The sequence below is a fragment of the Cydia splendana genome, chromosome 12 (genome assembly GCF_910591565.1).
Source record: "Cydia splendana chromosome 12, ilCydSple1.2, whole genome shotgun sequence".
NCBI lineage: Eukaryota > Metazoa > Arthropoda > Insecta > Lepidoptera > Tortricidae > Cydia > Cydia splendana.
Window position 1 is genome coordinate 15,603,211 of NC_085971.1, and position 576,716 is coordinate 16,179,926.

At 37.6% G+C, this 576,716-nt stretch overlaps 3 protein-coding genes, 2 long non-coding RNA genes and 1 other non-coding gene across 7 annotated transcripts; 5 read left to right on the top strand and 1 right to left on the bottom strand.

Moving 5' to 3' along the window:
* Positions 1-24,273: 24,273 nt before the first annotated feature.
* On the bottom strand, positions 24,274-32,513 carry LOC134795745 (uncharacterized). Its single transcript, XR_010144845.1, has 2 exons — positions 32,302-32,513; positions 24,274-24,388 (listed from the first exon to the last, which is right to left on the bottom strand). It is a non-coding gene; the product is annotated as an uncharacterized LOC134795745 (long non-coding RNA).
* Positions 26,729-75,195, top strand: LOC134795692 (odorant receptor 4-like). 2 transcript variants are annotated; one of them, XM_063767625.1, is made up of 7 exons: positions 26,729-27,373; positions 29,362-29,548; positions 30,946-31,042; positions 31,992-32,096; positions 32,649-32,737; positions 68,820-68,886; positions 75,060-75,195. In XM_063767625.1, exons 1-7 carry the CDS (start codon positions 26,767-26,769, stop codon positions 75,123-75,125), a joined length of 1,218 nt encoding a protein of 405 aa, XP_063623695.1. In that variant the 5' UTR covers positions 26,729-26,766; the 3' UTR covers positions 75,126-75,195. The 2 variants fall into 2 exon arrangements, with proteins under 2 accessions (XP_063623695.1, XP_063623696.1); XM_063767626.1 differs by lacking the exon at positions 31,992-32,096.
* Positions 43,204-52,742, top strand: LOC134795873 (odorant receptor 67c-like). Its single transcript, XM_063767804.1, has 4 exons — positions 43,204-43,886; positions 46,012-46,202; positions 51,927-52,031; positions 52,650-52,742. The coding sequence occupies exons 1-4, from the start codon at positions 43,295-43,297 to the stop codon at positions 52,740-52,742; spliced, it is 981 nt and encodes a 326-aa protein (XP_063623874.1). The 5' UTR covers positions 43,204-43,294.
* A 10,213-nt stretch (positions 75,196-85,408) lies between the features above and the next one.
* LOC134795822 (zinc finger BED domain-containing protein 4-like) lies at positions 85,409-87,875 on the top strand. The gene has a single exon (XM_063767755.1). The coding sequence runs from the start codon at positions 86,030-86,032 to the stop codon at positions 87,674-87,676; it is 1,647 nt and encodes a 548-aa protein (XP_063623825.1). The 5' UTR covers positions 85,409-86,029; the 3' UTR covers positions 87,677-87,875.
* A 50,568-nt stretch (positions 87,876-138,443) lies between these two features.
* Positions 138,444-431,047, top strand: LOC134795740 (uncharacterized). The gene is made up of 3 exons (XR_010144840.1): positions 138,444-138,454; positions 275,131-275,440; positions 430,786-431,047. It is a non-coding gene; the product is annotated as an uncharacterized LOC134795740 (long non-coding RNA).
* Positions 431,048-505,772: 74,725 nt separating this feature from the next.
* Positions 505,773-505,845, top strand: Trnav-cac (transfer RNA valine (anticodon CAC)). Its single transcript has one exon. It is a non-coding gene; the product is annotated as a tRNA-Val (tRNA).
* The last annotated feature ends 70,871 nt before the right edge of the window (positions 505,846-576,716 follow it).

Below are 576,716 nucleotides of genomic sequence, written 5' to 3' on the forward strand. Positions count from 1 at the left end.
TTAATGGACAGATAAACTCGCGCCGGGAAGCGGCCCGTTATTGCTTATTGCCTGCGCCTCGCCTGCGACCATACATACGTGCACAGTTGGGGAGAAAAGTAGGATTCATAAAATAACTTAAGCGTAAAGCGTTACCCAGAACACAGAACAGAGAACTTTATTCTTAGAATACATTACTCTATGTAATGTATTCTGTAGAGTAAACTAACGTTTCTGCGCGTGTACCTTTTTACATTATGAAATTACCGCATCAAATTAATAAATTTCACGATATACATATGTAGTTAACTCTTGTACTTTTTATAAAATCAAATATGATTATTAGGTACATATGTGGTACACAAAACTGATATGCATCGGCCAATAACGTGGGTACGGTGCAGAGTTCTGGTTGGCCTTTTCTCATAAATAACCATTTTATGGATAGATCTTATTTAAAAATTAATATATACCTATCGTAACCTAAATAACCTACACATAGGTAGTGAAAGTAAAATATAAAATAATCAAAGCACACAGCCTCACACCCACTACCGTACTGTTCTCCGATTGTCATCTCTGACAATAGGTAAATAGTTATTGTCCGATTGTCAACCAAAAACGGTAGACGTAGCATTGACAATGTCACAGTCACAGCCCACCAAACAACTTACTTATCTGCCTACACTGTTATCATTTACTACATTATGCTTAGTGAAGGCTCTTTCTTAATTACTGATAGGTGCTTTACTCGCTGGTTGGAATTTATGTACGAATGTTAATTTATATTTATTCTACTGTAAAAGCGGGCGGAGCGGCGGAAAGCGCCGAAATTCTAAAACATAACAAATATAAGAGCCTCGGTAGAGAGTACCATTTTGTACCATTTGGTGTTGAAACTCTAGGTCCATGGGGTCCCAGCGCGCATAAGTTGTTCGCAGAAATCGCGAAGCGTCTGGTTGACGTAACTGGTGGCCGAAGAGCTGGCGGCTACCTCGCACAACGTATCAGCATTGCGATACAGCGAGGAAATGCCGCCAGCATCCTTGGTACAATGCCTCAAGGGCCTATTTTAGATTTAAGCTAGTTATTAATTTCGTTTAGTAGTACCACTGTATATATATTGTATGTAAATAAATGTTTTATCTATTGATATTTATAGTTTGGCAAGCCATTTCCATCAGTAGAAAAAGGTGGCATATACAATTTTAGGCGCAAAAGGGTTGTCCTCCCATAAAAAGTTGAATTTCGCGCATTTTTCTACTGACATAGTGGGTTTGCCAGAGTATACAATGGCCATTTGGTGGTTTCGAACTCTCAGAATCGATCTTCACTAAACTAATATGTAGAAATTAAAGATTGGAAAGTTAAAAAATATTTTAAACAGCTATTAAATTATGCAAATTTTATTTTTTAACATAACTTATTGTCTTATTTATAGCTTGATTTTAAATATATATTTGATTTTTAACTTTCTTTGTTCGTATGACTGAGTGACATAAGTAAAATAATTCATAATTGCCCAGGAAATAATATTGCGCTATCTATAACTCCCGCTAAACATGCGTGAAATACCACACATCATATCATGAGCAAGCATGAAGAAAAAATCTATTCCACCGCTCAAAGACAAAAACACAAAGGTGGCCTAAAATTGTATCGAGTTAGAAAGAGTAGGTAATCATCTCTGGAAATTAAGTTACCTTATTTATATATGTGCCTACTTGGTTCCGTGTCTTCCCAATTTAAAATTATATAACTATGCCTGAATTTGACAATATTTTATTTACTCTTCCTAATTCGGAAAAGGACCTAAGGCCGTCAATGTTGTGTATAGGAATCCATAGCTGCACCGGTCCTGGACAAAAACTCGTCCCGTCGCTATAACTCCCTACTGTAGTTTCACCGCCATTGCTACGCAAAACTAGCAGTGTATTCCTATTAGTGGCACGAGTGCGAGTCAAGTTCTCGTAATGTGACCTCGAGATCCGTTATAGTAAAACCTGGACATTTAGGGCCATATCTTGGTAGCGCAACTAAGCGCACACCAACTAAGAATACCCTCCATAGAGCTGTATACATTTTGTTGGCGCCCAGCGACTGGTTGCTCCACCGTGGTGTCCCGGTGAGATATGGCCCTTCAATCAATCATTTATTTACAAAAATACAGTAACAAAAAGTGTTAGAACTATTCAGGTACAATGTGTATTTTGCAAGTATAATGTCTTATTAGTCGAAATTACAAGATTTTGTCCCATTTTACTGACAACAGTGTTATTTGAGTTTTGAATGGCTTTTTGGACTGTAAGTATATAGGTACCTCGTGACTTAAAAGGATTCCAGTCACACACATATTGATTAGAGATGCACCGGATATTCGGTTACCATCCGGTATCCGGCCTATCCGGCCCTTAAATTACTATCCGGCCGGATACCGGATAGTGACCTACTATCCGGCCGGATACCGGATAGTGACCTACTATCCGGCCGGATACCGGATAATAACATTGCTTGATTTTGGAGTAAACAAATTGGATTTAAGAAACAGACACGGTCATAGTCGGACTTGTTTATTATTTTTAAACAATTTAAACATTCCACTGACTTGCACGCGCACTCTTTTCGAACCTAGAAATGAGTCCGCGCGAACGTTCACTAGCAAACAGGTCAAACCTGCAGAATGCGCACCTGAAAAACCGAAATGTAGGTATAGTTCCGCTGGCCGAATATTCGGCGGCCAGTTACCGGATATTCGGCCGATGGTCCTGCCGAATATCCGGTATCCGGTATCCGGCCAAACAACTATCCGTTGCATCTCTAATATTGATACCTCAGGACTCTGTTACGTCATCAATTTCTCGTTGTCGGCCGTTGATCCGAGCGACTAAATTCGTCATAGGCACTCGCTAAGCTATCAGAATAACGAGCCTGCATTTTCTAATCTGGATTTACGTCCCAAATGGAAATGGGCTATCGGAGAGACTTGTAGCAGCCCATAACTTTCCTTAACGGTGTTTATAAGTGGAATTTTAAATTTAAATAGGTTTATTTAAAACAGATTTTATCTGCAATTACCAACACTTCCTGGCGGTTCAAGATTTGCGTTAGGGTTAGATTAGAATTTCTAAGTCTATATATTTTTATTCTTTAATAGTTATAGGTAGTTTTACATAAATTAAGCTGTATTTATTTTTATATGACAGGTTTTTATAGTAGTGGCAATGTTAATAGAGTTAGACCAAGAAAAGTGACCCACGTAGTGCAAGTGTTATTTACACGTCATAATTTCATAGAAGTTTGACGTTTAAAATAACACTTGCACTGCGTGCGCTATCAAAATCGCTGCAGACTTTTCTTGGTCTAACTTCTGCTAGTATTACTGGTTATCTAGATGGTGTATTACAACAATCTATCTATTATTGTCACCGCCTAAGTATAGAGATTTGACAGGATTATTTGGAAAAATTGTTTTTTTTCGAATATTCCTAAACTATCCTTAATTGGTTTAAATATGTAAAAAACATGTAACACGTAAAAAAGTTGCAGAGCCGTATTTGCACAATTAATCTAAGGCTTTTTACGTACCAAGTTTTATTAAAATCAGTTTCTTACCTACTTATGCCATAAAAACCTAAACGACAGGCAAACAGATTTTCTTTCGCAATAGAGAATTAAGGCAACTGTCAAAGTTGTTTACAGATGGCGCCAGAATCGGCTTCTGCTGTTTCTGTGGGTTTTGGCTTAAAGTGACATCCAGGCAATTTAATTCCAAAAACAGCAAGGTATATAGTAGGACAACAAGGTTGGTAGGATCGACAGGAAAAACTCATGCTGGGCCATCTGTAAACAACTTCAACCAGCAAACCCCATTATAATGTTATAGCATGAAGTATGGATATACAAATCAAGTTTGTTTAATAGTGTAGGATATGACACAGTCGCGTGTCGAATAGAGCTTTGCAATACCATAACTAGCGCCCGCGCAAGGCACGCGGAAACAATAAATACAAACACATCGACATATTCGCGGACGTTTATTAAAATTCAAGCAGTCACAGCAGGCTTCGCAGCAGGCTCTAAAATTCATTAACTTCAAACAAGTGGTACCTGTATTTTATGAATGTAGAGTTTATTTGACAGTTCTAATAGTAAACGTCAGGAATTGTCAATAGATCACGGCTCGTGACTGCTTATTTTCTCGAGATCGTATCAGGGTATATTGCTGTTGTAATAACTACTTTATTGTGTTACGCGGAAAGTCCAGGTTTCAACGCAAGAGTTCATCTTAGCGGTAATAAAGCAGTCGATCTTCTTAGTTGTGGGTGCATCGCTTTTTATCTATACTTTATAATTTGATTCTAAATTGGAATCCCTACCTACGACGTTATTTTCACTGCTGCACACAGTTATGCACCTATGGGTCTAATGTTTAATTTAAACAAGTAGTCAGGTAGTGCCTACGCCAATTCTTGGAATTAGTTGCCCCAGGCTGTCTGTCCATTTGAAAGATGGGTACACTATGTGAAACGACATTCAGACATTTATAACGATATAAATTTTAATTCTCATGATATTACAGCACCAAATAGCTCCGAGGTCCCGATGGTCCATGCTCAAATGTACAGCGAAAATAAATTACCAATTAAATATTGTAAAACCGTTATGTACACGGACTACTACTAAAAGTAATGTGTCGCTAAAGTCCAGTCTTCATCTTATGCCAATGGGGTAAAGTGAAAATATGTTCACATGTTAATGATCGTCTACAGACCGTTAGAGCAAGCTGTCCAGTGATGGCCACTAATTTTATTAACGTCGTGTTATCTGCGAAGATATCTTTTCTTTCGGCCATCTTTCAATGTTATTTACTGTTATCACTTCATACGCTGCCGCTGCGCGGGAGCATAAATTGCATCGCTTGCCGATCACAGACGAGTATTCGCCTACATTTGCCACAAAAACCACCAGTAAATTTGTTTTAAAGTGTTTTTAATCTACACGTACAATAATAATAAGTATATTAAAAAAATAAAATCATACTTAGAAGAAAAGTCCTTCTACAGTGTTAAATATATACCTAAAATGTCTCTACTACTACTCATATTAATGTTTTCGTTTTTAAATATGTCCGCCACTCATTCCAATATTATGAATTGTTTTTTGTTATTTTTAAAGAAAAATCATCAGATGGTCAGATTTTTATTTTATGTATTATATATTTTTTTCCAATGCAGTGTGTCTATGAATCTAATTTATTTTTCTTTTGTCAATCAAATTATTTTTATGAAATACTTTTATGGAATGTTTATGAAATAATGGAATAATTTTGATCATATTGTATTTACTATGACATTAGATTAAAATTAGTTTTATGTAAACCTAAGGTTTTTGCTGCGCCTTCTCAGGGTCCACGTACTGTATGTAGTTACACCTATGTACTTGGTTGCAAATAAATAAATTAAAATTGAAATTAACCTACGTAGTGCGTACAATGCCTCTTGCACAATGCACTGCTTAAGGGGGCCCACTGATTAACAGTCCGCCGGACGCTATCGGCCTGTCAGTTGTTCGGAACTGTCAAAATTTTGTTCTAACTGACAGGCCGATACCGTCCGGCGGACTGTTAATCAGTGGGCCCCTTTATACAGGCGTATCCTAATTTTAATTAAAGGTTATGAATTAGATCTGGATTCGATATGGATCCTGTTACTCTGGCCAGCCTGAGTTGATGGCGCGCCTGCTCTTAAGCGCTGAGAACGCAGCCCGCTGACCTTTCAGCTTTAGTATTTACGGCATGGCAGTAATCGCTTTGAAATATTGATATGAGACACTAACTTCATGCTAATGAGCTCGCAACACTGTGTGAAGTGAAGGTAGCCGGGAGGTGTGGCATCTAACGGATTGCAACCTATTCATAAAACGATTTCCAATCATCGATAGCTCTTGGGAATCGTTTCATTTATGCGAAATCCTTCAGTAGCTAGTAAGTAAGAAAACTCATAATTATTAAATAATCGTATCGTAAACCAACAACTAAGTACGTTCCACAAGTTTAATACTTAATTAAGTAGGTATGATTACCAATATTCTGTTTGGTTTTGTCTGGGTTATTTCTTCTAAGTATTTATAAAAGTACTTTGCCAAAGTACTGCGACTCTCAAATAATAGTCACATTTGGACGAAGATATTCGGGTTAATTTTGAACGATAGTTGGGATCTTTTGCACTACTTATATTTATATATAGAAAACATTTATTACGTCGCGTCACTTGTAAGTGTGGAACGTCCTTTATAGTTACTTCCCAGCAAAGTCCCTTAGAGGAAGCTAAATATGTTTCTTGCGGCTCTCTCCAAGTCAGAACGGATTTCTCAATTACCTTTATAAGGCAATTATAGATGAGATGCCGTGAATAAATAGTAGTCATGTATTTACAAAGTATGAGCTACGTACACGGATCAGAATAAAACGGAAAAGTAATTCAGTTCTCGGAAGACAAAATTCCAAATTTAATCCAAATCCAAAAGCTCTCAACTATGGTCCTAAACTAACTCGAAATTTTTAGTGTTCCGTACAAAACTTTGTTCACGGAACACTTAGGTATTTATTAAGGTGTAAATATTAGTTGAATGTCACAGTTTTGAGGCCATACGTATATTTTCATAAAAGGAAGAAAAAAGACAGGCATAACTAAAAATAAACTTGCTATTGATAAATTATGTGTTGAACTAATGGATTACAGTTGTAGTACTACGTAGTAGTTGGGTAGTTTTACGGTAGTTAAAAATCAGTTCTGTTTATATTGTTATGGGTTTCAAGTTCCAATAAGGGAAGGTAGAGCATGCAAATCTTTTTATTTTATAATAATTTTATAAGAATAACGCTTACTTTTCCATACTTTATTGCAACAAAGCTTGTCCTGTCTACAAATGTTTCCGCAGACCTCACACTGCCCCCTGATTTATGTAAAATGTTACTGATACCGCCACTTAACATTCCCCAGTTTATCACATTCCCTACTATAATTAACCAAATTACTCCTCAAGTCCTCACATAAATATAGGTACAAAGTATATAATTGCTTGCACCCGTTTGCTAATTGAACAAAAAGAGCTTGTGTTTGTGAAGGAATGCTTGCCGTTGACGTAGAAGGAAGCGAGACGATTATATCGAGATTGCGCTATTATCTAATTCTAATATAATAGTCACTCGGCCAAGATAATGTTTTGTGTACTTATTTGACAAATATAATTTAATAAATTGTTCATCAAACTAGCGCATCGAGGGTTCTGAAGAAAGATGGAACTATTTTGTGGAGTATCTATCTAGCATCTTTGAGATTGTATGTATAGTTATTTGAAAAATGGAGTCCCGCCGAGTTTCCTGCCTCTGTATCGTTTCGGGGCTGTGGTGGTAGTTTCTGACATTCATAAGTGCGTTAATATGCCTAAATTTGTTGTTTCGCTTGCAGTTGTAGGTATCTGCTTAATAAAAAGTTAGTTTAGGTATAGTTTGCTCTATAAACACAATCAGTCCGATATTTCAAATATATTACCGTTTTAGAAAATCTGTTAATAAAAATAACGCCAATTACATACTTAGATCAAGTTTCTAGCTTGAGAATCTTCTTTGTTTTGTATTCCCTTCCTTGCACAGGCTTTTCGTTACAATGTTGCATTCACGGTGAATATTTTAAATGCCTAGGTACCTCCGATTCAAAAGACAGCCTTCGGTCACATAGCCACAGCCGGCAGACAGATAGAGAGTCAGAATTGTCCGACAGACAATTTATATGTTTATCGTTTATCTGAGGTGGTTGGTTAGAAGTTAGCTAAGGACAGGTTGAAGGCTTGGCTGAGTAAAACTGGTTTGTATATCATCAGGTAATCATCAAAACTCACTAATTGCAAATAATAAAATATACAAAAATCAACCTTGTTTTGTTACTACTACGGTTATCAAGGGCTCTGAACTTGTGATAGTAATTAGTGAGTTTTTGTTGTCACCTGACGATATAGAAACTCATCATCACCGTAAAACTTCTTTCAATAACAAAGACGGTGCCATATCGGCGCCTTGGTGTACGGAATCACAAAAAGATGGGACTATTTTGTCTCCGAGATCAACTTTCTTGCAGCTAGGTATTCCACGTGTACCCAGCGGTATGCGCAAGATTCTTGGCTAAGAGCGGTGGCGTCAAGCCTCCGTCAAGGGCCAATTACTGGCCTCGGTATGTAGGCGGCAGAATTACACAGATAGCCCGATTATGCGAGAGTTGGTTAACTCAACAGTTGTTGCGTGAAGGAATTCCTAGCATTGTTGTAGGTGTCTTGTTATTTTACCCAAAACCAGGGTCTTCTAAAAGGCGACTCTTTGCGTTAGATTTTAATACATAGTTAGCAAAAAGTCACGTTTTAGATAGGTCTAGGAAACGGCAGAATAACATGGCTGGATCCATATAGCGGTTGGCTTTGTAGCGGAACCAACACAACAGACAAGATTTTTCGAAGTGTAAACTTCTTTAGCGGCGCTGTGCACTTTTTGTGATGGGGAAAAAATGTTTTCACTTCAGCAGCTCGAACACGAGTACTTTGCTTCTTAAAAACAGTGAGCAAAATGCGATTTTGCTCACTGAGTGAGACAAAATGACATTCAAGTGACCTTTATAGTCAAATGTCATTTCAACATGCGGGGTATAATACAAGTTCGAAATACTTGGGTTCTATTATCTATGTCCCTTTCACACTGTTAGCAAAAAGAAAAGACAAAAAAAAGTTAAAACGACATTCAACGGTATATTGAGGGTTTATAATTTGTATAATTGTTAATTGTTAATGCCACGCCATGCCACAGCAGCGTTTCGGGGAAGTTTTCGCTATGCCGCGTCGAAAGTCTGGAACAATATACCTCCGCCTTTGAGAAACCTGCAAAGTATTCATAGCTTTAAGTCAAAGATTAAACTGTATTTACTTAATCACCAACGTAGCCAAGAAGCCTACAGACTTGATACCAGCTGCCTGTAGTTTGTAATTTTACTTATGCTTACCTCAAGTGTTTTGTTCCTTTGGCCTGACAAGGGTTCATCATTCCTTTACGCCATACTTAGTAGAGTGCTGTTATGTTAGTATTTCGTACATTTTCGTAAATTCGTCATCCTACAATGCTGTTTTGCTAATAAGCTAATCTTACAAGATTTTTTAACGTAGATTTCATGAACGCTCGATATTGGTTTGGTCTGACATTGTGACATTGCTTTTTAGTTAGTGTAGCCACCGTTGGCGCTAATAGTATATACAGCTGTAATGCTCAGCCAAGATATGGTCGGACCGGATCGATACAGCGATTTAGAGCACGATGCTTGTTTTTGTATTAATTAATCTTAATTGTAAATAGTCGTTATGTTGTATCTTCTTGCTGTGTAACTTTTTTTCTTATTTAACTAACTGTTTACTGTATGTTATTTCTGTCTTTTTTCTTCTTGTCTGTTACCTTCCGTGATTCTTCTCACTTGATGGTCTCATCGGAAGATCAGCGCTGGAAGCCACCAGCAACATGCTGAGATGGGGCCATTTCGTGGCACTTTAATCTTATTTTGTGTTTTCTTTTATACTATGTACTGTTCCGATTGTTTGTGCTTACGAATAAATCTATTCTATTCTATTCTATTCTATAATAGACCCCCGAAAACTTCAGACGCATCGTTCCAAACCACGTACGAGTATGAATTCTTAATAATTAATTAATAAAAATAAAGTTTAAGATTTGATAAAAACTGATAAAATACTATATTTTAGGTATTTTATTGTACTAAAATAATAATAAAATAAGTTAATAATAATAAGAACCAAAACGGAGCACATGTTCTGCGATTTCGGTGGTCTATCCAGTTTTTCCCATATTGCCTTAGATGGTGTATCCCTACCAGTCTGCTCTGACTTCCGGTACCTTGGGTCATTGATCCAAAGTGACGGAAACATCGACCGAGACGTGAAAAATAGAATAAATGTGGGATGGATGAAATGGCGACAGGTCTCTGGAACAACTTGCGATCCACGAATGCCCCTTAAACTTAAGGGGAAAATATTACAGAACGATCGTGAGACCTGTTGTAATGTATGGATCAGAATGCTGGGCGTCGAAAGTAGCGGATGAAAGAAGAGTGCACGCAGCGGAAATGAGAATGCTGAGATGGATGTGTGGAGTGACGAGAAAGGATCGTATTAAGAATGAGTATATAAGAGGAAGTTTGAAAGTAGCTCCAGTAACGGAGAAAATGAGGAGTACTAGGTTAGCGTGGTATGGGCATGTAATGAGGAGGGATGAATGCCATATAGGCAAAAGAATGTTAGGGATGAATGTTGATGGACGGAGAGCGTATGGTAGACCCAAAAAACGATGGATGGATTGTGTGAAAGAGGATATGAGAAAGAAAGGAGTGAGTGCTGAGGAGACGAAAGACAGAGGAGAATGGAAGAGAAAAACATGTTGTGCCGACCCCACATAACGTGGGATAAGGGCAGGGGAAAGAAGAATAATAAAATAAGTTGTATTAAAATAATGAACTCAAAAAATACACAGATTATCACGCAAAATTAACTATTTTACTTTTAAGAATTTCTACCATAGTTGACAAATAGTACGTATCCGCAATTCGAACCGTATCTTACAAAGTTTTTTTTTTACAAAAAAAAAGTTGTCGATTGAAGTGTCAGAGTTGATGTACGTTATTTCCATATTATTAACTGAAATTCATTATTACGTTTTGTTTTTGTGTTCGATTGCGGTAATTAAACTTAATTGTTTGTATATCTTAAGAAAACATGACTGCAGGTATTAAGTGATGAGGAAGGATTACATTTTTCAAGTTGTCTAATAGGTATGTTCTCACTGCTCAGGTGAAAAATTTTGTGTAAATACTACACGAGATCAAAGTTATTTACATCTCGTGCGCTTTTGAGTCCCTTACTACGCTCAAGATTCTAAATTATAGAATCTTTCGCTTGCACGGGACTCAAAATAAGCACTCGAAGAAATATCAAACATTGATCTCTCTTGTTGTACAAATAACTATAAACTCGCGAGAGCGTAAGACGTAAGACGCATCGTAAGACGGACACGTGACCTGATCGAAAAACTGTTACAATGTCATTGAGTTTTCACTTCTGCCGGCACTTCCGGAGTGCAACCCGTTGTTTTTTTTTAACAACAAGAAACTTAACAACGCTAGTCAGACATTTAAATTTAAAGAAGGTACGACATGTATGCATATTAACACCCTAAGTGAAAAAATAACGCGTTAGGAAACAGGGAGGAACTGCAAGGGACAGGCGAGAATACTGTACGTTAATCTGCTATTCTGACTCAATACTATGTAATCTTGCAATCATCATGTTTTACACTATTATAACGACATCTCATTCCCATTTGTTAAGTAACACACGCCCACGTTCCCTCTCATCTTTCCCATCGAAGTTAAAATGGTGGCAATACCCACATCATTACACAAACTTATTGCCTTTCATTTTCAAGTAACTTAAGCTGATGATCGCAGACTATCACATCGGCTCAAGGTTCGGTTGTGTAACCAAAGGGCTCCAAATCACTCGAAAAGGTCACGCCCACTCGTAACCTTTCTATTTGCTCTGCGACTCGACTAGGAACTGCAAATATACATGATCACATTAAGAAATGTTAACGCCGCATTTTCAACTTTAAACTCAAGGGCTAAGCAGGGTCCAAAATCGGAAGTGATAAGTCGGACAGTAATTAAGACAGACGAACAAACATACGCACCAACGCCTGTTTGTGAAGTCCACTTTTATTTTGTTTGCACTAGAAAGCACTCCGTCGACTATTGTTTAGTTGAAAGGGAAATGCAAATAGTTTTAAGTCGTTTTCCTAACGATTTCCGTTAGGAGCTTGAAACCTGATGTTGTTGGAGTTTCGTACTTGTCCAAATATGTTAGACCGAATCTTTTGTGTATTTCGTGGGTCTACTTGATATTTTGTGGTTCAGTTTGGTTTCGAGCTTGTGGTCTAAGAGCTAGCCACGGCAACAGGTATGCAATTTATAGAGCAACGAGATCCCCCTAGTTAGTATGTAGTATGGCACTATCATTATTAATTAATCCGGGCGCCTGGCAGCTGTTTAGCGGTGGGTGTGGGAGTGGATGGGCAACAAAGTGGTTGTAAAATCAATTGAAGGTGTGCAATTTATAGAGCTCTGTGTTTGGTGTGATATAATAGCTAAAAATGTATTTACTTCAAAAATAACAATGCCAGGCGTTTTATTTGGGGGAAAAGTAGTGCCAGGTGATGAAAATACACAATCACTTGTGCGCCTGCAGGAAGATCACGAGCAAATTGCACCTGACTCACAATTGCTTTACGCATAGTGTCGTATATGTTTTCTACTTTTCCTAACACTTACCTAGGCGTAATTGAACTGAGGAGTACTGTTATTTATTATGTGACAGAGTACAAAAAGTCGCATCAAAAAGTTTCACACAGACAGCCTAAACCGTTGATGGTAGATCCTTGAGATTTGAAACATATATTCTTCAAATGTCGTACAGCTTCACTAAGAAAAGATTTTTTGACATTCAAGTCCTAAGGGTGTGGAAATGCGCCTCATTTTTTTACAACTTTTTAGCCGAGGAACTCGTGGGTAGACGTTAGTAAAATATAGCAAGAGGAGAGCGACATCCACAATATCGTATACGGACTGATAAGTACAAGTAGCTAGCTAATTTATCAGACATGTTAACGACTCGCCCTTATAAGGTCCACCAGGCTTCGCCCATGTTGGCCGCGTCCAACGGTACTGCCCGGGTGGCCGCACCGGCCGCCAAGTGCTAAATGCCCGAGCTTATCCCGCAGAGAACTAATCACAGCGCGAAATGCGTGGAATCTGTTACCGGGTTGACCAAGAACAAGAAAACCTTCACGCTATAATCACATCTAAGTTTCTGGCATTAAGTGGCGTTATCGTCTGAGAAGCAGAATACATGTTAGTCATTTAGGATCTGAGGCAAAGGGTTTCCGCTTAAAAAACTCATCGATTCCCGAACGCACTTTGTACGTTCAGCGATTTGACGTGCGCGGCGGTAACGCGGGAAACGGGCTTAATGGGTGTATATCTTGTTTTTCTGGGGAAATTATCGCATGCTGCGGACCTACATGTGATAAATTGTGGTGACAATTAGCTGGTTAATTGCTGGGATTAAGGTCTTTGTCAAGGAAACAGGTCGTAAACATCGGCCACTACATTGTTGGTAATGGCCATGGAACGGTGACAGTGTGTTTCTCTAGATTGAGTTTTTTCAATTACATTATGCATTGTAACAGTTTTTCGATCAGGTCACGTGTCCGTCTTACGTCTTACGAATCTTACGGTCACGTGACCTGTCGTGAGTTTAACATTTTTCCCCATCACAAAAAGTGCCCAGCGCCGCTAAAGAAGTTTTCATTAAAAAAAAAATATTGATACGAGTAAATACCTCGTGCCGCTCAATGTACACTACCATGTAAGTACACTCTGTTTCAATGAAATTTCAACCTTCATCAAAACAAATAAAGTGGCATTTCTTTAGTCTCGAAAAAAAATCTAATAAATGAAATTTAACCCAATTAAAAATGCAATTAATTAAGACTTCCTAAGCTATAATTTTGTACGGTGGGCGGCAAGAGGGTAGGGTTGCAAAGAGGAGTGAAGTATATCGAAAATAAAATATAGAGTCAGAAAATGACTGAGACACACACACATATTGAAGAAATTGACATGGTATAATAAAGAATAAACCTGAATCTCACAGCCGTATTCGAACAATAAGATAGGTCAAATACTAGATATAAAAACGATATGGATTGGATATGTCAGTGTCAAACAAGTGTCAAAATTGATTCATTTGTGTTACGAAAATTAACTATGTAAATTGTATTGTATTGTATTTATTGTACCTAATTCGTACACATATAAGTCTATAGCAAACGCTTAACACACTTTCATGCATCTAACTTAAATAGAAATGGCTTAACTGTGGTAACACAATGGAATGAATTAACTTTAGACTAATTAACGGTGCTTAACTATTAGTGTAGTAAATAAAGGTAGTGGACCCCGCAGTAATTCCTCAGCCAGAAAAAACTTTACAGTATGATAAAGTATCAATAAATAAAAAGTATTGTATAAATATCCAAAGAATAATAATAATAGTATTTAAGTAAATACCTAAAGTCTTAAATCGTTAATATCTTTTTACGGAAAAATGCTCCGTTCAAACTTTCGTCTCCACCGGAAATATTCATGTAACGTATTGCAACAATATATGACATAACAATAAAAAAAATCCCAGCAGAAATACCAATAACTTATTTGGTAAAAAAATTTCGGACGGAGGAATTACTCGGTTAAATAAATAAACAGCTTTGTATGTTTACGTATAAATACCTAACTTAGGAGTGTTTTTAGGGTTCCGTACCTCAAAACGAAAAAAAAGAACCCTTATAGGATCACTCGTGGGTCTGTCTGTCTGTTTGTCACAGCCTATTTTCTCGGAAACTACTGGACCAATTAAGTTGAAATTTGGTACACATATGTAAATTAGTAACCCAAAGATGGACATATTTTTTGTATAATTTAAAAATACATAGGTTCGAAGTTATTTAAGAAAATACAAATAGCCAAAAAAATACCATTCCCCCTGTATCTCCGAAACTACTGGGTCTAAAATTTTCAAAAAAATACACAAAATAGTTCTTTACCTATAGATGACAGGAAAACCTATTAGAAATGTGCAGTCAAGCGTGAGTCGGAATTATGTACGGAACCCTAGAAACGCGAGTCAGACTCGCACTTGGCCGGTTTTTTTTTGGATATTTATAATGTTAGTTTCGGCTCATACTATACAATAACCAAGCAAAATTTCATCGACTGAGGAATTAATGCATGGGTCTCCATACAACAACTTGCTTCGTTTACTACCCTATATGTACAAATCATCATATATATAAAATTGAAAAACCAGAACGGGATAAAAAACGAGGGAAGAAGCGAGATGGCGCTTTACAAATTTCTAAAAAAGTTTTTGACACGTTTCTCAAATACGACGCACGTATGATAATAAAAAACTGTTCCAATCTATTATTTAAATATGGGAATAGAACTAGAGCATAAAAACTATTGCTTTCGATGCGTATTTAATTTACAATAAGCAAAAGAAATTTTCATAACAATCTTTATTTTACGACGATCGACCATTTCTCGGCAACTCTCCGTTGATTTCGTTTCGGTTGTGTTGCAGACTAGACCAAATTATTCGTAAGTTAAAGTAACCTAAATTATGTTTGTCATGTTGGTATGGGGCTGTCCATAAATTACGTCATCGATTTTTGACGATTTTTGACCCCCCCCCCCCCTATAATCATCCAAAAATCATGCTTCAAATTACCCCATTTCCTCCTACTTCATGCTACCGTCATCCGATGTCCAGACCCCCCCCCCCCTAATTTGAAATGACGTAATTTATGAATAGCCCCTATACAGTTATTTCGACGTTTTTTTACTTTTTTTACACGAAGTAAAATAAAAAGTGCTGTCAACCTCAACCTCAGCATACTCAGTCTATAGCCCATACGAGTGACTTATGCCTGCTTATGCCATATATGACTTATCAATCAAATTCATATTATCATATTATTAATAATTTGTACTTTGTTGTTTTAAATTTCTTTTTGAGTTAGGTACATTATTCAGATGACTATCACGGCTTCGGCAAACATTGCCATTCGTCCGGGGAACGGGCTGCCGAGATGGGCCAAAAATACAAAGTTGATAGTAAGTTATAATGTAGGTAGATAAAGTGCATGCTCAGATATTTTTGAGCGACCTGATGAAAATAAGCAAATGTACAGTCAGCAGTCAGCCAAATATCGTAATATAACTTTGTTGCCATAGAAATAAGGAGCTGTTCTGATATAGTGGCGAAATACTGAGAGACCAAAGCGGCTAAGCTTCATGTGGCTCGGACACTTCTTTAGAGAGAATAGGAGAGGATCGTGCCGTGAAGAGAGCGTACTTGGGACAACAAAATGGGAGACGCCCGAGTGAGGCAGAAAGGGAAATGGGGACTACCTACGTTTGTATGAAAAGGCGATTTATGGGCGGTGGTCGTCCATATTCGTCTTAAGGCGGAAATTAATCTATTGAACGTTTTTGCAACTACGCTTATAAAAATAAATAATAATTTTATGTTGAAACAAGTTTTAAATACAATACAACCTACATAGTTGAAAAAATACAATATTGCCTTTTATCAAATCACATAATTTTTGAGAAATTTGCGAAATCATTTATCCAAATAACGGCTACAAATAAGAAATCCCTATCACAGTTATACGAGTAATTGTTATAAACCCTGGCAGGGTTGAATACATAATAATGTCGGTAATTAACTAAACATAAGACAAACTCTTTATTTCATTTACGAGAGCGGAGCTGCGGGCCCGTCTAGTTTAATATAACTTTCCAAGATGACAATCGTTGATAGAAAACGCCAATCGAAACTTAAATAACGTATGGAAATTGTCACGTTTAGTAAGTAGGTTAGGTGCAACAGGGTTTGTAGTTTCGTAGCATCTGTCATCCTCTGTTTAGCGTTTGTCGACGTACGATTGATTGTCTTGGCTATTAGGCAGCCAGATCAGCTATCCCTAGAGTTGCAGCGCGTTCGTCGCCGCCGGCTATCTGTTTTTAATCGCAGCAGTAAGGAAAATATCTAGTGACTAATTATACAGCACACGCCGTGATGGATGCGGAACATTAGCCAGCCACTGGTACGCTCGCAAGCACTTAGAGCCAGGGACAGAATATTTAATTGCACAAACGGGTCAACCGCGATATAATTTCATTGTTTTTACCTTTAATTCCGACGTTAACTAAACTAATTTCGGGTAGTTTAGTGGTGTTTTATTAATATCTCTGTTGACATTTGTTGGGACGTCAGTCTTTCCGTGACCACAGCTGGTGCAACTCAGCTGAAACGTCGGAATTAAAGGTAAAAACAATGAAATTATATCGCGGTAGACCCGTTTGTGCAATTAAATATGTGTACAAAACGCGAGAGTTTAAAGTGTTAGAATATATACGAAGCTCTCGGTACGTTTTGACTTCGAAAAACGGTCTATAAAACTGACACGTATCTGATACTGTCACTAAAAGTTAGAGTTAGACCAAGAAAAATCTGCAGCGATTTTGATAGCCCACGCAATGCAAGTGTTATTTTAAACGTCAAACTTCTGTGAAATTATGATAAATAAAATAGCCTTTATTTACAGAACAAAGAATAGAGAATAGTTGCACATTATCTCTCAATAATCTCCCATCTTTTGTATTCTTTGTCTGCTTGCCCTTCGGCAAAGGCCTTCACAGAGGAGGCCTTTGTGAAATTTTATGACGTAAGTATAAATAACAATTGCACAGCGTGGGCTATCAAAATCGCTGTAGACTTTTCTTGGTCTAACTTTATCCCTCCACCATAAATGTATACCCCGCCCGCAGCTTGGAATATTATATTACCCAATACATTTCGCGCTAATTAAATAAAGCTGTGATTGGTTAATAAAACTTTTGATTGGCTAAAATAAAATTCTATACCTATGTCAAACGTTCTGCGCGGCATTGTAATATTTGTCGTAATATATTCCGTTGCTGTCTCGTTCGCGCTGTTCGTCGTTATCTCCTAATTTGTTTCAAGTATTAAAAGCCACAGTAAAATGAAAAGTGCCTTCCCCATTACCATAGCAGACATATAAACGGTGGTGGTAACGTGGAGAGGATGTCCCGGCGTGTCGTCACGGAATATGCCGTGCTTTGTACTACCATTAAGTTTCGAGGATGGCGCACTCTATAAATTATGTGCAATCAAAACTAGAATACTTTAGAATTAACATTTGGATTTAGATAAGTCTAAGTAATGTTTTTAGAATTGTCATTTTAGACGCCACATTTAATCATTCAAGAAACATTGTAAAAATCAAATTGACTTAATAGACCCCCGACACTTTTACCTAACATAAGTTGAAAACCTTTTCGACAGACAAGACTTTAGATTGAAAAAGCCGCACTTAAAATGGAGTGTAAAAACGGTTTCGGAGCTACGATGGAGCTACTACCAACTGACACACAAATACACATGTTAAACATAACGCTTCTCTTTTATGCAGAAACAGGCAGAAAGAAAGTTGGATAAAAGACGTGTCTGGCGTTCGTTGGCTCGTTGGTATACAGCCGCGTCTCCAGCAAGCGCACGCGCCCGCGAGGCAGCCGCGCGAGCCAAATGCTCGGTCTGTGTGTACGTGCCTTGGGGCCGTTCGGGCGCACGTTGGCTCGGCCGAGCGTGCCTCGGGGCGGGGTCGAGCCGTCCGCTGTCGGTAAATGCGACATGCTCAAAGGTGCCTCGGTGTGCGCTGCTCGTTCGGTGTGGACTGGTGGTGGTTTTGGCTCGCGAGCGCGAATATAGTTTAATCCTTCTTTGCATGGTGATGGAAATTTCCACCATAACATTGTCTTACGAATTAAAGGCACTTTTGGAGGTGATTGATATTTATTTTTGAGACTGTCAACTTTCAACACTAATCCATTTTCCGATTTTTTACTTAAATTTACGCAGTATTTTAATTTATAAAAATCACATTTGTTTTAGTTAAGACTAAATATCGGAAAATTTGGAAAAAAACCCAGAAGTTGATGATTTTTAGTATGTGAATTTTGGCCTTTTTTTTTTCGGAGTTTGTAATTGTTTCATATTTATAAACTTTATCATAGGTATATCACAAATAGTGCACCATTCTGATGGTAGTAAGATTTTTCATATATCTCTTACTGACAATTATATATTTACATAAATATGATTTAGCCTATGCAAAGTCTAACACTGATTTCGCAGTAAAAATCGATGTTATCTTTTTTTTTTTACTATTTTTCCCAGAATCAGCAAACAATTACGTGACACAATTACGTGCCATATCGGGCAAAAAGAAAAAATCATGCAAAGAAGGGTAAAATAATTTTGAACTCTCAAGAGTAGACGATCCGTTTGATTCAACTATAAGGTGGTGATCCCAAAGATCCAAAACATTTAAATAAATTTACGAGGGAAGACTGTTGGAGGGAAATGTCTAAAGAAATGCATTTTTGAAATACTCTGTTTCGATACTCGAAATAAGAATTGCCAACTGGTATAAGAGTCTCCGTTTGCTAAAAATCTTAAAGTTATTAAAATTCGTTCTCTCACAGTTATTGCTTCTCTATAAATTGTGTCGCACTTTTTAACTTTCTCAGCCAACAATGAGCACAAATTTTCAAATTCTCCAGTCCGCGCCGGCGCCGCCACGCGCGCCACTCCATTCTGCGCGCTCGCATCGGCGTCGCTCCAGCAGCGCGGCCGCCACGTGTCTCGCGCTCGGACGCGATTTCGTCGTCCGCGCCCCGCCCACTGCGCGCGCACGTACTCACGCGCGCACCGACATTCTGCGCGCCCGCATCGGCGCCGCTCCAGCGAGTCGAAAAAATATCCTTTTGTTGTTTAGTTAATACAAATTAGCATATTTCAAAATATCATTAGAAGAACTAGAAGCCAAATTAACTGCTCTACAAGAGCAGAATAACGCTCTACAGGAACTCGTAGCCAAGCAAACCTCCACTGATAGTAACCTAAGTTTTGTAAATAAACTGGCCGTCCGCCTACCTCCCTTCTGGACCGACAAGCCCATCGTGTGGTTTACTCAGGCCGAGGCACAGTTCGCCCTGGCTGGAGTAACCCACACGATGGGCTTGTCGGTCCAGAAGGGAGGTAGGCGGGTTTACACCTAAATTAAGACGAAACGGGAGCTGAGCTAAAAGTAAATTTTGAGATTTCAAGCTGAATATACCCGTCGCTCTGACGGGGCGTGAGAGACTGTATTTGTGTGTGTAATGCACGCACACAGATGCGTACGCTTGCACCCGCGCGCGCCTCATTGCCGACAATTTGCAATGTTATTTTTCGTGCGTTACTGCCACGAGGCGTTCACTTATTACTTACTGTGTTGCGATTGAATTTTTTGACCCGGCTTACGTTTACGGAACTCGATAATCTTTCTACTACTGTGACTTGGCTTTGTTTACTTGACTTTGCTGATCAGCTTATTGTTTTGGACTCCGTGAGTTGTGGTTACCTATTGGACCGCACGCAATTCATCTACCTTTATTCAAGTAATTAAGCGTAATTAGCCGAAACCTTTATAAGAGTGTAATTCATAAGAAGTACATAAGATATAATTTATGTACTGGTTTGCTGTTAGCTTTTAATTGTATCACTTTACATATATGTTACTCAAATAACTAACACGGTTACACTGTTGTAAGAACATTATTTTTCAGGTAGGCGTTATTATACCTACTATAGGCCTTATTACCTCCTAGTACCTTAGTAGTAGTAGTACTACTACGGAAATTGATTCAAAGACTCAAGACTGACTTAAGTGGCAGTAGGGTGTAGGGTTTTTTCTAGGCTTAATGAGTTCGCTGAAGCTTATTTTTTATACTTAGCGCACAGAACCACTAGTTTAACAGTATCAGCTCTAACCACATGTCACCATTTTGTCCTTTACGTAACAAACTCAGGGGCCCAGAATATCCGATGTACCTATCAAATCAAGGTTCTGTACCAAATAAGGCCCGGTTATTATAGTTCGTTATTTTTTAGCATTAGAAAGAAGGTAAACAATCATGACGTGTCTTTTTATTAATAATTATTGAAAAACGCTTTCAAAAATTAGTTTATATTACTTATGAAAGCAAAAGAATATAAAAAAGTATATGATTAATACATACATACATACATACATACAATCACGCCTATTTCCCGGAGGGGTAGGCAGAGACCACGGATTTCCACTTGCTACGATCCTGACATACCACTTTCGCTTCCTTCACATTCATAACATTCCTCATACACGCTCGCCGGTTTAGGGTGCTCTTGCTCATTAATATGATTAATATGATTTATAATTCTAACATATTTGCTATGACTTATTTTTCAATGGTAATTTTAATAAGACATGTCAAAATCTGTTACCTTAATGCAAAAAAAACGAACTTTAAGCGTGCTAACTTTCAAAATTTCATTTTTTATAAGATAGTATAAGTAGATGGGCAAAAATTTTGCGTCCATGTCCACCAGTGAGTAAGTGATTGAGATACCTAAACATTTAACTTTATAATGTAAAATGATATAATTTACTAACCTACTCGTTTAATTTCAGGTAGGTTGAATAAGGAACCAAGTAACCATGGGGAGGAGCAGTAATTTACTAACATTTTCTTTTTGGGTCTTCAGAGTGTATCGTTTCCTTTTTTTTGCACATATTACACTTAAATATATATTCTCTGTGTAAACCCTTACGTCTTTCAATGACAAAGGCAAGATCAGCAAATGTACAATTTGTATGATCGTGCCTGATATTTGAGATCACAGAAAATAAATATTTTAAATCCACTATTCTGCGACCTTCTAAAATTTTGTTTTATCATGATTCATGATCAAAAAGCTCGGATTCAATAGTCATATCAAACGTCGATTATGCAGTTGATGATGAGCTTGCATTTTCTACCATTGGTGCTGCAAATGCATCAACCGGTGGCGATAAACTTTGCCCTCTTGTAAAACAAATTACTATTGTGATTGTGTCCAGCAAAAGGCCAAAATTCGGTTTACTTTCCTGTTTAAAATATTACTAATTTATTCATATTTCAGATTAGGTACTTAAGTAACTGTCTGAATGTTACAATGCCAGCTGGCAAATTCTATCACATTTGTTTGTTTGGTAGTCATGGTAACATTCACTTACATTGATATCCTTATTAAGATCTGTATCTTATTATCCAGACCTTAAAATATTGCCACCGTTGCCCTTTAAAAAAATACTGTTTAAATAATTGGCTACTCAAACAATGCTTCTATAGTATAAATAATGACTACACAAAAATGGGTAGTATTGTATATAATGCACGAAATAAGGCCCGATTCTTAAGCGGGTTTAAATTTTGAGGCCATGTCCGCTAATACTATAGACAAAATATCAAGTTTAATAAACACAAAAAAAAAACATTGATGGGCCTTATTTTATAATTTAGGCCTTACTTTGTAATTTAAAGTAGAGTTAGGCCAAGAAAAATCTATAGCGATTTTGATAGAACACGCAGTGCAAGTATTATTTCAAACGTCGCTTCTATGAAATTATGACATATAAATAACACTTGCACTGCGTGTGCTATCAAAATTGCTGTAGACTTTTCTTGGTCTGACTCTAAAATATTCTTTATTACACCACAAACATAAAAACAAATTTTAAAAAAACCGGCGAAGTGCAAGTCGGACTCGCACACGGGGTTCCGTACCATTATTTATAAAAACGGTCACCCATCCAAGTACTGACCCCGCCCGACGTTGCTTAACTTCGGTCAAAAATCACGTTTGTTGTATGGGAGGCCCCACTAAAATTTTTATTTTATCCTGTTTTTAGTATTTGTTGTTATAGCGGCAACAGAAATAAATCATCTGTGAAAATTTCAACTGTCTAACTATCACGGATCGTGAGATACAGCCTGGTGACAGACGGACGGACGGACAGCGGAATCTTAGTAATAGGGTCCCGTGTTTTACCCTTTGGGTACGGAACCCTAAAACCGATTTACAATGTAGATAAAGGTAGCAACAGGCGGTCTTATCGCTGTTAGTTCTTATTCTTCGTTTGTTTAGCATTAGAGTGAAGGTGACGTGTCTTTTTTAAGCATGCAATCGTATAATTATTTAGCTTTTTTTGTAATAGATATGTACTTAGTGGTTAATATTAGTATTTACTTTTTTTTTTTTCAATAATGCTTAAAAACGAAGTATAGACATGACAACCAAATATTAACGCCATTGTAGGGCAGGATATACAGAACATGAATCATTAGTGCTGTCACGCTCCGTAATTGTTGAGCCATTTAGGGTTCTAGCTAAATTGGACATTCCATAGAGCACGAGTAAGTATGGAACAAAACAACCAATTCAGCTAGGACCCTAAATTGCTCGACAATTACGAAGCGTGCCTGTAGGTACCTAAAAATTTCGTTAACCCATTTTAACCATGCAATAAAATATTTTTGATTTTGATTTCTAATTTGAAATATTAGAATCAAAAAGTTCATAATAGATTGTATATCATAACTACAAAAATGTGTTCCCTACTCTCAACCCAAAACCCCTTGTATCTTAGGATCTAGATATTTTCACACAAGACGGTTTATCGATAACTTCTTACATCACTAGATTATCGACATTAAATGTCGACTATTGCCCATCACTTTTCTGGCTGTGTACGTATTTAGAAACTTGACTCCGCCCCTAAAATTAGTGCGATAGGGACAACTGCAGCTGAGGCGAAAAATCCTGCGTAAAAATGACAAAAATCGAGGTTTCGTAGTCCTCTTTTTCCTCCTCCAAAACTTAACCAATCGTAACCAAATTTGGAAATCTAAATGATTATGAAATTATCTGTGTCGGACCGTTTTGCTTTTTTGGCTAATTGATATCAGTTTTGAATACCACGCCTCTCATTGCGGCATAGTCTATTAGGCCATTTTGGCCGTTTTTGAAGGGCTCTAGCGCCTTAAAAAACAAAAATATCAAAAAAAGCAAAACGGTCCGACACAGATATTGACAATATTAATCTGTGTTGAAAAAATCATTGCTCTAGCTTCAAAAACCACGGAGGAAAACGAGGACTACGTTTGTATGGAGGAATGACCACTCCTGTTGGCTCTTAAATTTGACAGCATTTACCACTACTCCATAGTCCTGCAGTCGTCGGAAGAGGATGCGAAGATGCTCTGGGGGGGGGGGGGGTGATGTGGCGCCACTGTGCCAGCGCCGCACCTTTTTCTTCTCTGTGCTCTCGACTCGACTACTGACGTAAACGCACGACGCCATTACATATTTGTGCGAAAGATAAAAAGCTGTATCTTCCGAGAAATACACGATTGATTCTGCATCGGAGTTTTCATAAAAGGTCACGCAGCACCCTGGGCTAGGACTTCCCACACATGTAAAAGTATGTACGGTTTTTTCAAGTTACAATTCTTGAAATAATGTATTTCCGCTTTAATTGCGACGCTCATAAAGTTTTTTTATCCACCAGCGTCTTGTTGGTCTTTTCTTAAAACGTGAGTTTTTCCTCTTTTTTAAACAGTAAGCTACTAGAAAAATTGCTTCTTCTTCCTCGCGTTATCCCGGCATTTTGCCACGGCTCATGGGAGCCTGGGGTCCGCTTTGACAACTAATCCCATGATTTGACGTAGGCACTAGTTTTTACGAAAGCGACTGCCATCTGACCTTCTAACCCAGTGGGGAAACTAGGCCTTGTTGGAATTAGTCCGGTTTCCTCACGATGTTTTCCTTCACCGAAAAGCAACTGGTAAATATCAAATGATATTTCGTACATAAGTTCCGAAAAATTCATTGGTACGAGCCGGGGTTTGAACCCGCGACCTCCGTATTGAAAGTCGCACGCTCTTACCGCTAGGCCACCAGCGCTTCTACTAGAAAAATTGCAGCAGCAGAAAATACACAACTATCTATCGTGAATGTCGATGATCGAATGATCGTGGACGGTCCGGGCGGCAGGAGCGGCGGCTGAGTTAGCGGTGCTTCGGAAGCGCGATAAGTACTCGGCCCTGCTAACAAAATATCTTTTTGTCCCTTTGGCAGTGGAGACGTCCGGGTGTTGGTGTGCCGAGGCCAAAATTTTTTTGAGTGAATTGGGGCAACGTTTGAGGGAGGGAGGTCATGACCCTCGTTCCGGGTCATTCCTGATGCAGAGGCTGTCTATCGCGGTCCAGCGTGGCAACGCGGCGAGCGTGATGGGCACCTTTGCGTCTGGAAGGGCGCGGGACGGGTTGTTTGATTGAGTTCTCGGTTGTGGCTTTATTTAGCTTAGTTTTAATTTAGTTTAATTTAGAGTTAATTTATTAATTGATCGAGTGTGTTTAGGTATAAGTTTTAATTTGTAATAGGTTTAGTTGTATATTTTGTTAAATAATAAGTAAATATGTAATTTTGTTATATTATCCAAGTTGGTAGTGGTTTTGAGTAAACAGTGTGAGCAGTGGTCCCAATTAGGATCTAATAAAATGTTGATTTCATTAGAGCTTGGTGCTGTGTCATCGTGAATTGCCTCGGACTTCTGATGGCTCGGTCTGCCTCGCGAGGCTCGCCTCAGTGTCTCCGGGCTAAGCTCGAGGCTGCCTCGCGAGCGCGTGCGCTTGGTGGAGACCCGGCTTACGACATGCTTAGATTGCGGGTCACTTCTGGATGAGATTACTTCAGAATTAGGATAAGTGACGGACTAGAAGAGAGGCCTATGCTCAGCGGAGGGCGATAAAGTTCTAATATGATGATGATGAACAGGCAGAGCCTAAGTCAGTGGTCCCTTTCGTGTTCCAATTTGTTACCTACACATATGTGTAGGTACTGAGAAAATATATTTTATTATTATTTCTGAAAACCTCAGAAACTTGTGTCTACGGTATTACCAACTAGCGGGTCAACATTCGGATCCTCAGGGGTTTCTGGTTATTGTACTACAATCCCCGCATTCCCGGCCGGGCTAGTGCTTAGGCAATTTGTTTATTTGCAACCTGACTCATTAATCAAAGCTTTCCAGTTGTTATTCGCATCTGCCTATTCCGGGAACTAATCAAATGATTAAACCATAATCAGTAACTTGTTAGAAAGGTGGAATCTTGCAATTTATTGACTATATTTGTTTTTTTTTTAAGTTTGCGCTCTTTGTTTTTAGTAAATGGTTTTGAGATGGATAAGTTTTGAGTCAATTATTTTATTACAACTTAAATATTTAGGTGAAAAAAACTTATTTTTTATAGCTTCCAAAGATCAAAGTCATGGGGTCCTAAATGGGTCCAGATAATGCCATTAGTATGTATAAAGGTGGATTATTTTTTTTGTTGTTTATCTGCCCCGTTAGCCAGTCGACAATAGTAGCATAATTTGTTAGAAGAAATGTTCTACGTTCTCACTGTCATAAAAAAATATTGCCGTGTTTGCGGTGTTTGGTTAGGTATTGCAAACGCCATAAAACAAGGGTTTTTAAGAGTGACCCAGGTGACCGTAACCATGGCAAACAGTGTAAAGAAAATGTTGATTCACCCATAAGTATTGCCATTGTACGTAAAATCTGTGTCAAAATCGGCAGGAGGTCGTTATTAGTCTTCTTTCGGTATTTACATAGCCTCTGCTTTGAAATAAATTATTAGTAGATTAAAAAAAAACAATAATTAACTTAAACATTACTTAAGGCCGTAACACACTATCGCACCGCACCAAGGTACGACGTACCGACGACGTACGACGCACCCATAAGTAAGAGCGAGAAAGCGATATCTGTTTCTCGCGACGCACCCATAAGTAAGAGCGAGAAAGCGATATCGCTTTCTCGCTCTTACTTATCGGTGCGTCGCACAATGACCTTGGTGCGGTGCGATAGTGTGTTACCACTATTAAACTAAACGTGGACCAATCCACGCGTCATGCGTGTAATTATGCTATGACTCAATAATATGTTGTTCGCAGATATTAACATATTTAATTATCATGTACAACACGGATCTCATTACTATTAATTTAATACATAATATTAATTATGTTTGTACACCACAAATAAAATAATCGAAAACCATCAGTCGTGATATGAAGTTCAGAATGTCTTTACTCTTCGATGAATCATTGAAATCAATTGAATTTCTTTATAAATATGTTGGGATATATTTGGATCGTACAATTCTGAATAACGCAGAGCATATAATAAAATTCAGATCGCTGTATATAATAAGTTTCCTTTGGCTGAACACGGATGCTATCGGTGCAATATTATGGGTCATACAGGGCGCTCTACACGGGAAAAGTCTAACCGAATTGACTTATGAAGCACCCTGTACAACTTTATGCTTGCTTGGAAACATTAAATCCCTCTCTCTGGTTCTTAATGATGATAAAGTAAAGCTATTATTCAAACAAATTCGGAACATGGAGAATAATATTGATATTGGCGATGAAGTAGTTAAGAAGAAAATCGTTGCTGAAGGGATAACGTATTTAAGGGCTGTTATAAAGTCTTTGAATGTAATCAACACTCTTACACTGATATTGTTTGGTGTGTGCCCTTTACTGTTCATTGGATTAGAATATAAGAAATCGGGACAGATTGAGCTGGTTCTACCGTTCCTGGTTGTTTATCCGTTTAATCCTTATGACATCAAATACTGGCCTTTTGTATACGTGCATCAAATGTACTCTGGTATGTCTACTTTTTTATCTTTTAAAGTATTATTAATTTAAATTTTTCGGCTACAGCGAGCTTCGTACGTCGGGCTACGCCCGACTCGTTTAGTATGAGGGGCCGAAGGCACCCGGCTTTGGAACGCGTACAGCGAGCTTCGTACGTCGGGCTACGCCCGACTCTTTTAGTATGAGGGCGCCGAAGGCGCCCGCTTTGGAACGCCTACAGCGAGCTTCGTACGTTGGGCTACGCCCGACTCGTTTAGTATGAGGGGCCGAAGGCACCCGGCTTTGGAACGCGTACAACGAGCTTCGTACGTCGGGCTACGCCCGATTCTTTTTGTATGAGGGCGCCAAAGGCGCCCGTCTTTGGAACGCGTACAGCGAGCTTCGTACGTCGGGCTACGCCCGATTCTTTTAGTATGAGGGCGCCGAAGGCGTCCGGCTTTGGAACGCGTACAGCGAGCTTCGTACGTCGGGCTACGCCCGACTCTTTTAGTATGAGGGCGCCTAAGGCGCCCGGCTTTGGAACGCGTACAGCGAGTACAGCGTGCCTCGTACGTCTCTTGTACGGCTGTTTCATACATTTTGGCTGATCTGGACTTCAATACCTATTCACGTTATAAAATATTGCAGGTCATTAAAACAACACCATGTATATAGCGGCCAAACAAATTTCTTTTGCAAATATCTTCTTGTATCGCCGTAGTCGGGTAATACGCGGATATAATCCAGAGCGCTTGTAGATTGGTAGGTCGAATTACCTACCCGATAAATTAATGTTTTATCGGGTGCATGCAAGCAAAGCCGGGTGCAAAAGCTAACAATATGTATATATTTGGAATTTGCTAATTTAGCTCTTTCAAATGATATACAACACGTACTTAATCATTACATATTTTTATTGTTTTGGTTCGTGACTTTATGACCTCTAGAGGGCGCCGTGTTAATTTTTTTGTGACGTCATGTAACCTATAACCAGCGGACGATTAAGACGATTCGAATGACATATCGTTTGTCAAATTATAATGTGTACTTTAGAAGTTATGAGGGAACAAATGAACATACATACATACCCACATACATACCGGTCAAAATCATAACCCTCCTTTTGCGTTGCTGTAGTCGGGTAAAAATCATAACCCTCCTTTTGCGTTGCCGTAGTCGGGTAAAAATTGTACCTATGAAAACATGTATAGGATGTAACTAGCAATGCACCAAGGAGAAGTTTCCAAAGTTGCGAAATTTTCCATACGGAATGTTCTCAGAACTTAAATTTTACGAACCGGGTCGATCAACTATTTCTTGTTGTTATTCTGTCCCATCAGCCAGGAGACAATAGTAGCATAGTTTCTTAGAAGAGCTGCTGTACCATGTTCTACAAACGTGTTTAGTAGATGTCACATTATGGAAAGGCCTCATAACTACAAAAAAATTCAAGTTTGGTTCATTTAAATACGAAATAACTAGTATTTTAAGAGTGACCCAGGAGACAGTAACCATAGCAACTAAAGTGACAAGAAAAAGTTGATTCACCCAACCATAAAAAATATTCAGGAAGTCGGTGGACACCACCGTTATGAATTATTTTAACTGACTGTCTTATGTACGAGTTTATTAAAATAATACTATTAGTACATTTTTTGATGATTCTCATAGGGAATGTTCTCATTGGAAATTTAATTTAAATTCTCGTGTAAGTTTCCGGAAATTTCCGAGAATGTTACTGAATTTTTGAGAATGTTCTGCAACTTGTACATTGCTAGATGAGGTAACTTGTCACAAATTTTATATTTTTTACATGTTAACTTCATTGGGGCTACAGAAACCTTGATGTTCGTGAAAAACCGTTTTATGAGATGAAACTGTTCTAAGGATGGAGCCAAAAGATGAATAGTGCAACTTTCCAGGAACTACTATCTACTACCTCCTACCAATACTTTGGAGACGTATTTCGTGTCATAATATTATTATTTATTTACTTATTTATTTAATCTTATTTTCCAGCATACATAGTGGTGACTTGGGTTGCTGGAACCGACTGCCTCTTCTATACATGCTGCACTAGCATCTGCACGCAGTTTCGTTTGCTGCAAAACGACATGGAATCCATTATTCCTGACCGTAATTTTGTCGAAGATGTGTTTCGGGAAAAGTTTAAGAATTTAGTTGTTCGTCATGAGGGCATCATGCAGTTTGTATTCTCATATTATATTTAAATATTCGTATGATTTAAAAATCTTAACTTCTAGAAGTCAGACCGAGATAAAAGTCTGCAACGATTTTGATAGCACACGCAGGGCAAGTGGTATTTTAAACGTCAAACTTCTATGAAATTATGACGTATAAATAACAATTGCACTGCGTGGGCTATCGAAATCGTTGCAGATTTACCTCGGTCTAACTTTATTTCTTTATTTTTCTCTAATGCTTATAGACTATAACTTTATTTCTTTATTTTTCACTTCTATAATGAAACCAAGCGATATTATGGACGTGGCACCGATAATGCAACGTAAACCACAAATCCTGTAAAATAAATATTTAATATCAGTTTTTACGCACTAGCAACATTTTATGTAGGTACCATAAACAAGAGTCATAGAGCTGCTAGAGTTAGACCAAGAAAAGTCTGCAGCGATTTTGATGGCCCACACAGTGCAAGTGTTATTTTAAACGTCAAACTTCTATGAAATTATGACGTATAAATAACAATTGCACTGCGTGGGCTATCGAAATCGCTGCAGACTTTTCTTGGTCTGACTCTAGAGTTTCGCATTTGGGGTCATCCATTAAATACATCACACGTTTAGGGGGAGGGAGGGGGTCAAGAAAATGTGACATGTTGTGACAAGGGGGAGGGGGGAGTCATAAACTTTGTGCCGTCACTTTAACTTCATCATTAACCGAAAATTTATTTAATTTTTTTTATTCGCTATAGGTACAGTTAAATAACAAGTTTTTGAAACGATAATCGTTTTTATTCGTTTAATTATATTTCTTAATCAGTTTTGGGTTATAAAATTACTAATATTTCTTTTGTCAAAAATATTTTGATAAAATATTAAATAAATATTTGCCGATTTCGTTGAAGAAATGTGACGTCACACCAGGGGGGAGGGGTTTGCCAAATGTGACCAAGTGTGACAAGGAGGGGGGGAGGGGTAAAAAAACCTAGAAATTCGTGTGACGTAATTAATGGATGACCCCTTTAATTAATTTCTTGCTGTTTCAAAGAAAATGGCGCCATAGGTACCGTAAGGGTACCGTCCATGACTGGACAAAAAAAGATATACCTAGCCGGTCAAAGAAGTTTGTCAGTAGAAAAAGGCGCGAAATTCAATTTTTCTATTTTGCCGTTCTTTTCTACTGACGGAAATTGCTTTACAATTCAATGTTGAAACCAAAATCTTTCGTTTAACAGGTCGAAAACATAAAAGTTCGTCTTTTCATAGAACATTTAAATTTCAACGCACGAAGAGGTAGAAATTTTACAGTGATCAGTGAAATATCAAAAATACTCCAGATTTTCTCTTTAATGTCTCAAGATTGGTGCCATTATTAACTTTTGTTTGTTCTGAATGGTTTCAGGTCAGTCATTCAATTGGAAAGCATCTATACGAAATCGACGCTTTTCAATTTCGTGACAAGTTCATTCTTGATTTGCCTGACGGGATTTAACGTCACGGTATGTGTCGAAAATCATCCACAGTATCGATGGAGCCATATTAAGGATGACTCACGCTAGACCGGGCCGGGGCCGGGCCGGAGCTTCCGGCGCTTCGTTTTCTATGGAAAGCACCACGTGATCACCGATCAGCCGTCATAAATGACATGTCGGACGCCACGGCCCGGGTTCGCCGGTTCGGCCCGGTCTAGCTAGAGTGAGTCATCCTTAACCCAAAGATTGATTGGTTGATATCCATAACAAATCTGTAGTGCTAATATGGTCGGCTCTTTATCATTTGTCACCATGGCTGTCACGTTCTAACAAATACGTAAGTGCGACAGTGACGCACGGCATGACAGGTGATAAAAATGCGACCGTGATACCGCTACTGGACGGATATGTTCGTCGTTCTTGTCTACGTGACAGCGTGATAAAACGGTATCCGTCACTTTCTATCCCGCGGTGGTAGAAAGTGACAGTTATTTTATAACGTGGATAAACGTGGATAAAACGATCCATAATACGCCGGCAGATCATATACATAATACTTTACCTACATGGTGACCCGTTTTAAATTACCTATAATAATAGATCACTCATTGTACTTAAAACAAATAGTTTACAATGATGTATAATCGAGTTCATGAATACATAGGTTTACATTTCTTCACCTTAATCCATTGCCGTCTACCTACTACTACTACTACTACTACTGGACGGCTAGAGGTCTACACTAACCTCTAGCCGTCCAGAGACCTATAAAACGGTCTCCCATTACATTCTAATTTGAATCTTTATTTTGACAAATCAAAAATGTACCTATTTATTCTGGTAAGTTTAGACGTAAAATTTATTAAAACAAAATTATATAGGTATATTTATATGAACTTGACTGCACATACATTAATTATAACAATTTTATGCCATTAAATGTATAATCAAGTGGTAAAACGATTTTTGTTTCTAGGCTCTAGGCAACATAGGGTTCATGTTGCCCTTCCTCTCATTTTTGATGATGAGTCTGATGCAGATTTACCTGCTCTGTTTTTACGGAGACATGATTATGACATCGGTAATATATTTTTTTTACATTTTCTATATTTTATAACGTATTTTTAAGAACTTAATTAAGAAAAAACATAAAGGACCAGCAAAGTTTTTTAAACTCCTCCTTCCTCGCGTTATCCCGGCATTTTGCCACGGCTCATGGGAGCCTGGGGTCCGCTTGACAACTAATCCCAAGAATTGACGTAGGCACTAGTTTTTACGAAAGCGACTGCCATCTGACCTTCCAACCCAGAGGGGAAACTAGGCCTTAATTAGGATTAGTCCGGTTTCCTCACGATGTTTTCCTTCACCGAAAAGCAACTGGTAAATATCAAATGATATTTCGTACATAAATTCCGAAAAACTCATTGGTACGAGCCAGGATTTGAACCCGCGACCTCCGGATTGAAAGTCACACGCTCTTACTGCTAGGCCACCAGCGCTTCAGCAAAGTTTTTTAAACTGATAGGTAAATGATAAATCATATCTAACCCGAAATATTCTGTATAGTAGGTACTTCAATAAGTTTTTCTTACAAATGATAAATGATAACATTAAATGTTGTTTTATCCGACAGAGCATGGAAGTAAGCAACGCCGTGTATAATTCCAAATGGTATACAGTGAACGCAAAAGCAGCAAAGCACCTGTACGTGGTTCAAATGAGGTAACCTTTGCAATAACATAAAAAAAGTTTGTATCATGTCTATTTGTTTCTTTCCTCCAATTAAACAAGACAGTTACTAATGAAGCAGTAATTTAATTTGACTAGTTTTTAAACCCTTTAACGCGCAAGACTGATAAAAAAAAATCTGAATTCAAGCTTCATCGCCAATTTAAATAGGATTATATCCTATTTAAATTCTGTACATGAAAAAAAATACAACAAAAAGATGATTAGATTTATATCGACCGGGACAAGATGTATGTAACTGCGTCGAAATATCGGGAGCTCGAAAACAATACAAAAGGTAATCACGGTTCATATCCCAGTCGATATAATTCTACTGAAACTAACCGTGAATAATTCAAAACTGTTACAAAAAGATGATGTTACAGGGTGGTCTTTTTTGAGACCGTTGCCCTATAAAGGCATTTTTACCTACAAAGGCATTTGACGACCGGTCTGGTCTAGTGGATAGTGACCCTGTCTGCTAAGCCGATGGTCCTGGGTTCGAATCCCAGTAAGGGCATTTATTTGTGTGATGAACACTAATATTTGTTCCTGAGTCATGGTTGTTTTCTATGTATATAAGTATGTATTTATCTATACAAGTATGTATATCGTCGCCTAGTACCCATAGTACAAGCTTTGCTTAGTTTGGGGCTAGGTTTGATCTGTGTAAGATGTCCCCTAATATTTATTTATTTATAAAGGGTAGGTAGGTACCTTATATTAGGCTATTTAAATACGGATAATTAGGTAAATGAATATTAAATGTGATTAAAGTTTTTGAAGTGAAAACTTCTTTAGCGGCGCTGTGCACTTTTTGTGATGGGGAAAAAATGTTGAACTCGCGACAGGTAAGATTCGTGAGTTTCCCCATGCCATCTAGTGAGTTTCCCCCTACTGGTATTAATATAACTCGAGTACTAACAGTGATGTGCTTAGGGGTTTCAAGTAATGCGACGAAATAACGCTAGATGGCGTTAACCTCAATTATACATAGTGCTGCAGACATTTTGCACTAGATGGCGCTGTTATTAATATTTTGACGTAAGACGTAAGAAGCTTCGTAAGACGGACACGTGACCTGGGGCTGATTGCATAACAAACTACAACTAATATTACAAGCGGAACTCCTTTTCTAATTTCACTTATTAAATAAGGAGTTCCGCTTGTAATATTAGTTGTAGTTTGTTATGCAATCGGCCCCTGATCGAAAAACTGTTACAATATCATTGAGTTTTCACTTCTGCCGGCACTCCCGCAGTGCAACCCGTTGTTTTTTTTAAGTTATGAAGTTGTCCCATATTTTTTCCATCATTTCTTGAACTTAGCTTGACACGCTACTGCCTGTGTATATGTAGGTAGGTGTTATTTAAAAACAGGTTAGTAATTTTTTATTGAGGTGTGCAATATAGAGTATTTGTATTGTATTAGGTTGTTTGGAAAAGATCGATAGTCTACCAGAGATAACTTTATATGCTTTATTTAATTTTGGTGAGCAATAAAGAATACAAGTGAGTGTTAACACATAATTTTATTTTCATATGTATTATTCTCAGGGGATTTCTATAGGCATTCAAAAAATGAAATGAAAAATTAACAATGAAAATATTTTGTAACTTTATTCTTTTTAATTGCGCTGCTTTTAAATGTTTCAAAGTTTTTAGCAGGGCTTCCTTCTCAAATTAAAATTTTCGTGTTGGTTAATTATTAATTATATAAATAATAATGGTATATTTCCAGGGCAAGGAAACCCTGCAAGTTGACGGCGTACAGTTATGCCGACGTCAACCTGAAGTCGTTCACAAAGGTAAGCTATTTCTGACCTGGCCCCGTAGACAAAATGCCAATCGCTAACGCTACGTAGCGAACGAAACGCAACTGTCACTGTCACACTAATATGGAAGAGTGAAGAGAGACACAAAGCGATTCGATGGCGAAGCGCAAGCGATCGTCACCTTGGCTAGGCCGCCTGCTCGGGCTGCCAGCATGAGTTGCGTTCTCGCGCGCGACTCCATACATCTAGCGCGACTTCAAGTATGGACGCAACTCATGCTAGCCGGTCTGATATCACAACATTCTCAATTCTCATTACGTACTAATGTTTGTTATTAGGGTTCCGTATCTCAAAAGGAAAAAACGGAACCCTTATATATAGAATCACTCGTGCGTCTGTCTGTCTGTCCGTCTGTCACAGCCCATTTTCTCCAAAAGTACTGGACCAATTAAGTTGAAACTTGGTACACATAGGTACATTTGTGACCCAAAGACGGACATCTTACGTAAACATATGAATTTTAAACACGGAGGCCACTTTTGGGGGGTAAATGAGAAAGAGCTCATTTTGAGAATTTCAAATATATTTTTTTTATAATTTTATAATAAATGGTTTAGAAGTTATTTAAGAAAATAGCCAAAAATGACCATTCCTAGAAACTACTGAGTCTAAAATTTTGAAAAAAAAAAATATATATATATAATAGTTCTTTACCTATAGATGACAGGAAAACCTATTAGCAATGTGCAGTCAAGCATGAGTCGGCTAATTACTTAGTTTTTGATCTGACCCCTACGGGTTTTATAAAGGCAATTCACTCGCGTTTCACATATAAAAAATACATTGTTAAAAATTGGGTAATGTGTGGAATCCTTGGAACAGGAGTCCGACTCGCACTTGGTCGGTTTTTTATGAATAATAAATCTCCACGTATAAACTAACTAAGTTTAGCTAGGAAACCTATCAATGTGTAAAATCTTTATTGTAACACTGTCCAACTTTTTTATAAAATGTTACCCTGAAATCGAACAGCTATCTTTTTTTTACAGATATTGAGCACGGCTTGGTCATACTTCGCTCTTTTGAAAACTATGGAGAGCCTGACACGAGTGGCACGACCCAGCTCTACCGACTGACACTTGTAGACATAGTGATTTACACGTAGAACAACTCGCAGTGTTTGAAAGATTAGTAATAATAATAAATGATGTGTCACAAAAACTAACTTTTCAATTTTCATTGAATATCCTTTTGCCCTGAATAGCTGATGGAAATAATTAGGTAGCACCTGCTTAAAGTTTAATTTAGGTAAGTTTTAGTATTAAATATTGTCCGTGGGTTTCCTATGGGTAAAGCCCACAGCCGGGCTGGGGAATCTACGTGACAATTTGTACCCTCACGTTGTAGTTCTAAAGCACAAATTTTCATTGGACTTGTTTACGTTGAGACTTTAGACTCACGCGGTTCCAAACGTCATTTTCGTCATTTTGATCTATTAATTGAATTCGTTGCTCCTTTAACTAGCAATTATCTTAAAGCAATTAGTTAAAATCTATAGAAGCCTTTAGTTATATTTAGCGCGCGAATAATGCTCGAAACTTTCGCAAAGTGTCATTTCGTCGCCTTGATTTTTACGACGACTACAAATAAAAAAGCCTGAAATAAAAAGAAAAATATTAACAATTATGAACGAGGAGCGATTATGAAACAAAAAATTAAATATTATCAATTATTGACGCTGTAACGAAACACGTTGTACATAATAAATAAAAAAATAATTAATAGTTACGCATATTTGTTTTACAGTTTTACGTACATAATTATTTACCAAGTGTATGAACTAGGCATTTAAAATATTAAAACTATTAATTATGTAGGTATGTACATTTAGAAATGTTTTTACGACAAATATCTAAGTAGAAATGACCGACCGGTAGGCAAAGAGTATATAGTAACTTATATTCCGGTAGACACTGACATTTTATTTGATAATTACCTAATACATGACGTACGCACATTATTGCCATATAAGCTGCTTGTAGCGACACTATTTTAAGGCAGAATCTTGTCAGGCTTTAAGATACTGCGCTTTTAAGGAAATAGTTATAACGGGTACCTTAAGTCTGTTGTATACCATATTCCTTTATGATAAAAGAGAAACATTGTGCGTCTCGATTCAAATCAACATCTATACATATAATAAAGCTGAAGACGGTCGAAAGTCTGTACATGGAAGATATTTGAAAAAAAGTTGGCTGGGGATACTTAGAATCGATAACAGAACACGTTCCAAAAGTTTTTAGAATTTTTGTCTGTTTGTCTGTTTATCTGTTTATCTGTTTGTCTGTTTATTTGAACGCGCATCACGTGAAAACGGCTGAACGGATTTTGATGAAAACTTTACTAATCTGTCGAGAAAATCCCCGGCCAGGTTATAGGCTATAAAAATTCAACCCCTAAAAGGGGGGGTAGCCACAACACTCGATTGACTTAAGTTTGCCCCTGAATCTTATGGCGCTACTTAGGAAGGAGGGGCAAACTTTTTCACATATGTGCTACCACTATTGAGTACCCTGGTAAACTAACAGATGTTGTGACATGAATAAGCCACCGAGCAAAGATTTTGCCAAATTAACTCTAGAGGGGGTACGGATATCAACAAAAATAATTGAATAATTATGTTGATTTAATAAATTAATAATACAACAAAATTAAACGACAGTAAATTAATTGCCCCTCATTGCACAGTGCCATCTTTTGGGGAACTGAGTAAACATTAAGTAATCAAGAAAACTAAAAATGAGTTTACATAGTTACGTAGTGGTAAAATGAACACACATATCAACATGCATAATTATTTAAAATTATAAATTTTCTCCATCATGAATTATATCTAATCGTAATTATATCGCACCCATATCAAATCCATATTCATACGTAGGTATCGCCGCCTTTAAGCAATGAATAATGGCAACGAAGGTGGGTACCTACTTTGAAAAAAAAAACATTGACCTCTGTCATTTGCAGTGCCGGATTAACCCTTTTAAGCAAATTAAGCACTTGCTTAAGGCACCACGTCTAGGGGGCACCAAAACCGTAGGCAAAAAAAAACGCGCAGGCTGCATCAGCATTGCAGTCGTCGTGGAGTAGGTATTACCTACATGAAACTTTTATACGTGTACAAGTACCCATCTAATAACGAAGGGTCGTAGGGATCAAGTAAGAGAGTGAGGGTACGTAAGATCTCCAACGTAGGCTTATTTGACCTTACGCGGAGGCCCTAAAGTCATGGAAAAAAATCTTGCTTTCGGGCTTGCGGCCAGCCGATTTTTTCGACATAGGTTACCGATTTTATAGCGAATTTTGCTTTCTTGCACGCCACATTTGTCGGCCAAGCCGAGTTGCTCCTTAGCCGCGATCCTGAGACCTATCTGTCAAAGTGTTATAAGGGGCCCCGTGAAAGCCGAAAACTAAAAGCATCCTATCAAGTAGCGCTTTCGAGCGAAGTCAAAGAGCGAGCAGTAGAAGAGTCGTGATTACATGCATAGATTCGATTTCAAGCCACTCTTTTGCAGTTCGGCGTAAGGTCTTATGCGAGGTTTTCTGCCTTATGGCAAAGTTGATCTTCTGCCTTAATTACACTTGGGCGTGGATCCAAATCCAAGCTTTCCTCTTTCGCAGCTGGGCCTTCTGCCTTGCTCACACTTCACATTCACTTGGTCAATTCCAAGCTCTGCTTTCTTGCATCTTTTCTGTATGAAAACAACCTCGCTGAGACCCTTAAATATCGAGCCCTATGCGAAGCTAGGCTGATAGAAAACTGTCCCATCCGCATCCCTTCTCTATATGAAATCCTGGATTCGCGCCTGGTTGGGACTAAAAGTAAAATTGTACAAATGTCTATCAAATTGCGTTTTTTATATCGAAAATGTGGCGACTGCAGCAGCATTACTCTGTTGCAACGTTACTGCTGCAGCACTGTCAATTTTCGTGATAAAATTATGTGACTGATTTCTATACTAAAAGTAAAAATGTACAACTGTCTATCAAATTGCGTTTTTATATCGAAAAATTTTCGCGCTCGCTTCGCTCGCGTTTTCAATAACTTTCTAAGATAGGGCGACTGCAGCAGCATTACTCTGTTGCAACGTTACTGCTGCAGCACTGTCAATTTTCGTGATAAAATGATGTGACTGATTTCCATACTAAAAGTAGAAATGTACAACTGTCTATCAAATTGCGTTTTTTATATCGAAAAATTTTCGCGCTCGCTTCGCTCGCGTACGATAACATTATACCATATGATAAAGGTGACATTTGGGTGGCGACTGCAGCAGCATTTCGCTGTTGTAACGTTACTGCTGCAGCACTGTCAATTTTCGTGATAAAATGACGTGACTGATTTCCATACTAAAAGTAAAAATGTACAACTGTCTATCAAATTGCGTTTTTACATCGAACAATTTTCGCGCTCGCTTCGCTCGCGTTTCCAATAACTTTCTAAGTCAAATTGCGTTTTTTATATCGAAAAATGTTATGTACAACTGTCTATCAAATTGCGTTTTTTATATCGAACAATTTTCGCGCTCGCTTCGCTCGCGTTTACGATAACATTATAAGATATGATAAAGGTGACATTTGGGTGGCGACTGCAGCAGCATTACTCTGTTGCAACGTTACTGCTGCAGCACTGTCAATTTTCGTGATAAAATTATGTGACTGATTTCTATACTAAAAGTAAAAATGTACAACTGTCTATCAAATTGCGTTTTTATATCGAAAAATTTTCGCGCTCGCTTCGCTCGCGTTTTCAATAACTTTCTAAGATAGGGCGACTGCAGCAGCATTACTCTGTTGCAACGTTACTGCTGCAGCACTGTCAATTTTCGTGATAATATGATGTGACTGATTTCCATACTAAAAGTAGAAATGTACAACTGTCTATCAAATTGCGTTTTTTATATCGAAAAATTTTCGCGCTCGCTTCGCTCGCGTACGATAACATTATACGATATGATAAAGGTGACATTTGGGTGGCGACTGCAGCAGCATTACTCTGTTGCAACGTTACTGCTGCAGCACTGTCAATTTTCGTGATAAAATGATGTGACTGATTTCCATACTAAAAGTAGAAATGTACAACTGTCTATCAAATTGCGTTTTTTATATCGAAAAATTTTCGCGCTCGCTTCGCTCGCGTACGATAACATTATACGATATGATAAAGGTGACATTTGGGTGGCGACTGCAGCAGCATTTCGCTGTTGTAACGTTACTGCTGCAGCACTGTCAATTTTCGTGATAAAATGACGTGACTGATTTCCATACTAAAAGTAAAAATGTACAACTGTCTATCAAATTGCGTTTTTACATCGAACAATTTTCGCGCTCGCTTCGCTCGCGTTTCCAATAACTTTCTAAGTCAAATTGCGTTTTTTATATCGAAAAATGTTATGTACAACTGTCTATCAAATTGCGTTTTTTATATCGAACAATTTTCGCGCTCGCTTCGCTCGCGTTTACGATAACATTATAAGATATGATAAAGGTGACATTTGGGTGGCGACTGCAGCAGCATTACGCTGTTGTAACGTTACTGCTGCAGCACTGTCAATTTTCGTGATAAAATTATGTGACTGATTTCTATACTAAAAGTAAAAATGTACAACTGTCTATCATGTATCAAATTGCGTTTTTATATCGAAAAATTTTCGCGCTCGCTTCGCTCGCGTTTTCAATAACTTTCTAAGATAGGGCGACTGCAGCAGCATTACTCTGTTGCAACGTTACTGCTGCAGCACTGTCAATTTTCATGATAAAATTATGTAACTGATTTCTATACTAAAAGTAAAAATGTACAACTGTCTATCAAATTGCGTTTTTATATCGAAAAATTTTCGCGCTCGCTTCGCTCGCGTTTTCAATATCTTTCTAGGTCAAATTGCGTATTTTATATCGAAAAATTTTCGCGCTCACTTCGATTGCGTTTTCAATAACTTTCTAAGATGTGGCGACTGCAGCAGCATTACTCTGTTGCAACGTTACTGCTGCAGCACTATCAATTTTCGTGATAAAATGATGTGACTGATTTCCATTCTCAGCTGTAATGCGGCAATGAACGTCACTCAACTTACCAAAAAAATTCAATGTAATCTCTATGACCCTAGGGAGAGGGGGCACCATGGTCTAGAAATGCTTCATCAGGCATCAAAATATCTTAATCCGGCACTGGTCGTTTGCGGAGTCAAACGATTTGGGACTCGCATTCTATACGCATTACCATGCCTTCCCGAAAAAAATCAAATCATTCGCGAAAGTCTGGCAACGCATTGAGGTTACAAGGGGCACGGGGTCTTCCACGGGTGTCTGAAGAAGACCACGGTGAGTGGCGCTCTAGCCAGGCAGGCCGCTTCGCTTTCGCTCGCGCGCATATACCTTACTGAATCGTCCGATATACATCTACTACTCTGTCGTTTAAATCACGTGTAAAATTTGAATAAGGGCGAAAAAAACTATTGATTTTGGAGTGTAGTTTTATTTAGTGGTACCTAATTGTAAAATATTATATCTGGACTATAGTCCTCTAGCATATCCATCTGTCAACTTTACTTCAAGTTCCGCCTCCAGGGGAAATTAGCCGCTTAAGGTGACAGTCCATTTCCAACCGCAGCTGCACTACTGTCAATTTTACTATGGAAATTGTCAGTAACAGCGACGCGTTCAGTACCAAAAGTGCAGCTGCGGTCGGAAATGGAATGTTACCCTTACTGACACAGACCGAATTCCACGCGGGCGGAGCCGCGGGCACAGCTAGTTATCTATAATTGTCATAATAATACTATCGTAATGCTCATCAGCGGCAGAAAAGCCTAAACAAACAATTCTCTATACCTGCCTAGATATAACTCAACCTCTCTATTCCTGGCTATTATTTGTGATCAGAGGACAATTTAAATTGGGTAATTCGTAAGTAACAGTAGTCATATGCAGGAAAACAAACGGAACGTCCAACGGGATGGCGGACGGCGTGACGTGGAAATATGCGAGATGCCCGATAACGCGGCCAGCCACAGTCGGTGTTGCCAGTAAATTAAACATGTGAACACCAGAAGTGGAGTCCAGACGGGATGACGAAATCGACCGATTTGATCAGAAAAGAAATTGGCGTCAATCTCCAATTTAATCACCAATTTTAGTTTTATGGTGACATTTGAGCGCTCTAAATCGGTATAATATTACCTAATCGGCCATCGAAATCAGCGAGCCAAATTTACGTTTGCGTCCGCATCGGACAATTTGTGACATTCCACGGGTAAAGGTACCTTATGGCGGTTGGTGCTTACGCTGTTATAGATGCAACCGACTGATAAACATGTTAAACATGACGCTTCTCTTTTAGGCGTCGGGGTTCACAAAAGGAATACGAACAGGCAGAAAGAAAGTTGGATAAAAGACGCGCCTGGCATTCGTTGGCTCTTTGGTGTACAACATGCAGAAGATTGCGAGTCACTACTGGATGAGATTACTTCAGAATTAGGATAAGTGACGGACTAGACGAAAGGCCTGTGCTCAGCGTGGGGGATAAAGTTCTAATATGATGATGAAGAACAGGCAGAGCCTAAGTCAGTGGTCACTTTCGTGTTGCATTTGGTTAATTGTCTTTGCCTACACGAACCAAAAACTGAGACAATATCTTTTATTATTATTTCTAAAAAGCTCAGAAACTTGTGTCTACGGTATTACCAAGTATTACCAGCTAGCGGGTCAACATTCGGATCCTCAGGGGTTTCTTGTTATTGTACTACAATCCCCGCATTCCCGGCCGGGCTAGTGCTTAGGCAATTTGTTTATTTGCGGCCTGACTCGTTAATCAAAGCTTTCCAGCTGTTATTCGCATAATATGCTTATTCCGGGAACTAATCAAATGATTAAACCATAATCAGTAAGTTGTTAGAAAGGTGGAATCTTTGTTTTTTGTTTATTTGTTTTTTAAAGATTGCGCTCTTTGTTTTTAGTAAAACGTTTTGAGATGGATAAGTTTTGAGTCAATTATTTTATTACAACTTAAATATGAAGGTGAAAAAAACTTATTTTTTATAGCTTCCAAAGATCGAAAAGTCAAGGGGTCCTAAATGGGTCCAGATAATGCAATTAGTATGTATAAAGGTGGATTATTTTTTTTGTTGTTTATCTGCCCCGTTATAGTAGCATAATTTGTTAGAAGAAATGTTCTACGTTCTCACTGTCATAAAAAAATATTGCCGTGTTTGCGTTGTTTGGTTAGGTATTGCAAACATCATAAAACAAGGGTTTTTAAGAGTGACTCAGGTGACCGTAACGTAAGAACTATTATATAATCTGTGCCGTAACCATGGCAAACAGTGTCAAGAAAAAGTTGATTCACCCATAAGTATTGTCATTGTACGTAAAATCTGAGTCAAAATCGGCAGGAGGTCGTTATTAGTCTTCTTTCGGTATTTACATAGCCTCTGCTTTGAAATAAATTATTAGTAGATTATAAAAAAACAATAATTAACTTAAACATTACTTAAACTAAACGTGGACCAATATTACTATACATTACAATTTTAATATATTTAATATTGTCATGCGTGTAATTATGCTATGTCTCAATAATAGGTTGTTTGTAGATATTAACATATTTAATTGACATGTACAACACGGATCTCATTACTATTAATGCATAATATTAATTATGTTTGTACACCACAAATAAAATAATCGAAAACCTCATCAGTCGTGATTTGAAGTTCAGAATGTCTTTACTCTTCGACGAGTCTTTGAAATCAATTGAATTTCTTTTTAAATATGTTGGTATATATTTGGATCGTACAATTCCGAATACCGCAGAGCATATAATAAAATTCAGATCGCTGTATATAATAAGTTTCCTTTGGCTGAATACGGATGTTATTGGTGAAATATTATGGATCATACAGGGCGCTCTATATGGAAAAAGTCTAACCGAATTGACTTATATAGTACCCTGTACAACTTATTGCTTGCTTGCAAACATGAAATCCCTCTCCCTGCTTCTTAATGATGATAAAGTAAAGCAATTATTCAAACAACTTCGGAACATGGAGAATAATATTGATATTGGCGATGATTTAGTTGAGAAAATCGTTGCTGAAGAAAAAACGTATTTAAAGGCTGTTATAAAGGCTTTGAATGTAATCAACGCTCTTACACTGATATTGTTTGATGTGTGCCCTTTACTGTTAATTGGATTAGAATATAAGAAATCGGGACAGCTTGAGCTGGTTCTGCCGTTCCTGATTGTTTATCCGTTTAATCCTTATGACATAAAATACTGGCCTTTTGTATACGTGCATCAAATTTTGTCTGGTAAGTATGTTAATTTTTTATCTTTTTAAGTATTATGGCTGATCATTTATATACAAACAAGATATATACAGTGGTATTACTAAAAGAAATTAATAACTAGCTTAAATCTAAAATAGGCCCTTGTAGTAGTAGTGAAGAAGAAGAAGAGTAGGTATTATTAATTTAAATAGCTTTTCTAAAGCATTTGATTGCGTTCCATGCTCCACGCAGTCAAATGCTTTAGAAAGGTCACAAAATATCAGTGGCAATTAAAATATACAAATTGAAATAAATAAACTAATTCAAAATTAATACAATTACAGCAAAAATAATTAAAATCACAGAATATACAGTAACATTTTACAATGTCAACTTCTAACCTAGTTATGCGAATTATTAAAAAAATCATTTAGTTTATAGAAACATTTATCAATTAGCCAATTAGTCTGTTCGAGGTACGGAAAACGGTGAAAAATATAGATAATACTCCTAAAAATACGTGTGATACCTCATTAGATTCGTAATGATGTCTAGAAAAATGTATTCGAAGCGTGTATTAGCACACAAAAAATTACAAAAGTTATTAACAAAAAAAGGGAGAAAAAAGTAGATTTGTCTTATTTCCCAAATATCTCAAAAAGTATTAATATTTAAGAAACCAAAATTAATATTATAAAAGAGGAGGATATTTCCAATCAAACATTCCATACTTGCAGAACTGTATTTCCATTATTTATACTTCTTTTTCAACGCTGAACACAGCCCCCCGCGCTTCATTTTCGAGGAACGCGTACGTAACATTAAATATGATTTTAAAGACAATAAATATTGATTGAAAATTTAAAAAAAAGAATGGTGTATTTAAAACATGTTAACAAATGTACTACTTGTATAAATTTATCTTAAAGTTATTTTTTTTAGTGAGTTATGCAATTGTTAATAAACAAAATTTTCTCGAAATTCCTTCTTTATTGAAAACGAAAATAAAATGTATAAATAACTATTGTAAAATTTTGTCGCTTTCTAGAGCCCTTCTCATATACATGCTTAATAAGATCACATTATAAAAATTTTAATAAAGTTAATAGTTTGCTTATAATAAGTTTTAGAATAACATAGAAAATTGACGTAGAACGAAAAATCAAGGTAAAATTGTAAAATATAAAACAATATTTATTATAACCATACTATTAATTTTTTCAGAATTTTTATAACGTGATCTTATTAAGCATGTATATGAAAAGGGCTCTAGAAAGCGACAAAATTTTACAATAGTTATTTATACATTTTTTATTCGTTTTAAATGAAGAAGGAATTTCGAGACAATTTTGTTCATTAACAATTGCCTAACTTGTTGAAAAAATAACTTTAAGATAAATTTATACAAGTATTACATTTGTTGACATATTTTAAATACACCATATGTGTTCAGCGTTGAAAAAGAAGTATAAATAGTGGAAATACAGTTCTGCAAGTATGGAATGTTTGATTGAAAATATCCTCCTCTTTTATAATATTAATTTTGGTTTCTTAAATATTAATACTTTTTGAGATATTTGGGAAATAAGACATATCTACTTTTTTCTCCCTTTTTTTGTTAATAACTTTTGTAATTTTCAAACACGCTTCGAATACATTTTTCTAGACATCATTACGAATCTAATGAGGTATCACACGTATTTTTAGGAGTATTATCTATATTTTTTACCGTTTTCCGTACCTCGAACAGACTAAATATCGGAGTTTCCGTTGAAATAGATTATCTGGTAGCAGTCTTAAATCTAGAGGAATATTATTATAAACTTTTCCTGACATCATGTAAATTTATATTTTCCTGACATCATGTAAATTTATTGTTATTATACTGGGCTGACTTAAATGGGTGATTTATCCTATTAATACATATTTCATCTTATTATTACTTCATCATCATCATCATCATATCAGCCAGAGGACGTCCACTGCTGGACATAGGCCTCCCCCAAAGAGTGCCACAATGACCAGTCTTGCGTCACCCGCATCCAGCGGACTCCCGCGACCTTTACCAGGTCGTCAGTCCACCTTGTGGGGGGTCTACCCACGTTGCGCCTTCCTTTCCCTTTGCCTTTTTGTTTCTTATTATGATTTATTTCATCTTATTTTCCAGCATACATGGTGGTGACTATGGTAGCTGGAACCGACTGCCTCTTCTATACATGCTGCACTAGCATTTGCACGCAGTTTCGTTTGCTGCAAAACGACATGGAATCCATTATTCCTGAACGTAATTTTGATGAAAATGTGTTTTGGGAAAAGTTTAAGAATTTAGCTGTTCGTCATGAGGGCATCATGCAGTTTGTATTCTCATATTATATTTAAATATTCGTATTATTTAAAAATCTTAACTTCTAGAAGTCAGACCGAGATAAAAGTCTGCAATGATTTTGATCTCACACGCAGGGCAAGTGGTATTTTAAACGTCAAACTTCTATGAAATTATGACGTATAAGTAACACTTGCACTGCGTGTGCTATCAAAATCGTTACAGATTTACCTCTTTACCGCAGATGTATTTCTTTATTTTTGTCTAATGCTTATAGTAAACACTTCTATAATGAAACCAAGCGATATAATGGACGTGGCACCGATAATGAGACGTAAACCACAAATCCTGTAAAATAAATATTTAAAATCAGTTTTATGCACTAGCAATATTTTAGGTACTTACCATAAACAAGAGTCAATAGAGCTGCAAGAGTTTCGCATTTCATTAATTTCTAGCTGATTCAAAGAAAATGGCGCCATAGGTGTCAATTACTGGTCAAAAAACATAGTTTTAATTTGTTTGTAAGTTGAAACCAATTGCAGTAGGTACAAGTGTAATGCATAATTATTTTCCTTCGTATTTTCACTGAATCGTACGAATGTGTCTTCCTATTTCAGTCAATCTCGGTACAAAAAGTACTGAGGCTGACTGAAGTAGGTAGCATAACAAATACGAACGTTTTCGAGAAAATACGATGGAAAACAATAAATACACTACACCTGTATATTTCGTTAAACAGGTTCGTCTTTTCTTCTTAGAACATTTAACTTAACGCACGAAGCGGTAGAAATTTTACAGGGAATAGTGAAATATCAAAAATACTCCAAATTTTCTCTTTAATGTTTCAATTTTGGTGCCATTATTAACTAGCATTTGTTTTTTCTCAATGGTTACAGGTCAGTAATTCAATTGGAAAGCATCTATGCGAAATCGATGTTATTCAATTTCGTGACAAGTTCATTCTTGATTTGCCTGACGGGATTTAACGTCACGGTATGTGTCAGGCCAATTAATATCAAGCAAGTATTTGCACCATGGGTTGATGTTGTTTTGACAACAAACCATAAAAGCGGAGCGTGAATCTCGCGACTTAAACACGTACTGTAACTAGATCATAGATCATATATCATAGAGCATAGAGCATAGAGCATAGATCATAGATCATAGATCATAGATCATAGATCATAGATCATAGATCATAGATCATAGATCATAGATCATAGATCATAGATCATAGATCATAGATCATAGATCATAGATCATAGATCATAGATCATAGATCATAGATCATAGATCATAGATCATAGATCATAGATCATAGATCATAGATCATAAATCATTTATTTGCGTGAAAAGGGTACAGTTAGAGATGTTCACGTTTGTTGTTGTCCTCCTTATTCAGCAGTCCACAAACAGCATGCAAACAATACAGTTTTATAAGCAAGAATATTAAAATATGCCTACTTATTAAACACTTATAACTAGTTATAACTAATAAAGAAAACCATGCCTATATACAAGAATTAGACTAGACAAAAAAATCAAAATCGCTCTCCTTCTTGATGCGACTGGCAAATCATAATTATTATTTTTAAGCAACCGGGTTTTTAAACCTAATTAGACCCCGCTGAATCCGAATTTTCCGGTTGCTCGATCGAAATCTTGACCGGAAGTGAGATATTTGACATTAAAGGTCCCTTTTTTTAGTTTTTCGTAAATAACTCATAAACATAAAATTTCCTACAAGAAACATGTAGAAAACTTTTCGCTAGGATCAATATTTAAAAAGACAAAGTAGCGGGTAAGTTAATACTAGGGCTTCCAAATACCGGACTTCTTTCAATACCGGTATTAATACCGAAACTGTCTTTATCAATACCGGGATCCCGGGATCCCGGTATTGACTATAAATGGCTTTAAAAAATTGAGTTTTTTTTTAAAGGCTCACTTTTACACCAGATATGTATGTCCTTAGCTTAGGATATTAAACAATAATCGCCATCTGCAATAATTATGTGAACCCTCCAGGTTGGCAATCATTTTATCCGCCTTGTTGACTTCACAAGTCACATTTTTAGTTCAACCTAATAATCAGCCAATAAATTTTCTTTGGCACCAATAATTCGTATGCCATTACAATTAATTTCTTTCTACTTTTTGATAAAATTTTAAGAACTAATTATATTAAGGGGCTACCCGACATTTTTGACAAGTTTTGAATCGAATCTCCTATTTTTTCAAAAAAAAAAAACACTTTTTTCGTATCTAGTTTGCAGTGAAGAATCTTACAATTACATGTACGAAATCTAAATATTTGGGTTCGTATTTGACGTCTCGAGAAACGTGTCCAGGGTTTTCATTTTAAACTAATTAACACAAAAGTTATGGCCAGAAAACCAGTTTTTAGCCTAAAATTGTTCAACTTTGATGCCAAATATCTCGAAGGCGATGAACTTTGAAGTAAATATAGGATACTAAACTGCAAAACGTAATTCAAGACCAAAAAGTAAGACAATGTTGCCACTGCAATAATTTGTTTGTAAAATAGTAAATTCCTCTTGATAAATAATCACGCTAAGATAATTTATTTATTAGTAATTTTACTCCTGCGATTTAAAAAAGTACTTTTATATACTTATTTTTGCATAAATACAAGACGCGCTAGTAAAAAGTGGCAACATTTTCTTACTTTTTTTGGTCTTGAATTACGTTTTGCAGTATATATTGCTTCAAGCTGTTGTTGTTAATATAATAAGCTACAAAAAACATTAGAAAACTAAGGGATTCAGATCGAAGGTCATTCGCGTGGGGTAGCCCCTTAATATATCCTGAACATCAGAATTCATCACCAAATATTTATCTAACGCATATGCACAGATCTTGTTTCAATTAAATGATCTTCTTTAATTAAATTGGCAAGTTATCTTCTTGATACAGCCGAATTTGACCATTTTAATAGATTTTAAACGTTATAATAGGCACATTTTCCTTGTTTTTGAAAATACCGGGATCCCGGTATTTCATTAAAAAATACCGGTATTGAAAAATCTGTTTAAACAGACGGGATCCCGGTATTTCGGGATCCCGGGATCCCGGTATTGGAAGCCCTAGTTAATACTAATCAATTTTAAAGTCCCTTTTTAGTTTTTTGTAAATAACTCGTAAACGGTGTCCCATAGAAAAATAGGTTTTTAAGAATATATTATCTACATAAATTTTTCTTCCAAAAAACATCATGAACACTTTTCTCTAGGATCAATATTTAAAGCGATATTAAAGGAAGAAAGTTAATTACAATCAGTTCAGAGATCACTTTTTTTTAGTTTTTCGTAAATAACTCGTAAACGGTGGCCCGTTGCAAAACAATATTATACATAAATATTAAACATAAAATTGGCCACAAAAAAGGTCCTGTACACTTTTTCGCTACGATCAATATTTAAAGAGGTATTAAAGGGGGTATGTTAATTATAATCAAATTCCAGGTCCCTATTTTTAGGTTTTCGTAAATAACTCGTAAAATAAGGCTCACAGCAAAATAAGTTCTTAATGTTCTTGTAAATAAATAATCGGCATATAATTTTCTACGAAAAACAAATTGAACGCTTTTCTCTAGGATCAATATTTGAAACGATATTAAAGGAAGAAAGTTCATTACAATCAATTCACATGTCACTTATTTTTTGTTATTAGGGTTCCGTACCTCAAAAGGAAAAAACGGAACCCTTATAGGAACACTCGTGCGTCTGTCTGTCTGTCCGTCTGTCACAGTCCGTTTTCTCCAAAATTACTGGACCAATTAAGTTGAAATTTGGTACACATATGTAAATTCGTGACCCAAAGACGGACATCTTACGTAAACAAATGAATTTTAAACTATATCGTGTTTATATGAATATTAAATGAAAAAGCTCATTTTGTAAATCTGAAATATATTTTTTTGGAAATATAAAAATAAATATTTTAGAAGTCATTTAAGAAAATAGCCATATTTCACTAAATATTGATCGTAGCGAAAAAGTGTACAGAACCTTTTTTGTGGATAATTTTATGTTCAATATTTTTGTATAATATTGTTTTGAAACGGGCCACCGTTTACGAGTTATTTATGAAAAACTAAAAACAAGTGACCTGTGAACTGATTGTAACTAACTTCTTCCTTTAATATCGCTTTAAATATTGATCCTAGAGAAAAGTGTTCAAGATGTTTTTTGGAGGAAATTTTATGTAGATAATTTATTCTTAAAAACCTATTTTGCTATGGGACACCGTGTACGAATTATTTACAAAAAACTAAAAAGGGATTTTAAAATTGATTATAATTAACTTACCCGCTGCTTTGTCTTTTTAAATATTGATCCTAGCGAAAAGTGTTCTATATGTATCTTGTAGAAAATTTTATGTTTATTGTTTATGTATAAGATTTTTTTTTGCTGTGAGTCATACTTTTCAAATTATTAACCAATAAATAAAAACAAGGAAACTTAGAATTTATTATAATTAACTTTCCCTCTTTATTATCTTTTTAAATATTGATCCCTGCGAAAAGTGTGCTGATTCATATTTGTTCAAAATTTTGTGTAGATTATTATCGTTTAACAACATTGTTTGATATTGGCCACCGTTTATGAGTTATTTACGAAAAACTAAAAAAAGGGACCTTGGAAGTGATTATAATTAAATTTCCCGCTTTAGTATCTCTTTGAATATTGATCCTAGCGATAAATTGTACTAAATCTTTCTTGTAGGCAATATTATGCAGATTACGGGTTGGGCATATTAAGTGTCCTAGTTTTGTACTGCCATTTTACTTAAATATAGCGCAACTTTTTTTAACTATATTATTTTTTATTAATCGAGTATTTATGGGTCTTTATGATTTCTAGATGTCAGCTTGATATCTATTGTTTTTATATTGTTATCAACATGGACGCGAAATGCCAGCTCGTTGTAAATTTATGCAAGCAAAAATTCCGACCGTGCGAGATATTTAAGAAGCTAAAACATTTAGAATATTAATGTAAGGTTCACATCTCGGACCATTAAGCGATTTAAAAAATCAGGAACTTCAAGAATCAGGCCCAAACCTGGTCGAAGACCATCTGTTTGTGTCAGAAATATAATTAAAAGTGTTCGTGAGCGTATTCGGCGAAATCCATCTCAAAGTGCTAGTAAACTCGTTAAATATATGAAAATATCCCGACGATCAATGAGGCGTATATTACGACATGATCTTGGATTGAAGGCCTTCAATAAATAAAAAAATCGTGGATTAACAGAAGCCCAGTAAAAAGCTAGAGTGAAAAAATGCAGGGACTTGCTAGCTTGGCATGAGGGCGATGAAATTATTTTTTCCGACGAAAAGATGTTTCAATTGCAAGATAGCCACAATCAACAAAATGATCGCGTTTACGGTGCTTCATTGAGGGATATTCCAGTAGACAAATTAGCCGTACAGCGGTTACAAAGTGCGTCGGCTGTCATGGTACACAATGAAATAACATAATTCAAATTTTATTTTCATAATTAACATAATATAGGATCATTATTGAAATAAATAGGAATTATTAATATTACGTAGGTAGGTATTGATGTTAAATTATATTATAAAATTCATAAAATGGTTTGATTGTCAATATAGTTGTTCATTAATTTCATTACATTCATCATAATCATCATTTAAAAATTCTCAAAAATAACTCAATGGTAGTACCTAAATAACTCAATGGTAGTACCTAAAGTGATTTTTTTTCTAGGCTCTAGGGGACATAGTGTTCATGTTGTCCTTCCTCTCATTTTTGCTGATGAGTCTGATGCAGATTTACCTGCTCTGTTTTTACGGGGACAAGATCATGACATCGGTAATATTTTTTTTTATTATTTTCAATATTTTATAACGTATTTTTAAGTAGGTACTTAATTAAAAAAAACACATAAAGGATCAGCAAAGTTTTATAAACCCTTATAGTCCTTAAACGTCACACACCACGCCAAGATTATCTGCCCAAATGAGCAAATAAAAAAACATGAAAGTTACACACAACCGTATGCCGGCTGTACGCACTCGTCGAGAAACCCTGAGACAGGCCGCAGGCCGAGAACGAGTGTGTACATACTCCTCCCTTCTCATCTCGCTCTTACTCGTCTCGTCTCACCTTTCTCCGATTGGGTCTGGTTTTTGCCGAGACTTTAGACGAGAGGCTCGCGAGTCGCGAAGAATGTGTATAACCGGCATTACAATATAACACTCATGCGCCTTCTATTTCACAGTGTCAACTGTGGAAACGACTATCTACGATGACATTAGGCGCTCTTACTGTCAAAATAATTAACAACAGAAGCCTATTTTATAGAGATGCATTTAAAAAATCTCTTTTCTTCTGATAAATCATATATAACCCGAAATATTCTGTATATTTAGGTAGTAAGTTTTTCTTACAAATGATAACATTGTAAAAACTTGTTGTTTTATCCGACAGAGCATGGAAGTAAGCAACGCCGTGTATAATTCCAAATGGTACACAGTGAACGCAAAAGCAGCAAAGCACCTGTACGTGGTTCAAATGAGGTAACCTTTGCAAAAACTAAAAAAAATGTTTATGTATCATGTCTATTTGTTTCCTCCAATAAAACAAGACAGTTAATGAAGCAATAATTTAATTTGACTAGTTTTTAAATACTTAAACGCGCAAGACTGAAAAATAATCTCAATTCAAGCTTCATCGCCAATTATAAGTAGTCCAATAAATTCTGTGTAAGAAAAAAAATACAAAAAGATTATGTTACAGGGTGGTCTTTTTGAGACCGTTGCCCTATAAGGGTACCTAATATTTGGCTATTTAAATACGGATAATTAGGTAAATGAATATTACATGTGATTAAAGTTTTTTTTAAGTTATGAAGATGTCCCATATTGTTTTCCATCATTTCTTGAACATAGATTGACACGCTACTATCTGTCCAAATAAGGCTTGTATATGTAGATTTTAGTGAAGAAGATACGAAATATAGGCCCCCTAAATATGTCGGTAGGTGTTATTTAAAAACAGGTTAGTATCATTTTTTATTGAGGAGTGCTATAAAGAGTATTTGTATTGTATTAGGTTGTCTGGAAGAGATCGCTTGTCTACCAGAGATTAATTTACTTATATCCTTTTTCTTTTTTGCCTCCTGCATAAGATAGAGATAGACAAACAAGATATATACTGGTATTACTAAAAGAAATTAATAACTAGCTTTATATAATTTCGATAATCCGTGCCACCAGCATGTGTATCCGTGGGACGGGTGTGTAATGTTTAATATAATTATAAAAAAACTATCATACATTTGTTATAACGCCATTTGATATATTATTGTATGTTATAATGTAATTTTTATTATACGTTTCCTTTATTATATAGTGATTTCATCTAAACTGTCATTGATATAATGCCTAATGTAATATAATTTTCAAATAATATATAGACATGTTTTATAATGACATTTGTTATATTATATTTTTGAATAACATAATACTTCATACAATTTTATCAATTATAAATACATATATCGTATAACATTTTTTGTCATATTTCGCTTACTGATAACGTAAAGTTTTACATACTTTTTATAACTAGTACGCAGGCCTACTGCTTTTGCTAGCTATTTTATTCTAGGGAGGTCGCAGTTCTAACCTAACCTAACCTATTTTTTCACGGATTTCGTTCTGCGGGGGCCGCAGTTCAAACCTAACCTAAACCACTTTTTTGATAGAATATTTTATTCTACGGACGGTCAAAGTTCTAACCTAACCTAACCCTCCTTTTGTTAGGTAGTTATTCGTTTGTGCGGAGTCGCAGTTCCAACCTAACCTTACCCATTTATGTCATGCAACTATTATGCTACATAAATAATTATGTGATGTCACTTGTTATAACAAATAATATGCTTTAGAGTATGTAATAATTATGGCAATGTATATTAGACGAAGTGTATATATGACCTATAAACCTTATGACAATTATACAAATTATGTATTATATGTATACATAATGTATTATTATATATTATACATTATGTATACCGTTAATTAGGTATTACGGTAGTATGCCATTTATTACGTTATACAAAATAACGATATATCAAACTATAATATATGAAAAGTAATTATAACAAATGTAATGCACCCCCGTGGGCCGTGGGACACGGCACAAATTCAAACCCATCTAACATTTCTTCGGTCTCAATGACGGTGCAGCCCTACCTAACTAGCGATTGCAAATCCGTGAACATTTTTCAAATCCGGATTTTCGGATTTTGGTTTGACCGAAATCCGAAGTTCGGATTCAATCCGGATTTTAAGAAAGGAATATGTGGCATAAAGGCAAAGTGAAACAAATAATCAAATTAAGTTGTTTTTATCACCAAACAGTGATATAGTAGGCCTATAATGGTAACCATTGTGACTGCTTGTACTATTAACAAAGCGTTTTGTTTCTATAAGATTAAAGACATTTTAAGTACTATAATTTAGCTCTTAGAACGCTTATAGGATCATACAAAAGAATCTTTAAAGTGCTGCACTGTAATATACATGCAAAAAGCGATTATGGTACTATTTAATACTATAGACGACTTTACTGATACTTTTATGTACCTATTTTGCACTAATAATGCGTCAAAGTAACTTTTATAGTACTAGTATTGTAGCAGTATCGTAAACACTATCAGAGGATCAATCTGCACTATAAAAGGACTTTGCACGACCATTACGTAACGTTTTAGCTTTTTAAAAGCTCTCTTAACATCGCTATAAGGCTAGAAGAGTTCTCTAAAAGTCATGAAAGTTTTTCTATAGTGCTATATAGTACCATAAAAGTTACCTAGTACGCTGCTAAATAACTTAAATCGTAACTTAAAAAATGGCTGCTGTTTTCTGCCATAATAGCACATTAGCGGCACGGCTGGAGCCTATGTGTACTATAGCAGCCACAGTTGGAACAAGTTCTTATTTTATTAATTTTAATTTAATTAAAACATGAAAATTATGAGAGCGCATTGTCAAATTTGAAATCAGCATAATGATTCTATCGATACAATTATTTTCGCATGTACAATGTACCGGCATAGTAACGGTCCACAAATGCTTTTGAGTACATCCTTTTTATTACCTAAATACAAATGTCACTTTAATAAACAATGGCGAATGAACTTATTTAATATTTTAGGCACCCACGACGCAAGTATGATAAAAAAGATCACTGGAATCGTTTACGGTGCAAAATAGCACTATAAACATGTTTCATTGGTTACTTTTATAATTCCAAATTGCGACATAAACGTTACAGACAGCACTATTTTAGTACTAAAGAGCGTTTCTCGTCACTTTTACATTTCAACCATAGAGCTGATTTATCACCGTGAGAGCCTTTATGTAATGTTTATAGAATAAATCAGTGATAAAACTAGGGCCTATCTGGGGTTTTGTAAACGTTTACAACACCATTATAGTGCTAATCATGAACACTAATTAGCACGCTCCAAAACGTTCTCAGGACTTTTATAGTACCAAATTTTGTTACTTGGGCTGCTACGCCAATAAAAAAAGCGGACGCGGGGCAAGCATACAGGTGCGAGCGAGTGCGCGACGCGCAATGCCCGGCTGGCAATAGCTCTCCCGCGTTACCGCTTCATGTGCAGCGCTTTTTATTTCGCATTAGCATTAATTTTGAGCAAATTAGTACTAGTGGGAAAAAATCCGAAAAACCGGTTTTTTCTTTTCAAAATCCGAATTTTAAAACGGATTTTCAAACGCTCCGAAATCCGGATTTTTGAACTTCGAATAATCCGGATTGCAATCACTATACCTAACCCGTCTACTTCCACTCTGCACTAGCGCCATCTTTTTGTTGTTGCTCATTCTGTTTTTTTATAATTTTACATTTTTGATGAATATTAAAAATGACTGACTTATACAGGGTGATTCAGGAGACGTGAGCAGGACTAACACTGCGCATTACGTAAATTTATAAGCAACTGTTTCGTATCAGTATTAGTGAGGTTAACGTTAATTTTCTAGTCGTGTTGAAAAAAGAAAGTTATTAATTTATTTACGACATGCATGGACACCCTACAATTCGAATACTAAACTACCGATATTTTGTGTCAAATTGAAAGTCATCAGTCATCACTATCATCACGGTCTGGTTACTTTTGAAAACTCGTATCTCACTCAAGTTTGACAGTTTATTTTCTTCGTAATCAAAATGCTGTCATTACGGTGAAAGAGGTTTTATGTTTATTAATTAGGTCTTGTAGGGTGACCATGATTATAGAGAATTAAATTTGCCCTCACCAAAAAGTTAAAAAATAGGAAAAAGTGTGGTTGTTTCACCTAAATACGACGGTGATCGACCAATTATCAGGTACTGAGTGTGCAGGATTAGTCCTGCTTACGTCTCATGAATCACCCTGTAAAATATTGGTGAGCAATTAAGAATACAAGTGAGTGAGTGTTAACACATAATTTTATTTTCATATGTATTATTCGGTTCAGGCGGAGTATATCACTCTTAGGACGTCACATTCTGAGGACGTCACATTCTGAGTTCGTCACTTTCTGAGTACGTCAATTTATGAGAACGCCACTTTCTGAGGACGTCACTTTCTGAGTTCGTCACTTTCTGAGTACGTCACTTTCTGAGAACGCCACTTTCTGAGTACGTCACTTTCTGAGGACGTCACTTTCTGAGTTCGTCACTTTCTGAGTACGTCACTTTCTGAGAACGCCACTTTCTGAGTACGTCACTTCCTGAGGACGTCATTTTCTGAGAAAGCCACTTTCTGAGGACGTCACTTTTTGAGTACGTCACGTTTTTTAGCATAGGTACGATTTAACAGTATAATATACCTGCACGAAAAATGTATACTGCCAGCAACCAGATAAGCTGTTCGACATACGGTCGCTTTTATATCCTACATACCAATACCAATCTCTGTTTGCCTTACGCCTGACTGGTAGAGAATTCCATTTGGCAAAACGTCCTATGTTTCGTGCAATAAAGTGAAAATAAAGAAATAAATAATAAAAAAACAATCTAATTATGTTTAAATCAGATTATTTCATTCAGAATACTTAGAAACTACAAGCACCAAAACATGTTAGCCACAGATTGGAGTTAGGCCGGCAACAGCTTCGATTCAATACACATAAATGTTTCGCACAGTAGGAACCATGATTTTATCATTCGCCGCTGTGATTAGCTGGTGAAGGTATCACGGCAAGCTCGCTGACACCAGTAGAAGGACATTCCCACATATTTACATTTAAACGGACTGCCGATCCTTTCGTGACAACATATTCTTCGGCATACCGCGTCTTCTGTCATGTCTCCATAAACTCAAACGTCTTTTTTTCTGACGATAGTGTAAATTTTGGATATCTGCGTATAAAATCAGCTCTTGCAGTTTTGTTTCAGACAATATTTCTTCTCGTGTCACCTGTGGAGAATAGGCGTCAAAGGATTTTTTCTTCATAGCGTTGCCGAGAATTTCAGAATATGTTCAGCCATCAATCACTTCTGCGTATGGAGTAATCCATACTCTAGTTCTCATGTTCTGCATATATTTAATGTAATTTATTTGTTTCTTTTTTCCTATATAGGTTACACGATGAATTATTAAATTAATATTACATTGTACTTTTAGCCTGACAATAAAAATCTATCATGTCACCGATTTGACATCGCTGATTTTTTTTCTATTTCAAATGCGAAACTACAAAAAGGTTATATAGTTTGATCAAAGGACTGTCTCATTTCAAACATAGACAGAGATAAACATACTATCCTTGTCTTACACTAGTACTAGCACCCAAAAGAAAAGGATGAGTGTAGTTTTTATTGTTCTTATTTAACCCCTGGAGCGCCCCAGAATTACCGTAGTATGGAACTCCTATACTAGTTACCAGCACACGTGTCTGTTTAGGGCGCTCCACGGGTTAATGACAAATTGGTTTGACCAACTATACTTACAGTCCGTTAACACTCAGAATGAACTTCGTTTTTCGGGTAAAATCGGACGTAATGGCGTAATAGAAAATGACAGCGTCGTACTGATTTAGTTGCAATCCAACACTCAAACTAAACAGGGTGGTCTAAACGACGATGTCCAAAATTTTTTTTAGATTCCTCAATAGGGAATATTAGGCAAAGCTCTGAGTAGGTGGCACAACTAGCACATACAGTAAACAAACATCAATGACACATCATGCGTCACTACGACAATCACATGACCTACCGTGAAACACGACAATCGAAAGTTCAGTTTCTGCCTCTCTATCACTCTTGCATATTTGAGCGATAAAGAGGCAGATAACTAAATTTCGATATTCGCGTTTACCGGTAGGCCCTTGTTAACAAACCGCCTTGATGCATCAATGTCATATTTTATTGTCTGTGAAAACTTGTCAAAAAACAGTTTAAGGCACAGAGTATGTATAAGTTAGTCTATGAATTTACTAGAGTACTGCACTCTGGCGGCAGAACATTGCAGTAATATCCCCTATTCTGCTCCCCTATCCGTGGGCTATTAGCTGGCTATTAGAATATACCCTATGTATGTTAGCCGATTTTTCGTAGTTTTCGAGTTATGATTTTTTTAACTTTTAACGTTTGTTAAGAAATTCCGGGGTGAACCGATTAATTTATTTAAAGAAACTATTGAACTTTTTTGAATGTTTCTTTTTGTAACATAATCCTTTACAAACGACGCAGTTGCTAAAAAAAATCAGCATCCTCACTTGGCTGCGAGTTGGAAAAAAAAGACATAAAAAAAAACATAACCACAACCGAATACAGAACCTCCTCCTTCTATGAAATTGAAGTCGGTTAAAAAGTCAAAGTTTTACGTTCAAGCAGGTCAAGTTTAGATTTTACACCTAATAAAAAAAAAGCGAGTTCAAGGACTTTTGGTTATTTTAGAAACTGCTAGTCCCTAAGTTTTTTTAAAGGTAAAAAAAAGTGACAATAGTCATAATTTGACAGAGTCGCCGGTCAAAGGAATCGAGGTGGAAAGTTCCCAAATAAGTAATCTGATAGACCAAGTAGTGAAGAAACTAAAAAGAAATTTTGGACATCGAGGTTTGTACCACCCTGTATAGAGTAGTTAATACCACCATAACCGTAAAACGGGGTGAAAAGACACGATTTTCAACTTCAAGACAAAGACGCCAATAATCCAAATGATAAAAGTAAAAATTTTGATATCATTTTTGAGTCTTGCATTGCTTCAATTTTGCATTCGTAAAATAAATTTTTACCTACCCAATTCAGAGAAAATCAAAGAAAACTACCAGTTTTCTCCATATCCTTAAAACGGGGTCGATAGACACAAGAAAGGGGTGAATAGAAATATTAAGTTTTAGTTGTCATAGGCATCGAATTTGGTCATTATTATGTTGATACTCTATTGGCAAATGGTATATATATCTGTTAAACAGCTATTTGACACAAAATTATTTTTTCGTGTCTTTTAACCCCCAGGGTTTGTTGTATCTAATCACCCCCTATGGCGTAACTATTCACCCCATATGCGTATCCACTGACCCCGTTATCACGTAAAATTGCTTGTTATTCGTTTTTTTGCAAAAAAAATGCTTAATTATAGAGAAAATTTGTGATATTATTATTATTTAGGTACTACAAATACTGTATTACCAGGTTAGCTAACTTTTACTTAGTTAATGTCAAAACATTTACCGCTAGAACAAAGTTCAGAACTTCAGACAGGCTTCATTTCTTACCTCGGCGAGACCTTACTTTAGAGTCAAAAAAATCTAACTTTTAGGCAGTTTGATTAAGTTCTTTTAGTATCAATGTAGAGAATAAATAGTCTACTATATACGCATTCCAGAAAAATCTAATATTAGAGATGCACGTTTTTAAATATAACAACTTGAAAGAAAAAGTTCAAAATTTCTCTATTCACCCCGCGATTTCTGTTGACCCCGTTTTACAGTACTGTATATTTACTTACAAATTAAATTTAAAATTATTGTTTTAATTTATTTTTTATAATAAAGTCAATTTTAATTAAAACTAGAAATAAAATAAAAATCACTAACTATAAATACAGGGTGTTTGGTACATCGTTTGGCAAATTAAAACGGCAGATAGGTTGAGTCATTTGTTATCTACTCATGCCTAGAAAAAAATTGTCCATGGTTTTTTTTACTACTGCGCAAGTAAAAATTTGTAATATACGAAAATAGTGCTGAAAAAAAAAACGTGCGCAAAATTAAAAATTTTTAGGCCTGGGAAGATAGCAAATGACTTAGCCTATCTGCCGTTTTAATTGGCACGTATTTAACCGGTCAACTAATTAATCGAATTTGGGTAGTTTAAAAAAATAGAAATGGGTACTAAAATTAATAGTTTGGCAACAAAAACGGAGCCTTTAAATAAATCAATATGAGTTGTATTTTAATGCCGTTACAGCTTTTGATTATGTTTAGGCAGGTACCAAGTATTTATTTGGCAACTGAATTATTATATTGCAGACCATTTATGAATCACATTTTAAAAAGAAAACGGCTATCTAATCTATTAATTCAAAAATGAAGTTCTTTTAAAATATTTTGTTTGGTCATTACACGGTCAACCTAACACGCTCCTCCTCGCTTTGCTCGTCGTCGCACCTATCTGTTGACTCTAGCAGAACACAGTGGTCACTATTGAAATTAGTAATTAAAAATTTAAAGATCTAATGGTATAATGGCCATTAGGCGTTTCATGATAAGAGATTTCAACTATACTGACCATTGGGTGGATTTCATCACCAAAAATTTCACCATACAAAAAATATTTTTTTTAAATGTTTAATTTAACACGATTCTAGCTGGGTAAAGTAATAGGGGGCTGTATATTGAGGATATTTATGGTATTTATACAATCATTTGTGGCTTATATTTGAAGTTATCGCTTTCGGAAAATAAAAACGCAAGATGGTGATGACAATCATGGTATGGTAATGACTCTTTTATAGACGGTAATGACACTGCATGTACGGTAATGACGATTTGGGAACTAATTTATATATGTATTAAAAAAACAAAAACTTTTTTTAATTGTAAGGCTTTAGAACTTTAATAAACATTACAAATAACATGTTTTTGAACATAAGACTAGCTACATAAATTATTTTTAGAAAATTATAAAAAATACATTTTATTCATATAAATAAATATATAACAAGTATTAATTTTAAATAATTTATATTCCGAAATAGGCAATTTATGTATTCATTTATTTTTTTGGGTTTTTTTAATGTTAAATCATATTAACAATATTGTACTCTTATTCTCAGTTTAAACCCGCATCTTCTTTTATCTACTGCATAACTTGGTATTTATATCATATTATAAAATTACTGGCTTACCAGTGAGCTTAATTTTTATGATATATTACCTTTTTTTTGATAATTTGATTCAGTGCATAAGTTTGTATTTTTGTTGTTTTATAAATTAACTTTAAAAATAGCTATAATGATTTAAATCCATATATATATTGTTTAATAGCTAAACATTAATATATAATCAGTGTTTTATAAGTTGCAAGACCCCTACTTGTAATGCATGTCATAAGTTACAAAATGTTAGGTATTGGGTCCGGTGACTACCCAATGGTATAATTATTAATTGCTGTAATTATATACATCAGTTAATATAATATTATCAAAAAACATAAGGCCATTACGATAGTGAGCCAGTACCGTAGCCTATGGTCGCTTAAAACTTAATATATGTTGCTTGTTTAAATACTCTGTTGTGACAAACTACGTTTTACAAATTTGTTCGTAATATTTCTCACGATTCAATGATGTGACTTTATAGTGAAATCATTTTTGGCATTCTATATTAAAGTGAAAAATAGGGCAAGGACCTTTAGCGGTATTTCGTTGTTCATACACGGAGATAAGCTCACATTGACATTACCATGACGGTGTTGACGAATATTCGTGACAAAATTTTAAATATTTTTAAATGTACTTTCTCGCTGAAGGAATTATTGCATATTTTTTCATGTGTTAAACAACAACATGGAAAAGATATAAGTAAAAGAAAAATCGCAATCGTACGATAGGTATGCTATAATTTTCACTGCAAACAATAAGGTTCAGATTTTTCCGGTAGACGGTGATGATTTTAGACACATAAAACATTTTATATAAAAAAAACTATTAAGTTATTGGAGATGGTAATTGAAGGAACATGAAGATAATAGTTCTTAAAAACATATAAAAAAGTTGCAACTCGCATAACCTACTAGTTTTTTTTATAAAGACCGAACCATAAGTTTTCGCAGGATTTTGAAATCCACCCCATTACGTATTGGTAAATTAATTTGAGGTGTTTTGTGTAAAAAGTGATCAATATTCATTAAATTTAACTGCTTTCTTGTTAAAGTACTACTTCGCTGAAACGACATGCTCAGTTATGACTATAGTTGATTACTTAGGTGTGAACAACTAGATGACAACTAAATTTTATGATCGCTTTACAATATTAGTTGCCAATTTATTATTTTAGTCGCCAACCTATCACTTTAAGTTCCCTATATTTTTTTTGGGTGGCTTGATTTTGCTGCCAGTTTTTTTAATAATATGATTTGAGGCTAATATATTTTTTTTGGCGCTAAAATATTAATGCACAGCCAAATAAATAATAAATAATAAATATTATAGGGACATTCTTACACAAATTGACTAAGCCCCACGGTAAGCTCAAGAAGGCTTGTGTTGTGGGTACTCAGACAACGATATGTATAATATATAAATACTTAAATACATAGAGAAAACAACCATGACTCAGGAACAAATATCTGTATCATCATACAAATAAATGCCCTTACCAGGATTCGAACCCGGGACCCGGGACCATCGGCTTCATAGGCAGGGTCACTACCCACTAGGCCAGACCGGTCGTCAAAATTATATTATTATATGCCCAATGAAAGTTCCTGTTTAATATTTTAGTTGCCCGGTTAATAATAAGCCGTTTTAATTTAGCAAACGATGTACCAAACACCCTGTATACAATATAATATACTTACCTACAAAAAAATATGTGTCTGTTATTACTAGGGCTCGCGGTCGAGTCCGTGTTTCGTTTACACGTTTCGAATACCCGTTTCCGAATAACACGTACACGGTTTTCTGGCCCGTTCCGCACGTGTAATTAAGAAACGTGTAATTAAGATCCGTCTCCACGGATAAACGGGTATTCGAAGAAACGGATCTTATTTACCCGTGGCTCCGGACACGTCCTTGACGAGTAGCGAAGGAACGAACCGGCGCGGCGTACTTAAGTGTCAGATTAGTAGACAAAAGATTCATGACGAGTTTCCGTCATATTTAACCTTATTCCGTGGTTCATAGAGTCGAAATTCAATAAACGGTTTACAGAACCCTTTTTGAGATAGTTTTTGCTTGCAATGTGGCAAATACGAGTAGAAAATTAGAAATACAATAGGTATACCTATGCTAGTTATCAAAATAGTATTTTATATAAGACTTCAAATACTAATACTTTATGGTTTATTAATATAACTTGATAGCAATAAATTTAAAGTGCTTAAAAAAATAAAAGCAATAAAGAGTATAAAGACTTTACGTTAATATCTGGCCATGCATGATCTGGTAGGTGGTGGTAGGTAAGTATACAATATTCTTACCAATTGCATATTTTTAAACAGTTCTTATATTTTTAATAATTTGTATTCTGTATATTGTATGTGTGAGTTTTTACGAATATATTCTGTCAATAAGAAATGTATATTTTTAATCTAATTATTTTTTAAGTTACGTAAGCCAGACATCTTAGTATCATTATAGTAAACCACGTAAAAATTAATAAATACAGTGTAAACTCTATATAACGACACTGAAGGGACTGCGGATTTTTCGACGTTAAGTATAGAGTATAGAGAGTGGTTGTTAAATGGAGTGAAATAAAAAGGTCATCTTACTATTCTAAATATTCTAATGTATCTGTTTATAATATACTTAGGACACATTTTGCACAAGAAGAACATTCATTTCATACAAATAACAACGCCTATTAATTTATAACGTGTAATATCTTGTCAAAAGTCTAGTGCCCGAGGTAAACATGTGCAAGTTGATCATACAAAAACAAAAGACAAATTTTCTTAGAATCTCCGGTACGTCAGTCGAAGTAAACACGTGCTAGATAATAAAACAACAAAACAGCAAACAAAAAAACGTACACAGCTGCAGTTTATATCAATTTCGGCAACTTAGAAAGTATTTCTTAATGATGTATTATGCCGTATTGTTGTCGTTAAATAGAGTGAGCGTGACGCTATATAGAGTGTATTACTGTATAGAAAACAAGGTAAACCAACCAAAGTCAAGGAATTTCGACATTTTAAGGAGTTTGTCGTTAAATCGAGTGACGTTATAAAGAGTTTACACTGTAATCATGTGTGTCTGCCAATAAGTAATGTATTTACAACTTTTAATATAATTTAGTATGAATTTATGAAACGTAAGACTTTTCTTAAATTCATTATCTTATTATCATATAAAATGAACTTTAAGACTGTACTAATAAATATTATTTACAATTTTAGCAACAAAACAACAAAACCATTTTAAATTAAAGTAACTTGGAAAGACTGTATTTTACGAATTGGCCGACTAAGTGGCGAACTGGAGTCATACCTACTTACCTAAACACAATATCTTAAAAGTCATATTTATTTCGTGTTCATTTGCTTCGATACATTTGCTTCTTTAATTTTAGCCGCTGCATTTGTTACAATTTCATATATGTGTAGACAGGTTCTCCTTATTACACCGACATAAAGCTTATAATTAGCTATGGCAGTTCTGACGCTACTTGTTTTCGGCGATATCAGACAAAAGGGTATTGGAAAACAACACGTTCTAAAGTTCTAATGAATGGAACACCACCGGCCGACATTTATTACCTGAGCACTAGTGTGAAAGTCAACATGAATGATTACCAATTTTGAGATCTATCTTAATGTATTTAGCAATATAATTGCAAGGTAACCAAGGTAGCATAGGTTTTTAAGGTTCTCGCGTGAAATCCTGCGTTTCAAATGCCGCTGTACTTTTTTTGCTTCGTTGGTAGGTTAGTTAACAGTTAGGTAATTGATAAAAATAACAAATAACCACAAAGTAGTAGTAGGTAGTATTTGTCTGCATACCTATTCTTCGCGAAACTATATAACTTACACCATTATCAAAACCATTATATATAAAATGTTTCTTTGATTGAAATGTAATATGTAATGAAATTAACTTAAAAGCAATAATAGTAAAAAAAAATTGGCCAAGTGCGAGTCCGACTCGCACACGAAGGGTTCTGTACCATTATCTATAAAAACGGTCACCCATCCAAGTACTTAAGTCCCAGAGCCCCACTTAAGTCTTTATTTTATTCTGTTTTTAGTATTTGTTGTTATAGCGGCAACGGAAAAACATCATCTGTGAAAATTTCAGCTGTCTAGCTATCACAGATCACGAGATACAGCCTGGTGACAGACGGACGGACGGACGGACGGACGGACGGACGGATAGCGGAGTCTTAGTAATAGGGTCCCGTTTTACCCTTTGGGTACGGAACCCTAATTAAGGTGCTAAACTAGGGACGAGTAAGTTCAAAATTAAAAATAGTAGACTATATAGAATAGGGACACCTACTTCCATTCATATACAGAGTCATTTTTGGACCGTTAGCCATATTGTGCGAGGTGATTAGGTAGGTCATACTGAACAACTTTTTCTATGGGACCAACCTCGAAATCCCAAAAAAAATTTGGCCTTCCCATAGAAAACGTCGACATCCACTCGACCAAAATGTATGAAACGGCCAAAAAAAATTTTGTGATTTCGGAGTTGGCCCCATACAAAAAGTTGTTCAGTATGGCCTACCTAATCACCTCGCATAATATGGCATACGGTCCAAAAATTACCCTGTAGTTGGTTAAATATGTTATATTAACACATGTGTTAAAACTGTTATAAATAATTAAAAAAAAATTCGTACGCTAAACGAGTTCATCTGAAGTCAACATTCAATACTAGACCTTGCATACCCAGAGCTAGAGCATTGATTAGCTCAAACTGTTTCGGATCCGTTCGGGCCGGTCTTAACCCTTTACCGCATATGGGTCCAAATTTGGAACGTAATGAAATTATCCTCGTAGACTGGTATTAGCGTCATCTGTTTTACTGAACTTGTAAGAGGTAGAAACTATGAATACTACTGAACGTTTTCTGTACTCGATACAGCTTCTAACTAGTGTGTGGTCCATATGACGTTATCATCTCCACCGACGTCCGGCAATTTTACTTGCAAGTGTGACTGACTACTTTTGTAATTAGCTTTTCGTTGTTATATTTAGTGCAATAAATAAATTTCCAGCGTTGAGTATTAGAAAAATATATGCCGCGAGATTTTACGGTAAAACATGTAAGCATTTATATTTAAATTACTATGTATGATGTTGTGAAAGTTTGTTCCTGAAATGGAACACTATGCGTTACAAGCTAGAAGGATTGGACTAATATGGAACATTATGCATTAGTGATTTTTTTATCAGTTTGCCAAATATGGAACCTTATGCACCCAGGCAAGCTACTTCTTTATTTTGTTTCTATTAAGTTGGGTATGTTAGCCGCATTGTTAAAAATCTGTAGATAACCGGTGACAGCTGGTAGCTACAGATAACCAATAACGATCAAATTATTTTACTACGTCAATGACAAACAAGCATACGTTCCGCCACCACACCACCGCTACCATAGCCTAAACCTTACCAAAAATAAGTATAAAAATAATAAATAGTTTTTGAAAATGTAAGTGATTTTTTTTAAACTTACATTTTCATACATATATTGCATACAGTTCCAAATTTGACCAGTTTAATAATCGGGCTCCGGTTAGCCACTAATACATAAAGTACCAAATTTGGAACAAATTGTTATTTACTATTATTTTTAATTGGGTCGAATATAGATTTTTTTCACAATTTTTTTTATGTTACATTAACAGTGTTTTATTACATATATTTAATTCGGGGAGAATAAAAAAACCATGCGGTAAAGGGTTAAGTACCCGTGTAAACGGAGATACGTATCTGAGAAACGTTTCTTGGGAACGGTTCTTGGATACGTATCCGGATCCCGGCGGTTCCGTGTAAACCGTGTTCTTAGCACCGCCGGTCTTAAGAACACGGGTATTCGTTTCGGCGTGTAACACGGATACCGGGAGCCCTAGTTATTACCACTCTATATAATTTCAGCCAGAAGTAGTAAATGACATTGTAAATGACGGTGTTATGACGGTGTGACGTTCTGCTTTCAAATTCTGATTCTATTTTATGTAGATTATGACAAAAAGTCAAATCGCAATATAGTCATCAACCAAATATTAACCTATATAGGAAGAAAACAAACAAATAAGTAAATTACATTATTATATGCAGAACATGAGAACTATGAAATTCGACAACGCTATGAAGAAAAAATCCTTTGACGCCTATTCTCCACAGGTGACACGAGAAGAAATATTGTCTGAAACAAAACTGCAAGAGCTGATTTTATACGCAGATATCCAAATTTTACACTATCATCATAAAAAAAGACGTTTGAGTTTATGGAGACATGACAGAAGACGCGGTATGCTGAAGAATATGTTGTCACGAAAGGAGCGGCAGTCCGTTTAAATGTAAATATGTGGGAATGTCCTTCTACTGGTGTCAGCGAGCTTGCCGTGATACCTTCACCAGCTAATCACAGCGGCGAATGATAAAATCATGGTTCCTACTGTGAGAAACATTTATGTGTATTGAATCAAAGCTGTTGCCGGCCTAACCTCCAATCTGTGGCTAAATGTTTTGGTGCTTGTAGTTTCTAAGTATTCTGAATTAAATAATCTGATTTAAACATAATTAGATTGTTTTTTTATTATTTATTTCTTTATTTTCACTTTATTGCACGAAACATAGGACGTTTTGCCAAATGGAATTCTCTACCAGTCAGGCGTAAGGCAAACAGAGATTGGTATTGGTATGTAGGATATAAAAGCGACCGTATGTCGAACAGCTTATCTGGTTGCTGGCAGTATACATTTTTCGTGCAGGTATATTATACTGTTAAATCGTACCTATGCTAAAAAACGTGACGTACTCAGAAAGTGACGTCCTCAAAAAGTGGCTTTCTCAGAAAGTGACGTCCTCAGAAAGTGACGAACTCAGAAAGTGACGTCCTCAGAAAGTGACGTACTCAGAAAGTGGCGTTCTCAGAAAGTGACATACTCAGAAAGTGACGTCCTCAGAAAGTGGCGTTCTCATTAAGTGACGTACTCAGAAAGTGACGAACTCAGAATGTGACGTCCTCAGAATGTGACGTCCTAAGAAAGTGACATACTCCGCCTGAACCTATTATTCTCAGGGGACTTCTATAGGCATTCAAAATGATTTTTTTTGTAATATTTTCTTATTAATTGCGCTGCTTTTAAATGTTGTTTCAAGGTTTTTAGCAGGGCTTCCTTTTGAAATTAATTTTTTCGTGTTGGTTAATTATTAATTATATAAATAATAATGGTATATTTCCAGGGCACGGAAACCCTCCAAGTTGACGGCGTACAGTTATGCCGACGTCAACCTGAAGTCCTTCACAAAGGTAAGCTATTTCTGACCTGCTCAGGCTGCCAGCATGAGTTGCGATCGCGCGCGCGACTCCATACATCTAGCGCGAGTTCAAGCACAGAATAAATAATAGTACTATATACCGTACAGAAAGGAAACTTCCTACAAAACCGAAGTTTGACAGCGGTTCAGGGTCGAATCATGCTGAGCCTTTCTAAAATATGGCACTATCCCTTTCGGCTATTTAGGGTTGTCAAAATTCAAACCATTATCTTATCTGTGGTCGTGCACGCAAAGATAAGATAAAGATAAAAAACAGTTTATTCAAGTAGGCATATTACAATGCGCTTATGAACGTCAAATAAAGCTATACCGGCTCCAACACTACACCTCTGCCTCGAGAAGATTTAAATCCCCCCTCAATTGGAGGAGGGTATCCCAATATGGGCCCGGCATCAAACTCGGCGGGACACATCTTTTCAAAACATTATTACATCTTATAATTAACATGCATTACGAGTAGGTAAATAAGAAAAATACAATTTAAATTATTATAGAATTCATGCAATTATACACAGTAGGTATATTACTTTATAGAAATTTGATTAAAAAAAAAACATATATATACATGGCATGTCATACAAATACATTACGTAGCTCTTTCAGAAAACATATCAAATTCTTACAAAAGGAAAAGAAAATAAAGTCAATAAAAGAAATGCGAATACATATTATATGAATCTGACTGATTGTTTTGTTATGAGATGCCTTCATAAAATTTGATGAAGAAAGCTCTTACCTGAGATGTGTCACCTATACATAATACTCTACACATAATACAATGCTTTTAATTGCTACTTGTTCTTATTGCAGTTTCTGGTTTGGACCATGCATGTTTGTCTGTCAAGTAGTCCTCGACTCTGTAATTTTATTTTATTTTATTTTATTCGGGATGCTTACTGCCTAATATACATAGGTTAATAGACTTATCTACTATATGCAAATTACAAGCTTCCACATATATAATGCTAAATAACATAAATATAAAGGTCTCAAATTAGCATAATATTACACTATATAGGAATATTCCTGATAAACTATGAACGCAAACTTAAGTCAGGTAACGTTAACTATCTATTGAAAATAATATTTTTAACATTATTAATCTTGCTGTGAAACAACTCTACATCGGGCATATCATTAAGTTCATTAAATAACCTAATTGTACGAGGGAAGAAACATTTTTTACGAATGTTATTGCGAGAAAGAGGGATGCGAAGCAAGGGTCTTCTGCGCAGTTGCGAGACAGGTATATAAAATTGTACTTTGCTCACAAGATCCGGGGAATCGACTATACCTTGGGCAATTTTCATTAATAAACTTACGTCATTTGCCAATCGTCTCTTAAATAAAGGGACAAGATGGAATTTTTTGCATGACATAGAATAGTTGTCCATAGATAGCTTAAATTTAAAGGAGAGGAATCTAACAAACTTCTTCTGAATTTTTTCAATATTTTCTGCATACACCTTATAGAACGGGTTCCATATTTGAGAAGCATATTCGAGTTGAGATCTTACATAGGCACAGTATATGGTTTTAATTGTTTTCATTTTTTTAAAGTCACCAGCAGAACGAATCAGAAAGCCAAGAGCTTTATAAGCTTTGTCAGTAATACTTTCTACATGCTCATTAAAAGTAAGTTTATCATCATAAATGACACCTAGATCCCGGCAGGACTTTTTAGTTATAAGGTTTTGTGATTTAATTTTGTACACCCTTTTATAAACATTTCTTTTCCTAGTAACACTCATACTAAAGCATTTTGAAACATTTAAATCTAAATTGTTGTTTTTACAATACAAATCCAGTCTATCTAAATCGTCTTGCAATAATTTTGCCTCAAATTCACTATTAACTATTTTGAAGATTTTCATATCGTCCGCATAAAGCAGAAACAAACTATTGATAAAAATTGAACCAATATCGTTGATAAAGATCACAAATAAAAGTGGCCCTAACAATGATCCCTGGGGAACTCCGGAGGGTACCCTTATCCAGGACGACTTGAAGCCATTAAGAACAACAGCCTGAGTTCTATTTAATACGTAGGCCGAGAACCACCTGAAAAGATCACCACGGATACCCAGAGTCTGTAATTTGAATAATAATATGTTATGATCTATTCGATCAAAACATTTGCTATAATCGGTATATATCACATCAATTTGGTTACCTTTCCCCATATTGTATGAAACAAAATCGTTAAAAGACACTAAATTCGTGACGGTAGATTTTCCACCGACAAAGCCGTGTTGCTGAGGAATGATTTTAGACTTGATATTGATATAAACTTGATTATAAACAATACGCTCGAAAACTTTATCCAAGATACATAATTTGGAAACGGGTCTAAAGTTTTCTATATTATTTTTTGGGCCTGATTTGTGAATTGGTGTAACATATGCCGATTTCCATATAACTGGAATTGCGCCGTCAGAAAGGGAACGACCGAAGATGATTGATACTGGGGTTGAAAGTTCACACGCACAGTTAATAAGGAATGTATAAGAATAAGAATAAGAATAATAATGATTTATTGCAGTACTGTGTACATTAAATTTTGTGGATGGTAATCATGATACAATTAGTTTCAACAGTTACCCATTTCGGGTATGCAATACTTAAATAACTTATGAACTAAACTTAAATAACATTGCAAAGATAATTACATACCAATTAATGCTCAAAATGTAGCTGGGATTGTGTCAGGTCCTGCCGATTTGTTAGGGTCAAGTGACTTTAGTAATTTATAAACTTGGTTGCTATCTACTTCAATAGAAGAAATGTCACAGGGAGTGGGTAAACAACTATCTGGGACATTACCTGGCATGCCGGAACAGCTCAGGGTTTCAGAAATGTAGAGGCAAAGAACGAGTTAAATAGCTCACTTATTCCCGCCCCGTCACTACTTGATTGATCCTGGTAGGTCATCGTGGCAGGTAGCGCGCCATGTCTTCTTTTGTCTTTCATGAACGTCCAAAATAATTTAGGGTTTTTCGTTATAGCCTCCTCCACGTAATTTATATAATTTTTATAGAAAAGTTTTTCTGTTTTAACCAACCTTAGACGAAGCAATTTAAATGTTAACTCATCACGCTTATTATTATAATTTTTATATTTTTTATGAAATTTAGATTTTTCCTTTACGAGTTTAATTAACGCTGGAGTGTACCATGGCGGATAATTAGTATTTTTGCTTTTTCTGGTAGGAATGAATTGACTTCTCAACTTGTAAAGAGTAGAATAGAAAAAGTCAACCTAATAAGCCTTCAACATCAATGACTTTTTTAAGTAATTCTTAAGAGCTGGAAAGGGTAATCTTAAAGCATCCTTAGGTAACTTGTTATAAAAATGAATGCATTGCCCAACGAATGACTTTTGTACTTTACGAACACGAAACTTTCTGATAGCAAGCTTATTTTTATTTCTAGTATTATAGTTATGAACATCAGAATTCTTAGTGAAGGAGTCTAGATTCTTAACAACATAAATAATACTATCATATATGTATTGGGAAGCTACAGTTAAAATATTAATTTCTTTGAAAAGTTGTCTTAATGATTCACGCTCTCTTAAATTATATATAGAACGAATGGCTCTCTTTTGTAAGACAAATATAGTCTGTATGTCAGCTGCATTGCCCCAAACCAGAATACCATATGACATTACACTATGAAAATAACTATAACAAACAAGGCGAGCTGTTTCAACATTAGTCAATTGTCTAATTCTCCTCACGGCGTAAGCGGCTGAACTTAATTTGTTTGCTAGTGTTCCTATATGAGGACTCCATTGTAGATTTTTGTCCAATGTTAAACAGTGCTTTATCTATCATCTTTAAGCATTCATTATTCAAAAGTATCTTAGTATCGACTGGTTTAACATTCGGCAAAGAAAATCTAATACATTTAGTTTTCTTAGCATTAAGAAGCAAATTGTTCATAGTAAACCAGTTAAGTACATCAACGAGTGTGCTGTTAATTACACTGTAATCGGTAGATTTCCGATCAACCTTAAAAAGTAATGATGTCATCAGCAAAAAGAACAATTTCACAAAGAGTTTCTACTACACATGGCAAATCATTTATATAAACCAAAAACAGGAATGGACCCAAAATAGAACCTTGTGGCACTCCTAATTGGACTACAGTTCCGCTAGACCGGGTTTTGTTTACAACAACTGTTTGTGTTCTATTGCTAAGGTAAGAAGACATAAAGTTTAGGGCATTTTCTGACAGACCATAGTGTTCTAATTTCAAAATGAGCGTTCCATGATGGTCAAATGCTTTAGAAAGATCACAAAATATGCCAACTGCATCACACAAAGGAACGTTAAGTTGTGTCAACCCTAATAATTGCTCGGAGTAATGCTGAGCCGAGCGAAACCGAGTTTGGCCGAAGTCTGAAGTTTCGCACCCCTGCTTCAAGTATGGACTCGCAGAACGCAACTCATGCTAGCCGGTCTGATATTACAACATTCTCAATTCTCGTTACATACTAATGTTTATAATTTATGAATAAAACATCTCCATTTGTTACTGAGTGATTCTCAAGAAAGTGGCATCGACAGGTTAAAGTTAATGAAAAACATTTTTTTGTATTTTTTTTACTTTTAAGAATGAAAAATATGTTTTACCACTTCAAGTACCCCAAATTTTCAAAAGGGAACGGAAAATGAAGAAGTTATTTTCATGACATACAATAACCTATACATTGAACACAGGTTAAAGTTAAGCAGGTTACAGTGAAATATACATTCATTTTTATTTTTTCCCTTGATCGGATAATAATACGAATGTCTCACTTTTAGCATAGATGAATAAACCTTCATACAATATTAAAATGATATTATTACATTCAGGTCCCATACCAAATTCGTAAAATAATCAAGACAAGTTAAAGTTAACATTCCGTTACAAAACCCCAGATTTCTGCCTTTAACCACTTGTTTCTATGAAACTACGACACTTGGGTCATAATGGCACCCTACGGTGGTTAGCTTGATACTTACCTAATATTTTGCCATAGTTATGATCTAAATATTTTTTTCTGTGTATGAGTCAGATGCAATACCGCGCATGTACAGGTTGGTACAGGTTAACAGTGAAAATATCCTTGGACAAACTTCGTGCGTGAATATTGTTGTAAAAAAAATATATATAAGGCCTGTGCAAAGTACATTTTAAAAGGTATTGTTTATGTTATTAGATAGCATGATATTTTATTTACATACATCTGCGAAGAAATTCAAAGGTGTATGTGAAGCCCCCAATCCGCATTGGGCTAGCGTGGGGACTATAGCCCAAGCCCTATCGCGCATGAGAGGAGGCCTGTGCCCAGCAGTGGGACTTATAAAGGCTGAATTACTATTCCTGGACATTTGGAAGGCGTGCGTGGAGCCAAAGCCAACACGCATAGGCCCCTTGTAAAAAGACAATTTACTCTAAAAGGTGATGTGACACCACCCGACGATTATCCCTGTATGCACTATAGTAATGCACCCAAGGATAAGCCCCGGCTAGTGTAGGACACGGACAAAACATCATCTAGAATGAGCATAGTCGCGCTACCCCCGCTGCCACGCATACGGTAAATTTACTCCATGTTCGAGTCGAAAGTGTCTTTGTGTGACGTCCGTGAACTCGTTCGTCGTTTGAACGGACCAATCACGGCACGGGATCTCGCTAACCTCGTTCCGCGCACCCCCGCATTTTTGGCAGCATCGGTTGCATGAAATAATTGCTCTAAACTACGTCTAGAGTGCTTATAAAATCTAAAGAACTAAAACTGGAAGAGCGATGCTTTTGGACAAGACAGGTTACAGTGAAAAGTGCTACTCTTTATTTTTTATAAATATAAGTATTAAAATTAAATAAAAATAATAACTTGGCCTCGATAAACATTGTTTTAGTTTATTTTTTGTTTCATATGAAAAAGAGCAAATAAACAAACATTCAATTCAAAAACTCGATGACAGGTTAAGATGCCACTATTTTGAGAATCACTCTACTAAGTTTAGCTAGGAAAGGAAACCTATCAATTTGCAAAATCTTTATTGCAACACTCCATCCATCCATCCATCTTTTTTAAGTGTATCCCTGATAAAATGTTACCCTGAAATCGAACAGTTATCTTTTTTTACAGATATTGAGCACGGCTTGGTCATACTTCGCTCTCTTGAAAACTATGGAGAGCCCGACGCGAGCGTAGTTCTTCACTTCTTCTAGAAGTGAATTCTAAAGCACAGATTTTCATTGGACTTGTTTGCGTTTAGACTCACTCGGCTCACATTAATAGCCAAACGCCACCGATAAGTCAATTTCGGCATTTGGTCTATCAATTGAATTCGTTGCTCCTATTTAGCTAGCAATTATCTTAAAGCAATTAGCAAAAATTATAGAAGCCTTTAGTTAGATTTAGCGCGCGAATAATGCTCGAAACTTTCGCAGTGTCTAGCCTCTAGCCGATTCGCACGTTTTAGGCACCTACATTTCGTCGCCTTGATTTTTACGACGACTACAAATGAAAAAAGCCTGAAATAAAAAGAAAAATATTAACAATGATGAACGGCAGGAGCCATTATAAAACAAAAAATTAAATATTATCAATTATTGACGCTGTAACGAAACACGTTGTACATAATTAATAAAAAAATAATTAATAGTTACGCATGTTTGTTTTACAATTTTACGTACATAATTATTTGCCAAGTGCATAAACTAATTACTAGGCATTTAAAACATTAAAACTATTAATTAAGTTGGTATGTACATTAAGAAATGTTTTTAGGACAAATATCTAAGTAGAAATGACCGACCGGTAGGCAAAGAGTATATAGTAACTTATATTCCGGTAGACACTGACATTTTATTTGATAATTACCTTCGAGCAACACCGGCTTCCGACACATCGGAAGGGAGGGGCCCAAGCGATATCTCACCGTACAAATCTTTCTGCCATTTTTCGCGGGGGGAAAGGTGCACACAGTCGCACTTCTCACACACTTACATACAAAATTCAATCTGTAATGACCACACAAATACATAGAAAATGACACACGTCAAAGACAAATCTTGCAAACCTCGATCTCTTTTTGTGTACGGACGAGTGACAAGTGTCACAACACGCACACTAACACATTTTCGTTGAAGTATGTTATTGTATTCTGAGAGATGAGAAGTCGGATTTGTCGCTCGACCGATCCGCGATTTGTACTGAGCGAGCAAAATCGATAAATCCAACAATTACATGAGACTAAAATATAATAATTGTGTTTGAATGTAATTAAACGTATGATATGTAAACAAAAATATTACATGTGAAATGTAACACTTTCTTTTTGTAAATTTGATGTCCCCGACCTCTTTTTATAACAAAAAACCGAGCAAACAGGCATTTTTGTGCAGCAGTGTTCACGCGCGCGTCTAGACTCGGTCTAGTGAAAAATCCAAGTGCAACTAGTTTTATTACCCGCGCTAGATTAGATTGACGCGCTAATCTTGTACCTCGGCAGAGGGGAAATAGTGCGAATGCCGCCTCCCTTCCGTGTTGCTCGAAGATAATTACCTAATACATGACGTACGCACATTATTGCCATATAAGCTGCTTGTAGCGACACTATTTTAAGGCGACGGTAGCGGTGGGTAAAATATCAGATTCTGTCAATTTACCCCATTTCACACACAAGCGCACTTCACGCACACTACCTCACTTTACTGGGACAGGTCAGTGACCCATCATGTTTTTTTAAGATTGGACTTTTAGTTTAGTATTGACCACTAGCCTCCTTTGAAGGTAAAAGCATTCCATTTAAAGATGAAAGAGAAACAATGCATTTAATCTTGCTTTCCTTGTCTGTTCATGTCACACGTGACGTACCTATTTAATTCATTTGATTGTTGACTGTTTTACTACCTAATATTGCTTTGTCGAGATACGCGTTTTGTACAATTAAAGCGAATAAAACAAGATGTCATTAAGTCAGATGTAAAATGTTATTTACTACTCTATACGGTTTTTCATAAGGTGCAAAATCCATTCAATAGGAATTTAAATAAATAAAGTTTCAGCAGGGTGGCAATTCCATTTTGGCGGATAAAGCGAAACAGAATAGTTCTATCGAACCTGCTTACAAATTTTCACGAGAATCAGTTGAGAAATGTGATCTGCAAAGGAGAACATACAAAAGCATTTTTGCCCGAGCTGAAACGGAGACCTTTGCTAACGCTCGGCCAATGATGGTTTAGGTACACCTATAAAAAATGGTTGTCCCTGCTGTAATTTTAATATCTTAATGTTTCAACCGGTATAGTTTTACCTTCAAAAATAATCGGTATCGCTAAACAATAGCGGTACCTTACTACTTATACGTTCACGAAATCGGTATCTGCATAACTTGATTGTTAGTAAACTAACCTGGAAAATAATCTCAAAATCACCGAAACATTTATGTACAGTCACCTGCAATAATATGTTACGTCATTAACGCCAACTTTGCCTCCAGGGAAACTTTGCCCAAAACGACAATTTTAAACAAATTCGTTGTTTTTAGTAGAAAATTGGTTATATTTCTGACAAAGTATATGCCAAACTTGTGCATAACTTGACTTGGGAATTTTGAGCGTGTTGTCTAATATAGGGTATATTTCGGCGGGCAAAAAATTGATAAATAATGAATGCAAGTAGAAAAAATTGAGAACCCTTTGACAAATATTTCCGGGTTTCAGTTATAACTAGTGTCCGACCGAAACATGTTTTTTTGCCGAAACCGAAACCGAAACTTTTGTAGACTTGTTAAAATCGTTGAAAAAATGTCATAAAACCGCTTTTACACACATATTATGGGGCTGTCAACACCCAATGTCCTTGAAATTGATGTTACTTAAGCAGTTTTTTAAGAAAATTACTAGAGTTAGACCAAGATAATTCTGCAACGCTTTTGATAACACATGCAGTGCAAGTGTTAATTTAAACGTCAAAACTTCCATGAAATTATGACGTATAAATAACATATGCACTAGCAACTAGTAGCACTGCGTATGCTATCAAAATCATTGCAAAATTTTCTTGGTCTAACTCTATTCATTCACCAGTCAAGCTAACATGTAGATACAGGGTCAACCAAAAAACCAACCAAAAACGCGAGCGCAGCGAGCGCGAAATTTTTTGTTAACAATATCGCAAGGCCGGGTACCGATCTTCACCTGAGGGGCTACCGCGAAAACCGAAATTTGCAAATTGCGGGGATCTTTCTCTTTTACTCCAATGAAGGCGTAATTAGAGTGACAGAGAAAAATGCCCGCAATTTGCAAACTTCGATTTTCGCGGTTATAGCCCTGGGCCTAAAAGTCCGAAGTGCCCCAGTGAGGCGAACTTTCATGCAAAGTCAAAGCCGTGCTTCAGGCTTCAGGATAAGTAGTTAAGCACAGACTCCAACCAATGTCCATTGTATTAAAAAGCGAGACCGCAGGCCGAGCATGGCGCAGCGAGACCAAAGGCTAAGCTGAAGTAGAGGACATGTGGAACACAAACCAATGGTAAATTGAGGTAAAAAGTGAGGCTAAGGTCGAGCATTCGTATGAAAAACTGTACTGGGGACACTTTTAAGGGTTTTTTCTTCGTTTTAATCAATAGTCAGCTGTTCAGCTTCGCAAAATATTAACTATTGAGAAAATCAACTTTGCGGCACTAGTTGAGCGTAGCCTTTAGCCTCGCTTAAAATTTGCCATTAGAGGTAGATAGAAAAATGAGTGAATAAGAGCGAAAAAGACATCGTTCGACTCGTGCCGAGCTGATACTCGGCCAACGGCTACGTGCGACAGTGCTATCTCATTCACTCCGATACAATTAGACAGTGTGCGCGTTATACATATTGACAGCCTCTTAAGACTGCGTCGACCGTCCAGTGGCGCTCTCATTAGTGGAATTGTGTTTTATAATAAACCAATTAATTTCTGTACCTATACATGAATCAGTATATGTAGGTATGTATTAATATTGTTGTCCTACTTATTCCCGAAATTTTGGTCTTTGTCCGAAGTACCATTTCGTAAGTTTCGGCCCGGCCGAAAGGTTCGGCCGTTTTTTGGCCGAAACCGAAACTACAGCAGCAACATGATTTTTTGGCCGAAACTGGCCGAAACCGAAACCGAAACCGAACCTTCGGTCGGACACTAGTTATAACACATGAAGCATAGATTATGTCTATTGAGATTTAAACTAAAAAGGCCTAAATACACAAAAGTTAAAGCGGTGGGCAAAGTAATCCGGTAATTTGGCATCCATACCAACTTTGCCCACCACCAAAAACGGATTAGGGTTGTCACTTTCATCTAATTTACCCAACTTCGCAAGTAAAAGAAGGTTATGTTTGTACACTAAAATAAGTTTATAAATATATACTGTATTTAATTTGTCTTATTATCCTTTATTTAGATGTTTTATCCCGTTAACGAATGAAAACACAACAAAAATCATATTTTTGGCCATTACCAAAAACGGATTAGGGTTGTCACTTTCATCTAATTTACCCAACTTCGCAAGTAAAAGAAGGTTATGTTTGTACACTAAAATAAGTTTATAAATATATACTGTATTTAATTTGTCTTATTATCCTTTATTTAGATGTTTTATACCGTTATGTATTATCCCGAATGAAAACACAACAAAAATCATATTTTTGGCCATTAAACTATTGTAACAGATTTTCTCAAAAGTGACAACCCTAGCCTTTGTAAAATGCTTAGGCGAGCCTTATTTGGAAATGGGCAAAAACGGGTAGGCAAAATTGCCCAGCAAATTTATTTAAAAGTTTTTACACTTATCGCTAAGTTATTAACAGGGAATGGTAGGATTGCCCAAAACCTTTAAGTGATCCTTAGACATCATCATCATACGAGCTGTATTTGAATACCAAATTGACGTGGGCAATGTTGGCGAAAACCCCGGATATTTTATTATTTGCCCGCCCTCTAAAACGCAAAAAAATGGGTAAAAACACGATAAAAAAATGGTTTCTTCACATAAACTGATGCGTTTGATCACAATGGACGTGCTGAGCAAAAAAAAGTCATATGATGTGATTTTTTTTGAGAAATTCGTGTTTAAAAAAAAAAGCGGGCAAAGTTGGTGGTAATGAGTAATGACGGTACCTACTCTTCGAAGGCCGCAAAAATATGTGACATGCTCTTATGGTTCTACAAATAAGATCATGTCAGATATTTTTGCGGCCTTCGTTGTGTAACATAAATTGCAGGTGACTGTACATTTGGAATAATTATTTTATTTAGTTACAACGAAAGTTTCAAGTTTAGTACGAAAATACTTCAGATATGCAATATGCACAAAATGTAGACCTAATCGAAATAAAACATTGCTTTTTATAGTAAATTTATAAAACATTCGATACATAGGTATACATAACAATAACCAGGCCACAACGCTATTGGCCTGTAAGCTTCATCTCGGTCTCCAAAGCCGCAAAAACTTGCTAGTACTTAGTGCTGGTCTAGCCGTTATTTTTTCTTGAAGATTTTCAGAGAACAGCACGTACACGCATTATACATATAGACGGAACGAACGTCATAATCATAATAATTTATTCGTCGCAATCCATGGTATTACAGATCTAGGTACAAGACTTTCAGGTATTACTTATACGAATTACATAACTCTTCCTGTTAATAGGCAATATTTTAATATAAAAGTTCTATAATATAATACAAGATTACAGTTGTCATCAAAATTCATTGACATACAGAAGTCAAATACGTTTTTAAAATGACGCAAAATGATACCAGCATAATAAAAATTGATCCCAATCAGTAAAGATGAGTCTTTAAACTTTTTTCATTTTAAGCGAGTTTTGAAGGAACATAATACTTAAATTCGACTGTAATCGTATTGTTTTAATATAGTTTACTGCGGTTTTCAACAATAATGACCCGTAAATAACAGCAAATGAAATTTAAATGAGACGCGAGCTGATATTTATGTACCCTATTTTTTGAAATACATTTTATCTACTGGTATGCTTTCTCGTGTGCGTATATGATTTAATGTCAATATAATTGTCAAAAGCAAGAAAATCAAGCTGTCATTTTCATTTGAAGAAGTACACGTGTGCTCCGGTGTAGCCCCAACGGGCATCTGACTTGAAGAAGAATTTTGAGTGATGTCGTCAATGTATGGAAATTGTTCGAAAGTTTACATTTGAGATTGAATTTCTGTGTTGTCTTTGTGAGTAAAAATATAAATCGATAATAAATTGGTAGCTGAATTATCTAGCTTCCAAAATCATACAATAATTCAATTACTGTCAAAGACAAAATTGTTTTGCTTCTGTCTCAAACGGAACTCCATATTTTGATTTTTTGATACTTTTAGTGTCGATTTGTAGAGAATAACAGCAAATTAAAAATATAATGGTATGAAGAGTCGGTACACGGTTTCTACGTGAATAAATTTACGTGTAATTTAATGCAATTATCAAACATTTATTAAACAAATTATGGTTACAAAGTGAGGTCTAAATCGAAAACGTCATATACCGGCCCCTTAAGGCAGAATCTTGTCAGGCTTTAAGATACTGCGCTTTTAAGGAAATAGTTATAACGGGTACCTTAAGTCTGTTGTATACCATATTCCTTTATGATAAAAGAGACACATTGTGCGGCTCGATTCAAATCAACACTATCTATAATTGTCATAATAACACTATCGTAATGCTCATCAGCGGCAGAACCGCCTTAAACAAACAATTCTCTATACCTGCCTAGGTATAACTCAACCTTTCTATCCCTGGCTATTATTTGCGATCAGAGGTCAACTTAAATTGGGTAATTCGTAAGTAACAGTAGTCATATGCAGGAAAACAAACGGAACGTCCAACGGGACGGCGGACGGCGTGACGTGGAAATATGCGAGATGCCTGATAACGCGGCCAGCCACAGTCGGTGTTGCCAGTAAATTAAACCTGTGAACGCCAGAAACCCCACATCCTCCTAGAATGCGAAGGTGTAGCTAGTGAGTTAGTTCCGGATTCGCCTGATTCTTGTTTCGCTGGATTCCTGTTTCGCCGGATTTACTTTAGTACGTCACAATCCAAATATACGAGAATCCGACGAAACAATAATCCGGCGAATTGGGAAAGATACCACCAAGTTGTTAGCAGTGGTAACAATAACAACTAAGATTTTCTCACCTGTCCCCCCATTACATTATTGAAAATTAAAATATGTTACTGGTAACTATTACTGAGAAAATTAATTAACAAAAGTTACCACCAACACGCTATTGTGCCGGAGGTTCCAGTAGCTCCGACTCTGGCGGTGCCAGCTGCACAGGTCGACTGGTACAGGACCTGGCGTACCAAAGGGCCTGCCCCCAGCCTGCCCCTGCCTGCCTGCCTGGGCCTGCTCCTGGAATATTCCGGGTACGGGATTAGTTCCACCGGCTCGAATAAACGACCAGATATAGTTTTAGTTCTGAAGCTCTTAAGGGGAAAGAAGGCTTGAAGATTCAGAGGATCGAAAACGACCCATACAATACGAATAATATGGGTGAAGTAAGTTTACAAAATACATACATGAATTAAGATACTCGCCATATTTATATTGCGTGCCTGTCATTACGGCAGCCAGATAGGCGAATATTTCAATGAATACATTACTGCATTATTCGCTAACTGGGTAATAAAGTCTTATCGTCCATCTGTGCAACTGCTGACAGTCTTCCGAGCTCATGTTTGGGCCCTTGCAAGGCAGTTTCTTGTTGCCTTACAGCGTTTTCACATTGTCCGATCCGCCTACAAAGAAGCTAAAAGGAAAAAATGCCTTTTTATATTTCTTTCTTTTATTATTGTAAGTTATTCAAAATAAAGCGTTATTTGATGCCATATGGCACTCTCTAGCAGCTGCCCTTCTTCAAGATTCATCCGATATTACAACTTGTAAGGACACCCCACTTTGTCCTATTTATAAAATTTAAATTTCCATGAAAGTATGACGTTTATCCTGGGATTTTAAACGGCCTTCGAGTTAGACCAAGAAAAGTCTGCAACGATTTTGATAGCACACTCAGTGCAAGTGTTATTTTAAACGTCAAACTTCTATGAATTTATGACGTATAATTAACACTTATACTGCGCATGTTATCAAAATCGTTGCAGACTTTCTTGGTCTAACTCTAGCCTAGTCGGTAAAGACCCTGCCCACGAAGCAGGAGGACTTTGTGTATTTATAACAAATAGTTATTTGTTATAAATATACAAATATGATATGTGTGTTTGAGTTATGGATTTATGGATATTTATACATAAATATATATTATATACCTAAATATATTGTCGTACCCACAACACAAGCTTAATTGAGCTTAGGTACTGTGGGGCTAGGTCGACCGTGGTCGATTGTCCGTAATATTTATTTATTTATTTTCACACTTGTCACGTCACAGTTGGTGCAGAGTTAACTTAGACGAATTCCAGTGCGACATTAGTGGAGAAAAGCTCCCAGGTGTATTGCCAATTAAAGCAATGGCCGACGTAACATAATAATATTCGCAGGCCCGTAATGTGAAACGGAAATGTGGACATGGGGATATTGAGGACATTACCGTCGAGTTTCCGTGGCCATGGCCAGGAAGTCACGTGAGTAATGAGCGTCGATGTGTTACCTAGATTACCTGGACGTGCCTACATTACACTGTAGGCACTTATATATAGGTAGGACGTTGGAAAATTGTCTGCATTACCGAGTTGACAAAAATTTGAAGGTAATTGCATAACTGGGTAAGTATTCCAGATAGGATTAGACAGAAGGAATAATGATTCTTTATACTTAGTGCATTTTTTACATTTCCCAATTACACGCTATAAACCTAGTTCTAAATAAAACATCGACGACGACCCAACCCACCCAAGTTATCCAATAATTTTAGCTACTTTCATATTTCAAATAAAATAATATTCAAACTGTAATTTACAATAAAGAAAGAAAGTTTCCATATAAAACATCTGAAAGAGGCAGAGGTCAACAACGCTCCATTATTATTTATTCGTATTCTTTCACGTATCGAAATCGAAGATGTTTGCTGTACAATTTCATAGGAACATTTTCGAATGTCTGGTTTTGGGATTTTATAGAGTTTAATGTTATTTGCAATGAAGATTAGCGTATACGGGTAGAAATGTAAGCTTTTTTCGGCACCGGGTTGTTTAATGCGTTTACAATTACCTATATACCTATACTTAATTATTGCAGGTGTTTTTGCTTTCTGATTAAAATTATTTATATTGTAAGTATAATTTCAAAAGTAAATTATGAGTTATGAGATTTAGAGTCTTTGCTATTCCATTCGACAATAAAAGCAAGCTTTATGCGACAGTGGTAACCTGCAACCTCAAGTTATTTACGAGTCACTCAATGAAATATTAAACTTGTACAAACGCAGAAACTGCATAGAATTTGCTAATGGTTCCTAAGATTTATTGTTTTCAATTTGCATTATTTATTTGAGTACCATCGTCAGAGTCACTGATTATTTGTGAGCCTTAATGCAACGTAATACGGTTTACGAATGATCAGGTTTGTTGATGGCACAACGGTAAAGGTTGCAGTGATGTGACCCGATGGTCTTGCGTTTAATCAGTGACTTCTAAATGGCTTTTCAATACTGTATTATGATTTATTTGCTGATTTGCGATGATAAGCTGTTTAAGTATAGATATGCAGTCGGAAAAGAAAACAAACAACTTTATATTAAAATTTTAAAGTTTCACTAATATTTATCACTGTAGTAACAGTAAACAATATACTTTGGAAGCGTTGCAGTAAGGTAAGTGTTGCTAAGTAAGGTCCGACCGAGATCTCGGTCTCGGTCTCGGTCTCGGCAGTCTCGGCCGAAATTCGGGCCGAGATCTCGGTCTCGGTTCTCGGCCAAATAAGGCCGAGATTCTCGGCCACGGCCGAGACTGTGAAACCGTTCCGATTTGCGAATTTAAACTTTCGCGCGCGGGTGGCGAGCTTGTCGTACGATCTCATTGGCTGCCTGGTGGGTTTCTGCGACACTTCGTGTCAGTTCACTTGATTTCTATTGGTGTTTAATTTAACATCTAAACCAATTAAGTAGGTGAATTGGCGCCATTGGCGGTATTGCAGGATTATCAAGTAACCACTGTTGTGTTTGTTTATGTTTTGGTGTACTACTAAAAGAATAACATTAAATGAGATACATAAAGGCACATTAGGCACAGTGCTTAAAAAATTAAGAGTTATTTGCTAACATTGTTGTGTGTTGTGTTGTGTACGAGTGAACTTTAAACCGTAGGTAAGTACGTAAACTAAACATTATTTTGTGTTTTAGGTTATTACGATAGATTTTGCGACGACTTTTAAAGCTTTTTATTTAACGATAGGTGGGTTGGGTACTAATATTAGTAATATTAAATGAATGAAAGTAAATGACTTATTTGAACTTTATGCCTACTAGTTAAAAATCATATTCAAATGGCAGTAGCGATATTAGTAATAGTAGTAATGGTGGAGACTATTTGGAAATTAATTTAAATATGAAAACTAAATACTGTTTTCGTGGGTTCGTGTTCGTTCAACAAAGTTCGTGTTGCTTTGGATCTAGAAATTGTTGTTATTTTATTTGATATGAATTGTTAAAAAGGCAAGAACATCAGAAAATTACTTAGTTGACTTACTTTTTACTTCGTTGATTTGATTTGATTTCCTTTTGTTTAATGTTTGATATTTAAAATGAAAATTTTATTTTTCAAAAGATACCTACTACCTTGTTACAGGTACATTTTGCATTTGCAATGCCTAAAGTAATAAACCCTATTTGGGAGTATTTTGAAAAAAAAAAATTCACAACCATCTAAGGCAGAATGCAAGCTCTGCAGGAAAACAGTGTCTCTGGGAAGTTTGCAACCTAAGCTTCAAACTATTAAAGGGTTAAAACTACATTTATCGAAATATCATTTGACAGAAAACGAACATTTTTTAATACAAATAGATGACCTGAAAAACCAAGCAGCTGAAAAGCAAAATAATTTAAAATCAGCGGGCCCTGTACTTCTTGAAACAGACAAGAAGACTCAACCTACGATGCAGCAATTGCTGGCGAATCCGCCAAAAGCCCAATGGCCCCATGACCATGACATAACAAAACGCATAGATAAGGCTATCATGGATTATATATTAGTTGACATGCAGCCTTATAACACTGTGTCAGGAAAAGGATTTAAGCGCTTAAATTTTGCGGACCCTGCAGGACCAAAAAAATATAAATTGAAATCTGAAAAATTTTTTCGCACCCAACTAATGCCGGAAACTTTTGAAAAAGTTAAAACTAAAGTAGTCAATTTGCTATGTGAGGCCGAGTGGATAAGTTTTACTACAGACATTTGGTCAAATCCTACTAAAACTTGTTCACTTCTGAGTTTTACGGCCCATTTTGTGCACAATGAACAACGACCAAAAGTAATCTTGGGTGCATCAGTTTTAGAAAATGACCACACGGGCGACTATATCTCCGAGAAACTGAAAGAAGTAGTCGAAGATTATAATATAGGCTCTAAAATCCACCTTGCTCTTCGCGATAATGCTGGGAACATGGCCCGTGCTACAAGGGTTGCGGAGTACGATTCGTTGGGCTGTGTGTCTCATACACTACAACTGGTGATTCATGACGCAATTTTATCGGTGCCAAACATAATAACAATACTAAAAAAGTGTCGTAAAGTAGTCGGACACTTTCATAGAAGTGAGCAGGCACGGAGGTATTTAAATACTTTCCAAAAAACTTTAAATTTACCAGAACACACCCTATTCCAAGACGTGGAAACACGTTGGAACAGCACGTACTTAATGTTGTCACGGTTGATTGAGCAAAAAAATGCGATTAATCTATACCGTGTCGAAAGGGGCTCAATCAATGAAATTAATAACGAAGAATGGACGACGATGCAAGATGCTGTCAGTGTATTGGAATGTTTTTATGAGGCCACATTAGACATGTCGTCAGATGCATCATGTGTCTCCTTGGTGATACCTTTAGTAGCCATGTTAAGTGGAAAACTTGCGTCAACTAGCGGGCAAAGTCAGTTTGTAGCGTCGGCAGATACTGCAATGTCAGCAGATATAGAAAACAATGAAAGTGATGCTCTTCAAAATTGTGCTGCTGCTGAGATGAAAAGCAAGTTGTTGTGCTCACTCAATCATCGCTTTTCATTCATACGAACATCGAGCCCCTTAATTTGTGCAACATTGTTGGATCCCCGATTCAAAACAAAATATTTGACCGAAAACGAGGTAAACGGAGCCAAGACTAAAATTTTTGAAGTTTTACAATTAGGTACACCGGCAGGACTTGGAGAGCGTCAGGGTGGAGCGTCAACTTCAGTTAGATCCGTCAATGAGACAAGTTTGTGGGCAGCTCACGACTCCATCGAGTCTGATGACGACCCAATGACGGACAACTCACTTGAATCGTCACTTGACAATTATCTGAGAGAGCCAAGGCTGCATAGGAATGCAAATATCTACGAATACTGGCATTCATCGCCTTACCAACTCCTGCGCCCTGCAGCAAAAAAATTTTTGTCGGCTCCACCAACAAGTGTGGCTAGCGAACAGCTTTTTAGCAGGGCTGGTCAATTGTACGACGAGCGGCGTCACAATTTAACTGGCCACAACGCTGAAAAGTTATTGTTTTTGTGCTATAATATAGAACTATTTAATTTTGATTATTAATGTCTTTTCGTCGTCTTTTATCAGACCCACTTGCACCAACCAGAGTTAAAAAAATAAATGGTAAACCTCGCATTTACTTTTCAGTTTCGTACATGGCGTGATGAATCCTAAGTTAGCTGTTTAATTTTTTAACCCTGGTTAGCGCAAGTGGGCCCGAGAAGAGTTTTGTATGTTTTTAGTCAGTATTTATGAAAATACAGTTTTTTTTTGCAAAATACGTATTTTTTCTTTCTTTTCTCAAATTCTCGGTCTCGGTCTCGGTCTCGGCCGAGACAAAAAAAGTGTTCTCGGTCGGACCTTATTGCTAAGTATGAAGTGTTTCTGGTTTTTTAGTAGTAAATAGGTAGGTAGCAAAATCTGTATTATACAGAAATACATAGTAAAAAAAATTTAAATTAAAGAAAAGCTAAGTAGGTATTTAGGGTCGTAGCTAAATTGGTTGTTCAATACTTAGGCTCTAGAATTTCCAATTTAGCAAGAACCTCGTCGTGTGCCCTCAAATTATTGCATTGAGGGTTCGAAGAAAAAGAAGAGACTTAACTTTCATGGAACCCTCGTTGCGTGAATTCGATTTGCGCTTAACCCTTAGCACAAAAGCTGGCTTTCAACTTGTAAGACATAAATGCATTCATACGCTAATACCAAGATAAACACCCATAACACAAGCGTTTACCACTGACCTCCGACACCCGGGGCCAAAGCTTTTAAATCGCCATACAGTAGACGACGGGTTAAATGCACATTATATCGTAATTACGTGAAATTGCGAGTTAAGGGATAGCCGAGACACCTGTCTTTAAGTGCTACATTCGATGTTACGCTGTGTGATGTAAAGATATTATTGCGTACGTTTAACCATAGGTAGCACAAAATACCTACCTATAAACTGACAAGAAATTGTAGAAATTAAAAAGTGGCAACATCGTAGTGTCGTCCCGTTTTCTTAGATTGATTTGAAAGGAACTACACTACGATGTTGCCACTTTTTAATTTTTACAATTTCTTGTCGGTCTATACCTACAGGTACAGCCGGTACAGGTTTAAAGTTTAATCACCAGCCATACTCTGCGTAGTGAAATTATAGGTCATACTGAACAACTTTTATTACCTATAATATTTAATTGTGAAAAAAATTTGGCTGTCCCATAGAAATCAGCGGCATCACATCAGCCGGAGCCCGGAATCTATGAAACAGCCAAATTTTTTTGGGATTTCGGTATTGGTCCCGTAATAAAACTTGTTCAGTATGACTTATAAATTCACTACGCAGAGGTCGCAGAGTATGGTTGTTGATTGAAATTTCACCCAGTTAAGGTCGATCAACCTTTAATTTTATTGTTATTCCGTCCCGTGAGCCAAGCGACAATAGTAGCATAGTTTGTTATAATAAACTATCGTTCTACTTACCTATATGCTAAGTAGAAGAACTAGAAGTCCCATTATGGAAAGGAATTATAACTGACATAAAATGTATGTGTTGGTTAATTAAAATACCGTTTTAAAAGTGACCCAGGTGACCGTAACCATGGTAACAAACGAAACATGGTGATAAGAAAAAGTTTATTCACCCACTTAGGTAAGTACATAGTTACAAACTTAACCCTATGCTGCATGAGACGCGGATCCGTGCGTGGGAATTTATAATTCTATTGTTTTAAATGTGAAGGCCACTTTTTCAATGAACAAATTTGACAGGCGGCATAGGAGGGGTTAAGTTGCAGTAGGCGAGATAGAATGCTAATAGAACCTAAACCCGTTGGGGCAGAAACATGGCAGGAAGGTTCTTGAATGGCGGTTAAACCAACCCTGAAACGCGATTAGCAATATCCCGACTCGTCATTAAAAAGTCGCATAACGCTTCAGCGAATAAAAATAGAATTCATAAATATTTCTAGCTCGATTTCACGAGCCGGGCCGTCATTAGGCGATCCTTTTACGGAATAATCGTTATTCGGTTACAAATCCTTGGTCATTAGCTCAGTAATCCGTTGGTTAACTGCAGAAACGATAATTTATAACACAGCTACGCATAATGTTGCACAGAATACCCGCTGGGCCGGATTTGGGACGTTAACCTCTTGTCTATTCTCTTCTCACTACACCTTACTTGCCAGTATGAGTTGCGTTCTCGCGCGAGACTCGATACGTCTAGCTCGACTTCATGTATGGACTTGCGCGCAACGCAACTCATGCTAAACTGTATGTTCGCGTTAAACTCAAAAACTGAATGGATTTTTATGCGGTTTTCACATATCAAGAGAGTGATTCTTGAGAAAGGTTTTGGTGTATAATTTGTTAAAGTTTTGTGTAACCCATGCGAAGTCAGCGCTGGTGATAAGAATTCTGTCCGAATTTGCATATTTTTGCATGTTTTTAGAAAACAGAAGGTTAAGTCTGAAGATGTTGAGATCGTTGGATAATGCATTATCAAGCAATTAATAGGTAATATGTGGGAGCTGAATGGTGCGTGCGGCAAAGCCCGACAGTTATAAGCCAACTTCGCACCGACTTGAACAGATCAAAGTGTAGGAGTTTCATTATAAATGTCATATTTTCATAGAAATGAAAAAAAAATGAATCGTGACATTGCCACACTTTGTGATTTCAAATGGCACGTAGAGCTAGCTTTGTTCAACTCTATGTTATAGCTCAATTCTTCGACGTCTTGACGACCGGTCTGGCCGGTCTGGCGGTGGGTAGTGACCCTGCCTGTGAAGCCAATGATTCTGGGTTCGAATCCCGGTAAGGGCATTTATTTGTGTGATGAGCACAGATATGAATTTGTTCCTGAGTCATGGTTATTTTCTATGTATTTAAGTATTTGTATATATTATATTTATCGTTGTCTGAGTACCCACGACACAAGCTTTCTGGAGCTTATCGTGGGACTTAGTCAATTTGTGTAAGAATGTCCTTAAAATATTTATTTATTTCATTTATTTAAATACGGCCCTGAATACCTAGCTCATTTCAATAATTACTAAGCGTGGTTTCTACCTCATTATCCCTGCAACTTGCAAATTGTATGGCATTCTACTTGATCTGTACCCACTCGTTCGGTATTGATTAAATTTTATGTAAAATCGCTAAACATAAACATGTTGGTAAGTGCTATGAATTGTGTTGTGTCGGTTGTTTTATATTGATTTGTATTGTTGTTAGAAGGTTGTTCAAGGAGAATTAACAATAAGTGAGACATTGGCTAACCAGACCAAGTAAAGGAATAGAATTGGCTAAGCTGTGGAACACGTAGAAAAGTAGTCTATCGGTATTCTTCACGATGGACATTTTGGGGAATGTGTTATGATTACATGAGCGGATCCCCCCATCTCCGTTCTGCCACCGTGATTAAGTGCGCACCTTTACATTGCTAAGGTCCGACCACACCGCTGCTTAAAAAACGGTGACCTTTACAGAATCGCAGTGACGCATCGTAAGTGTAATACCGTTTTTATCGCATGCTCCACACATCGCTGCTTAAAACCCACTGACGGTGTGGAATCGCAGTGACCCGTCGTAAATGTCACGATTTTAATGCAAGTCCTCTTAAGGTGACAGTCCATTTCCAACAACATCAGCACTACCATTCATTTAACTATGGAAATTGACGATAACACCGACGCGTTCGTACTAGTACTTGTATTGCAGCTGCGGTCAGAAATGGAATGTTACCCTTAGTGAATTAGTAAAGTTTACGGCACGTCACTGCGATTCTGCTCCGTCACCGTTTTTTAAGCAGCGGTGTGTGGAGCATAGCATGCGATAAAAATGTTACACGGTCGGTCGTGGTCGGACCTTTATGTACTTTGCCACTGCTGCTTTGTTGTGTGACTTGTGTGTAGCGTGATTCGCACTAAACGCTTTGCTTCCAGCGTTATGCGGACGGCTAAGGTAAGGAGTGGAACTCACTTCCTGCAAATCTATTTTTTTAATATATTCATAAACCATAAATTGTATGTGTACTTATTGATGTTAGCCAATAGTGAGAATCAATACAATTTTACTCAGTGGGTGTAGCTACATATTTACTTACATATCTATTCCTAGCCCACTATAGTCCAAGTTGTACATTATTTTCAAATAAGTAGATATTTAGTGAATAGATATCGTTTCGGTAGGTAAGCATGCTCTATCCTAGACCGCATCGGCACTTAGGTACTATAGTGAGATTGTAGTCAAATGCTTAATTTTATCCGATAAAATAAAACAAAAATAACTTTATCTGCTGGGTCAAGTACGATTTAACTGAGGATTGAAATGTGGACTCATTATTTACTTCAAAATGTTATAGCATTAGAACCACAAGCTTCTGCGAAGCTCTTTCTAATGCTAAAAAATACGAAGTGTACGTTGTGTATCATTACGCGCCGGATGCGTGCGCGGCGCGGCGCGGGCGCATGCGTAATTGCGCCGCCGCGTGCGCAGCCCCGCTCGCGTCGCTCGCCGAGCACTTGCCTCGGGACCAGTGTAGCTGGGACCTCGGGATCTGTACCAGTACCATATCTTTTTCTCTCTCATCTGATCTGTACCAGTACCGGTCATTTTTTAGCTTCCGGGGTCCGCAACCTTTTTAATTTTGGTTGGGAACTCTGCGTATAAAACGTTAGGTTATATTATATAACGTTTTATATACTCGACTATCTGCGTATAAAACGTTAGCGTATATTATATAACGCAAAGCAAAAATTTACCGGTACTGATACAGATCAGACGAGAGAGAAAAAGATATGGTTGTCATCTTCAGCCATACATTGAGTCAACGAGCTTCACGACACACGACGCATGGGGGACGCCCTAGTGGATGTTCATAAACGTTTACTAAAGTTGACAAGCCGATAACAATCGTTTGTCCCTTTCCATCATACCAATACGTCGAAAAGGGACAAACGATTATTATCGGCTTGTCAACTTTTATGAATAAGGGGGTTATACTCTTTGGCGTGGGACATATTGCTTATTTGACGGTTAGCAGCTGCCAAATAGTATGAAGATGTCATCCACGAAAGTTCATATTTTCAGTACATCGTGAGCTGGCGTCGCTTGTATTACCACCTCTCTCTCTCTTCCTTCCTTGCCGTATCCGGCAATGGCGACTCCATCAACAATTCTTATCCGGATTATGAAATGCCCTAATGTGGCTCGCAAAACCAAACTTTGTCTTGAAGATGCGGTCACACGATGCGCAATGGAGTTGTCCAGTCGAGTTGTCCCCACCACCACCACCACCTACTTTACACACAGCTGACGGAAATTTCCCAAAATTGCGAATCTTTCTACAAAATTAGAAATTGCTTAGGTATATGTTGTAATACTTTCTTTATTTCCTGTCAGATTTTCCATAAGTCGTGGAGACCTCTCCAAGCTTTTTAAAAACTTTCTGCAAATAACACGTTTGTAATCATTAATATTTCGGAAACTAAATTATAGCACTATTTAGGGATGACTCACGCTAGACGGGGCCGCGCCCGGGCCGAGGCGTCCGACATGTCATTTTCTACGACGGCTGATCGGTGATCACGTGGCGCTTTCCATACAAAAAGAAGCGCCGCGCCGGAAACTCCGGCCCGGCCCTGGCCCGGTCTAACGTGAGTCATCCTTTACTCAGACATTATATTTCTAGATGTTAAACAGTATGCATCAATTTATTAACATTTTTATAACATAATAAAAACACTAAAAACTTATAAATAAAAAAAATGATTGAAAAGTAGTCGCTCGGTAGGGTGCCCAGAAGGCTGGCCGCATTGCCCCGCTGGATGGCAATGCTGATCCGTTGGGCAGAATATTGGCCAGCCCTCTGGTCACCGGAAGCCTCTATGCTATGAGGCGCTTTGACATCTCATAGAGGCGACGCGGGCTAGGTCCCCACGGTCCCAAGGTCTCCACACCAAAATGTTAAACCACTTTTCCTACTCAAAGTCACAGTTGTGATAGTCCACCCGAGTCAAACACTCGCCTAAACTCGAACGGCAACAGGAACAGCTCGCAACTTATTTGGTGTGAAATGAGAACAATTTAACCCGCTGAAGATTTATGAGCGAAGATAATGACTCTAGGTAGCGGGAAAATTGTTTTACGATGTGTTTGAGCTGATCCGATTTGGTTTTTTTACTTGATTGCGGGTAATTTTGATTGAAAGGGTTTGCCGTTTTGATTTTATTTGTGGCATGAAATTGATAGGATCCCTTTGTTACTCGTAAAATTAAAAGATATAATATATTTTGTACGTTTTTCTAAGTAGTAACGATTATGGATCGAGTCTTTACGGTTCGGTAGGTTTTTTTTACCTATTATGGGTTATTATAATTAATAACTTTTAATAATGAGATGACTAGAAACTTTGTAGGGGGCATAACATACCCTGAGAATGACGTGCCCTGTCTGCGAGGTGTATAATTAATATATTTGACCGAGCGTTAGCGAAGGCCTCCGTATCAGCTTGAGCTTAAACGCTTTCGTATATCCGGATGTTCTCTACAGGTCGCAACTCTCAACCGATTCTCGTGAAATTTTGTGAGCAGGTATGATGGTCATGTATAATGTTTTTGGTGATTCAGTTTTGGGAAATTTTCAGAGTGGCTGAGCAATACATTTATTCAGTTTTAAGTTATGCTCCCGAGGTCTACAGCTTCCAGAGTCACTAGTTATAACCCCGAAATCGTGAATTTTTAATTCAGTTTTTATTACAAATGTATTATCCGATTATTTCGATAAAATGTCTGGATTTTGATGTTGGTTTTATTAAAAGATGTTCCATAAATATGACCTCTATCTTATCCTCGCGTACCTACGGCTAAACATGGAATCCTACATACCCGGATTAAAGCAAAAGTTGTTTACGAGTTCAAACCTCCAAGTTACTGGACTGCTGGCAATGCATTCTTTCAAACGTAATAACTGATAATGATATCTATAAAATGACAGCTCTAATGACACTAAACTAGGGTTTCAATTTTTTAACGACCGATGGAAGAATGTGGCTCGGTGTAATGGGCAAAGTAGCTTATTTACTAAATATAGATTACTGGGAGATAATAAGTTAAGACATAAACCAATGGTTACGTGCAACCTCGAGATGCGATTGCTTGCTCCAAAGACAAATAGTAGTAAGGATTGTAGATCTGTGTACAAAATCATGTTGTTCATTATTGTTGTAGATAACGAACCTTTGCGAGGCCTCAGTACCACATATTTTGACCTTAGTACGCATCCAATTTGTTTTTTTTTATGTGACGCCCAAGGATGGACAGCAAACGAGCAGACGAGCGGCAACACGTCGAACGTGGTTCGCGGTAGGTCTTCTGGTGGGAAGCGGGCATAAGCAACATCGAAGGAGCCACTTCTGCGTTGCTGACCCTAGAATATCCTGATTACCCGCTTGAAGAAATGTCGTAGGGCAAAGGAAATACCTCAGGAGGTAACTCATTCCACATTCAGGACTTTCTGGGAAGAAACGAGCTAGATGCCCTCTTATTATTGCAGACCCAAACAAATAAAAACAAATAATAGGTATACATTTTATTTTGACGAAACCTGAGGTGGATGAGCTGTCTGTATGATGACGAAGCCTGCGCTGTGGATCTGAAGGTACATATGCTGTTATTATTGTGTTGTTTTTTTTGGGGTCAATAAATTATTGTCGAACAAATAAAATAGTTACCTAAACGTCTTTGTATAAGCTTCTACGGAGATGACATTCCTTACTATTTACTTGTCAGCAGACACAGACAGTTCGACGAATCATTCTATGTAATTGCATGCACTGCGTAGTCTATTTTGTTGCTATCCGTAGATAATTTCGAGCGAAGCATTGTGCTAGCCCGCGGCGTTGACGGAGTCTTTTAGACTTCACCTGCTTATATGCAAAAAGATTGTATTTATCCGAGATGAAAATCGTAGGGTAGCTTCAAAAAATACCTACCATATTTTTCTTCCTAGATGATATTTACTATAACTGAGCACATAAAAATTCACTTATTTGTGGTATATAACTTGTGTTTTAAATACGAGTATAGGAAAAATAATAACGGCGATAAAAACTTCTGTTACACAGATCGAAAGAAAAAAAACTACTTTCAAAGTTATGTTGAGTGTACTTACGTCAAAATGCCCCTTAAGACATTAAAAATTTCCACTTTCGATAAGTATTCGGGTAATTAATATTTATTATTTTGTCTACCTACAGAAGTGACTTTTTTATATATGACTGTGTTTGACATGTTTATGATGAAAAACAATCAATACGCGCGTATGGTTGTGAAAATATCCAGCATTAATTCCTTTCCATATCTCAGCAGTTTAAAATTCACGTTGCCTCTATCACCCTTGTGGATTCCAGGTGGGATAGGCAGAGGGAAGTTCTTCGGCGGGATCTCCACGTTATAGTAGCGATATGTACCCTTAAAACAAAAAAATGCAAACTGTACAGGCCAGATCACACCGGCTGCGTGTGCGTAGACGTGCCCGTGCGCGTGCGCTAAAATGTTGGAGCCGCGCACGCACACGTCACACAAGCGGTGTGTCGTCTCTCATAAGGAACTATATATTACAAAGCACACGTTCAACATTAAATTCTTATCTTAAACATTAAATTGTTTCGCTGAGTCACAGTCAATAATGTGTCAACCCATATTAATTTTTCAATAAGATGCAAACCAAAAAATTTACGCTTAAAGTTGACATTTTATTGCAAATTGGATGTGGGATGACTCATTTTTGCTAAACACTATCCAATTATATATCTGTGTTACTAGTATTTGTAATATATGTTGCCTAATTTAAATTTTAAATAAAGAAATATTAATCAATCGATACTCACGGGGCTAGTCGGGCATCCAGTCAAATTGGAATGAGTCTTCACAAATTCGTACATCCAGGGTTTGTTCAGAGCTTCACAGGTAATGATGCTGTAATCGATTGAGTCGCCACTAGGCAGCAAATAGGAGAACTTTAGCTGAAATCAAGATATTTTTTAGGCTTTGCATCCATTACTAGTTCCATTACTAGTAAGTACGTCCCGAATTGAGAACTCGCGGTTTGCCAAAAACTATACAGAGTTGATTAACGTTCGACGCGATTCAATAAATAAGTTTTTGTCAATAATTTTATTCTTGGTAGGTCCAAACTTTTATCGCTGACTGTAATTTTCTTTCTCAGTATGGACCCTTGAAATTAACGGACAAGTGCGAGTTGGACTCGCCCACCGAGGGTTCCGTACTTTTTAGTCTTTGTTGTTATAGCGGCAACAGAAATACATCATCTATGAAAATTTCAACTGTTTAGCTATCACGGTTCATGAGATACAGGTTGGTGACAGACAGATGGATAGTGGATTCTTAATAGTAATAGGGTCCCGTTTTTACCCTTTGGGTACGAAACCCTAAAAACACCGTAGTTCGGCACCCGTGTTTCCGGGAAACAGTTCTCTCTTAAAGCCGTAACACACCATCGCACCGCACCAAGGTCATTGTGCGACGCACCCATAAGTAAGAGCGAGAAAGCGATATCTCTTTCTCGCTCTTACTTATCGGTGCGTCGCACAATGACCTTGGTGCGGTGCGATGGTGTGTAAGCTGCTTTATACTAACCGATACATTATTACCAAAAGTCGTGTGAAAAGTCATAGTGAGGTTAGTGAGGTAAGGATCGTTGCGCCGACGACGCGCCGTGAACACGCGCACGCCGCTTATGTACGCCGGGTTCGAATATTTCACCACGGCTCCCTCTTGCATTATTCGAAGTTTCTGTTTAAAAATATTAGAAATTAACCATAGTTCTTGCACCATTCACTAACCCGGGACAGGCCTCCGTCACACGCTCAAGGCCACGCGCTATATGCCTACCGCTCGGCGTATCGTCGACGATACAACCTTCGCTTTTCTGTGTCTACATGTAAATTTCTAACTGCTGCCATAACTATTATTTCGGTATCAGATGGGTTAAATCAGCCCCCTTTTTTCGCACCGGAAGTGGCCTTCTTTTTCGTACTTTCGGCAAGTTCCGCCGTGGCAGACTATCGAATTCGGACTTAGCATCACTTTTATGGGAAACCATTGTGCATTTCATCGTGGTATCAAGTCGGTTAGAAAATTTGCGGCCGGCTCTTCTACTAAAACAGACAAACGCGGCGGGGGACTTTGTTTTATAACGAAAAGTAATTAATTTAATACAAGAGAAACTTCAAAATACGTACCCCATCAACCCCTACAAATTGCAGAAAAATAATTGCAAAACAGATGCAAATAAAAATTTTCATGAAATAAACCTTCAAAAGAATGTATAACATGTTGTTACAGGTTATTTTGATCCTGTTAGGCTTCCAGTTGGCCATCAGATGAGAAAATTGAGATCATCGTTTATCGTTTTTGATGATCACGAATAATCATCATTATCGGAAGAGCCTCGGAAAAAAGATAATCCCATATACCTACCCAATTATTATGAGGTTAACCTAACGATACCTAAGTTCATAATGATGACATTTGTATTTGAAAAAAAATATATGCATATAGCCCCCTCCACACTCATGCGCGAATCGCGGCGCGAAGCCGCGAACGCAAGTGTGGCGTCGATTTTCGCAGACAGCGAAATTGATTTATGATCAATAATACAATACTGCGTAAAATTAACAAGACACGAAAAAACATGATAGTATTTTATGCAACCGTTGTTTAAGAGAGGTAAAAAAAGGCGAGTGGCGTGAGTATTTTTTGACTCCGTTAAACAACGTTGCATACAATACTTTTTCTACGACCAACTTTGAAATAAAATTGTAAACATAACAAATATTTTTCATTTTATTTATCATTCAAGAAGTAGCAAATAATGGAGGGGAGAGCGGGAAAATGAATGAATGAAATTAAAAAAAACATGTCTATGGTTCACTTATTTGTCAGAGATGACATTTAAAATAATGTTGGCAACAATGTATTTCATACAATGTTTTTTAAGTGGTCATTACACGAAGTATCGAAAAGTGCCAAAAAGATACTGTGTGTATGCACAAATGCGTTTTTGGGGAATAGACTAAAGACTTGTCTTGACACTCTTGACATCTATAAGGTAGGGTTTTAAAGATGTGTGCACGACCCTTTATATAACAAATAAAAGTACGGGAGTTAGAAAAAAGGCCATTACAGCCAGATGCAAGTCTAAATAACACACCGGCGAGGATAAAATTAAACTTGCGCCATTTTAACTATTATAAGTTTACTATTCCTGACACATATTATTTAAAAGCAATGCTTATAATTTCTGATCCCGAAGGCTATAAAGCCTACAATTGTGAGTAAAGAGGCTTACATTATAATATCAAGCGCGTAATTAGGTATGTATGGCAGCCTGGTATTATATTGTAAGACTGGTAACAAATTGATAGCTCATGCAAAAGATACACGGGAGACACTGGGACTGTCTTTGTTCTTTATTGCAAGTATTGCAACTAATAGGCAATTGCAAATAATGAGGAGATATTGGAATAAAGATAAAGATACAATAGAATACTTGATCCCCAAAATTTATAACGAGTACCCTCTTTTACTTGAAACACCTAAATTAAACAGGTAGATTGAAGTCGAAATTTAAACAGATTTTATTACACAAATATGAAAACTTAACCTAGCTACCTACTTTCTTTTGTTAACAAAGCGTTTGTGCCGCTATAATATTATAAGAATTCTTCCTGTTATGTTCGAGTTATGAAATGTCACTATTAGTACTATGTTAGATTATCGCAAGATTGATTTAGGATACATACATATAGGTAAATTTATATGTTCTTAATGATAACTCAACCTGTTACTTAATAATTAGTGTACATATTTAGCTTAAGATAAGTTTAGAGCGCACCGCCAACAAACTGTCTAACAACAAAAGGTACTATATATTGTATTTTTTCTGTTAAATTTTAATTGAAAAAAAAAACAAGATAGTTTATTTTTCAAGTAGTCATATTACATTGCGCTTATGAACGTCAAATAAAGCTACGCCGGCTTTAACGCTACACCTCTGACCCGAGAAGATTTTTATTAAATCCCTTCTAAATTGTAGGAGGGTATCCCAATATGGCACCGGCAAGAAACTCGGCGGAACACATCTCATGGTAAAGTCTGTGCGGAAGGAGAAGAGTCGTGAAATGTATGGAATCCAATACATTCTACGTCTCTTCTCTTTCCGCAAATACTCTATAGATTTTGCTAAGGTAGGTACCTATTATTACAGTCAAACCAAGCTTAGACATTGCATAGACTTTGCAATAACAAAATGTGGAGGTACATATATCATCATAAACGTCAAATTTCTATGAAACTATGATCAGGGCCGTCTTAAACTATGCTGGGGCCCTGGGGCACATAAAATTTGGGGCCCTTTTGGAAAGTAAAGAAAGCGAATTAAACTAACGTTTTTCTACTATGCCCTTCTATTTATTATGGGTAATCAAATATACTGTTACTGTCTGTCCTCCGGGGCCCCCTGACGATGGGGGCCCTAGGCAGGGCCCCGTGTGTGGTTATGGTAAAGACGGTACTGACTATGATGTTTATAAAAAAATATTATGTTAAGCGCATTTTTTATATTTTTAAAGAAACCACTAAAATGTCGAACGGACATCGTCAATGCTATTGGTAGAACAACAACAACATTTTAATATCAAGCGCGTAATTACGTAAGGTGGCAACCCCATATTAAATTGTAAGGCTGGCAACAAATTGATAAGGCTCATGCATAAAGATGCGCGCGCCGTTTCTTTGTACAGGCGCGCTGCGTGCGCCCGCGGTGGTAAACGTTCGGAAACCATCTTGATGCGCGCGCTGTCACGCATTAGGGTTCCGTAGAAAAATAAAGGTCCGATTACCTATACTTTCACGATTTTTACTCATTATTCACAACGACGGGTAAAATTAAGTTTTAAATTTTACCGCCGACGTTTCGAGGATGGCGTTGTCCCCGTGGTCTCGGAAAAGGACTGGCAACTTTAGTTGACAATGTTGACATCAACATCTTCTAGGCGCGTATGTTTTACGAACGGGTAGTAGCACTAAACTTAATTTTACGCGATTAAGTGCCGTCGTTGTGAATAATAAAAATAAAGGTATCAAACAAAACTTGTTATGGAATTAAGGTTTAGAACACAATCATATTTTATACTTTGGCAAGCCATTTTCCGTTTATAGAAAAAGGCGACAAATTATTCAAAATTTTTAAGTGGGTTTGCCAGAGTAAGTATAACTCCAAAAAGGTTATTATAGGCGTTAGCGGACAAAATTTTTGCAAGTACATACATAGTTAAAATTTGCACCTACATAAATCTGCTATTGCTCTGATTTGAGATATATGTATAATGTCATATTTACCTTCCATATATTATGCAACTTGGGTGTATACATTCAAAAGTCAGGAATTTGTCCAAGAAAATTAATCTATCATTATTCGACCTTACGATCAAATTCTACATTAAAATACTATATTATAGTTAATCTTGACGCCCGTATCTTAAAGGGACCCACTGATTAACAGTCCGCCGGACGGCATCGGCCTGTCAGTTGTTCGGAACTGTCAAAATTTTGTTCTAACTGACAGGCCGATACCGTCCGGCGGACTGCTAATCAGTGGACCCCTTAACGGACCGAATCCACTTCAAATATAAATCCATCTCACGCTTGTCCAGTTTTTTTAGGGTGTCATTATCAAATAATTACAGCGGAAACAGAATGTATGTAAAAGATAAGATTTCTCGTAATGTCTCGCTTTCTGTAACACGACCGTCCAAAAGTTAATTTAGCGAATTAACTAAGCAACATTTGAATGAAATGATAACGTATCTTGACGTTTTTATAAAGACATCGCGAGATTCTGAACGATAAGTGCAGGTGCTGGATCTACGAACGCACTTTTAATGCTTCACTTGTCAGTTTACTTGAAACTGAACTTTATCTTGATCGTTATAAGTGAGGGTTTTGATTGGCAGATGTTTTTATACATGCTGATTATTTCCGATGGGCATTATCAACCGCCGTGCGCGTTTGCAGGACTACCGAAGCCCGACGCGGGCGGAATAACAAAATTCTGTATACTTTATTGTAATCTATCCATCTTGTCTAATGTTAAAAGAAGTGGAATGCATCGGTAATACAGTCTATGATAATAACGTAAAGTATTATTTAATTTAAAGAACTAAGGTAGTAACTAACGCATTCATCTTGCAAATTTATTTATTGTAAATTGGATAGACGAATGCGTTATCCGCATATGGAAGTATTAATATTTTAGAATAAACTAGCGACCCGGCCCGGCTTCGCACGGGTTTTCAAATTATATGTATACTTAAACCTTCCTCAAAAATCTAAAAAAATAATTTAAGTACCTTTTGTCCGAACCTAATTTTAAATAATTGTTTTTTAATGTATGTGCGCAGGTAGGTGCATATTATATGTTTATTGTACATTAAAAAAAAGATATACAAACACACATTAGGGGAACAATTAGCTACAAAAAAGGAAAAATTATTTTAACTTAGATTTAAAGAAAAACACTAACCTACTGAAAGCCGAACTTTGGCGCAACGTTTAGATATAATAGGCCAAGAAAGGTACGCTCGGCTAGTATGGCGGAATGGAAATAATTAGTAATAGCTGAAATTTTCGGTGTATGGGACAGATAATAAATCTAGTGATTACGTCGACACATAATCCAAATAAATATATTACATTTAGGTATTTAAAAAAAAAATTAAAAATATAAAAAATCACAGAAAGTTTGTAAAAAATATTAATAACATTTTTTAAATTTATACTCATAGAGAAATATTTGCTTTATGACATTAAGCATGAATCACACAAAAAATAATTCTGTATCCTACATTTAAAGTAAGTAACCTACGGTTATTATTAAATTCAGTATATTTCCGTCCTCAAAAATGGTAATAGGCTATTTTTTCTCTCATTATTTCCAAATTACAATAAGTACAAGCGTTGCAATTTAATCGTACACTAAATAATACCGTATGGTAGGTTTTATGGGGTTGTGCATTAATTGCCTGGTTAAAAATGGTAATAGATCAATATCATATGGGATTTTTATTATGAGTTCTCTTTCGTCGAATACTGTTAAAATCGGCTTGAAATATGATTCGTAACACAAAAAACCATCAAAAACGTTATCGTTGCTTTAAAGTTGCCGCGCACGAGCCAGCGAGCTAACGCGATTGGTCGTTGCATGGAGCGGGGTGACGGAACGATGAAACTTCCATCGCCCCGAGCGCGAATATTTAAAAAAGTATTTAGTATATTTACTATTTACTCGGTCAAAACATATGTACCAGTGAACGTAAAAAATATGGGAGACTAGATTCGAACTAATTATCAGCTTTAATCTGGGCAAGAGTGCTGTAAATAAGAAAGTTAATTTTACGTAATTGCAGGCTTTCCGTCTTTGCGTGCGCGTTAAATTTAATACAATAATAGGCCAATTATATAGGGCTATTATACTGACACACACCCAATTTGATAGCAGAAAAAGACGCGAAATTAAAATTTTCTTAGGGAAATCAAATCTTCGCGCCTATAAGTTTAAACCATTTAGAATTTCAATAGCGGTCATTTAAGTACCACCCCTCACCACTAAAATGTAATTATCAAAAACGACAGTTGCTAATGTTCCCCAAAGTAAGCATTTCTAGTTATTGCTGCAATACAGTGGTACCGGGCACCTTGCGACGCAAGGCCGAGCAGGAAAAACAAACCTTAAAATATTTGCACTAATTAATTGAGTTAGGATTTTGTTAGTACTCTTTAATTGAATAGCAAAAAATATAAGTTATGTATTAGAAATACCGTTTTTATTCGATTTTTAATTAAGTAATTATTGTTAAACTTATTTTTACCGTGTGGTGTCGGTTAAAATTTCACTAGTAACATCATTTGGCGACTAGGGCAATAAAAGTCGACACCATAACCAACAAATTAACAAACAACAATAACCAACAAATTAACAAACAACAAAAATTTGCAGTAATATTCCAAAACTCGACTGAACGCAAGCGCACCGAACCGTGTCGCTCCCCTGACGCGACTCAGTGTCATAAAACGTAAGGCCGTGGTATTAACGACAGCGGATAGCTGAGCGGCGAGCGGTGACTGCAGGCGGCAATAAGGTGTTCAGTTAATGTTTTTATAATTTGAAATGACTTCGTTTCCATGTAGAAATAACCAAACAGCCTTTAGAAGCATTTAATATTTTATTTGTGGCCGTATAAATTATGTTTTATTGGTAAATTAACTACAATTATTCATATTTGTGGATAAAACACTATATGTACATACTATAATTAATACTAAATTAACATTAAATAAATATATTATTTATGACATAAAAATACATTGCGCGTATTTTAGGGTGTTTCATTTTTCCGAATTTTCGATTTTCATCTGACTTTGCTCGACTTCTTGTTCTAAATGATAAAAAAATATTATACGTTAAAAAAAAAAAAATCGGTCAACATTTAGAGGTTGCACAACATCAACAAAGATTTTTCAAATAACCAACGACTCTACATCGGAGGGTAGGAAATGGTTTAAGCGGCTACCATCAAAGCGGAGAGTAGTGTGATACTGAACCTTCTACATATAAATAAATTTTTAAATTAGTAGTAAACTTGGATTTTGGTTACTCGATAAATGTTCTAATTAAGATTTTTCAGTTTTTCCACCTGTTTCCAAAGGAAAAGTGCTTTTATCGTGTTTTAGACGCAAAATTCAGTTTTCTCATTCGATTTTAGTATCAGTTAATTATATTTTGTCATTTTAGAACATAGTTCATTTTCACGCAATGTATGGGGTTCTCACTCTACCTTTTCAACTTGTGCAACCTCTAAACGTTATTCGATTTTTTTGAAAATTGAAACAGATAGTTTTTAGTGTGGGGAGACTCCATTGGTGAGCAAAGTCAGGAAAAATATTACAACTTTTTTTTCTCCATACAAAAGTGAATCACCCTAGCGTATTTAACTACTTAGCACTGTTTAATTACGATACTTGCAAGCAAGTAGTAAAGTATATGGCTCCATCCTATCCTGTACCACGATATAGAAGCGATAACATTTCTGCGACAGTTTTGTATAGATAATAGATTTGTCGCTAGAAAATTACGATATCGAGATAAAAGTCAGGTCTCTGAGCGCTATTGAAACGTTACATGCTTTTTACTTATACATGTTTTAAATTTGCCGCGCTTTTTCTAGTCAAGCTGAATGTGTTTCGCTATAGAATAGTAATCGAATTGGTTCAGATTTAACGTTTAATGCATATAAATAACATAATTTTGGACTAAGTACATTATACATACCTACATGACATCAGGTTATGGTTTGGCGCACCGTGACCCTGAACGGCGCGGTAATGTGTTACGGCTGTTAAGTGAAGTCCAGACGGGATGATCAAATCGACCGATTTGATCAGAAATGAAATTGGGGTCAATCTCCAAATTAAGCAACAATTAAACAACTGTACCCATATTTGGAACCTCAGAATAATATACCCGGCCGGATACCGGATAGTAACTTTGCTTGATTTCAGAGTAAACAAATTGGATTTAAGAAACAGTCACGGTCATATTGTACATTACTCGTTTATTATTTCAAAACAATTTAAACATCCACTCACTTGCACGCGTAGGTACCTACTCATTTCGAACATAGAAATGAGTCCGCGCCAACGTTCACCACGAAACAGGTTAAAACCTGCACAATGCGCACCTAAAAACCGAAATGTAGGTATTGTTAAATTTAGTTTGTAGTTAATTAGTTTTTTGGTGTAAGTGTATGAACCAAGGTCTGAAATAAATGATTTTTTATTTTTTTTATTGTTCCGCCGGCCGAAGATTCGGCGGTCGGATACCGAATATTTGGCCGACGGTCAGGCCGAATATCCGGTATCCGACCAAACAACTATCCATTGCATTTCTAATTGAGAGTGGCAACACTATCGTAGGTCGTATTGCCCTTTTCTAGCATATACGTCCCTCGCTCCTACACTCCCACCACACAGGCAGGTTGCTTTGTCAGTTATACAAGGCAAATTTTCAAGTCATTGGCTTGCTGTTTTTCCATCTGGAAGGTCGTGAAGCTAAACTGCTGGTGAGTTTTTGAATTTGTACCTCAGTTTAGCTGACTAAGACTATATTGAAATAGTTATTTATTTTACAAGGGGGCAAAGTTGTTGTTTAACCGCTCGTGCTAATATTGATACTTGAGCAAGTAAAACATTCGAAACATGGAATCTTGAGCGTTGCGAGGGTTTCAAAGCACGAGGGTTAAACAAAATTTGCCCCAAGTGAAACACAAAATGTTTCACCACACCAACCCAAAGCAAATATTAAATGTAAAAATATCATACAAAATCAAATACAAATGAATTTTATTAAATATTTATGATTTAAAAGTCAATTCTACCAGCAAACATAAGAAAACAACTCAAAATTTGCATTTGATTCCTTTGCCTCACTTGTGAATAAAATGAAACTTTGCTCTCAGTTTTTGAAGTGCAAAGTAAGCCTTTCCGAGCTGGTGTGAAATAAATAATTAAATTTTTCACGCCACTGTTCGGAAATGTGGCAATAGCTAGTAGTAATAGTAGTGGTAAGTGGATGTGGTAATAGTAGTAGCTGTAGCACCTGAACCACCACTACTACAATGTTTCATTATTATCATCATCTGTCATTGGTGACAGTTCGCTACAGCAATGAGTATAATTTAAAACATAAAAATCAATAAAAGGTCTTTTTTGGCGCAACTTTTTCCTTCAAAAATAAATTTAGGTTATTTATAGGACCAATTTCTTGTTTAAAAAAAAAACGAAATGTCAAACTATTCATTCATTCAGTCAGTTCATTCGATTCACGCTTAAGGCGTTTTTTACTTTTGTAGCTGTTTGTGGTTTTTTTTAGCAAAAACGCTTCTAAGTTTAGAGTCGGTTTGAAGCAAACAACATAAAAACGCCTCTTAAATGTGATAAAAAAGAAAAAAGGCGGGATCGGAAAATTCTCACTGAATTGGATAGTACTATAAAATATAAGAAACACGTATCTACGCTCGCTATAAAAATGAGTTCTTCTAGTGAAGAAAATGATATTCTTACGCTGACGCCTACCGAAATTCAAGAGACAGCACAGGCAGTGGCTAGTAATTTGCTACCAGAGAAATCGCGTACTTAGTACTTATAGTTATCCAAATGTTTCCTTATTTCCTGGCAGTAGTCGTGAAAAGCACTATGTAATGCCTCGGCCGGAAACGCTAAAGATGGAGTCGTATTATTCGAGGGCCTCCACCAACGTGTCGGCCCTCAAACTCACTCGTCCATCTTTTAGCGGTTTTCCGTCCTCTCCTACAATGTACTATAGTTGTCCATTAAATTATCTAGCAAATAAAAACGATCCGGAATAGTGATGTGAAAGTGCAAGAGGATATTAGAAAGAGAGATGCCTAAGAGTAGCATACCATAATGAATACATGTGTCTTAGCTGTATATTGTATTGTTATAAATAATGTTAAAAATGCTTTATGTTGTTAATGTGTTCCAAATTGTGCCGCTTTGGCATTAGCTGTAAGGTGCAATTTGTTATTTGAAATAAATAAATAAATACAATAAATGTTAATTTTACAAAATGTACCTGTCAAGTTGTATACTTTACTAAATATCTCTCTCCTCACAGGTGTTACAATAAAGGGTGTACGTACTACATAATTAATTAAACACTCATAATATAATTATATTACATACACATAATAAGTATATCATAGGATATGTATAATCACATTGGTTTGGCGTCTTCCCACCACCAGGCGATAACAAACATGTTTCAATATTATTCTTATGTTCCGAATATCGGTACAGCTGTTTAATGACAGCATTTACACAAAATTAAAACGCTAATTAAATAACTTATCATATTCGGAACTACAGATGCAACGGATAGTTGTTTGGCCGCATACAGGATACCGGATGTACGGCCTGACCATAGGCCGAATATTCGGTATTCAGCCGCCGAATATTCGGCCGGCGGAAATATTCAGGTTTTTCAGGTGCGCATTGTGGAAGTTTTGGCCTGTTTCGTAATGAACTTTCGCGCGGTATATAGGTCTATCACTAGGTACGAAATTAGTGCGCGAGCTAGTGAATGGAACGTTTAAATTATTTTAAAATAATAATCGAGTACGATTATATTCCGATATCAAGCATAGTTATTTAGTACCCTTATTTTAGTATCCGGTATCCGTCCGGATATTAAAATAAGGGCGAGATAGGATACCGGATAGTAACCGAATATCCGGTGCATCTCTATTCGGAACCTAAAGTTTTAATCCTGCATGGTGCAAATATGTATAATTTTGAGACAATGACTTGAAAATTTGTCTTGTATAACTGACAAAGCAACCTGCCTGTGTAGTGTGGGGGAGAGAGGGAGGTATATGCTAGAAAAAGACAATACGACCTAGGGGCTGTCCATACAGGATGTCATCTATTTTTGACGATTTTTGTCGCCCCCCCCCCCCCCCCCCCTAAAATCATCAAAAAATCATGCTTCAAATGACACCGTTTCCTCCTGCGTCATGCTACCATCATCCGATGTCCAGACCCCCCCCCCCCCAATTTGAAATGACTTAAATTTATGAATAGGCCCCTACGACAGTGTTGCCGCTCTCAATATTATTTATTCTTAGGTTCCGAATATGGTAAGTTATTTAATTAGCGTTTTATTTTTGTGTAAAACGCTGTCATTTTAAAGCCGTACTTTTCGCCTTATTGCAAAGGAGTAAGGTGCAAAAGTGTAAACATATATTTCACGTCGACGCTTATTATACTATGTTATACTTATTATGGAACTTACTGTTATACTTATTATGGAACGTAAACTATGAATTGAAAGAGCACGAAATAGTCAATATAATACGTTTGTTGAAAAAAAAAGTTTACAGACGCTTAGGCGCGAAGGGTTATTGTCTCATAGAAAATTTGAATTTCGCGCCTTTTTCTACTGACAAAGTTGTTGGATAGACGTTAATATCAAATTAAAGAGTGGGCCTACACACTTCGCTGTGACAGAATGTGAAATAATAAGTATTCCTTTTATAATGCCACTCCACACCATGCCATTCTGAAATTAAATAAGAACGATAGATAGTCATGCGCAATTTTTATTTTTGTAGTGGGTCATAATTGACGTATATAATTACGAATATAATTTGAACATCAACCAATAATATTGGAAATGATATCAGTTATTTTTAATCAGCTATCATTCACGCGCGCGTTCATTTTGCTCAGACTTCGCCGCACAAATATTTGGTGCGAGCGAGACGCCCGCGCACGTTCGAATTGGCCTGTCACTTGTAGCAAGTTGTAGGTAAGTACATACTTACCTACATACTATCCACGCGTCCTTGGCACGAACTCCCGCCACCGCCCGCATTGAAACTGTCCCCGCGCGCCGCAAGGAAATGTAATCCTTAGCATTAGCGCAAAGAGTTCAAATTTGGGAGTTTCATTTAGAGAAATGCACATATTTATTACATTGACCATATTTTTGTGTGATTATGTATTGAATATCACTTTGAACGTTATCAGAACAAAGTCTGCAAGAAATTATATCTATAACCATTTTTTCTAGCATGTTTAAGGCGTAAATATATATACAAGTGATACAAATAATATTGATGTCGGATTCTCGGATAAATAGCTTAATGAGGTAGTTTTATGGTAATTCAATCAAAGACCTAATTATTACTTTTTTTTTATATCAAGTTACGACGTATATCCGTGAGGCCCCGCCATTTATTGAATTAGTTATTTTCCGTGTTAATATTTTGACTGATTCCATTGTCGACTCATTATAAATATTATTTTCGTCACGTTTACGAACTAAAAATACTATTACTAGTTTTAACAAACAAGAACGGCTCTTTTTTTTAACTATTTTTTTTTACCTACTTCCGGACAGAAAGTTTGTTGGATTCGAAAATAAAGTATCTTAAAATGATCTAAAGAACAGGAATAAAAAAAAAATTGCCTATTACTAATTAATGTTTAACGTAACCGTATCTTTACTGGAGTATAATACGACTGCCACCGTAAAATCGTTCGCAAAATTTAACGCGTTTGCGTTAAGTGTCATTTTGTATGGGGAGTTTCCAAAACGTCCCGCTTGGCGCGCTTAAAATCCCATGCAAAAATAGACATAACGCAAATTACTATAACACTGTATGAGGAAACCCAAGACGAAGAGCTTAGTTGGACTGCGTTATGGAATAACGAACTACTTAGTTCGTTATAACGAACTACTTAGTTCGTCATTCCATAACGCAGTCCAGTTAAATAAAGAACCAAACTAGTATGTGTGACAATTGCATCCTGCCGTCAGGAACCATACATAATCAATTAAGTAATGAGCTGTTAGATAACGCGCATCAGTATGCGCTTGCGTCGGACGCACGCATAATAAGTTACGGGAATTATATAAATACACATTACCTATAACACGGCGCATTATAACTATATAAGTTAACTGACGGGGAATACCAAGCAGTCAACGAAGTTGCGTTGCATTTTTAATAATTCATTTTATACTTGTAACTAGGATTAAAAGGATTGGAGGAGTAAAGGGGACCTCTTCTTTTTTCAAAAAATCTTTGCTCTTTGCTCTTTAGTGGGTTAAATTTCTAACCTAATTTTGCCCTAATTTTGCGAACGTATGATTCTTCAAAAGTTGGAAACTTCAAGTCAACCATTCCCATTTCCATTTCTGGACCGATACCACCTTCAAATATTTTATTTATTTATTTATTTAAACTTTATTGCACAGTAATAAATATACAGTGACAAAAGGCAGACTTACAGCCATATTCGAACTTTAAGATTCGTCAAATAAATATATGGAAACGATATAGATTGGATATGTCAGTGTCAAAAGTGACGTTTTTGTTTTAGAAATCTCACCTTTGACACTTGTTTGACACTGACATATCCGATCCATATCGTTTCCATGTTATTTGACGTATCTTAAAGTTCGAATATGGCTGTTAATGCTACACATTCGAGAAAAGAGCGTACTCTCATCTTCCCCGCTCGCTCACCCGCCATCCAGAGGGCCTACCGCCAAAACCGAATTTCGCAAATTGCGGGGATCTTTCTCTTTTACCCCAATGAAGGCGTAATAAGAGTGACAGAGAAAAATGCCCGCAATTTGCGAACTTCGATTTTCGCGGTTATAGCCCTGACGATCACTGGCAACTTGCGACCCCTTCTGATATTGCAGGTGTCCATGCGCCACGGTAATTGCTTAGGTAATACCTCTGCTCGTTTGCCTCCTATATCATAAAAAAACCGGTCAAGTGCGAGTCGGACTCGCGTTCCAAGGGTTCCTTACATTACCCAATTTTTAACATGTATTTTTTTATGTGGTACGTGAATGAAACGTCTTTAAAGTCCCCGCAGGGGACGGATCAAAAACTGCAGTTTAATAGAGTAATTAAATCCGACTCATCTGCCGCCGCTTGAATGCACATTTCTAATAGGTTTTCCTGTCATCTATCTAAGGTAAATAACTATTATGTGTATTATTAAAAACAATAGATCCGGTAGTTTCGGGGATAAAGGGGGAGGGGGGAATGTTGGGACAGATAGACAGATGCACGAGTGATCCTATAAGAGTTCCGTTTTTCCCTTTTGAGGTACGGAACCCTAAAAATACGATAAGGTAGCAGTGACTTTAGTACAATAACAGGTAGCCGCCGATGACTGGTACTTTTCTATGTCAATTATTATTTTCTATGGCAGTTATTCCCATATTAAGTGGGCATTAGGTAACTGTTAAATGTCAGATATAACTGGCTCGATGTAGCAGTTAAATCGTAAATACGAATATTAGACCTTTGACCAGTAAGTAAATACCTATAAATATTACTCTTTATTTGTTTTTAATGAGACGTTATACATTTGCTAAAATAAGGCTAGGTTCACACGGTGTAAATTTTTCCCGTATACCGTATACGGGATTTTATCGAATACCGTAGTGACAGCAAAATTTGTATGGCAACTTTAAAAATCGTTCGCCGCCGCGATTACGACGCCATTCCGTCACCCATTTTATCAAGGTAATTGGCAGATACAGCAGCGGCAACAACGACGCTGCAACAATTACTGCTGCAGTTGACATCCGAACGTCATCTTTAAGGATGAATCACGCAAGACCGGGCCGGGACCGGGCCGGAGCTTCCGGTGCTTCGTTTTCTATGATAAGCACCACGTGATCAGGTCATGGGCAATGGCGCGTCGGACGCCTCGGCTCGGGCACGGCCCGGTCTAGGGTAAGTCATCCTTTATAAGACTTGACGTTTGACTTCTGGCATCATTCTCTTAGGTACTCATTAAGCAAAATCCTATAGGTATATTACTAATTTCTCACATCACCTTTGACTCTAATAAATAGCTACAATAGCAATTACATCGCAAAATATCGGTATACCGATAGTAACAGAAAATATGGGGGCTATTAAGCTAGCTATTACCGATTCGCCGTGGTACCTAACTGTTAATTCCTGGGGTAATAAATAAGCGGGAAATTATCACCTGGACGCGCGAACGGTAGTACGTTCGAAGTCTATAGGCAAACCTAGCGCACTTATATAAGCGTACTAGGTATAGTATGATTTTTCTCAAATGAGTTTTACGCCTAAGGCTGTAATCTGTTAAATAAAAGTCATTGTTTCTTTTGTGGGAGCGGTGGGCTCCCGTGTAGAGCGCGTGCCATAGCAACAATGTCGTTTAAAAAACGGCTGTATCGTAGTGGTTTTAAGGTTCAAGTCTATATAAATAATATGAAGCGCTCGCCTACTGTGAGGTGGTCGATCGTTCTACATCATTACCAAAACATAACATGAGAAAATTCTTACTATATACTGCTCCACCAAATAATTATCAATATGGATATTTGAAAACTTTTTTACCGTATTCTTAATACGCAATAAATAATACAGGTCAGTATCATAATATTTCCATATACGCCTCATTAAAACTGCTTAACGATCCCTGAAGAGTGTTATACTCTTAATGATAGTATGAGTGTTTAATCTATAACATGTACAAAATTTTAAGATATGCAGTTTGCATGCGAACCCATTAATCTCTCAACAGTGCAGCTTACAGCTGCAATTAAACTACAGAATCATCCGTTTTCTGCGTTACAGAAGGCAGACAGATTTACAAGGAGACAAGGATAATGGCAGCCAACCATAGCATTTCTTGCAACAAACGGGGAGTTTATAGAGTCTGTTCGGAAACAGAAGAGTCGTGGAATGTATTGGGCCCCATACATTCCACAGTCTTCTCTTTCCGCACAAACTCTAGACGACGTAAACTTTTTTGAAGAGTTTACTACCTTACTTTTATATCTTCAAATAAATACCCCTTCTTGCATTAGGTATCATCATTTACATCAATTTAAAGGTAACATTCCATTTCCGACCGCAGCTGCACTATTGCTCCGACACTACTGCAGTGGCCTTAACGCGTCGGTGTTATTGTCAATTTCCATAGTAAAATGAATGACAATACCGACTGCACGTAATATGGTGAATTTAACGTATTATGGATCTCTATTGAACGCAAGAGCTTCATGCAGGTACTAAATCTAGATTCGGATAATTAAGGATCCGGATTGCAAACCCTACAAGTGCGTATACCTACTAATGGATTGTCATTGTGTTCCAATTCAGCAAACCGGTTGTATAATATTAAATATATTAAGAACGGGTCACTCACGTATATTAAGTCAAAAAACGCTCGACATGTTCTGCCCGATGTGTCTGCGCCGGTCCGTCACCGTCAACGCAAGCTCCTGATGAAACATGTCGAGCGTTTTTCGACTTAAAAAACGTGAGTTACCCGTTCTTAATATATTTAATATGTCTGTGTCTCACGGAAGTTTTGCGGTTGTAAAATATTTTGGCGAATTTGATACGCATTTACAATGCTACAGTTAGCAAGATGGTTTATCATTTAAGTGTATTTATTAATATGTTCCTATGAACACAATGTGCCACACGATGCTGCAGCGAGAATATAATTGTAGGTGAACTGTTTTCTCGTGAAAACTAGAAATAGGCGTTCGCAGAACCGCCGTGCGTGTGAAACCGTGTGAATTATCGCCCTTGTACAGAAAGTTATCATTACGAAAACATTTATAAGTAATAGGTACCGTAAAACCACCTCACTAAGTATACTCTTCATGCCTGAATTAAATGATTATTTATAGTATAGCCCAGTTCCTACAATTTCACAAAGAGGTACATGTTGTCCCCATAGAAATGTGTTATGTTAAGGTACGCAGAACATTTCGCAATTTGGTCGTTTTCCGGCGGCACATCGAAGGGCTTACCGTGAAAATCGAAAATCGCGTTACATAGAAAATACAGCGGGTAGGTACCTACAAGTTTTTTATTTAAAGCTCTTTCTCGAAGTGCCGGAACTTTGGAAGCTGCTAGAGTCAGACCAAGCTAAGTTGGCAGCGATTTTGATAGCACAGACCGTGCAAGTGTTAAGTAAACGTCATAATTTATTGTTTAAAATAAAACTTGCACAGCCCGCACCATCAAAATCGCTGCCAATAACTTAGCCTGTTCTGGCTCTATATCTATACTAGAAACATTGTAAGCAACATCGAGAACGAAACGCCAATCAACATAAACCTTTCCTTCCAACGCCATACTCGGCATCGCATTTTAACAATTCACAGGTAAGTTGTAGAAAGTAGCCAAAAAGTTGGAATGTTTATAAATAAATAATAAATATTATAGGACATTTTTAGACAAATTGACTAAGCCCCACGGTAAGGTCATCATGAAGTACTCTAATAACGATATCTTCTTCTTTCTCCTGGCTATGTTCCCATATCACTTGGGGTCAGCCCTCCTCGTACGTGTTCGCCACAACAATCTATTTTGTGTTGTCCCTGCGTCTACATTATTAGCTTTAAGATCTTTTTCGATTGTGCTCTTCCAGGTGGCGGCAGGTCGGCCTCAACGATACATATAATATATAAATACTTAAATACATAGAAAACAACCATGACTCTGGAATAAATATCTGTCATCACACAAATAAATGCCCTTAACGGCATTCGAACTTGGGACCATCGGCTTCATACGCCGGGTCACTACCCACTTGGCCAGACCGGATCCTCAGATACTACTGGAAAATTTAGTAAATATATCCCCAGGTAGAAATGTGACGTCTCCGAAAAAAAAATCTTAATGGATAACTTCTCAATTTGGAAACTTTGGAAATCGTCGGCCCTTCAGAGGGACTAGCCAAGATGCCAATCGTTTGCGCTGTAGCTTGCTTCCATATTAGTGCAACAGAAAGATAGCGTTTCGTTCGGGCGCAAACGATTGGCATATTGGCAAGGCACCCATGAATTTGTTATATCTACTAGAAACATTGTAAGCAACATCGAAAACGAAACGCCAATCAACATAAACCTTTCCTTCCAAACGCCATACTCGGCATCGCATAAAGCCCACACACACTCAACGACAACCTATCTACAATCAAATTTTAACATCGCTCTTTACAGGTATTACGAGTAAACTAAGAGCTAGGCCCGCAAAATAGTATACGATCATAGTCCGGTTTGACGGGCGCAATTTGGTTGAACATCCAAAAAGTGCGAAACAAGTGACACTTGCTAAGTCGATGAATATAAAATTATGACTGTCTTAACAGTAGCGTTAAATGTATTTTTTAAATACCTATACATATATTACAATGGCTTTTACAATGAAATGAACTGAATTATTATTCAATGTATGTGTCGCTTAACTTCAAACGCTGGGGCCGTGGGGGCCAAGCGCGCGCCGTATATACAGGGCCTTAGCGGAGCGCCTTATAGATGCCGCAGGGGACCAGAGGGCTGGCCTGTATTTTGCTCAACGCGTTAGTATTGCCATACAACGTGGCAATGCGGCCAGCCTTCTGGGCACACTGCCCATCGGCAGTGACTTGGGGGACGTTTTTTATTTATAGGTGTTTTATTTTAAGTTTATTCAGTTTAGAGATAGTTTGTATTATTATTTTTAAGCTAATTTAATGTTTTATATTTATTTAATAGTGTTGTAATAAATCTTTTCCTATTATATTGTTATGAACTTCAAACTCGGGTAAATCCATTCGACCCTCTCAGCAAATACCTATCCTATTGCCTTTTCTTAATACTAAAATCGCATAATCTGACAGATGGAATTACCCGAGTTAGAAGTTAAGCGACTCGTATGTAATTTTAATGATTGTCAATGGCAGATGTCGTTTAGTTTAGTTTGTCGTTAGAATAAAAATAAGTCAAAGAAGTTTGCAAAAGATAATAAAGTAACACTAATAATTAATTTTGTTTACTTCACTATGTCACATTTGTTATTATGATTTAGAGTCGATATCCAATTAATCACTAGCAATGGTAATAAGCATAACCGGAAATCGAAAACCAGGCTATGGTAATAAGGATAGTATGACGAATTAACTGTCCAGTTTTGTTGCAATAATTAGCATAGGTAATACCATGGTATAATAATATACTCCGCCTGGTACTCTCTTCCGACCACGTGACTGACACAACATGCGACAGCGCTATATAATAATATGCAATAGCGCTATATAAAGTGGCAATGTTATTGTGACGTAGGCTTGTGTCACTCTGGGAAGAGAAGACCATGTTTTATTAGACTATGGGTAATACCATTTTCCGGGGTTAGCTCCCCGCCTATGGCACGGAGGTCACAGAGCAACGGGGTTAGGTTAGTTACGAATGTCGGCTTGATACCATCGAGATTTACTGAGACAATTATGTCCAAAAGCTGCTTGGCGATTGTGATTTGCAACTGCAGTTTGTTATAAAGAATAATGTCCGATAAGCTTGCTTCTTGCATAAGTGCTGCCGAGTTAGGCATTGCCCTAGTGAGAAATTTCGACAATTTGACCTCTTTGATAGATAGATAGTACCTGATCCTTTTGTGCTTAATAAGAATACCAATACTGATACTGATTATATAAACCAGGGGTCTCCAAACTTTTTTACCTGAGGGCCATATTGCGCCATAATTAAACGCCATATTGAAACGTTCGCGCGGGCCACCGTCGGTTTTTGCGCCGGGGGAGGGTGTCTGGTTGTTGCTGTTAGGAACAGTTCCACTCTCAATGAATGCTGAACCCCTGGAGCCTAGCTCCCGCGGGCCGGACAGTGGGCTTTGGATGTCGTCGGGCCGGATTGGAACGCGTTGCGGGCCGGATTTAGCACGCGGGCCGGGGTTTGGAGACCTCTGACATAAACGATGACGCACGTCACGGGCCGGAGCTTCCGGCGCTTTGTTTTCTATAGAAAGCACCACGTGATCACCGATCAATCGTCATAGAAACTGACATCTCGGACGGCATAGCCCGGGCTCGGCCCGGTCTGGCGTGAGTCATCCTTAATGACGATTTAAATTTGTCTGTTATTCTGTCGGTTTAATAAAGGATAGCATGTATATTTTGCTGGCATAACGATAACGAAATAATTATATAAGTAGGTATAATAACGTTCAATCAATGCATAATGTGCTCTGATATTAAGGGGTTATTTGTTATTTTACAGTACATATGGTGCTTCTTTACCGCACTAGTGCGATAATTAGCACATTCCGTAACTATGTCGAAAATTTGAAGCGCCATATTTACTGTAAAACGTTGTCCATACGATACACGTACGAATAGTTAATTCGCAACTCGTGTTGATTTAAAACACTCCCTCCCTTTTTAATTTATCCCCACTAGTTGCGAATTTACTATTTATCGCACTTGTATTATTACATAGCATGGTTCGCTTTTTATTTATTTATTATTATGCAGCTATCATTGGCTTTGTGTATAATCCAATACAAGCTACCGTTTCTTTGCCGCGTATTGACATTGTTGCGCAAACGCACGCAATCCGAATCTCAAGGGGACCAGTGTATCGTGAATTGTGACTGTGAGAAGTGATGTGCCGTGGGAATTTCCCGGGAACAAAGAAATATTCCCTTATGGGAAATTCCTGGGAAATTTCCCGGTGTTCCCGGGAAAATTCCCCAAACAGGAGAATATTGAAATATATTAAGTGTATTATAATTTTAATTAAAGCTAGCTATAACGACAAGTAACTGCGTCTAGTAAAATAAAGTAGCCAAAAACCGTAAAATGCAAAGTGGCTTCCCAAAAAAAAACTTGGAAAGTGGATTTGCTTACAACATTCGACACTTTGGATGTTTCAAAAAAATATATGCCATCACTTTAAGCCCCCGATGTACCTGAATGCGAGTCAGATCATTTCGAAATTTTCTCCATACAAATACCTATGTAGATACTTATAAAAAATATTTTTTTAATCTCCAAAAAATTATTGCTACAGAATTTTTTTTTACATATTTTGATAATGTAATGCAAAAACATTCACAAGAACCCGTCCTTAACACTCGTATGTAGAAGAATTTCTTGGTAAAAAGCTTACGGAACTCCACTATTCTTATTAGTACCTAACTTATTTTGATCCTGATTAAACTGTGATGATTTGTATCGATTTTGTTGAATAATGACGTATTATTGTAAAAAAAAATATTTTGGCCGAGAAATCATTCCCAGCGACTATGGGAAATTTCCCAGGAAGAATGGGAAATTTCCCGGGAGTATAGGGAATTTTCGTAGGCGGATGAGATACAGTATATAATGTTTTAAAAAAAAGTTTAAGATGCTAAGTGTTGACTGAATTTCTGATAATAAAATAGTATATCTATGCGCCATTTCTAAATTCCCCTATTTTCCCTTCATATGGGAAATTTCCCGGAAACGTTCCCGAGTTTACCAAGGGAATTTTTCCGGGAACGGCACATCACTAATTGTGAGTGACCTCGAAATCCGTAACAACTGGGGGCAATACAATCGTACATCGACAAACGCCAAATAAAAAAAAAATACATCGGTATGACAGATGCTACGAAAAGTCATGTACAGATGTAGTGCATAATTATTTTTCATCGTATTTTCTCGGAAATGTTCGTATTTGTCATGCTTCTTCAGTCAATCTCAGTACTTTTTGTACCGAGACCGACTGAAATAGCAAGACACATTCGTACGTTTCCGTGAAAATACGGTGGAAAAATGATTATGCAGTACATTTGAAACTCTTTCCATGCATTGTCTCGATTGGTGTTTTCTACTCGTATCTACGATTGTACAATTTGTACATCATTCTGATGGCAGTGTACGTTCGAATTGGCCTGTATTTCTCCCAAACCTCCTGTAGGGCTAAGATGGTCGCCTTTTTATGAAATGAAATGAAAATAAAAATATTTATTTTCAGGCAACTATTGGCCCATAGATAAATACCTTAAAACTAGCAATTATGGCTGCGATCATCAATCTGATTTATCATCTGTCACCATGCCTGTCATGTATGAAAGTGCGAAAGTGACCCATGACATGACAGGGGATAAAAATGCAACCATGATATCCGTGCTGTACCTACATACTCGGCAAGTAAATAACAATAACACCCCAGGTCTTGGCATTCATCGAAGGTGTCTACGTGACTTAGATACTAGTGCAATGGAAATGTAGTTGCTAAGCGGGAAATCTGAATACTAATACATAGTTGGTAGTTGTTGAAAGGCAATTGCACGGTGATTTTTTGGAGACTTACGGCTCGATTCGGAAAATGAATTAGATTTCTACTAGACTTCAACAAGTTACGGTACGGATAATTTAAAGATATTTGTATGATAGATATGTCAAATTTGACGTTTCCGCGATGCTGGAGGTCCTCTTGAACGATTTCGACAAGTTATGACTTAGATATCCAAGTCACATCTAGTCGATATCTAATGTAGATCTAGTTGATCTCTAAATCGTCTCAAGATCTTGTGATTATCTCGAAATCCGAATAGGCCTGATTGTTGGTAGTTGTTGAAAGGCAATTGAACGCCGATTTTTTGGAGACTAGATTTGTCTTCAATATTTTTCATATAAGGTTCTTTAATACTATTCAACCAAGATTCACTGAAACTGAAACTGTCCTGCAGTTTGGCAGAGGAAGAAATTATGCAAATAGGGTTTATTACGCCTGAATAAACGATTTAATTAATTTATTTATTTCAACCAGATTTAACAGTTTAACTTCGCAAAACATAAACCGCGATAAGACCGTCTGCTGTTTGCCTCTATCTTTAATTAATTGTTTTTTCCGAAAGTTGTATGTTTTACTGAGGTGTGTCAATAAAGAGTATTCCATTCTTCTTCTATCTACTTACATTAAATTTCGAATAATATCCGTTCCGTTATGAAAAAGTCGAATTATCTTCAATATTTTCGCCTATGACTGTACCTAAACCTATTAAAACTTAAAAGTGTAAATGAATTCAGTGAATTTGTCAAAGAAAATAAGCTTTTCTACAAATAATCGACGGAAGTGCTTTTTACTTTTAAATGGCGGCCGTGTGCACGCACCCTAAGGCCCTTGTCGGCGAAGTAGTTTTCATTAATACATAGTTATTTATATTTATTGAGTGGCAGCTCGACGCTCAGGGCCTGCCATGGGCGTAGGTTCTATCAATCTCATGTATAACCTTATTCAGGTACAATCATCGTCAAACAGGTGAAATGTTTGACGATATTTTTGTAGGTTAGTAGGTACCTATATTGCCTAAAATAGCATATACACGGTTCCTATAAAATAACTGCATTCCTGTTGCCAGGGAAGTTTTGGGATTATACTGAGCAACTTTTACTATATGACCAACCCCGAAATCGCGAAAAAAAAATTTACACTGCCACAGAAAATGGACCAGCCAAAATGTATGAAACAGCTTATTTTTTTTCGCGATTTCGGGGTTGGTCATATAGTAAAAGTTGCTCAGTATAATCCCTAAACCTCCTTGACAACGGGAATGTAGTAATTTTTTAGCCACCCCGTAGGTATATAGTTCATTTATAAAGGATGACATGACACGCTAGACCGGGCTGGGGCCGAGCCGGAGCTTTCGGCGCTTCGTTTTCTATGGAAAGCACCACGTGGTCACCGATCAGCCGTCATAGAAAATGACGTGTCGGCCGCCTCGGCCCGGGCCCGGCCCGGTCTAGCGTGAATGATCCTTTACTGCATAAAGTGGATCTTTCAATAGCATTGTGAATGTTACGCAACGGCAATTTTAAATTGTATGAGAAGTATAACTGATGTTTTATTGACACGCCTATATTTACCCTTTGCATGCCTCGCATGTCAAAAAATTAGACAAATATCAACATATTTGACAATATGTAAAAGGATTTGACCTTCAATTCTTTCGACACTCAGGGCGGGATGCACCACGAACTGTCTGATTAGTGTCAAATCCATCCATCCGTACCTACTTAATATTATTAATGCAAAAGTGTGTCTGTCTGTTACCTCTTCACGGTTAAACCACTGAACCGATTTGGACAAAATTTGGTATAGAGATAAATTGGGCCCTGAGAAAGGCAGGTAGTTTTTATCAATCATCATCATCATTCCATGGCAGACAAAGTCGCGGGCAGAGGCTAGTATAGAATAGAATGAATCACTAGGTTGTTGTTATTGTAAAGAAAACCTAAAATAGGATCTATAGTCTGTATCTTTGGGTATTAAAATTACATTTATTGGTAGTTATAACATTTATTGGTTAACCGACCAAATACAAATCCGCCTGGATCAGTCACTGAACGACCACACATTAACCTACAGTATTTGATCGTATAATGTTTTCATCTACCCTCAACTGGCTTAACGAGCCAATTGAGGGTAGATTTTGTTTACTTTTATTTAAATACCTAAAGATACAGAGTATAAGTCCTTAAAATTATTAGGTACACGTTTTGGTCAGCTATCAGTGACTGTACCTTCATTGTATATAAACGTTCCGTAACAGCTAGCAAATTATTTATAGACCAGAATATAATGTGAGGCAGTAATAACCGCGAAGGCTATCAAAGCTGAGATGAAGCAATGATTCGGATAGGCACCTGACACAATAGTTGATAACCGTATAGTGTACTTATCGATCTATAAGTGTAGTATGTACATGTAGTCATGTACGCAACATAATTTTGCTTTGTTATGTAATTGCTAGTAGGTATGTACGTGAATAAATACTCAATCTATTAAAAATAACTTGCATGAAGTCAGTGTCAGTGCAGAGTCGTTGTGACTCGTTGTACAGATCGTTGCGAGTGTTGAGCAAGAGACATATTTCTAGAGATAAGTATGACGATGAATTATTTAGAATGGAAAGTACCTATAATAGGGTATTTTCCTACTAGTCAAATCAGTTACTTTTTTTGAACTGTCTAAACGATTTGCTAATATGAAATTTATACGAAACATTACATCGTGACGTCGCGGTCAACTCACCTACTTTTTATATTTCTATCCGATTTATTAAATAGAACTTGTGTTTAAAAATAACTCCTATCTGTGGTTTTCTAATAATTATCTGGTGCTTTATTTCATGCATGGTGTAAAATAATTTATTTTAAATACAGTATAATACCCTATAATTTTGCTGAAGTGGCAATGGGCAGGCCACATTGCACGCAGATAAGATGGCCGATGGGGTCGAGAAGTGCTCGAGTGGAGACCACGGACTAGCAAGCGCAGCGTAGGACGTCCACCCACAAGATGGACAGACGATCTTGTTAAGGTCGCCGGAAGACGCTGGATGCGGGTCGCTTCCAACCGGCACGTATGGAGGTCCAAGGGGGAGGCCTATGTTCAGCAGTGGACGTCTTATGGCTGAGATGATGATGATGATGACCCTATAATTCTATTTTTCTCAATCTCAAACAAAAGACTGAGACCCTACTGTTGAGATTTTCACATCATTTGTTCTAGCTTTTTAGTTGATACTTGACAGTCGACATCGAATAAATGATTTATGATTTAAGGATGACTCACACTAGACCGGGCCGTGCCCGGCCCGAAACGTCCGACAAGTCATTTTCTATGACGGCTGATCGGTCATCACGTGGTGCTTTCCATAGAAAACGAAGTGAATTCTAAATTCAAAATGACACGTGTCACGTCTATACCTGGAGTTACCATGGTTACCAGTACAATTTGACACTGGGTTAACGGTTTAACCGCTTAAGCCCGTGTTAGTGGGATGGTGCGTTAACCCAGTGGGCCTAAATGGCGAAACCTATAGACGGGTAAATGCCCGTTAAACAAATAAACGTGATAGACAAATGATAGCGATAAATAAATGTATATCGTGTGCTTTTTCCAAATATAAGGGTTCCTGTCATTCAAAGGGTGAAAGCTAACGCTCGTAACTTCAAGCGCTCCACTGTTGAAACGTAGACACCAACCTGTCACTAGTCACCGCACAATAATTTAGCGCCACGACCGCAAATTATGAACGCAATGGACAATACAATTGACGTGTGGACTAAGGCACACCTACCCTAGCCGATAGTTTGCTCACAGTTAAGACAACGACAGTAAGCTATTTCGGAACGTTGAGGAATTCACAAGTTTGACGTTTAGATCGGGGACACGCCACAACAACTGTACAATAATATCGATAAGTAACCCAAAGTTCAGATCATGGGAGATTCCAACTGCACATTGACTCTAAGTTTATTTTTTTTACATCACACAGTATATTATAATCTCCCTCGTTCGTACCTACATTTTGATTGAGATCAAATACTGATCAATTTGTAATTAAGTTAGTTACAAATTGAAAGACGAGTAGATGTGATACTAAAGAAAAAGTGACCGAGGACGTAATGGAACCGGCGTTTTCAGCTTACGCGGGGGTAACGTCCTGAGCACTAGACCACCCGGCCACGGCAGTATCCGACCCAATTCTCTAGTATGTGCATCTTTGAAAGGCTAGGCGCCTTTGACCAATTTAAATATGCACATGCATTGCCATTAACCCTCTGTTTGACGATAGAAAGGCTGGAGAACCATAAGCAAAAAAGCCTTCGTGCTCTACCATCTCCAGAAGACTCGCGTTTTGTGTGCGATCGATATGGCAAGAAAAGCCGCGCAGCTACCCTCGTAAGACCCAAGCAAATTTATGCGCTTTTGAATTTGGAACTTTAACACTATTGTGAGCAAATGTCAGAGGCAGAAAATACCACTAGACATAAGTTAAATATATCTCTATATAATCTTTGTACATATAGTAGTAAGTTTAGCATAATTGACACTAACAATTTCGTTAGTAAATACCATATGCCTATGGTGTTTTTGACTAAAGGCAAGTGTTGCCTTTCAAATTATTACAAAAGACAAATAGCTTTATCGCTATCATATTTACTTGACATGTCTGCCAAGAATTTGGCAGACAATTCTGCTCCTATTGAGCAGCCCAGTATGAACATGGAATTGGTTCCAGTCATAACCAATGATTTAATAGATTTAAACTAGGTGTTAAGACAAAAGATTCTGTCTCTGGCAATTTAGTTTTAAATAAATATAATGAAAAATACTGCAAACATGGAAAGTATATCCACCTGGTGCATCAAAATATTCAATGTATTAGAGGAAAAAATTTACAGATAGAACTTTTTTTGAATGATTTTAATATTGATATTTTATGTCTTACTGAACATTGGTTAAATAATAATGAATTAATGCCCCAATTTAATAATCACCAGGCGGGAAGTTCGTTCACCAGACTTAGTTCCATACATGGTGGGTCATTAATTATATTAAATAGTCAGTTAAAATTTAAGGAACGTAAGGACATTGTATCCATGTCTGTTGAACGGACTATAGAACTAAGTGCAGTAGAATTAGAGCAATTTATTGTTGTCTGTGTGTATAGGCCGCCATTAAGTAATTTTGAATTATTTGAAAACATAATGGAATCTGCCCTACTTAAAATATCATCTTCTAGTAAGAAATTGCTTATATGCGGCGACTTTAATGTAAATATTATGGAAAATTCAACAATGTCTTGTAGATTATTGAATCTTTTTAAATCTTGTAATCTCAACCACATGTTTATGGAGCCCACTAGAGTGACTGCTACTAGTGCAACCTGTATAGATAATATTTTCACAGATATTTTTCCTATTGCTAAAAAAGTTATCAGCAATTTAGAATCAGACCACTTAGGTCAATTAATGGTATTTGAGGCATTAAGGAAAAATACCATGAGAAAACAAATAACTTTTGTACCAGTAACCTCGGACCGCGTGGAAAGAATGAAGCTAAGTTTAGTTCAGGCGCTACCCTTTTTGTCTTCCGATATGAGTCCTAATAGTATGTATAATTCATTCTTTCACACTTTTATGGATCATTATAATGCGATATTCACCTCAAAATCGGTCGTAGTTAGTGGTGCATCAGTTTTTAGTGAGTGGGCTACTGCGGACTTACATCAAAGAAGACGTGAACTGTATGCCTTATATGAGGAACGGCGGTTTAATCAGAGTGATGAATTTAAAGAACATGTGAAGGAGTATTCGAAGAAGTTTAAAGTAGATTGTCATATAGCTAAGCGAAATTATCTAAGTCAGAAAATAAAAAGTAGTTCCGACATTGTTAAAGCAACCTGGAAAGTTATAAATGTGGAGACTGGTCGCTCTAAACACACAATTAAAGAGCTTAAACTAAACATTGATAACAAAATTATAGATTCCAATTTAGAAGTAGCTACAGAATTTGAAAAATTTTTCACCGAGGTACCAGTATCCACAACTAAGGATTTAAATTCATCACCCTCATCTGCTGTTACATTATTAAAACATAACGCTCCAGAGTGTTGTGGAGACCTTCATTTTGAACATGTTTGTACCTCAGATGTAATAAAGGCGTTTAAATCAATTAATGTCAAAAAAACTAATGACCTCTGGGGAGTCTCTGTCCATGCTGTCAAATCCTTAGTAGAAATTGTAGCGCCTGACTTGGTAGTTATATTTAACAACAGTGTTGATTGCGGCGAGTTTCCTGATCTAATGAAATATAGTAAAGTAATTCCTTTATTTAAATCTGGTAGCAGCTCTGACCCCACTAACTTTAGACCGATATCTGTGCTACCAACATTTAGCAAGATTTTTGAAAAATTAGTTCTTTCTCAATTAGTACGACATTTTAACGTTAATAATTTGATGCATAATAAGCAGTTTGGTTTTACACGGGGTCGCTCAACAACCGATGCCGGTGTTGAGCTAATTAAGCATATTTTCGATGCCTGGGAGGAGTCACGAGATGCTTTAGGTGTCTTCTGTGATTTATCTAAGGCCTTCGACTGTGTTTGTCATGAAACATTAATCAGGAAACTTCATTATTACGGAGTTAGAGGATCGGCACTGAATTTACTTAAGTCCTACTTAAATGGTAGAATACAAAGGGTCGATGTGAATGGACAGCGATCACCTGGGTCATTGGTCTCTATGGGTGTACCACAGGGGTCAATATTGGGGCCTTTCCTGTTCCTTATCTACATAAATGACTTGCCATTCCTTGTTAAGACCCACCATGATATAGTATTGTTTGCAGACGACACCTCACTTATTTTCAAAGTCAAACGACAGCAACAAGCTTACAATGATGTAAACAATGCCATTTCAAAAGTAGTAAATTGGTTCAATGTTAATAATTTATTGTTAAATGAGAAAAAGACTAAATGTATTAAGTTTGTCACTAGTAGTAACGTAAGACATGTGCAAACAAGTGTCATTGTGAAGGATGAGGAATTGGAATTAGTTGATAGTACAGTTTTTCTTGGTATAACTTTAGATTCTAAACTCCAGTGGGGTCCCCATATTGCTACTCTTTCGAATAGACTGAGCTCTGCAGCTTTTGCAGTGAGCAAAATCCGTCAGTTAACTGACGTGAAAACAGCTCGATTAGTATATTTTAGTTACTTCCATAGCATTATGGCATATGGTATTTTACTGTGGGGCGGTGCTTCAGAGATAAATACCATTTTTGTTCTGCAGAAGAGGGCTATTCGAGCAATATACAAAATGAACCATAGAGACTCACTTAGAGATAAATTTAAGGAAATTGACATAATGACAGTGCACTGTCAATACATTTATGAGAATATTCTGTATGTACATAAAAATATTGTAAATTTTAGGAAAAATTGTGAAATTCATAATATTAATACTAGAAATAAACATAAGCTCGCAGTGCCCTTCACTCGGCTCCATAAAATTAAAAAATCATTCATGGGTAATTGTGTAAGATTTTATAATAAACTTCCAAACCATATTACTGAATTATCTATTAATAAATTTAAGAATTATGTAAAGCGTAAACTTATTTCTAAAGCTTATTATACCACACAAGACTACATGAATGATATTACAACGTGGGATTAATTGTTATTCGAAATGATTATTTATTTATTAGGTATATTTGATTAATGATGAGGAAATGGATATTCCGATGTAATACTATCTACTTCTTTTGTTACTTATGCTTTTTTTTTGACATTTAGATTTTATTCTAGAAATTCTAGACTAGCATTTTTTTATACAATCTTTTTAATGTTTGACGATCCTTTTGTGAAATTTTTAGTGTTAAATTTGATATGTATAATAATCCAATTTTATTATGGAATAATATTAACATCAATAAATTGCTCTGATAATTAGATTAAGATTAATTACGATTCATAAGAGCTTGTTGCTAGGCCTACATGAATAAAGTATATTTTGATTGATTGATTGATTGATAACTCACAACTCGAATTTAATTTGTACTTGTACAAGTAAGCGGAGATTTACGAGATTTTATAGAACTCTATAGCCATCCCGTAATCCCACAAACATCTACAGATGCTGTGACCTAGGGATCACCATAAGTTTCTTCAGGGGTCCGGTTCTTAAAATAAAATGACCATCGCGGTCCGTTTCTACTTCAGTATATTAAATAAGCAAAAAAAATATAGGTCGGCGGTCCGGATAGGTATCGCGGTCCGCCATTTGGTGACCCCTACTGTGGCCAATGATGTTTGAAGATAGACTACTCTCCACAAATCTACTATGGTTTAGCCGACTGGGTTCATTTTGCCTGTCATTACGTGGCTTCCGCGTCTAAGATAAAGACTTGTGGTTCGTGGAACTGCTGTAATGCGTTGTGCGGATAGGATGTGATGAAAGCATGAAAGGCTTTAAGCAACTGGGTCATACAGACGGATAAATAAAACCTGGGTAAGTAAGTGAGAATCGAACGCCGTTGCACAAGATTTTACAACTAACATATTTGATGACCTGTCTGACATAGTCAGTAGTGAGTAGTGACTTTTTACCTAGGTATTTATTGAATTCAATTATCATTTATTCACAGGAACATGGTACAGTTACCTGCATTAATATGTTACACAACGAAGGCCGGAAAAATGTCTGATTAGTATAGAGCCATTTTTTTTCAAAAATATCTCACACGATCTTATTTGTAGAGCCATAAGAGCGTGTCACATATTTTTGCGGCCTTCGAAGAGTAATATATTATTACAGGTGACTGTACATGTAAAAATGGTGCAATGGAAAAAAGTAAGAGATATTTATTACTTTTATTAGTTAGAACTATACCTACGAGTACCTATTTATCTTCCCTGTGCGTAGATACTTATCGGGAGTAGGTGGGCATTTCTCAGGAGGGCCATTTTTACGTGTCCGGGGCAATAAATGATTGAATTTACTGTTCAATAAATCTGAATTAATTTAGGCATGATCTTCAGCCTATATTCTGTTTGGGACACTATCAAATTATTTATTTATTATTTATATAATACAAGAAAATAAAATTCAAATGCCAAAAATGATGTTCGGTGGGAGTGTCCCGCACCCAGATTTTATGAAACAAAAAATTATTACTCAAGATGGGGCATTAGATCGGAGTTATTATGGGTATTCACGCATAAGGTATTAGTTAACTTATCATATTCTTTATATCACAATAATGTATTTGCTCAACTCATTGAATAAAACCAAATTTACGATGTGTCCCGGGCTAGTGCCTAATTTCGGTGTAATTTGCAAAGCATGTCGGTACTCCTTCAAAGTTGTAAACCAGGAACTCAGTGTCTCAAACATAGTATGCTTTAGTTGTGCCTTAACCGTTGAATAAAATAGAGGTACAGTCACCGTATAATAAAGTGATTTTTTAAAGGTTTCTCCGTCCTTCGGTGGGTTTGGTTCTAAGTTTTTTTGAGATCGGTGGTGCAATTTACTCCGAAAGTTTTAGTGCATTTATCGTTATGCAAGTGATTAAGAAATCCTCGAAAGTACGTAAATCCATCATTATTACATCTCCTCTGTATCACTCATGCTATTTCTGTAATTGCTAAAAAGCGATTAATTTTGACATCGCTGGTGTTGATTTCCTTGGTTTCGGTGGATTTTTTGACCACCGATGTCAAAAAAGTTATCACTGAAATCAAATCCTGCTTTGTAAACTAGTTTGTTGTACTAATTTATCACACCTAAAAAGTGCAAGATACGTTGTATGAACGTAAAAATATGTTTGTAAGTAAATTACGTCATAATAGGTACAAAAAATCACCAGTTTACTGTGAGTAGTTTTTTAAAACAGACAACAGAGCCTCTACCATCAGTTTTAACATTGACATAACGCTCACGTCTACGTAATTTACTTTCTGTACATCTCGCTTCCACTATTGCTCGCATATGCGAGTACGAGCGAGATGCATAGAAAGTAAGTTACTTAAACGTGAGCGTTATGTCAATGTCAAAACTGGTGGTAGCCGTACTGACGTGTGTTGAAACTTGTAGACCCAATGTTTCTTTCTCTGTCTTGATATTCTCTTCATACCAATGAAGTAAATTATGTTAATTGTTCTCTGTATCACCTGAGGCCCTACACGATACTCGATACCTTTAAACGTGTCAGCCATGTTAAACGAATGCAGTCAATTAGATCCCACTTCTTTTAAAATAACTTGTGTATGTAAGTACTATGCAAGGTGCACCCAAGGGACGGGATGTTCAGAACAAGGGATTAAAAATAAAGTGGCCTTCTAATGTCGAGATCGCTTCAAAGGCACTGAGCGTACCTTACTGATCGATATTTCTAAAGGATAGCCATAGACACAAATTGAACATAGCAAATGTTTCAACACTCCTCAATGTCTTATGTCTTTATGTCTAAATATAGGAGTTACAATTTAGCTCAAGTGTTTGAGGGTATCATAATTAATAGGTAATTAGATCTTCAAGCATTAGTCGACCACTTCAAATAGTTTTACATTGATGGAGTTCATGCTTTAAAACTCTGTTATTCAAAAATACTTGTTTTCCGTATTGCATCATATTGCTTTATGAGTGCGTGAAATATTTTTTGAGCATTGAACACCACTCAAAAGTTTCTTGTTTATCGGGTGTAGGCAACATAAGTTTCTTTTTGATGCGTATGTGGTCGGATTGTGTGAAACAAACATCTTTTCCTTCATGGCACTAATGTGCGAATTCGTGGTCGACATGTCTGAAACTCGTTCCAGGACCATACATCGCCCTATTATATGAGGACAGTTAAATAGTGTGGGATATCTTCTAGAGATGTTGTTTTACAAGCCGTAATTAGGTTATTTTAAAATCTTGGGTCTATACCTATTAAATTTATGTAAGTTTTCGAGATCATTAGCCTTGTTACATCGCTTATAATCAAATAAGAATGAAAAATATGCTTAAAATGTAATATAATTGAGATATCAAATTGAAATGTGATTTTTGTGTATGCATTATTGAATTCGGTGACGCCAATTGATTTCAGTGCCTGCACATGATTTCGGTGTTTTTTAAATCTCAAATATCTTAAAAACTATAAGGTTCTAATGGAGGCCTCCACTACCAATATTTTTTATATTAAGGCTAGATTTTAGGAAATAAAGTCGCATATCAAATAAGTTAAAAAAAAAATTTGGCACCGAAGTCAGGCACCGAAGGTCATCTCTGAGAAACGCCCAGGTACTAATTTTGCTTAAAAACTTGTCTCATGAGTATTAGGATTAAATTTAATAATGTATTTCTTTACAAAAATTCACAGATTTCGTGCCTCACACGACTATCGAGCACATTAGAAATGAATCTACGGAATTCGAAAAAATATTGTCGCTGAGCGACGAGAAAGTCTGGATAAGGAAAAAGTTACAAAATAAAACTATAACGTTGAATGATAATTATTTTATTCTTAGACTAACACAAGTATCCTGGACATAACGCATGTGAACAAACAAATTGCAAAATTTCCACACGCGTATCGAAGTTTGAATAATTGTCGCCGTGGCGCATAAGTATAGGTACATATTTCATTTTTCGATTAATAAGCAGGATATATTAATGTTCAAAGTACAAGAAAATTATTACACGGCAAATCCGTAGTCAACTCGAGAAGTGGTAGCCACATCGCCGTTATCGTCACTCGAGTCTTGATCGGCAGCGGCCCATTTGCTGCAAGATATGAAATTTTCTTGACAGCAGTTTGACGCGACGAGAGATGACCATAACAGCGTTTGTCTATGTTGCACCAACCCTGAATTCCAATAGGTACTACCAGGGTTCAGCATCAGCTATCTTGGGTAATGCTGTACCATGTGATCATCATGACGAATCGGGTGTCCAAAACAGCGCGTGCCTATGTTGCACCAAACCTGAGTTCCGCTAGGTACAACCAGGGTTCAGCATCAGCTCTATCTTGGGTACTTATCTCGTAAGTGCTCATCAAGACTAGTCGGATGACCAAAACAGCGTGTGCCTATGTTGCAACAAACCTGAGTTCCTTTAGGTACAGCCAGGGTTCAGCATCAGCTCTATCTTGGGTACTACTCTCCTAAGTGCTCATCGAGACGAGTCCGATGACCAAAACAGCGTGTGCTTATGTTGTATTAAACCCGAGCTCCACTAGGTACTGCCAGGGTTCAGCATCAGCTAGCTGCTTGCAGTCGCCAGCAACATGCCGAGGTGAGACCATTTCGTGGCACTTTTTCTTTTTTATGTTTCTCTGTATAAGTTTTTATTTTGTGTTTGTGCTCACGAATAAAATTATTTATATTTCTCCCTCTCGCTCTCGCCCTCGCCCTCGCCCTCCCCCTCGCCCTCGCCCTCGCCCTCGCCCTCCCCCTCGCCCTCCCCCTCCCCTCCCCCTCCCCCTCCCCCTAAATTGTAGCTGACTAAATTGTCCAGAGCCGTTTTTCTCAAATTTTTGATATCATTCTTCGTTTCCAAATTATCGAGCACCAAAATCAAAAATTCGGAAAAAAGTGAATTTTATTTTCACTATATCGACCATAACTTTTTTTGTTTTTGACTTTCTCGAATAATTATTTTTGCACCTTACAGCTCTCGTGATTATGCGTCTTTTGAGCTCATTTTTTAATATCATATCTTCACAACTTTCCGAGACATAAGGGGATCGCACTTTTTCGTGAAATCGGACCCTATACTGGAGCGAACGAAAAGACATTTCCAATGTCAAAAAACACGACGCGACATATTCTAGGCCAGTTTTTATTTTTACACCATCTAAATATAACTCGAACAGCGTTCTAGATAACAACTCAAACAAGTCAACGGTATCTGTCCCTCAATCACGAAACTAGATCCAACGGAAAAAACAGGAACAGGCTAGATTGTCATGAGCCAGATGCAGCCGCTGATACAGGATATAGGCTACCAGAGACGAGTCATTTATAAAGACTGCAAGCTACTGGCATTTTGAATTGGTTTTTCGCGATTTCAACTCGAGAGACATGCTTGCGCGTATAGTGTAAGTGTACCTTGTAGTCATGTTGATATTCTAGCGCGCCCCCATCAATTCTGCCCGATTCAAACTTTAAGATACGTCAGTTAATAGATCTAGAAACGATATGGATTAGATATGTAGAGTGTCAAAGGTGACGTTTTTGTTTGAATAAATGTATGTAATCCATATGGTTTCTATATCTATTAACTGACGTATCTTAAAGTTCGAATCGGGCCAATAGTCTCGATATCCATAGGAACACTGAGTGAAAAAGCGCCTACTTCCCATATAACCATTCCAGTCGCAGAATCACAAAGTGGTAACTAAATGTCAGATGTGTCGTAACAGAGTCCACACAATGTGTCTAGAATTGTTTCGAAACAAAGTGTCGTCGCCGTGTCTACACTTTTCCGTAACAAGGTGTCGACACATTTGTGTGCACTTTGCGTGCGGTTTGCGACTAAATCTGACAGCAAATTTGTGACAGCAAATGTCAATATAAAATACCTCTTGAAAACCAAGGTTTGTCAAACTACTATTAGTGTCTCGTGTGCTCGTAATTCTAGTAAGTCATCATGGGCAATGCAAATGATAATAATCGACCGAAACCATATAAACACCCAACACCCGTCAACCTTTTACAGAAAAGTTTTTAAAGAAATTCAATAAGCTACTTAGGTCAGGCAACGAATGCTCCAAAAGTTGTAGAGGGAAATGCTCGGAACACAATTTTTGACTCCGTAACTCGGTTTGACAAGTTAGGAGGTGAACATATCAAAAGTCCCCGGCCGTAGCCCTTGAGCGGGGGGGAGAGAGGGGGCTTTGAAGGTCCCATTTTCCCGTTTTTCGATTATATCTCGGAAACTATGCATCTCAGCGACATGGCCACTTATACAAAATGAAAGTTAATTTAATTTGTTACAAGTTTATTCAGTCAATTTTTTCGATATGTTGATTAGTTTTTGAGATATCCGCTCTTGAAAGTTTATTTAGGGCTCTCAATTTTATCTTGATATATCTATATCAGTGAAGGTGCTAGGCCGTGTTTGGTATCGTTTTCGTATAAATCTGGGGTGCTGAATCCATTTAAGATATCACATTGACACCATTCCACAAAATAAAAATAAATCTTTTTAGGGTTCCGTACCTCAAAAGGAAAAAACGGAACCCTTATAGGATCACTCGTGCGTCTGTATGTATGTCCGTCTGAATACACAAAATAGTTCTTTACCTATAGATGACAGGAAAACCTATTAGAAATGTGCAGTCAAGCGCGAGTCGGACTTAATGTACGGAACCCTTAATACGCGAGTCCGACTCGCACTTGGCCGGTTTTTTTGAAACTCTTCTTGACGCTTAACCGCTGAACCGATTTCGTTGAAATTTGGTATAGAAATAGTTTGCGTCCCGGAACAGGACATAGGATAGATCTTATAACCAAAATCATCTTTTGAAGGTGTGAAGAGTGGCGTGGAAATTTGTACGGGAAATCAATAACCGCTGAACTGATTTATATGAAATTTGGGATGGTCTACATCTTTGATTTAGTTAAAAATGATGAAAAAACATGACTTCAAACCTAAACTTAAACAGTATTAACTTCAAGAAGTCAATTCTGAATTCCCCCCTACACCTCATTTCACACCTTTAAAGGATGATTTTTGAGATAACTTATTATATCCTGTCTCGGGACTCAAAATATATGTGTACCAAATTTAAATTAAAACTGTTCAGCAGTTTAAGCGTGAAGAGGAGTTTAAAAGAAAGTATTTTAATAAGTTTATATGTTTTTACTTCGGAATGGTGTCAATGTGATACCTTAACTAAATTTGGTACTGCGAATTTATACGAAAACGATACCAAACATGGCCTCGTAGCTTTACTGTTGTAGAAGTCAAAATAAAATTGAGAGCCCTAAATTCTTATTACTTGGCCAAACTTGTGTAGAAGGAAAAGGTAAAATAAAAGTCTTCGGCAGGAATATAAGACACAAATATATTTTTTTTTTGCGTTACTATTTCATTCATCAAATATAAACATACCTTGATTATACTATTCTAGTGAGATCCTCATAGATAAACAAAAACATTTACTTAAAAAATTACAAGGTCGAAATGTCACGGAACTTGTGAGAGTAATATGTGAAAAATATAAACTTTTATGACAAAAAAAATCTGGACACAATTTAAGAATCACCCAATTGCGTCGAGGAATCATCTGTATTTTTGCTTGTTTCATTACCTCCTCGCTTCTTTTTTGTCCTTTGTATTCTGTAGCAATTTGTTAGATCTGAAAATAAAGATAACTTGCGTCGTCACGGATGTTGATTTATAGGTTTTAGGGAGTGCAGAATTCGAAAACGATGATCATTTTATAATCCAAGATGGCGGCTACGTATTTTGTCATAAAAGTGGAATCCAAAATAGTCATCATTTTCGAAATCTGCGCCCCCTAAAACCTATAAAACGACATCCATGACGACTTTTATGACATAGTGCATGGCCGCCATCTTGGAATCCAAAATAGTCATCATTTTCGAAATCTGCGCCCCCTAAAACCTATAAAACGATATCCATGACGACTTTTATGACATAGTGCATTGCCGCCATTTTTAAATTGAAAATGTTATCATTTTCGAAATCTGCGCCCCCCAAAACCTATAAAACGACACCCATGACGATTTTTATGACATAGTGCATGGCCGCCATTTTGGATTCCAAAATGGTCATCATTTTCGAAAGCGGGGCCCCCTAAAACCTATAAAACGACATACATGACGACTTTTATGACATAGTGCATGGCCGCCATCTTCGAATCCAAAATGGTTATCATTTTCGAAATCTGCGCCCCCTAAAACCTATAAAACGACACCCATGACGACTTTTATGGCATAGTGCATGGCCGCCATTTTGGATTCCAAAATGGTCATCATTTTCAAAATTGGGGCCCCCTAAAACGTATAAAACGACATCCATGACGACTTTTATGACACAGTGCATGGCCGCCATTTCGGATTCCAAAATGGTCATTATTTTCGAAATCGGCACTCCCTAAAACCTATATATCGACACCCATCTCGACTTTTATGACAAAGTGTTTTGCTACCATCTGCATGCAAGACATTTCTATTATTTTTACGTACAAAAATGGCCCCCTGTCAACTTTCAATCGAGATTTAATCGATAATTTATTCGATTAATATTCAGATTAATTCAATTTCAATCTATGTTAGGTCGACTAAACTAATCGCGATTAAAATTTGAGAATTAACTTTTTTTGTTCCATTAATTAGTCGAATAAACAGTTAATCGATTAATGCCCATCTCTGACCACGGCATTTTTACACTTTGAGAATATCTGAAAACAAATCAACACAAGGAGCCATTTTGCAAATCCAGTAACATACCAGTAACTTTGTTATTACTTTTGACAGCGCGTGTCATGTGTCAACACAGAGTCGACACAAAGTCGAAACATTGCAACTACTTTGTGACTGCAATATTTCTCAGCCTTAAACCATATTTATACATCATAATTAACAAGTTTCGTAGTATGTAAAGCGTTATTTCTGTTATTTAAGTATAGTATACGCATCGAAGTACTAAAAATGCTTCAAATAATATAGTTATGAACACAGGCACTGAGAAGAAAACAATTTCATTTCCGGCTAAACTAAAACAATGTGGTGGCGCGTTGATTATATTACACTTGGTTTATCAAATCACTCGAGCAGTTTAATTCCCCATAATAATTTAAGTCATATTGTAATATAAATGCAAACAATATATAATTACGTCTTGTAATCCGTTTTAGAGATGGCGTATTAATGTCACTTATTTTTATTTAAGTATTTTTCCATCTGACAGTTTCCATTTGACAGGAACAAAATGAACGAATGAACGAATGATTTTGGCATAAAGTAGTCGCAAACCCGAAACAATGTGTGCACACGGCGACCACACTTTATGTCACTTTGTGTCATGTGTCGACCCTTCCCCATTTCTGGTAACTGTGTCGACACGGCGACGACTCTGCGACTGGAATTGTGACCGAAACAGACGGTGTCGACACAAGATGTGTCAACACCGCGTCGTAACGGCGACTGGAAATGGTTGTATGGGTTATGAAATATATTCTCGATAAAAAGGTACCTACATATGTTTACATGTAGTAAGACCCCGTAAAAATAATCGAAATAAAAATGTCGTTTGAATGAAGACTGTCAGTCCATATCGTTATTGTCTCTAGCTACAGAGATACAGTAAGGCAAATGGCGAAAAATACCGCGGTATTCGCGAGATCTACAAAATGATACGCAATGTGTCACCGCTAGCCCACGTACCTGCCTTAAACTTAAACCAACATAACTTTACCATCGAGAAACTTAGCACAAATCCTTAAACCTAGAAGCCTAGTTTCTAAATTCGTAAAATTATTTTTAGTAGGTGTATAAGATAAGTTTGTAGTACATATCGAATATCGGAATGATATGTCGAGAGGGCCAGCCGCATCAGATAGTGTAGACACGCGAATAAGCTATGTCCCGACTGTTTTATTTACGACTGATAGCTTCGATTGTTAACTGTTGCTTTTCAAATGTTTACAACATTCTGGAAATGTCTACAAATTGTACAATCACTTACTGTGCTGTGTCTATCTACCATTATTTGTACATAGGGCTGCCATGTGAAAGAAAAGAGAATTACTGAAATCGGATCACGGGTCTCGGAATAATTAGCCACAATTCTTTACAGAACATCTATGAAATTGAAGTCGGTTACAAATGGAATATCCTGACAAAAGGCCTGACATCACCCTAAAAATTCTGACATTTCTTGGACGTTAATTTCACCCAAAATAAAATCCCTTATTCCAAAAACTTTCGTGAGCCACTAGCCCGTCACTCGCCACCATATGCTGCATAAATAACCTTCCCTTTTTTCTGCCCAACTCAAAACTATTAGCCAGCTTCAAGTGGTTAGTTGAGGTTTTTCAAAAACCCTGACACTCGCCAAGCCCTCGCAATCCTGATAAAGGACCAAAAATCCTGACATGTCAAGAGAAATCCTGACGTATGGCAACCCTATTTGTACAGAAATATCTATTAGAATCGGTAGGCGTTATAGCGGTAGTCCTTTGTATTTTACGGATGTTTGTAAAACCGTTGTCAGTGTGGTTTCCGCGTAGTTAAATAGACATTGTTAATAACGATATAGAATTAACGAAGTATTCATCAGTGAGTAAAGTATGTGTGTCAATAGCGTAACCAGTCATATAAACGCAACTGTTTTTAACCGACTTCAAAAAAAAGGAAGAGGTTATCAATTCGACCGTAGTTTTTTTTCTAACGTGTTCATTATGTTTTTTGTGGCGGAACGTACAACGGAGGATAAAAAAATACGAGTCTACAGGATGGCCCAAAACTTTGGTATTTTTTTGCTGTTATTGACTAACAAATACTTGCGTTTGGCACTCAAAACTAAATCTAAAACAAACCGAACTAATTTGAAGAATATAAAGAATCATAAGCTCCCCAGTCTCATAAGTTTTAATTTTTAATGACATTTTGTTAGAACGTTTTTGTTAAAGTTCCTAAAAAAATCTTTGTCGACTTATTTTTGAACCTCCCATGTATGGAATAATATCTTGCACAATCCTATTTGTGTCTACTAAATGTATTATATGTTTCTAAAAGTGCAAGATATAATAGCTGGTGTACAGTCACCTGCAATAATATGTTACACAACGAAGGCCTCAAAAATATCTGACACGATCTTATTCGTAGAGCCATAGGAGCGTGTCACATATTTTTGCGGTCTTCTAAGAGTAACATATTATTGCAGGTGACTGTACCTAATACAATCACCTATGCACAAAATTGACATCATGTCATGTGTCACAAAGAATGGCTGACAATGAGGATCGAGTGAGGAACAGTCTTGGCAACCTCCCAAGGGGAGTGACTCACAACATACGCGGGGTAAAGTCACCAGTAACGAGTCAATAACAACTGTTATTATGCAAGCCATTGAAGGTTATTATTGCTAGTATTATTTGTTAAACGTTTTTAATGCTAGGCAAAAAATGGCAAAATATATTATTCGACAGCAAATCACTATTACTCGTACTCGTAAGATTCCTTGATAGATACAAAGACATATGTAACTTCGTATAAGACGAATAAAGTCTAAGGAAAAAACGTGCCTCGGAATTCAAGCAAAAGTCATTCTCGAATAGATGGCGCACACACCTTTAGCCTATCCTCGGCTAGATGGCGTGACGACACCGTTTCATATTTAACAATTTTAACACATAGATATCAGTGAATGAACATGGATCAAAATGATATAAAAATAATAAAATCATTTATCCATATATATAAATTTTTTGATAACTTTATACGTTTTCATTTTGAGTTTTAGTCGTGTGTCGATAGATGGCAGTAAATTTACAGTGACTACAAAATTTACAATGACAGGACCCCTCTATACTATCTATTCTTTTTGATAGATAGAAGCATTACTATCCGATGTGAGGTATTAGTCTCAAATTGGTCACCAGTTAACAATACCAGTATTATGGGTGGCCCAAAAACAAGCTGTTTTTTTTACTGCTGCATATTGTTGGTTGTGCGCTTTTGTGTATCATGACTAAGCTAAAGGATGATATTTTGAAGATTTTATTAGTTAAATGATTCTAGTTTTAATTTTTAATTCTATTTTGCGAAAGACTTTTAACTAAGAAAATATCCTAAAAAACGTTTGTATTTTTGGGACACACTGTAGAGCATTCCACTACAGTGTTGCTAAAAAGGCTACGTATTAATTGTTGAAACAGACATGGGAGGGGTAAAATTCAATGGGGAGAAAATACATTTTATACGATTTGCAGACGACATTGCAGCATTTACAGAAACTTCAGCTCAACTAGAACATCTAATGTTAACAATGGACACAGTGTTTAACGAATTAGGCTTAAAGATAAACATAAAGAAAACTAAAACTCTTACAACTTCAAAACGCAAAACTAGTCATCCTCCAATAGTTCTCAACAACACCCCAATTCAACAGGTTGAAAGTTTTAAATATTTAGGCAGCTTAATTACCAGGGACTCCAGGTGCACACCAGACATCGTTGCAAGGATTGCTATGGCAAAAAAAGCATACAACCAGAAGAAACAACTATTGAAATCCCGTTTGTCATGTAGAAGCAAGAAGCTACTGATTAAGGTGTACATCTGGAGTATAGCCCTATATGGAAGTGAAACGTGGACAATGACCCTAAGAGATAGAAAGAGAATGGAAGCATTTGAAATGTGGTGCTGGAGGCGTATGGAAGGCATTAGTTGGAAATACAAGATAACGAATGAGGAGGTGCTAAGAAGAGTGAATGAAAGGAGAGCTATCCTGAACACCATCGCAAATAGACGCGGAAAAATGATTGGACACTTAATACGATACGACCACTTCTTTAAAACTATCCTGGAGGGGCAGATAGGACACAAGCGGGGAAGAGGAAAACCCAGACGCAGCTTTTTGGAGCAAGTGAAAGAAAAAGTGGGGGTCGTGTCGTATCAAAAAGTAAAAGAGTTGGCGCAGGATAGGGAAAGCTGGAAGATACTCCACCGACAAGAGAATAACTCTTAAGTTAATGATGATGAGTAATTTTACTGAGAATGCCAAAGAAGCAGAGTATTGGTTTGACACTGTTACATTCTTAGCAAGCTATGAAATATCATCAGAGTAATTTTAAAATAACTAAACGAGAAGCGGAAGTGTGTGGTGTGGTCTGTGTTTCTGCAAGAAACTCGTCTGCGTGAAAAGATCATGATCATTATAAAAAAAACTATCCTAATAGGTTAAACTCTCTCCATATCAAATTTCAGTTAAATCGGGTCAGCGATTTAACCGTGAAGAGGCAATAGACAGACAGACAGACAGAGTTCTTTCGCATGTATAGTATTAAGTAGGGGGATTGGCATATTCCCCAACTGGGGACTTCACCCCACAATGACGCATGCTCTTCCTTGTTTATATAATCTTGTTAATTTATGATTCAACAAGTGTCATGGCGACGTGTTCCTTTTGGATTCCGTGACGGGTTTACGAGTAACTATGCAGCTTCGGAATTTTGGTGGCTCGGTCTGCTATTGTGCAGTGCATTGGGATAATTAATTCATAATTCATAATTTTTTATTGCATGAAAGTGAGTACAAAAGGTGTTATCATATACAAAAAGTCCATCACAATCTGCCGAGGTCCAGCACGCAATATTTCTTAAGTCTAAAACTACAACTAAATTAATTTAGCTATAACTATAAAACAGCAAATTAACATAATAGTTAGTCATTAAATTATTAAAAACGTGCTACTACAAACCTTTACATTCCAAATATTCTTTTAGGGAGTAAAATTGTTTACTCATAAGCCATTCATGTAATTTTCTGGAGAACAGTGGTTGTTGGTTTTCTCTTATTTCTATTGGAATGTTGTTAAACACTCTTATTGCCATGCAGTAACAATTCCTGCTGCATAATTTGGATTTTGTTTTAGGCAGCACAAGTTTGGTAGGGTATCTAGTATTAAATCTACATACACTCTTTAACTGTGTGAAAAGTTCTGGATATGTTTTTACAAATTTACCTACCTCTAGTACAAACATTGATGGAAAAGTAAGGAGGTTGAGTTCTTTGAACAAGGGTTTACATGTTGTAAGTGGTGGTACATTACTTATTGCCCTTATGCACTTTTTTTGGCTGATGAACAGCCTATCAACCTCACAGGAGTTACCCCACAATAAAAGGCCATATCTGAGAACTGATGCTACGTACCCATGGTAGGCGAGGAGAGCTGTTGGTATATCTATTAGAGTTGAAAGCATTCTTAGTAGATATACAAAACTATTATTTTTTTTACATTTCTTTTCAATTTCAGGCTTCCATGAAATGTTTTTATCAAGTAACATCCCCAAAAATGTATGCTGATCAGTTTCAGATATTAAATGATTGTTATACTTTACACATATTTTTTCATGTTCTTTCCTATTACAAACAATTAACCTTTCATATGTGTGTCGTGGTCAAAACCTTGGTTTAAACTTCGGTTGCGCTGTGTAGAGCAGCAAACAACGTTCCCGAAAAAATAAAAAAATATGACTAAACATTCAGTGGGTTATCCGCGACCACGACCTGTGAAACCTGAGTCGAAACGTCGGAAATCAAGGTAACAAAATAAATTCGCCATAGACCTGGTTTTATATATGTTCTAATATGGAATCCTTTTATCCTTATCAAGTTATCATACACAGACAAGTGGTTAAGAAACTAGTAGCTCTGTGAGCTGTAGACCTCGCAAATCCCTTTTTGAAAGGTTTCTAAAAACTGAATCGATAAAAATATCCTTAATTATCGAACCTTTTCACAAAATTTCACGAGAATTGATTAAGAAATGCGAAATGCGCCAAAAAATTCGCTCCCATACAATCAAAGTTACGTTCTCATATTAAAACGACATGCTTTAATTACATTTAACTTAACATGAACATTTACGTATTACGTACCTAACATACCTGTTTTGAGCGTGGACAGCGGACAGATATCTGGCAGACAAATCTGTGTCAATTTCTCGCCACACATTGACGGGTGTGTCCGCCGGAGACATCTTTCAGACAGATCTGACGGACAAATCCGTACGTGTATGGCTAGCTTATGTCTGGTATAAGTTTTCGTTGCTAATAATTGTTAAATGAAGAAAATAGGGCGAGCAGAAGTTTTGAATGTAAAACTTGTATTCGCTCTAATTGAGATCCTATATGAGAGCGTAACTTATATTGTATGGTGGCGGCAAGGTTCACGTGACTCTTAAGCCGTTTTTACTAGAGGTAGATACTTACATACTTACGTCTGGTGCTAAACTTAGAACATTTCCTTAAGGCCGTTCCCGTACCCAAATGAAATCTACAATCGAGCCTCTCCTCACCCCACCCGTCCCGCCCCTAGATACAATGACGATACAACAGCGCCACGCAAGAAGTAGTGACTTAAATGAACTAACAGGACACTGATTTGTAAAACGTATTACTAAATACTGAAAAAAAGCATGCTGCATCTCATAGATGGCGTTAAAGTTAAATGGGAAAAATAAATGAAACATAGTGTAAATTAAATATTCATTTTAATGAAGTCAACTCTTATTTCAATAATATTTAACTATAAGGGTAAATACAGTTTATATTTAAACAAATTAATGACTGCAAGTTTTCTATAATATCATTATTTATTAGGTATACTGTGCAGGTATATCATCGATATTTATTAAAAAGTTAGGGCATACCGATACAAGTGAGAAAAATAGGTAATTCGCACATGTATCGTACAACGTTTTACAGTACATAATATGGCCCTTTAAATTTTCGACATAGTTACGTAATGTGCTAATTATCGCACTAATGCGGTAAAGTAGCACCATATTGTAATAGTACTTACCTACATTACGTTTACAAGTGCGGCAAATAGGAAATTCGAAACGAGTGGCGATAAATTCGAACACGACCGAAGGGAGTGTTTTGAATCGACACGAGTTGCGAATTACCTATTGGCACATGTATCGTACAACGTTTTACAGTACCTACAGTCCTACATACTAGGGTTTGCTCCCGGGAAATACCGGTACCGAAAGTACCGGGAATTCCCGGGATTTAGAGCCAAGCAAAGAACCGGGATTTCAAAATTAAATTCCCGGTACTTTCGGGATTTTCGGGACTAATATTTCCGGTACAATATTTGACTGTTTTCTGTTACTTAGCATGAAATATCAGGTTTTTTAAAGAAATACATTATATAAATCCATTGCTGACGCTAATACTTTTACGACTGACCATATATTAAAGCAAAACAAAAATAGTCAATGGGTTTGACAATGCCAACAAAATAAAATAGCTTATTTTGAAACTATACGAGTGTTACTACGATAAATAATTTTATACGAATAATTAGTTAGTTGTATACTAAATACGAGCAAAAACTAGAGAGAATTGTGTAATTAATAAAATATTTCTTTTAATTCGAATATTAAGAAACTCTTATTGATAAACTGATTGACATTTTAAAATGAATTAAAATATTATAGTGTCATGTCCTCTCCTTGGTAAATTCTTAATTCTGGCTGCAACAACTTCTTGATCCTTCCTATTGATAATTTTATTACCACTTTTACCTACTCGCATGCAATTTTGCACATTTATTTAAGCCCCTTATCTTGTCTAGAATACAAAATTTCGTAAACGTAGCTCTAACAGTTATTCATAAATTAACGTTTTAAAACCGGCATTTTTGTGACTGACTGTCTAATAGATCAAAAACCTAACCCACTTCGAGCTGACCTAGAAACTTGAAATTTGGCACCAAGGTAGACTATTAGGAGTTTATAGAGGGAACAATCTAAAAAATGAAAATTATTGATAATTTGATGAAGAATAACATATATACTTATCGATAATAGGCTAGATGACTAAATTTCATTTATGGTATCAATCGATCAGGTTTGTCTTTAGGATAAAAAGTCTATATGGGATCCATTGCATTAAAGGAATACAAAAGTCAGAAATGATAGTCAAAGTCCGACAGTCGTACTTCACTCGCGAAACGCCCCGAACAAAACGATATGTGACCGTGACGTCAAGGTCACAAAGAGTCCATCTTGAAGTATGAACAAAACAAGAAAATTGCGATTTTGTCGGTGAAATATTGCGTTTATGTATATAGTTTCCATACAATCTTTTATTGGATAAAATGTGAGGAATCGAATCGAATGGTAACTAACTGCGACAATTCTTCGACCGACGGTTTTGTCAGGAAGCTCTTCTTCCACATTGAACGATATTTGTAACTGAAAATAAAATATATTGTATGTGTTAGCATTTACAATTTGTCACATCATGTACAGTCGACGTCAAAGATATGTACCTATTGCAGCTTACTCCTTTGTAATAAGGTGAAAAATGTATACATATATTTGACGTCGACTGTACATATAAAGCACCGGTGGTAAAGAACCAACGAGAGAAATAGAAGTAAGACCCTGTATAATAGACTACGAATCGTGTGATAAATCAATTTACGATGGAATTCTGGCACACGAAGTTGAAACAATGTTATTCTAGCTAGGTAGTTAGTACAAAAGGTAAAATTGTTCTCTGCTCTACAATCAATAAGCATAATTAGCATGAATCACCTACCTCATGGGTATCTTCTTCCTCTAATATACTAGGAACCCGATAAGTGTCATCCACCTGTGCAATGCGTGGGTTCAAAATGTTTGAGCCGGTCGCCTCACTGTCAAAACCAAAATTAAATAAATGTATGATGTTTTACAGCACATATGGACTTTACCCCACTAGTGCGATAATGCACACACACATTACGTAACTATGTCAAATATTTAAAGGGCTAGTAGTAGTAGTAAACTCTTTATTGTACAAAAAGACATATTAAAAATAACATACAATTAGCAAGAAGTACAAAGGCGAACTTATCCCTTTGAGGGATCTCTTCCAGTTAACCTATAGGGCTATATGTACTGTAAAACGTTGTACGATACATGTGAGAATAGGTAATACGCAACTCATGTCAACTATTTTTCGCACTATTTTTTATCATCAAGTGATGATGAACAATAACAGCCACATTTTGCCTCTCATTAAGCATCCGGACAAATCTGTCGGTCGAAGAATTGTAGCAGCCAGTCATTTCTTTACAACATCACTCAATTTATAAATTAGTCCATTACTATTTCATAAATTGATCATGGACCCGCGAAACGCAGCATTCCAGAAATGCAGTTATTTCGAAAAGTGAGACAGACTAATTTCAAAATTTTTATGTAGGTACCTATATTATAACAAGTGATGACAATGGAGAAAACTACTTGAAAGTAAATAAACCATTGTGCTGGTTACAGGTACAGTCGGCGTCAAATACTTTGTAGCAACAAAGTAGCCAAATAGTAACAAGCAATAATCTAGCAAGTAACATAATAAAATTGCGGTTTATGATGTAAGTACTAAAAAAAACTGCTTACTAGATCTCGTTCAAACCAATTTTCGGTGGAAGTTTGCATGGTAATGTACATCATATATATATTTTTTTGTTTTATCATTCTCTTATTTTAGAAGTTAAAGGACACACATTTTACCACTTTGGAGGTGGTCTCTCGCGCAAACTATTGAGTTTAGAAAACAATGATATCAAAAACCTCAATATATTTTTTGAAGACCTATCCATAAATACCCCACACGTATGGGATTGATGCAAAAACAATTTTTGAGTTTCAGTTCTAAGTATGGGGAACCCCCAAAATGTATTGTTTTTTTCTATTTTTGTTGGAAAATCCAAGTTTCAACAGTACCTATAGTTCTTATAGTTTCAGAAAAAAGTGGCTGTATATACGGACGGACAGACATACAGACATGACGAATCCTTAAGGGTTCCGTTTTTTGCCATTTGGCTACAGAACCCTAAAAATGCTCTATCACAGGTAAATGAGAAATTGAAAATGGAAATAATTGCCCAAGATTATTAGTTTTATTAAAATAAAAAATCGGTCAACACGCTCAAGAAAAGGACATCATTTACTATTGTGTAGGGTAGGTATAATATAAAATAACTATCAGTTCATTAAAAAATACGTAAAAGAATAACGAAAGTACGGACAATCGGTAAATCCCGGGATTTTAATTTCCGGGACTTACTCAGGCAACCCTATTACATTCTACCAGTGTACATTTTTAGGGTTCCGTACCGTTCCGTAAAGGGTAAAAACGGGACCCTATTACTAAGGCTACGCTGTCCGTCCGTCTGTCCGTCTGTCATCAGGCTGTATCTCATGAACCGTGGTAGCTAGACAGTTTAAATTTTCACAGATGATTGAATTTCTATCGCCGCTACAACAAATACTAAAAACAGAATAAAATAAATAGTTATGCAACAAACGTGATTTTTGCCGTTTTTTGCATAATGGTACGGAACCCTGCGTGTGCGAGTCCAACTTGCACTTGGCCGGTTTTTTTAAATTAAGTACCTCTTGGAGAATATCAAATAACTGATGAGGGCAATGTATCTCGTACGATATTATTGATTGGCGACATTTTATTTAGTTTTCGGCGAACATTTGCTAAGTAGGTAGTACTAATAGCCATCTAGGAAAATAAGTACTTACAAAATATGTCCAAATAATTGAGAATATCAATTCAAAGCATAAAAAGATATAAGCATCTGCACTGATAGGAAAACAGTAGGTATCTAAATCTAACTAAGGTCTTTTCGTACGCCGCCGCTGTGAGTACTTGAGTAGGCAGGTATTTATCGCAACGCACGAAGTTACGCGCGACATAGGTACCTACATATGTGACGTTATCTATGAAAAGGGACCTTATTGTCGATGGCGCTTCCGCCATTATTAACGATGCTCTGATATAAATACCACGCCGTGCGACGCAGTGCGTCGTAAGCGCCATAGACAATAAGGTCCCTTTTCATAGATAATGCCACAATTAGAATTAGAACTTACTCGTTACTTTGAATGTCAGTGGTTGATGAAATCGGAGATTCCATTTCCATAATATTTTGCAGTCTGTAAATAAAGATAAATGGTAGTAGTGTATTGTGTTATTTGTGTTACGTAGGTAGGGCTAAAAAGCACAAGTCAAATAATTATACTCACTCGATAAAGATATCATGTTCGGCTGTGAAATTATCCAAAATTTCTTCTTTTCCTAGAAAAACAAATAAGTAAAAAGTTTAGACGCATGACAAATCACGAGCTGAGGTTCGAACCCTCGATAGGTGGATGGATTGCTAAAAGAACGCTTTATGCGTCTAATTGTGTGCGTTACATGTATCACTGTGTGCTCGTATTTATAGGAAGGCCCACTCGCAACCGCGTAACTACGACTCACGGAGCCGCACACATAGACGGCAATGTTTTCTGTCTTTGCCGTGCAAGGCTGCGGCGCTAGTGCCGCGTGGTGTAAACGTCGCGAATCGCAATATCCTTTTAAGCTATTTAGATGATGAATTGATGACAATGTTTAACCGGTAGATGGAGTGATTATTAAATTCTAGAATGTTTTAAGTTATATGGATTACTAATTAGTACGATCAGTATATATTAAATTAAGTAATAATTACGTATTTCACTGTGTAATAAATATACATTTTTACTTACGTTAGTTCCATTGTTTGTTGGAATCTTCCGAGTTGTCTTTTTCGAGATGTCTTCTTTTTATTCAATTGCTTGTTACCCATTATAACTTAAAGGTTTTGGTGCACACGGTATATCACTAGGACACACAACACAGCACAGTTTTTATAAGTAAATCTTATATTTGTTTTGGGGACACCTAGTACAGGTCCGTCTGGCACGAGCGCTCAGCCATCACTGTCTCATTTCGAAAGACGGACGGAGATAGAGCATGCAGGCCGGAGTCGATATTTTGTTACGATAGAATTAGTTGATGTTTATTTATTTTAAAAATATTGCCTCTAATTATCGTTTTTCTAAAGCTGTCAAATTACTGTTATAGTTATGATTGATTTTTCTCCTTTTTTTGTTTCATAGTGTCACATAGTAAAGAAACGAGTAAAGTTGGAGTAAAAATTCGAATTGGAGGTTACTTTGGGAATAAATTGTATCGAGCGAAGTGTTATGAATCGTGTATCGAAAGCTGTGTTATTAAAGATAATATAATCAAGAATTATATTTATTTTTCTAACGTCTACAAATATCACCGTTTCTTAGAAAAATAGGATAATTATTGGGGTATTTTTACATTTCTGGCTCAGGGAACGGCCTTAAATGCTTCCATAGTAAATGCCGTAACACAAAATCGATGGTTGCGATGGCACGACCTATAATGACTAGAGGACAAATGTTCTAGCACCCTCCTCACGAGAGTTCTGTTATTATTGTCTACCAAGCTCAAGCTAGTCCAACACTAAGTGAAAACAGTGGAACTGTAACTACGGTTGCTATATGAAAAAATTGAATATCCTGACAAAAGTCCGGACATCACCCTAAAAATCTTGAGTAATCCTGACATTTCCTGGACCTAGAATACATTTCACCTAGAATAAATTCCTGATACTAAAACCATTTACATTTACATTCATTTTTTATGTTAACCCTTGGTACGGGACTGTTGCTTTTTGACATAACCTCAATCAGGCCTAGTTTCTCCTCTGGGTCGAAAGTTGAATGGGATTAGGATCAGCTTTGGATTAGCGAAGCGCCCTTAGCAAGCCTTGGCAAGAAGCCGGGACAAGGCCAGATATAAAAGCCTAGTTTTCCAAATCCTTCAGCTCTTTGTGGTCTATCGGAACAACACAAGCTTATTTATACTAGCTCCAAGCATTACCGGATCACTGGCCTAAATGTTCAGCCCTTAAAAGGCTATGAAATTCAAGTAAATCGCCATATTGTTAAAGCAAATTGGTATTTTACAACACGAAGATTTACGGGATTCTAGACCTTAAGCGTTGTGGTTAAGGGAGGTTGATGTGTGAGGGTTAAGTTGGTTTTAGAAAAGTGATGATTGGCGGAGCAGTCTTGAAATGGCACACGCTATGATCGCTTTGGTGACATCTAGCTTGTCGTATTAAAGACGCCGTTTACAGCCCGCCAGTCGCATGCGCATCTAAGTCTAAAGCTGTTTAAGGAAACGATTTAGTATCGTTGACATTGCTTTTATCTCTCGCTAGGTATCTTTACGGGTTTTGTAATCTTGGGTACCGTTGTCTAGACACGTTCGTTGCCTAACGTTGGAGAATCCAATCTATATCCTATTACAATCTGACCATTTTCCATTTATTCTCTGGTCGGCGAACACAAGTGGAATGGCTGAGATAACGCGAAAGGCCCTTACACATTAAACTTAGGTAGATAAGTATTGTTGCTACCTACGCATATAAAAATTAGAAACAGTAAAATGTATTTTCCAAATACCTATGGTAATATCGCAGCCATATTTCCTTAAATTCAAATTAATTAGGTCAATGTGGCTAATTCCGTTTTAGGGACTATTCCGTCCACTAGCGTTTTTCTCGAACAACATTGATAATTTCGTCGACAAAGCAGCGAATGCTTTTAGTTTGAGCAATCAAAAGCATATGTTTTTTTTCCTACGATTGAAAATCAAAGAAATATACGCTCGTAAAGCGTAGAAATTGTTAACTGGAACTCATAGAGTTATTCATATGATACCAAAGTTTTCAGTCACTCCACTTTCATTTAGGACTGTCTACTGCACACAGACTTATAGTAATAGGTACAGTCGGAAACAACGCGCCAAAAATATTACCTATCTGCCATCCTAGAATACTTTTCAAATAGAGATAGGTATCTCTTTACAGTTCGCGTTCAAAAGTATTTGTCATAATCTAATTGTTCTATCCGCTACTTTTGATGGCGACTGTACTGATTAAACCTTCTTTATATGCCTTTCTTTTGACATATGGAAAACCCCTATCTCTATCTCTGTATCTTTAGGTACATAGTTAAATAAAAGTAAACAAACAATTTGTACATTTTCGGGTAGTTATAACATTTATTGGTTAAGGTTAACCAACCAAATACAAAACCGCCTGGATCTGTCTCTGAACGACCTGACTTTAACCTTGTTTGATCATGTAATGCTTTTCTACCCTCAACTGACTTAAGGAACGATTTTAGGGTAGATTTTATTTACTTTTATTTAAATACCTAAATATACAGACTATAAATCGTGCTATTCAGAAAATTGCCCATTCACACGACCTGCTCGTCCATTTATGTACAATACTCATCCGGGATAGATATGCAGAAACGGGGTTACGAAAGTTGGCCTTTGACGCCTTAAGGTGACATTCCGGTCGTGAAAGCATTGCAGTGGCGTAAATGGCGCTGTCTATGGCGTGATGGCGTGAGTGACGAATTGAACGTTCTAATCGCGAGAGTGATGCGGCAATGACATTAACGCAATTTATCAAGGCCACTGAATGACATCTCCCGCGTCAACGCTGTAAAAGTAACGCCGGGAAAGTAACGCTGTTGCAATCATCATCAGTATCATCACATTTTTCGGTCGTTAAAGCATCACAGGTCCAGAAAGACGCTTATGCTTAAACATAATTGAAGTGTCTAAAAGGGACCAGGATAAGGGTAAAAATGTAATAACGTGACCACTTTTGAGCTTAAAAATGGCCACTAGCGGCCGCTTGACTGATCCAAGACGTAAGGATAGCGGACTTCAAAATGCACTAAACTGACAACTCCAAGGGTACTTGACATTTTTTCGATTTTGGTCGTACTTATGATATTTGACAGGCAATCTTGTAGATCTGTGGAAAACACGTAGAAGCGTGAAAGTAGGAGCATTGCTGCAATGCTGTATGCATTAACTAGCGGCAACGCTTCAACAACGCTGCAATGGGAAAGTAACCTTTGCCTAATGCCAGCATAGAACCCCCATGTCGACTTATCAGTCATCTGGGGGGTCAGCAATAATGGTGTATTAGTGTTGCCTGTTTACATAAAGACAGGCCGGCCGATGATAGTGCGATCGTGCTAAGATTGTTGCTCTCGGCCTGTAATGATCGGGTATTAGGCAATGTTGGGTTGATGGTGTTTCCACGATTGTCCTATTGCCGTGTTATTGCCTTTCAAATTGAAGCGAAATGCAGTTTTATTGGTAGGAGGTAAAATGGGAGCGGTGGCTGGGTATCTTTGTCGAAACATGTTCATAGGTCAGCGACGGAATATTATACTCGGTGGCTAAAAAAATTGCATTCCCGTTGTCAGGGAGGTTTTGGGATTATACAGAGCAACTTTTACTATGGGACCAACCTCGAAAGCTCGAACGAATCTTTTTTAGCCACCCTGTATATCAGGGATGTTACGGAGCTCCGGTTCCGTATCCGTTAAGGCGGAACTTCCGTTTGGTATTACACATCCGTTTCTGTTCCGGTTCCGTTATGTTTGAAACGGAAGTTATAACGGATGTCAATGCTTCGTGCGGCGGCGGCGTACATCAAAAACAAACAGGTTCATACCAGTCATTCGCTCATCGCCCCGCTTGCCACGTGCTACGCTAATTTGTTGTTTTTTAAATATTTTTTTTTTTAAAAACGCACAATGAAGCCGAAATCAAGTTCGATTTGGAACTATTTTGATGAAGTAAGTGGGGACTAAGTGTAAACTTTGTCTGAAGGTTTATTCTAGAAAGGGGAAAACGACTACATCGTTAAAAAGTCAGGCTCCGATTCTGGTTCCGGTTCCGTTTTCGGTTCCGTTTCCGTTTACGGTTCCGTTTCCGTTTTCAGTTCCGTTTTCGGTTCCGTTAAACTAAATTGAAAACATCTGTTTCCGTTTTCGGTTCCGATAAAACCACATCCGTTACATCCCTGCTGTATATAGGGAGCCTATACGCGTACACATTTCACGACTTCTCTTTCCGCACAGACTCTAGACGTAGCATTCGGTACATTTTGCACTTCGAAAAACGGTCACTTATCTGACAGAAATTATCCCTTTTGCATAGATATACCCCGCCCGCAGCTTTGATTATTTCCCAATATTTTACTGCTATCAACTGCTATTAAGAAGAAAGTTGATATTGCATGCGATTGATCAATAAAAGTTTTGATTGGCTAAAATAAAATACCCTATGTCAAACCTCTTGCGCGGTTTATACATACGGCATATGATATTTATATGGAGTTCTGCGATCAGTTCTTCAAGTTTTTTGGAGTCAGTTGTAGAATATAGGATAAAATGAATTAGGTGTGTGCACTTTTTCTTGGTCATTGATGGAGGTAGATTTAAGCACCTACTTGAAGATGAGCCAAAATGCCTTTGATCGTGGCAATGTCCTCATTGCGATGAAAACTAATAAGGACACTATTTATAACGAAGATTTGCCCTCTCCATACTAAATCTTTAAATGCGTTCGATTATTAACGCAGCGATGCGATCGTATAGGAGGTACTTACCTATCATTAACGCAGTAAAATATATAGCTACAGCATAACCTTTATGCCTGTACGGCAAGTTCCAAACGATCAGGCATATTGCACTGCGATCTAATATTAATTCGCTGTAGTTGAACAAGACACGACCAAATATGTATTACTGCAATGTTCTGCCGTCAGAGTGCAGCACTAATTTGTTTAGTAAACCATAGAGTAACTTATACATACTAGGCCTTAAAGAGTTTTTTGACAAGTTTTCACTATGACATTGATATACCAAGGCGGTTTGTTTACAGGTGGCCTACCGCGAAACGCGAAAATCGAAATTTCTTTATCTGCCTCTCTATCGATCGAATAAGCAAAAGTTATAGAGAGGCAGAAACCGAACTGTCGATTGTCGTGTTTCACGGTAGGCCATGGGATTGATCTAGTGACGCATGATGTGTCGCGATGATGTCAATGAGGTTTGTTTACTGTATGTGCTAGTGGTGCCAGCTACGCAGAGCTTTGCTTAATATTCCCTATTCGCATCGCAAATTTGTCCTCTCGGCTGCGCACACGTTTTTAGCTATTCGCGGTTGAACGTGATCCTTTGAAGTGAGGTCCTGTTGAAACTCCGTTTATGATAATTTAATCAGCGAACTCATTTCCTTCTAAACGACGTTATCAATGTATGAAATTCATATGTGCTTAGGACGTTTTTGCTATGAGTGGTAGCTCGCTCGCGCTCACGACATTCAGCTATTTTGTCGTACCCGTTTGATCTTCGTATAAATACAACATTATTAATATGCGGGATAGATTGCGCATACAAGCTTAGCATTGTTTGGTCTTTTTTCAGAGATCAATAGAATTGGTAATTGGGCAAAGTAACTGGACTTTTGATGGTTTGGAAATAATCTAGGATTTGATGATGCTAACAAATCAACACGACATGTTTTCATGCTCCGTTTTGGTTTTCAATTTGTCAGACAACTAATATACCTTAAAATCACAATGTCTGCGAACATTAGTATGTTGAGGAGGAGTAGTAGTAGTAGTCCTCTTTGTAGTCTCCTCATTCATTAATATTTTTTTTTTTACATATTAAAGAGCAATAAAAGCGTCGTTCTAATAGTGATGGATGAAATACTTCAAGTCAAAGAGTGAATAATTAGTATAATATATAGGACATTGAAGGTTTTGCCCAAAAAATTACACCTAAAAACAAATTAGAACAAACAAAAATAAATTAAACTAAGAACTAAACAAACTAAACTAAAACTTGCCCAGAAACAGAAAAAAATAGGATATTAGAAAATCTGCTCGATTTTGAGCCCTTGACCTGTACTTAGCTTGCAGCAATAATATTATTTACTTAATTACTACAATAGATAGGATTACAGTCGCCATCAGATATATCGGAGCGGCCAAGGTGTTCACAATATCTGAACACGCGCTCTAACGCCCTGACAATAGAGGCGTGTTCCGATATTTGTGAGCACCTTGGCCGCTCCGATATATCTGATGGCGACTGTACATAAGCACAAAAATACTTCCATATTGATTTCATCACCTACGAATGAATCTGTTTTTGCTTACGTCATTTTCGCATGCCTACCTCTTTGTTACACTCGTTGTTGATAAGATGATAAGCCTCTTTCTTTTTCGGTGTTTGGGAGCTCGTTAGCACGTGCACAGTTGTAGTTTACCTAGGTGCGACTCAAAAGGAGCATTCCACGGGCCGTCCCGTACAAACGCATTTTATTTCCTGTGTTGCGACTTTTTTTTGGGCATTTAAAGCAGGCGATTATTTTTCTGTGCATTTTTTGACCATTTGTCTTAGAAAAGGAAACTCTTATACCTGCAAATCTTCAGAAAATTCGCGTTTGTACGGGACAAACGGTAGACAATTTCATGGAATGCTCCAAGAGCAACTCCTCAATTTTGCCGCGCCTATAAGGTTATAGGCACCTGATGGTAGGGTACCTACCTGGAGTTATAATATCATTGGCATGGCTTGCTTCTGCTTTACTGTTCTTTGTTACACAGATATGTATTATAAATGTAAACCGTGACGGCAATACCAATGTCGATAGCAAATTGAATGCATCACCACAACCTCAGATATTATGACACTGCATGAATATTCCACCCGCGCATTGGTATTCAAAACCCGAACAAGCAATATGTCGACTTTGCATTCGAATATAGCTTCCTCAATTTACAATTCAAGGTGCATGCAACTGAAACAAGCACACCGATAATCGCCAGTATCGATACAAAGACGAGATATCGATCTCCATAGCCCGTTGCATCGATACGGATGCCCTGACGTTGACAAATTACATCTTAAAGAACTTTATAGTCGACAAATTGAGCTCATCGTATTTATGGGAGGCCGGGAGACTAAGTTGATAAGGATTTTTATCGAGCCGATTTCGATCAAACTTGCCTCTTACCGACGTTGAAAAATTGCTTCTTTCGATGCAATTCTCCACTATAAATTAGCTCGCAAGGGAATGAAAAAAGCGTGAAAATTTAAATAGCAAACTAAGGATTGCGGGACGTTTTTTGCCGAGTGCCTTTAAAGGTGCGAGGCGGCAGTGCGGCGTATAAATCAATGATAAACCTCGTTCTTACTTCATTGAAACTAAACCATTGAAGGGAAATAATATCAGATTTTATTGACATCTCAGATTATACAGCACACAGCACGCGATCGTAAACTAGAAGTGTCGCGTGTTTTTGTCGGTCTGTGTCACACCAAACTGATTAATAATTTAACATTCTAGCTAGAGGAAATCTTGACGCCTTTGTGTCCTTTATAGGGTCTGCAATAAAATTAACGCAATGCAGACTCGTATTTGTACACATAAATTTCCGCTTACATCCTGCCGCATTTACTTAGAAAGCAAAACAAAATAAAATAAAATATGGTATACTTTTCTTAATGAAGATATATTATAATTAAGTAACTTGTTAATTTAGCTCAAGAAGGCTGGGATTGATTTTAGGATAGACAAAATTTGGCCGCGTTTGGATTTATATTTAAATCACCTTAATTTAATATAGATAGTAGCTTGACATTTTCAATAAGCGTATTTGGTATTGTAACTGACCAAAATATATAAAAATTATTTAGAGATTGTGAAATTTTCAAATTATTTCGAAGTACTTAGTATTTAAGTGGAATTAGGTACTTAGACCTCTAAACGATTAAAATGTGTTTAGCAGGTCGTTTATTAGCTTAGTAGCTTTTTTAAAATCTATTTCGTTAATCATAGTCATGACATGTAGCGATATAGGTAAGGGTTTTACCCATTAAATTTCTTCACACGCCACGCCATAATAAACACGTCTATGGAACCGACATTTATCACTTAAACACGACGCGACAAAGGTTTTTAGAAACCTAGAAACAAAACAGTAACTTTATCTCAGCGTCGAACAAAAAGAATAGATAGTATAGAGGGGTCCTGTCATTGTAAATTTTGTAGTCACTGTAAATTTACTGCCATCTATCGACACACGACTAAAACTCAAAATGAAAACGTATAGAGCTATCAAAACATGTATATATATGGATAAATGATTTTATTATTTTTATATAATTTTGATCCATGTTCATTCACTGATATCTATGTGTTAAAATTGTTAAATATGAAACGGTGTCGTCACGCCATCTAGCCGAGGATAGGCTAAAGGTGTGTGCGCCATCTATTCGAGAATGACTTTTGCTTCAATTCCGAGGCACGTTTTTTCCTTAGACTTTATTCGTCTTATACGAAGTTACATATGTCTTTGGCGTCGAAATAGCTTCGGCTTAGATAGGCGTGAAAAACATTGGCTTGATCGTGGCCAATGATAATCGTTGCTATTTAGTTCTACAGGGTTGCCATATGTTCTAAAGAGTTTTCGTGAGGTTTTTTGGTGTAGGTAGATAATTATTCATCCTGAAGAAGTAAGCTTATCTTTCCTCGTTGTCTTTTTCGCAAGGTTCGCGACCACATATGTAGTCTTCTTTTAGTGAGGTCATTAGCCATGTGGATCGCCCGGTGAGTGTTATCGTCAACAAACTTCTTTGTGTCCATACGCTAATGTGTCCAAAGAAGTTATGGTCAGTCCATGCCATGTTGTGGAGAGCCGTGTGGCGATGTCAAATTCTCTGAAATTAGAAAGATTTGTTCTTTTCATCTCTTAGTTATGCCAGCTATAGATAGTGACTGCTGAATAAAGGTTCTCTTAAGGATCTCCATAATCCATAACGGCAGTGGGTCTTCATCGAACGGTTTCATCTTCCGCACACGTAATGGGGCTTTGAGGGTCAAAGTGTCTATTTAACACTCCTTATTCAAGTCAACCTAACAAGAAAAGCACAAAATTTCACAAGATCCCGTGAAATGGTGTCGTATACCAGGATTGAACTGGCAACCCCTGGTTTGGGCACACATTAGCGCTCACACGTGCCGCTATCATCAAAGGCGCCGCGCGCCGCAAAGGGCTTCCTAGAAACTCACGCGCAGCATTTCGTTTTATGAGGATGGAAGAGTCCAACGCTTAGACTTACCAGTATGTTTTATACCAAGTTGGTGGTAAATAATCATACAGACTACTGCTGTAAGCGGTTAATGCTGTAACCTGTAGGTACTTATACCAAAATGGTTGCTCCACGGGTGTCATATGTGTGAGTTAGGAACTTTTAAAGTGAGTGTGAGGAAAAGCGCCATGCGGACGTTGGTCAGTGCGGTAGTAAAAAACGCAATCTTAATCATTGAAAGAAAATTTAACAATTAGAATAGAATAGAATAGAATGCAAAACCAATAAGTGCATTTATACATACAAGGCGTAGAACATGCATAGCAACGCATACGCAAGCGGTACAGACTTTATACTTCAGAAGGGTTAAAAGTACCTAATGATCGGCACTGTCAAGTACTAGTCATTTGCCACCTGTTTTGTAGCAAAGTCACTATATCACCTGCTAATTCCTTAACCCTAAGTCCATAGCGGCAACATACTTGCCATCATACTTAAAACAAAAACGCATCGAACGCATGGAATGAATTAAGAGCGAAAGATTGAAAATATCAATCATTTTAGCCCATTATTTATTTTGACAGTGGCGTGTTTGTTAATTATAGCGGAATGCTGACAATAGGGACTTGGAGATCTCATTACACTGGCGCCCAAGAACTCGCCTTGCATGCGCTCACGCACCTCGGGAACGATCGGCCAGATCTTACACTCGGCGAAGATGGATCACTCGCCTGATGGAGCATTATGTTCACCTAGTTTCCAGGTAGCGATGAACGCCGCCGTTGAGCAGGCTTGAGTGAATTATAGTGAAATATGCGTATGGCATTAGCTTCGCGTTGTAGATGTAGACAAGGCTGCTATTCAAACATGACGACATCAGTTTGAACGTAAGATGTAGGGCATTCAATTTGGGGTTAGGAACTATAACAATAAGCTTTTCTGGGTGTTTTTAAAAATCCATAGTGTAAGGTAAACGTAGGTACTAGTGCTCGGTGCTGGCGAGGTTGCGGAAGAGTACTTCGGCGTTCCTGGGACCTCGCCATATAGCAGCGAGGCGGCAACAGAGGGGTTTTAGTGGGTAAACCTGGGGTCTCATTAGCCCACAACAGGGAGTCCCACATAACCATCCCGGCCCGTCCCCGCGCCGGGTGGTATGCGTAAAGCATTTCCCCTCTTAAAAAAAAAAAAAAAGGTACTAGTGCTCGACATGCTAATGCCCAATAGATGACACCTTGCTGTCACCTCTATTGACAATGATTTAAATTTCAAAATGACATGTACTGGGACCGCGTCGAGCACCAGTACCTTACCTAAACTTTACTATTTTGAAGATCTGTAGGGTTTATCTTCAGGGCCAATTAATTATGTATGTATTTTATACTTTATTGCATAAAACTCATAAAAGGAATGTTTAGTGTACAAAATGCGAACTGAATGCTGTGACTATGAGGCATTATTTACGAGTACCAGTCAACCTTAGGGCAAAACAGAAAATATGCCAAGGACATGTTTTTACGATCCCATAATAAATGCGGCATGCTCTTTCAGTAACCGCCCCGAGCCTCAAGTGACACATCTGTACCCAAATATTCTGCGGTACCCTAATAGGGTTGCCACATTTGACCACGCGTTAATAAGGGCCGCGAACGGTCACTTATCATTTCTTTTACGAGTTTCACGTCTTTACCATGTTTATGTTTACCTACTTATGGCTTTATTAGCCTGTTTGTCTGGAACGGGTACCTTTACCCTGCTGATGGACGCTGTCACCACTTTAGTATGTTTAATCTTTCGGTCAATAGTGTCAATCCGTTTTGAATGACATTTGACAATACCTTTTGCTTGAAAATGCATATTTTTAACCCTTGACGCAAAAAGAGGCGTAGGGGGGGATGAGTTTGACCGCTCTGTGTCTGGTCTGAACCGATTTAATTCGGTTTTTTTAATTAGAAAGGAGGATTTCTAGCGGTGGTTCTTAGACATGTTGTACCAAAATCGGTTCACCCGTTTCGTTGTGTTAGGGCTTTTTGAAATTTTAAATTTAGGTTATTTATTATCTTATTTAACCACTCTCAAATGCTTTTAAAAATACGAAAATATTTAAAAATCAGGTAACTATAAAAATATTTATAAATCAGGTAAAATCAGGTAACTATAGTACAACCATGGCCCAGTTTTTAACGATGATTCTTAACGGACCTTTATGATTTGTACTCGTTACATTTATTTTGGAGCTTAGATACACTAATGCTCTTTCTATATTATATACTCAACATAATTGGAAAAACACTTAATACATATTTTACTAGAACTTCAATTTGGACCATAGTTGTAATTTATGGACTAAAGTTACCTGATTTTACGGATCTTTTAATAGATAATTCGTAAAATCTAATCAATGCTTGGCTGCGATTGAAATAAATAAAATATATATATACTTACCTACTAGACTAGTATATGTATACTTAGGTACATCGTTTTCAATTCCAAACATACATTAATAGCATGGTTTTGCATGCAGAATACATTAAACATAATGTTTATGTTGGTTTATGTAATTGGCAGCTTTGCCAATCATATGTCCAGGGATTATGCTTTGCATTTAGATGAGCTAAATATAAATAGCAATTATAGATGCGACACCTTAAATACTAGCTGCCCGATTCGAATTTTAAGATACGTCAATTAATAAATCTAGAAACGATACGTTTCTTCAAACAAAAACGTCACTTTTGACACTGACACATCTAATCCAAATCGTTTCTAGATCTATTAATTGACGTATCTTAAAGTTCGAATCGGGCCGTAGTACAACATTTGTGCTATAGTCGCACCAATAAAAGTCTGCAGCGGATTTGATAGCCCACGCAGTGTAAGTCTTATTTATACGTCATAATTTCATAGAAGTTTGACGTTTAAAATGACACTTGCACACGTGGGCTATCAAAATCGCTGCAGACTTTTTACGGTCTAACTATATTTTCAACCAAAAGGGTACTTAATGTCGGTTGTCAACAAGTCTAACCTTAATACCTAGTGTTCTATCACAGATGATAATATTATCTTTGATAGCTATCTCTTCACAGTTACCTACAATGTATTGAATGTTATAAATAAATATTTATAAGTGGATTTATAGAGCCTTATAAATGTATAATGTACGCTTCCTTCTCAACTTTATGATGCTAGGCAATTTATATTTTAATACGGGTGTCATATAAAGTGAATAACACTATAATCAACTAGATACTTCTATATCGTAACAGATTCGCATAAATATTCATGTTTTATTAAAATATATCACTAGTAAATTTCGGACCGGCCATTTTCCCATATTGACCAGAAGATTATTTTTAACTCAATCAATATTCGATCCTCACCTACGGCGCTCAGACTTGGTCTTTGACTAATGCTCAAAAGCTTTCCCTCAAGGTTTGCCAGAGAGCGATGGAGCGCAGTATTCTAGGTGTCAAATTGACTGACAGAATCAGAAATTCCATCTTGCGCTCCAAAACCAAAGTAGCCGACGTAGCCCTGACAGCCGCCAAGCTTAAATGGGACTGGGCCGGACACATCTGCCGTATGCCAAACGACTTGTGGGCCAAGAAAACTACCGAGTGGACACCAAACATAGTGCGGCGGCACGGCAGACCTAGAAGGAGGTGGCGGCACGATCTCGACGTCTTTCGGAAAGATTGGCCTAATATTGCCATAGAACGAGACGCGTGGAAGAAAGAGAGGGAGGCCTTTGCCCAGCAGTGGGACACAACAGGCTAACAAATAAATAAAATAATAAATAATATTGTTGAACTTTGCATTCCTGGCTAGGTAGGTACTCTACTCGTGGCGTGGTAAATTTCGTCTTGTTTAAAATAGTTTTGATTAATAGTAAATTACTGTCTAAACTCCTGAGGCCCCGTGTCATATGTTTATTACACAGAGTTTAGACTCTATACATACTGCTATAGTGCTAAAGTTAAAAATTGTCTGAATTTGATGACGTCCCCAGGCCTCAGAAGGTCAACAAAATATATAGTCTTACAATATCTTATATCTATCGCGTCTCCTTTTTATTCCTATTTCTCTTGGTATTAGTGACCGTGAGCTCCTACATAATAACTATATACCGGGTGTGACCTGCAATACGAGCAAAAAATTAAACTGTAGGCTGTACTCCCCATACTGACCAACATTTCTTCAGCAACTTTTAAAAATAACTTGTGATTTGATTTTTAATACACTTTAAAGTTTATTCTAAGACGCAATGTATTGCGAATTTTGTTATGTTTAAGGTGTGTCAAGCAACGTCAATCACAATGATATGGCGTGGCGATGGCGTCCATTGAAGATAATATTTATTTTGTATGAAAAATAGGGAGTCTAAATACTTCATAATTTTTAAAAGTTGTAGAACAAAAGTGTCACCGTTTGAGGAGTGCGATCTATGTTTTAATTATTTGCTCGTGTTACAGGCCACACCCGGTATAAGCTGTGTCTATATATTAATTGCATCTAATCTTTAATTGGAAGAAAATAATGTATACCTACACTAAACGGTGTTCAGTTAGGGTTTGCGTAGCGACCAGTATTTATAGTTATTGTACAAATTTATTAATATAGCTGCAATCCCGTTTTTGCCTCGCACTGTATCAGTTCTAAGCGGGCTTATGCACATGCAATTGCAATGCTGCTTACACCCTTACCGGTTACCGGTGACCGGCGGTCGGGTAAATAATTTTTGAATTACTAGGTGCTGATATGCTGAAATACGTGCCTAGATAGAAGTTCATGTTTATTGTCGGTAAGGGTCGGTATAGACGAACTGCAACCCGACTGCAACTTGTATGGGAACAGCCGATGTTGTAGTGGGTGTGCAGTCGGCGTGCAGTTCCCATACAAATTGCAGTCGGGTTGTAGTCCTTCTGTATCGGCCCTTACAGCGAAGGAATGTATAGGTAGGTATAGATGAATCTCTATATATAATACTCTCAATACATTTTTAATCCGAAAAACGGTCCATATGACACTTATCTGACACATTCATATTACTACTCCATAAATATATACCCCCCACTGCTTTGAGTATTAACCAGTACTTATACAATTTCCTGCTATTAAAAAAAAGTTGTAATAGTAGAAGAGCCGGCCACAAATTTTCTAACCGACTTGATACCGCGATGAAATGCACAATGGTTTCCCATAAAAGTGATGCTAAGTCCGAATTCGATTGTCTGCCACGGCGGAACTTGCCGAAAGTACGAAAAAGAAGGCCACTTCCGGTGCGAAAAAAGGGGGCTGATTTAACCCATCTGATACCGAAATAATAGTTATGGCAGCAGTTAGAAATTTACATGTAGACACAGAAAAGCGAAGTCTGCCAGTATTTTTTTTGCCGGAAGTGCTTGGCAGACGCTCTCAAAGGTGGCCACCAGGACCCCTAATTTAACCCATCTGATACCACCATGAAACCAATTCCAGTCGGTAGGTATGAACCCTCATGTCAGGAATATATAAGTCTGCCAAGGCTTTTCCTGCCGAAACACCTTGGCAGACGAGATTATGTGAGCAAGGTAACCATCGGTTACCCTACACTAACCCATCTGATACCACCATGAAACCAATTCCAGTCGGTAGGTGTGAACCCCCATTTTAGAAATATATAAGTCTGCCAAGGTTTTTCCTGCCGAAACACCTTGGCAGACGAGATTATAAGCAAGATGACCATCGGTTACCATACACTAACCCATCTGATACCACGATGAAACCAATTCCAGTCGGTAGGTATGAACCCTCATTTCAGGAATATATAAGTCTGCCAGGGCTTTTCCTGTCGAAACACCTTGGCAGACGAGATTATGTTAGCAAGGTGTACATCAGTTACCCTACATCAACCCATCTGATACCACCATGAAACCAATTCCAGTTGGTAGGTAATAACCCCCATATCAGGAATATATAAGTCTGCCAAGGCTTTTCCTGTCGAAACACCTTGGCAGACGAGATTATAAGCAAGATGACCATCGGTTACCGTACACTAACCCATCTGATACCACGATGAAACCAATTCCAGTCGGTAGGTATGAACCCTCATTTCAGGAATATATAAGTCTGCCAAGGCCTTTCCTGCCGAAACACCTTGGCAGACGAGATTATGTTAGCAAGATGTACATCAGTTACATGAAACCAATTCCAGTCAGTAGGTATGAACCCGCATTTCAGGAATATATAAGTCTGACTAGGCTAGGTCTTACCCATCTGATACCTTGTTTGACAAGTCCAGTCTGCCAAGTCAAGTCTGCCAAGGCTTTGGCAGACTTATATATTCCTGAAATGCACCCTCATACCTACTGACTGGAATTGGTTTCATGTAACTGATGTACATCTTGCTAACATAATCTCGTCTGCCAAGGTGTTTCGGCAGGAAAGGCCTTGGCAGACTTATATATTCCTGAAATGGGGGTTCATACCTACCGACTGGAATTGGTTTCATCGTGGTATCAGATGGGTTAGTGTACGGTAGCCGATGGTCATCTTGCTTATAATCTCGTCTGCCAAGGTGTTTCGGCAGGAAAAGCCTTGGCAGACTTATATATTCCTGAAATGGGGGTTATTACCTACCAACTGGAATTGGTTTCATGGTGGTATCAGATGGGTTGATGTAGGGTAACTGATGTACACCTTGCTAACATAATCTCGTCTGCCAAGGTGTTTCGGCAGGAAAAGCCCTGGCAGACTTATATATTCCTGAATTGAGGGTTCATACCTACCGACTGGAATTGGTTTCATCGTGGTATCAGATGGGTTAGTGTACGGTAACCGATGGTCATCTTGCTTATAATCTCGTCTGCCAAGGTGTTTCGGCAGGAAAAACCTTGGCAGATTTACATATTCCTAAAATGGGGGTTCATACCTACCGACTGGAATTGGTTTCATGGTGGTATCAGATGGGTTAGTGTAGGGTAACCGATGGTTACCGTGCTCACATAATCACGTCTGCCAAATTCCTGACATGAGGGTTCATACCTACCGACTGGAATTGGTTTCATCGTGGTATCAGATGGGTTAGTGTACGGTAACCGATGGTCATCTTGCTTATAATCTCGTCTGCCAAGGTGTTTCGGCAGGAAAAACCTTGGCAGATTTACATATTCCTAAAATGGGGGTTCATACCTACCGACTGGAATTGGTTTCATGGTGGTATCAGATGGGTTAGTGTAGGGTAACCGATGGTTACCGTGCTCACATAATCACGTCTGCCAAATTCCTGACATGAGGGTTCATACCTACCGACTGGAATTGGTTTCATGGTGGTATCAGATGGGTTAGTGTACGGTAACCGATGGTCATCTTGCTTATAATCTCGTCTGCCAAGGTGTTTCGGCAGGAAAAACCTTGGCAGACTTATATATTCCTAAAATGGGGGTTCATACCTACCGACTGGAATTGGTTTCATGGTGGTATCAGATGGGTTAGTGTAGGGTAACCGATGGTTACCTTGCTCACATAATCACGTCTGCCAAGGTGTTTCGGCAGGAAAAGCCTTGGCAGACTTATATATTCCTGACATGAGGGTTCATACCTACCGACTGGAATTGGTTTCATGGTGGTATCAGATGGGTTAAATTAGGGGTCCTGGTGGCTACCTTTGAGAGCGTCTGCCAAGCACTTCCGGCAAAAAAAATACTGGCAGACTTCGCTTTTCTGTGTCTACATGTAAATTTCTAACTGCTGCCATAACTATTATTTCGGTATCAGATGGGTTAAATCAGCCCCCTTTTTTCGCACCGGAAGTGGCCTTCTTTTTCGTACTTTCGGCAAGTTCCGCCGTGGCAGACTATCGAATTCGGACTTAGCATCACTTTTATGGGAAACCATTGTGCATTTCATCGTGGTATCAAGTCGGTTAGAAAATTTGCGGCCGGCTCTTCTACTATAAGTAATTGGACAAAGTAAAGTTTAATAAAATCAATAATAAATTGTTTAAGAAAAATAGGCCTCCTTTTGGATTATCTTAATCTTAATAAAATAAATAAACATATTTCATGTAATATAAGTACGTAATTAACTAAATACTTTGTAAACTACGTAATAGAGAAACATTGTTGTACACAAAATACATGCAGATAACGTAACGTGTAACAACTAATGAATGTTGTAAATTGTTTTATTCTAATATAGAGTAACCCATTACAATAATCTACCTACATACTTAGTTTCAATAATAGTTCCCAAGTGGGCAAGCTTTCAAATACGTTACATTGTTACAATACAAATACGTATACTTTAAGCAGATTTGACTGTTATTTCTGTAAACACATCACTATTATTACATATCTTCATTGTAACTGTATAATAATCCATAAAAGACTTTAATACAACGTGTTAAGATTGGTTTTCGAATGCAAATATACATTCATTAAACAGAACGTATCGCCTACAGATTAAACATAATGACGTCGACGAAAGCGTCCCAAACGCATCAAAGTCAAAACTTATTTGTATATCTAAAATAATTCGTAGTAAAACAGAATAAATAGTAACACTAATGGATGACAATTAGTTCTGGATAATGACATAATGAAGAACGAATGCGTTCCGAAAATATCCGAAATGCGATGGCAAAACAGTTATTTCTCTGGGGAAATATGGTGAGTGTTGCCACTGTTGCCACACCTTGGGTGGGCCATAGGTAATTTATTAGCAGGTTAAATTTCTAATTAAGTCCCGCCCATGTTTTTAATATCTGTGGTCGGACGGTTGGGTAATGTTTCTTTGTCGTGTCGTAATTTCTTCCTGTATGCGTTTGCCATTATGTGAAGTTTCATTTGGAAATGTGATTAGCTAATAATTAATTAATTATCTTCAAGATATACTATGGTTCAAAGTTCTATTAATGAAAATTTAATTTTAAAATTTGTGTTGAAATTGTCCTTAATTTATTCTAAATGAAAATGAGGTAACGAACAGTGTCAAGACGAATCAGAGCAAAATCATGAATTACCCGTAAGTTTGTGTATCCTAATTTTCGTGTTTAACTAAGTACTAGGGGCCGGATACAAGTTGCCCTTTAGACATTTCATCGCTAATAATAACTTCGTTGTAACTCGTAACGTGGTTTGGGGAAATGTGTCATGAAGTGATGGTTAGGGAAATGTATCATGATGCCTCTTTACGTCAGCTGCCGTCCCGTTGGTGGATTGAGGGCCTGTACCCAGTCAAATATGTACAAAATAAAAATATTTTTAGTCATTTTCTACTAATTACTTTCTCATAGAATTCTGTTGCTGGCTTGCGTCGCAGGTTTTCGAGAAACTATATCAGGTTCTAAGGAATCTTAGAAAGGAGCTTATTCCAGGACCTAAGTCTAGACTTAGACACAGTTTTGAGTAGCCTTGTTACAGTTGTTATTTGTCAAGTAAACTGGTCTGTCTGTCGGACAATGTCGCAACTCAGCAATAAGTAATTGTTTCGCTGTCATGGTTAGCTTTATATTAATTTGATACATATCGCGACAGGATAGTTTGGTTAGGCCCACTTGCACCATTCCACTAACCCGGGGTTAAGCGGTTAAACTGTTAACCTGGTGTCAAATTGTATGGCTAACCATGGCAACTCCTGGTTTAACCGGTTAACCCCGGGTTAGTGGAATGGTGCAAGTGGGTTCTATTGGTTCGAGTAAAGCATTTGCAGCACTAGGTAGGTATTTGGGGTAGGTATTTAGAGAGTAGGTAGCTACATTGTTTTTTTTTTTTCTGTAACAATGCGTCATGTATACACAGGAGTTTAAATCTTAAATTAGTAAAAAACCGGCCAAGTGCGAGTCGGACTCGCAAACGAAGGGTTCCGTACCATTATCTATAAAAACGGTCACCCATGCAAGTACTGACCCCGCCCGACGTTGCTTAACTTCGGTCAAAAATCACGTTTGTTGTATGGGAGCCCCACTTAAATCTTTATTTTATTCTGTTTTTAGTATGTGTTGTTATAGAGGCAACAGAAATACATCATCTGTGATAATTTCAACAGTCTAGCTATCACGGTTCGTGAGATACAGCCTGGTGACAGACGGACGGACGGACAGCGGAGTCTTAGTAATAGGGTCCCGTTTTACCCTTTGGGTACGGAACCCTAAAAATGGCAAACCTAAATAGGTATGAACAGTATGAATATTGAACGCCGTAAAGTGCACAGTCAGCATCAAAAGTAGCGATAGTCAAAGACACCAAATATATCTCAACACATCCTAATTCTTATTACTAAGCAAAGGTGTTTTGCAATATGTACAGTCACCTGCAATTATATGTTACTCTTCGAAGGCCGCAAAAATATGTGACACGCTCTTTTGGCTCTACAAATAAGATCGTGTCAGATATTTTTGCGGCCTTCGTTGTGTAACATATTATTGCAGGTGACTGTACCTATGCTATATCAATTTGCTCCTGACTGTACTACTACCACCTATAAGGTACATGTACAATCCGTAAAAGTGAGAAAATCTTAACTTTAATTAATAGGTTTCGAAAAACGCACAGCACCACAGACGCAATTAAGATGTATTCGCAAAGATTTGAAATTAACGCACACCGCACAAGTGTATGGGAAAGAGAAATGTATTCACTATAGACACTATATCATAGTAAAACTATCTTTATTTCATTATAAAGAGGTTTTACGAGTAACGTATTTGATGGAATCATTGTTTAAATGTGCTGTTACTAGGTGTAGGTAGATTACCTACACACTGTTAAAAATTATGTAATTTTACATGCAATAAATTTTTACGAGAATTACGTAAAATGTCATATTTTTCCGTAAATTTCCCAGATTTTTCGGGAATTTTACAGGATTATGTAATTTTTTTGCATGTAAAATTACATAATTTTTAACAGTGCAGTTCATAATTATGTAAGTGTAAAAATCCTAATGTAACTGACCCTGGGTTGGTAACAATAACAGAGAATGCAATCGGGATAAACGCTAAGATAAGAGATCCTACTGTGAAATTGTAGATTATCTGTAAGTAATATTGGTAAATTAACATAAAATATATAAACATCAAAACCTTTGAAAATTATGAAAACTATACACGGAGAAGATTCAGGAGCTTTATTATGTATTTTTTTTTATTTGCCTACTTTTATGTCCAAACAAATTCATTACTAGTACCTAAGTAACATGCATCGTATTTTCTTGCAGTATCAAAAGTAAAAAGCCAAACGAGTTATGTAAATCGAGCATTCATACACCCTTTCGTCTAAAATGTGTTAGTCGGTTCGTTTTACCCGTTCCAACCAAAATAGTCGTTTAAGTGTTTGAACTACGAAGGCGATATGACGTTATAGAGCTGCGAAGCTGAATACAACTCCTTTAAGCGCCATCGCCGCCACTTCAAAAGAAAGTAGTAGGTAGTAAAGTTAAGTGGACTTCGCACGACTCAACCCGGGGTTAACGAGTGCATTGTGATTGCTCGTCAGATGCTGTGTAGTGTACGTCGTGTCATGTCTAGGGAAGAGAAGACTCTTACATTTTACTGCAGCATTTCCCAAACTATGGGTCGCGACCCATTGGTGGGTGAGTGGGCCCTGAAACTACTACGGAATCTGAGTGTTACAAATAATATAGCGGCCAAGAGGTGGGTCTCAAAGGCAGTTTTTGTTAGGTGGGTCGGAGCCCAGTCAACTTTGGGAACCTCTATTTTACCGGTATAACCGCGAAAATCGAAATTTGTAAATTTCGAGCAACTAGTTATCTCTGTCATTCTAATTACGCCTTAATTGGAGTAAAAGAGAAAGATGCCCGAAATTTCCGAACCTCGGTGTTTGCGGTAGGCCCTCTGAGGAAAAACTTCTTAAAAAACGTAAAGAAAAGACTAGGTACCTATTTTTCTACGTGTTTGTCATATCTTTGGATGTTGAACATCGTGGCATATTTAGAGCTGGAATCAGTTGTAAATTTTATCAGCATTTGTGGAAAATAGTTTCTGCTACGAGAGTGTCTGTCTCTTGTCAGATATTGTGTACTAAGTAAAAAATTAGACACAACCTAATATCTGGACACGATCCGACGTATACTTAGTAAGTATACGTCGGATCGTGTCCAGACATTATTAGGTTGTGTCTAATTTTTTACCGATATAAGAGGTAAATCGTCTCACGGGAATTGTTTATCATCAAGGTAGTACTTACTTGATAAAAACAGATGAATTCCCTAAGTTTCCCTCGTGTGCTGTCGATGTTTCGTATGTTGTGAGATTTTGTTTTTACCAAGGCTTATTAACCTTCTACCCTTTTCTCCAGAATATTCGCCTCAAGATCGCACGGTTCCACATCACTAGTCTTGACTACTTTACGTCCAGCTTTATAAGGGGCTTATAGACGGGTGCATTGATAACCCGCACGAAATAAAGCTACCGAGTATAGGGTCAATTCTTACTCGCGACCTACGGCAGGTAGGTACCTAAGTATAGACAGTATAGTCACAGTGTAAAAAGTAACAGTGGACCGATGCCTTTGATGTTTGCGTAAATTCCGAACTAGAGCACATAGTAGGGTTGTCACAGACTTTTACACGACTGCCCAAGACTAACCCTTGACTTACAATAAGACACGCTAGCCCTGTAAGTAGTACCGAGCTACTAACAATGGCGATGTACGCAGCTCGGGTGCGCGCGTCCCACCCCTCGCCCCTCGCACCCGGAATGACTGTATTGTTTTATAGAATGTGGTATTAGTATAGATGCAAGTGCATACTTTCAGATAATTCATCCATTCATAAAGTGGGTATGTACTTTTGCAGCTCGCTGTACAGTCGACGTCAAACCTTACTCCTTTGTAATAAGGCGAAAAATGTAAACATATCTTTGACGTCGACTGTACCTAGGTAGCATAATGCAACAGAGCCACAGAATATATAATAGTACTAGGTACAGAAGACTCACTCTCTAACAAAACGCGTCTGTTACGATCAGGACAGATATGGCCGCTAGGTGACGACAGCGCCACGCGTGGCTTATGGCTAGCCACCAAAATTGGTGTGGAACGGATATACTTTTAGCTACCTGTAGCAAAGCGACGAAATCGCGGAGTGAGCCACGCCTGACAGAGCTAATACAGTCACCTGCTCCATATGTTACTCTTCGAAGGCCGCAAAAATATGTGATTTGCTCTTATGGCTCTACAAACTAAATAAAATCGTGTCAGATATTTTTGCGGCCTTTGAGGTGACTGTACTTATCTCAGTGTCTTGTAACAATGGAACGATACAAATAGCTATCAGACGAATCAATTAAAGCCCTGTTGGATTTATTATGACAGCCACAAATCAACTCGGAACTAGGCGAGCATTGTCAGCAACCGGTCGGCGCCGACTTATCATTGTAACCAGGTCTAGGATACGAGACGCGAGTTGCTATCTGTAAATAGAACTAAACTTTAAGTTTGAATATTCTTGTTCAACGTAGGGAACAAATCAAATCCATATATCCATACTAATATTATAAAGGCGAAAGTGTGTCTGTCTGTCTGTCTGTCTGTCTGTTACCTCTTCACGCAGCCGCTGAACCGATTTAGTTGAAATTTGGTATAGAGATAGTTTGAGTCCCGGGGAAGGACATAGGATAGTTTTTATGTCGGAAATCATCCCTGAAAAGAGTGCAAAGGGGGGTGGAATTGAAAGAGTTAATGCATTAATTGCCTAATAATGCGCGAATTGAATGATTGCTAAATATTAGCATTATCCAGGCGCTATACCTGCTTTAGCTGCTGTAACTAATTCCATGCAGATGAGGTCGCGGGCAAAAGCTAGTTATTTTATATGTATATTTTAATTTGTGCTTTTAAGTAGTCACCCTACTACCTATAAGGGGCTATTCATAAATTACGTCATTTCAAATTAGGGGGGGGGGGGGGTCCGGATATCGGATGACGGTAGCACGACGTAGGAGGAAACGGGGTCATTTGAATTTGAAGCATGATTTTTGGATGATTGTAGGGGCCCGGGGGGTCAAAAATTGTCAAAAAACGATGACGTAATTTATGGACAGCCCCTAAGGTGCAATAACTTCGAAAGTGGCGTAACCCTAATTTTCAATGAACTGCAACATGTATGTAAGTATAACGGCGTTTGATAATAGGGCTACTTGTAGTGTACAGAATTATCAGTCTAATATCGGTCTGTCTGTTACTTCTTCACGCTTAAACTGCTGAACGGATTTTGATGAAATTTGGTATGGATATAGTCTGAATCCCGTAAAAGGACATAGAAAAGTTTTTATCACGGAAATCATCCCTTAAGAGGGGGAAAAGCGGACGGATACTATGGATTTCTATACACAGACGATGTCGTTGGCTGAAACTAGTCAGTTATACCAAACTGCGTATTGCGTTCATGCCAGGTTGTAATATAACCCTTTAAGAGCTGAGCAAACGTAAGTAAAATAATATTTAACGCCATTTTCATTACTTATATAACAACTAGAAATAGACCCCACCATTAGTTGCTTTACACATCCCACAATTTTACTGCAAACGCGCACCTGTGGATATCTCAAATGAGATCTTTGGAAATAAAATTTTATATGTTTCATGTACTAACAGGAACACAATTTACCAATTTTAGACCTTATTCTCTTTAAAATAAGGGTTCTGAATGGTTAGTTAATTGTGGTAGATACATGTAAGGTTATGGGGTAAACGTTAATAGTAAACAGATATCTGATATTTTATACAACTGATCCTTATCAATAACATTGATTTAGTAAATATATGTAAATTATGCAGCTTTTGTACATAAATAAGGAGACAAGTACTTAAGTTTTTACGAGTTGTAATATAATCCAGTGAAATTGTAGAATTTTGTAACGTGGCTCTTCTGCGTCAAATCCGGTAGTTCTGATTTTTGCAGACTTATTTATGATGTTGGCCCAATTAATAATCCAAGTTTGTGACCTTGAGCGCCGAACGCAACTTTGTCAAAAATCGAAGAACTAATTTTCTGTTTGCTTCTATGTCGCTCTTGCCACATTGAAGTGAGTTTAAAATGAAATAACAAAGCTCGCAGTAGGCACTGAGACAGTAAATAATAATATAAATAGTGGTCAAAGGATTTCGAGAGCAAGCTGGAATTGCACCTGATTAAGTAGTACGTAACGATACCGATCTTTAATTGGTGTAGTATTTATTTACATACAATATATATACAGTGGTACTACTAAACGAAATTAATAACTAGCTTAAATCTAAAATAGGCCCTTGAGGCATTGTACCAAGGATGCTGGCGGCATTTCCTCGCTATCTTTAATTGATAAGAAACATCTAATTACGGAAGCTAAATTGATATAAATTGCCTTTGATTCCTTGGCTTATTATTACATTCGCTAATTATCTGAGTTCCTATGTGTTTAGGGTAGGTTCAGACCATCTTTTAGTATAACTTGTGTTTTGACGTTTATAATTACATTATGCAGAATTAACTATAATTTCACAGGATTGTGAAAGTAAAGGACACTTGGGGTCTACAGGAATATATTGTTCTGCAACTTCGAGCTATTAGCTGTTGTTATTCTAGTGATAATGACATCATAGGTAAATCTAAACTGTTTGCAATTCCAACCTCCCTAGCACAGGTGCGCCGCGAGAGCATGTTGCGCGCGTAATAACTACTAGTCTCTTTCTGACTGTATGAATAAGAAAGGAATGGGTAGAATATCTCGACAGGCTTTTATAGTGCCTCTTTAGTACAGAGATATACTACCAACTGCTGCTTTTTTATTCATACAGACAGAAATAGAGACGGGTAGCTACCACGCGCGCGACATGCTCTCGCGGCGCCCGTTTGCTAGGGGCGGAGGAATTGCAAACAGTTTAGTTTTTGCCTGTGACGTCATTATCTCTAGAATAACAACAGCTAGCTTGGAATCGCAGTACAGTTTAGTAAAACCTATGACGTCATCGTCTCCGATATTGCTAAAGCACGCTTAGAATTACAAAACGGTTAGTTTTCACCCATGACGTCATCACCTCCGATATTGCTAAAGCACCTCTCGGAATAACAAAACCAAATTTCTGAAATTACTCTAGCATACTTCAAATTACAAATATAGAAGTTGTATTTCCTACTAAATGGAAATTGCAAAAGTCAATTTGTTCCTATTAGTTGACTCTCCTTGTCCCCGGATTAAGTTTTATTTTTGTAATTCTAAGTGTGTTTTTGTTAGTTTTTTGTCTCAGTGTAAAAAGTCCCAAGTTTTCTACATAAGTAGCAATTATTTTTAGATCGTGTTGTCATATGAAAAAAATGGAGTTCTTCCTCGCGTTATCCCGGCATTTTGCCCCGGCTCATGGGAGCCTGGGGTCCACTTGACAACTAACTTGAGGCGCGAGGCCCCTAGGACTGCAAGCCGTAGGTCCACGTCGCTTACGCCTAACGCGGCCCCCTGTGTAAGACCCTGACACTCGCCCCCGCAGTCCTGACGGAAATCCTGACGTATGTCAACCCTGGTTTAGTAGGTAATCTTAGTTTTCTACATAGTCTAGGTAAGTAAGTATAGACGGTCAAACAAGTTTGCCAGTAGAAAAACGCGCGAAATTCAAATTTTCTATGGGACCATAACTCTTCGCGCCTACATTTTTTAAATTTGCCGCTCTTTTCTACTGACGGAAATGGCTTGACAGAGTATAATATAGTTATGAAAAGGCAACATGCAGGCAATGTTGCGCGATCGTACACTGTAGCAAGTTGTATGTTAGTTACCTACATTATTTCTTTGTTAATTGTTTAATTGGAAATTATTGCTCGTTTTACTATGCCATAAAGTGTATTAATTATCAACTTCATTTGTTGATGTTGCAGGCAAATTGTATAATTACAGTATTTTTAATGGCAAAGTGCAACTGATCATATCCATGTTATGACATGATTATCATTCAGCCGATCGCAAAAGTGGTGCTTTTAAATATCCATAATTATTACAATATTATCATAGGTATTTGTTTCTGGCGCTGGTCATATTCTCGGTTTTATAATGTTTTTGCTGCATCACTGCATTGCTTTGTTATAAATGTATTTAGATTAGTAGGATTTTTCATAGGATTATTGCACGTATGCGCTTCTAACAACTAGTATACTTAATAACCATCCTTCCATTCTCCTACAATTTATAAAGTGTTTGAATGAATGAATGTTTATTTGCATTAAACAAGCGTATATATACAGGTGTTACATTTTAGTTTTTGAACGATCGTTGTTTTGCCATGACTTAGGACCATGTTATTAGGGTTCTAAGCTGATAGGTTCCCAAGGAACTCTGTAAATCAGCTTACCTATATGATGGTTGCACGTCTATCGTCTATCATGTCATGCGTTACCCTCTCACTTATTTGTTCGAAAGTGACGACCACTTTGACAAAATAAAAGTGAGGCCATTATGCCCAGAGGAACCTACCGTTATATCGCTGTGCACGTATACCGGGTGTGGCCTGTAACATGAGCAAAAAATTTAACTGTAGGCTGTATGTACTCCTCATACAGATCAACATTTGTTCAGCAACTTTTAAAAATAACTTGTGGTTTGATTTTTAATACACTTTAAAGTTTATTCTAAGATGCAATGTATTGCAAATTTTGTTGTGTTTAAGGCGTGACAAGCAACGTCAATCGCAATGATATGGCGTGGCGATGGCGTCCATTGAAGATAATATTTATTTTGTATGAAAAATAGGGAGTCTAAATACTTCATAATTTTTAAAAGTTGTTGAACAAAAGTGTCACGGTTTGAGGAGTACAATTTATGTTTTAATTCTTTGCTCGTGCTACAGGCCACACCCGGTATATCTATGTCCCGATCTCATATCGGAGCGGCATTCTGCACTCAATGTGAAGACTAGAGATGCTGAATATCCGGTATCCGGCCGCCGAATATTCGGCCGGCGGAACTATAGCTACATTTCGGTTTTTCAGGTGCGCATTGTGCAGATTTTGACCTGTTTCGTAGTTAACGTTCGCGCGGACACATTTCTAGGTTTGAAATGAGTGCGCGTCCATGTCTGTGATGTTTAAATTGTTTTAAAATAATAACGAGTACGATTATGACCGTGACTGTTTCTTAAATCCAATTTTGTTTACTCCGAAATCAAGCAATGTTACTATCCGGTATCCGGTCGGATAGTTGGTCATTATACGGCCAGATATTAATATAATGGCCGGATAGGCCGGATACCGGATAGTAGCCGAATATCCGGTGCATCTCTAGTGAAGACCGCCTACATCATTGTTTAAATTAACATCAAATGGTCTACCATACTAAATCACCCGGTTATGATAATTTATGGAAAGAAAATTATGGCGAAACGGCCGACATGGCCAAATCGACGATTTAGTGTTGCGAAGTGTTCTTGATGCAAATTAGACACCTATCATGACTATCATGTATTATGCATGCGCATGCGCGGAACCGGGAGCCAATTCCCTGATGGTAGGGTACCTTAATCACAAAATAATTAGTGCGGATAAAAATCTAAAAACTAGAGATGCCACGAATATTCGGCAGCTTTTCGGTAGTCGGCCTATTCGGCCATATTGCCGAATATTCGGTATTCGGCCGAATGTTGCCTACTATTCGGCCGAACACCGAATATCTGTTGCACCTACCTAAAAAGAACAATTACACAATAAAAATAACCGCAAACCATTAAGGTAAAGGTACTGGTGCTCGACGCGGTCCCAGTACATGTCATCTTGAAACTTAAGTCATTGTCAATAGAGGTAACAGCAAGGTGTCATCTTACGTACGTTTACCTTATATTTAATGTTAGCATGTTTTCTTGGAAGTTGGAAAGTTATTAAATACGAAGACCTTGTTTTTGAGCATTTGTTGATTACAAATAAATTTTCACCTCAGCAGCTCGAACAAGGGTACTTTGCTTCTTAAAAACAGTGAGCAAAATGCGATTTTGCTCACTGGGTCATTTTGTCTCACTCAGTGAGCAAAATGCGATTTTGCTCACTGAGTGAGACAAAATGACATTCAAGTGACCTTTATAGTCATTTCAACATGCAGGGTCTAATACAAGTTCGATATACTTGGGTTCTATTATCTCTGTCCCTCTAGGTATGTTCTCACTGCTTAGGGTGAAAAATTTTGTGTACTACACGAGATCAAAGTTATTTACATCTCGTGCGCTTTTGAATCCCTTACTACGCTCAAGATTCTAAATTAGATTCACTCGCTACGCTCGTGAATCTATTATAGAATCTTTCGCTTGCACGGGACTCAAAATAAGCACTCGAAGAAATATCAAACTTTGATCTCTTGTTGTACAAATAACTATTGTTTGTATCATGGGTCTGATTTACTAGTTCTGAGCAAGAAAAGTTAAATCTTAGCAAACGTTGTGCTTTGTTGACGAACAGTTTTCATAATTAACGTGATTCAAAATGTTCGCATGTTATGCCGAATATTCGGCGCTTCGGTATTCGGCCAAAACCACTATTCGGGGCATCTCTACTAAAAATCTACCAAATTTTACACCACACCAGGGGCCCGAATTTTGATTTCTTGATAATCTGTGGAAAACGGGGAAATGCTATTTTTGAAATACAAGCGATAGAAATTGAGAAACTTGTGGTATTGCCACTCGTTTCCAATTCTATTAGCAGAATTTAAATTATAGTAGTGGAAATATTATTGAATGAAATACACGAAATCGAGCGGTCGAAATAAAAAAATCGGTCCCCAGCTCGTAAAAGTTTATACTTCAAAAACTGACTTATCCACAAAAGTCGCAAAGTAATCTGATGCAAATTTTGAGTTATTTTCTCATGTTGGTGGTACCTTAGGAGACTTATAAGTTTTGATTTTGAATAATAAATAATATATTTAATAACGTTCATTTCAATTTAATTTGTAAGTTATGCTTTACTGTTACTATTTTTCGGTAAAACTAAAACTACCCAGTGGACCAAAAAATATAGTGCGGGGTCACGGCAGACCTCGAAGGAGATGGCGGCATGACCTTGACGTTTTTCGGAAAGATTGGCCTAATATTGCCCTAGGGGTCACCAATTAGTTTCTTCAGGGGTCCGATTTTTTTAAATAATGTGACCATCGCGGTCCGTTTCTACTTGAGTTTATTAAATATGTATTAAAATTATATAGGTCGGCGGTCCGCCATTTGGTGACCCCTACCCTAGACCGAGACGGGTGGGAGAAAGAGAGGGAGGCCTTTGCCCAGCAGTGGGACACAATAGATAGGCTAACAAATAATAAATTATTTTCGGTACCTAACTTAACTGTAAAAGAATTGTGGTTTCACAAAACCCTGGCCTATATACAGTGTACAGTATAACCTGCAATAATATATTACTCTTAGAAGGCCGCCAAAATATGTGACACGCTCTTACGACTCTACAAATAAGATCGTGTCAGATATTTTTGCGGCCTCCGTTGTGTAACATATTATTGCAGGTGACTGTACAGTGCGCAAAGCTAGCCGTAATTAAAAACTGCACTCGTAAATCGTGAAAAACGTGAAACAGCAACGGGAAATGATTTCTATCTGATTTATAGCCCGGTAATTTGAAAAGGTTAAGCGCCTTATTATTTCACTGACAAAGTAAAAGACTTTATGATGACAGGCGCTAATAGGGCAAAAACGGTCTGTTAGAGATTTACAAGGCTTTCTGCACTGTACAGTCAAATAATTTAATTTTTAGTACCACATCATACATTGTCACAGTGAAAATCAATATGAAAATGGCGAGGTACCTCATACTATTGTCATTGTGACGGTACGAAATAGTATTGAAATTGAATTCCTTGACCGTGAGCCGAAATACGTGATTACTTATAATACTTTTAATTAAGAGAAGACAGGTTCATGGGACATACCACAGCAGCTCATAAAAAAGGCTTTTATTTTCTTCAAAAACTGATCAGAAAGTTGCGTTTTATCCACAAGAGTGTTCATCATTATCATAACTTAAGAGCTTTGCTCTTGTCGGTGGAGTAATCGCCAATCATTTCTTTCTTGTGCCAGTCTTTTAATTTCCTCATACGACGCATTATTTTTAGGGTTCCGTACCCAAAGGGTAAAACGGGACCCTATTACTAAGACTTCGCTGTCCGTCCGTCCGTCCGTCCGTCCGTCCGTCTGTCTGTCACCAGGCTGTATCTCACGAACCGTGATAGCTAGACAGTTGAAATTTTCACAGATGATGTATTTCTGTTGCCGCTATAACAACAAATACTAAAAACAGAATAAAATAAAGATTTAAATGGGGCTCCCATACAACAAACGTGATTTTTGACCAAAGTTAAGCAACGTCGGGAGTGGTCAGTACTTGGATGGGTGACCGTTTTTTGTTTGCTTTTTTTTCTTTTTTTTTTGCATTATGGTACGGAACCCTTCGTGCGCGAGTCCGACTCGCACTTGCCCGGTTTTTTATTTGGCTGAGATAAGTAATTCTAGGTCAGAGTGTTACAGTTTAAAAATCGATTATCAATATTTCCCCGCTGTTCAAAAGTAACCAGTTTACCGGTATACTATTCTGGTCTGGTAATTATCCTATACTGGTCTGCCTATGACAAAGTAATCTAGTGTTATGAGCAACAGCCCAGTTACGGCTCGGCCACGACATCGAGCGACTTGCGACGGCGGGAGCGATAACCATAGGTTGAAGCGAAAGGTCCGATCGCTGTGTCACGCTCCAACCTATGGTTATCGCTCCCGCCGTCGCAAGTCGCTCGATGTCGTGGCCGAACAGTTAGGCCTCGTAAGGTTGCGGCATTTAGAAGGGACGCGCAGCATTCTAGATCACGCAGGCGCGCTAATCATTCCGAAAATGCTTGGGTATTCCCGAACGTAGGTGGACGAGTCCAACGAACCAGAAAACTAAAATATCAGACTCATGAATCCAGTATTAGTATGGATTGGGCATGAGTGGTGCGGGGAACTGACAGAACGGGATAGTCTTATGTATCTTTCAGTAAAGAAAGCGCTAGGTATTATTGTTTGTCCTTGTCACAGTGTAAATTTTTTTTTATTCCTTAGCTAACCCTAAATTTAGTATGGTTATAATGGGCAACAAATAACCCGACCAATCATTTTGTCGCATTGCGTATGTTCTGTCCCTCACTGACGCACGCGTATAGCTCATCTATAGGATCCTGCCATCTATGCAGAGACTAATATAATTCCAGAAGACTTTACAAATTACTATATAAGGGCAATGTGGGGAAGACCGGCATATGAAATGTTTGGTTCGGAGGACGGTCATAGGGTAAGAACCCACGTGTTTGTATACGTACTTAGACAGTTAAAAAGGATGAGCTTTGCTTCTTCTGCTCTACCTACCTTCTGTAAGTGGAGTATGTGTACAAAGGCAAGTGTTTGAAACGATGACAGAATTGACAGAGCTTTTAGACGATAGACGGTCTTCGCCACATTGGCATTAGCTGAGTTCTCCGACTAAAATAGTATTTGAAGTTAAAAAAAGTGATACATTGATGACAGTACGCATACGTTATGTGAGCAGATCACCAGCAGACACATGCTGCACTGCCATAATAATTGTTTTCCATCGCGTTTCTCGGAAACGTTTGTATTTCTCATGCTAGTTCAGTCAATGTCAGTACTTTTTGTACCGAGACTGACTGAAATAGCAAGACACGTTCGTAAGTTTCAGTGAAAATACGATGGAAAATAATTCTGCACTACATCTGTAACCTCTCTAGTTCCATAAAAAGTCTGCAGCGGATTTGATAGCCCACGCAGTGCAAGTGTCATTTATACGTCATAATTTCATAGAAGTTCGACGTTTAAAATACCACTTGCACTGCGAGGGCTATCAAATCCGCTACAGACTATTCTTGGTCTGACTCTATTCGTCTCTGCTTGAGCAATGAGAATAAACACACTCAAGCGCACAAGCGCGCCGCTTGCGCTTCACAACTAACAACTACTGATTTTATGGACTTTAATTACACGATAAAACCAAATGGCACTGCGCAGCGTCGGCAGAACAGTTGAAGTTTAAGGCGGTTATATTTTGTATGTTAAACGTGAGTGTCCAAGTTCAATATTTTAAATGCCTAATAAGTAATGTTACGAGATCCATTATGCATTGTAATTTTACAGTATGGTCGTTTATTAAGTGATGAAGTTAAGGGTCACACGAACCCACCACCAAAATTTCTCTCCCATACGATCGAACTTACGCTTAAAATAATTTTAAAATAGTTAGTTTTTAATTTTTAGGTTTCTAAAACGTTGTAGGTACAAAATAAAGCTAAAAGTAAAATTGTGCCCCTGACTAAATTGTAAACATTTTGGCTTACGACCGTTCACATTTTGCACCCATTTTGAACATAGCTAATATATGTATTATACAGGGTGAAATTTAATTCACTGGCCAAATTGAAACACCCGAAAGAATTCGAAAAAATATTAAACACGTGTTTTTTCTTTTAATACCGCTCAGTACATTTTTTTCGAAATAACTCATCATCAAGTTGTCCTAAAAACCTCGTACGTTATGGTGAATCGACAACTACCCACTACACCCGCTTCTCTCTTATCAGTTAAGGTCATTGACACCCCGCCCCTCCCGCTGTTTGCAATCGCGTCACCAATTATGAACCCTATTGCAGCGAGATAAGACGCTTACCTACATAAGTTGCTAATTTTTCCTTCATACTTTAACGGGCTTAGAGCCATCAAAATGCAAAGGCAACCCATTTTTAATCTAAAATATTATTTCTGACTAATGATTATTAACAAAACGTCCGTGGCTTAAAAACAATGAGTAAAAACTAGGCCAGGAATCTTTGCATTCAGGCGTATTTAAAAAATTGAATCATCTTATGTAAGTACTTACATTTGATTAAAAGTCGACGCAATTAACGAAAGTCCCACGAGATGGTACTCTTGGATTCAATCCTTGTCTGCGAAGGCGTGGAACGGATTCCATTTCGTATAATCTTTGTGCACCACGTAAACACTCACCACTTAATAAATAACACCGTACCATTTCCTAATATTCCCGGTTCGAAAACATTTTTTTAAACCTTAGTACGCGCGCGATTATTATTTTAAGGTTGGCGAGTGACGAGTGACTAATCATTTATGCTAACCGTTATGTTTACCGCTAGCGCGGAATGGTTTAGTTTAGACTACCCTCGAAATTGATAAACCTGCCTACCATCGCCAACACTAACTAGGTGGACCCTATTGCAACGATTATAAGGTTTAGTGAAGGTCAGATAAGGGTTTTGCTGATGTTGTTGTTAAAACCTACTATTAGGTTTGTTTACATTTGTGGTAATAGGGTGACCACGACTCGTGGAAAGTATTTAAAAATTGAAAAATGAAAATTAAAAAAAAATGTACTCTTTTTTTTCGCTAAATAGATTCCTTAAGTGTAACCTAGTGCCTGGAATGAATATGGCCAGTGATTTAAATTTCACCCTGTATACCTACATAATGTAATATTGTGAGGAATGGGGAAAAAGACTGAACCGATTCACATCAACGACGATTTCAAATAGAACGAGACACTAAAATTCACAATAAATCCGCTTCAGAGTCGCATAATTTGAGGATTTTCATCGATTTTTTGCGGATTATAATCAGTAGATAGTGAAAAAGATTCTTCTATTAAAGGAAACAAAAACTCCTTTTTAGGGTTCCGTACCCAAAGGGTAAAACGGGACCCTATTACTAAGACTTCGCTGTCCGTCCGTCCGTCTGTCACCAGGCTGTATCTCACGAACCGTGATAGCTAGACAGTTGAAATTTTCACAGATGATGTATTTCTGTTGCCGCTATAACAACAAATACTAAAAACAGAATAAAATAAAGATTTAAATGGGGCTCCCATACAACAAACGTGATTTTTGACCAAAGTTAAGCAACGTCGGGAGTGGTCAGTACTTGGATGGGTGACCGTTTTTTTTTTGTTTTTTTTTTTGTATGGTACGGAACCCTTCGTGCGCGAGTCCGACTCGCACTTGCCCGATTTTTTTTTATAGAATTCAGCTAAAATAGCACAAGTGATCAACGATAAAGTCATTAACGAAGTATTAAGCTATTCTCATGTCATGTATATTTCAGCCTAATAGAGGAAATTGATAATTTCTCCGACACACATAATCAATTTTAACATCCCGTCGTTAACTTTTATACTTTCTCCTAAACTGTACCCAATTATGTCGTCCCACCTCATTGATGCTCGTTTCCTGAAATATAAAATATATTTAAATAGCATCATTAGTAACATGACGCTTCCATGGAGCTAATAAGTGTTAAACTTAACTATTTTGTTCAAGATCGGCAAGACTAAGAATTCTTTGATAAAATTCAAAGTATGTCTTAATTGTTCGAGGTAATTGGACTTGACTTGGTTGGTGATGCCAATGGGCAATATAATGTATATGAATTTTAATATTTAGGTAGGTAGTCTTATCGTTAAAGAGCCGACTCTTTCAGACAAGATAACCTAAAGACGAAACAGGGTAGAGGAAAAATTAGACAAAAACACTATTTTTAGATACTTACCTATTATTAACGGTTGACTGAAATATTTATGATGGAAGGCTGAAGCTACTTAGTGCAGGCGTGGCTCACTCCGCGATTTCGTCGCTTTGCTACAGGTAGCTAAAAGTACATCCGTTCCGCCCCAATTTTGGGGAAAGCCATAAGCCGCGCGTGGCGCTGTCGCCACCTAGCGGCCATATCTGTGCTGATCGTAACATTCGTAACAGACGCGTTTTGTTAGAGAGTGAGTCTTCTGTACCTAGTAAATACTATTATTTATTCTGTGCTTAGTGTTAAATTAAAAACGGTTTTATGATTTTGAAATTTTGAATTTTAATTCGAGTCACCTACCCGTTTTGAAACTTCTCAACTGCAGAATAGAGATGTAGCAGCTAGTTCAAGCTGTTGCTGCTGTCGCTACACATAAAGCCAAAACAAAAGTCTTAATGAAGTAATTAAATCAATTGTCGCGGCCATCATCAGAACGGCCGTGTGGAGCGGAAACGTGACACCGCCTTTTAGGGTTCCCAGGGCTTAGTAAAACCCTTTGACAGCTAAGAAATATTAAGCGAAAAATAAAAAGAGAACTATTTAGCGAAGAATAATTTCTCCTTGTAACATGAATCTGTCCCGTCCCGTACCAACATATACCTAAGGTAAGGTGAAGTAAACGAACATAGTTAATAGTTTAACGTTAACGTAAGGTGGGATCGGACGAACATAGTTTATTTTGCTCGGAGCAAGACAAACAGTATGAGGATTCCGTAGAAGTGTTTGGCTTGCCCCAGTGATAGTCTTATCCACCTTAACTTGTATGTCTCTATTTAACCCAATGGTTAACTGGTAGAAAATGCCTTCTGGCATTAAATCCGCATACAAATACAGGATAAAGTTCTAAAGTATGAGTGACAATAGTATACCACCCCTTGCGTCTTGCTCAATTTCAAAAGTCACTGGCACCCAAAAATGTAGAGGGCAAATTGATGCAAAACTGTAGATTTTTATATTCGATTTTTACGACGCGTTCAAGGACCGCCCTGAATAAATGGTCACGGAAATTAGACTAGACCTATTTGCAAGGGCAGTCTTTAAGCAAAATCTTGAAAGTTTAAAGTAGACGCGATATAAAAAATCACGAAAAAATATGCAATATTCATATATTTTCAGTTGTAGGTATATCGTTACTGCTCTGCATACTACAGCAGTATTATTTTAATATAAAATAGCTTGTGATTAAAAATTAAAAAACATGATATCCGCGGTCCCGAGCATTCACATCCATCTCGCTCACGCTTACGCTCATCGAGCGAAATCGAGGAATCTGACGAGCGAAATATTTTAATTATTTTTATAAACTGAATTACTATAAGCATCATAAGCATGTCGTTTTAAAATGAGAGTGTAACTTCTATTGTATGAGAGCGCTTGTTTGGCGGCGGGTTCGTTTGACTAATGTTTCCAATGCCGTGAGAAAATGCTAATTAAATTTGAGTGTCCACGGAACTTTCATATAAAGCTGTTAAATTGCACTTGACTGAACTTTTTAGGGCACCGTGGGAAGTTAAGAGGAACGCAAAACTATTCCAATGTTGCCTTTTACTGCCTCTTTTTACAAAACCGTAAACAGTTTCCTTTATGATGCCACGCGGAATGCTGTAAGTACTGACAACATGACAAAAAGTCTAGGAATTTAACTTGTGTGCAAATAAGATATATAAAGCCACGATAAGTAAGTAATTTCATAGCAACTTGTTTATATATTAAGGTACCTAAAGAGAGAAAAACCAAGCAATATAGTCTATATATACGGTGGCTAAAAAATAACTGCATTCCCATTGCCAGGGAGGTTTTGGGATTATACTGAGCAACTTTTACTATGGGACCAACCCCGAAATCGCCAAAAAATTTAGAAAATGGACCAGCCAAAATGTATGAAACAGCCAAAATTTTTTTTCGTATTTTGGGGTGGTCTAATAGTAACAGTTGCACAGTATAATCCCAAAACCTCCCTGGCAAACGGAATGCAGTCATGTTTTAGTCGCTCTGTATAAGGCGGCTAAGCACATAGAAGTGACATTGTGTTGTAGTGCCACAAACGACGTCAAATTTTCAAAGGAATCGAAGTTTATGGTGGCACTCTCATACACTGTCATTGCAAAGTTTGTGCAGCCTTAGCGAATCTACCCTATTTTAGATTACTGACACAATTTGAGGAGATTAACTTATCAGAGTTCGGACGGGGTGACCTATTATTATTATTTATTATTTATTTGGAACCTGTCGTGTCCCACTGCTGGGCAAAGGCCTCCGCCCAATTTCTCCACAAAGGCCAGAGATGTCCTTATCTGGCCACTCCTTTAAGAAGGAGTCCCAAGAAAAGAGTTTAAGGAGGAGGGGGGTGACATATTTACCTTACAATTTGACATGCCTTAGGTAAGGCAAATAGCTCACCCTTTTCGACTTCTGGTTATCATCTTTGTGGCAATCGACCGCAGAAAAAAGGATTAATCGAATAAGTTTGCAACGATTGATAGCACACGCAGTGCAAGTGTTATTTATAAGTCATAATTTCGCAGAAGTTTGTACTGCGTGTGCCGTCATCTGCAGACTTTTCTTGGTTTAACTCTACCTACTTGTGACCTCAATTATCTGCAAATCGAATTTCACCAAATTCATTTTTTGAACTGGTCAAAACAATCCAAGTTCCAAATTCAAAAATCGAAACCGCCAATCCATCGCCGCGATCGCACGTTCTCATACTCATTACAGCCGTTTCTCAGCGATTCGCGATCTCATAAATCCTGTGGACGCCGCGGGCGTGCCGTAACCGATTAGTAGGCGCGCCGATCTACCGAGAGAAACAATTTCCAATGCGAAAATAATTTATGACTTCATCGGACCGAGGGGTCACGACGGACAATGCTTTTCATTTGTTTTGGAACGGTTCACGACGGTGTTGTGAGTCACACTGTGACAAATACTGTGCTGAAGTGGTTTTCAAAGTATAATTGGAAGCTAATCAGTATTAGGTTATTACTATTATTCGAGCGAAGGGTCACGACAGACTGTAAGGCTTGTCATGAGTTTGTGAGTCACAATCTGTGATAGGTACTTTTGCACCAAGCGTTTTCAAAAGCCAACCAACCCCATTGGTTGGCAGCTCTCAAAAATTTTCCTGTCTCTAAACTGCAAAACGTAATTCAAGACCAAAAAAAGTAAGAAAATGTTGCCACTTTTTACTAGCGCGTCTTGTAATTCATGTAAAAATAAGTAAATAAAAGTACTTTTTTAAATCGTAGGAGTAAAATTGCTAATAAATAAATTATCTTAGCGTGATTATATATCAAAAGGAATTTACTATTTTACAAACAAATTATTGCAGTGGCAACATTGTCGTACTTTTTTTGGTCTTGAATTACGTTCTGCAGTTTAGTTTTGTTTTATGAGATTTAGATACTAATCCAGGCAATAAAACTCAAAATAAACCAAGAATGTGACACAATTCTAGAAATAGGGATTGACAGGAAAATCTACGACAGATTTTGCACACAATAATGTGGTTAAATACCAAAATTGTATAAGCGAAGAATTTCTACTACTATCAATATAAACCTACTAAAGGTAGAATAATTTCTCACCAGCCATCTAGGATTTTTTGTATGTAATTTTGTTGTATTTAATTTTTCATCATTTTCGCTTTATAATTCTACGAAGTGAGAAAGCGTAGATTGCGCTCAGATTCAAACCCCGAAATAGAACAAGAGAGCATCTTTTGTACCGCACGTCTTAACTCAACAGCTGAAACATAGATGGCGCTAAAGATAAGGTATTGTAGTTGCCATGAAAAACTTACAAAATCTCACATAATGTTTTTAGGTTCTCCACTAAGTAGTAAAAATATTTTTTTTGCCAATGTATTTTCGGGCCATCCTGCAGTATCTGGGATAAAAACACAGTTTACTAGTTAGTAGTGACTGGGATACAGTTGTATCCCAGTCAGTTAGATGGACATTTCCCTTCCACACGTTTCCTCTCATTGACCGACACTTCACAGAGCAACTGGGCCGCAACTTTCAAGCATCAACTCTGTGCCTCCAGTGTAAAAGGGTTAAACTCAAAAAATGAAATTTTTCAGTATGGCCGAAAAATGTTTCAAACCGTGTTTTCTCTGTATTGTTTCTAAAAAAAATAGGTTTTTGTTTTTAGTTTAGATAGTTTAAGTCGTGAATTATAATTTGCCATTTAAATTAACCTGACTTATGTGAAAGAAACGGAAATATTGGCTTTCAAAAACAACTTATCTGCACTTTCTCTAGTGTTGCTAAAATCTTTTTGAACTTTTGTATTGTGTAAAGAAACCATTTTGAGAACTAAATATTGCATTTTTTGTAGATTGATGGTAAAAAAAACAAACCAAAAAGAATAATATCAATGTAATTAAAGAGTGACTTAATATATTTAGTAGTAGAGTAATGTTGTACTAATAGTAGTGTTGTACTGACAACAGGGCAGTTGTACTTGTTCGTCTTACTTCCCCATCTTTGTTTTTTTTTGTTATTGTTGCACAATTATTTCATAATCAGCCAGATGTCTTTTCTTCTACAGGACTTACTTTTTGATATTTAACTTCCACCGTTTTGCACAACATTGACCAACTTAAAAAAAAATATATGGAAAGGAATCTAAGTGAACATTAACCATAATCATTAACTCAATTTAGCGAAACTAGATGGTGAAAAACGGTCAAAGTAAATTATTTATACCCCTTTACACATCATGACGTCTTAAAAAATGTTTGTGAATAATAAAAAAACTTAAGTTTTACCGTCATTCACGAACTAGACTCGGTAGTTGAAATAGATCTAAGTGAATTGTGATTTCTTTACACCAAATGTTTCTTGAAATGTATTTTATTCACTAAGATTAAACTTTACTTTAACCATCGTTCGTAACACGATTCTTAAGTAAGTAACAAATTTTTTAAACGAGATTATATAAAAAGAAATCGTTTTGAACTTAATGGTTGTGATTTTTGGCAAAGTTTAATCCTTTTGCACAATCGATATCTCAGCAATTAGAAGTCATAGGGCAGTGGGTGTCAGCACAAAAGATGTAGTTTCATGAAATAAACCTTTTACTGGCAAAATTTGTAATTTGGACAAACTCGAGTTTAACCCTTTTACACTGGAGGCACAGAACTCATTCAAGCGTCTAAGCCCTACAATTATGTCAATACGTGCAAAGTGTAGCATTGAAACACCATTCAAATTTAGTATTCATAACGAGGTAAGTATATTATATCGAAAGTGTGGCCTAGTAAGGCCCACTGTCCTATTTTTAATCAATCAATCAATCAAACAATATTTTCTTTGTCATAGTACGGTTAACATTGAATCTTAATTTAATCTAATTAATAATAGTACAAGCGTTAACTTCAATTGTATGGGACTTTTAGGCGGCGAGTTCATGTGACTCTTAAGGGGCCCACTGATTAACAGTCCGCCGGAGGGTATCGGCCTGTCAGTTGTTCGGAACTGTCAAAATTTTGTTCTAACTGACAGGCCGATACCGTCCGGCGGACTGTTAATCAGTCTATTACGTCTATTACTATTTCGTCGTTTCACATCACGAACCAAAAGCACGCGTTGTAAAAACAACACCCATATCCCACGTTATAGTCTGTGTCTTAATCTACTCTCAAATGGTTTCTTAAGCCAGTTGAGGGTAGATGAAAACATTACATGATCAAATAATGTAGGTTAAAGTCAGGTCGTTCAGTAACAGATACAGGTGGTTTTGTATTTGGTTGGTTAATCAATAAACGTTATAACTACCCTAAAATGTACAAATTATTTGTATACTTTTATTTAAGTAACCTAAACATATAGTTCAGATTCCGATCACTCCCGGGTCGGATTACGGCGGCGGGAATTAAAAAGCGTCATTACAGTGTATTAATAAGGCGTGCATTGATGGTGCATGAGATTGGCGAGGTGCGGACCTCCCCGGAGCGAGCACGAGTACACGAGGTCCAAGCAGGACCGGATTCAGGGGGCTGATTTTTGAATTTCGACCGCTCGATTTCGTGTATTTCGTTCAATAATATCTCCACCAGTAGGCATTTAAATTCTACTAATAGAATTGAAAACGAGTGGTCAATACCACTCGATTCTAAATTTCTTTAGCTCGTATTTAAAAAAATAGCATTTCGCCGTTTTCCACCGATTTTCGAGTGACGAAACCGAGCGATCGAAATTCAAAAATCGCTTCCCAGGAACAATGATTTATAACTCAAGATAGTTTATAGGTTCAAAAATTGATGCGCTTACCTTGTGACAAATTGTACAAGTTGCATTTAGTCGCGGCTGGGCAAGCGAGAAATGTGCACGTGCTAACGAGCACACCGAAAGAGAAAGATGTTTAACAACGGGCATGACAAAGATGGATAGAATGCGAAAATTAATCAATAATAACAGATTTCTTGGTAAGTAGGTAGATATAGAAATATGTAAAAATGAAAGTATTTTATCTTAAGTAAATGTTACATCTTTTTTTTGTATTTTTTTATGTTATTTCTACTCAGAATCACGAGATTTTTCGATCATGATGTCCGCCGTAATCGTCTGTAGATGTCTACAGAATCTTTTTTGTCAAAGGGTTGCGTGAGCTGGTTTTGTGTCTGGTGAAGTGATTTGTAGTTAATAAATAAGCAATTTTTGTAATAGTTAAATTTCGTATATACCATAATTAGCTTAAGTTTACTTTTGGTTTGTTGTTATAATAAAAATGAGTTGTTAATGAGTTAACTAAACGATTTTCTTGATCAAAACTAATTTTTATTCATGCAAATCTATCCCTGATCCTTATAATACTATTACTTTTAAATTCCCTATATATAGAAACACGTGCCTCCGTAAAATTTGACGTAATATCTCGAGCCGTGATTAAAAAGTTAACTTGTAATTGGAGTTCCGAATGCCACATTACAAACTTCGCCCACGTAGTTACAGAGGGTACCGCGAACCACGTTCGATGTGTTGCGTCCCTGTCACACTTACGTACGAATACACAAGTACGACAGAGAGGCAACACGTCGAACGCGGTTAGCGGTAGGCGCTCAGACTGCGAAATGTCGGGGAAATCTCGTGGAAAGTGTAGGAGCTAATTAAGATTAAGTGTACAGATTTGACACGCTAAGTTTTCTTGTCAAGTGGAGTGTAACACGACTTGGCCTAGGCCAAGTCGTGTTACACTCGAATCTTTTGATTCTAAATTTGAAGAACTTGATTAAATAATTTATTAATACAAAAGGTTAATGGTATATAAACACTCGTACAAAAATAACTTAAATATATCTAAATATTCGATTCGTTTTTACGAGAAATTGCGCTAAAAAAAACTTCCGAGTCAATCCGGAGTCGTGTCGTGTCCTTTATCGCGTAGTATCACGTAGTGCAACGACGCTAATTTTCAGTGGACCCTTAGACCCCATTTAGTAAAAATATCCAAAACCAAATAGAGTCTGTGCAGAAAGAGAGTCGTAAAATGTATGGGATCCAATATATTCTACGACTCTTCTCTTTTCGCACAGACTCTACAGAATACTGTTTCCTGAAATGAGGGTTTCCGCGATCGAGATTTTCACTAGATGGCAACACCGTGACGAGAGATCTTTTTGACAGCTGCTGTCAAAATCCACCAATAAAAAAACATGGTTAAACATGATTGGTGGATTATGACAGCTAGACCTCTCGCCACGGTGCTGTCATCTAGTGAGAAACTCGATCGCGGAAACCCTCATTGAAGCGGTTTAAAAAACAACCACCCACTCCAGCCCTGTGCGATTTTTATCAGGGCAGCAAAATTCAAAAGCATGCTTCGAAAAATAATTTAAGATTATAATACCTAATAATTTATAGCTTCATCGGCTTGATCACAATACACGCTCGGTAAACATTGGACGGCAACTGAGGACCATACCACGTTCAACGTGTTGAGTCCCTGTCACACTTACGTACGAATTTACAAGTGCGACAGAGAGGCAACGTCGAACGTGGTTTGTGGTAGGCCCTCTGGTAATAGTATCACGTATACGGCAAACGATACTTTTAGCGTAATTTACGATCAAATAATTGGTTGGACGCCGGCAAATTGCTTTAATAACGGTTATCTGGTGTATAAGAAAAGAGGTAGGAAATGAGACGATTTGGGTCCCAGACCGCAGAGTTCACTTAAATATTGGTATAGGTACATACCTACTTGTATTATACTAAAAAAACATTCACAACACAAATAACTTAAGACTGAACAAACCTAGCCGCTGGCATACAATCGAAGTTACAGGCGGTTTTGTATTTGGTTGGTTAACCAATAAATGTTATAACTACCCGAAAATGTACAAATTATTTACTTTTATTTAAATACCTAAAACTACAGAGTTATAGGTTCGTGTGGGTCTTAACAGTCTGAAGGTTCTAATCTTAGAAAACTTGCGCACTTCTCCTATGATTTATGTCTAATAAACGGGAAGTTGAAGAATAAACTGCTCATATTAGAAATTGTTTGAAATTAATAAATGTAAAATTTATTCTATTAACCATAAAAGTGCTAGAAAATGCAAAATATTCTCAAGGTGATCGATTACGCGATAAAATTGCATACAAATTGACAAAATAATTGCCCCAATATAATACCACGGTGCGTTTACTATGTTAGAATGTGACACATTGCCTGCCTGCACTGTAATAACAAACTTGACTCAGTACACATACACAGTTAATAAATAACCAGGGTCTTGACTTGCTCCAGGGGGCCTAGATGACAAATCGTTTGCGCTGCGACAACGAAACTTTCTGTCTCTCTATCATCATCAATATCATCATATATTTAAGAGTAAGACTCTTGTCGGTGGAGAAATTTCCATGTTTGGCGGTCCTCTGCCTTTTCTTTGACAGCCTGATACGACACGACGCTGAGTTTTTTCTTTATTTGATTCATGTACGCTCTCCTTGGTCTTCCTCTTTGCTTCAACTCTCCCTTCTATGATGTTTTTGATAAATTTGTCGTGTCGTAACAGGTGCCCAAGCATCTTTCCTCTTCTATTATCTATAGTTCTTAACAAACTTCCATATTAATGCGATAGAGAGACAGATAGCGTTTCGTTGCCCTGACATAAAGATTGTTATCTTGGCTAGGCCCCTAGGAAAGTGAAAATGAAAATGCATGCGGTTGTTCTACTGTAGAACAATCGACGATTAAGCTGACGTTCGGATTCGGACAGCACCAGCATCAGCATTCCTGCAGCAGTGTGAAAAATCCAGCGGCAACATCGATTTTGACATTTGCGGTAGCAATGTAATGTCGCGCTGTAATACTGTTGCCAACTGCATTCCCGTAAAATGTGCCTACTTTGCTCCCCACTGGGTAATTGTGCTTCAACAGTTTTTATACATCAAAACTATATCACCACCTCATTTAAGTGTTACAACATGATAGTATTGACTGACGGTCTACTTCAAATCTGCATAGTACTCGTATATATCAACATTCCACGATAAAAAGAACTCATATATTATATAATAATAAAATTAAAAAAAAAATTAACTTATTTCAAATTTTGGGGTAAATTCTGGAAAAAACTAGGCACATTTTATAGCCCCATGAGTCCCCCACATCATTATTGCAGTTTTGAATTTGGAACCTTCTTGTATTCCATTTTAATTCAAAATTCGATTGGGATTAAATCCTTTATAAAGGCCACAGGGACTCAGGAGGATAGTACTGCAGAAACGACAAAAAAGGTACTTTAATCAAAATCTTCTTCTTCTTCTTCCAGTGCCGTCTCCTACCGGAGGTCGGCTATCATGAGGGCTATACGAACTTTAGACACAGCTGCGCGGAATAAAGAGCATGTGCTCTGTTTGAACCATGTTCGGAGATTTTTGAGCCAAAATAAATAAGTTGAATCCAAATAAATAAGTTAAATAACTGATTAAACACATGACTGTGACACAAGATAGATATCGGACCGTACCAAGGAGGGGCAGTGTAGGCAGATACTAATTACAATACCTAGTACGGGTACACAGAATACCTGGTACACGCACCGAGCAATTACGATGAATTATTGCTACAGAATTATTAAATTAACTGAAATTAGTTCGTAATAAAAAGTAATTAGAAATGGTGAAAGCTATGTAACGTTTCAATTATTAAGTTAATAGGTAATTATTGGATATATTATCTGGTTTTAAAATGATTGAAGTGGGGGAGATGATAATGTACTTACGACTTTTTTCTGATAATGTAGCTAATGGTTCGATATTATAGTAAATCGATAGTGAAATAGAGTAGGTGCTTCAATTTTTTGTTAAATTAAATTGTATCAGTGTAGATTATCGCATAAGATTATCAATATAGATAATCTTTAATGTGATCATTGCCGTCGGCTAGTTTTTCTATAATACTAGTTATTAAATACATTAATACACGATGGCCCAAAACACGATGGCAAATATTTTAAGCGTTTGTGCGGTTTGTGTATTAAAGGTAAAGGATGACTCACGTTAGACCGGGCCGTGTCCGGGCTAGAGCTTCCGGCGCATTGTTTTGTATGGAAAGCATCACGTGATCGCCTGACATGTCATAGAAAGTAAGCGCTCGCGCTGGAAGCTCCGGCTCGGTCTAACGTGAGTGATCCTTAAAGCAGAAAATTTTTCAAGATTTAGTAATTTTGTTTTAATGAACTTATTGTAGTTTAAATTTTTATTGACATTTTATTTTATTTTATTTTTATTTATTTTTTATTTTTTATAGAGAGGGTATGTACTTTTGCAGCTGTGTCGTCATTAAGTCGAAAACAAATTGAAATGAACAAGACTTATAGTGCGACATAAAATAGTAGATATTAAATAAAATGGGATTAAAAAAACACCACACTCAATTGTTGCCATGTGCATTTTACGTCACAAATGTGACAGTTACGTAGGAAGTGGCGCCCTCAATAATTTTCCACAATTTCTTGTCGGACCATAATTGAACTTATTCTTAAATTTTTCCCACGTGGGTGGTAATGGTAAATCACGAGCAGGTGTGGTCACTGGGCAGTAATGGTACGCTTTCCGGCTATTGGACATTTATGATCTGTCGTATAAACCCAACGTTTAATAGAAACATTAAACAACTCGTAAAATGGTTGCATATTTTATTTTGATGCTCACTTTGGTTTCATTGATCGCTTGTCTATGTTAAACTTTTTCGTGCGTCTGGAATTCCTACTTTGGCAACTAAAGATAAAAAACCGGACAAGTGCGAGTCGGACTCGCCCACCGAGGGTTCCGTACTTTTTAGTATTTGTTGTTATAGCGGCAACAGAAATACATCATCTGTGAAAATTTCAACTGCCTAGCTATCACGGTTCATGAGATATAGCCTGGTGACAGACGGACGGACGGACAGCGGAGTCTTAGTAATAGGGTCCCGTTTTTACCCTTTGGGTACGGAAGCCTAAAAAAACCGGCCAAGTGCGAGTCGGACTGTCGGACTCGCACACGAAGGGTTTCGTACCATTATCTATAAAAACGGTCACCCATCCAAAGTACTGACCCCGCCCGACGTTGCTTAACTTCGGTCAAAAATCACGTTTGTTGTATGGGAGCCCCACTTAAATCTTTATTTTATTCTGTTTTTAGTATTTGTTGTTATAGCGGCAACAGAAATACATCATCTGTGAAAATTTCAACTGTCTAGCTACCACGGTTCGTGAGATACAGCCTGGTGACAGACGGAGGGACGGACGGACGGACGGACAGCGGAGTCTTAGTAATAGGGTCCCGTTTTACCCTTTGGGTACGGAAGCCTAAAAAAAGTATATTCTTGGCTTAGACGTGTTCTTGTAGCGCGCATGTAAGGGACATTGTGGAACATTCAATTTTATTTGAAAATTTACTAATCTCTCGATATAATATAAATCTAATCTGTTTGTTGGGATTATGCCGAAGCCTAAATATTATTATTTAGTTTTAGTATAAGTTAAGATTTTACTATATATTCCCCGATCAGCTGTGACTTAAACCCATGTACTTTAAAGATTAGTACCTACTTGTTCTTTAATCTGTATTGTAATCTAATTTATGCTGTAGAATTAGTTTTTAACTATTCCATTAGAGACATCCTGTCGATATGATTTCATATTAGATAACATAAACTAAACTTCATTTATAACATAAACTTGATAATTAATTATATTTTAATATCACAGCGGAGTATCACAGGAGCGGTGGTGGCCGAGTGGATATGACGTCGGACTTTCAAGCCGGAGGTCGCGGGTTCAAATCCTGGCTCGTACCAATGAGTTTTTCGGAACTTAGGATGTACGAAATATCATTTGATATTTACCACTAGCTTTTCGGTGAAGGAAAACATCCTGAGGAAACCTGCATACATCTGCGACGAAATTCGTGATGGGGACTATTGCCCAAGCCCTCTCGCGCATGAGAGGAGGCCTGTGTACAGCAGTGGGACGTATATAGGCTGAATTATGATTATGATTATCACAGCTTTGATATTGGTAAATTTTCTGATTATACCTATCTTACACGATTAAGAAATTGATAATTTTAAGTATTCTTCGATATGTTTTAAGCCTCTCTATTACCTACATTTATTATGTTAGATTCAAATCTACAGAAGCTAGTAATAAATATATGTCTGATGCTAAAATTTTAGCTAAAGATTAGACTTTCCTTTCACAAAAAATTAAAAAAATATTGTTACCGTCATGTTCAATAGTCAAAGGTGTGACTGTACTGTCAAATAATGATAAGATTATTAGTGACAGTGTGTTAATGAGTATATTGTAGTCCTTGTGCTAATAGTTCATTTCCTGCGTATCTATTATCAACTATTTGCAAGTATTATCGGCGATCGGCGGTAAATATGAAAGGATAACCAAATGTGACATCAGTTATGAAGACATGTATGTGTTATTTTTAGTTTTTTTTAAATAATGAATGAATGATCATTCCTGACAGGTCGTTCCGTTTGCCTGGCGTCAGACCGTCAACATCTCCTGAAGATGCCTCGTAGAGAGGCGAAACACGTGTCGAGTATTGTTCTTTTGGTGGTGGTTTGTGTTTATTTGCGTATTTATTTTTGCGGTGGGAGGGTGGGAACTAGGGTTGCCAGATGGTCGGGATTTGGCGGGATTCTCCCGATTTTTAGCATGTGTTCCCGATTCCCGACATAGTGAAAATTGTCCCGAAAAACAGCTCCACGTTATAAAACAATAATTTCAAGTTCCGAACTGTCGTCGAGCGAGCGAGCGACCCGCGTCGAGCGTAGTGCTAATAATGTAAAATATCGTTGTTTTTAATACAATTACTTTAATTTGAATGTTTTATTTTCCCGACTTAAGTCCCAAAATCCCGATAAATTGATATGTTTTCCCGATAATAGCGCCTTTCGATCTGGCAACCCTAGTGGGAACATTAATTGCATGTAAAAAATACTCAAGGTATAACGGGTTAGCACTGATTGACTAGCACGTTATCTTTTCGCGGATTAGGAATATAATATTTTGGTTTGAATTATTTTTTCATCTTCAGCTTCTCGCATAACTCGAGGATAATAATGGCATTCAGTGGAGACAACTTTTGGTTTATATGCAACTCAAACATTGATTTGCGCCAGAAATGTCGGTAAATAAAGGTAATAATAGTTATTTGTTTTACCAGGGGGCAAAGTTGTTGTTTAACCGCACGTGCTAATATTGATACCCGAGCAAGCGAAAGATTCCAAAATTGAAAAAATTGAATCTTGAGCGTTGCGAGGGTTTCAAAGCATGAGGGTTAAACAAAATTTGCCCCCGAGTGAAACAAAATTTTTCACCACCCGAAGCAAATATTAAATGTAAAATATCAAACAAAATCAAACCGAATCAAATTCAAATGAATGTTTATCATCCAAAATCATCATTTAAAAGTCAATTCTACCAGCAAACATAAGAAAACAACTTAAAATTTGCATTTGATTACTTTGAATTACTGATAGCAAAGTGCAACATGTGAGTTAATATGTGTTCAAAACGCGAAATTTTTAAATATTAATATACTTATAGTTGCCGTGAGTTTAGCCATTGCGTGACAATCATTAGGAATATTCCACTGTGAGAAGGCGTAGGCTCTAATGTGCATTATTAGGGCCCACGCACACTGCTGATTGAAGATTTAAATGAATCTTGCAAGGGCATGTACTGGGTAATTAGTAAACATCAATCATATGTAGCTCCGGGCAATGAACACGTGCTAGAGCTTTAACTACCATTATGGTAGTTAGGTGTGAGTAGCTGTTTTTACAAGTCAAATTATTATTTTTTAATAAATAATAGTAAATTAATTAATTAATAAATATTATACCTAGGACATTTTTACGCAAATTGACTAAGCCCCACGGTAAGCTCAAGAAAGCTTGTGTTGTGGGTTGTGGATACTCAGACAACGATATATATAATATATAAATACTTAAATACATAGAAAACAACCATGACTCAGGAACAAATATCTGTATCATCATACAAATAAATGCCCTTACCAGGACTCGAACCCGGGACCATCGGCTTCATAGGCAGGGTCACTACCCAGACCCACTAGGCCAGACCGGTCGTCATTTTTTATTTTATGATATGTTATAAACGAGCAGACGAATCACCTGATGGTAAGCCATTATCGTCGCCCATGGACACCAAACACCAAACCCAACTTTACTTTCCTTCCACCAAACGGTCTAGCATGAGTTGCGTTCTCGCGCGCGACTCTTTATAATAATATGATATGTCAAGCGCGACTTCAAGTATCTCGACTCGCGCGCGAGATTGCAACTTATGCTAGACCGCCAGCTATGATCATCAGTTGTAATAAAATGTGTCATAAAGCCATAATGTGTCTTTCAACCATTCTAAAAATAACAAAGCTCAGTTAAAGATCTACACACTCACAATCAAAATAATTTAACTGCCAGCAACTTATGCTAGACCGGCCAGAGTGGTTACAAGATCGTTGAAGGTTTGATTTGAAGGTTGTATCGGTCGTAGCTGTGCGAGGCAGGAAGTATATTATGTATTGATTTGTGTTTTTTAAATACTCAATCACATTACTATATACCTACATTTCTCGGGACAGCCTGTCTGTGTCTATGTAATGATCTTTTGGCTACAATTATACAGGGTGTCCCTAGCCATTGGACAAAGCCGAAATGTACATATGCATTAGGGTATTTAGAACCAGTATACAAAGTATCATAACAATTGGTGTAGCGGTTACGAAGAAATTAATAAATTACGATTTTTTTACATTGGAGCAATCTGTATGTGTAAGTAGCTCCTGAGGTAATAAATAGTATGAAACCTTCTTCGACCGTTTTGTTTATCGTTTTTATTGACATTAATAAGATTCTGACTTTTGACAAATGTCATCATTGCCGCACATTTTCAAACAAATTGTCAAAAGCACTGCCAATGATTAATACAGTATGTTTCTTTTTGTTGTCGATTATTGGAAATAACTTTTGTTTGAAATTTTTTATTTTTTATTTTTATTAAAAAAAAATATTACCGTTAGGGCATTTCTGGGAAGTAACCCTACGTGGGATTTCAGGGTTTGTCCAATGGCTAAGGTCACCCTGTATATGTTAAAGCAGTTACTTAATCAAAATCATAACAATGATCCTTTTATACCTTTTGCTTTTGAGCAAAATTATATTAAATTTATCCTATTTTAGGGTTCCGTAACAAAAAGGTAAAAAGAAACCCTTTATGGTGCGACTCAGTCGAACTTTGACTGTCGACTTATGCAAAGTTTTTTTTTATCTTGAGAAGACTTTGAATTCTTATTCATTTAGGTCATAAATCTTTCGTGTTTATAGTGGCATGGGATAACTGAAAGTTTGTACGGAACCCTCGGTGCGCGAGTAAAGGATGACTCACGTTAGACCGGGCCGTGTCCGGGCCGGAGCTTCCGGCGCTTACTTTTCTATGACATGACAGGTGATCACGTGATGCTTTCCATAGAATACGATGCCCCGGAAGCTCCGGCCCGGTCTAACGTGAGTCTTCCTTAAAACGAACTCGCACTTGACCGGTTTTTTAAATATACGCACACTAAGTTGCGCTTACGCACCGAACAAAGGCAATAAAATTAGTCGCATTAGGGCGTCATAATGACCCTTTTTTTCCCGCATTACACCTTGCACCTTGCAGTAAATATAAAGGTACATTTTGCCTGATTCGGCCACGATCGCCTTAATTTAAATACCACGGAAAGTCATGATAGGGGGTTTTTACTGCTAAAGTGCTTTTATGCAGTGCTGTGACAGCTTGAATAGCTTTAAAAGTAATTTATCTGTGAATTTATTAGCGGTTCATTACATTTCTCCACATTGTATCGTATAGGTAGGGTTTGGATTCAGACTGCATCAGAATTACTGCTGTGGTATTGCAGCGCGACATTAAAGCCGACTGCATTGCTGCTGATTTATTCTACAATTTATGTAATCTGCAAGAGGCTGCGTCAATCTTAACCATTCTAAATTTGTTTAGGTGCCAAGATGTAACTCTATGATTAGATAAGTACCCTTGAAAACATTTCTATCCAACCCCAAAGATAAAGGAGCCCCAAGGATCTCCACAGCGGTTGGTCATGGGCTATTTTATTAAAAGTTGTACCTTAGATGTATGTAGTTACACAGTTGTCACTCAATAGCCGTTCTGCCTTAGCTGTTTTAAGGTTCCGCTCGATATCAGGCTACATCAGCATTACTGCGGGAGTATTAGTACGGACTGTAATGACGTGCTGCGAAACTGCTGCAGTAATCCTGCCGACTGCATTACTACCGCAAATTTATGTTAAATTTAAAGTGGCCACAACCGGGTTATCTGCCATAAATATTTCGACGGGTTCAACTTTCTGACGTTGCCTGCAGTAATGCAGTTGCTGCATCACTGCCGCTGTATGTTGTATGTATGTTTATTACATTTCTCCACATTGTAACCTATAGGTAGCCTTTGGATTCAGACTGCATCAGAATTCCTGCTGTAGTATTGCAGCGCGACATCAAAGCCGACTGCATTACTGCTGATAATGTCAAAAATCCGGGAGTAGCATCGAACTTGACATTTGTGCCATCAATGCAGTCGACAGTAATGTCTCGCTGCAATACCACAGCAGTAATGCTGGTGCAGTCTGAATACGAACGCTGCCTATAGGTTACTGTTATGGTGGTATTACTGATGTTAATACTATACTAAGACACTCTAGTTTATCTATTAAGTTTGTTTATTAGATTTTAAGTCACTATGTACCTAACCCCAATGGATCTTAGTTATCTTAGTTTTAATATTGTATATTGTATCTTTAGTTTTAGTAGATTTATGTGCACTTATTGTAATAATCTATATGTGTTATTTTTCATAATATACGGCAGTTGGTTGGTTCTTGTATTGTTCATGATGATGTCATGAACTCATAACTTACTCATAAACAAAACTGTTATCTGAATAAATAAATAACTTATTATTATTATTTCCTGTATTCAATTAGGGTCTTACAATGTCTTCAATTATTACACATGCTCTATGTTTGTCTATTCTATCATGTCTCGGTCTTAGAATGGTCTCTTGATTAAAGTCTTATATTATAATTACAAGCCTAGTTATTCATATCACTACATGGTGTCAGAAGTGGGAATGTGGAAAAACGTAATAAACATACATACAACATACAGCGGCAGTGTTACAGGCAACGTCAAAAAGTTGAACCCGTCGAAATATTTATGGCAGATGACCCGGTTGTGGCCACTTTAAATTTAACATTTGCGGTAGTACTGCAGTCGGCAGGATTACTGCAGCAGTATCGCAGCACGACATTACAGTCGGTACTAATACTGCCGCAGTAATGCTGATGTAGCCTGATATCGAGCGGAACCTTAAAACAGCTAAGGCAGAACGGCTATTGAGTGACAACTGTGTAACTACATACATCTAAGGTACAACTTTTAATAAAATAGCCCATGATCAACCGCTGTGGATATCCTTGGGGCTCCTTTTCCTTTGGATAGAAATATTTTCAAGGGTATTATCTAATATAGAGTTACATCTTGGCACCTTATAGCCTCTGTACTGAATAGGTATTTTAGTAAAATAAACATAAAACATATGGTGAATATTGACTGTTGATTTCTTTTTTTTTTCTGTTTTTCTTTCACTTATAAAGTGCCGACTAATCGGCCATTTTTGCCGACTAGTCGCCGACTAATCGCCGACTACAAATGTGGCCGGATAGTCGGCTTTCCCGACTAGTCGGTACATCCCTATTAAAAACACATGCATGAATTTAAGTAAGTATAAGAATACACTTGACGTGTATTCTAGTAATAATTAATAATGCAATATAGCAAAGCTAATACATTATATAGTCCGGGCTAACGGTGACGCGGTGATCGATTACTCGCCGTCTCATTCCTATCGCTTTACGAGCATGGGTCGCGTCTGTATTTCCGGAGAGTACCTTTTATACAAAGATGTTTATTAATGTCACGCGAGATGGCGTTGTACCGGGAGCGGCGATTTCTACATGGCACTAATGAAATGTTATTGGGATTGTATAGTTATGGGATTATTTTTTCATAGTTTTTTTTTTTATATAAATAAATATAATAAATATTATAGGGACATTCTTACACAAATTGACTAAGCCCCAAGGTAAGCTCAAGAAGGCTTGTGTTGTGGGTACTCAGACAACGATATATATAATATATAAATACTTAAATACATAGAAAACAACCATGACTCCGCAACAAATATCTGTATCATCATACAAATAAATGCCCTTACCAGGATTCGAACCCGGGACCATCGGCTTCATAGGCAGGGTCACTACCCCAGACCAGACCGGTCGTCGAAATATACGCTTACATTGGGCGCCCTTTTTAAGGGTATTAAGAGTACTCCAACATTATGTATAGTCTCCACCAGATATATCGGAGCGGCCAAGGCGCTCACAAATATCTGAACACGCCTCTATTGTCAGGGCGTTAGAGCGCGTGTTCAGGTATTGTGAACACCTTGGCCGCTGCGATATATCTGACGGCGACTGTACTCACATACAATGGGTTACCATAAACTGCCACTAACTAGAGTCGGACTAACAAGGACAGGTACCCAACTGTCCCGCTCCGAATTGATTTATTTTGGTTAGAGAGTTGTCTAAACTAAAATAAGAGAGAAAGACAACTATTTTTTTATCTGCCCATCTCAACCTATTGGGAGAAAATTGTCCTCCAAAGTACTGAAAAGTGATTAAACTCTATAACTTACACATTAGACATTAGTTATAAGAAACATGTACCGTTTGTGCCCAAATAAACATTAAAACATTAAAACTTCTGTAGACAGTTGCAGCCTCGGGGCAGACGTGGCTCACTCCGCGATTTCGTTGCGCCGCTACAAGTATGCGGGTCACATCAATTTTGGTGTCTAACAGTAGTGGTTGCCGCTCACCGCTATGGAACGGACGCCCGCCTGCTCACGCTTGCGCTACCTTGCGGTCATATCTGTCTGTAAATCTGTACCTAGTAGGTACATACTAATAATAAATAATAGTAATAAATTCTGTGCTTCTGTAGAGAGTTACTTACAGTCTCGAGGTCAGGTTAGGTTGGTTTAATTGATTCGACGATCATTGTCCCGATAGTCGTTTCAGTGAACTAATAACGAAGAGTCTCGACCAACATCTTGAGAGACTCTCGCTAGGTGGTTGGATCAACGGTCAGATGCAGAAGGCGGTGATCTTGGACACGGCGCGGATAGTCCGCCGGTTCCTCTCTCTGCAGCCATGACCACCGGTAGCTTGAGCCTTGCCCCGCTGCTGGCGGCACCCTAGGTCAGGTTTTTTATAATGTGTTTATATGTATTTTTTATCGTTTTGTAAGTGTTTGTATATTTTACTTTTATATTCATATTATAAATAACCTAACTTAAGACGAAAAATTAATAAAGAGGATAATAATAGTAATAAATTCTGTGCTTCTGTAGAGAGTTAGTTACAGTCTCGAGGTCAGGTTAGGTTGGTTTAATGTTAAACGTCGACTGGCCTCCACTCATACAACTCCAAAACGAACAGGTTAAGCATACTGCCGGGGTCGAGATGGGTGACCGTTTTACTATCCGCGATCTTATGGCAGGTCATTTGTCTATCAATCTTAAAGGATAATTTGGTCTCTCGATTAAGTTTAGTGTTACACAAAATAATGTGCTTATAAATTGTTGACGCAATACTTGTGGTGTTAATATTCATAAACGCGATACTGGCCTGAATTATAAGTCTGTATCTTTAGGTACCGTAAAATGGGATGAGTTGGGTGAAGTTTGACTTTCAAACCTTGATAAAATTTTATTTTTACATGTGAAAACTGAATGGTATAATAAGTGGTTCGGACGTTTGTATTTTAGTTTGTATTTTATTTTGGGTAGTTCCATTTCATAACTTTGACGATAAAGAGGAAAACCCACCTCACCCCGTAGTGCCTCGTATTTGGGGTGAGAGGGTTTTTCATACAAAGGTGATTTTGGAAGATTGTTGGATTAGTTGGATCATTATTTTTGTAGCAGTAGCCTTAAAATCCCTTCTCACCCCCCTCTCAAACCTTCTGTCCCCATTCATAACCCAACTCTCCCCGCGAAACCTACTCACCCCGTTTTACGGTATTTAAATAAAAGTAAACAATTTGTACATTTTCGGGTAGTAATAACATTTATTGGTTAACCGACCAATTACAAAACCGCCTGGATCAGTCACTGAACGACCTGCATTATTTGATCGTGTAATGTTTTCTTCTACCCTCAACTGGCTTAAGGAGCTATTTGAGGGTAGATTTTGTTTACTTTTATTTAAATACATAAAGATACAGAGTATACCTATGAATCGTTTGTCTTTATCTGTCATTTTGACTTATGTATTATTTGTAAGAAAGGGGTAAAAGGAAGGGGGAAAGGGGTATTTTATTAAATGTTTTTATTGGTGCGGGTCAAGGCGTTAGTCGCGTAAGCTGAAAGTTAATGCCATCGCCAGTTCGATTTCGGCCGCTATCATAAATCGGTAATCGGGGCGTGAACTTATATATAGTGGTGTGACTACTTGAAAACACAAATCAACATATTTATGTTAACTTTATTTTAATGTAACTAGACAATATTAAAAAAATTCAGCATGTGTGTATCCTTAATCCTTATAATACCTATTGGTCAACCACCCAAATAATTTACCACCGTTTCCTATTTTGCATATCCCGATAATCCCGCAGACACTTCAAACGCCGCCATCGGAGCGCATCGACCAAATCTCGGGCCAGACTTAAAAAAACCTTTGTATTAAAAATTGCAGCCCGGACAATTGGTCTCATAGCCTCTCCACCTCAGAGAGAGACGGAATCAACTGTCCCCTGACACGAACTGGGGGACGGAAGAGGATAGCAAGATGTGCAATGTTCATTAAAGAGGGTCAGCGTAGGCTTGGGGGTGTAATTTCCCCTCCCCTCTCCCCGTTGTGGTCGTCTTTTTAATTTGTTCTTGAAAATCAGGGTTGTCGCTTTTTTTTGGAAAAATTGGCGCTTTGTTGCATGCAGTGGTCAACCGATGAGTTTGTGAATTCCGATCGCTGATTCTCGTATTGTCTTGCACGCTTGAGAGCCAAAGTTCATTCGGGATTTTTAACTTAGGTATATATAATAGTGGCGCGTCAAACATACAGACTTCATAATTTAAAAAAAGTTATTGATAAAAAGTGTAATCGTTTGAGGAGTACCTGTGTGTACCTGTACAATCTGTGTTTTATTATTTGCTCGTGTTACAGACCCCATCTGGTATTTTATATTTTTCAAGCCGGAACTGATTTGGCCTGCTCTTTTTTGGATATATGCAGAACGAGAAGTTAAACTCCCTCGTATTGGGCAAGCCTGTAGGAATCGGGTTTTAGAGACGCCCTGCCACTGGTAAGTGTGACATGTTATTATGTGTTGTATGTATTTTGCATTGTACTACCATACATAGAATACGTGAACTCTAAAGCAAAAAGACAGAGAGACACTAGATTTCGAAATCTGGTATTGGCGAAGGTTGGAATGTATCTGCTGATCAGCACAACACATTACGACACTTAACAAACTAGTATAAGTACGAGTAGATTGTGTACAAAGATGTACATTTTCTGCAGCGATGCATATTTGCTTTGATCTAACCCAAAATTAAATTCAATTCAATTCAATTATTTATTTCAAAGCATGAAACGATGCATTAACACATGCTTTTTCAGTAACATCAAAGTGCTAATGATTAGCACTTTGATCTAACTCACAAAAAGCAGGTGTTCATCTTGCACATGAATCGCAATTCCCCTCTCTACCTAGCCGTAATTCGTATTATAAAAGCCACAATGCCAATTATATATCGTTGTTCAAACCAATTTGTCAGTAAATAAGGACAAAGAAAACTATACTCATCCTTTTCTTTTGAGTGCTAGTACTAGTGTAAGACAAAGATAGTATGATTCTCTCTGTCTATGTTTGAAACGAGACCTCCTTTGACAAACTTTATTTGCGATCCTTCTGTTGATGCCTTGGCATCAATCATTGCCAACGAACTAGAATAACTAACTACAGATGTAGTTCATAATTTTTTTCCATCGTATTTTCTCGGAAACTTTCGTGTTTGTCATGCTACTTCAGTCAACCTCACTACTTTTTGTACCGAGACTGACTGAAATAGCAAGACACGTTCGTACGTATCCGTGAAAACACGATGGAAAATAATTATCTACATCTTTATAGAAGTCTGACTAGAGCAATAAAACGACTCCACCAACTATACTGAGCGCATGTTGGCAAGAGCCAAGAGGTTTGACATAAATATAACTAGCGACCCGCGCCGGCTTCGCACGGTTTACACAAAATCTTAAAAAAATATACACCTGAACCTTCCTCAAGAATCAGTCTATTGATATCATAGGTGAAATCGCATGAAAATCTGTTCAGTAGTTTTTAAGTTTATCGCGAACATACATACACAAAAACAGACAGAGGCGGCGGTTGACATTGTTTTATTAAGTGTAGTGATTTTATTTTAGGCAATCAAAACTTTCATTGACCAATCACAACTTTTTTTTAATAGGCGTATAGGAATCTATTTACACTGCGGGCGAGAATATGTCAGACAAACGGTCTGTTTTTTCGAAGACAAAAATGTACCATTATACATATATTATCAATGATAATTTATCATGTAATATTATAGTTCCTAAGAACAAATAGTTATAATTTATTGATTTTGCTCTCACTGTCCATATACCTACATACATTCTACAATTTCGACACAATGACTAGTACGGCTACCACCAGTTTTGACATTGACATAACGCTCACGTTTAAGTAACTTACTTTCTATGCATCTCGCTCGTACTCGCATATGCGAGCAATAGTGGAAGCGAGATGTACAGAAAGTAAATTACGTAGACGTGAGCGTTATGTCAATGTTAAAACTGATGGTAGAGGCTTAGGTGTCACTTGAATGAATACCACCTGTGACATGACCCAAAAAAACGAAAACTTTTTCGATACTAACCAATGGCTTCAAAACAAGAAATGACAAATAATAAAGTACTGAGAGCTTCGTCTAAATATATACAAGGTGATTTTGTTATCTTTGACCAAAGGGGTGAATATGCAGGTCATATTGAACAACTTTTACTATGGGGCCAACCCCGAAATCGCGAAATAAAAGCTGTCCTATTAGAAAACATTGACTGTAACTCACCGAAATGTATGAGACAATAATTTTTTTTCGCGATTTCGGGGTTGGCCCCATACATATAGTAAAAGTTGTTCAGTATGACCTTCATATTCACCCCTCAGAGTTTGGTCAGATGTAACAAAATTACTCTGTATATTCCGTTGCAGATGCAAGGGTATTGTCATTATTTGACAAACCATTGCTCTCGAAATCCCTGTGAACATACTAACCTAGAGCGTAGGCAGCCCTGTGATCTCGAGACGTCGCCGGGAGGCGCGGCGTCTTATCAACGAATTAATTCTAGGCTAACGAAGACCGGGGGCGGCCCCGCGATTAACACAACCACCCCTCGCGACTGGACTTAGGAACCGGTAGAATGGGCAGATAATCTTGGATTTTAATTAGAAAATTGTGATTGAAATCTGGCTATTGGGATAAGTAGTGGTGTAGGTAAATATGATTAATTACTCAATTCAATTCTCTAGCAACTAGGAAGCCGTTTATCCACAGCCTTTCAAGTAATTATTGCAGATGCTCACATATTATGTATGTATACCTATGCTGTGTGAAGGGGATATTGTAGTTAGTTAGTAAAATGACTCTTAAATTAATAAAATAAAATACCCCATACGCTATATGCCAACAAAATTCATTTTATGCCAAAGATGCCTTATATCATTTTGGAAAAGAACTGATGCTCTTCAAACTGCTGGATCGATTTTTATGAAATAAAGCTAAGAATCACCGCAAGAAAACTCGCTTTCACGTAAAAAAAACCGCATCGAAATAGACTTAACTTCCTCTAAGTTTTACATAGTTGTAAGAGACGAGGTGGACGAAAAACACGAAGGACAGAGGGTGTATGATCATAATCAACAAAAGTATGTCGACTGATGACCGCAGTCTTTAGCTATGAAGGAACAATCAGAAAGAAAGTGGAATAGCGAGACTAACTGTTGAAAATAACAGGTGATAGTTTCAAGTAACTAAGTAACAGAAGACTCCAAACTTCAAATGGTATTTGGATAAAATCAGGTTGGCTAGCATGAGTTGCGTTCATGCGCGAGTCCATAGCTACTTGAAGTCACGCTAGATGTATGAAGTCGCGCACGAGAACGCAACTCATGTTGGCAGGTCAGGTTTTTTTATATCTACATATTTAAAAGGAGCCTTTATCATTGAGACTTGTCGGCTCCGTCCATACATTACATGAGTGTCAATAAGTTTTAGACAGGGGTTCCGCCAATATCGAGTGAAAAATCCCAACATCAGTTCCATTAAATAAGTTTGCTCATCTGATGAGGAAAGCAGCTGCAGAGTCGCCCAACTGCGATATCTGCGACTCTGTCTTCCTGATGGAATGTGTTCGGTCTCGAGACAAGAGGGCACAACTATTTGAAACTAGGGGCTATACAGAGGTATTATTATAAAATGAGAAGAGTTAGTTTAGTATGACTTTTGTCCGCTTAGGATAAATTCTCAGTATTTTTTCCTGTCACCTCTATCACATTCTTGGGCCATCATCCCAAGGTCCGAGCGGGTGGCATATTAAGACGAAGTTGGAAGTAAAAAAAGGCGAAAAAGAGTTTTATATTCTCTCTCGAATGGGAAGAAATAGGAGAAATCTTTCTCATTTAGCCACCAGTTCAGAGTTGGGACTTGGAGGAGACGCACTGCTATCTTAACCTGTAGTTTTAATTTCATTAAAACAAAAGTTAACACAATTCTTCGTTGAGAAAAGTAGTTTGTATCAGTTTTTTTTGTGATCAGTGTCTTTAGCCATGATTGTTTTGTCTGGATACCATATAAAGTTTCAAGTTACACATAGTAATGGGCAACATTTTGGAAACCTGACTCTGAATGCCTTTAAAACCCGGATTAAAAGAATACGGAGAACATACGAGTGACGCAAAACGTTTGTGAAACCTTACCCAACATAATGTGAAAGTGAGTGAGGCCAAAGTGTTCCAGTGGAGAAAATGGAATGTTCTTAGTGACAGTGATCATTTATTGCCGCGCCATTGGGCTGTGAATTGCCGCTGAAAGGCTTTGAATTGACGGTAAATACCTAATGCTTTTGTTAAGGAATGGTTGCGTAAAAGATTTCTCGACTTTGATTATCATTTTACAACTTTATTGTCTTCTATGTTTATGCGTTAGAGAGTCTGATAATTAAATTGTAGGTGGTTTAAATAAAATAGATTCATGAAAGGATTCGGTTGAGGATAACTTCGTGAGGAAACCGGAATAATCCCAATAAGTTCCCCTGGATTGGAAGGTCATATGGCAGTCGCTTTCATAAAAACTAGTCCCTACGCCAATTTTTGGGAATAAGCGGACCCCAGGTTCCATGATCCATGGCAAAAATCGGTACAACGCAACGAAGATTAGTTGCGAAAGGATAAACTCCTGAAAATCGAATGAAATGTACCTACATATGTAGTGCATTTTTTTTCCATCGCAGTTTCTCGGAAACGTTCGTATTTGTCATGCTACTTCAGTCAACCTCAGTAGTTTTTGTACTGAGACTGACTGAAATAGCAATAAGACACGTTCCTACGTATCCGTGAAAATACTATGGAAAATAATTATGCACTACATCTGTACCTAGGTACCTATTTTCTCACGGGAAATTGTATTATAATATTATTTGTGTAATTTAACTTAACAGTACACATTTGAATTACAAAACATTAATTGGCTGAAGGCCTACCCAAGATGGCAACCAATACCAACCAATTGAAACTTACCTAAATAATGTATGGAAAGACAGCCGGTCAAGCACTTTTCTCAGTAGAAAAACGCGCGAAATTCAAATGTTTTATGCGGCGATTGCCTTAATCGCGCCTACATTTTTTAAATTTGCCGCTCTTTTCTACTGACGGAAATGGCTTGACAGGGTATAGTTGCGTAACTTTTCACAGCATCTGTCATCCCGATACGGTTTTACTTCTGCAGCGGTATCATGGTGGTGTTTTTATCACCTGTCATGGCATGCGTCACTTTCGCACTTAGATACTTGTTAGAATGTGACGGGCATGGTAACAAATGATAAAGAGCCGGCCATCTTAGCCCTTCTGCACGGATGTCCTGGTCGCATTTTTATCACTTGTCATGCCATGCGTCACTTTCCCACTTACATATTGTTTTGGTTATTGTTAGAACGTGACAGGCATGATGACAGACAGAAACAACCGACCATCATAGCCCTACTGGTTTGGCGGTTGTCGATGTACGATTGGCTAGTTTCAAAAATTTCCATAAATACCTTGCAAACATTGCCTGGTCAAAACCTCAGTCAATCGATAACCATTTAAATGCAACTTAAGCGCAAATTCAGGGATTCCATAAAAGCACTTGGAACAATAATCTCCCCAGCGAGGGTCATGCTCCTTCGTTATCCCTAAAACCTACGGCGGAAAATTTCATTTCAATACCGGGTAGCACGCGGTAGTACCTCTGCAAACATGGTGTTATTACAATCGTTATTAGAGTCCATCTAAGAAAACTTTGCACCGATTTGAATTATATATATATTTTATTTTTTATATATATTGTTATTATTATATACCTATATATTTACGATGATTTTTAATCGGTGATCAGGAACATGTTTTTCTAACTCAGTAATTGATGTAGATCACGTTGAAGTCGTAATTACATGGAAACAAACTTGTTTTTTTTTTTTAATTATAATTTTAATTTTATCCTAAAATCCTTGTCACTCTACTAATCGGTATCTATGAGTTAAAGCCTCTTTACAAACTTAATGGCAATTGATAATTTATGAGTAATAACTTCATTGTCATATGCATAAACAAAGTCATAGATCCGTCAAATTTCCCGCCATATCGATGGCACTTGACGTATCGTAGTTACTTCATGTAGAATAACCATGTATTTAGTGGTTATTACTTTTAATTAATCAAACAATGAGATAATTGCGTGAGACCTAGCCTAATAAGTTTAATTTGGGCTATATATTAATATTTTTCTACTCCTGATCACCGATTGAAATCATCGTGTATATTTTGGGGATCTTGGAAACGGCTCTAACGATTTCGATGAAATTTGCTGTAGGTAGGGGGTTTTCGGGGACGAAAAATCGATCTAGTTAGGTCTTATCTCTGGGAAAACGCGCATTTTTGAATTTTTACGAGTACCTAAGTATAAGTTTTCCGAGCTAAGCTCGGTCTCCCAGATATTAATAGAATATTATAAACATAAAAGATTCATAGAATTTGATGATTTCGCCACACTTTAGTCATTGCAAATGGCTTGCAGAGTTACCTTGGTCCAACTGTAAGGGTAGGGGCCCTGAACGATTAGGAATCACATCACAAACGTACCCGCCGCCATACAATCTGGTACTAGTTTCCGTTGCTAAAAATTGTTAAACAAAGAAACTAGGTATAGCGAGTAGAAGTTTTAGATTCGTTGATAAACACCATATCGGTATATCGTAAAGTTTACCGATATGGTAGATGGTGATAGAGGGCAAGCCAGCGCGAGGAAAAGCATACCCACGAGATGGTCTGATGTTGTGAAGAGGATGGTTGGCGGTAACATGCAGTGTGTGACCCATATGGCCTATGATCGCACACTGTGGAGACGGAGCATACATGGTCGCGATCCTCAGCAATGAGGGACCGAGGAAGAAGAAGAAGAAGAAGACCGATATGGTGTTTATCTACGAATCTATAGATTAAGGTTACAAAATGAGGTAGATACACTGGTTAGACTGCGCGTTCGCCTCGCTTACGCCAAACAGCGCCAGGAACACTCCGCTGGACCGGGGCTTAATATGCATTAGGGGTATCCCGAATTTCTCCGGAAAAATGTATGAGGGCAACCCGACCGTGACGAATAAGTGGATTATGATCCGCTGTCTCGCTTTAGCGTTGGACGTCCTCTCGTTCGCACGATCCCTGAAAAAATAGAAGCGTTGGTATGGAGTGAGATTGTGTTTTGTTAATATTAATATTTCAGCCTATATTCGTCCCACAGCTGGGCATAGGCCTCTTCTCATGCGCGAAAGGGATTGGGCTATAGTCCCCGCGCTAGCCCAATGCGTGTTGGGGACTTCACATACACCTTTGAATTTGTGTTTTGTTATTCCTACTTATCACTACACCTTAAAACAAAGTCCCCGCGGCGACTGTCTGTTTGTGTGTATGTACGTTCGCGATAAACTCAAAAACTACTGAACGGATTTTCATGCGGTTTCCACCTATCGATAGAGTGATTCTTGAGGAAGATTTGTGTATAATTTGTTAACTCGTGCAAAGCCGGGGCGGGTCGCTATTTAGTATTATAAATGCGAAAGTAACTCTGTTTGTATGTCACCTCTTCACGCTTAAACCGCTGGATCGATTTGGATGAAATTTTGTATAGAGGCCCGGGGAAGGACATTGGGTAGCTACGCTGGTAAAATTTTGGAATCTTTCGCTTGCTCGGGTATCAATATAAGCACGAGTGGTTAAAAAACAACTGTAATTAGTTTAGTAGTTGTAGCCACAATTAAAACAAGAACATAAAACATTGTGGGCATAAAACCTGATGTTCTATTCATTATCGTTTACGAGATGTCCATAAATTGTTTGATTTACGATATTTATTACTTTTATCAGCCACGCGAAGGCGCTTTTATTCATGCACAGTTTTTAATAGTTAACAGGGAACGTGCGCGTTGGAGGGTCTGCCATCTTGTGGCCTGAATCGAAAACATATGAGCACATGTCCATTGCCAAATCAAGTGCTACCATCTACCGTTCTCGTCGGTACGTTTCCTTGTGCATAGTAGGTTCTGCCATCTTGTGAGCTACATCGGAAGCATAAACGACACATTTACGCCTCGCGCCAAAAATCTGACGGCTCCTATGCTGCCCCCTATACCTAGTTCATGCACGGGGCCTATCGAGAAACCTCTCGTTTTTTTAAGTTGCCAGTAAAAAAATATATAATATAGAATAGAGTCCATCTAAACTAACTTTGCACCAACTTGATTAGGACACGGTGAGGGTGTGTCAGTATGAACGTCATATTTTCATAAAAAGTTAACATTCATGATGACATCACCACAATTTGTCTTTGCAAATTCAGTCAAAATAAAAATTTGTAATTTTTTTAAATTAACTATACTAGCAATGTAGGTAAGTGCTTCTTTAAATTCAAAAATGTTTTAATTGTTGAAATTCTGGGCACCCTACCGAGCGACTACGACTTAGGTATTTTTTTTTTATTTAAGTATAAGTTTTTAATGTTTTTATTATGTTACAAAAATTGTTGAAATTAAATAAATAATATTACAGCCGTTAATGTTATTTAACACGTTGTCCAAACCAAATTTATAATTTATGATAAGCTGTTACCTATATTGTTTTTGTATTTTTACCTACTTCTTTATTGAAAACTGACTACGCATACAATTTAATTTTATTTGTAAATCATTGATTTTATATCTAACACACTAACACGGAATACCTATTATGATTTAATCCATTTTAATTTTTAGGTACCTACTAACTACTTGAATTTATTCAAGAGATCTTTTAATTTATAAGTAAAAATACAGTGACAAACAGTCTGACTCATTCTGTACATAAAAATCACGAAAATGGAATCATAAAACTGCAATAAAACTTGATTTACAGAAACATAAAAATGCATTTAAATACCTACATAATTTTTAAGTGCCGAGAATCACCATTCCAAATGCATCTGTAATTGATTAATTAATAAATTAAATGTTGTATGAATAATATTTACATAAGAGCGTTTATTAAATTTTTTATATATTGTGACCTTTTTTTTGCCACTTTTGTGTTATTTCTACTCAGAATCACGAGCTCTTTCAATCCTAATGGGATAAAAAATGTCCCAGAGTTTTTTCCTATTGTCTTACCATTTCCCCATATTATACTTTCTATGGCGGTAACAAAAAGGAATGTTTGAAAAATTTATGGAAATGTAAGGACACTTTTTTCCTCCTATATGGATGAAAAGGGCTCGCGATCCTAACTAGAAATAACACAAAAGAGGAAAAAAAGGTCACAATATATAAAAAGGGCAAAAAATAAAAGAAACACTCATAATTATTTAAACATTGGGTTTGGAGTTGTAAAATAATAATTGTCTTGATTTGATAAAGCGCCATTAAGTAATAAAATATACTCGTTTTACTCGCACGAACGCTTTGATCTTTCGCATTGATGAAGACCAATAAACAATTATCCAAATTATGTTCCAAACCGGACAAGTGCAAGTCGGACTCGCCCACCGGGGGTTTCGTACTTTTTAGTATATGTTGTTATAGCGGCAACAGAAATACATCATCTGTGAAAATTTCATCTGCTATCACGGTTCATGAGATACACAGGCCTATTCGGATTTCGAGATAATCACAAGATCTTGAGATGATTTAGAGATCAACTAGATCTACATTAGATATCGACTAGATGTGACTTGGATATCTAAGTCATAACTTGTCGAAATCGTTCAAGAGGACCTCCAGAATCGCGGAAACGTCAAATTTGACATATCTATCTTACAAATATCTTTAAATTATCCGTATCGTAACTTGTTGAAGTCTAGTAGAAATCTAATTCATTTTCCGAATCGAGCCGACAGCCTGGTGACGGACAGACAGACAGACGGACAGTGGAGTCATAGTAATAGGGTCCCGTTTTTACCCTTTGGATACGGAACCCCAAAAAAGAGAACATTTGATTTGAACCGCAGGTTTTGAGATAAAACTCTGCCGTTTTATAATTGCGGATACTTAGCTAAATTTTACACTAATTTTATGGCACACAAACTTGTTCTTCATTAGGAAAAGAGTGACATCCGTAAATAACGTTTTTAGGGTTCCGTACCCAAAGAGTAAAAACGGGACCCCATTACTAAGACTCCGCTGTCCGTCTGTCTGTCTGTCTGTCCGTCTGTCTGTCACCAGGCTCTATCTCATGAACCATGATAGCTAGGCAGTTGAAATTTTCTCAGATGATGTATTTCTGTTGCCGCTATAACAACAAATAATAACAACAGAATATAATAAATATTGAAGTGGGGCTCCCATACAACGTGATTTTTTTGCCATTTTTTGCATAATGGTACGGAACCCTTCGTGCGCGAGTCCGACTCGCACTTGGCCCGTTTTTGTTAAGTTGGTAAAAGCTATTAAAGTAGTATGGAAGATTTATAGTGACGGCGAATATTTAATAAATGAGCCTGATTCAGACTTAGGATCTTGTTACAATTTTGTTCTTATTTTGATACGTTATTGAAGATCAGTCACGCTGATAGGTGCATGCGATACGAAGTGACAGTACAAAATAAATAATAGTACTACCGTACAGAAAGGAAACTTCCTACAAAACCGAAGTTGGACAGCTCAGGGTCGAATCATACTGTCCCTCTCTAATAGCACTATCCCTTTCGGCTATTTAGGGTTGTCAAAATTCAAGCCATTATCTTATCTGTGGTCGTGCACGCAAAGGGACGTCAAGTTGTGTCAACCCTAATAATTGCTCGGAGCTGCTGCCGAACGGAGCCGAGTTTGCCCGAAGGTGACATCTGGTGAGTCGTGCGATAGATGCGCGCCAATAATTAACGCAGTCAAAAACTTTACGGGCCTGATTTAGTTAAATTATGTTTTAACCCTTTCTTACAAATATATAAGTCAAATTGACAGATAAGGACAAACGACTATTTAGCTAATTGAAGTTTGTAGGGCTTTGTGAATAAGAGGGTAAGACGATCGTCAATCATATAAAAACCAGCAAGCGTATTATGGATGGTTTTATCCACATGATAAAATAACTGTCACTTTTTAACACCGTGGGATAGAAAGTGACGGACACCGTTTTATCACGCTTTCACGTAGACAAGAACGACCATCATATCCGTACAGTTCTCATAACCACAACAGATTATAAAATCAGAATCGATTTCCCTGTCAGGTAATTTGTTACTCTCAACATCACATATCAATATCAGTCTCAATAGCTTTTCTGATGTATGGAAAAAAGTATTAGTACGATAAATCAGGTAAATGTGACGGGAGTAAAATTTTTAAGTCAGAGACAAATTTCTAATTAAACTTGACATCTATTACTAATAGTTTGCTGTCAAGATGTCGCTATAATTTAGTTAATAATGTCAAATCTTTTAAATCTGACTATATTTTAGACATTTAAAAGATTTTTTATTGCGTGCGCACTTAACCTTTGGTGTTCTTACACATATTTCAATTTATTGAGTCAGGAAAAAAAATCTAACAATTTATATGGTAAACGTACTGGTGCTCGACGCGGTCACAGTACATGTCATCTTGAAACTTAAGTCATTTCGTGTCCACTCCACCGTGTAGTGTCGAATCTACACAGCAATTTTCATTAAATGCCAGAATCAATTGATTAGTTAGTTTATATAGGTAACTCGGTTGCCAAAACCTCCATTTACAGTCATTGTCAATATAGGTGACAGCAAGGTGTCATCTATTGGGTATTAGCATGTCGAGCACTAGTACGTTTACCTTATTAGCATATGATATGAAAGCTAAATGAAGTTCCCAGAGTTGTCCCAGTAAATGTACTGACTACATAATTTACTTTGACAATATTCCTCTAGTCTAAATTCTCTTTGGCCTTACTATAAGATTTACCATCAGGCTATTTATGATGTGCTTATTTGCCTGCTATATCATAAAAAAACAATTCGCGCTGGTGGCTTAGCGGTAAGAGCGTGCGACTTTCAATCTGGAGGTCGCGGGTTCGAACCCCGGCTCGTACCAATGAGTTTTTCGGAAGTTTTGTACGAAATATCATTTGATATTTACCAGTCGCCTTTCGGTGAAGGAAAACATCGTGAGGAAACCGGACTAATCCCAATAAGGCCTAGTTTACCCTCTGGGTTGGAAGGTCAGATGGCAGTCGCTTTCGTAAAAACTAGTGCCTACGCCAATTATTGGGATTAGTTGCCAAGCGGACCCCAGGCTCCCATGAGCCGTGGCAAAATGCCGGGACGACGTGAGGAAGATGATGATGATCATAAAAAAACAATTCAATAAAAACGGTATTGAAAAGCCGCCGCCACACTGACGCGCGTCTCATATCTCCGGCCGGAGACAAAGACTGTGTGATGTAAGCATATTTTTCTGGCCGGGCCTGAAATCAATACTGGACCCGTAAATAAATCCACCCTTAATTTAATGACGGTCATTGTCAAAGTATAACTTTGCGGAGAAAGGACGGGTTTTGTATTCAAGCAATTTGAGGAAAATAGGTACAATAGGGTTAAGTTGCTGAATGTCGAATTATACAATTGTTACCGAAAATATACTGAGAATTTCTGTTTTGTACATAAGTTTAAGTGAGAAGAGAAGTTCTTGAGCGATTTATGCCGGTATAATTCGTAAACAATAACTTGCCAAGAAAATAATTATGGTTCTTGTATTATGTTTTTAAAAATATTGTATTAGGTATGCTAACAAACCTTCGAGCAACACGGAAGGGAGGCGGCATTCGCACTATTTCCCCTCTGCCGAGGTACAAGATTAGCGCGTCAATCTAATCTAGCGCGGGTAATAAAACTAGTTGCACTTGGATTTTTCACTAGACCGAGTCCAGACGCGCGCGTGAACACTGCTGCACAAAAATGCCTGTTTGCTCGGTTTTTTGTTATAAAAAGAGGTCGGGGACATCAAATTTACAAAAAGAAAGTGTTACATTTCACATGTAATATTTTTTTTTACATATCATACGTTTAATTACATTCAAACACAATTATTATATTTTAGTCTCATGTAATTGTTGAATTTATCGATTTTGCTCGCTCAGTACTAATTGCGGATCGGTCGAGCGACAAATCCGACTTCTCATCTCTCAGAATCTCTCGTGTGTCATTTTCTATGTATTTGTGTCGTCATTACAGATTGGATTTTGTATGTAAGTGTCTGAGAAGTGCGACTGTGTGCACCTTTCCCCCCGCGAAAAATGGCAGAAAGATTTGTACGGTGAGATATCGCTTGGGCCCCTCCCTTCCGATGTGTCGGAAGCCGGTGTTGCTCGAAGTAACAAACACTATTCTCAGAAATTAAAAGAAAAACAATGCTTGAAAAATTATAATATAAATCAATAACAACACTTCAACCTGTTATTCCTAATTTTAAACGAATAATAATATTCAACGTACACTTTTTAAACATTTATTGCACCTTTGAACTGTTTGGAAATAAAACTGCCTTCAAATACAGGTTGCCGTTGCAAATGAAATTTAAATGAAATACCTAGAGAGATCAGAAAATAGCCGAGAGGCAGAAATGGCGACAAATATTTTCTCGTTTCTAGAACTTTACGTTTTTATTTCCTTTGTACAGTCAGTGGGAATATTGTTAGTTTTGTAACTAGCGGAATTAGTAACGTATAATTGAAAATACTGTACAATAAAGTTTATAATCGGATGCTAAAATGTTTTATTCTTATAAGTATACGCAATTTATTGAAGGACAAAACTAAACCTTTTAAATAATTCCATCCGTTTATATGTAAGATATTTGCAACGCAGGCAACTGCATTCTCTGTTCCTGGAGAAGGAGTAGCATATACTGCAGCCATATGAGATACAACACATTACAGCCCAAAGATGCTGGAAATCTTAGATTCAACGGAACTTAGTAACTATTAATCTTTAAAGAATTGCGTCAAAAGATCACTCTTGGTCGAAGCAGCGCTTAAACCCCCATTTAATAAATAATAAATAAATAATCTAATTCTTAATAATGGTGGAACCGCGACCATTTCTTAGTCAGACCATCATATTCAACACAAGCCTTCTTGAGCTTACTGTGGGACTTAGTCAATCTGTGTAAGAATGTCCTATAATATTTATTTAATATTTATTTATTTATTATTTATTTATTTATTTATTTATTTATTTTCCAATAGTCGGAAAAAGTAAAATAGTAAGATTCGAAATGGTTTTAGTGTGTGTACCTATAAATTTCGAATTTATTTTGACTTTGTCTAAAAGGGCGATAGACATATTTTATTGTCATTTAAGACAAATTATATCAAGTAGACTGTACCATGTCATGATTTTAAACTTCCCAACCACGTTGCTAACTGTACATGCTTATTGCTTTGCACTGTACTTAGGAAATCGCGGCCGACGAGGTTAATAGTTCCCCGCTACTTTGTATTTATTCGGGAAACGGTTCAGAATATTAAATTATTGATTCGAGCTTTGAAAACTGTGAAATGGAATGTTACTTTTGCCATTTAGATATTTCAGATTTACGCAAGTAGGATAATCACAAAATCATAGCATATACTAAATCATTAGCAATAGCAACTGAGTTCAGTTTAGAATAAAGGGAGCCTTGTGGAGATAGAATCTCTCTCCTCTGTTCTTCAGCAAATGTCGCCTTTTTTTGTCGTTTCAGTTTTCGAATAGGGAGTATTTCTGCAATGTTCTGCCACCAGAGTGCAGCACTAATTTGTTTAGTAAACCATAGAGTAACTTATACATCTAGGCCTTAAACAGTTTTTTGACAAGTTTTCACTATGACATTGATGCACCAAGGCGGTTTGTTTACAGGTGGCCTACCGCGAAACGCGAAAATCAAAATTTCGTTATCTGCCTCTCTATCGATCGAATAAGCAAGAGTGATAGAGAGGCAGAAACCGTATTTTTATTTTCGTGTTTCGCGGTAGACCCTGTGAGTATGCTAGTGACGTCCTCTACGCAGAGTTTTGCGTAATATTCTTTATTAATTTAAAATAGTGAAGCCATGGGGGTTCCTGCGGTTCACAGTTTACCTACTACGGTGACACTAGTAATTATACGCCATGTTACAGGTCACTATCATACCATTATAGCATGGTTGTCAGTTGCACAAGCCGGTCAAAGGTCTATTCAAATACCACGGACCCCGTTTACACAAACTTTGTCTTTATAGGGCATTGGCCAGTTCGGCTAGTCCCCTCTACGGCATCCAATATAGGGCGAATCTCAATACCGGTATTAATACCGGACATGATACCGGTATTGAAGAGCCCATTTTAAGGTGATATCAGTTAAATACTATAGTCAATGAAAATGGTACATTCTTAATGTTTTGTACACATATACAATGTATTGATATAATCTATGCTATTTCCGGGCGCCTATCCTAGGTGACAATCGTTTGCGCTACGATAACGAAACGCTTTGTGTCTCTTTAACTCTTCCAATCTTCCATATTAGTGCGAAAGTGACAGTTGCGTTTCGTTCGCTACGGAGCGTAAACGATTGGCATCTGACACACCCAGTAACAACACGCGTTCTATTACACTAAATATTAGAACATTGCGGTTTAACTTAGGATTAAAGTAGAAAGTAAGTTAGACAATAAGTTCCAATTGCCTCTACTTACCTCTATAAAATCATTATCGTTTTACTGCAAGTTGAACCCCTGACACTTCACCTTAAGTCGAGTTAAGTTATTTGAGCGCCCGTAGCCGTGAGCTTAAACAAACTTTATCAAGACAAAGGCAATGTAGTAAATGTTAGATACTTGGGCAGTATTGCCAGGAAAAATGCTGTCCCGCGTTTTTCACTGTTTTTATACTGAATGAACGATTTAAAATAAATAACTATTATAGGACAATTTTACACAGATCGACCTAGACCCACAGTAAGCTCAATAATGGTGGTACCACACTGGCTGTTATGTAACTTTGTGTGACAAGGACAACCCTTAAGAAAAGTTAAGTTATTTGAGCGCCTGTAGCCGTGAGCTTAAACAAACTTTATCTAGAAAAAGCAAGGTGGAGCGTAGTAACGGTTATATACTTGGACAGTGTTGCCAGATATTCCGCTTTTCACCGCTTTTAAAGTAAAATAATAATAAAAAACCTTAACTTTTTATTTTCAGTAGGTACCCCTAGTGTAAATTTCATTCGATAGCGTGACGTCATGACGTGACGTAACGCTTTTGCGTAAAGTGTCATTTTGTATGGGATTTTAAGTTTCCAAAACGTCTTGATGGTGCGCTGTTCAAAATCCCATACAAAAATAGACATAAAGCAAACGCAAACGCTCGACACGCTAGGGGTTCAGAACGAATTTTATTGTGTTTTCCTTACTTGAAATCGTTAGCTCTTTGCCTACGAATAAAAAACCGGGCAAGTGCGAGTCGGACTCGCGCACGAAGGGTTCCGTACCATAATAAAAAAAAAAAAAAACAAAAAAAAAAGCAAAAAAAAACGGTCACCCATCCAAGTACTGACCACTCCCGACGTTGCTTAACTTTGGTCAAAAATCACGTTTGTTGTATGGGAGCCCCATTTAAATCTTTATTTTATTCTGTTTTTAGTATTTGTTGTTATAGCGGCAACAGAAATACATCATCTGTGAAAATTTCAACTGTCTAGCTATCACGGTTCGTGAGATACAGACTGGTGACAGACGGACGGACGGACGGACGGACGGACGGACGGACGGACGGACGGACAGCGAAGTCTTAGTAATAGGGTCCCGTTTTACCCTTTGGGTACGGAACCCTAAAAATTGATATGAAATACTTTTTCAATCGTCGTTCGATCGTTATCGTTGTTTTGAATTCATAAAATTCGTTATATAGTTGGTCAAACCAATTTCTCAGTCAGTAACAACCAGGAAAACTATACTCATCCTTTTTTTGGGTGCTAGTACTAGTGTAAGACAAAGATAGTATGATTCTCTCTGTTTTGATTGAAATGAGACAGTCCTTTGAAAAACTATAATTATATAATTAACACCCGCTTTTTAAATTTCCTCACCTGGTAACACTGAGCTCTAACTAAAAAGTCAATTACCAGAGCGTTTAGTGATAAAGTTACGAAGTTTAATGTTGTTAAGTTTAACTATTCGTTATTTTCTTGTAGATAATTTCAAAGAATGCCGGTTCAACGAACCGCTATTTTTAAATTGTTATCTTGATATTTTACTATGTAAAGTGAGTGCGAGTGACTAAAAACAAGTGAGTCTAAATCGTAATATTATTCAATGTTAGTAGGTATGTCTCACAACACTTTAAAATCGATGTAAAGTGAAGGTTTGTTGAATGATAGTTTTGAATATTTAAGTGTTAATAGGCCAGTCATCTTAAGCCTAAAAAGGGGGTCAACCTCGGAATGAGAGATAATAAGCTGGAAACTCGTATACACCTTCGTTATGACATTTTAAAGGTGCTCTCAACTCAAAAGTCGACGCATATATCGTGTGCGCGTCACAAGTTATTCAAGGTCAAAGTTCATGAAAATCGGTTTTTCGCGAATATCAAGATTTCTATAGCACCAACACTGTTTACATGTAGGGAAGAGTTGTAAAACATAAAATTTGTGACACGTTAGGCATCGAACATTTTTCATGAGATTAGCCGTTTTCAAGATATAGGGCACAGAAAGCACAGTGATCAGACATACGTACTATTCGTTGGTTTGATAGTGAACGACACCTTGCATTTTGTGACTATGCGCTGAAACTTGGCACAGTTGATTCTTAGCTGGTCTTGAGTAGATTCTGACCGGGAGCCATCGAGAGCCACGGCACATTTAGTGGGGGGGAGGGAGCGAAGATCGACGCTGCCGCGCTTCAATTGAAGCATCATTTCTCTAAAGCTATACATATTAGGGCATGTGATATATCATTTCCGGATAAATTAAGGATGGGGAATCTATTTTTGGAACAAAAACAATGTACTTTCAAAGAAAATGAATAAGAATTAACTGAAAACTACTTCAACTCGCTATTTTAACTACAGATAAAAATTTCGGGAGTCAAATAAAATCATTTGAAAACATTTTCTTGTATTATTAGTACTTAAAATCGACCTCTTTCCTGTAGAAATACCTTAAGTTAAAGGCTATAAAGAATAATTTCCTGATTAAACCTCAATAAAGGGGTACCCTTTTTGTATTAAACTATGTCATAAGATCATTACATATATACACACAAGCTGTTAACTAATGTCCACAGGAGGGGCCACTTTTGTTTTAAAATCTATGTATGATCCATAAGTGTCATTTTAACGATTAAAAAACTTTATAGAACGTATTATTCACACAGGTTACCAGCTCGCCTTGCGTCATAGTGCGTTTTCCGTGCCGCTGCGCCTTCTATGCCGTATATCTTGAAAACGGCTAATGGCATGAAAAAATGTTTGATACCTAACTCGGCGCAAATTTTATGCCCTACAATTCTTACCTACATGTAAACAACATTGGAGCTATAGACAATTTGATATCCGCGAAAAACCGATTTTTATGACCTTTGACCTGGAATAACTTCCGACGCGCACACGATATATGCGTCGACTTTTAAGAGAACCTTTAATACGTCATAACGAAGGTGTATACGAGTTTACAGCTTATTATCTTCCATTCCGAGGTGAAACCCTTAATTTAACTGGGCCATAACTCTAGTTGTCCATTAATAAAAGTTCAATGAATGCTTATTTTGTGTTGTTAAATACCATTTTGGGAATCTATTGAGAAATAATCCCTGATCTGAACGGGAACCAGAATCAGAATTGTTTATTGCACTCATATTAGTATACAGTTCTTAAAAACTACTAGTACCACATGAACCCTGTAAGGGTATAGAACTAAGTACCTATAGAATGTTCTCCAAATTGCACATCCGATTGCACATTCCAATTTCGATTTTCTCGCCTTTTTTTAGGGTTCCGTACCTCTAAAGGAAAAAAATGGAACCCTTATAGGATCACTCGTGCGTCTGTCTGTCTGTCCAACCATTCCCCCCCTTTATCTCCGAAATAAGTGGGTCTAAAATAAAAAAAAAACATAAAACAGTTTATTGATTTACCTAGATGCCAGGAAAACCTATTAGAAATATGCAGTCAAGCGTGAGTCGGACTTAATTACTTAGTTTTTGATCCGACCCCTACGGGTTTAAAAAAAATATTTGACTCACATTTCACATCAAAAAATACATTGTTAAAAATTGTGTAATGTACGGAACGCTTGGAACGCGAGTCCGACTCGCACTTGACCGGTTTTTCGATTGTAGTTCTTCTATTTCTGAATTCTGCACGTTTACCTCATTGCTGTTGCGTGCACCTCAATTACCTCAATAACTGTCATCAGCAAAAAAACACTTTTTAATACAAAGCAGCCGTTTAATTATCTCCCAACTTTGTCTTGTTGTCACTTTCCAATGACAAATTAATTACAATTTTGTCTTAACATCGGCCCTACACATCTGTCACTTAAATTGTGGGCACATTATCGTCGCCGGCGCACAGCTATTAGCAATCATGTTAACATTGACGACAACAACGAGATAAAAAAGGTATTTAACTTAAAAATAATTGAGATTAAGTTAGCCAAGTTTTGTAAAGGGTTCCGCATTAATATTTTAGAATGCATTTTGCATAAAATGATATGGGTACAGAAAACTACAGAATGAGCACAGATCCGCATGGCACGAAACTTATGTAGGTATGAGGGTGGATAAGGACCCTTCAGGCATAGAAAATCACATATTAAGGATGACTCACACCAGACCGGGCCGTGCCCGGGGCGAGGCGTCCGACATGTCATTTTCTATAACGGCTGATCGGTGATCACGTGGTGCTTTCCATAGAAAACGAAGCTCCGGACGCTCCGGCCCGACCCCGGCCTGGTCTAGCGTGAATCATCCTTTATCCTTTGTTATTTAGCTATTCGGTCATCTTAAAGAAATCTGCTTAGGTACAGAGAATATCGGATATATCGGAGCGGCCAAGATGTTCACAATATCTGAACACGCGCTCTAGCGCCTTGACAATAGAGCCGTGTTCAGATATTTGTGAGCGTCTTGGCCGATCCGATATATCTGATGGCGACTGTACACTTGCAAATGAATGTCTAACTTACTTTGGGCCATTTTTTTTCAATCAATCAATACTTTATTTCCAAGAATATGGTACATACAATGTTGGTTAGTAAAAGGTATTAGGTCAGCATATTCTGCCGGCATGCATCGGCGTAGAAATATTTACATAACTATGTACATGAGAAGTAAAATTAAATATTAAAATTAAAATTCAGTCAGTATAAAATAAGCAAAAATTAATTAACAATTCATAGTAAACTTCATTTTAAAAATTCATCTACAGAGTAAAAACATTTTCCAAGTAACCACTGAAGCATTTTTTTAGCCTGCTTTGATGTCCCACTGCTGGGCAAAGGCCTCCCCTCGTTTCCTCCATTACTTTAGGCCATTTTGGATGATTATTATCTCAATCCTTCTCGTGTCCGAGCACTACCAATATTAGTAATAAACATGTTTTAGGTTAGAATTTCAGATTATTTGAATCTTATTATGATATTTAAGGACTTATTATGTGAAGAGAACTGTAAAATAGAATGTACACATTATGAATGGATTCACTTATAAAGTATACAACGATGTAATCTGTGAATAAACTACCACGGAACCCTAAAAAGATGTATATAGGACCTTTCTGTAAGCCCCGGTGGCCTGTTTATTGCGATCCCAAATAGGTGAGCCTAATTGCTAGTTTAGTGACATTTCGTGAGCTTATGAAGCATCTGTTGTTTTGATCATGGTAATTAAGTGTTTGTGTTGTTGTTACAGTAAACAGTAAACTTTTAGACAAAAAATACAAATTGGCTCTTCCAGAATATATTTATATTCATTATACAGGATGGGCAAAACTTCGACTATGTACCTATATTTGATGGTATTTACAAATTTTACAATCTATCCGGCTTTATACTGTAGGTTCAATTGTTTTGGTGAGCAATAGAGAATATTTGTACTGTATTGAAAACCTGGAAACTGCCAGAAAATCCGCAAATTACGCAAACTCTAGGTTCCGAATTAGATTGGTTGTATTTGGTAGCAACCAAGGCGCGAAATTACCATTATAATTATAGCCGGTCAAACAAGTTTGTCAGTAACAAAATGCGCGCAATTCAAATTTTCTATGGAACGATAACCCTTCACGCCTACATTTTTTAAATTTGCGGCTTTTTTCTACTGACGGAAATGGCTTCACAGACTGTATATATGATTAGAATGCTCGTGAAAAGGCAATGTGGGTTGCCAGAAAGCGTGACGTAAGTGACGGCTACATGACCGATGATAAAAGCGGTATTTTGAGCTAGCTGACCTACAGTAGTAACACATATCATGTCCAAGTAAACTTTCGGGTCATAAAGACAAACCACGGAAGCTAACTGTGACGCATCAGTAGTCATGTGCCCATTTCATGTCTCGCCGGACGGACATGACACGACACTTACATGACATGACGCGTACAACCGAAACTACGTACCGTGACCGGCTTTTACTACGTGGGCTTGTGTTTGAAACGTGAGATTGGCGCCATTTTAACAAAACAAAGCTTTGTAAACCGTTAAAAGTCGATGTTAAAGTAGTTAACCTACGCTTAATTTAACATTTTGTGGTAGAAATTTTACATACTTACCTACTTAATACTTATGAAACTTATTCTCGCTCCATTTTCTTTATACGTATATAACAATTTTTAGCTACGAAAACTAGTAACAAACAGTTATAGCGGCCCGATTCTAAATTTAAGATACGTCAATGAATAGATCTAGAAACGATATGGATTAGATACCTACGTCAGTGTCAAATGTGACATTTCTTCAAACAAATCGTCACTTTTGACACTGACACATCTAATCCATATCGTTTCTAGATCTATTAATTGACATATCTTAAAGTTCGAATCCGGCACTAGGTATGTTGTGTAAATGTTCAAGCCAAGATTTATGAAAAAGAAGATTAGATATTTCTTGTTCCATTAGAACGTTTTTAGGGTTCCGTACCTCAAAAGGAAAAAACGGAACCCTTATAGGATCACTCGTGCGTCTGTCTGTATGTCTGTCTGTCTGTCTGTCCGTCTGTCACAGCCCATTTTCTCCAAAAGTACTGGACCAATTAAGTTGAAATTTGGTACACACATGTAAATTCGTGACCCAAAGACGGACATCTTACGTAAACAAATGAATTTTAAACACGGAGGCCACTTTTGGGGGGTAAATGAGAAAATTACAAAATAATGTTTTTTAAACTATATCGTGTTACATATCAAATGAAAGAGCTCATTTTGAGAAGCTCAAATATATATTTTTTGTAATTTTAAAATAAATAGTTTAGAAATTATTTAAGAAAATAGCCAAAAAATGACCATCCCCCCCCCCCCCCTTTATCTCCGAATCTACTGGGTCTAAAATTTTGAAAAAAATATACAAAATACTTCTTTACCTATAGATGACACAAAAACCTATTAGAAATATGCAGTCAAGCGTGAGTCGGACTAATTACTTAGTTTTTGATCCGACCCCTACGGGTTTATTAAAGGCAATTCAATCGCGTTTCACATACAAGGTGGTCCAAACCTTGACGTACAAAATTTTTTTTAGATTCGTCACGTCGTGGGCTGTCAGAATATACCCCATGTATGTTAGCCGATATTTAGCAGTTTTCGAGTTATGAATTTTTTAACTTTTGTTAAGAAATTCCGGGGTGAAGCTTTGCTTTGCTTTTATGCCTACTAGGTAATTATTGTTGGTGGTATTTGCACTGATAACAAAAAATAGCGACGGGGAAGTGACCCCATAAAATAACAGTAGGTATTGGAGCAGGTAAAAATTAACCCTTTGTAGATAACAACCCGTCGCGACGCGGGTCCAGTTAAGATAATTAATAAGTTAAGCAAAATGATGCTTGGTCAATCACATGGCACAATATTAATTTCTCGTGGTAATTTCTGTTTGATTAACGTTAGGAATAACAAGAGGATTTTATTTAATGAATTACTAATTTGGAAACTTTCCACCTCAGTTCCTTTGACCGGCGACTCTGTCAAATTAGACTATTAAGTATCACTATTTTACCTTTTTAAAAACTTAGGGTCTAGCAGTTTCTCAATAACCATAAGTCCTTGAAATTGCTTGTATTTTTTATTTATTTAGGTAAGCGCAAAGTCTAAGCTTGACATGCTTGAACGTAAAATTTTGTCGTTTCCTTTTTTTTCCAACACACAACAGCCAAGTGAAGTTGCTGATTTTTTTAGCAACTGCGCCGTTTGTCAAGGATTATGTTACAAAAAGAAACATTCAAAAAACTTCAAGTTTTTTTTTAAATATGTAAATTAATTGCTTCATCCCGGAATTTCTTAACAAAAGTTAAAACTTTAAAAAATCATAACTCGAAAACTATGAAAAATCGGCTGACGTACATGGAGTATATTCTGATAGCCCACGACGTGAGGAATCTAAAAAAATTTGGACGTCAATAAAAAACAATGTTAAAAGTTGGGTAATGTACGGAACCCTTGGAACGCGAGTCCGACTCGCACTTGGCCGGTTTTTTTTATTGTTATTTTGTATTGACTACCGATGACGTAATAAGAGAGAAACATAATTGATTGCAACCTGGCAGACTATTACGGATGGTTTTATCCACGTCATAAAATAACAGTCACTTTATAACACCGCGGGATAGAAAGTTTTATCATGCTGTCACATAGACAAGAACGACCATCATCCGTACTGAATTGCAATCTTCTCATAAAAGCACAATAAATCCTTACAAAGTCATTGTTCGCCACAAATACGGAAAGTTTCTTTCCTTCCAAAGACAAAGCCTTTGAAAATGCATAACGAATAGTACGTACTCCTTAATAAAATGCTCTATCAACTTTTTTTAATTCCCCAAAACATCTACCAGCATACAAGACTGCAGACAAAGAATAAACAAACAGAAACGACAGACGTTAATAAATTAAGTTCCATAAGCCACGGGTCCACATTATGCACATTTTTTATTCACTTACAAAATTCAAAAGGACAAACATTAAAATCGTCTAGCGTGCAGTCTTTAATGCTGGTTGCATTTTTAAAGAGGTGCAAATGAGAAGGTTCAGTTACAACGCCCGGGCAAAACGTACCTTCCTTTGTTTTTACTACACCGACCGTTTTAACTGACCCCTGTCTCAACTCATCCCCTAAGAGATTCCCACTAGGCTAACAGCTCAACGTTGACTGGTCTTCGCCACATAAAGTACAGAGGAACGAAATAACTTAAAAAGAAAAATTAATACGGTGAAAAAGAAAATGGGAATGAGAAAATGGTGCCGCGTTGTAATGCTCTTGATGCACAAAAAGAGCTCTTATTTGAAAGGGATAGGGACAGATAGAGGGCCACTTTAGACAATTTTACAAAGTCTAGAGATATGTACGAGGATGTTTAAAAAAAGGATGTTGGTGCTGATATAAAAGTTCTGTGGAGATTGTGATCTTTAATTTATTATGTAGTTTTTGGCGGATAGTAAAGCGTAAAGTTTGCTGAGTTATTGCTGAAATAGGTTTTTTGTTTTACAAAGGGGGTTAGAAAATTAGAATCTTAGGCGTTGTGAAGGTCTCAAGGCCCAAGGTTTAACCAAACTTTGCTTTCGAGTGAAACACAATTTTGTCATCACACAAACGCGAAGAAAATATTAAATGTAAAACATTGCAAATCAAGTCCGCGTCATTAACTATTATCATATTTATCATTCAAAATCATCACAAATAGATTTTATTCAGTACAGAATCTTTTGAATAGTCGTATACCTAAATACAGTGTTTATTTTGATACGTTAAATATTTTATGTCACTCATAAAACACAAAAATGATGATTACATGCAAACCCCCAAACATCACCGTACAATGTATCCATAATTTCCCAAAGTCCCGTAATACTCATTTTCTTGCAAATCATAAAAGCTTAAGCATCCATCAAATCGGTACAAATCCTCGGCAAATCTCGAGACAGTACACACGACGGCAGAAAAATGTAATGGCTATACCTTTTTACACCTAAAAAGACGTATTTCTATATAAAATTGTGTAATACTTAATCCCTTTTTCCTTTGCGCAGACATTTACTTTTCTAAAACAAAAACATCGTATGTGTCATGCGCTAACGCGGCGTTTACGTCCTTTCGGAATAAAACGGCTGTTACGAAGGGGACGTAACCCCTTTGTCACCCCTACAATTGTACAAAATTACAAGCAACATGTCTAAGTTCATAACGCATTGGGATAAAGTGTATTTTCGCTTGATTTAAATGCATTTGCTCAACTATAATGCAGGTGCTGGCAACAAAGAACGTATAATATGAGTACTTGTGTTGAAAGAAAATTGAAAAATTTCGACGGAGCTTGGAGCTATGAGCGCATGTCAAGATGTTTGTAGATTATTTTGATATTTACCTAAAGTATTGAAAGTAAAGAAGTATCAAGTGCTTAAACCTTACTTTTACTTGATTACGCAATGGTAGTGTAAATGAAAGATATGCAACTACATTTTAAACTTAAATACGGATGAACTTTTGAGCTTCGTTGTACAAATAAGCTTTTTTAAGGGACTTTCGTATAATAAAGTCTCGAGTATCGTAATTCGTAATCAAACATTCTCGTCCGTGTCCAGGAGGTATCATCATCATCGTCATCGTCATCATCATCATCATCATCATCATCATCATCATCATCATCATCATCATCATCATCATCAGGAGGCGTATTCTGATTGTTATAACAGGTTGCGAATTTGACCTGGATTAAGTGTCATTTTGTATGGGATTTTGAGTTTCCAAAACGTTCCCCTTGGCGCCCTGTTCAAAATCCCATACAAAAACAGACAACGTAAACGCGAACGCTCGTCAGCGTCACGCTACCGAATGAAATTTAGGTACAGTCAGCAGCAATAGTTGCTAAACGGGCGAGGTGTTCAAAATGATTTTGACGCGACTTTATTGTTAACAGAATAAGAGCGCGTCAAGATAATTTTGAACACCTCGCCCGCTTAGCGACTTCTGCTGCTGACTGTACACTAGAGGTTCAGACGTTACTTGTCACGACAGATAGGGTGTTTCATTTTTCCGAATTTTCGATTTTCATCTGACTTTGCTCGAATTCTTGTTCTAACTGATAAAAAAATATTATACGTTAATAAAAATTAAAATCGGTCAACATTTAGAGGTTGCACAACATCAACAAAGATTTTTCAAATAACCAACGACTCTACATCGGAGGGTAGAAAATGGTTTAAGCGGCTACCATCAAAGCGGAGAGTAGTGTGATACTGAACCTTCTACATATAAATAAATTTTAAAATATGTAGGAAACTTGGATTTTGGTTACTCGATAAATGTTCTAATTAAGATTTTTCAGTTTTTCCACCTGATTCCAAAGGAAAAGTCTTTTATCGTGTTTTAGACGCAAAATTCAGTTTTCTCATTCGATTTTAGTATCAGTTCATTATATTTTGTCATTTTAGAACATAGTTCATTTTCACGCAATGTATGGGGTTCTCACTCTACCTTTTCAACTTGTGCAACCTCTAAACGTTATTCGATTCTTTTGAAAATTGAAATAGATAGTTTTTAGTATGGGGAGACTCCATTGGTGAGCAAAGTCAGGAAAAATATTACAACTTTTTTTTCTCCATACAAAAGTGAATCACCCTAACGACAGATCATACCTAATTAGTAATTACCTGCCATATGTACTTAACTAACCCATTTCTTATATAATTTTGATAGGACAAATGCATGTTTCAAAATGTAGCCTTAGATTTTCCGTTGGGTCACCTCTTCAAACATACTTTCGTAGGTATTACCTATTTTCCCACACAATGTTTACCTAGTTGAAAATTATTTCGTGTCACAAGTCTCATAAATAATTGAAAATTGTACACACTACGTTCTTTATAATTTTAAAGTGGACTAGAAGCACGTTGCTCGGTCGTAGGGTTGGCAAACTACGAAAATTATAAGTCGATTTTTTATCTGATATATTTTAAAAATTTGGCCAATTAGTCATTTCATATAATCGAAAAACTGTTTTTTTACGATAATTGCTTAATTGATAATTGCTTGTAAAATTCTAAAAACAATGTTGTAGCATAATCTTCTAAAGCTGTTAATAGTTGTTCTTATGCGGCTTACGCCCTGAACCTCCAGGCCCCAGGCTTCCTATAGTGTAAATAACATTATTTGCGGTATTTGACGTCTGTCACTCACAACAGCAATACTACGTAAAATGTTTTGCACATCGAAATCACAAAGGAAAACAACTGCACTGCGAACGTTTACGTTCTACGTCTTTTTTTTTTTTAATTTTATGGTTGGCCGGACACCACCGTTATGAATCGGTAGTCGTCTAAGTAAATCGATATGAATTTTTCATTTTTCTTTTAATAAAAATAAGGAAAAGGTGGATAATTAACTGTAAATATTGATATATTTATCGTCACTTAACAGACAACAAATTTGACACAGAAATAACATAAATAAACTTTAAAATAGATCCCCAGTTAGTTTCAATTTTGACAATGGGTGCGACCTACTCGGTCGGTGTATTAAATACACCGACCGACCGGTAGCTTGCGGGAAAACCATATAATTCTAGCTTTATTTAAATCTCAAATAAAAATTCATTATACGTCACAATTCGATACCTCAGTCTACGTGCCATCCAATCGTAATCGCTTGCTGTGACAATCGATTTGCGTTAGTTACATCTCAATATACGTCAGTCATAATGTGTCAAATACCGCAAATAATGTTATTTACACTATACCCCGTGACGGCTGTACCTGTCCCAAGTTAGCGACGTAAGCTGATGAAGACGCCGGCATCCGCCACTAAGTACAGGGCTTAATCACGTACCCCCTTATTCATAAACGCGCTACAAATTTCGATTAGCTAATAATCGTTTGTCCTTATCTGTCATTTTGACTTATGTATTTGTAAGAAAGGGATGAAACATAATTTAACTAAATCAGGCCCGTAAAGTTTTATGAATAAGGAGGTTTTTCTTTAGTAAGTATATGACACCTATTTCAGTTTAAATAATTTATATTTACTAGTGTGACTACTTAAAAACACAAATCAAAATATTGAATAAAGTGGTTTGATTTGTTCCCTTAGTTCTAATTGAAATATTGTTAATTCATTACCTATTAACTCAAGAAATTTCGTTTCATTTGTCACATCTTTCCTATTTTTACCAAAAGCCTTGAAATATTTGACAACCCTAGGACCTCGCGGTCCTATAAGTGCAAAGTCAGGCGCGGGCGTGCGCTTGCATTGAACTCACTCGGGTCGCGTGGGTTTCGGTAACTACAATATTTCTTAAAAAATACTACTTAGTTAATATTTACTTAAGTATTTAATTTTATATTGTTAGGTGACACCGAAAACTCACTAATTGCAAAACATTATTAAACAAACGAAGACAAACGAAACGACCAAGACGAACGCAGAGGTACTGAGCATGGCAGGAGAGAAGAGATGCCTGTTAGACACAATAGCTAACAGAAGGGGCAAGATGGTTGGCCACCTGATACGACACGACAGAGAAATATCCTGGAGGGCAAGATTGAGAGGAAAAGACGCAGAGGAAGGCCCAGGCTCAAATATCTCAGCCAAATAAAAGATAGAGTTTCTGTCGTGTCGTACGAGGGAGTAAAAGGCTGGCTCAACAAAAAGAAGTGGCGTTACTCCACCGACAAGAGCATAGCTCTTAAATATTGATGATGATGATGATTAAACAAAAATCAATCTTGTTTCATGACTATTACTGTTCACTATGCCTCTCAACTTGTGGCAGTAATTCGTGTGTTTTGGTTCTCACCCGACAATATCCTGAGTTTCGGAGTATTTATTGCAGTTTTGAAGTTGGAAGCTTCTTTCGTAAGAGCCAAAATTCGATTTGAATTTGTCTTTACAAAAGGACATCGGGATTTGGGTGGCTATTGGGTGTGGGTTTCTTAAAAAGCAATACATATATTTAGATGAAATTTATTTCATTTTATAGTCCGTTTATAACTTTACGTGAAAAAAATGGGATTTAAATACTGATAGCATACCCTTGATAGCATCTTACATTTATTTAAGTCACAATTTTTGGACATTATATGGGGCATTATCTATGCAAAGGGACCTTATTGTCGATGGCGCTTACGCCGCATAGCGTCGCGCGGCATTGTATTTATATCGGAGCATCGTTAATAATGGCGCAAGCGCCATCGACAATAAGGTTCCTTTTCATAGTTAACGTCACATATTGTCTTCTCCGAGACCACAGGGACAATGCCGTCCTCGAAACGTAGGAGGTAGTTTTATAACTTAATTATACACGATTAAGTCCCGTTCTCGTAAATAACAATTTTAAACTTAGACTGTACCAATGTATCACGTAAGACTTTATTGAACTGTGGGCAGAAGTTCCAAGTAATGGTTTGTAATGAACCCCTTTATGTCTGACCCCATTACTTTACTTTATGAATAGAGTAATTCATGTGGTTAAATGTTACGCTCAAGTTGCCATGTGTAAAGGCGTTTTAGAAAAATAAATGGTAGTTTTTTTTACATTAGTATTTTAATTGAGGTAGGAGTTATTCTTCAAAAGTACACTGGTGAAGAAAAATCAGAATTTAGGTATAAGAGATAGCTAGTTAATTTATTATATTAGGAACCTCGAGTTCTATTTTGGGAATCAATAAGTAAGAACGTATACGTTTTCACTGGGAGTTACATTTATTTGCTTCCAAAAATAAATATATTGTATAAATAACGTCATGATTAAAACTAATAATAACCCTAAAATAAATCTAATAAAAGGGCCTCTGCGGCATAGCACCAAAGATGCTGGCAGCATTTCCTCGCTTGATTTAACAAATACGGCTGGTATATACGTTTAGCGAGGAAGCTGCTAGCTCTTCGGTCTCCTGTGGCGTCTCTGAGTCTCTTCGACGGGTCTTTGAAGGGACTCAGACCACCAGGGCCCCACGGACCAAGGTCTCAACGCCGAATGGAATAATATTATACTATTACATACTTAGTTCTTATTCTTCACCAAAGGCGTAGTTGCCCACCTCCGCACTCATACATATAGATATATCAGATAAAGGCGGATAACAGGGAAAACTCCTTTTTTACGAACATTCACGACACGATACCTTGCTTTCCCGCCCCATACCCACATATCGGAACACCGAATAAAGGGTACATATCAATCTTCCTCCCCCACACATCCACACATGTCACGCAAGACGGAAAAAGTCCTGAAAATCCGCGAATGGAAAGGGTGGTCGGCGAAGGCGGGGCTTGGATTTTTCTTGAGCCTATACCACCCCCTTTCTAAGACATGTGAAGACGTTGGAATCTTATATTGTGAATTCCGATTGTGTTCTATCAAGAACCTTAAAAGTAAACGAGAGATTACGTCTAAATTTGCCACATTAATAAACGGCTTTCGAGTGAACCACAATATTTTTCACCACACCAAAGCGAGGAAAATACTAACTGCAAAATATTACATGTATTAAATACTATCATTCTAAATCATAGAAGTAAAATTCCACCAGTAAACATAAAAAATTGCAATAAATTACTTTTCACGCCACTGTTCGGAAATGTGGCAATAGATGGTCTAAAACCAAGCTGGAAAGTAGGCAATAGCTGTAGCACCTGAACCACCACTACTACAATGTTTCATTGTTATCATCATCTGTCATTGGTGACGGTTCGCTACAGCAATGAGTATCATTTAAAACATAAAAGGTCTTTTTTGGCGCAACTTTTTCCTTCAAAAATAAAATTAGGTTATTTATAGGACCAATTTCTTGTTTAATAAAAAAAAGAAATGTCAAAACCATTCATTCATTCAGTCAGTTCATTCGATTCAACGCTTAAGGCGTTTTTTACTTTTGTAGCTGTTTGTGGTTTTTTAGCAAAAACGCTTCTAAGTTTAGAGTCGGTTTGAAGCAAACAACATAAAAACGCCTCTTAAAAGTGATAAAAAAAGTAAAAAAGGCGGGATCGGAAAATACTCACTGAATTGGATAGTGTAAATTGTATTTGACTAAAAAATAAAAGATACACGTATCTACGCTCGCTATAAAAATGAGTTCTTCTAGTGAAGAAAATGATATTCTTACGCTGACGCATACCGAAATTCAAGAGACAGCACAGGCAGAGGTTAGTAATTTGCTACCAGAGAAATCGCGGGCTAGTACATATAGTTATGCAAATGTTTTCTTATTTCCTCGCAGTAGTCGTGAAAAGCACTATGTAATACCTCGGCCGGAAACACTAAAGATGGACTCGTATTATTTGAGGGCCTCCACTAACGTGTCGGCCTTCAAACTCACTCGTCCATCTTTTAGCGGTTTTCCGTCCTCTCCTACAATGTACTATATTTGCTACTCTGGTGAATAAAATGCAAATTTCTCATCAGTTTATGACAAATGAAGAGAGTCTTTAGAAGCTGGTGTAGCGAAAATTTTATTTTATTGAGTTCACCTTGCTTGCTTGCAGCAATATGTATATAGATAGACGAACAAACAAAACAATCAAACAGTTTGATTCATCAATCATTGTTAATGATTTATTTGCAAAAAAAGATCAAATTGTTTGAATATTTTAGGTAAAATGTATATCTACATTTTTTCACCTTGCTGCAATGGTTTAAGGTGAAGAAACGTATAAGTACATATTTATGATCTCGACTGTACCTAGTCACTTAGACTAGGTAGGTGGTTACAAGATAAATAGAATAGGCCTTTACAAAATTGTAGGTATGTATCTGACTTCGACTGTACCTGGGTGCGTAGCCAACATGCCAATCGTTTACGCTCTGTAGCGAAAGAAACGCAACTGTCACTGTCGCACTAATATGGAAGAGTGACAAAGCTTTTCGTAGCGCAAGCGATTGTCACCTTGGCTAGGCCCCCTGGTCCACAGTGCCCGCTGCCCCTTGACCTCCGATCCCACCTCATTAGCCGGATCGCATGCAATGGGTGTTAGCACGAAATAATTTATCAACAATACCGCAATCTTACCAAATATCTTAAACGGCACAGTGTAATAATATTGCACAGTATAATGTTTTGAATTTTAAATCAATGTAACAGGGTACATGCATACACAATATACAAACAATAATAACATATGTTTGTCTATTTTTTTTCTTAGTTTTTATTTAAAATTAAAAGTAGAGTGTATTTAGTTATAACTCTGATTAAAGACAATATTATATTTTAGTGGATGGTGGAAATTAAGCCTACCAATTGCGATATGAGGGTTTTTGGGGGCGAAAAATCGATCTAACTAGGTCTTATCTCTGGGAAAACGCGCATTTTTTAGTTTTTATATGTTTGGTGCATGGTGGAAATTAAGCCTACCAACATCCTGCCCGATACAATCGACTACAGTGGCCTCATCAACTCCATAGGTGCCACATGCGCGTTGTCGACTCTTTAAGCGGTATAATATACTGCTTCCTGAACCCTCTTTACACTCTTGAGAAAAACTGTGGCATTGTAACAAACTTCTCATAGATTCCAGGGGGCCTAGAGGGCAAGATGATAATCGTATGTACAGTCAGCAAAACTCTTAGCACTCCTTCTTACATATTTGTATCCAGGGGTTCAAAGGTAACTTGTTCATCGACGAACGAGAAAATGTATCAGGATGATAGATGGTACGAAAAGTCACTATTTGGGTAATTCTTATTCTTATGCATTTTTTGTGTAACACGTAAGAATAGCACGTATTTTTGTGAAAATAAGTAAACTCTATATCAATATACTTAGCAATTTACCTCTAGTTTTAGGTCAACCTAAATGTATTGTCCTAAGAGTATTAGAAACATATTAAAAAAAAATTACAAGTGCGAAATGTCACGGACCGTGTAGTGTGACTTCCCCAGATTTTGTGATATTTGATTTTTTTTTGAAAAAATATGAAGTTATTTTGCAATAATTCATATCAAATATAAAACACTAATTCTTGTTCTACGACACTGTTTAAAAATTGTATGGATTTATAACGATTTTATATAATTTTAAACAACATACATTTTGTGATTCGTTTTCGCGTCACCACCGCGCGTGGTAATATAAACATGCAGTACTCGGTAGAAAATTATCTTTACTACTGGCAGCCTTATTAAAGTTTTTTTAGAACAGCACCACTGTGTTGTTGTCAGGTTTACAAATGGCTGAAGGGAGAAGTATTGTCAAAAATTATTTATTTGTGTTCATTTGAAAAAACGGTCAACCTTAAGGCGTCACCGCCGTGTTAGAGTTTTAAAAGTAAGTTGCAGTTTCACGTTATTGTTTGTAACATAAGATATACCTCATACATTGCAGATTAAGCTAATTATTTAACATTTGCAAAATCAAAGGAAATGTTTATGTAATATCGAACATGTTCCAAATTATCACGACCGTGGCCTCAAAAATCTGTCACTGCCACGGACTTTTGAGTCCACGTTCGTGACATGTAGACACGTGGTCGTGTCATTCTTAATTCGTTTGATTAATTTAGATGCACATGCACTTTTCTGAAATGCATTTTTATTAGCTACAGATCATTTGCTATTATTGCCCGACAGCCAAAGCAAAAAAATGTTTTTCGCTTGTATGTATGTATGATGTGTATAGAATTCTTTGTCACGCTCTACAGCCTTTATAGTTTGACGGACGTCTGAGCTGTCATTAGGTTTGTCGTAGTCATAGGAGTGACTTAGGCTATGTTAAAATAACTATATAAATCAAAATAGCCGAGTTGGCCACCAAAATGCCGAAATGTCACGACTGAGGGACACTTTGTCACAACCGTGTTTATGTACTCATTTTATTTACCTTTCCTGAGGGTATTAAGCTTGACCATATGAATCAAAAAATTGCTTTTTGTATGTACTTTTGATATATGTAATAATATGTTAAAAATAAAAACGTTTATGAAAAAAAAAATTTTTGGTCACAATTTAAGAATCACCCATTTACATACACTATTTAAGTTTCGTTGGCTTTTTTTATCAACAATTGTCACCTTGACTGAGCCCTCAGATTGCGTGGACATAACACTTGCAAAGTTAAAATACTGCTCATTATACCCACCGTACCAATACAGCAATCTAACCAAATATCTCCCGCACAATACCCACCCACGATTTCTATCGTTACCACGATAATAAATAATAATTCCCATTTCTCATACAAATCAGGCAACGACTGGGCGTGCCCGATAAGCCTACGCTTAGGTGATAATTGACTAACGCTGTGTCTCCACTAGCGTTTTATTTTATGATATGGCTATATACTTACTTACTTACTTACTTACTTACCTACTTGCTGCTATGGCGCAACGACCCGAAGTGGATCTTGGCCTCCAAAGACTGCCACGCTACTCTGTTCAAAGCCGTTTCTGTCCAGTCGCCGGCGCCGAGTTCGCGGTCTTTTTGCACTGTCTCTCCAGCGGTACCCAGACGGTCTTCGGCCAATTGGTACTCCAGAGTAGGTACGCCCTCCAGACTGCGCGATTTCCCCCATTCGGACTACGTGCCCGAGCCCCGCAAAATATTGGAATGCTATTGCTATGGCTATCATTGAATATTTTGGTTAGTCCCGATATAATTATAAACTGAAATAGACGTCTATACTAAAGAAAAAGTGATGAAGCCCTCCTGACGGAGGCCGGATTCGAACCGGTGTCTTCAGCAATCGCGGCTAACGTCATGGACTATATTTTCATTTCCTCTTGACTTTCGTTGACCGCTTTTATCTTATAAACTGAAATAAATATCATATACTAAGAAAAAGTGACCAAGGCATCCAATGCCCCAGGCTGGAATCGAACCAGCGTCCTCTGCTATCGCGGCAGGAGCCTGTGCCATTCGGCCACCGGGAACGGCGGGGAGCCGCAGTCTAGGTCGATTTTTTCCCAGTATATGCACTTCTTACTGAAGGCTTATGGCGCCCCCTGGCCATCGCTAAGGTTTCTAGAACAGTATGGTCCGGCCTTCTAGCTGAATCATCTCAAGTGGTGAGGTGGTCAGGTGATAGGTGAGGTGGTGAGGTCCGGGTATTTTCTGAAAATAATTTAATTTATTCTAATACTTCTTATAGTGCTATTTGTACACAGCTATATGAAAAGTATATGCGGTTTCGACTACAAAGCTTCGTGTGCTCCTATCCTCATTATCCCAAACAACTCCGTTGAAGGATTTAAACACAACACGAACCATATATCAGTTTAATCAACCCTTTGTTCTGCGAAGTGTTAGAAACTAGAGCTATTGCTTCTACTCAACATACATCAGTGGCCTCCTTTTATAGAATGACTAACGCTTACCGGGATCCATTATGATTTATGAAGTAGGAACTGTAGAAACTAAGTTAACATTGTAATGAGAGCCTCTTCCGTTTTTTCGTAGGTTAAAATTACCTGCAATAATATGTTAAACAACGAAGGCCGCAAAAATATCTGACACGATCTTATTTGTAGAGCCATAAGAGCGTGTCACATATTTTTGCGGCCTTCGAAGAGTAATATATTATTGCAGGTGACTGTACTTAAGACGGTATGGCGCGATGACGTTTTTTCATTGTTTCCATAGCGATTGTAGAGTTAAAAGCGTGGCTCTACAAGATTTCTGATAACTTTTTGACAGAGCGAGCCTTATGGTTTCGTCTTGGTCTTTTAGTGTAAAATTTAAATGTAATTCTACCAACTTTAAACCTCCACTGAACTGAACTGAATCCACAAAACTTAAAATAGGTCCAATCCAACATAACCCAATCTGCGCGATCGCTCTCACCGACGCGCTACTCACGCTACTCGCCGAGCACTCACTCGATCCTCACCCGATACTCACGAGTCACGAGGTACTCGTGAGGTACTCATGAGATACTCACTGAGTGCTCGAGGCGACAGCGGGCTCGGCGATGGAGATAGTGCATGCTCCCAATTTCAGCTCGCTCTCCAAACGCTAATTTCGGAATGTTTGTGCGCTGCATTTTGTGAGGGTTTAAGTCGGCTTTAGAGCTATTTGTGTTCGGTCTTTATTAGCCGACTACGGAGAAGCTAATGTATTTCAAGTGTGCACAGCGTGTAAGTCTATGTATATTTAAATCAGGTGATTTTTCAACCCTTACCGTTTGTGTGGAGATTGTATAATGTATAGGTTAAGTTAGATTAGCTTAACAACAGTCACTGTGACTGTCGAAACAAATTCGAAATCGCAAAATATAGATGACTAGCGACCCGCCCCGGCTTCGCACGGGTTACCCTTAAAAAATTAGGTACATCCAGAAAGTATATAGGGTAATAGAGGACGAAAGTCAAAGTAACTTTTGTAGCTGTCAATTTAATTTGCTCTGAGTTCACTAGATGACCCTAGTAGTTCTTTTTTGTGGAGTTACGTCCTTTTGGGTTTGCGTTTTGCGTTTAGAATTCACATGCGTTCACCACGTTACGGTAGCTTTTTACCCAGCCAATTATTGAAAATGACTTTTGTCAGATGGCGCTAAGTTTAAGATGTGACCAATTTCATAGATAGTAAAATAAATGATTTGTTAAATTTGACGTTAGGTACCAAGACATTAAGTGTCATTGTCACATTTTGCGAAAATCTCATCGAATTGTGCGTACCTATATAAATTGCAAAAATAACCAAATTATACAGTCTGAAGTTGTAAGAACGCACTGCTACCGGCGGCCTCGAAAGCACGGTTTGCTGTGCTAACTTTACCTAACACCAATTCTAGCAATTAGGTAACTACCGAATACTTGAAGCTCTGTAATCACTCCTATGCATACATATGCTATTGTGCTTGTAAAGCATAGAAAAATACAGGAAACATTCGATACGAGTATTAACAGTGACCCATATCGTCAGTCTGTCCGTCTGTCTGTCTAATGTCTTTCTATAGTTCGTTTTTACCAAGCTTTTATTAGGTCGACCTGTATGTAATTATGTAATGGAATCTAAGGTAACTAATTTAACCAACTTCCAAGGATCGTAGCGTCATGAAAATTGGCAGCTGTATGTAGTTCTGATGACAATACAATAATATGGTACCGTCGAACTGATCTGATGATGGAGACAGGAGGTGGCCATAGGAACTCTGTGATGAAACAACGATGAGTATTAGTTGTCTGTCGTAAGAAAAGTACAGTCAGCGATAAAAGCTTGTACCAAAAATGCAATTTTTGCCAAAAAACTTATTATAGCATTATAGAAAGAAGGTAAGCGATCTTGAAAAAAATGTACTATATGTGTTTGTGTGTTTCAATGTCTGCATTAGTATGCTATTACGCTTGAAGAACATAGAAAAATACAGGAAACATTTGATATTAACAGTGCCCCCACCGTCCGTCTGTCCGTCTATCTGTCACTTATCTATCCATACTAATTATAAAGGCGAAAGTGTGTCTGTCTGTCCGTCTGTTACCTCTTTACGCTTAAGCCGCTGAACCGATTGAGTTGAAATTTGGTATAGAGATAGTCCAGGGAAGGACGTAGGATAGCTTTAATGTCGAAAATCATCCCTGAAGAGAGTGCAAAGGGGGGTCGAATTGAAAGAGTTAATTAATTGCCTAATAGTTGAAGTAAGCAATGCGCGAATTGTATGATTGCTATTAGCATTATCCAAGCCAAGCGCTATACTTACTTTAGCCGCTGTCACTAATTCCACGCAGACGAAGTCGCGGGCAAAAGCTAGTTATATATATATATATATATATATATATATATATGTTTGATGTGTGTATACATTGAGATAGGTACTAATGTACTTTACTTGCAGGAAGCTTGGTAGCTTGCTTTGTAGAAAAATACAGAAAGCATTCCATATTAACAGCGACTCCTACCGGCCGTCTGTCTGTCTATATATCTATATGTATGTTTGTCTGTATGTATGCAATGCTATGCTAATGTACTTACAGATGTAGAAAAATACAGGAAGAATTCGATAATAACAGCGACCCATCACGTCCGTCTGTCTATCTATATGAATGTTTGTATGTATGCATCGAGATACTAATGTAGGTACTTGCGGATGGAGAAAAACACAGGAATCATTCGATATTAAGTAATAGTGACCCATCCCGTCCGTCTGACAGGCCCTACTATACTTACATTAGCTAGTCGTAGATGATTTTAATGACTGGAATTGTTTTGTGAAGGTCCTAACATTTTAAAGAAATGCATGGTAGTTTGGTTGCATTTTTTATACAACGTCGGTGGCAAACAAGCATACGGCCCGCCTGATGGATGTATTTTGTCTCGAAAACCACCTATTTGATGAAGTGGGTCTGATGATGAAGACATAATATATGATATACGTACCCAATATATGAATCTTGCCTTATACATATCATATATCACCTATAAACGAGCAATTCTTGTATATATATTTATTTATTAAAGTGTCATTTTTATTCTAGAGTCAGTCCATGAAAAATCTGCAGCGGATTTGATAGCCCACGCAGTGTACGTGTTATTTTGAAACTCAAACTTCTATGAAATGATTACGTATAAATGACACTTGCACTGCGTGGGCTATCAAATCCGCTGCAGACTATTCTTGGTCCGACTCTATCGCCCCCAATTTTATGGGCTGTTTTTAGCATGTCGCGTTGCAGAAGAAGTTGTTTAACATCATTTAATTTTACATTTAAGAACATAACGGATCCAATACTTAACTCATTAATTAAGGCTGATATTTGCTTGTAATTTCATACACAATGGAGATCGTCGATTTTGGGCCCGGAGTAAACCATCACGAATATGGTATAGACTATTACAGTAATTATATACGCATTTTATTAATGAAATAAATATAATATTGGGTAAAAATAAAACGGGAATTAGAAATACCTACATAATTAAAAGATATTATATTATTCATTTTCGTAAATCAATGTATTATAATTTATATATTAACAAAAGCCTTGCTGTCGTCAACATCTTTATTAGCATTGACATAAAGCTCAACTTACACAAACCGTGAGGTTTTTTCACTAAGGAGTTATAAAATCTCATTGCATTAAACTATGTATACGGTGTATTTATTAACCTGTGTGGTGTGGCTTCTGTCAAATTCAAATAGAATCAGTCAAAATACTTACATAAAGATATGTACGTTAGTAAAATTCAACTTTAATTCTAGTAGTTAGAGTTCATAATGTTTTGTCATTATTCTTTATGTGTATCTGGAATATTAAAGAACATTGGCTACTTAGATTGTAATGTGAATAGCAAATATTCATCGTGGCAGTTGTAACTTAGCAACTGTTGTTTCTACGTGCTGTCACACAAAAGTAAATGTCGTAAACAGAGATATTATAAGATTATTATCTATTCATTTTAAAGTGTAACCGAATAAAAATAGAGCAAGCATTAAACACGAGGATTATTCAAATAGGGAAATAGAAATGTGGACTACATTGGATAAGGGACGGGAAATAACTCAGTCCCAATCCCACACTATGCGTGCTATAGACTGTTCGAGTATTAGAACATTATGATTGTTTATTATTTAATTTTAGTTTTTTGCATTCCATCGTGAAATATGTGTTACCTATGTATAATATTGTCTGACCATCTTCTGTACCATATTTCATGCAAAATAAAGTTATTTGTATTTGTAAGAAATGCTCTTTAAAAAATACGACGGCAAAAAATGCATTGGATTTACACTAATGTGCTGACAAACATGGTACGGACTGCGCCAAGAAGGTTTGATCGTGTGTTCTGAGGTGCGTTCTTAGGTCAGTCGACGTCAAAGATATGTTTACACTTTTGCACCTCCCTCTCCTCTCTCCTCCTTTGTAATAAGGCGTTAAGTGTAAACATATTTTTAACGTCGACTGTACCTACAGAAAGTACGTTCATTGTCGTCGTGTAAGGCCAAGCGCGCACCACGACTTTTTGTCGCGCGATAATTTAGTCGCAGAAATGTAACGTATGTGTTTATATGGCAGTGCGCGCATATGCGACAAAAAAATCACGGCGATTTTAAAATTGTGATTTGTCACATTTTTCCGCGACTGCTCGCGACGCGATTGTCGCAAAGTGAATTGCAGCATAAATGGCACTGCGCGCACTGCGATAATAAAATCGCACCCCGGACCTCAGTCGGCACTTCGCTCTCCAAGCCTCAACATGTCGGAACCTGCTTCTCCGATGGAGTCTGAAGATGAGACGCTAGATGTTGACCATTTAATTATGGAAATAGAAGGAGATCACCTTTGTGGTATAAATACTCCAAAGTTATACGGCGTTTCATGACAAACGACTGGTACGAAATCCATGTTGAGAATGAACAAATCGTCGACTTTTTCATCGCAGAGCGCGCAGTGAATTTTCTGCGATATATTACAGCGCGATTCTAAAATCCTTCGAGCAACACGGAAGGGAGGCGGCATTCGCACTATTTCCCCTCTGCCGAGGTACAAGATTAGCACGTCAATCTAATCTAGCGCGGGTAATAAAACTAGTTGCACTTGGATTTTTTACTAGACCGAGTCCAGACGCGCGCGTGAACACTGCTGCACAAAAATGCCTGTTTGCTCGGTTTTTTGTTATAAAAAGAGGTCGGGGACATCAAATTTACAAAAAGAAAGTGTTACATTTCACATGTAATATTTTTTTTTACATATCATACGTTTAATTACATTCAAACACAATTATTATATTTTAGTCTCATGTAATTGTTGGATTTATCGATTTTGCTCGCTCAGTACAAATTGCGGATCGGTCGAGCGACAAATCCGACTTCTCATCTCTCAGAATACAATAACATACTTCAACGAAAATATGTTAGTGTGCGTGTTGTGACACTTGTCACTCGTCCGTACATAAAAAGAGATCGAGGTTTGCAAGATTTGTCTTTGACGTGTGTCATTTTCTATGTATTTGTGTCGTCATTACAGATTGGATTTTGTATGTAAGTGTGTGAGAAGTGCGACTGTGTGCACCTTTCCCCCCGCGAAAAATGGCAGAAAGATTTGTACGGTGAGATATCGCTTGGGCCCCTCCCTTCCGATGTGTCGGAAGCCGGTGTTGCTCGAAGCTAAAATCGTGTCGCAAAAATTAAAATCGTGGTGCGCGCTAGGCCTAAGGCAATCCAACGTACATCCTTATCGAATCGCAACAAAATCATGGTATGCTTCGAAATTTGGCACGGCACCGACTTCAAACATATCAGTTGGTAACGCATAGACTTAAAAAACCGGGCAAGTGCGAGTCGGACTCGCGCACGAAGGGTTCCGTACCATAATGCAAAAAACGGCAAAAAAAAAGAAAGGTCACCCATCCAAGTACTGACCCCGCCCGACGTTGCTTAACTTCGGTCAAAACTCACGTTTGTTGTATGGGAGCCCCACTTAAATCTTTATTTTATTCTGTTTTTAGTATTTGTTGTTATAGCGGCAACAGAAATACATCATCTGTGAAAATTTCAACTGTCTATCACGGTTCGTGAGATACAGCCTGGTGACAGACGGACGGACGGACGGACAGACGGACGGACGGACGGACAGACGGACGGACGGACGGACAGCGGAGTCTTAGTAATAGGGTCCCGTTTTACCCTTTGGGTACAAACAACAACAAACAAACAAACAAAATTTACTTTATTCATGTAGGCCTAGCAACAAGCTCTTATGAATCGTAATTAATCTTAATCTAATTATCAGAGCAATTTATTGATGTTAATATTATTCCATAATAAAATTGGATTATTATACATATCAAATTTAACACTAAAAATTTCACAAAAGGATCGTCAAACATTAAAAAGATTGTATAAAAAAATACTAGTCTAGAATTTCTAGAATAAAATCTAAATGTCAAAAAAAAAGCATAAGTGACAAAAGAAGTAGATAGTATTACATCGGAATATCCATTTCCTCATCAATAATCAAATATACCTAATAAATAAATAATCATTTCGAATAACAATTAATCCCACGTTGTAATATCATTCATGTAGTCTTGTGTGGTATAATAAGCTTTAGAAATAAGTTTACGCTTTACATAATTCTTAAATTTATTAATAGATAATTCAGTAATATGGTTTGGAAGTTTATTATAAAATCTTACACAATTACCCATGAATGATTTTTTAATTTTATGGAGCCGAGTGAAGGGCACTGCGAGCTTATGTTTATTTCTAGTATTAATATTATGAATTTCACAATTTTTCCTAAAATTTACAATATTTTTATGTACGTACAGAATATTCTCATAAATGTATTGACAGTGCACTGTCATTATGTCAATTTCCTTAAATTTATCTCTAAGTGAGTCTCTATGGTTCAATTTGTATATTGCTCGAATAGCCCTCTTCTGCAGAACAAAAATGGTATTTATCTCTGAAGCACCGCCCCACAGTAAAATACCATATGCCATAATGCTATGGAAGTAACTAAAATATACTAATCGAGCTGTTTTCACATCAGTTAACTGACGGATTTTGCTCACTGCAAAAGCTGCAGAGCTCAGTCTATTCGAAAGAGTAGCAATATGGGGACCCCACTGGAGTTTAGAATCTAAAGTTATACCAAGAAAAACTGTACTATCAACTAATTCCAATTCCTCATCCTTCACAATGACACTTGTTTGCACATGCCTTACGTTACTACTAGTGACAAACTTAATACATTTAGTCTTTTTCTCATTTAACAGTAAATTATTAACATTGAACCAATTTACTACTTTTGAAATAGCATTGTTTACATCATTGTAAGCTTGTTGCTGTCGTTTGACTTTGAAAATAAGTGAGGTGTCGTCTGCAAACAATACTATATCATGGTGGGTCTTAATAAGGAATGGCAAGTCATTTATGTAGATAAGGAACAGGAAAGGCCCCAATATTGACCCCTGTGGAACACCCATAGAGACCAATGACCCAGGTGATCGCTGTCCATTCACATCGACCCTTTGTATTCTACCATTTAAGTAGGACTTAAGTAAATTCAGTGCCGATCCTCTAACTCCGTAATAATGAAGTTTCCTGATTAATGTTTCATGACAAACACAGTCGAAGGCCTTAGATAAATCACAGAAGACACCTAAAGCATCTCGTGACTCCTCCCAGGCATCGAAAATATGCTTAATTAGCTCAACACCAGCATCGGTTGTTGAGCGACCCCGTGTAAAACCAAACTGCTTATTATGCATCAAATTATTAACGTTAAAATGTCGTACTAATTGAGAAAGAACTAATTTTTCAAAAATCTTGCTAAATGTTGGTAGCACAGATATCGGTCTAAAGTTAGTGGGGTCAGAGCTGCTACCAGATTTAAATAAAGGAATTACTTTACTATGTTTCATTAGATCAGGAAACTCGCCGCAATCAACACTGTTGTTAAATATAACTACCAAGTCAGGCGCTACAATTTCTACTAAGGATTTGACAGCATGGACAGAGACTCCCCAGAGGTCATTAGTTTTTTTGACATTAATTGATTTAAACGCCTTTATTACATTACGGAACCCTAAAAAGGATAAAATTTTATTTCACCATTTTTGAAGTCGGTTTTCTTTTTTTTGTATAAAGTTTTAATTAAGAGGTTGTTTTGTGAAATAAATGGTATGTTAGATCCCTTTTAATTTTAACATAAATTGTAAAATGACTCTCTGACAAAAACTATTGCAAGTAGGTTATTTATTTTATTTTAAATAAACTATTCTAAAATAAAATAAAACTAAACTAAACTACATCTAAAAAAGGCAAGAGGCTCTGGCCGCGTTACCCCGCTGAACTGCCAGACTGAAGCGTTAAGCGAGGTAACCTGGTCATGTTATTTTTATTTATTGTTTTTTTACTTGTTTTTGTACCATATATATGATTAAATGGAGTTGAAGTAAAGCTTTTAAATAAATTGTTAACGCAATAGAATATTCTTGGGTGTATAATGTTTTATTTAACCTGTTCGCTTTACCTACATTTTGTGCCCTATATGCCACGACTTGATACTTATGTAAAGCCCCCTCCAGACTATGCGCGTGAATCACGGGCGAAGCCGCGAACGCAAGTGTGGAGTCGATTTTCGCAGACAGCGAAATCGACTCCACACTCGCGTTCGCGGCTTCGCCCGCGATTCACGCGCATAGTCTGGAGGGGGCTTTACATATATGGGTTGTTTACGTGCATTTTGTTGCTTGGCGTTGATTACAATTTTCAAGGTAACATGAATAAGGGCATTAGTAACCGTCTACCTAGTCCTAAAAACAAGTATTATAGAAATATGTATGTAGAGAAGATAAGGTAATAATAATATACTCGGTCAAACAAATCTTATCAGTAGAAAAAGGCGCGAAATTCAAATTCTCTATGGGATGATAACCCTTCGCGCCTACAATTTTTAAAATTGCCGCCTTTTTCTACTAACAAGATTTGCTTGACCGATTATAATACGAAGTTCGAACTTTCAATAGGAGAAGCAGAGACAGCGCTATTTTCATTTGTCCTTATCTTAGTCTCAGGTTTCATACTCTCAACACTCAGATACAGCTTGGCAAAAAAGATTAGAAATTAAAAAGTGGCAACACTGGAGTGTCGTCCCTTTCAAACCAATTTATGTAAGAAAACGGGACGACACTACAGTGTTGCCACTTTTGAATTTCTAATACTCTTTTTTGCCAAGCTGTAGTTCGGTTACCATTAACTCGCTACTATTAAGCTAAAAACCTTTTTCCTGTTTTCATAGTTTTAAAACGAAACGATATAAAAATAGGTTATATATTCATTTACACGACTAATTGAATTAATTGCCATCTATCGACGCTTCAATCATTACGATGTCATTTTCAAATTTACTGCCATCTTTCGATACAGACCTAAAACATTAAGAATGCCTTGTGACTAAATTGAACCCATGTTCTTTCACTGAAATGTGTTAAGTATCACCTAGGTCGCCATCTAGTCGAGAATAGGCTAAAGGTACTAGCGCCATCTGAGCGAGTGTCAATTTTACTTGTAATTTACGAGGCACGTTTGTTTCTTAAACTTTCCACATCTTATACGGAGTTATATATATCTTTGGTACATCTAAACCTTCCTCAAGAATCTTTCTATTGATAAGTGAAGACCGCATGAAAATCTGTTCAGTACTTTTTGAGTTTATCGCGAACAAATATACAAACACACAAACATACAGACATGGCGGGGGACTTGGTTTTATAAGGTGTAGTGATACATTTTAAAAAACAAAGTCCCCCGCCGTGTCTGTCGGAGAACGGATTTTCATGCGGTTTTCACCTACCAATAGAGTGATTATTGAGGAAGGTTTAAGAATAATTTGTTAACCCATGCGAAGCCGGGGCGGGTCGCTAGTAGATTATGAAAAGCGGCGTAGCCGATGGAAAAGCGACATCTAGTGTAATGTTGGGCAACTATAAAACGAAACATTACTACATTTAATAAATATTGTGACAATTTTATACAATTACGCCCTGGGGATTCTAAACGGTATACTTTGAACTTTAAACATCCAACCGAATTCTAATTTTAACTTAAAATAACCTTTACATTACTTTACAAGTCAATACAGCTGCCTGTCACTCAATTTAATTATTCTATTGTCATTAAACCGATCTCAGATAAGTAACAAACCGGTTATCTTATCTTTATCTTACGTTGCAGTAGCTGAGCTACTTAGTAACCTTTTAGAATAATAGGCACTACCTACGTATAGTGTTGTTTAAGACTCGAGTCTTTTGAGTCCTCTGCTTTAAGACTCGACTCAGTTTTTCAGACTCTAGTCATTAAGTTGAAACTCGAGTTCTTTTCAACTTGAAAAAAAAACGAGGTTTTATAGAGACTTGGGTCAAAAAAATCAAAAAGTATTGTGTGTTCATGTAAAATGTATGGATTAGGTAGGTATACAAACCATACAATGACGTCTATTTTTTGACTGTTAGTTGGATTAAAGCCACATAATAGTTGTCGGAGTTCGAAGGCTCGAGTTCTTTCGAGTTGCGCTTCAAAGAGACTCACTAAAAGTCTCGACTCGGGACTTAAAAGGCTCGTAAGTTTTTTAAGCGGCGCGTCTTGTAAAAACGAGGCGAGTTCTCAAATTTACACTCATAAGACTCGAGTCCCTACCAACACTACTACATATTATAAGGCTGGTAATAAACTTTATTTATATTGACAGGCCGTTTGACTCAGGTGACAGGTTGTGACATATGTCCACCACGTGTTAACCGTTGGTTTAATAAAATTAACTTCTGTCTGTGTATCATAACTGCCCGATTCGAACTTTAAGATACGTCAATTAATAGATCTAGAAACGATATGGATGAGATGTGTCAGTGTCAAAAGTGACGCTTTTGTTTGAAGAAACGTCACATTTGACACTGAAATATCTAATCCATATCGTTTCTAGATCTATTAATTGACGTATCCTAAAGTTTGAATCGGGCCGTAAGATCCTGACCGAATTTTTAGTTATCGTTTTGGATTTTATTCGAGAATATTTCCGTACACGGCGGGAAGAAGTTGATATAACTCGAGATATTCTACTGAAGAAATTTGAACTTAAAATTAAACTACTTATGGTTGAAATTTCTTCAATTTTTTCCCGCCAGATATCAACTTAACACTTTAAACTCTCGCGTTTTGTACACATATTTAATTGCACAAACGGGTCTACCGCGATATAATTTGTCACGGAAAGACTGACGTCCCAACAAACACCACAGCTGGTGCAACTCAGCTGAAACGTCGGAATTAAAGGTAAAAACAATGAAATTATATCGCGGTAGACCCGTTTGTGCAATTAAATATAGATATCAACTTCTTCCCGCCGTTTTTCTACTGAGGTTTGCACCTACGAAAGGTTAAGGAATAAATAATGAGTTTATACTCATTAGTTAAATAATTGCCATTACTTCGATTAGTGTTTGTAAAAAAAAATTAAGGATATAAAGGGTACAAGAAAAGCAACGCTTGTAAGTCGAATGTAGCACTAAATGACTGACCACAACACAAATTGACACAATATATCTTTTAAGTATTATAACTCTTAAGCCCTGGGGCAAATACTACTTTATTTTTATGAAATGACTTACTTAAAGCTCCTCCACGTCCCATCTCTTATCCACAAATGACTTACATAAATAAGTATTAAAAATAACAGCTTAATCGAACAGTGAAAATAAGTCAAGTTTATCTTATAGGATAATGATTACAGACAAAAAGATCAACAACAGACAGCTGTTACTAAAAACTCTCTAAAACAAACCTTATAGTCGTTACAAATAAGGTCTATTTTACTTGAGCACGTACACATGTATGTCGGATAGCTACTCTATGTTTACCGTGACATATTCGTCAATAAACTAGGCTCCACCTTCACAGTTAAATCATTGCCGTACTCGAGTATAATGACTTTAAACACCAACTTAAACCTTAACGATCGCTGAATAATCACAGTTTAAGTATCGTAACCAGAAATTTGACTCATAAAGGATGACTCACGTTAGACTGGGCCACGTTCGGGCTAGAGTTTCCGGCCCTTACTTTTCTATGATAGATGACCATGATCACGCTATGCTTTCCATAAAAAACGAAGCGCCGGCGCCAGCTCCGGCCCGGTCTAACGTGAGTCATCTTTTAAGGTCACAACAAAATGTTTAATCGGCTGATCGGCGAAGTGCCTGCTTTGGATGCAAGAAGATTGGTCAATGATCATAATAAGTCTTATTCTTAGATTATGCTTTAGGTTCACAGAAATACCAATCGTAATCGAGTAAATTATATAAAGCCAATCATAATAACAGATGTGGCTCATTTTTGAAGTAAACAATACTAATTAAAAGTGTTTGTTCTTTCATTAGTTATCTATTTGCTCACATCTAAAAAATCTCTGTAAAAATCCGTTACCGTTATGTTAACCGTTATGTTACATAATTTTATCGAGATAGATCTATAGTAAGTTTCACTTGTCCTCGCACTTTTTAGACATAAAACCAAATTGCACCGGCAAACAGGGGAATAGTGGTGGGGCAGTAATGCAGTGTATAGTCTGTACGGAAAGAGAAGAGTCGTGAAATGTATGGGATCCTATACATTCTACGACTATTCTTTTTCCGCACAGACTATCGGCTCGGCCACGACATTGCGCGACTTGCAACGGCAGCAGCGATAACCATAGGTTAGAGCGAGACTCAGCGATCGGACCTTTCGTCCCCTCTATGGTTGTCGCTGCCGCCGTCGCCAGTCGCGTATTGTCGCAGCCGAACCGTAAAGTTATTGTACTGTTCGCCACCTACCCTGTGTCCCAGCATCCCGATTGATATGTTACCAGCTTAACGAGTCAAGTGAATGGGATTCATTAATTTACTCGCCCGAGAAACGGTGCGTTTAGTTAGTTGTAAATCTTTTATAAAACACGTGTTATCTGTAAGTAATGAATGTAGGTACTTACTGTGTAACAGAGCATTTAGTAACTGGAGACGCCTTGGCTGTCATTTTCTTTACAAAACAGTCTGCCAATTTTTGCGGGAGAGGGGCACGTGAAATGTATTTCTAATGATTTGTACGTAACGTATAAATAGCCATGTCAGATAAAAGTCAGTCCATACAAGTATGCACAATTTGTGCAAGGTTTTCGGCAGTGGGGTAAGCTCTTAAAGGCGACTCCGTTTATTAAATGCTCTAGAATCTTTGTAAAGACAAGGAGGTTTTTAAATACTGGGCAAGACTAACTATAATTAAGAACCTAGACTACTTAGTACTTTTACTAATACTTAGTATAAATGTGAAACCTGTCTGTTAGGTACTTCGGCACGCTGAAACCTTTAAACCGATTTAGATAATTTTTGGTATGTATGTCCATACTTAGGTAGAAGAGAGAAAAAGGATAGTTTACTGTTTATTGCAGAAATAATTATTCTGCGCTGATGTCGTCACGGGCAAAGGGAATGAAAATGAATATATGATGATGATGATGGTAGATCATATAGCTATATCAAAGGTTTATTAATGGCTAACTTGTGTTACTAATAGTATGTCTCTTCTTATGAAAAGGAAAAACAGACGTGCAACTAGATGCTATGACAATTATTGAACCTCAAAAAATCCAAGTTCAGACTCAAACGTTCCAACAGTACCCATAAATTCCAGAAGTAAACCCTAAAGTGACTCGTAAAAACCTTTAGGTATGCTCGAGACAGCCAATCTCACGAAATCCACATTTACGAGAAACCATTACAAAACGTCCTAACAATTAGGTTACAAACAAACAAATGTGAACTCTATACGTATTAATTACGGTTGGTTTTCGTTTGTGCTTAACAAGGGGTTATTACGTTTCGTGACTCGATTGTCGTGATTTATAAGAATTTCATAGGTATGAGGAAACATGTGGGGAAGTCACGTATGGGCGGGAACGGGAAAAATTCGCGATTTTCCGCGAAACTACTATTGGAGAACGTATGGGGACATTAGAGATATCGGTTTAGGGGAAAGGGGGCTTAGGGATGGGTGTATCAAATCAGTTAATCTAATCATCTTTTATGTAAGCATGCTCTAGCCTGGACTGCATCGGTACTTACCATCAGGTGAGATGTGGTCAAATGCTTACCTTTTTCCAATACAAAAAATGTATTTAAACTACCTTGATACGTCTTCAAGTTTCTCTTACATTTTATTTTGCATTAAAGAAACGTCTTCTGACATTTTATATATAATTATTACGCATGAACTCGCATTATATATCAATAATTGTTAATGACAGAGTACCAGGGGCTCATATCGCGAATCATGGGCCCATTTCTTGAACGGTGTGAGTCTAATAATATAGTGTGTAGCCATTGTGTGGCTTGACAGTGCGTGGACTAATAATACTACTCTAATACCCTTCGAGAAATGGGCCCCTTGACTAATATTACTAGACTAATACCGTTCGAGAAATGGGCTCATGTAGTCGGTATTATAAATGTATATTATATAAGAGCGGAACGCGCTATTAAAACTAATTAAAACTTATAAAATCAGAACCGTGTTAACAAGTTCCCGTAGTTGTAACTTTGTACTCAAAGTTAAGTACTTAATTACCTAGTGCTCGGTAAAGTACTCGGTAAAATTACGAATATTTTACAAGGATTTCTACTTAAACTTTAGCTTCAAGATTATGTATTGTGATAAAGTAGTGTTGACAACACAAACTTCATAGCAAATCTGTTACTATCGACATATTTAATTACACAAACGGGTCTACCGCGATATAATTTCATTGTTTTTACCTTAAATTCCGACGATTATTAAATATGTGTAGAAAACGCGAGAGTTTAAACTGTTACTATCGATATAACACTTTTACACATTTCTCAGTTGAAACGTCGGAATTAAAGGCAAAAACATTGAAATTATATCGCGGTAGACCCTTTTCTGTAATTAAATATGTTACTATCGACTTTTAAAAATCTCGTATTATAGTGTATCTCTTTAGGTCTTCTTCTTCTTCCTCGCGTTGTCCCGGCATTTCTGCCACGGCTCATGGGGAGCCTGGGGTCCGCTTAGCAACTAATCCCATGGCGTAGGCACTAGTTTTTACGAAAGCGACTGCCATCTGACCTTCCAATTAAGTAAGTAATATTTTATTTGTGAAACACAGGTTAATTAACAAAGTAAAAAAAAATATATGAAAAACTTCATAAAAAATCCTTTAAACGAATCGTACACCTACTCATTTATATTACTTTTTCCTACTAATAAGTTTAATGAAAAAAACGTTTCTCACGTTTATTTTCGTCCTATTTCTGAGAACTTCAAAACATGAAAATCAGCAATTACTTTCCCTGTGATTTATTAAAAACCTCTTAACTGCTGAAGTGATTTCATTTTCAATACTTTCATATTTTCATACACCGGATGACATATCACGCTTAATCATAATCTGATATCCTACTAATCTAATTTGAACTCTGAGCTGTAATATTTAAGGTTGATTTAGATTTGGTAGCGCTAACAATCCCTCCTTTAAGATTCCATACGATTTCACCCAGTAATGATTTGCCTCGTAATGAGGGAGACGAAAGTAATACGTATTCTGAGGAAACCATGCGGATATAAAAACACTGGATGTTCCATTTTTTTTAAACTTACAAAAAAATCGTATGTATTTAGAATTCCCATTTTAAAATACATAATACTCGTAGATCAATCTGTGTCAACATTCGGCGCGATTCGGGAAATGAATTAGAGATACACTAGATATGAAATAGTAAAGATATGTGACGTTCCACGGCAAAAGGTACCGTATGGCGGTTGGCGCTTACGCTATTATTAACGCCGCTCCAATATTATTGCGGCCGCCATATTATGGCGGTACCTTTTGCCGTGGAACGTCACATATCTTTACTATTTCATACAGTCGACTCTCTTTAATTCAAACCCGCGATAATTCGAACCTCTCTATAATTCGAAGTTATCATGAGTTCCCTAGAAAATCTCATTATATTTCGAAATAAATCAATACATTTTTAAGCACTTGGTATTTCGTACAAAAAATCATCGCTACGTAACAAAACGACGCGTTAATTCGAACTCATAGGCGTCAAACACTCGACAATTCAAAGTTATCAGATTTCAGAGGTAAGTGTAAGTACCCCTACATTTTGAGGCAAGTTCAAGTTCATCGTTGCACGAGCACATGTTATTGTAAAATCATTTCCGGCACTAGGTATTTCTGATAAAAAAAGTTATTGATCAGTCTCAGCAATGTGCTTTGAAGCAAACTAATATTATAGTAACAGCACCAGTCATAGGACATTTAAGAGGAAATTTGGAGTATTTATGATATTTCCCTTGTACATGTAAAGGGTCTTCCGCTTAGCGTGTTAAAAGATGAAAGTCCTATCCGCCTTTCATGTTTTAGGCGTGTTGTATCAAAGATACTGCAATGAGTTTCCACATAATTAACAAATTAAAACTATGCTTTTTTTCTCCAGTCATGGACACCAAAGCTCCAGTAATGGGCCCCCGGTAATGGACGTGGATCCAGTTATGGGCCCCCTATAATGGACATTGCTCTATCAGTATAAAATATTGAAATGGGGAATAAGTTATGGCAAAAAAATCAATTTTTGGTATAAGCTTTTATCGCTGAATGTATTTTTCTTTCCACAGCCAATTATTATTGTATTAGATTCATCGAGACAATTCTAATATACCCAAACACAATTAGTTAGGGTTTATTGCGATAAAGTTCCCATGGCCACCTCCTGTCTCCATCATCAGATCAAGTCCATGTTATCATAATATTGCATTATCATCCGATTTGCATACTTAATTACGTACTTACACAAAATTTCAACTGAATCGGATATCGAAAAGTGGGTCAAATTCAGCTACCAAGATTTGACCCACACTAACTAACAAGGCAAGTTAAATAAGTTTGGAAAAACGATATTAATTTATCCTAAGTCCGAGAATACCTCCTGGTTGACATATTTCGTAACTACATTTTACTTCTGTATTGTTTAAAACATGAAATTATGGCATGGCAAGCATCTTTATGTCAATTGTCCCATCATAGGAGGTATGCAGTTTTACAGCTCCTATAATGGGATTGGGCCAAATACCACTATTTTTTTACATCTGTGGAGTCACAACATTGTGTGTTGTATACCTTATCTCATGGTAAATGCAATTAACAAAACACATTCTAGTTTTCATCAAGTATTAATTAATTAAAATTTAATAAATTAACTCACCTCTCTTAGCGAAGTTGTTAAGAATTTTTAGTGATATTTTTTTTCAGTGGCACGACAACTTTTGGGTTGTCGCACATTTCTTAAAAAATAACCGAATTTAATAAAAAATCAAACATAATCAGCTCTAGGACTCTTATTTATGATAAAAATATATCCAGTGTTTATAAACTACTTTTATATACTTATTTTAGAGGAATTGTGTTTTTTTGTCCCATTACTGGTTCCGTGTCCATTATAGGGTATACTACTATACAGACTTCTTCCCAAAGACTAATAATTAATTCACATTATGTATGTGCATGTAAATATGTACCTCTAACCTTTGGATATTGTTAAAAAATTAGCAGTTAATAAATCATAATTGATTATTACTCAATAATTCAACTTTCATATTTTTTCTCTCAAAAATTTCGAACTATTTGATATTTCAAACTCTCGATAATTCGTAATATTTTAAAAGTCCCTTCAGTTTCGAATTAACGAGAGTCGACTGTATCTAGTGAATCTCTAATTCGTTTCCCGAATCGCGCCGCTAGTCAGTGAATTAACTAACACAAAGAACATTTTTTACATCAGATATAATACGTTCATCGCGGTTAAGTACATCTTGTAAAGAAACAAAGGTCTTGTCTACAAATTACGTCACACGAATTTCATGATTTCGGTACCCCTCCCCCTACTTGCCACAGAGGTCACTTTTACAGGTAAGGTGAAAGTGACGTCACCATGCTTGATGTGAGATGTGACTCCACCTTCCCCTGGTCACAAGTTTCTCATGTTTCTCATGTTTACAAGCATTCAGACATCCCTGGAGTTACAAGCGTAGGTACCTGAGCGTTTGTTTAATTTTTTGCCTTTTATATTGTGACCTTTTTTGCCACTTTTGTATTATTTCTACTCAGAATCACGAGCTCTTTCGATCCTAATGGGATTAAAAAAGTTTTTTTCCTATTGTGTTACCATTTCCCCATACACTTTGTATGGCGGTAACAAAAAGGAAAGTTTGAAAAATGTATGGAAATTTTAGGACACTTTTTTTCTCCTATAAGGATGAAAAGGGCTCGCGATCCTGACTAGAAATAACAGAAAAGTGGCAAAAAAGGTCACAATATATAAAATGGCAAAAAATAAAAGAAGCGCTCACCTACGTATATAAAGACCGTGCTTGTTGAAGGGTCTGCCATCTCGTGACCTGAATGAAACTAATGTTAAAAAAGTACTGCATGAACTGATAAAGTAGTTAAGTCAAAAGTAAATATAAAATAGATACACATTATGTTATATAAATTAGATTAAAATATAGTAATAATAACGTCAATGATGTAACTAAAAGAAAACCTCTCACTTAGCTAATAATCTATTATAGTGTAGATTAGGTTAAGTACATAAAAAATATTGTAAAATTTATTTATAATAAACAGTTTAAATTTAATTTTTTTTTTTTTTAAATGGAAATCGAAAACAATTGATGCTTCTAAGCAGGTGCAGCCCCCTCACTTGACGCTGGCTCTATTTCGCATAGAAGGGTCTGCCATCTAGTGGCTTAAATCTAAAAATGGAAACTTGACATAATGCTTCACGCCAATGAATAGGGGGCTCCTGTGCCGTCTACACTTCATGCACGCTGCCTATAGGCTAATGGTACTAGTATAGTTTTATTATCTGTGGCTGCGTTTAGCGTTAGCAATTAGGCAGGCTATATACTTATTTACTACCGACATAAAATATAAAATATATAGGTACGAATGTATGTATAAACTCTTTATTGTACAAAACACAAATTTATGGCACAGGATAGGCAGTGCAAATGCGAACTTATGCTTATAGTAGTTCGATTTGTAGCTGGCCCCGAACGGCTAATCCATTGTCTATTGTTAAGTAAAACCGCACGTGCTACTGCGACAAAAGGGTCGTATAAGTATAATTGTGCCCTGAGCGCGGGCAGGTTTTAGAGGGTTGGTAGTCCAACGCTCTAAAACCAATGTTAGTGCGCTTTCCGATAACGCACCTTTGTTACGCATCTCGATGACAAATTTTAGACTGGTTCTGTAGCGTTCGACTCGCCGGCACTCAGTAACCGTAGAGGGCCCACACACAGCCTCGCAAAATATTTTTCCATCAGTGCATTTTAAATCTTATTCCCCAATTCCCACAGAGTCGTAATTCAATAACCGGTTAAAGCGACCCAACCTTTCTTATACAGGTCAGTAGCACGTGCGGTTTTACTTAACAATAGACAAAGGCTTAGCCATTCGGGGCCAGCTACAAATCGAACTACTATACCTACAGGATATTACAAAAAAACCCTGTTTCTTACTGAAAATCTTGTAAACAAGTCTCTTCTAGCACATTAGTTCCGTAGAGGAAAATATTCGTCCTTCCGGACTTTATTATTGCTGTTATTGCTTCCATACGTCAAACGGAGTTCTCGTAATATCCCCGGGCACATATTACCCGCTTTAGCAGTTTAACAGACGTATACGTAGGTCACGGCATAAGTCTTGTCGTACTGCACTTAAACATAACGCGGCGTCGATTTGTTTACTTTATTATAAAGTACCCTCTTTGTATTGTCTAAATACAAAATATAAACAATTAGTTATTAACGCAATTTAATCGGTGATTTTTTAAATACGTCGCTATGACGTCATTTCCAACTATCGGTTATCGTGCTATTATTTTCTACAATTTTCGTCGCGGACTATCTGCTAAACAGTGTGAAGAGGAAATGAAGGAGGTATTTAGTGAGGATTGTCCGTCCTTAAGAACCATTGAGAGATGGTTCTTAAATTTTAAGCGTGGGTTATTTAATTTAGAAGACGATCCTCGTTCAGGCCGGCCGACAGAAGTCATAACTGAAAAAAACATTGAACGTGTGAGAGAAGCTATAACTAAAGATAGACGAATCACTTATAAGCAATTAGCAGAAACTCTGACGATTTCCGAACGAAGTATTGGAAGAATTATATCGAACCATTTAAATGTTAGAAAACTTTGTACCCTGTGGATACCCCACGAGTTGACCGACGCACAACGGGTGGCACGAGTAATTTGGTGCAAAAAAATGTTGAAAGATTTTGAATTGGGAAAACACAGTGCTGTAAATTCAATTATTACAGGTGACGAAAGCTGGTTGTATTTTTTTGATATACCAACTAAATCACAGAACAAAGTGTGGGTCTTCGAAGATGAAGATCAGCCTACACAAGTGAAGAAATCACGTTCAGTTGGAAAAAGAATGATCGTGTCTTTTTTTCGTAAGACGGGCTTAGTGGCCAATGTTGTGCTAGATAAACAGAAAACAGTCACAGCTCGTTGGTATACTGAAGTTTGTTTGCCACTATTATTTACAGCGTTGAAAAATCTCAGACCAAGATCCCCTATGCGCTCGTGGTATCTTCATATCGACAACGCTCCAGCGCATCGTGCTCAGTTAACTCAACAGACTTTTGAAGAATCTGGAATTCGAGTATTGGACCATCCACCTTATAGTCCGGACTTGGCACCATGCGACTTTGGTTTTTTTCCGTTTGCAAAATCACAACTAAAGGGACGTAAATTCACTTCGGAGGAGGAATTAATCGCAGCCTGGGAAACATTATGTGATTCCATTGATAAAGAAAAATGGGAGCATTGGTTTGATGACTGGTTCTTGCGTATGGGAAAGTGTATTGAGTGCGGTGGAAATTATTTCGAAAAACAATAAATACTTTTGTCATACGACAAGACTTATGCCGTGACCTACGTATATGTATACCAAACCAATATTAAGGATGACCTTCGGTTAGACGATTGATATGTCTCAGAAACGGCAATTGGCACCTAGGGCATCTTTTGCCAACGCTAGATGTTCACGTGAATGATTCTCATAGGTATATGCAGAATACCTGCCATAGAAGATGTAAGTATACATGTGTACCTACTATACAGATAGTGTATTTACACGGTCTGTATAGTATAGGTACAGTATCGTACATATTTTACATACATAATAATACTTATACGTACATCACAACTAATTTATATATCCCACTATAATATTGGGCTCTCAGTCCTCTCACATTTTAAGTGGGTTTGGACAGTAGGTAATCCTCACGCCATGCGCCAACCTTTTCGCGGGTGTATAATTTTTTTCGCGACTTTCTTTTCATCGAAAAGCAACTGCTAAATATAATAGACTAAACTTATAAACTTACTGTTGCGAGCCGGGGTTTGAGCTCAGTCTCTTGTAACCTACATAATTAATTTTAAATATTAACTAATAGCATTAATAAAAGTCTAAGGCGTTTTATAACCTCAAACTCCCTTTAGCTCAGTCTAAGCACTTAACAACTCAACTCCTGACTTGTCCCGCTAATAAGGCATGACAAAACACATTAAGGTACGCTCAACTAAGCCTCCGCTCGTCATCTAAGCCTACACAACAAGTTTCGTCATCAAAAACCGGGGGCAACTTTCATCTCATTATTGTTAACAACAGTCGCATTGCTTAAAAGCAGCATTGTCACAAAGGCGGTTACATTTTTCATAAAATACTTGTCGAAAGCCCACACTGCTGAGACGCCCGCGGGCTCGGCGTAACGAGTACCCGTGTATGGAATGGAGACTCTTCACACGACAGGCACTCGACTCTATCTCCCCTCTCATTCCAACGCCCAAATTAGACAGAGACACGGACCGACTCTCCGTCATATTTTTCCCTTTACCACCCTCGCCATCTCGAGCGTTCTTTTACATAAAAGAGGTTCTTGAGAAAATAATAACGCCGCTGCTCAAAGGGCACCAACTTTCGGCCGAACCTTTGATTTTCAAGTTCGCAAAGAATTCCACCACAAAGGAAACGTTGCTTAATACAAGGATTTAATTTGTAAGTTTACTTTTTCGCTTCATCGAATTGCTAAAGATTTAACGGGCAATATAAGGGTGTTTCGAGCGGCTTAAAACAAATTGGTTATAAATTACGTGGCTGCATGTAAACCTATTTGTACCGCGTTTCGTTTGTTACTCCGCATCATTTCACAAAATCCTCATACCTTCATCCAAACTTTGAACGTTCAACTGGAAAGTTAAAACGTTAATTCTCCGTGAAGCTTACATATCTCTCGTAGCTCGCTTCGAGTTCTCTGAGATTTTATGACGACAAATGACAAAAATACTCAACGTTTCATTGTGAAACTTGCGAGAATTTTTGTACACCCTCGTCGCTCCCTATACATGTGTACAAGGGCAAAGTTATTTGCCTTCGCTTCTCTTCCGTCCATTTGCCCCACCCGCCTCCCCAGGCTTCCGGTTTCCATATTCCGCCTACCACCCGTCGCGTTAAAATACTCCAAGCAATTCTCCTCTCTAACCCAACGCTTTAGAACCTACTTTAGCAGAGTTGGAAACTAAAAATTTTTCTTTTACTAAGAGTAACGTGACATTTTTTGCGAAAGAAAGAATTGGGACTTTGCGTCTAGCAGGGCACATTTGAGTTTGGAGTAGATTTGGGTGGGTGGATACGTCAGCGTGCGGACGCTGTACGAAAAACATATTTTTCAGATAACGACAATGAGAAAGGAAAATAGATGAAAATTCCCTGATACGGCTGGCGCGGCCGGGTGGAAGATATCAAGGGGCGTGCTACTTAACGATATTTTTCGACATTTTTTACTTTTATTGCTAACTCACTGATATAGGATACCCGTTTGTCGTATATCATATCGTAACTCAGTTGCATTAAAAACGTATCAGTTGTGAATTTTCCAGAGAAAGAATTAGAGATGCAAAGGATAGTTGTTTGGCCGGATACCGGATACCGGATATTCGGCCGGCGGAACTATACCTAATTTTCGGTTTTTCAAATGCGCATTATGCAGGTTTTGACCTGTTTCGTAGTGACGCTCGTGCGGACTCATTTCTAGGCTCGAAATGAGTGCGCGTGCAAGTGAGTGGAATGTTTAAATTGTTTTAAAATAATAAACGAGTGTTCCGAAATCAAGCAATGTTACTATCCGGTATCCGGCCGGATGTTAAAATAATGTCCGGATAGGCCGGATACCGGATAGTAACCGAATATCCGGTGCATCTCTACAAAGAATGATCGTTGGATGTTTCTGCTTCGATTGTTCTTTTGAACAGACTGCATCGGGATGAATAGAATTTTGTCAAACGTTCGCGAGAATATCTTCGCGTTTCGAACGCTATGAATGAATTTTATCAGTAAATACCGGGCTTTACTTTTAGTTAATTGGTAGTTTACTGTTAATTTGGCTAATGGTATCTACGTCGTGTTATTAAAAGGTCTTATCACCCTCAATAGGATATCATCTACTCAAACATGGCCTACGATAAAACAACGCATTGCGCAATCATTTTAGACATACAATTACAAGTCTACACAAAAAACAGTGACACAACTTGCCTTTCATTTTCCTAGTGTTTTTATCGCGTTTATATCACTTATCACCAGCTTCTGTCCGCGACTGCATGTGTAGAATGATGATGATTGATAAAAACTATATAATTCCTTGGGCCTCAAACTATCACCATACCAAATTTCGTTTAAATTGGTTAAGCGGTTTAAGTGTAAAGGTAACAGACAGACAGATAGACAGAGTTACTTTGATGGCACTGTTGGCGCTTAAGCCGACCACTGACTAACAGTCCGCCGGACGATATCGGCCGGTCAGTTGTTCGGAACTGTCAAAATTTTGTTCTAACTGACAGGCCGATTCTGTCCGGCGGACTGTTAATCAGTGGGCCCCTTTAGGATATAACAAGTTATAATAATGCCTCCTTTCCCGGCCTCTGTCGTAACACGCAATTCGGACCTGAAAAAATAATTGGAGAACAATGTCCCTGGGGGATATTAAGTAACACGATATTAGCATCCCTCGATTAGAGAGAGACGGAGCGATGGATTAAGCGGTTAATTGGAAAGGGACGGAGGCGAGGGGGCGATCTCGTCTAAAGGACATTGGCCTCTGGGGCACGCGACCGTTGATTCCGACTCCTTTTTAATTCTTTTTATTAATTATAGGAGGACTGAGAAGTCTTGGTACTTGTGAAACAATGTAGTGTTTTGTTGGGTTCGTGTTTGTTTTCGGCTACGGGCACTAGTAGGTGCACACACCGCAGTTAATTTTTGTGGAGGAACACTAAGTAACTGGATACCGTGTTGCGTGGCGTTGTTCCAACTATGTGGGAACTGTGAAGATGTTTGTGAGATAGTTGAAGTTACACATTAAGTATAGGCTCATATTTACGGTACGATTTACATATTAATCTCTTGACTTAATATATCGACCGGGGGATAGACCTTTTTCACGGGAATTAAAATTATGATAGCTGCATAATGGCTACTTTCATCGATCGCTCTGTAAAACGAGCTGGCTATTATGTGATTGAAATCAATGTCATATTTCCATGCGTACGGTTGATCTACTTTTTGTTTGACAGTTGTTATTAATAGTCAGCTATTTGTGGTTTTACTCGAAGCTATAGAAACCCGTAGGTCCCGAGGCCCGAGGCGGACTCTTTTATTTATTTCAACTGTTACTATTTGGTCGTTAACCAACTACTTACAGCTGATGTGCCAGTTGCGAAAAGTTTCCAAAAAGTTCGCAAGAATTTCAGTAAAATTTCACAGGAAACGAAGGAAACTGTCATTTTGGAAATGGACAATTTCTATTCCCATACAAAAATATGAGAAGTTCCCGAAATATTTCCATGTGGAAATTTCGCAATATTGTAAACTTTTCACCATTATTGTAAACCAAAACATTACGTCTTGCAAGTACCAACTCCTCCCGCGCCAACTCCAAATCTTAAACGCCCTCTCATTAAGGTTTCTTCCATTTTAAGTGCTCAATATAAACTTGGCAATGAGGGGCCGAATTGGGTCAGGCTTTGACTTAATTTTTTACAAGGTCGGCATAATCAATACAGGGGCGTAATTAGATTTTTGGGGTATCGATTTTGGGGTAGGTCGCGACGGTGGGGTAATTATGGACGTGACGATGAATTCGAATTTGTTTTTAAATGGTTTGTATTGGGATCGCAATTTAAGGGTGAATGGATTTATGAGAGAATGAAATAAAATTGCAGACGCAATTGTGATTCTAAATAAATTTCTAAATACAGTTTTATGTCCATAACATTCTATAATACAGGTACAGTCGCCATGTGCTTGATAGATAGGTTCTTAAAACTAAGTACCTATATACTTTTTTATCCGCGTTGTTTGTGTGACAATGAACTTTTATTTTATCGTAAATAATGGAAAGGTTATCGATATAGGAGTGTCTCTGCCTGATTCGAACTTAAAGATACGTCAAATATTACGGCTAGATACGATATGGATTAGATACGTCAGTGTCAAAAGTGACGTTTTTGTGTGAAGAAACGTCAAATTTGGCACTGACATATCTAATCCATATCGTATCTAGCCGTAATATTTGACGTATCTTAAAGTTCGAATCGGGCAGTGTATTTATTTCATGTTTAATTGAAAATTGCGTCGTGTTCTTTTCTGCGTCTTAAATTATTTACGTTAAATAAAAATTGTTTGAATAAACTGAATACTAAATACTACGGCCTAACGATTCGAAATTTAAGATACTTACCAGGGATGTTACGGAGCTCCGGTTCCGTTTCCGTTAAGGCGGAACTTCCGTTTGGTATTACACATCCGTTTCTGTTCCGGTTCCGTTATGTTTGAAACGGAAGTTATATCGGATGTCAATAATTCGCGCTGCGGCGGCGTACATCAAAAACAAACAGGTTAATACCAGTCATTCGCTCATCGCCCCGCTTGCCACGTGCTACGCTAATTTGTTGTTTGTTTGTATACTTTGTTTTATTCGTGTTATTAAAATTAAAATCGTACTTGATCTGATGTGTACTGACTACTGACTGTGTAGTGTGTGTGGTGAATGTTAGTGTGTAAAAAAACGCACAATGAAGCCGAAATCAAGTTCGATTTGGAACTATTTTGATGAAGTTAGTGGGGAGCTGGGGACACGGCTAATTAGTGTAAACTTTGTCTGAAGGTTTATTCCAAAAAGGGGAAAACGACTACAACGTTAAAAAGTAAGGCTCCGATTCTGGTTCCGGTTCCGTTTTCGGTTCCGTTAAACTAAATTGAAAACATCTGTTTCCGTTTTCGGTTCCGATAAAACCACATCCGTTACATCCCTGATACTTACGTCAAAAATTTCCTAAAGATACGATATGCATCGGATATGTCAGTGTCAAAAGTGACGGTTCTTAAAATTCGAATCAGGCCGTAACTTAAGTATATTTGGTAAACCGAAATACGAGTAACAACTTAATCCGGAATACATCAAACTTATTCGTACTCATCTCGGAACAAACAGTCTTGGCTACTCAAATTGTCATAAAAGATCTAAACGATGAAGTTAACAAACCCACAAAAGGAGGAGCATCTATTTACTCTGCCACTCCTAATTTCGGCTCCACTCGTCACCCAAGCTTCGGCAAATCTTTGACATTATTGTCCATACGTAAACCTTATTTCTAAGACAATAAGGTCTAGAACATGTCAGAAAGTTGTAGAAGTCAGTACAGTGATGACAAAAAGCTATAGTACAATCATTGACCATTTGTGAATCTTATTTCAAAGGTATAAGGTATAAATTTGGTTAGTTAGTTGTGTACATGTTAGTACAATGGAAGGTATAAATACAAGTACTTACTTGTGCTTGTATAATATTTGCTTGGAAAGCGGAATGCAGTAGCTGAGCGGTGTGTCAATATTGGGGGAACGGTCAATACTCTCTACTGACAACAAATTAGATAATTTTAGATGAGTTGAGATAAAAAAAAAACCGGCCAAGTGCGAGTCGGACTCGCGCACGAAGGGTTCCGTACCATTACACCAAAAACGACAAAAAATATCACGTTTGTTGTATGGGAGCCGCACTTAAATATTCATTATATTCTGTTTTTAGTATTTGTTGTTATAGCGGCAATAGAAATACATCATCTGTGAAAATTTCAACTGCCTAGCTATCACGGCTTATGAGATACAGCCTGGTGACAGACAGACAGACGGACAGACGGACAGGCAGATAGATAGACGGACAGCGGAGTCTTAGTAATCCCTTTGGGTACGGAAGCCTAAAAATATACTAGTTGTAACTAAAATATTGATGATCCGTTAGAATAAGGGGATTAACGTAAAATTGTAATTTTTTATTTTGAATTTTCTAACGTTTTAATCAATGTCATGAAAAAAAACTCTCGGACGGAAGACTATAGATTTGTAATTTGAATATAGATTTGCAAGGGCAGACTCTAACCAAAACCTTAAAAGTTAAAGTTGGCTTGACAGAAAAAGATGTCTAATTTTCATTTATTTTCAATGAGTCCGCGATCGAGTTTTTCACTGTAGATGACAGCACCGTGGCGAGAGGTCTAGCTGTCATAATTCACCAATCATGTTTAACCACTGTGTTTAACCATTATTTTTTATTGGTGGATTTTGACAGCTAGACCTCTCGCCACGGTGATGTCATCTAGTGATAAACTCTCGCGAAAACCCTCATTGTATATCGTTACCCTGCATACCATAGCAGGATCATTTTAGAATAAAATAGCTGGTGACATTGCCGAGGGCTCTGATAAGCAAAATTATAACAAAATAAATTTAAGAGAAATTGAGATGATCCCACGCTATGGTTATTTCTGTCGCAGGTTTCGCACGGCGCGCCATATATTTTGTCCCCTTCTAATTTCGTGGCTTTACATCAAGGTACAATAATTAATAAACCCCTGGTATGGTAAATAATTTGAGTCAAAAATAACTTTTATGGACCCAAAACTAGCGCCTACACTAACATTACCTACCATTGCTGGCATTAGCATTTATACTTTGAAAATAACTTTTATTAGGTGCTTATCTTAAACTTTATTATACCAAATAAATAGGTATAATTATCCATTCATCCATCGAGATTCCTATCTTTATTGTAGATTCGAAAATGCAATATATTATTATCCTCATTAATTTGGCATTTTGACCTCTCCTTCTGTAATACCTATGTCTTTGATGATTTAATATAATTTTTATTATAGGCTATTTTTAATACTACACCAACTTTATTATATCCAGAAAGTTTAAAAATAAAATTTATAGGTAAAAATTGTTTGCTACTGACGTCAAAAAAAATCTTAAGACCAATTTAATAGAGTTAGACCAAGTAAAGTCTGCAGCGATTTTGATAGCCCACGCAGTGCAAGTGTTATTTATACGTCATAGTTTCATAGAAGTTTGACGTTTAAAATAACACTTCCACAGCGTGGGCTATCAAAATCGCTGCAGACTTTTCTTGGTCTAATTCTATCATATTCTTTCAAACCTCTCATTGGTCAGCCACAATAACGCCTCCAAAAGAACACCTATTACTTGTTTGCGAAGTAAGTCACACGGGCAAATATCACAAAATTAAACATTAGAGATCAAACAAGAATCTAACATAAGCGTAGTAATGGAATGGGAAAATATGTGGAAAGCATACGATGATGTCACTGCGCAAATAGGAGCATTCTACTTTATTTTTGAAGAGCGCGTGACATAGCTAATATTTTGTACACATCTTTAATGTCATTATCGGGTCTAACGCGATTAAATTTCATAATTTTACCATTTTTCTGACGTTTCAGCCAGGTTGCTCTAGCTAACTAATATCGGGTAGTTATTGTTGTTTACCAATATCTTCATTGACATTTTGCTGGGGTGTCAGTCTTCCGTGACCCGAGTGCAACCTGGCTGAAACGTCGGAAAAAAGGTAAAATAATGAAATTTATTCGCGTTAGACCCTTAATGACATTAATTATAGCTAATGTTTGACATAACTGATACGCCAGATAATTATCTCCAAATATTACTCTTAGATGGCAAAGTGGAAGGGAAAACTATCAGAGAGAGAGAGAGAGTAAAAACAACTTGGATGGATAATCGTAGGAGTTGGACGGTAATTGACGCTGCCTCGCTGGGTAGCAAGACTGCGAATAGAAAAAAGTTCAGTATAACGACACAAGAATTGGCAAATTATTTTTCCATTTGTTCATTTTGAATCTTATTGCAATTTCCATAGGAGTTGTAATTCAATAACCGGTTAAAATGACCGAGCCATTTTTATGCACGTAGTAGCACGTGCCGTTTTACTTAACAATATACAAAGGATTAGCCGTTCGGGGCCAGCTACAAATCGAACGACTATACTATCGCAGCCAACCTCTGTAGAGGACGGTATATAATAATTGAAATTGGAAAGCCTGCATAGCTTCGCTGTATGTGAAGTTTCAGCTCAATCAAATCATTATTCTTTTTTTTTTCTTTTCGCATTATTCGCATTAGAAGTGGGCCTAAATTAATTTGCAAGATTTGACCCAAACAAACAGACAACAAAACAGGTTAAGTTAAATAAAAGCTTGTAAAATTCTTGTACCTCCTAATTAGAGATGCCACGAATATTCGGCAACTATTCGGTATTCGGCCTATTCGGCCACTTTGACGAATATTCGGTATTCGGCCGAATGTTGCCTACTATTCGGCCGCTGTTGCACCTACCTAAAAAGTAAAATTACACAAAAAAATAACCAAAACTAGGTATATTTAATATTTAAAATGTATTATTGGAAAGTAGTTAAATACGAAGGCACGTTTTTGAGCATTTGTTGATTACAAAATATTTTATTTTTATCATGGGTCTGATATCATTGATTTTATCTACATTAATTAATTCTGTTCAACATAAAAATAGACCTTAGCAAACGATGTGCTTTGTTGGCGAACAGTTTTCATAATAATTGTGACTCAAAATGTTCGCATGTCATGCCGAATATTCGGTCGCCGAATATTCGGTATTTGGCAGAGAGAGGAGCCGAATATTCGGTATTCGGTATTCGGCCAAATTCACTATTCGGGGCATCTCTACTCCTAATATATTAATATACTTATATATTACATTTAGGGCCAGTTGCACCAACCACATTTGACAGACTGATCAACGTCAGCCGGCACGCCCCGGCGCTTTACTATGAAACTTTCCATACATAAAAATTTAGGGAACTCTTTAACGATACGAACAGTTTGGTGCAACCGACCCTTAGTCAATATTTCAGATCATTATACTTGTAGGTACCTACCTACATACAATTTCAATTTTATGGCTAATAATTTTTCAAATATTTGAAATCATGATATCATCGCCACTTCTAGCTATATCATTATCTATTAATAAACAAGTCGAATGTCACTCCAGCCCGGATATCTTCAAGTACGTGAGACGAAGAATAAGTATAGTAATACTGTAACTAAAGCTAGTGTTATATTGTGATGCCTGAAAATAAAACTTTATTTATTATATTTTATTTTATTGCAACCGTTTTTATTACAATATTAACATTTATATTACACCTATCGCTGGTATCGATTTTGCAGAAAATTGGAACAAAACCGAGACACGAATCTTTATACATTCACGAAGAAAATAAGATTTTTGACAAAAATCATATTTGGTTTAAGGTTTTATCGCTGACTGTACTTTTCTTTCAACATGCTAATAATACTCATCTAGATCATTCTAATCAACCCAAACGCTTGGTTGCGTTGTTTCATCACAGAGTCCATCATCAGATCAGCTGGATGGTATCATAATAATTTAATAATAATGCATTATCACCCAATTTACATTATGTACCTATATGACGTCTCAGCTCAATCGAATAATGGGAAGTGGGTCTAATGTAGCTTGCAAGGTTTGACTCGAAAAACAAACATTAAAAGATTGTATAGATAGAAATAAAGAGAGAGCGGAAGAGAAAGAGAGAAAGTGGGAATTGTTTGATTTGTGAAACACATGAATATAATTTTTACTATGCTCAATAACAACACCCTATAATCAAATTATACACTAACAAAGAACCTAAAAGTATGTATGAGACGTAAAGAAAAGTTTAATATAAGTAACATTGAAGTTGGAACCAATTTGATCGCCGTCAAAGAAAGAATTTCTCATAAGGGACGGGACGAAAACGACTTGAAGAAAAACGCGGGATATTGTAGGGTTGATGAAAACAGGGTGCCTATGTCATACTAGCTTAATTTCTTGGTTTTGCTCTTTTTAATTGTAATAGGGGCTATTACTGCAATCTTCTGCCGCCAGAGTGCAGCACTAAGCTAGCTAGTAAACCATAGAGTAACTTATACATACTGCGCCTTAAACTGTTTTTTGACAAGTTTTCACAGACAATAAAATATGACATTGAAGCATCAAGGCGGTTTGTTACCAAGGGCCTACCGAGAAACGCGTAAATCTAAATTTCGTTATCTGCTCGAATATGCCAGAGTGATAGAGAGGTTAGATAACGAAATTTCGATTTTCTTGTTTCGCGGTAGACCCCTAGGCAGAGTTTCGCGTAATATTCCCTATTGTAATTGGGTGGAAGTATTTTTGTTGTTACTCTGTCTCGTCAGCCGGGCGACAATAGTAGCATAGTTTGTGAAATGAAATGTTATGCTACATTTACCAATATGCTAACTAGATAGGTGATATACCTACTATGGTTGTCATACATATATCATACTAAATTTTATGAACTGTAGTGATAAACTGGAATCCGCAATGATAACATTTTTTTTTAACAAACACTTTGTTGTTTAATTCAAAGTGAGTAAGTAATTTGATATGTCCCGTAGCACCGGTATCTAATTCCTGTCTTTAGATATACTCTGAAATCAACAATAATACCAAATTACTGATCTACGTTTCCCTTACTGAAATATTTCCTGAACAAACTGAAATATGTGTTCAACAGTAATAAAATCTCAGAACGTACATTCATTTGAAATTAACGCGCCAGTTAAGATCAGCATTTAGATTAACTCACAACTATTCCTACACATTTCACATTAGCATTAACATTCTTAATCTCTTAGTAATAAGGTCGATTTTTACATGATAAAATAAATGCGAGTATCTTTTAAAAGAGGTTGCGTCTCAAAGAAAGAATTCGTAATAAAATGTGGCCCCGCCCACTCCACACATGCTCACTATTGGATGTATCGGAAAAACGGAAAAGTTGGGGGTGGGGGTAAAACATGTAATGGAAAATACTGGACGGGGTTATTGCGAATTCTTGCAATGAAATGATAATAAAAAGCTAGCTGGTGTTGGGTATTCCGTGAACTATCCAATGAAATTCCCAAATATAATGTGCACACAGGCAAACGATTACAAGAGAATGACATATTTGTGAAAGACAGATGTCTTAGAAGACTTCTATATAGCCAGAGCAAAAAGAATAGATAGTATAGAGGGGTCCTGTCATTGTAAATATTGTAGTCACTGTAAATTTACTGCCATCTATCGACACACGACTAAAACTCAAAATTAAAACGTATAAAGTTATCAAAAAATGTATATATATGGATAAATGATTTTATTATTTTTATATCATTTTGATCCATGTTCATTCACTGATATCTATGTGTTAAAATTGTTAAATATGAAACGGTGTCGTCACGCCATCTAGCTGAGGATAGGCTAAAGGTGTGTGCGGCATCTATTCGAGAATGACTTTTACTTGAATTCCGAGGCACGTTTTTTCCTTAGACTTTATTCGTCTTATACGAAGTTACATATGTCTTTGGCCAGAGTATGTTGGTACAGTCAGCAGCAGAAGTTGCTAAGCGGGCGAGGTGTTCAAAATGATCGTGACGCGACTTTATTGTTAAATGTTAAGGGAATAAGAGCGTGTCAAGGTAATTGTGAACACCTCGCCCGCTTAGCAACTTCTGCTGCTGACATATAAGAACTATGTAGGTATATGACATAATCCGTCGGTCTCTTGCCACCATCAATGTGCCTGCTCTTCTTGAGCCGACTGGCATTATCAGAGATGATGGCAAGAGGCCCGATGGAGTGTCCTTAGTTCCTTGGAGCTTGGGACGGATGTTGGTGTGGGATGCTACCTGCGTAGAGAGTACCATTTTGTACCATTTGGAGTTGAAACTCTAGGTCCATGGGGTCCCAGCGCGCATAAGTTGTTCGCAGAAATCGCGAAGCGTCTGGTTGACGTAACTGGTGACCGAAGAGCTGGCGGCTACCTCGCACAACGTATCAGCATTGCGATACAGCGAGGAAATGCCGCCAGCATCCTTGGTACAATGCCTCAAGGGCCTATTTTAGATTTAAGCTAGTTATTAATTTAGTTTAGTAGTACCACTGTATATATATATTGTAGGTATATTAGGCACATGCCAACATCATTGTTGTAATTAAGTTAGTTCCAACAGCTGGCTGTTGTATAACGTTGTTATAAATATTTTAATGCGTTTTATACAATTTGTGACAAATTAAAATATATTTCCAATATTCAGTAAAGGAAAGTATAAGATCTAACAAATAACGGAGATATCATTATTTTAAGAGACAAGAGGCGATGTGTCAGCGGGTTACCAGACGTCAGGACTTTTCCTGACATGTCAGGAACTTTGGCCGTTTGTCAGGAATGCGGCCATGTCAGGAAAATATCAGGAATATTAATGAATCAACAGATTTGTTTATTGTACCGTTTATCAAGTGCGCTTAAAAAAATTTAAACGTTAGTACCTTTTGTGTCCCATTTGATTTTGTTAAATATATGAAATTCTAGACTGAAGTTTTCTTTTCCAACAATGTATCATTTAAAACCCACATAGGCTGTATTAACATAGTTGGCTACTAATTTTTTTATGGTTATGATATATATTTCAATGCTTTGACTCTGTCAAGATAAAATAATCTATTTTAGTCCTCCTACACTTACTCAGTCAACAGATAGTGGTTTTAGATAGTGGTTATTAATGCATGAGATCTACTTGGACTCAACTCAATTAAAATCTAAATAATAATAGATTAAGAGTTTTGTTTGTAAACTTATAAAGTCACGGGTATATACATCCCGGTCATTTGATAGGCGTGCGTGGGGATACAGATCCAACACGTAGAGGCCCTTTGGAGAAGTTTGCTTTTATGTAATACACCTGCTAGGATCCATAGGTACAAATAGATACCCGTAAATCGGTCCCAACAGGCGTAGGGGCTATTGTAAATATAGTGGAGAAAAGTGCTGGTTATGGTGATGAATTTTGGCTGGTCAAAAGATTGGGCTATTGCTGAGAGGTCCGGACACCTGCCATAACAATGTTAGTACACGTTATCGAGGCAGGTGGTGACTCGCCGCTTACTAGATGGGCCCCTGAAACTGCCGTCGTGTGCCCTATTAATGTGTGCAATAAACAGTTTAATTTAATTTAATTTAATTTTTTTAAGTGAATAGGTTACGCCATGTTAAACCTTTTAATTGAGCTAGGTTTACGCTCGATAAAACTACGCAATAAAAAAATTATTTACCACGTCCACGTTAATGTTAAAATCTATGCAACTAATAGTTCAGTGAAATTAGCTAAAATTACGGCATAATTAATAGAAGACTTTTTTTAATTGGGATATGTCCGTTGTCAACCGAGGTTATTTTTCATCAACCCTCCCCTCCCCTCCCCCCTCTGCGTCACCCCTCCACACCCCCGCAAAGGGTCCAAAACCTAGTTTTTCTCAATTTTTAAGAAAACCGTTCAAGATACAGATAAAGGGTGTAGGAACGAAGTGATCCTCATTAAATTTTCTATTTATCTCTTATACACACTATATTGCTATCACTTATAGTTTTTGCGCAATACGTCACGGAAGATGCTATTTTTAGCATTTTCAGTGTTTTTTTTTCTTCTAATGACTTTTCTCAAATAACACTTACGATATCTTTCACGCTTTTAGAGTTCCGTACCTCAAAAGGAACCGGAACCCTTATAAGATCACTAGATCACTCGTGCGTCTGTCTGTCTGTCTGTCCGACCATTCCTCCCCCCCCCCACCCCTTTATCTCTGAAACTACTGGGCCTAAAATTTTGAAAAAATACACAAAATAGTACTTTACCTATAGATAATAGGAAAACCTATTAGAAATGTGCAGTCAAGCGTGAGTCGGACTTATGTACGGAACCCTTGGAACGCGAGTTCGACTCGCACTTGACCGGTTTTTTTTATTTAAGTAAATAGTTAATATGTTATTTAAAATGGGTATTATTTATTGAAAGAGTTTGTGTATCTAGGAACCTTGTTCACTAGGGACGGTAAGCATGATAAAGACATTGAAAGGATAGTGAATGCTGGAAAACGTGTGAATGGGGCACTTAACGCTTTTATGAGCAGCCAGAAGGTGTCGCAAAAAGCACGGTTGGCTGTTCAAAGAGGGGTGTTGGTGCCTACACTTATGTATGGTAGCGAAAGTTGGGTATGGCAGAAGAGGCATCAGAGCCAAGTGAATGCAGTGGAAATGAGAGCGCTGAGAAGTGTGTGTGGTGTGAGATTGCAAGATAGAATTAGGAACAGTGTGATAAGGGAAAAGTGTGGACTGAATGTTGATGTAGTGACTAAAATTGAGAAAGGTATTTTGAGATGATTTGGACATGTGGAAAGAATGAGTGAAAGAAGGCCAACAAAGAGAGTGTATAAGGGAGAAGTGGAAGTGGGAGTTGGAAGGGGTCGACCTCGGCGGATTTTCTCTGATCAGATCGGGGAAATCCTGACGAAAGGCCAGGTCAAGAGCACCCTAAACCGGCGAGCGTGTATGAGGAATGTAATGAAAATGAAGGAAGCGAAAGAGGTATGTCAGGATCGTAGCAAGTGGAAAACCGTGGTCTCTGCCTACTCCTCCGGGAAATAGGCGTGATTATATGAATGTATGTGTTATTTATTATTAAACTACTTCATTTGACGATCCTATGCCATTTTTAAAATACATCGCCTTCAAATATTTTCAATGTCAGCTAATATCGTTATTAACCACTTGTCTGTATATGAAACGGATCCTGACCGAAATTTATAGGTACAGCACAACCGAGGGTGAACCCACGATTTTTGATCACCACACACATCTTCTTCCTCGCGTTAGTTGTCGCTTTTCGGTGAAGGAAAACATCGTGAGGAAACCGGACTAATCCCAGTAAGGCCTAGTTTCCCCTCTGGGTTGGAAGGTCAGATGGCAGTCGCTTTCGTAAAAACTAGTGTCTACGTCAAATCATGGGATTAGTTGCCAGCGGACCCCAGGCTCCCATGAGCTGTGGCAAAATGCCGGGAACAACGCGAAGAAGATGATGAACTTTTCATGTGTGTGGTGGTCAAAAATCGTGAGTTCACCCTCGTTTGTGTTGTATAAAATTCGGTCAGCGGGCGCAGCACGGTTCCATTTTGATCGCCTATCACTATGCGCGTCCCTTTCGCACTTACATACTTGTTAGAGCGTGACAGGCATGGTGAGGCAACATAGAGGTACAATAATAGAGAGGAAACGGGGGAGGGGCCAAATGACCGAAAGAGATACACTTATAGAACTTTCAGTAGGAGTAGCAAGAAAGCGGTACTATTGCTTGTCCTTGTCACAGTCTCACTTTTTGTTTGTTCCCCACCATAAATTTAGTATGGGTTATGGTGGGCAACAAATAAAAATTTTCATTTCATTTCATTTCAATAACCCGACCGAAATACCTAGATTATTGTTTTTGGTATATTGTCAGGAATGTTAAAACGTGTTTTTAATATTGTCGCATTTCGTATATTTTGTCCCTCACGGAGGCACGCGCACACCATTCTATAGGCTACCTTCTATGTGAGGCAAGCTATAAAAACGCGACCGTGCGATCTGTTTCACAGTCAAGTGGTTAATAGTAACGATGTTCGGTGAGCTTAAAAATGTTTGAAGACGATGTATGTTCAAAATGGCATAGCATCGTCAAATGAAGGAGTTTAATAATAAATAATACACCATTTTAAAGAACGTATTAACTATTTATTTAAATTAAACAAAATTTGGCGATATCGTAAGTATATTTTGAGAAAAGTTATCTTACAAAAGAAAAAAAACGTAAATTCTAAAAAAGTTGCATACATGGTTACAGATTTCACAAAAACTATAAGTGATAGCACTATAGTGTGTATAAGAGATAAATAGCAAATTTACTAAGGATCACTTCGTTCCTACACACTTTTTCTATATCTTGAACGGTTTTCTTAAAAATTTAGAAAAACCGCGTTTCGGGCCCTTTGCGGGGGTGTGGGGGGGTGACGCAGAGGGGGGAGGGTTGGGGAGGGTTGATGAAAAATAACTTCGGTCCATAACGTACATATCCCAATTGAAAAAAGTCTTCTATTAATTATGCCAAGTTTTCCATATATTTTTTTCCAGAAGCAACGTACTATAAACTCAGATCTGAATTGGTTTATAGCGCTTATAAAAAATAATACGTCTACCAGATTCATATCAAAAGTAGGCAGAATACATGCATTAAAAATTTTAAAGTGGAAAAATTACTGTCTTGGGTGAGACTTGAACTCACGGCCTCTGGATAGATACTCCAGCGCTCTGCCATCTGAGCCACCAAGACCTCATCCATAGCCAGCAAATCTTTCCACCATATTATGGGTCAAGGGGACCAGATCCAGATCCAGATCCAGATTTGGGGATCCAGAGGCCGTGAGTTCCAAGTTTCACCCAAGACAGTAATTTTTCACTTTTAAATTTATTCTAAGCTTAATAGCATCGTTCGCAGACGTTTCTGCTTGTTAAAAATTAAAATTATGCACTAAAAAGACCAAAAGGAACTACTCAAAAGCCGAACATTTCCCGAGTGTGTTCTAAAAGCTGTGTTTGAAACTTCAAAAGCTGGAATGAAAGAGGTTGCACACAATAACACCCGTTTTATACTTTATGGGTAACTAACATAGCGCTTAAATACTAAGAAACGGTTGCCATACAAATTTCTGGTAAATAATTTAATTTCTTTTTAAAATAATTCCATAAATTTTATATGTGTGTAGCTTCATTCCTTCTTGATGAGTTAATAACTTATAGGATGACTAATTATTTAAAAAAATAATCTCTATTTACTGGTAAGGTAAAATCTAGTCAGCTTGGATGGAAGCTATGTAACTCTGCAGTGACTTGGCAAGCGAATAAGTGCGCAAGTGCCATCGACATAAGCGTCAAATTCTTATGAAAATATAATTACAGTACAATATTTAAAATATACATGTTTATGATATGACAGTTCATAAAGGGCAATTTACTTAGCATATTAGTAGAACGTAGTAACTTCTAGAATCTGGAACGGATCCCTAAGTGTCGTAATGAGCTGGCTTAGATCAAAAATCACAATTTCGATAATCAGAGCATGTGCATCCGTGGAACACGGCACAGATTTAAATCAACAAAAAGAAACAGGACAAGTGCGAGTCGGACTCGCCCACCGAGGGTTCCATACTTTTTAGTATTTGTTGTTATAGCGGCAACAAGAATACATCATCTGTGAAAATTTCAACTGCCTAGCTATCACGGTTCATGAGATACAGCCTGGTGACGGACGGACGGACGGACGGACGGACAGCGGAGTCTTAGTAATAGGGTCCCGTTTTTACCCTTTGGGTACGGAACCCTAAAAATCCTAGGCTGTGACGACTGGGCAGCCCTACCGCAGCCCTAGCCCTAACCAACCACTACCATTAACCAACTCTCATGTTTCAGTTGCTACTTCTAGAATCTGTGCTACTATTGTCGCCCGTAGTAGGTTCACTAAATTATCCTAAAACTCGCCAGTCTTCGAGTTCCTTATTAAATATGAGTCAGCAACGTAAAAATCATTTTAAAATAACGAAATCTTTGTATGGAGCACCGCCTCAAGCAATCAAGCGTTAAGTAAAAAACCGACAACTTAGTGTTTTACATTTTATGAATGAAGACTGTCAGACCATCGCGATATTGCGAAACTTTGACTTGTAACTTTTATATTAATGGGCGGGCGTCTTTTGTTCTTAGCTGCAACTTAGGTGTAGTCATACAAAGTTGTTTGGTCTGGTATATTACTAGGAAACTAATATCAGCGACGGAATACAAAGAAGAAGACGAAGTTCTTAGTACATTTTGATTTCGGAAAACGGTCCACATGACTGCTACTTATCTGACACATCACTAACAGTGGGATAACCCTTCTCCATAAATATACGCCGGCAGCTTTGAATATTACCCAATACACATTTTACCGAATAAACCATTATTTTTATTAGCCTACTTTGGGGTCCCACTGCTGGGCAAAGACCTCCCTTCGTTTTCTCCACTCGGCCCTGTCTGCATTTTCCCACCATTTGGGGTAGAATGCGTCTAAGTCGTCCCGCCATCTCCTTTTCGGTCCGACCAAAAAAAAACAAATTATGTGGCATAAATAAAATCATCTCACTTTTTCTTTCGCTTAATAACACGTTAATAGTTAATTCATAGAGAAGCAACCAATAAAAAATACTAGCAAACAATATTTCTTCGAATTACGAATCAAACAAATAGGTTTTTCATAAAACTAACTCTTTGTAGGATTCCGAAGAAAATATGAAAGGCAGCAAACTTCAATAGAAAAATATTTGTGGGTTTCTTTCATTACGTTAAGTTTCCGGAGAGACGAGGTTCGCGAATACGGAAATAAAATAAAAACGGTTTATGGAATCGTGTTGTTTATAAACGAATGTTAGAAATATATAAATGTTAGCGCTGGTAGCCTATGTAGTGGTAAGAGCGTTAGACTTTCAATCCGGAGGTTGTGGGTTCAAACCCGGCTCGTACCAATGAGTTTTTCTGAAATTGAGTAGGTACGATATAAATAATTTGATATTTAGCATTCGCTTTTCGGTGAAGGAAAACATCGTGAGGAAGCTGGATTAATCCTTCCACCCAGGACCCATTGTCTGGGTTAGAAGGTCAGATGGCATTCGCTTTCGTAAAAACTAGTGCCTTGTGCCAGTTGTAAATTCTTCGGATTTGTATGGAAAATAATGATGATGAAAGTTTAGAAAATCGAACTAACAAAGTGCGTGTAACTCCAGAAATGTTGATATGCGCCTTGCTCACGCTAATTCTTAACCTAGGTGTACAGATGTAAGTCCATAATTGTTTTCCATCGTATTTTCTCGGAAAACGTTCGTATTTGTCATGCTACTTCAGTCAACCTCAGTACTTTTTGTACCGAGACTGACTGGAACAGCAAAGACACGTTCGTACGTTTCCATGAAAATATAATGGAAAATAGTTATGCACTACATCTGTACATTACGTACTTTTTTATACCGTATATATAGAAAACTTCGGAAGTCCGTTCCACAATAGAATTAATAAAATGCCACAAAAAGTCAATCAGCAGCCGAAGCAATCAATAGAATGCCACAACAATGCATAGTTTCAATCCACTTAAGGCAATCCGGCATAAATAAGCGTAAACAAGCATCGCCCGACGAATTTGTATTCATGAACGAATGCTTGCTTTTTTCAGGCGGAGTGTACACAGTAGAGTGCCAAGAAATTTTATTGTTTTAACCCTAATGGGTTATGGTGGCCCTAATGGGGCACTTGCACCATCAAACTAACCCGGGGTTAATAGGATAAACCTGGAGTTACCATGGTTACCAGTACAATTTGCCACTGGGTTGACGGTTTAACCGGTTAACCCTGGGCTAGTGGGATGGTGCAAGTGGCGCTTAGCGTCTACACCCACTTTTTGGAACCCACCATTTTTTAAGGGGTCCCATTGTTTCACATAAAGTTTTAAGTCATAATGTATTGTCAGTCCTAAAACTGAAACCGCTAACTTTTCAGGATATTTGTAAGGTTGTCCTATAGATAGGTTAGGTTAGGTTCGTTTTATGGCAATACTGAAAGGTTACGCGTTTCTAAACCAAACAAATTAGGTATAGTTGGTCAAACCAATTTGTCAGTCAGTAAGAACCAGGAAAACTATACTCATCCTTTTCTTTTGGGTGCTAGTACTAGTGTAAGCCAAAGATAGTATGATTCTCTCTGTTTTTGTTTGAAATGAGACAGTCCTTTGACAAACTATATGACTTACGAAAATGCGGACAAACAATACATTATGACTTAAAACTTTTTGGGAAACCCCCAACCAATGTTTTGAAAAGATGTGTCCCGCCGAGTTTGTTGCCGGTCCCATATTGGGATACCCTCCTCCAATTGAGGGGGGATTTAAATCTTCTCGGGGCAGAGGTGTACGGCTGGAGCCGGTAAAGGTTTATTTGACGTTCATAAGCGCATTGTAATATGCCTACTTGAATAAACTATTTTTTATCTTTTATCTTTATCAACCTTCCCGTACTAAGACCAATAATACCATATTCATATAAATCCCATTCGTATTTTACCAAAACACCGATATTTAGGACCCGATATTATGTAACATCACTATATTATCCCTAAAACAACAATGCATCCCCAGCCTAATTTTTTTCATCTCACGCAAACGCTATCTGTGTGCCACTTGTATTTAATGTTCAATCTATGTACCTAAGCTTATGTACATTCGTTTACTCGATAACGCCCGTCTCGTTCTGGCACATTTGCTTTCCCTTTCTCTGGATTTCCCAGCGCCAAATCCTACTTATAGCATCTCTTGGCTCAGCTGAAATGGATTTTTTCAGTTGTGCTTGGATTGACAAGTTTAGGTACTTGGTTTTTTCTTTTGTACGGATGTATATATATAATATAATATAAAAAAAATACAAATACAAATACAAATGCGTTTATTTCATTACTTTTTACATAATATTATTATTTCCTTTATTCAATTAGGGTCTTAGGTTAGGATTTTACAATGTGAGTATAAAAGTAAAATATAAAAACACTTACAAAACATAACAAAAATATATAAACACATTATAAAAAACCTAACCTAGGCCCAGCCCAGCGGGGCAGGGTCTAAGCTGCCGGTGGTCAGGGCCGCAGAGTGAGGAATCGACGCACTATACGCGCCGTGTCCAAAATTACCGCCTTCTGCATCTGACACTTGATCCAACCACCCAGCGAGAGTCTCTCTAGGTGTTGGTCGAGAATCTTCGCTATGAGGCCGTTCGCTGACACGACTATAGGAACAATGATCGTGGAGTCAACATCCCACATGGCGGGTTATCACATCACATATTATTATGTTTTTTTTTTATTGACAAAAGAAAACGATCTTACAGACATGGACACAGGTGGATCCCAAACTAGGCTATGCCTGTGATTTGGGCTCCTAGAATGCAATTGACATTAGAAAATTTTACAGAAAATATTACCGACATTTGAATATGTAAGTTATTAGTTATTTAAATATGTATGTATGAAAAGTTAGTTAGGTTCAATAATTTAAGAAGAGATTAACTAAATTAAGAGGAAGCTTACAACTAGTTACTAGCTAATAAATTTACAAATTAAAGAATTTTTACTTCTCGTTCAGTCATTTTTTGGATCTTGCAAAAATATTGCAGAACTTGTTGTAAAGGAACGGTTTTAGGTAGGAACTGAAACGTCTACAGAAACAAGTTTTCGTGGGCATTAATGGTATATTAAGTGTGTAATGTGATAGTCTTATTTGTCTATACGTGACAGCGTTTCAATCAATTCAATGGCGTAGTGTTAAAAAGTGATAGGTACCTACTTATTTCTGTCACGTGGATGCTATTATATGTACCTATAAACAAAAAAATTAAAGGATAAAACTTTGAACTCGTAATGAATTGATTTTCCTGTTACATAAAATGAAAATTTAAACATGATGAAATAAAATAAATTAAAATCAGTAGGATTTATAAAAAAAAACGATCACCGTTAATTGACTTTAAATACATTCTTTTTTTATTTAGGTAGTGAATTTTAGGTACTGTTTGTAAATTACATTGTCTACCATAGACCAAATAAAGGCACAGTGTAACTGTGTGCTCAATTTACTGTCCACATACTTAGGCGCACAAATTTTGACTTACGATATCATTACGACAGACCCATTGACTCATCTTCATTAGTCAATACTATTAATAAACAATTTTTTTCTGTATTTTCCGCCCTTGTGTCTTTGGTATTCATCAACTATTCGTCCAAATGATTCTGGGTTTGAGTTGTTAGTAGTTTATGGAAAAAAAGGATTCGAGTGCCAAGATTTGCAGTAAAAAGAAGCACTTAGAGGGTTATAGAATTTCTTTATAACCGCGACAGACTCTGGCTTTAAAAACTGGGTCCATGTTTGGTAGTCATGGTTTTATTTTTAGTTTTACTAGTAGATTGGAAATCTATTAATATGTGCTAATATAATGTTAATAAAGTGAGAGAGGGAGAGAGGCAAAGAGGAAGAAGGGAAGACCAAGAAGAGCGTACATGAATCAAGTAAAGGAAAAAATCAACGTCGTGTCGTATCAGGCTGTCAAAGAGAAGGCAGATGGACATTGCTCCACCAACAAGAGACATACTCTTAAATATATGATGATAAAGATAATGAAAAAGTTTGTATATAGAGCCAAGTGTCAAGACTGTTCTGATCGGGGTATATCACGGCGCGCGACGAAACGCACTCAGAGAGATATTTCTTTATACCCGCGACAGCACCACTCCTGGGAAATATACGGCGGAATACTGGAAGCATTCCTACTCTAACAGCCTGATCTTGATCTGATACTTAATCATCATCATCTTCCTCGCGTTGTCCCGGCATTTTGCCACGGCTCATGGCCTGGGGTCCGCTTGACAACTAATCCCAAGAATTGGCGTAGGCACTGGGTTTTACGAAAGCGACTGCCATCTGACCTTCCAACCCAGAGGATAAACTAGGCCTTATTGGGATTAGTCCGGTTTCCTCGCGATGTTTTCCTTCACCGAAAAGCGACTGGTAAATATCAAATGATATTTCGTACATAAGTTCCGAAAAACTTATTGTGATAAACGATAATCTAGGAACTAAATAAATGCAAAAGATCAATAATATGTAATTTAGCGGTATTTTGTAACGTGTGTATAAGTGGCGTCGTTTAAAAAGTTGACTCTGATTCGATGTTAATTTGACGTTACTCGCTGCCCAGCCATGTACGAATACAATCAAGTGTAAAAATATGTGTGCACACATCATACTCCAAAATATGTCCCATAGCTCTTATGTCAGCGAATTAAGAACTATGATACATATTTTTGAGTAAGTTGTATGCACCCATATTTGTACACTTGACTGTACCTAAAGGTGGCGTTCGGTTTTAGACTGCACCAGCATTACTGCGGCAGTATTGTAGCGCGACATTACTGCCGACTGCATAAAGGTGACAGTCCATTTCCAACGACAGCTGCACTACTGTTCATTTTACTACAAATTGACAATAACACCGACGCGTTCAGTACCAGCCCATACAACCATTTCCAGTCGCCGTTACGACGCGGTGTTGACACATCTTGTGTCGACACCGTCTGTTTCGGTCACAATTCCAGTCGCAGAGTCGTCGCCGTGTCGACACAGTTACCAGAAATGGGGAAGGGTCGACACATGACACAAAGTGACATAAAGTGTGGTCGCCGTGTGCACACATTGTTTCGGGTTTGCGACTACTTTATGCCAAAATCATTCGTTCATTCGTTCATTTTGTTCCTGTCAAATGGAAACTGTCAGATGGAAAAATACTTAAATAAAAATAAGTGACATTAATACGCCATCTCTAAAACGGATTACAAGACGTAATTATATATTGTTTGCATTTATATTACAATATGACTTAAATTATTATGGGGAATTAAACTGCTCGAGTGATTTGATAAACTAAGTGTGATATAATCAACGCGCCACCACATTGTTTTAGTTTAGCCGGATATGAAATTGTTTACTTCTCAGTGCCTGTGTTCATAACTATATTATTTGAAGCATTTTTAGTACTTCGATGCGTATACTATACTTAAATAACAGAAATAACGCTTTACATACTACGAAACTTGTTAATTATGATGTATAAATATGGTTTAAGGCTGAGAAATATTGCAGTCACAAAGTAGTTGCAATGTTTCGACTTTGTGTCGACTCTGTGTTGACACATGACACGCGCTGTCAAAAGTAATAACAAAGTTACTGGTATGTTACTGGATTTGCAAAATGGCTCCTTGTGTTGATTTGTTTTCAGATATTCTCAAAGTGTAAAAATGCCGTGGTCAGAGATGGGCATTAATCGATTAACTGTTTATTCGACTAATTAATGGAATAAAAAAAGTTAATTCTCAAATTTTAATCGCGATTAGTTTAGTCGACCTAACATAGATTGAAATTGAATGAATCTGAATATTAATCGAATAAATTATCGATTAAATCTCGATTGAAAGTTGACAGGGGGCCATTTTTGTACGTAAAAATAATAGAAATGTCTTGCATGCAGATGGTAGCAAAACACTTTGTCATAAAAGTCGAGATGGGTGTCGATATATAGGTTTTAGGGAGTGCCGATTTCGAAAATAATGACCATTTTGGAATCCGAAATGGCGGCCATGCACTGTGTCATAAAAGTCGTCATGGATGTCGTTTTATACGTTTTAGGGGGCCTCAATTTTGAAAATGATGACCATTTTGGAATCCAAAATGGCGGCCATGCACTATGCCATAAAAGTCGTCATGGGTGTCGTTTTATAGGTTTTAGGGGGCGCAGATTTCGAAAATGATAACCATTTTGGATTCCAAGATGGCGGCCATGCACTATGTCATAAAAGTCGTCATGGATGTCGTTTTATAGGTTTTAGGGGGCCCCGATTTAGAAAATGATGACCATTTTGAAATTCAAAATGGCGACCATGCACTATGTCATAAAAGTCGTCATGGGTGTCGTTTTATAGGTTTTGGGGGGCGCAGATTTAGAAAATGATAACCATTATGGATTCTAAAATGGCGGCCATGCACTATGTCATAAAAGTCGTCATGGGTGTCGTTTTATAGGTTTTAGGGGGCGCAGATTTCGAAAATGATGACTATTTTGGATTCCAAGATGGCGCCCATGCACTATGTCATAAAAGTCGTCATGGATGTCGTTTTATAGGTTTTAGGGGGCGCAGATTTCGAAAATGATGACTATTTTGGATTCCACTTTTATGACAAAATACGTAGCCGCCATCTTGGATTATAAAATGATCATCCTTTTCGAATTCTGCACTCCCTAAAACCTATAAATCGACATCCGTGACGACGCAAGTTATCTTTATTTTCAGATCTAACAAATTGCTACAGAATACAAAGGACAAAAAAGAAGCGAGGAGGTAATGAAACAAGCAAAAATACAGATTATTCCTCGACGCAATTGGGTGATTCTTAAATTGTGTCCAGATTTTTTTTGTCATAAAAGTTTATATTTTTCACATCTTACTCTCACAAGTTCCGTGACATTTCGACCTTGTAATTTTTTAAGTAAATGTTTTTGTTTATCTATGAGGATCTCACTAGAATAGTATAATCAAGGTATGTTTATATTTGATGAATGAAATAGTAACGCAAAAAAAAAAAATATTTGTGTCTTATATTCCTGCCGAAGACTTTTATTTTACCTTTTCCTTCTACACAAGTTTGGCCAAGTAATAAGAATTTAGGGCTCTCAATTTTATTTTGACTTCTACAACAGTAAAGCTACGAGGCCATGTTTGGTATCGTTTTCGTATAAATTCGCAGTACCAAATTTAGTTAAGGTATCACATTGACACCATTCCGAAGTAAAAACATATAAACTTATTAAAATACTTTCTTTTAAACTCCTCTTCACGCTTAAACTGCTGAACAGTTTTAATTTAAATTTGGTACACATATATTTTGAGTCCCGAGATAGGATATAATAAGTTATCTCAAAAATCATCCTTTAAAGGTGTGAAATGAGGTGTAGGGGGGAATTCAGAATTGACTTCTTGAAGTTAATACTGTTTAAGTTTAGGTTTGAAGTCATGTTTTTTCATCATTTTTAACTAAATCAAAGATGTAGACCATCCCAAATTTCATATAAATCGGTTCAGCGGTTATTGATTTCCCGTACAAATTTCCACGCCACTTTTCACACCTTCAAAAGATGATTTTGGTTATAAGATCTATCCTATGTCCTGTTCCGGGACGCAAACTATTTCTATACCAAATTTCAACGAAATCGGTTCAGCGGTTAAGCGTCAAGAAGAGTTTCAAAAAAACCGGCCAAGTGCGAGTCGGACTCGCGTATTAAGGGTTCCGTACATTAAGTCCGACTCGCGCTTGACTGCACATTTCTAATAGGTTTTCCTGTCATCTATAGATAAAGAACTATTTTGTGTATTCAGACGGACATACATACAGACGCACGAGTGATCCTATAAGGGTTCCGTTTTTTCCTTTTGAGGTACGGAACCCTAAAAAGATTTATTTTTATTTTGTGGAATGGTGTCAATGTGATATCTTAAATGGATTCAGCACCCCAGATTTATACGAAAACGATACCAAACACGGCCTAGCACCTTCACTGATATAGATATATCAAGATAAAACTGAGAGCCCTAAATAAACTTTCAAGAGCGGATATCTCAAAAACTATTCAACATATCGAAAAAATTGACGGAATAAACTTGTAACAAATTAAATTAACTTTCATTTTGTATAAGTGGCCATGTCGCTGAGATGCATAGTTTCCGAGATATAATCGAAAAACGGGAAAATGGGACCTTCAAAGCCCCCTCTCTCCCCCCCGCTCAAGGGCTACGGCCGGGGACTTTTAATATGTTCACCTCCTAACTTGTCAAACCGAGTTACGGAGTCAAAAATTGTGTTCCGAGCATTTCCCTCTACAACTTTTGGAGCATTCGTTGCCTGACCTAAGTAGCTTATTGAATTTCTTTAAAAACTTTTCTGTAAAAGGTTGACGGGTGTTGGGTGTTTATATGGTTTCGGTCGATTATTATCATTTGCATTGCCCATGATGACTTACTAGAATTACGAGCACACGAGACACTAATAGTAGTTTGACAAACCTTGGTTTTCAAGAGGTATTTTATATTGACATTTGCTGTCACAAATTTGCTGTCAGATTTAGTCGCAAACCGCACGCAAAGTGCACACAAATGTGTCGACACCTTGTTACGGAAAAGTGTAGACACGGCGACGACACTTTGTTTCGAAACAATTCTAGACACATTGTGTGGACTCTGTTACGACACATCTGACATTTAGTTACCACTTTGTGATTCTGCGACTGGAATGGTTATATGGGAGTAGTGTAGCTGCGGTCAGAAATGGACTGTCACCTTTACTACCGCAAATATCAAAAATCTGGGCAGCTACATCGATTTTGTCATTTGCGGGCAGTAATGCAGTCGGCAGTATTGTCATGCTGCCCTGCTGGCGGGGACATTAAATGCATCTCGTAGCTGCAGGTATATTATAGTGTTTGTCAAACTCGATGGGTAGGATGGCCGCTGTCATCTCCATATAATTTATAACCTAAAAACGCCAATCTCGCAAAATTATATTGAAATGACAGCTGTCATTCGAACTTTAAGGTACGTCAGTTAATATACCTAGAAACGATATGGATAGATATCGATGTGTCAAATGTGACGTTTCTTCAAACAAAAACGTCACTTTTGAAAATGACACATCTAATCCATATCGTTTCTAGATCTATAAATTGACGTATCTTAAAGTTCGAATCGGGCAATATAGTTAAATTAAAGCGAGATTACTACTAGTCATTTTTGAGAAACATCAAATCATGTTCAGATTTTTAAAGGTTGCGGCTCCTGGTTTTGAAGATCGCTATGTATTGATCTTCTCCTCCTACTTTAGTTTTTAGTTTTAGTTAAGTTTTATGATTATTCTTCACCTAACACCCTTTACTTTATAATATTTAAATAGGGAGTATTACTGCAATGTTCTGCCGCCAGAGTGCAGCACTAATTTGTTTAGTAAACCATAGAGTAACTTATACATACTAGTACTAGGCCTTAAACAGTTTTTTGACAAGTTTTTACTATGACATTGATGCATCAAGGCGGTTTGTTTACAGGTGGCCTACCGCGAAACGCGAAAATCTAAATTTCTATATCTGCCTCTCTATCGATCGAATAAGCAAGAGTGATAGAGAGGCGGAAACCGAACTAGGCCATGTGATTGAGTTAGTGACGCCCTCTACGCAGAGTTTTGCGTAATATTCCCTATTGATTGGGGATTGTGATCATTCGCAATTATGGGGCTGTCCATAAATTACGTCATCTAATATTTTTGACGATTTTTGACCCCCCCGGTAAAATCATGCTTCGAATGACCCCGTTTCCTCCTACGTCATGCTACCATCATCCGAGTCCAGACCCCCCCCCCCCAATTTGAAATGACGTAATTTATGAATAGCCCTTATGCATCATCTTGAAAATTTATTTCGAAATTAAAGAATGTTGATTTTATTTTATTTTGTAGGTATAGCTTTGTAACCAGTTCCTTATAACAATGTTCAAATAAAATTACCAATAATACCATATTCCTGACAGGTTTTACACTAGGTCCATTATCCACAAATTATTACCATAAAGTGTGAAGTGAATTCTAAACTTAGACTATGTGATAGAATCTAGGTTTCTTTTTAGGGTTCCGTACCCAAAGGGTAAAAACGGGACCCTATTACTAAGACTCCACTGTCCATCTGTCTGTCTGTCTGTCGCCAGGCTGTATCTCATGAACCGTGATAGGACCAATGTTCACAGATGATGTATTTCTGTTCCCGCTATAACAACAAATACTAAAAAGTACGGAACCCTCGGTAGGCGAGTCCGACTCGCACTTGTCCGGATTTTTGCCGCTAGACGAACGCCCACTCAATATTCAAGCGCTTTTTATATAGCCTATTGTCCTAATAGTTAAGACCTCAAACCGTACCCACATCACATACTGATTACTTGGCTTAAGAGTCACAGGTAGGGTTTGCAATCCGGATCCGAAATGTATGAAATTATCCGGATCTGGATCCGGATCCGCGGATCTTCCCATACATTTCGGATCCGTCGTGCAAACCCTAGTCACAGGAACTTAACCGCCGCCATACAATTTAAGTTATACTCTGATTTTAAAATGATATTCTGAAGTAACATGAAATTTTCAATTAAGTAGGTAAATATCTGGGAGACCGAGCTTTGCTCGGAAAACATATAAAAACTCAAAAATACTATTTTTCGCCCCCGAAAACCCTGAAAATTTTTATTGAAATCTTTAGAGCCGTATCCAAGTCCCCGAAATATATAAATAAAATCATCTCATTTAAAGGTATTAGATTAGATTAGATAAGAATTTTTAGCAACAGAATCTAAAATTAAACATATCCATATGTTACGTCAATCTGCCCGATTCGAACTTAAGATATGTCAAACATTACGTCTAGATACGATATGGATTAGATATCGGTAGATATTGTTTGAAGAAACGTCACTTTTGACACTAACATATCTAATCCATATCGTATCTAGACGTAATATTTGACGTATCTTAAAGTTCGAATCGGGCCGAATGTTTCATGTAATTTATTTAATTATGTGGTTTCAAATGAGAGCACAACTTAGATTGTATGGAAGCGGCGTTTTGGCTTCGGGTTCGCATGACTCTTAACAGTAAGCACTAAACTAACCTGACCATCGATAGACCTTAATGTACTCACAATAAGGTTGAATAACAGTCAAATAACTTTCAACAATGGTACTTAGTTTTCAACGCTTAAAACTGCCTGCCAACTAAAATTACAGACACTAAGCAGTGATTAATATAAATGTTATATCCATTGCTGCCAAAGTTAGATGGATTTTGAAAGCAATAAGAGTAAGCGCGTGATGGATGTTGAATTTTCAGGTTTGTATAGATTGATAGGAATAAAAGGATTGTTGATTTATTCAAGTAAAGGTTTATACAGAGACGTGTACATATTAGACTGTCAATGCAAAGTCTCGTTATTCGTCGCGGTATTTGTCATTGTCAAAGATGGTAACGGCGAAGTTTCAGTACCATTATGAAAGGCGCTCTAACTTCCACTTAATTTAAGCGCCACTTGCACCATCCCACTAACCCGGGGTTAACCAGTTAAACCTGGAGTTACCATGGTTACCAGTACAATTTGACACTGGGTTAACGGTTTAACCGGTTAACCCCGGGTTAGTGGGATGGTGAAAGTGGCGCTTGCTATAACTCAAAGTGCTGATAGAGTTAACCGCACGTCATAGCGCTGTACAAAATATATGGACACTTTAATTTAAACTCTCGCGTTTTGTACACATATTTAGTGATTTCAATGAATCCATTAAACAATCATCCGTGACCACAGCTGGTGCAATCCAGCTGAAACGTAGGATTAGGTAAACATAATGAAATTATATCGTGACCCATACCTCGAAAATAATAATAGGTAGGTACTTCGTACAGATGTTGGTAGTGATCCAAAAGACTCGAGCCTTTTAGGGCTCGCCTCATCTCTTGACGCCTAAAAGGCTAAAAGCCTATTTTACTAATTAAATAGAAATGCTTTTAGCCTTTTAGGCGTCAAGAGATGAGGCGAGCCCTAAAAAAAGAGCTAAAAGGCTCGAGTCTTTTGGATCACTAGATGTTGGATAAAATATTAAATGTCGCTGTTCAAATAATTCTCTAACCCATCAAAAACCTAAATGTGAATTGAGAGCCAAGTTCAATATTAAGAATATTCGTCATTGTTGACTTCGCCGGAAAAAGAATGGATATCTGACAGTCTTTAATTAAGTGTCTCTGTTCAAGTAATTCTCTATCATTCTGCATACGTACTCGATTACCATGCAACATTGGAGACAAATTTTAGCAGCTACTTATGCATCGTATAATGACTTCACCAATTTGTAACCCGATTGTATGCTAATGCTATCGGTTTTAAGACTTTTATGGGGAAATAAATTAATTCGTTTGTAGCAATCGTGACGTTTCCTGACGTTTTATTGACTGCTATTTGCATTATTGCCAACTGCATTTCTGCCACAAATGTCAAAGTTGATGTCGTCGCCAATGATTTAGTATTTTAAACTCTTAAGTCCCTGCGTACAATTTTTTGTAGGTACCTACATATTCAAAAATCTATTTTGAACTTTTATTGTGTAACTAAGGCCCACTTGCACCATCACACTAACCCGGGGTTAAGCGGTTAAACCGTTAACTCAGTGTCAAATTGTACTGGACACCATAGTAACTCCAGGTTTAAACGGTTAACCCCGGGTTAGTGCGATGGTGCAAGTGGCCCTAAGGGTTCCAATTTCAAAAACAAAACAATTGCTTCTGGGTCTCAGGAGGATAACTCAAGATCGTAACACGCGTTCCAAAATTGAAGCGCTCAACTTGTGACAGATTGTACAAGTTGCCTTTAGTCGCACCTGGGCAAGCGAGAAATGTGCACGTGCTCACGAGCTCCCGCTCACCGAAAGAAAGAGACAAGCTCATATTTAACAACGAGTATGAAAAAGATGAATGGAATGTGAAAATTAATCAAAAATAATAGATTCCATCGTAGGTATATAAATAGATATGGAAGTATTTTTTGTGCTCCTTATGTATGAGTATAACATAGTTAGAGTTAGTATAGTAGAGAATATAATATCATTGGTTTGCGGCAGTAATGCAGTCTAGCAGTCTAATAGCAATGTTGCGCAATAGTGCAGCAGTAATGCTGGAGCAGTGTGAATCCGAACGATACCTTAAATCTGAATATTAGTCTAGACAAAAAAAAAACAATAAATAAAAAAATATTATGGGACAATCTGTCACACGTCGATCTAGCCCTAGAGTAAGCTCAGTAAGGCTTGTGGATACCAGACGACAATTAAATAATCCTTAAATACATGTACATACATGTATGCATAGAAAACATCCATAAATCAGGAGAACATGTGAAACAGTTGGACGAGATAGAGAGGTATGACAATACATCACGTTAGGGTGTTACCACACCGATCGATCGATAATCGATCGATCAAATATCTGCGGTGGACACACAAATAAATGCCCTTACCAGGAGTTGAACCCGGGACCTTCCGCTTCGTAGGCAGGCTCACCGACCAGGCTAGGAGCCTGTTTCTAAGCTTCTCCACAAGTTAGAAATGGCAGTAAATTTACAACCACGAACGCGGTTAGCCCTATAATTACAGGCTAACCAAAGATCCCAATAAGGCCTCGGACCTGTACAATATGGCCGCAGTTTGCTGTATTACAAAGTCACATTATGGACCTTAAATGGCGAAGTACAATTATCATGTGCCAGGGACAGAGGAATAATAAGGATTAACAACCCGGGTTGAGTGTAAGCAAAACGCATGGCAGGCCGACAAATTTGTAAATTTATTACAACATATTATACAGTAGGTAACTGTTAGGTTAGGAAATGATATACCTAAGTATATCATTGTATTGATTTACCACTTGATCATTGAGTATAATGAATTAGTGCAAAAAAAATCGGCAATGATTTAGAGAACCAGGTCTACCACCATTGAACTATTATTACTAACGTATAGAACCGGCACAGAGAACCAGTATTTTTCGCCATGAGTTGATGTTGTTTTGACATCAAACCATTTATGCGCCGGAGCGTGATTCTCGCGACCTAAACGCGTAAGCGCCATGAATATTAACGGCGCTTACGACGTTTCGGTCGCTTGGTACAGGTTGTGATTGCGACAATTTCATCGTTTGTGATGGCTCCTCTATAGTAATAATAACTTAATGTCTACCACTTACCTATCTCAGGCGGTGAGTAATGAATTTGTGCCGTGAATTTCTGGTCTGTATGTAGACCAGATTCTGGTCTGTATTACAGATTAGCAAAAAAACAGCAATATAGTAGCACTAGTAGCCCGTGATGCTTTCGTAAAGGATTTTTATGCACTGAATGGAGAAATATCTCAACATAAACCACACTAAAAACGTTCTAAAAACACATGCTCGTTTAAGGAAACAGATATTATTCTATATATCTGAGACGCCTCTGAATGGTGGCATGAAAAATACCGTATCAAAATTTACAGTCTATATTAATACTTGTCCCTGTTTGTGGCGAGGTGATCAATTGTAGTTCTGTCTCAAAAAGGTCGTAAGTTTCATAGCATTTGTAGAAGTTAGCCCGTTTCCAAGGTATTTCAAATTTATCCTCGTATATCCTGTGCAATTTTAGAAAACGTAGGTTTAGACGATAGTGTAGACGGATACAGAAGGTGTTCTTGGACGTAATCTCAGGAAGGTTCGATATTATTTTTCCCTATCCCTGTCCCTATTATTTATCCCTTAAAAAGGGGATAAGTTTTTCCTTTGTGTATATATCATTTATTGATAAAAATATAAAGAAAATTACATGTCATTTTGCACATTGCTTATTCTATAAGTACTACATTACATTAATAGGCATAGTGTAGACGGATACAGAAGGTGTTCTTGGACGTAATCTCAGGAAGGTTCGATATTATTTTTCCCTATCCCTGTCCCTATTATTTATCCCTTAAAAAGGGGATAAGTTTTTCCTTTGTGTATATATCATTTATTGATAAAAATATAAAGAAAATTACATGTCATTTTGCACATTGCTTATTCTATAAGTACTACATTACATTATTATTAATTAGCTACATTAGGTAATATCACAATATCATTCAATATGGATCTTTTGTGTAAATATATAAATATATTTGCGTTTTGTGTTTTGTACAATAAAGACATACATACATTTTTCTTTTCCGATATTATTTTTGCTATTATAAAATTGCTAAATGAGTGGCTTCCAAAGCGGACGTCGTCGTAGGTTCAAACTCTGTTTCATTTAACATTTTCTGCATTACTGCAGGAAATGTCATTAAGATAATTTTTGTCAAGAAGTTTATATCAAATTTGACATTTGCTGCAGTAATGAGTGCAGCAGCAAATGTCAAAATCGACGTCGTCGCCCAGAATTTTGGCATTTGCGACACCAATGTCGCGCCGCAAAACTGCAGCAACGCTAGTGCAGTCTAAATTCGAACGGTACCTTAAGACTGATCAAGCTATTCACTGTCGTACATATACAGTAGTAAAGTCATTGCCAGTATAAATATTGGTTAAATCTACCGGTATTGTTATTGCATGGTAGTGTTGTCTCTACTCTAGGTCATCATGTTGCACCGTTATTTAGTTACCTAGTGCACACCTACTGTAATTCTCTCCTGGCATGTCCGTAAACCAAAGATTGCCCTCACCAGATAAAGCATACAGCCTCACTAGCGCTGGTCATAAGCCATCAGAAACTTCAATTGCGAATGGTGGGAAATGACAGGAGGAATGAATTATAAGAAGAAGGCTTTTGCCCAGAGAAATACTAAAATAGGCTAGTTTATACAAAATCTTGGTACAAGTGAGTTTATGGGTCAAATATGGGTCCCTATAATAGTCGTTAATTACTCCTAATAGCTAAAATTAGTTTTAAAGTTTCCTGTAACTTTACTGATCTGTCACTGCCATAAACATGGATCGATATGCTCGATTACTATAATTTTTTCACACACATTGCTTGGGTACGTGAAAATATTATACATCTGACAGCATTGTATGCAGATGACAGCTGTCACCGTACCAAATCTATGTGAACAATACTTTACTGACCATTCATCAGTTATCAGTTCATTTTTATACGGCGTAGCTGTAACGTAATTTTGTACACTTTTGTTTTAAATTTAATTCATTAATTTATATAGAAATGTAACGTTTGAGTAATAAAACTACGGTAAAGTAGCAATTATTCAATTATTGTATAAACTAAGCTCAGCCAAAAGAGGCTTGAAAGAAATTTCATAGGCACCTTTATTCGATTCGCAATTCTTTTGAATAGTGCTGAACACAGTCTAGTCAATAATGCTCGATCTATCCAGAGCTAGTCTTCGCCACAAACAAGTCTCTAATGCAGTTTCCATCGCTGTAAAAGCAATATGTTGTCGCACAGAAAACAATCAGCCTTCTATGGAAATGTTTGGTTTGCGCAAACGGCTTATGCAAATTGAGAGGTTGAATGGTTTGTTTTACTAGAAAACTTAATGCCCAAATTGTACTTCTTGTGTGGCATAATGATTTCCGTGAATGTTACAATAGTATTAATAAATGAAACAATGTACATACTTAGTTCTGAGGACGAATTGAACGTCATTGTCCCGGAATCCAGAACAATTTACACTTCGATAGCTATAAAAATTGGGAGCAACGAAAAAGCCGGGCTTCACACAGAGCATTTAATGACAACTGATCTAAAAACAAAAGGTAAAACGAAATACCATAAAAACATAGACAAAATGTATAAAAAGTATAAATAACACATAAAACCTCAATTAGTCCTCGACAGTCATAGTAAAGTCATATGAATAGGGATGTTTCCTGTACTTAAAATAAATTATTTCAAACCATGCACGAAATAAAGCACCAGATAATTATTAGAAAAACATAGATAGCAGCTATTTTTAAACACAATTTGTATTTAATAAATCGGATTGAAATATAAAAAGTAGGTGAGTTTACCGTGACGTCGCTATATTTGTTTTCATATAAATTCCATACTAAAGAATCGTTTTGACAGTTCTAAAAAAGAAGCTGATTTGACTAGTAGGAATGTAGCCTATTGAGAAGATTGTAAGTGAAATATTTATTGAATATCAAGCAATGTTCCTTTAAGTATAAATATATCAATTTTAGTTTTTTTAGATAGTAGTTTTAGTTTTGTAGATTATTTTAATTTTAGGTTACTTTTTTTTTGTAAGTTTGTTGTTTACCTATAATTGATACACCCTTCCTTCCCTTCCTTTTACTCTTAGGCAATTGTGACCAATTATATTGAGATTGAGTCACGTAATAAATACACTTATGCAATGTCCTTTGCTTTAAAAAAGTTGTTAATTAATTCAGAAAAATGCGTTTATTTTTTTGTAAAAATATTCATACTTGTATGACTCAACCTTTTGAAAAATATAAAAATTTACAACAATACAATCCACATACACCTATAACTCGTATATTTCGCCACAATGGGGTGTTCCCGCGGCGCTATTGTGGACTTCGATTCCCGGTTGGTAATGAACACCTTTGTCCCCGAGGGCGTTATTTCGATCGCTTGCCGACTCAAACACACAGGTAAACTATACATAATCTGAATGTACTTATGCGTCCGCCATTTTGACAAAAAAAAAAAAATAATAAGTTTTTGGTAAAAATTTCATTTTTGGTACAAGCTTTTATCGCTGACTGTACTTTTCTTACGACAGGCAACTAATACTCATCGAGACAATTCTAAAACCCCTAACACAATTAGGTTTCATTGTTTTATCACATAGTTCCACCATACCATATGGCCACCTCCGGCCTCCATCATCAGATCAACTCGATGACACCATAATATTGCATTGTCACCCGAGTTACGTATGTATGCAAAATTTTAGCTCAATCGGAAACCGGGAAGAGGATGGATTTAACTTGCAAGATTTGATTACAGACAACGGTCAGGTGAAAGTAAAAAATAAAAGCTTGTAAAAATCATGTAATAATCGAAACTGTATCATACCTAGTGTAAATTTAATTCGATAGCGTGACGTGAGTGACGTGACGTACGCGTTTGCGTTACGTGTCGTTTTGTATGGGATTTTGAGTTTCCAAAAGATTTAGATGAAATTTGGTTTAGAGATAATTTGAGGCCTGGGATAGGATAGTTTTTATCAACCATCATCATATTTAATTACACGAACAGGTGTAGACCTGTACCGCGATATAATTTCATTGAGAAATAGCGGGTTAGAAGCTAGTTACCTACCAGTAGTCTCCTAAACTCTGTGAATGTAACCTCGTTTATAATACTATTTTTTCCTTCAAAATCATAGAATAAAGATAAAGTTAGTTTATTATTCAAGTAGGCATATTACAATGCGCTTATGAACGTCAAATAAAGCTACACCGGCTCCAACCCTACACCTCTGCCTCGAGAAGATTTAAGTACCCGTCTATTGGAGGAGGGTATCCCAATATGGGACCGGCAACAAACTCGGCGGGACACATATTTTCAAAACAAATTTGACAAAAAATTAAAACTAAGTGTTCCATCTTATACTGGCTATCCAGAGTAGTCTCTCGCTTGCGTAAAGTTGCAATGATAATACAAGGCTAGCACCTGACGTTGCCCAAGATTTCAATGAAGGGGATATAACGATAGGGTTTTTGCGTTCAATGCGAGATATTTTGAGTTGCATTTATAGTTATGTATAGCGATCAGTTTAACTGCCAAGGAAAGAGGTGATAGAGAATGCCTCGTGGTAATAAATCCAGTTTTTACATGTTAAAGTTTCATTTGCACAATCAAAGTTAAGAGCCCATCAACGTGCACACTAGTGCCGCTGCTAAATAATCGTGATTATTTCAATTTAACGAAAGATATTTAAAAAGGGGGCCGCTACGTACTGTATTTTGTATTTAAGTACCTTTTGAATACATCAAACTAGTTTTTATATTGCTGGATTCGTCGATCTATGAACTCAAAACAAAAACGGCCGTTTTAACTTTGGACGCATAGATTGACGAAGCTCTTAAATTAATAAATAAAAAACTGGACAAGTGCATGTTGGACCACACATAAAACGGAAGGGCATATACCGTCATGTAATACCAAAAGCCATACAAGCAATAAACGTATATTCGCGGTTCTTAATTTTTGAAGTGAAAACTTCTTTAGCGGCGCTGGGCACTTTTTGAGGTGGGGAAAAAATGATAAACTCGAGACAGCGTAACGCGATCACGTGACCGTAACGTTTAGATGGCCACTCATTTAAATGGCATTTAAATCAATAAAGAGAAACTCAATGACATTACATAAAAAAGGTTCTAATCTTGTACGGGTTGAAATACGAGGATCTCACAGTTACATTCTAACTTTATATCACTCAAATATAATTCAATAAAGCTACATCTTGATGAAATCGCTAATAAAAGTGAACTCTAGTACTGGTGAATAAAACTCAAGTATCATGACCAAATATATTTAGATGCGAGGTCTGCAAGGTAACTTTACAATTTCTATTCGAATTTTAAACAATTAACGCTACAAATTTCAAGTTAGAATTTTAAACAAACTCACTGACCAGCAATTGCAGAACTAAAGTTTTTCAATAGAAAGGAGGATGGGTCAATTATACATAGTGCTACAGACATTTTGGACTAGTCATTGAGTTTTCACTTCTGTCGGCACTTCCGGAGTGCAACCCGTTGTTTTTTTTTTTTTTTGAAAAAACTTATGAATGAACTGACTTATTTTATTAAGCTTCATTTTCTGGTTTTGGTTTTATTTCTTTGCACGGCCGGTTACAAAGTTAGAATCCCTCCAGTCACAATATATTGACTTTCGGAGCAATTATTTCCAAAAGTGTAAGTACACTTAATGAAAAAACGCTGTTAGTAGACTTACCGCTTGACAGTAAATGCATATTTTTAATACAGCTCTTTGCCTATAATAACGTGGAAAGCTTCAAAACAAATGGAAACCAGACAACACATGACTCCAAAAAACATATAAAACAGATATTTCCATTTTGAAAAAGCTATTGTGCCCGTATAAAGCCCTTTCAGGGCTGCGAGCGCCTAAAACTCGAATGAGCTGAAATAAAACCCCTTCAACTCGACATCTGTGCTATGGAACAGCGAATGCACTTTATAATTTAACGCTAATGCACAATGCGAATGCATAAAGTTCATTAGGAATTTTGTTAGAGTCTGTGCGGAAAGAGAAGATTCGTAGAATGTATGTATAAGTAACGGCCCGATTCGAACTTTCAGATACGTCAAATATTACGACTAGATACGATATGGATTAGAAATAGAACAAAAACATCACTTTTGACACTGACATATCTAATCCATGTCGTATCTAGTCGTAATATTTGACGTATCTTAAAGTTCGAATCGGGCCGTAATAAAAAAGGTATGAAGCTACGAAATGTTCCGACCTCCGCATGATCGTATTAGTACTCTAAGAGTTTTGGTGCATTGCCAACGTGCAATTGTTAACGCTTCGTAGCGAACGAAACGCAACTGTCACTGTTGCACTATTAGTGTGGAACAGTGATAGAGACACTACGATACGCTAAGGAACGTTGTTTCGATTGTCATATTGGCTAGGTTTTAATGTAGTTATCCAAGCGTTCAATATAAAGGTGACCACTCTACTCTAAGCTTCATTTACCTGAAGGGTTTAAAAGAGCTCGTATCGTGATACTCGGTCCTTTTGCCTCGAGTACGTCTGAAGCCCCCTGGTTTAAGGGATGAACTGTCTCGTTCCTTTTAGTCTTCACTCGCATGGAGGAGTTCTTGAGTCTCCAAAGGCTGAAATAGTACCTAATACTTGTGTAATCTTGGAAAAATGGTTTTTACAATTTTATTTTAAGCTTTTATTTAAGTAATTTGGAATGTTGAAATATTTGTAGCTGCACTGAGAAAATAAATCGTTTAAGAATAAGAATAAGAATATGAATAATATTTATTTGAAAAGAACCTTGTTTAATATTTTTAATACAATTGATATTGCATAACGTAAATTTTACTGTTTGTACGTTACGTACGAACGAACGTACATTAGTTGATGTTGTAATAGCAGTTAATGAAATCATTTTATTGTGTACTCGATAGATCATATTTTTTTAGTGTGTGTTTGTTCGAGTCAAATCTTGCAATCTAAATATTAAATAAGACAGATTGAGATGAAACTGCATACCTACCTAAATACAAAAGGCATGTAAGTTGTACAGTCAGGTGTAAAAATATAGGTGCATATAACTTACTCAAAAATATGCTCCATAGTTCTTAATTCGCTGACATACCTAAAAGCTGTCGGACATATTTTTACCTACCTACGGGTCACGCCCCCGACAAAATAGAGTTAAACCAAGAAAAGTCTGCAGCGATTTTGGTAGCCCATGCAGTGCAGGTGTTATTTTAAACGTCAAACTTCTATGAAATTCTTCTTCCTCGCGTTATCCCGGCATTTTGTCGCGGCTCATGAGAGCCTGGGGTCCGCTTGACAACTAATCCCAAGAATTGACGTAGGCACTAGTTTTTACGAAAGCGACTGCCATCTGACCTTCCAACCCAGATAAATTATGACGTATAAATAACACTGGCACGCAGCGCTGTTAAAATCACTGCAGACTCTTTTTGGACTTCTTCTTTCTTTTCTTTTCTAGAACTTTTTGTGCAATGATCCTTTTACTTGTCTATGATTTTAAAGTTATTTTTTATTTTTGTTACAGATCTCACAAGAATAGCGCAGCTCAACTTCATCATGGGCCAAGAACAAAAGCTGATCATTGAAGAAAACAGAAAAATATTTGAATAACCTAAAAAATACAAACGAGAGACGATTCAATTTAAAAATTTTGACCTGGGCCAATTTACGAGTTTTTTGACATGACATTGTGTAATATTTTGGACGATAAATAAAACCGTCTAATGATATTGTGTACTTACATCGTTTTATTCATACTTACAATAAATAGTTTTTAAAACATACCTAGGCTATAACTAAAAGTAGCTAAGTACTTAGTTTTATTTCAATATTAGTCGATCATCGAGTTAGTTATTAATTGTAGATTTGACCCTCACTGTCCATACACCTACGCCTACAGGGATACAGAGTTGAGCATTATTCGAATAAGTTTTCATCTAAATAATTATTCGAATAAACAATTATTCGTGGTAAAATTATTCGGGAATAAATCATTCGTTTAGAATTTCGAATAATAAATGAATTATTCGTAATTATATTCAAACAAATCACACGAATGATTATTTTAATACACTCTCAGATGGCAAATCTGAATAGGTAAGCAACTCCAGCGTATTATAGGGCCAAGGAAAATTATTTTGGGAAAGACCCCAACTGACCGTCGTCATTCATGAGATGGGGAGAAATGGTAATGATTTATATGCAGCACCAATTCCCATCTGTTCCCAGTGTGGACAAGTGGGAATACACCCGATATTGGTTTCGCCGACGAGGTGGGGACAGCTGGAACATAATTTATTCTCGAATGAATTGAACACGAATGATCATTCGAATAACTTATTCGTCATTCGCGAATGATTTGGTTATTCTCATTCGCTATTGGTCATTCGAATGAATTTTGCCCATCTCTGATAAAACATAATGACAGTGAATATCAGCTATGGCTTGGCCCGATAAAAAAACTAAGACTTCCTAACTAACCACTGGCTTCAGATCGAGAACTCGCAATTAATATCAACAGCTGTTCATAATTATACCGACATGAACTATGCAAATACTGAGATCTATATAAGTGTAATTGGTTTCCAGTAAGCGATATCAGTCAATTATATTTTATCTGTTTCGATCTTACAGAAAACAGGACAAGACTGTCGTACTTAATCAGTTTGGTTCCGTAGCCGAAATTATAAAGAACTGTACGGCTACCATCAGTTTGACACTGATATTCGCTAGCGTGTGCGTAACTTAAGGGGCCCACTGATTTAACAGTCCGCCGGACGGTATCGGCCTGTCAGTTAGAATAAAATTTTGACAGTTCCGAACAACTGACAGGTCCGGCGGACTGTTAATCAGTGGGCCTCTTTACTTTCTATGCATCTCGCTTATACTCGCATATTAGTGCGAGTGAGATGTATAGAAAGTAAGTTAGCGACGTTAGCGAATAACACTGTCAAACAGGCAGACGTGGTAAGGTTACTGCTGTTTTCAATTAGGCTTATTGTTAGTAAATGTTGAATAATTTACGCGTAGCTTGTAGCCTGGAAGCCTACCGCGAAGATCGAAATTCGCAAATTGCGGGGATCTTTTTCTTTTACTCTCATTAAGACGTAATTATTTAGAGTGACGGGGAAAAATGGCCGCAATTGACGAACTTCGATTTTCGCGGTTGTAGCCTGTAAGTACGTACAGTCAACATTAAAATTAGCGTATCAGACTGAGTCAAAAGCATCTACCATTCTCTTATAGCTTAACACAAATGTGTCTCTATATGCACTCGCACACACACACATACACGCACCCTTTTTCATTCCTTTTTTCTTTCTTTCTATTTCATAATGTCCTTAACTATTACTTCACCTATAGATTAGTTTTTTCTAAGCCACGTGACTGGCTAGTGCGGGGCCACAGGATATTGATATTGGTGAACAAGGTTTTTCTTTCCAATAAATATTATTCTTATTCTTATTCTTATTCTTATAAAGCATCGATGATTGAGATTATGAAGATAGTCGAGATTTAGTAAAAATAAGTAATACATATTTCCAAAACCAATCAAGGCTAGTTGCTACAAAGTCAAAACACCATTATGTTACTTATGGAAATAGTAAAAAGCATGATTAAACAACTTTTCATTAAAAGCTTTCGTATTTGCACCGTAATGCAAATAAAAAGTAGCTTCTATTTTTATTTATCTATTTAAAACTAACAAACCGCTTCCTTGAAACGCGCTTCTAAATTGCACCTCATGTGCAAATACAGCTTTCCAATTAACTGTCGTAAGTGACACTCTTTTTGCCATCCTAAAACACACTCTATATCACGAAAGTAAGATTTGCATTTGATTGACAGTTGTTGTGGACATCGCAAGCTAGTCACCATTGTATTTTCCCACGACAGTCATCCATGTGTGGCTGTTTTACTATTGGAAATTCAACTCTATTTCATTTAGTTTAAAGTTGAAAATTGCTTGTCGTATTTAGCTAAGAGATGGCCGTTTTCACCCTATTTTCTCGAAACCTAGGAGAAGCTCCGTCGTTGTAGAATGGAAAGGAACTAGAGATGTTCTAAAGGCTAAGGTAAATAGTACGTTTTAGTTTTAAAGGTCTGGGATGTTGTTACTAAGTGCAGGCTAGCAATAGCCTCAGAAAGGCTAAAAAAGTAAAAAACATAGGACCTAGGGCACGACAAGTCCACTTTAGAACTGTAAGTACCTACCTATAATATTTGGTCAAGTAAAGAAAACACCCCAAGGTGCAAGTACTCATACCTCTACTTGGCTTTCTAGTAAGTAAGCGTACTTCACTCATTAACCACATGCATTTAAGCCACAGAACCTTCGACTAAATGACGATGTCTTTTACACCGATCAAAAATATAAACTCATTGCTCTTCATTAAACTCCTGCGTCTTCAGATAACGTTTTTCAATGTTTTTTAATCAACAAAATTTCACACGAAATTTATCTTTTTGCCATTCCTAGTGCCCCCTAAGTGTAAGAGACGTAGTGGTAGATATAGAATACTACTAATGAGGAAAACCCGTAAATTTTCTAGTTTTTTTAAAGCAAAAATCTTGAACGGGTCACTCAAATGTTTTGTCACAAACCAGATTCAATATTTAACGACGTTGCTACTTCTTGAGATAGGTTTACTTATTTTGTTTCTTAACCCTGTTTATAAACAAACTAAATGTGAAATTTACTTACTTATTATTTTCAGACTTTGTACTCATATACTGGATAGTACTTTGTATGCACTCAGGCAGCATCAGTAATAACAACGGTGCCTTGTATGGTGGCTAGTAATTAATGGTTAGCCTGCCCCGGCATTTCATGGTCGGTTGCATGGGATCTTGTAAGGAAACTGTCATTTCTCATTATAAAGAAGTTGCTAAGAGCTTTGTTAGTGCAGTAAACCTGGGTTTTATAGGTCTTGCAGTTTAGCACTTTGTTAGAGTCTAGAAATGTTAGGAATTGCTTTGTTGGTCAAATTGGCAATAACATTCATGTTTCCAATAGAAACATTTGAAATATAAGGACCCGCGACAAGGTTATGATGGTTTACGGAATACTAACATATTTTATAGCCAGCCAATTAGTTTGGCACTAAACTAATTTTACGGTTTAGTTCACATGGTTTTTAGTCACTCACGCGACATGTTACACAACATAGAACAAATACTAGGAGGATGATGATGATCAGTATACCATTTGCAACAAGATATGACATTATGTGACAGCTTATAATATGCATGATTGATAAAAACTATTCTATATTCTTCCCCGCATACCTGCATACATCTGCGAAGAAATTCAAAGGTGTATGTGAAGTCCCCAATGCGCATTGGGCTAGCGTGGGGACTATAGCCCAAGCCCTCTCGCGCATGAGAGGAGGCCTGTGCCCAGCAGTGGGACGTATATAGGCTGAAATGATGATGATGATGATCCTTCCCCGGGCTTCAAACTATCTCTATACCAAATTTCATCTAAATCGGTTCAGCGGTTTAAGTGTGAAGAGGTAACCGACAAACAATCTCAATCACGAACTTTTGTCATCTATTGGGTCAGGGGATTTTTTTTTACGTGGAAGCGAGTTTTCTTTGCGGTGGTTCTTAGCTATGTTTGACCCAGCAGTTTGAAGAGTATCAATTTTTGGCATAAAATGAATTTTTTTGGCATATAGCGTAGGGGTTTTTTAATTTTGAATTTAATAAGTAGTTATTAATAAGTGTGTAACCGGTAAGACATATTTTCAAGCCAGCAAAAAACGTAAGATATAATATTTGTGCAACTACATCTACATACCTACCAGAAGTCTACAACAATACAAGCTGCCCGATTCCAACTTTAAGATGCGTCAATTAATAGACCTAGAAACGATATGGATTAGATGTGTCAACTAGTGTCAAAAGTGACGTTGTTGTTTCAAGAAATGTCACATTTGACACTGACATATCTAATCCATATCGATTCAAGATCTATTAACTGGACGTATCTAAAAGTTGGAATCGGGCCGATATTCTATTATTATCTATCATCCTCTCTTAAAAACCGGTAACAGACTGCCAAAATCCTCAATCAATCACTCAGCAAAAACCGTCCTTTTTAGTTTAAGACCAATAAGTGATATTGAACGCTTAAGGGCCCTACACACTATTGTTCGGTAATCCGTGGTTATTGAGTATGCCCCGCCGATTTGAGTGATTGGTAAACTTGCCTTTTTGCCAAAAAAAAAAACCGTCACGTTAAAAAATGAATAACAACTCAATTATATGTGGGTTAAGACTGAAATTGCGATGGAGTGTAGTCTTAGAGCATTTAGTAACTGGAGATGTCATCGCTGTCATTTTCTTTACGAAACAGTCTGCCGATTTTTGCGGGGGAGGGGACGTCAAATGTATTGCTATTTCTACATGATTTGTACGTAACGTACAAATAGCTATGTCAGTCCATACAAAAGTTTGCACAATTGTGCAAGTTTTTCGGCAGAGGGGTAAGCTCAGCATAATGGCCACTCCAGTTATTAAATGCTCTAAGAGTGTAGTGATTAGATACCTATATTTTTTTTAGTTTTTATAGGAATAAGAACTCTATGAGTGTGGGTTAAGACTAAAAGTGAGACGGAATTGCGAGCGGGGAGGTTATATTTTTGTTTTATTTTAGAGGGCGGTTTGTCAGCGTTTGACCTCGTAAGACCCATCATATAAAGTTATCGAATTTTTAATTTGAACCTTATTCAATAAGTAAACTAGAACGACTTTCGTTTGATTTAAAAAGCAAAGAAACAAAAGAATTGCTACTTTATTTGGTTCATGAAAGGTTCAAATTAGATTGCATGAATATGTACCTAGTAGGTACTATAGTTGAATTATCGAGAAGATGGAATTGCATTTGTAGTGGTTGTATGCTGATAGTACAAGAAAATAGAAAATTCAAATATAGAATGCCTGTAAACAAACAATACTACTACATATGCAATTCCACGCTCTCGATGATTCAACTATACCTACATTGTAATGTACATTCAGTCTCAGGGTCAGGAGGTTAGTATGAGTGTGAAATTGGGATTAGATTTCACTGATGACTGTAGTTTAGAGCGTATAGTTTTGAAGATAGAACTTAAACTTCTTCCCATTGTCAATTCTATATTTCCCACTGCAAAGATTTGCGTGTTGATGTCGCTTTGTTAGAACTCACAATTTTGTATTAACACTAGTGAGTCTAGTGACCCGCCCCGGCTTCGCACGGGTTAAGGATGACTCACGTTAGACCGGGCCGTGTCCGAGCCGGAGCTTCCGGCGCTTACATTTCTATGACATGACAGGCGATCACGTGATGCTTTCTTTGGCAGAGGGGTTTGGTATTCGTACCAAGGTGTTGGGAGTATTGCAAATAAAAGTTTAGACGACGGAAAAATAATTGTTCTATATTAACACTACTAAGAAAACTAAACTATTTTATAACTAAAATTACAATGTTCGACCCGTGGAAAAGGTACAAGATAACTTGTCGAGTTGACGTCTAACTCAGAACTGATTCTGACTCCCCGCGATCCTGATGACCATAACTTTGCAGGTAAGCAACAGGCTCATCGGAATAGCGGTACAGGACCGATAACGGCTTTGCAGATGCCTGATCCTAGCGTTTCTTACGCTGGGTACAAATTAGTTTATTACGTAAGTTAACAATAGCTATTCGGACACCGACAAAGAAATAAAACAAAGATGGATAAACAAAGAGTCAGTGCCGGCAAATAAAAGGAAATACATTTTAAGGAAATACAATACTTTTACAAGCTTATTCCTAACGGCCGTAATAAACAATAAACAAAGTTACCGTTACGTATGCTATGCACATTGCGTATAACGGGAAAAGCTAAAATTAAATTTATTTAATATCATCTAAGCTTGGGCGAATGTAGGACGCAGTCCCTACACTTTCCATAGAAAACGATGTGCCGGAAGCTCCGGCCCGGGCACGGCCCGATCTAACGTGAGTCATCCTTTACACGAAACCTTAACAAATTATTCACCTAAACCTTTTTCAAGAATCATTCTATTGATAGGTGAAAACCGCATGAAAATCCGTTCAGTAGTTTTTGAGTTTAATGCGAACATATGGACAGACAGCCGCGGCGTAGGACTTTGTTTTATAATAAGTATGTAGTGATTAATGGCATGCTTAAAATACGCAAAGTAAGTACAGGGTGTCTAGTGTCTTACTTTAAAAACCGAAAAATAATAATTTATCTGCCGAGTGTGATATAACGAGCGAGCGAAGCGAGGCCATTTAATAACTCGAAGCGTGCAATGCTTCTAAGGATATATCTGGTTCTTTTCTACTGAATATTTTCCATATATTCAACCAAGTTACATTGTATCACAAAGCTATTTTATAATGCCTAGGTACAGCTAAGTTGCCTGACAATTAGCATTGATAAACAATGTTTAAGCTAACAGCTAACATTCATAACTACTTATCACGAATGCAAACCAGAGGGGCCTACCGCGAACCTCGTTCGACGTGTTGCCTCCCTGTCACACTTACATACGAATTGACAAGTGGAAAAGAGAGGCAACACGTCGAACGTGGTTCGCGGTAGGCCCTCAGTACATTATCTTTATATCACACATACTTTACTTGCCATTTAACTGATCACTGTTACCTTATTTTGCATTTAGACATGGGAGAATGGACCTTAATAGTGTAAAGATAAAGGTGTGGTTGAAGGTACTGGTATTGTGGTTGGTAATTATTTACGTTATCAGGAGTTGCAAGTTGAAGCGTAATTTGCATTAAGCGCAGTAACCATAGTCTGATTACCAGTAAAGAAATAAGCAGTAGCTTGACTTCATATATCTACATCCATCATAATTATATTTTTGCCAAGGTATTATGGATGGCTTTATCCATCTTTATCCACGTGATAAAATAACTGTCACTTTTTGACAATGGGATAGAAAGTGACGAACACCGTTTTATCACGATGTCACGTAGACAAGAACGACCATCATATCCGTACGGATATAGTCCGCAGTAAGAAATGGATGAATAATGACTTTTCTAATCAAATAGTATAATTTAATTATAATAATTTAATAGAATCGTGCCATTGTATTTCCCAAGAATAAAATACGAGTAGTTTAAAAATTGTCGACGTAGATGTCGTCTTCGGGAAATTTGGAAACACATAAATACTTAAGCGATAGAAATCCAAACATCATGTGACCTCACTTGAAAGGAAGATTCCTGACGAAATATGAACTGAAATTTATAACAGACAATATGGAACCACCATTAAGTAAGTTCATTTAGTAATAAGCTTTAACAGGCGTGGCTCACTCCGCGATTTCGTCGTTTTGCAACAGGTACCTATAAGTACATCCGTTCCACACCAATTTTGGTGGCTAGCCATAAGACGCGCGTGGCGCTGTCGCCGCCTAGCGGCCATATCCGTCCTGATCCTAACGGACGCGTTTTGTTAGAGAGTGAGTATTCTGTACCTAGGTACAGAACTACTACTATTATATTTATTCTAGGTACTATATTTATTCTGTGGCTTTAATCAAAAACATAATAATGTCAAGACACTGCGAAGATTATGATTCCTTGACTGTGACATTGCCGCGGACATAGATTTATAATCAGAAAAATGTCTACATATTTTACCTTCGATAACAAGAGTCGTAGATTCAATCCCGGTGAAGTTACGGTGTACTAAACTCTTAGCTGACCATATTATGGACCTTATATTAATTGTAATAAGGCTTATATATTGTCAGTGAACAGTGTGTACATTAATATGACAAATATACGTGACGGTTCCTAGCGGGTGGCTTGAACCATAGATGTATTGATAGGAGAACTAGCTGTAAAATCTAGCTTGTGCCTCATATTTGACAAATGAAACAGATGGCGCTGTACGGCGGTATAAGTTTTGTGTTAAGTGCATTGTATTTGATAATCTTTAGAAAATGCATTGATATATAATTACGAAAACGGGACTTTATCACCTAACCTTACCACGACTGCCTTCGCAGTGTCAAACTCACATATTCATTAACGTCTGCGTAACTTACTTTCTATATACGAGTATCTCGCTCGTACTTATGTGTGAGTAGTATAGAAAGTAAGTTACGCATACGCTAGCGAATATGTCAGTGTTGAACTACTTGAACTGGTGGTAGCCGCACTACACCTTAAACATACAGCCGTATTCGAACAATGAGATACGTCAAATACTAGATATTGAAACGGTATGGATTGGATATGTCAGTGTCAAACAAGTGTCAAAAATGATGTTTTTGTTTGAAGAAACGTCAATTTTGACACTTGTTTGACACTGACATATCCGATCCATATCGTTTCAATATCTATATAGTATTTGACGTATCTCATTGTTCGAATACGGCTGATACTCTGTGTATCTATATCTGTAAGTTCTGTAACTTCATATAAAACGTACATACCGATGAAGTTTATAGTCGGACTTAAGAAGCAAGTTTATACATCCTCCGTACCGCGTACAGCATTTATGGGCTCCGTAATTTGTTTACGGCATTTATGATCGGTGTTATTGTTAATAAATAATGGTTTATGCGTCCTGCCCTACGATGCCACCTGCAGTAACTGCAGCGCTCTTAAAGCACACACACACGGCGGGACTGAAACGTCATGGAAAATTGGATCGAAACATGTCTTTTTATATGTTCGAGTCTCTGCCACAGAATAAATAATAGTACTAGGTACAGAAGGTTTACTCTCTAACAAAACGCGTCTATTACGAGAGATACGAACGCAAGCGCGAGCAGGCGTCCTTTCCGTAGCGGTACGCGGCAACTACTATGGGTAGACACCAAAATTGGTGTGGACCGCATGTACCTGCTTATAGCGACGCGACGAAATCGCGGAGTGAGCCACACCTGTCTCTGCATTAAATTAGACTGACACAACGCAGTCAATTACTAAATCAGGAGTCCCAAAATTTCCAAACAAGTGCGAGTCGCACTCGCCCACCGAGGGTTCCGTACTTGTTAGTATTTGTTGTTATAGCGACAACAGAAATACGTCATCTGTGAAAATTTCAATTGTCTAGCTATCACGGTTCATGAGATACAGCTTGGTGACAGACAGACAGACGGACAGTAGAGTCTTATAATAGGGTCTCGTTTTTACCCTTTGGGTACGGAACCCTAAAAAGGGTGTTGACAATAGGCAGCCACACATGACGAAATCCAAAGACTGACAAAAACAAGTCAAGTGTGTCGCCCGCCTACGCTTTCTCACAATTTGACAGTCGAAAAACAAAACCCACTGACACTAACCACAGAGTACTGTACAACCAGAGTGACATCTTCATAAAATAACCGTAAGAATTCCATGCGTTCGGTGACGGTGCCTTCAGGCATAGAGAAGTTTAGTAAGCTTACAGTAAGCACTCTATACATCGATAAAAACTCATTTATAATAAGTTTTACTGTTACTGTGGGACTTAGTTCACTTAGTTTAGTCAATCTGTGTATAATAATGTCCTATATTATAATCTATTGATGATAATTTTTCCGAGCTTTTTCAGTGTCTTGTCATAAGTATATAAATAATGTGTAGGTAATTATGTATAATTCTAGATTATTAGTACGGCATACACGGCAGGCAATTTTGTGGAGTGCCCCTTATGCGTAGTTTCCGACCGACCGACCGAGATTACTAGCACCGACTTGAATAGAAAAAAAAATGGTTGTCTGTAAAGTCGGTTTACGGACGATAATTTTGCGTGAAAACGTCATAAGAAAACATTAGCACGGCCATATGAATGTTACTCTGTTCAGTTCAGCCCTCTGTGTTGTAACTTAATAAAAACCTATAGAGGCAAGCATAGCATACCCCTGGGCGGGTAAAGTGAGACCCACGCCATAGTGTCTGATTACCTACGTATCCATTATTTGGAGACAACTACAGAAACCTCCACACAAATCTAAAAATGGACTTTATTTTGAAAGGCGTAGGGGTAATTTTTATGTAACATAGTGTCGGATTACACTAGGTTATCCATTCTTCAATAGTTTGCCGCGAAGTCGTATCATAAGATGACTGCCATTGAAAAATAAACTTTAACTGCTTGGAATACATTTGCATTTAAAACAATGGTAAAGGTAAGATACGAGGTAGTGAAGGTTACAATATGTCAGTGACCGTTTTTTGTTTTTGTCCCTCATTTCACTGCGATGAATCATTGGCGGGAAATGGAACGCGGCTCTATTTCAAATTTAAACTTGGAATAGCATTTTGAATTACGAATGCCATGGCACAGAATAGATTTCACAGAAAATCCAAACGTTAATTTTTTTTCTGTCTTGCAGATATGTCTGCAAGCAATACTACATAATATATGCTAGTGCTTTCATGGTCAGAGAGTGACTAGATTTAAATAATAATAAAAAAACCGGACAAGTGCGCGTCGGACTCGTCCACCGAGGGTTCCGTACTTAAAAAAAAAATAGAAACTAAACACTTTTACTTTATATTATTTTTTGGTGTTATAGCGGCAACAGAAATACGTCGTCTGTGAAACATTTCAACTGTCTAGCTATCACGCTTCATGAGATTACAGCCTGGTGACAGACGGACAGTGGAGTCTTAGTAACAGGGTCCCGTTTTTACCCTTTGGGTACGGAGCCCTAAAAACAGTTGATTCTTAATTAATGCAGGGCGGAATGTTGCCTGTTAAAAAGCTAAATAAAAAGAAAAAGCTATTAATCTTCGTATAAAGTAGCATTCTAATATTATAATTATGTTTATCTACACACATATCATAAACTGTCTATGATGCCTTCAAAATCCGTAAATAATGGCCCACATTACGATAAACTGTTTTGTTACAGCAAATTTCTTATCTGTGAAAATGTGGTAATAGCTTCATTACTATATCAAAATCGATTTGGTAATGCATTCAAATTTCGAACATCTCTGAAAAAAAAGCAATTTGATTTGACCCCTATTCTAATATCAGTCGAGATGACGTTTTATTCGAAATCAAATGACAATTTGCATACAATATTGACAAATCTCGCATGTAAGTTGGTATCGGACGATATGGTAATCGACCCCGACTCTAGTTTGTCTCTGAATTAAAAAAAAACATGGATGCGTGACGTGCGTGAAAAAAGTTTTCATTTGCCGCCATTTGACGTACAGTAAAGTTTATCTTTTAATTAGTTTGTAAGTAAAAAATAATTTGTTTTGTTGTTTTTAAAGTAACTGTAACAAAAGTTTCGTGTAAAATGTGCGATAAAGATATTTCGGAGATGCCATCTCATATCCGCGAGTTCCGCCAGAGAGCAAAGTAGGCTAAGTATTGGTTAGTGAATATATCATAGAAAATTTATAATATGTGTGTAGATAAAGCAGTGTATGTAACTGTACATAATTAGGCATTAAAACACTCGCGTGATACTATTATGAAACTCATTTCATTCGTTTCATAAACCCACACTCGTATTTTAATGCCTTTCATTATGTAGCAGTTACATAAACTACTATTGTGGATTACACATGTTTGGATTAGGGCATAGGCAAAAGAATACTAAGACGCGTCGTGTACAATAATTAGGTATTTTAGCCGCGAATTGACACCTGATGAGGGCTGATGCAAAATTGTAGTTTAATATTGGATTTATAATAGTTTTAATCGAGGACAAATGCCATGAAAAAAATCACACGGAAACTAGATTACCGTAAAACGGGGTGAGTAGGTTTCGCGGGGAGAGGTGGGTTATGGGTTATGCATGGGGAGAGAAGGTTTGAGAGGGGGGTGAGAAGGGATTTTAAGGCTACTGCTACAAAAATAATGTATTCCAATTTAAAATGGAGCTATAGTAATACGCATAATGAAAAAACATCGATCCAACAATCTTCCCAAATCACCTTTGTATGAAAACCCCTCTCACCCCAAATACGAGGCACTACGGGGTGAGGTTGGTTTTTCCTCTTTATCGTCAAAGTTATGACTTATGAAATGGAACTACCCAAAATAAAATAATAACTAAAATACAAACGTCCGGAACACTTATTATATACACCATTCAGTTTTCATATGTAAAAATAAAATGTTATCGAGGTTTGAATTCAGTTTTGACTCTACTCACCCCATTTTACGGTATATTTGCAAGGGCGGATTAGGTACAAACAGCAACACTCTTAACCGTACATCGGTGGACCTTATTACGAAAGGGATAAGGTCCACCGATGGACACTTAACAGTGCGGGCGATGGTATAACCAAAACCTTTAAAGGTTAAACTCTTGAATCGATAGAAATTACTGCGAAAACTTGTCTAATTTCCATTTATTTTCACTTTTACCATATAGAAGAAGTAGAAATACTCCGCATACCATAGCAGTATGATATATTAAAAATAGCTAGGGTCTGTGCGGAAAGAGAAGAGTCATAGAATGTATTGGATCTCATACATTTCACGACTCTTCTCTTTCCGCAGAGACTGCCGCACTGTAGCACTGTGCGTGTGTGACTAGTGATATAGCCGAGGTAAAAGTGATTGAGTTGAGACAAAAGGTAAAAATGCCCAAATTTCCTGCTATTTTTTTAAATGTCAAGGTGACTTTTTCAATGATCAAGGCCGCATACGAGGGGAATACCTTTTAACACATTCACTGCCCCCGACGCACATGTGCGTCCACCATCATACAAGTTTGTTCCTAGGCCACGCCCCCTGGCAGTGAATACGTTAAATTTTGCACTGCTTTCCATGTCTTAGTATTCGTTTGTCTATGGTTTACGGTAAAGTTAACTCGTCGTGGAAAGGGTAAAGGGGCCCAAAGGCTACCCGAATCAGTCGGTGTGATTGAAAAGCGTAAGGCGAAACGAGGTGTCAGGTAGCAATACAGTATATGCAAAAATAGTACTGGGAAACCACCCAACTATAGTCCCACAACTATGGTCCACAGGTTCTCGAGGCGAGGCGGAAAGGTTCTCGAGTGGCGACCGGCGACGTACCGGAAGGTGCAGCGTGGGTAGACCCCCACAAGGTGGACTGATGACCTGGTAAAGGTCGCGGGAGTCCGCTAGATGCGGGTGGCGCAAGACCGGTCATTGTGGCACTCTTTGGGGGAAGCCTATGTCCAGCAGTCGACGTTCTCTGGCTAATATGATGATGACGATGATGATGATATGGTCCACAGTGTCAATGCATAATTAATTGACTGTATATTCCTGATGGAGGTTTATAGGCGATACAACGTAAATACAAATGTATTGAGAGTATTATTAATAATGTGGTAACCTGTATACCGCACTAAGGTCCATTTTCCTGAGAAAACCACAAAAACAAGTAAGAAACAGGCGTCACTTGGTTATGAATGAGAAAAAAGGTGCGATACATAGTGAACGGAATAAACTGAATTTAAACAACAGCTTATGCCATGAATGTCATGATAGATGTATGTAAGTACCTGTTATGATAAATACTTAATAACAAATAGGGTTGGCATACGTCAGTATTTTCCCTGGAATTTCAACATTTCTCCTTTGTCAGGATTGCGGGTGGCTTTTTAGGAACCTCGCGTATAACTATTGGAAGTTGGCTTAAAGTTTGGAGTTGGGCAGAGTGTGGAGTGTTAAGAACTAGGTACCTATGTTGAATCTTAATAAATATTTAATGAATTTATAAAATATCTACATGGAATAACCCTTATGAAATTATTCTAGGTAATTTTATAAAACGACTTGGGTACGAATTTTTGTAGCCAAGCGTGTTACTAGAGTCTTTAAAAAAGTAGATATGAGTAACAATACCATATAATAATAGGTACATTCTACATATCACGAGCTCTAGTCAAGCAAACAATTATTAAAAAAACTGCCCGTGACATTAAAAAGTAGTGCCATTAAATCATCTCAAACCGGGCATCATTGAAATATTTATGATAAAAACGCATCTTGATATATAATGATGAGCCGCTGATATGATATATAATGATATGGCGACGGCAGAAATGACTGCAAATGGGCCCATTCTTGATTCAGCTCGGTAAATCTTCTGGTTCTTTAAGTGTGGACATACGGAGAGATACTGCGCCGTGCAACGCGGCGTTGCAATACCACATCGCGATCACCCAACGCTGTGACGGCTCGGCCACGACATCGTGCGACTTGCGATGGCGGGAGCGATAACCATAGGTTGGAGCGAAAGGTCCGATCGCTGTGTCACGCTCCAACCTATGGCTATCGCTCCCGCCGTCGCAAGTAGCTCGATGTCGTGGCCGAGCCGTGAATGCTGTGATATCTGAAAGTGGCGTATGCTGAATCATGTCGTGACATGCAGGACATACTTTCCTTACTAGCATCCTAATTAGGATCCTCTTATTCAATCCTAAAACATTAAAGAGATTCAATGTGTATGGCAGTGGCATTCCGCCTGGGTTACATAAATGCATCTAAGGATCTATTGTAGAAGCACATTTCCATCACGCGTTGCTGTCGTCGTTCAGGGAGATTTCCTCGACACCACTCTCTCAACAACATCGTCCGGACGACTCTAATATCGGCCTGCATCGGCGGCATGTGTTCTGGAACCACCGGGTCTATTTTGCACCTATGGCAAACGGCCGGACGGAATAACTTAAGTGCCATGGTAGAAGGTGAAAGTGCCTCCGTGCGTACCTCAGCCAGAAAGTGCAGACAGCTGCGAGCTGGTTTGAGAAGACGGGGGCTGCCGAGGTTCTGACGTCATAGCGTTTTTAAGGGAGTGCTGGTAGTTAACTTGGTGACTAAGTCATTCAGGATTCCGGATTAATTAAGGATATCAAGCGCTTTAGGCCAACATCAGAAACATTGCAACGTCGCGGTGCGCGGCGTGCCACCACTCAGTATGTTCCAATCCGCAAAAAGTGTGTAAATGCGAGAGTGTTTTGTTTCGGTGAAGTGATGGCGGCCACACGCTATCTGAAGATCGGCCGTTAAATATGATAAAGGAAAGGAAACCGTAATGGTATAAAGAAACCTGTAGAATTTGGACTGTGCAGACCAGTATCTGATGCAGTAGAAATGAGGGTTTTATTTTAAATGGGACAAGGGTGTTTTTACCGTACGGGTGTTTATGAATGTTATGATTTTGTTTGATATATAATGGATTGTATTGTTAGGGACAATATTGCAACATTAAATGCTTACTGTTGAATCTATTTATGACATAGAAATGTTATGATTATTTACTTATTTTGAATAAATTAATTGTGCACATCTAAAGGTTCCGTCACACAGGCGCGTTTTCCAGGCGGGGCGTTAGCGGGGCGTGAGCGCGGCGTGAGCGTTTTATATCTAAAAGCGGCACGCCCCGCTCACGCGCCGCCCGCAAAACGCGCCTGTGTGACGGAGCCTTAACAAAAAATTTACCAGTTTCAGTCCCGTTAAACATTGCGTTACTGTAAAATTGTTTTTATTAGGTAGGTACTCACGAAGATTATAAAACCAGATTACACTTTAGTTTTTTTGTTTTTTTTTTTTTAACTTAGACTGCCGCGATACGACCGGCACCCAAATAATTTGCCTAACTAAAGGATGACTCACGTTAGACCAGGCCGTGCCCGGGCCGGAGCTTCCGGCGCATAGTTTGAAATGGAAAGCATCACGTGATCGCCTGTCATGTCATAGAAAAGTATTAAGCTCCGGAAGCTCCGGCCCGGACACGGCCCGATCTAACGTGAGTCATCCTTAAAACGTTGGAAACCAGGAGCCCGGTCCAGATTTATCAATTTGTAACGGTTTTGATCTTATTTTAATAGGAATAACTGTGTCTATCGCTCACGCTGATTGGTGAATGCGAAATGAAGCGCTTTCACTGTCACCAATCACCAAGACGATCATCAAGGCCTTATCAAAACCAGCTCCAAACCATAAACCCATTTTTAAATTAGACTTGACAGGGTCTTAAACTATGTTGAGGCCCTTGGGCATATAAGAATTTGGGTCCCTTTTGGAAAGTAAAGAAAGCGAATTAAAGTAACGTTTTTCTACGATCTATCTTCTATTTATTATCGCCTATCGGTAATCAAATATACTGTTACCGTCTGTTCTTCGAGGCCCCCTGAGGATGGGGGCCCTGGGTACGGGGCCCGTGTGCCCTTATGGCAAATGGTACTTAGACTCGACTTCCATCTTAAGCTTCTGCATATACTGTGTAACAGGCTAACAGGTCAAATCCACGCGCACGACATGTCTCGGTATCCGATTACTGCATAATCGATCGGCTGCAGGCTTAGTACTAATATGCCGAATACTTGTACAAGTACCCACTTACCTGCGTGTCAACATGGCTGTCTGACTAATTTACAATGACACTTTACACAGATGATATTATATTTCTTTGAAATTTTCACAGATGATATTATATTTCTGTTGCCGCTATAACAAAAAATACTACTAAAAACAAAATAAAATAAATATTTAAGTGGGGCTCCCATACAACAAACGTTTTTTTTCCGTTTTTTTGTGTAATGGTATGGTACGGAACCCTTCCCTAATCTCAATAAGGCCTAGTTTCCTCTCTGGGTTGGAAGGGCAGATGGCAGTCGCTTTCGTTAAAACTAGTGCCGACGTCAATTCTTGGGATTAGTTGTCAAGCGGATCCCAGGCTCCCATGAGCCGTGGCAAAATGCCGGGATAACGCGAGGAAGAAGAAGGTACGGAACCCTTCGTGCGCGAGTCCGACTCGCACTTAGCCGGTTTTTTCAGTAACAATACCAACAAAACTATACTAATCTCTCTATTTCGGGTACAATACCAGAATAACAAAAAAAATTGTAGATTCTCTCTGCCCTGCTCCACTCACAAGCGAACTGGGGCCTTACCATGATGTCCATATTGCGATTCTGTTTAGGACCTAAACTGAATCGCTAAAGGACGGGGCTATATACGTTATACTTTACTTTACTTTACTGTACTTACGTTACTACGTACGTGTTTTTACGTTACTGTACTTTAGCCAAACCATAACACCCGCACTAACGCCATTATTTTTAGCCTACAGTAACACTAGGCCACGAAACCACATTAGTTAAACCTTAACGAAGCAGAAGCTAGCCGCGAAGCTCAGAGAACGCGTCAAGTGGTAAAGCTGGTAACCGCACTGCGGTTTGGGTATGGCTGCCCTGACGGATATCATCATTTTCATCATTTCAGCCTATATACGTCCCACTGCTGGGCACAGGCCTCCTCTCATGCGCGAGAGGGCTTGGGCTATAGTCCCCACGCTAGCCCAATGCGGATTGGGGACTTCACATACACCTTTGAATTTCTTCGCAGATGTATGCAGGTTTCCTCACGATGTTTTCCTTCACCGAAAAGCTAGTGGTAAATATCAAATGATATTTCGTACATAAGTTCCGAAAAACTCATTGGTACGAGCCAGGATTTGAACCCGCGACCTCCGGATTGAAAGTCGGACGTCATATCCACTCGGCCACCACCGCTCCCTGACGGATATAGCTAGGTTTTATTGTCAATACTTCGGTAGGTCATGTGTACCTGGTACAAATAAGCAAATAATAAATAGATATTATAGAACATTATTACACAAATTGACTAAGTCCCACGGTAAGCTCAAGGCTTGTGTTGTGGGTACTTACGAGTAGACAACGATATACAGTGTGGAAAAATAAGTCGGGCCCTGGAGGAAAACTACATTAAATCCTTAAGTTGGCTCATAATACTTAAAGGAGACATTCCTTTATTTTTAAAAAGAAACAAAACTGCATTCATAGATTTTCTAAAACTCGCTTGCCTCGCCCGGGACTCGAACCGACTAAAATTTCCAAAAAATAAACACTCGCAATTTTATTCTACTAGTCGATACAGTTAATGTTAATGATAACATTTCTCCAAGAAACATTAGGTCTTACGAGTGTAAGACCTAATGTGTGTGTGTAGATTTTATGGATATTTTGTACGACTGATGAGAGTCTGTCGTACAAAATATCCATAAAATCTAATATATAGTACTCAGATTTTTTTAGACAAGCCAAATTGAAGAAAAAAGGAAAAATCTGTGAATGCAGTTTTGTTTCTTTAAAAAAATAAAGGAATGTCTAGTAAGCCTAAAATACGCTTATTTTCTGCCCTTCCATCCTTAAAATAAATATAAAATTATCGTATAAACTCCCACGGTTACCAAACCGCCATAAACTGCGTAAAGCGCGAATCGGCGTCTACACTTACACAGCTATGTCTCTGTCGCTCATTAGGGATTGGGTGTGCGCGTGAGCAGGATGGGATGCTGCGCGCGCGCTGACCCGGCGCTACTTATCCGACGACAAATAACCTAAATGGATTTAGAGTCGGGGGTCAAGTGGCGACAGTGTCGCCATTATGTCGATTAGGCCGCGAGTCGTGATGGGCTCCACTTGGCCCTACATACACGTATTTTATCTCGTATAAGTTTAATTGGACCAATTAGCTTCTTCTTGTTCCTTGTTGACCTTAATCAACGTTAAAATCGTAGTTTTATTGAGTTTTATATGTGCATTTGTGAACTTGATATGTCTTAGGTGCGTTTTATGACCAAACTAAATGCTGTCAAACTTTAAAGTGGCGTTAACCGAAGGTCAAACTTCAAATGATGACTTCTGTCATAATGTAAGCTTTAAGGATGACTCACGCTAGACCGGGCCGTGTCCGTTCCGAGGCTTCCGACATGTAATTTTCTATGACGGCTGATCGGTGATCACGTGGTGCTTTCCATAGAAAACGGAAGCTCCGGCCCGGTCTAGCGTGAGTCATCCTTTAATTGACCTCCGGGTCTGGAAACCAGCACCAAGTGTATAACGCTAGTTGATAGCTTGAGCTGTCATTTGATAGCAGAATACCTACATAAGATAGCAAATTAACTCTTATGTACCCAAGTTATAGAGTGCAGGATCACAAAAGAGATACCAATTTTGAATTCATTTGCGATGTTACGACTTTACGAGTAGGTATATAGTTTGAACTAATATTAATAATAGGCCCCGTGTATGAACTATAGGGACAGCATAGGATCCGTCAGATTTTTGGCGCGAGGCCTAAATGTGTCGTTTATGCTTCCGATGTAGCCCACAAGATGGCAGAACCTACTACGCACAAGGAAACGTACCGATGAGAACGGTAGATGGTAGCTCTTGCTTTGGCAATGTACATGTGCACATATGTTTCCGATTCAGGCCCCAAGATGGCAGACCCTCCAACGCGCACGGTCCCTATTGCACTGACTACTCGTAAATCAATAGAGGTATGAAGAAGAAGAGGTAAGAAGCTCGGAGTATTCACCCAAAAAGTGTAGTTTTACTTTATTCACTTTTTTTCTGAAACTGGTAAAGACAGACTACCTAAAGACGAAGAATGTAAATTACAGTAAACAAAGAAATCGAGCTTTTATGATAATATACTACATAGCTGCAGTAGGGCGAAGCGCACGTAGAGCCAGAAACCTTTTCGCATATCCAAATGTACGCACCTATCACGGTTCGAACGCACCCACGTACCGAGCAATAGAACTACTAAATAACTTCTTAGCTACAGTCCAAAACGCAGACATATTCGCAGACAAGTGGCCGTCCTTACAGCATAATATCAGGGTGTTTTTAAACTCAACCTATGTACATTAGTATAGTTTCAGGCCTTTTTTTAAATCTCTACATATGTAAAGGTAAATAAAGATCCTAGAGATAGTTATAACTACATATATATTAAGAGTATAAGTGTTTTGGCATATCTAGACATATGTAAACTTATACTTGTATTTATTTAAAGAATAAAGAATAACCTGATAACAAATAAGAGGCCAGAATAGTCTTAGTAAAGTCTCAACACTGGAGTTGCAAGAGGATTGTACCGCCGTCGCAGACGCAGGCGTCGACGGGTCAAACTTTATTATAGGGGCCGGAATTGGCTTAACTGCCCTTTGGGACCCGCATCATTAAACCGATACTTTCGACAATTTGTCTTTGCCAATAAGACGCTTATAAGGAATTCTTTTTATTGATCGGTTGTTTACCTCTAGTTAAGAGACGTTGTTGAGACGTATCTTGAGAGTACATTTACATTTTCGGTAGTTATAACATTTATTGGTTAACCAACTAAATGCAAAACCGCCTGGATCAGTCGTCGAACGGCCTGACTTTAACCTACATTATTTGATAGTGTAATGTTTTCATCTACCCTCAACTGGCTTAAGAAGCCATTTGAGGGTAGATTTTGTTTACTCTTTTTTAAATAATTAAAGATACAGACTATAGGTACTCTCCATGCTCTACATACTAGACCAACCTACCGCCAACATCGAAAAATCGCATAATGTTCTGCTTCAATACCAAATAGCTTTCAATGTATTTTATATTCGACGACCGGTCTGGTCTAGTGGATAGTGACCCTGTCTGCTAAGCCGATGGTCCTGGGTTCGAATCCCAGTAAGGGCATTTATTTGTGTGATGAACACTAATATTTGTTCCTGAGTCATGGTTGTTTTCTATGTATATAAGTATGTATTTATCTATACAAGTATGTATATCGTCGCCTAGTACCCATAGTACAAGCTTTGCTTAGTTTGGGGCTAGGTTTGATCTGTGTAAGATGTCCCCTAATATTTATTTATTTATTTATTTATTTACTCTATAGTCTGTAGTAGCTCGCTATATGAAATATTTTAATTCGTATGTTCCTATAAAGTTTATTTATTTTTATATATTAGGTTATGGGCTCATATATTATATTACATAAAATAAATGTCGCTCTGGCATATTTGAGCGATAGAGAGGCAGATAAACAAGTTATCGATTCGATTATCGTTTTCGTTAACGGCCTCTGCTTGGGCTCAGAGGGCCTAACGCGAACCACGATCGACGTGTTGCCTCTCTGTCGCACTAGTAAATTCGTACGTAAGTGTGACAAGGAGGCAACGCGTCGAACGAGTCGAACTCAATACAGTTAAACTATCTTTAAAAAAATACAAGTCCAGACCACCGCACTGCCCCACTTTCACTACACATCCGCTCATTATTTATCGCAATAATAATATTCGGCCGATAATTAACTATACCGATAATTGCACGCAATTAGTACATGATACGAATGACATTTATCGAAATCGATTTAATTGCGAACCGATTATCTGTTCGTGTTGGGGGCATTCGGTTTAATCGTAATCGATTATTTTGTGGTCTTTAATCGTAATCCGTTGCGACTTTTTTTATTCGAACAATATAAATTAATGGAACCGGAATTCGTTTAAATTCTGCAATTCGCGTGTTGACTAAATTTTTTGCGGGTAATTTATCTTATTTTGTATGGATTAGGTGTCGATATGGAACCAACAGAATCACAATAAAAGTCATAAAAGTTGTTATTGGTTTTCCAAGAATCCAAAAAAGAAAGTGGTTCTAGTTTCTCCGTTTTTTGCAGCAATTAACATTGCATTAATAACAATAAAAACAGGTCTTAAATAGTAATATTCAATTATCAATTCCTCGCGTGTCGTGTGCAGTGGTCATGACATCTCACGACTGCACCGAATTAGAACCGACTTTTATTGCACAATTGTGCACGATTACTTTTATGACGTTAGCAATTATCACGTTGCACGTGCATTTGAAGTGCCGACCGAATTGTATCAACTTTACAACTTAAACAATCAACTGACTTTTCAACCGATTCTTGACTTCAATTACGTTTGAATTTCAAAAACACTAGGTATGTCATTCAAGCAGTTAGTTTCTATATTTCTATAATCAGGTAAAATAATAGCCGCGACATGTCGGTCCTCTGTATTTCGCTGATCTCCACGTCACCAGGCTCAGCCTAGTGTAGGGATCACTGTACTGCCTCTCCTGAATATTAATTTCTGAAATAAATATATTTTGAATTTTTTTTTTTTTTTTAATTTGTATATTGAACTGTATACAGTAGGTACCTTCATAAGGTATATTTTTAAAGCAATGAATCACTTTATTTCATGCTTTCTTTATTATGTTAATGAAGAATTCGTTGATTTCACTACACCTTATAAAACAAAGTCCCCCGCCGCGTCTGTCTGTTTGTATGTTCGCGATAAACTCAAAAAGTAATGAGCGGATTATCATGCGGTTTTCACCTATCAATAGAGGAATTCTTGAGGATGGTTTAGGAGTATAATTTGTTAACCCGTGCGAAGCGCGGGGCGAGGCGCTAGTTATATTTTAAAGTGAACACCTCACGATGCACCGATTCATTCAACAGCAAATATAACTTTGTAAAGACAAAGAACATCATTTACAAGGAAAATAAAGTTTTTACTGCAGATAAAACAATTGCCGATGCCAATTATTCAATTGCATCAAATGTCATTGGCAAAGGCGATCCGGCCAGTAAAAAAGATGTGAAGTGAAATTACGTGGCGTTTGCGACGGATGGCGGTTGAAAGTACTTAAATGACTTTCGTTTTGTGAAATAAAGTTAGTTGCTGTAAATTTACAAGGTAAAGTGGAAAAATAAATGAATGTGACGTAAATACGAAGAAAATTATGACTTGTGGTTGCGTAAGTTTGATTATACTAAATAAACAACAGTATATTGAAGCATGGTCTTATCAATTACAAAAATATATATGCAAATACTTCTACAAAATTTTAAAATTCAAAACTTGAATTCAAATCCATTGATCATTCAAATTGAAAATCTAACTTGAAATAAGTTTATCAGTTTAGAATACCTGAATAACTGTTAAACAAATGTAAAACTTGTAAAATTATGAGGTACTTACATCATACACAAACAAATAGTGATAATATTTAGGTACTGCACTTTAGTTACATATAAAGTTGGACCAAGGTAGCTCTTAATGGATTTTTCAATAATTAAGCGCAAAAGTGCCATCATAAGAGTGAACATTCTATGAACCTATGACGTTTATAATGGGGCATTTCTCAGGAGGGCCATTTTTACGTGTCCGGGGCAATAAATGATATATTTACTGTTCAATAAATCTGAATTAATTTAGACATGATCTTCAGCCTATATTCTGTCTGGGACACTATCAAATTATTTATTTATTATTTATATAATACAAGAAAAAAAAAATCAAATGCCAAAAATGATGTTTGGTGAGAGTGTCCCGCACCCAGATTTTATGAAACAAAAAAATATTACTCAAGATGGGGCATTAGATCGGAGTTATTATGGGTATTCACGCATAAGGTATTAGTTAACTTATCATATTCTTTATATCACAATAATGTGTTTGCTCAACTCATTGAATAAAACCAAATTTACGATGTGTCCCGGGCTAGTGCCTGATTTCGGTGTAATTTGCAAAACATGTCGGTACTCCTTCAAAGTTGTAAACCAGGAACTCAGTGTCTCAAACATAGTATGCTTTAGTTGTGCTTTAACCGTTGAATAGAGTAGAGGTACAGTCACAGTATAATAAAGTGATTTTTTAAAGGTTTCACCGTCCTTCGGTGGGTTTGGTTCTATGTTTTTTTGAGATCGGTGGTGCAATTTACTCCGAAAGTTTTAGTGCATTTATCATTATGCAAGTGATTAAGAAATCCTCAAAAGTACGTAAATCCATCATTATTACATCTCCTCTGTATCACTCATGCTGTTTCTGTAATTGCTAAAAAGCGATTAATTTTGACATCACTGGTGTTGATTTCCTTGGATTCGGTGGATTTTTTGACCACCGATATCAAAAAAGTGATCACTGAATTCAAATCCTGCTTTGTAAACTAGTTTGTTGTACTAATTTATCACACCTAAAAAGTGCAAGATACGTTGTATAAATGTAAAATTATGTTTGTAAGTAAATTAAGTCATAATAGGTACAAATAATCACTAATTTACTATGAGTAGTTTTTTAAACCAGACGTGTGCTGAAACTTATAGACCCAATGTTTCTTTCTCTGTCTTGATATTCTCTTCAAACCAATGAAGTAAATTATGTTAATTGTCCTCTGTATCACCTGAGGCCCTACACCTCGATACCTTTAAACGTGTCAGCCATGTTAAATGAATGCAGTCAATTAGATCCCACTTCTTTTACAATATCTTGTGTATGTAAGTACTATGCAAGGTGCACCCAAGGGACAGGATGTTCAGAACAAGGGATTAAAAATAAAGTGGCTTTCTAATGTCGAGATCGCTTCAAAGGTACTGAGCCTACCTTACTGATCGATATTTCTAAAGGATAGCCATAGACACAAATTGAACATAGTAAATGTTTTAACAATCCTCAATGTCTTATGTCTTTATGTCTAAATATAGGAGTTACAAATTAGCTCAAGTGTTTGAGGGTCCTGGAGATCTCCAGCACCCTCAAATAATTAACAGGTAATTAGATCTTCAAGCATTAGTCGACCACTTCAAATAGTTTTAAATTGATGGAGTTTACGCTTTAAAACTCTGTTATTCAAAAATACTTGTTTTCCGTATTGCATCACATTGCTTTATAAGTGCATTAAATATTTTTTGAGCATTGAAAACCACTCAAAAGTTTCTTGTTTATCGGGTGTAGGTAACATAAGTGTCTTTTTGATGCGTGTGCGGTCGGATTGTGTGAAACAAACATCTTCTCCTTTATGGCACTTATGTGCGAATTTGTGGTCGACATGTCTGAAACTCGTTCCAGGACCATACATCGCCCATCACCCTATTATATGAGGACAGTCAAATAGTGTGTGATATCTTCTAGAGATGTTGTTTTACAAGCCGTAATTAGGTTATTTTAAAATCTTGGGTCTATATCTATTAAATTTATGTAAGCTTTCGAGATCATTAGCCTTGTTACATCGCTTATAATCAAATAAGAATGAAAAATATGATTAAAATGTAATATGATGGAGATATAAAATTGAAATGTGATTTCTGTGTATGCATTATTGAATTCGGTGACGCCAATTGATTTCAGTGCCTGCACATGATTTCGGTGTTTTTTAAATCTCAAATATCTTAAAAACTATAAGGTTCTAATGGAGGCCTCCACTACCAATATTTTTTATATTAAGACTAGATTTTAGGACATAAAGTTGCATATCAAATAAGTTAAAAAATAAATTTGGCACCGAAGTCAGGCACCGAAGGTCATCTCTGAGAAACGCCCAATGCCACTTTCATACATTGTTCTGTCAAAAACTCCCGACTGACCGAACGACTAACAAAGAACACCTATACGTGATAAGGTGGTGGTACTAAGCTGGTGCTCGACGCGGTCCCAGTACATGTCATCTTGGAACTTAAGTCATTGTTAATAGAGGTGACAGCAGGGTGTCATCTATTGGGCATTAACATGTCGAGCACTAGTACCACGCACTGTAAGGTCATATTTTTATCAAAGTTAGCTTGGGGTTGGGCCATCTCTATATAATGATCTTTCTAGGCGGACATTGATCTCTGCTTTCATACAATTCCCATTTATAACATGGGAACCAAAGGAGTTAATTATCAATTTAAATGCCCTACACCTCAAAGGCTACGGTGGTTAAACTGCAATTTGTAATAATCGATTTTTGATGGAAGCTCAAATTGCTTCGCTTCTAGCTTAAACAGATTCCCGTAAATTATTTTAGCGCTTAAAATACGATTTGTTCAGAGTTCCTTGGAATATTTTCATCCTGTATCGAAGGGCTGTGTCTTTTTCTAAATGTAATAATTACAGAGGGACGGATACTTTACTCACGGGTGAGATATTGTCGCGGCGCTCAGCGCTAAAGCCTACTAATAACTTTTCAATTTTTTCTTCATAAATACTGTCATTTTATGCACTTTCATGTGGCAACACATATTTCAAATAACAGTACATTCTACAGAAATAATTAGGTATTTTTGTTGCCGCTATAACAACAAATACTAAAAACAAAATATAATAAATATTTAAGTGGGGCTCCCATACAACAACCGATATTATTTTGCCGTTTTTTGCGTAATGGTACGTAACCCTTCGTGCGCGAGTCCGACTCGCACTTGGCCGGTATTTTTTATACGTTTATGTGGATATGGAACCCTAAAACCAGTACATAAACTACCTTTAATGTGCTTTTAAAATATAGACCAGATCAGCGAAAGGTTAAGTTAGAGCCGTGATCCATCATGCATAATGCACTTTAAATGATACGAGAATCTAGAAATAATTGAAATAAACGATTATTACTTGTACAGTCACCATCAGATATATCGGAGCGGCCAAGGTGCTCAATAATATCTGAACACTCTAATTCTTTGACGAACGTCACGCGTCTATATTAATAAAAGGTCATTGATTAAATGTGACGTTCCACGAAAAAAGGTACCTTATGGCGGCTGGCGCTTACGTAGCATAGCACCGCAATATTATTGGAGCGTCGTTAATAATAGCGTAAGCGCCAACCGCCATAAGGTAACCGCCTTTACCCGTGGGACGACACAAATGTATGTTACAAAATGTTATCTATAAATAAATCTACAATCATTTTAGTGAAGCAAAACAAATTAACTTCAAAATATTCTTATACACCAACGCAAGCGTTTGTTAAAATTATCAACAATATGCACATTAAAAAATCTTTATCAAGGTTTTTTTGGGCCATTCCTTATGTTCTATGTAAATGTAAAATCTGCGTTATAGAATAAAAAACCGGGCAAGTGCGAATCAGCCTCGCGCACGAAGGGTTCCGTACCATAATGCAAAAAACGGCAAAAAAAATTTCACCCATCCAAGTACTGACCCCGCCCGACGTTGCTTAACTTCGGTCAAAAATCTCGTTTGTTGTATGGGAGCCCCACTTAAATCTTTATTTTATTCTGTTTTTAGTATTCGGCTACAGAAATACATCATCTGTGAAAATTTCAACTGTCTAGCTATCACGGTTCGTGAGATACAGCCTGGTGACAGACTGACGGACAGCGGATTCTTAGTAACAGGGTCCCGTTTACCCTTTGGGTACGGAACCCTAAAAACATACCGAGTGATGTCTTATACAATTAGGTAAGGCTGTTAAAACATTTTTTATAAGTACATACGTATTTCAAAAGTCAAAATGTCAGAGTTATTTTGAACAAATTAGTGTTTCTTTAATTTCAGTGTCCGCACCCAGTTTTTGTGCGGTTCAAAGTAATTTCGCAGTTTTGTAATTTTTCGCCGAATTTTTGGGTGTTCTTTGCAAGAATTTAAAAATTATGATTGCCTGTTCTGCCAACTGGATTATTTTTACTGGGAAAAGTTACGTCATGTCCGTCCGTATGTTACAGACATTTTATTCGAAAACTACCTACAAAGTTTAAATATGAAGTTTAGGACATAGGTGAGGTATTTTTATAAGCTGCTATTGAGTTTAAAAGAAAAAATATATTAATGAGGGGACTATTTACCTATTCCTAATACAATGGTGAAATTTAAAATAATTATGTACATTTAATTTTGTATCAAGCAGTAACGTCTGTGAACAATGCTATTAAGCTAATTAAAAGTGGAAAAATTCACTGTCTTGGGTGGGACTTGAACCCACGACAACTGGAGTTACCATATCTCTCAAAACCAAACCAAACCAAATCTGGGTTCAAGTCCCACCTAAGGCAGTGAATTTTTCCACTTTTTATTTGATTAAAATACATTTTCTCGAAAAAATGACGTTTTTGACGATTCCTGCAGCAATATAGCGTTTTCACATCGTCCGATATCGGATGTTTCTGTGTATTTATTTATGCATTTAATAAATCATTATTACTAAAAAACGATAAATAACGCAAAAAGTGCGGACTTAATGCCAAGCATTCTCCTGCAGCTGTTCTTGTCATTGGCGCCTTCCGACACCCGATATCGTACCTAAGCGTACGATAAATTCAGCCATGTCGGAGGCCCCCCTCAGCTGTCAGGACCGATAATATTTGTTTGTGTGCGTATGTGTAAGCATAATGCTTGATGTAGTGTGCGTGACCGCTAAAGACGGCGCCAGGCGCGCCCCCGCGACCTGACTACACGGATGTAGGATCCTACATCCGATATCGGATCGGACAATGTGAAAACGCTCATACAGTTGGCGACATTACTGCCAACCTGGGGCCCATTTCTCGAATGGTATTAGACTAATATTATAAGTCCACGAACTGTCAAATCGTATGGGTTGCAATGACAACACACTAATAATATTAGACTAATATCGTTCGAGAAATGGGCCCCTGATTGCTGCCGCAAATGTCAAAATCAATGTTGATGGATTTTTGACATTTGCCGTAAGACATCGGTTACACGCTAATTCTGGCGTCAGTTCAGTCCATCAGTCTGGTCAGACTGACGCCAGAATTAGCGTGTAACCGATGTCTAAGCGATGTATAAAAAGAAGTCGCTTAACTGGCATAACGTTGGTCATTGTCTCACCCTAGCGGGTGTTGCAGTCACTAACCCAGCATGCGATTCGCCGCATGCGCACTTTTTGTCCCTTAATGGGTGACAACAGGGACAGGATAATATAAAGACTACTCTCCAAAGCCGCCTTTTGATTGTTGTAGATGGCGCTATTTATTGTTACAAGCTTTTAACATCCAAATGTATATAGATATGTGTGTTCGGGACAAATCTTGCAAGTGAAATTAGACCCACTTTCCGATTCAATTGAGCTGAGAACGCTGCGCTCCATTGCTCGCTGGTAAACCTTAAATTTGGACTTCTGACTCTCGGTGAGCGATCATGTTTGGGCACAGTAGGTTAGGACAGGCAGAATACACAAAATTGTCCTATGATATTTATTTATTATGTCTGTATATGATCTAGTCCCTGGCGCCACCCGAGCGCGCGGCACGTCCACCGGTGGAACTAGGTTTTTCTCCAATGTGTCACCGGTTCAATGGAACTTAACGCACGAACCGTCTTCTTGTTTTGTCATACGGCTGTTTTGAATGTTTCGTGCACGTTTTGAGGTTCTCAGAATGAAGTGACAGTCACTACTGTCAGTAAGAACTTTTTTCGATATAGAGGGCCAACAACCAGACGAATCGCCTGATGTTAAGCAATCACTGTCGTCTATGGACACCTCCAACACCAGAGGGGTTGCAATGAAGGAGTTGAAGGGAGGAGTTGATCCTTATTCAGTATTAGGCCAAAGGTACGGTGTGCAATTTTTTCAGGCGATGGCGCCATAACCTTTGGCCCTACACATATCAGTGAAAGAATAAGGATCAAAGATCAAAGTCAAATGGCATTTTAACAGTTTTAATCTCCTGTCGAAAGATGGTAAATGTACTGTGGCTACACAATTTACCATGACAGTCGCTCTCTATACACTCTATTCTCTTCGGTTTTAACAAAACTAGTGCTAGGGGTATCGGTTTTGGTATCGTTACATCGCTAAGTTTTATGTTACATGAATGATTAAAAAAAAAAAAAATTCAGAATGTCGTTTTAAAATCAGACCGTAACTTCGATTGTATGGCGGCGGCTCTTAATCCAACTTTGAATGGCCCCCATGGTCTTTGTTTAAAAATGGACTACTTTATTTACTCTGATCCTGAACGTTTACATTGTATCATTGCATGAGTCAAGAGTCCCACATTTAAAACGATACCTATTTGCGTTCGAAAAAACATTGAATCACCTCTATCACCACTAGATAAAGTTGAAAATGCAGTGGCAATCAGTTTCAGAGCAGCATTATGGTAGATTTTTACATTAAAACAATTACAGGAAGTGCACAATGCGTCTGCGTTCAAAAAAAGCTTTAGTTAGTTTTGTTAAAACATTTCATGAAACAATCATTCTCAGTCTTATTGCTATTCCATTAAAGTTCAATTTTGTTAAATTTTCTTTCTTACGATAAATGTCATGCATGTATAGTACCGTTTAAAAACAGACGTATGAACTAACGGTGCTTACGTCTTTTTTCTAATGCTCCAATCAAAATACCGCTTTTACGCGGCGTAAGCGCCGCTGCATATACTCCTTTTTCATTCGGAACGACACATATCACACATATAAGTATAGTGAATTGGCGTGTAGGGCATTTTGCAGTTGAGCACAGCGAGTGTTGATAAGTCGGCTCAATTGAGATTGATTAAAACCTCTATTTTTAATACGCAGTAATTAATCTCGCTATTTTCAGTTGCTTTTAATTGTTCGTGTAATTGTAAAAGCTGGTGCGGTGCCTTTACTCGGTTTTAGTTGCGAAATGTATACAATACAATACATTTAAAATTTATGAAATACAGGATGAGAACAACCCGACCAACTTAAACCACATAATTATTGCTTGATGCGTCGAATAATGAGCCCTATGACTATGACAGTTCCTCCAAGTCGCTTTTGGATATATAAATGTCTGTCCAGTCCAGACGGGGACAATTTTTCGCCGATCTGATTAAATTGTCCGATTAAACGGGCCGTGCGGACTCAAACGCTTATGGTGATATTTGAGCGCTCTAAATTAAAAAAATTGCCCCCAAACGCGAATATTACTAGCTAGCGTCACAAATTGGTATTCATAATCGGCGGTCGAATTCGGCGAGCCAAATTGGCGTTTGAGTCCGCACGGTCTGATTTGATCGGACAATTTAATCAGATTGGCGAAAAATTGTCCCCGTCTGGACAGGCCTTAAACAAGTACGATAACTACGTGGAAAACTGTCATTTTATCATGACAGGCGGCGCAGTGTGCTTACGTTCCGTACCGGGCTATTACCGCGATAATCAAAGTTCTCAAATTGCGGGCATTCTTTCTCAGTTACTCTAATTACGCCTTCATTGGAGTAAAAGAGAAAGATCTCCGCAATTTGAGAATTTCGTTTTCGCGGTAGCCTCTCTGCGCTTTACTATAAAATTAATCTGTCAAATCGCATACCTAAATTTTTTCCCGACATTGTAAACGGCGTTGTTTTTTTTTATGAATGCTGTGCGCCGAATTGCAGATATATAGAAGCTGATTTATTCCCCAAAGAAGTTCATTTATTCTTAGAAGAAAACGGTTGAAAACAGCTTCTCGTCTTAAAAATTTAAACCGGTTGATTGCGACATTTGTGACACCCACTAATCATTAATCAAATAATATTGTAACACAGGCCTCTATTTCACCACGGCGACAGGTGCGACAATTCGACAAATGTCACTATTGCTGACTTCACAGGCATCCATGGGTTACAGTTACCGCTTACCATCCGGCGGGCCGTATTCCTGTTTGCCACCATCATTGTATTATTAAAAAAAACTTTATTATATCGGCAAAAAAACAGGTATTTCTCTTGCGAAGTTTATGATGATGATGATGACAATTGTCACAAGATTTAAAAGAACTTTCGGTACCTAATTATTGACAGGAAATGAGTTCTGTGTCGGAATTTCGTGACAATTGTCGCGTTTCTTGTGACAATTGTCATTAGCTTCGCAAAATAAGTACTTATTTATTCGCGATATAATGGAGTTTTTTTTAAATTAATATGTTGGTGGCAAACAAGCACACCGCCCACACAAGGCCTGTGACGTCAGTAACAGTGATGTCGACAATTGTCGCACCTGTCACCGTGCACCGTGGTGAAATAGGGGCCTGTACACTGACATGCACAATCTGAAAATAAATGACTACTTACTTACAAAATAAAATACAGCTCGGTTATTCAGACTGCACTAAGAAAGGGATTAATTTGGGAGGAGTAAATATACAGGAATAGTTATTTGTTTTACAAGGGGGCAAAGTTGTTGTTTAACCGCTCGTGCTAATATTGATACCCAAGCAAGCGAAATATTCCAAAATTGAACCACGAGCATAGCGAGTGGTTCGATAAATGGAATTTTGAGCGTTGCGAGAAAATTTGCCCCCGAGTGAAACACAAAATTTTTCACCACACCAACCTGAAGCAAATATAAATGTAAAATATCGAACAAAATCAAACCAAATCAAATCCAAATGAATGTTATTAAATATTTATCATCCAAAATCAGCATTTAAAGTCAATTCTACCAGCAAACATAAGACAGCAACTCAAACTTTGCATTTGATTACTTTGCCTCACATGTGAATAAAATGAAACTTTGCTACAGTTTTTGAAGTGCAAAGTAAGCCTTTCCGAGCTGGTGTGGTGAAAAGTATATTTACATAAGGGATCATCATTTAACGCAAGAGGTATGGTATGTAAAAGGTAGGTACATATTTTGTTTAAAGGGGCCCACTGATTAACAGTCCGCCGGACGGTACCGGCCTGTCAGTTGATCGGAACTGTCAAAATTTTGTTCTAACTGACAGGCCGATACCGTCCGGCGGACTGTTATTCAGTGGGCCCCTTAAGATATTTCTGTTTCAATTACTCACATATAATTGTTCATTAGAGCGAGCGGGTGCGCATGTTCAATATGTTTATTATATCTACGATAATTATCGAGTAAGCCTGCATTTAAATATGTATTCGTTAATGTCACAATATGACGGGCTAGGAAATTAATACTGCAAGTGATTTATGTACTGGAGGAACTAGTTTAGCCGCGCGGCTTTACGTGGCTAGAATTGAATATTTTTAGAAGAGGAAATTAAACTTAACATTCACACAAACATAGCCGCCGCCATACAATCTATGTTACTTTATTTATTTATTTAGAAATTTAAATCAGGCAACAAGGCCCATATTACAAATACCTTACAGACTAACATAAGTAAAATGAAATAAGATGAGATTTGACGTGAATTTATAACATATGTCTGGAAGTTATTAGTTTTCGTTGCTAGTTATTGTTATACAGAGAAATTTCAGATAGTAGAAGTTTCACATACAAAACTTATAGATTTCGTTCGTAAAATTGGTACTTAATACAAAGAAAATTTTACATACAAAACTTCTACTTGCTCTATTTTCTTTGTACACCAATTTTACGAACGAAAAATGAGAGCGTACAATCAATGGGAGCGGGTTTGTGGTGGCGATTTCGACAAAACAACGATTATCTAAGCATTAATTGCCTACTCAGCAGACTCTTTCCGGCCGGAGGGCAGAAACATAATGAACAACTGCACAAACGGACATACGGACGCAGTTTCACTCTATCTTATTTGTGAAATCAGTATATTGCATACCTTGGGCAGTCAAGTAAGAAATATCTGAGATCACATGATGATGAAGAAGAAGATGCGATTGTTATGTTACATTGTTACAACAATTTTGCCCAAAGGCTAAGCTTAACCATTCAGCGGTAAAATGCGGCCAGCCAGTGTCCTGGGGCCTATGTCCCAGGTGACATTATAGTTCGTCTTTTTAGGATTAGAAAAAAGGTAAACAATCATGACGGGTCTTTTTATTGAAAAATAAGTCACCTGCGGCAAATATGTAACAATTATGAATCATATACGATTATTTACATTCTTTTGCTTTCATAAGTAATAGCTACTGATTTTAAAAAAGCGTTTTTCAATTAAAAAACACGTCAAGATCGCGTAGTCTTTTTCTAATGCAAAAAAAAAACGAACTAGAGGGTTCTTCGAAAATTTATTAATTACCTATGTAAATATTGTATATAATGTAATCAAAAATTAAATAAACCTGTTACAACAATTCCGTGTGATCTGAGGCTTTCCTATTTAGGTACTGGCCGAAGTGTGTAGGTTATGTAATAAGTATACAATTTTTCTGTCCGACGGAGCCGAAAAACAGCAGCCTCGTTTAGCGCAGCGGGCCGAAAGTTGACACTTTCCGGCCGGAGGGCAGAAACATAATGAACAACTGCACAAACGGACATACGGACGCAGTTTCACACTATCTTATTTGATTAATTCCCTCTCACTTGTCACTAGACTAGCCGCATATCGTGCGTAAGAGACAAATAGACCTCTCGAGCTGTCATGGTTTCTATTTCTGATTGGAACTCGTTTTGAAACATTGTTGCGAATTATACAGTCAGCAGAAGTTGCTAAGCGGGCGAGGTGTTTAAAATGATCTTGACTTTATTGTTAAGAGAATAAGAGCGTGTCAAGGTAATTTTGTACGGCACGCCCGCATAGCAACTTCTGCTGCTGACTGTACAACAGTAACTTAAAGTGTCGTATGAGTCGTATCTGTGCTGTTCGGATTCAGAAGGTCTACCGCGAACACAGAACACCGCCTCTAGAAACCTAATATTGGCCATTTTGTTCCCGACGCAAATCACCAAACTGTGAGGTGCGGGAGGGGTGCTCACGGCGTTGCAATTGGTCGTTTCAAACATGGCGCGCTGACACGTGTAAGCGTAGGGATGGGACATGTTCATTACAGGTAGTGGGTAGTGGGTACTGCTACCAGTGATATCGAAATTTATTGTGGTAAAATTGTTACAAGTAGTTATACTTAGAGTAAACTTACTTAATAATTATATTGATTAATTTAATATTTCATTAAGTAATTTAATAATGTACCTGAAATTTTTACTTAACATATTAGGGCATTTCTGTTTAAAGTACCCAGAACATGAATTTTAAAGTTTAGAATTTTTATATTATTTCCACTCAGAATCGCAATCTCTTTCGATACGAGAAAAAAGTGTCGCCAAAATCTCATACAATTATTTTCTTTTGTCCGTTTTATTAAGGTCATTGAAGGTTGTATTGAAAACATATTCAAATGGACCAATAACATATGCCTATTACAAATCAACTCCGAGTTCTCTCGCACTTCTTTGAAGTTCATCATCAGGTCCATCTCGTGACATGAGACCTAACTGCTCACCTAGAGGATTCTAAAAAAACCATACAACATATGTCTATCACAAACCAACACCGAGTTCCCTCGAACTTCTTTGAAGTTCATCATCAGGTCCATCTCGTGACATGAGACCTAACTGCTCACCTAGAGGATTCTAAAAAACCCATACAACATATGTCTATCACAAACCAACACCGAGTTCCCTCGCACTTCTTTGAAGTTCATCATCAGGTCCATCTCGTGACATGAGACCTAACTGCTTACCTAGAGGATTCTAAAAACCCATACAACCTATGTCTATCACAAACCAACACCGAGTTCCCTCGCACTTCTTTGGAGTTCATCATCAGGTCCATCTCGTGACATGAGACCTAACTGCTCACCTAGAGGATTCTAAATAACCCATACAACATATGTCTATCACAAACCAACACCGAGTTCCCTCGTGCTTCTTTGAAGTTCATCATCAGGTCCATCTCGTGACATGCGGCCTAACTGCTCCGCTGGCCTAGAAGATTCTAAAAAAACTTACACGACATGTTACCTATATATTATGTCTAAAATGGTACAATACGGTATGACGAAGCACGAGCAAGTTTCCGCAACTGAAAAACCATCATCGTCACATCACTAGTCGAAAGGGAAAGGGATAGCGCATTGCATTTTCAAGTTGACGAAAAGGGACGGACATACTTCGCCTCTGCTTCCGACCAGTATAAAATGAACCCCGCGGACAAGAAACATTATTCAATGAAATAATGAATTTGACTTTCCTGTGGGATGTTTTTCCATCTGTTTCGTATGTAGATGTCTTAGATGACTTGCCACACCATTTTACGCTGCAATATCCCATGATTTCCCAATGAATTCAATAGTTTACGATTTATTTTCTTAGACTCGTGCACACTGCTAACAGGTCGTAACCTTGGGCGCAACTGATCGGAGCGGCGCGCGAACAATCTTATATTTGACCTATACACCATACGGGCGGTGACCGCGAGTCGTCCTATAAGCTCGGTCTATAGGGGTTGGTCTGTGACCGCGAAGCACGTTCGATGTGATGCCTCCCTGTCACACTTATATACATTCCTATGTTATACAAGTGCGACAGAGGGGCAACACGTCGAACGTGGTTCGTGGTAGACGTCAGATTATCTATTACCGCTGCAGTAACGCGGCGCGACATTGCTGTCGACTGCGTTGCTGCCGCAAATGTCAAAAGTCCTGGCAGCAACATAGATTTTGACATTTGCAGTAATGCAAGTGAAGTAATAATCATAGGTAATCATTTATTACGATCAAAGTTATCATTTATTAATATAAATTACTAAAAGACAAACAGGAATATAAAACTAAAACTAACTACAATTAAAATAACTAAAATTAAAAATTAAATATACTTACCTATCAAAATTTGGTGCCCTCGGGAGTGAAGTAAGGTATACTCGGGTAATTCCGAATGTCGAAAACTGTCGGATAATTCCGAAAAGAGACTCTTATTATGATGGAATTTAGGGTTATTTTCATCTGAATTTCGGAATTATCCGACTTTCGGTATTACCCGAATACACCTTAATGCTACCGACTGCATTTCTTCCGCAAAATTATATAGATTGAGCTTAACTGTGGGACTAGGTCGATTTTTCTAAAATTGAGTTATATATAATAAAGAAGATATGTATGTACCTACTAACGAATTTTTTTTTGTAAATATGTATAAAATGTGACCTGTAAAATTTCCTTTTACCAATAAAGATCTGTATTCTGTATTCTGAGTGTTTATTTGAACTCTTTCGGAGTCCATTTTCAGGGGGGTAGAGGGCAAATAAACATTTATATTTTTCGTGTTGTTGAATCATATATTTTTTATGCTTAAAATAAGCATACCTTACCTACCCGAACAGTTCTTCCTCGAGGCATTTCACTTACATTCCAATGATAAAAACAAAAAATGATAATGACCAGTTTTAAGTCAGAATAACAATCTATATAATAAAGCCTTCTCTTAAACTGACGTGTTACAACTGAGCGTATCGGAATTTCCAGTTTTTGCAAATTGATAAAACGTGTGGTCTTAAGGCGAATAACATCCGCCATTATAAACAATACTGTTTGTAAAACTTTAGAGGTATGGAGACTTCAGGATGGAAACTTCCTTATTTACTCATGATGCCATATTTACTCATAATGTCCAGCCACCATCCTCAGGATGTTGTTATTACTGTCTCTCAATCGTCGCAGCAAAGAGGCTACCCTCTTGCGTCTGATAGCATGGAAGCCATCCGGGTATAATATAGTCCTTAACTGTGCGTTTCTCGAAAAACTTCCTACTCTTCACGGCTAAACTCTAAATCGAACTGTAGCCTGCGGTATTTCCCCAATCTAGAGGTTTGTGATGGGCGATGATATTCTTTATCATCAGGCGATTCGATTCATCGTTTGCCTCATATATCATAAAAATCAGATTAACTTAATTTTTGACATTCACATGTACGTAGGTGTCGTCATCATTGGCCTGTAACATCAATAAGATGATGGTTTAAACAGTGTCCATAAGAGTACGGCACTTCTGCAAATGACTAATAAGTCCAATGCGAGAGGCAGCCGCGACCGCATAGCTGGCAGGAGAATGCCGTGCCCGGTGACGAAGGTAGGAGAGCGGCGCGCTAGTGTCTCAGGCGGCCTAGCCAAGGTGACAATCGCTTGCGCTTCGCTATCGAATCGCTTTGTGTCTCTCGTCTCTCTATTACTCTTCCATAATAGTGTGACAGTGACAGTGGCGTTTCGTTCGCTGCGGAGCGTTAGCGATTGGCATGTTGTCTAAGGGGCCAGTTCTCGGCTGGTATACACCCACTTGCCAGAATTTCATTTGCCATAATTTCATTTGCCATAATAGTCAACAGCCATTATATTGTTTCCCATAATTACATATGCAATACTTATTGTTTACTATATTAGTCACGTGCCAGAAACTTTGTTTCCCATAAAATCAATTTCAATAATATCATTTGTCATCATCATTGTAAGCCATAATGATCACTAGCCATAATATAATTTTTTTACACAAACCAAATGCTACTAGAAAAATGGGTTAGGTTAGGTTTGAACTGCGACCCTTACAGAAAAGTAATGCTACTGGAAAAGTGGGTTAGGTTAGGTTTGAACTGCGACCCTTACAGAAAAGAAATGCTATTGGAAAAGTGGGTTAGATTGCACCCCACACAGAAAATAAATGCTACTAGAAAAGTAGGTTAGGTTAGGTTTGAACTGCGACCCTTACAGAAAAGAAATGCTATCAGAAAAGTGGGTTAGGTTAGGTTTGAATTGCGACCCTTACAGAAACCAAATGCTACTAGAAAAATGGGTTAGGTTAGGTTTGAACTGCGACCCTTACAGAAAAGAAATACTACTGGAAAAGTGGGTTAGATGAGGTTAAATATTCTATTAAATAATATTATTACAATTAATAATATGGACAACAACACGTATGGCACTCGTACGTTCTGGAATCTAATAATCGGGTAAACAAAGAGTATGTCACATCATTTTTATGGTAAACATACAATTCGGGCAAATGAAATTCGGGCAAATAAAATTCGGGCATACGAGTATTATTTTATATAATTTTCGGGCAAACAATAGACAACCGTTCTCGGCTAAATTGTGAAATTTGTGAAGAAACCACGTACAGCTTGGCAAAAAAGAGTAGAAATTAAAAAGTGGCAACACTGTAGTGTCGTCCCTTTCAAACCAATATGTATAAGAAAACGGGACAACACTACAGTGTTGCCACTTTTTAATTTCTACTCTTTTTTGCCAAGCTGTAGGTGCCCTATATTTGTGTTACTTATACTTTCTTTTATATTTTACATAAAATTACCCTGCTAAGGACTTAAAGACTTGTCAGTTTAAGCTCGTAGCGTGTTTGCGTCCAAAATAAGTGGACATGTTTTGATTGGATCGTTAATCATTGATAATGATAATTATTCATCAATTAAACGAATATTTGTCGACACTGCGCCTTAAATACAATATAGAAGAAATTAAACCCATCTCAATATGTTTGATGGAAGACGTACGACTTTTAAACAACGCGGGCCACTATTAGCAACAAAGTTGCAAAATTCTCATTGCATACGCGCAGCGGTGCAAGGAAAAACTAACCTTAACATTTAGTCTTAAAGTTGACAATAGATTTGTATAGTTATTTTATCACACGTCAAAGTGAAAAGAACTTTTTTCGCATTTTATTAAAATCTGTTATGCCTTGTGTATTTTCTATAGCTATGTCTTTTTAGGTATGACTTATTTATAAGTGTTTCGGTTTGGCACACAATACAATGAGCAAGAAATGCATGATTATTTTCAACGATACCATCCGCTTATTAAGGAGCAAATTACGTGTGTAAATTACGTTAACGCCTTTTCAAATGTTCTAATGGGGATCTACTTTAATCATCGTATTTCTTTGATAGTTTTTCAATAGCTTTTTGTATCACTAGACTTGTATCGACCGGGATATGGACCTTTTGCATTGTTTTCGAGCTCCCGATATTTCGACGCAGTTACAATGCTTCTTGTTCACAAATACAAAATTTCAATCGTGAAGATGGGTTTAAAATGTCAAATGTGTGGAATCCTATGATTTACTTGAGTAAAAAATAAAAACCGGAGCAAGGAATCTGCAACGCACACTTTCTGAACCGAAATAAATATCATATACGAAGGGAAAAACCGGACAAGTGCGAGTCAGACTCGCCCACCGAAGTTTCCGTACTTTTTAGTATTTGTTGTTATAGCGGAAACAGAAATACATCATCTGTGAAAATTTCAATTGTCTAGCTATCACGCTTTGTCACGAAACAGCCTGGTGACAGACAGACAGACAGTGGAGTCTTAGTACTAGGGTCCCGTTTTTACCCTTTGGATACGGAATCCTAAAAACCACTGATATCCGAATCAAACTCGCGTATTGACACTGTGAGTGTTGTGTGCTCGCGTCGAAATATCGGGAGCTCGAAAACAATACAAAAGGTAATCACGGTCCATATCCCGGTCGATATAAGTCTAGTGAAACTAACTGTGAATCAGGGATCGGATACCGGTATTTGTTGTATGGGAACGAAAACGGTATTGTTTAGTTGTTTGTTAATTATTTCATTTCTAATTGGGCAATCTAATAATACGAAGTTGTTACCTAACCTAAATACACAACCGAGTAGGTACTACATTTCGAGTGTAATATAATTCGAAAAATATGGTTTTTAGAAGTTTTTGCAAAAAACCGGTTCCGATCCCTGCTGTGAATCATTCAAAACAGCATTTTGTATGATACAAAAAGCAAGAATTAAGGTAAATGGGTGATGTCCATGCAAGGGCCAAACAGCGGGTATCGATTTCAGAAACGCATCTAGGCGAGGGATCAAATGATGGAATCGATTATGGGGTGGCTATTTAACAAGTGTCAGTCATATGGCTTCCATGTCGCGATTAGGTTGCATGCCTGCTTGCGTTTCACACTCGGTTAGGAAACCGAGACCTATTACTATTCAGCTATTAGTTGCGTACTATTTAGGTATAAGGATACATATTAAAACTAGTTGCTTTGTGAGCTAATAGGTAAACATCGCGAACCCTTATGGCTCCGCCATTTTGGAACAAGTACCTACAAAGAAAAGAGGAACTCCGTTTGTATGGAAATACTGTTTCGGAGTGATTTCAAATTATATGTAGGTATTGCTATGTAGGGTATATGACATGCAACTGAAAATAAATAAAAATTAGACATGTTTTCTTTTTTTCTCTATCGAGCCTACTTTAAGGTTAGACAGACTTACTTTCGACTTTATAATATTATAGTAGGTAGGTAGTACCTAAATAAATATTATGTCAATGGCAGAAACTCGCCGTAGATCGACCCATGTAGCGACGTGTTGTTCATGATGGTCATGGCGCCACGAGCAGGCCTCCAACCCCCGCCCACCTGGCGGAGCATACACCTCCCGCGTGTGTGGACGAGGGATCCTCTCCCGCATAGGGCTATACAGCCACGAACACAAGTGTCGTTACCGGGTTGTTTTAAGAAACATCTGACAGATGAAAGAGCATATTAGGTATGCCGTGAAGCCTGGGCTTGTCGCATCACTACACCTTACATCATCATCATCATCATCATCATCATCATCATCATCAGGCTATATCAGTCCACTGCTGGACATAGCCCTCCCTTAAAGAGCGCCAAAGCGCCCTGTCTTGCCGCTGAACGCTTCAGCTTGCCGCATCCAGCATCTGCCTGCAGTCTTTCGCAGATCGTCATCCCACCTGGTCGGAGGGCGTCCTACACTACGTTTGCCGAGTTGCGGTCTCCACTGAAGAACACGTTTACTCCAGCGGTTGTCGGTTCTTCGTGAGATATGGCCAGCCCACTGCCACTTCAGCTTGCTAATTCTTTGAGCTATGTTGGTAACTTTGGTTCTCTGTCGGATTTACTTTGCCATTTACACACAGGCATCTTTTAGGTGCGGTCACTAGATTGCAACATTCCAATTTTATTTCCCATTACAGGTTCTAAACGTTGTATATCATAATGATAAATGCCCCAAACTGAGTTTAACGGTCCGAACGGCTCTAAGTATTACATATTGTATGGAAGTTTTAAGAACTTTTGACAGATTGTAGAGATAGGAAATACAAAAAGTTCACTCCAAATTACGTCCATCATTTTTGTACAGCGTACTTTAACAATATATAGGTATTCTACATTTATCAACCCATAGTAACAAATCAGATTTTAAGTTTTTTTAAGTACCTATATCTTGGATTGATACGCGCTTACGTTTGACATAAAACATATAGAATCATACTTATATGAAGAGCTTATTTATTTAAATAACCAAATTTGATTATGATTACACAAAACACGAACTTATACACAGGTATAAGGACCACACAGGTTTTTGAACTGTATCTACGTCATCATCATCATCAGTCGAAAGACGTCCACTGCTGGACGAAGGCCTCCTCCAAGGATCTTCACAATCCTGCGCAGGTTTCCTGCGACCTTCACCAGATCGTCGGTCCAAGGCCTGCCACGATGCGTCTTCCGGTACGCGGTCACCCCTTGAGAACCTTTCTACCCCAGCGGCCGTCAGTTCTAGAGCAAGGAATCTACAACGCCCACTTTCTGAACCGAAATAAATATCATATACGAAGGGAAAAACCGGACAAGTGCGAGTCGGACTCGCCCACCGAGGGTTCCGTACTTTTTAGTATTTGTTGTTATAGCGGCAACAGAAATACATCATCTGTGAAAATTTCAACTGTCTAGCTATCACGGTTCGTGAGATACAGCCTGGTGACAGACGGACGGACGGACGGACGGACAGCGGAGTCTTAGTAATAGGGTCCCGTTTTACCCTTTGGGTACGGAACCCTAAAAATGACCAAAGCCTCCAGTGTCCAGAGCTGGAGGCTGCTGTAGGCTGGTTGGAGTTTAAATAGTAGTGTGTCTACTTGAAAAAACACAAAATAAACTATTTTCATAGAAAGTAATTTAATTTGTTCTTAGAGTACACTTTCTGTAGGTAATAGTACGCTATATCGCATCCAGAAGAATGCGTCAAATTGGCATCTTTTCATACATATTAATCAATCTAAAACCCCATCTTTGTTAGCGTGTGCGCTATTTGAGCTAATAATTATTCGGTTAAGAATTTGCTCATAAATCTCTCCCCATTTTAAAGTACCGTCAGCAAAGATAAGGTTTTGCAGCAAAAAACATAGACTTATTTAATAAATCACTCAAAATTCCATTCTATTTTATTTAAAATTGTATTTCGTTTTTTCAACGATAATGTTCGCGGATTTACACAAAAAGCGAAAACGTTAAGTTTTAAGATTTACGAGTTAAGATTATCTTTTATAATAGTCTTAAAATAAGACATTAAATACATAAAGTCACGCTCGAAAACATTCGGTTTGTGGTAATCCTTATATTTAGATTTAAATCAGTTAATGCATTCAAATCCCTACAATTTATGGACGACAGTTACCATAAATAAAGGTTTTGAATAAAACTGTTGTATGTAAGCTCTTTTGAAGGAAAATGTAGGTAGATTAGTCGAATGATTAGCAGAGCCTAATTTGGGCTGATGAATTTTATTATATGTATTTATGTTTACTTCCGGATCAAAAAACGGGAATTATTAGTACAAAAACCAAGACTAAGTACTTAATTCTGGTTGAAGGAAACTGTTACGTTATGTTTCAATATTTTTAAAGGCGAAAATGTTGTGAGAATGGGGTTCGCCATGCTTGAATTCGCGCTTGATGTATGGAGTCGCGCGCGAGAACGCAACTCATGCTAGCCGGTTCACACCGAAGTTCGCAAATTGCGGGTATATTTCTGTTTTACTCCAGTTAAGGCGTAAGTAGAGTGACAGAGAAAGTTGCCCGCAATTTGCGAACTTCGGTGTTCGCGGTAGAGCCTCTGATGACGACCGTATATAATACATACATACATACACGACGGACACTTTTTACCAATACCGATTAGACCCAACCTGCTAACCGTACTCTCTATAATTTAGCTGTCAAACGCACAAGTGATGTATCGTAGACACTTCAAACCGGCATTGTATCGGGTGATTACTCCAATGGCCGCTATTAAGAGAATTATCTAGTTTTTACTTTGAGTTATGGTGAACGGATTGGTAACTGGACGTAAGTTTGAGGTTAAGTATTTGACTCTTGCAGGCCTATTCGAGTTTCATTTATTCGATCTGTTTCCGATATGATACTGATCGGTCAGTGTCAAAAGTGATATTTCTTCAACTAAAAATCGGAAACAGATCGAGTAAACTAAAACTCGAATTGGCCTGTTGGAGAGGTAAAAAATAGTTAGGTAATACAAAGTAATTCATAGCTGCTCAAGAGTCAAATGCTTCCCACGGAGACGAGACTACATTTGCGACTCCAATCAAAACCTTAAAAAGGTCTAACTGCCCGATTCGAACTTCAAGATACGTCAATTAATAGATCTAGAAACGATATGGAGTACATATGTCAGTGTCAAATGTGCCGTTTCTTCAAACAAAAACGTCACTTTGGACCTGATACATCTAATCCATATCGTTTTTAGATCTATTAACTGATATATCTTAAAGTTCGAATCGGGCCGAAAGTTTTGATATAGTTATGCGTGGTAGGGCAGCAGTGGGGTAGAACCTTAAGTCAATATTTTATGACGTCACATCTACTTATGTCGCAATAGCTAGGTAAATTTTGGTCGCACTTTTAATGTTTGACATACATGTCTCATAACCGGGTGTCCTTCTGAATAACAACGTTTGTCCTAAAGTCACCTGCCCTAACTTAATGGCTTCCTGTGATCTTTGCACAGGCCATCAAGGCGCGTGGAATCGGTGATTGCACACTTGTATCAAGTAATGAATAGATACGAGGCGATACACTGACTTACGAAGAAGTGTATGTATGTATGTACGTATAGTATGTATGTATGTATGTAGAAATAACAACACGAGAAACACAGTTACAGAGTGTAGAGGTGTAGAGTGTAGGGGCGACATACAGTTTTTTTTATAATACGGCTCCGAACAACTGACAGGCTGATATCGTCCGGCGAACTGGTAATCTGTGGGCCCCTTTATCTATCTATCTATCTATCTTACATATAATAAAGCTGAAGAGGGTCGAAAGTCTGTACAAGGAAGATATTCGAAAAAAATTTGGCTGGGGATACTTAGAATCGATAACAGAACACGTTCCAACAGTTTTTAGAATTTTTGTCTGTTTGTCTGTTTGTCTGTTTATCTGTTTATCTGTTTATCTGTTTATCTGTTTATCTGTTTATCTGTTTATCTGTTTATCTGTTTATCTGTTTATCTGTTTATCTGTTTATCTGTTTATCTGTTTATCTGTTTGTCTGTTTATTTGAACGCGCATCACGTGGAAACGGCAGAACGGATTTTGATGAAAACTTCAGTAATCTGTCGAGAAAATCCCCGGCCAGGTTATAGGCGGGTCATTCCACCGTTTCGGGTGTTACACTTGAACTCTTAAAATAAGGTTTTATTCGATATTGTAACAGGAACTAGGAGGTTATAACTATTGATTCATCTACTACTTTGATAATATTTTCTTTTCCTGTACACACATAATTAAAGTATAAGAGCAATAACGAGAGAATCACTAAAAAGTAGCTGTTTCGGGCGTTACGGGAATTGGCCTATACCTTCTGACCATCAGTACCAAAATGCATAATTTAGCGAATTTTGTCAAGTAACCTCCAGTTTTATTTATGTCAAGTAATAATAGTTAGTATAGTCTACTGAAACACTGAAGTAACACTTAGTATCACTTTTCAATTAATTTTAATAAAATAAATTACCTGTTTCGGGTGTTACTCATGGTTCGTTTCGGGTGTTACGAGTACGAAATTAAGACAGATTTATACGAAATTATGGCTCATTTTATTGAAATAATTGTCTTTTTAATAAATTCGATTAAAAACATAAGTAATAAATGCTGAATTATTATAAAATACATTAATCTTAACAATAAAAACTGTTTCTCGAAGATATCATAATTATTTTTCTTTCGATGCGAATATTACCGAAAATATTCACTTAATCAAAAAATGGTTGATGGTGACACCTATTCATTTTGAAAGATCTATCCAACGACACCCCACATCACAGGATTAAAGTCGCAAAAAATTAAAAATATTTTGTACAGGAGCAAACCTAAAAAAAATTGTTTTTGTAGTTTTTGTGATACTACTTTGTCGCCATGATTGATTTATGTATCCATGCCAAATTGCAGCTTTCTAGCACTAACCATCACGGAGAAAAGCCGGGGACTGACAGGCGGACGTACAACACGTTTCGGGTGTTACACAACTTCAAACTTTAAAACATACGACTAAAGCAGACGCTAAAACAACAACTATTACACATTTGCATAGGTTCACATCATAGCCTTTCTTTGGCAAAACATGTTTGGCTTATAGTTAATTACGGGAAAAGTTACACATACTTTTATCTCTTTTTCGTTTCGGGTGTTACTTTGAGACCACAGTCTAGAATACTCTTCTAAAAACCGATTAATCCATGCTTTTTAATATTTTTAAAGACAAATTATAAAATTACGATATTTTACCTGAAATAACTGCGGGAAATTTGTAACAGTTTACAGTTACTTTCTTTTTAATTAGTCTTGCCAATATCGCTGTATAAAATTAGTTTTACGCCTATCATTTAAACGTTGCGATCAAGTACATGAAAAACATGTAAAAATTGATTTTTTTCGGTTTTTTTTTCTGACATGATGGTTTGGTATGTTTTCTATGGAAATAGGTTAGTGTTGACTTCTTAAACTAATTTTCATTTTTGAACCCTTGGTAGCGTTTATTATGGAATGACCCAGGCTATAAAAATTCAACCCATAAAAGGGGGGTTAGCCACAACACACGATTGACTTAAGTTTGCCCCTGAATCTTATGGCGCTACTTAGGAAGGAAGGGCAAACTTTTTCGCGCCTGGTTGGGACTAAAAGTAAAAATGTACAACTGTCTATCAAATTGCGTTTTTTATATCGAAAAATTTTCGCGCTCGCTTCGCTCGCGTTTTCAATAACATTCTAAGATATGATAAAGGTGATATTTGGGTAGCAATTGCAGCAGCATTACTCTGTTGCAACGTTACTGCTGCAGGACTGTCAATTTTCGTGATAAAATGATGTGACTGATTTCCATGCTCAGCTGTAATGCGGCAATGAACGTCACTCAATTTACCAAAAAAATTCAATATAATCTTGATGACCCTAGGGAGAGAGGGCACCATGGTCTAGAAATGCTTAGGGCATCAAAATATCTTAATCCGGCACTGGTCGTTTGCGGAGTCAAACAATTTGGGACTAGCATTTTATACGCATTACCATGCCTTCCTAAAAAAAATCGAATGATTCGCGAAAGTCTCGAAAGTTTCGCATTGAGGTTACAAGGGGCACGTGGTCTTCCTCAGGAGTCTGAAGAAGACCACGGTGAGTGGCGCTCTAGCCAGGCAGGCCGCTTCGCTTTCGCTCGCGCGCGTAGGTACACCTTACTGTATCGTCCGATATACACCTACTACTCTGTCATTTAAATCACGTGTAAAATTTGAATACCTAAGGGCGAAAAAAAACTACTGATTATGGAGTGTAGTTTTATTTAGTGGTACCTAATTATTAAATATTTTACCTGGACTACAGCCCTCTAGCATATCCATTATGTCAACTTTACTTCAAGTTCCGCCTCCAGGCGAGAGGGAGAGAAACAGAACAGACCGAATTCCACGCGGGCGGAGCCGCGGGCACAGCTAGTGATAAGTAATTCTCAACGACGCTACCGAATCCATGTTTCATACGTCACGTCACGGACCATGTATTCCTCTCATCTCTTCCATAGTTCGTGACAGTGGTTCATACCGTAAGAAAAATGTATCTTAACACTGTATCACTACATCTTAATAAAACAAAGTCCCCCGCCGCGTCTGTCTGTTTGTATGTTCTATGTCCGCGATAAACTCAAAAACTACTGAACGGAGTTTCATGCGGTTTTCACTTATCAATAGAGTGGTTTTTGAGGAAGGTTTAGGTGTATAATTTGTTAACCCGTACGAAGCCGGGGCGGGTCGTTAGTTCTTAATAAAATTGATGCAATGCTTAACGCCTTATTCATTGACCACATTTGTAACAACTGTATTTGAATTAGAAGATTGCTCAGTTGTTTATGAATGGTAAAGATAAATGATTTATTGGCTGCTTAGGCGCACGCATGCTCAGACCATAATACTATTTTGATTACTTTAGGTGGTCACATTATATAAAAAATCATTCAAATATCGACCCTATCTTGAAAGCAGCAAGATTCAAATTGTGAACAGAGCCATTGTAACTTTTTAATGTGTGCACAGTTGGATTAAAAATTAAACTTTTGTTCCCAACAACAATGGAATTAACGAGTAACGAACTTTATTTTGTAAGGTTGCATTGGAACTTTTTAAAGTTTGAACTCACGGACTTGGGGCTTTATTCCAAATTTAAGATACGTCAAATATTAGGTCTAGATACGATATGGGCGTTTCTTCAAACAAAAACGTCACTTTTGACACTGACATATCCGATCCATATCGTATCTAGAGTGTATTTGACGTATCTTAAAGTTCGAATCGGGCCGTTAGAATGAATTTTGTATCGTAAGAATAGAGCACCCTCGCTACACTCGTATACTTACTATGGGTTAAATACAAGCCCTTTACCACAAACATATGCACTCCTGAACTCTGGTTACCTATATCTTACTTACCATCAGGAATTTCGGGATACAACCGTGTAAGGATGACTCACGCTAGACCGGGCCGGGCCCGAGCCGAGGCGACCGACATGTCATTTTCTATGACGGCTGATCGGTGATCACGTGGTGCTTTCCATAGAAAACAAAGCGCCAGGAGCTCCGGCCCGGCCCCGGCCCGCTCTAACGTGAGTCAACCTTAAGTTACATCTAGGCAAAAAGAATAGATAGTATAGAGGGGTCCTGTCATTGTAAATTTTGTAGTCACTGTAAATTTACTGCCATCTATCGACACACTACTAAAACTCAAAATGAAATCGTATAAAGTTATCAAAAAATGTATATATATGGATAAATGATTTTATTATTTTTATATCATTTTGATCCATGTTCATTCACTGATATCTATGTGTTAAAATTGTTAAATATGAAACGGCATCGTCACGCCATCTAGCCGAGGATAGGCTAAAGGTGTGTGCGCCATCTATTCGAGAATGACTTTTGCTTGAATTCCGAGGCACGTTTTTTCCTTAGACTTTATTCGTCTTATACGAAGTTACATATGTCTTTGATCTAGGTAAGTAGGTATGTACTTTGTTACTCGTAATTTCTAGTTACATCGCACCGCTCGCCACCGGCAGGGTATTCATCCTCAACATCGCGCATATTGAGTCCCTTGAGTTATAACCGTCCATAGGCTACGATAACCGCTTACCATCGGGCGGGTTGTATGCTTGTTTGCAACCGACGTGGTATAAAAATAAAAATTATAAGCTGTGTTAGTGCTATCCATTCTGCTCTAGACTTTTAGTCTTGCGGGTTACCTATAATAATAACGATATCACTGTATTGACGTGTGAGCGGAGGCCGAACATATTAAATGTAAAATAGGTAACTTGTATTTATTTACCGTCAGTAGAAGCCAAATTATACCAGTATAATGACTCAACTTGAGTACATCTAACATATCGTCGGGGATAGTGCACTACCGCGTAACTAACAAAGCCAATAGAGTTCTAAATTCAAACAATGAAACAAGGAAATTGAGCCTTACTGCATTTGGTAGTTCCGCGGTATTGCACTATCCCTGACGATATGGTAAAATGAGTGACATTCGCCGTACTCATTTGTCAAGGAAATTCACAGATGGCAGCAAAAACGACGTAACAGTAATACAGCTGCAGGTGACATCCGAACGTCACCTTTATGATTGCTACCACATGGTATTACCACCACTGTATTTACCCCCATGAATACATATTAATGGGGGTAAATACAGTGGTTGCTATCAGATAACCAGGGGCCTATTGCATAAAAACTATTAGTGATTATTATGTACGTAAAATCACTAATAGTATTAGCTTGTATGTTATTATGCAATCCGGCCCTGTTTGAGTTTGGAAGGCATTGTATGAGAATAGCACCTAAACAATTGAATGCGTTTTCCATAGACTGGTACAAGTGGTAAAGTAATATGGCTAAATTATGGTTAAATTATACGTATAAGGGCTAGTTGCACCAACCACAATTAACACACTGATCAATGTCAAGCAGCAGAGAACTATGAAACTTTCCATACAATCAAATTTAGCGAGCGCTAAATCGGTGACAGATGGTTTGGTGCAACTGACCCTAAATATTATAATATTGTACGTGATCTGTCCTCAAACATTTTTCCTTGGAATATTTATGACGTGAGTTTGACAGAGTGTTGAAATTTTATTGACAGATTTGGATTGGATTTTTTTCCCTAAAAATCATTTATACAATATGTACGACTGAGTTATTGTACTGTCCATAATTATATTCTGGTTTGTTGTTCAAGATAATGCACACGTGGAATATTTCCAATTAAACAGCACACGAGGACCATAAAACATAATGTATTGTTGATCTATACATTAATTAGAATAAACACTATTTTGTTTTCGATACAGTCATAGTTATCGTAGTTTATGGACAATATACATTGTGTTTGCATACAACTTTGTTAGATATGTGCACAGTAATCATGGATGTAAATAAATAAAAGGTCATTGACAGTAATGGAACATAAATGATGAAATTTGTTTTTCACCTCAGCAGCTCGAACAAGGGTACTTTGCTTCTTAGGGGCTGTCCATAAATTACGTCATCGATTTTTGACGATTTTGGACCCCCCCCCCCCTATAATCATCCAAAAATCATGCATCAAATGACCCCATTTCCTCCTACTTCATGCTACCGTCATCCGATGTCCAGACCCCCCCCCCCCCCTAATTTGAAATGACGTAATTTATGAATAGCCCCTTAAAAACAGTGCGCAAAATGCGATTTTGCTCACTGAGTCATTTTGTCTCACTCAGTGAGCAAAATCGCATTACATTCAAGTGACCTTTATAGTCAAATGTCATTTCAACATGCGGGGTCTAATACAAGTTCGATATACTTGGGTTCTATTATCTCTGTCCCTCTAGGTATGTTCTCACTGCTTAGGGTGAAAAATGTTGTGTACTACACGAGATCAAAGTTATTTACATCTCGTGCGCTTTTGAATCCCTTACTACGCTCAAGATTCTAAATTAGATTCACTCGCTACGCTCGTGAATCTATTATAGAGTCTTTCGCTTGCAAGGGACTCAAAATAAGCACTCGAAGAAATATCAAACTTTGATCTTTTGTTGTACAAATAACTATTAGTTTTAATTTTAACGTTTAGTTTCTTTTTTTTTTTCATTTTGTTTTTTATTCATAAATAATTTATTAATGATGAAATTTAGTTGACTTACTATTAGATGGAGGGGGTCATACCACAGAATAAGTACCTAATAGTAATAGTACTACCGTACAGAAAGGAAACTTCCTTCAAAACCGAAGTTTGACAGCTCAGGGACATATCATGCTATCTCTTTCTAAGGTATGGCACTATCCCTTTCGGCTATTTAGGGTTGTCAAAATTCAAGCCATTATCTTATCTGTGGTCGTTCTAAAATAAACCAATATCTAAAGTCAGCCCAATTAGATCCTCAGACGACCCAGCCGGCCTATCCAAGGTTACAATCGCTATCGCTTCGACAACGAAAAGCATTATGTCTCTCTATCACTCTTCCATATTAGCGCGACAGTGACAGTTGCGTTTCGATCGCTACGGAGCGTAAGCGATTGGCATCTTGGCTACGCGGCCAGGATAGAAATGGCCTGGCGAAGATTGATTAGGAGAGCCAACCCCAACTGAAATGGGACAAGGCGAGGACAAAGAAGAGATCTTATCTGTGGTCGTGCACGCAAAGGGACGTCAAGTTGTACCAACCCTAATAATTGCTCGGAGCAATGCTGAGCCGAACGGAGCCGAGTTTGCCCGAAGGTCAGGAGTTTCGCACCCCTGGTCATACTGTGTTGATTAAGAGTCACACGAATCCGCCGCTGAAAGCCGCTCCCGTACATTCGAAATTACTCTCTCATTTTAAAACACCATGCCCCATTCCCCATTTAGTTGCTAAAAATGGTTAAGTAAACAAAGAAAAAAGAGCAACTACAAATTTTGTACAGTCACCTGCAATAGTATGTTACACAACGGAGGCCGCAAAAATATCTGACACGATCTTATTTGTACAGCCATAAGAGCATGTCACATATTTTTCCGGCCTTCGAAGAGTAACATATTATTGCAGTGCCTGTACTTATGTAAAACTTCTACTCGCTCTAATTTCTTTGTATACAATTTCGTTCAATTTTATTTTCATTGCATTTCGCGTGCAGCAATTAGCGTGAGCAATCGTCAAGGTCTTATCAAAGCCAAGTAGATTTTTTTAAGGTTCCGTACCTCAAAACGAAATAAGTGTTTGGCAAAAATTTCATTCTTGGTACAAGCTTTTATCGCCGACTGTACTTTTCTTACGACAGACAACTAATACTCATCGAGACAATTCTAAAAACCCCTAACACAATTAGGTTGCGCTGTTTCATCACAGAGTTCCTATGGCCACCTCCTGTCTCCATCATCAGATCAGCTCGATGACATCATAATATTGCATTGTCAGTGTCACCCGACTTACATATGTATGCAAAATTTCAGCTCAATCGGAAACCGGGAAGTGGATCAAATTTAACTTGCAAGATTTGATTATACACACACACAGACAGACAGACATCGGTCAGGTGAAAGTAAATAAAAGCTTGTAAAAACGCAACCCTTATAGGATCACTCGTGCGTCTGTCTCCCTCCCCCCCTCTTTATCTCCGAAACTATTGCGTTTGATTCTGGGTTAAATTTTGAATAAAATATACAAAAATAGTTCTTTATCTATAGAATTATAGATGACAGGAAAACCTGTTAGAAATGTGCAGTCAAGCGTGAGTCGGACTTAATTACTTAGTTTTTTATCCGACCCCTATGGGTTTTTTAAGACGAAATTCATTCACGTTTCATATAAAAAAATACATTGTTAAAAATTGGATAATCTACGGAACCCTTGGAACGCGAGTCCGAAGGGCACTTGAGCGGTTTTTTGTAATTTTTGAGGTTTGTTTGATCAATAAGTTTAATAACAGGCCACTGTTTTGCGGTACAGTCGACGTCAAAAATATGTTTACAATTTTACACCATACACCATTGTGATAAGGCAAAAAAAGTAAACATATCTTTGACGTCGACTGTATTAAAAAAAGTTAAGCTACTAATTACATTGACCGTGTCAAAGGTATTTTGATGATCCCAGTCCAATTATAAGGACAATTAGTTTAAACCTTTGTAGATAATGAGAGGATTCAAAGTTCTTCTGTGAATTTTAAAGAGGGTCCGACTATTTTAGATTCCACAAGGGAAACCCTTTAATTGAAAAAAAAAATAGTTTCCGAGTGGAATGATAATTTTACAGACAGATTAAAAAGCCTGTCAATTAGTGAGTAGTACCGTAAAATGGGGTGAGTAGGTGCAAAACTGACATTCAAACCTCTATAACATTTTATTTTTACATATGCAAACTGAATGGTGTATATAATAAGTGTTCCGGACGTTTGTATTTTAGTTTTTATTTTATTTTGGGTAGTTCCATTTCATAACTTTGACGATAAACAGGAAATCCCACCTTACCCCGTAGTCCCTCGTATTTGGGGTGAGTTGGGTTTTCATACAAAGGTGATTTTGGAAGATTGTTGGATCGATTTTTTTTTTTACCTATAGCTCCGTTTTAAATTGGAATACATTATTTTTGTAGTAGTAGCCTTAAAATCCCATTTCACCCCCCTTTCATCCCTCTCATTCTCTCCCCATTCATAACCCAACTCTCCCCGCGAACCCTACTCACCCCATTTTACGGTAAATATGTTTTACCATTTTTTTACATTAAACTGAATTATATGCCCGTCCAGTGGGATATTAAAAAATCGTCACCACTTTGGAAAAAACTCGTAAAATAGTGTACTGTCTTCCAAAAGAAATATGTACAGTCACCATCAGATATATTGGAGCGGCCGAGGTACTCAAAAAAAAAATAATATATATATATACAGGGTGGAAAGGCACGACGATCCTTCCCGGAAGTATTAGGTCGTTTAAGTGATACAGAGACTATTGGTAATGGTAAGAATCGTTAATTGAGTAAAAAATAAAAATTGCAAAAATACTACTTTTTAACTGTGGTGATAACCCTATAGCATGTGCACATGACGGCTAGATTAAGGATCTCCGTCGGGAAAGCTCGGGACTTTACACTTTTTTCCGATCGTTGACAGTATCGCAATGATGTATGAATGACGCATAAATGTCAAATAAATCAAATGCATGCAAAAATATTACAAACAATTTTATTACTTTCTTAGATAATTACTTTTTTCCAATATTTAATACTATCTTCTTTTCACATAGGGTGTTCAAATGTACCTCCGTGTATTACAACGCCGCCGCAGCCCGTACCCGAGTATGTCGATGCACATGCGATATAGTGTATGCTCTTCGTCATTTATCCTCCGCAGAAAGCACCAATTAGCCTTTGTCTCATTTCGTCCGCAGTTTCACATTCCGTTTGGTTTGGTACACCATATCTTTTACACAGCCCCACAAATTTAAATAGCCACGAGCATCTAACATTTTTATTTGAAGAATATGACATTCAATAAGTATAGTTCAATGAAAATTTAATTTCAAACATCAGACGTCTTGTCTATTTCCTACCACGCAAGAAGGTTTGTTAGTTTGGTATTGAAGAAGTATTTATTCTTGAATTCTTAATTAGTATTTCATTTTTGCAAGTTCATTTGGTGCAACTAACACAACCTACATATAATTTTTTATTATTTTAAATAGTTTCCAATTATTCGAAAATAATTTTGTGAAACGTGTTAAGAAACTAAAACCTTTTTATCAGTCAAGGAAACCAGAGATATTTATTATGAAAGAGGTTGTTGTTGTTGTTATTATCATAACTACTTTATTTACAACTGAATAAATTCACATTCTATGTTCAAAGTGGCCTCCGTGCATAATAATGCAGGCTGCAGCCCGTGCGCGAGTATGTCGGTGTACCTTTGCTAATACTTCGCTCTCGAACGTTTCTACGGCGCAGGCTGGCGAAAGCAATGGTTAACCTTTGCCTCATTTCTTCGGCGTTGTCACACTCCGTTTTGTACACTATATCCTTGATAGTCCCCCAAAGAAAAAAGTCTAGAGGCGTCAGATCCGGAGATCGTGGTGGCCAACGATGCGGTCCGAACCGGCCGATCCATCTATCTCCGAATTCGTCGTTCAGGGCTAGCCGCACTTCGTTAACAGAATGGGCCGGTGCACCATCTTGCTGGAACCATACTTCTCTACGCTCGGCCACTGGTAAATCGTCAAGGTAATTCTGCAACTCCGTATTCAACAGTTCCAAGTATCCAGCTCTGTTCAAAGTTGGAGGCAAAAAAACAGGTCCAATCAGTGTATCCCCGTGTATTGCAGCCCAGACGTTAACGGACCACCGATATTGGTGACCCGAATGTCGGGATTCGAACGGATTTTCTACTGCATACATATGTTCATTTCGCCTATTCCACATGCCGTTACGGGAAAACAAACTTTCATCGCTCCAAATAATGCGGCGGATGAACAGGCGATCTTCCTCCAGTTTATTTAAAAGCCAACGGCAGTATGCTGCTCGTACAGGGCAGTCCCTGGGCAGCAGAGCTTGAACTCGCTGAATGCTGTAAGGGTGAAGACGTGCACGTTTCAAGATTTTGAGTACTGCGGTATGAGTTAGGCGGAAATGTCGGGCTGCCTGCCTCGAACTAGCCCTTGGATTTTGCTCGAAATACCGCAGCACTCGCTCTTCAAGTCTTGGTGCAATGTGAACTACACCTCCTCCCCGTTGGTCGTTTTGGCCCGTTCGTGGTACTATGGGCTCATTATTTGCCACGCGATCAATGGCCCGTAAAATTGACATACGGCTAGTTGGGTGTGGTGGAGGATATCTTTGTCTGTAGCGTCGTAACGTCTCGGCGGCATTATAATTACACTCCCCGTATAACATAAGCAAATTTAGGTAATCGCGGGCTCCCAAGGGCATTTTGGAACTAGGTTTTATCGCGTAATTTGCAATTTGTGGCACATTTAATTTCAAACATCAGACGGTCTGTCTATTTCCTACCACGCAAGAAGGTTTGTTAGTTAGGTATTTAAGAAGTATTTTTTATTCTTGATTTATTCTTAGTATTTAATTTTTGCAAGTTCATTTGGTGCAACTAACACAACCTACTTGTTATTTTTAATTATTTTAGATAGTTTCCAATTATTCGAAAATAATTTTGTGAAACGTGTTAAGAAACTAAAACCTTTTTATCAGTCAAGGAAACCAGAGATATTTATAAGACGATTGCGTACTTTTGAGTGGTTGTCAATGTCACCATTCGAACTGTCGTTGTAAACAATGTTGTGGTTAGTATTATTAATATTAAGGAATAACATAACTATTTCATTCAAGTATTGAACAAGTGGAACCACTAAGAAAGCGAAAATCCTGCAATGATTCTTACCGTGCTGTAAGCAGACCTAAAAATGGTTAGATGGCAACAAATTAGCATAATTTCCTGTCGAATACTGATTGTTTACAAGTAAGTTCATTGACCCTGTCACCTGTTAGGGTTAGAACAAAGTAGTTTTTTGCGTGGATGTTTAAAAGGTCATAATTTAGAAACGGTTGCCCATATTAACATAGTTTCTATGGAGAAAATATAGAGCTTAGGCTAAACTATCTCCCATTTCCGGAAAGGATCGTCGTGCCTTTCCACCCTGTATATATACTCTCCCAGCCGATTTCGACCACGGCGTCTGTTTCTTATGAGCAAAGACCCGTGCACACAACGGGCAGGTAAGGACACCATTGTTGTAATTATACCTAATAGCCGCTGGTGGTCGGGCTTTCAGCTCATCCCGTCTGATATCTAGTTCTATAAGTCGACGGCATTCAAAGTCATCAGTTTGTTTAATGACAAAAGATCTCCATACAGGGCGGTCGGCCGCCTGCTTCTCCAACAGAAGCGGGTCAATGTTGCAGTTCTTCACGTGGCGCTTAAGCACATATTTATATCTGAGAAGTTGCCCGCCATACTTTTGCCTTGACAATAGAGGCGTGTTCAGATATTTGTGAGCACCTTGGCAGCTCCGATATATCTGATGGCGACTGTACCGTAAAACTACCCAAATATAAAGTAGTACCGTAAAACGGGGTGAGTAGGTTTCGCGGGGAGCTATGGGTTATGAATGGGGAGAGAAGGATTGAGAGGGGGGTGAGGTGGGTTTTTAAGGCTACTGCTACAAAAATAATGTATTCCAATTTAAAATGGAGCTATAGTAATATTCATAATAAAAAAAAATCGATCCAACAATCTTCCACAATCACCTTTGTATGAAAAACCCTCTCACCCCAAATACGAGGCACTACGGGGTGAGGTGGGTTTTCCTCTTTATCGTCAAAGTTATGAAATGGAACTACTCAAAATATAATACAAACTAAAATACAAACGTCCGAACCACTTATTATATACACCAATCAGTTTTCACATGTAAAAATAATTTTTTATCGAGATTTGAAAGTCAAATTTCACCCAACTCACCCCATTCTACGGTACTACCCAAAAGCTCCCAACTATGGTCCAAAACTAACTCAAATATTCAGCTATGAAAATTATTAACCGACTTCAATTGTTTTTTCACCTCAGCAGCTCGAACAAGGGTACTTTGCTTCTTAAAAACAGTGAGCAAAATGCGATTTTGCTCACTAAGTCATTTTGTCTCACTCAGTGAGCAAAATGCGATTTTGCTCACTGAGTGAGACAAATTGACATTCAAGTGACCTTTATAGTCAAATATCATTTCAACATGCGGGGTCTAATACAAGTTCGATATACTTGGGTTCTATTATCTCTGTCCCTCTAGGTATGTTCTCACTGCTTAGGGTGAAAATTTTTGTGTACTACACGAGATCAAAGTTATTTACATCTCGTGCGCTTTTGAATCCCTTACTACGCTCAAGATTCTAAATTAGATTCACTCGCTACGCTCGTGAATCTATTATAGAATCTTTCCCTTGCACGGGACTCAAAATAAGCACTCGAAGAAATATCAAACTTTGATCTCTTGTTGTACAAATAACTATTAACGTCGCAGTTCTAAGACAAAGCATTATTACGCAACTGCATTAATGTTGCGACATTACTGCCGCGGCTGGGCGCTGTAACTGTATCCGTCAATTTACTTGATAAATAAAATGAAAATCTCAGGTGTGAAAATTAACCGAATTCAAAAACTTTTTTTTAATGTCGCATTTCTAAGACAAAATATTTTTACAAAAGGAAGAAGAAGAACTTACGAAACACCCAAAATGAAATACCGTTCGGATGGCAAATGCGTTACTGTTGCGACATTACTGCCGCGGCTGCGCCTAAAGGGGCCCACTGATTAACAGTCCGCCGGACGGTATCGGCCTGTCAGTTAGAACAAAATTTTGACAGTTCCGAACAACTGACAGGCCGATACCGGCCGGCGGACTGTTAATCAGTGGGCCCCTTAATAGGCGCTGTATCTATTCTGTCAGTTTGCTTGATAAAATGAGTGACGTTCACCGCCGCATTATTGTTGCGATTATGACGTTCAATCCGTCAATAATTCAACAATTTTATCAAGGAAATTGATAGATATACTCGTAGCTACAGCGCCCAGCCACAGCCGCGGCAGTAATGTCTTAACAGTAATGCAGTTGCGTAAGCTTTGTCTTAGAACTGCGACATTAAAAAAAAAATTGAAGTCGGTTAATAATTTTCACACCTGAATAATATTCGAGTTCGTTTTGGACCATAGTTGGTAGCTTTTGAATTTGAATGCCGCAGCAGTAATATCGTAACAGTAAAACAGCTGCAGTTGATAACCGAATGTCACTTTTACAGTCCTTTTCTGAAGTGACGTGTTCTTTAATTCCCACCTTGACACGTGTCACATCCGTCTGTGTCGCGACACGCGCTTAATTAAAAAGCTGAACTTCCATTCTGTTCACCATTAATCATTCAATAATTACTGCTGAGGTCGAAGAGTAGTAACACAGACGCGACACGCTGTTTATGACCACCGTAAACTCGGGTTACTTTGGCCCAATGGATTGTAACATTGACCCACATGTAAACCTCATTTTAAAATTTATAATAAAAAACATAACAACGTCAAACGTTAGCTGAAACCAACCTCATGGCATATTTCCATAATTATGAGTTAATTAATTAAAAAAAATATTATTGCAAAAATATTTTTCATAATTTATTATAGTGCAATAATTGACCGAAGCGTAGCGAAGGTCTACGTTTTGACTCGGGCATTTTTCTTTTGTATGTCCGTATGTTCTCGTCTACAGGTCACAATTCTCAACCGATTCTCGTGAAATTTTGTGACCAGATTCTATGAAAAAATAGATTTTTTTTGTCGATCCGGTTTTTGGAGATTTTTAAAAATGGAGGAGTCGTGATACCTCGCGCTTAAACAAATAGTCGTATCTATATCATAAGAGTAGTTTCTTTTTGAGACATATTTACATAGTAAATGGCAAAAAATGCAGAATAATTGTATTGCTGGTTTAGGCGGTATTTAGTTTTTACTCGAGAATCAGCAGCCGAATTTCGTCAGCTTAGCTAAGAACTATCATGGCGCGTTTTGCAAACATTCGCTTTTTTTGTTTGCACACAGAAAGTCTGGGTTCGATCCCCAGTAAGACATAACTTTTTGTATTTTTTTTTCACTTAAACTTCGTATTTTTTTTTATATGTAAATTAAAAAATTCGTATTGTTGATCGATCAAACCGCTGTGTGGCGTGTCATCGTGCACGGTCCCAATAAGCTATGCTCGCGAGGTCTACAGCTCACAGAGCCACTAGTATAACCTGGACCGAGTAAATCTCAATGGCTAATAAAGTTACCCTCCAGGGCTAAAGTAACCCGACTTTACGGCACTCTGTTAACCGTTGTGAGAAAACGAGGTTGAAGTAGTAAGTAAAAAGTGGCTCAAAAATACGTTGAAAAATAATTTTCAGGGTTTATTTCTTACTCAAACGTTTTTTTATAAGATGCCATTTAAAATTAAAACAACAATCATTTAAGTAAGAAAAAATAATCATCTTCAGACTACCCTCCTTTAGCTGTGATACACGAATGCACACGTTTGTTAAAATTATCACCAACATCAGAACAAGCAAAATTTTTTTACCAACGTATTTTTAGATAGGTACGTTTTTTTGGTATTTTTTGGGCAGTAGCTGACTGGGGTAAGAACTGAAGAAGAAGTGCTGGGAACCAGTATTTTTGTTATTTGTGGCCCTTACGAAAAAATATGAACTTATTCAAGGTTCTAAACTCACATTTATTGTTTCAGGTTCCGGGGCGAAGAGGCTGATGTTAGAATAAGATAGAGGCAACTGACATTTTTATTTGATGTGAAATTTCTGATGGTGCAATGAGTATCGCTAATATTTTTACAACGATCTCCCAAATGAAAAATCTAACTCATACTATTTCACATTGCCTACATAATTTTTGTTCAAATGTTCGCACGATACGAAGTTTTTTTGAGAGTTTTTGGACTACATATTTATTTTACATATGTAAATCGTGAGACACAAAAGGTACTAACATTATTTTTTATTATAGAAAACTAATAAGTAATTTTTATAAATACATTTAGGACTTGTAAAAAAATAAATATGGAAAAAAATGTGTTTCTTCTGTATTTCATTTATTTATTCTTAACCGTAACCTGAGAAAGTGATGGGAATACTTCTGTCACTTCTCACTTGTTCTTTAATTATACAGGTTAAGTTTGTGACGCGGCTATTTCTGTCTCTTTCGTGTCTCGAATTAACATACCATCCCAGCGATTATGTAAACTGACGACTTTCATAGTTATTATCTATTTTGTGCGTCGAACATCTTTTCTCTTCGTAGTAAGTGCAGTCACGCTCCGTGATAGTTACGCCATTTAGGGTTCTAGCTAAATTGAACATTCCATAATGTCAGTATGAAACAACCAATTTAGCTAGGACCCTAAATGGTGTAACAATCTTGGAGCGTGATGGGTACACTTGAAAATTGACCAAGCAGATTATACTTAAAAATGTATAAAGGGCTGATTACCAGTCCGCTGGACGATACCGGCCTGTCAGACGCAAAATTTGATAGCTCCGAACAACTGACAGGCTGATATCGTCCGGCGAACTGGTAATCCCCCTTAAGTATCAAAATGTATAAGTAAACGTGTAAGTATGATGTATTCAGATTCCAAGACTCAAACTGTACACAATGGAGTACTTACACCCAGAAAATTCAAATAAGTGCTCAGAGGGCAATACGTTGAACGTGGTTCACGGCCCTCAGAATCCCTAGGGTAAATTTCATTCGATTAGCGTGACGGTCGTATGCGTTGGTTAGTCTTATTTTGTATGCGATTTTGAACAGCGCGCCAAGCGGGACGTTTTGGAAACCAACAATAAAATGAGATTTAACGCAAACGCGTACGTCACACTACAGAGTCATATAAAACTCTACCACGTAAAGACACAAAACCGTACTTTTTTCACCCCACCCAGCGAATAGCAGAACTCAAAACGAAATTCAAATTAGTGTTAAGCCTAGGTTTAAAGTCTAAGGTTAGTAAAATATGAATCTTTGATGATTCAACCATAATTGATGTTTTATTTTTTTCTGAATCATTTCTCGAAAAACACGAGGCATCTCTTCTACAAATCGGAATACGAAATGGCCGCATATTTTTGTAGAACACAAAATACATTTATGTAAAAAAACTCTGTAACATTCTCAAGTCTTAAATCCTCTGTGATCAAGATTCAAGACGTTAAAGTACATGTTCAGATATTTGTGAGTGTCTTGGCCGTTCCAATATATTTGATATGGCGACGGTACAATAGAATTACATAATCTCTTAATAAATAATCATTTTAAAAACATATATTATAACAAAATGAACATGGAACCAAAACCTTATAATTTTAAAACTAACACGGGACTTAATCGCGTAAAACTTACGATTATTTATGGCCTGACTTTTCGAACATGACGTTACGTTCGTGGTCACAGGCAGACCAAAACCTTACATAAACATAATACAGGTCTACCCCAATCCGTCATTTCACGGTTACCTTAATAAACTAAATAATTTATGAGATTTCTCGTAATTCAATTATCTAATGCATACGATGCCGCGATAAGAGTTAATGCATGCTCCATTTAGCCCTCGTCTGTCAAAAAGAGCCAGAAAGAGCGTTACTCCACATATTAGGGGAACATACGGAGAGTTTGTATAATAAAAAACGCCGCGTTCCGCCATCATGTGCCATAGGATACTGAAAGCATGGTTTTTTAGCTCTCGTCCATCAAAAAGAGCCCGAAAGAGCGTTACTCCACATCTTAGGGAGGCATACGGAAAGTTAGGACGTTGGAGAACGCGGCGTTCCTCCATCATGTGCAAGTATGCTCTTTTTGGCTCTTGACGATCAATAAGAGCCCATAACAGCGGTACTCTACAAATTAGACGGATATACGGAGAGTTAGGCCACTGAAAAACGCAACGATTTGCCGTTATGTGTCTTAGGATTGGGACATTGAAACTCTTTTTAGTTTTCGTCTGTCAAAATGAGCCCGAAAGAGCGTTACTCCACGAATTAGGGAGGCATACGGAAAGTTAGGACGTTGGAGAACGCGGCGTTCCTCCATCATGTGCAAGTATGCTCTTTTTGGCTCTTGAAGATCAATAAGAGCCCATAAGAGCGGTACTCTACAAATTAGGGGGACATACAGAAAGTTAGGCCACTGAAAAACGCAACAATTTGCCGTTATGTCTCTTAGGATTGGCACATTGAAGCTCTTTTTAGCTTTCGTCTGTCAAAAAGAGCCTAAAAGAGTGGTACTCCACAAATTAGGGGACTTCGGAGACGTTAGGCTGGTGGCAAACGCGACGGGTCGCCATCATGTGCCGTATGAGTATGACATTGAATATATATTTTTCCGTTTAAGTGATAAAGCACAAAATAATCAAAATAAAAATATGTGACAAAGACCAAAAGTTGGGGAATCAGTAGGACAACAACAGTAACATACCGATTTATACATAAATTATTGTATATGTACAAAGAGGATTTGAAGAAGAGAGTTACTGTCATGGTAAATTATGTAGCTACAGTTCATTTACTGCCATCTTTCGACAGAAGATTAACTTTACCTGTTTAAACGCCATTTGATTTTGATCCTTATTCTTTAACTGATATGTGTTAGCTTTTTAAATATTAATATTCACGCCATCTACTCGAGCATAGGCTGAAGGTTGTGGCGCCATCGCTCGAAAACATGGAACCATACCTTTGGCCTATAGTCGAGTAGATAGCGTGAATATTAATATTTAATAATTTAACACATATCAGTGACAGAATAATGATCAAAGTCAAATGGCGTTCTAAAAGTTTTAATCGTCTTTCGAAAGATGGCAGTAAATGTACTGTAGCTACATAATTTACCATGACAGTAACTAGAAATTAGAAAACACAATTCCCCCAATGAGGGCGCAACTGGACGGTCGACGCAGTCTTAACAGATCAGAGCCCGATCTGAAAAAAATTAATGCCATAGGTACCTACACTTCATTTCGCATGCACCAATCAGCGTGAGTAGTTTACAAAGTCATATCAAAACCATTTTGAGATCGTAATAAAGGTTCTGGTTTCCTAGTACCGTATCTGATTTTCAAAACCGCGCTCGGGCCCGTATGTTTTACTCCTTAGGATACGAAATAAATTAACTGGAAACGTAATAAAACCTTTAAAAAACTCTCTAAAACCCTTTAAGTCAACCACATAAGGTTCATTTTCATTTAATCAGGGCGCAAGATAGTGTAGCCAGGAACACGTATGCATTAGAATAATTGCAACCGGCAACTCCCATGGCGCGGTTATTAAAAAAACATTAGACAATGTCATATTAATTAGTTTATAAGGAATATGTTTTGTTTAATTGGGTGTTGGGTAAAATTTCGATGTTATATGTGTTTACTAATATTATAGTGTGTAACTGTAAACTGTAAACCATCGAAAATCATCCCTTTGAACTGGTTAATGGTGACAGGCCCCATAAACAACATGCCAATCGCTAACTTTGCGTAGCGAACGAAACGCAACTGTCACCGTCGCACTAATAATGAAGAGTAATAGAGACACTTTAATTCCGTTTCCCTGCTTTACTCGTCTGGCTAAATGCGCCAGGAGCGCGATGCCATAAAAAAAAAAAAGCGATCGATGGCGAAGCGATAGCGATTGTCACCTCGGCTAGACCGCCAGTTCCTCATCAAAGAAAATGACAAATATTTTTCAAGGTAGTGTACACTCTAGTCAGGCTGCTCCGAGTTGAGAAAGAAACATTTCGATGTTCAAGCGCGATGTACATAAAAAAACTGGTCAAGTGCGAGTCGGACCCGCGTTCTAAGGGTTTCGTACATTACTCAATTTTAAACAATGTTTTTTTATAATGTGGAACGTGAATGAAAAGTCTTTAAAAAACCCGCAGGGGTCGGATCGAAAACTAAGAAATTAAGCCCGACTCACGCTTGACTGCACATTCCTAATAGGTTTTCCTGTCATCTATAGGTACAGAACTATTTTGTGTATTTTTTTTCAAAATTTTAGACCCAGTTGTTTCGTAGATAAAGGGGTGGGGGCCCGGGGGGCGAGAATGGTTGGACAGACAGACAGACGCATGAGTGATGCTGATCCTATAAGAGTTCAGTTTTTTCCTAAAAAACAAGTATTTTCTGGTAGGTACATAATTATACGTCACAAGTTAATCAAAAGAGGAATGGTTCAATAACAATAAAACAGATTTTATCGGTCATTTTATGCATTGCGGTCAAAGGTTAAATTAGTATTTAATGCACTAGAAACTGCTTATAAATTGATGCTTTAGTGAAGTGTTATGAGTTTATGACCCAATAATGCAGTAAAATGCCTTTTAATATTTATACCAACAGGATAACTAATAGGGTAGTTACTACATGTTGAATTTTATTATAGTTATGTCATATCATAATTATATGGGAAGAAAATAGGAAATAGGAAATATGGCTATCTTGATCGTGCCCCGCGGCGCGTTAAGTGAGCAAACACAATGAAATTATTGAAATTGGTCACGGGTTACACAGATTTTCACGTTAAGAGTTCCGTCGATAAATTTCCAAGATATTTTTGCGAGTATGCTAAACGTCCCTGTTTCTGATACCATAATACCATCGACTGACTACCCGTTCATCACCTATATTACCAGGAATTAATAATTGATGGTGGCAGATATACGAACAGTGGTATAGGAACAGTCGGCCCGATTCGAACTTTAAGATACCTACTTCAAATATTTTGCTTGTAAACGTTTTTGTTTGTAGAAACGTCACTTTTGACAGTGACATATCTAATCCATAAGGTATCTAGACGTAATATTTGACGTATCTTAAAGTTTACAGACATTTATGTTAGTTATTTTTCCTTCCGCAACCACGGAACTAAGGTTGTCGTCAACTTAGAGAGGGGAAAATGAGCGGAGATCAAAGGAGACATACGAGAATCAACCAAAAGAATTGGTTGTGTTCTCCGCTCCGCTGGATTACAACATCTTCGCTCATCTCCGCTTCAATGGAAAGACTGGGAAGACCTTAAACGGACGTAGGGAACATTGTAGAATGCAGACAATTAAAGAATATGAGCGGTGGTAATGAATTTAAAACGTTTAAACCTACCAAATAAATGACTCCAACGAAACATTTTTAACCTATATAAATACCTTTGTTATTCAACACTTAAAAGTAAAAGTTATATTACTTTCGAGTAAGATTACTTAGTCGACTTCTTCAAGAAACGGATCTCTAAAATGTACATACCTGCAGCCGCGTTAGAAACCAAAGATTTAACTGTGATTAATGTAAAACTAAACAGTTATTCAAGTAATTAAAGTAGCATGTACACGCCAAATACAATGAGCGTCTTAAAAGGTGTTACGTCTTTTGATTTCATATATTTATAATTGTTTCATATTTACACCTGTATGATTTATTTTAGAGGAACGCAGCTGGGTGAGTAACAGGTACCGTTGACGGGTAGACTTAGGGCCCGATTCGGATTTTGAAATAGACATCTATTAGACATCTTTTAGACATCACCAAGATACGATAACGATATGTTTAAGATCTAACCTGTCAAATTTTACATTTGCGCGATTCTGGAGATACTGTTGAACGATTTCCCCAGGATATGACTTAGAGATCCAATTCACATCTAATAGATATCTTACTCTATCTAACGTAAAAGTGACATTGGTTGCCCGAATTGCGCTGCAAAAGAGAACTAGTTGATATCTCAACTATAACGTATCTAGAATGGATCTAGTACGTGTCGTCTCTTGTGAATATCTTGAAGTTCGAATACGGTAGTTAGACTGATTTGGAATTGAAAGGGGACGGGCGTTTCTCCATACAAACGTACCTAGTCCCCATTCCTCTCTGGATATTGACATTATGGAAAATATTTTTTTAATACAGTTGCTCACAAAGTGCTACTTTACGTAGCTGTTTAGCGTGCGGAAAGTTGGTTATGTCGAACTAGTGCTTTTTACTTTTCCAATTTTTTTAAATTTATACTTGTTCCAATTCACGACTACTTATTGATGAGTGTTAATATTAGTTTCCTTTAAACGTCGTAATCAGCATAAAAACCTACTGTTAATGTAAGAATATGAAAAATATACATATTTCATATTTTAATACTTACCTCTTCATCATTATAACACGTTTATTTTTTAATATTGAATATTGAAAATTCCGTTCTTAATAAGGTGTCTGAATGGAACGGAATAGCTGCCAAACGCCCATAGATATAATATACTTAAAGACGACGTCTAAGCGAGCTGTCACTGTTACCACTTTTGTTTAGTGTACGATTAACAATGTTTTACTTAATTTTTCGCAACTGTATTAAAAAACGTCGTTCGATACACGTGCGGAAATGTCATTCTTCACTCGTCCCGAGTCTTCCCACTCGCCTGCGGCTCGTGGCAAGATATCTCGGTACTCGTGAAGTAATGACATACCTTCCGCACTAGCATCGAAATGTATTAGGATGTATGTTCACAGTTTTCATACAAATTTTCTAATAATTATATTTTCGAAAAAAATCAAACGTAGGGGCATAGCTGTGCTGTGGTTGATATACAACAAATTGTGTCAAAATAATTTAAGTAATGTTAGTATCAAGAGAGGAGAATGAGGACTACGTTTGTATGAAAATGCGATGTCGGTGGGTGGAAGTGGCATGGCATTGGAAGTTTTGCAACAAATAAATACAAATCGATTTGACCTGCGTGACTTACATAGTGACCAATAAAAAACACCGTTTTTAAATAATTTAATCTTATAGAGTGTCCTATTTTTAATACATAGTTATGTACCCGTATTAAAAAAAACTCGGACTTGACCTCATATTTTTTGCGCACGTTAATTAGCTAAGAAGTTTTCTGACGATTTGATTATGTCAAATTAACTTCAGAATAACTAATTACCTGTTTTAATGCAATTAGTAGTAGTAAAAAATAATAATGTGCATTTGGGTCAAACACAAAACTGTGTTCGTCTCTTTCCTGTAGACATCCCCAAAAATTAAGGGTTATAAAGATTAATTTTCTTATTTAACCCTTATCCATATGAAAAGGTACTCCTTTTATTTGGATAAGTATGATAAAATAATTACATACCTACTTGACATATGGGGTCTTCAAAAAAGGAGTGTACTAGTTTCATAGGGTAGCATGTAAAGCCTCTGGAATTGCAGGCGTCCATAGGCTACGGTGACCGCTTACCATGGTGGACCGTGTGCTTGTTTTCCACGGACGGAGTATTAAAATAAAAAATAACTTCAAATGGTACCTAAAGGTACCTTATATCGTTGTAATCTAACAGGGTTTAAGACTGACCAAAGATACACAGATACGGGATAGAAGATACGGGACAGTACCTAAAAACCGGACAAGTGCGAGTCGGACTCGGCCACCGAGGGTTCCGAACTTTTTAGTATTTATTTTATAGCGGCAACATAAATACATCATTTGTGAAAATTTGAACTGTCTTAGCGATCATGGTCAATGAGATACAGCCTGGTGACAGACAGACGGACAGCGGAGTCTTAGTAATCCTTCTTCTTCCTCGGTCTCTCATTGCTGAGGATCGCGACCATGTATGCTACGTCTCCACAGTGTGCGATCGGCCATATGGGTCACATACTGCATGTTACCGCCAACCACACTCTTCACAATATCAGACCATCTCGTGGGTGCTTTTCCTTCTCTTCTTAGTAATAGGGTCCGCTTTTTAACCTTGGGTACAAACAGCAACACTCCTAGCTGTACAGTCGCCATCAGATATATCGGAGCGGCCAAGGTGTTCATAATATCTGAACACGCGCCCTAACGCCTTGACAATAGAGGCGTGTTCAGATATTTGTGAGCGCCTTGGCCGTTCTGATATATCTGATGGCGACTGTACATCGGTGGACCTTACAAAAGGCATGAGGTCTACCGATGTACAGTTAACAGATGTGGGCGATGGTACGGTACCCTAATGAACATAAACACCTAGTGAAGTCATATTCCCACACTGAGGTTTATGAACAATTAGGTGCGTAGTCTATGGCAAATGGTCAACGGTCGTAAATTTGCCCAGGCGCAGACCACAGACCATTTATTGGCAGTAGTTCATACCATTGTATTAAAAAGCGCACTTTGTGTCTATAAAACGCGTTTAAGCCTTCACTCTATCTGCCTATCTACTTAAATATTTACAGCATATAGGTATCGCTTTTTTTATGATAAAAATAGGTGGCAAATGAGCAGAAGAATCTCTCTAAAAAAAACGAGAGAAGTTCTGGCTCTAAAATATTTATTTGAGAGATCTTCATAATTTAATTTAATTTTTTTACAAGCGGAAATGTCTGCGAGCGATGCTATTAAGCTTAGGATGAGATTAAGCGTTTAAAAAGTGTAACGCTCTTTCGGTAGATGTCGATAGAGTCCCCTAGACCCATATGGTGGAAAGATTTGCTAGCTATGGATGAAATCTTGGTGGCTCAGATGGCAGAGCGCTGGGGTATCGATCCAGAGACCGTGAGTTCATGTCTCACACAAGACAGTATTTTTTCCACTTTTAAATTTAGATTTTCATAATATTTCAAATAAGTACGAGTATACATTCGACCAATACTGTTTTACGAGTACTGTCTGCAGAATTTCCCACGTTAAGAACCTAACCATTACATAAATAAACAGGTACTGCCCACCTGTTAATTTCATACACTTTCTTACCTTTTGAAACTCTTAAGCAGACAATTAAACTGACATTTATAACTAAAACGTTCAAGTAAACTGCTATTTACCTATACTTTCTACTCTACTATTAGAAACACACCTTTGACATTACAGTAAAATCTGAGTTTAAGAAAAAAAGACCTGTCAACAATTTTATGCGCTCTTAAATTCAGTTCTATCTTACGTGACATAGAGTTCACTATTGTAAAAACGGTTTCTGTAGTTGCAATACATTTTATTAGACAGTTTGAGAGTGTGAAGCGCCCATCAGTTGACAACCACAATTGGCTGGTCGCTTTTGACCACTTTTCTGCAATAAAAGAGTCAACTTCGAAAAGATCGTAAGTTATTTCACAAAGTTACAGCAGTTAGGTTAGAATGCCACTTACGACAATTTGGTTTTTGGCCTTTAGTTTTATGGTGCCCTAGGTGACGACAGTAAAAGCTTAGCCTTCGTATCTCAGTTAGTGTGACCACAGGTGAGATTATTGGGGTCATCAGTAATACGCAGAATGTTAAGCGATACCTATTAAGTTAGATTATAAATTTTCTGGTTCCTATTAGAAATAGTTATTTACGATACAAGTGCGGAAAAGAGGAAATTCGAAACGAGTGGCGATAAATTAAAACACGACCGATGGGAGTGTTTTAAATCGACACGAGTAGCGAATTACCAATTCGCACGTGTATCGTACAACGTTTTACAGTACATATGGCCCTAAGGCCGGAGCCCCACTGCTGCGCACGCTATGTACACGACCCACGTTCCTATACAAAATTTCGTGGGCTTGCCCACGGTTTGTGGACCGTGAACCGTGGATGTAGCGTGCGCAGCAGTGGGGCTCCGGCCTTAAACTTTTGACATACGCACGAAAAGTGCTGCTATTTTACGCACTAGTGCGGGAAAATAGGACCATATGTACTGTAAAACATATTTTCACTACACCAGCTCGTAAAGTTTCTCTTGATTGTTCAAAAACTGATGAGAAAATTGGATTTTATCCTCAAGAATGGCAAAAAAAAAAGTGATTAAATGCAAATTTTGAGTTGTTTCTTGTAGCTTGGCTAGTAGAGTTGACTTTTTAATGATCATTGAATAATAAATATTTAATAACGTTCATTTGGGTTTGATTTAGTTTGATATTTTATAGATAGAATTTCCCTCGCTTCGGTGTGTTAAGAAAATCTTATCCACTCGATAGCAAATTTTGTTTAACCCTCGTGCTTTGAAACCCTCGCAATGCTTAAGATTCCACTGTTCGAACGGTGTTGGTGTGGTGGTGGTAAGCTTCTCTATAGTACCTAATAACATCTCAATGATAAATTTAACCTAAACGAAACTAGCCTTCTAGATTCGTATATTCTCTAATAGAATATTAAAAAGCTACCACAACACAATACATTTTTATTCCACACTTAATACCTAATCAGTAGCTCGCCTCCATACATCACGGGTCAAAGCACGTCGAGCAAATAGAAGTCAACACTAGCCGTGATTTATTATTTAATTATTGGCTTACACGGCTAAGTATAGACCGGCTATTCCGCATTCGCGTCACAGTTTGTCAAACTGGCGATCGGTACAGTAGGCCAGCATGAAGGTTGATTTATGATTGTGCCTCAGTATCTACGGCTGTTCTATTATCATTCCACTAATTTCGCGTACGAGGCGTACATTTTGTACATTGAACATCACAAGTAGCGTATCAGACTATGCGTCTAAAGTATCTACAATTCTGATAGCTTAACAAAAAGAGATACGTCTCTCGCTACATATAAGAATAATTAAACTGTAGCAGATGCTTTTCAACGTGTTTTCACAGGGTGTTCTCTAAACGAGGGAGAGTTCACGCGAATGTTGGCTGGATGGGGCCTTCGGGCCGGGTGGCCTCGGTCGCAGAGGATACCTTCGGGCGGAGTGTGGGCACGGGACTGCCGCTGTCCTGTATATAACTGCGGTTCCCGTAACTGTCTAGTCGATATGTTTGGCCCCTTGGCTACGAGTCCGACAGGCGGGATGTGAAAACGCATTTCTCGAGGTAAAAAAAGGTTCATTGGCTTTCGTTCGGTTTCCGCACGATTGTTTCCTTTACCAAAAAACTAACAACTAACATTAAATACTGTTTCTAAATGTTCACCGATCGGTACAACCGAGGTTTAAACTGTGGTTTGGAATACACCTTACTGCTAGGCCAGCCATAGAATAAACTGACCTACTGTCTCCTCGTATTTTGTGCGCCAATTTCCATACAATAGCGTTTGGCGCGCCACTCGCCGTCACTCCGCGCTACTGCTTCAGAATGCTTGTGGATATCTTCATACGTGCGGTGGATTATGGCTTTATGTCCGAGTCGCTGCCTTGATTGCATCTCATTTTAACTGGTTCCTGGTATAGGTAGGTATAGATTATTTACACTTTATTGAACAAAACGGTAAAGGATGACTCACAAGTCACTTGCGCTTCTGGCACTTGGTTTTCTATGGAAATCACCACGTGATCACCGATCAGCCGTCATAGAAAATGACACGTCGAACGCCTCGGCCCGGGCAGAAAACTAGCGCAGCTAAAGGGGCCCACAGATTACCAGCTCGCCGGACGATATCAGCCTGTCAGTTGTTCGGAGCTGTCAAATTTTGCGTTTAACGACAGACTGATATCGTCCGGCGAACTGGTAATCAGTGGGCCTCTTTAGCCAGCCTTTCTCCGAGACTACGGGGACAATGACGTCCTCGAAACGTCGGGGGTAATTTTAAAGTTTAAGTATGCGATTAAGTCCCGTAAAATAAAACTGGCTTTACTGTCGCCATTTTAAAAACAAACTGCAGCGCTTAGAATGTACGTAGATACTTTTAATTCAAGTCATCCATTTCTCGTGTTATTCAACAGTCTCATTCGAACCTGTCATTTTTAATAGTCGCGATAGATTGCGTCCTTATGGCTAAATGTCAGATAATGTCATTTATTACTGACACCATTGCACTGTATTCCTGTTAATGCGCGAGCTTTCAAATGATCACAACAACTTAGGTACTAGCAACATTTTTTAGGGTTCCGTACCCAAAGGGTAAAAAGGGACCCTATTACTAAGACTCCGCTGTCCGTCTGTCCGTCTGTCCGTTCGTCTGTCTGTCACCAAGCTGTATCTCATGATCCGTGATAGCTAGGCAGTTGAAACTTTCACAGATGATGTATTTCTGTTGCCGCTATAACAACAAATACTAAAATCAGAATATAATAAATATTTAAGTGGGGCTCCCATACTACAAACGTGATTTTTTTGTCGTTTTTTGCGTAATTTATCTTACAGGAGGCAAACGAAAAGACGAATCGCTTGATGGTAAGCAATTACTGTTGCCCATGGACACCGGCAACAGCAGAGGGGTTGTGAGTGCGTTGCCGGAATTTAAGTTGGGAGTACGTCCTTTTTTTGATAATTTGAAGGTCGCACGGGAAGGTCGTATCGGTCCGATTCTAAGTGCCTAAAGAGGCCCACTGATTACCAGTTCGCCGGACGATATCAGCCTTCACATAACAGCTCCGAACAACTGACAGGCTGATATCGTCCGGCGAACTGGTACCTAATCTGTGTGCCCCTTAACACATTCAATACCACTAAGTGCTACGGGTTACGCTCGTAGCGCGTAGCCACGGTTTCGTCGTATGTAGCGCGTAGTCGCTACGAACAGTGTACCCGACAGTCGGGTTCTTGGTGTTGAATGTGTTAATGCCCGCCGCCGCCGACGCCGGTCGCTAAGTTCAAGTCCCGTCACTGTCGTCATATACCTATTTATGTCGTTTTGACTGTGGTACGTATTTTACTGCCATTAAATCAATAATGCTCCTTAATTTCTTCTTTATAATTTATAATAAATATCTATTTAAGTCCTTCTGATGATTCTCATAGGTATATACCTAGTCCTATACCTAATAAAAAGCGTAGTTAAAGATACAATGGTTGGTGTAAACCTCTCGGTAATCGATCACAATCACACCTGCATGACAAAACTGGTGCATGGCATGACAGTAATCACCCTACGTTTTGACAGTTCGCCATTTTGATGCGCCGGCGGCGACTGCTTATTCCACATCTATGTGGATCTATAAATCTTCGTTTTGTAGCGCTTTGACGTGACATTTTGTTTTTAGGGTTCCGTACCCAAAGGGTAAAACGGGACCCTATTACTAAGACTTCGCTGTCCGTCCGTCCGTCCGTCCGTCCGTCCGTCCGTCTGTCACCAGGCTGTATCTCACGAACCGTGATAGCTAGACAGTTGAAATTTTCACAGATGATGTATTTCTGTTGCCGCTATAACAACAAATACTAAAAACAGAATAAAATAAAGATTTAAATGGGGCTCCCATACAACAAACGTGATTTTTGACCAAAGTTAAGCAACGTCGGGAGTGGTCAGTACTTGGATGGGTGACCGTTTTTTTTTTGCTTTTTTTTTGTTTCTTTTTTTTTTATGGTACGGAACCCTTCGTGCGCGTGTCCGACTCGCACTTGCCCGATTTTTTAAATACAATTAGGTGCTTATTAAACTTTTTATTATGCCACTGTACTACACTTATTTTTCACTATTAATATCTCATGGAGAAATTGTGACAAGCAATTGCTATTATTTAGTATGTATAGCTTTTTCCCGCGACTTCGTCTGCGTGGAGTTATTAGTAATTTGGGTAGCTTTTTTATCCAATCTGCTTTCTATCGATTCCCCGTACAAACTTCCACCCCCCTTTTCACCCACTTAAAGGATTATTTCTGGGATAAAAACTATGAATATAATATAAACTAACTATAATCAATGACTGTTTAGGTACCGTACTTTAAATTATTTTACTGTTATTATTGTAGTTTTTAATTGGATAGTGTAGGGTTTTTAAATTTACTTTTTGTATAAATTTTGTACTTTAGCGTGTAGTTGCGCTCTCTCGGAAGGGTTTCCACGGAAGACCAGCGTCGAGATCCTTAGGTGGTATCTTGATATAAAACTGAGTTACCGTAAAACGAGGTGAGTAGGTTTCGCGGGGAGAGGTGGATTATTTATTTTTATTTTTATTTATTTAAAATTTAAATCAGGCAACAAGGCCCATATTACAAATACCTTACAGACTAACATACATATATATATTATAAACTTAAAAACTAAACACTATTTATGCGACAAAACGGCGTGGCTCCGTTGAATCGGCTGTTCTTGTGTCGGATTCGGCAGTTTGCCCCGGAACCTCCGAAACACGACACCTTTCGGCCAGAAGTCGGCGCACTCGATGGTCTCTTGCAGCGGTCGCGGCACGCGCACCACAAAAGAGTTGAAGTGCACGTAGTGGCGCGATCGAAGCTGGAACACCCTCAGCGAGTAACCGGTCTTCTGGTGTACGTACTCCACCACTTCAGCAGCCGTGGCGGTGTAGTGCAGGCGCGACACATATAGCGCCTTACTCGGTGTAGCAACCCGCAAGCCAGAGTTAGCCGGTTCGGCGGTACCACACTGAGTCTCACGAGGCGCCGTGCGCGCCTTCTTCTTTCTTGATACCAGTGTGAAATCCTCCTCATCCACACCGGCAACAGGGAGCTTCTCCTTGGGAACCGCTCGCTCTTCAGTACCCTTTACAGGTACACTAACCCGGTTCGATGCGACTTTCGGACCGGCGACGACATCCGCGTAAACACGATGACGTGATTTGGAGGAGGCGGGGGGAGGGCGCGCGCGCGGGAGGCTCGCGGGCGGCGACACGGCTGATGCGACACATGTTACAGTGTCAGCAACTCGCAAACTGACCGACTCAGCACTTGTGGCTTGCCGGTCATCGCACTTGAAATTTGATGCCGCCGCCCGAGTAAGGGCACTGTTTCGCAAACTGAGGACTTCGTTGCGTAACTCGGTTATGGTTACCTGGGCCGCATCAAACTTCGAAATGACATCCGCTAAACTTGTTTTAAGGGCCACGATTTCCTTTAACAAGCAGCTAATGTCGACATGATCCGGAATATAGGACGGCAGGCTGGAGGCACCCGTCGTCGCAAACTCCGGAATCCGGTCTTCATTCTCCCTTAGAACTCTGATGATGTCCTCTAGGGTCTTCTTCCCGGTTTCATCTCCTCTCCGGTGAGGTACATACGTGCCGGCGATCCCGAGGGACTCGTGCAGCACCTTCTTTGCTGCACAGATATCTTCGACGGAAAAACTCGACGAACAGATCTGGACAGCAGACACCGTGTCCATCACTCCTTCCAGCAGCAGCTTCTGTTGCAGAAAGGCGAGGAGCTCGTTCACAATGGGTGCACTCTGTCCGGAGGCACTCATCGCGTCACTTCGCTAGCTGCGGCCGAGCCGCGCTAATTTCGCAATTAATTAAATTAATTAATCATCAATGCGTCTAGGTCGCTGCGCGCATTGGACACGACTCGATTATGAATGGGGAGAGAAGGTTTGAGAGGGGGTGAGAAGGGATTTTAAGGCTACTGCTACAAAAATAATGTATTCCAATTTAAAATGGTGTAACGTAGACATTTTCTTAAATTTTAAATTAATATTTTTGGGTTGAATTCCTTTTCTTATTTCGATGATTTTAACAATATCCCAAACTAACTCGATTGGTTGCACTTATTTGCATAATCTGTTGCATTCAGATGCACCTCTTTATGCTTATCTGTTGTCGGGGTTGTCATACGAGTAAAAATAATTAAAACTTGAGATATTTAGGTTGTCACTCCAGGAAAACTTTGTATGATTTAGATATGTTTTTTAGGTAAGAGAGAATTTAGATGTTAAATAAAACATAGGAATTACAGACTCTAAAAAGGGGGCTCTGAAATGAAACTTTATTAGATTTATTGATAAAATATATTTCTTAGGCTCAGGAGTGAATTGTTAAATAAATCAGTCAGAATTTTCGTAGGATTTGTGTCTTCAAGGGATTGGCACCCTACTTTTGTTTTGGCCTTTTGTACTCAACATATGAGGAGGTCATTTTGAGATGACATGCACTTTTGATGTGTGGACCCCTCCGGGGACGCACGCTCGCATGAGTACTATTTGTGGTGAGACCACACATTCGCCATGTTGGTCGAAATGCTGGAAGCAGCTCGAGTCCTTCGGTGTGCTCCACTGAGTAAGTACAAATGAAATTTAGGTGTGATCAACTCCACAATGGCGCGAAACGTTGTGGGTTCGTCCTTAACCAGGTTTTTGGTTCTTTACAGAGTTGACTCCTGCTCGAGGGTTGGGAGTGCTCCGCCAGAAGTCCTAACAGCTTCCAGTGCGGTGAGCTAAATTTCCAATTGTTTCATATTTTCTTTAGCGGCCATTAAGGCGTCGGCTAATGTATCCATTTCTCGGTTTACAGGAGCCGGGAGCTTGTGAACTTTTTTTTGAAGAGCTTGTGAATTTTTTTGGAAGAGCTTTCGATTTCTTTTGGAATTCATTTGAAGATGTTTAGAAGTTGTAAAATGAGGCTGTGGGATCTGTACCACGCCATCTGCAGCGGCCGGCTCCAACCAGGTTAGCAGCCAGCTTCCCGGGGAAAGGCAAGTTCGCTCCCCGCTGCTGCAGTTCCAGCAGCAGTTTTTGAGGTCGGTCTGTTGCATAACTTTTGAGTGGCATTCGCCACCAACTACAAATTTAAAATGGTTAATTATAATTTAATTTTATTCAGTTTGAAGTTTTGAAAGTTCTGGTGCATAAAACTTAGGTATTTCGAAATTTAGTTTTTAATTAATGGGTGTAAACCCTTATAACTAGAACCTGTGAAGCGACCCTGCTTTGCCACTGAGCTTTTGCAACAACATTTGGTTAATAAAGTTTGTTAGATATAAATTTGTTTAATTGTCTCTCCTGCTAGCTTTCCTACAGCAAGGTTTCCGTTCAGTCTATTTAATTTAATTTTGATTTAATTTTATTTTGTTAACATGGCTGTTTCCAATTTTCGACAAGCCGGAGCTTTTCTTTTATTTATTTTACCCCCTTTCAAAACAGCCGTGTTACAATGGCGCCCAAGGTTTTTCATGTTTTTAAATAATTACTTGCTGGAGGAAAAGCATAGATGTTTTTTATGCACCAGAAAATCATTTTGTTTAACTCACCTTTTGTAGAGTATTTTGTTACATTGCAAAGATGTTTTAGGTATTGCATACCATATTTTGGGCATTTGCCTACATTTCTGTTGAATTTTGTGCACATTTACATGTAATTTTTCTGAAAACGAGTGAATTTTGTATGACACATTTTGAGGTTATAAAAATTTGCTGACTTAACAGATGTCAAAGCACATGTTGCATTTTTAGTCAATTTGGATACTATTTTGAAGTTTTGACACTAGTATTTCGTTTGGTTTCTCATTTAACATTTTAATTTCAATTAAAAATAAAAATGTTGTATTTTATAACATAAAAAAAGAGAACACAATTTTGGCACTTGGGATCACATGTAATATTTGTATTTAGTTTAGAATTTCATATTTTAAGAGAAAGATTTGTGAATTTTAATAGAAACTTGTCACTTTATTATTTTTATATGTTTGCTGGAACTGCACTTTTTTCAATAGTTTGTATATAGATTTTGTAACTTTTTACACAGAGATTTGTTTTGTACGGTTAAGCCTAAAGGCATAGTAATTTCACCACATACCAAGTATTGTTAAGGAAAACAATAGTTAACACAATTAACATAATTTAATTTCATTTTATTACACAGCACATTTGTTGTAAAGATGAAGCACCAGAAATTTCAATGCAGTAGCATATTTAGTATATTAAAGTTGAAACGCAACACTCAATTTCACAGCTTATTGATAATAATTTATGAGCCTTTTGATTATAATAGAATATAATAGAATAGAAAAGAAATTTTATTCAAAAACGCTTAAGTTTAACTTAAGTAGTACATGAGATATAGAGAACCAACTTATCATTAAGCGTCACTGACAAGGTCTCCACTTCAAAACTTCATAACTTCAACATTTATTCAGCAAATAGGCCACAAGGGCACTTTTACACGTCAACTTTGAATTTACATACAAGCAAAAATAATAACAATACATCAACAATTTTATAAAATATAACTAACTGCAACTACCAATTCAAACTAACGTATTACAATTACTTGGAGATGCATATGGTATCTTAATGTTGAATTACATAAAAAAACTATCATAATAATATTAAAAAAAATATAGATACAAAAACACAAAAAAAATCTATACCGTAAAATGGGGTGAGTAGGGTCAAATCTGAAATTCAAACCTCGATATCATTTTATTTTTACATATGAAAACTGAATGGTGTATATAATAATTTAAGTGTTCCGGACGTTTGTATTTTAGCTTTTATTTTATTTTGGGTAGTTCCATTTCATAACTTTGACGATAAAGAGGAAAACCCACCTCACCCCGTAGTGCCCCGTATTTGGGGTGAGAGGGGTTTTCATACAAAGGTGATTTTGGAAGATTGTTGGATCGATTTTTTTTTATTATGCGTATTACTATAGCTTAAAAAAAAAAAACAATTTTGGATTTTGTAAACTCAGAGCTATAACCGCGAAAATCGAAGTTTGCTAATTGCGGGCATCTTTTTCTGTCCTATAATACGCCTCCATTGGAGTAAAAGAGAAAGATCCCCGCAAATTGCGAATTTCGGTTTTCGCGGTAGCCCCTCAGGTTCGTACGAGCCAATTTTTGATCTCTTGAAAAAACCTCTGCTTGTCGTTGCTTTGCTTGTGCCTAAACTGTCTTGACCACTGATAAAACTATTGGCAAACGTTTTTCTTGTGACATAGTCTTAAACACACTATCTCTAATTACATTAGGAAATAACTAGAAGTGCTAGCTCAGTCACGGATCCACGCAGCCCGGAACAGCGTGAGAACTGTTGTTCCTAGCTTGTTGGTACTGTCCACACAGAGCTGCAAGTGATAAGCGATTAGCGTTTAATGTTCGTCTAGAATTAGGTTCGTCTAGACTAGAACGACAACGACCACCCAATTAAAATCGCACTAAGCATTGACATAGGCAATCAACCTAAAGGACGCCCAAAAGCAACCTGGTGGAGAAACCTTCAAAGACTGTCAGAGAAAATTCCAGCTGACCCTTTGTGACAGAGCCGAATGGCGGAAAAATATTCGGAGAGCCGACCCCAAATGACATGGGAAAAGGCACGGAGAAAGAAGAGTTGGTCTAGAACTAGCAGATCCACTGCAAGCTGAGACTGCAAGTGCGCACGCATGGTTGCTTCAGATTGCGCGCTTTAGGATAACATTCCATTTCTAACCGCAGCTGCATTACTGACAATTTTACTATGGAAATTGACAATGACAGCGACGCGTTCAGTACCGGTAGTGCAGCTGCGGTTAGAAATGGAATGTTACCATAAAGGTCGTACAAGGCTTGCATAAAGGATAACTCGCTTGAAAGGAACGGGACCGGGTCGAGGCGTCCGACACTTCGTTTTCTATAGCGTACTGATCACCAATCACCCGTCTTAAAAACGAGGTGTCAGACGCCTCAGCCCGGACCCGGACCGTTTTAGCGTGAGTCATCCTTTATGGAAGCGTTATATGTGCAGTTGCACTAATTTTTTTTGATATAGGCACGTATTGTCCTTAATAAAGTAGCAACATGAAACACAGTGAATCCTAGTTCAGGCACATGTAAACTATCACTATTTTTATTAAGTCTTTAATTTTATATGAATGTAACCATGAAATACGTGTTTTCTGAATAAATTATGTTTATGTTTATATGTTTACCATATATGTACTGTAAATATATTTGTCCAGCAAGCCGGCAATGGGATACTCCGAAAAGCTAATATGTAGAAGGGCTATACCGCCATTCTCTTATCCCTTGGACTGTGGGTGTGTTTGTTCCCCGCGTTGACTTAAGGCCAGCGACCCTTCCGGCTCCGTCCGCAAATATCCACCACAAATATTTTGAGAGTGGACGTTGTACAGCTTTCCTAGGTTGAGAAATGTCTAGACTACGCAACTTAGCCTTTTATACCTAACTTGTTAATTTCTGCTTTTTAGGGTTCCGTACCCAAAGGGTAAAACGGGACCCTATTACTAAGACTTCGCTGTCCGTCCGTCCGTCCGTCTGTCACCAGGCTGTATCTCATGAACCGTGATAGCTAGGCAGTTGAAATTTTCACAGATGATGTATTTCTGTTGCCGCTATAACAACAAATACTAAAAACAGAATAAAATAAAGATTTAAATGGGGCTCCCATACAACAAACGTGATTTTTGACCAAAGTTAAGCAACGTCGGGAGTGGTCAGTACTTGGATGGGTGACCGTTTTTTTTTGTTTTTTTTTGTTTTTTTTTTTTTGCATTATGGTACGGAACCCTTCGTGCGCGAGTCCGACTCGCACTTGCCCGGTTTTTTAGGACACTAAGACTCCGCTGTCCGTCCGTCCGTCCGTCTGTCACCAGGCTGTATCTCACGAACCGTGATAGCTAGACAGTTGAAATTTTCACAGATGATGTATTTCTGTTGCCGCTATAACAACAAATACTAAAAACAGAATAAAATAAAGATTTAAGTGGTGCTCCTATACAACAAACGTGATTTTTGACCGAAGTTAAGCAACGTCGGGCGGGGTCAGTACTTGGATGGGTGACCGTTTTTTTTTGCCGTTTTTTGCATTATGGTACGGAACCCTTCGTGCGCGACTCCGACTCGCACTTGCCCGGTTTTTTTTCCAAATAAACGTATAATTTATTAACATCAATAAAATTAAAAACTAAAACTAAAAACTAAATTAATCTAAATTAAAATAAATCTAATAAAGGCCCCCGCGGCATTGTGCCAAAGATGCTGGCAGCAGTCCCTCGCTGGCAATACTAATGCGCTGCGAGAGAAAGCTGCCAGCTCTCTGGTCACCGGTAGTATCGACCAGCTTTTTGCACAGTTCTTTAAAAAGAACATGTGCGCTTGGACGCCGCGGCCACAGAAGAAATAATAGTACTACCGTACAGAAAGGACACTTCCTACAAACCCGAAGTTTGACAGCGGTTCAGGGTCGAATCATGCTATCCCTTTCTAATATATGGCACTATCCCTTTCGGCAATTTAGGGTTGTCAAAATTCAAGTGATTATCTTATCTGTGGTCGTGCACGCAAAAGGAAGTCAAGTGGTGCCAACCCTAATAATTGCTCGGAGCAATGCTGAGCCGAACGGGGCCGAGTTCGACCGAAGTCAGGAGTGTCTCCCCACTGCCGCGGCCCCAAATTTCTGCTTAATTTACAAATCAATATTTTGGATTTATAGTTGATTGCAGTCAACGTACCTACAAAAGGTTAATGGTATATAAAATCATACAAAAATAACTTAAATATATCTAAAATGTATATATTTTAATCTAAATATTAAAATATTTTAATCTAAATGACCTCCGCGAGTTGTACCGGGTACAAAGGTCACACATGCCGCGTTACCACGTTGGATAGCGATCCTCACATCGCGATCCCATCCTCTCCCTGATGGACAGACGAACAGACGGACGGACTCTTTGACTCAAGTTGTGAAGTGAAACCAACTATAGCAAGCATTTAAAAGTGCTGCAGTGGGTCGAAAAACTCACGCCACTATTTATAAACCTTGTTATTCGCAACGGGAGTCCCGGCGGAATGATAATGCCGGAGAGGCCTCTGCGGATACACAGTGCAGGTGCCATACAGTGTTTTGATTGTAAAGTCACCGCACTCGCCAAAAAGCTCCCATACAATCGGAGTTACGCTCTCATTTTAAAAGGACATTCTGAAATATGGAATTTGCAGTTATGTTTTATGCAGTAGAGTTAGACCAAGATAAGTCTGTAAACGATTTTGAAAGCACATGCAGTTGTTATTTTAAACGTCAAACTTCAATGAAATTGTGACGTATAAATAACACTTGCACCATGCGTATGCTATCAAAATCGTGGCAGAGTTTTGTTGGTCTAACTCTATATAGTATATGGAGTAAAACCATAAAATTCGAAGAAAACAAAACCATGCGAAACTTGCAACGGATAATACGGGATACTATTCGCTTGGTTCGATTCGGTTACACATGTAAAGGCCAAGCCACACCGGATGCGTGTGCGTAAACGTGCACGTGCATTTACGCGTCCCGGTGCGTTGTAGAATACGAAAACTCATAAGAGAGGACACACCGCTTGCGTGACGTGTGCGTGACGTGCGCGTACGCGTGACTTGCACGCAACGCAGCTCCGACGAGACAAACCGGCTGCGTGCTGCGTGCACGCGTCCACGCAGCGGAGCGGCAACGTCGCTTCGTTGCGTGCAGTGATGACGTTGTGTTTAACTGCGTTCCCTATGAGAGGGCGAACCGAGCAGGTTCGGACACGCACAGCTCGGTGCTGCATAAGTGCAGCACGCGCAGCTCGCTTGTATTTATTTACAACTCGGCCGGTGCGGGTGCTGGTTTTTAATATGGATTCAGTGATAAAAGGAAAACTAATTAATATATTCGTCAATACGAATGTATATTTACAACATAGCACAAAGATTACAAAAAAGACGTCTTATAAAAAAATAATTTGGCCTGTGGGAACAAATCGATGTTAGGTATTAACGATATTATTGGAAAACAAGGTTGTTGTATTGTGAACTATTGTGCGTCGGTGAATAATATTATAAATAAATAATAATAGCCTTTATTTCCCTGAAAGTAGGTACATAGTGATTAACTTATTTACGTATAAAACTAAAAAAAAAACTAATTATAATACTAAAATTAAGTGGTAACAATTGGTTTGTTACGCGGGAATCATCCATTTCTGGACGAAGGCCTCCTCCATCTCATGCCAGTCGTTCCTGTTTTGGGCCAAGCGGGTCCAGTGGTTTCCAGCCACTGCCACGATGTCATCTTTCCAGCGGCGAAGAGGATGTCCGTGTTTCCGTTTGCCCTCTGCTCGTCTGGTGAACCAGTGCACAACACGTTGACTCCATCGGTTGTCGTTTAGTCTTGCGACGTGTCCGGCCCATTTCCATTTAAGTTTCGCAGTCATTTCTAGTGCGTCTATGATTTTTGTTTTAGACCTTATGTCGCTGCTCCTGATGCGGTCCTTCAGCTTGTAACCTAACATACTGCGCTCCATTGCTCTTTGGAAAGTCCTGACCTTTTTTCTACAGGATGCTGTTGGAGCCCATGTTTGACAACCGTATGTGAGAGTTGGTAGTACGTTCGAGTCCATTATTTTCTTTTTAATACGGAGCAGAAATTTGCCTTTAAATATACTTTTTAGTGACCAGTATTTCTTCCAACTTAGGGTGATTCGTGAATAATATTACATACTCTCAATTATCTCGATTCAAATATGAGACATTTTATTCCTCTAATTGCAATGGCGGCATTAGGTGAGCTGCTTCCATTTGCAACGGGAGTTATAATAACATGATGTAGGTACTGTCGCAGTAGTATTTTATTTTACGGCACGCATGACTGAGCTGCAGCGTGCGCCTGCGTGGCGTGTGCAGCACACTGCGTGGCGTGCGCTGCGTGACGTGCGCGTCACCCGGTGTGACAGGGGTGCTGCGCACGTCACGCAGCGCACGCCACGCAGTGTGCTGCACACGCAGCCGGTGTGGCTCGGCCTTAAATGTATTTGAAACCCCCGCCGCAAAAAGGGGTGTTATAAGTTGTACGCCAATGTCTGTCTGGGGGATCGTAGCCTTCAAATGTACCGATTTCGATGACGTTTTTTCACGTGATAGTGAGTTTCCTTGCGGCGGTTCTTAGCATGTTTGATAAAAATCAATCCAGCGGTTTGAATAGTATCAGCTCTTTTCCAAATGATGTAAGGCATTTTTATGAGTAAGGTGTATTCGGGTATTACCGAATGTCGGATAATTCCGAAATTCAGATGAAAATCACCCTTAATTCCATCATAATAAAAGTCTCTTTCGGAATTATCCGACAGTTTTCGACATTCGGAATTACCCGAGTAAACCTTAGGGTTTTTTTTATTGTTTAATTTCATTATATAGGCATATAGTCAAGGTACTGTATAATCTTAATCGTGACAACACAGTCGTGTTGCAAAAACCTATCGGCTATGTAATTATGTTGGAGATTTTCAACTATGTTGGAAGGATCAATTGGCATAAGCGTTTCGCGGTAGGCGATAATTGGCATGGAAACTAAATGCCAATCATTAAAATGCCAGTAAGATTGTCACGACGTCCAAAATCTCTAGATCTCCGATTCTTAAAACCAGTTTAGGTATTACGTGCCTTGGTAAAATGGATGGGGAAATATGAAAATTATTATATTTATAACACTAAAGGTCGTATAGTATTATAATATGATACAAACTTATGTCTGTTTTGATGCTAAAATGGATCAAATCGTGCGCGATATTATACATACAGATCTGAACTGTTGTATTGTCATTTTGTACTTGTTAAGTAGGTAATGATTGGACTAATTAGGTTACCGACCTACAATATACCAGGAGACCAATTCGACTTGTCCTATCGGTAGCATGTGACATGGCGAGCATATGACCACTTCTATGGCAAAAGCAGTGGTGGCCGAGTGGATATGACGTCTGACTTTCAATCCGGAGGTCGCGGGTTCAAATCCTGGCTCGTACCAATGAGTTTTTCGAAACTTATGTACGAAATATCATTTGATATTTACCACTAGCTTTTCGGTGAAGGAAAACATCGTGAGGAAACCTGCATACATCTGCGAAGAAATTCAAAGGTGTATGTGAAGTCCCCAATCCGCATTGGGCTAGCGTGGGGACTATAGCCCAAGCCCTCTCGCGCATGAGAGGAGGCCTGTGCCCAGCAGTGGGACGTATATAGGCTGAAATGATGGCAATTGGTAATGTCGGCTAACAGTAACAGTTTACTACTTATTTAAATTGTCCCAATAGCCCGCAAACTTATATCATTTAGTAACTGGAAAGTCTGGAAACGTCATGGCTGTCATTTTCTGTACGAAACAGTCTGCCGATTTTTGCGGGGGGGTGGGGGGGTGTTGGGACGTCAAATGTATTGCTATTTCTACATGATTTGTACGTAACATACAAATAGCTATGTCAGTCCATACAAAAGTGCACAAATTTGCAAGTTTCTCGGCAGAGGGGTAAGCTCTTAAAGGCGACTCCAGTTATTAAATCCTCTAAGCCCGCAAGCCAGGAACAGATACTAATAATACCTATACATATTACCTATTAGCATCCCGGGCGATAACTCGTAATGTGGTTAAGGGCGATGTGTAAAAACCCTAGTGGACGTCAGCTGCCGCTCCGTTGGTGGGCTCTCCAAACACGTAAAAAATTGTCATTGTCATTGTCATTCCGATCCCGAAGAGTGTCAAGAATTATCGAAAAATAATGTCGAATCACGTACAGACATTTAATATAAGCAGCAATTTCTAAAGCAGAAACATTGAAGAAAAATTATAACATCTCCGCACATACAGGTTTTTGAATTAAAAGTAAGTAGAAAATTATAAATGAAATACTTAACGGATGCAATTGCATTAGCATTCGAAACTTAATACGGTATGTATAAGCAATAAAATGTATCTGTAAATAGTCTCCAAGTATTCAATATTCAGTATTTGCGATTCCGAATGAAATTAATATTGAAATCAACAAATAAATCGATACTTAGCTACGTCTAAGGTAGATAGAAAACGTTGAGAAATCTTGTGGAATGTACTTTGTGCTAATAATATCGATCCATATTTTAAGTACCGTAAAATGGGGTGAGTAGGTGCAAAACTGACATTCAAACCTCGATAACATTTTATTTTTACAAATGCAAAATGGTGTATATAATAAGTGTTCCGGACGTTTGTATTTTAGTTTTTATTTTATTTTGGGTAGTTCCATTTCATAACTTTGACGATAAACAGGAAATCCCACCTCACCCCGTATTCCCTCGTATTTGGGGTGAGTTGGGTTTTCATACAAAGGTGATTTTGGAAGATTGTTGGATCGATTTCTTTTTATTATGAGTATTACTATAGCTCCATTTTAAATTGGAATACATTATTTCATCCTGAGGGTCGTGAAGTTGGAATCTCGACACAGTGTGAATTTTAATTATTTTGTGCTGAGCGTTCCGACTGAACATCTAGCGACCTTCACCAAGGAGGAGTTTTGGCCGAAGGGTGTCAAGTTCCGGCGGTTCCGCGGCCGGCTCCCTGACACTGCGGGGTTGCGAACTGCATCGCAGCCATAATTGTGTTTTTAGTTTTAAGATATATTTTGTAATAATATGTATGCTAGTTTTAAGGTATTTATCTATGGGCCAATAGTTGCCTGAAAATAAATGTTTTCATTCATTCATTATTTTTGTAGCAATAGCCTTAAAATCCCATCTCACCCCCCTTTCACCTCTTCTCTCCCCATTCATAACCCAACTCTCCCCGCTAACCCTACTCACCCCATTTTACGGTATAAAACATGCTTATGAAACATGTTTCGATCCATTAAGAGGATCCACTACAGAACCCCTAGTGTAAATATACTATCTCGGTCACACTTGTAAATTCGTACGTAAGTGTGACATAGGCAACACGTCGAACGTGGTTCGCGGTAGGCCCTCTGTACTAGTGATGTACCGACTATTGATTTGGCCGACTAGCCGACTAATCGGCGCTCGAATGGCCGATTAGTCGGCCGACTAGTCGGCTAGTCGGCCAGATCATTCGTTTCGTATAAGTCCTGGTGAAAAACAATAGTTTTGCTCATTTGATTGCGCTATTCATCATATTAGCTTGGCTAAAAGGTGTTCTCTACAGGTTTAAAGACCTATAACATGAATCCTCGTTCAATTTCTGTCTTTCTTTTATTTTGCGATTCTGAGCAGACCGTCAGTACCGCTTGTCGGAGGTATTTCCAAGGCTCTATTTCCCGTACGTAGTCGCCAGTTAAGAACCTATGCCCTGTGGTTAGCGTATTTACGAGCAAAGTGCCGTGTCTAAATTTTGCAATAACATTAATAGTTCCCCATGGCTCCACCATTAAAAAAAACTGAATAATAATAAAATTATTTTACTATAGAACTTGCCCATGAAATTACTCGAGAATCAGCTGAAATCCACCTGTATGTAGAGGAAAACGCTAGCCCACCAAGATATGATAACGGTCAATTATATGAACAAAAGTTTTCGTTTGCACCCTGAATAGGTATTTTAGTAAAGTAGACATGAAACATATGGTAAATATTGACTGTTGATTTCTTTTTTTTCTGTTTTTCTTTCACTAATAAAGTGCCGACTAATCGGCCATTTTTGCCGACTAGTCGCCGACTAATCGCCGACTACAAATGTGGCCGGATAGTCGGCTTTCCCGACTAGTCGGCGACTAGTCGGTACATCCCTACTCTGTACCCCTAGTGAAAACTTCATTCGATAGAAATCGAAATTATTTATCTGCCTTTTTATCGTTCGAATATGCAAGAGTGATATAGAGAGGTTAGATAACGAAATTTCGATTTTCTTGTTTCGCGGTAGACCCCCAGATTGTGATGGATAGTGGTAGTGGCGCCCCCTGCGCAGAGTTTTGCGTAATATTCCCTATTAAGGTAAACGTACTCATGCTCGACCCGGTCCCAGTACATGTCATCTTGAAACATAAGTCATTCTCAATAGAGGTGACAGCAAGGTGTCATCTATTGGGCATTAGCATGTCGAGCACTATAGTACGTTTACCTTACCTAAACCGTTTCCCATTGAAACCACTTGACATGACCTAAAACAACATAAACTATTCGTACCAAATCTCGATCCTGGCCATATTCGCGGACAACCAGTGATAGACAACTCAATGTACGTCAGTGTGGCTAGCCCTTTGTGGATGTCAATCTTGAGCTCTGTATAGGCCAGATAGATCTGATAGTATGTTGATGTGTTAGGCAACAGGTGGATAAGTCTCCTGCAATAATTGTTACTCTCTGAAGGCCGCAAAAATATGTGACACACTCTTATGGCTCTACAAATAAAATCGTGTCAGATATTTTTGCGGCCTTTGTTGTGTAACATATTATTGCAGGTGACTGTACAGTCAACATCAATTATAGCTGATCAGACGCGCGATAGATATCATAGATATAGTGCGACATACAATAGAAATTAAATAAAATGGAACTAAAAAAATCCCATACTAAACTGTTGCCATGTAGCATTTTACGTCAAAAATGTGACAGCTACGTAGAAAGTGGCGCCCTCAATAATTTTCTACAATTTCTTGTCGGACTATAAGACAGGTTTTGAAATATACAGAAATACTGACATACAGATGTAAACTGTATTAAGTAAAAGCTTGTAAAAGTGCGCGTGGGCAAGCCGTTACACGTCCCGTCGTTTAGATAGATGATGTTTACTGCCCTGTCATGTGCTCGGGAATGTGCATCAATCCAGCAGGGGCCCGTTTCTCAAAGGCTTGTAACTTGTAATACAAGCCGATGTCACTTTTTGACAGCTTTTGTTAGAAAGGGACTTCCACTTGTATTACAAGTTACAAGCTTTTGAGAAACGGGCCCCAGGTCTCCTACTGCCATTTAAGTTTAAGGAAAATAAAACTGCTGGGAGTTGAAAATCGAAAAGCTTGATATTCATACAATTCTATAATGATCTTCATTTGTAGATTAGGATTTAATAAAAAAAACCAGAAAAGATAACCAAGCAAGGTTTAGAAATAAAGACAAATACACACACATGTAAAGTGTATTAAAAGCTTGTAAAAGTGCGCGTGGGCAAGCCATTACACGTCCCGTCGCGTCGTTTAGATATATGATATTTACTGCCCTGTCATGTGCTCGGGACGGACTAGGAATGTGTTTTAAGCTAGCACATCCCCCTATATTAAAGTAGGTAAATACATTTAATATTATGGAACAATCTTACACAAATCGACGTTGGGCCCGTTTCTCAAAAGCTTGTAACTTGTAATACAAGTGGAAGTCCCTTTCTAACAAAAAGCTGTCAAAAATGTACATCGCTTGTATTACAAGTTACAAGCTTTTGAGGAACGGGCCCCTAGTCTCAATAGTAAACTCAATAAGGACTAGATGACGATAAATATAGATTAAATACTAAGGTAAATACATAGAAAACATCCATCACTCAGGACCTAATATATGCGATAAACACACAAATAGGTTCAACTTCATTTTTTTTAAACCAAAGGTAAATGGGGACTGAATACTAGTCCTTAGGACGTTAATTACAAGTAAAATCTAGGTACACAAAAATAAAGATTTTTTTTATTTTCAGGCAACTATTGGCCCATAGATAAAAACCTTAAAACTAGCGTACATATTTATAAAATATATCGTAAGACTAAAAAACACACAATTATGGCTGCATTGCAGTTCGCAACCCGGCAGTGTCAGCCGCTCTCGGAACCGTCGGAACTTGACACTCTTCGGCCAAAACTCCTCCTTGGTGAACAAACCAACATAAAACATTAAATAATCTGTCCGACCAGCTTGACGCACACATAGAACAGCGATACTCTGAAACCATAGCCATAGCGTTGTGCTTTAGATAAGCGAGTCTAAGCTTGCTTACCAAGCTCAGGAGAGTCGAAAGCTCAAGTACTTCAATGTTACTGTGTCCACGAGATTCCTAAAATAGGAGCCCGATTCAGATCAGACATCATGCTACGGTTTTGATTTTATTTTCATGTCAATCTTCCTTGCCGTATCCGGCAATGGCGACTCCATCAACAATTCACGTTAGACCGGGCCGTGTTCGGGCTGGAGCTTCCGGGGCTTACTTTTCTATGACATGACTGGTGATCACGTGATGCTTTCCATAGAAAACGATGTGCCGGAAGCTCCGGCCCGGACACGGTCCGGTCTAACGTGAGTCATCCTTTATCCGGCTTATGAAATGCCCTAATGTGGCTCGCAAACAAAACTTTGTCTTGAAGATACGGTCACACGATGTGCAATGCGCACACTATTGTGATAAATTGCTCATTTGCCAGTTTTGCCCAGTGACCTTTTATTTATGTAGACGTGTGACGTTCATAGTTGACAAAACTAAAATTTGATCCAACGATTTTGACAACTTGACAGGTTGGCGTCACCCATACGACTAACTAAATATAGGTTCCGGAACCTATATTTGATGGCTCACGATCGTGCGCCTGGTACCATATCTACCTCTTTTTATTACTTACATCCATGGTTTTGCCACCTATTTTATTAGATTTTGTTATAAAATTCAACATGTGTCCATAATCTCTATTCTTCTTCTTCTAAGTAGGCCCCTCACTGTTGAGGATCGTGACTCCGCATACTAATTTTCCTTATGGTAGCTCTCCACTTCTCTCTGTCGGTTGCTTTGTTGCTTAGTGTGATGTCCATTGGGCAGATATTTAGTCACACCATCTCGTTGGACTTGGTTCTCTAGGATAATACCTATAGGATTATTCAGTTTTCTGAAGCCTCGCAATGCAGATATTATATAATTTTAGGCGAAAATAGGATCATTATTGGTCTGATCTCCTTTTGACACGATTCGCCCGAAAATGATTGAAGTTTAAAATGGTAATGATTTCGCCGGAAATGTATCGAACATTGCAAATATTCGTTGCATTTTATACTATATAGAGTGATATATGACTTATATGAGCATACATCAGGTACAAAAATAGGATACGATTATTACTGCTACTCGACTACGGTCCAGAAAAAGTCGATTGTTGCTTCCTGCACGGCTACCACAAGTTGGCGTCTAACATTTGCCTCTCTGTCGCACCAATACACGTGCGAGCAAGATGGACTGCGATGGAGTTTACGCAGTCGCTAACGTAAACGTCATGTGACTCATGTGTCAACTCGTGGCGTGAATCCTGAGAACTGAAATTAACAATCCGAAGTAAAAAAATGTCTCGGGTTTCATTAGATTTTTGCAATCATATTCTAACTTGTTGGGGTTCTGTGGTCGTCTAGATAGGGAAAACGAACGCACTGACCTGGACGCGTAGCCAACGTGCCAATCGTTAACGCTCCGTAGCGTATCGTTGTCATCTCTCTCTCACTATTCCACATTAGTATCGACAGTCGGCCCGATTCGAACTTTAAGATACGTCAAGTCAAATATTACGTCTAGATACGATATGGATTAGACATGTCAGTGTCAAAAGAGTTATTTCTTCAAACCAAAACGTCACTTATGACACTGCCAATACTGCCATATCTAATCCATATCGTATCTAGATGTAATATTTGACTATCTTAAAATTCGAATTGGGCCGAGTGACAGTTGCGTATTGTTCGCTACGGTGCGGTAACGATTGCACGTTGGCTACGCACCCTGATTTTTGATAAAATGAATACTTTATGTAGTTAATAAAAAACTACTTATATTTGTGTCTTGCCCTTTAAGTTTTTAAAATAAATAATAATGGAAATAACAATGATTATAACACTTGTGCCGTACAAAGGAACATAATAAGACAAACATACAGGTTTTACTTATACATTCTTATATATGGCCTTTTTCTTCAAAAGGCAGTGGGCGGCAGCGGGCCTTATTTCTCTTAACAATGTTGATGTTATGACAGTTTCGTTTAATATATAGCTGTGTTTGTGAATTGATTGTGTAATGCCACAGAAAGCGGTATTACGATTGTTAAAGTTTTGATACTTTTGATATTGTTATGATACGCTGACTTGCACAGCTTCTCGCTCACCAATAACGGCGCGGTGAGCGAGATTCCGAGGTTCCATTCGGATGTAGACTACACCATTAGGTACTGTTGGTAGGGGAGACCGAGGTGAGTTGTGACAGAGGAGAGTTGTGACATTGTCGGTTTTTGGGAATCTATTAACTAAAAACTAGGTCGCAATAGCGCGCGTTTGTTAGTTCAAGTTGCGAGCTAACAAACGCGCGCCATTGCGACCTAGTTTTTAGTTAATGGATTCCAAAAAATCGACAATGTCACAACTCTCCTCTGTCACAACTCACCTCGGTCTCCCCTACTGAGTGTTGCATTGCCGCAAATGTCATAAATCAGCAGCAGTTTCACATTTACTGCTGCAATAATGCAACTGGCTGCATTGCTGCAAGAAACAGGTTATTTTATCGAGAACTTTACATTAAATTTGATATTTGCATCAGTAGCAGTTAGCTAACTAACTAACTAACTTTTGCATCAGTAATGGAGTCGGAAACATTACTGCCAACTGCATTGGCGCCGCAAATGACACGACGACTCGGAGTAGATACATTTCACGTGCACCATAATCTTAGGGCCATGATATGCACGCTCCCGAGCTCGCAAGTCGCGTATTAGAGCATTAATTTCTTAGCCGTGGCATGGCCGTGGCGATGGCGTAACGCGAATCGATCGTATGATATCAATATCAAAACTATAACAAATTTTAATCTGAATAACGCTCAAGTTTATGTTATCGGATCGGATACAATTTTTGTATAGTATTCGTATTTTACGTTTAAGTGTCTATTATGAGGAAATGCAACCAATATACAATTTTATTTTACAGTCGAGTGCATAAATATTCATAATTTTTTTCACCTTATTGCAATGGGTTGAGACGAAGAAATGTATAGGTAGGTAGATATTTATGCACTCGACTGTAAGTACATATTAGTATAATAACATGATTCGACCCAGATGGTTGTTGGTTATAATGGTGTCAATGACACTCGAGGTCGAAAGTACTTTCATACTTTTTAAGTATGAGTTAAGGTTATGCGTCTTTCCTGTGGAAATCATAAAATAAACCGACTCTAAACTCTAAATTTCGTACTTTATGTATCCTTATTGCCATGTTAAACCCTTTTTTTTTATGAAAGTATTTGAAAAATGTATTTAAATCGTTAACTTATGTAATGTCCACAGAAAAGACACCCACAGAAAGTTTGCGTTCATAGTTTATATCCTGAATATTCCAATATAGTGTAATATTTTGCTATTTTGAGACCTTTAGCTAAATTAGGTACCTACCTAATACATATTTTCATAATAAGGTTATAGGCATAACAGTTCAAAAGAAAACTGTTGAGGATATGGATATGTAGAGGATTATATTGGACTGATCTTCAATCAAACATCTCATTGGTAAGAATCAGAACTATGGTATACTATGTGGCTTAAAACCATGTGCTGGGTTTTATAGTATTATATCCATCATGCCTGTAAATTTTGTATTGAGTACAGTATATAAATTAAGTTCAGTTTTATTAACTTTTAACAGTTAATTTTTCAACGACATAAATGTAAACAAACTCTCACACAAAGGCTTTTATTAATTAACACAAAGTGAAAAATAACGATCAAGGTATTACAAATAAAAAAAGGTTGACGTTCCATGCTGCATGCAATGGACGGTGTAGTGAAAACTTTTAAATAATTGAACCGCGTAGAGTTAAAACAAAATATCTGTCAGAGCCAGGGGTGCTCAGGTGCGAGGATAAATCGCGCAGGTAGAAATGCCTACCCCTTTCTACATTCAGGGGTTGACAACTTGCACAGGTGAGAAGGTACTAGGATATTAGGAATACTTTGAAGGCAAACGACATAATGTATCTTGAATACATTTGATTCGCGAGATCGACAATACTTGTACCTACATTAATGGTTTAATAACTGCATTTTCCTTGAAAGTATCCTATTTTAAGGTTTGTACAAAGTGACTTTGTAGGTATATTATATCTAGATACATTTAAGTCTAGACAGAGAATGAAATCGAATCTCGTATGATAAATTTAATTATCTATACATGTATCATAAACCCTCTATAATGCGTTCAAAAACCGCAAATGACGACCAGCATAAATATAAACTACATATTAGTCAAATATCAAATTTCTTATTTATGAAGTTAATATTGCATAATTATAACATCAGTATGATTTTATGATAACATTCAAAATTCGAACAGCTCTATTCTAATATCAGTGGAGATGACGTTTTATTCGAAATGAAGTGTAAGCAAACTAAGGGCCTACCGCGAACCACGTTCGACGTGTTGCCTCTCTGTTCCACTTGTAAATTCGTACGTAAGTGTGACAGGGAGACAACACGTCGAACGTGCTTCGCGGTAGGCCCTCTATTTCGACAAATCTCAAGTCTTAACGTAAACTAAACACGCACAAACTCAAGTTATTAATAATTCCCGAAACGGAAAGGTTCCGCGCCGCTGCGTTTTTTCGTCGCCACACGAGTTCACTATTTTCGTGTAGCGTCGTTTTTTTATCCTAAATTATGGTATAGACGAACATTCCCGCGTGATTTAAATGAGAGGGCGGCAGATTTCGGTGTGAGATAGCTTTTTTACTTGTGCTGACACAGTATCATTCAGTTCGGGCAACCCCAAAATACTTTTTCTACTCGTCGACTGTAATTCTTGAATTAAGATTTCGTATACCAAACTGCATTTGGGTACTTTTAATGTATGGGCACTCAACTCAACTATAATATTCATTTCGATACAGTTTAGTCAACTATAATGAAATTGACCAATCACAGCTCGCCGCGATCAAGAGGACAGAACAAAACCATAGCTCAAATTAATTATTTATTTTAGGTTGTATTGTAGGAACAATTGCTTCATAAGTCAGAAACGCGCATGTAACACCCTTAATATAGGAACATCCATAGGCTACGAAAACCGCTTAGCATTACTTATTAGTCTCCATAGGCTACGGTGGCTAAAATCGAGAAAAAAACTATTTAAAAATTTAATTTAGCAAGGAGCAAGTACCAGGGCCTCATGAGTTACGAGAAGGTGTCGTTGAACAACCCGCCGGGCCGCGGCCGGGAAGCGTACGAATATAAAGGTATCGCGGCTGCTCGCGTATGTTAGCTGTATACTTTTGGTTTGTTTACATATATTCTACTAGTTTAAAGTATTATTTTTGTTGACTCTTAGAAAAAGTATTGTATACAATAGTGATATAATCAAGCTCTTCAATCTCGTACCTTACTTAGGCAACTCAGCAAGCTTCGTTGCCTAAACACGGTACTCGACTGAAGAGCTCTCTATTATATCACGATTGTATAAAATACTATAGGTACTTACAATGCAATATATACAATAAAAATCCTCCTTATTGCACAACCTCAATAAAACATTTACAGAGAGACATACATAATACATGAAGACAGACGCGACAAAAGGCGGTCTTATCGCTAAAGAGCGATCTCTTCCAGACAACAATCCCATCACGCTCCGCGATTGTTGCGCCATTAAGGGTCCTAGCTTAATTGGTTGTTAAATACTTACGCTATAGAATTTCCAATTTAGCAAGAACTAAATGGCATAACAATCCCGTGTGGTGACTGTACCTACAGTCAGCAGCATCGATAGTAGAGTATACAGGATGACGAAAAAATAAATGCATTCCCGTTGCCAGGCAGGATTTGGGATTATACTGTGCAACGTTTACTATGGGACCAACTCCGAAATCGCGAAAAAAAAAATTTGGCTGTTTCATACATTTTGGCTGGTTCATTTACTATGGGAGGGTATTTTTTTTTGCGATTGGTTGGTACCATATTATTTTAGATAGAGCTATTGCTCGGGTCAGTGGGTAAGATGCACGGGACGCATTCTTAAACAAATGCCCGGTTCCTAATATCACGTGTTTTGACAATATTCTACAATAAAACTGACAATATTCAATATAAAAAAGACAATTTTGCATTCGTCTTCTTTAAAATAGTCTGTTGTAAATATGTATTGTCCGTTCAAGCCGGCAGTGTGTCAGATAATAGAAACAGGTTATTTTAGATAGAGCTATTGCTGGGGTCAGTGGGTAAGATGCACGGGACGCATTCTTAAACAAATGCTGTTACGAATTCTGAATACATACGTGCCTACATGTTCCATGTATAGATTATACCGGGTGTGGCCTGTAACATGAGCAAAAAGTTAAACTGTAGGCTGTACTCCTCATACCGACCAACATTTGTTCAGCGACTTTTAAAAATAACTTGTGGTTTGATTTTTAATACACTTTAAAATATTCTAAGACGCAATGTATTGCGAATTTTGTTTTGTTTAAGGCGTGACAAGCAACGTCAATCACAATGATATGGCGTGGCGATGGCGTCCATTGAAGATAATATTTATTTTGTATGAAAAATAGGGAGTCCAAATACTTCATAATTATTAAAACTTTTTGTTGAACAAAAGTGTCACCGTTTGAGGAGTACAATCTATATTTTAATTATTTGCTCGTGTTACAGGCCACACCCGGTATAAGAATAGATTCACAAGAACCTAAAGGATGACTCACGCTAGACCGGGCCGGGCGCGGGCCAAGGCGTCCGACATGACATTTTCTATTACCACTGATTGGTGATCATGTGGTGCTTTCCATAGAAAACAAAGCGCCGGAAGCTCCGGCCCGGCCCGGGCCCAGTCTATCGTGAGTCATCCTTAACCCGTCGTATACAAGGTGTAACAAAAATAGGTGGGATCCGTTTAAGCGCATATTCCGTATCGTGCTTTGATTAGGAAAAATTAGAATTTTTTTTTGTGTTTTGTATGGAGGGTTAGCCGACTTGAACGACCTGCCCCATAGATTTTTTATATTTTTCACGTCTACAGATTTTATCTTCTCCTTTCTCCTAATCAAAACACGATACTAAATATGCCCTTAAACGGATCCCCACTATTTTTGTAACATACTGTAGCTAATCGAAGTTACACTCTCATTCTAAAACAACATGCTTAAATTAATTACATGAACATCAGACATCATCACATCAGCCTTTAATCGCCCACTGCTGAGCATAGGCCTCTCTTCGAGTACGCCACTTACTTATCCCGGTCCTGAGCCAATCTCATCCAGAAGTGACCCGCAATTTTCCGGTTGTCGTCCACCAAATCACATGAAATTTGGTGTAAATATTTCCATAACATACCTACTCGTAATTTACTAGTTTTGTCTAGTACTAGTTTTCGTTGCTCAAAATGTGACGTTCCACGGCAAAAGGTACCTTATGGCGGCTGGCGCTTACGTCGCATAGCGCCGCTATAATATTAGAGCGGCGTTAATAATAGCGTAAGCGCCAACCGCCATAAGGTACCTTTACCTTACCTTTACGTCACAAATTATTACCGTAAAATGAGGTGAGTTGGGCCAAATCCGAAGTCCAAACCTCAATAAATTTTTATATGTGGCACGTTACGTTATATATATACTTGATTTATATACGAGTGACTCTTAAACCTATAACTCACTAGATCTCCTTATTTACACCATCAACTAACGGCGCGATTCGGGAAATGAATTAGAGATTCACTAGATATGAAATATTAAAGATATAGAGTGTCATATATCTTTAATATTTCATATCTAGTGAATCTCTAATTCATTTCCCGAATCGCGCCGTAATGCTATCTTCCGAATCACTAACTAAACGTACGCTTCGGGCAATAGAATACTTTATTCAGATAATCGGAATGTATCTTAAAATATACTCATACGAATTCAACCCTAATTTACAAGCCATTAAAGACCAAAATGTAGTAATGTAGATATACATTATCGTCGCAATCAGCAATGGAGATAAAAAATCATTTAAACCGTATAATGTTAGTTAATTGAAAAGGTGCGTTCCTTGGACTGGTTGTTTGCTTTTAATTAAAAACGTCAACATTATTATTAATTGGTTCAAATTGTACGTGTACCCACATGTTAGTTACATGCATAAAACATTACACGATACTTAGTATTGCTGGGGAAGAAGTGGTTTCAAGTATAAAATATTAAAACCGGCGGAGCGCAGCGCAGATCACCGAGGAGGATTTACGCCGCGCAGCGCACACCGGAAAGTTAAAATCCCCCGCGATACCGCGAGCGCCCGCCAGCCCGACGCTGGCGGCCGGCGCACCAGTGAGCACTACGGCGCAGGCCGGGGGATGCCGCGGCATGCCGCCGCTTGTACTCTATCAAAAGGAATTAGTGACTAGTGTGCACGAGTTCTCCTCCGTCGTCCCGGTGCTACTCCGGCGCACTCGGGACGCCTCGACGCATATCGGGGGATGCCGGCGCCTACCGCCGCGGTATCCTCTAAGGTGCTCCTCGATGCCGCGGAGTAACAATCCTCCGTGATGCTCCGAGATTTAAATTATATCTGAATGTAATTTAAATAGGGAAGAATATAAATAGACAATTTTAAAGTGATCTGCGCTGCGCTCCGCCGGTTTGCGCAGGCCTTTATGCGCGTCCCTGGTGCGGCGGGTGCGGGATAGCCGCAACAGCACCTTGGCCATGATATACGAGTTTGCTGCAGTTTGCCTTTGCGTCTATTGTAGACGATTTATGGTGTAACATACATTACACCGCCTGGGACGGAATTAAGGAAACGCAGGGCTGCCCAGCACCTGCATTACCCTCTCGGCTTCACTGTCTTATCCCACAGGAAAGGCGAGCCAATACGTGTGGAGACCGGTCTGCAGGAATCTGCCGCTTATTTCAGGTTATGGACCCTACTCGTGGCTTACGGTAACTTCACACATCACAGTTTGCACATCACTAACAATCAAAGACATATGTAACTTCGTATAAGATGAATAAACTCTAAGGAAAAAATGTGCCTCGGAAATCAAGCAAAAGTCATTCTCGGATAGATGGCGCACACATTTGGCCTATGCTCGACAAGATGGCGTGACGACACCGTTTCATATCTAACAATTTTAACACATAGATATCAGTGAATGAACATGGGTCAAAATGATATAAAAATAATAAAATCATTTATCCATATATAAACATTTTTTTGATAATTTTATACGTTTTCATTTTGAGTTTTAGTCGTGTGTCGATAGATGGCAGTAAATTTACTGTGACTACAAAATTGACTATGACAGGACCCCTCTATACTATCTATTCTCTTTGCTAACAATGCTCAAGTAGTCGGGTGATGTGCGCAATGTTGCAATGGAGTATTTATTTATGTACAAATACCTTAGATATAATGATATTAACGTAGAGAATAAGATAATGAGCTATTATGTTACTAACCATGTAACCATGTAATTTTGTTATTTGAAATAAATGATAATAAAATAAAGAGTTAGTTAATGAATGAAATGACAAACGCATGAGATCAGTACGGTTACCATCAGTTTGTCACTGACATAAACGCCGTCGAGAACGTAATTTACTTTCTATACATCCCGTTTGCACTAATATGCGATTTCAGTGCACTAGTAATGGCAAAAACTAAATAAAACCGGACAAGTGCGAGTCGGACTCGCCCACCGAGGGTTCCGTACTTTTTAGTATTTATTGTTATAGCGGCAACAGAAATACATCATCTGTGAAAATTTCAACTGTCTAGCTATCACGTTCGTGAGATACAGCCTGGTGACAGACGGACGGATGGACGGACGGACGGACAGCGGAGTCTTAGTAATAGGGTCCCGTTTTACCCTTTGGGTACGGAACCCTAAAACAGTTTACTAAAAGTTTGTTTGCTTGTGCTAGCTTAATGCTTGTTTTATATGTATTTCTGAGACTATTCCCTAACGAATCATTCATTAGGCTACCTCCACACATGCGCAGGATATGAAGCGTCCATTCATGGAAGCAATTAAGTCAGCCATTACTAGGAAATAAATTAAATGGTCTCAACGACTATGTTATTAACAGTGCAAGTTATAAATATCAATGGATGTAGTGAAATAGTCATCTAATAAAGTAATAGTGAGTCTAATGCTTATTCTGCCCAAGTGTAGATGTTGCATTACAGCCAAAAATATGAAAAAACCTTCTTTTTGATTAAACTTTTCGATTAGCATTGCATTGCATTGGGTGCGTTGGGGTCATTTCGAAGGCGGGGTAATTTGGGAAATAGCTAATATCTACTAAACTAGAAGCACTTTCTACTGTAGTAACAGTACGCAAGATGACGTGGTAAGCGTTGCAGTAGCGTAAGTTGCTAAAGTACGAAGTGCTTCTGGTTTTATAGATATTTGCCGTTTTCTAAATTACCCCGCTTACTAAATTACCCCAATGCACATTACTTTATTTTTGTTAAGACATAAGAAATTAAAATTCTAAGGGCTGATTTATGCGGCGCACGAACTCGCATGCGATTTTAGTTACATTGCGGACTGTTGGTTACGTCCAATTCAACCGACCGATCATAAACTGCAATGTAATGAAACTCGCATGCGAGTTCTCGCATCGTCTAAATCAGCCCTAAAACATGACATCCCGTGCACGCTCACGCTTACGCTCAGTAAGAGCATAGATAAATATAGTAAGACAACTATTGCTAGGTACATCTATTGTCAAGTAGCAGTACTGATAATTCCGCTACTCGATGCTAGATGTCGACTATGAAAATAATAGTCTGTTTGGTACCAAAACTGATGTATGGAGTGAGCAATCTATATATTTTTTCTCTATGGTAAGAATGAGAGAAGAACCTGAATCCACGGGGCCTTAAGCATACAACAAAATGTGTATAACCCAACTGTGTGTCCTATAAGTTATCGGTACAGAGTCAACTATGAGTTAGGTACTATAATTACATACTTGTCATAAAAAATATTAATTTAATAACGAAGTACGTAATATCTTCAGAAATCAATATCATCGATTACGGCATGGTCATTAGTATAATATGATTTATGATGAGTCGCGACCTTCGGCAACGATATAAAAATAATTACGTAAACATATAGGAAACAACACATAATGGAGTAGGCGTGCCGGGTAATGCTTATGTTTTTTGTACAATCGGTTTATGAAAAAAAACCGGCCAAGTGCGAGTCGGACTCGTACACGAAGGGTTCCGTACCATTATCTATAAAAACGGTCACCCATCCAAGTACTGACCCCGCCCGACGTTGCTTAACTTCGGTCAAAAATCACGTTTGTTGTATGCTGGGAGCCCCACTTAAATCTTTATTTTATTCTGTTTTTGTATTTGTTGTTATATATGGCGGCAATAGAAATACATCATCTGTGAAAATTTCAGCTGTCTAGCTATCACAGATCTCGAGATACAGCCTGGTGACAGACGGACGGACGGACGGACGGACAGCGGAGACTTATAGTTGGTCAAACCAAATTTGTCAGTAATTAACAACAAAAAAACTATACTCATCCTTTTCTTTTGGGTGCTAGTAAGTACTAGTGTAAGACAAGGATAGTATGATTCTCTCTATCTATGTTTGAAATGAGACAGTCCTTTGACAAACTATAGTAATAGGGTCCCGTTTTACCTTTTGGGTACGGAACCCTAAAAACATTCATTTACATACAAGTTATATACAGTGGTACTACTAAACGAAATTAAAAACTATTTAGTTTTTAGTATAAATTTAGAAAATGTTACCAACCAGCAGAAGCGGTATCATGGTCGCATTTTTATCACCTGTCATGCCATGCGTCACTTTCGCACTTACATATTTGTTAGAACGTGACGGGCATGGTGACAAATGATAAAGAGCCGACCATCTTAGCCCTACAGATTGCCAGTTTCAACTCAACACGTTTTTAAGTGCTTCTTTGTCAACATCACTTTACACCCATCACGTAAATGGTAATTTAACCTTTACTATACAAACGTCAACGAAACAAGTATAGAATTAATTGACGGAATACCAAGCAATTTGTAACCTTTTAAAGTAGCCAATAATACTGTTAATGGGTCATTAGACAAGACTATTAGATGTCCCGGTCGTATGCAGCCTATCAAAAGACACCTTTTACGGATATGAGACGACATCACGGTACATTTGTAGTTGTGCAACCAAATGTATATTTTTCTTTCTAAGCAAGTAAAAAAAAGTCCATTTATAGACAGATAGACAGGAATAACAAAAATGTTGTAGGCATAACCAAAAGGTTACTTTCATTGTGGTGTTATAGGAGAATCATCATCATCATCATCATATCAGCCAGAGGACGTCCACTGCTTGACATAGGCCTCCCCCAAAGAGTGCCACAATAACCGGTCTTGCGCCACCCGCATCCAGCGGAATCCCGCGACCTTTACCAGGTCGTCAGTCCACCTTGTGGGGGATCTACCCACGCTGCGCCTTACGGTTCGTGGTCGTCACTCGAGAACCTTTCCGCCCCAATAGCCATCGGTTCTACGGGCAATGATATAGGAGAATACACATTGGTTTTTATCACACATCATTTGATATTTTAGTAAGCTCAATGAAGGGAGGATCATCTATCAGGTAAGACCGTTTACAAGCTTTTTCGTCGCGTCCAAAGCGTCGTGTTTGTACACATGCCAAAAGGTTGGTACAGCAGAAGGAGCGACCTTTCCGCCTGTATCTGAGCGAAGTGCAACAATGTGCAACAAATACGAGAATTCTAGCCTTATGAGACTTATGATGTAATAATGGTCTTCCGAACCAAAAATTTAGTATTCCGGTCTTCACCATGTTGACCTTACTAAGTACTCAATTCGACAAAGGAAGAAGTTGTAAACAAATCTACATAAGTATATCCGAAAAGAAGTTGAAAGAATCTCATACTTAGCACACCCATAAATCGATGTGTCTACTTAGGTAGGTTAGATAGGTTACTTACCTACATTCATTAAGATTTAGTAAACAAATAACTTATATACCCTGTCACTTTCCCCTCGGTTACCAACCTAATCGTTGGTTACTTTGTAATAAAACCATTTATCCATTATAACAGCACTTGTAAACGTCAACATTTCAAGATTCAAGAGCGAACTGTACTCAAGATTCCAACGGCCGTGTATCATGTTGCAACTGCCTACGTCACATTAGCATAACAATCGGGAAACGGACCGTTAATCGTCGAATTAAACGACAAATATATGGAAAACAGGCGAAATCCTATACAACTACACAATCTAGTCGATGGTCGTAAATATGTACGTGCCTGTACCCGTTTTATGGGCATTCAAAAGTTGGACACATGTTGCGTAACTTTTTAAAATGCTACACATTTTATAGTGGTGGAGGCGCAGCCGAAAACTTTATGTTGGGTCAATTCCGTAATACGGTAAATTCCGTCAACAAGCGTTTTTTTCTAAAACAGTACACAATAGGGTATATTTTCCTACTAGTCAAATCAGTTACTTTTTTAGAACTGTCAAAACGATTTGCTAATATGGAATTAATATAAAACATTACATCGTGACGTCACGGTCAACTGAACTACTTTTTATATTTCTATCCGATTTATTAAATAGAACTTGTGTTCTTATATAATTTATTTACATACAATATATTATTATATACAGTGGTACTACTAAACTTGTGTTTAAAAATAACTCCTATCTGTGTTTTTCTAATAATTATCTGGTGCTTTATTTCAGGCATGGTGTAAAATAATTTATTTTTAATACAGTATAATACCATTAATACCCTATTGGTGATTTTCTCGACAAAGCAGCGATTGCTTTTAGTTTCAACAATTGCAATATGCAGTTGCCATCCGAACTTAACCTTTTATTCGGCTCTTTCCAAAGTCATTTGTTTAACCCGTGGAGTGCGCTAGTATCACACGTATGACACTAACTCAATTTGGGCCGTAGCGACTCAGTATCAGACGTGTGATACCAGTTCAATATGGGCCAAATTGCCTTGCAACATTTTTTGTATGGTGGACGTTGGACGGGTTAAATAAAACAACTGTCATGCAGGCGTCTCGAATAAAAACAGACTAGGACCATATCTAAAACGAAATAACTGACGCGTTTCTCCCACCAAATGAAACATTAACATATTAGGCGGCCGTTTCATGGGAATCTGTCACACTATTTGTCATCGACGCTATAATTTAATTCGGTCAACGTGATTGGAGGTCGATGACATCTTATGTCATTGTATTTTGGAGATGCGCTGGAACGAAATGTGACGTTTGAGGGTTCCGCACCTCAAAAGGGAAAGTAAAACAAATAACAGTTTTGAATGATTCACGGTTAGTTTCACTAGACTTATATCGACCGGGATATGAACCGTGATTACCTTTTGTATTGTTTTCGAGCTCCCGATATTTTGACACAGTTACATGCATCTTGTTCACGGGTAACTGATGATAGCGGGTGGGTGTCAAAGTTGTGTAGACCGCGCTCGGTCTACCCTCATTTGTGCACGTCGGCTGCGTTCGCTTTCAACGTTACCCCCGGACGCGTTCACACTCGTTGGTCTGGTCGCGTTCAAGATACATGTAACTGCGTCGAAATATCGGGAGCTCGAAAACAATACAAAAGGTAATCACGGTTCATATCCCGGTCGATATAAGTCAAGTAAACAAATAACTTAACCTCCTCCGTCCTTCCTTGCAAGTCCAAAAATATCGCTGGCCAATCAGCGAGGGAATACCGCTAGAGTATTTTTGGCACATTTGGTCCGGGTGAATATCAGTGGGGGGTAACTTTGAATTTGTTTTTAAGTTTAGTATAAGTAGGCATGGAAATGGAAACTGATGGCAATAATGGAAAAGGAATCTTTATATGGTCTGTGACTTTACCACAAGTTTTCATTGCAAGTTCCATGCAGGGTTAACGTGGTCCGACTGTAGAACCCAATCCATAATCCAACGTTAAACATAGGTAGCGGAACCCTCTGTACGCGAGTCCGACTCGTACTTGGCTGTTTTTTTAAACACAAGCATGTGGCGTACAGTCGGATCAGCTGCGTAATTGCTACAGAGGTGCTATTATAAATGGTAATCAAGTACGGAATCAAAAGCACAAGTAAACCAATATATGGAGGCTGGCTGATTATGGATGGTTATTAGGTAAATGTATTAAGGATAACTCACGCTAGATTAGCCTCCGGCTTTTCGTTTTCTATGGAAATCACTACGTGATCACCGATCAGCCGTAATCGAAAATAACACGGAGGACGCTTCGGCCCGGCCCCGGCCCGGTCTCGCGTGAGTCATATCCTAGTTCACGATATATCGGCCAGTTCGAAAACTCTGCTCACTATGGTTCTGCAAGCAATGAAACTGAGCCTGAGTGTATATACACTGATTCTTTGTTCAAGAGTTTCTTTCGTAATTAGGTTGGGATAAAGATTCTTATTTAATTACTTCGTCTCGAATGTACTTGAGATATGCAAGCGCGAGTCGGACTCTCCCACCGCGGGTTTCGTACTTTTTAGTATTTGTTGTTATAGCGGCAATAGAAATACATCATCTGTGAAAATTTCAACTGTCTGGCTATCACGGTTCATGAGATACAGCCTGGTGACAGACAGACGGATAGACGGACTGACAGACTGACGGACAGACGGATAGATGGACAGACGGACAGACAGACAGACAGACGCACAGACGGACAGAGGGGTCTTAGTAATAGGGTCCCGTTTCTACCCTTTGGATACGGAACCCTAAAAATTAAGGGCGCCGGCAAATAGGGCATTCCAAAAAAGTGTCGAGGACGTGACGCTTTCTTTTAAAGATTTATGATAAAGCTAAAGTACAAAATCGTATGCGGGGGTGCTAAGCTAATAGTTTGGCTGACTGTACGTGTAACCTACCTATTCCGCCCGTCCTGTGTCTTTCGTCCGCTTATCGCGCGCGAACTTTTTGTCGCGGCGAACGCGCTCGTGATGGACTTTTATCGATTATCATAACTTATAATTCTTGACAATGATGTGATAAGATGTCATGTAAAGATGAAGATACGATATCATTAACTAATTAAACAAATAAGTAACACACGATCACCTAAGTCAAAAATATTGAACTAAAATCTAAAATAATGCATTTTAGATTTTAGTTCAATATTTTTGACTAAGCTAAGCTATTTTATTAGGCTGGCAATTTACAAACTAGTGTGAAATAAATTCAACTAAGAATTCAAAGTTGTTGAGTATTGTTTGTTATTAATAACGTATTTGTACGTATTTTTATTTCATACTGTAATAGTTAAGTAGGTATAGTAATATGTAGTTATTAGTAGGTAGGTAGGTACCTAGTTTTTTTATTTAATAATGCAATAAATATATTATTATTATTCGTTTAATAAATCAATTATCGATACTTTTCACGGGCGATGGCGGCGATCGCCCATCACTACCGCGCGATTCCATAAGGCGACGACTTTTTACCGCCGTTCGCCAATTAAGTACAACCACATGAAATACGTTGAATTTCGGCGTTCCACCCAGGTGCTGAGGCCACCCATTGCTTTACCACCTGTGCTAATACGGTAAAAACTAGGAATAGCAGTCATTCACTACTTACATCAGGATAAGTGAAATACTGCCCGATTCCAACTTTAAGATACCTACGTCAATTAAATAGATCTAGAAACGATATGGATTAGATGTGTCAGTGTCAAAAGTTACGTTTTTGTTTGAAGAAACGTCACATTTGACACTGACATAACTAATCCATATCGTTTCTAGTTCTATTAATTGACGTACTTCATGGATCCTCCCATCACTGCAATTATTCTTAAACACATACAAGAAAATAATATAAAACTTTAACGGCTCTATTTACTTGCTCTACTGTTTCTATAATACTTGTCATCTTATATCTATTGTCCATTTCTTATTTTTCTCCTTATGTTGGCATGCTACCTAACTGTAAAAACTATCGCCTTTCCCGCTCTTTTTCTAATAAACTGTACATATGTCATGTGTTGTCTGTGATGTCCATAACAATAAATGTTTTTGTTTTAGGTTCCCAGCACAATTCCTATCACCAAATCAAAATTATTCACCGAACATTCTTATCGTGCGTGGTACGTCTTAAAACGTCGTCGTTGGCAAACTCCCTCCTGCCAATACACACAAGAGGGGAAAGTCATAAAAAAAAAAAATGACGTACTTATCTTAAAGTTGGAATTAGGCCGATAGTCATCATTTTCCTCGCGTTATCCCGGCGTTTTGCCACGGCTCATGGGAGCCTGGGGTCCGTTTGGCAACTTATCCCAAGAATTCACAATTCATAAGTGAAATAGTGTCATTCCAATACTTGGGCAAAAGTTGCATAAAACCGGAGCCAGTCTAGCTTGATACGGGGAAGTGCTAAGATGGGGAGAAATAAGCCTAGTTTCCCCTCTGGATTAAAACCTTACGTCTTGAGTATGTAGACTATAGTTCTGTTGTAGTACCTATAGACCTACACTCATGGACAAATTTAGAGGAACGCAAAAAAAAATTTAATTACTAATTTTGAAATTACTTTAGGTGCTGCAACCCAGTACGGATATTATGGTCGTTCTTCTCTACGTGACAGCGTGATAAAACGGTGTCCGTCTCTTTCTATCCCACGGTGTTATAAAGTGACAGTTATTTTATCACGTGGATAAAGATGGACAAAGCTATCCATAATACGCCGGCTGTACTTAATTTAAGCTTTTTTTTGCGTTTCTCTATTTGTCAATGAGTAGGTTATATTTACTGGAATTTCATCATCATCATCATCATATCAGTCAGAGGACGTCCACTGCTGGACATAGGCATCCCCCAAAGAGTGCCACATTGACCGGTCTTGCGCCACCCTGACTTGCTTGTTACTGGAATTTATTTTATAGAATAGAATAGAAAATAATTTATTCAATTCAATTTCAATTCAATTCTTTATTTCATGAACAATACAGTATTGTGTTTGAAAAGTTTTTACATGCTAACTTACATTAGGTAGTCATACAGTACAGTATAATATATTATATTAGGAACATACACTAAAAAAAAAAAAATACAAACGTCACTAAAATGTCAAAAAGCTATACACAAAAAAAAAATTACAGCCATCACTAAAAATGTCAAAAAAGTGAGATACAATGTCAAGAAATATAGAAATATAAACTGAAATAAATGTCATATACTAAGAAAAAGTGACCAAGGCCTCCAGTGCCCCAGGCTGGAATCGAACCAGCGTCCTCTGCTATCGCGGCAGGTGCCTGAACCACTCGGCCACCGGGCCACAGCGACATTAGTCAAATTTTCCAAGTATATGCACTTCCTACTGAAGGCTTGTGGCGCCCCCTAGCCATCTCTAAGGTAGAACAGTATGGTTCGAACCTTCTATCTGGATCATTCTCATGATGATACCGAGCTAGCGAGAGAGATGGCGCTGCCAATCAATACTATGAAGTATTTGAACAAATTAAATTATTTTTCAGAAAATATTTTTTTTGTTTTTATCAAGTAGAAACACTACTATATAAATTATAAACTGAAATAAATGTCATATACTAAGAAAAAGTGACCAAGGCCTCCAGTGCCCCAGGCTGGAATCGAACCAGCGTCCTCTGCTATCGCGGCAGGTGCCTGAACCACTCGGCCAAGCCTTCAGTAGGAAGTGCATATACTTGGAAAATTTGACTAATGTCGCTGTGGCCCGGTGGCCGAGTGGTTCAGGCACCTGCCGCGATAGCAGAGGACGCTGGTTCGATTCCAGCCTGGGGCACTGGAGGCCTTGGTCACTTTTTCTTAGTATATGACATTTATTTCAGTTTATAATTTATATAGTAGTGTTTCTACTTGATAAAAACAAATTAAAATATTTTCTGAAAAATAATTTAATTTGTTCAAATACTTCATAGTATTGATTGGCAGCGCCATCTCTCTCGCTAGCTCGGTATCATCATGAGAATGATCCAGATAGAAGGTTCGAACCATACTGTTCTACCTTAGAGATGGCTAGGGGGCGCCACAAGCCTTCAGTAGGAAGTGCATATACTTGGAAAATTTGACTAATGTCGCTGTGGCCCGGTGGCCGAGTGGTTCAGGCACCTGCCGCGATAGCAGAGGACGCTGGTTCGATTCCAGCCTGGGGCACTGGAGGCCTTGGTCACTTTTTCTTAGTATATGACATTTATTTCAGTTTATAATTTATATAGTAGTGTTTCTACTTGATAAAAACAAATTAAAATATTTTCTGAAAAATAATTTAATTTGTTCAAATACTTCATAGTATTGATTGGCAGCGCCATCTCTCTCGCTAGCTCGGTATCATCATGAGAATGATCCAGATAGAAGGTTCGAACCATACTGTTCTACCTTAGAGATGGCTAGGGGGCGCCACAAGCCTTCAGTAGGAAGTGCATATACTTGGAAAATTTGACTAATGTCGCTGTGGCCCGGTGGCCGAGTGGTTCAGGCACCTGCCGCGATAGCAGAGGACGCTGGTTCGATTCCAGCCTGGGGCACTGGAGGCCTTGGTCACTTTTTCTTAGTATATGACATTTATTTCAGTTTATAATTTATATAGTAGTGTTTCTACTTGATAAAAACAAATTAAAATATTTTCTGAAAAATAATTTAATTTGTTCAAATACTTCATAGTAATATAGAAATACTTATACAATTCAGAATCTTAAGAAATATATGAATTAGGAAAACAAAAAAAAAAATCAAAAATCATGGCATATACGATGTCAATTACATAATTATAATCCAAGGATAATTGCAAATCAAATAATAATAATAAAAAAGTATATAATATTACAGGTTTATGAACTATGTCCTTGAAATATCTCATTAATACTATAAAAACAGCCTTCTAACAGCAAACTTCTTAATTTAGTTTTAAATTCCGCGTGTGATGTAATCATTTTTAGGTGAATTGGAAGTTTGTTATATGCCTTAATAGCCTGATATTGCGTAGAGTGCTGGACTACTTTAAGATTAGGACTAATGGTTGTTTTAAGGTTCTTTTTCCTTGAACACAGACGGATTTCCCTTTCTTCTTTAGTTTCATACTTTGACAGATTTTTCACAAGATCCGAAAGCAAAACCAAAATGTAGAGGCTAGGTACGGTTAGAATACCCAATCGGATGAAGTGCTCTCTACATGATATCCATGGTGGTATCCTAACTATTGCCCTAATTGCTCTTTTTTGAATTTTGAAAGCCGTTTTGATATTGTAGTCATACGTATTGCCCCAAAATTTGATACTATATCGCAGCTTCGATTCAACAAGAGCAAAATAAACTTGCCTTAGCTGCTCAAGTGTTAAAACTTCTCTTAATGTTTTTAGAGCGTAACAAGCTGAGCCTACTACACTTTCAATTGCGTCTAATTCTATTTTCCAATTTAGCAAAGCATCTATGTAAACTCCAAGAAACTTTACTACTTCTGTTGTATTAACTCTAGACTTATTGAATACTATCTCAGGTAATAGGTCGTTATTGTTTTTGGTTTTGAATATGACAATGCTAGTTTTTTCAGTATTTAATATAAGACTATTGGCAAGAAACCATTCATGGAAGTTGGCCAATGCGTTTTCTAGTTTTAATTTAAGTTCGTTTATGTTATCCGAAGTTATTACCACATTAGTATCATCCGCAAACATAACAATTTTGCAGTCGGAGGTCACACTATGTATCCAGTTAATTAGGTCATTTGTAAATATTACAAAAAGAAGTGGCCCGAGTATAGAGCCTTGTGGTACCCCTCTTGTAATATCTACCTCTTTAGAACTGACCCGTCGCTTAACACCGTCTTCAACTGCTTTGAGTTCTATGATTTGTTTTCTGTTTTGTAGGTAGCTTTTGAAGAGAGACAATTCCTTATTTCTTATACCGTAATGACACAGTTTATTTACAAGAATATTGTGATCAACAGTATCAAACGCAGAACTTAAGTCCAAAAACAACCCGGCGACTTTCTTTTTATTGTTTAGACCTGTCACCACATCATCCACCAGAGCTTCAATGGCGTCAGTAGTCCCTACATTTTGTCTATACCCAAATTGTCGAGAGTTCAGTAAGTTATTTGCGTTTAAATGAGCGGTTAGTCTGGATTTCATTATTTTTTCCAGTAATTTGGATAGAACAGGCAGTAAGGCAATTGGCCTGTAATTTTTGGGATCAGTCTTTTCACCTTTTTTATAAATTGGTACAATAGAGGCTATTTTGAATTGATCTGGAAAAAATCCTGTTTCATGACACTTATTAAACAGATATGCTAGTGGGCAAGCTAATAAATCTATGTTCCTCTTTAAGAAAGATACAGGCATTTCATCAACTCCACATGACTTTTTGTTAGACATTGACTTAACAATTTTAACAATTTCCATAGAAGTTATTGGATCCCATTTCATATCATGATTTACCCAGTTGATACTCTGCGTTAGGAACTCCATGGACTTGTTGAAATTACCGGTTGTTATCTTTCTGCTGTGGTCAAACACATTTGAGAAGATATCGGCAATTTCAGAGGAGTTATGAACAATTTTATTGTCTATTTTTAGTTTAATTGTATTGATTTTATCATTGTTACTGCTTTTGTTTCTATATATATTTACTACTTGCCAAATTGATTTTGTCGAATCGCCAGCTTTCGAGATTTCATTCTGTATTGCTAGCCTTTTAGCACATCTGATTACTTTCCTGAAAATGTTTATGTATCGTGCACTGTAACTTGCTATAGTGTGGTCATTATTAGAATGGCCTGTTTTTAGGAATCTTTTCATTTTGCTCGATACTTTAATGCCCTTTGTTATCCACGTTGCCTTTAAATTGCTTACTAATTTAATTTTCCTTTTCCGTTTCCTGAAACTTCGTTTAAATATATCTCCTAGTAAGTTAATGAAATAGTTTATACCGAGCCCTTTCCAAGTTATTTTTGAGAAATTTTCCCTGAAATATGCATTATTTTCGTCATTAAAATATCTTTGTTCTATAGTCGCAGTATCTACCATATTCTTACAAATCAGATTACCTTTAATAGCCAATTCACATAACAGACCCGCATGCCCATCTGCTAATCCATTGTGATCCACACTATGTTTGAGAATATTGTGCTCTGGTAGATTAGTGATAAAATTATCTATACAGGACTCGCTATCGTTCCTTTTAAATGTACATTCGTTAACTATGCTCCTGAAGTTATAACATTTTAACAATGTCAGAAAGGCGTTGGTCCTATTGTCAGCTATCTTAAGGTTTATTTGAAACAACACATAACAATCTTAAAATTAATAAAGACAAACATGTAACATAGGTTATGTAATTGGTTGTTCCAAAGAGGATACCACTCAGCATGTGTCGCAGCCTTCGAGCAACACGGAAGGGAGGCGGCATTCGCACTATTTCCCCTCTGCCGAGGTACAAGATTAGCGCGTCAATCTAATCTAGCGCGGGTAATAAAACTAGTTGCACTTGGATTTTTCACTAGACCGAGTCCAGACGCGCGCGTGAACACTGCTGCACAAAAATGCCTGTTTGCTCGGTTTTTTGTTATAAAAAGAGGTCGGGGACATCAAAAAGAAAGTGTTACATTTCACATGTAATATTTTTTTTTACATATCATACGTTTAATTACATTCAAACACAATTATTATATTTTAGTCTCATGTAATTGTTGGATTTATCGATTTTGCTCGCTCAGTACAAATTGCGGATCGGTCGAGCGACAAATCCGACTTCTCATCTCTCAGAATACAATAACATACTTCAACGAAAATGTGTTAGTGTGCGTGTTGTGACACTTGTCACTCGTCCGTACACAAAAAGAGATCGAGGTTTGCAAGATTTGTCTTTGACGTGTGTCATGTTCTATGTATTTGTGTCGTCATTACAGATTGGATTTTGTATGTAAGTGTGTGAGAAGTGCGACTGTGTGCACCTTTCCCCCCGCGAAAAATGGCAGAAAGATTTGTACGTTGAGATATCGCTTGGGCCCCTCCCTTCCGATGTGTCGGAAGCCGGTGTTGCTCGAAGGTCGCAGCATTTTCAGTGGACCCTTGATCGAACTTATAAGGAAAATAAGAAATAAAACAATACTAAAAACAATATTACGGTATTTGAGTTTACGTAGCCAAAGGCGTAGCTTCTTTGGGACATAATCAGGAATGCGCTAAGATAGGGAGGGGTCGAATGGTCGATAACTCATTCCATGGCCCATGTGACCCAACAGTGGGAAGGGCAGCTGATGATGGCAAATGGCCGTGGGGCCACATAAATCATTTGATAGCTTCTTCACTGTTTGTACGCAGATAAGTACGGTTGGTACAGTAAGGGAGTATATTAATTCGCACTGACTCACGGAACATTTTGATACCGCTAACTCCAGCGCGGCAATGCTGACAGCCTTCTTGGCACCCTGCCACAAGGCGCCGAGATGGAGCCAGTTTTTTATTTATAAATTTAATTGTAGTTTTATGTAGTTATTTATTTTAGTTTTCAATTTTTTGTTTTTATTACTTTATGAAATAAAGCGAAAAAAAATTTTTTTTTGCGATTTCGGCGTTGGCTTCATAGTAAAAGATGCTCAGTATAATCCCAAAACCTCCCTGGCAATGGGAATGCAGTTATTTTTTAGCTACCGTATATATAAAAAAACTAGTAAGTATGTCGTCGGTCCACCTGTTGTTCCTGTTACAAGTAAATAATCCTATACTAGGTAATACAAGCTGTTTTGTTGTTATGCAGTCTCAAACCACAGTCCAGTAACTTTCTAACATTTCTAGCAATTCTAGCCCATCCTATCTGGTCTGGCCATACATCACCGCGCCTACAATTGTGAAAGTTCGCAGTTCGCGAGTTCGCGCAGTTTATGAGGCGGTCGTGGTCGCGGCTCGTAAATTGTGCGCGATTATTATATGTGCGTTCGCGCACTCGCAGCTTAAGGCGACGCGCTTCACGCATTAGGGCTCGGCCACGACTTTGCGCTACCGGCGGCGGCCGAGCCCTTAGGGATGGACTGTTAGACATATACTTAAAAGTGACATTCGGATGTCAACTGCAGCTGCATTATTAATGTTGCGACATTACTGCAGCGGCGTTGATATCGCTACTGTATCTATCAATTTCTTTGATAAAATAAGTGACCTTTGCCGCCGCATTACTGCCGCGATTATAACGTGCAGTCTGTCATGAATGAATGAAATTATTCTTAATTATGAATGAATTCTAATCTCTAAAATTTTCTAAATCACTAACTAACTTTTTAATTCACCTGAGAGCTGATTAAAGACTCGAATGTCATTAATATACTCTGGCAAACCCACTTTGTCAGTAGAAAAGGAGTGAAATTCAAATTTTCTATACGGGGACAACCCATAGCGCCAAACTTTTTTTAAATTTGCCCCCTTATTCTACTGACGGAAATGGCTTGCCAAAGTATATTATGTGCTTTTATCGCTGATAACTGCACTAAGATACGTCAATTAATAGATCTAGAAACGATATGGATTAGATGTGTCAGTGTCATAAGTGACATTTTTGTTTGAAGAAACGTCACATTTGACACTGACATCTAAATTATCTAATCCATATCGTTTCTAGATCTATTAATTGACGTATCTTAAAGTTCGAATAGGGCCGTAAGGCTTTGGTTTCCGTTACAGATGACTTCGCCTTAACCCGTCCTAGGCCCGGCTATACGACCTGACCACACTTACACTTAGTTATTGTGCAACGTTAGTTAATTGCGAACTAATCGAAGATTTACCGACGCCTCTGCTCACCGAGCCAGAGGTCCCGGGTTCGACTTAATTAAACATTAATTGTAAAACGTCATTATTATATTATATCTTTATACAGCTGTCACTGGTGAATGGAGAATTCTTAATTTTACGGATGGATATCGTAATGGATGTGGGTTTTTGTTTATTTGGGAAACATACAGCACATAATAATACAATATGGTAAAAGATATAGTTAAAACATAAGCCAAAACAGTTTCCACTTATAGCTAATACAAAATTCCTTAGCTCCGAAAAAAAAGTACAATTATTAAGTATTTTGAATTTAGAAGTAGGATTTAACAGTAACATTCATTAGATAGTAATTTGTTATGAGACGGCCATCCTAGCATGGTAATTTATGCCTTCAAATACAGATCGTGCCCTATCTTTATAGGTAAACCTTTGGTTTTTGAATTTGGTTTGTGCCTAACCTAACTTCGGTTAGGACAGTATCTCGCCGCGAGATAGACTATACTCTGTATCTTAGGTATTGAAATAAAAGTAAACAAAATCTACCCTCAAATGGCCCCTTAAGCCAGTTAAGTGTAGATGAAAACATTACATGATCAAATACTGTAGGTTAAAGTTAGGTCGTTCAGTGACAGATCCAGGTGGTTTTGTATTTGGTTGGTTAATCAATAAATGTTATAACTACCCGAAAATTTACAAATTGTTTGTTTACTTTTATTTAAATACCTAAAGATACAGACTATAAGTACCAGTCCTTTTTTAGGGTTCCGTACCCAAAGGGTAAAACGGGACCCTATTACTAAGACTTCACTGTCCGTCCGTCCGTCCGTCCGTCCGTCTGTCACCAGGCTGTATCTCACGAACCGTGATAGCTAGACAGTTGAAATTTTCACAGATGATGTATTTCTGTTGCCGCTATAACAACAAATACTAAAAACAGAATAAAATAAAGATTTAAATGGGGCTCCCATACAACAAACGTGATTTTTGACCAAAGTTAAGCAACGTCGGGAGTGGTCAGTACTTGGATGGGTGACCGTTTTTTGTTTGTTTTTTTTTTTCTTTTTTTTTTGCATTATGGTACGGAACCCTTCGTGCGCGAGTCCGACTCGCACTTGCCCGGTTTTTTCTACCTGTAGGTATAAAGTAATTAAAGAGGGACGGTTAGTCTATCTAACGGCGACATTTTGTCGCGCCAATCATGTGCTAGCCCGGCAGAATAAAATACGTCTAGTTATAAACCGTCTTAATTAATTCCATTCAATTTTACAATACGCCAATTCGAATTATCGTTCGAAACAAAAGTAAAGCGCGCGAAATGTAATTATTATTTTGAGTCCTCTAATAAGAGCTGTAAGGTTTAGATTGCATTGGACCCATTTCGCAAATGAAAACTAAAAAGTACGAATTATCGAAAGCATCGTCTCATCAAATTAATAGATACGTCATCCCTTCACGGTATTCGAAAACCGAAAAAACGTCGTTTTAAAATTTAACGGACGTTTAAAAAAACACAAGGTGCGGACGCATCGCACCTGCTTTTTTTACACTATTGTATGGATCTCAAATTTATTGAAACAGGTGTATGTATTGGTTGGTTTATTCTAACAGATAATAGTCTAATTAAAAGAAAGTTACGAGAGGCTTTATTAATGGGACGAGTTACGATTCCAGCTTCGGCGTTTGTCGTATCTAATCGGGTGAAGTAATCTTTGAATTCGAATTTCAAATGATTTATTCGTTTGTTTACGATAGTTTAAACATATACGAAATAGGATTCGTTAGAGCAAATGTAAGCTGGAGCCTGGGATAACATTGTTATACAGAGTGTCCAAAAATACGTTAAATTTTTTTTTAACCTGCATTTTGATAATAATTTAACAAAGCCTTGTGTTTGTGTATCAAAGACAAAGAAAAATGTTTGAAGATAATGTTTTGTGTCAGTTAAATGATTAGGTATAGTTCTAATTTTTAATGAAATTTTGTTAAAGAGTAAAAACTTGTTGATTAAAAAAATATTCCAAAAATGTTTTGTTGTGTTTTTGGACCAGCCCGTAAAACAATTTTGAGATTCTGGACATTTTCCCCCTCCAAAATTGGAATCCAATACCTTGTTGCAGGATAGTAGAGTTACTACACCAAGATAAGTCTGCAATTATTTTGATAGCCCACGCAGTGCAAGTGTTATTTATACGTCATAATTTCATAGAAGTTTTATGTTTAAAATAACACTTGCACTGCGTGTGCTATCAAAATCGTTGTATACTTATTTTGCTCTAACTCTAGGCACCTTTTACATTTTTTCAAAACTGCAGTGTTGACTGTGGTGGTATTAGTGGCCGACATGCTGATGCCCAATAGATGACACCCTGCTGTCACCTCTATTGACAATGACTTAAGGTTCAAGATGACATGTACTGGGACCGCGTCGAGCACCAGTACCACCACCTTACCTACAAAAATAGTTGCAATAACTTGTTGTGGTCGACTGAGTGTTGAACTGAGTTTTTTTTTCTGTTTATTCAATAATATATACTGCTATGACTACGACATTTAAAATAGTCACCTCTGAATGAAGTTTTGGACCATATTTGGAAGCTTTTGGACAATAGTTTGGCGGTTTTACGGTATTCAAATAAGTCCTAGGGGCTTGTTCGACTTTATCTTGTCTCAAAACACACAAGACGACAGTCAATTCACGACCTATCATCGGGACAAGTCAAATAAGACCTCTGTGCTTGACCACCTCTATTCACAGTAATTGATAACCAGTTATGTTAGCTCGGTAGTAAAATAATTGTCATCTTGTTTATTGAATTATGATGCTCGCATAACAGCCGTATGTGACATTTTAAAAATAGTTTGAATTTGTACTTTAATGCGTGGCAATAAAGTTGACAACTGAATGACTGGCAATTAATGGTGAATGGCAATTGGAATGCTCAATTAATTTAATAACGAAGGTGGTTGTCGGTGCAAAAATACGGTAGAACGTTTTTTTGTAAATATAATTATATTAATTATATGAAAGAAATATATACATAATATTTTTAAATATAAGTATATAATAATGAGAATGTCACTAATTATTAGGTAAAGGAAAGCATTTAATGACGTACGTATGTACTTTTAAAACGTCATAAAAAGGATGCATAGGCAATATCACAATAATTTTTCGAAAAGTAAAAGATACCATTTGGATTCAGACTACAGTAGGAGCATTCCACGGGTTGTCCCGTACAAACGCATTTTATTTCCTGTGTTGGCTGTGTTCCGACTTTTTTTTTGCATTTCATTCATTCTTTTAAAATTATGGCTTCAGCCCATTGGGGCTATTTCGCCAGTATCAAGGTCGTAGTAGCAGGGTAAAACGATTGAAATTGTACGGTTAGTACAAGACAGTGTACGGTGATTTAGCTCTTGTAAAGCGATAGCGGGCTTTACAAGAAACACGTGGACAGCCGGGCGTTGACTCCAAAATGATGGTTAAACGTGCTTCAAAATAAATTCTCCATTCACTGCACACTACCACATTAGTTTACTGTATAATAGGCTATCGATATTACACTTTAAACAATATTAATGAGCAAAAAAAAACAAAACCATTCATCCCGACGCGTGCCATCAAGATGGCGCTCGAACCGGAAGTCCCTTTTTTGCATTTAAAGCAGGCGATTATTTTTCTGTGCATATTTTTGACCATTTTTCATAGAAAAGGAAACTCTTATACTGCAAATCTTCAGAAAATTCGCGTTTGTAACGGGACAAGCGGTAGACAATTTCATGGAATGCTCCAGTATTGCACAGTGACCTTGCTGTAATGCAGACGGCAATAATGCCGCGCTGCAATACTGCTGCAGTCATGCTGCCGATAGGATTACTGCAGGAAAGGTCAAAATGATCTTTTTTATCAAGACGTTTAGGTATATTAAATTAGACATTGTCGAATTGCCATCCGAATGTAAACTTTAAGAACCTGGGGCTTTAACCACACAAAGATGTAAGTATTCATTAATTTTTACTTTACAGTCCTTACTGTTAGCTTCTCACTGATATTACTAAGTAAACATACCAACCAATGTTCAATAAATGTATGCCATAACAGTAAAAATATAAAATAAAAGATAAAACTTGCATTGCAACATAACCTTTGAGTATACTGATCTGCCGTGGGTAGTTATTAGGTACACATATCAGATTCAAAGATCCTGATGTACACAGATCATTGAGAGAACTAGAAGCCATAAGCACCCTCGAAACAAAAGCTGTTAATTTTTTGTTCTTACCATGACGTCAGGAGAATGGGTGCATTACATTTGTTATAATTACTTTTCATATATTATAGTTTGTTATATCGTTATTTTGAATAACGTAATAAATGGCATACTACCGTAATACCTAATTAACGGTATACATAATGTTATAATTGGTATAATAGTCATAAGGTATATTTACACTTGGTCTAATATACATTGCCATAATTATTACATACTCTAAAGCATATTATTTATTATAACAAGTGACATCACATAATTATTTGTGTGGCATAATAGTTGCATGACATAAATGGGTTAGGTTAGGTTGGAACTGCGACTCTGCACAAACGAATAACTACCTGGCAAAAGGAGGGTTAGGTTAGGTTAGAACTTTGACCCTCCGTAGAATAAAATACCTAGCAAAAAACTGGTCTAGGTTAGGTTTGAACTGTGGGCCCCGCAGAATCGAAAACCGTGAAAAAATTGGTTAGGTTAGGTTAGAACTGCGACCTCCCTAGAATTAAATAGAATATATAGAATAGAATAGAATAGAATAGAATAGAAGAAGTAGGTTTACGTACTAGTTATACAAAAAATATGTAAAACTTTACGTTATTTTCTTATTATTAAATAAAATATTACAATAAATGTTATACAATATATGAATTTATACTTGATAAAATTGTATGAAGTATCACGTTATACAAAAATATAATATAACAAATGTCATTATAAAATATGTCTATATACTATTTAAAAATTATATTACAATAGGCATTATAGCAATGACAGTTTAGATGAAATTCCAATATAACAAAGGAAACGTATAATAAAAATTACATTATATCATAAAATAATATATAAAATGGCGTTATAACAAATGTATGATAGTTTTTTTATAATTATATTAAGCATTACACACCCCAGGAGAATAGGTCATTAAAATTTATGAATGTGAAGATTAATTTATGGGGCTTTGGTTAAATTTTGCCTATAATTTGTCATTTAATATGTCGCAATGAGACAAAAACAATTTCCTTACAATTTAATTGGTATGAAAAATAAAATGATTACGGGATAAAAGAAATGTAAAAAAATATAACTAACTTTATCTAACTATCACTTAAAACTAAAATAATGAGCCCCATTGGATTGATACCGAGAATGCAGCATTTCCAGGATAAAAAGGAACTTGCCAGCTCTTCGAACACCATTGATGTCGATTAGTCTAAGTTATCTCTTTTAAAAAACTGAATGGGTAAACGTGGCATGAAGGAAATCAAATATTGTGTGAATCAAATGTTTGTCGGCGACGGAAAATCTGTGTTTTAACAAAACGCTCGTACAGAATTCAGTTCAAAACTACCAAAATAATGCAAGTGGCTATTTCAAAACCTGGATCTTTCATGCCACTTTACCCCTACCGCTAGGATTTCACGAGCCAATTAGGAGTAGAACGCAGCAATCGAATGATTAGTCGTGCATAACATTATTAAAAGCATTTGCGGAGTCTAGTTTAAAACATGGTCTGTGCTATATTAGGTACTAAAATAAGTAATATTATAAACGCTACAGGAATATTTTATGAAAAAGTTTATTTTGTAAAACAACCGGTCATTCTAGTTTACTCGGATGCTATTTTTTATTTGTAACTTAAGTACTAATTCGTAAGTTCTTCGCCCCGAACAGACTCGCGAATCGCCAGAATCGTGCAATTGAAAAAACCAGTCTTTTGTTCATAGAATTAGTTACAGTAAATATATGTACTTAATTTTCCCCGTGATGTATTAAAAAAATCTTGATATAGGTAATAATATTCTTGCATTTTAGTAAATAAAAATAGGTATATTTTGGCTCACAAAAGTACATTACTAATAATATTGAGTAAAGTATTAAAAAAAATATCAATCAGCATGCAATAATTTCATTATTTTAATATTTTATAATCGGTGTGCTTGCTCTTTAACTTATGTACCTACGAAATATCATTTGATATTTACCAGTCGCTTTTCGGTGAAGGAAAACATCGCGAGGAAACCGGACTAATCCCAATAAGGCCTAGTTTACCCTCTGGGTTGGAAGTTCAGATGGCAGTCGCTTTCGTAAAAACTAGTACCTACGCCAATTCTTGGGATTAGTTGCCAAGCGAACCCCAGGCTCCCATGAGCCGTGGCAAAATGCCGGGACAACGCGAGGAAGATGATGGTGTGCTTACTCCTTAACTTGTTCAACCCGTTATCATCAAGATTTCGTCCCTTTGACGACCCCAAACCAAGTAAACGAGCCTGTAGAACAGTAGAACACTGGGGGGCTACCGCGAAAATCGAAATTCGCAAATTGCGGGGATCTTTCTTTTTTACTCCAAGAAGGCTTAATTAAAGTGACAGAGAAAGATGGACGCAATTTGCGAACTTCGATTTTCGCGGCTATAGCCTTGTCTTCAGCTTCTACTTACTAAAGTACTTATTGCCAGATAAATAATTAACCATTACCCATCACTCTGATATTAAATCCGTATTTTAAAAATGTCGCCATAGTGAAATTCTTTTCTTACTATTTGGTATTACAATGGTACATTTGGTGTCATTATAAACGTCATGTCTTCATAGAAAGACATTAATTTAAGACATTGCGACACATTGGTCACTGCAAAAGCCACGCGGAGTGAGCTCGACCCACTCTAAAGCAACAGGTGTTCCTCGGGCAATTTTGACACCATCGCCTCCTCAAATTGCCTCGCCACAAAAACTACAACACGGGCTATAATGGCGAGCAATAACCACGTTCACCTGCAGGCCTATTATGGATGGCTTTATCCACGAGACAATATATCCGTCACTTTTTAACAGGGCGCGACTGAAAGTGACGGATACCGTTTTATCACGCTGTCACGCAGACAAGAACGACCATCATATCCGTGCTGGTGTGAATGAAGATAGAAATTCGTTTCTTTCGATGTTTTGATTGCAAATTATAAAATTCTGAGGATAATTTGTTGAAAGGGCTTTGAATATAGAATTATTTGTAAATCGGCCATACGTGTTTGCCCGTGAGTGACAAAATATTTGCAATGCGACGAAATTAAAAACACGTTTAAACATTTTTGAGAGCATACTTATATACTTAATTTAGTCAGCTTCGTCGCTATGACACAACACACACAGATACCTACTTGTGCCTGAGTCATGGTTGTTTTCTATGTATTTAAAGTATTTATAATATATTATATTTATGTATCGTTGTCTGAGTACCCACAACACAAGCCTTGAGCTTACCATGGGGCTTAGTCAATTTGTGTAAAACTGTCCTATAATATTTATTTATTTTTTATATACCAGATGACAAGGACAAATAATAATAACGCTTTCTCTGCTACTCCTACTGTAAGTTCCATAAGACTATTCCGTTCGGTCATCATATCCATTAGAATACTGTACAAACAGCAACACTCTTAAACTGTCCATCGGTGGACCTTTATGCCTTTTGTAATAAGGTTTATGAACTATCAGTTAACAGTGTGGGCGATAGTACCATGGGTTTAAAGTAGAACGAGGTTAGATTAAAGTAGAACGAGGTTAGATTAAAGTAGAACGAGGTTAGATTAAAGTAGAACGAGGTTAGATTAAAGTAGAACGAGGTTAGATTAAAGTAGAACGAGGTTAGATTAAAGTAGAACGAGGTTAGATTAGTCTATCTAACTATCTAAAGCGCTGAAGCCTAAGCGCGGAAGCGCTGGTGGCTTAGCGGTAAGAGCGTGCGACTTTCAATCCGGAGGTCGCGGGTTCAAACTCCAATGAGTTTTTCGGAAGTTACGTACGAAATATCAATTGATATTTACCAGTCACTTTTCGGTGAAGGAAAACATCGTGAGGAAACCGGACTAATCCCAATAAGGCCTAGTTTTCCCTCTGGGTTGGAAGGTCAGATGGTCGCTTTCGTAAAAACTAGTGCCTATGTCAATACAAATTTGGGATTAGTTGTCAAGCGGACCCCAGGCTCCCATGAGCCGTGGCAATATGCCGGAATAACGCGAGGAAGATGATGAGTCTATCTATCTAATCTATCTATCTGTTCATCCTGTATCCATCTCAACTGGACTCCAAAGCAAACTCCCTAATAAAACATTACCACACCTAAAATATCTGCTTCCCAAACATTTCAAGAATCCAATTAATTTCAAAACGAACTGATTAATTGTATTGTCCCGTAATATATTTCATACTAACGTTAACGATCTATCGTAACTCATAAAATGTCGTAAGTTATTCGTCTTTCAATGGCAGTTACGACCTTTTTAATTTTGGCGTGTGTGAAACCCTAACATTCTATCGTAACTCATAGAATGTCGTAAGTTATTAGTCATTATATGGCAGTTACGACCTTTTTAAGTTTGGGGTGACGAATGCATGTGTTTTTCGTTAATAGCATCTTGACCGACTTGTAAAATGTGAGGAATGTGTTTGCGTCATTATTACGTCGACGAAACTAAGGAATGTATGGACAACGGCTTTTTAGTTAATTTATGGTAGGAGAAAAAGTCATAAATATCGAAATAATGATGTTTTGGAGGGTTGAAATTATGTCAGATCGTGGACAGTCGTGGATCAATTAATAATTTAAATAATAAACTTCCGTGTGACTCAGACATACTATAGTATCATATACAATCGAGATATTATAGAGAGCTCTTCAGTCAAGTACCGTGTCTAGGCCATGAAGCTTGCTGAGTGGCCTAAGTAAGGTACTTACGAGATTTCAGAAAAGCTTGATTAAATCACTATTGTATAAAATAATTTTTCTATGTCAACTAAAATTATATTTTTTCTTCTATACAACCTAAATAACTGTTAAGTTATTAATTAGGCAAGTATCTACTGAAGAAGAGGCTCGTTGATGTTTTTTGTTCTATCCTTTGGTTTAGTCCTCTTGACCGCGGCGAGACGCGATTGGTCAAATTAATTAAAGTTTACTAAAGTGTCTTGTAATGAAGACATTATAGTTGAGTCGGGAGTCTATAGTGAAAAGTACACTAGAGTCTGTATCTTTAGGTATTTAAATAAAAGTAAACAAACAATTTGTATATTTGCAGGTAGTTCTAACATTTATTGGTTAACCGACCAATTACAAAACCGCCTGGATCAGTCACTGAACGACCTGACTTTAACCTACATTATTTGATCGCGTAATGTTTTCATCTACTCAACTGACATAAGGAGTATTTGAGGGTAGATTTTGTTTACTTTTATTTAAATACCTAAAACGACAGAGTATAGTTTGGTTTTCGAAGTTTTAATTCAACCAATAAAGTCGACGAGTACAAAAAATATATGAAAACGGGTCACTCACCTTTACTATGTCAAAGATTGCTCGACCTGCGGCGGTAGCACGGTCGCATTTTTATCGCTTGTCACCATGCCTGTCACGTTTTAACAAGTATGTAAGTGCGAAAGTGACGGACATAGTTACAAGCGATAAAAATGGAACCATGCTACGCCCGCTGTAGGGCTAAGATGGTCGGCTCTTTATCATTTATCACCATGCCTGTCACGTTCTAACAAATATGTAAGTGCGAAAGTGACAGGTGATAAAAATGCGACCATGATACCGCTTTTGACCCTATGATTTTAAAACAAATGAAGGGCCAATCGGGGAATATCCAGAAACACTAAAATGAGACTTGTACGAGCCCTTGTATTTCCAATATTTATGTATGGAGCCGAAACGTGGACAATCAAAAGCAGAGAGAAACAACGGATCGATGCCTTTGAGATGTGGTGTTGGAGGCGTATGCTGAGAATACCATGGACAGCTAAGCGCACGAATCACTCCGTACTGTTGGAACTCGACGTGAAAGTGCGATTGTCCACAATCTGTGAACAACGCTTCCTAAGTTACTTTGGCCATATAATGAGAAGGGGAGACGAAAGTTTGGAAAGGTTAATCGTTGTTGGTAATACTGATGGCAAAAGGTCACGGGGCCGTTCACCAGCACGATGGACTGACCAACTCAAAGGCGAGGAACCATCTCAGAAATTCTATGACGTGGTGAGGAAAGCGATGGACCGGAATTGATGGCGAGAGTGTGTTCGTGCCCGAACAAAACCCACCAACCACGATCATCAGTCATGATGGATGCGACCAAGAAGAAGAAGGGCCAATAATAGCAATATCCTATTACCTGGTAATTGTTGCCAGTTTGAACAAAAGGTCAAATAAGGATAGCTTTATTAATATTGATCTTTTCTGTAAAACAAACCAATACAAAAGAGACCTTATGAGTAAGTAAACAGAGTTCTTATCAGATTAACACTGCGTTCAATTAATATAGCCACTAATTATTTCACGTAGCATGTTAGTACTAATTTCACCACTTTATTGGTTAAGTAAAGGGTTTTTAGAATGGTACAAGACCTTTCGAGACGATCAAAGCATCAAAGCAATTGATATCCGCATTTGTGACTCGCCCAGTGGTCGGCAAAATTTTAAGGGGCTACCCGAGGTTTTCATCGATTTTTGACAAGTTTTGAATCGTATCTTCTTTTTTTGCTCTACAGATAGAATTATAAGACAAACTGTTATCGGTTCTTCAATCTTTTATCTCCGGTTTTGTCCACCGAATTTTGAAAGAAATGAATAGGTACTTACTTATTTTTTAATGAGTTTTTTAGACAATGTTTAAAAAATCCTAAAAAAATAAGTATTCATTTCTTTTTAAACTAATTTTAAATTTAAACTAATTCATTTTAAACTATTTAACACAAAAGTTATGGCCAGATAACCAGTTTTTTAGCATAAAATTGTTCAAATTTGCTGCCAAATATCTCGAAGACAATGAACTTTGAAGTAAATATGGGATACTATATTGCTTAAAGCCGTTGCTGTTAATATAATAAGCTACAAAAAACATTAGAAAACTAAGGGATTCAGATCGAAGGTCATTAGCGTGAGGTAGCCCCTTAAGAAGAAGTACGCAGTAGAAATGACCGGTTTTAAGAAGCATACAGAGCCGCAAATGCTGTTTTTAGCGGTCTAGAAACTCTCTGAAATAATGAACAGTAAGCTGGATATATAACTGACCCCCCTGCATAGAAATTTGAGGGGTCAGTTATCTCTGCAGCTTAATGTACGTATGGTGTGTGGGTAGACCATAAATAAATTCGCGGCACGTCAGAAACTGGCCAAAACAAAAGTTAATTAAATAAATATCCCGTTCCAATAGTTTATTTATTTATAATGTTACTGACCATGTTAGCTGGAAATAAAATAAAACCGGGCAAGTGAGAGTCGGACTCGCGCACGAAGGGTTCCGTACCATAATGCAAAAACGGCAAAAAAAACGGTCACCCATCCAAGTACTGACCCCGCCCAACGTTGCTTAACTTCGGTCAAAAATCACGTTTGTTGTATGGGAGCCCCACTTAAATCTTTATTTTATTCTGTTTTTAGTATTTGTTGTTATAGCGGCAACAGAAATACATCATCTGTGAAAATTTCAACTGTCTAGCTATCACGGTTCGTGAGATACAGCCTGGTGACAGACGGACGGACGGACAGCGGAGTCTTAGTAATAAGGTCCCGTTTTACCCTTTGGGTACGGAACCCTAAAAGGATGGCGTCAAAACAGCACATACGAGTAGCACGTATTATCTTGTACTAGTTCTGAATATCCAATTATTTTTTCCTATACGAGTGTTCAGTTTGCATTCAAATAACCTAATTTTGATATCGTATTACACCAGGTAGTCTAATTGTGATGTTCTTTACGAAGGTCTAAATGTCAGAGTAATTTTGCTACCGATTTATAAGCCATTTTAAGCGTAGTCTGCGATTATATGAACATGGTATCAATCTGGAGCTCAGGTTATAATGGCTAAGTTGAGTTGTGCAAAAGATAAGCGAGAAATAAAGACTTTCGGCTTTGTGACAAAATTGTCTTCCATAAATTATTTTAGATCGATACTGTTAGAAGTATTTTTTTATTTTATTTATTTCAGCCGGCGTATTATGGATGGCTTTATCCACGTTTATCCACGTGATAAAATAACTCTCACTTTCTAACACCAATTTTTTTATTCGGTAGACTAAAGTGACATTTCATACTATGAAATGACAATTTATGTTCATACTAGGAAATTACATTTTAGTCTACCGAATAAAAAAAAGGACTTTAGTGACGGATACCGGTTTATCACGCTGTCACGTAGACAAGAACGACCATCATAACCGTGCAGTTTATTTTAGATCGGGAATTTCCTAATTAAATCGTTGTTTGAGGACTCCGGTTTTGGGGGTCGATTCCAATTTATCAATTTGCTATGGTTTTTAACTGGTTTTGATGCGACCTCGACGGTCGTCTTGGTGACTGGCGCGCAATCGCCATCATTTTTAAACATTAACAAAAATATTAAATAATAAACGTCTGTATTTTAAAAGTAAAACTCTCTTATACCTTGACTGTAAAATAGTACATTTCGATGCTAGTGCGGAAGGTATGTCATTACTACACGAGTACCGAGATATCTTGCCACGAGCCGCAGGCGAGTGGGAAGACTCGGGACGAGTGAAGAATGACATTTCCGCACGTGTATCGAACGACGTTTTTTAATACAGTTGCGAAAAAATAAGTAAAACATTGTTAATCGTACACTAAACAAAAGTGGTAACAGTGACAGCTCGCTTAGACGTCGTCTTTAAGTATATTATATCTATGGGCGTTTGGCAGCTATTCCGTTCCATTCAGACACCTTATTAAGAACGGAATTTTCAATATTCAATATTAAAAAATAAACGTGTTATAATGATGAAGAGGTAAGTATTAAAATATGAAATATGTATATTTTTCATATTCTTACATTAACAGTAGGTTTTTATGCTGATTACGACGTTTAAAGGAAACTAATATTAACACTCATCAATAAGTAGTCGTGAATTGGAACAAGTATAAATTTAAAAAAATTGGAAAAGTAAAAAGCACTAGTTCGACATAACCAACTTTCCGCACGCTAAACAGCTACGTAAAGTAGCACTTTGTGAGCAACTGTATTAAAAAAGTATTTTACTTCTGACATGGTTCATATAAGTTAATGACATAAGTAATTTAAAAAAAAAGCCATAAGTCCCTAGGGAGTTATAGCTTTTTTTTTACAATCCATAACTCCCGCGGGACAATATGGGCCTTTGTCCTTCAGTACACCTGCATGAAATAAGGTCTTTTTCGAGCAAGTGTGATGAAAATAAATTAAATAGTCTATATTATTTTTGTGGTTTAAGATTGGTAAAGCGTCTCGTACGAAGTTAAAATAAAGATTGGCTGTTTATAATATTTACTAGTCTTCGGCGTAGGTCTGGTAAAAGCGTCACGTACAGCGTTAACGCTAATCAACACGTCAATGTCCAACGAAGCCGTTATTAGTCGATTGAGACGTTTTACGGAAAGGTTAATGTACTATTTTATAGGGTTTACATGTTACATGGTCTATGAGTTACATGACATGCATTGTCTAGGACCTGAAAATGGGGTGTAGTATGGTAGGACTTAACCCTTAAATGCATGACTTTTTCTTTTTGCCTGAAATTAATGTATGTATCACATAATTGTTTGCAGGTTCTAGGAAAAATAGTAAAAAAATATATAACTTCGATTTTCACTGCGAAACCAGTGTTAGAAGTTGATTTGGCTAAATCATATTTATCTAAATATGTAATTTTCAGTAATAGATATATGATTTTTTTTACTACCATTAGAAAGATACACTATTTGTGCTATAAGTACCTATGATAAAGTTTTTAAATATAAAATAATTGCAAACCCCGAAAACAGCGTTCAAAATCACGTACTAAAAATTATCAACCTCTAGATTTTTGCACACTTTCCGACTTTTCGTCTTAAAACGAATGTAATTTTTATAAAAAAAAAATGCGTAAATTTAACCCTTAAATCATCACCCTACACAGTAGCACAAATCTCTGTTTTGACATTTTGCTGGGACATCAGTCAGCCGCGACCACGACCAGTGAAACCTGTGTCGAAACGTCGGTAAATCAAGGTAATTGAATAAAATTCGCGTTAGACCCGTCTAAATGTGAGTTAATATGTGTTCAAAACGCGAAAGTTTAAAATATTCTATATCGTGTTACTTAAGATACATATCAAATGAAAGAGCTCATTTTGAGAAGATCAAATATATTTTTTCTAAATATTATAACACCTATGGTAGAAGTTATTTAAGAGAATAGACGAAAGTACAGGGTCTAAAATAAAAAAAAATACACAATATAGTTTTTTACCTATAGATGACAGGAAAACCTATTAGAAATGTGCAGTCAAGCGTGAGTCGGACTTAATTACTAAGTTTTTGATCCGACCCCTACGGGTTTTATAATGATATTTCACCCACCTTTCACTTAAAAAATACATTGTTAAAAATTGTGTAATGTACGGAACCCTTGGAACGCGAGTCCGACTCGCACTTGGCCGGTTTTTTTTATTTAGTATTCCCTCGCCCAGCGGGGGGTGTCACGCGAGGTAACGTTGTCATCACATATAAAAGTGCAACGACCTTGGGGTCAACTCTCGAATAACATCACAATCATGTATGATTGGATCATATAAAAGGCCTAATACATATATGAATAATAATAAGACTTCAAGATAGAATTAGGAACAGGTAGAATAAGGCAAAAGTGTGGACTGAATGTAGATGTTGTGACAAAAATTGAGAAAGGTATGTTGAGATGGTTTGGACACGTGGAAAGAATGAGTGAAAGAAGGCTAACAAAGAGAGAGTATAAGGGGGAAGTGGAAGTGGAGGTTGGAAGGGGTAGACCTCGGCGGACTTTCTCTGATCAGATCGGGGAAATCCTGAAGAAAGGCCAGCTCAAGAGCACCCTAAACCGGCGAGCGTGTATGAGGAATGTTATGAAAGTGAAGGGAGCGAAAGAGGTATGTCAGGATCGTAGCAAGTGAAAATCCGTGGTCTCTGCCTACCCCTCCGGGAAATTTGTTGTTCAATACAATTTTCGTGAGTCGCGACACTAGAGAATTCTAGTATCAAGTAGTAGCGGTACTGATAAGGACTGTATCGTTTATTATGAATACAACTTTACTTAGCCGTTTTTTCTGGTATTATATTTTTATTAAAAAATTACACATATAGTTTAATTTTTTTTTTTTTTTTTTTTTTTTATAATTTTATTCGTAAGCACAAACACAAAATAAAAACTTATACTAAACAGAGACACATAAAAAAGAGAAAGTGCCACGAAATGGTCTCACCTCAGCATGTTGCTGGCGACTTCCAGCGCTGATCTTCCGATAAGACCATCCGGTGAAACAATCACGACAGGTAACATGATTAACAAGAGAATTAACAACAAAATTAATACATACAAAATACAAAGATAGTAATAAGAATACAAAAGACAAAGATAGCAATTAGTCAAGAATACATTACAATAAATTACTATGTATAGTTTTACTACGTACAATACAGCTGTTACATTATCAGGTCAAACTCATCTTGGCCGTACATTACGCCTGACATTACATCTAGCGCCATGCGGCAGCTGCGCAAACTAAACTAAAATGACATATAAAACAGGTCGATTTGTTACGAACAAAAGCAGTTTAAGCAATATTTTATCGATCATACAGATTTAACTACATATAGAGAGTCACAAGAGGGCGAGAATAACATTTTTAATAAAAGTAATGTGCTATGGCAATGCAGAGGGAACGTAATCTAAGTGGTAAGTAAAAGCAGAAACTACAGGCAGCTTGTATCGTGTAAGCAGGTTTCCTGGCTAAGTTGATGGCTAAGCATGTACTGTTTAAGCTTCGTTTTAAAAGTATGAATACTTTGCAGGTTCCTCATTGGCGGTGGCACGTTATTCCAACATTTTGAGGCAGTATAGCGATAGCTGCCCCGGAAAGCTGCCGAAGCGTGGCGTGGCGTCAACAATTGAATCCCACATTTACGGCGGTCGCGGAGCGTGATGCAAGATAACTTGTTACAAAGATATGCAGGGGTTTTATACTTCAGAACTCCGAAGAGCAAACAAGCCAAATGAAGTTTACGACGGTGCTGCATTTTGAGGATCTTATGACTATTAAGAAACGGAGTGACGTGGGCTCTCAAAGGAATATCAAAACAGAAGCGAGCACAGGCATTTTGAACACGTTGTATGAGTCTTTTTGTTTTAGCAAGTAGCCTAGGCCCAGTTACAACATCCATATAATTAAGTTTTGATAGTACAAGTGACTCGATCAGTTGAATGCGCAAGGTTTCGCTTAGGTATGGCCGAATTTTATATCGCACCTTAAGCTTATAGAAGCAACTTCTTACAGCCTCTGCGGTATGCTTTTCATATCGAAGTCCACAATCCATTAAAAGGCCCAGATTTCGCGCTTCATACACCCTCTCAATTGGTTCATTCATTAACATAACATCTACTGAAGTACTGACACCAGCCAGTTGGTGCTTGCTGCCAAAGACAAGGTACTTTGTTTTATTTGGGTTAAGCAGTAGGCAATTTTCTGTAGCCCAGGTTGCTATACTCGTGAGGTCTTGATTGAGTTTCTCTATAGCAGTGTTAACTGTTAATTTGTGCTTTAATAATAAGTAACATTTCGTCCTGGGAGATCACGTAAAGCATATGGTTTGGACAATATTTACCTAATCCTCCCGAGTAACTACAACGATTTTGGACAAATACTACAAGAAAATTTGCGGTTTGCGAACAAGACCAGATATTACACAAAAAAATCGTACTATGTAAACAGCAATTACATATGATTCGTAAAGCGAAACATCTGGACATAGTCTAATCATTTCTTTTAGATGGAAAAAAGGTTTTGGATCTGTGCATGGCCTTTTAGAGAATATGGCATGTTACTTACGACAACCCCGACTTTGGTATACAATATAACCATCATGGAGCGTTTCTATCGACCTGTTCTAGCCATGGTTCAACGTCATGAATGTCCGTTAGGCTTTGGATTTCGGTAGATTATTTTTAGCTGTTTCCCTCATTTCGCTTGCGTCAGAAATTGACGGGAATCCAAAATGTTGCATATAAAGTCGTTTTCATGTAAAGATAAAAATTCACCACATTTATTCTGTGGATGTTCAATTGAGCAATCATGAAAAGGACACTTAGATGGCATATATTAACCTTTTGTTTCTTTAAATCGTACCAAGGAATCGGTGAAATAGTCTCAAATTAAGCTGTCCAAATTATATTTGCTAGACGGTATTAAAATCATCATGAAGTCCCTAAAATAAACAAAATGGAAAACCTTCTTATATCAGATATGGCTTAAAAATACCCCCAGATTATACATTAAGAACATAGTAATACAAAATAATACACACGTCAACATTACAGTTAGACCAGGTTTTATCTGTTCGCATAATAAACGATACAGTCCTTAATTCCTCTACTCGATGCTAGATGTCGACTGCGAAAATAATAGTCTTTCTGGTAGGTACTAAAAAACTGATGTATGGAGTGAGCACTCTATTCTTACTATATTTCTCTATGCCCCGACTAAAAGATGACATTAATATACCGATGGGCATCTAAATTCTAAAACCATGTAACAGTAAAACACCATTCTAATACCGTTTAAAAATAACACACCCGTAAAAATCCCATGAAAGTTGTAATGTAACTGTCAAATCGTATATCATACTCCACTATACCAAACACTAATACTTTCAAACACTCGTATCTTGCCAAAATGAACAAGCAAAATTTAACTTTATAAAGTTGAGTCTAAGGTTCAAAATGAAAGTTAATGGTAGTGAGTTAAGTGGTTTTGAAGGATTTTTTTCTTGATTATGGTAAAGCGAAGCAGTCACATAGAAAACGTTATTAATTTACAGTTATTATGGGTTGTAAAGTTTTATGTGTAATGGCCTACTTATTTTGGTTGTTTGATTTATATGTCATAGTATAATGGGCTCTGTAAATATGCGGGTTGAATAAATTGGGTGTGTGTTTGTACGTCTTATTTCTTAATTAGCGACCCACCCCTTTCCACGGGTTACACAAAACCTTAACAAATTGTACACCTTCCTCAATCATTCTATTGATAGGTGAAAATGATGATGATGACCCAAAGGGTAAAATGGGACCCTATTATTAAGACTCCGCTGTCCGTCCGTCCGTCCGTCCGTCCGTCCGTCTGTCACCAGGCTGTATCTCGTGATCTGTGATTTAACAATTTTTAACAATTTATTTAACAATATATTTACACGGCATTACAGACAAGCCAATACACCGAGAAATTAAACATTGCAACACACACAGTATACAAACACATGAAACATATAAGGAGACATTAAACATAAATGCTGGACAGCCTGTCATCCATCATCTCGCAGAACTTCAGACATTCACGGCACACAGTCGCCCATCTCCAAGCAAACAAGTCACATTCAGGTGCCGATGTCAGGAGCGTACTGAGCAGCGTCAGCGCACGATAGAGCGGCGAATTCCTACGCGACACCGTGCGCGCCGCCGGCACTACCAGCAGTGGACGCGCTCGCGGCCTCAAAGTGATTAGGGACATACAGCCGTAAAACTCGAGCCACAAGCTCCGGGCAGTCGGACTCCCCACGCAGTATGCGACAAGCATTGGTCATCAATTTATTGTTGCGCCTTACTTCTAGGGAATTATATCCGAGGCATCCGAGTAAATATTTCGTTGGATACATAAAAGGATAATAACCAAATCTTTTTTTGAATAAGAATCTTAGGAATGCCTTTTGGATCTTCTCCAGAAGTAAGGCGTAAGTGGATTCGTACGGGTGCCAGATGATTGACGAGGCCTCAAGCTTACTTCTGACCAATGCGCTGTAAATCATCCCTATGGCCCCAATGTCCCAGAAGTCCTTGACATTGCGGATCACAAAGCCTAGTCTCCTAAAAGAACTATCCGCGAGTGTACGAATATGCTCGTGAAAGCTCAGGCGCTCATCAAAGGTCACACCAAGATCTTTTACGGTAAAGACCCTGGCGATCACCTCAGTTCCCAACGTGTACTGCTGAAGTCGGGGGGTAGCGGAACGACTAAACGTGCACACAGAACACTTCGAAATATTAAAAAGCAGTTTATTGGCTATACTCCAGTTTGTAACTGAGGTAATATCCTCTTGAAGAGAGACACAATCCGCTCCACTCTTTACTCCATACACCAGCTTCAAATCGTCAGCGTATAACAAACATTGAGCATGCTTGACAACAGATTCCAGGTCATTGATCATGAGTCCAAATAAGAGCAGGCCAAGTATCGAACCCTGACTGACCCCAGACCTGGTATGATACGGAGCCGAGACGAAACACCCATAACGAACGTACTGCTGACGATCGCGCAAATAACTAGCGAAGAAAGCAAGCAACCTTGGCGAGAAGCCTAAGTCATTTAACTTTCTCATAAGTACGTCATTATCTACGCGATCGAAAGCTTTTCGGAAATCGAAATACAGAACATCGACCTGGGTGCCTCTATCAAGATGCTCAGAGATAGTGGCCGTCAAAGTTAGCAGGTTGGTGTCGACGGAGCGATTTGCTCTAAAGCCATGCTGAGCATCGCACAAATGTGGTTTCAATTGTGTTGCTAATGTTTTATGCACTATCTAGTGATAGCTAGACAGCTGAAATTTTCACAGATGATGTATTTCTGTTGCCGCCATAACAACAAATACTAAAAACAATAAAATACAGATTTAAGTGGGGCTCCCATACAATAAACGTGATTGTTGACCGAAGTTAAGCAACGTCGGGCGGGGTCAGTACTTGGATGGGTGACCGTTTTTATAGATAATGGTACGGAACCCTTCGTGTGCGAGCCCGACTCGCACTTGGCCGGTTTTTTGAGTTTATCGCGAACATCCATACCTACACACAAACAGACAGAAGCGGCGGCGGGAGACTTTGTTTTATATAGTGATGGACTTGATCTGTGTATGTTATTGTTAATTAAAAAGTTATTTTATTTTATTTATTTATATCTACATCTCAATTGCTTAAGCTTGCTAATTTATAATGTCTTCATACAAATACGGTTAAAACATTTAACCAGCGGTCGGCAACCTGCACTCAGAGCCTCTGTTTCAACCCTGTATCGTACACAAAATGTTTGCTCAAGAACGTGCACAAAGCTTTGCCTTACGCTCCGTTCGACAAAGGCGATGCAATTTGATTCCCAAATGTGGAGGGCATTCTGATCGCTTGGTAAAGGTGTCTATGTCAGGGGCTGAAAAAAGCATATCTACGTAACCTAGGTAACGCAATGTTATGTTATGTGTCATCACACATGTGTGTGTATGTGTGTGTATTTCGTGACACTTTATTTTTCACTGTTTTTTCTATGTATGTTTATTGTCTGTGTGTTTACGAATAAAAACTATTCTATTCTATTCTATCAAGCTGATGGTGTGCCCGAGATTTCTACAAGTACTCGGTAATTCGGTATAATTCAAAAGTTAACTCACTTGAGTTTGGGCTCGTGTTATTATTTTTTTTTTTTTCATTTGGTGGGATGGTTGCAATTGGCCCTAAGTAGATATTTGTTTGAATAGAATGACTTTCGGTAAAAAAAGCTTGAACCAAAATCTTTGACAAAATCTAGCCAAATGATTATGGGCCAAGATAACTACCGATTGGACACCAAACATAGTGCAGCGTCACGGCAGACATCTTAGGATATGGAGATAGGTACAATCTTGACGTCTTCCTTAGGTTAGGGTAATATTCCAAGAAAGACGGGCAGGGCAGGGAGGCTTTTACCCATCAGCAGTGGGACACAATAGGCTAGAACAAATAAGACTAGTGGCTGTGAGAGCTACAGACCTCGCGAGTAGGTATATCTTAAAACTGAATAAATGTATTGTTCCGCCATTTTGATAAATTTCCAAAATCTGGATCGACAAAAAAATTATATATCATTATCGAACCAGCTCACCACACTAGAATCGGTCGAGAATTTCGACCTGTAGAGAAGAACATACAAAGCATTTTAGAAAACAGCATCAAAATTGAATGATAAATGGGGAAAGGCATATTCACAAATAATTTTCGGGCTGAAAGTTAAAGTCCAAATTTCTGTGATAAGAGCTATCTCCATAAGAGTCAGAAGTACGAGACGACGTATCAAAGCTTTTGAATGCGAAGACGGAGCAGAAATCCTCTACTGAACATTATACTGAAGAGTGAAGATCCCTCAAGAAATATATATATATGAGTCGCTTAACTACAAACTCGGGTAAATCCATCTGTCAGATTATGCGATTTTTGTACTAAAAAAAAGGAAATAGGGTAGATATTTGCTGAGAGGGTCGAATGGATTTACCCGAGTTCGAAGTTAAGCGACACATATGTATATCTATATTTTTTATGTAACTCTCTTACTGTCTCCTCCATAAATTTTATATTGTTTACGATGAAATAAATCTTGATCAAGCTTGAGTCTACAAAGCATTTTTGCCCAAGCTGAAACAGAGACCTTCGCTAGCGCTCAGTCAATAACAAGAAAATAATATCTTACCATTGTCACACTTTTAGTAATTTATATATGTCTTACGTATTATTACGGATGTCGAGGTCCCATTTTCATAGTCGGCCCGAGGCAATGTGCTTTGTACACCGTTGGGAATAAACGAGGGTTCCGGTTCTACCTTTTATTGAAAAAAGGACGTATGTTACTATGACAGTCATATAGAGTTACGCCATTTTCATTTGATGTTTGCAGTCAATGTTTACGAAGATTGCACCAGTATTCCCTTATATACACTGGTTCCTAATCCTTCAATCCTTTGAAAGTCAAAGCCAAAGGTATTGACTTAAGGATGACTCACGCTAGGCCGGGCCGGGGCCGGCCCGGAGCTTCCGGCGCTTCATTTTCTATGGAAAGCACCAAGTGATCACCGATCAGCCGTCATAGAAAATTACATGTCGGACGCCTCGGCCCGGGCACGGCCCGGTCTAACAAGCGGTTGGCAAGCCAAATCCTATTCATACCAATTGTTAATTGTTAATGGGTAATGTCAATTTGGCTATATACCATACACGCTACATACCGGGTGTGGCCTGTAACACGAGCAAATAATTAAAACATAGATTGTACTCCTCAAATAGTGACACTTTTGTTCAACAACTTTTGAAAACTATGAAGTATTTAGCCTCCTTATTTTTCATACAAAATAAATATTATCTTCAATGGACGCCATCGCCACGCCATATCATTGTGATTGACGTTGCTTGTCACGTCTTAAACATAACAAAATTTGCAATACATTGCGTCTTAGAATAAACTTTAAAGTGTATTAAAAATCAAACCACAAGTTATTTTTAAAAGTCGCTGAACAAATGTTGGTCAATATGAGGAATACCGCCTACAGTTTCATTTTTTGCTCATGTTACAGGCCACACCCGGTATATGTATGTATAGGTATACCATACCTATGCGTTCAAACAAGTGAATCCACATATTTCTTGACATACGCCCACGTCAAGCCAATTTAACGACTTTCACGCAAACACTTGTTAATGATGTTTTGCTAGCGGCATCGGTCTTGTTTAAAAAAGTAAGGCAAATAGGATATGACATAGATGTGTTCACAACGGTGCGCAAACGCAGTCGCAAGGAAAATAAAACTATTCGCTTCACACGCTCGTAAAGTTGGTGTTTAAGTCGCGTGTAAGCGGCATAAGGTTGATTTATATAAGCTCTAGAGCATATCATCATCATCATCATTCTAGCCTTCATTCGCTCACTGCTGAGCATAGGCCTCTTCGTGTACGCCACTTATCCCGGTCCTGGGCTAGTCTCATCCTAAAATGCCCCGCGATTTTCCGAATTTTTTTCTAGAGCATTAAGTAAAATCATCTATAGGTAACCTACGACCGTTATTGACTTAGCAAAGTCCAAAATCAACATCATCATTTTAATCTCCAGTCGCCCCCTGCTAGGCATAGCCCTCTCTTTGTGTACGCCACTTATCCTGGGCTAGTCTCATCCAGAAGTGCCCCGGGATTATCCAAACGTCATCCACCCAACGCGCCAACAGACGCCAGGGGGCCTACCGAGAAAAGCGAAATTCTCAAATTGCTCTTCTCTTATTCTCTTTTACTCCAATATAGGCGTAATTAGAGTGACAGAGAAAGATGCCCGCAATTTGCGAATTCGATTTTCGCGGTTCTAGCCCAGACGCTTCTTTAATCCGAGAGCGGCCACCAATCTATCAACATTTTGGTCCACCTGCTAATGCCATCACTCTGCCTGGCAACATGTCCCGACCAATTACATTGAAGCTAGAAAATAAATACGGTACAATAACCTTAAATAGGTATTTGACATGTCTGTATATATTCCTCGTAATCGAAGTACCTGCTCGGAGCGATTGGAATAACATTTCTGTGGTAAAATACTTAACGACTATATCTACAATTTTGTATATACTTAACAAGTCATTGTTTGTTTAGTTAAATGCTCAGGTTTTGGTAGTTAGGCTACGTAGGTATCTATACCTAGGTAATAAGCTAATAGGTTTAGGTTTAGTAGACAGGCAAACAGAGATATCTACTTCCGCAATAAGAATCAAGAATGCCTTTCTCCAAACAAAAACTTCTCTTTTGACACAGGCATATCTAATCTATATCGTATCTAGCCGTAATATTTGACGCATCTTAAAGTTCGAATCGGGCCGTATGCAGGCGTGGCTCACTCCGCGATTTCGTCGCTTTGCAACAGGTAGCTACAAGTACATCCGTTCCACACCAATTTTGGTGGCTAGCCATAAGCCGCGCGTGGCGCTGTCGCCACCTAGCGGCCATATCTGTTCTGATCGTAACAGACGCGTTTTGTTAGAGAGTGAGTCTTCTGTACGTAGTACTATTATTTATTCAGTGCCGTATGTTCGACATCTACTTTCTAGATATCTTTACTACACTTTGTACGAAACACAACCCTTTAACTGCCGTAGTCGAGTAAATAAGTCTTGCGTTAGAATGTCTTCCAGTCATACGAAGCCTGTAAGACTGGGCTGACTGGGAGACTAGGCTGTAAATAGTAGTTAAATACATAAATCCGTGTTTGTCGGCTGCCGTTCCTTTCAATATCGTATATTGTCGGCTTCGGGTGCGTCCGCGCATGTATGAACAACGTACACTGGATAATCCACAAAATTCCGTGAAATCGGGTTACTTTAGCCCTGGAGGGTAACTTTGGCCATTGTGATTTACTTGGTCCAGATCATATTAATGCACTGTAATTATGGAAATATGACTTTAGCTAACTAAGCTAAGCTCTGGTTTTAGCTAACCTTTGACGTTTTAATGTTTTTTATTAGACCCTTTTAAATAAGGTTTTCATGTGGGTCAAAGTTACCCTCCTTTGGGTCAAAGTAACCCGAGTGTACGGTGGTGAAAAATGTAGAGAGAGAAAAACAGAGACAACACAATTTTATCATCGACTTATAATACTCGTGGCTCCCCTCCTTCGGGCAGCACCACTAGTGAGTCGTATTCTGATTGTAATTACAGGTTATGGCTTTGATCCGGACTTGTTATGGATATGATTTGGATAAATTTTATTATTAATAAGGGGCTGTCCATAAATTATTTCATCGATTTTTGACCCCCCCCCCCCCCCCCTGAAATCATCCAAAAATCATGCTTCGAATGACCCCGTTTCCTCCTACGTCATGCTACCATCATCCGATGTCCAGACCCCCCCCCCCCCTAATTTGAAATGACGTAATTTATGAATCTAGTTTTATAACTGTTATTGGAAACATTAACTTAAATTACGTAGGTAGGCATACATACGTTTCTTTGACAAATGTGACATTCCAGTGTACAGTCAGCGTCATATAGTAGCATCCAAAGTATTTAAATAGTTCGGTACACCATACAAATTATAAGGTTTACCAAACTATTTGAATACCTTGGATGCTAGCTACTATATGACGCTGACTGTACCATTAGTCGCATGACGTCACAGGCCGTGATTGGCCGGACGTTCCGACCGCCATTGGTTGGCAATTAGTCTTTAATGACTAGTCTAGATCACTATGTGATTCAGGTCACGTAGGAAATTACTGAGAGAGTGCAAAGGCTTCCAATACTGATGTCGTGGGTTCGGATCCTGGCTCGTACCATGACTTTCTTGGAACGCACATTAGCTTATAGTTGAAGAACAAAAACAGAAATACCAATCTTGATAAAGCCTATTTAACCCGCAAATTTTCCAGTCGGTTTCGTAGAAAACAGTGCCTAATTCTTGTGCCAAAACCAGACCACGGGCATTAGATAATGATTATATTGAATCCTTGGAGGATTATATTTATAACATATTTTTTACACAATTTTGACATTAAAATATTATAGAATATAGAAATAAAGAAATTTTTGAAGGGTCATTGACAGCACGCAAGGTTAGGTACTACGTAGTAAGTGAGGTTACTGTATTACAAAAATTGGAAGAAAATACCAAAATAAAAATAAATCTAACCATCGTCTTACACATATAATATTGTATTCTGGTTTAGAATAAAATTCACCAAAAATTCTTAAGGGGCCCACTGATTAACAGTCCGCCGGAAGGTATCGGCCTGTCAGTTGTTAGGAACTGTCAAAATTTTGTTCTAACTGACAGGCCGATACCGTCCGGCGGACTGTTAATCAGTGGGCCCCATTAAAGTTTGGTGTCCAATGAGCGCTCATCTTTAGGCTTGCGTCACGTCAGCGAGGACAAATTGCACGCCAAATGAATGCGGACTGAGGTGACACCGCGACAGTCAATGGAGACAGTACTGACAGTAGGCCCTTTCTCTGATCAGATTGGGGAAATTCTCAAGAAAGGCCAGGTCAAGAGCACCCTAAACCGGCGAGCGTGTGTGAGGAATGTTATGAAAGTGAAGGAAACGGGTCGGAGACATGAAAAACTTGTAAGGTGCGTTAGGTTCAATCTGCAGACTTTTCGAAAAATAGTAGCGCTTGTTTAGATCATGATACGGTTGCCAAAAAATATGAATAGCAATATTGAGGCCTTTCTCTAGTAACTTAATTGATACGAAACCTGATTTCTTGATACTTTCGCTTGATATAAAAAATATCACGAAGATAGGTCTAAAACGCACCCTATATCAACTGAATTTTATTCAAATTTAAAATACCTACCTACCTTAACAGCGCTAAAAGTAGCCATAAATTTTTTTTTAGACCGTTACTAGGTACTCATTAGGTACTCAGCAACCGTATTTATAATAGTTATACGAGTACATTGTTGCCGAGATTAAAATATTATATCCTTTTTATTAATATTCTTTTTATTAATATCTTTTTTTATGTTGCTGAAGAGTCAGCAACATAAAAAAAGACTCGAATTATATCGAAACCTGATGTCCTATCCTACTATTTTAATCTCGGTAACAATGTATAACCATTATAAATACGGTTGCTGAGTACCTAATGAGTACATTGATTGGTACAAATGGTTCCAAATCGCCGCAACTTTGTAAGAATAGTCGTCTAAAGCTATTAACTAGTTCATTCAATTATCGATTAACAGATAAAATCAGTTTCACGACTATTGAAGCCCTTAAAAAAACATCAAGTTAAGAGGGTTGAACGATTTAAAGTATAGTATATAAGTGTTACGGGGCATATTTATGATCAGACGCATAATGTCGGTGTCTTTGTACGTTATACGGGTACTTAATGTTAAGTCGGTTCTTTGAGTTTATTGTAGATGTAGAACTTCCGTCTCATTTGTAGACATAGTTTGTCCTATGTGACCACAGATCTAGAACGACTGACGCTTTAAAGGCAATTTAAGTGTGCAAAAGGGAAGCCATATGAACATTTAGGCTTAGAACGCACAGCGATTAATTTCTTGCAGTTTCAGTCTAATTTCTTGCGGTTTCAGTCTTGCAAGTGCCTATTTACAACTTTTGTTTGTTAGTTACCTACTTTACAACTTTTGGAACAAAAAAATATATTTTTATCAAATATTTTGATGTGTTTTTTTAAAGTAGGTGAGATGTCGTATACAGTGACGAAGCCCTCCAGTGGTGAAGGCCGGATTCTTCCGGTCTTTAGCTGTCGTGGCTAACGATCTAAACGTCTCGGCCACCTTGCCTAGATGTTCATCCATCTTTTTTTTATACCACATCGGTGGCAAACAAGCATACGGCCCGCCTGATGGTAAGCAGTCACCGTAGCCTATGGACGCCTGCAACTCCAGAGGTGTTACATGCGCGTTGCCGACCTACCATCTACCATTTTAACAAATCGTGCCTACTGTATGTCCCTAACTCGTATATCTCGGACGGCCCTTTCTCCACAAACTGACCGTAAGCACGAACACAAGGAAACATGTTCAATGCACATTTGAATGCGATTGCAAGCCGATTGCATAGACAAATTGACAGCCCATAGAAGCTGGGGTGGTCCTGTCTGCGGATGGTTTGACAAGTATAGAAATACAAAGTAACATTCTACTGAATACATCAGATGTATTGGAATATGTATTTGGTTAAGGCAATTTAACTGACAATTTTAAACAGCGCGCCAAGCGGGACGTTTTGGAAACTCAAAATCACATAAGTACAAAATGACACTTACGTCCCAACTAGCAAATCTATGTGCTATAAAAGTTGAGAGCACGTTTTTATTTTCGCTTTTTGGTGCTATAAAAGGTGTAAAAACAGTCGAATAAAAGTCCTGTAAGCGTTTACTCAACGCGAAAAGGCGCACTTATACAGACTAAAAGTGTTATAAAAATCGAGTAAGCGCTGTATAAGAAGCAAATCGATGCTGCAAGAGTTGAGTAAAAGTGGATAAAAGCGCTTCTAGTGTTTTAATAGCAACGATAGTGCTTTTATTCGACTATTTGTTCTATAAACATTAGCAATTTACTATTACTCAGTGAAAGTGTTCTATAAAAGCAGCCGCACTGCTTTTTCTCAGCAAAAATGTTTCGTAAAAGTAGCCGAATTGCTTTTACTCGGCATTTTAAATGTGTAAGAGTGCAGTAAATGCTTTTATTCAACTAATATGTGCTAAAAACGATCTCAGGTAAGCGATTATATTACAATTATTTTATTATGTTTGAGGCCTAATCGTCTTCACGTGACTAATAAAACAAAAAGGTACTTAAGTATTTTTTTACTGCTGTCATCCATGACATTTATTTTTACCGTGATTGTGTACATAAGTTTTTACTGTCTGTAAGTACACGTAATACAGTAAAACCTAGCGCGAAAAATACTTTATCGATAAAACCAAAGGCACTGGTTCATATATATTCATGGGCCGTCTATTTTCTTAAATTTCAATAAAAAAATATTAATTAAAATAAGTAAAAATTTGCTTACACGATCTAGTTTCTCTTATATCTCATTAATTCGACTATAAGTCGAGTAACTGCGTTTACTGCTACACTTATAGCACATGATGTCGCCATGTTTATGGATTTATAGTCCGGTGGCCGACTGCATGAAACCCTACCTGATAAAAAAATAGAAAAATCCTACTCTGTAGGGGTAGCTGACTTTTAGCAGCTTCAACTGCTGTTGGACGGCCGTGGCTTAACTTGGCAAATTTTGTGCAAGTGGCAAAAAAGTGGTACAAATATTCATCAAAAAACAAAAGTGGTCAGCTACATCCTGTGTTGGCTGGTTCCTGTGTCCGACCGAATTTGTGGTACCAAGTGAGCTACAATTTACCTCATCGAAAAATAGAATGTCACTTGTATGGTAGGATAGCTGCCATTGACATTTTTTTTAATGCGGACGGACTGCAAAAGCTGCCAGGCTAAGGTGAGACCGACCAAGACATACGTCAACAAATTTAATGTAGGTATTACAATCAGTTTTTTTCATTCTATTTTTCGATGAGGTAAATTGTAGCTGTCACGTTGTACTACAAATTCGGTAGGACACAGGAACCTGCCAACACAGGATGTAGCTGACCACTTTTGTTTTGCTGTCCTCAATTCTATTATACGATGGGGTTTTTTTTTGATGAATTTTTGTGCCACTATTTTGCCATTTGCGCAAAATTTGCCAAATTAAGCCGCGGCCGACCAAGAGCAGTTGATGGTACTAAAAGTCAGCTACCCCTACAGAGTAGGATTTTTCTATTTTTTTATCAGGTAGGGTTTCATGCAGTTGGCCACCGGACTATATTGAAACGACAACATGGCTGACTTGTGCTGTTAATGTAGTTCAAAACTCTTTAAAAGTACTCTAAGCTGAATACATTTTGAATAAAACCTGTAAATACACTTCAGCTCCTATAACAGCGGTTTGAACCCCATTACCCGAATTATGATATAAGCGCGCTGTTACAGCAGCATTGTTGCCAAATGGTTATTGGATTGCTTTTAATAAGCTTTTATAGCAACAGAGAAGAGAATTGAGTAACAGTTGTATTAAAGCGCCTTATTCAGACAATTAGCTATTCTATAGCTGTTATATGATTTTAATAGAACAATTATGCTGAATAAAAGTGATTTAGTAGCGCTAACTCAGCATTTATTAAAAGGTGGAATAAAAGTGCTAAAAGATAGTGCTATAAACGTTTATACGACATGATTATAGCACTAATTAGCGAAAATTGCTAAATAGTCGAGTTAACCGCTATTATACGATATATTGGTGTTTCAACAACCGTAACTCGGCTGTTATACGATTACAGGCTGAGTAAATCAATTCTTATACGACTATTTTGCTAGTTGGGGTACGTCACGTCACGCCATTGAATGAAATTTATACCAGGGTATTACCATATACCATACTAGGTATTTGTAAAATATAGTCGTGTAAACTTAGGTATAAAACAAAAACTAGAATGACGCCATAATTTAATTAAACGATTACTTTTATATGGACCTATCAATTTAATCTCTATACGTTTCGTCCACCGTAAGATGACGATAGCCTCGAGTGATAACTGTCTTTGATTGCCTTCACCATTTATATTGATTTTCGAATCAGAGAATCGAGATGGCTCGATAAGATAGATTACTAAGGCACGCTGTCCATTGATAGCAGCTATGTAGCTATGTGCCATTTGCGGACAGATTTGCCAAAAATTTCATTAGTGATACAGTCTTTTATAGTTAGTCTATTCTAAGTTCAAATTTCACCATTTATTCAGCAAATAGCCACAAGGGCACTTTTACATTGAAGAAGCAAAAAAAAAATACATCAACAAATATAAAGTACAACTAACTGCAACTACCAATTCAAACTAACGTATTACAATTACTTACTCCATGTAGTTTAGTTTTATTATTGTTTAGTTTGTATTTTTTGTCTCAATAAAGTCCCCATGGTACAATTGCTTCCATAGGACACATTACTTAGAGACGTATATGGTCTCTTAATGTCGAATTACATAAAAAAACTATAATAATAATATAAAATAATTGGCCAAGCACGAAGTCAAGACTACGGTGTTCAGAGCACCGTTCCCTTTCTCTATACGCCTTACTAACTCTATGTGCTCTATTGTGAAAAAAAAACAACGACAGTGAAGAACGGAATTCTTAATTTGAATTTTTTCAGATAAACTGCAATAATAAATATGATTCTTACTGAGCACATTGAGATAGTCAATCGTTCGAAATTTAAACTTATTTGCAATATAATAAGGTTGTATTTTGTAGATCTCTCTCATACTTATAGTAGGCTATTCAGAAAAAAATTAATATCCCACAAAAATAAGCAAGCAGAATTAAACTTTGTATCAAAGACATAAGTCATAAATTTCAATGCCAAAGTTTTAACTAAGGATCTTTCTCGCTAAAACTACTTCCTAATATGAAATGACCAGTGTAAGCATCAGTTAGCTAGCCCTAAGCAACCAAAGATCAGGCTGCAGTTGAAAAACGAATAAAGATAAAGTTAAGCTGATAATTTTCCCGCCGTCTCCATGCTTCTTTAAGTTGTGTATTGACTGGTCAGCTGCCTGTTAGCTATAGTTTTCGCGAAAATCGCCAGGACAGAGGTGAAAATTTTTGTATGAAAACTTGCAACTTTAAATGCATTTTTTATCGAAACTATTGCACTCTAAAATGAAGTCAAAATCAGTCCATCGACTCAATTTTTTGCAAGCTTTCTAATGGTACCCCACACGATTCTTACAAATAAAAAAAAATTCAGGCTACCCCTCTCAACCCCCTAAATTTCCCCCTAAAATCAGAAATAAGCAGTTTTGACTTATTCACAGTGTTAGTGATGGTACTTGCCATAACTATTCCAAATTTTAGGTACCTACATCAAACGGTCTTTGAGAAAAACGCATTTAACCGATTTGCAAGACCGAAGTAATCCCATAAGAGCACCGTGAACAAAGTTTTGTACGGTGCTCTAAAAACACAAAAACACAGTTAATAAACCCAAATACAATAAGGTTCCGTTGCTTTATCACAGAGTTTCTATGGCCACCTCCTGTCTCCATCATCAGATCATCTCGTTGGCAGCTTAATATCGTGTGCTTATGTCACATTCACTCATTAATTCATTCATTCATTCAATACTGTTTTAGTAGTAGTAGTAAAACACTTTATTGTACAAAAAGAAACATAAAACACGAAAAACACATCTTTAGAACACAGGCGATTAGTATTAGTACTCCGTGTAGCTGTGTGTAAGTATAATCACTCACCTCAACTTTCAACATGTTTTCGAGAGCCTTAGAGCATTTATTAACTGGAGTCGCCTTTAAGAGCTTAAGTACCCCTCTGCCGAAAAACTTGCACAATTGTGCAAACTTTTGTATGGACTGACATGGCTAATTGTACGTTACGTACAAATCATGTAGAAATAGCAATACGTTTGACGTCCCCTCCCCCGCAAAAATTGGCAGACTGTTTCGTACAGAAAATGACAGAAGCAAAAAACCAAACGCTAGCCACGCATGCGCATAGCTATATTTTAATGGACAGGCCCCCTCCGTTCCCTACCAAATTTACAGCAGCTTTATAGACAATTTTAACGGCCGACCTATTAGTTCCAATATATCGGTAATTATTTTAGTTAATTAGACATTTTCTTATATTATTAGGAAACCGCGTTTCTCATTATAAAGTATGATTTTGAAGCTCGAAATTTGGTCGTCGGTCGATGACTTTAAAACATGTGGAAATTAATTACAAACTATGATAATTAGTCTGCTGTCTATGATTGCTGATATTAGAGGAATAATTACCTGATTGTTTTAACATTTTATCTTGGTTTTAGATATATAATTTATACTAGTTCGTTTTTTTTTGCAGTAGAAAAAAGGTAAACAATCTTGATGTGTATTTTAATTGAAAAACACGTTTTAAAAATAAGTCACGGCAAATATGTAACAATTATGAATTTAATACGATCATTTATATTCTTCTGCTTTCATAAGTAATAGTTGGTAATAGTTACCTACTGATTTTTAAAAAGCGTTTTTCAATTAAAAGACATGTCAAGATCGCTTACCTTCGTTCTAATGCTAAAAAAAAACGAACTATAACTAGTATTGTACAAAGTAGAAGTTTCCGAAGTTTCTAATATTTTTTTATAGAAAATGTTGCCAGAAATTTAAATTTAGCAAAGAATGAAAACAAGTCAAGGCCGTAATAGATACACGCTTTATTAGATATTCCTTCTGCCTGTCTAATTAATATGTGAAATATAATACTATTAATAGGTACTTTTTTGTAAACTTCAAATAGGAATAACAGTTTTGAATGATTCACGGTTAGTTTCACTAGACTTATATCGACCGGGATATGAACCGTGATTACCTTTTATATTGTTTTCGAGCTCCCAATATTTCGACGCAGTTACATACATCTTGTTCACGGTATCACGGATGACCACCTAACCACAGGAATCTTTCCGAATGGAAACTTACTTTTAAACGTATAACTTTCCAGACGCGAGTTGTAGATAGGTACCTACTGTAACCCTGGGTCACGGTGCGACTGAATGACCTGATCTAGAATACATACATTGAGGTCGTTAAAACAAGGCCAGTGGTTCTAAAACATTTATTCACAAATTTGCCCCGTTTAGACACCGGTGACTCGTTATGACTCACTAAATCGCAAAAACACTGCGACATTGATGTTGAGGGTGATTTGATGTAGGTACACATTTTTCCTAAATGCCATTGTCTGCTAAATAATTAGAATTTATTCTAATTGATTAAGAAATAGGCCAATGTTGTTGACTTATTTAAATTTCGATTCATTTTAAAACGGTTTAATGTGAGCGTTTCTTTTATTTTTTGCCATTGTTATATGTATATTGTGACCTTTTTTGCCACTTTTGTGTTATTTCTACTCACAATCAGAATCACGAGCTCTTTCGATCCTAATGGAATAAAAAATGTCCCAGTGTTTTTTTCCTATTGTGTCACCATTGCCCCATATACCTACTTAGTATGGCGGTAAGTAACCAAAAAAGGAAAGTTTGAAAAATGTATGGAAATTGTAGGACACTTTTTTTCTCCTATAAGGATGAAAAGGGCTCGCGATCCTGACTAGAAATAACACAAAAGTGGCAAAAAAAGGTCAGAATATGTATACAGGCTGACCTTAGCCATCGGACAAACCCTGAAATCCCACGTAGGGTTACTTCTCAGAAATGCTCTAACGGTAATATTTTTTTTATTAAAACAATAGATATAAAAAATATTATCAGACAAAAGTTATTTCCAATAATCGACAACAAAAAGAAACATAAGTACTGTATTAATCATTGGCAGTGCTTTTGACAATTTGTTTGAAAATGTGCGGCAAAGATGACATTTGTCAAAAGTCAGAATCTTATTAATGTCATAAATAAAAAAGATAATCAAAACGGTCGAAAAAGGTTTCATACTATTTATTACCTCAGGAGCTACTAGCACATACAGGTTGCTCCAAAGTAAAAAAATCGTAATTTGTTAATTTCTTCGTAACCGCTTCACCGATTGTTATGATACTTTGTATACTGGTTCTAAATACCCTAATGCATATGTACATTTCGGCTTTGTCGAATGGCTAGGGACACCCTGTATAAAAATGGCAAAAAATCAAAGCAATTATATTGTTTTTGAGTTGGATGTCTTAATAGTAAAACTTATAATTATTGCGTTGTACGTCGTATTGTTTACTGAATTGCCAGACTTCCACGCCCCCGTTTTAGTACCTACTACAGATGTTGTCGTCCCTCCTCTACAATATATGTATGAAATACTAATTGCTGGGTTCACATATACATATGGACGGCATGAATATATATAATTTACACATTTATATCATTAGAATGGAAAGATGAGTCGACCAACTTTATTCCACTCTACTCAATTGTGTGTATACTGATAAAATGAGGTCTTGGCTCTCTCATGTGGCTATGCCACTCACATACATGAATCAGTTTTACCTGGTGCCCTTCCATGTCCTTTAGCTCTGTGTGGTAGCTAATCCACATTCACTGCATGAGGAATTCTCATGCTGCTAAATGGCTATGCACCTCAAGTTGGGCATCGGTCGACTTGCTCCGGTCTCGACAGGGGCAGATCCCTGGTGACTCTTATCAGATTTGCACATTAGCCACTTAGCCGGACGGGGGGGCTATGCCCCCCCGGAGACCTCCACCTTCCCCATAGTCTCGCCACGGTTGCTCCAACTTAGTCGACCGTGCCCGTGTGTTTCCGGACACACCTCAAATGCATGTCCAATTTCCTTGACTACCAAGTGTGCTGTGCACTGCAAGATTGGACTACTACTAACGGAAAGAACGATATGCTATAACCGTCTCCTCATCTTTCCATCTTATGATGCATGTTTAGGTCGACATAACAATATGGCAAAGCATACACTCACCTGGCATAAGGTGGTATTGGTGTAACACTTGCTCCGGAAACTTTGCAAGTATGGTAGCCCGTAGGTTGCCCGCTGTGTTTTCACCTAGCTTCTCCAAAACTCGCAAATGGCGCTCGATCTCGTCCAGAGTATGCCTACAACTGGAAGCCGAATATTCTGCTCGACCCAAGTTGGTAAGCGCAGTGTAGTGCACATCTATCAAAGCATCATTCGACCCATACCTTGACTTGAGAGCCTCCACGGCAATGGCATAATTGTGATTAGTTATACTGATGCCCGCTACAGCTTCCATTGCCTTGCCCTCCAGACTACTTAACAAATAATTAAGTTTATCAGCCTCGGCCATGGGCTGGTTGTCTATATTGGACACAAACCGGTCCCAAAATTCCGACCACCGTAGCTGATCCCCGTCAAACTTAGGTAGTTGCAGTTTTGGAAGTTTGATATTCATTTGTCGTTCCGTTGTTGTTGTTGTATCATGCGAATCAGCTACAACTGTCATGGATGTCTCTATATTCACGATTAAATCCTCCGCCTGCAGTTGCAGATCCATTGCATTTTCAACAATGGTAAATTCAGGGTTTGACGAGGTAGTCGTGTAATGACGAATTTTATTCTGCAATTTGTTAATCAGGTTTTTTAAATGACCTATTGTATTTGATGCGCTTTCGATTATGAGATTGCCGGCATCGTTCGACTGTATGTTTTCAATGTAAATTTTCAGTTTGTTCTTTCGCATTTCGACCATATTAGCTAATATGTCTTCCATCGTGAATAGGTCTAATATTATCACTATCACCCCGAAATCTACTCGCAAAACACTAATGGATAACTCTGATTAAAAGTTTCTCTTAAAAATACTACCAGATAGCAAATTTTTTCACTTTGACATTTGACAACCGAAAAAGCGGCAAATCGAGGTAGTTCCATAGTAGTGTTGTCACGCCGAGATGACATAATACCGATTTTGACTGGGTACACTACATAATTCCGAAATATTTTATGCCGAATTTTAAAATATCGAATTTTATTATTCCGATTTTTAAATGCTCGACCCATCAAAATTCCGATTGTCGTAATTACCGAACGATGAAAATCACGAAGTTTTATATTTCCGAATAGTAAAACCGACGATTTTTTAAATTCCGAACCACATAATTCCGAATATAACAATTCCGATAGGGAGAAACACCGAATTTCACATTAACGATTTTTGATATCACGAATTCCGAATTGTTATAATTCCGAAAGTTTGACTTCCGATTTGACGTGATTCCTATTTTTTAAATTCCGAATAACGATATTCCGAATTTGTTGTTAATAAATAAAGGTACCTACGTTTCTACGGGAGGCAGCAGTTCTAATGTAACCTAAACCTACTTTTTTAAAAACAGTTATTTACTGTAAGGATCGCAGTTCTAACCTTACACCTACTTTTTGAGTAGCAGTTGGTTTTTGTAAAGGTCGCAGTTCTAACCTAACCTAACCCACTTTTCTAGTAGCAGTTGGTTTCTGTGAAGGTCGCAGTTCTAACCTAACCCACTTTTCTAGTAGCAGTTGGTTTCTGTGAAGGTCGCAGTTCTAACCTAACCCACTTTTCTAGTAGCAGTTGGTTTCTGTAAAAATCGCAGTTCTCACCTAACCTAACCTACTTTTCTAGTAGCAGTTGGTTTCTGTAAAGGTCGCAGTTCTAACCTAACCTAACCTACTTTTCTAGTAGCAGTTGGTTTCTGTAAAAAAAAAAAAAAAAAAAATAAAAAAAAAAATTGATTTTATTTCAGGCAAGCACCCATATAAAACAAATATTACCTATAAATTTTAAAATGACAAAAGTGTAAAAAAGAAGTTAAAAGTTAAAAGTACAAAATCTGTTAAAACCAAAAATTAAAAATTTTTTAAATTACAATTTAAAATAAAATAAAACTATTTCCGGTTCGCATCTTGATGCAAAGACAGCCAAAACCTACATATTGGACTGTTCAGATCTTCACTAATTATGGCAAGGATACAGTTCTCAGAGCTGCGCAGCCTACTCCAAAAGGACGCTACTCTGGACCGAATTACGGCAAAGAAATCGGGGACACGAGCCTCCGCAAACATACTCGACGCACTACACCACCTTGGCAACTTCATCAGGATTCTGAAGGCGTCGTTATATTGAACCCTTAAGGTGTTAATTGCTTTCCTGGTGAAGTTGGTCCAAAGTTGCCCCGTGTAAAAGCTTTGACAGTATGCTCTAAAGAGCGTCACTTTGACCTCGTCGGAGCATCTGCCAAACCTGCGCGCGAGCATGTTGCACCTCACTGATAAGGCTCTTCTCTCTCGCTCGATGTCCTTGTCGTCCTTCAGGTTTTCGGTTAGGATATGTCCGAGGTATTTAAACTGCTGCACCCTTCGAACAGGTAATCCGTTTAAAAATACGTCAAGTATCCTCCCCGGACCCTTTCCTGCCTTAAATACAAGGTATTCAGTTTTAATACTGTTATACTTCATTCCGTGAGAAATCGCATATTTCTCACAGTAATGAAGCAACCTCCTGAGGCCCTCAGCCGAGGGGCTGAGGAGCACCATGTCATCCGCATAGCTTAAACTATTAACGCAGACGCCACCTATATGACATCCGACTCTGGTGCTCCTCAGCCCCACAATCAGGTCATTCACGTAAAGGTTGAAAAGGTCCGGAGAGGTTATTCCCCCCTGGCGAACACCGCATTCTAACCTATACTCGTTAGAAGTCGCTTCGCCCCATTTTACGTAGTTCGTTTGGTTTTCGTACCAGTATCTCAACAGATTGGTGACCTCTGTAGGAACTGTAGTGTTCCTAAGCTTACTCCACAGTAAGTTATAATTTACCAAATCAAAAGCCTTACTAAGGTCGAGAAAACATGCGTACACTGATGTTTCTCGTGTAGTGTAGTAGTTGACCGTGTGCTTAAGGCTCATGATGGCTGAATCCGTTGAGAGACCAGGACGAAAACCAAACTGAGCGTCATCTATAATACACCCCTCCTGGATCAAAGGTTGCAGCAGCCGCTCAAGCACTTTACCGACCACAGTACCTAGAGATATTGGACGATAATTGCTGGCAGATCCGAGATTCCCAGTTTTGTTCTTTACAATAGGCACTACAACCGTCCTCATAAGTGCATCCGGTAAGAAATTATACCGAATACACATATTAAACAGGTTGCATAGCGTAGTATTAATCCACGGTCCTGCATGGAGAATGTGCTCAATACTTAGACCGTCGTATCCTGGTGACTTGCCCTTTCTCGCTTTTAAGACGCTAATAATATCATTAGTATTGAATTGCTTTACATCAGTCTTTTTAAATGTCTTATCTTTAATACTAAGGCTAAGCACATTCTCCACGGTCAAGGGACTAACCTTGAATCTGCCAGCAAACATGTCCGCTATTTCCTTACCGCCCTGTAAGCCCTCCACTGAAACCGGTGACTTCTTGGTGGTATTCATTTTTTTAACCGATTTCCAGAAATTAACAAAGTTTTTCCCTCTTTAGTGGGTGGCCAGTATACTAAGTTTAATTTTATCTTCGTTATTTTGGCACCATTTTAGTTTATTTTTGAATTTTTTTCTATCTAACCTCATTTTCTCATATACCGGTCCAGTAGAGGGCTTACCGGCCTCCGCCCAACACTGAAAACTGACCCTCGCCCGTTGATGGCTGTCTTGGACATGGTAATTCCAACCGACTACCTTTTTTGCCTGACCTCTGCTACCAAAATGCGACCGTGCACTCAGCTCGGCACCTATCTGTAAAATATTTATTATATTAGTATAATAGTCATTTATAAATGTATAGTGATCTTTCAAATTACACGTTTCATTTATACATCCCTCACATTCATAATCCTCTTTCATTTTACTTAGCCTAATATCACAGAACATAGCATATTTCTTTATCTGACTAGAGTTACGCGTACCCCACAGCACATTATTTCTCTGTGGTAGTACATTAGAGCTACAGGAGGAAGGATCACGGGCTACCAATCCTATATCGCTTTTAACTATCATTGGAAAATGATCTGACCATAACACGTCATTCTTAACTGTTATTGATTTAATTGTGGCCCAGCCCGCTCCCGTTACTAGACAGTGATCCAACCACCTGCGGCTACCGTGTGCCTCGCTGAGGTAGGTATATATGTCTGCGTCGCGACCTAAAAGTTTAAAGTCAGCGCATTCCCACATATCATTTTCTTCACAAAATTGAATTAGTTCTCGTCCGAACCTCGCGGTAGGGTGCGCATTAAAGTCCCCCAGTACATATGCGATTTGAATGTCACTATCCTCAACTATTGCACTGATCTTAGATAGACAATCCGTAAAATCCACAAGATTTTCAGGTTCATCCGTCGGTAAATACACACTAAGCACGACAAAAGAACGCTCTCCTTGTAAGACCTTAATACCGGCAATTCTATCACTGCCACAGTCGATTACAGTCACACTGGGAAATCTAGATTTCCGCCACAGTATGCCTAGGCCACCATATGGTCGTCCGCGAAGAACACCGGTCGACGTGTCCACCGAGGTCGTTGCAATCCCATCGAAGTCCTTATGTATGCTATGTATCATGTCAAGGTCAAAAGAAAGAAGCCAGGTCTCCTGTAACGTCAGTATATCCACTGTATCACACAACTCATTTACATACCGTAACGATCTTTTAATGGATTTACAATTAAAAGACGCGAGTGTTATGTTATTATTATCTAACCTAACCTAACCTTTTTTTTTTTTTTTTTTAGGGGGGAAAATGCATTCCGCATACCACCCGGGTCCGGGGGTGACCCGAGTGGTTATGTGGGACTCCCGTCTAGGCTAATGAGGCCCACGGTATACCCACTAAAAACCCCCCATATACCGCCTCGCCGCCCTATTGGTGGGGTTACAGGAACGCTTGCGTACTCATCCGCGACCCCACCGGCGGCAGCCGCCCACGAGCGGCTCCTTCGCAAATGCCCGAAGGCCCTTCACGCTAGGCGCGCCAGATGGTTCGACGCGCCTTCCTCCTCCGCCTCCGTTCTGCACTGTAGCGGAGCCCCCGAGCCCGCCACAAGGAAGCCACGGGCGCCAGAAAGTTCTCCGGCGCCCGGCGACAGATCAGGTCTATGGTTCTGTCGCAAAACCACAATTCGGCTGCAGAGGACAGGGAGAACGGCACATCGTAACACCGACACTCCTCTTCCTCTGCAGCCCCACCAACGCCGCTACAGCGGAACGGCACCGCCAAGTTCGCAGGGGATAGGGCGAGTGGCGATCGTAATACCATCACGCGTCTTCCCCTGCGATCCCACCTCGGCCGCCGAGGATAGGAAGAACGGCTCACCGCAATACCGACACTCCTCTTCCTCGACGGTCCACCTCCAACGCGTCACAAGCGGGCTTAACAAGCCCACTTGGAGCGTCCTCCTCGGGCCAGCCCGACCCTCAAACAGGCCGGCCCTGGTTGCCTCTTCGCTTCACCGTGGGTGACCAAGCCACGGTTACTAAGCCCCTCCACCACGACAAGGTGAGCAACCCGCGGGTGGAACCTTTTTTTTTTTTTTTTTTTTTTTTTTTTTTTTTTTTTTTGTTAGGGGGGAAAATGCATTCCGCATACCACCCGGGTGCGGGGGGTGACCCGAGTGGTTATGTGGGACTCCCGTCTAGGCTAATGAGGCCCACGGTATACCCACTAAAAACCCCCCATATACCGCCTCGCCGCCCTATTGGTGGGGTTACAGGAACGCTTGCGTACTCATCCCGCGGGTGGAACCTAACCTAACCTAACCTTTTTTTTTTTTTTTTTTTTTTTTTTTTTTTTTTTTTTTTTTTTTTTTTTTAAGAGGGGAAATGCGTTACGCATACCACCCGGCGCGGGGACGGGCCGGGATGGTTATGTGGGACTCCCTGTTGTGGGCTAATGAGACCCCAGGTTTACCCACTAAAACCCCTCTGTTGGCCGCCTCAAGGCTATAAGGCGGGGCACGGGAAACGACCGAGAGCATGCTTCCGAAACCCCGCCAGCGGCTGTCCGATCTTTGGACTCGACTTCGGAGGGAGTATTCCTCTGTCACTTTAAAAAGGTGCGCCGTTAAGTCGGCGTACTGGCCATCCCAGGGACCCTCGTGTAGGCGACAGGCGTCCCCGAGCCTGCCGCCCACAACCTAACCTAACCTAACCTAACCTAACCTAACCTAACCTAACCTAACCTAACCTAACCTAACCCATTTTTTCTAGTAGGGGTTGGTTTCTGTGAAGGTCGCAGTTCTAACCTAACTTAACCCACTTTTCTAGTAGCAGTTGGTTTCCGTAAAGGTCGCAGTTCTAACTTAAGCCACTTTTCTACTAGCAGTTGGTTTCTGTAAAGCTCGCAGTTCTAACCTAACCTAACCCACTTTTCTAGTAGTAGTTGGTTTCTGTGAAGGTCGCAGTTCTAACCTTACCTAACCCACTTTTCTAGTAGAAGTTGGTTTCTGTAAAGATCGCAGTTCTAACCTAACCCACTTTTCTAGTAGCAGTTGGTTTCTGTGAAGGTCTCAGTTCTAACCTAACCTAACCCACTTTTCTAGTAGCAGTTGGTTTCTGTAAAGGTCGCAGTTCTAACCTAACCTACTTTTCTATTAGCAGTTGGCTTCTGTGAAGGTCGCAGTTCTAACCTAACCTAACCCACTTTTCTGGTAGCAGTTGGTTTCTGTGAAGGTCGCAGTTCTAACCTAACCTAACCCATTTTTCTAGTAGGAGTTGGTTTCTGTGAAGGTCGCAGTTCTAACCTAACTTAAACCCACTTTTCTAGTAGCAGTTGGTTTCCGTAAAGGTCGCAGTTCTAACCTAAGCCGCTTAGCGGTAGCAGTTCTAGCACGTCCAAATGATTTAAATGCATTTTTTTTTGCAGATCAATTTTAAAAACGGCTGACCATTTAATTACTTCCCTTTTGAAAATCACGAATTTCATTATTCCTAGTTTACAAAAGATCGAATTTCTGAATTCCGAATTATTTTATTTCCGATCGGTCAATGATTTTTCGGAATAGACAAATTCGGAAAAAAAAAAATTCGGATTTTTAAAAATTTGAACTTTAAGCTTTCGTTCATATGACAATCGGATTTTAAGTATTCGGAAATAGCGCAGTCGTAATTTTCTTCTTTCGTGGTTTTCAAAGTCGTGATTTCGATATTTCGGACGTATAAAAAATCGTGATTATGAAAATCGAGGTTATGAAAGTCGGAAAAACATATTTCGGAATATTTGGGTGTTCCCGATTTTGACTATTCATTCAATTTGTAAAACCAAGAGTTTACTCAACAAATATTTATCGTTTACATATTATTGCAAACTAAACCCAGATTAAAACTTATAAATACTAACCTTTGTATTAATATTACAGTGAATATTACCTAAAACATTATATTAGTTTCAAGTATCGCTCACTTCAATCGAATCGATTAAAATCGATTACTTGGGAACGCACTAGAACCATAGACATTCGGATGAAACGAATGAATGGTGAATTTTGTTAAAATAATTTCATTTAAGTGCACTTTACACGATGTTCTACTAAAATTAAACCTAGCTTAAGCCTTACATACACCTGTTCTATCTTTTTTAATTATTTGCAGTTGGAATTTTTTTCCAAACTTTCTTATAACACAACTACGCACTTCCAAACCAAGAAATTATCCCTTTACTATTAAACTGTGTGCCTTTCAGTTCTCCCCATTTAGAGACTGACAATCACTCAGTATAATCCTTTTATGATCTAAAATACTACAGTATCAAAAACACAAACTCACATATTTTCCTTATTACTAAAATAAATGGTACTCAGACTTTCTTTATTATTATACACTAATATATAACATAGTTGCAACAGTGAATTATGATGAATAAAATAAGTAATCACAATATCTGCTTCAATAAAGAACCAGGATGTCAATATCCAGCGGTTCAATTTTTATTCGAGTGAATTTTGATTTAAAAAAATAAGCCTTGCTTAACTGGCTCATTTATTTCATATCCCAGCACGCTCCACCAAAATGTCGTCCCTCCTCTACAATATATGTATGAAATACTAATTGCTGGGTTCACATATACATATGGACGGCATGAATATATATAATTTACACATTTATATCATTAGAATGGAAAGATGAGTCGACCAACTTTATTCCACTCTACTCAATTGTGTGTATACTGATAAAATGAGGTCTTGCCTCTCTCATGTGGCTATGCCACTCACATACATGAATCAGTTTTACCTGGTCCCCTTCCATGTCCTTTAGCTCTGTGTGGTAGCTAATCCACATTCACTGCATGAGGAATTCTCATGCTGCTAAATGGCTATGCACCTCAAGTTGGGCATCGGTCGACTTGCTCCGGTCTCGACAGGGGCAGATCCCTGGTGACTCTTATCAGATTTGCACATTAGTCACTTAGCCGGACGGGGGGGCTATGCCCCCCCGGAGACCTCCACCTTCCCCATAGTCTCGCCACGGTTGCTCCAACTTAGTCGACCGTGCCCGTGTGTTTCCGGACACACCTCAAATGCATGTCCAATTTCCTTGACTACCAAGTGTGCTGTGCACTGCAAGATTGGACTACTACTAACGGAAAGAACGATATGCTATAACCGTCTCCTCATCTTTCCATCTTATGATGCATGTTTAGGTCGACATAACAATATGGCAAAGCAAACACTCACCTGATGTGTTTCTGATGGGGCCTTGGGCCTCCTAGAAGCTCATGGCTCCTAACTTTCTTACTACCACGACCTCTGCTCACAACTTTTGTCTCGTGTTCGTGACACTACTTTCCCGCCATCTTTTACATCATACCAACAAGCAAAAGTTAGTCAAAACGAATGGTGTTACCACACAACAAAATATAGATTGACAGTACCTACTAATGTTGATACATACCGACTTTTACATGGCGAATCGCGCAGTGCGCGACAGATGTAATGCATAATTATTTTCCATCTTTTTTTTACGAAAACGTACGATAGTGTCTTGCTATTTCAGTCAGTCTCGGTACAAAAACTACTGAGGTTGACTGAAGCAGCATGACAAATACGAACGTTTCCGAGAAAACACGATGGAAAACAATTATGCACTTCATCTGTACTGTGATAATTGTCACACGTCACACACGACATTGAAAATTCGTTGTACATTGCACCAACAAGTTTAATTTCATTTAATTTCTATTCATTTATTTAACCATTATGTAAACTTACATTTACAGCAGATTGCCAAACATGAAAGTTATAGGTCACAGTTCAAAAATATAAAATTATTAATTACATAAAGGATGACTCACGTTAGACCGGGCCGTGTCCGGGCCGGAGCTTCCGGGGCTTACTTTTCTATGACATGACAGGCGATCACGTGATGCTTTTCATAGAAAACGATGCACCGGGAGCTCCGGCCTGGACATGGCCCTGTCTAACGTGAGTCATCCATAAATAGCATTTTGTTAAATTATAAGATAAGATAGACATTTCAATTTATAGGTAGGTCAATTTTAATTTTAATATACATTAATTTTGATACACATATTAGACCTAACATGACATGCACAAGTAATCTAATACTGTATTTTGGTAGGAGTGTTAATTGACATAGTCTAATAAAACATGGTCTTCCATTCCCAGAGTGACACGGGCCTACGTCACAACAACATGGCCGCTATATATAGCGCTATCGTATATTATCATATAGCGCTGTCGCATGATGACGTAGGCCCGTGTCAGTTAGGTGACCTAGAAAAGACGGGAATGGAGTACTAGGCGGAGTATATTATTATACCATGTTAATTGACAAGTAATTATGTGGGTAATGAAGCTACGTGTGTCTGTGTGTCAATATGTGCCGAAATTTGTAGGTAGTTTGATTGCAACATTTAATAGGTAACTAATTTTAAGAGTCTAATTAAATAAATACCAACCTTTGTCTTTACAAACCGTAATGGGGCCTACAGATTACCAGTTCGCCGGACGATATCAGCCTGTCAGTTGTTCGGAGCTGTCAAATTTTGCGTTTCACTGACAGGCTGATATCGTCCGGCGAACTGGTAATCAGTGGGCTCCTTAAGTAAAGTAGACGTAATATGTAAACTGTTCTTCAAAAAACCTCGAATAATTTCTAAATTTTATATTTTATGTACTTTATTGTTATTTTATGTTTATAACTTTATATATTTTAATGTGCAGCAGGATAAAAAGGCAAAATGACATAAAGTTGTCATAAAGCTAAACACAAGATACGGTCTGCATTAGCACATAAATATTTTATTGACAATTTGACATGTGTTAACATGGACACCATTTATATTAGCAATTTACGATTATAATATAAATAAATACCACAATCAGAGAAAATTAAATTGACCGTTAACGTAAATGTAACCATTCTAGATTAAGTCCACAGTGAAATAGAATACCATCACAAACGTCAAAATTATATGAACATGTGATATTCATGGTGGTCACTCACTGCGTGGGCTATCAAAATCGCTGCAGACTTTTCTTGGGTTAACTCTAAACGTTAATTTCATTGCCATTTTACACAAATCAGTGGCGGATTTGCCCTAAGGCTAAGCAGACCCGGGCCTAGGGCGGCAAGATGTTAGAGGCGGCAAATTGTGTCAAAAAAATCGCTGATGATAACAAGAAATAACTCAAAATGTAGTCAATATGCAAATCTGCCACTGGCACAAATACAAGCGAGTTTTATAATAAGTTATCTAACAATTATTTGCTATGTAGGTAGAATAATATGGACCACTTTGTGACAACACGCGCTAATGTGTAATGTCCCTGCCGCGGGATCCATCACCATATAATGCCCGAGCATGCCACAGAGATATAGAGAATAAGAATGGGTCATAAGTAATTCAATACAGAAAAAAAAACTTATCTCTTCTTTTCACGAATTGAAATCTGAATCATCCAAGAAACGAATGATGTTTCAACGCAGAACCTATTTGATAATAGTACACTTAATTGGACCACTTTGTGATTACGTGCGTTAGAATTAACGTCCGTGCCATATGCGTACTACACATATGTAAAGAATATGGACACTTTAGCCAAGCACTTTATGTCTAGTATATTATTCAATATTTACCTATTTAATATTATGTCTCTGTGTTCATGATTTTAATTTGTTTTATTGTTTATTGTTTTTTAAATTAGTATATTATCTCTTTGCCTGAGATACAGGATTCTATTCCTAGTTCAGGCGCACGTAACAATGTACTTAAAATGTAAAAGTTCACGCATACTTATATAATGTAACATTAGCAATAAGGTTTTCTCAATAAATTATTCTTATTCTTATTCTTAGTATTAATTTTTATAGTACTTATAATACGAGTATGAACCACTTTGTAATAACGCGCGCTTATTTATAGTGTTCCGTACAAAACATTGTTCACGGAACACTTATTTATCAATCAAATCAGATTCAACGATTCCTGAAATATTCGTGCCCGAAACGTGCTCAAAGCATCAGTTTGCTTTGCATAATCCGCCACTGGCTATTATTAAAGGGGCCCACTGATTAACAGTCCGCCGGACGGTATCGGCCTGTCAGTTAGAACAACATTTTGACAGCTCCGAACAACTGACAGGCCGATACCGTCCGGCAGACCCCTTAAGAGATCAGTGGGCCCCTTAAGACTATTAAGAATCACACAAATCCGCCGCCAAAATGCCGCTCCTATACAATCGAACTTATTACGCTCTCATTTTAAAACGATATTTTTAAATTACTTATATGAAAATTGGCATAAAAATAAAACAACTTCCAGCTACAATAATTATATCCATGTGGCGTGTAATAGAGGAGGGTAGAGCCAGCGACCCGCGATAGAGTCATTTCCTGATTTTGATGTCGCAACAATGTCAGAGCGGGCCATCTCATAACGACGTATGACCCGATTTGGTTGTTGGATGATGGAAAATAGGTATTTTGCACATCACCTATTCGGAAAAGGGCTTTTCTTTCTTTCTAGGTGGAATCAAAGTGGCCTAGGTGGAGTCTTTTCTTCTCTATTAGGAGGGATCAAAGTAGCACTTTTCTGTTCTACGACAATTTATTGCCAGTATAAAATATTAACACAATGAAATATGGAAATGCACATAATCGATTAGTATGCACATAATCGAATACAATTTCTTTATAATCGAATACATGCTCGTGCATACTATTTTTTTTAGCCTAAATAATACCTACTTTGAAACATATTATTTTCCTCATATTTAATGTGAAAAACAGTATGTGTCACATGGTAGCAAAAAATTCCACATTGGGCGTTAACACTTGAATCCCTTAGGTACTACCCATATAACCATTCCAGTCGCAGAATCACAAAGTGGTAACTAAATGTCAGATGTGTCGTAACAGAGTCCACACAATGTGTCTAGAATTGTTTCGAAACAAAGTGTCGTCGCCGTGTCTACACTTTTCCGTAACAAGGTGTCGACACATTTGTGTGCACTTTGCGTGCGGTTTGCGACTAAATCTGACAGCAAATTTGTGACAGCAAATGTCAATATAAAATACCTCTTGAAAACCAAGGTTTGTCAAACTACCTACTATTAGTGTCTCGTGTGCTCGTAATTCTAGTAAGTCATCATGGGCAATGCAAATGATAATAATCGACCGAAACCATATAAACACCCAACACCCGTCAACCTTTTACAGAAAAGTTTTTAAAGAAATGCAATAAGCTACTTAGGTCAGGCAACGAATGCTCCAAAAGTTGTAGAGGGAAATGCTCGGAACACAATTTTTGACTCCGTAACTCGGTTTGACAAGTTAGGAGGTGAACATATCAAAAGTCCCCGGCCGTAGCCCTTGAGCGGGGGGGAGTGAGGGGGCTTTGAAGGTCCCATTTTCCGGTTTTTCGATTATATCTCGGAAACTATGCATCTCAGCGACATGGCCACTTATACAAAATGAAAGTTAATTTAATTTGTTACAAGTTTATTCAGTCAATTTTTTCGATATGTTGAATAGTTTTTGAGATATCCGCTCTTGAAAGTTTATTCAGGGCTCTCAATTTTATCTTGATATATCTATATCAGTGAAGGTGCTAGGCCGTGTTTGGTATCGTTTTCGTATAAATCTGGGGTGCTGAATCCATTTAAGGTATCACATTGACACCATTCCACAAAATAAAAATAAATCTTTTTAGGGTTCCGTACCTCAAAAGGAAAAAACGGAACCCTTATAGGATCACTCGTGCGTCTGTATGTATGCCCGTCTGAATACACAAAATAGTTCTTTACCTATAGATGACAGGAAAACCTATTAGAAATGTGCAGTTAAGCGCGAGTCGGACTTAATGTACGGAACCCTTAATACGCGAGTCCGACTCGCACTTGGCCGGTTTTTTTGAAACTCTTCTTGACGCTTAACCGCTGAACCGATTTCGTTGAAATTTGGTATAGAAATAGTTTGCGTCCCGGAACAGGACCTAGGATAGATCTTATAACCAAAATCATCTTTTGAAGGTGTGAAAAGTGGCGTAGAAATTTGTACGGGAAATCAATAACCGCTGAACCGATTTATATGAAATTTGGGATGGTCTACATCTTTGATTTAGTTAAAAATGATGAAAAAACATGACTTCAAACCTAAACTTAAACAGTATTAACTTCAAGAAGTCAATTCTGAATTCCCCCCTACACCTCATTTCACACCTTTAAAGGATGATTTTTGAGATAACTTATTATATCCTGTCTCGGGACTCAAAATATATGTGTACCAAATTTAAATTAAAACTGTTCAGCAGTTTAAGCGTGAAGAGGAGTTTAAAAGAAAGTATTTTAATAAGTTAATACGTTTTTACTTCGGAATGGTGTCAATGTATACCTTAACTAAATTTGGTACTGCGAATTTATTCGAAAACGATACCAAACATGGCCTCGTAGCTTTACTGTTGTAGAAGTCAAAATAAAATTGAGAGCCCTAAATTCTTATTACTTGGCCAAACTTGTGTAACAGGAAAAGGTAAAATAAAAGTCTTCGGCAGGAATATAAGACACAAATATTTTTTTTTTTGCGTTACTATTTCATTCATCAAATATAAACATACCTTGATTATACTATTCTAGTAAGATCCTCATAGATAAACAAAAACATTTACTTAAAAAATTACAAGGTCGAAATGTCACGGAACTTGTGAGAGTAATATGTGAAAAATAAAAACTTTTATGACAAAAAAAATCTGGACACAATTTAAGAATCACCCAATTGCGTCGAGGAATCATCTGTATTTTTGCTTGTTTCATTACCTCCTCGCTTCTTTTTTGTCCTTTGTATTCTGTAGCAATTTGTTAGATCTGAAAATAAAGATAACTTGCGTCGTCACGGATGTCGATTTATAGGTTTTAGGGAGTGCAGAATTCGAAAACGATGATCATTTTATAATCCAAGATGGCGGCTACGTATTTTGTCATAAAAGTGGAATCCAAAATAGTCATCATTTTCGAAATCTGCGCCCCCTAAAACCTATAAAACGATATCCATGACGACTTTTATGACATAGTGCATTGCCGCCATTATGAAATTGAAAATGTTATCATTTTCGAAATCTGCGCCCCCTAAAACCTATAAAACGACATCCACGACGACTTTTATGACATAGTGCATGGCCGCCATCTTGGAATCCAAAATAGTCATCATTTTCGAAATCTGCGCCCCCTAAAACCTATAAAACGATATCCATGACGACTTTTATGACATAGTGCATTGCCGCCATTTTTAAATTGAAAATGTTATCATTTTCGAAATCTGCGCCCCCCAAAACCTATAAAACGACACCCATGACGACTTTTATGACATAGTGCATGGCCGCCATTTTGGATTCCAAAATGGTCATCATTTTCGAAAGCGGGGCCCCCTAAAACCTATAAAACGACATACATGACGACTTTTATGACATAGTGCATGGCCGCCATCTTGGAATCCAAAATGGTCATCATTTTCGAAATCTGCGCCCCCTAAAACCTATAAAACGACACCCATGACGACTTTTATGACATAGTGCATGGCCGCCATTTTGGAATCCAAAATGGTTATCATTTTCTAAATCTGCGCCCCCCAAAACCAATAAAACGACACCCATGACGACTTTTATGACATAGTGCATGGCCGCCATTTTGGATTTCAAAATGGTCATCATTTTCTAAATCGGGGCCCCCTAAAACCTATAAAACGACATCCATGACGACTTTTATGACATAGTGCATGGCCGCCATCTTGGAATCCAAAATGGTCATCATTTTCGAAATCTGCGCCCCCTAAAACCTATAAAACGACACCCATGACGACTTTTATGGCATAGTGCATGGCCGCCATTTTGGATTCCAAAATGGTCATCATTTTCAAAATTGGGGCCCCCTAAAACGTATAAAACGACATCCATGACGACTTTTATGACACAGTGCATGGCCGCCATTTCGGATTCCAAAATGGTCATTATTTTCGAAATCGGCACTCCCTAAAACCTATATATCGACACCCATCTCGACTTTTATGACAAAGTGTTTTGCTACCATCTGCATGCAAGACATTTCTATTATTTTTACGTACAAAAATGGCCCCCTGTCAACTTTCAATCGAGATTTAATCGATAATTTATTCGATTAATATTCAGATTAATTCAATTTCAATCTATGTTAGGTCGACTAAACTAATCGCGATTAAAATTTGAGAATTAACTTTTTTTATTCCATGAATTAATCGAATAAACAGTTAATCGATTAATGCCCATCTCTGACCACGGAATTTTTACACTTTGAGAATATCTGAAAACAAATCAACACAAGGAGCCATTTTGCAAATCCAGTAACATACCAGTAACTTTGTTATTACTTTTGACAGCGCGTGTCATGTGTCAACACAGAGTCGACACAAAGTCGAAACATTGCAACTACTTTGTGACTGCAATATTTCTCAGCCTTAAACCATATTTATACATCATAATTAACAAGTTTCGTAGTATGTAAAGCGTTATTTCTGTTATTTAAGTATAGTATACGCATCGAAGTACTAAAAATGCTTCAAATAATATAGTTATGAACACAGGCACTGAGAAGTAAACAATTTCATTTCCGGCTAAACTAAAACAATGTGGTGGCGCGTTGATTATATTACACTTAGTTTATCAAATCACTCGAGCAGTTTAATTCCCCATAATAATTTAAGTCCTATTGTAATATAAATGCAAACAATATATAATTACGTCTTGTAATCCGTTTTAGAGATGGCGTATTAATGTCACTTATTTTTATTTAAGTATTTTTCCATCTGACAGTTTCCATTTGACAGGAACAAAATGAACGAATGAACGAATGATTTTGGCATAAAGTAGTCGCAAACCCGAAACAATGTGTGCACACGGCGACCACACTTTATGTCACTTTGTGTCATGTGTCGACCCTTCCCCATTTCTGGTAACTGTGTCGACACGGCGACGACTCTGCGACTGGAATTGTGACCGAAACAGACGGTCTCGACACAAGATGTGTCAACACCGCGTCGTAACGGCGACTGGAAATGGTTGTATGGGTACGCTCAGGATTCAATGTACGCCCACGCCGTAAATACACAGATTAATAAATAGTTACTAGTAAATACACAGATTAATAAATAGTTACGTAAATATGACATTTTGCTCCTTTTATGAAAGTTCTTAACCCTTCAAGTGGCGCCAGCGAAAACGCGAAAAGTAGTCAAGTGGCGGGGCCCCGGTGGGTGGTCAGCGCAGATAAAGAAAATTTTACAAAATCGACGATTTAAGCTTTTCTATGTTTGAAAGTATATTAAATGACATATTGTTAGAATCAGCGTTATATAGGCTATTTGAATATAGCAATTAAATTCATCATCATCATCTCCTAGCCGTTTTCGGCTACAGCGACTGCTTTGCTACAGCTGAGAGCGTCGCTGGTGCGCTCTCAGGTGACTGACGTAGCCAATCTTTGCAGCAAATGTGCGGCCACATTCGCTGCATGTCAGCACCCCTCCGACGTAATTATACGTGATGGCCACAGGTGGTCTGGCCTTTAGCTCGTCACGCTTAACGTCGAGCTCTGTGCGTCGCCTGGCTTCAAATTCACGCACCTGCGTCTGCACAATATGTCTCCACTGTGGACGGTCACCAGCTAGTGTCTCCCATGTTAATGGCTGTATATGAGCTCTTTTCATATGCCGCTTCAACACATCTTTGAACCGCAGAAACTGGCCGCCTTGCTTTCGCTTACCAGTTTGCAGTTCGCTGTAGAAGATGCGTTTCGCGACTCGGTCTTGGGACATGCGGGAGACGTGACCGCTCCATCGTAGCTGTCGTCTCATTAGGTAGGCCTCTATTCCGGCGACATCAGCACGTCTAAGGATCTCCGTGTTCCGAACACGGTCGGACCAGTGGACGCCCATAATGTCGCGGAGGCATCTTAGGTGGAATCCGTCCAATGAGCGAATATGCTTCCGATATACGCACCACGTTTCTGAGGCATAGAGGAGATTTGGCAGGACAATAGCCATGTATACAGCAACCTTTGTAGAGAGCTTTATGTCGTGCGACCGAAACACCTTGGAACGAAGTTTTCCGAACGCTGCTGCAGCGGCTCCTATTCTGCAGTTTATTTCATTGTCAAGGTGGCACTTGGCTGTAATAGTGCTACCCAGGTATTTAAACTGCTCTACATGCTTAAGCGAGTCCCGGCCGAGTTTAATGTCAATCTGGGAATTGACAATTATGTCAAGGGCCAGAACTTCAGTCTTTTTGACATTTATTTTTAGGCCAAATCTTTGACATGACTCATCAAGACTCGACATAAGCTGTTGTAGAGCACCTGGAGATTCGGCCACAAAACACAGGTCATCTGCATACATCATCTCCGTTATGACTGCGTGAGACACCTTGGTGCGCGCTTTTAGCCGGGCTAGGTTAAATATGCCACCATCGGTGCGATAGCGAATACGAATGCCATCAGAAGAAATTTGTAGTGCCTCCCGAACTACTACTGCGAAGTACAAGGCGAATAGAGTGGGCGCAAGCACACAGCCCTGCTTCACGCCACAGCTAACAGAGAAAAACTCTGATTGTTCGCCCTTGACACTTACGCAGCATTGCATGTTGTCATGCAATAGCCGGATCATCCTAACAAACTTTTCCGTACATCCCAGTTTCGCCAAAACCACCCATAAAGCTTCGCGAGGCACGCTGTCGAAGGCTTTTTCTAGGTCAACAAAGCACAGATACATTGGTTGACCTTGCTCTCTACACTTCTCTTGCAGTTGCCGTATAGAGAAAATAGCCTCGCAGGTGCCTCTATCTGGCCGGAAGCCAAATTGGGTCTCAGGTAGAATGCTTTCCGATAGCGGCATCAAGCGGTTTAGTAGAATACGGGCAAAGACCTTCCCCGGAGAAGTTAGAAGGGATATACCTCTGTAGGAGTTACAGTCAGCGCGGTCTCCTTTGTTCTTGTATAAGGAACAGATGCGAGAGACTCGAAAGTCAGCAGGTACTCGCTCTTCGTCCCACATTTTAGAGAACAGCTTCCAGACCGCCTCATGAAGCTCCGTCCCTCCGTACTTTAATAGCTCTCCAGGTACATTGTCGACGCCCACCGCTTTCTTGTTTTGTTGTTGTTGTATGGCAGTGACAACCTCACGCAATAACAAAGGCTCATCCAGTTTTTGTTCAGTAGGCAGAGCTGGTATCGAGTCAATATGCTGCATATCTGCAGCACGGTCAATATTTAACAAGCTGTTAAAATGTTCTGCCCACCTCTTGAGCACGTCAAGCTTATTGATAACAAGTTGATTTCCGTCGGAGGACTTTAACGGCACAGAACTTCGCTTTATCGGACCAACAAGCTGCCGGATCTCATTATGAAACGCACCCAACTGGTTCGTGTCAGAAAGCCATTGTATGCGCGCGGCTTTGTCATGCCACCACTTGTCCTTTACTTCCCTGATTTTTCTCCGAAGAAGAGTTCCATTCTGCTTGACTGCGTCTGCTTGGTCACTACGATTCAAACGCAACAGGGCCCGGTGTTTCCTAAGTGCTTCAGTCAGAGTTTCGTCGTTATCGTCAAACCAGTCCTCACGTCTACAAGATTTAACACCAAGTATCTGAGAGGCGGTGTCGACTACTCTGGACGAAACCAAATTCCAGGTATCAATGGGGTCACCACTATCATAATTTAGAGTTTGAATCGCATTAGTGACTGCCTGAGCATAGATCTTTTTACTTTCTAGAACTTCTAATTTCCCTACATCTAGGCGCTCAGGTTTCACTCCTTGAGATCTACGGGGTAAGTGAAGACGCAGTCTTAACTTAGTAACTACAAGCCGATGGTCACTCCAACAATGAGCTCCTCGCATGACGCGAGTGATACGGACTTGGGAAGTATTATTCTGCCTCACAATTACGATGTCTATTAAGTGCCAGTGCTTGGACCTAGGGTGCATCCATGTTGTTTTATATTTAGCGGGTAATCTAAACATAGTGTTAGTAATAGCTAGATCAAATTTGGCACAGAGTGATAGTAAAAGCAAGCCATTACTGTTCATATTCCCAACACCATGCCTTCCCAACACCCCAGGCCAAGCCTGACAGTCACGGCCGACCCTTGCGTTAAAATCGCCCAGCAGCAAAATCTGTTCCCTGGGTTGGATCTTAGAAAGAGTTTGAGTGAGCTCTTCGTAAAACTTATCTTTGACGTCATCGCTCCTTTGCAAGGTCGGCGCATAGACTCCGACAACATTGAGGTAATTTTTATTTTCTAAGTGTATACGCAGGGTTGTCACACGGTCAGAGATGTGAATAGGACATTCCTCCAATTTGTTGACTATACTGTTTTTGACCGCGAAGCCAACACCTGATCGCCTAGGTTCTGTAGATGGTGTGCCTTTCCAAAAGAATGTGTAACCACCACCGTGTTCCACCAATTCACCCTCGTCAGCTAAGTGAGTTTCACTGAGTGCAGCGACATCAATATTGTAGCGACGGAGTTCACGGGCCACGATGGCGGTTTTGCGCTCAGGACATTGGTTACCTTCGCGGTCAAGGAGGGTACGGACATTCCATGCGCCAAAGGTCATATCACGGGATTTAGGTTTTGCTTTATTATTATTTCTCTGTTTTCGACCACGTATAAGGTGATGCAGAAGCAGCCGCGGTTACTACCTCCGTTGTTAGTGGGTCAAGCCTTTTTTGGGACACCTTTTCTAGTCCCTTCCCCGGCTGAGCGAGGGAAGCAGGGCCTCCCTAAATAGGGCTGCTTCGTCACTCAGGGTGCTGCCGAATTCGCACTGTTAACCCATTGCAGTGCAAAAGCGACCACTCTCCCTGAGCCGCCCATGTGCAGACATCATCCACAGCCTAGTTAGCATCATAACCAGACCGCTCTGACTCTGTCCATCGCCACAGGTCTTACAAGTAAATCGGAGTTCTTTGTGAGAAAGCAGTCAGATTGCGCAGGACATATTAAAGTGCATAAGTGTTCGCGCAGACACAAATGCACTCTCTCGTCCTTACCCCTCTGATTCTGATGGAACGGGAGACCGCTACGATCAGAGAGAGGCTCGGATGCAGACATCTACGGAGATGTCATTCCGGGTTTTTGTTCGAAGTTTGCCTTCTTCTAGGTGCTATTTTAAGAGCCGAAGCTGGGAAGCCCACCAAGCAAAGATAGGGAAATAGGGCAGGTGAAGGGGAGAGAAGAAAGAAATTAAGGATACTGCCGTTGCGGAGAGAAAAGAGGTAAACACCGGCAGCAGCTTGAGTAGGCCGGGGTCGCGTACCCGTATACCCATTTACTTCTGCCGGACAAGCAAAAGTAGTGGATACCTCTGACTAAATTAAATTATTCTAATGTTTATACATTTGGCCAGACCAAATCAAACTCCGGAAGAATGACAGTTTTCCAGCTTCCTTGTTAAAAATGACTACCACCATAAAACTAATTGATTATGGGAGGTAATTGATATTTAATTATCAAAGGAAGACTTCTATCTTTAAGATTAAATCAATAAAAGGGACCTAAGATACAATTTCTTTTACAAAACAACCTCTTAAAAAACGAGACTGACCTTGGACTAGGCGGTCGCTCGCGAATCAATGGTCCTCACCTACAAATTTTATACCAAGTGTTTTTGTGTTTCTTATGGTATGCTATCCTTTTCTAACTCGCTACCTAATTTTGGGCGCTAGAAGAGCGTAACTATACTTAAATGCGTTCAATTTCACCTCTAAATACGTCAACACCTCATTAACCACTCACTGGTGGATGACAGTTTACTGGTTTTCGCATCGACCATTCACGGGTTGACCGCCACTTGAAGGGTTAAGTCAAAGTTTCACAATTAGCCTGCAATAAATAATGACAAAGGTAAATTATGAAACACGTAAACGAGTAAAAAGGAAAGTATTCGATTGATAATCATAGATCCTTAGCCCAATCCATAATTTACATAGAATTTTAGTAACTAATACATATTAAATAATATATCCACAGCGTTTATACACACAAGTGTAGGCGTATCATAATGAAGTAGCACAACATTTTGTCATGCATCTTCTATCGCTATAAATTCCACATTAGAAATGACAAATGAATACAGAAACAAGCAAAATGAAGGCAAGTATTCAATTAATTTACAGATTACCTTATAGATTACTTTGTAATTTAAATACAATTTTGGCAGTGAAATTTCTACATCCACCGCGTTTTTTCTCGCTAGTGTAGGCGTAGCATAATGAAGTGGCAATGGCGTCTACGGACGATATCGCTAATTTGTACGGCCAAATTAGCATAAACCTACGTCACCACTGACGCTCGGACAGATAAAAATCTTGATTAATTTGATTGTTGTTTAGTGGAAACAGTATAACTGTATATATTTCTGGTAATGTATACGGCCTATACCTACATGTACCTACCCACAAAACATTATATCTGAAAATTTATGCTAACAATAATTACTATAGCTCTAAGTAGATACCTCGATCATAGTCACCACTTTTTAAACGCTTAAACTTGATTTCCACCGCGTTATTTAGTGTCGCCGCTGGCTTGGCCACCTCTAAAGGATAGGTGAAGATCGGGCAGCCAAAAGGCCCTACTTGAGTCGATTAATTGGACGCCGTCCTGTTGTCATCCTAAATACCGTTGGGCAGATACAGTGGAGGCAGATCTCCGTGATCTCGGCGTCGGCGAAAGCTGGCGGGATACCGCTTTGGACCGAGCAAAGTGGCGTGCTCTTGTGTTGGAGGCCAATACTCACTTTGGGTCATCGCGCCAACCAAGTAAGTAAGACTATTCAGGACAATGAGCACTATATTCAATGATTAATTATTTTTTTAATCTAATTATTTCCGGATTGCCCAACGGATATATGTATATAACACGCCGCTACCGGTACATTACTACACTACATTACACTATGACCAAACCCATGAAAAGCAATTCTAATCTACCTATGAATAAAACTGCTCTGATTATGTTAAAGTTAGTCAAATTAACAATGGGGCCCAAATCATTGTGAACGTCACGGGCCATGGCCGTCGAATATTCGGTGATAGTGGCGCTGTAGATTACCTATATAATGGATGAGATATGTAACTAGCAAAAAACAGTCCCAAAAGAATTACCGCGCCTTGATTGACGTCACTGCCATTTTGTCATTTTTGCAGACTGAAGAGAAGAAGAAGCGCTGGTGGCCTAGCGGTAAGAGCGTGCGACTTGCAATCCGGAGATCGCGGGTTCAAACCCCGGCTCGTACCAATGAGTTTTTCGAATTTATGTACGAAATATCATTAAATATTTACCAGTCGCTTTTCGGTGAATAAAAACATCGTGAGGAAACCGGATTAATCCCAATAAGGCCTAGTTTACCCTTTGGGTTGGAAGGTCAGACGCATTAGTAAAAACTAGTACCTACGCCAATTCTAGGGATTAGCTGCCAAGCGGACCCCAGGCTCCTATGAGCCGATGCAAAATGCCGGGACAACGTGAGGAAGATGATGATGATCGTGAAATGCGAAATCATTGTTTCGCTACGCGAGGCTCCTGTTTCTGGACAGTTTTCCCTTCTGGCATCTAAAGTAACCTGGTATGGAACCTATCCTACCTATCGATTGGTTTTTTAATGTGACTATCGTCAAAACAGTACACAAGAACTTCACGATCGGGCGGATTTTCCGATCGGCCGACGGCAAATACTTAAAACCAATATATCTGATGTATGTACCGAAGAATGAAGTTGCGTATCTGACCTACCGATGCACTTAACGAATCTGCGATTTAGTGATAGTTTCGAAAATAAATGGTCTATTGTGATTCTATTTATTGGACGGTTTGCGGTATTTACAGTGAGATGGGATCTTTATTGCGTACGGTAATGACAGAGGTAGCTATTACCGTGACGACAAAACGTAATCCGCTTTTACGACATTTATATTGAAAATAGTTTAACCTACGAAGGCTGCCAATTAATTGTGTGGTTTTGAATATTTGAAAAAAGTTGTTCATTCGCGTTTTTCTGCGAACGGCGTATAGTGCGACATAAAATAAGATAGAACTAAAAAAAAAACATACTAAATTGTTGCCATGTTTACCTAAATGTGACAGTTACGTAGGAAGTGGCGCCCTCAATAGTCTATAAGTATAAGATATTGAAAAATTCACCGCCTTCGGCAAAATACGAACTTGCAACCTCTCTGACCGATCCCATATCTCTTACTAAGCTACCTTTCAATCTAAGTATAATCTGTCGAGTGAAAAATTCACCGCCTTCAGCAAAATACGGACTCGCAACCTCTCTGAACACTGGCCTAATCTCTTACTAAGCTACCTTTCAATCTAAGTATAATCTGAGCTAACATCAAGTTCCGGTGTGGACAGCCCTTCAACTGCTAATAGTCAGCGAACTGCATAACCGTAAGCGGAAGCGAGAGCGGTAATATGTGGGTGAGTGCTAATAGAATGACGTACTTCTACTAAGTAACAATACATTAAATTTATGTCTGTTTTATGAGGCTTTTTATATAAAAACGAAACGAGTCACCAAATGTACTTAGCAGATGTTACGTCTGCAAGCGATATAAAAAAAATCATCGCCTTCAGCAAAATGCGGACTCTTAATCTCTCTGCCCGACCCGATATCTCTTACTAAGCTACCTTTTAATCTAAGTATAATCTGAGCTAACATCAAGTTCCGGTGTGGACGGCCCTTCAACTGCTAATAGTCGACGAATTGCATAACCGTGCGGAAGCGAGAGCGGTAATATCTGGGTGAGTGCTAATAGAATGACGTACTTCTACTAAGTAACAATATATTAAATTTATGTCTGTTTTATGAGGCTTTTATATAAAAACGAAACGAGTCACCAAATGTACTAAGCAGATACGTCTGCAATCGATATAAAAAAAAATCATCGCCTTCAGCAAAATGCGGACTCTTAATCTCTCTGCCCGACCCGATATCTCTTACTAAGCTACCTTTCAATCTAAGTATAATCTGAGCTAACATCAAGTTCCGGTGTGGCCGGCCCTTCAACTGCTAATAGTCGACGAATTGCATAACCGTGCGGAAGCGAGAGCGGTAATATCTGGGTGAGTGCTAATAGAATGACGTACTTCTACTAAGTAACAATATATTAAATTTATGTCTGTTTTATGAGGCTTTTATATAAAAACGAAACGAGTCACCAAATGTACTAAGCAGATACGTCTGCAATCGATATAAAAAAAAATCATCGCCTTCAGCAAAATGCGGACTCTTAATCTCTCTGCCCGACCCGATATCTCTTACTAAGCTACCTTTCAATCTAAGTATAATCTGAGCTAACATCAAGTTCCGGTGTGGACGGCCCTTCAACTGCTAATAGTCGTCGAATTGCATAACCGTGCGGAAGCGAGAGCGGTAATGTGTGGGTGAGTGCTAATAGAATGACGTACTTCTACTAAGTAACAATATATTATATTTATGTCTGTTTTATGAGGCTTTTATATAAAAACGAAACGAGTCACCAAATGTACTAAGCAGATACGTCTGCAATCGATATAAAAAAAATCATCGCCTTCAGCAAAATGCGGACTCTTAATCTCTCTGCCCGACCCGATATCTCTTACTAAGCTACCTTTCAATCTAAGTATAATCTGAGCTAACATCAAGTTCCGGTGTGGACGGCCCTTCAACTGCTAATAGTCGACGAATTGCATAACCGTGCGGAAGCGAGAGCGGTAATATCTGGGTGAGTGCTAATAGAATGACGTACTTCTACTAAGTAACAATATATTAAATTTATGTCTGTTTTATGAGGCTTTTATATAAAAACGAAACGAGTCACCAAATGTACTAAGCAGATACGTCTGCAATCGATATAAAAAAAAATCATCGCCTTCAGCAAAATGCGGACTCTTAATCTCTCTGCCCGACCCGATATCTCTTACTAAGCTACCTTTCAATCTAAGTATAATCTGAGCTAACATCAAGTTCCGGTGTGGACGGCCCTTCAACTGCTAATAGTCGTCGAATTGCATAACCGTGCGGAAGCGAGAGCGGTAATGTGTGGGTGAGTGCTAATAGAATGACGTACTTCTACTAAGTAACAATATATTATATTTATGTCTGTTTTATGAGGCTTTTATATAAAAACGAAACGAGTCACCAAATGTACTAAGCAGATACGTCTGCAATCGATATAAAAAAAATCATCGCCTTCAGCAAAATGCGGACTCTTAATCTCTCTGCCCGACCCGATATCTCTTACTAAGCTACCTTTCAATCTAAGTATAATCTGAGCTAACATCAAGTTCCGGTGTGGACGGCCCTTCAACTGCTAATAGTCGACGAATTGCATAACCGTGCGGAAGCGAGAGCGGTAATATCTGGGTGAGTGCTAATAGAATGACGTACTTCTACTAAGTAACAATATATTATATTTATGTCTGTTTTATGAGGCTTTTATATAAAAACGAAACGAGTCACCAAATGTGCTAAGCAGATACGTCTGCAAGCGATATAAAAAAAATCATCGCCTTCAGCAAAATGCGGACTCTTAATCTCTCTGCCCGACCCGATATCTCTTACTAAGCTACCTTTCAATCTAAGTAGAATCTGAGCTAACATCAAGTTCCGGTGTGGACAGCCCTTTAACTGCTAATAGTCGTCGAATTGCATAACCGTGCGGAAGCGAGAGCGGTAATGTGTGGGTGAGTGTTAATAGAAAGAGGTAAACAATAATTTTGTTAATGGCGTTAGGCGAGACAATAGCTTTTTGTTTGACGCGCGGTGGCCATGGTTTACACTTATAGTGTTTTTTTTTTATAGCCTTGTATTAGAATATGTGGTATCGTTTGTTTAATAATTTCCATTGCTAATTCTGTGTGCTCTTTGGCAAAGGCCTCCCCCAACACTTTCCAATCTTCTCTCTTCTGTGCCAGTCTATTCCAGGTTTTTGTGGTGTAGTGGTTTTTTTAGTTCTGCTTTAAACTAATAAATATTGTGTAACTTAACGTGTATTATACACAGAAAATTTAGAAACCAATACTAGTATTTGTGATAAACACACAAATAAATGCCTACCTAAATACCTAATTATAATTAGTACCTTAATGTACAATTTTCCATGTTGATGTTGTGTCGACTGAATACTGTTTCTATTCTATGCCCTTACCAGGATTCGAACCCGGGTGCTCCTGCTGCTGCTAGTGTCTATACACTAAGAGAGCGATGCACACAAACTACTACAGAAAACACAGTTTTCTGTTTGCCTTCCTATACCCTGACCATGAGTTTTACGCGGCATTAAACGCTAGCGACTGCGTCAATTAAAACGCAGTGCATCTCGGTTGCACCAAGTTAGTTAGTGTCAATGACCAACTCGTGGTAAGGACAACGAATATGTCAGTGACAAACTCGTGGCAAGGATACTAAACATTTCCCAAAACTCGAACCCATGGGTACCCTCCACGGCAGAACCTTTTGAATGACAATGCGCTCAGCGGACCGCCCACGGTACATCCGGCATTTTGTCTCACTGACGGGTCCCCATTCAGATGTTAGTAGTCGTAGTAGTAGTATGCAGTAAATTCTTTTTCACTACACCAGCTCGGAAAGGCTTACTTTACACTTCAAAAACGGATAGCAAAGTTGCACTTTGCTGTCAGTAATTCACATATGAGACAAAGTAATCAAATGCAAATTTTGAGTTGTTTTCTTATGTTTGCTGGTAGAATTGACTTTGAAATAATGAATATGATGATTTTGGATTATAAATATTTAATAACATTCATTTGAATTTGATTTGGTTTGATTTTGTTTGATATTTTGCATTTAATATTTGCTTCGGGTTGGTGCTGTGGTGAAAAATGTTGTGTTTCACTCGGGGGAAAATTTTGTTTAACCCTCGTGCTTTGAAACCCTCGCAACGCTCAAGATTCCATTTTTCGAACCACTCGCTAAGCTCGTGGTTCAATTTTAGAATCTTTCATTTGCTCGGGTATCAATATTAGCACGAGCGGTTAAACAACAACTTTGCCCCCTTGTAAAACAAATAACTATCATCATCTTCCTCGCGTTGTTCCGGCTTTTTCCACGGCTCATGGGAACCTGGGGTCCGCTTGGCACCTGATCCCAAGAATTGGCGTAGGTACTAGTTTTAACGAAAGCGAATGCCATCGATCTTTCATCCCAGAGGGTAAACTAGACCTTATTGGGATTTGTCCGGTTTTGATTGACGCGCATCTCACGCAGTCTCCACTTCGCATGCACCAATCAGAGTGAACGACCTTCAACGTCATGTCAAAACCAATTCAGAACCGTAACAAATTGTTTAATCTGAATTGGGACCCCGAAGCCGGAGAGGAACAAAAAAAGAGTAAATTAAATAAATAATAAATAAATATTTGGGGACAAACTCACATTATAATGGGGTTAATGAAATTGATAGAGTTAGACCAAGAAAAGTCTGCAGCGATTTTGATAGCCCACGCAGTGCAAGTGTTTTTTATACGTCATAATTTCATAGAAGTTTGACGTTTAAAATTACACTTGCACTGCGTGGGCTATCAAAATTGCTGCAAACTTTCTTGGTCTTACTCTATCATGTTTACCCATAAACATGATACCACACTGAAACAAGTGCGAGTCGGACTCGCGCACGAAGGGTTCCGTACCATAATGCAAAAAAAAAACGAAAAAAAAGCAAAAAAAAACGGTCACCCATCCAAGTACTGACCACTCCCGACGTTGCTTAACTTTGGTCCAAAATCACGTTTGTTGTATGGGAGCCCCATTTAAATCTTTATTTTATTCTGTTTTTAGTATTTGTTGTTATAGCGGCAACAGAAATACATCATCTGTGAAAATTTCAACTGTCTAGCTATCACGGTTCGTGAGATACAGCCTGGTGACAGACGGACGGACGGACGGACGGACGGACGGACGGACGGACGGACGGACGGACGGACGGACGGACGGACGGACAGCGAAGTCTTAGTAATAGGGTCCCGTTTTACCCTTTGGGTACGGAACCCTAAAAAATATGATCTATCGAGCACACATTAAAGTGGTTTCATTAAGATTAACAGCTATATACAATATAAACATAAGTACGTAACGTACGAACAGTAAAATTTACTGCTTTGTTCAATAGGCTCACATGGAAGTGTTGAAACGTTAATAAAAAAAATATATTTTCAGATTCCTGAGATCCATAGATTGTTAGTTACAAAGGCACTTATGAAGAAATTAAAAGTTAATGCAATTTCAATTCTTTTTAATGATTTTTTTTCTCAGTGCAATTTAATTTTTGAGCGAGCGAAAGCGAAGGTCTTAATAGTTTCAGCTTGGGCAAAGATTATTTGTTATGTCTGTCTGTTCTCCTCTAACAATTAGTTAGTCACATTTCACAACCGATTCTCGTAAATTTTGTGAGCAAGTTTTATACGGAATTTTTGGATTTTTTTTTCAAAATGGCGGTTATGCTTGCGGCTAGGCTAGGTCGGTTTATTTAAGATGGCCCCAAATATTTATTTTCAGTACCGGCCAAAAATATGTCACCTTCAGGTTTTTACGGCAAACCTTTTTAGGGTACCGTAGTCAACTAGGAACCCTAAAAAGAAACCTGAAGATGACATATTTTTGGCCGGTAAGTACTCTATTTCGGTTGATTTTTTTTTGATCCATTGAGGAGGTCTTCGACGACCTCATAAATTTCTTGTCAAGGTAAGTAAGTAGATATTTTACATACAAGGGTCATTAACCCCATCTATCGTCCGATGAATGACGTCAAATATTGAATCTGTTACTATGTAAGCAGTAAATTTAACAGAATTCTTAAATATATCTCATTTATTTTAATTTTGAAGAAGCTACACAATATTTCAATACGACAAAACAAACATTTTTAATGACACGCAAAATTAAACGTTAAATATAAATCTATAAAACTCAAATTCGTTATTTCTCGAAATGTGAGATACGAGGTATTCGAACGTCGTTTGATTTTCAACTCATTGGCATAATTTACAGGCAATGCCATGAATCTTTATTGTGAATCTTATTGTGTTGTATTTAAGGTCTCAATTCTCTTGGTACATGAAGATAAAAACTGCCTACCTATGTATGATTATTTTAATTACCATTTTCGGAATTGGCTAGTTTAAAAACTATAAAACTCCCAGGCCACCCGCTATTTAAGTTTAATAGCCTTCAAGTGGCATTCGATCTTTAAAATATGTCCTTGATTTGTCATTATACTCATTTTGGTTCGCTCACACCAATAAAGTGGGCCCGAGACGCACTGCAACTAATATAAAGTCAAATTCAATTTTTGAAGTTCTAATCCTCTTCCGATGGTTGGAAATGACATTCAGTTGTATATTTTTATTACTTGTCATACATATGCATGGTGTGTGATGTAATACAATACCTATGAAATAATATTTGGTTAACAGTTTCTTAGTTGTACAGAGTACGGCGACAATACAGTGTTTTTCTCATAGTTAATACAATAATATAACACTTTAAACTCTCGCGTATTGTACACATATTTAATTACACAAACGGATCTACCGCGGCAAAATTCGGAAACGTTGTTTTGACACGTCGGAATTTAAGGTAAAAACAATGAAATTATATCGCGGTAGACCCGTTTGTGTAATTAAATATGTAAGATAAGGTGGGGTAAGACTAGCATAGTTTATTTTGCTCATTGTAAGAAACACAGTATGAGGATTCCATACTTAAGTGATAGTCTTACCGCGCCGTAAATACTTAGGTACCTTTATTTTATTTTATTTATTTTATATGAGCCTAGAGTGTCCCACTGCTGGGCAAAGGCCTCCCTCCCCCCTTTCCACGTATCCCGGTTTTGACCCGTCTCCCACCAGTTCCTGTCAAAGGAGTCGAGGTCATCTCGCCAACGCCTTCGAGGTTTGCCGCGACCCCGGGTTTAATGTGGGACCCAATTGGTTGCTGTTTTAGCCCACAAGTCATCCGGCATACGGCAAACGTGTCCCGCCCAGTCCCACTTCAGCTTGGCGGCTGTTTCATCCACATCAGCTATTTGGGTTTTGGAGCGTAGTATAGTGTTTCTGATGCGATCGGTCAACTTCACGCCGAGAATACTACGCTCCATGGCGCGTTGACAAACGTTGAGGGTGGATTTCTGAACTTTTGTCAAGGACCAAGTCTGTGCTCCGTAGGTCAGGATGGAAAGAATGCACATGTCCATGAGCTTTCGTTTTAGAGAAATAGGGAAATCTCCCTTCATTTGCTCTTTCATAGACCAATAGCTTTTCCAGGCACTTCCGGTTCGTCTTGCGATCTCCTTGTCCTGTCGTGCCTGGAAAGAGACTATTTGACCTAGGTAAATGTATTCTTGGACATATGACATTTCTTCTCCATCCACTACCACTTTTCTTTTTGGGCTATTAGTCATGAGCTTGGTCTTTGACATGTTCATCATTAATCCTACCTCAAGGCTTGCCTTGCTTAGGTCTTGTAGCATGGCGCCGAGCTCCGTGGCTGAAGACGAAAACAAGACTATGTCGTCGGCGAAGCGGAGATTTGTTAATCGCCGTCCACCCACGTCGATACCTCTGTTCTCCCATCCAGCCGCCAGCTTCCTGAATATTTGTTCGAAGGTACTAGTGAACAGCTTGGGCGACAGCGGGTCACCTTGCTTGACGCCCTTCTTTATATTGAATGATGGTCCGGGAGACTGTAGTTTTATGCAGGCAGTACTTGAGGCATATATGTTGTGGATGAGATGTATGTACGTGGGTTCTATGTCTTGTTCTTGTAGTGCTGTAAATATAGATGAATGAGATAAACTATCGAAAGCTTTGGAGAAATCTACAAAGGCTAGATATAGAGGAATTTTATATTCGATGTACTTTTCCATGATCTGGTTTATTGCGTGCAAGTGGTCCGTGGTAGAAAGACCAGGCCGAAACCCGGCCTGCTCGGGAGGTTGGTGACTATCCAATTTTCCAGCAATGCGACGTTCTATTATCTTAATAAAAGTTTTATAAAGGTGTGAGATGAGGCTAATGGGTCTGTAGTTATTAATGTCGGATTTCTCATCTTTTTTGTGTAATAGAATTATATTGGAGTGGCAAAAAGTTGTTGGAAATTTACCGAATTTTAAAATAGAGTTAAAGAACTTAGGTACCTTACTTACACTAAAATAATTTAATAATTATACACAATATTTACACTTTAGATGCCAAAAACTGTTTATATTTGTTAAAGTTGACTATTTATGTTTATAATCGACGACAACGGAGGGGATTTTCAATTCAAAGGTGAGCGTTTTCCAAAAAAGTGTACATTTCATTCATGTCTTCAAAATATTTACTTCTTGGGCTCATTTCACTCAGAATCATTCTGATTAAACTGAATGATTTTGAGTAAAATGAGCCCAAGAAGTCAATATTTTGAAGACATGAATGAAATGTACACTTTTTTTGGAAAACGCTCAGGTATGTTTACTAGTTGTTGTTTGCTTTTGAGGACGGTTCTATTTGAAAAATAGTCTTTTCATAAAAACAACTGTACTCCTACTCCTTAGGAGTACAAATTGGGTAACTAAACAAAAAAAAATGAATGGAAATAAAAGAAAACTCTTCAAATCAATTGGGAACAACTTACTATAGTGAATTGGGTATTTTTATTAGCTTTATGAAATGATGGCATGTTCTAACATTTTTATGTCATTCACAGTTTTGTGAACCTATTCGGTTCTTTTTTACCCAAGTCAAAAGTTGCCAGTTGACTACAGAAATACAAAAACTATTCTAAATTCTCATCCCGCATCAATTTGGACGTTGATCGACGAGACTATTGCTCCCATACATTTCCCATTCAGATCAAGTTTCTATTAGAAAAACATATTTCGCACTTGTCTTACATGAATAAAACATATTTCCTAGCGATGACACGATGGAATAACAATGATTTAACATGCCAAGCGACTAAGCATCTGACTTGAGTGCCTTAGAAATGCCTAGTTGGAGCTAGTAGTCCCTAGGCTTCAATCCGATATTGCCAGCTCCTTGAATTTCCCGCTTAAAATTAGGTATTTGACTGTATTTAAAATAAATTATTTTACACCATAGAAATAAAGCATCAGAAGATTAATAGAGAAACGTAGACAGCAGTTACTATTAAAGCAATTTATATTTTAAAACCCGTATAAAACTATAAAGAGTAGATAATTTGATCGTGAATTCACATGCTAGTGTTTCATATTTATAAATTCCATAGTAGCAAATCGTGTCGACGCGTGTGACGAAGTTCGAAAAAAGAAACTGATTTGACTAAGATACTCTGTATCTTTAGGTATTTAAATAAAAGTAAACAAACAATTTGTACATATTCGGGTAGTTATAACATTTATTGGTTAACCGACCAAATACAAAGCCGCCTGAATCAGTCGCTGAACGACCTGACTTTAACCTACATTATTTGATCATGTAATGTTTTCATCTACCCTCAACTGGCCTAAGGAACCATTTGAGGGTAGATTTAGTTTAATTTTATTTAAATACCTAAAGATACAGAGTTATAGTCGTCAAATACCCTATTCTCATTCATTTGCACTACTTGATTGTTATTGGTAGGTATCAATTTAAAGCACGTTTACTAACCTTTACATTGATATTTAATTTGTAAAGCCTTAGAGCATTTAATAACCGGAGTCGCCTTTAAGAGCTTACCCCTCTGCCGAAAAACTTGCACAATTGTGCAAACTTTTGTATGGACTGACATGGCTATTTGTATGTTACGTACATATCATGTAGAAATAGCAATACATTTGACGTCCCCTCCCCCGCAAAAATCGGCTGACTGTTTCGTACAGAAAATGACAGCCATGACGTCTCCAGTTACTAAATGCTCTAAGTGCTTAAAAAGAGTTTTAAGTTAAATTTCCTTAAAAAGCTATTGAGAACATAGTTCAACCGTACACTTATTTATTTGACTGATAGCTTCTGTACTTTCATAAAAATATTTTCGCGTCGCCGTCTCGTTAATAAAGGACTTATCGTAATAGAAAAACTAAGGCACTTACGCCCTTTTGTCTTGAGTAAGTTGCACTGCGCCAAGCGCCCGCGCACCCATGAAAGCATACTAAGTAACGATAGAGTTAGAATATCAAGCGGCACATATGAATTACTTTTTAGGGTTCCTTCTCTTCTTCTTCTTAAGATAAAAAGATAAAAGATAAAAAATATTTTATTCAAGCAGGCATATGCCTTGTAATATTACAATGCGCTTATGAACGTCAAATAAAGCTACACCGGCTTCAACCCTACACGTCTGCCTCGAAAAGATTTAAATCCCCCCTCAATTGGAGAAGGGTATCCCAATATGGGACCGGCAACAAACTCGGCGGGACACATCTTTTCAAAACATTATTACATCTTATAATTAACATGCATTACGAGTAAATAAGAAAAATACTCTTCCTCGCGTTATCCCGGCATTTTGCCACGGCTCATGGGAGCCTGGGGTCCGCTTGACAACTAATCCCATGATTCGACGTAGGCACTAGTTTTTACGAAAGCGACTGCCATCTGACCTTCCGACCGAGGGGAAACCAGGCCTTATTGGCATTAGTCCGGTTTCCTCACGATGTTTTCATTCACCGATAAGCAACTGGAAAATATCAAATCATATTTCGTACATAAGTTCCGAAAAACTGGTACGAGCCGGGGTTTGAACCCACGACCTCCGGATTGAAAGTCGCACTTAGTGGCCAGCGCTTCAGCTTTTTTAGGGTTCCTTCTATAGCTTGGTAATAGGAATTGATATAAAACAATTAACAACTCGATTTATTTATGACTTATTTTTAAAGTTAAATGAAACTGTATAAAACAATTAACAACTCGATTTATTTATGACTTATTTTTAAAGTTAAATGAAACTGTATGTCTTCAGTCTCCTGGTTTTACTTTCAGACTGCAAGTAAAAAGGTCTGAGACTCAGACTCTGAGTCATGAATTATGCTTTTTAAGGTATGTTAAATGTAAAAAAAAACCGGTTCTCTGACTGTCGTCCCAAAATATTTTTAAGTATTCATCATTCAAATACACAGGATACCTACTAAAAACACAATTTTTACGGAACCCAAATCGCCTTAGGGCATTCACTGTCCATTTTTTAAATATTTATGGGCTATTGTAGTCGGCGTCGGTTAGCTTACGGCCTATTATTTTGGGGACGCGCTGTGAATCCCAAACTGTCGCGCAGGGTCAATAACCTCGTTTGCACCTTCCATATTAGGTGTCATAATCATTAATAGGCCAGTCAAATTAGATCCAATAAATGCGTTATGAGGAATTAATTCCCAGCAAGCTGGAAATCATTTTAACCCCTTACTGCATATAATAAAAAATATTTGTTGAAATTTGAACTTTAATAGCTGTCAATAGAGTTAAATATCATATCGGCCATATATGGCTTCGTATGCGGTAAGGGGTTAATACCTTCATGTGGTCCTAAATGCGTATAATCTGGGTTTGCTCCATCCCAGGACGTGTGGATAAATTTTGGGAGCCTTGGGAGATACCTTGGATTGACAAAACTACCTACTCGATGTAGAAGGAACCCACTGCGAATTACAATATCACTACCAGCAAGGTTGTTGTGGATCAGACACTGGTGAAAATAATTTTCGGATTTTAACACGATGTTACAAAAAAAAGAAATTCAAAGGCGGCCATTTTTTACAATGTTTGACTACGAATTCATATTAAGGTACGTTTCGAATCCTCAAATGTCAATATTTATCATGATTAGAGCAAATTTTCCATCGGAGATAACGTTTTTGAGGTACAAGCAAAAAAACTAAAAAAGAGCATAATTTTTTCCACATCTCCTGGAATGGAGCAAACTCGAATTAAACTAATTTAAAACCAAATGAAGGTATTAAGACGATTTCCAGCTTGCTGGGAATTAATTCCTGGGAAAAATCTAATTTGACTTTTGGATGACAGAAATAGAAATAGAAATAGAAATATCGTTTATTTGCCAGAAATGTGGTACATAAATTAGGTGGTAACATTCATCTTAAATCGAACATCACATCTCGCCGAGAGTGTAGGCATGCAAATATTACTTACAATCTAGCATTTTAAGATTACCTATATACATATTTACAATTACAACAATATGCTACAATTGCCAACACAAAATATAAATAAATTCAATGTTAAGAAATAATTTTCGAATGTCAAATAGTTCTATTACAAGTTAAAATAAATAAATTACAAGATCAGTACGTATAAATTATGATAAATTATTAGAATTTACAACTATTCAGTGTCACATACATGTCAATTAATACCAAATTAAGTTAATTATTAAAAAAATCGTTTAAGTTATAAAAACATTTATCCATCAGCCAATGTCGAAGTTTACGTAAAAACAGATTTTTAGGTAACAGTCTTAACTCTAAAGGGATATTGTTATATACTTTCCCTGACATCATGAAACAGTTTTTGTTGTACAGGGCTGAATTAACAAACTGCTGTTTTACTCGACATACATCTCTGTCCCTGAGTCTTGGATTTTGGGATCGTTTTTCAAACAGCTCAGGATTGCTTAATACGAATTTCGCTTGCTCGTAAATATAAATACAAGGCAAGGTCAGGGCATTAAACTTTTTAAAAAGAGGTCTACAAGACGTTAATGACCCGACACCTCGAATAGCACGTATACATTTTTATTGCGTTAGAAACACCTGATCGACATCTGTAGAGTTTCCCCAAATAATAATACCGTATCGAAGAACAGATGCGACATAACCATGGGAGGCTGTTAGAGCAGTGGATTCGTCTGCTACCCTCCTCAATATTTTTAGAGCAAATACAAATCGACTCAGCCTGTTGCAGATAGATGCTACTTGTTGCTTCCAATTTAAAAACCTGTCAATAGTGATCCCCAAAAAATTTACCTGGTCGCAGCCGTTTATGAGTTGACCTTTACAGTCTATTTTTATTGAGGCTCGTTGCGTTTTATAATTTGAAAATTGCACCCAGTTTGTCTTATTTACATTCATTGTTAAATTATTATTAATTAACCAGTTATCGATGTCATAAACAGCATTGTTTATCAAATTTTCAAATGTATTAGTCATGTCTAAGTCTGGTATAATGATTGATAGGTCATCTGCATACATAACAACTAGATGTGTTGTTGCGTGAGGAATATCGTTAACGTAGAGAACGAAAAGTAGCGGTCCTAGAACGCTACCTTGGGGCACGCCTCTCATAGTAGTTTGAAACGACAACCTGTATTGAATTAATTCATTGTTACAATTTAGTCTACTTATTTCGACACATTGCCTACGATCAGATAAATATGACTTGACCCATTCAGAAGCGTTTCCACGAATACCATAATGTTCACACTTTTTTATTAATATTGAATGGTCCACAAGGTCGAACGCCTTAGACATGTCAAAGAATACTGCTACTACTGACTTTTTCTTGTCGATAATGCCTATAACGCTACTAACTAAAGAATAAGCGGCATGAGTTGTCGACTTACCCTTTACAAATCCGTTTTGTTCCTTCGCTAGTATATTATGTTTTTCTACAAACTTTACGATCCTATCTCGCATAACTCTCTCAAATACTTTAGAAAGAATAGGGACTAAAGTTATGGGCCGATAGTTATCGAGTAGTTTCTTATCTGCTTTTTTGAATAAAGGTTTGTATATACCATGCACAAGAGATTGGTTAATGAGATGAGTCAATATGGACTTTATTTCATACACAACATACTTTAAGACATGAGTAGATATGGCATCAATACCAACCGACGCCGTATTACGCAAGGATTTAATGATGCTTACTATTTCGTCTTCTGTGCAGGGATTTAGAAATAAACTATTACTTACACCACCCTTATCTATTAAGGCATGCCTGTTGGTCGAGGCAGAAGTGTTGTTGGTTACATTAATAAAGTAGTTATTAAAGGCCTCCGTTATTCCCTGTGCATCATTAATGCTTACTGCGCCTGTTTGTATATCTTTTATACATTCAACTACCTTTGTAATATCGTTTTTGTCTTTAATTACATCCCAGGCAGCTTTGCCTTTGTTATTTGCAGTTAGGACATGTCTTTTATTAACATTTTTTTGCGATTGTGCTATGCATCTCTTTAGCAGTTTTGTGTATCGCTTGTATTGTGTCTTGTTATGTAGCTCGTCCTCGTCCTTAAAAAAACATCGAGATTTCAGAAGTCTTTTTGTTTTACATGACTTCTTTATACCTGTACTAAGCCACCTAGGTTTCGAATTGTTTGACTGTATTTTAATCCTTTTATTCGGAAAACATAATTCATAAAACATGCAGAATTCATTATGAAATACGGAAAAGGCTGTACTAAAGTCTGATTCGTTAAACACTTCATGCCAACTTAAACTATTTAAACATCTCTCTAAACATCTTTTTAAACATTCTTTAAATTTATTTATATTTTCTTGATTGTAGTCCTTAGTGTATATATACCAATAATCAATATCCAGTTTTTTGTAATCGCTTAAAAACTCTAAAGTTTGACAAGTATCATGATCAGAAAGGTGCAAAGTATGTACCCTCCCTACTACCTTTTCTACATTACTAGCAAATAAACCAAGACAAGCGTTTTGTCTGGTAGGAACCTTGATATTTACTTGCAACTTGAAAGTATGCAGCAGATTTATAAAATTTACAGTAGCATATTTATCTCCTTTAGAATATTTATGTTCAGGTCTCCAGTGAGTATTATATTCTTTTTCAACGATAATTTAAGTAGCAATGTTTCTAGCTTATCATAGAAAATCCCTAGATTATTAGCTGTATTACCAGGAAATGCAAATGATTACTGTTTTCAAACTAGGTATTTCTATCCCGCAGCATTCAAACATTTTTTCTTGGCAGAGTTCCTTACAGAATAAAATTGGCTTAGAATCAATATTTCTACGGGTAAGGATACATACGCCACCGCGCTTTTTATTGCTTCTGGAAAAAGACGAACCCAATTTATATCCTTTGAGGAATATGTTTCCCTCACAGCCTCTTTTGACAAAAGTTTCTGAGAAACATAAAACGTCCAGGGCCACTCCATGGTCAGAAAAATCATTTATGCAAGTTTCAATAAGACTAAGTTTGTTATTAAGGCCCTGTATATTCTGATGGAATATAGTGACATTTCTTTTAATATTTCTAGTGCTAATAATTCCCAAATTATCTATTTGATCTGGTGATTGTTTATTTAATGTTATTTGTGGTATATCTATTTGTTCATCAACGAAAAAATTCTTTGGATTCATTTAGTGTCATTCTTTGGAAATAATATGGTATCGTTCCCTTTTTTATGAAAGTTGTTGCGCTTTCACTGTCAATAGTGTTGGTTTTTAAGTGTTGCTTTGAGCGAAATTGCTTTTTTGCCTTATTTGTAAAATTTAGGAATTGTGATTTGTACTCTGCATAATCTATAGTGATGTTTATTGCCTTGCATATGTTCGTTAGATAACCGCTTCCAGATGTGTAGTATCGATTACATTCTACCAGCTTACAATTGTGGAAATTTTGGGAAATGAATCTAATATTTTTATTGAGTCGTGCTACGTCTAGAAACTTACTTTCATACACCGAAAGTACAAAAACATTTTTTAAATGTGACAATTTAGCTAATGCTGTACTTAAGTTAATATTAAATCTAAATGGAATAGTATCGTGACTTCCAACTCCCAATATTACCACGTCCTCTATTGTTGCTGATTCCTTGATCTGGTCGCAGTTCTTGAGGACCACACCAGAGTCGCCGTTGGGCATAATTAGAGCGCTTGGTTGGTGGTTATCGTTCCAATTTCCTGTCCTGGTGTTTAGTAGAGCTGCAGATAAGCCAAGAACTTGTTCGTCACCGAGAATATATATTCGGTGCTTGTTTTCTATATTTTTTTCTTCTTGCGGTGAAATTAAGTCTACATATTTAATTACACAAACGGGTCTACCGCGATATAATTTCATTGTTTTTACCTTTAATTCCGACGTTTCAGCTGAGTTGCACCAGCTGTGGTCACGGAAAGACTGACGTCCCAACAAATGTCAACGGAGATATTAATAAAACACCACTAAACTACCCGAAATTAGTTTATAAAAATGCACGCAGGATGTCATTCCGTACCAGAATCCCGGTGTCTACAAGATAGAATGCAGTTGTGGAAGTGCGTACATTGGCCAAACTAAGCGCAGCGTTCAAGAGAGGGTGAAGGAACACATAGCAGCTGTTAAAAATCGCCATGTAAACAAATCCGCAATAGCTGAGCACTTGCTGACAACAGGAACGAATCACTGGATTGAGCTACATAAACCCAAAGTCCTCTCCAACGAGCGACACTATTATCCGCGGATCGTGAGAGAGGCGATTGAAATTAAAAAACACCCTAAAAATTTCAATCGTGAGGACGGGTACAAATTATCGTCTACTTGGGGACCAGTGATTCAAATGTTGAAACCAGCGGATATATCTTCGGACCAGTGTACGGATACTGTGAGTGTTGCGTGTCGTGCCGTGGACAATAAACATTAAACTTTAACGGGTAGCTGCAATTTCTTTGTCTACCCCGAACATTTTTATAAACTAATTTCGGGTAGTTTAGTGGTGTTTTATTAATATCTCCGTTGACATTTGTTGGGACGTCAGTCTTTCCGTGACCACAGCTGGTGCAACTCAGCTGAAACGTCGGAATTAAAGGTAAAAACAATGAAATTATATCGCGGTAGACCCGTTTGTGTAATTAAATATGTGTACAAAACGCGAGAGTTTAAAGTGTGAAATTAAGTCTAGTTTAGGACCGTGTGAATCTTCAGTGGGTACTATTTGTGGGGATTCTAGTTTCAGTGATAAGAACTCTATGTGTTTTTTCAGCTTAATGATCTCAATATCTGCGATTTTCAGCTGGTTCTCCAATTCTGTTATCCTTATTTGTAAATTACGCACTTCTTCCGAATGCTTACGAGTATCTGTGTCAATATGCTGAGGGGCTACTGGCGACGACGATATTGAGAAGCTTCCCTTTGAGGCTAATGAGAGCCGTTTTCTTTTTGTGTAGCTAGTATTTTCCTTATTATCTGGTGACGATGTGAGGCAAAGTGTTTGCAATAATTTATTTTCCTTCGTCAATTTCTCTATTTGTCTTCGGAGTTCACTATTTTCCAAAATCTGTTTATCCAACTCATTCTGTGTACTATTTAATGAAGCAGTGATATGCGATATTTTTTCTTGCATTTCCTTCAATGAGTCGCTGTCAATTAATGATATATCCAGACTTTATGATAAAAAATTCGGTGACACAATTGACGTACTTATCTGAACCATCCTTTTCAATTTCCAAATGAGAATGAGAATCTATCAGTGGGCGACACGGTGTGCTCTCTAAGGTAGAATGTAAATCCCCCACACTATAGAGAGTCGTGTTTATTGTACTGTCCGTGGTGGGAGAATTACGTGAGGTACGTAATAAGTCTGTAGAAGGTATATTTTCTGTAGTAGGCAAAAAGTTCGTGGTATGCAAAACTTGCGAATTCGATAAATCGTTCGAAGTAGGTATAGCGTTACTAGAGGGAATGGTTTCACTATCTAGCGGGTCCAGAAGCGGGGAAGCCGTTTTCGGGGTTAAGCAACTGCATTACTGTTACGACATTACTGCTGCGACCTTGACGCGGGTGCTGTATCTGTCAATTTGCTTCATAAAATGAGTGAGTTCGCCGCCGTATTACTGCTCTATTATGCCGTTTACTATTGGGGTTCCCCTACATATGTCGACGCGGAATCGGCAAAATCCGATAGGAAAAAGCTTTATGTCTGCGCAATAAGAGCAAAAAGGTCGTCGTTCGGCTCAGCTCGCATCGGCCGGCGCCTTAGAGCATTTAGTAATTGGAGACGTCATGGCTGTCATTTTCTGTACAAAGCAGTCTGCCGATTTTTGCGGGGGAGGGGACGTCAAATGTATTGCTATTTCTACATGAATTGTACGTGACGTACCTACAAATAGCTATGTCCATACAAAAGTTTGCACAATTGTGCAAGGTTTTTGGCAGAGGGGTAAGCTCTTAAAGGCGACTCCGGTTATTAAATGCTCTAAGGTTGGTGCCTGCCGACGCGTCGACGGCTTTTTCGCTCTAATCGCTCGGACATAAACCTTTTTCCTATCGGATTTTGCCGAATGCGCGTCGATATATCTGGGGAGACTATTAGTTACTAATTTTATTCTCAACGGGGGGTTCAAGCCGCTCCGATTATATTTAATTACACAAACGGGTCTACCGTTATATAATTTCATTGTTTTTACCTCAAATTCCGACGTTTCAGCTGCGTTGCAGCGTACCAGCTGTGGTCACAGAAAGGGCTGAAACGTCGGAATTTAAGGCAAAAACAATGAAATTATATCGCGGTAGACCCGTTTCTGTAATTAAATATGTGTACAAAATGCGAGAGTTTAAAGCGCTTCGATTATTTTTCCTAGTTTCAGCATAAACTCAGCAAAAGGTTATTTCTCATGAGACCCGAAAGCCTCGAGACCCATGTCTATAGAATGCGAGGTGCGATGCCATAAACTCGGTTTACATACAACGGTGTGGTCGAGAATGAGCATACGAATGGCTGGTTAAGTTAAGTTATAAATTTTCATTACAGTTAGAGATTTCTAGCGAGATATACGGTTTGAAAAGATGCCGAGCATACGAGTATAATTTACAGTCCGAGCGGATGAAACAACGCGCCACAAGTATCTGCCACCCTGGAACACTTTTTCTATTAGAGACATTAGGTATGTACAGTCTATACAGTTCTCGTTAAAAAGTAGGTACCTAAACAATCTTTTCATGATGTTAATGCAAAATATCGTAATCTACGACAGAGAAAAGGTAATACCTATATGTAGTACGGAGCAATTACTGTCCACTATCTTCTTAAGTCGCGCTTAGGTCGAAAGAGCGAGAATATGTTATTTTCTTTGGTGTTCCAGAGAGCGTACGGCGAAAACCGAAATTCGCAAAATGCGGGGATTTTTCTCTTTCACTCCAATGAAGGCGTGACAGAGAAAGATGCCCGCAATTTGCGAACTACATTTTTCGGGGTTTTAGCACAGATTTCCATGGGCAACAGTTGCCTACATGCCTCCTATATTATAAAGAAAAGTGGGCCATCCTACGAACGCGTGTGTCACCAATTTTAACTAGGTACTAAGTTGGTGTGAACGTCCCGATTCTAAGCGTGAATGGCCTCCATACAAATTATCTGTGTGTATGGAAGCTAAATCTTTACCTAGAAACTTGGAATGTCTGTTAACCTTAGGAAGCTAATATTATACACGCAAGGCTTATTGGGTACAATTGATGAAGGCAATTTCGTGTGAGTTTACATGAGTATTTCTTTGCATGGCCCACAGATTACCAGTTCGCCGGACAATATCAGCCTTTTTTTTTTTATGAAATAGGAGGCAAACGAGCAGACGGATCACCTGATGGTAAGCGATTACCGCCGCCCATGGACACCCGCAACACCAGAAGGGTTGCAAGCGCGTTGCCGGCCTTTAAGATGGGAGCCTGTCAGTTAATCGTAAAAGGTGACAGTTCCGAACAACTGACAGGCTGATATCGTCCGGCGAACTGGTAATCTGTGGGTTAGTCGAATATAGGTAGTCCATTTCCAACGACAGCAGCACTACCATTTATTTTACTATGGAAATTGACAATAACACCGACGCGTTCAGTACTAGTAGTGCAGCTGCGGTCAGAAATGGAATGTTACCATATAATGTTAGATGAATTGATGCAAAGCAAAGCTTAGAAATATATGAAAACTAGAAAAATTCATGAACACGCGACTCTGTAACACTAGCCCATGATGATGAGAGCAATGGGTGTCCAACTGTCCAGTGTCGCGAGTTTGAGTCTCACCCGAGGTAATATGATCTAAGAGTGATATGACAGACAAAAATAATTTGGTACAAAGAGAGGTGGGCCAAAGTTATTGGGCCATATGTGTTTTTTTATGTTACAAGATTATTTATAGTCCGACAAGAAATTGTAGAAAATTATTGAGGGCGCCACTTCCTACGTAACTGTCACATTTTAGACGTAAAATGCTTAATCATGGCAACAATTTAGTATGGAATTTTTTTAGTTTAAATTTTTAAATTTCTACTATTTTATGTTGCACTAATACTTCGAAAACTAAACTAAATGTGATAATACAAAAATGCAACGGAAATAACTGTGATCCACCTACGATGTAAAAGCCACAAAACAATTTAAATATATTTCCAACACGTTTCTGAATAACATTTGAATTTTATGCATTCGATTACCACACATTCGAATTGTAACCGTTATTCGGGAAAATAGTCATTTAAAAAACGGGCTGGCGTTATTCAGAAACGTATACAATTCAATATTAGTGTAATATCAATTTTGATATTAAAAAGACTCGAATAAAGTCCACTTATGATTCAAAAGAATCGAAAATGTTTAAGCGTAGTCTTGGTAAAATTGTTTTTAGGTTTCCTTACCAAAGGGCCTACCTCGAACCACGTGCGACGTGTTGCCTCCATGTCACACTTACGTACGAATTTACAAGTGCGACAGAGAGGCAACACGTCGAACGTGGTTCACGGTAGGCTCTTAGAGACGTAAAAAGGAACCCTTATGGTGTGACTCTTGTCATGTCCATTAAAAAGACATCGGTTTATCCGAACGTTTTTGACCCACAAGCCAGGGCTCGGAACCGGTATTTTTTAAAAACCCCGAAATCGACCAATAATTTGAATTATTTTATGCTCGTAGCACTGAATCATGTATTTATGTAACGACTATGTGTTATAAGATTGTCCAATTAAAAATGAAATAATAAACCAAAGAACGAAAAAGAACTTAATAATACCGGTATTTTTGTATGAAGCAAATACCGGTTTCCGACCCCTGCCACAAGCAAACTGCACTAAATTGACATTATATGGACATGAACGTTTGTGTCAAAATGGCCCCTGAAAGCTTTCGCTGGCGCTTATTGAAATACCAAATTAGAAATGTCAAACGGCATAATAAATTGCAATTATTGTCTCACATACTGTCAATAAAACCTGCGGGTCTGTCAATATTTTACCATATTCATATGATTAACTGTCACAATAAGACGATGACGTCAAGACAAATTCGACATAATTTAGTAACAGCTCGCAATATAACTCTGGTTAGACCCAGAAAAGATAGCACACGCAGTGCAAGTGTTATTTATACGTCATAATTCATAATTTCATAGAAGTTTGACGTTTAAAATAACACTTGCACTGCGTGGGCTATCAAAGTCTCTGCAGACTTTTCTTGGTCTAACTCTACCCTTGCTACTTTTCTCAAGTGGTGTATGGGGACGTAAAGGTTGCCTTTCGATTGAGGCAGCTTTCCATTGAATACTTTTGGCCACCAAATATCATAGCCATTTCTTAGATACAAAGCACATCAAGAATAAGCAGGCATCTCGCTTGAAGCCAGAACGTGCAGAATATGGAATGAATTTTGAGTTACCTACTGAAGTTATTTCTTTTGCGACACGGGACACGGGATTCTTCAAGAAGCGGGTATCCAGAGTTCTCCAGGGTCGGCAACGCATAAGTGGCTCCTCCGATGTTGCTTTTCCATGGGTGACGGTCACGGCTTCCTATCAGACGGTTCGTCTGTTCGTTTGCTATCACATAAAAAAAGCTAGAGTTTGTATTGACCACGCGGCATTATCCTGAGTGAGGGTCCTATTTCATCGCCCAATTTTTTTTATATCTGTAAGTATGTCTTCTTTTTTCTTATGTAACATGTTGTGGCGTTAAATAAATGTATTTTCTTTCTTTTCATTGGTATAATAAATAGCGATTTATAAAGCCTGTCACCATCTGCGATATAAAAATGTGGAATCGTGCTTTTATTTCATCGCTGTTATGACTAAGAATAATTAATGCCAGTTTTTAGTCTAGTCTAGAACGGGTCTATAAAAATAATATTAATGTGGCTATGAAATCACTACAAAAAAATAATTGGTACATTCGGCAAAATTATTTGCATATACATATTTTTATGCACTTTTGCGACGCGCAAATTTTTCTGGCACAATAGGGGGTATTACTGCAATGTTCTGCCGCCAGAGTGCAGCACTAGCTCCTCTAGTAAACCATAGAGTAACTTATACATACTGTGCCTTAAACTGTTTTTTGTCAAGTTTTCACAGACAGTAAAATATGACATAATTTATGCATCAAGGCGGTTTGTTAACAAACCTACCGGGAAACGCGAAAATCGGCATTTAGTTATCTGCCTCTTTATCTTTCGAATATGCAAGAGTGGTAGAGAGGTTAGATAACGAAATTTCCATTTTCTTGGTAGTGGCGCCTCCTACGCAAAGTTTCGCGTAATATTCCCTATTTGAATGCAGTAACACTGTTTTAGCTTATAATTTGTACTTACTGAGTTGACACCTGTCAGGATTGACTCTTATCGGCCGAGCACTATAACACCAAGATCTTTTTTTGAGTGCCTTCAAGTTCCTGTTAATACTGGCAGCATTTAACACAATACCGTTATTTTTTTGAAGAATTGGAACACATTTCGAAAGGAGGTTATTTTCAAAGTGCGAATTTGTAACGGTTTGAGATAATTTAGGGGCCAGCCAATTCATTAGGCAGTCCCCAGCAGCGGTACATGTCTTTATTCTGTTGGGCTATTCTACAATCAATGCATATACATGACAAGGAGCTAGATTTAATTTTAATTTTTAACAAGCAGAAACGTCTGCGAACGATGCTACGAGTATTAAGCTTAGAACAAGATAAGACAAGACAAGACAAGACAAAGAGAAGCCAAGACAGTAATTTTTCTACTTTTAAATTTATTTTGGTTGACAATTTGTCTTTTTTTTTACTTTTAGGTAAAAAGGATAAACTCGTTTATTATATAATAAGTGTTATACATTGAATAAAAAAAACTAATTCTAACTACAATTAAGGTAACTAATTTTTCTCACCCATCAGTTCCGGTTACTGGACTATAACCGCGAAAATCGAAGTTCGCAAACTACTGGCATCTTTCTCTGTCGCTCTAATTACGCCTTTATTGGAGTAAAAGAGAAAGATTCCCGCAATTTGCGAATTTCGCTTTTCGCGGTAGGCCCTCGAAGTATAATCAGAAAGAATTTTGCCCTTTTTCTGAAGCTAAAACTATCACCTCCAAAAAGTGATGAGGTTTCCAGGTTAGTTTTCCTTTAATGTTACTGCCAAGACACAATTATTTATTACCTACTCCATCTGCCGTATTCGAACTTCAAGATATTCACAAGAGACGACACGTACTAGATCCATTATATATACCTACGTTATAGTTTAGATATCAACTAGTTCTCGTTTGAGCGCATTTCGGGCAACCAATGTCACTTTTACGTTAGATAGAGTAAGATATCTATTAGATGTGAATTGGATCTCTAAGTCATATCCTGTGGAAATCGTTCAACAGTATTACAGTACCTATCTCCAGAATCGCGCAAATGTCAAATTTGACAGGTTACATCTTAAACATATCGTTATCGTATCTTGGTGATGTCTAAAACATGTCTAATAGATGTCTATTACAAAATCCAAATCGGGCCCCATATCTAAAAACTTTCAGAATACCCCCTCATTGTATGAAGTGCGTGTGCCGTATCACGAACTCCATGTTCGTCAAACTTCGTGACGCGTCGTCATTACTCGGGTACATTCGGCCACACCATTCCAATACGTCGTACGCGCCTTACAAATCACATACACTTACGACCTTTCCTTCCAAGCGGTTACACGTGTCGTGAGCCCCGGTTTTGGAACATTGTGGCCTAACTGAACATTGTGGACTTTAATGGGTATGTGTTAAGGTTGAAAATTGATTGTCAGCTGTCGAAATGTCAGTTGATGCATATCTCAATATCTGCAATGAAATGATAGACGTGTTGCAATGTTTGGTCTCGTTTTGCAGTGGCACTATTGTTGTAAAACTAGAGTCTAATAAGATTGTCCATCGATCAAATAGGATCATAAGTGCGGTATGAATCATCTTCCTTGTATTATTCCAGCATTTAGCCACAGTTCTATAAGGGAGCCTGGGTCCAGTCAGTCTTGTTAGAAACCTAATTGGTGAAAGTAATGATTTTAACGAAAATGATTGCTATAAACGGCAGACCTAAAACAAAACAAAATGAGACTTGTGTTTCAGGCGAGAATTGGCGAGAGGTCGCACAGGGGTAGGGTTTGCAATCCGGATCCGAAATGTATGAAATTATCCGGATCTGGATCCGGATCCGCGGATATTCCCATACATTTCGGATCCGTCGTGCAAACCCTACACAGGGGGTCTATATTAATTCGCATAACGTAATACTCCTAATTCGAATTGGCATAACGTATGTTACGCATAATTTCTAAATCGCATAACATTATTCCGCATAACTCATTACGCATAATGTTAATGAGCATAACGTAAATTGTCATAACGATGACTTGGGATAAATATAATAAGCATAAAGTTACTTTGCATAATTATTAAATGGTATAAATATAAAAGGTAAATAAATAAAAATGTAGACAGAGCGGCTCGAATGAAGGTTCAGTAGGTTCGGAACAACGAAGTTGTAAGTTAATGTAGCCCTTTCTTAGATCACAAATATCACAATACGGTTGCCAAAAATTTTATTAGTAATCTTGCGGCCTTTCTCTAGGGACTTCAGCGATTCGAATCCTGAGTATTTGACTTTTGCTCGATAAAAAAATCACTAAAATAGGTCTAAAATGCACTTTAAAAAAATTTGCACAAACAAAAAACAAAATATGAAATGATTTCTAAGCTTTAAAATAATCAAAAATTATTAAAAAAAAAGAAGAACACGAACTTACTACGTTGTAATAATGTTTTACAGCAAAAAGATTATTATTTGTTACAACAGCTTTGCTTCGTTTCGCTCGATCCTGTCTTAGCCTTGTGAACCTGACCAAACCGAGTTGGTTTTGCCTTGATCCATCTAATTCTCTTGCTTTATTAAATTATGCTAATTCATTTTGTGCCAAATAAAGTTATAGTTAATAATGTTATGCATATTTAAATTATGCGGATTCATTATTATGCGCAATAAGTGGTATGCTTTTTTAATATTATGCCTGTTCAATGTTATGCACAATTATGTTATGCCAAACCTGTTATGCAAATTCATATTATGACAATTAATATTAGGCGTATTAAGGGGCACCCGTCGCACAGGACCGAGAAAAGTGGCGCTGTCTTGTGTCGGAGTCCGACACAAACACAGGGCATCAGTGGCGGCGCGTCAAACATATCCATAGGCAAGCCGGCTAATTTGGCTTACATATTTCCTTTACAACTCTGCTCAAACGTCCAAAAACAGGCAAGCCGGTGGGAATCGGCTTTTATGGACGCGCCGCCACTGCAGGGCATCCTAGTTCAGGCACATGTAAACCATCCCTATTTTCAAGTCTTTGTTTTATATGATGTAACCATGAAATGTCACGTGTTTTTAAATTATGTTTTATTGTTGACACCTTGTTTGTTGTTCTCAATTGTTGAATGGAGTAAGTAACTAAATCTTATTATTATTGGTTTCTTTTTTACGATGTTTTCCGTCACCGATAATCGTCTGGTAAATATCATAAAATATTTTAATTAAATAAGTATCGAAATAAAACAATCTTAAACCATTTGGAATTAGAATTCAAAATGACAGGTTAAACCGTTATTTTAACAAAGGTTTCCAAACGGCTCTATTCTCAAATTCCAAATTTGAAACCAGCCAATTAGAGATATGATCTTACTCTTATTGGTTCGCTTGAATTGGCTAAAAGATCTAACAGATCTAACAATCTATGCAACGGATAGTTGTTTTGCCGGATACCGGATACCGGATATTCGGCCGATGGTCAGGCCGCCGAATATTCGGCCTGCGGAACTATACCTACAATTCGGTTTTTCAGGTGCGCATTGTGCAGGTTTTGACCTGTTTCGTAGTGATCTTTCGCGCGGACTCATTTTAGTGCGAAATGAGTGCGCGTGCAAGTGAGTGGAATTTTTAAATTGTATTAAAATTATAAACGAGTACGATTATGACCGTGACTGTTTCTTAAATCCAATTTGTTTACTCCGAAATCAAACAAAGTTACTATCCGGTATCCAGCCGGATAGTAGGGCACAATCCGGTATCCGGCCGGATATTGAAATAAGGTCCGGATAGGCCGGATACCGGATAGTAACCGAATATCCGGTGCATCTCTACTAACGACTCAATAGGAGATAAAGGATTCCAAGTAGTTTCAATAATACATTATATTCACAAATTTTATTGCAACTGAATATGGATTTATGGCGTAGACCTATCTAATGGCTATAGGATCATATTACATATTACATACTAGGTAGGTATTAAGATAACATACATACCTCAAAAGGAAAAAACGGAACCCTTATAGGATCACTCGTGCGTCTGTCTGTCTGTCTGTCCGACCATCCTTCCCCCCACCCCGCCCTTTATCTCCGAAACTACTGGCTCTAAAATTAAAAAAAATACACGAAATAGTTCTTTATCTATAGATGATATGAAAACCTATTAGAAATGTGCAGTCAAGCGTGAGTCGCACTTAATTGCTTAGTTTTTGATCACCCTGTGTTTTTAAAAGACATTTCATTAACGTTCCACATAAATAAATACATTGTTAAAAATTGGGTAATGTACGGAACCCTTGGAACGCGAGCCCGACTCGCACTTGACTGGTTTTTTACAATCGAAACCTAATGGTCAATTCTAATGTTCCTACATTTTGATATCTACCTAAATGATAATATTTAGATCATTCGCGCGTAGATATTAGGTATTTCGCTCGTACTTGTTTGTATATGTAAACAACCGTTCGCAGTGACTACTACTGGCATCAAAAGACAACTATACTCCGGCAAACCAACTTTGTCAGTAGGCAAAAGGTGTGAAATTCAAAGTTTGAATGATCGATCATTCGCGTCGCGCCTACATTTTTCAAAATTGCCGCTTTTGCTAGTGACCAAGCTGGCTTGCCAGATTAGACATTTTTAATGCGAACTAACATCTGTCAAATAGCACTTAATATAATATATACTTTAACCGTAATAGTTTTAATACAAGAACTCTTTTATCTAAAAATATTAATAAAACCACTGCCTTGTGATCTCACAAACTATTAAAAAATATCAACGGAGCAAAAAACAGCGACAGTAGAGGGGTGTCACACTCTTCAATCGACAATATTTGTAGACTTCGGGATGAAAACGTGAAGATGCAACCAGTTCAACCCAAAAAGAGTAATTATGAGGTGAAATTTCAGAAGGTGTTTCATCCCACCCGAGGAAGGTAAAAATTAAAGATGAGAGAAAGTGTTCTAGGGTTGGACACTGTTTCAATAATTGCCACCTCCAAACTTAATTCCAAGAAATATACCTAAGTGGCAAACGGGCTGTGAACTACGAGTCACAAATTACGTACGTTGTAAAAACCTTGGACATTAACTTTACATACCCTTCTATATTTTAGCTTATAGGACCTACCTATGTAATTTTGTTTTTGTAGAAAACGTTAAGCTACCTACTAAGCATTATTTTTTGGGTTAAGGGGTTACCTGCGGTTTTCATCGATTTTTGACAAGTTTTGAAACGTATCTCCTACAGCTTACTTTTGCACTTCAGATAGAATGATAAGACAAACGGCTATCGGTTCTGCAATCTTTTATCTCCATTCTTATCTACCGGATTTTTAAAGAAATTACATACTTATTATTTCATAATTATTTTAAACATTAAGTATCTAAGAACACTTTTTTCGTAACTAGATTGCTGTGAAGGACCTTACATATGCGAAATCTACATATTTGGGCTCGTCTTTGACGTTTCGAAAAACGTGACTAGGATTTTAATTTTAAACTACTTAATTAACATAAAAGTTATGGCCAGAAAACCAGTTTTTTGGCCTAAAATTTTTAAATAATATGGGATACTATATTGCTTAAAGCCGTTGATGATACCTAAGCTACAAAAAAGCATTAGAAAACTAAGGGATTCAGATCGAAGGTCATTGCCGTGGTCCCCTTAAACCAGTGGTTCTTAACCTTTTCAGTCCGGTTACCCCTATGACTAACTAGTGAACCTGATTTTACCCCTCCTCTCAATGGTAACCAAAAAATACAACGTGTACGTTTGTTGTATTGTTATATTAGGTTAGCTTATTACCCCCGCAAAATATCAGTTTTACCCCCGCGGGGGTAATTACCCCCAGGTTAGGAACCACTGCCTTAAACGAAAAATCGCCAAATATTAAAAATCACAGCAACAATTTGTTAGAACGAATCATGCAACTTCGGAACGCGCCATCCCTACATCTATTTTAGAGTACATAAAACTTTTATTACAACACTTGCATACAAAAAAACAAAATGACGGGAGTCACCAAATTAGTTAAATATGACCAATGTTTAATGACCTCCCAAATTAATGGAATAACATACAATTAATTCTGTGTCCCGGGAGCGAGGAAGCCCAACTTAAAATGGCTGACATTGCGTTTAATTAAAATTTATGGTGCCTTTGAACCTACCACTTAATTTCTAACAAAATTAAAGTACTCAATAACGTTTAGTTTTTCTCGGAGTTATTTCTGTATTACCATTAAGCATTTATGTGCATTTTATATTCTAAGAATGAGAATAAATTAGAACTGTTGAAATAGTTAGGATAATTCTTGTGATTCTCATTAGTGATTTGGTCTTAACCCTTACTGCATGTAATAAAAATTTTTTGTTTAATTTTGAACTTTAATTAGCTGTCAATAGTGTTGAATATCATATCCGCCATATATGGCTCCGTAAGCGGTAAAGGGTTAAAAGATTTGTTGTGTTGTTCTCAAAATAGTGGGTAATAAAATAAATAATCCCGAAGTAGGTATGTCGTCAGCGAAGACGATTTTTCAATCCGAAGGTATGTAAATAAAATTTTCTGAACCATAAATGACATTCCTACTATTTCTGATCAAATGCTGCGGTGAAGAAAAAATACTACCAAAGAAAGATGACTAGCAAGCTTGGTTCTCCATACAAACGTAGTTACGCTCTCAAAACGACTAGCTAGATTGCTCGGAAACTTTGTACTTACAATAGGATTAGGTATATCTAGTCCTGTAATAAGTTTATGTAGCTTCATATACCATAGTTTAACAAATACACCGAATTTAAGTGTTTCATACAAAACATGTTTTTGCTCCATTTCGTTTGTTTTTTAAACTGGAGCTATATAAACTAAATACACGTCTAGATATACTTGATGTCATGGTATGTGCAAAGTTTAATTATAATCCAACACGTAGTTTTAAAATGAGAACGAAATTCCGTTTATATGTTTAAATTCAGCCGAGCTTGCTGGGGACTCTGTTTAGTAAGTAGTTTATGACTTTTATGAGTGTTCATTTATTTTTTATTTTTACCCGCGGCCGCGTCTTATGTTTAATCCACCTGACTAAACAGCTGAGCTACTTCTGCTGTTAACTGTACCTACGTCTAATTCTTATTACTATTACCAAAACTATTACCAAAGACATATGTAACTAAGACATATGTAACTTCGTATAAGACGAATAAAGTCTAAGGAAAAAACGTGCCTCGGAATTCAAGTAAAAGTCATTCTCGAATAGATGCCGCACACACCTTTAGCCTATCCTCGGCTAGATGGCGTGACGACACCGTTTCATATTTAACAATTTTAACACATAGATATCAGTGAATGAACATGGATCAAACTGATATAAAAATAATAAAATAATTTATCCATATATATACATTTTTTGATAACTTTATACGTTTTCATTTTGAGTTTTAGTCGTGTGTCGATAGATGGCAGTAAATTTACAGTGACTACAAAATTTACAATGACAGGACCCCTCTATACTATCTATTCTTTTTGCTATTACTCTGCTATTACTAACACCAAAGACATATGTAACTTCGTATAAGACGAATAAAGTCTAAGGAAAAAACGTGCCTCGGAATTCAAGCAAAAGTCATTCTCGAATAGATGGCGCACACACCTTTAGCCTATCCTCGGCTAGATGGCGTGACGACACCGTTTCATATTTAACAATTTTAACACATAGATATCAGTGAATGAACATGGATCAAAAAGATATAAAAATAATAAAATCATTTATCCATATATATATATACATTTTTTGATAACTTTATACGTTTTCATTTTGAGTTTTAGTCGTGTGTCGATAGATGGCAGTAAATTTACAGTGACTACAAAATTTACAATGACAGGACTCCTCTATACTATCTATTCTTTTTGCTAACACGCACGCTGTTTACTGTCCATAAAACGGTTGACACTCGCACGTACCGACTGTCAACAGTGTCAACTGTCACGTTTTACACATACGACTAACTGTATCTAGTTAAACTGTAAATAGCGGATCAAATAGGTAGGTATCTTATTATACTGTACTTTCAACCAGGTGAGATAACTAGTTTGTTAGAATTTAGATGACCAGTAATGGAATGGGCTTACGACTATCACAGAACTGTAAAGTTAACATATGTTCAAATATATGGGTATAGTCGCCATCAGATATATTTGCCAAAGTGCTCACAAATATCTGAACACGCCTCTATTTTCAAGGCGCTAGAGGGCGTGTTCAGTATTTTTGAGTAGCTCGGGCTCTGATATATCAGACATATCTATGTCAGATGATGATGATGGATGGATGGATGGTGTAACATATACTTACGTGAACTTTGGCCCCTGATATAAGTAATTCACTTCTTGTTTGTGATTGTTAATTGGACAAGATGTACTCGATAAAGTAAGTAGGTAGTTACACCCCCCCCCCCTAAACCTACCTCAAAATTCACTCTATTGATAGATGAAAACCTTATGAAAATCTTAGTAGTATTTGAGTTTATCACGAAATACAGACAGACGCGGCGGGGGACTTAGTTTTATAAGGTGTAGTGATTATAGAGTATGTATAGGTATGAATGTTATGATTAAGACACGATGAAATAAATGTCTTATCAAATTCTTATGTCGCGCGTATTGGTTTGCCTAAAGTACAGTAGGTACTACTGTGTAGGTATTGTAAGAAAAAAATGTGCAGTCAGTAGTCGGCCAAAATACTATCGATTTAAGTATGTTGTATCAATTGAATAGTTATTTCGCAAAGTGACACCAAGTTTCCGTAGTGTAGCGGTTATCACGTGTGCTTCACACGCACAAGGCCCCCGGTTCGATCCCGGGCGGAAACAGTTCATCTTTTTGTATTTTTTATTTTACTTTATTGTTTAGGTACTAAGGCTACACAACTTTTATAATTTAGTTTAGTTCTAAAATAATGCTTGGTAAAATAATATTTTTGTCATAATTTTTAAATCATTCGTCATTTGACATTTCGTATTAAAACTTCTACAACAAAACAGATTTGAAACAATAATCAATTATTTTTGTCATAATTTTTAAATCATTCGTCATTTGACATTTTGTATTAAAACTTCGACAGCAAAACAGTGTTTCAAATAATCAAGAAAAAGTAATCCTTAACGTTTAAAACTTTTTTTCGGCGACTTACTTACCCATATTCAATATTTAAAAAAGCTAAAGAACAGTCCACACGTGTTCCGAGCCCGCATGAACTTTACAAAACAAAAAACTTCAATAAAAATCATTTGCATAAAGAATAGTGGAATCTTGGCGGGGCGCCCAAACAATTAAAGCATTGTTCCGCTCTTTATGTTTTAAAACAAAAGGGTCTAGTGTGCATGCCGCTTTATAATAGACTCAGTGACAAAATGTAGTAACTTAATATTTCTTTTTTGTGGGTTACTTCTTTTTCGGTGGGAGGGTATTGTAATGATGCTTGGCATGCGGGTTGGGTTAAAAATTGGGAATATTAGTTCATTTTTAAGCTGATTATTTCAATAAAATTGATGTAGTTAATTAATTATTTTTTTATTAGTTTTTATCAAGTAATTCGTTATAACGGAACCATTTTTGTTGTTAATCAAGTCAGTTTATAATTAAAAATAGCTTCCCTTGTCTCCTATTCATATCCAAACATTATGAAAATGGTAGCAAATATAGATTAATACGATAAAAATTAAATCACCTACTTAAGGCTATTTGCTATGTATAAGTATTTTATTTCTTTAGTACCTATAAAAAGTTGTTTAATATGTCTATGTACCTAATAATTATAGCCCGGTAAAGATAAGGTTGCGCAAGACTTCAAATTAAATTATAATGGCCTGATTTTTTTTAAACATCATTCTAATAAGACATCTGCAGGAATCCTATTTATAAATATTCCACTAGGAAGTAGGCATGTAAATAGAAAAAACCCTGTTATTTTATTTCAAATAACACACCTACAATTTTGCCTGAAATCTATAGAAAAAAAATTAAATAAATGAAAATGTACTTATAACACAACTAAAGCTAATATAAGAAATATATCTACAAATGTACGGCGCGTGTGATTAACTTAATTTTCTAGAAACAAATGTTAATATAATTATAAGTAATACTTGGTTTAGATGCTTATAAAATGACCTAGAAAACTTAGGTATTCTCATAAAAACTTTACAGGAAAAACATTTGTCATAGGTGCATTACATACTTTTGCCGGAAATCATTATACGATATTTGGTTGGATTCTGGTTACGAATACTAGAATAATAATATGAGTGAATTGCAAAAAAATTGTACGTAATTAAGCGCAGTTAAGAAGTTGTGATTAGTCTTAACTTAATTGATTCATTTGTGTTACGAAAATTAACTATGTAAATTGTATTGTATTTATTGTACTTAATTTTTTTTGTTTTTTTTAATAGATTTATTCGTAAGCACAAACAATCGGAGCAGTACATAGTATAAAAGAAAAAACAAAATAAGATTAAAGTGCCACGAAATGGCCCCATCTCAGCATGTTGCTGGTGGCTTCCAGCGCTGATCTTCCGATGAGACCATCAAGTGAGAAGAATCACGGAAGGTAACAGACAAGAAGAAAAAAGACAGAAATAACATACAGTAAACAGTTAGTTAAATAAGAAAAAAGTTACACAGCAAGAAGATACAACATAACGACTATTTACAATTAAGATTAATTAATACAAAAACAAGCATCGTGCTCTAAATCGCTGTATCGATCCGGTCCGACCATATCTTGGCTGAGCATTACAGCTGTATATACTATTAGCGCCAACGGTGGCTACACTAACTAAAAAGCAATGTCACAATGTAATTCGTACACATATAAGTCTATAGCATACGCTTACACACTTTCATGCATCTAACTTAAATAGAAATGGCTTAACTGTGGTAACACAATGGAATACCGGGTGTGGCCTGTAACATGAGCAAAAAATTTAACTGTATGCTGTACTCCTCATACTGACCAACATTTGTTCAGCTACTTTTAAAAATAACTTGTGGTTTGATTTTTAATAGACTTTAAAGTTTATTCTAAGACGCAATGTATTGCGTATTTTGTTATGTTTAAGGCGTGACAAGCAACGTCAATCACAATGATATGGCGTGGCGATGGCGTCCATTGAAGATAATATTTATTTTGTATGAAAAATAGGGAGTCCAAATACCTCATAATTTTTAAAAGTTGTTGAACAAAAGTGTCACCGTTTGAGGAGTACAATCTATGTTTTAATTATTTGCTCGTGTTACAGGCCACACCCGGTATACTATTGACTAATTACAGGTGCTTAACTATGTACAATTTTTTTGCAATTCACTCATATATTCGTTAAACTAAAAAAATCAATCAGCTTATTAAAGTTTATAATATAAACTATTTCCATTTTACCATACCTCAGGTCCGTTAAATAAGTGGAACATTAAGTATCATCCTCTAGAACTTAATGCTGTATTAACATTGACTGACTCAGTTAAATCCAAGGGCGTGATTTCTCGAAAGTGTTAGTCAGAACGGACATTATAAAAATTACATCGTTTTCGGCTTAGTCGTTATCGCGGTTTGTTTCCAAGTAAATGATTATACACTTGTTGTTTGGATTGAATCTAATTATGTACTTAGTAAAAAACCGACCAAGTGCGAGTCGGACTCGCGCACAAAGGGTTCCGTACCATTAAGCAAAAAACGGCCATAAATTCACTGTTGTCGTACACGTTTGCGTTAAATCTCATTTTGGATTTTGAGTTTCCAAAACGTCCCGCTTGGCGCGCTGTTCAAAACCCCGTACAAAATAGACATAACGCAAACGCGAACGCACGTCACGCTACCTTGGGGTTCTGGTTGTGAACAGGTTCCTAAAAATCATCAATATTATTTTTATAGTTCCACTAGCAAGAATCTCAGTAATTTTCTCAAATATTTTCTTAATTAAAACCTTAGTCATTCAAAAATCAGATAAACAACATGCGTGAACATTAGGTATATAATAAACTACATTTTACAAAAATAAAGGGCGCCCCCGGGAACGGTGGGTTGGAGACATAGAAAAAACAGCAGGAGACCGTAAAATCTGGAGATCACTGGAGGAGGCCTATACCCGGACAGGGGCCTTAACTTACTGAGACAACTTCAACTACATATTCAACCAAACGCAATTGAAAATATTTGTAATTTAAGGAAAGAAGAAAAGGCTTAATAATAAAAAAAAAACTACGTTTTATACAATTAACCCATTGTTTTTGTGTTGCATAAAATAACAGTTTTAGCCTCGTTAAACTGGTAGTTAAGGGTTTTATGAACTAATTGGTGATGATTCCGAGTAGTTCAGGAAACGAATACAACATATTTTATAGATTATATTAAATTAATTGTTGGTTACTTCTATTGTAAGTATTTAGTGTTGGTATTCTAATAAAGTGCTGTTTAGACTTGCAAGTTAGATGTGTGCCTCTATTTCTATTTATTGTGTGTGTAGTTACCGTGGAAAGGGGGTCGCTTTGATTCCGTTGATTAAAAAAAAATGATACTTACTAAAATTATTAGTCATAATGTCATGTGTCATGAGTCATCATCGTCTCCGCTGGCTTGGCCACCTCGAAAGGATGGTGGAGATCGGGCAGCCAAAAGGGCCTACTTGGGTCGACTCCGTCCTGTTGGTCATCCTAAATACCGTTGGGCAGATAGAGTGGAGGCAGATCTCCGTGAGCTCGGCGTCGGCGAAAGCTGGCGGGATACCGCTTTGGACCGAGCAAAGTGGCGTGCTCTTGTGTTGGAGGCCAAGACTCATTTTGGGTCATCGCGCCAAACAAGTAACTAAGTAAGTATTAAAATTATGTTATGGTATGCAGGGTTTGCAGGTTCACGATACACCCACAACTGAAAATAAATAAAGATAGACATGTTTTCGTAATTTTCTAGCCAACTTTTGGAGTTTGCCCTCGCAAATATAGTCTAGTTTCCTTGAGATTTTTTTATAACATTTGACTTTGATTAACAGGCAATTCAAACGTGCACCTGACATCAAACCGATACATATTAGAATAATATTGGAATCATTTAAGGATGGTGTTTAGCAAAAATGTGTCAACCCACATTCATTTTGCAATAAAATGTCAACATTAGCGTCATTTTTAGGGTTCCGTACCCAAAGGGTAAAACGGGACCCTATTACTAAGACTTCGCTGTCCGTCCGTCCGTCCGTCCGTCCGTCCGTCCGTCCGTCCGTCCGTCTGTCACCAGGCTGTATCTCACGAACCGTGATAGCTAGACAGTTGAAATTTTCACAGATGATGTATTTCTGTTGCCGCTATAACAACAAATACTAAAAACAGAATAAAATAAAGATTTAAATGGGGCTCCCATACAACAAACGTGATTTTTGACCAAAGTTAAGCAACGTCGGGAGTGGTCAGTACTTGGATGGGTGACCGTTTGTTTTTTTTTTTATATGGTACGGAACCCTTCGTGCGCGAGTCCGACTCGCACTTGCCCGAATTTTTTTGAATTCATATCTTATTGCGTAATTAATGTGGGTTAACACATTATTGCTAAACATCATCCAATTTATTTATTTAAGTAAACTGTTATTCGCGTGTTTATTTGAGAGCGAGACGCCCGCCCGCGCGAACTGACATGATTCGAATATTATTCTATATTAGGGAATATTTTACGCAAAACTTTGCATAGGGGGCACCACTACCACTATCCATCACAATCTGGGGATCTACCGAGAAACAATAAAATCGAAATTACGTTATCTAACCTCTCTTTTAACACTCTTGCATATTCGAGCGATAAAGAGGCAGATAACTAAATTTCGATTTTCGCGTTTCCCGGTAGGCCCTTGTTAACAAACTGCCTATTCATATTTTACTGTCTGTGAAAACTTGTCAAAAAACAGTTTAAGGCACAGTATGTATAAGTTACTCTATGGTTTACTAGCTAGCTTAGTGCTGCACTCTGGCGGCAGAACATTGCAGTACCCCTTATATGTATCGGTTTGATGTTTTTGCGCGTTCGGATTGGACTGCTAATAATATGATTCAAATATCATTCTGATGTAATTGTACATTCGAATTAGCCTGTACATCAGGCTCATGGTATAATAATATACTCCGCCTGGTACTCTCTTCCCGTCTTTTCGTGGTCACGTGACTGACACAAGTCTACGTCATCATGCGACAGTGCTATATGATAACATGCGATAGCGCTATATAAAGTGGCAATGTTATTGTGACGTAGGCTTGTGTCACTCTGGGAAGAGAAGACCATGTTTTATTAGACTATGATCATTATCCAGCCAATAAACGCATTCAGACAAGCGTCATGCGCGCGCGCCTGACTCATGCCACCTACGCCATTTGTAAATCATTCCATTTGAATTTTAATGCATCTGCATCCTTAATCCTGGGTCTTGTTCTTATTTCAAACTGTCGCTTAGTTATTGCTTTATTAATGTCGTTGTATAATGATGTTATACAAAATATAGTCCGACAACAAATTGTTACAGATTAGAAATTTTATAACCTCAAAAGTAGTGCTAACTTTTTTCTTCCAAAATTCATCATCATCATCATCATCTCAGCCATAAGACGTCCACTGCTGAACATAGGCCTCCCCCTTGATGGGGGGTGAATGCCATAATCGCCACGCTTGGCAGGCGGTTTGGCGATCGCAGTCGAGTACACCGAATTTGAGGGACGCTGCTGCCCGTCCACCGGTGGTCTTGGACGTAGTTTAAGGACATACCCGGGTCCTAAATAATCCTAGCATTTCGGAGAAAAAAGTTAATTACAACTGCTTTGGAGGTAAGACAAATTCTAATTAAAAAAAACGGCCATTTACACAACAAAATAAATATATAATACATTCAATCATATACCATGTAGATGTTAATATACCTATTCAATTTACAGTTATTTCCTAATAAGAATTAAATCACAGTAGGTTAAAGTTATGACTCATTGGAATAAACAATAAATGTAAAGTCACAATATTTTATCATTTACCTTGATGAGTAATATAATAAATAACACATAAGTATGTAGTACCAATGAATAATTGTAACTAGGAAATAGTTATTTGTACAACAAGAGATCAAAGTTTGATATTTCTTCGAGTGCTTATTTTGAGTCCCGTGCAAGCGAAAGATTCTATAATAGATTCACGAGCGTAGCGAGTGAATCTAATTTAGAATCTTGAGCGTAGTAAGGGATTCAAAAGCGCACGAGATGTAAATAACTTTGATCTCGTGTAGTACACAAAATTTTTCACCCTAAGCAGTGAGAACATACCTAGAGGGACAGAGATAATAGAACCCAAGTATATCGAACTTGTATTACCCTGCATGTTGAAATGACATTTGACTATAAAGGTCACTTGAATGTCATTTTGTCTCACTCAGTGAGCAAAATCGCATTTTGCTCACTGTTTTTAAGAAGCAAAGTACCCTTGTTCGAGCTGCTGAGGTGAAAATTATTATTTAGAACGCACACCGTACAAATTTTTGTGACATGAAGACCAATTTAAAGTTATGTGGGGTAAAGGGGCCCACTGATTAACAGTCCGCCGGACGGTATCGGCCTGTCAGTTCTTCGGAACTGTCAAAATTTTGTTTTAACTGACAGGCCGATACCGTCCGGCGGACTGATAATCAGTGGGCCCCTTTAGAGAAACACCGCGGGCAAGATGTATTATAGGTATTTGTTTTATAAGGGGGCAAAGTTGTTGTTTAACCGCTCGTGCTAATATTGATACCCGAGCAAGCGAAAGATTCCAAAATTGAAATGGTTCGAAAAATGGAATCTTGAGCGTTCCGAGGGTTTCAAAGCACGAGGGTTAAACAAAATTTGCCCCCGAGTGAAACACAAAATTTTTCACCAGACCAACCCAAAGCAAATATTAAATGTAAAATATCAAACAAAATCAAACCAAATCAAATCCAAATGAATGTTATTAAATATTTATCCATCCAATATCATCATTTAAAAGTCAATTCTACCAGCAAACATAAGAAAACAACTCAAAATTTGCATTTGATTACATTGCCTCACATGTGAATAAACTTTGCTATCAGTTTTTGAAGTGCAAAGTAAGCCTTTCCGAGCTGGTGTTGTGAAAAATAAATTACTTATACCAATTTAATGTACAGTATTATTCAGTTCCAGAACTGCCAATACAAAAAAATATTTTGAAAAAATTATTTATCATAAGAAATAGTCGTGCAGTAAATTTTATAATTATTCCACGAACTTTAAGCAGATGTGAAACGTAATTGTTTAACAATAATTCTACGGAAATATGCAAATTATCCCTCACAACGACCTACAATCAGGGTTGGGCAAAATACTGGCTTCCACGTATTTCAAATACAAATTACAAAATACATTTTTAAAAGTATTTGAAATACCAAATACAAACTACTTTGGTGACTGGTATTTGAAATACAAAATACAAATTACAGTGTTTAAAATAATGTATTTCAAATACAAAATACAAAATACTTTTAATTTTTTTTGTTTAATCATTTAGTTGTTTCAACGAATATCCTTTCCTAAAAACTTATACGGTCATTGCGCTTGTTTTAGTCCAGCTCTAGTTTTCGTCCACTTGACGAAATTTGAATATAAACCTACATTGCTGCACATATTTGGACTGATTTCAACCCTTAGCTAAACAATATACCTATCTGTAGTATCTGTCTACATATAATAATTATATTTCGCAAATAGTAAATTAAAAATGAAATATATTATTTGCCAATCTATCAAGTGGTCGAAAACTAGAGCATGGACGGAAACTACTGCAATGACCCTATCCCCTGGCTGTTGACGAAAGTTCCGCGCAGAATAGCTCGCGCATTGTACCTACATATTTGCCCTCGTACAAGTCGTACATTATATTTAAAAAAACGTTCCATTTTAGGATCATAGAATTTAATAAAAAAATGTATTTTGTAGAAATGTATTTTGAAGGTTAAAGTATTTGAAATACAAAATACAAAATACATGTGAGTGCAGTATTTGAAATACCAAATACAAAATACTTTTCCAGGTAGTATTTGAAATACAAATACAAAATACTAAAATGTATTTCAAATACATATTTCAAATACATGTAATTGAAATACTGCCCAACCCTGCCTACAATAATCACAAACCAATAAATATAACAATAAAAAATGGCAGATGTGCTTGAAACAAAAGTGGAAAAAATAAAAAACACAATGACAATTACATTTTTTTTCCAATTACGCAAAAAATGACCCTCTAAGATTTTTTTCCTATGGCAGAAAAGTGTTAAGAAAAAACACACAGGGTGAATTTAACTGAACGGTATGCAAATGAGTATATTCGAGAAATTATATAATAAAGGGTGCAGTAGGGTACAGTTTTTTTGCAACTTTTTTTGGAGTTCTTTCATAGTTCGATTTTATATTCCGGTTTTAAACCGTGCAGTTATAATAAAACTATATACCTTTTTATATTTTATATAGGTACTTATAAAAAAACAATTGAAACCCTGAACCTCGCACAAAAATGCCAAGATTGTGAGTTTAAAGCCTTCTTTAAAAGTTTGGATCCCAAAGATTCGTGTTATTGGGTTCGTTCTGTATGTAGGACCTACATCTCGTAATTAGGGGTCAAAAATGTAAAAGTGTTTTTCATTATTATTTTCATGATATATTGTGTGAAGATATTTTTTTCGTCAGATTTTGATAAAATTTGGTAAATTTGAAGAGATCCTCAGCCTGGGAGGAATTATATGAAATCCCAATTTATATTTACGAGTAGGTATATAATAATAACCTAATGTAATTTTCCGTTTATTTGGTTACGAAAATACCATAAGTTTTCGCACCTCAGAGGAAGGTTTTGTACTTTTGTAGAACATACAGTAACATTGAGCTTATATTGTAGAGAATAGGGGGAACTAAATATACTTACGGCAAATTTTATCGAAATCGGGGGGAAAAAAAGTTGTTAACTAAATAAAAATGTAAATGTAATGTAACTTTTCTTGCTTAATGTGACCCAAAAAACCTTCTAGACAAGGTTCTTTACATGTAATTTCGTCTATTTAAACCTATTATAAAAATCGCCCTTCCTGGCTAATAGGGTAAACTATAAAATACCTATTACTTAACGGCCGAGCCAATGACGAGTCATCAGGCCGAACGAGGATAATATGTCCATTGCTAATGCTGGCGAGTCGATTACTCGGGGAACCAGTGTATATGTTACTGTAAAAGTCCGAAGTACGGTAAAACCTAGGTTTTTGTATGTTTGCGATAAACTCAAAAACTACAGAAACGGATTTTCATGCAGTTTTGACCTATCAATAGAGTGATTTTTAAGGAAGGTTGAGGCGTATGATTTGTTAAAGTTTACCCATGCGAAGCCGGGGCGGGTCGGTAGTTCGAAAATTAAAAGTAAAGTGTATAAGGTGAAAGACACCCATTTCTGCTTCATCTCGACAGAAATGGGTGCGTTACATCCCTTGGTTAACAATTTACTATTGAACTCTATATTGGTTTGGTTCTACGGCGTCAGTAAGTTCGGAATCAACAATACGAACTGCCCACCGTTGGATGGAATATGGAATCAAGACTCTGTATGACTCACGTGGGCGAATGGAACACGTTAAATACATCATACCATCAGCGGCAGCTGTCATTGGTCAACTAATGACATGTTATTTTCCTTGACGTACAATTATAAAGTGGTTAGTGATAATGTTATATGGTGATTCTACGATTGTGAGTTGTGAGTACTAATAAAGTATCTTTTTGTTTGTAAACTCTGTTTGCGATATATACAGGATGGGCAAAAAAATACTGCATTCCCTTGCCAGGGAGGTTTTGGGATTGTACTGACCATCTTTTACTATGGGACCAACCATGAAATCGCGAAAAAAAATTTGGCTTTTCAATCTTTTCATACATTTTGTTGGCTGGTCCATTTTCTATAGGAGGGTAAATTTTTTTTTCGCTATTTCGGGGTTGGTGCAATAGTAAAAGTTGCTCAGTATAATCCCAAAACCTCCCTGGCAACAGGAATGCAGTTATTTTTTAGCCATCGTATACCGGGTGTGGCGGCTGTGGCCTGTAACATGAGCAAAAAATTAAACTGTAGGCTGTACTCCTCATACTGACCAACATTTGTTCAGCGACTTTTAAAAATAACTTCTGGTTTGATTTTTAATACACTTTAAAGTTTATTCTAAGACGCAATGTATTGCGAATTTTGTTATGTTTAAGGCGTGACAAGCAACGTCAATCACAATGATATGGCGTGGCGATGGCGTCCATTGAAGATAATATGTGATCGACGTCCCACGGTCAAAGGTACCTTATGGCGGGTATGGAGTTATGCATACCCCAGTAATCTACAATAAATAAGCTATCGATAACACAAAAGATCAACCTTCTAGGTTGCGTAGTTACAGAGATATGATTTTTTGAAAATAATGTTGTGAAATGAGCAACTTTACGATAGAGAAGTTTTAAGTTTAGCCGCCTAAAAAACTATGTTCCTGAAGTAAGTTACATAGTTGAGTACAAATAATAATACCTTATATATCTGAGATTAAAAAAATATTGCGACTTGTTCTGTAATGGAAATAGAAACTTTTGATATCGACTGATTTATGTGTATACTAACCAATCTCTTGAAAATAAAGTTTTATTTCATTTTCACGATTGATTGCAATGAGCTCTCAAGATTTAAATTTTATCTATTAGAAAACGACACTGACAGACAGTTTAAGCAAAAAACAATACCGATTTAGAGGTGAAAATGTATTTTCTGACTTTTTCATATAAAATCACAAAATTGGATATTTTTACTTTTAATGTGACACACAATCAATTTTTCTGAGCACATATGAAAGAAATTCTGTCATTCAAATGAAATAAATCCTAAAACCCCAACTAAATACTATATTTAACCCCTTATGCCACTTTAAACTTACATAACAATAACAGTATTTGCTCCATACATTTACGAAAAGGTACCTTATGGAAATAAATCTAATAATACATCACTACAAAATATCAATCATATTACAGTTTATCTTTTATGAATAGAAAATATTAATTTACATTAAACTGCCCCAAATTTAATTAGTTCTTCGTCATAATAATCTTAAAAAGTCCAATAATTTGTATGTAATGAAAAGGTACCTTTGTGATTAAGTTACATGATGAGGCATGATGATGATGGAACAGTTAGGATAAACTAATAATATTTTGGGGTTAAGATGGTATAAATCGTCTATTTCTTTTCAATAATATATTTCGGTTGCTATTGAAGATAAGCGGCATTGAGGTTCAATGACCTCAGATATTCCATAAGGTAATGCGTCGGGTATTGGCATTTTTCAGCAAACCAATGGCTGATTTACTGCATGCGACCAAACCAAATGAAGATTATTCTAGTTAAGAAAGACTTGATGAGAGTAACTTTGGTATAATAGCAGGCTACTTGGATTTGTGATGTCGGTTTATGTACGGTTATAATATTTGCGAGGCGCCCCAACCAGAACTGAAATTATCAAATTAGTTTTGCAGAATGCTAATACAGTTCTCTACCAAACTTCTTTTCCCGTATTGACTAGTTTTTTTGGGAATTTTCAATCTTTTTTCCATAAGGTACCTTTTCTACTAAACTCTGAGACGACATTACTAGGCTTATAACTAACTTATAACAAAAATAAAAACAGGTAAACAAACGTTACGCATTAAGGTTTCAGATCACACAATAAAAAAAAATTGAGCATTTTTTCACCTCTTTACAAAACATTTCATATCTCCGAAACTAGAAACCCTCATAAGGTACCTTTTTCCGTGGAACGTCACATATTTATTTTGTATGAAAATAGGGAGTCTAAATACTTCATAATTTTTTAAAGTTGTGGAACAAAAGTGTCACGGTTTGAGGTTTGTTACAGGCCACACCCGGTATAGAGAAATAAAAATTAACGAGAATTTAAAATGCTTTGACAATCAATATTTGTTAAATGTTAGTGTTTTGATGTGATAGTAAAATTAATGTGTAATTATTAAAAATAGATACTTACTTGTTTATTCGTGTTTTTTCTGAATTACTCTAGAAATTCACTATTGGCCTGATGCGTTATTGGCGTTATCGCACAAATCCTAATATACCTCTTCTTCCTCGCGTTATCCCGGCATTTTGCCACGGCTCATTAGAGCCTGGGGGTCCGCTTGACAACTAATCCCATGATTTGACGTAGGCACTAGTTTTTACGAAAGCGACTGCCATCTGACCTTCCAACCCAGAGGGGAAACTAGGCCTTATTGGGATTAGTCCGGTTTCCTCACGATGTTTTCCTTCACCGAAAAGCGACTGGCAAATAGGAAATAATATTTCGTACATAAGTTCCGAAAAACTCATTGGTACGATGGTACGGGGTTTGAACCCGCGACCTCCGGATTGAAAGTCGCACGCTCTTACCGCTAGGCCACCAGCGCACACAAATCCTAATATACCTAACAATTAAATATCTTGCTAGATTTTTTGTAGGTAATCCTTAAAAAATAATTTATCGTAGTGGCACCAGTGACCTACGGGGAACCAATAACTAAGGTCCGCCCAAGATCTCAGTCTCGGTCTAAAAAATACTCACAAACAAACTACTTTTAATTTGTCCCCGATCCCGGGGGAGCCCGCTCAATATTCAAATCTCGAATTCCACAATAAAAAGTTGCGTTCCGAATTTGAATATGTTAGCTTCCGGCCCGATATGATTTGCATAGTTTTTGCAACCGTGAGAAAGGAAAGGGTTGACAGTTTGACACACACATATTTGCATTTCTTTTGCTACTTCAACTGTTTAAGATCATTTCTGTAGACAGAAATTAATATCTTCTTTGATTTGTAAATTATAGTCTGGCAAACAACTGCGTGAAATTTAAAAATTGTACAGGGGCTATTCATAAATTACGTCATTTCAAATTAGGGGGGGTCTGGACATCGGATGATGGTAGCATGACGTAGGAGGAAACGGGGTCATTCGAAGCATGATTTTTGGATGATTTTAGGGGGAGCGGGGTCCAAAATCGTCAAAAATCGATGACGTAATTTATGGACAGCACCTAATTTAGGAGATCCACCATTCGCACTTGGGTCAAAAACGCTCGGGAAAACAGCGTCTTTGCTGTGGACATTACGATGTGGATACATTTTTGCTAAGATACATGATACAAATTTAAAAAAGCAAATAAGATAATTATGTATAATATACCAGAATTAAGCTATAAAGTCTATTTATTTTTTAATGTCCACAAAAACGAGATAAATAATTAAATCTTGAATCGATAAAAAGATAGTTAAAAAAGAAAATTAGTACCTATATCTACTGAATACCGCACTCAATGACAGAAATAAAATAAAATAAGCCACGGAATTCATAACTGGTAGCAAAAATAAAACTATAATATTGAGGGCTTAGCTGTCAAACTCAATAAGATATTTTTTTCATTTACTTACTTAAATATAAACACATGTCACATATAGTTTCAGTTTCAAAAACCCATTTCCTCGACTTATCTATCGGCTTTGACCGCTCACCCCTCGATATATTCAGTTCATCTTAAAGAAAAGGAATAAAATTAAATTTGAATAATATTAGCTTCCGTGGCCAAAGATGGTGATTTGCATAGTTTTTACAAGTACCGTGGGAGCGAAAGGATTTGGCATATCGATGTTTGCATGTCTTTGCTACATTTGAAAGGATGAAGCAGCCCTTAAGCGCTTACAAAATGACCAAGTGAGTTAGATATTAAATACTTATTTTAAGAACCACTCACGGGGCCACTCACGTATTTTAATTCGAAAAATGCTCGACATGTTTCACTCCGCACCGAAGAGTGTCGTTCTTAGTAATATATTTAATATGTCTGTGTCTCACGGAAGTTTTCTTATTAAAATTGAGTTAGATGTTTGCCAAGTCAGAAACCGCTTAATTCCCATACTGATTCTGGTTAAAGAATGGAGTTAAAATGTTGTGTTGTTCCTGACCTACATTGCAAAAAAAGGGGTTAAAATAAAATAATGTTAGTAGCTTGATTTCTTTGGATGCATGCTTTCAATTTGAATTTAAAGAAGCCGTCAAAATTCATTTGACTAACGTTTTCATTACTTTGTTGCTTTCGGTTGAGCTTCCATCATGCTCACAATATTTAAATATGCCTTTTCACTGAGCCAGAAATGAGCCTCACTGTCGAACTAGTGTAGAAAAGTGATAGAGAGAAATGACGCTACGGAGCGTTAACGATTGGCACGTTAGCTACGCGCCCTGATAGTAGTTTTTTTTGCAGTAAGAGAGTGTCAACGAATAATAAATAAAATGACGTGATATAGTCTAATTTGAAACTTAACATGAAACACAAGTCTAATACCATGTACTAATGAGACACGCATATCAATCTTGCAACTTTTTAAACACTCAAGAAACTAGACACTAACCGCGAAAGAACGTTGAATTAATTCAAATTGTGTTCTTTTTTCAAACGCACGCACTGCAGTTTCTCACATTCGACTACAATGGACACGCATTTAGAAAATCGATTGATTATTCGAATATTTATGGTAATTCGAGTCTTAAGAATCGAGTACTCGTATGTAAATTCGATTCTTATTTTTAATGCATTCACGACGGTGTTGTTATAGAAAATACCGAGGACAGGGGAGTCGGACAGTAAGGTGAACCGGTATACTAGAGGGTGGACGCAAAATTGTAAGTAGTTTTTACATTAAATTTTTAACTATTTTAATAAAGGTCAAATACGATTAAATATTAAAGGCTAAAGTTGGTTCGATAGAAAAAAATCACTAAGACATGTCTAATTTTATAAATTTTCAGTTGCATATCGTCACCCTGCATACCATAGCAGTAAAATTTTAATATAAAATAGTTAGTGATATTGCCAAGGGATTTGAGCAGCAAAATTTTAAACAGAAGTATGTTCCTAGGGCCACTTGCACCATTCTGCTAACCCGGGTTTAACCGGTTAAACCAAACCTGGAGTTACCATGTTACCAGTACAATTTAACACTGTGTTAACGGTTTAACCGCTTAACCCCGGGTTATCAGGATGTTACAAGTGGCCCTTAGAGTTATTGGGAAAGGTAAACCCACGCGACGGCTGTCTTCCACAAGTTTCGCGCGGCGGGCTATATCTTTTGCCCCCTTCTTGGCTTTACGCCTACTCTTAACACATTCACCGCTGAGCTACGGTCGTTGCCGATAACATGGGTTTTCCGGTACCTATATAGCAGAAATGCTTCGTAGAGGCAAAATGACAATGATCAGCGCTGAATGGGTTAAAAGTAAATTCTCTATATTTTGTTTTTCTACCAACGATTTTCTTGGCTAGCCTCCTCGTTCGACTCACTCGCTAAGCATAGGGAGCAGCAAGTTGTCAGCAATATTTAAATCGTGCGAAATAAGACTGTCAGTATTGTCAGTGTTATGTTAATGTATGGTAGCGTGTTTTAGAATAACTGTCCCACGGAGCTTCCGTGTTTCATTCTGACGTTGATGGATTGGTAACACTTATACATAATATCGATTGTAAATAATTAATAATAATATATAAATGCATGGATCATGTGCTGATGGAAAGTTTCCATAAACCGCGAAATTTTCTACATGAGAAGTATTCGAAAACTCATTTTTGGGAATCAAAAATTTTTTTAACTAATTTCTGGGGTACCTAATGATTCTCCGATAAACTTTTAGCAGATCATCGATTCGCCGACAACGATTCGCCGAACATCGTTTCGCAGAGTCATTTATTTGTCAATGTAACTTCTGGTCAACTAACGTTACGTAGACTCTTGGTTCACATACCGTTCAGTTTGCTTCTGTGTAAATTCGCAGAACTATTATTGGACGATTTCCATTTGGCAGAGTAATCGTTTCATTTAAGCAATGTTTTGTCGAATAACGTTTCACATTTTACGTTACGTTTCGCCTTTGCCTTAGGGTTTTAATCAATTTTTAACCTAAATATGAACAAAAGCATAGGTAGGTATATTGTATCTATGCAACGTAGATTTTAATTTTATGGTCATTTATATACCTACCTACGTGAAAATAAGTATACAGTGTGGAAAGATAAGTCGGGCCCTGGAGGGAAACTACCTTAAATCCTTAAGTTGGCTCATTTTACTTAAAAGAGACATTCCTTTATTATTAAAAAGAAACAAAACTGCATTCAAAGATTTTTCTTTTATACTTCAATTTGGCTTGTCTAAAAAAAATCTTGAGTACTAAATATTAGATTTTATGGATATTTTGTACGACAGACGAGTGTAAGACCTAATGTTTCTTGGAGAAATGTTATCATTAACTTCTAGATTCTGTATCGACTACTAGAATAAAATTGCGAGTGTTTATTATTTGGAATTTTTTGTCGGTTCGAGTCCCGGGCGAGGCAAGCGAGTTTTAGAAAATCTTTAAATGCAGTTTTGTTTCTTTTTAAAAATAAAGGAATGTCTCCTTTAAGTAAAATGAGCCAGCTTAAGGATTTAAGGTAGTTTCCCTCCAGGGCCCGACTTATCTTTCCACACTGTATAATTAAATGTATCTAAAACCATGTTTATCAGATTCAAACTAAATTTTTTTGTGTAGGTTAGTCATATCCTAGTCTAGTCATAAATAAGAGAGAAGTTCTGCTATAGTTCGTTTTTTTTAGCATTAGAAAGAAGGTAAGCGACGTTGACATGTCTCAAAAACGAACATTCAATATGAATGCCAAATAAACATTCGACTTATTGTGTTTCGACCAATGGTTTCTCGGGTAATTATGACAGTTACTAAATGATTATTCTACGAATAGTAAATATGCGTATCAATGTTCTGCTTATTGACTACTCTCGCAAACGACTATTATGCGTAACGAGATTCGGCGAATCGTTACTCTGCCAAACAACCCGTCTGCGAATCGTTGTCGGCGAAACAAAAATCGGCGTATTTTTTTTCGGAATATCAATAGGGCACCAATTTCTGCGCTAAGCAACGCTTTTAACCTTTTGAACGCCAAACGGCGCATCCATTTGCCGTGCCACTGACGCTACGGGGGTAAAATTTAGGTTTGTGCCAAATAATGCCAACCTAAAAGTGGGGTGTTTTTCATTAGATTTTCATCAAAAAACGATTGACGTCAAATGCCGTCTTTGGCGTCGTTGTCACGATTTTGCGTTGACGTCAATTGCCATCTGTGGCGTTCAAAAGGTTACAATACGGTTTTGAAGTTTTAAGTTATGTTTTCTTGCCAAATGCGCCCCTGAGGTTTTTTAAAGTGGGCAAAATTGACACAAACAATTTGATATGGTAGAATATTTGTTAAACAAATATTATTCAATGATTTTATTCTATTTTTTATTCTTATGATTTTTTCCAGAATTATTCGTGTATAGATCATAATTTTTAGGACGTTATTTGTATATTTGTTCATAAAAATAGCTAGTAGCTATGTAACTTAAAAAGTAACTAAATGTCTATGATTTTTTTACAACTTATTGTATGAAACAAAGACAGGTTGCAGCAGGTATGTATGTACATTTAATACATAGGTATACATATATTTTAAAGTTAAAAAAATTATGAGGAACATTTTTATTTCCGTATTCACATTTTTGTACAATCAAGCCAAGTCACTCCAGAAAATCGAAACATAAAACAATTATTATTTCATTATTGCGATTACTATACGTCAATCAATCAAAAATCCGAATTAGACCCACAAAAAACCATTCGAAATACAAACGTCAATCGAGAATTCAATTTGATTGGACGATCCCCGCGGGACGGCGGTGACGTCATGAAATGGGGGAAATCAGGGGAAAATAATTTTTTTATTGCATGACATGTGCCAGTGTATGTTGAGACGTGACGGGGAGAAGTGAATTTGGTTGCTTTATGTATTTGGGATGCTGCCCTATGTGTGGATACAGAATACTTACTTTATAGATGGTCAAGCAAATCTTGTCAGTAGAGAAAGGCGCGAAATTCAAATTTTCTATGAGACGATATCCCTTCGCGCCTACATTTTTCCGCCGCCTTTTTCTAATGACAAGATCTGTGCCCTGTTTATCAAAAGCTTGCAACTTGTAATACAAGTGGAAGTCCCTTTCTAACAAAAGCTGTCAAATAGGGACTTCCACTTGTATTACAAGACTTTTGATAAACAGGGCACTGCTTGACCAACTTTATTTATTCTATTTTATTGTTTATTTTTCTTTTTTGTTTGATTATGTGTTACCTGACATGATTGTTTCACCTGATGGTCTCATCGGAAGATCAGCGCTAGAAGTCGCCAGTATCATTCTTAAATGGGATCTCCTGTCACTTTCTCCTCCCTATGTTTTTCTGTTATTTATAATTTTCTTTTCTGTGTTTGTGCTTACGAATAAATTATTTCTATTTCGATGAATGTCATTTTCAGTATAATTTATTTACCTATTTGTAAATTTTTTATGTGTTAAATTTTTTGTCATCAGCTTTAAAATACTTTTTTCATTATCATTGCCTACTCAAGAATACTTTAGTCACCACAGTTACTGACAAAAAATCGAACCATTTTGATCCTTTTGAAATCAAATCAAAATAGGATAGAATTTTTTTTACACACTTTAATGTGCATTTGTGTATTGTACAATTATACACAGCAATTTATCTGATTAATTACTTATTACTATTAGATAACAATTTTCAAAATCAAATTTATATTATTCTAACACAAAATATTATCCAACAGAAATGTAATTTCAAATCTTTCCTAACATTCCTAAGCTTTTACATACTTATTCCAGGGTTCATCATTCCCTGGTCCGCTTCTCGCGGGGCGACCAATCGCGGGTCCGTAGGGCGTTCGGCAAATGCCGATATTGTGATCGTGTGGGGCATGTGTTATGTTATACCTACACTTTCCCTTGGCAAACAAATAGAAACGGTTGCCAATAATTTAATCCATTTTTAATTTCATCGATTTTTTTTCCATATCCAGTAGGTATTTGTAGTTTTTTTTTACTTTTGACTTTTAAACAAAAGTTAGGTCATATCTCGAGTACCTAGAGTTAGACCAAGAAAAGTCTGCAGAGATTTTGATAGCCCATGCAGTGCAAGTGTTATTGTAAATGTCAAACTTCTATGAAATTATGACGTATAAATAACACTTGCACTGCGTGGGCTATCAAAATCGCTGCAGACTTTTCTTGGTCTAACTCTATCACTTCGGCCAACCCGCAAATCCCCGTTACCCGTAAGCAAATAACTTAACGCCTTAGCACCATAGGAATTGATCACACCATCTCAAGTGACATGCCACCGTAATCATTAATTTTATCAATGGCCATTACGATTCACGAGTGGACACCGTGGGAATAACGGTGTGTGCGTGCCTTTATGTTTGCCTACGAGTTTGAAGTTGACACACAAACATAGTTTGAAGACTTTGAAGTAGACACACATGTATGTGTTCTCAGACAACTTGAGACATACGGCTCGATTCGGAAAATGAATTAGATTTCTACTAGACTTCAACAAGTTACGATACGGATAATTTAAAGATATTTGTAAGATAGATATGTCAAATTTGACGTTTCCGCGATTCTGGAGGTCCTCTTGAACGATTTCGACAAGTTATGACTTAGATATCCTAGTCACATCTAGTCGATATCTAATGTAGATCTAGTTGATTTCTAAATCGTCTCAAGATCTTGTGATTATCTCGAAATCCGAATAGGCCTGATAGTTACAGTCAGCAGCCAAGTAGCTAAGCAGGTGAAATGTTCAAAATTATTTAGTCGCGCTATTACATATTTCATTACAATGAAGTTCTGTTTAGATCATTTTAAACATTTTATCCGATTAGCTGCTAATACTGAGGACTGTACGTACATGTACAATATTTCATGAATTGAGGCTCTTTTTTTAAATTTATATTGGTGCTAGGCACCAAACTAGAAGTTTAAAGTTAAAAACGTTTGCGAGAATCCAGATAGAGTTAGACCAAGAAAAGTCTGCAGCGATTTTGATAGCCCACGCAGTGCAAGTGTTGTTTATACAGTCATCATAATTTCATAAAAGTTTGACGTTTAAAATGACACTTGCACTGCGTGGGCTATGAAAATCGCTGCAGACTTTTCTTGGCCTAACTCTAATACTGTTTCTGGATTTGTCCGGTTAACTTCATAACTTACTCGTAAATTCAATTTTTCAATTTATAAGTACGTGTCCATTACAATATCTTCTTTAAGTCGATTCTAATATCTATTTCGTACTAAATATTGTTAGGTTAACAAACTACTGTGTAATGCTTATTAGTATCCAACTAATTATAAATAGTGTTTCTTTGCATTGTTACTTTATGTGAAACAATTTCGAACTCGGTTAATAAAATGATGAAAGACGGTGGCAACCTTAAAAAGCTTTTTGTGACCGGCAAAGTGGATGGGAGAAGGCCTGGACGTGGACGCAGTCCAATACGTTGGTCTGACCAGATCCGCACCGCTCTTGACTCCAGAGTTCACATGGCTCTCCACACCGCCAAAGACAGAAACAGATAGAGAAAGATTGTAAGAGAACGTTTCTTTTATTTTTTGCCATTATATATAGGTATGTATTGTGACCTTTTTTGCCACTTTTGTGTTATTTCTAGCCAGGATCGCGAGCCCTTTTCATCCTTATAGGAGAAAAAAAGTGTCCTAAAATTTGCATACCTACATTTATCAAACTTTCCTTTTTGTTACCGCCATACAAAGTGTATGGGGAAATGGTAACACAATAGGAACAAAACTCTGGGACATTTTTTTATCCCACTAGGATCGAAAGAGCTCGTGATTCTGAGTAGAAATAACACAAAAGTGGCAGAAAAGGTCACAATAAATAAAAATGGCAAAAAATAAAAGAAACGCTCAAGAGAGAAAGTGATTACAAAAGGGAGGTAACGACCCTCAATATTGTGGAATAAGACGCAAGGATGGTAATAAAATGGCAGATAAAACTAATCCTCACCGTCCGTTTTGTTTCTAATCGGAACTTAAAAAAAGAAAGCACAGCCGCCATTAGATCACCTAGGGTCGCACCCCTAACCCTTTCGATTCATTACGAACGTGGCATTCACCGGTTTTTCTATTATTTTATAGTGCCACGTTGTGCTGCGATCAACCAGTCAAGATACTTGGAGTTGTGGTTAAATTTAAATAAGGGTGTTAAGTGGAAAGAATAAGATAAGATAAGATAAAATTTATTTTATTGATAATATCCTAAAATTAAAACAATCATAATATGCTTAAATAGTTACTTAAATATTATAAATGTACAATCATGTTTTAGAAAAGTAAACATCCTCCTAACGTTTGCGATCCTAACGAAATAACGGTACTTTTTCTATGAAGCTCCATTTCGGGAGAAAACGGTTTCCACTAACTAAATCTTAACAAATCACTTTGATTTTGATGTCGATCGCTTCAGCATAATATTTTAAGTTATAGGTAAAAAATAATAATTTGTATAGCAAATTTTGTAAACAGGAAATCCTATAAACCTAGTGTTTCATTGTATCAATAACATACATACATAAAATTATTGATTGCTTTGTAGATGATTATATAGTTACAATATATTGCCAAGTATCTACTTCTAACGCTGCCAACGCGAAGGCACAGACATCCTTATTTTACTACCTATATATAATACTTAATGACCTATGTCCAGCAGTGGACGTCTTTTGACTGATATGATGATACATATAACGGTAATTACATAGGTATACTATTTGAAGATGATCGCACTCACACACAATAAAATAATCTGCATGCAAACATTGAAATAGAAGAACTCATAAAATTAATAATTCGATACAATACTATACAAAAACTCTTCATTGCACACCTCATTACAGAAACCAATAAAAATAATACAGGAAGAAGTGGTTAATAATGTAAGTTAATGGAACTTTCAAATCTCAAGACCATTAAGCATAATTATTGGCCGCAAATCAATGCACTTGCTTTTACGGTGTTTTAATTATCACATTCGTACTATAATAAAACCGTTTAATTGCGTGATTTCCATCGGACATAATATCTTAAGCCTATAATTAATGGTGAGATCTTGGTATTAACACCGTTTGGTTTTATTGTCGAAGATTGCGAATGCACTTAAATCAAGCTATTAACGGCTTTATTGATGAGATTTGATGAAACTTCAAGTGCATCTTTATTATTTTGTTTTAGAATGTTCCTTTAATTTAACGATAAGTGATAATTGATGCTTTTGATGGTACCTATCTTGCCTTTACGATTTGAAATCACACCTTAAACCTTGGTTGCTTCATGCTTGGGTAGCATCGCCCACACTGTTAACTGTACATTACTGTACATCAGTGGACCTTATTACAAAAGGCATAAGGTCCACTGATGTACAGTTATAAGTACTGCTGTTTATATTATAATATTGAAATTTTATACCTGTACAATTGCCTAACCCTAATTTAATATTATAAAAGCAATAGTAAATATCTAAATCTGTTCTCTTCGAATTAGATGAATTGTAGCGTGGAGATAGTTTCAGTGTCGGGTAAAAACAGAAGAGTTTTTAACATCATTCTATGCAGACCCAAGATGACAATTGTTGAGATAAATCGCCAATGGAAAAATTGTCACGTGACCTTTCATAGCATCAGTCATCCCGTCACAAAATGTTTTATTCGTTTGGTGTTTGTCGATGTACGATTATCACCTAGGCCAGGCCTAAGGGTCACGGGCTAGTATTTTATAGATATATTTGTCGAAATTAAACTTTTGTGAGACATATTTCAAAATATTTAGATCATTATTATTATTATTATTATTATTCTTTATTCAAACACTATGTATAAGTTTACAGCTCAAGCCAAGGCACTTATACTGTTAATTAGGTACATATATGTTGTAAGTATCAGTCAGTATCATAAAATTAGTAGGTACACTTATTGTATTACACACTTATCTTTATAATTGAACATACATATTATGTATTACTAAGTTACATAGAGATAAAAAAAAGAATCTGATATTAAATAACATAGGTAGAGTTTAAAAAAATCCTGATACTACGTTGTAGGGACGGCCACTTGTCTGCGAATATGTCTGCGTTTTGGACTGTAGCTATGAAGTTATTTAGTAATTCTATTGCTCGGTACGTGGGTGCGTTTGAACCGTGATAGGTGCGAACATTTGGATATGCAAAAAGGTTTCTGGCTCTACGTGCGCTACGCCCTACTGCAGCTATGTAGTTGTCTGGGGTAAAAATACGCATACGCTCCAGAACGGATGGGTTGTCAATACGATTTCTTAAAAGCAGACAATAGTGTAAGGCAAGCGTTTGCTTACGCCTTAGCTCGAGAGACTCTAACCCTACCATTCCCAATACAAAGGATGACGGAAATAAGTATGGGTAGTATCCGTAATACCTTTTGTAAAGATGTCTAGCAAATTTACGTTGGACGCGCTCGACCATTATGGTATATTTTGCTTCCCGAGGGTCCCATGCGATAGAATTGTACTCAAGCTTGCTGCGAACATAGGCATTATAAATAATTATTGCGATTTTAGGGTCACGAAATTCAGAAGTCGTTCTAATAATGAACCCTAAAATTTTGTAGGCACTTTTGCAAATATTTATAATGTGTGAGTGCATGTTTAGCTTAGTGTCGAGTGTTAACCCTAGATCCTTTATTTCTGTTACTCGGTCAAGGGGAATGTTAGTAAGAGTATATGTCTGGAGGATATAATCTACAGACCGGCTAAAACTTATTACTTTGCACTTAGATTCATTTAGGTACAAGCGGTTTGTTTTACTCCAGCTGTCAACCATGTTGATTGTTTGTTGGAGTACCGTACAGTCGGATGGATTTACGACCGGTTGAATTATTTTAAGATCATCCGCATAAAATAGTGATTCCACGCCTGATATATTACTTGGCAGATCATTGACCATGATTAAGAAAAGAGTAGGCCCCAGAGTGCTACCTTGACTAACCCCGGAACGAGTGTAATACCTTTCAGATTGGTAAGAATTTAATTGGACATATTGTGTGCGATTCCTGAGGTAGTCAGAGAAGAAAACAAGAAGTTGAGGGGTGAAACCTAAGGCTGACAGTTTGCATAGGAGAGTATCGTTGTCAACTAAGTCGAAAGCTTTCTTGAAGTCGAAATAAACAACATCAACTTGTCGTGCAGTATCCATTTGGCGCAAAACGCTATCAAAGAAGCAAATGTGGTTGGTAGTAGTGGATCGAGAAGCGCGGAATCCATGTTGACAATCTACTAATTTACGATTTATCTGATTAAGTAAGCAGTGGTTTAGAATGGTCTCAAACACTTTTCCAAACACGGACAATACAGCAATGGGCCTGAAGTTTGTGATATCGGAGGACTTACTTATCTTAGGAATTGGGGTCACTCTTGAGACCTTCCATTGGGATGGATATACGCCCAGCTTGAGTGATAGGTTGTATATGTGAAGTAACGAGTCTTCTAACAAGCATACACAGTCCTTGACTAGAAACGGGGGTATACCATCAGGCCCAGCTGACGACTTAGGTTTGAGTTTCCGAATAGCGGCTCTGATTTCTGAAATACTGATAGTTGGGATAGCAATCATAGATTCATTGTTGTTACCAGCCTCCAGTTCCGCTTTTTTGGGATCTAGTTGCGGAGCTTCAGGCTGGAATACGGAGCTGAAGAAGGACGCAAAAGCATCGACTGCTTCTTGATCAACGACTGTTTTACCTTTATATATGTATTCAGATATTATGTTTCTATTCTGTTGTTTACTTTTTACATATTTCCAAAATTCTTGAGGGTTTTTACTTATATTACATTCAATATCATGAAGATATTTTTTATAAGATTTGTTAATTAACTCCTTTACGAGAGACCTGTAGTATTTAAACATTTCGAGGTTAAATTGTAGGCCTAATGATTTAAATTTCTTTAAGTGATAGTATTTTAGTTCGATATATTTTTTGATTTCCGGTGTGTACCACGATGGATATGTATATACTTTAGTTTTGGGTAAACGTTTGGGCACAGTAACATTGAAAACGCCGTAGAGTTTTTTGTAAAAAACGTCTACCGCAGAATCAATGTTATTTGAATTAAGAACATCAGACCAGTCAATAGACTCTAGTTCTGTATACAAGGCAGGGAAATCAGCTTTAAAAAAATTCCATCCGGTCGGAGCATCACTATGTTCAACACTACGTGACGGTGAAGATAATGTGGTCCGTCTTGTCTGTCCTCTTGGCAGGGTGACAGTCACTCCTAAAGGTGGGTGATATGGATCTATTGGTATCAACGGCTCGACATCGCTACCCACGCACACGTCACTGAGACTAGTTAAAACTAAATCCAAAATGCCTCCATATTCGTTACAAATTTTGTTTAATTGCCTAAGTTTGCAAAATTCGGTGAAACAGTTAAATTGGTCAACTACAGTTTTTGTGCATGAGGAGAGGTTGAAATCGCCAATAATAATGGATTTTATGGTAGAAAATGTACAAATTGCATTCTCAATACACGTTAGTACGCGAAGATACTGATCTCTATTATAATTTGGCGGTAGGTATGCTACACATATAAGAATTTTATTATTTTTAATATGAAGTATAACAAATAATATCTCCATGTCTGGTGTCAAGCCATCAATTTGCATTACTAACTGAGGTTTGTAAATATCTTTCACTGCTAGTAGAACTCCTCCCCATCCCGCGTCGCCTGCTCTATCCTTACGGAACACGGTGTAGTTCGACGGGAAGAGCTCAGCATCTTGTATCGAGCTAGTTAGAAATGTTTCAGTGAGCGCAAATATGTCACAGGCACTTGCGAGGGCATTTCTATAAAAGAGCGAGGTTCGGCTACGTAGTCCCCTAACATTTTGGTATATTATTTGTATTCTAGTAAAGCGGTTTTTGTTATGTATTGTTTTTGTCTGCGTAATGTTGTCGAAAGGGCTGATTCCAAGGTTTGACACATACGTCTTTTGGCCAGTTATCAGGGATCATAATTCTATCTAACAGACTCGATGGCACAGTAAGCTTAAATGAAGCATATTGACCGCGGGATTTAAGACATTCAACTTTAAATGTGTCACAATCATAACCTGTAATAACTTTTAAATGATTTTTAACTACATCATCGGGGGTTCCCAACTTCACATAATATAGGTGAATTTGTCTCATCCATTCAGACGCTTGGAGTTGAGAAATGCAAGTGGTAGCACAGCCCCGTGTGATTCCCTTTAGTGACTTTCTATGGTCGTTAATTTCTGATAGGCCATTTTGGGTTGGATTTGTTTCGCGAGATGTTGATGGTGGTACCTTAAGCGGTGCGGCAGGAGTAGTAGACACTTGATTGTCTTTGTTTTTGTTAGGTTTGGAATCGTTGTTTGTTCTTGCCTTGGGACTGGAGCGAATAACGGGCTGGACTGGTAGTAGGATAGGAGAAGCTGGTGCTGTGGTGGTGGTTACAGCGGCGGCGGCAGCGGCGTAGGATGGATAAGTATTGGTAGTTGCGGTGGTGGTAGCAGAAGCGGCGACGGGAGCAGCAGGGGTGGAGGTGTAGGCAGGTGCAGATGTAGCGACGGGAGCAGCAGGGGTGGAGGTGTAGGCAGGTGCAGATGTAGCGACGGGAGCAGCAGGGGTGGAGGTGTAGGTAGGGGCAGATGTAGCGACGGGAGCAGCAGGGGTGGAGGTGTAGGTAGGGGCAGATGTAGCGACGGGACCGGCAGTTGCAATGGGAGCATTGTGCTCACTTAGTAAAGGTAACCACATATATGTCGCCAATAGCGACTAATAATACAAGTGAGTGTAACCTTGTGATCTAAATATTTTAGATATATTTGTAAAAATAAAATAAAAAATAACAGATTAACAATTTTACAAAAAATGCCTAGTATCAAACACTTTAGATCGCACTATCCGTTCCAGCATGACGTATCATCCAGTATGTTAATTCTGCGTTTAGTTCTATAATAATAATTCCCAATACACCCCTTTGTTTTAACGGGCTCAAAGCGTTTTGTTCGAAACAATGCAGATGGAATTCGATTGACGGTTTTTTGAATTTTTAATTACTTTTTTTAATTGTTAGAGCTGTGTTAGAGCGTTATGAGAAACGGTCGTTAGATTTGAAAGTATTCTCTGGAGCTTTAATTTAAATATAGCACAACCTTGGGTATGGACTGGTATTACATCAACAAAAAAATAGCTAGAGTCGGACCAAGAAAAGTCTGCAGCGGATTTGATAGCCCACGCAGTGCAAGTGTTATTTATACGTCATAATTTCATAGAAGTTTGACGTTTAAAACAACACTTGCACTGCGTGGGCTATCAAATTCGCTGCAGACTTTTCTTGGTCCGACTCTAGGAAACTTACTATAGTATTTTTCAAACTGGAAGGGTAGAGTTAGACCAAGATAAGTCTGCAACGATTTTGGGAGCATACGCGGTGCAAGTGTTATTTTAATCGTCAAACTTCTATAAAAATAAGACGTACCTATAAATAACACTTGCACTGCGTATCCTATCAAAATCATTGTAGACTGTTCTTGGTCTAACTCTATAGTATTTTTCAAACTGGAAGACCACCTTAGCTAGATGTCAATAGGGAGTATTACTGCAATGTTCTGCCGCCAGAGTGCAGCACTAGCGCACATAGTAAACCATAGAGTAACTTATACATACTAGGCCTTAAACAGTTTTTTGACAAGTTTTCACTATGACAGTGAAGCATCAATGCGGTTTGTTTACAGGTGGCCTACCACAAAACGCGAATATCGAAATTTCGTTATCTGCCTCTCTATCGGTCGAATAAGCGAGTGATAGAGAGGCAGAAAGAGGAGATGTTTTTTTTATTGAAAAACGCTTTTAATAAATTGTAACCATTTCTCATGAAACATAAGAATGTAAATATATATCGTTACTATATATTATTATGTACTTAATTGTTACATATTTACTGTAAATTATTTTTCAAAAGTGTTTTTCCATAAAAATACACGTCTAAATGGTTTACCTTTTTCTAATGCTAAAAAAACAAGGTATAGAAGAGAGGCCTATGCTCAGCAGTGGGTGATAAAGGACTGATATGATGATGATGAAGCATAGAGTTTGTCATTAGGATAGCGGCAAATAAATTATATTCTTTTCCTTACCTTGTTTATTCGTCTTTACGAAATTCTTGGAAATAAATACGCGGTTTGTATTAATTTTAAAGGAAAATCGAAAAAAACCTGTAGGTAAAAGGTTTTCAAATTATTAGTTATACCTACTTGGTCAAACCAATTTGTCAGTCAGTAAGAACCAGGAAAACTATACTCATCCTTTTCTTTTGGGTGCTAGTACTAGTGTAAGACAAAGATAGTGTAATTCTCTCTGTCTATGATTGAAATGAGACAGTCCTTTGACAAACTATAATATTGTGGTCGATTGTCATCATCATCAATGGCTAATATACCTCTTTATTAACAAGATTTTTTTCAGGACTTTTTATTCAAAAGAGTGTTCATTTCTCTGTCATAGAGGAATTCGTATTAAAAAATGTCAATGTCACTTTGAAAGCCAAATGTAAACAAAATTAAAATGTAAAAATCAACGTAATCAGCTAAAAATAATATCTAAACAATCGAAATAAGTCTAAATGTAATCTTTCTACTTTCTGTTTTCATTGTAGGGGTCACCCTACTTTGACGAAGACAGAAAACAGGCACTCTACAGGTCTCGCAAACTCCTTCAAAAGAAAGTCGGATTTTCGTCATGGAAATGGATGTGGATTATATCCCATGCTGCCCGAATTGCGGTCATAAACTCATACGACTCCCCAAAGCCAGATGCAGATCCAGACCAAAGAGCTGGGAACGCGGTTGGAGAAGCATTACTCGCTTCTCTAAACTCCTAAGAAGAAAAGTATCCGAAGTAAGAGATGCATTGCAAAAGAAAGATGAGCCAATCATATGTGGCGGCTGCGAATGCCGTACCAAAGAAATGTATATAGGACAGGACTTGTGCGTTAGACCGCCTCTTTCACAAAAATCCTCACGCAGGCTCGCAAATACAGCTGTACACATAGAGCTGATGCATGGTACATGTTATAAAAACTATTTTACCGACACAAATTCAAGGGAACATGTAAGCGATGCGGATTCCAAGCATTTTGTAAGAAATACCGAATATACTGTTGGAAATATCGAAGATGTCCTCAAAGAGAGGCTTTTGGAGGAGTGCTTAAAAGCCGAGAGTATTCAATATCGTCCCATGAACTTACCTCGCTTAAATTACAGTTCTGATAAACTACGCATGATCTTTTTAAATGAAGCTATAAGCAACTCACTACAGCGCGGTTCCAGTAATTTTGGTTCCAGGGTTACCTTCGAAAACGAAAGTAAAGTATCATCAACAGACACAACGGTAACACAAACGTGTTACGATGGCTCCTGGAAACGTGGGCCAATGAAAAACGAACATTTTCAATCTTCTCGGGTAATCAAACTCACTAATAATCCTGATATCAATGCGCACGATGATGGAATATCGAAGTCAACATTCACGAAGTCAAAGGACGAATTGACTGCAAAAAAATCAGATGTACGTAAACACTCACACATAGAAACGCAATACAGTTTAAGAGTACTTAAGGACGGATTGACTGCAAAAAAATCAGATGTACGTAAACACTCACACATAGAAACGCAATACAGTTTAAGAGTACTTAAGGCAGTTAAGAAAAAGAAGAAACATAAGCCAGTCGTGAAAAAGCATTCACAAGACATGTATGAGAAACACAAGCAAGCACAGATCAAAGAATCAAAACCGTTGAAAGCGCAACACTCAAATTCCAATAAACGAAGGAGAAGAAATTGGATACTGGTCAAAAAACCAAAGACGGTCCAAGAAATGGGGGTGTCGGCAAAGTTAGATGCACTACAAACTATTCTAAAGAACACTCAAAAATTATGGCTCCCACCTGAGGGTGTAAGACAGCAAGCCGTTTACATAAATCCATCACGTCTCTTGAAAAGCTTATACATAACCCGCGAAAATATAGACACGCAATGCGATATAATACCTGAAGCAAAACCTATAGCATCTTGCAAAAGCTATGCGAAACGTTTCTGCGACAAAGGCAGTCAGTACTCTGAACAAAATATGAACAAAGCGCACACGAGGCTTGGAATAATGAACCAGCAAGAGAGAACGATCTACAGCATTCATGAGTATCAGTCAAAAATCATCCAAAGTCCTTGCAACCACAATCCTCCCTGTAAGCTGGTTCCTTCTTGTTTCCCAGCGTCGTACACAGTGAACTATTTTGCCTGCTAAACTACGCGGGTGTAAGAGAGATGTGTTATCAAAAGTCAAGAGTTGAAAAGCTCTGGTCTGCATTGATAATTCGAAACAGGTACCAAACTTTATTTAGTTAAGTATTTAAGAATTATGAAATTTGGTATAGTCTGTCCGCATTTCTAAGATCAAGTGCGCCATAGAAAATCTATGGCGATCTCAGATATCGGACAGGCTATAACAGTTCTTTATTTTGAACAAAAACCCTAATAAATCTATAAAGTCTTGCATCTTAATACTACTTAGGGCCGATAAAGACGGAGTACAACCCGATTGCAATTTGTGTGGGAACTGCACGCCGACTGCAACGTAGTCAAGTCGGAGTTGCGTAGTAGTACAAGTTGTAGTCGGTTGCAGTCCGTCTGTAACCGGCCCTAACCTAAGTAATCCTTTACTAGTACTCTACTACAATTATGCAGTCAGTACAAATACGCGTAAACCTCTATCTAATTTGAACCTTTCCAAAATTAAGTTGCATTTCTTTTGTTTCATTGTATTCTAAAGCAAACGAAAGTCACCCTAATCTACTGTACAACAAGGTTCAAATTAAAAATAGGGAAACTTTGTATGGTGGGCCTTACGAGGTTAAGGTTATAAATTGTATGGAGATGGCAGCTGTCACTACACCCAAACTATATGCAAAATATTATAATTTGTAACAAAGCTTGGCTAGGTCTTGTACAGTCGCCACCAGATATATCGAAGCGGCCAAAGTGCTCAAAAATATCTGAACACGCCCCTATTGTCAGTGCGTTAGAGTGCGTGTTCAGATATTTTTGAGCAGCTCTGTACAAATAGCAACACTCCTAACTGTATATCGGTGGACCTTATTACAAGAGGCATAAGGTGTCCATGTACAGTTAACAGTGTGGACGATGGTACTAGCCAAGTTAATTAGAGTTAGACCAAGAAAAGTCTGCAGCGATTTTGATAGCCCGCGCAGTGCAAGTGTTATTTTAAACGTCGAACGTCTATGAAATTATCACGTAAAAATAACACGCACTGCGTAGGCTATCAAAACTGCTGCAAACTTTTCTTGGTCTAAGGGTGGAATCACATCTGTCAGCATCGAGCCGCATTTTATATATGAGAAATTGCTCGTTAGTATGAAGATGCGTACGCATCGGAAAGCTGAAATCATGCGTACGCATCATCATACTAACGAGCAATTTCTCATATATAAAATGCGGCTCGATGCTGACAGATGTGATTCCACCCTAAGTCTACCTACTTAGACTTTCTGTCTGCAGTTTCATAATGTCAACTGTCCTTTTCAGACCGCTGATCTATTTTGAGTCTACGCTTCTTCTCTTTTTCGACTATATAATCGACATCATCCAACCACTTAGAAGATGTTTTCACGTCACCTATTCGAAAAAGGGCTTTTTCTTCCCCGCTTTGAGGGATCAAAGTGGCACTTTTCTTCCCTGCTAGGACCCCTTTGGTCAACTTTGATCCCTCAAAGTTGTACGTTTCTGTTCTAGGACACGATTTTTTCTTTCTTGAATACTATTTTTTTGGTCAAATAATACATATTATGAAACATAACAATTTCCTCATAGTTGATGTGAAAAGCAGTATGTGTCACACGGTATCAAAATTATTTCGTCTTGGGCGTTAACACTTGAATCCCTCATTACGGTCGCTTCATTCAGGATTCAATGTACGCCCTTGACGGAAATATATCATTTTGATCCCTTGTAACACAAACTACTACTCCTCCCCTTTGGTGATCTGTCAAAACTTGTGCTTGAAAACGTAACTGTTAAATGTCAAATAAATGTTCAAAGTAACATACCTACGTCTTTCATTTTTCCTGTTGCACAGGAAATTTCCTTAGTAAAGATGTAGTGCATAAATAATTGTTTTCCTTCGTATTTTCTCGGAAACGTTCGTATTTGTCATGCTACTTCAGTCAACCTCAGTACTGTTTGTACCGAGACTGACTGAAATAGCAAGACACGTTCGTAAGTATTCGTGAAAATACGATGGAAAATAATTATGCACTACATTTGTAGGATGATGGTACTGGTGCTCGACGCTGTCCGTCCTTCCGATCTTGAAACTTAAGTCATTGTCAATAGAGGTGACAGCAGGGTGTCATCTATTGGGCATTAGCATGTCGAGCACTAGTACCACCACCTTATATATATGCAAATATATGTAATCGTCATCATGTAACTGTTGGAAAGTGTCTTCGTAAACTTAAAGAATCTTGTTTTATAGGTAACTGCATAAACGCACGTGGAACAAGTTTAAATGTTTGAATAAATATACAGCTTTTGTTCGCGTGCGTGATGCCGACACATTCGTTTCGACCTTGCTGCTAACCAGACTAAATTTGTATCAGTGCCTAATCCTCGACAATATACTCTTCATATGGACTCATCATAGTTTCCTTTACGCCAGATTTAACAGGTCATGGGCCTGCGCGTTTTCAATAAAAATCAAACCGTATTTCAAGCGTAAAAAGCGAAAATAGTTAATACGGTTGCCGGCAGTAATGGCGTCCAGTACAAGTTCCTCATCTCCACTCGTGATGGAAAAACTAAAAGGAATGGAAAACTATTCATCGTGGAAATTTATGATGAAGATGGTGCTAGTTCATGAAGATCTTTGGGATTTTGTGGAAAAAGAGGTTGACGATAAAAAACCGGAAGATGTGAAAAAGGGCCAGAAAGCGCTCGCACGCATTGCATTGTCCGTGCAATCGACGGCCTTTGTACACATAAGGAACGTGACCTCGGCACACAAAGCATGGACGAGTCTTCAGAAAGCATATGAAGATAAGGGATTAAGTCGGAGACTAGGCCTGTTGCGAACTTTGTTTAGCACAAAGTTGACGGATTGTCAGAGTATGGAGAAATACATAAACAAGATCACGGATGTCGCACAACAACTGCAGGATATTGGTGCTGGGTTGGAGGATGACTTTGTTGCGGTCATCATGCTGAGCGGACTTCCTGAGGACTACGACCCGCTAATCATGGCTATTGAGAACTCGTCAACTGCCAAATTATCTAGCGAAGTTGTATCGGCGAAGCTGCTACAGGAAAGGATGCGACGTGAGGACAGCAAGCGCGACGGAGACGGAGTTACGGCTCTGACAGCCGCGAGAAAGCTGCCTAGGTGTTATGTATGTAAGAGGACCGGACATTTCAAGAAAGATTGTCCGATGTTGAACAAAAAGAAAAGTAGCAAGGAAACGTCGTCGGCAAAGGCTCTACTCACGGCGCTGTCGGTGAACGTGGAAAGTGATCTTTGGTACGTGGACAGTGGATCGGCGAGTCATCTTTGTCGAGATGTGAACATGATGAGTGACATGAAGTCAGAGAAATCGTTGCAAGTGACTGTAGCTAACGGAGATAAACTATTTACGGCCGGGCGAGGTAATGTTCAAGTGGAACAACGTAATGGCACTGTAAAGACTATAAGTGATGTGTATTATGTACCTAATTTAGTAGCTAACTTATTGTCGGTAAGCGCCATGGCAAAGAAAGGCTTTAAGATAGTATTCGAATCCGATAGTTGCGAAATATTAGATAATGGGGTTATTGCAGCGACAGCTACTTTGAAAAATGATGTTTATGTCCTTGACACTGTCGGGGCGTGTTCTAAAGTTCCTTTACAGAACAAACAGATGGCCAATGAAGCAGTGGAGGACAAGCGTGCGGTTATTTCTAGCGACGAAACTGTATCTGTAGCTTCAGAGAAGGTTTGGCATCGTCATCTATCGCATCTTAACAGAAGAAGCATGGAACTTTTGAAAAAAGGTATGGCTTCTGGTATATCATATGATAGTAGAGATTTTGAAACGTGTGTAGCGTGTGTACAAGGTAAGGCAAGTAGGGTCCCCTTTCCTAAGAAATCTCACAACAGGGCTAAAGAGGTCCTGGGTTTAGTACATACAGACGTCTGTGGGCCGCTACCATCTCCCTCATTCAGCGGTGCAAGGTATTTCTTGCTTTTCATAGATGACTATTCTAGAAAGACGTTTGTGTACTTTTTAACTAAAAAAGGTGAAGTATTTGATAGGTTCAAAGAGTTTAAGGCTTTAGTGGAGAACCAGACAGGTAAAAAGATAAAATCGCTACGTAGCGACAACGGAGGAGAATACACCAGTTCTGCTTTTCAGGCGTATCTCAAGAGCAATGGCATCGTGCATCAAACCACTGTTCCTGGCTCCGCTGCTCAGAACGGGGTCGCAGAACGCGCGAACAGGACTGTGATGCAGGCTGCAAGATGCATGCTGCAAGATGCGGGCCTAAGCAACGAATTCTGGGCGGAGGCTGTTAACACGGCCGTCTACGTCAAAAACCGCTGTCCTACGAAAGCTGTACTGGGGAGCACTCCTGAAGAAAAGTGGAGTGGCAAAAAGGTATCTCTAAGTCATTTACGTATCTTTGGTTCTGTGGCTTATGCGATGACTTTGAAGCGTTCGAAATTAGATCCGAAATGCAAAAAGTACATTTTTGTTGGCTATTGTGAGCATACAAAGGGTTATAGACTCTTGGACCCGGAACAACCAACAAAATGCATCAAAGCCAGGGATGTAACCTTCTTAGAAAATACGTTCATTAAAAAAGTATCAAGTGATGACATTGACAATGTCATTGAGTCAATTGAAATATTTCCACAAATTGAAAATAATGGAAATAAAAATGTTGTAATCGAATTGTCGAACCCAACTTCTGTACAACCAGCGATATCGGTAGTGAGCGGTACGTCTGATGATGCCAATTTAACACAAAATTCTCAGAGTACGAGCGATCGAACGAGTACGATCACAATAAATGATTCGTCTAGCTCTAGTGAATGTGATGATCCGGCCGATGCAACTTATATTCCAGAGGAGGAGAGTACGGATACTTCGGAATATGACAGTTCATCGGGTTCACCACATTTTGGATTCCTAGCGGGCACGTGCGATCCAGATGCTCCACGGACTGTACGAGAAGCACTGAGTGGTCCAGATGCTGACAATTGGAGGGAAGCAATGTCTTGTGAGTACAACTCATTTATTAAGAACGAGTGTTGGACACTGACAGATCGACGAGAGTCACAAAAACCTGTCAAATGCAAGTGGGTGTTCAAAGTGAAACGTGGATTGAACGGTGAACTACTCAAATATAGGGCACGCCTGGTAGCTAAAGGCTTCACGCAGCAATATGGAATAGACTATGAGGAGACGTATTCACCGGTTGTCAGATATTCCACTATACGTACTTTGTTAGCCTTAGCGGTTGAGTACGGTATGAAGATTGAACATCTTGATGTAAAAACAGCATTTCTCAACGGTGACTTGAAGGAAACTGTGTTCATGGAACAACCGGAAGGCTTTATAGTTAAAGGTCAAGAAAGTAAGGTCTACAAATTAAATAAAGCTATTTACGGGTTGAAACAAGCCTCAAAGGCATGGTACGAGAAGATTGATCATGTTCTATGCAGTAAGTTGAAGTTCAATAAGTCATCATCTGAGCCTTGTGTTTATTTTCAGCGACTGAAGGGGTCGTTTATAATTATTGCTCTGTACGTTGATGATATAATATTGTTTTCGACAGGTGATGAACGTGATAAGGTAGATGTCAAAGTCAAATTAATGAAGGAATTTGATATGACAGATCTAGGGCCAGCTCATCAGGTGTTAGGTATGAGATTGTGTAGAGATGAAAACAAAATTACTCTCGATCAATCGAGTTATATCGCGATGGTGCTGAAGAAATATAAAATGGAAGAGTGTAAGTGTTCGCCTACTCCCATGGAAACTGGACTTAAGTTACCTAGGGGCAATCAAAGAGATGATACCTATGATTATAGAGGTCTTGTAGGTTCTCTTATGTATATTGCTATCTGTACCCGACCAGACATCGCATACGCAGTTAGCTACTTGAGTCAATTTAATGAATCATTTACAGAGACCCACTGGAAAGCAGCCAAAAGAGTGCTGCGCTACTTGAAAGGTACCTTGGATCTCCGTTTGACTTTTAAGAAAGGCAAGCAGCAGCTGGATATCACCGGATATGCGGATGCAGACTGGGGCAGTGACGACGTAGACCGCCGGTCGTACACGGGCTATGTTTTTAAAATAGGTGAGTCAGTAGTTACTTGGGAAAGTCGCAAGCAAAAAACAGTTAGCCTTAGCTCTACCGAAGCCGAATACTACTCTTTGTCTAATTCTTGTAAAGAGGGTTTGTTTATTAGTACATTTCTGAAAGAAATTATAAATAAAGAAATTGTACCGACAATTTTCAATGACAATCAGTCAGCGCTAAAATTGTGTAGGAGCTCTTTACATCATGCTAGGACCAAACATATCGATATACGGCATCATTTTATTAGAGAACTTGTAAATAGTAATAAGATTACTATTGAGTATCTAAATACTAATGATATGTTGGCAGATATACTGACGAAAGCGTTGTGTAAAGTTAAACACAGTAAGTTTGTGAGACAGCTCACATTACTGTCATAGGTAAATACATCTAACTATGTATTCTATGTAATAATTGTGTTCTTAATGTAATTACCATCATGGTTATTTGTTGGTTTAGTCAAACATGATAGTGATTACATGAAATTAAAAGACTTGTTTATTTTATAAACATTTATTGAATAACAATTCATAATGTGAATAACTGAACTTTGTTAATAAGGTGTAGCGAAAGTTCAGTGCATATGTTTTTGTTAATTTAAGGTTATAGTGAAGTGTAAGTCACTATTTATGTTTTGTGTTTGTGTGTTTAAACAAGATTGCTTTGGTTTAAGGGCCAGTGTTGGAAAGTGTCTTCGTAAACTTAAAGAATCTTGTTTTATAGGTAACTGCATAAACGCACGTGGAACAAGTTTAAATGTTTGAATAAATATACAGCTTTTGTTCGCGTGCGTGATGCCGTCACATTCGTTTCGACCTTGCTGCTAACCAGACTAAATTTGTAACAGTGCCTAATCCTCGACAATATACTCTTCATATGGACTCATCATAGTTTCCTTTACGCCAGATTTAACAGTAACCACTTAGAAGATGTTTATCCTCCCCTTTGATGGTTTGTCAAAACTTAGTGCTTGAAAAGGTATCTGTCAAATAAATGTCCAAAGTAATATACCTACGTCTTATGTTTTTCCTGATGTACAGGCAAGTGTAAAAATATGGGTGCATACGCACACATCATACTAAAAATATGTCGAACTTTAAGATACGTCAAATATTACGTCTAGATACGATATGGAATAGATATGGTCATTGCGTCAGTCACAGACCAACCCCTATAGACCGAGCTTATAGGACGACTCGCGGTCACCGCCCGTATGGTGTATAGGTCAAATATAAGATTGTTCGCGCGCCGCTCAAGGCTCAAGGTAAAAACAATGAAATTATATCGCGGTAGACCCGTTTGTGTAATTAAATATGTGTACAAAACGCGAGAGTTTAAAGTGTTATAAATCGTAAACTATTGAATTCATTGGGAAATCATGGGATATTGCAGCGTAAAATGGTGTGGCAAGTCATCTAAGACATCTACTTACGAAACAGATGGAATAACATCCCACAGAAAAGTCAAATTCATTATTTCATTGAATAATGTTTCTTGTCCGCGGGGTTCATTGTATACTGGTCAGTAAGCAGAGGCGAAGTATGTCCGTCCCTTTTCGTCAACTTGAAAATGCAATGCGCTATCCCTTTCCCTTTCGACTAGTGATGTGACGATGATGGTTTTTCAGTTGCGGAAACTTCGTGCTTCTTCATACCGTATTGTACCATTTTAGACATAATATATAGGTAATATGTTGTGTAAGTTTTTTAGAATCCTCTAGGCCAGCGGAGCAGTTAGGCCGCATGTCACGAGATGGACCTGATGATGAACTTCAAAGAAGTGCGAGGGCACTCGGTGTTGGTTTGTGATAGACATATGTTGGGGTTTTTTAGAATCCTCTAGGTGAGCAGTTAGCTCTCATGTCACGAGATGGACCTGATGATGAACTCCAAAGAAGTGCGAGGGAACTCGGTGTTGGTTTGTGATAGACATATGTTGTATGAGTTTTTTAGAATCCTCTAGGTGAGCAGTTAGGTCTCATGTCACGAGATGGACCTGATGATGAACTTCAAAGAAGTGCGAGGGAACTCGGTGTTGGTTTGTGATAGACATATGTTGTATAGGTTTTTTAGAATCCTGTAGGTGAGCAGTTAGGTCTCATGTCTCGAGATGGACCTGATGATGAACTTCAAATAAGTGCGAGAGAACTCGGAGTTGATTTGTAATAGGCATGTGTTATTGGTCCATTTGAATATGTTTTCAATACAACCTTCTATGACCTTAATAAAACGGACAAAAGAAAATAATTGTATGAGATTTCGGCGACACTTTTTTCTCGTATCAAAAGAGATTGCGATTCTGAGTGGAAATAATATAAAAATTCTAAACTTTAAAATTCATGTTCTGGGTACTTTAAGCAGAAATGCCCTAATATGTTAAGTAAAAATTTCAGGTACATTGTTAAATTACTTAATGAAATATTAAATTAATCAATATAATTATTAAGTAAGTTTACTCTAAGTAGTATACTAAATTGGTAACAATTTTACCACAATAAATTTCGGTATCACTGGTAGCAGTACCCACTACCTGTAATGAACATGTCCCATCCCTACGCTTGCACGTGTCAGCGCGGCATGTTTGAAACGACCAATCGCAACGCCGTGAGCACCCCTCCCGCACCTCACAGTTTGGTGATTTGCGTCGGGAACAAAATGGCCAATATTAGGTTTCTAGAGGCGGTGTTCTGTGGCGTCAGTTCACCGTCCAGTGCCTGTTTCCGTCCACTTGTCGTAGTTTCCATAAAGAATTGTGTATAATTTCAAGAATTTCAAGAATTACGTATAATTTCAATATATGTATAGGTATATTAAAATTATACACAATTCTTTGTGGCAACTACGCCAAGTGGACGGAAACAGGCACTGGACGGTGAACTGATGACGCAATGACCCTATGTCGGTGTCAAAAGTGACGTTTATGTTTGAAGAAACTTCACTTTTGACACTGACATAAATCTAATCTATATCGTATCTAAACGTAATATGTGACGTATCTTAAAGTTCAAATCGGGCCGTATGTTCAGTACCTACTTATTGTTAATAATATATGACCTCTCAGTGCCTACGCCAATAAATCAATAATATATTCTAACACCATTTATAAGTACACCAATTTGTAAATAAAATCCATAAAACATGTATCCATTTATCAGTTTCGCCACAACGCGTCCCATACAAATGAATCACCATAACAGTCAGAATTACCAGTATGTAAAAAAGCCCTATAAACATATCAGGCTTATTATAGCTGGCGTAAGAATTTCCTAATCCCGAGAGAGGAATTTTATTATTTCGAACCATCTAGTAATAATTTTAAAAGTAGAAAACCAGTTGGTGACCCTGACTTTAAAAAAATATATCTCGTGTCCGCTCCACTTGAATTTTAACCTTAAGTCTCTGTTCTTAAAGTTCTCTTTCGTTTAGAGTAGTTTGTACGATTTGGTCGTTTTTAAATGGTTAGGGCTGTGGTCAAAAACTAATGAGTGGGTTCGTTGAACGGAACCTGTTTGGGTTTCCATGAGGTTTTAGGAATCCGTGGCTGCGAGATAAAACTACGATACTTTGTACGATGTGATAAAAACTTATGGAGTTTTTATGGTAAGAGCGGTTTTGCCGAGTAGGTAGATAAGTGATTATATTAGAATAATAATTATTCTAATGGAGATAGAGAATTATTCTAGTTTCTCTTTGAAATGGTATTACAACATTTCTTTTAAATACGGGATATTTACCAAAGGGAATATGAGAGTTATACAATATACTATACACAGAAATTAAGTTCATGTTTTCCTAAGAGCATACCGAATGTCTAGGGGTAGGGCTAAAGCCCTAATAGCCTTTTCTGTTAACTTGTGTGATAAAATGATTAAGTATACTTATATGCATAATATGATATTAAAAACTTTCGCGTTTTGAACACAAATTAACTCACATTTATATACGGGTCTATCGCTTCCTGATCGCTTCGGGTTTGCTGGGACATCAGTCAGCCGCGACCACGACCAGTGAAACCTGTGTCGAAACGTCGGTTAATAAAGGTAATAAAATATATTCGCGATAGACCCGTCTATAAATGTGAGTTAATATATGCATATAACCGGTTAACTATCGTGACACAGAAGTGACAACTTTTGTTATAAGATAAGGTAAGATAATATTTTACTGTGTAAATTGTTAAAATCTATAGAATGAAATTTTCACTAGGGGTATTAAAAATGAACTTACGACATACGGTCAAAATGTCACTTTGATCCAATACACAACGTGATACCTTATCAAAAAATGCCGAATTTATCAAATGCCCAACGTATATTTTGGGTCGGTATATCTCTGGACCCATCACTGGAGCCGTATGTTCATTTATAACATTTTGATAAAATTCCTGGGCGGGGTATTCACATTTAGACTGCACGTTTTGGTTTTGGGGATAAATGGGTATTGACAGACCAACCAAGAACAAAGATCTTAAGATTTATACATCAGGAGCAATTTTCACATTTTTGTAGAAAAGGTCATCACTTATTTTACCTACTTAGATTCTTTGGTCCTTTCTTCGATACAGACATACTGCCGTATTCGAACTTTAAAATATTCACAAGAGACGATACGTACTAGATCCATTCTAGATACGTTATAGTTTAGATTTCAACTAGTTCTCTTTTGCAGCTCAATTCGGGCAACCAGTGTCACTTTTACGTCAGATAGTGTTAGATATCTATTAGATGTGAATTGGATCTCTAAGTCATATCTTGTGGAAATCGTTCAAGAGTATCTCCAGAATCGCATAAATGTCAAATTTGACAGGTTAGATCTTAAACATATCGTTATCGTATCTTGGTGACATCTAAAAGATATCTAGTAGATGTCTATTTCAAAATCCGAATCGGGCCCAAAATGCTGCATAGTTTCTTCTGAACTGTCACTTTTTTACAAGCTTTTATTAAGCTTGCGATGTTTCTAATTTTGTATGGTTTTATTCGGGTCAAAATTTGCATTGCAAGCCTCTTCCCACTATTCGATTGAGACTGAAACTTCATAAACTTCTGTAAGTTGGGTGGCAATGCAATATTATGGTACCATCGAGCTGATCTGATGATGAAGAACGGAGTTGGCCATATAGGGACCTCTGTGATAAAACAACGCAACCTAATTTATGCTTGGGTTTGTTAGGATTGTCTCTAGGTGGTCGTTAGGTGCCTGTTGAAAGAAAAGTATAGTCAGCTAATAGCTTGCATCAAAAATTAAACTTATGACAAAAAATCGTATAAATTTTTGTCTTCTTCTTCTTCCTCGCGTTATCCCGGCATTTTGCCACGGCTCATGGGAGCCTGGGGTCCGTTTGATAACTAATCTCAAAAAAAGACGTAGGCACTAGTTAAAAAAATTATTATTTTTTGTAATGGCGGCGAACCGTTACTTCCAACTTAATAAAAACGTCAACCTCGACCATTACGTCCATTACGATTGTATATAAATTATATTTGATTATAATAATAATACGAAAAGTAGGAATATATAAAAATCAATTAAAATGATTACAACTTTCTAAAAATTCTGACGTATTAACGCTAATAGGTACGTGTTAACCTATAAATTGTACCAGAAATATATGTAAATTGCTTTATAATGTAAAATAACGGATATACAGTAGGTCAGCTTGATGAGAAACAGTTTTAGTCGCAGTTTTACGGATTTTGAGTTTGAATTATGGAATTAATGGAATCGAATGCGACGAAGAATACCGTTATAAATGTGCTCTACATAGATGGGTTTAATTCGATTATTATAAATTCATACCCCGGGGTTTTGAGTGAGGGAATACTTTACACTATTTAGCCAAAACATCGTTAAAAAATTTTAAAACAGAAACTATTTTAATATTTCTAAGCTCGTTTGGAACTAACTACTTATTTTTAATTCATAGTTTAATGATTTTGTGTTCCCGCACCCAAAACCCGGTGTACGATTATACCTACCTACCTAATTGGAGAGATTGGTAATGAAAGTATTAGAAAGACCGGTTGAACTGACAACTAACTCCAGCATTAAGGTGACAGTCCATTTCCAACGACAGCAACACTACCATTCATTTTACTATGGAAATTGACGATAACACCGACGCGTTTTTACCTACTAGTAGTGCAGCTGCGGTCAGAAATGGAATGTTACCCTTAGCATGGTCGCGTTTTTATTTACTGCCTGCCTGTCTGTGTATATGTCTTTGTTTTTAAAATAAGAATCAGAATCGTTAGTCTCATATTTTTGATTTGAACAGAAAAATAATACAATTTTCTTCTATAATTTTATTAATAATTATAATTTACCACTAAATTGTGTGCTTTAATTTAAATGAAAAATATGCAAGACACCATCCTTTTATGTCACCTAGAGTTAGACCAAGAAAAGACTGCAGCGATTTTGATAGCCCACGCAGTGCAAGTGTTATTTAGGTATACGTCGTAATTTCATAGAAGTTTGACGTTTAAAATAATACTGGCACTGCGTGGGCTATCAAAATCGCTGCAGAGTTTTCTTGGTCTAACTCTACCTACTGTCAGTTTTTCTCCACAACAAAATCATTTGGAACCTATTTATTTTATGAGTTGAATGAAACATCCAACGCCGGGTAAAAACAAATTACTTATAAGTTTTTTAGCACATTCATCACAAGGAACGGAAATGAAGCATTAGCACAGTTTTACACTAGGATCCATACGTCTAAACTAACTTTGCAGCGTTTTGATTAGAACAAAGTGAGGGAGTGTCATTATAAACGTCATATTTTCATAGAAATCTGACATATAATGATGACATTTCCACACTTTGTCATTACAAATGGCAAATGTGGCGTTTCTTTAAACAAAAACGTCACTTTTGACTTTGACACATCTAATCCGTAGTATCCTTTCTAGAACTATTCATGGACGTAAGTATCTTATAGTTCGAATCGGGCAGCTAGGCCAGGTTGTCCTTAATCTATCAGTTCTTAAAATGCTACTATTATTTCAGCATAATAATTTCTGTCAAGCGAATGTGAAACATTAACACAATAATAATATCACAAAGCTAAATTAATAAATTGCGAATAAAAGACACAACTAGCAGACATACAACTTAATTACTCGACGTTACATTATGTAAGAGATAACACACATAAATTATAAGTAAATTATACGCTGGGCACAGATTTACGATAATAACTTGACACAGACTGTTTTATTCTAGAAGATACGGCGTTTGAGCGGGATGTGTGGGTTGAGGTCCGTAATGTCCTGTAGAAGGTATAGAAGCAATAGAGGGTGTCTCTCCAGGCGGGTGTTATGCCTGGTGACCGAAGTCCACTGAGAGTTTGTCGGAAGTTATACCTATATATAGCAACTGACATTTAAAACTCCGTAAGCGCGATGAAGGTCTTTTACTAATTGCGTTCTAGCTCCCTAACGCCATCTGTTAGATTATTATGGCACGACGTTGGCAGTGACAGCTAGAGGAGATGCCACAGTCCTATCAGTTACCCTGTCAATTAGCAAAATGTCACACACGCACAGTTCCATTTCAGGTTTCGGTCTGACGACTAAAGGATGACTTAGGTTAGACCGGGCCGTGCCTGGGCCGAGACGTCCGACGTGTAATTTTCTATGACGGCTGATTGGTGATCATTAGGAAAACGAAGCGCCGGAAGCTCCAGCCCGGCCCCGGCCCGGTCTAGCGTGAGTCATCGTTAATACGAACCGAGTGTGTGGCTGCTTGACGATGCTGGTCAGCTTACTCTAAAATTTAAATATAAGTACCTATGAGGTAAGCTTAATTAAGGGCATTTTCACTTAAATTGTACCATTTACTTTTTTTCGAAAATCCATCATCTTTTGGGTTATTTCTACTCAAAATCACGAGGACTATCGATTTTAAAAGAAAATAAAAGGTTTAAAAAAAATTCAGTTTTGTAACGCATTTTCACATACTTTTTGTATGGACCGTTACAAAACTGACACCTAAAATTTGTATGAATAACTGGGGATACTTTTTTTTCTTTGTCTCATTCAATAGTACCTATTCGTGATTTTGAGTCTAAATATCCCAAAAGTTGGTTTTTCAAAAAAAAGTAAATAGTACAATTTTTTCTGAAATCGAGTACTCAAAGAGATGCTTAAGGCCACTCGCACCATCCCACTAATCCGGGGTTAATCGGTTAGACCTGGAGTTACCATGGTTATAAATAGACCCTACTCATAGTGTTGTGTTCCTGCCGGTGAGTAAGGTGAGTAAGCTCAATGAGGGTGCGTAGTGTTAGGGTCGGCAACGCGCATGTAACGCCTCTGGAGTTGCAGGCGTCCATAGGCTACGGAGACTGCTTACCATCTGGCGGACCGTATGCTTGTTATAAATTAGATCTCGATGCGATATCGATCGGATCTGTTAGTGTCAAAAGTGATGTTACTTAAAAAACCGGGCAAGTGCGAGTCGGACTCGCGCACTAAGGGTTCCGTACCATAATGCAAAAAACGGCAAAAAAAACCGGTCACCCATCCAAGTACTGACCCCGCCCGACGTTGCTTAACTTCGGTCAAAAATCACGTTTGTTGTATGGGAGCCCCACTTAAATCTTTATTTTATTCTGTTTTTAGTATTTGTTGTTATACCGGCAATAAAAATACATCATCTGTGCAAATTTCAACTGTCTAGCTATCACGGTTCGTGAGTCGTGAGATACAGCCTGGTGACAGACGGACGGACGGACAGCGAAGTCTTAGTAATAGGGTCCCGTTTTACCCTTTGGGTACGGAACCCTAAAAAAACGTCACATTTGGACGTAGTTATGCAATAAGTCCCAACCCACAGTAAAATGTAATTTAAATAACTATTGTTTTTGACTTATGATTTATTTTAATGACAAATACATGTGGGTTGTAGTAACGTTTGTGCATAACTGCGTACGGTCAAACTCACATCTTTACCAGCCAAAGTTCCAAAAATATATTTATACGACCTTATTGCCAGTGTCTTAGGGCCACTTGCACCATCCCACTAACCCGGGGTCAACCGGTTAAACCGTTAACACAGTGTCAAAAAGTACTGGTAACCATGGTAGGTAACTCCAAGTTTAACCGGTTGACCCCGGGTTATTGGAATGGTGCAAGTGGCGCTTAGTGGTGTAAATATATTTTTGGAACTTTAGCTTGTAGAGTTATACCAAGAAAAGTCTGCAGCGATTTTGTTAGTCCACGCAGTGCAAGTGTTATTTTAAACGTCAAACATCACATCAAACACCTGCTGAGTCGGGACCATTTCGTGACCATTATGTTGTTGTGTTACTTGTTGTTTTCTTTTGTTTATTGTCACGAATAAACGCTCACTTCTATTCTATGAAATTATGACATATAAATAACACTTGCACTGCGTGGGCTATCAAAATCGCTGCAGACTTTTCTTGTGACTAAAGATTTTGTGAACTCGACTGTACATTTAATGAGTTCTGTAAGACGGTAGTTGTTTGTGTGTTTCTAATTACATGTGATTGATTGCTCATTATTACTGAGTGAAAGCTGCTACGAGAAATGTAACACATTTGAATAGATAACATGTAATTTATATCGAAAGGTCGCAACTCAAAACACGTTATCGTTGTAATGATTAATTGATGTTGCAGTCTATTAAATATATGGAATCATGTATATATTATCAGTTAACAAAGGCTGATAGAAACGGAGAAGTATAACTTATAGCAAAGAGATAGATAGTATAGAGGGGTCCTGTCATAGTAAATTTACTGCCATCTATAGACACATGACTAAAACACAAAATGAAAACGTATAAAAATTATCAATAAAATGTATATATATGGATAAATGATTTTATTATTTTTATCATTTTGACCCATGTTCATTTACTAATATCTGTGTGTTAAAATTGTTAAATATGAAACGGCGTCGTCACGCCATCTAGCCGAGCATAGGCTAAAGGTGTGTGCGCCATCTATCCGAGAATGACTTTTTCTTGATTTCCGAGGCACGTTTTTTCCTTAGACTTTATTCATCTTATACGAAGTTACATATGTCTTTGCCTTATAGGTACTTACAATTATAATTAGACAGGTACTTCAAAATTTGAAAGGTATTTAAGAGGATAGTGGAGGACGGCTTCACCACTTACCCCCCTTATTCATAAACACTACGCTACAAACCTCAATTAGCTAATAATCGTTTGTCCTTATGTGTCATTTTGAGTAATGTATTTGTAAGAAAGGGATAAAACATATTTTAACAAAATCAGGCCCGTAAAGTTTTATGAATACGTTAGTACCTACTTACTACATTTCAACCCCCATTAGCCTCCGTTAATTCCATTATCCTAAATTGCGCGGGATAGGTACAAAGTAACTTGTAACAATTTCTAGGCTATAAATTAAGTATCTGAGTGCCAGATGCCAATTTTCATTAAAATTTTGTGACATTTTTGTATGTAATTTTTAGGCAGATTTTTATGTTGTCGTCGATTTTTTTTCCATTAGTAATGAATACAATTTGGCGGGAATTTGGGCAGTTAGCGACCACGACCCATAGACTAGGAATCCTCCAGACTGAGCATAGTCGCGCTACCCCCTCTGCCACGCATACGGTAATTTTACTCCATGTTCGAGTCGAAAGTGTCTTTGTGTGACGTCCGTGTCTTTGAACGGACCAATCACGGCACGGGACTTCGGTCACCTCGTCCCGCGCACCCCCGCATATTTGGCATCATCGGTTGCATGAAATAATTGCTCTAAACTCAGTCTAGAGGATTCCTAGTCTATGCCACGACCAGTGAAACCTGTGTCGAAACGTCGGTAGATAAAGGCAAAAAGAATAGATAGTATAGAGGGGTCCTGTCATTGTAAATTTTGTAGTCACTGTAAATTTACTGCCATCTATCGACACACGACTAAAACTCAAAATGAAAACGTATAAAGTTATCAAAAAATGTATATATATGGATAAATGATTTTATTATTTTTATATTATTTTGATCCATGTTCATTCACTGATATCTATGTGTTAAAATTGTTAAATATGAAACGGTGTCGTCACGCCATCTAGCCGAGGATAGGCTAAAGGTGTGTGGGGCATCTATTCTAGAATGACTTTTACTTGAATTCCGAGGCACGTTTTTTCCTTAGACTTTATTCGTCTTATACGAAGTTACATATGTCTTTGATAAAGGTAACAAAATGAAGTCGCGATAGACCCGATTGTAAATGTGATTTAAAATTTGGCTGGTATGAAGAGCTCATCATCATCATCATCATAATCATCTCAGCCATAAGACGTCCACTGCTGAACATAGGCCTCCCCCTTGGACCTCCATTCGTACCGGTCGGAAGCGACCCGCATCCAGCGTCTTCCGGCGGCCCTAACAAGGTCTGTCCATCTTGTAGGTGCACGTCCTACGCTGCGCTTGCTAGTCCGTGGTCTCCACTCGAGCACTTTTCGACCCCATCGGCCATCTTCTCTGCGCGCAATGTGGCCTGCCCATTGAAGAGCTCAGTTCTTCATTAATCTCAATAAATTGTTTGTTATTTGTGTAATTCTCATCTACTCAAAGGTTACCCTTAAAGGGGTAAGTTCGCCTTTGTACTGCTTATCCTGTGCCATACATTTGTGTTTTGTACAATAAAGAGTCTATACATAAGGTACATACATACAAGAGCTCCTATTTCTGGGTAGAGTAAAAATATGAAATCCCAATTTGAGACCAAAAACTGTACCTATTAAATTTTCCGTTGAGTTGCGAAAATACCATACCATACGTTTGCGTAGCTCTGTGCAAGACTTTTTAAAATTGCGCTTACATTGCCTACAAAGTACCTATACCTTCTGGCTATAAAAACTACAGCAAGGTAAAGATATCCCCAAATTGGAAGTACGAGTAGGTAATGTGATGCGGTCTTCTAGGCCCTAGAATCTAGGGGGAAAACAATCCTGCAAACACAAAAACAAGAAAAAATATCAATGCAAAAATTGATGATTCATTAATTGTATAAGATGTGTAAAACATGAACTCTTGGCAACCAGAGTTATCGCTAATGTGCGTAAAGCGCCATCTACATTGGATGTCAAAATTATTAAATTTAAAATACGAAACACAAATTTATCTTAAACATCTAACACAACACAATCAACTAATCTTTGATACAAACATAACATTGAATATAACAATTAAATCAAATGAATAAGTAAGTACATTGAGCGATCTTCTTAGTCACGCTTATTCTTGATCTTCTCTTCTCTTCTTTTCTTCTAGAACAGAAATCGTAGAAGATTGGCGAACCCAAGAGCACGGTATGAAGTTCCTACAGGCCAATATACGTAGGAACTCTATACCTCGCTAGTGGCAATCACCAGTTGGCGAAACAGTCTTTTACTTCTTGCTTTTTCTTCTTATCTTCTCTTCTTTCTTTTTCTTATTTTCTTACTTCTTTCTTCGTGTTCGTTGCACTCCTGATTATTTTGTTACTTATATTTTCATCACACTCGCTCAGTAAATGTGGAATTGCACGCAGGTTTAGCAGGAGTTATAGAAAAAGCGTTCTCCCTAGGGAGTTATGAAGTTTCTAGTGCCATAATTAACAGTTTTTTGTCTTTATACTTAATTTTTGTATCGCAAGTGTGATGAAAAACATTGTGTGTAACTCGGGGCGTAATAATATTGCAAACTCGAGTCTATACATCGCTCCGGCAAGCCGTCGCGATTTAACTTACTCTCGTTTGCAATATTCAACTTACGCCCCATGTTACACAATGTACTATTTTATGCTCTCTTCCTTTTTGCTTCTTTCTTACTTTATTGCATCTGAAATTATTGTTATTACATATGTGCAGCACTTCTGTACCCCTACTGTACATTTCATTCGAGAGCGTGACGTGACGTACATTAAGTGTAATTTTGTATGGGATTTTGAGTTTCCAAAAAGTTCCGCTTGGCGCGCTGTTCAAATCCCATACAAAATAGACATAAAGCAAACGCGAACGCTCGTCCCGCTCTTGAATAAAATTTACACTAGGCGTTCTTAAAAACCACTTAGGAATTAACGAACAAATTACAATTTAATTCCGGGTAAACCAAAAACCAGTAAAAAACGCAGTTTTTTAAAAGATACAAAATTATACGGAATGTTAATAAGTCAATCCTTCAAAAATCTATAATTTACTAACAATTATCCCGAAATCCCTCAAACGACCTTCCACCAACCCATTATTACCGAAAAACTAAATTACCATTTGAATAAAACTCTTTAATTACAGCTGTTTCCTATCTGCATAAAGCCATCCTCCGAAAACCCCAAGCAATCATGTAACTTCGTGAGCCGTTTCACTGAAAATTATACACTAAATGCAAGATATAAGGTTCATTTTGATTTATAATTATTTCCTAAGATACAGCGTTGCTTAAATTATATCCCATAACCCTTCCTTATGCTAATCGTGTGAGTCGTCTCAACAAACCAAAAGCTTGTTGTCCCTTTTTAACCATTAGTAGAATATGGAAATGGGTATAGGGCAGCGAATCGGTAAGATTTTAAAATTCAAATTCTGAATAAGATTGCAATTCTGAATTTCAATGTAGCGTTTGAAAATATTCAAATGTGGCTGACTTTTGTAACATCTGGTACCGTGAGAAAAGATACTATTCCCTTTGAAATATAATCTTATTACTTCTATAGAAGTAAAATATAAACTTATCTGTCGAAAAGGCACCCTAAGAAGGGTATTTCTAGCAAAAGGCTGTTACCCATTGCCTATACCACAAAATCACCTGTTCGATTATTTGTAAGTATATTTTTAATTTTTTTCTGTAATAAAGTGTATTTAATTGTGCAATTTTTTGTAGTTGTGGCTTGTGGCAATAATTTTTTTTTTTAATTAATTTTGCTTTTTAATTTCAAATAAATAACTAGAGTTGTTATATTTCTACCAAACTAGTATGCTTTTTCTTCTTTTACATGTTTATTTCATCCAGCTTATAACAAAAACGTTAATATATCGTAACAAGCAAAAACTATAAGCACTACCTAGAATCTAAATGTATGTATTTGTATTCATGAAAGTACTTATTAGTATAAAATTAATCCTGTGGTAAACCAATATTAATATTAACAACATTGAAGAAATTGCCAAAGCATAATTAAGATATAAAGGCGCTAAACTTTCATACAAAACATCTGCCGTCTAAAAACAAGTGAGAAACTAATGAAAGACCAATTTGAAAGTATTACATACAAACCTACAAACAAATTTTACCGCCGACGAAATGCTAAATTACTTATATCGTTTAACGTTTGTTACTTTTTTAGCTGCAAAGGTAACTTTGTTAACCCTTAAGGCGATGTACACACATGTTGTATAAAAGTTCAATTTTAATGAGCCGTAACGTGAGCTCAACTGGTTACAGAGTGACGTCTGTGCTCGGCCTTATAATTAGTTTGACAACAGACGGTTGTTTAAGAAACAGTCTTTGGCATTTTGGTACTAACTTTAAGGCTAGTTCGAAAACCTATCTTAGTAGTTTGAGGATTGAGAAACGCGATATACGATTATTAAACAGTGATAAAACGCATTCTTACTGCGACAGTGTATTGGCATTTAAAAACCGGCAAAGTGCGAGTCAGATCGCGCACGAAGGTTTCCGTACCATTACGCAAAAAACGGGAAAAAATCACGTCTGTTGTATGGGAGCCCCACTTAAATATTTATTTTATTTTCTTTTTAGTATTTCTTGTTATAGCGGCAACAGAAATACATCATCTGTGAAAATTTCGGCTGCCTAGCTATCACGGTTCATGAGATACAGCATGGCCACAGACAGACGGACAGACAGACGGACAGCGGAGTCTTAGTAATAGGGGTCCCGTTTTTAACCTTTGGGTACGGAACCCTAAAATTACCCTTTGGGTACGGAACCCTAAAATTACCCTTTGGGTACGGAACCCTAAAATTACCCTTTGGGTACGGAACCCTAAAATGACTTTCAAACATACACATGAAATCAAGATAACCCGACTTGCTAAAAAGTACGCGCGTCAATAAAAGCTGGCTGCTAAAATTAGATGATATCTCCTTTATTATGGGGATTAAAAAAACGCCTTAATAGGGTTGCCAGCACATTATCAAAGTTTTACCACGACATAATGCTGCCAGCTCCTTGGACATGATTGCGGCAATTTCTACAATTAATTAGCTGCAAATGTGCAGTTTATTAAATTAATGGTTTTAAGTGATACTTTGAAGTAATTTTCTTGTGTAGTGCTCGTTTGTTTGATGGCGGCTTTGTAATTAATTTGTTTGTTGGTGATATTTCACAGAAATATGTCCAAGTGATGATCTTTTTGTGTGTATGCACTTGATACAAAACTTAATTTTCCATATGATGTGTTTTATTACTCGTAGTAATCAAGAATAATAACCATTCTGAGATCTAAATACAAAATTATTTAGTAAATTAAATATAAAAAAATATAATAATTTTTTGCACGAACGAAACAACGCCTATATACTCTTTACATAGGGGGACTCTGGGAGACTTGCCCAAGTTCTCACTTGAACCATTTTATGTAAAAAAAAAAATGCGAATATTACAGTAAGTATTGATTTTATCGGGACTCCAATATGTTCTAACTTAACCTATTTGGGCACGACACAAGCATATCAAATAATAAATATAATAATATTTTAGTTTATTTTACAAAACAGTAAAAATCTCCACCTGGGCATATCACCCATCCCCCTTCTTGTATATTCTTTCCCTGTCTACACATTTGGAGGCAAATCCCTCATTCCGAGGCTTACAGTTGAAATTAGTTGCAAATCCCCGACTTACGTATGGGGGACAGATAAATAAGAAATCTGTTTTGACGCGCGCTTGTTTCTCTTTGCGTATACTTGTATGAGTTGAAAGTTGTTAAATACTTGCAGGGAAGGGTAATTCCGGGATCCATCAACATGATGTTACAAAGTTAGTAGTGATAGGTTTTACCATTTATTAAGATTTCATTACCTTTCATTTTGACGACCGGTCTGGTATAGTGGGTAGTGACCCTGCCTATGAAGCCGATGGTCCCGGGTTCGAATCCTGGTAAGGGCATTTATTTGTATGATGATACAGATACATATTTGTTCCTGAGTCATGGTTGTTTTCTATGTATTTAAGTATTTATATATTATATATATCGTTGTCTGAGTACCCACAACACAAGCCTTCTTGAGCTTACCGTGGGACTTAGTCAATTTGTGTAAGAATGTCCCTATAATATTTATTATTATTTATTATTTATTTATTTATTATTTATTTTATTACCACAGATCACCTCAGGCAGAGGCAGGCCAAAAACGAGATGCCAAGACGACCTGGACTCATTTTGTGACGAGTGGCGGAAGATATGGGAGGCCTTTGCCCAGCAGTGGGACACAATAATTATAGCCTATAAAAAAAAGGTATAACAAAAAAAGTTACCACCTTATAAAGTCATATTTATGTATTTTTTCATAGGCAGTATTTTTAAGACAAGGTAGCAAAGAGGCTTGAATTGAGAATTTCTTATTATCTGGACCATTACAGAGGGCCATATCGTACTTACTTAGTCTGAATAGAAATTTAAAAAAAATACGCGGAAAAGAAATATTGTGACAACCCCATTAAAAACCAAACGTGTCTTAAGTAAGTTTTTATTGAAAAATTCACGCAAAAGTTCACTTTTACGCACACTTAGCGGTACTAATGAAAAAGCCTTACCTACATGTGAAAATGTTTCTTCGTGTCTTGTATCAATGATTCATTTTATAACATAGTTGCGTACAAAAACAACAAACGCATTGAGGCATAATATTGGCAAATGCTACGCAACGTTTAAAAAACGCAATTAACCCTGTGTGATATCATTCATCAACTTTCACAGTTAACAATAGTCCGCATACACGTACGAACACTTCAAAAATAACTACACATTTATTGCCGTATTGCAAATGTAAGAAAGTTGCTAATTGTGTAGATATTTTTGACGCCGGCGCGCACGCAATGCATCGCGTGTCTTGAGGCAGTAGAGCAATGTCCAATGAGCGTCGATGGTAAGATATTCGCTACTAGCTGCTACTACTAGTACGGTTACCATCAGTTTGTCACGACGTAAACGCCGTCGAGAACGTAATTTACTTTCTATACGTCCCGTTTGCACTAATATGCGAGTGCGAGCGAGATGTATAGAAAGTAAATTACGTTCTCGACGGCGTTTATGTCAGTGACAAACTGATGGTAACCGTATAGGTAACCCTTATTAACGTATCTACAATGTAAGAGTGATACGCTAAGTGACAAGTTTGATATGTATCGGATAAAAATACCGGCCAAGTGAGAGTCGGACTCGCGCACGAAGGGCTCCGTACCATTGCGCAAAAAAACGGCATAAAATCACGTTTTGTTGTATGGGAACCCCACTTAATTTTTTTTTCTGTTTTTAGTATTTGTTGTTAAAGCGGCAACAGAAATACATCATCTGTGAAAATTTCAACCGTCTAGCTATCACGGTTCATGAGTTACAGCCTGGTGAGAGACAGACAGACGGACAGCGGAGTCTTAGTAATAGCAAAGACATATGTAACTTCGTATAAGACGAATAAAGTCTAAGGAAAAAACGTGCCTCGGAATTCAAGTAAAAGTCATTCTCGAATAGATGTCGCACACACCTTTGGCCTATGGTCGGCTAGATGGCGTGACGACACCGTTTCATATTTAACAATTTTAACACATAGATATCAGTGAATGAACATGGATCAAAATGATATAAAAATAATAAAATAATTTATCCATATATATACATTTTTTGATAACTCTATACGTTTTCATTTTGAGTTTTAGTCGTGTGTCGATAGATGGCAGTAAATTTACAGTGACTACAAAATTTACAATGACAGGACCCCTCTATACTATCTATTCTTTTTGGTAATAGGGTCCTATTTTTACCCTTTGGGTACGGAACCCTAAAAATGGAGCCGATGGAAGTACAATCAGCATCAACCCGCCGATGAAATAATGCGCCAAGAGTATGGGCCCGATTCGGATTTTGAAATAGACATCTATTAGACATATTTTAGACATTACCAAGATACGATAACGATATGTTTAAGATCTAACCTGTCAAATTTGACATTTACGCGATTCTGGAGATACTGTTGAACGATTTCCACAGGATATGACTTAGAGATCCAATTCACATCTAATAGATATCTTACTCTATCTAACGTAAAAGTGACATTGGTTGTCCGAATTGCGCTGCAAAAGAGAACTAGTTGATATCTAAACTATAACGTATCTAGAATGGATCTAGTACGTGTCGTCTCTTGTGAATATCTTGAAGTTTGAATACGGCAGTTAGTCACAGTTTAATTGTTCTACATGTAGACACAAGTCTATCGGCCCGATTCGAACTTTAAGATTCTTCAAACAAGATCGTCACTTTTGACACTGACACATCAAATCCATATCGTTTCTAGACCTATTAATTAACGTAGGTATCTTGTTCGAATTGGGCAGTAGATTTTTTAAGTTATTAGATAATCTAAATAAGTCTAGATAAGTTAAAAGTAGGTAAGTATCTACTTTTCATGCGTAGGCTAATCCGTTAGTCCGTTACTTTTGATGCAGAATGCGTAGGTACTTAGTAGGTAAGGTTGACGAAAAATAAAGTGAGCCGATCTCTCGAACAAGTTTGAACGTGATCGGCTCACTTTATATTTCGTCAACTTTACATCTTTGAATTAATTTGAAACGGACTTTACAATCTAACATCAGAAATCATCGTTAGTGCTTGTAGGTAAATTTAACGTAAACGCCACAATTTGACAAATAATTTGAAAGTTTAAGCAAATACCATCCGAAAAATTATAACGATTATCATCATTTAATTTTCCGAGCAACTAACTATTCTCAGTTTCAACGCGACATCCACTTAATTTGGTAGTTACAATCTTTTATTGTATATAGCCAATGAAAAGTAGAGCAAAACTTGAACAGGACAAAGTGTGAAAGTGTCATTTTAAACGTCACATTTTCATAGAAATTTGACATTAATGATGGCATGGCCACACTTTGTCATTTCAAATACCATGCGGAGTTAGTTCGGGATGATTCTTACGCAATATAATTTGCTTTACGAGTATACTCGTATTTCTATAACATTAACAAGACAAGGCGTCGTAAAGGCCATTACTGGCCCGTCGGACAGCTCAACATTTAGTTATTCAGTACATACGACTTCTTAATCCTATCGCAGGCCAACAAATAAATAATTCACTGTGCGTAACAAACAAGAACTAAGGAGAATAGATATCGTGCTAACTTGCTGCGACCGGCCAGCATTCCAAGCGACCTAAACCCCTTAAAAGGGCTAAATGCTGCCTTTTCTTATAACCCATTTGAGAAGTAGGCCCAGCTAAAACTCCATGCATGCGTGCCTTTATGGCACTCCCGGTTCTATATTCAAATTTTATAGCCGATTAAAAAAGCAAGGGCAGGGTTACCATTAACGCTAGTGTAATTATGTGCGAAGTTGCAATTTTGTTTTCGTTTCGTTTTGAATTACGAGACTATTTGTCAGCTCGCTAAATTTAAAGCCGTTTTAGGTTATTTCAGGGCGTTTAATGTCTGCATTTTAATGTTTTGCAGCGTTTTGTACGTTTATGGACGCTAATAAAAATGTTAAAAGTAACTTATGAGTGTTTACAAAGTTACACTACAGCTTAATATTTTTCACTTGTGTTCAATACGCGAATTTTAGTAGGTATAGGAGGGATCGGAACGGAAATACACTATTATCGTACCCTCCGACACACATAAGTATTAGGCACGCACACACTAGCGTGCACATATCGCATTGGGGCATCACATATAGGGTGCCGGCCCTACGGATTACCCTCGGGGGTAATTTTTACCCCATCATCAATGCGTCGCCACCCACTCGACTCATCATTCGATATTTGAATTACTTATAAGCAATTTCGTAATTCGAATTTGGAAATTTAATTTTAGCGGCCAGTGTTCGTGTGTTCGGAATTCGAAAGTTTTATTTTTTTATAATACCTACTGTTACTGTATTGCTTGTTCATACAGATAGGTATTTAAAGATTTTAATTAGTTTTCATTACATTTTTAACCGACGAAAAAAACGGAGGAGGTTCTCAAGTCGACGCGTATATTTTTTTTTTACTTGTTAATTCCTAGATTGGCCACGCTTATGAGTACAATAATTGTTTCTTTTAGTCTAATTCAATAGTGATTGGTATTGGCGTGTTGTCTAAAGACTCAATAATTCAGTTATAACCGTTTCTAAATGCAGGTTTATACACCGGTAAGAAATAATGACACCTTTAAAAAAAAAGTTATACCGCACATTTCAAAATTGGAACATTTATTGGCGGTTGATTACATCGATGGCTTTATTTGATTTTGGGCTTGCATTTCAGGGGAGAGGGGGGTTGCGTGCAGCGATAATTCCTGCGGTAGCCATTTCGTATGTTCGGGATTTGAGGCAATTTAAATAATTGTACTGGTGGGAATACAGCGTCGACATACTTCAGTTTTAGAGTTATAGCTGGTACAAAATTTAGAATAGAACATTACAAAACGTCGCACGTAAAATAAATATGTATTTTTTACAAGCGCTCATAAAAGGAACTATAAAAAATTTAAAACGAGTTGTAAAATTTTGAAAAGGCACTTAAAGACCTATTATAAAACCACACTTTTGTAAAATCTTCGCGACATACTCGCGTCCCACACGATTTCATAACAAAGCGCTAAAAACATTAAAACCTATATCTATCTTATTCGCACGTGCTAAATCGATATGCGATAAAATAGCGCAACTATACAGTTACACACATGCACATATGGGTTAGCGTCTCGCTAATTTGTTTTGACATTTTGCAAACGAACGACCACTTTTTCCCGCCTACATAACGATCGAACATCGAAAAGGGGATTCCAAATTTGAAAACTTAAGTTTCCTATTCTATGGGGCATAGAGTATGAAATGGTAGCAGTTTAAATTTGGAACTCATTTTATTTTATTGTTGGCGTTTTCGCATATCTTTTTTTTATATTCAGCCAGACCCTTTTTGCCCTTTGTGTTTGGAATAGAATGTTAGAGGGATATCCCCTCAACGCGTGCCGTATGAGATAGGTCGCTCTCACATAATAAAAACTCATTTTGCGGCAAATCAATACTTAAAACTTTACAAAAAAACTGTATTTACTCTTTACGACCCTAAGCGGCGTTTTTTCCTAAACAAATAGGTAACTTAAGTAGTATAAGTATACAAAAAAGTTTACCTTTGTAAAGCGGATTTAGTTTAGGCCAACTTTTTCATTCGGGTGCCTGTAACGCTTATTAATCTGGTCCTAAAATTAAAATAATAAGTATGCATATTTCGACGAATTAATTACCTAGTCACATATACATTACATACAATACATTTTGACGTAATTAACTGAGAATAAAAGTTATTCCAGAATAAAATTTGTTGAATCTCCGTTCAGTTACATAACTTAGCACTAATTAAAAAAGACCGTGGCTTGTTTGTTGCTAAGACCTATAATTTAATGACAGGCCATACACGTTCGCCATTAACATTAATGCGTACTAACATGGCAATGGAATCCGTGCGTAATTATTTAGTCCGGACAGAGACTTATAAATAATATATACTGTCAATCAATACACGGTCACGTTTCTCGTCATTGTAAACGCCACTTAGCGAGATATCTGACGTTAAGTGGCGTTTACAATAGTTTGCGTTGGAATATAATAAATAGATCTAGGTATTTATTTAGTATTCAATTTGACCACCAGTTTAGTAATGCAATATTGTAAATGCACCAAGAGATTTATATTACCTACATAATATGCGACGTTCTATTGGTAAAGGTACCTTATAGCGGTTGGCGCTTACGCTATTGTTAACGACGCTGCAATACTAATGCGGTGTTACGCGAAGTAAGCGCCAACCGCCATAAGGTACCTTTGCTTGTGGAACGTCACATATATTATTCCGTTCACTGGGCTACGCTAAGTTTTCATGCCAAGTGCTACGTCAAGTAATCTTTTTAACGTAAGCGCCAATTTTCTTCAGGTTCCTTATTAAAATATTTTTTTTTATAATCTAAGGCGTGGAGCCAAGTCATCTAGAAAGCAAAAAAAAATGCTTGTGTTGGGTGGTGGCGCTCACCCTGTAGGTTACATAATTACATTCACAAAATAAGCCTCACTCATGTGTTTGACGGAGTTTAGTAGGCTCATGCTTAGTGGGTTTATTTGTGTAAGATTGTCCCATAATATTTATTTATTATATTAAGTTTAACTAAATTAATTTACTTAAAATTCTAGTTTATACTAATACTCGTAACATGGCTAAGATGATTCGGATCAACATTTTACGGGTCGTTCTCAAATTATATGACTGCGGTCGTCTCAACTCCGTCAAACTTTGCATACGTTTATTATGGTTTGTTTGAAGGAGTTTATTATGGTTTGTTTGACGGAGTTTATTATGGTTTGTTTGACGGAGTTTATTATGGTTTGTTTGACGGAGTTTAGTTTACAAATCTGGAGAATGACCCTCAGCAGTTTATTTTCTAATCGTCTCCGTTCCGATTGAAAGTGGACTAATTATTTCAAAATACGTAACACCCGGGCCACAATGCACAAAGACTATTGTCACACAATGGGGTGACTCACGCACTCACGGACGGAAAGACAATGGGATCTTCTAGGGCCCTGGTAAGGGCGCTATCACACTGGCAATTTCGCTGCGTACTGACACTACTGACATAGGTAGTAGCCACGTCAAATTAAGCCGAATATCAATCAGCAGAAATAATTTGGTTAGTTCTTAAAATTGGTATAGTTATACCTTGTGGTGTCCAGAAAAAATATGAAAACAGGTACCTTCAAGCCCCCCCCGCAACCTCAGCACACCCCCTACCATCAAGGACTTTTAGTATGTTTATCTGGGCACCACGAGGTGTAACTACCAATTTTCAAAACTACAGGAATTATTTCCGCTGATTTTTTTTTTGTGCTATATTCTGGGATGGGAGCGGAATTTTTGCGCGCTCGCCTCGCTTTCAACTCGCTCGCAAATCGCTAGTGTGATAGGGCCCTAAGGCCGTATGAAGATATCGATTGTGTTTAATATATCTTAAAGTGGAAAAAACGTAAATGACACGAAAGTAAGTATTCAAATATTAATATAAAAGGAGCGTAAAAGATAATATAGGACGAATAGAGTAGGACCAAGTTAACTCTGCATGCTATTTGCTATTATAAAGTGTGACAATATCATATTTAATATAAGATTTCTATGAAAATATGACGTTTATCCTCCTAAGTCCCAGAGTCATTTTTGCATGTATGAATTCAAAATCTTCTTTATTCCATTATATAGTACATGTAGATCGAAATTAAATTTGAACTTGTCCTTTTAAAAGAACATGGTTTTAACCGTATTTTATTTAAAATGACACTGTCTCTCTCTTTGTTCTTTTTAAGTTAGCTTAGATTTAGTTAGACAGACTCTAAGAAATTTTACTTGAAAATCTCAACATCTACCTACAAAGACACTAATCCCTAAAAGAACAAAGAATTTAGGTGCACTCAAACAAAAAACCGCAAAAAGGAACGCAACAAAAAAAAACAAAAGTGAATCAATCGTGTGTCATGAGCCCCCATCAATCAAATGCAACATTCAAACGAATCCTTTTTTGTTCCAAGTTCAAAAACCGATGACCTTGCCTCGGTCAACTCGAGACGGTTTGTCCTAGTCGAATTTATTGTTAATGCTATGCTATTTTTTATCTGTAACATCCTAGTTTTTTCGTCGTCATGTTGGCAGTACTTTTTTGATTGGCAACCCAATTAAGAGCGCTCTTACAAGAAAAGTCGAAATAATGCAAAATTGATGATACTAGTCGACGAAATTCAGGACTTTGCGCTCATTATTAGAAACAATGAGTACTTGTTCCAGTAAAAGCGTCTTCTTATCTTTATAAATATCGTTGTAAATATTAGAAAAAGGACTTATTAAATTAGTAATATTTTTTTTTCTGATGGTCGTTTCCGAAAAACCCCGTGAAGCACTGAATGGCGAGCTCTTATTTGGAAATGTTGAGAATTTTACTCTGCTAAACCTGGCTATTTTGTATTACTAATACCCTGTACTTTAGGCATATCAAACTATATTTTTCCTACATACCTTTGAGAAAGAGAAAATCAAAGTAAAACGAACTCGATTTTCTCTCCGAAACAAGTGTCAATTCCTACGAAAATCTACTTAATATCGAAGTCATTTTCATACTCAAGCAATCTGCAACGTTTGCTTATACTGTTGGTATACATTAGTGTTTATGAAATTCTACTATAATTTTTTGGCAATTTTTTGAAAACTACTCTATATTACCGATGACGCGCGCTGCGCCAGCTCAGTGCCGCGGCAGAGCTTGTAGAGGTAGGACGTGTGTCGGTCGGCTCCGCACATTTTCAACGGCGACGACGAGGTTTTTTATCATTGTGTGCGGCGGGCGCCGTGTAAAACGCTATACTGTGTGCGTGTAAACCGCAACGAGAGACTTTGATCCTAGCACTGTTTTTATAGTATTATAATTTATAATGGTACAGTTTAATAAACTACCGGACAGGATTAAAAATATTTGAAACGACCTGACATTCTATATGTATTTATTTGACTCAAGATAGTACTCAGGGTCTGATGATGGAGCCGGAAGGTGGTCACCGGTACCAATCAACCATGCAACTAAACCACTTCGTGTTTGGGCTCGTTTGATTCGGCTCAACAAGATCTTTGACTTAAGATAGTACTCAGGGTCTGATGATGGAGCCGGAAGGTGGTCACCAGTACCAATCAACAATGCAACTAAACCACTTCGTGTTTAGGCTCGTTTTATACGTCACAACAAGATCTTTGACTTAAGATAGTACTCAGGGTCTGATGATGGAGCCGGAAGGTGGTCACCGGTACCAATCAACCATGCAACTAAACCACTTCGTGTTTGGGCTCGTTTGATTCGTCTCAACAAGATCTTTGGCACAAGATAATACTCAGGGTCTGATGATGGAGCCGGAAGGTGGTCACCGGTACCAATCAACCATGCAACTAAACCACTTCGTGTTTAGGCTCGTTTGATTCGTCTCAACAAGATCTTTGACACAAGATAGTACTCAGGGTCTGATGATGGAGCCGGCAGGTGGTCACCGGTACCAATCAACCATGCCACTAAACCACTTCGTGTTTAGGCTCGTTTTATTCGTTTCTATAAGATCTTTGACACAAGATAGTACTCAGGGTCTGATGTTGGAGCCGGAAGGTGGTCACCGGTACCAATCAACCATGCAACTAAACCACTTCGTGTTTAGGCTCGTTTGATTCGTCTCAACAAGACCTTGGACACAAGATAGTACTCAGGATCTGATGATGGAGCTGGAAGGTGGCCACGGGTACCAGTCTACCATGTAACTGAACCACTTCGTGTTTGGCTTTGTTCGATTCGTCGCAACAAGATCTTTGACACAAGGTAGTACTGAGGGTCTGATGATGGATCCGGAAGGTGGTGACCGGTACCAATCAACCATGCAACTAAACCACTTCGTGTTTGGCTTCGTTCGATTCGTCGCAACAAGATCTTTGACACAAGTTAGTACTCAGGGTCTGATGATGGAGCTGGACTGTGGCCACGGGTACCAGTCTACCATGTAACTGAACCACTTCGTGTTTGGGCTCGTTTGATTCGTCGCAATAAGATGTTCGACACAAGATACTACTCAGGGTCTGATGATGGAGCTGATGATGATAGACAGGTACCCGTCGCCACCTTCGCGCTCCATCATCAGACCCTGAGTACTACCTTGTGTCAAAGATGTTGTTGAGATGAATAAAACGTGCCTAAACACGAAATGGTTTAGTTGCATGGTTGATTGGTACCGGTGACCACCTTCCGGCTCCAACATCAGACCCTGAGTACTATCTTGTGTCAAAGATCTTGTTGAAACGAATAAAACGAGCCTAAACACGAAGTGGTTTAGTTGCATGGTTGATTGGTACCGGTGACCACCTTCCAGCTCCATCATCAGACTCTGAGTATCACCTAGTGTCAAAGATCTTGTAGAGACGAATCAAACGATCCTAAACACGATGTGGTTTAGTTGCATGGTTGATTGGTAATGGTACCTTCCAGCTCCATCATCAGACCCTGAGTACTGTCTTGTGTCAAAGATCTTGTTGAGACGAATCAAACGAGCCCAAACACGAAGTTGTTTAGTTACATGATAGACTGGTACCCGTGGCCACCTTCCAGCTCCATCATCAGACCCTGTGTATCTTCAGTGTCAAAGATCTTGTTGAGACGAATCAAACGAGCCTAATCATGTTACTACATGGTTGATTGGTATCCGTGACCACCTTAATCATCATCAGATCCTCAGTACCAGTTCGTTTTTAAACCCTCGTTGATACAAACTTTACAACCTATAGGTACCAAATGCAATGACGAAACATGTAAATAAGCGAGTAGGTACCTATAATTTCTTTCGAGTAATATACCTTCATAAGTACGAGTATGGGGCTATTCATAAATTACGTCGTTTCAAATGGGAGGAGTGGGGGGGGGGGGTCTGGACATCGGATGATGGTAACATGACGTAGGAGGAAACAGATTCATCCGAAGCTTGATTTTTGGATGATTTGAGGGGTGGGGGGGGGGTCAAAAATCGTCAAAAATAGATGACGTAATTTATGAACAGCCCCTATGTACATTTGCACTGCATTTAGTATTTTCGTACTTACCAAATAACAGTTTTAGAACTTTAAAAGTTAAGTACAGTTAGTGTTGTTATGGTTGATTTCAATATGCTTCGCGAAGGATCAAGAATGTTTAATCCATCATTGTAGTGCGAGTGTGGTAGAAGGGATCGGCGTACTGAGCTCGCACGGCCTGCCGCAGCGCGTAAAATACCTAAACTCGCTCAACGCCGAAATGTAATAGCGCTCTTAATAGCAAACTTTGGACGAAGTTTTGGAATTGATAGAAGCGTGGATTATGAGCAGAATAGGTATCGGAGCTGCTGGGGTCCCAAAAAAAACTGAACACGCACTCTAAAGCCTTGACATTAGAGCCGTGTTCAGATATTTGTGAGCACCTTGACCGCTCCGATATACCTGATGGCGACTGGCGACTGTATAGTACCTACTTACAAAAAAAATACAAACCAAAAAATATGCTTAAGTGAATTTAAAAACATCTGTGTCGTTGCCTGTTAGGAGCCACGATCAGCGTTTTTGAAGCAAGTGCCATTCACCCTAAGGTTTTTTATACAGACACAATTTATTTACAAAATCCGTGTGTTGCAAGTAAACAATTCGCACAAAAATACAAATTACTATTGAGGTTTTTGCACCGGCCGTGTCACATTGTGCGACAAATCCTTGCAAATTTATTTACCGCCTTATCAGAATGAAATAAAGTTCAAAATTAACACATTTTCGCCCGAACAATGGCCTTTTTCGCAACAAATTTTCTTTATGAAACGTATGAGTCATGTGTTTTTGCGATGATTCGCGTTTTTGCGGCGTGCAACGACCGTTTGACCCGTTCTTTGTCGCCGTCCTCTACGTTTTTAGGGTTCCGTAGCCAAAGGGTAATAAAAACGGGACCCTGTTACTTAAGACTCCACTGTGCGTCTGTCTGTCACCAAGCTGTATCGCATGAACCGTGATAGCTAGACCGTTGAAATTGATGACAGATGATGTATTTCTGTTGCCGCTATAACAACAAATACTAAAAACAGAATAAAATAAATATTTAAGTGGGGCTCCCATACAACAAACGTGATTTTTTTGCCTTTTTTTTCGTAATGGTACGGAACCCTTCGTGCGCGAGTCCGACTCGCACTTGTCCGGTTTTTTGTACTTGACAACACATGTTAATTTGTTCTTGAAATGAAAATGACTCTTGATTGGATAATGACGTGTAGTTTATTTTTCGTCGCGTTTTTATTAATATTTTACCGGTCTGTAACGAAAGGCTAACACCATATTAAATCCCCGTTTTGCAAGTAGGTATATGTATGATCTTTATCCCCAGTATACAATAGTACTAGTAAATACTAGTACTATACTGGAGATTATACATTTTAGCTGTAAGCCCGCAACTTCATCAAATGGTTAGATTTAGTATATTAGTACTTATAATAATTCCACCTCTCTTTTCACCCCCTTAAGGGATGATTAACCGTGATAAAAAATATCCTTGGTCTTTTCCTGGCACTCAAGCTATTTCCAAACAAAATTGCATCTTAATCGGTTCAGCAGTTTAAATGTGAAGTGGTAACAAACAGAGTACTTTCGCATTTAGAATAATAATAGGGATTGAAAAGCGAGCTCATTGTACTTCACGTTCAATACACTTAAGTCATTATTTAATCATCACATTATGACACAGTTATATAATGAGATGTTACTGCACGCGATATTTTATATTCTATAAAAAGTGAATAAAACAATTTACGCCGAAACCGCAGGCCAGAATATAAAAATATATAATGCCGATAAAATTTCAATCGCAATAATAGCGCTATATAATGATACTAGATGTTTATTGTACAGCACTATGTGACGTTATCTATGAAAAGGGAATTTATTGTATATGGCGCTTACGCCATTATAAACGATGCTCCGATATAAGTACAATGCCGCGCGACGCTGTGCGATGTAAGCGCCATCGACATTAAAGTCCCTTTTCATAGATAATGCTCCATATTATGATGGAGTATAAAACTTTGAAAACTATTGGCACATACGGCATTAAACCTCCTATAGTGCGATACGGCAAAAAGCGCGCAAATTAATGTGGTCGGCCACATGTGGTATCGTAATGCACATTTAAATTTAAAATAAACACATGTTGCAAATTTAATATATTTTTTGCAGTTAACATTACATTGAACGAAAACATGACGCGATTTGCAAACGAGCAATGAGAGGGGAATCGTTTTAATCAGACTGTTTGTGTGTATTAAAGGAAAGTTTAAATTTAGAACAGAACATAAAATTTCATATAAATATTTTAAAAAAGGAACTAGAGAAAAACATCTGACTATCGGGTTATACCTAATCCAATGTGTAGTTTCTTAAAAAAACGACCTTAATGTAGATTGGCGCTTAACGTTAATACTCGAACTTCTTAAAAAAGAGGCGACATTTTGTGACGTAAGCGACAATAACATTAATTCGAAATTATTCTTATAGAAATGGGAAAATTTTGATTTTCGAACGAAATCAACTAGCGACTATTCTAAGATTTAAAACCGGTCCCGAAGAATGGCTCTTCGATACGTAACTTAATTTAAAATTTAATTAAAACCTTTTAAAAGTTTCTACGGAAATTTCCAAGAGTAATGTTAATGTTACTTTAATAGCGTAGTTACACTAATAGTTAAAGCCGTTGAAAAGTAATTATAAGAAATAACTACTAAGGGCATTAGTTGTTCAAGATTGCGACATTCTATAGGTAGAAAATGTTGAAATACGTGTTCTAAGATATTAACTTGCTTTTCCGCATAGCTGTATGGGATCTATGATTCATTGAGTACCTACATATGTATAATATGTATGTGTGTATTAAACGTGTATATCAAATAAGTAAACAATATAATTGTGTTACAAATTATGTCAACGTTAATTTAGTAAATTACGAAATACTAGGTAGACTGATGAGCACTAACTCTTTAGAGTGTATTTATGGTGTTTTTACATATAAGAAAACACTTTAATTAACCGGAATTACATCAGGTTTATTACTAGTCGATAGTGAGCCTGTCTAGGAAACTGGAGGTCCTGGGTTCGAATCCTGGTAAGTGCATTTATTTGTGTGTTCATCGCGAATATTTGTTCCTGAGTTATGGATGTTTTCTAGTAGGTAATTGTATAAGTACTTATAGGTAAATATGTTTAATATTTATCGTCTTCCGATACATACAACACAAGCATCATTGAGCTTACTGTGGGACTAGGTACATCAATTTGTGTAAGATTGTCCTTATAGTATGTATTTATTTAATAAATTCTGACCTTGAAAGCCCTAACTTAACACGTAATATCGTAATTGATACCGATTAAATAACAAAATGAAGTTTTTTACCCCATCTTACTCAACATCGTACCAAATTTCGTCAGAACGAAACCAAATATGGAATGGAACCGGTTCCGGAATCGCTATTCGATGCGAGATGTTAAAAGTTACAAATTGGCACTCGCATTTAAACTTGTAATTTGGGCTCGGAAATGTTTGTGACGATCCACGGCAAAAGGTACCTTATGGCGGCTGGCGCTTACGCTGGAGGGATGTAAATAATAGCGTAAGCGCCAACCGCCATAAGTACGGTTACCATCAGTTTGTCACTGACATAAACGCCGTCGAGAACGTAATTTACTTTCTATCTATCCCGCTCGCACTCGCATATTAGTGCAAACGGGACGTATAGAAAGTAAATTACGTTCTCATCCAGTACAATCTTCTATAAGAAAAAAATAGTTATTTGACCCAAAACTGGTATGGTACATACAAATAGTTCTTCATTAGAAGGGCTAGAAGACAAATCGAATAATACTGTAAATGTGAAAGTTTCTGTTTCTATGAATATAATACTTCTAATCAAAAACGCAAAAATACAGGGTGAAATTAGAAATCAGGATTAATAATACATATTTTATCCCGGAAATGGGGATAAACGTTACGAGAACACTAACGGGTAAGAAAAGGGGGCAATCTATGATTTTTATACATGTATACGTTATATGTGTATTTATTTATAAGGCTAGTTATTAAAATAAGTGAAACGCCCATTACTGAGGCACACATACTTTGTTATCCTAGTTGTAAACAGAAAAGCATGTTTACGCCACCGGAACCATAAACAAAGTGTACACTCCCACGGTTCGTTTTTTCGTATAATAGTTGTTTATAAAAAAAACTTGGCCCTTTTCCTCCACACCGGTCTTGTAGCAGGTGTCGTGGGTCGAGTTTATGCCACACATGTTAAGTATTTTAAATATTGTATCATTTTTATTACACTGTGCAAGAAAGTGACCGTTACTCGTCAATCGTAAGTAGGTTCCTTCCTAAACTTTGTCTGCACTTTTTTCTTAACAAGGCTTGAATGAAAACTTTAAGTTAAAAAATAAACCAGTTATGGTACCTATATCTCAAAAACTAAAGTACCTTACTGTTAGTAAGTATGACGTTTATGTAATTCTTTTTTTAATTAGGTGTAAAGCCACTCCGTATTTACTCTATAAAGCGTTTTAGTGATATTCTGTGACTCATTATATAATTTGTTTCCAAATAATTACTGTCATGTTCCGTATAATATAAAGATAATTCTTAAGTTGACTGACCGTTAGATCATAAAATAACGCATTTATATCGCGTTTTATTGGCCTAAGCGCCAACTCTAACGAATTCCTTTATACGAAACAACATTTACAACTTGCTTACACTTCACAGTGAAAGGAAATAAATTAAGCTTTACGCGTTATCGGCTATTAAATTTATTTCACTTACTGTTAAGCATTGCAAAATACATAAATCTTTAACTCAGCCATAAAATCTAGTAACATTCATGGTAAATGTATTTCAAACAATTATATTATTAATAACGAGAGATACTAAAAGTCATGTAAATTATTGCATAAAGCGGTCCACATCTCAAATTCACATGCACTTTTTTAGAGCGCACGACCAAAATTATCCAAAAAGGGACCTTAATTCGTTCTATTAAAGTCCAATTTGGATTGAATATCAATAACAGCTAGCTGCTCGTCGAGAAATACAGAATTTAATTTATATTAAAGTATCGCTAAATGTGATGGCAAGCAGTAACCGTGAATGGACCATTTGTGACTTCACTGTAAAAGTTTCGCGTAGTTTTTAGAGTTCCGTACCCAAAGGGTAAAGACGGGACCCTATTACTAAGACTCCGCTGTCCGTCTGTCTGTCTGTCTTTTACCAGGCTTATCTCATGAACCGTGATAGCTAGGCAGTTGAAATTTTCACAGATGATGTATTTCTGTTGCCGCTATAACAACAAATACAAAACAGAATATAATATATACCTATTTAAGTGGGGCTCCCATACAACAAACGTGATTTTGCCGTGTTTTGCGTAATGGTTCGGAACCCTTCGTGCGCGAGTCCGACTCGCGCTTGACCGGTTTTTTTCTTTAAAAAATTGCCGCTAAGCCGTTTTGGAAAGTAACGTCCGATCGCTTTCGTGATTTCGCGCAATAAAGTGTGCGTCAAAAGTAGCGTTACACACGAGAAACTTAGTTGTTACTAATTGAAGATGCTATTTTAATGAAGTGCAGCCAATAATTACGGGAAAATGTTTCGTATAACAAGGACTGAATTGGCGCTTACGTTATTGCTTGTTGTAAAATGTAAACGCCAATCGTCCTAAAGGGGCCCACTGATTACTAGTTAGCCGGACGATATCAGCCTGTCAGTTAAACGCAAAATTTGACAGCTCCGAACAACTGACAGGCGGATATCGTCCGGCGAACTGGTAATATGTGGGCCCCTTTGGGTGATTTTTTTTATCGGACTGACAATGTATTCGATCACTAGTCATTCTTTAGTGCCAAATGTAAAATCCGTCGCGGTTTTTGATTTTTGACAAAGTTACGTTCGGCGCTCTAGGCCACAAATTTGGATTATTCATTGGGCCAACATTATAAACAAGTATGCAAAACAATCAGAACTACCTTATCTTCGTCATTTTTGCTGTCAAGGTGAATCATTGTACCTATACCTATATAGTTTCAGCAACGCACATGTGACTCTGGAATTTCAAGCGTCCATAAGCTACGAAATTGGCTAACACAGCTAACTTTGCTGCCAGAGGCCAACTTTTTCACCGCTGTGTAAAAAAACTAAATTGACCTCAATACCCAACCCTGAATATGGCTATGTTTAAACATCTTACCAACCCTTCTCAACCCTTAATCAACGTTTATCCTGTCCCCAATTTAAAAAGTAAAATAAATAGGTTATAACCTATTTCGGGGCAAAAAAACGGAGATACCTGCACTTAAGTTCAAGCGGTTCGGATGGGGGTACACAGAGTGCGGGATGAATTTAATTTTGGATTAAACGATTAATGTTGTTGAGTAACTAGTTTTTGAATTAATTTCAGATTAAATTATTAAGTAATGTATACCTACATTACTTTTCAAATATACCGATATTGTATAGCGTACCTTAATGGTTTTTGATCGTATGTAGTTATACTATGTGTGTATATTTTTTTGGCATGTCATACAGACCAAAGGGATTTAAAGATTCCCCGTATTTTAGCACAGACTGACGTAAGCTATTTTTATGCCTGATAATGAGTGTTTTTTATATATTTTATTCCTTTATAACCGTAAATAGCATTAACAAAAAAATTAAACATAAAATTATACGACCTTTATAACTGCGAAAAAATATAATGAATAAACCAATAACCTGAGTTCTGATAACAATTATATTGATAATTGACTTAAGCCATAGATAAACTTGTAAAAAAATAAAGATGTAATAAAACTCAGTCTTTTAAAAGCCGTTTCAACATGAAATACGGGTAATTAACGTTGAAATGCATTTGTTTAATTATCAGTATTATATCCTTAATCAATACAAGATAAGTCTTATCGATAAATTGGAAACGACAGATGTTATCAAAAGCTACCGGTTCGAAATTAATTAACGATTAAATACGCTGAAATGATTATTCGCATGCGATTACTTGTAAATGTATTAAATACATGTAAGAGCCAATCACCTAAATAGACTTCATGTCCCTTTTCATACAGTGCGTCACAAGTGGAGAAAGTGCTTAGGTATTTATAGGTACCTACATCTCGCGTGGAATGATGGTTCTTAAAACAGTTCATTTTTATATGGAGTAGGTAAGTTCCCGTAAAATTCTTGTAGACATTTTTTAGAAGTTTAGCATATTTATTTAGAAATGAAACATGTAAGTACCTAATAAAAATATTTTAAAAACATTACTTTTTTTTAAATTACACCCAACCAAAACGATTGAACTGTCATAGGA

What these genes read in the sequence shown, in the direction of transcription:
- LOC134795692 (XM_063767625.1), top strand. Translation starts at nt 26,767, where the DNA reads ATGAAGTTCAGAATGTCTTTACTCTTCGATGAATCATTGAAATCAATT. An exon ending in CGTGCATCAAATGTACTCTG is followed by an intron (nt 27,374 to 29,361) that starts GTATGTCTACTT and finishes CTTATTTTCCAG; the next exon opens with CATACATAGTGGTGACTTGG. An exon ending in CTGTACGTGGTTCAAATGAG is followed by an intron (nt 32,738 to 68,819) that starts GTAACCTTTGCA and finishes GTATATTTCCAG; the next exon opens with GGCACGGAAACCCTCCAAGT.
- LOC134795873 (XM_063767804.1), top strand. Translation starts at nt 43,295, where the DNA reads ATGTCTTTACTCTTCGACGAGTCTTTGAAATCAATTGAATTTCTTTTT. An exon ending in CGTGCATCAAATTTTGTCTG is followed by an intron (nt 43,887 to 46,011) that starts GTAAGTATGTTA and finishes CTTATTTTCCAG; the next exon opens with CATACATGGTGGTGACTATG. An exon ending in ATGAGGGCATCATGCAGTTT is followed by an intron (nt 46,203 to 51,926) that starts GTATTCTCATAT and finishes TTTTTTTTCTAG; the next exon opens with GCTCTAGGGGACATAGTGTT.
- LOC134795822 (XM_063767755.1), top strand. Translation starts at nt 86,030, where the DNA reads ATGCAGCAATTGCTGGCGAATCCGCCAAAAGCCCAATGGCCCCATGAC.